At 41.7% G+C, this 496,309-nt stretch overlaps 7 protein-coding genes and 2 long non-coding RNA genes across 25 annotated transcripts; 6 read left to right on the forward strand and 3 right to left on the reverse strand.

Moving 5' to 3' along the window:
* Positions 1 to 251: 251 nt before the first annotated feature.
* Positions 252 to 52,046, forward strand: GRAP2 (GRB2 related adaptor protein 2). The gene is made up of 8 exons (XM_063395961.1): positions 252 to 651; positions 33,992 to 34,094; positions 37,163 to 37,254; positions 39,493 to 39,612; positions 41,289 to 41,457; positions 43,086 to 43,217; positions 44,530 to 44,649; positions 47,489 to 52,046. The coding sequence occupies exons 1-8, from the start codon at positions 584 to 586 to the stop codon at positions 47,666 to 47,668; spliced, it is 984 nt and encodes a 327-aa protein (XP_063252031.1). The 5' UTR covers positions 252 to 583; the 3' UTR covers positions 47,669 to 52,046.
* On the reverse strand, positions 29,235 to 58,653 carry LOC134549890 (uncharacterized). The gene is made up of 3 exons (XR_010080203.1): positions 58,516 to 58,653; positions 56,948 to 57,024; positions 29,235 to 33,733 (listed from the first exon to the last, which is right to left on the reverse strand). It is a non-coding gene; the product is annotated as an uncharacterized LOC134549890 (long non-coding RNA).
* On the forward strand, positions 58,599 to 66,915 carry LOC134549889 (uncharacterized). The gene is made up of 3 exons (XR_010080202.1): positions 58,599 to 59,080; positions 62,552 to 62,703; positions 66,687 to 66,915. It is a non-coding gene; the product is annotated as an uncharacterized LOC134549889 (long non-coding RNA).
* A 9,753-nt stretch (positions 66,916 to 76,668) lies between these two features.
* FAM83F (family with sequence similarity 83 member F) lies at positions 76,669 to 98,811 on the forward strand. 2 transcript variants are annotated; one of them, XM_063395960.1, is made up of 5 exons: positions 76,669 to 77,241; positions 81,398 to 81,565; positions 88,262 to 88,383; positions 88,952 to 89,661; positions 94,452 to 98,811. In XM_063395960.1, exons 1-5 carry the CDS (start codon positions 76,786 to 76,788, stop codon positions 94,514 to 94,516), a joined length of 1,521 nt encoding a protein of 506 aa, XP_063252030.1. In that variant the 5' UTR covers positions 76,669 to 76,785; the 3' UTR covers positions 94,517 to 98,811. The 2 variants fall into 2 exon arrangements, with proteins under 2 accessions (XP_063252030.1, XP_063252029.1); XM_063395959.1 differs by lacking the exon at positions 81,398 to 81,565 and having other exon boundaries at positions 76,678 to 77,241.
* An 11,726-nt stretch (positions 98,812 to 110,537) lies between these two features.
* TNRC6B (trinucleotide repeat containing adaptor 6B) lies at positions 110,538 to 249,542 on the forward strand. Of its 8 annotated transcripts, none has more exons than XM_063395963.1 (25): positions 110,538 to 110,674; positions 124,912 to 124,984; positions 129,955 to 130,053; positions 144,246 to 144,313; positions 191,537 to 191,624; positions 195,355 to 195,376; positions 196,813 to 197,157; positions 200,454 to 202,778; positions 204,072 to 204,230; positions 208,569 to 208,747; positions 209,952 to 210,026; positions 211,355 to 211,400; positions 216,629 to 216,777; positions 220,329 to 220,454; positions 221,515 to 221,646; positions 222,165 to 222,260; positions 222,477 to 222,657; positions 223,036 to 223,170; positions 223,347 to 223,523; positions 228,727 to 228,873; positions 229,125 to 229,220; positions 232,657 to 232,881; positions 233,364 to 233,434; positions 235,286 to 235,425; positions 235,926 to 249,542. In XM_063395963.1, the coding sequence occupies exons 3-25, from the start codon at positions 130,000 to 130,002 to the stop codon at positions 236,314 to 236,316; spliced, it is 5,427 nt and encodes a 1,808-aa protein (XP_063252033.1). In that variant the 5' UTR covers positions 110,538 to 110,674; positions 124,912 to 124,984; positions 129,955 to 129,999; the 3' UTR covers positions 236,317 to 249,542. The 8 variants fall into 8 exon arrangements, with proteins under 8 accessions (XP_063252033.1, XP_063252034.1, XP_063252039.1 ...); XM_063395964.1 differs by lacking the exon at positions 110,538 to 110,674 and adding an exon at positions 110,779 to 110,904; XM_063395962.1 differs by lacking the exon at positions 110,538 to 110,674 and adding an exon at positions 110,935 to 111,150.
* Positions 249,543 to 249,655: 113 nt separating this feature from the next.
* ADSL (adenylosuccinate lyase) lies at positions 249,656 to 268,010 on the forward strand. Of its 2 annotated transcripts, XM_063395978.1 has the most exons (13): positions 249,662 to 249,898; positions 254,213 to 254,416; positions 255,544 to 255,588; positions 257,671 to 257,750; positions 259,465 to 259,636; positions 259,932 to 259,978; positions 260,363 to 260,453; positions 261,272 to 261,341; positions 262,401 to 262,548; positions 264,416 to 264,506; positions 265,425 to 265,514; positions 267,369 to 267,545; positions 267,868 to 268,010. In XM_063395978.1, exons 1-13 carry the CDS (start codon positions 249,743 to 249,745, stop codon positions 267,952 to 267,954), a joined length of 1,458 nt encoding a protein of 485 aa, XP_063252048.1. In that variant the 5' UTR covers positions 249,662 to 249,742; the 3' UTR covers positions 267,955 to 268,010. The 2 variants fall into 2 exon arrangements, with proteins under 2 accessions (XP_063252049.1, XP_063252048.1); XM_063395979.1 differs by lacking the exon at positions 265,425 to 265,514 and having other exon boundaries at positions 249,656 to 249,898.
* Positions 268,011 to 268,163: 153 nt separating this feature from the next.
* SGSM3 (small G protein signaling modulator 3) lies at positions 268,164 to 300,189 on the forward strand. 5 transcript variants are annotated; one of them, XM_063395975.1, is made up of 24 exons: positions 268,164 to 270,477; positions 271,507 to 271,543; positions 277,264 to 277,366; positions 280,090 to 280,167; positions 281,432 to 281,517; positions 282,671 to 282,737; positions 284,141 to 284,349; positions 284,494 to 284,601; positions 285,402 to 285,545; positions 285,924 to 286,119; positions 286,325 to 286,470; positions 287,380 to 287,607; positions 288,493 to 288,547; positions 292,779 to 292,906; positions 293,212 to 293,367; positions 293,843 to 293,897; positions 294,307 to 294,356; positions 295,638 to 295,790; positions 295,888 to 295,958; positions 296,272 to 296,320; positions 296,552 to 296,637; positions 296,997 to 297,119; positions 298,501 to 298,561; positions 298,994 to 300,189. In XM_063395975.1, exons 4-24 carry the CDS (start codon positions 280,161 to 280,163, stop codon positions 299,075 to 299,077), a joined length of 2,262 nt encoding a protein of 753 aa, XP_063252045.1. In that variant the 5' UTR covers positions 268,164 to 270,477; positions 271,507 to 271,543; positions 277,264 to 277,366; positions 280,090 to 280,160; the 3' UTR covers positions 299,078 to 300,189. The 5 variants fall into 5 exon arrangements, with proteins under 5 accessions (XP_063252045.1, XP_063252046.1, XP_063252044.1 ...); XM_063395976.1 differs by lacking the exon at positions 277,264 to 277,366; XM_063395974.1 differs by lacking the exon at positions 271,507 to 271,543.
* An 820-nt stretch (positions 300,190 to 301,009) lies between these two features.
* MRTFA (myocardin related transcription factor A) lies at positions 301,010 to 386,696 on the reverse strand. Of its 2 annotated transcripts, none has more exons than XM_063395970.1 (14): positions 386,630 to 386,696; positions 332,086 to 332,151; positions 316,727 to 316,782; positions 315,166 to 315,241; positions 314,349 to 314,510; positions 312,216 to 312,391; positions 311,601 to 311,756; positions 310,854 to 311,104; positions 310,336 to 310,507; positions 308,952 to 310,064; positions 307,696 to 307,800; positions 305,705 to 305,836; positions 305,260 to 305,320; positions 301,010 to 304,823 (listed from the first exon to the last, which is right to left on the reverse strand). In XM_063395970.1, the coding sequence occupies exons 2-14, from the start codon at positions 332,090 to 332,092 to the stop codon at positions 304,324 to 304,326; spliced, it is 2,967 nt and encodes a 988-aa protein (XP_063252040.1). In that variant the 5' UTR covers positions 332,093 to 332,151; positions 386,630 to 386,696; the 3' UTR covers positions 301,010 to 304,323. The 2 variants fall into 2 exon arrangements, with proteins under 2 accessions (XP_063252040.1, XP_063252042.1); XM_063395972.1 differs by lacking the exon at positions 386,630 to 386,696 and adding an exon at positions 350,560 to 351,261 and having other exon boundaries at positions 305,705 to 305,881.
* A 76,540-nt stretch (positions 386,697 to 463,236) lies between these two features.
* On the reverse strand, positions 463,237 to 487,362 carry SLC25A17 (solute carrier family 25 member 17). 3 transcript variants are annotated; one of them, XM_063395981.1, is made up of 10 exons: positions 487,153 to 487,290; positions 485,738 to 485,826; positions 477,426 to 477,486; positions 476,352 to 476,418; positions 473,764 to 473,915; positions 472,627 to 472,743; positions 471,745 to 471,890; positions 469,752 to 469,847; positions 464,349 to 464,431; positions 463,237 to 463,860 (listed from the first exon to the last, which is right to left on the reverse strand). In XM_063395981.1, the coding sequence occupies exons 3-10, from the start codon at positions 477,478 to 477,480 to the stop codon at positions 463,713 to 463,715; spliced, it is 864 nt and encodes a 287-aa protein (XP_063252051.1). In that variant the 5' UTR covers positions 477,481 to 477,486; positions 485,738 to 485,826; positions 487,153 to 487,290; the 3' UTR covers positions 463,237 to 463,712. The 3 variants fall into 3 exon arrangements, with proteins under 3 accessions (XP_063252051.1, XP_063252050.1, XP_063252052.1); XM_063395980.1 differs by lacking the exon at positions 485,738 to 485,826 and having other exon boundaries at positions 487,153 to 487,359; XM_063395982.1 differs by lacking the exons at positions 463,237 to 463,860; positions 464,349 to 464,431; positions 485,738 to 485,826 and adding an exon at positions 465,039 to 466,565 and having other exon boundaries at positions 487,153 to 487,362.
* Positions 487,363 to 496,309: the final 8,947 nt, after the last annotated feature.

Here is a 496,309-nt window from a genome sequence, read left to right on the forward strand (position 1 = left end):
CAGGCACAAGATGATCCTTGCATTTGCCTGCATTTGCTTACAGACATCCAAGCTTATCGGTGCACTGTGCATATACACTCATGGACTCTGTCACATCACAGGGGATGTGTGGCAGGAGAGGTGCTCCACAAATTCATGTGCTGATGGTTTATGGCCACTACTGTTCCCCCATAATAGAGAAGAGGGTATACTTTAGGACACCTGTGATGGCTTGCTCTTGGGGATCACTACTAATATCCGAAGGGGGCAGAGCTTTCCAGACAGATATATTAAATAATTGAACATTAAGCAAGTTGTGAGGTGCCCCAGCACAGCCATAGCATTCAGAGAAACTGCTCTCAAGTAGTTTTCCTTGCAGTAAGAGAATAAAACCACACTAAGCTGAGTACCATACCCAGCTCAATAAACTGCTGTGACTCTGACTTCCTATGTGGTTTGTGGTTTGCACTCTACCAGCTTGATTGGCTGTGCCTCATGAGGGAGAGGCTGAGATGCTGGGCTGAAGATTTGTGTGTCTTGCATGGCTCTGCAGACATTGGTCCTTGCTAAGGATTTGTGCTGAAGACAGGTTGTTGTTAGATTCATGCCATTCCCCCACTGTTTTGTCCCATCACAGATCCTGAAAGACCAGACTGACTACCTGCCACAAAGGTACAGATCTGCTTGGGTGCTTGCTTCTTTTGCTGTGACGTTTTACGGGTAGATGCACTGGCTAAATTAGCATTGCATTTTCTACAGAGTTAAACAACTAAGGGCTTATCTGCAAGGCTTGAGATTCGATGTGTTTTCTTTTCCACTGCAGGTGCATCAGGTTTTCCTCCTTGTCAGTGGGGGATCAAGACTGTGCTCAGGAGGAGTATATTTACTGGAACAGAGCAAAGAAAATAATGAATGAGACTTTTTTATTAGTCACAAGCACAAAGCAAAGAAATAACCAGTTTTCCCTGAAAATTTAAGGTTTCTCTAGCAGAGATCAGACTATTGTGTCTCTGAGATAACCATTGTGACCATACTGAAAGGGGCAAGGTGCCTAGAAAGAAAAATGCTCCTGGCAACTGGAGATTTGGCATTGTTGGCCCTCCTTTTGCTCAAAATCAGGGCTCTGCTGCTAAAGTAAGCTGTTTTTCCTGATCTCTTATGTCTTCTGTGAAATGTGGTGGTTTGTCAAGGCATCAGATATCAGTGTAATTTTTTCCTCAATTGCTTTTTAATGTTGTTGTAAAGCTTTTTGATGCATTGTAAGCATAACAGGCAATATTGCTGTGAGACACATCTTTAGACTGGAGTGCTATAGAGCTGTCTGGCAAGGTCTTGCATGTGTTTCATGTGTGTTTGTGTGCATAAAGTTCATAATACTTGTCTTGTTGGAACAAAAGAACAACAGTCTCCAAGAGATGATTTAGTAGCATCCTATCAGTGCAACATTTTTTTAGAAAAAACAATAATCTGAACTCTCTTCAGCAGCAGCAGGAGAGCCTGTCACATTTATAATTGTCCAGTGAAGAAAGGCTTAATAATAATTGAGCTTTTAGTAAATGGGCATGGCAGGAGGAACTGGGCTTTGAGATGAGAAAGGGTTGCCTACCAGTTCCATTTTGGCATGGAAAACCGTGGATGATGCAGCCAGCAGTGCCAGGCATCCACTTGAAAGTGGAAATGAGAGAAACTCATACTTTAGCCTCTGCTCCCAGGTTTCTGAATAGGACAAAACCTCTGGCTATCATGTGATAGCAAAATGAGTTGTGGAACAGATAGGAAGGAAACCTGTTTCCTTAGCAGTGGCTCAGTGAACAAATGCATTGCTCTTGCAGTGAAGCAATTCCCTTTACTTTCCTATTTAATGACATTTATTTCTATTTCATTCTTGCACTCTAACTTGACAATTCCATGGATAAGAGATTAGGCACAAACAAGAACTGTCATTCCTGGTTGTATCAGGAAAGCAAAATAACCTGAAGATGGATGGATATGCACTGTGAAATGCACACAGCTAAATTTACCTTAGTTTTGTTGTCTAGAGTTTGGATTTACTTTCATCTCTACCACACCCTTCTGCACGCTTCTGCAGATTTCCTAAAATTGTTAAGACTAACGGATCTGCCTGGGCAAAACAGGCAACTTTCAGAAAAGCAGGGCTCAGCTGTTCAAGTAGACTGTTTGTCCTGTTCTCTTATACCATCTTACTTTAGTTTGCATAAGTATAGCGGGTCTGCAAGCTTGTCTAGTTTCTGTAAGTTATAGCCATTACTCTAATAAGAGACATCACTTTCCTCTTCAAACTTCATATTCCTTTACCTTGTTACATGGAATTTCTTCTTTTTTTCCCTGTTAATTACACATACTCTTTCAACCATACACCAATGCCCTCTGTTTTTGCTGATTCAAGGCCCCGGCAGTGCAGTTGTAATGTCCTCTGTGCGATGTTACACTTTGCTTTCCCAATAAACTTACAGCTTGACAGCAACTCTCTTTAGCCACAAGAAATATCTGAAAGTTTAGCAGGCAAGAGGTTGCTATTAAGCCACAGATCTGAAACTACTGCTGTAGGCGGTCTCTTTTGGTTTATTTTTATTGTTTGATAAAATGAAAATTATCTTCATTCTCTTCCCTATGTTTCTTCTCTTAACAGTATTTTCACTTGAAATTCTCCTCTTAGTGGAGGTGTAAGATATGGATGTGTGTGTGTGTATTTATTTTATTCATATATATATATATATATGCACACATACACATACATAATATAAAATACACTCACTGGCAAGTTCAGTCTCTGGTATTAGTTAGAAGAATCTACCCACTGTGGCTGACAAAACTCCACATGTTTGACAAGTAAGGAAGGATTGCTACCAACAGTTGATAAACCTGGGTCTTTGGGGCTCATTTTAGTTTGCTTAGATTTTTATAATATGATAAGGCTCTGATTTCTTTTACCTTTCCTCATCTCCAGAGTCTGCTTTTGGTAGGAATGTATCAATTCTCTCTTTTTTCAGTTCCTCAAATTGCTATATAGAATCAGAGAATCATTGAGGTTGGAGAAGCCTCCTGAATCCTCTGACCATGTTCACTGCTAAGCCATGTCCCAAAGTGCCACATGTATATTCAGTATAATGATGGCAACACACTTGATCTAAAGCTCAGGGTTGACTACCAGCCATATCCCAGTCAGCACAAACGTTATGCATAAATCCCTTGATATCTTTCAAAAATCTTTATTTTGTAGTTCCTTTGGAGTCCTTGGCATCTTTTTAGCTTAGCTTTCCACCAGTCTTTGTATATTTGGCCAGCAGGAAAGGAAGTATATTACCATCAGTAACTTTGTCTTTCCCGCACAAGCCTTTCGTCTTAATGTCCGCACACATTTTTGCCTATTGATAGGCATTTTACCCCACCTTTCAGATAGGTGACTGTGAATGCTCTGACTTTAGAATCAGGCCCATGTACATGAGTGTGATGACACTGAGATAACAGAAGCACTAAAGTTGTACCAGCCTAACTTGACAATCTGCAAAAATAAACTGCTGCCCTGAGAAGGCAATATTATGGGGTTTGGCACTCCATTCCATTGAAATATCTCCATGTATGGCTGCACTGCACTGTTTAAATGTGTCCTACACAGAGAGGTGAAGTGACTTGCCCAGGAATGCACAGCAATTCTTTAACTGAGCTAGATTGGGAAAATGGATTCCTACTCTTCTTTTCTCACCACTAAACAAGGCTGACTTGTTTCTGCATTTTATAGTGACAATTTAATTTTAAATGTAATTTCAAATGAGTGTTCTTTTAAAGGGGATGGGGGAAGAGACTTGCACAAACGTGAGTAGAATTGGTAGAGACATCAGCTAGGCTAACAAATGTGTATACTATAATTTTCATGGTTCCAGACAGAAATTAATTCCCATGGTACAGCCCTTCTAAGGGGCTGATATTGTACTCAAATGCATCTGATGTTTGATGGCTACTGTCCCAAGGATGTTGAACTTACTGCACTGGGTAATCTGGTGGAGAGGAAGGGTGTCTTTCTCTTCTTTTGACTTTTGCCCAAAATGCTCTCTCTGAAGTATAGTTGCTGTCTACTATTTCTAGAAGGATTTCAGATAAATGAGAATGAAAAAAAAATGTTTTGAAACGGTCTGAATTCTTCCTGTAGCCTTTTTTTTTTTTTTTAATTGTTCTGCTAATTGGAAAACCATGCTAAAGTACCTTTTAAATAATATCTAAGCAGGAGGGACTAACCTTTGAGGAATAAGCTTGCTAAGAACGGATACATTATCCTGGCACTAAAATCAGAGGTCAGTACTGCAAAATACTATGAGGTAAAAGAAAATTAGTTGAATGCCTAAATGAGCATTATGTGCTAACACATGATGAATTTTTTTTTACCTCTCTTAAACATCTATTCTCTAACATCCATCCTTCCTCTCTCTCCTCAACTCGGTCTTTTTTTATAAGTGGCTTTATATTTCTGGAGCAGTGTACAGTACTAATAACATGCCATTTTTTACCCCTGAAGCACTGTATACCTTACATTCTCTAGTCTTTCCCTTCCAGTTCCCCAGGTTTTTTTATTTTTATTATTTCATCATGAAAAATCCACCAGTAACTTATAAAGTACAAACTTAAACCCTCAGAACTCTGGCATTCCTTTTTTATTTTTAAAATCTAGCTATTCATAAATAACATCATGTTTCCAGGTCCGAGACACTGACCTCTGATACAACTGAGATACAGAATTCAGATACAACTGAGTTCTGGCACGGGAGAAACTCTCCATAACCTTGCAATCTAAACAGGGATTATCTTAAGATATGGACCAACTTCTGAAATTGTCTCTGTGCGTAATTGGGATCTGATAATTGTTTTTTATGCAAGGTGTAGAGTGTCTAAAGCCTGGACACTGGAGGCTTCTCTCTTGCTGTTTGTACATGGTACGTGCTGTACCACATCAGACTATTGTCTGTCACAGCCAGTACACTTCTCTAGAAGTGCTCAAAAACATTTATTCTGGGAAAGGTGACTGAACCCTCTATGAACCAAATGTGCAGAGCTCCACAAGGGGATGGAAGAAATGCTTCCTAATTCTGTCAGGGAGATTAGTTTACAGTTTCAAGTGGTATTATCAAGTTTGAAGCTGTATTGGACTGTACTTTCTTGATAATTCCAATAATGTAACAGATCTCTGAGATTAAACCTATCAAAAAAAAAGTCAGAGTTTCCTCAGCTCTCAAAGAGAACTGAGTCTAGTCTGTAAATATGTTGTTGTTTAAATTTTGGGGGGGTCCCCGGGGAGTGCCCCCCAGGAGACCTCCGGGTCCTAAGGTCGTGGGTGTTCCCATGCTGGCAGGCAAAGAGACTCCAGATGTCGGTGGGGTGCTGATGGGATGAGGGTTTATTCAGAGCCTCACTCCAGGCAGGCAGCATGGTCCTGAGGGAGTGGGGGAAGGGAAGGGGAGAGGGGGAAGGGGGGAGAGGGAAGGGGAGCGTCTGAAGGCCTCCAGGGGGAAGAGGGGCAAAGAGGGCAAAACTTTTGTATTTGCATTCTTAACACAGAGGTTCAAAGGGGCGCAGTAAGATTCTCCAGCCAATAGAGTTACAGATACAGGATACTGCAGGGAGGGTACAGACTTGGGATAAACCATACATTTTCCAGGGGTGAACGAGAGCAAACCATTTCCATAAAATGCAATTCCACATAAATACTTTCCCATCTTAGACAGAAGATGAATCTTAATTCATAAAAGCCATCAAGTACTGCTACATTCTTAGTAGAAGGGGATGAATAGGCAATATTACATTGCAAAAAATTACATCAGCAGTGTCATTATCATGTTATCACCTTCAGCAGAGACCATTTGCAGCACTTGCATCTTTTGCCTACTGGTTTGACATAGCATATATTGCTGTGTCTTGTACCCCAGCTAATGACACCTGTACTATGTGCCCAAAAGGTTTAATGCTCTCTTCTCCATTTGATGTAACAAGCCCATTTAATAATGAAAATCTCTGAATGCTTGTGTTGTCAGATTAGCTTCAGATGATCTTCAGGAAAATATTTTTCCTTTCCCACAACATCACAGCAAGGCAGTTCTCAGTGGGGCTGAGGCTGCTGCTCACAGTTTCCTTGTTCCGAGCAGCAGCTGCTTCACTCTCTTTCCAGTAGAAGTGAAGCCAACTGCTCCTGCTGAAAGATGGTGGAGGTTCTACTGTCTGCTGACAAGCCTGGTGTGAAGTGATAAACGTTTTGGAAGGACCATTCTAACTGCGGGCAGTTCAGGTGTCTTGAAAACTCCATTGTAGCATCATCTAAAAGAATAAATCAAACTCCGAGGTTTTTTTAAAGGGAAATTTTTAATAAAAAGTATCATAAAGGTAGAAAAACCTTGGAAAAAAATCTTCATGTATTGTCTACACAAGATTTCTGTGATCTTTAGTAGAATAAAAATCTGAATTAATTATTCCATTATTGTGGCTATAAAAACAAATGAAAGATCAAACCCAAAGTGTCAGTTTCTTAAAGAACCCATATTTAAGAATAATTTTACTTAGTAAATTAATTAAAATATTTCTGTGTAACGTCTCAGGCAATTAATTATGTGCCCATACAGTTAATGATGTAATTCTTAATGTATGCTGTGCTTCTCATACATAGCAAAACCACCGAATCTGTATTTTAAGTTCAAAACTCAAGTCAGCTGAAGGTACACAGATATGGCAAGTACCTCCATAGTACATACTAATTAATTTTGTTTATATTTTCTAACTAGTTTTCAACTTTGTTCTGACTGTTCCCCTTGACTGTTGAAGTCACTGGAGCAAACAAGGTTGAAGCAAGCACAAGATGATGTCTATAGAAATGATTCACTCATTAATAACTGCAACTATGGAATGGGTTTAGCAATACTTTCTTAAATCTCCAGGGCTTTTGAGAGTCAATTCCTTAAGCATCTTGAGCTTTATTATTAATTAGTTCTTTTACAGAAAAGCTTCAACTGATTTTCAGACACTGCTGACATTGGAGCCTCTATACTCCTAGAGGTTATATCTTCCTTGCCAAAAACAAGCAGTGTTTAATAGTCAAGTGGTTTACTCTAGGTGTATTGTTAGGGAATTTCAGGGAAGAAGAGGCACAGGTCATTTCATGGCATTGTAGCTAGCTGTGGCTAATACAATATGCCTCCTTGGAGGTGTACCTCTAACAGCTAGGTAATAATTCCACTGGGAATTTAATAAGCAGTGGTTGTCTTGATGTAAAAAAAGAAAACAGAAAACCAACTAAGCACATCAGTTCTTGAGATGCAGGCAAAGTCATAGCAGAAGAAAACCCAGGTCTCAGCAAGCTCTTTCTAAAGAGAGGGGTAAAGGAAGAGTGGGAAGTAGAAGAGAGGAAAGATGAAGGGCTTGTTTGGAAGAGGAGTTCTTCCAGTGTTATCCCAGGGCAGTTGTTTCAGTACTCCAGAAAAAAAAAAATCCTTTTTCTGCTTGGTTTCTGTCTCTTAGGTCGTGCCTTAAAGCTCCCCACACCTGCTTTTATTTTAAGTGTCTCACTGTAATAAGTCATCAGGGTACCACCCTTAACTGAAGGATCCTTTCCTCTCCACAACCAGCTGAACAGATTTTACCATTCCTTGCATACCACAACTTAGAGAGACACTGGGAATGGTAGCACACTTCTAGCCACTGCTTTGAGTCTTCTAACCTCTTTGTGATTTCAACTGGTAATTTCAGGGAGATTTCTAAGGAAAACCTCAGTGCTTTAGGAGGTGGTTTTAGTGACTCAGAGTCAAGTCTTATCCTCTGAGTCAATACTGAATGATGTGCCTGAGCACATTTCGTGCACATGAGACCCGCATCTGTTGGTTGATTGCCTCTGGTCATCAATTATCCTTCAGTTAATTGCATAAGCCTAAAGGCATCTTGCCCTGATAACCCAGACCGGTCAGTTTGATTACAGTTTACCTTCTGCATATCTGACATTTTGATTTTAATTGGGCAGTTGTTGCTTCTGCTCCTAACCTGCTGTGCACTGCTGAAAAGCACTAGAGGATGGATTTCATCGTTAGGTGAAGGGATAAATAGAGTCAGGGAAAGCAGCAGCCAAACTAGAGGTGCCCTCTAGGGTAAAGCTGGAGTCAAAGGACACAGTCATCAGATTTTAACATTCAGACGTACCAGTTCAGCTAATCCATACCAGTCATGTCCAGAGAAGTGTTATGAAAAAAACACCAGAGCTCATAATAGGGCTTCTTAATTAAAGTACTGGGTAGTAGTTTTAGCAAGCGAAGGCAAAGGAACAGCTGTAAACACACCAGGGAGAAGCTATACAGCAGCGTATGATCCATGCCTAGTACTGTTGCATCCCCACCCCGTTGGAGTCTATCAGGATACCAGATACACAAAGTGAGTCTGAATATAAAAAAAAAAATCATGATTTGGGAAATGCATTGGGAATCTCTTGGAATGAGCAGTGGTTATTTTCCTAATGAATTACTGCTGTTTTGAACAGTTCTGTTTGTATGTTTAACTTTTTTGCTTGAAATAGTTTTTAACTTTTGAGCAGAATGTTCATTTGGAATGTTATTCTCCTTTTCAATCTAAATAATGGCATAATATTTTTAGGAAGTGGTTTTGAATGCATCATCTGCTCTGCAATCTTGGATGCTTCATTGACTCAAGCTTCAGAAGGGCTGAGCATCTACTGCTTTCCTTTTTAAGTTGTAGAGATGAGCAAAGTCCAACCACCATCAGACAGACCAAGAGAACAGTATTCCAAAATTCAGTTAAGGCTTTGTGGATATTTGTGGATTAGCTTCTTTTTAAAAGATGATCACTTTATTCAGTATAATTGTTTTTGTAAAGCTAAACTAAAAAACAAGGCTCATCTGTCAAGACAAAAGAGACAGCCTAGCGTAATCAAATATAGCAAGATATGCAGTAGTAGTGAATCTGAACACTGTAGTTCTTAAATCTGAATGCAAGTAAAGTAGATACAAGTCTAAGAAACTGATAGAGACCGGAGTAGATAATGGAAGTGCAGTGAGTATAACAGGGTTTTGATTTTTTCATATGGAAACAGAATTGCAGGGTTGATAAAGGTTTTAGATGTATTCAATTTGTAAAAAATTCATCTCATTCATTATGGAAGTAATCATATTAATACCTGTTTTTCTTGGTTAAATCTCCTTGTAGCAGTGCACAGGCCTTGTTTAAGTCTTGTGACGAGTAATTCCTGCCACAGGCAGTTTTCTCACTCCAGAGCCTGTGAGAAGAGCCTTGCCATGTTCACAATGTGTCTTGAAGGACAGGAGCTTCACAATTCCTACAGTTTCTGGCTCTCAAAACCTTCATCTGCAGACTTTCTAAGTATTTAGAAGAGGAACACCCTCTTGAAGGCTGTATGAGTTACATGACATGTACTGTTTTCCACTGTGCCTAGTAAAGTAACCATTTTTTCCAGTACGGAATTTTCCCCTTCTTTCCTCTTTTACCTTGTTTCCTGAATTCCATCTACAAATAATCAGATTTTTGAAACTATGTAATGAGGATCTTCAGCACACAGAAATCAGGAAGTAATGATCATGATAGCCTCATTTTAGTGTGTGTTTTGATAATATATGCTTTATAATTGGAGTCTAAGACTATAGTGAGTACCATCTTATGAACGCATCTTGAAAGGAAATTTCAAATAATTTAATGCAGGTCTTCTACCTAAATTATTTCCATATGTCTTAAATCTAGGCATGTGTATGATTTATATCATTGCCTGAATGAGACTTGTGTTTCAATAGAGTAGTCACTGTAGAAAGATGAGGTTACATTCTCATTTTGTGTGATTTCAAAATTAATCCTGCCCTGGACATGGGCTTGATCTGCGGGATCTCCACAAATCCTTTTTAATCTATTTTTTGTAGGATTCTGTAGACAGCTCTGACCCACTGGTTTTTGTTACGGAGCACCATATGGAAAAATGCCATCTGCTTCAAGTCATTTGCCTTACAGATAGGAAAGACAGTGAAAGGCTAAGGAGAAAAGATGTAACACAATAAGTAGTCCAACAGACTATATAAGAGAGTTCAAGAAATAAGATATCAATTCCCTGATTTTTTTTTTCCTTCTTTCAACTCTTCTTCATGAGGTGATCCTTAGATGACAACACTGATATCGGCAGAATGTATTCTGGAGCATGTCTTGTAGGAATAATTGTGCATGATCTTTTATTGTGTTGTGGAAGAAATAGCTTATTTCCTCCCCTCATAGACCATAATGTGATGTTGAATGTAACACCTGGCTTCTCCAAATATATACACATCCATTTCTCAGTCTTAGAACAAAATCAAGGTAAAACAATCATACTCTATGTTTAAGTGAGCTGGGACCAAAGCCAGTTCTCAGGGCATCTGTGAACTGGTTTGTAGATCTTGTAGATCCTGTTGTGCCTCTGCCCAAATTACCTACACTGTGACATCCTCAGCACGTCTGGAGTTCCCGCTGCTGCTCAAGACCCTCATGGTTTTACAAATGCCTTTGGTGTGGAGTCTCCCCTAATTTCATCACAAGTTTCAGTGCTTGCTAGACCTTTTCCTCAAGAAGTGTGCCTTGAAGGGGACTTACAAATAAAAATTGGATTTTCACCTCATTCCATTTTATCTTCTGTACAAAGCCAATACACGCATCTTGGTAAACTGGAATTGCAATATTATGCCTGCAAGTGCCAGCCAAACAATCTAAGAGAACATTTTCTCTAAACTATTTGAACTAGAATTTAACTCACTACTTAATGGGATATAATCTTCAATGACTTAGTCCAACATTTAGGCTTTCAGATAATGAAGCTTACAAGGCTTAATACAAATACAGATGTCATGAATGTGCAATTTTGTTTTCATTAAAGCACATTTACTTGGAGATTTAACTACCGCTCCTCGGTGGTTTGAATGCAAACCGTGTCACTGAGGAAAAGTGACTGAAACTGAGAGAGACGGTGTCCATTCTGCATTCTCTCCCCAAGGTTAATTGAGTGTGCTATCAATAAGTTGCAGAATAGTGGGAGGGCATCTACATTGGAATACTTTGAGAGGTTGCCACATATTCTTTCCATGGAAATCTTTAAGTAGGTGGTTCACTGCTAATGATTGACAAATGTATAAATTCCAGCTTCAGCTGACACCTGCTCATGTTCTTGGGTGCTCCTTGTCACCCATATACACACAGCACACATACCTATCCTTCACGTGTACACAGACCAGCTTGTTCAGATTTATATTTGCCAAAGAAAACACAACACACATCACCTGAAGTATGCTCATGGGACCTCTATTCCTCTCTTCAGGCATACTGCCAATGAACATCTTTTCTTTATATTCAGATCCCTAGAGATTACACAGGTTCAAACATAACTTTTGCTGAGATATGTTCAGGCTTGCGTGTAGAATGCCTGCTCCTGTATGAAGGTAAAAGAGGTGCTTCACACAATGCTCTGTTCACCCACTCATGCATGTAATCTCTCATTCTCACACATGCAATCTGCTGTGTTCCATGCATGTGTTGTAGCAAATAATTTAAATCTCTTTCTTCCCATCCTGCTTAATATGTAAATGCGGATAATACATCAAGATTAGAAATAAATGTAGAGGAATGACTTCAGTCAACCTGAAATGTCAAATGACTCATTTACACCCTTTGCACAGTGCTCCCTTTTTGCCACATGCAATCTATTGAGTAATCTGAAGGCTGCGTGGCTCCCTGCTGCAGAGCAGCAATTGATTACTTGCTCACTGAAGGACTGGGACCATGATCATTTTTGCAGGATGTACAGTGGTTAATGCAGAGAGGTTCCAATGAAATTCCTTGCCACGATGGTGCCCATACTGTGTGAAGGGGAAATGTAGGATGTCAGACTTGATCTGCCTGTAAGGAATTTTTGTGCTTAATTAGATTTCAATCTAAATGTTAGTTCAGTAACTAATATTCTTACATTATGATATGACCTATTTTTATTCCAGATAATAAGAAGCCATTCCAATTTGATATAATTCAATTTTGAATTAAGATAAACAAGTATGAGTTGTACCTAATTCAGAATGAAAATGTCTACATGTTAAATCATTCAGGAACTGCTGCTGCACTTTAATTTCAGAGGTATAATCCAAGTGAACTAAAAAATGCATTGACAAACATGAAATATGTTCCACACTTCTCCTTAAAATGGTACAATCACTGTGCAGAGAAAACCCCAGAAATAGTAACAAGCTGGCGTTCACAATCTTATAATGAGAAAAAAGTTGGATTGACTGTTGCAGTTGCATCTTTACATGTATGAATTATTGTAATTGATTTCTTTTAAAACCCTTTCAGAACCACTCCCAAATGCAAATGGGCTGACTTTAATTTACAGAAAGGAGGTTTTGTAGCATTTAGACTTTGTAAAAGAGTTTCTGTGTTTAAATGGAAGTTGAGCTGTGAAGACCCATTAAGCAGAAAAAATATAGTTAATACAACAAGGAGGCTCCAAAGGTAAATATGCAAGTGGGGTCATTATGCAATGAAGGTATCACAACTGTGCTCATTGTACCACAACACAGATTCCACTAGCAGCATTTTAATTTCTCTGTCCCTACCTAAATGTGAGGCTTTGAATGTGTATCAGTTTGACAGTTATCCTCAGAAGAAAGGTGGCTGAGCTGTAATTATATGTAGCATGTCCAAGATAAGAGGACCATGAAAACCAAGTAATTAGATTCCCCATGTTTGTATTTACAATATACCTAAATGTATGTTGAACTAGACTTTTGTATTTCATTCTTTCATAAAAGCACATGAGAAGAGGAAAAATATACAAAGGAGAAGAGGTAAGGCAAACTTCACAAGTTTTGCAGTCAGATGAGATTTTGTAAAAAAATGGGTTTATGTTTAAAAGGACAAAAGAGCTGTACTTTTTCTTAACTGTAGTTTTACCTTTGAACAAAATAATATCTGTTGGCACACAATCACACAATTTAATTTTAGTACTAGAGTTCCAGATTTTGCACAGTAATCTGTGATGGCAAGATTAATCTTACACACAGACATTAAAAAAAATAAATAAAATTTAAAAAAGAAAAGAAAAGAAAAGAAAAGAAAAGAAAAGAAAAGAAAAGAAAAGAAAAGAAAAGAAAAGAAAAGAAAAGAAAAGAAAAGAAAAGAAAAGAAAAGAAAAGAAAAGAAAAGAAAAGAAAAGAAAAGAAAAGAAAAGAAAAGAAAAGAAAAGAAAAGAAAAGAAAAGAAAAGAAAAGAAAAGAAAAGAAAAGAAAAGAGAAAAGAGCAGTTTAATCACTCATCTTGCTCTTCTTCCCATTTTACACAATTTTTTATCAGCTGGCCTTATCAAAGAAACATGCAGTACCTGATTGGAAACCTGTTTTTTACCCAGCTGTATATACTAGCAGATTTTCATAGCATTTTGTTCCCATATCCCACTCAAATGTATTGTCCCAATACAGAGTCCAATCTAAGATTAAAAACTACTTTTGCTAGATTGGATTAATGCCTTAATGTAATGAATTCTCTAGGCTGTGCTATTCCCAGATATAAAGACATTATAGCTGCCTGTTGCATCTTCCATCTTTTACATAGAAAAGAGGAATTTCATAAATGCTGTGGAAATGAACCAATGACATAAGGTGAACTTGCTCCTATTTTAGCACAAATATTTATAGGTTTTTCCCTAGATTTCCATTTCACATTGCAAAGTGCCCAATTGCTTACAGACAAAGGGAATTTAACATCCACGTGCACACCCAGTGTGTACTCATATGCAGACCTGCATGAACACCAGAATTCCTCAGCTCTTAGTTACAGTGGAGGAGCTCAGATTTACTTAACAGCATGCTAGAAACTATGTTTTTTTTGAATCCTCTCTCTGACAGTCAAAGTTGGAAATAATTCATCTTGAGGGTTTTTTCCATATTTTAAACCCAAATGCAAAGAAAGCACCTTGGAATATCTCTGTATAGTTGTAGGTGAGTTTTATTGCCTGTGGTTGGTTGTTTTTAATCAAATCTGATAGTACTAGATTCTTGTTTGTGTTTTTGCTCTTTTGCTTTGGAAATGATTTTTGAGAAGTCCTCCCTGATAGGGTAAATGGGTGAAATACATCATCACTCTTCATCCCAGTCTCTTCTATGATTGATTTAAGAAGTATAGTTCTCCATCTGATCCATCTGACATCTGACTTGCAGCTAGCATAATTCCCCGGAGCTGGTCATAGCTGGTGTGATTTAGAGAAGCTTTGAAGGTACTTGAAATTATACCAAAGACCAGTTTTAGGATAAGTAGTCACAGGATTTAACAGAGCCTAGACATGCCCTGATACCCACTTGACCCCTCTTGACTGCAGTCTTTTACTGGAAGTAAATGTCAGAGGACAAAGATTGTAAAGAGCTGCTCACACATACAAGCAGGTGTATGTACATGTGCATAGGTGCCTGAACAAATTGAGAGATGTACATTTTGCTCTTTTTCTGCCATGTATCCATTTATCCTCCAATGAACTTTCAACACTAGTGCAAATATGTTGTACACTGGTATATTGATATGGTGTATTGATAATGGTCTGTTGCAGTCCTAAATTTTGAATTTATGCAGCCCTGAATTTATGAAGTACAAGTCCACCTGTACACAGAAGCAGATCCCTTGCTTGCATACACACAGGTACAGTAGGAATAGGGTTGGTTTTGTGATAATCACACACTTGCAGTGCACCATTTATCAGTCAGTGCTGAAGCTTACCAAGAAAAGATGAGAAAAATGGAGAGGCAGTTAGCAAGATAAGGTATGAGGAGATTTAAAAGAAAGTAGCATAGAAAGAAATGGCTACATTTCTCATACTTTAGTTGTTTGTCTGGAGGGCTTGAGAAGGATATGCTCAACAGTTGTGCTAAAAGAAACAATTCAAAGCAGCTTCCCCATCAGGCAGCATTCCTCAAGTATCTGCTCTTAAGGAGCAGTCGGGGAAAATTCATTCTGTAGGAAGAAGTTAATGGGGCTGCATTACTGACCCCTTATTGCTCTGTCTGATAGAGAGACAGCAGGTTCACTTTGGCAGCTCCAGAGCCCTGATCAGTTCTGATTGGGGGCCCATCATCTGTCTGGCTTAATCAGGCATGTTTAGGTATATTAATCATGATTAGAAGGGTGTAGTGCTGGGAGAGGGAAGAAATAAAGAGTGAGATTACTTTTCTCTAGCGTCAAATGGAAGCTTTGCAAATCCCACTGAGTCAAAAGCTTCTCATCAAAGGAAAATTTAAATCCTGGAAAGGAGTGTTTTATTGAACACTCCAGCACTGAATTCAAATCACTGAAGTAGAGCCTCTTTTTCTTTCTCTCCCTTCCTTTCTCTGTCTGCTGTCTTTACATGCAGCAAAGAAGAAAAACAGCAGCTCATGCAACCTACATTGATTTGGCTTGATATCCCCTGCTTAGCTTATCTGTAGCTCAAATTTTATTTCAAAATTAGCCATCATCATAATAGCCTAGACCTCTGACTCCTGTGTTCTTCTCATGTTTATCTTTCAGGGATGCACAGTGTACCATTGGAACAGATTCTAGGATTTACTTTGGTACTTGTTAGTGTTCAGAAGGGATGGTAATAAATTGTAAAGACTAGGAAGACATTATTTTTTTTTTGATCAGTAGCAGTGCTTCTGTGTTTTAAGGTTAGAACGCTGTAAAGAAAAATTAGCACCAAGTATTATAGAGTGAGATGTGCCAAATTTGCTGCTGTTGTAACTTAGTATAGTTCACAGATGATGGTGGAGATCATCTGAATAACACTTAAGAGTCTCTGAAAGAGACCAGTTAAGAGAAGAAAGTTTTGGCTCCCAAGAAACCAGCAAGGGGAAGAAGTGTTCTTAGACTTCTCTCAATGGTGAAGAAGATGAGAAACTAGTCCTTCTGGTTTAAGGCTCCAGAGCAAAGGTCAGGCTACAGGATCTGTCTTCTGCCCTGACTAACTCTCCCTTTTTTGCCCTTAGATGTGATAAATGTAGGACAGGCTTGCAAAATGTGCTGTTATTAGGAACATAATCTGTTTGTCTTGTTCTCTGGCCTGCAGCTTTCTTTGGGCTTGCAGATTCATCTAGATTTCCAAGTGAAAAGTACAAATCACTGTGTGGTGAACAGAGGCCTTCTTGACAGTGAGCCGCATCTTCTTGGGTCCCAATAGCCAATCCTTGAAACCCAGTTCATGGGCCTAAGCTGGAAACTCTGATATATGGAACACTATAGAACACAGCAGGCATGCTTTGGCTATGTGCACTCAGAGCAGCTGGCAACACAGAAACTGTAAGTTGTTCCTGTCAGGACTCTTGGACAGCAGTGAAGCAGTTTAAAAAAAAATCTATGGAAATCTAGAAGAATTATTTGGTAGTGGAGAAAAATAGGTCAAAATTCCCTTTATCTGTTGTAATCTACTCCTTCCTCCTCGGGTACTCCAGTTGGTTCTGTGACAGTTCAATTCTTGTGGTCTTGTAATTGCTGTCAAAATCATAATCTTGGGATGTCACAAAACTGGCTCGGTGTAATCACCACACAAATGCAGAAGGTAGAGAACCTAATTGGTAAGAATGAAGAAGCTGCTAGAGAGACACTAATAATTCAGTAGCAGGAATGATGGAGTAGGAGAAGAAGAAAAAGTTGGCAGGTTTGAAAGGATTTGACAAAAATATTAAATATTATCAGGTTTGCCAGTACTTCTTTAGAATAAGAAAGCAGAGGATAGCTATAAACTTCCAAAGAAAAATATCTCAAAAGTGCAGAGATGCTCCTCTGCTGAAATGGTGGGGGTATCTTTGGAGATCAGTTTGCAGAATGATGGGAAGCGTTGCATGAATTAAATAGCAAATTAACACTGTCATTCAGGCTTAAAGCCGCATCTCTTTGCAGTAAATGGTGCCACATGGATAGGACCAGGCAGTTAAGTCATATATTCTCCTGGTGGATACACAACCATAGAATTAGAACAGTACTCTTACAGGTAAAGCTTATTCCTGTAAGAGAATTAGCTTCCCACCTTTAATTGAAATAATTGTACCACTTGGGAAAGCAGAGTAGGCTGTAGTCACATCACCTAAACTGAATGTGGTTTGTGAGGGTGATGGGGACAAGATCAGCGCTAGAATAGCAATAGCTTTGCAACTAATGCGCATGACTGAGCTTTTTGAAAATCCTGGGACATGATCAAAGAGGACTATTCCAGGTGAGCAACAAGACACAGAGTTTTCAAGACAATTTTTGCTAATAGGAAGCACAGCAAGTTGGGAAAGAGCTCTTCCCAGATCATGAAGCTCTGCAAGGAAGCTTTTACAGTGTTGTTGTTTAAATTTATGGGGGGTCCCCGGGGAGTGCTCCCCGGAGACCCCCGGGGTCTTTTGGGGTCGTGGTGTTCCCGTGCTTGCAGGCAAGGAGACTCAGATGCCGGTGGGATGCTGATGAGGTGAGGGTTTATTCACTGAGGGAGAGGGGAAGGGGAGGGGGGAGGGGGAAGGGGGGGAGAGGAGAGAGGAGCGTCCGGACGCCTCCAGGGGTAGAGGGGCAAGAGGGGGAGAGCCTTCTGCCTTAGCATTCTTATCACAGAGGTTCAAAGGGGCGCGGTAACATTCTCCAGCCAATGAGGTTACAGATACAGGATACTGCAGGGAGGGTACGGACTGGGGATAAACCATACATTTTCCAAGGGTGAGCCAGAGCAAACCATTTCCATAAAATGCAATCCCACAAGTCACCCTTTTTTTCTTTAAAATGTGAGAAGAGAAATATGACATATGACAATTAACAATTTAAAAAATGAAACAGTAATTACACAGTTTTGCAGCATGAAACTAAATACAATTGCAGTAAGGATTATGTTATACTGTGAACTTTTTTCTGACCTTGTAATTGCAGTAGACGGGTTATGTGAGTTTATATTGCAAGATTTGAAACAAGTTAACAAATTTGTTTGAGCCTTTCCAGCGTGACTGGCCTAATAGTGTCTAGTCTTTTCCAACTGGCTTTTCAGACCACCACAGCCCCCAGCTTAGGCTGAGGCGCTGACTATGCTCCCACTCTAGGGACAGGAAAACACGTGGAGTTCCCCGGGCTCCACACACGGCTTCAGATTCTCCAGGTGGCCTGCTGCAGTTCCCCCATTGGGGCCGGGCAGGGGCAGTGAGGAATTTAAATCAACTCAAGCTGCCATTGATCTGTCACGGAATTCCCGTAAGGCTTGAACAGCAAGTCACCGACACTCACGGATCTGAGCCAAACCACTCCTTTCACTTTCCAACTGGTTCAACCAAAAGACCCCCAGTTTTAGGTCATCAAAAGAAAAACAAAAGAAAAAAACTACAAAAACCGTCAAATACTTTCTCAGACACCAATTTAGGTTATCAATCACCCTCAGAACTAACTGAGGACAGCATAAACCCAAAAGCGTTACAGATTCAATAGTCTACACTACTGAATCGCGCTTTACAAGAAGACAATCCAAAAACTGCTTCCCTTGGATCCACACTTGTGACCTGAAAAGGCCTCTGCTTTCTAAATTAGAAAACAGGGGAATCTGCAATATGAACACACACAAAAGCTAGAAAGGCATAATTGTAAAAACTACTTCATGGGGATGGGAAGGAAATGGAGGGGTTTGGGACACCCTGCTGTTTGGCCAGAACAGCCAGGGACAGGGGCAGAAAAACAGGGAAAGGGAATCGAAGTAGCATTAACAATTATACAAGGCTGTAAAACTGGTATTACAAATTCACTTTAGCTTTGGGGTTTGGTTTCTTAGCGTTTACCTTGTGGGACTTGGAAAGCGGAAGATGGGACTGAGAGCACGTGGCCATGGTGGCCATGCGGTCACAGCGCAGCACGTGGTGTTAGCTGTGCCGTGCCGGGTTTAGCAGGAAGGGGTTAACTCTCGGGGGTTTGTTAAGGGAAAGGGGGTTAGGGAGAAGGAGCAGCGAGGGGAGGAGGGGGTAAGGCTAAGGAGGGAGGTTACACAATTTACAAAACCGAGTTTTGGAAGGTGCGGGGCTCGGGCACAACTGAAGACTGCTTTTTCCTTCTCTGATGGCCGTCTGGCTGAGTTCCTTTCGCTGCTGTCCAGGGGCGTTGGCTGCTCCGGCTCGATCGATGGTGTGCGGGGCTCTTCTCGCCGCTGAGCCGGGCGGGGGGAGGGGCGCCTGCTCTCCGCGCGGCTTCTCCCGGTGCTGGGGCCCGCGCGCGCTGCGGCGGGGCCGGGACCACGTGTTGGCTCCGCCGGGACTGCCCCGCGCCGCGGCCGCTGGGCTGGGGCCGCTCCTCCGCCGGGGCCGCGCCGGGCCGGGGCCGCTCTGCCGCCGGGGCCGCGCCGGGCCGGGGCCGCTCCGCCGCCGGGGCCGCGCCGGTGCCGCGCAGCCCGCGCCGCCGAGCCGAGGCGGGCCCGCCGCGCCGGGGCTCACGCTGGAGCCTCGCCGTGGCGGAGCCGCGCCGCCCGGGCCGCGCCGCCCGACGAGGCTGCGCAGCCCGCGCAGCGCCGAGGCGGGCCGGGACCCGGGCCCGCGCCGGGCCGGTCGGCGGTGGTGGGACAGCCGCGTGGTGGCTCACGAGGTCTCTGCGCGGTGGGGGAGGGGCCGCCCCGGGCCGCGATGGCCCAGAACGGCCGCTCCACCGGAGACGGCACTGAAACGGAGTTACCATGGTCCATCTGGTCTCAGGGTCGCTGATGCTGTTGCCCCACGTTGGGCGCCATCTGTTGTTGTTTAAATTTATGGGGGGTCCCCGGGGAGTGCTCCCCGGAGACCCCCGGGGTCTTTTGGGGTCGTGGTGTTCCCGTGCTTGCAGGCAAGGAGACTCAGATGCCGGTGGGATGCTGATGAGGTGAGGGTTTATTCACTGAGGGAGAGGGGAAGGGGAGGGGGGAGGGGGAAGGGGGGGAGAGGAGAGAGGAGCGTCCGGACGCCTCCAGGGGTAGAGGGGCAAGAGGGGGAGAGCCTTCTGCCTTAGCATTCTTATCACAGAGGTTCAAAGGGGCGCGGTAACATTCTCCAGCCAATGAGGTTACAGATACAGGATACTGCAGGGAGGGTACGGACTGGGGATAAACCATACATTTTCCAAGGGTGAGCCAGAGCAAACCATTTCCATAAAATGCAATCCCACATTACAGCACTGCCACTTCTGTGCACTCAGTCCTGAAAAAAAACATTGCCCACTAATGACCTGTCACTTTGGGCAGCCTGAGTAGCTGTTTGCAGAGAGCAAAGCTGTGAGAGGATGAATTGTTCTGTGTGCAGCATATCTGAATGTGGGAACAGGAATAGATGGGAGATTGGGAAAGACTAAAGAGCTTCCATTCATAGCATTCAGCTTTATGTGGATTTACTCTCCTGATGCTTCCAATTCCCCAGTTGCTGAGTTATCACTTACAATTACAACAGTTGAAATCTCCCTTGTTTCCACGCTTTGACTTCTGTTTCCCTTGTTGACAGTGTACTTTCTGGCGGCGAACTAAGAACATGGGGAAGCAGTCTATCTTGAGGGGAACAAAACCTAGCCACTTAATTCTTCATATATTATCAACTCAAATCCAAATAGACATAACATTTGATGTATATTTTGTTTTGTTTTGGAATTTGTGTTTGTTGGAAATTACCCTTTTTCTTTTTTCTTTGCTTTTTCTTTTCTTTGTTTTTTTTTCTGTCTGCCCGCATGCTTCCCAGACAGAAACTAAAGTAAATAAAATGTCTTGGGAAAAGATTCTTCTCTTGCAAATTTCAGGTCAGCAAGAAATTACTAAGATTTTTGTGAGACAGCATGTTCTGAGATGGTTTTCAGACACATTTGCAGGCGCATCTATTTTGGGTCACTCACCTAAGTGCAAAAGCAGGTGTAAGTTTATCTGCATCAAGCTTTTTAAATCCAGGTCTTCTCAGACTGTGTAATAGCCATGGTTTGGCCATCCTGTCTGGATTGTGTCAGTAGCAGATAATGACAAAGAAGTCTGCAGCAGGAAGCTGTGGAATAACCTGTCGGCCTGGGCTGGGTTTTGCTCAGTTGTCTAGTAGAGATTGGCTAAAACATAGATGCATGGAGTCTGATGTCCTTCCCATTAGGTTTGTTCCCATTACTTAAGGCTAAAGTATCTGGATGTTTCTTTGTATTTATCAGCATAGCTGTGATGGATGTATTCCACAAGGTTAAGAGGTAAATGTGTTACCGTAATTGTGACAGAGAAGGAATATATAAAAATGGACAAGAAAAAAAAGAGAATTCTTTCCTGTTCTCTCCTATTTCCTATCCTTTCTCAATGCTGGAAGCTTGCCAGTATTGAGTGTTTTGTTTATAGTATGGAAAGCCACATCTCTTATGGCTTGACTTTTAATAGATTTAATATTATAATGCAATATTTCTGGATACATAACAGGGATCCATGAAGTGTTTTGTGACATTGTCAGGCAGCAAGCATGAGTGACAAGTCACCAGCAGCGTTCTTGCTAGGGGGCCCATTGGATCACATCATGGTAGAAAATAGAGAAATTAGGTCATTCCAATGTGTAATATAATGCAATCTGTCATGCCATTCGCATGAAAAAACACAGAGCTTAAACCCAGGAAGACTGTGAGGATTGGTGTCCCACCTTCCTGTACAGAAATTTATGTTTCTCATGTACTGATAGACACACATAAAACTTTTCACAACATGGCACGAGTTAATTGCTGTACTCCTCCTTTAGCCCCCTGCCTTCTAAACCTGTATTTTTTTTTCAGCAAATATATTCAAGATTATCCCATTCAGAGATTCCATTGTATCTATCCTTGACTGGTCTGAGTGCTTCATAATTTTCACACTACCCTGTTTCAATTAACAGATATTCCAGTGAGATTACTGCCTCCCCAAAAGGCAGTGTTTATGTAGGGACTAACACCTACCAGCCTGCTGCTGGACCAGTCCTCTTGGACTAGCACATTGTGGTGTTTTTTGGTGAAATGCTACACCTCCTAAGGATTAACTGGGTCAGGTTAAAGTTACTCAGTCCATGATGCTGTACCCAGCAACAGCCATTTGGGGAATAAGAGTGAGAAAAGCACAAGTACATGTCACAGCTTCTTTCCCTATGGCCTCCCAGATTCTGACACTCTTGGAATGAACTCCTAGTGCTTATGTTATGAGAAATGATGGATAAAAATTTCCTGTTTACCTTTTCCATGATTTTCATTACTTCCAACATTGTTTTGCATTTATCCCTCTGACAACTTTTTCTAAGGGTGAAGGATTCCAGTCTTTGATTTGGTCCTTCCTTGTCCAGAAACTTCCCATTCCTTAGGTCATTAGTTGCTTGCTATCTGCTATTTCTAATGCTGCTGTCTCTGTGTTTGAGATGGAGGGAGGAGAACTAGCTGCTGTATTCAAGTGACAAATATTCAAGCAAGTGCCCTAGGGACTTGTATAGTGACATCATATTGTATTCTAGTTTGTTTTCTATCACTTTCCAGACGCCTCCTAACCTGTGTTTCTGACTTCCACTCAAGTGACACTTTGGTAGGACTCAAACAACATCTCAAAGGTGTCTTTCCTGAGTGGTAATTGCTAATTTAACTTCATTGCTGTGTTTGTGTAGTTATGTTTGTTTTGTCTCATGTCCATTGCTTTTGCCGTCATCAGCACTGAGATTCATCTTGCACTTCAACAGTATTTTTAAAACCATCTGCAAGGCTTTGTGATCAGATATAATTTGTATTACCCTGGATTTTTTTCTCATCAGTAAGTTTTGTCACTTTGTGTTTTCCAGATCATTTATGAATATTTTGAATAGCACATTCACATTGTTTCCTAACTTTTAATCAGTTGTTAATCCTCCATAGGACCTTCCCTCCTATTCTCTGAGAACTTAGAAGGCTTTTTAAAGAGTCTTTAGTGAGAGACTTCATCAAAAATTATGTAGAAATGCAAGTTTTATATCAAGGGATCACCCATATCCACATGTTCATCAGCTCCTTCAAAGAACTCAGATTTGTGCCATGAGACTTCCTTTAACAAAAGCTATGTGAGGAGGAATTGATATGTTATTTCTCTCTTAGGACCAGTAATTCTTTTCGTCATTAATCTGTTTACCCATTTGAGGCACACAGAAGTCAGACCTTGCATCCCCTCAAAACGCATGTCAAACATTGGCATTGTGTTTGCTGCTTTTTTTCCTTGTACTGAGGCTTAGTTAAGTCTAGCACTGTATGCCACACTTTAAGTGCTCAGCCTTTATTATTTCGAGTTCAGTTGGGATTTCAGTCAAGATTTCTAAAATATAAAATCCTTGCATTTACTCTTGTTCATTTACTGTTTTTGCCTAACATCTTTTATTCCAGTTCTTCATCTTGAAATTGTTCTCCTGGCTTTCCTCTTCAAAGAAAACTCCAGTGCAGGGACCTCCTTATATCCCTATAGAAGATGCATGGATGCAGAGAATTAATTTAGTTTTTGTGCTTCATCCTTATGTTCTTTGAGCATTCTTTTTACATTTCAATCATCTGTCAGCCCTACAGACACACTCTGGAACACTTTCTGCTTCTGTTGTCTTTGCAAGTTATTTTATTACATGTTTTTAAGTCTTTTGCTACTTGTTCCTCGAGATGCGCTTTTTAATGGACTTATGGTTTCTCATTTAACTTAGCAGGCCTGTGCTCATTTCTGTTTTCCTTAGTTGTACACTTTTTGAGGGGCCGTCCTTTATTCATCTGTTGTACCACCCTGGGCTGAAAGAGCAGCCAGAAGCAGCTCCTTTTGAACTGGCACCACCATTTAAAATATGCAGGGTACCAAATATTTCTGACATTAGAGACTGGAAACTGCCCATGCCCTGCTCTGTCCTGTGACAGATACTGTTCCTCTGTCCCCCATGCCCACTCCTGATGGCCCTGTCCACAATGGGGGCCTTGTACCGATGTGTTAACATTGGCTGCAGGGAGTGCAGGGCGGGGCTGAGCTCTTCCTCTCTTCCATTCCTTAGGTGGTAACGCTCGTCCTACTTTAGAGCAAAGTGCTAGCAGAGAGGAGAGCTGCTGCAAGGTATGGACAGGGCATGGCTCCAAGACTGGAGTAGGGGGAGCTGGGTGGGATCAGGTACAAGGGAGGAAGGGGGGGCTCGGAAGGAAAGCTGATGTAGTGCGCAGCAGGGGCAGAGCATGGGATCCCAAGACCATCTTGTTTATAAGCTTTCACAACAGGGCAGAACTTTGGCAGGACAAATCCCTCTGCCTCTGCAAAATCTGACCAGCTAGAATCTGAGGGAGGAAGTGGGCAAACAGAAAGAGGTTTTCCCAGTCACCCACACCAACCCTTCCAGCACAGCAAAGAACTGGAATTTTGTACTGTCACAGTATCAGGCAGTACTGCATCATGTGCTCCTCTCTTTGAGCCTGTTGTTGCACCAGCTTCCCGTGTTGCTGCACAACTCTACTCTGTCATGACAGGAAGTAGCACAGAAGACCTGGGTTCCCTAAGGAGATTAAGCATCCTAGTTTGGGGTTTTCTTATCAACTGCTGTTGGTTAATAGAGTCCTGAAAGTTTGCTTGTTCTGTGAATGCAGTTCCTAGGAGGCTTATTTTGTTTGCACATAGGCTCAGCTGAAACGCTAGGAATTGCTCTGGGTGGCAGAATACCCAAGTCTTAAATGCATAATTTCTGAGTGTTTTAGTGACTTGTTCTCCCTTATAAATTTTACCCTCTTATCACTGATAGTCAGTGAAGCTGCACTGTTAACTCCATAGCAAGAGGTTTGTAGTTTTGGAGCTAAATATCCCCATGCCACTTGTATGTGGCTTAGCTGGTTAAAACAAAGCTATTATCTGCCACAGCTCTTCTAGGTTACAGGTCCCTTCTCCATTGTTTCTGTTGAAATGTCATCTGGAGTTTTTGTATGATGTTCAGGGTTGAATCCTGTCCCCAGTTGCTCATCAGTCCAATAGGTTGTTCTTGCAGAGCCAGACAGAGACACAGTAGTTCGTGCTGTGTATCTTGGTGTAAAACCTCACTGGGTGAAACTTCAGACTGGCGATGTGTGCAATTTTCTATGCTACAGGCATACAAATATAAACTCTTTTCATATGGTTCCATTAAGCAAGTGCGTTGTAATTTTTCTCCCCTTTTGATGTAAATAGGTAAGATTGAAGATGGCTGAGGTGGGGCAGTCACCAAGTGACGAACTCTGCATAGGTGGTGACCTTCCCTGGTATTGTTACTGCTGAATTGGGAACCAACATGGTGTAATAATGTTAAACTCTTTGGGACTCTGCTATCAGGCTGTATTGCTTGTGGACATGTTTTAGGCCTTGACACTTTCCTTCAACAGAGACACTGATGTTCTTGCTCAGGGAATGGTGTTCCACCGAACTAAAATGCCTACCTTGTGCTCTGAAAGCCATGCTGCTTTTCACTTTTCATTTTATGAACCTTCTGTTGCACCTGTCCCACATAATTGCTGTAGCCTTATGCCTCTTGGATCCACTTGGTTATAAAAGTGAATCACAGAGAAAATTACCCTGTGTGCAGAAAGCCAGCACAAAATAAAGGGTACTGGTCAACTCACACTCGGAACTGAAAAATTCCTCTTTGGACATTGCTTATGTTTCATGCAAACTCTCTACAGATTTTCACAGAGAACATTATGCACAGTCTAAAATTGTCCTTGGCTTTCAAAAGCCTAAAGGAGTTGCACCATGGAGTTATAAGTGGAATTTAGAATAAAAGGTGTTTGACAAATATGAGTTATGATAATAATGAAATCTTTCCTGTCTGTCTGTGTTGTAGAGTAGTGCTCAGAGTCACATGCATGCTGAGAGGGAAGAATGGGCTCCTGGCAGAGGAGTTTTCAAGCAAGCCCAGCACTGACACATGTGGAATGGGGATTCTCAAGTTACAGATAGAGGGAGGAATGGGATGAGAAAAACAGAACTGGTTTGAAGTTCAGGTGCTGAAAAGTGGTAGGCTGGAGTTCAAAGGCAAGGTTATTGGCTAGTGTTGCTTCAATAGCTGGTGGCAGAAGAGCTTAAGACCAGAGCTGAAGGCTGAGGCCTGGTAGACCGGGGGCTAGAGTGAGTCCGACCAATATGGTTATAAGCACGTACTCCGGATTATTTCCCGAGATGGTGGGTTATATACAGAGAGAGTCGTTTACAGTTAGCAGGTGCACTCTGATACGCAGTGAGAATACAGAAGTATGTAAGCTATTGCAGTTTAAGGCAGCCACCGTGTCTTCCCAGTAACTGTTCTATGCTCTTAGCACAACTACCTTAAGACATTCCCAGTACCAGATAACCTTATCTGGTACTACGTATGCTGGACGTACGAGGCCTACTAGGCCCAGGCCTGAGGCCTGGTTTGAGGCCCAGCTGGGATAGCTCTACCTTAGGATATAAGTCATCCTGCTCCTGCTACACAGAGCATTACTACATTGTTGATTTAACAACACAGCCAACACTGCTGTTCGAGCCACTTCTGAATCCAGCTGCTGGCAATGAAAGGCACATTTAATCCATGTGGTAGATTGTTTCAAGACCTGGTCTCCCCCTGAGGCAGGGATTGCTTAAATTGAAAAGGAAGTAAGAGGGAAGATTTTAAATGTTTCACAAACTCTTCTTCTTTGAAGGGGGCCACATTCCAATAGCACCTTTAACATTTGAGTTATTGAAAAATTAAAGGTTTTCTACTCTCTTGCCTTGTGTAGAGAGAATCCCCACTACTTCTGTGGAAGCCCCTGAGCCTGTCAGGGAAACATCTAGGCAGATGCCTTGGAAGAATCTACCATAGGCTTCTGGAAAGCCTCACAGTTTAGGGTGAAAAAAGAGTTTCCCCCATGGTGCTCTACAATATTATGTTAATCTACCTCAGTTTTGCTCTTTCCAGTGGCCCATGGGCCTTGCCCAGCTCTGTTGTTCATATATGTCCGTGGCTCTCGAGGTTTCTCCTTTCACTGTTTCTCCATTGGTTGTGGTACCACTGTTGCTCCATCCTTATGTCCCCTACAGTCATTGCCCTTTGCCCTACCCTCGTACTGCCCCTTGCCCTCAGACCATTGGTTCCTGACCCCATACTTAACGCTGGGCACTTCTGCCCACCTGAGCAGCTTCTCCAGAAGAGATGCTTTTCAGGGGAAAGTAGCAGCAACCACCACCCATCTCCACGCTGCTACATACTTCTTCTGTATTTAAGGGACAGAATCAAAGACAGGACTTGTATTTAAATAGTATATTGTTTTTAAGTGTGTTCTTTTCCTCAAGCTAGGATTAATAGTCTGCACTTAGGAGTTCCAGGATCGATGTGCACTGTTGGCTCTGATCTCTCTGCAGCAGGCCACCACTGCAAGATAAAACACTGAAAAACAACTGTTATTAATGTAATTCTCCTTCAGTCTTTTTCTTCAATTGTCTTCTGTGAAAAACTATAATTGTTTAACTGGTTTCCTTAAGAGTTAATTCCCCTCCAATGTAATACCTCTATGCACTGCTAGCATACAACAAGGCTGACATTGCCTGTGGGGGGTTGCAGACTGAAGCTCCAAAAATGTCTATGCAAGAATAGTGGATGGTGCTCAAATCAGGCCCAAGCTGCACCTTCAGGGTAACACCAATGTCTTGGAATAAGAGTAAGACAGAGGATTACCCTAATCTGCAAAAGGTATCAAAATAAGAATTAAAGAGCATTAGTAGGTCAACAGGGAGAATAGGGGGGTGAAAATGTTTGGAATAGGTGGAAAGCTGAAGCCTAAGAAAAATGAACCAATGTGCTTTGGGGTGTTATGGTTCAGCATTGATGCATATTGAAAGCCCAAGGCAGCAGCCTGGAATAGCAGGCATACAGTGGATCTTAGCTGAACTACGTACTCAGACCTACATGGGAGGCCCTGGCACTGAAGCAACCCCAATTGCTCTAGAACAGGTTCATGCTGAATAAGCAGAACTCTCTGTGAAATGCCAAAAAATTTGCCTTGGTGCTTCAAAGCTCTCATCAGTCACAAGGATATAAATTCATCTATAAGCAGCAAAAAAGAGGGTGCTAACAGAATCCACTAGGAAGCATACAAACATCTTTTTTTTTAAAATTAAAAGTCATCATAACAAATTTCTACAGCCTCTTTTGTGGTTCACTTTATTTAGGGATTTTTAGTCAGGAGCAAAGGGACTCTGCAACCAGAAAATAGACAATTTAGCCAATAAATAACTGCTTTGTACAGTTAACACACACAGAACCTAGTTAGATTTTAATGAAATATTAGGCTATGTTAGCATACCTGTGTAAAGGCACCCAAAGATTCTTTGCAGGCATCGATCAGAAATGAAGAGTCAGCCTACATGGTCGCTATCTGCCACCAGCTAGGTCAGGACAGATGGCACTGACAACTCAACTCAGTGACCCAAATGGTTCATGAAAGGTACTCAGCTAGATTGACTACCCCAACTAAACTATGGTTTTATTTTTTCTTTGAGATTTTATATCTTCCCATGTTGGTTTTTCTCTGGAATCCGTGGGATAATGCTGCTGCCGTCCTAGAGCTTTTGTCCTGCAGGTTTTCTCTCAGCTCATTCTCAGCAGTTGAAGTTGAGCTGTATCAGAGCTGGGCCTTGGATCCTTGTTACACAGGCAGTTAAATCCTTGGGTTGTGTGTCAAAGGAGTAACATTACAGCATGTATTGCTGAGAAGGAGGGTTACAGCAGCCTTTTGATTTTAAAGTGGCAAAATTCTGGAGCTTTCTGGAGCTCAGTTTCAACAATTTATGTTTTGGGGATGTTGTGTCAGTTCTAATAGATAAAAAATATCTAACCCTAATTAGGGTTGTTCACTTGTTTGTAGAGTGTCTTTCTAGAACTTTCTGGTTAAGAATGTTTTGGATCAGGCAAGTTGGCACTTCTTCTCAAGCCTTGAAGACTGGGTGTTTTTGTGAGAAATGAGATTAGGTAGTGGAACCTTTGGCTTCGGGATCTTTGTTCCCAGATGAACCTACCTTAGAAATCGTAAAAATTACTTCTATATTGGAGCGGTCTGATGGTCTTCAGAAGCTGTGCTGCGAGAGCATCTGCCAGCAGTGCTATTGTTTAACATGTCCCTGCCTGGCTATTTCTTGGCTTGTCACTGGCAGCCTCACCACTGGGCAATGGGGTATATGACCCAGCCATGGGAAATCGGTAACTCTTGATTATAGAAATGATCCTGCTGTATTGGCGATTGATTGAGAGACAGGAAGACTGATTCGGTGATCAGAATTTGATTTTACTCAGGTTTCTCAAAAGCTTATATACTATTTCAGACAGGTTAATAATTTCTACTACAATAATCAGGTTAAAAATCACACAGACAACTCATGTGTTTACAACAACTCTTTGCTTGCAGAAGTTGATTGAATCTTCTCTTTTCCTGTAAGCAGGTTTAATCCCATCTTCTGTAATCTTCAAAGCTCTGTTTGTTCCTGCCATGGCATCTTGGTTATCAAACCAACTATGCTAATCAAGTCTGTTCGACCCTCTGTCTTGTGGATTCCCACATCTCCTCCTCCCGTATCAACCAAAAATACTCCCTTGATGGCCTTATTAATTAATCTCTGTACTCATTGAAGCAAGCAAAGTATCATAACTAATACAATTATTATTAAAATCATTACATGCATTCCTATCCTAAGAAAATCTTTTAGCCAAGGTGTCAAATCTGAGCCACTAAATAGGTTGTTGAGTCAAGATCCAGATTCTACCTTTAGGTTAAACACACTGTAAAATATAAGGAATAATTATAACAATACATAATATAATGCCTAATACATATAAGCTTATTTTAACTAAATTTCTAATCTATGGAGTCTCTGGCTTCTTAGGAGTTTATTCAACTATTCAAATCTATGATCTGTTTGCAGGTTTTTTACACCTTCTTTCAGGGCTCAGGCTTCATGATTCTTGCAACATAACCTGAATCTGTTACTAGATTAAAAGGAACAGAAAAATTTTGAAAAGCTCTGACAACAGTAGCAAGTTCAATAATTTGAGAGGATTTTTCCAATGTGGATACATCTGATCTTTAGGTGCTAGAAAAAGAGTCTCTTTGTACTGTTACTGATTTATGAGAGCAACTAGAACCATCTGTGAATACTGTTAAGGCTTGAAGTGGAACTTCTCTTGTATTTTTCTGTTAATTGAAATAAAGTTGTTAAAAGCTAATGTTTTGGAGTATGTATTGAGATTTGTCTGCTGAATTCAGCAAAGGCTATTTGAATAGCTTTAGATTCTTGAAATATCTAATTCAAATAAAGGTGATAAGAAGCAGCAAAACAATGGAAAATTTCACTCTTGCAAGAGAAGTTAGTCTCTGTCAGGCTTTAAGAACTAGTTGGGCTATCATTTCATGTTGGGTACTGATGGTTTTGGTCACTTGGTGAGGTAAAAAAATCAATGATAAGCACAGAGTCTGATGCTTTGGAGTCTCACAGAAATATCAAAGCGTGGGGCTGTTTTGCTAGATGCAAAATTATTAAAAGGAAGAGGGAGTTTAGGTGCCTAGTGTGCAGCTTGCTGGTTTACCAAGCTCTGCAGTGCATGTTGGACTTGTAAATTAAGTTGTTTAGGTCATAAAAGGTTTGAATCTCTCTTTAGCAGTCCAAACAAAAGACTTAGTTCTGCATTTGGGATTTCTAATAGGGAGCTTGCCCCCAAAATTTTTTTTGCGAATCATGTAAAGTTTTGATTTCAGTAAAAATTTGCAAAGGTTATGCCAAAATAGAATGCATTCTTATGCACCAGTCTAGATATTTCTATGGGGATCTCCTTTGAACTAAAAATCAAACTGGTTATCACAGTCTTTGTCAAAAGCATGTAAGTTTAACAGGCTATGTTTGAGCACTAGAAACAATTCTCAGTAAATATCATGATATATCCTTATTCTCAGTGGCAGTAAGCCACTATGCTCTAATTGTCCAGGTGGATCAAACATATACACAGATTAATCGTTGAATTTTTGCATTATTTCTGATGCATCTTGATGGATCACATTGACAGCAAATACCTCATCTTTTATGAGATGCACTGTATTACAGTATCTCACATCTAACACATGTGCATTCAACCTAGGTTTGATAACAAACTAAACAAGAGAAGAGAGAAACAGTCCTGCATTTAGTTCTCACTCAAAGACTATACCCATTTGTTTAGAGTCCATCAAGAACAATTTAAAAAATTGAAAACATAAAAGAGCTTTCTGCAGTCTTCTCAGCGGGGGTGCCATCCTTGGCTCCCCCTTTCCTGTTAAGAGCTTAAGAGACATTAATTTATCAAACTGGTTTTTTTGCTTTCTAGGTTAAAGTCGCACGTTTCAATGACCTTTATACAAAATTCTACTGCATAAAAATTCTCTACTGAGAAAGAACACCTTTCTCTCACAAAACTTGCAGCGAAGACAGCACAAAAGGCTTGACAGTAGCTACCCTCCCCTCAGGCCCTGTAATTTGTACCAAGTGTTGGCTCTGATAGCTTTGACTGTTTCTACCCACCCCTGAAAGGACCTGGGGGACAGTCACTAATGGCCAATCATTAGGCCATTGGTTTTAGGAGATGACTAATATCTGCGCCTGTATCAATGACTCCTGTTAAAATTAAATCTTTGCTTTTTAGAGTCACTTTGTATTAGCATGTGGGATGCTGAGATGTAATACTTTGTGTTCAGAAAATTTTTGGGGCCTCTGTTGAACTAAACCAGCTTTCTCTCTGTTCAGCTGTCGGAGGTATGGATAAGGGTGCTGCTGGGAAAGGTACGAGTTGGGCGATAATGCCCCCAGCCGGTACTACACAGGGCGGCTGGGGGGTCTAAGCCATGATCTCTATCTCTGTAGCTGTGTCAGAGTCAATGATTGCTGGTAAAACAAACAGTTGTGTTACCGAGGCAGATGATCTACCTGTAAGCAAGGCATCATAACTGGGTACTAAGAGTCTGTAGATTTCCTGTAGGGAGACAAAAACTGAGCAATTAGACAGCGTTACTAACTTCTTGGGGTGGCTGTACGTAGGTCAGAGACGGTCCGGTGGATGGGGACTGGGCCGGTTGGAAGCTGAAGGTTGCTCCTGGTTACTGTGTCAGCTGCTGCGTCTGCTGTAGGATTTGTGTCTGCACTCGTTGCTGTCCCGTGCTGTGAGATGCTTCTCTGTAAAAGCTGATTGTTTTGATGAAACCTGAAGCGGCATTGGTTAGCAAAATAAAGGCAAAATCTCTGTCTTTAAGGGCTTTCTTTTTTATCTGTAACCAATTGTTATGCATATTTGAAGGGAATAATCTGGATCTTTTTTGGGGCTGGGGTCGAAAGACTCCCCGTCACTGCTAGAGTCAGAGTCCCCATAAGCAATTAGAGTTCGGCAGCTCTGAGGTCGCTGGTGGGATACCGGTAGGGCTGCAAGTGGCAGCTGGGCTCTATCCCTGGCGTTCGTCAGGGACAGGGTGCAGATGGGGCACGGGGAGCAGAACCTGGGCAGGTTTTGGTCTAGTATGGCCGCCGGGGCCGTCTCTGCGGTGGCCTCACAGGCTGCTTCACTCCCTCCCTCTTTTTTAATCGCATCCATGACCGCCCTCCATGCAGGAAGCAAGCGTAGGCTCGTGGACAGGCAGTGTATCCAGGTTGTAGAGCTTTACACTGACCTTGTCTCAGTAGCGGAGAGTAAAAATATCAGGAAACATGCATGGAAGTGACTTAAAATCATGCTTTAGGATAGAGGATTCATGCCTGCTCAGAAAGGCTAGCGTGATTTTGTTAACATCTCTCTCGTTGGACACGTCCTGTCCCATACTTTGAGTTTCCCTGGCTCACCTGTCACGTCGCAGCATACAGGCAATTGTGGGCCCAAACACGGTTCTCTCAGTGTCATGATCCAGTTCCAGGGGCGTCGCCAGTTGCCAGTAGATAGCCGGTTCTTCTCTCCTCACATGGGGCACCAATTATTGGCGATTGATTGAGAGATGGGAAGACTGATTTGGTGATTTTACTCAGGTTTCTCAAAAGCTTATATACTATTTCAGACAGGTTAATAATTTCTACTACAATAATCAGGTTAAAAATCACACAGACAACTCATGTGTTTACAACAACTCTTTGCTTGCAGAAGTTGATTGAATCTTCTCTTTTCCTGTAAGCAGGTTTAATCCCATCTTCTGTAATCTTCAAAGCTCTGTTTGTTCCTGCCATGGCATCTTGGTTATCAAACCAACTATGCTAATCAAGTCTGTTCGACTCTCTGTCTTGTGGATTCCCACACTGCTGGGGTGCATCTGAGTTACATGAGCAGGAAGTGGTGAAGGAGCAAAGCTCATCTTGCCACTTCCCCTGCCATATTGTTCTGGTGCTGAAAAGCAGGCTTTGGTTTGCAGGCTGTCTGATACATTTCAGGCTCCTGAGTTACCAGCACCGAGGTAGGCTAACTCTCTGCCTGCTTCTAAATAGTGAATACAGCCTTTCTGCAAGTAGTTTTTTCCTACATGAAAGTTGTGGTCACACATGTTAAGCCATCACAAAGAAAAGACTCTTTCAACCTTCCATATTGTAGCCCTTGTCCAAGAAAAAAAAATATTTATTGCAGTCCTGTTTGTTTTGTCCTCAATTTGACTCACCCTTGAGGTAAAGAGTAGGTCACTGTAGGGGGCAAATGCATTTCTCTGTTGCAGGGCAAAATCGCTTGCTTTTTTAGGAACTGTGACGGTGTTGGTCTATACATGTTTTTCCCATGCGATTGCTCTAGAGAAAGAGATCTGTTAGAATAAGCATACACTCTTTGTTATTTGTATTTCTGGCTTCAGCTAATTATACCCTCAGCCATGCCCTCTATTCTACCTGCTTATGTCTTTCCATGTATAGTAACTAATGCCTGCCTGTAGTTGGTGCATGCTTCTCCACATACAATTCACTGCACTGCCTATCAGCTTTCCAAAGGTTGGGCTCCACAATCCCAGTAGCTCATAGATGCTGACAAGTATCTGACATTACATCTTCCAGCTTTGCTCTGCTCCCAAGACACAGTATGGAAGCCATCGCCAAGTTTGATTTCACTGCTTCTGGAGAAGATGAATTGAGCTTTCAGGCTGGAGATGTGTTGAAAGTAAGTACAGTCCCCAGCTTGACTAAACAGCATTTCTGAGACTGCTTCCAGATCTTTCTTGTGCTTCCATTTGCTTTGACAAAACAGATGAAGACATATCTATAAACTAGGATACAAATGCAAGATACTCGTCTCCCAAAGGGTTTGCAATAGGACAACAGTTCCCAGTTTACTTGAATCTGTGTCCACTTTTCTTGATTTTATGTCCATAAACTGTGGATTTAGTTGCCCTGTGGTCCTCCAGTAGTCAGCAGGGAAGGGTAAGTACATTTTCTGGGGCACAGATCAAGATCTTTGGTGACAGATTTTGAGGGTCCTGTCTGTTTTAATTGACCAGGTAAATCATCCACAGTGACTACATTATAATGACTATGTCTAAATGCCGGTAGGATCAGTTTTGTCCAGAGGGATTGCTGTCTTTCTTATTTCTAGCCCTTACACTGTTTAAAAGATGCCTTATCCATTATAGAATTTATATCTAACTTTTCACTGTTAGTAATTATTGTGTATAGGTGCTGCCTACATACACAATACTATACCTAATTAGTATTAGGTGCTGCAGGGATTTTCAATTAGGCAATTGCAAATAGAAGAGGAAAAGTCTATGAGACAGACTGTTATGCACCTAATGGAATAGTTTAAGAGGTCTTGGTCTAATAATGTTATATACACCCTTGCAGGAATTTAACAATGGGGAAATGGCAGAAGTAGCATTGATCATATATAATACAAAGCTTATGGAAGTCTCTTTAAAGTTGTTTTGTATGTGTTATGATAGAACAGTTCTTGTTAATGTTACCAAAGTCCCACAGATGAAGTCACTTGAAGTTTCACCCTAATTTTTTATCCACTTCTCAGCCCCAGATATTCTGTTTCCATAGAAAATGCCTGAGTATTACTCCTCCCTAAGGCCTTAACTCCTTTACTGTCCAAAGGGATGATGTACAACAATAGGATGTAAACTCTTGTTTGGCAAGGAGCTTTTCAGCCCTCTGTGCAGTCACAGATATTCCAGTTAATCAGATACTGGGTCTCAGCTTCGCGTTTTCCATCACCACCATTTTTTATTTTATTGGCCTTTTAATTCTCGGCACTTAGACAAAGTTGATAGAATCCAGAGCTCATTAGTACCAAATCTTTCCAAAGAGCTGTGAGAAGGTTCTGAAGAAATCACCGCCTCTCTTCAGCACAGATAAACACTCTTATTCTTTCCCAGTCAGTCCCTGCTGTCACATGACCTTTACTGATGTCTTTTTTCTCAGGAGACTTCTATCAAGTCCCTGGCTGGGTTGATGGTGTTGGCCAGGTCACTTTTCTTTCTGTTCCTCAGTTTCCCTTCCCATAAAATGATTACAAGCTAAAGCTTCCTTTCAAAGTATGCTGGAAGCTTCTGATAAGAAGTGACAACACTACACACCAGTTTTATTATTATTAGTTCTCATAGAGAATCACTACCAGAAAATCAAACTAACTCTTGCTTTAATGTCCTTGAGGTAGATAAAACAACACCTTAGCCACTCGAGCTGTAATAGCAGTAAATCAGCCTGAGTAACAACTCGGTTCTGGCATAGGCACACATATATTCATACCTCATCAAGAGCCCCCTGGTGCTGCCTGCAACAACCTGCTGATTTATAAAGGAGATAAGATGAAGTATTGATGTAGAGATTACAAAACAGGAAACATGAGGCCCTCAACCAGTAGCAACAGGAGGAAATCCACCCTCTTACCCCCCGCCACATCCTTCTCTGAGAGGATGACACACTGAGAGAAACCTGCCAGCTCTGCAGTGGCAAACAGCAGGTAGGTCTTTCTGGAGACCTCACTTCCCACAGAGTAGGGCATGAGCAGGAAGTAGCTATCATCCCCTATATTTGACCACAGCAGTGAAAACAGATCTTTAACCCAGCACCCAGGCATGAGGACAGCATTGACTATAGAAGTAGGGAATTCCACAGCTTTCTATTCCTAACTTTTCTGAATACAAATATTCAAAAAAGGCCTACATGGCAGAGAAGGCAATGAAGAATTTGCTTCAGAGACAGTAACATCCTGTTGCCAATACAAAGCAGTTAAAATATGCCTTAGGCTCCCAAAACCATGAGATTGGCTCACAAAGTATTAGTACTGTTAACACTAGATTTTAAATGAAGTCTTTTCCACTTTTTCCTTTTAAAACTGTTATGGTTCATGCTTTTAGGCTCCTCTCTGAAACCAGAAAGAGCAGAAAGATGATCTATGGAGAGCAGAATCCTGTCCCAGGAGTTGGAATGTCAAACAAAATACCAAAGACCACTACATTTGCAGTAAAATCCCAATGTGGTTGTATTCTTATCCTCTTTCCTCTAGCTTAGGGCTGTATCTTGAGCCATCAGCCAGAGTATCATGAATTTGGGCCCTCCCTGGTCAGCAGTGATGTTTCTAAGGACCATTACAATTAATATTAATGTGAGCACACTTGAAACTGCTCCAGTGTGTGATGTGGACTCACTTCCAACTATTCTACAATCCCCTAAGTATAATAGTGCCTTGAAAATACTTTTTGCCTTCTTTTATCTACCTTGGCAAAGCTCAGGGCTTCTGACGATTTAACCCACTGAAGAATTTCTTGTGAAATGACAGGTGAGAGCGCATGGTAGTATGTGTAACACACACAAATACAGCTGCATACCGCTCCATATCCATATGTCAGAGGAGTTTTCACAGATATTTTCTTCTTCCCTTGTGAATCAGAGATGCTCCATTATAACTATAAAAGGCAGCACAGAGAATAACTTAAATCCATATTAATTCTTTCAAAGCTGAATTTCTCCATTTTTGAGGCACCAAACAGGCAGTCAGATAAAGGGGTAAAGTTAACAAGCAGCATCTCTAATCCTACTTGGGATTTTTCATTGCTTGCTTGCTCTGAAGTGGCCATCAGCCACTAACCTTGTTGCACTGTGGGTGGGGAGTAGAGAACATGTACCATTTTCTTTTATTCTTACAAGACATTCTAGGTTTCTGCACGAAGCTTGGTTACTTTTGCCTTTCTCAGGAGACACATTTATTCCATTTCTCCATTGCAGATTTTGAGCTCCCAGGAAGAGTGGTACAAGGCTGAGCTCAGAAGTCACGAGGGCTACGTTCCTAAGAACTTCATTGATTTCCATGTTCCCCAGTAAGTGTGACAGAAATGGTGTCACCACCATGGCACATTTCCACTGAGTGTTGTCAGGAGCACGTTTGCATGTGCACACAGAGGACAGGACAGGGGGAGCTCTGGGCATAACATCCTACACTTTGAGGCTGGCAAGGATTTGCTACACACAATTTTGCCAGCATAGCATGTCCAAAGCATCCTTTGTTCTTTCAGAGCTAAATGGAACTCGTTGACGGCTGTCAGTCCCAAGTGATCCTTTTGTTACTGCTGCTCAGAGGGATGCTGGGATGTGGCAGGAATTGCATTTAGATGTCCTCAGAGAGAAGGGCAATAGTCATGATATGAAGTCTTGAGAACAGAGAGGCTAAGCAAAAAAGGAAGAGCAAGAGATATTTCTGAAAACGAATTATAAAAAAATGGCCTCCCCATTCGACTCCTAAGGACACTGACTCCCTTTTCCCACCCTGCCACCGCATTCCCTCCCCTTGCGAAGTGCTTGTGAGTTTCTGTCGATGCACTAGAGGTCAGTGCAATGCTACGCGACTGTGACAGCTGGTGTTACTCCTGGATCGGCGGAGTTGATAGACGAGATCTGCCGCCTTGCTCTCTCACACACGCAAGCATGCACACACACAAACAGATGTCAGAGGACAGGCATACCTGCATTTCTCTCTTCCCGCTGAGGAGATGGCACTGTACTTTCAGAAAGGACTGATGCGTATTGGAATGCATGTTAAATGTGCTCTCCAGCCCTATGCCACAAATATAATAGTACCTGTGATTTTTACAGCCTTTCAGTTAGCAGAAATTCTCCCAGAAACACCTCTCATTGTTCTCTTTTTTCAAAAATGCTGCAGCATTTCAGGGGTGAACAAGCAGAGCACGCAACAAGCCCAGTACTTGTGTCTGTAATGCGCTGGTGCCCTGAGCAGTCATACTAGGAGCACACAGGAATTTTGAGGTTATAAATAAGTGCCTCTGTCCCCTTTGGGGGTGGCACTTACTTTTTGGACATAAGCCAACCTGCTTGCCTGAGCTGAAGGACATTATTAGTTTGCTGTGTAAATATGGGCTTGTACTTTTGGGCCTCAGGGAGATGAGATCTTCCAGTCAGTTGTTCTTGTTTGCTCTTTCACAGGGCTGTGCCATCACTCAGGAGCACTGGCAGCTTCTTTTTTCACACACATTTTTCTCATGTTACTTTCTCTGTGCAAGAGTTGCGAAGAAATATTTCCACTTTGACACTTTTCTAAGCGCCTGGTCTCCGCTTCGAAGCAGTTCAGGCCAGATGAGAGAACTAGATATAGGGAAAAAAGCTGCCTTCTCTTTTTGATTGATTGTTTTTGCCCATCTTTTTCATGTTAAATAATCATGGAGACTGGTTATCAAGGCTCATTGAAGTCTGATTTTTCTTTGCTAATGATACATAGGTAAACTGTGATGATAATAAGGAACTCCAAAGTGGAAATGACAGACGTTAGGAAATTACCAGTCCTTAACTTTAATGCAGTACAGGCAGTTAAGTATTAGGTAAAGTCAAAGACTGTAGATTGTAGATCTTACTACCTATGGAGTGGACATATGCAAATGTATGTGATTTTTTGTTTCTCTACTGAAAAATTTCTACTGCCATCGTATTCTTTTACTATTTATGGTGACTTTCTCATTATTAGTCCAGTGCCTTATGCTGTTGTTTGTTATGCCTGATTAAATTTGTGTAAGTGTGCTTATGTATTCTGTGCTTCTGCAATTCTGTGGTATTGTAACTCTTGCAGAAACCAATTTATTAGTACTAAAACTTTCATGGCTTGCTTCTGCTAAAAATTTATGTGTGTCCCATGCAATATATCCATCACAGCCCAGTAATTTTCATCAGTTTGCCAAAGAGCAATTTGACATGTATGTCTGAGAATTATGTGTGTATATATGTATACATACACATTTGTAATTTAAAATTTCTTTGGCTGACACCTTATTGTACTGTGTCTATAATTACAGTTTAGCTGAGTGTTGCTTCTTAGCAAACCAGAGCTTACATTATTTTCTTTACATGTACATGCTTTTACTACAGAAAAAATGGTCTGCGTCCATCAAACCGCTGTACCTAGGCATATACATGGGCACTAGGAGTAACCTCCTCTGATCCTTTTGTTTTCTTCCTTCCATCCTGCTTATTCACATTCTGCCTCAACTTTTTTATTCCTCACATTAATTCACACCTTTATTCACATCTCCATGATTTTTCCCACTTGACAGCTGGTTTGATGAGAAGATATCCCGCCACGAAGCAGAGAACCTTCTCATGAGCAAAGGAGTTGGCTGCTTCATCGTCCGAGCCAGTCAGAACTCTTATGGTGACTTTTCCATCTCTGTCAGGTATCTGCTTCTCACAGCATATTCCTGCTTCTTTTCCTGTTTAATGGTGTCCCTAGCCTCCTCTCATAAGGATTCCTAATGTGATGTAGCCTCTTGAGAGGTTTGCGTGCTGCCAGTCACTGGTAGTGCTTCTGTGTTGTGAATGAGAACAAATTAGGCATCTGATTCCCGAATGTTTCTGCCTCTTTTCAAGTGACACAGTGAATGCCCCATTCCAAAGCTACGTCCTCTGGTGACCTCCTTCTCTGAAAGAGCTACAGCAAAGCACAGGGAAGGTCTCCCACAGTGCTTAACAAGTGTCTTCCATTTGTTTTAATTTCCTGACAGCTCTGGTTACCAAATCCAAGAATTCAACTACTACCTATTAAGAGATTACTATTACATTGTTAACTTATTTCCCCCAGGTGACTAAACAGCCATTGGACAGGGAATAGTTTTTCACTGCTTGCAACCCAGCTGCATTTCAGCAACTTGCTGTATCCCAGCACTTCTCAGTGCATTTGCTTCTAAGGAGAGCTCCTAAATGATTGGTTTCCCATTTTCATATAGTTGATAACCACTTTTAAATTAGAGTCATGATTAACAATGTCTTTTCCAAGTGGTATGTACTTACTGATGCAGGTAGCTCAAAAACTACAGGAGGAACACAGGAAAACATTCTAGTTACATTTGCACCAATTAACGCCAACAAATTAAGTACAGTCAGGCTCTTTCTCTGGCCCTGAAGTGTGGCAGAGGTCAGATCTGTATGGCTATACCCTCTTCACCCCACCAAACAGAAGAGCTGTATTCAAGCAGCTCCCTGTGAAGAGTTCCTGGCCTGTTCTTTCTAACCATGACCCAGCACTATCTAAGGGAGAGCTTTTCCTTTTAAACCACAACCATGCTAACACTTCAACAGCTTGGGACTGTAGCAGTCAAGGAAAGCATTCAGTCCCTGCCTGTCACTATTTAGTTTATTTGTGCAGATGTAGCCTCTGAGAAGAGTGTTTTGAGTGCTTGGAGTTGCATAAAGGAGGTGGGTACCAAAGCCAGATCACATCTGGTGAAAAGAGGAATTGTACACGTCAGGTGAGAGGAGGGGAGATGCAGGGGGAATAGAGGCAGAAGGTTGAGATTGTTAATTTGGGTTGTAACAGCATCAGAAAATTCCTGTTTGTTTTTTTATTTTTTCTTTTTGGATAGGGAGAATGACCTGTAGTAATGATGTTACACTAGATTTTATACTGTTTTAAAGCTTATTGTACGGCTTCACATTACTGTGTCTGCATGTCCTGGTGATTCCCATGGTGTGTAAAGGTGTAATGCAGGTCTTATCGTCAGTCCAGGCTGGATGTTAACAGGACCTGCAGAAGCTGTTGGGTAGATTGCAACTGCACTTTTTCATCCTGGAAGCTCCTATGGCCTTTATTTCAAAAGAGAGGGTTTAAAGCCCTATGCTTTGCTCTGATAGTCCTTCCTGACTGAGCAGCCCTGGGGCCCTCTGCATTTGCAAATCAATGAGTCTTTTAAAATAGAGCCACATCTGGGTTCAGTATGCACAAGACTGCCATTGCATGACTCTGTAGAAGTCTAGATTCGACCAAGCAAGAAGTTTTGGTACCCTTCTGGAAAAGACTTTTTCAAAAAAGGTAAAAGTGCATCTGTTTGATGATCTCTTTTCCATTGGGATCCAGGCATGAAGATGATGTGCAACACTTCAAAGTGATGAGGGATTCAAAGGGTAGCTATTACTTGTGGACAGAGAAATTCCACTCGCTAAACAAGCTGGTGGACTACTACAAGACAGCTTCCATCTCCAGGCAGAAGCAGATCTTCCTAAGGGACAACAGCCAAGAAGAAAAGGTAAACACAAACTGTCCTTAGGAGTTTCTCAGTCAGAAACTTTTCTGGGGAAGGAGTTCATCCTATGAGAATGTCTCAGAATGGAGAGGAGGACAGTCTGTCCCTGGAAACCCAGCTGCATCACTACACTGATGGGACCTGAGACACAGATTTTTAGTTGATTCACTGGTATGTGGAGTTGTATAATTGAGCAGAATTTTTTGAGTCTTCAAATCTGAATAGAGTTGCTTTGCTAGAGTTGTGCCAAGACCTCACAGATGAAATTCTAAGACGCCAAGGGAAGCAGGACTTACCTTATTGAAATGCCTAGATTTCCTAAGGGCAGGTACAGAGCTGATTGGTACGTTGTGACTGAGAACAATTTGAGTCTGGTTTTTTAGTGTCCTTGCATGCACCCAGAGTGCAACTACAACTACAAGTTTGTCTGCTCAGAAGAATTGTCCATCTGCTACCAAGCAAACACAGTAAAAGGAATGTGGAAGAACAGAGTGCAGAACATGGAGCAGTTAACCTGGCTGTTAGGAACTGGAAAGTACTACCAAGAAGAACATAGCAGATGTGGGAACAAGATATGCCTTCAGGGAAGGTATAGTTGATGTTTGAGAAGGCAGAGAAGTCCCAGTCCAATGAATGCCTTGTTTTGTGCCAGGGAAACAAGCAAATGACATAGCAGAGGCTGCTACACATTGTACTACTTGTACTGGGAGTGAACATGCCTAGTCACTGCAGCAACCAAAGTCCTACTTTACTGGGAAATGGGCTTTGGTGTTAAATTACCTGGATATGCAAGTAGAGGCAAGGCAGAAATTATGTTACCTGCTGACTACAGCAGTAAAGTTTTATAGGCTGCATGTGGGTCATTCTTGCTGGCTCAAAATGACAGACAATACATTTTTCAGTCTGAAGAATGGGCCTAGGTTGTTGTCTCTTTCTAGACCACTTATACAGAGCTTTAAAAACACACTAGTAAGGTATTAAAATAGAGGCTCTGGGATCTGTAAGAGAGAGATCACAGTGATGAATCTCTGTCTGGGGAAGGAAAGAAAGACTGTACACATGTATATCAGTATAACAACCTGATTGGGCTGACTGTGAGCAGGAAGGGAAAGAGATGTGGTTGCTCCAAGATGCAAAGAGACAAATGAAAGAACAGAATTCAAGTCTGTTTTGGCAAACTCTCTGTACGTTTGTTATGGTGATGGGCACATCAGGGTATTTAGCACTCATCACAGTGGGGTTTCTGTTCACAATTCAAATTTTTAGATCTTCGTCCATATGATGAAATTACTGTAATAAATAGATTTCAGTGCAGAGACAAATGAAGTCTAAGGGAAGTATTTCAAGAAAGAGCTTGGCTCCTGTGCTGATCCTCACATCAGCAGCCATATTTTCAACCCAGCACCTCCCAGTACTACCCTGACTTCAGATGGAGAGTGGCTATGACAAAGATCTAAAATACAGGATTCCTGATTTGTTCTTCTTTTCAGAGGGGCAGGGTCTTTTATTTGAAAGAGCCTCCAGAGTAGTGGGTAGTGGTAGTGCTCTGTGTGCAATGATTGCACAGCTTTAGTCAAGGATGTGGTAGGAAGCAAAACTTGACCTCACTTGTGTGATCTTTCTTTCATCAGGAGAGGTGGGGTGGGAGCCTGGAACGGATAGGTCGGGAAGGATTCCACATGGGAGAAGCAGCTGGAGAAGACCATTGTTCTATATCCAAGAGATATGTAGAGCATCCTATTCCCATACTGCAGCAGCAACAGGTACTACCAGGAACAAGGGGCTGGGACATCAAGCCCAGGCATATGAAACTTTGGCTTTTATTGTTTGGTATCAAGTGAACAGTCATTTTGTCAAAAAATCTGCATCTCTCAGCTGTGCACACAAAAGAGAACTTGCTTCCTAGATGTTTCTTACTTCTTCTCTCCATCTGCCTGGGACAATTTGTGTTGATATGACTGAGATGTGTGGTCATATGGCTACTTTTCCTTGATTTGATTTTGTCTCATTCTTCTTTGGCTAATTTGACTACTAAATTTATAAGCTTGCTTGTTGTCTTTTACACTATGGAGCAGCCCAAGAAAAGGTAAACAAGTGAGTCCTCAGATACAGTCAGCTGCAGCAGCATCACTGATGTTCCTGCAGCACACTGGACAGAGGAAGAGCAAGGAGTGGGCAGAACTGGGTCATAATAACTCCAGAGTGGCTAAAGTCCCCTTGGCAAACATGGCTTTTTATCTGTGAGTTAGAAACAACCTTAGTTTTTCTCCAAACGTCTCAGAGACCAAAAAAGCACTTCTCTGACCATTTGTCCCAGCAGCTGTGAAACACAGCTGAGTTCAACTCCTAAGAAGTAAAATCCAAAATATAACAGTCTAAGCTGACCTCTTCCATGAAGGTCTTTACTTGCAGAGCTGGAGCACAGGGACTTTTTTGGAAGCAGACAACTAAAATTATTTATGTGGGGGCTTGCCCCTAACTTCTTGCCCACTAACAACTCTAAAATCCCCTCATTTATACATCTCAAAATATATAGGTGTCACAGTTTAATCTCAGTTGGCAACTAAGTACCATGGAGCCACTCAATCACTCCTCCTCGTGCTGGTGGGAGTAGGAAAAGAATCAGGAAAAAGGTAAACTCGTGTGTTGAGATAAGAACCGATTAATATAGAGTAAATATTACTAATAATAGTAGTTATTATTTTCTATTTATTTAAAAGGAAATAACAAAGAGAGGAACAAAACCCAAGAAAAAGAAGTGATGCATAATACAATTGCTTATCACTCACAGACTGATGCCAGTCTCTGACCAGTTATTGTCCTCTTCTGGCCAACACCCCCCAGTTTATATACTGGGTATGATGTTCTAGAGTATGGAATATCCCTTTGGCCAGACACTGAAAAGTCCTTGATTTAGAGTGAGCCACTACTTAGCAACAGCTGAAACATTAGTATCAGCAGTATTCACATACGAAATCCAAAACAAAGCACTCTACCAGCTACTACAAAGAAAATTAACTCTGTTCCAGCCAAAACCACAAAAACATGACTTTTCTGCTGCTGTTTTCTTTCTAGGGAAGATATGGTGGGAGTCTGGACAGGAAAGACGTGATACATAGACTAAGGGATCATGGCCAAGGAAGTGCTGGAGCTATGCAACGGAGACACACAGACCCACTGCACCAGCAGACACCAGTAGGTGATGGACCTGGAAGACCTCATCTGCCCAAGTCAGTGGGTCCCTTAGCAATGGCCAAGCAGTCTAGAAAATGTCACCTATATGGAGGTTGCATGAGAAGTAGTGCATTTTGCCTGCCCGGCCATGTCTTACAAGACATTTCTGAGTCTCAAGACTCTATCCCAGCCACTTGAATCTGCTTCTGGGGCACTCTGAGGGTAGGACTACAATGTTATATGAGTGTAGTTGTGGTAACAGCTCTCAAGGTTAGTCTTATGCAGCCTCAGTGGAAGAGGGAACTAGCATGAACTCAGCAAAATAGACATCTGGGACATGGGAAATGAGCACAAGCTCACCTATGGATTTTGATCAAGCATGAGTCCAGTCCAGCAGAAGACATTTCTGAAAGCCTAATGATCTCTTCTAGGAGAACTTCATGTCCATTAATGCATGGGGCTTTCAATTATCTTTGCCACCACAGCCAGGCAGTGACTGATGTCAGTAGCTAAATGTGCAGTACATTTTTTAAGTTCTATGGAGAGCAGCCTCATGATTCTGTACCATTCTGCAGCAGTGCTCCTCCTGTCTTGCAATGCACTTGTAATCACACTGTCTCTGTCTTGGTTTGAAAAGACAGCTATCTGTTAAGGAAGGCAGGACCTCCCTTGAAATGGAAAATGTAAAACCACCCCCCCTCTGAATTATAATTTTGAAATTAAGGGGCTCTTAGGCAAAGATATGGGAATAGGAATAATAGTTCTTTACTAGGAAAATGAAAATAAAAATGCAGTAGTACAAAAAAACCACTGACAAAGTCAGAGCACAACCTGTTGGTTAGGTTGTTGGTAGCAGTCCAATTAAATGGTGGCTGCAGTCCTCCTGGAGTGACAGATGTGATTCCATTGAAGCAATGAACCTGTAGAAGGGTGTAGTTTTCCTCTGAAGGTCCAGTGGTGGTGTAGATGCATCTGGTCTTCCTCTAGGAATCTAGTGGGAAAAGGCTCTTGTGGTGTTCCAAATCTCAGCCTTTTATCGAAGTAGGAATGTTTGGCTCTCCCCCTGGGTAGAGCATCTCACAATGGGATGATGTAATTTTATCAGTCATGCAGTGAGACTCAATGGGCCATTAACAAAAGATATCTCCCTGGAAGGAGAGATGGGTGGTGGAAGAGATAAAGAAAACCGCCCCACCTTGGTTCAAGAAATGGTGATAGAATACATACTTCTGGTTACATCTTGCATTGCAACCTAAGACACTCTTCCATTAATTTTTGCTGCAGTCCTGAGAAGGCCTGAGATCACCCAACTCTACTTGTCTGTGCCTGGCATGTCTCTCAGACCTCCTTTGCTGTTCAAAGCGGGACTCACGCACCTGACACCCTTGGCTGTCAGAGCCTCTTAGCACAGTGGATGTGGGTGTGATCCAAATGTGTCTCTGCAGACATCCCAGACCACTCCCCTACTGGATCTATACCTGGCACTTGATTTTCTACCTAATTACCTGCTCTGCAAATTCCCAGTATGTGAATGCCCACACAGAATGTGGTGTCTTTCTCTGCCTCAGCCACTGCCAGCTACAGAGTATTTCCCCATCAGCTCAGTGTTACTTAAGGCATGTTACTCTTCCTTGAGGAAATGTCCAGCTTAGCCCATAACTAGAGAACCTAGATCCAAGGAGAGAAGGGAAAGACAGCAGACCTTTCTCAAGTGTGAATGAAAAAGAACAGATTGGATTCAGAAATTTGGAACATGTTAAAAAATAGGGGCATGCCCCTTTTATTGGCAAAAGCCCTGGATCTTTATTGTAATCCAGCTTAAAATACAGTGGTTTTTATCTCTCAGAGGCTATGGCAATGAATAACAACATGCTTTTGCCTGCCACATCTCATCAGTGATGTAGAAGCCACAAATCCAATTATTGGAAGGTCTGTATGTCCAACCAAATAACTAGGGGCCAGGTCTAAGCAGGGCCCTGAATGGAAGATTTATCAAAAGTTAGTCTGCCTTCAAATAGATCTCTCCATCTGTCTCTCCCAGATATACCTCCTAAATTATCCATGCCCTGTTGTGTGGATGCCAATAATTTCCCAGAAAGACGCCCAAGCTATGTCTTTTAAAATATGATTTCTGGCCAAAGTGTGAGATTGACTCCAAAGTTTTTTAAAAAAAAAATCTAACCATAGTGCACATTACAGTGCACACCCCAAATAAACTGATATACCCAAACAGATGCTAAATCCTTTGGAGCTCAGGGGCCTGACCCTGGGGAGAGCCTGAAGGAGGCTTTAGACCCTCCCCTATGCCCCAAAAGTGCCTGAAAGAGCAAGTATTCTTCTTTATCCTTCTTTACAATGCTCTCTACTCTCACCTGTGTGCTGGTTCTCTCAGTCCTCAACTGGCTGAGGACACATTTTGATACCTGTACTAGCACCAAGCCAGCTCTTTAGAGCCATTCCCTAATAGTTACAGCCCAGCAGGTTTCAGGCAGGAGTCCTTCTTTGCTCCCATAACTGGCTTCAGACATGGCTGTCCTGGCTGCCCTTACAGGGCAGAGGCAGGAGAGCCATGAGAACACAATTTCCTAAGGACCTGCTCTCAGTCTGACTTTTCATCCTATGGTGCAAATACCCACAAATACACTGAGGCTGCTGAGAAACCAAACACCATTCCTTGGGAGTCCCAGTAAACTGGTCCCTCCTTCCTGGCATCTTGACCACTTCTTGGTTTAATTGAAAGTCAGCACTGCTTGTCTTTGCTTAGTGAATGTATTTACTGAGTCTTAAGATGGGTGACAGGAAGATGATATTTAAAAGTCCTGGCTCTTTTTTCCCTGCCTGTCTCTTCTCTCCTTTCCAGCGAACACTGTGGGTGCGTGCCTTGTACGACTTTGATGCTGTAGAGCACGATGAGCTGGGCTTCCGCAGTGGAGACATCTTAGAGGTCCTGGACAGCTCCAATCCATGCTGGTGGAAAGGACGCCTTCGTGGGGAATTGGGTCTATTCCCTGCCAACTATGTCACACCAGTGCTGCTGTGAGGGCACAGTATGGCCCAGAGGACTGCGCTGGAGCTGCTCTTCTGACATGACAGGGACAGAGATGGAGTGTATCTTCCCTTGCCACCAGGACATACGTTGTTTTTGCTTTGTCTTAATTTATTGGCAATTGATCTTTTGAAATGTTAGTGTGAAAGAGAACCCTTTTAAGAAGAAATTTTTGCCCCATTCAAAATTTTCAAAATTCAAAATTTTTTCACAGTCGTGAAAGGGCAAAAATCTTGGACTGTTCATTGAGACTTTGCTGGGTCTTTCCTGCCCTGTCACCTCTTTGGCTAACTATTGATAACCTCCTGCAATTGGGTTTATTCTTTGGAAATGCCCCTCAGGAAGGTCAGGCGTCAGGTTCAGTATTCAGGTAGTCCTACCCCTTCATTTTAGATCTGGTAGCAGTCATAGTCTCTTCAGGCTCCTTTCTTTCAGAGGCAGGTGGGTTGCCCACGTGAATTAAATGATCCTTGGCAACCACATTCATCCTTCAGTTAGGGAAGGAAACTGAAGGGGCTTTGGGTTGTTGAGTTTGGGCAATCCAGAATTTTCTTAATAGTTTCTGGCTTACCCATCTCATACTGTGTGTATGGACTGTATGGATATACCAGGTGAAGGGAAGGAATCCTGTAAGCTTTTGTACAAACATACAAGTGGTGAAGGTACGGGAGGACAAGGAGCTTTCTTTGCTTCTTCTCATAGGCCTGCTCTTGTTTCTGCACCCTGTAACAACTTACCCATGTATTAAGTTACTCTTTTAGGTACCTATACTTCAGCTAGATAGCTTAATTAGAGCAGATCAGGCCCTTCAGCGAAATTAGTATGCCCTGGATTGGATAACAACGAATATCCTTGACTGGTTCCTTTTGTTGAACTGGAGAGGGATTGGAGAGGTTTCACTGGTTTGGTGGCAGAAGTTCTTTCCCTGAAAATTTGTTGTGTTGAGGGTCACCATATACACAACTCTATGAGAAATGTCTCATCCAATAGGTTGAGCTGTTATTTTACAGTATGCAGAGAATAAAGCTGTAGCCATCAAACAGTCTGTTCTCTGTTCCAGTTTCTTTTGGGTAAAATAAGGTAAATTAATAGGTTTTCAAATAACTGCTGAGTGAATGCCCAGATGTGATAGAAATTTATTGCAAATGCTCATTACCTGTTCCCTTCACAAACTCTGTGAAAGGGACTCTTCTGCATAACCACTGCTCAGGCATCTTGATATTAAACAAACTGCCTGAATTTTTCACAACATGTGGGACCTCAGCAGTCAGCAAGGAGAAGTGATGATTAGTCATTATCGAAAAAGAAAGAATAGGCAAGTGAAAACCTTTTAATACAAATCAGACTCAGAAAAAAAAAAAAAAAAAAAAAAAAAAAAAAAAAAAAAGAGTTCTTATCTTTTGTTAATGCCAGTGGAAGAAAAAGGACCCAAGAGATAGGTTCTTGGTGAAGTCCACTTCAATGTAGCTGGCCTGAATAAAGCTATAAAGCTGACAGTTAGACAGAGTATTAGCACAAAGAACCCGTTTTGAGAGAACTCCACCAAAAGCAGATTGTTAACGGGTGAAGTAAAATGAGAATACTTCAGAAGGCATATAAGCTCTAAAGAGAATAGAAAACTTTGAAAGACACATTAAGAACTTACTGGCTACCACGGTAGTCCATGGAATATGACTGCTTGGGCTGGACGTGGCCCTGTTCTCTTGCAGGAGCTCTGTTCTGGCCCTCCAGTGATTTCTTCAGAAGGGAAGTCCATGAGGCTTCTTTGGAACAAGATCCCTTACCATTTCTATGGGGTGTAACCTCAGTGACTCCAGTTTGGAAAGTGTTTTGGTGTGATTTGCCCTTTTTTAACCTTTTTGTGTGTTGGTTGGTTTTCTGCTAAGGTAGTAACAAATTTGGAAGAGAGAGGGTTAATACTCAGTGAGAGAGAGGGAGAATATTACAGTCAGGAGGAGATGGAACCAAGAAAACAGAGACTAAAAAAGGTAAAGGAGGGATAAAAATGATGAATCTTTCATATTCAGCTCTGGCTGAAACATAAGAAATTATGTATTCACAATTATTTCCATCATGTCAAATCATCTTTCAATTAATTCCTTTTTTTCTGTATTAGTTACTTTTAAAATTAGAAGCAATGTCTCCCTTTCCTTTCCTTAGCACTCTAAAGACCCTCTTAGTAGTGAAGATGCACAAAATTAATTGAAGATAATGCACTTAGCAGTTTGATAGCTCTTCATGCATTTGAAACTACAGAGATTAACTAATGAAGCAAGTTTAAGTAGTGCATTATAAGTACCCCCAGTTAACTCAGGATTCAAGGAAGATGTAAATTTTCACATGATTTTTTTAATTGATGTTTAAGGAACTAATATCTAAGGTAATTAGTATTGAAGGACTGCACACTAATTATGGACAACATACCAGAACCACAGTGAAATCAGGATTTCTCATTATGAGCAGCACTAAATGACAGCAAAATTACCAGGAGGTGACAGCCTCACGGGGTCTGTGGTAACTCCACCAGTGCCTTGCTCTGTTGCCCTATGCAGGGGCCAAGCTCGGGGCTCCCATGTCCAGTCTCTCTTGCCTCTGCTTTTGCCCTTTCAGTGCTGCCTGCATTTACTGCTCATGGCAGGAGCCGGGAGGCACAGGTGTCAGCCTGCATTTTTGTGCCCTCCCACAGTAAAAGTAATTTTTCTCCCAGCAAAACAGCAGTGCTAAGGATTATGGCTATTCCCATGTCAGTGGAGACTCCAAATACTAGGGGAAGTGTGGGCAAAATGGGGAATTTGGAGAGTATAGAAGGGGCTGTAGGATGGAGACCTTTTCTGTGCCCCGTGCCATTTTCTGTCCATGAAATTCTCTCTCTTATAGATCAGGCCACTTAATAAGGAAAGAGAGAGACACTCCTCTCCTTTAACCATTTACCCTTTAACCATATACCATATATCCTGCTCTTTCTTCCAACAAGTTTTAATTGTAGCACAATACTTATTAATATTGTGGTGATTCACTTACACCTCAGAGTCTGTTGCCCATGCAAAAGGCACATATTAGCAATCTAGGACTGAAGCTTTAAGGTGTCAGTGCTCCACTGAGCTGACATGACACTTGTCAATGTTTTGGAAAGAACCAAACCTCTGGAACATATCCAGAAGAGTCCACTGTGAAACCAAAATGGGAAGGGATAAAGAGGAAAAATCAGAAGAGTATTTTGTTTATTTTTCTTAAGCAAGAAAGACAGTTCATGAGAAAAGAGAATGTAAACCGAGATAAAAGTAGGAAAAGTATGTGGGAAGGCAGACATTATAACAAATGAAAGAGAGGAAACTGGACTTGTACATGGTAAAATAAGTTGGATGACCACAGTTGAGCTGTCCATTCTCCTGTCTGAAGAAACCTTTTTCATATGTTCTGCTGCAAATCCATATTTTCCTTGGAAATATCTCTGTGATTAATGAGGCTGAGCTAAAAAGAGTAAATGGAAATTTCTTTTAATGTAAAAAATGTGCAGGCAGTTCTTTGTGCCACAAAAGAGAGGTCTCTCTGCTTTGGTGTACATGTTTGCTGTAACAGCTGTGCTCACTGGAGCATGCTGCAGAAACCATGGGATCATGGCTGGTCCCTAATGGACTGCTCACAGGTAAGAGCACCAGTGAGATGATCCTCAGGGCTGCCACAAAGTCAGCACCTGCTCAGGCTGCTATGCCAGGAAAACAAGTTCATGGGTGGGTGTTGTTTTTTAAATGGAAGTTTCAGTGGGCTGTGCAGGAAATTTGAAGCTTTTCACAACAGCCACCTGGTTATGATCTTTTCTATTTAGCAGCCCGTCTCATCCTTCCTCCCCAACAGGATCCCAGTGATGCAGGCTCTTGAAAGGCCCTTTTGCCTTCAGCCCTTGTGGAGAGTAACCAAGGATGTCAGAAGCAAAAGATCCAGCAGCCAGGACTACATGGCTTGAACAGACTTGAATAGAAATTTGGCATCAGCTGGGACATTTTGCACTGCAGGAGCAATTCCACAGCAGGTGTAGTCCAGCTGCAAGATGAAGGGTGATCTCTACCCCAAGTGGGAAGCAGCAGGTCTTTAGTAATGTCAATGTCACATCATAGAGACAACAAGGATGTCTAGTGGGTGTGTGTGAGCAGGTAGATAAGGCCTGGTGCAGCGGAAGATCTCGGGATTGTAATGGAAAGACAGGAAACCTCCCCCCTCACCCTCTGAGGTGTGTAAACTAACTCTGAGAACAATGTAGCCTCTCCAAACCCAGTAGTTTTCCACTAACCTCTAACCTTCCTTCCCCTCTGACGTAGTGAAGACCCCTTAGACTATATAACCCCATGTGGGAACCTAATAAATCGCCATTTGCCGTCCACCACATTGGTGTATGCGTTGTCAATGGCCCGAGCGGCTTGAGGAGTCAAGCCGCCGTGCTAGCTCTTTGAAACCAGGTCGCCATTGCCTCATATTGAAGGCAACATTAGTGGTGCCGAAACCTGGGAGAAAAACGCTCGGGAATCGGGATTTTCGCCTGGACAGGAGCAGCGGCCGGGGCGGGACAAAAGGACTGACCCACGGCGGGGGAGACGTCCCTGGACCCGCGAGGATCATGGAGGCCATCGCGAAGGTCGTAAGTTTGATTCATAAACAGTGGGGAATTAAGTGTAAGCTCAGAGATCTTCAACTTGCTATGGCAAGATTATTAGAGCTGGGGGTGATAGACCGCCCAATAGATATACTCCATTCGGAGGTATGGGATAAGTGCACGGTTGCCCTGGCTAAGGATACGAAATCCTCGGGCACCGCTAAAAGTCTCAAAGCACGGGGTAAAGTCGAACAGGCTTTGAGCAAGGCGCTGGAGGAACAGGAGACCTGGAGCGCCGCACGCGTGTGTTTGCTAACTACACCCAAATCGGGAGTGGGTGCCACCACGCAAATGGCATTCGAACGCGATTTGTCCGAGGGCGGGGAGCCGCGGGAGCCAGGCGCGCTTCCCCGCTCCCGGAGCCCGAGCCCAAACCCCCCAGTGCCCTTAGAGAATCCCCCAACCCCCCCGCTGAAACCGCCGGGTCCCCCCCGCCCGCGGAACCTTCCCAAAAAACCGCGAGTCCCTCGTCCGGCTCTTCGCCGCCGGCCGGCGTTTCGGAGCCCGAGGTGCGGCAACGCCCGCGGTTCTTCTGGGAGGGATTGGCGGGTGAAGCCAGAGATGCTGAAAACGCGGCACGGGAGGCACGGGCGGCACGGGCGGCGCCGCCGCCATACACATTTGAAAATGGCGCTGGTGGCCGTGAGGAGGGGCGGGGTCCGGATGTCTTTGGCGGGGAGCCGCGGGTATCTGCTGATGCGCATGTGCAGGAGAGAGACGGGGAAGAGGGAGAAGAGCGCACGCTCAGACAGGAGCTGCGGGCTTTGGCTGATGCGTACGCGCGGCAAGAAGGGAGAGGGTGCATGCTCAAAGCGGCACTGGGGGCTACCGCGGACGAGCACGCGCGGGAGAGCTGCGGGGAGAACGCACGCCGAGCGGCACCGCGGACCCCCATAAACGCACACGCGCGGAACAGTGGCAGAGAGCACACGCCCCGCCGGGAGCTGCGTTCAACACTGTCACCTTTTAAGGAAGAAACCTCCCCCCGCGGGAGGCAGGGCAAGCCCAGGGGGTGGGAGCGGCACCACCCCGGAGGGGAGGGGCGGGGCCGGAGCCACACGGAACGGCGCCTGAACCCGGAAGTGAGCTGGCAGTGTGCTTCTGACTCTCTGTCGGACACCACCAGCGGCAGCAGCTCAGGGGAGCAGACGGAAACTGACGGGGATTCAGAAACAGAGCGAGTGGAGCTAATACAGTTTAGAGCGAAACCTAACAAAGCCTCAGGCCGCTCTGAAAGGGATTTACAATGTGAGCCAGCCCAGCTTACTGACTGGGGAAAGATAAAAATAGCCTGTGCTGAATGGGCACCAGCGGCTGCAGTGAAGGTTTTCCCAGTGAGAGTTACGGGGCCAGAAGGTAATCAGCAAAGAACATATACACCGGTAAACCCCAAAGACATACAAACAATCGTAAAAGCAATCTCAGAAAAAGGGTTGAATTCAGCCATGGTCTCCACTCTGGTGGATGGCCTTTTTGGCAACTATGACTTGCTCCCTTTTGATATTAAACAAATAAGTCACATGATATTTGATGGTGCGGGGATGATTGTCTTCAAACAAGAGTGGAAGGACAACTGTACAAATTTACTGGCTCAGTCTTCTGGAGCAGGGCAGCCACTGCATGACTCCAGTCTATCCAGGCTGATCGGAAAACATGACAACATGATAACCCCACAGCAACAAGCCATGAACATGCGGGCTGAGGAGGTCAGAGCCACCACCCAGGCTGCCCGGGAGGCCATTCGAGCTGCATCCCGAGTGGTGGCCAGGCCCTCTCCATGGTCCACCATAAAACAGGGTGAAAGCGAAAGCTTCACTCAGTTTGTGGATCGCCTTCAGGCAGCGGTGGATTCGTCCACCCTGCCCCCAGAGGCGAGAGGCCCCGTAGTAGCTGATTGCCTGCGGCAACAATGCAACTCAGTTACCAAAGACATTCTGTGCTCCTTGCCGGCCGGAGCCAGCCTGGCCGACGTGGTCAAACACGTAGCAAAAGAGGAGCAGCTGACACCCATCCAGGCAGCTGTCCGCACCCTAACCAGTGCCATGGCATGTTTCAAATGTGGCCAGGCAGGCCACATTGCAGTGAGCTGTCCCCAGCCAGCACAGCCACCCCCCCCGGTGCCCCCGCTCCAAGCCCGTGCGAGAGGGCCCTGCTGGAACTGTGGGAGGAAAGGGCACCTTGTCAAGGACTGCACGTCTCGGCCCCAGGGAAACGGGGAAGGGAGGGGGCATGCGGGCCACACCCAGCCTCCTCCCGCTGCGAATGCAAGGCGGCCCATCTATGCCAACCCCCAGTGGGGCGGGGAACCCTCATACCCCATGCCACCACAGGGGACAGTCGGTTTTGCACCCCCCACAGCGACACAATGGCAAGGTTTCACAACACCGCCAGCGGCGCCCTCGTGTCCACCACCACCACAATCCGCGCCTGTGCCACAAGGCCAGCAGGGATTGCCCCAGAGCGGGACCCCTGGGTGGCCCTGACCATGCAATCAAGCCTGACCTTCAGAATGACACTAATGAAATCTGTAAGTTTCTGTTTGCAGGACATGTTCGTGGGATGCCCCCGTAACGTGGACACCCCCCAGAGAAGAATCACTGTAAGCTATGTCACCGGCCAAGGCGTATGCTTTGGCAACGCGACTCTGGCGAGGCGAAGGGGGAACATCTGTACCGAGGTGATCACACCCCTGAGAGGACCCCGAAAATGGATGGTCCCATCCCAGCCGGGAATGTGGGTGTGCCATCTGACGGCCATGAGTCTCTGTGTGTACCTTCCCAAATTTAACAATTCTGCAGACTTTTGTGTACAGGTCCTGATCGTTCCCAGGCTTCTGTACCACAGGGAAGAGGACATGTATCTCCACTTTGAGGACCCCAACCACCGGCTCCTGAAGAGAGAGCTGCTGATAGGCATCACCATTGCCATGCTGCTCGGGTTAGGAGCAACATGGGCAGGCACAGGTATTTCAGCCCTCATCACCCAGAACCAAAGCCTCTCTCAACTGCAGGTCACCATGGACGAGGACCTGCAACACATCGAGAAGTCCATCTCCTTCCTAGAGAAATCAGTCTCCTCACTTTCAGAAGTTGTCTTGCAGAACAGACGAGGGCTGGACCTACTGTTCATGCAACAAGGAGGCCTGTGTGCTGCCTTGAAAGAAGAATGCTGTTTTTATGCTGATCATACAGGAGTCGTTAGAGACTCCATGGCAGAACTCTGAGATAGACTGGCCCAGAGAAAGAAAGACAGGGAAGCCCAACAGGGTTGGTTCAAGTCCTGGTTCAACCAATCGCCATGGCTCACCACCCTAATTTCCACCCTGATGGGCCCACTGGCAATGCTGCTTTTAGCCCTTACCTTTGGACCATGCTTGCTGAACAAGCTGGTTTCATTTGTCCAAACACGCCTAGAACGGGCCAACATTCTATTCGTAGAACAGCAACTATTGCTGTGAATGAAACTGTGAACACTGCCAGTCGCGAGATTTGTCTGATCTACCTCGCGAATATTTACTCAAGTTTTTCAAACCCCTTTTTCTTTTATTAAGTTACTACTTTGTACCTCATTTTAATGCCTATATTTTAACTACCTCATTTATTTGTGAGAGGAGGGGGGGAGATGTGTGTGAGCAGGTAGATAAGGCCTGGTGCAGCGGAAGATCTCGGGATTGTAACGGAAAGACAGGAAACCTCCCCCCTCACCCTCTGAGGTGTGTAAACTAACTCTGAGAACAATGTAGCCTCTCCAAACCCAGTAGTTTTCCACTAACCTCTAACCTTCCTTCCCCTCTGACGTAGTGAAGACCCCTTAGACTATATAACCCCATGTGGGAACCTAATAAATCGCCATTTGCCGTCCACCACATTGGTGTATGCATTGTCAATGGCCCGAGCGGCTTGAGGAGTCAAGCCGCCGTGCTAGCTCTTTGAAACCAGGTCGCCATTGCCTCATATTGAAGGCAACAGGTGGGACAGAATTGTGGCCATCTGGACTAAGGCACTGCTCAGACTCTTGTTCTGCTTCTGCAGCTCTTTGCTGAGGAGCCTGGGTTACACAACCCTAGGTGTGAGCCCTGCCCAGTGCAACCACGAGTCTCCATGCACCTCCCATCACCTTGCTGCCCCCACATGCCCCTCCTGGGCCCATGGCCCAGCTTGTGGCTCTATGCTGAGAGAAAGTGCTCTGCAGGCATCTCATTTCAAACATTTGTTCAAAGCAATTGGCTCAAGTGCTTTTAAATGAAACCCCATAGAGGTCAAAACCATTAGGAAAGGTTTCAACCAGGCAGTTACATTTACTGGCTAAAACACAGGCATGGACTAAAGAGCTTTTGACACCCAGCCTGTCCTTGCTACTGAACACTTTGCATTTCAGTGGGGAACCATGAACTGAGTGCATGATAAAGCCCTTAATGGCCCTGAAGAAGAGGGCAGACCATTGCCACCTTCTCCAATTTTTTAGAGGCAACTTTCATGTGACAGAATTTATGAGCTTTAATTATCATCAAACGCAAAAGAAGTTTCTTACATAAGCAGAACTGCCAGCAGAAAACAGCCTGTGACTTATCTGTGAGCTACAGGGTGGCAGGAAAACAGGCAAGTGCATGAGGAGAGGTCACTGACCTTTGCGTGCAGAGAAAATTCAAAGCACATTGTCTGCTGCCATTGTGCACGGGAGAGGTGCTTGGCCCATGTCCAGCCTGCCAACATGAAAATGCAAAAGTTCACAAATGGCAGGCATGCAGGAATCCTTGTAGACATGCAGAAATAAAATTAGCTCAGGCAACATAGGGAGGAAGAAGAAACAAATTTAAGGTATTTTGCGGCTTCTCCCTGCTAGTCCAAGCAGGCTCATTTCCTCCACGATTTGTGAAAGCCATGGTGAGTTTGTTTGTTACAAATCAAAATGAGAGTAAAATGGAGGGGGGGGGGAAGCAGTTTAGGATGTGCATCTACTACTGTGCACTGAAAGCTATAAAATGGTAACAATGTCCTGATACAATGACTGAAGACTCAGACTTCAGTTTGAGTTTAAAGTTTAAGTGGTGCGTCTGAAACCTTTCAGTGATGTCTGTGATTCATTGTCATGGGTTGGCACTGGCCAGATGTTAATGCACCCATGAATATATGGGGTTTTTTTAACAACTACTGTGGGATGTGATCAGGAACAGAGCAGAGCAGGCTGAGGCACTCTCAGGTTTGGCAACTCCCACGTGGCTGGGCACCTTCTCCCAGAGGGGAGGGGGGTGAGCACACGCAGAAGGCACTTCTACAGTTTTCTACTTCTCTATCTTAGACGGGGCAGTTCAGTTCTAGTCTTGTCTACTCTCTTCTCCCCCCCAGGGCTCTGGCTTACTTGAGCTCGACTACGTGTTTTCCCTCCCCCACCCAGCCTTGTGGCTGGGCAGGGGAAGGAGGCTTGAGACGTCTGTCTGCTTGAACTAGAATCTAAAAAGAGGCTGAACCCCCCTGGAGTCTTGATTTTAACTCTTTGTGTCTTCAGAGGCATGTCTAAACTTCTGAGTGACCAATCTAGGTGCCAGCAGAAAAGCTGATCACTGATTGGCCTACTCACCTCTTTCTGGAAAAATTGACCTCCCCCCGCAACCACGACATTCATGCACATCTATGAATTCTGTGATTCTATATCCAGCCACAGAAAAGGAAAAGTAAAAGGAAAACCCATGAAAAATACGAGATGCCTTCTCTCCTGATCTAGAGGTCATTTGCAACTTTTAGGTCTGTACTTACTGAATGTGTCATAATTTCTTTGTGCTACTAACCAGTACCTTTTACTGGTTAATTCCAAGACAAATACTACTGCAGTGCCAACAGGTAATAACAAACAGCAGGAATCAGTGCTTGATGCCCCTTCTTGTGACAGAATGTTTTCTGACAGCATTTTGTTGTTGGTGTGGTTTTTGTTTGGGTTGGGGGGTGGCGTTGATGTTTTTTGCAGCACACCAAAGGCTTCGTTGCAAAATGCTGAATTAGAAGTAGACTGCACCAACCTGTTAATTTTTTTTTTTTTGGTCTCATCAAAATTTATGGAGGAAAAAAATCAACTGCAAGTTTACTACCAGCACTAAGGATTTGGCAAACTGCCCTTTGCTCTGCCCCTTCCAGAGTCATTTTCATCAGAGCTGAGTGGGCTTGTAGCTCGTTCTGCATTAGCAGCTTTCCACACTCACCTGGCAGAGGTGCAAATACGAGGGATGTGCTGCAGCAGTCAGTTAGCTCTCTGTAGCTGCGTATCTGAGCTTGCAATTGCGAGGGCAGCTGTTTTTGCTTTATCTGACTCTGATGGAGATAGTCTGCTAATAACCATAGCTGGGATTTCATCAGAGGGGATGAGTCAGTCCTTCAGCTCACTGCCGCCCTGCACAAAGCCATCCACTGGGTTTTTGCCGGGATAATGAGTTGAGTCAGCTCACCAAAGGCTGCACAAAGATTGCCCAGAGCCAGCGCGGGTGAGCAGTGGGAATGCAGAGCCAGGAGTGGAAAGGGTTAAGACGCAACCTCCCCGTCCTGGCAACAGGAGCTCTTAGATCACCTTGTCCTAGGCTATGGACTCAGCAAAATGAAAACTTACCTGGCAGTGAGGTCGGCAGGAAGCTTTTACATGAGATAGGGATCCTTTCTTTAAAGGTCGTTTGGAAGATCAGAGTGCAGGCAGGAAAGGGGAAAAGAAATTAGATCTGCTGCAGAGAGTACCTCTCCTCCATGGAAGCTTACAGAAGCTCCAGTTGAGCAGCTGTAAGAATTTTGGGTTGGTTTTGGTTTTGTTTTCTCTGGGTTTTTTTTCATTGTTTTTGGTGTTTAGGGTTGGGGGTTTTGGGGGGGTGGGGGTTGGTTTTTTGGGGGCTTGTTTGTGTGTTTTTGGTTTGGGATTTTGTTGTTTGTTTTGGGTGGCTTTTGGGGGGGGGGGGGGCGGGGGGGAGGCGGGTAATGTAAACTAAAGCAGGGAAAATAATTTGACCACAGACAAACTCTCGGTCATTTAACCTATGCTCAACATTCTGAGGAAAATGGATCATACTCAAGAGTTTTCAGGACTAAAAGAATAAAAGCGAGAGACACGTGGCTGCCCTGTGAAATCGCTGAATTATTACTGCCACTTGTTGCTGATGCTTCTCTTTCTGGGAGGCGTGCAGCTATCGGTCACGTTTATCAGGTTGGAGAGCATGCCAGGGCTCACCAGTTTAACTCTTCAGAGTTAGCTGATCAGAATAATAGCTGCATATTCTCATTTAAAATGTGCATCACTTTAGAGCACAGGCATTACACAAACACTCTGCAACACCAGTCAAAAATACCTGGAATTTAGAGCTCTAAAAATAAGAGGTAGGGCTCCAAGACACAAATAGGCAGTCTGTATTTCCAAGAAAGGAAGTGAAATGAAATGAAAAATCAAGCACTGAAATTAAATTAAATTAAACTTCACTGAATTAAATTAAATGAAATTAGATTAAATCTCGGGATTTCATTTCCTGAAAGAAAATGAAATCAAAAATCAAGGAATCCAGTGAAATAAAATAAAACTTCAAGAAATGAAATGAAGTGAAATGTAACAATCTAGACTTTTCCTTTCACAAAGTTAATATCTATTCAAGGAATGAAATGATATGAAGGAATGATGAGAAATGAAGTGTAACTTAAAGGAAAGAAATGAAATCAATAATTGAAAGGAAATTAAAAATAAGGAAATGGAATTAAATGAAATCTCAGTATTTCATTTCCTTTCATTAAATAAATTTTCATTTCATAATAGAATATGAAGTGAGAAATCAGGGAATGAAGTGAAATAAATTGAAATTTTGAGGTCTGAAATTAATGAATTGGAATGAAATATAACAAAATTAAGTGACATCAAGATTTCATATTCTTTTGTGAAATGACAAAGCAAGGAGTAAAATGAAATAAGAAACTTCATGTAATAAGAGGAAATTACATGGAATTCTAAAATACCAAAAAAAAAAAAAAAAAAAAAAGTAACAAAATGAAATTAAATGAAATATCAAAATTTCATTTCCTTACATCAGATGAATCTTCATTTCATGAAAGGAAAAGAAATGACAGATCAAGGAGTGAAATTAAATGAAATGAAATTTAATGTATATAATGACAATAAAGTGCAAAAAATGAAATTAAAACTACAAAAAGAAAGGAAATGTAACAAAATGAAATTAAATAAAATATCAAAATTTCTTTTTCTAAAAGGTAATAAAATGACAAATTTCATTTGATTTCACTTTGTTACATTTCCTTTCATTTTTTAAATTTAATTTCTTTCGTTTTATTCCATGAAGTTTCATTTCAGTTCACTTCATTTTTTGATGTTGCATTTCATCTTTGATGTTTCATTTCATTTTTAATTTTCATTTCATTTAATTGAATTTTCATTTCATGAAAGGGAATCAAATATTGAGATTTCATCTAATTTCACTGTTATGTTCATTTTCATTTCATTGTGTTGCACTTCATTTCATTTCAATTCATTTGCTTAAGTTTCAGTTCATTCTTTGACTTTTCACGTCATGAATTTTCATCTCATGAAAGGAAATTAAATCTTGAGATTTCCTTTAATTTAATTGTTACCTTTCATTTAATGCAGCTTTCTTTTGTATATGAGAAATTAACATTTTATATTGACAACTCTGTTACTTTGAGCGTGGTTGCAAAACTCGGGTTCATTAGTGACTATCCTCTTTCTCATAGGACATTTATTCCTTATATGGACAAGACCTGACTGGCTTAGTTTAATCACCTCAGCCTCCTGCTGGTATCATGCCACTGTCTCCCTTTGCACTCCCACATCAACTGAGACCTCTTGTCTTCATCACTGTAGCTTCTGATATCTTCATCCTACATCCACAGCTTAAATCCTTTATTTGATTCTTAAATTCATTGTACAGTGTTCCTAAAATTTGCGGTCCTCATCACTTCCTTTCTCTAGAGTATGTAGATTTGCTTTCCATTGCCTTACACCTACCATGGACAGGACTGTTCTCTTTTTTGGGGGGGTGTTTTATTTTTTAAGTTTTGCAAGCATTATTTTAGTATTTATTCTTACTGTTTCCAAGTTGCTGTAAGCACTTGGGAATGCTAAATCCAGGCCAAGGCCTTGTAGTGCTGGCACTGTGGCTGTGCCCCAGAGCTCTTGCAGCTTCCAGCCGGTGATAAGAGGTGTACTGGCAAGTCGACAGGAATAGAACAATTGTAGGACCACAGTTCTTACCGGGAACAATCATTTTGTCTCACCTTGTCAACTCGTAGTCTGCAATATAGGGCTGGCCTGCCCTCAACATCTGCACAGATGCTCAGGTCTTAAACTAGCCTGGAAGTCCAGGTCACTCTTAAGGTATGAATGCTTGATCCCAATTAAAAAGGGATGAAGCAGAGAGAACCTATGAGTTGCAGAAATCCAGAGTCAGCAGCTTTGGCAGAACTTTGTGAAGTTTCAGCCTTGGTGTCATTGTCTAAGTTTTAGGAAGCAGCAGCCTGTGCTGGCTTAGTGACAGAGTTCAGGCAGCAATTTGAATTTAAAAACTAAAATATGTCAATCAGAGAGAGAAGAAAAAAAAAAGGATCCTAATTAGGAAATGCAGGAAACTGACAGAGAAAACCAAATACATCAAGGACATAACCCTGAGAGGAAAACCTTTAAACAGTAAAGGATTTTAAGAAAATTTGGAATAGGAGTAATTCTAGCAATGAAACAGACTTAAGAACATTCAAATTGACACAGGGAAGACAGGGGGCCTTGAGCCAGTTTTTATGGAATAAGCAATATATGTTAATCTTGGCAAACTCCATCCTATAGCTTTGTCCCTGGTCATACCCAAAACACCGGAAGTGAAAGGAAGACAATATAGAATCAATTCCCTGGACATCTCTATGCTGAGAGAGGCTGTGACAAGTTCAGAAAAATAGGACAGGAAGACCAACAAAGGAAGGGAAGAGGGTATTTCTCACTGCACCATGACTTCAAGTCCATGAGAGCCTCAGTGTCACACTGATTGGAAGGCAATGAAATGAAAAGTCACAAAGGTCCAAATCCTTACACAGGTCATTATTTTCCACATCAAATAGATTTATATTAATGGCATCTCATGCCCATTAATGATATCTAGTGCTTAATAGTTGCAGTGGAAGTGCCTTGCATAAGTGGGAATTCAATGTCTAACTGCAGCTGAGCATCTGACCCTCTGAAACTGGCTCTGCCAGACCCTGCAGTGTCCCTGGAGCCTCTGCTGTGCAAGGGCTGCTGTATGAAGAGCACCATGTGGGATGGGAACATAGCATCCTGTCCCTGTGGTGGAGGGGAGTTGCTGCACACAGGATACTCTGGTGTGGGCTGCTGACATCCTGGACCAAAGGTAATTACTTACGTCTTCATTTTTGTTCTCTGACTTTCCCACTAATGTTTCTTCCTATTTCTATGGGTTTGTGTGTGCGGCTGCCTGTGGCCCAGAAGGTCTATTATCTTCCCATCCTGACATCTTGATAGGTAGTAGAACGAGTGGGATACAGCACTAAGAGGTCATTAGCATTCATATAGGTCAGGAGCTCATTTGGGGGTTTTGCATGACAGTTTTTTCCAACTTCTTGTCAGAAACAAGTGTTGATAAGCTCGAGGGCTGTCACCAGTGGTGAAGCTGCAAACATGAAATCAAACCTTAGTGGTGCTTGGGGGCAAGGAGGAGCTCACCTTGCACATTTGCTCACCTACAGGATTGGGAGCTCATGAAATGCTCCCTAGAAAATACCAAGTGTGCTGCAGGAGCTGGCAATTTGCTACCTGCACCTCTCCTCTGCTGTCCAGGGCAATCACACTGTCTCAGAATTTCCTTTTCTTGTGTATAATATGCCAAGTGAGCATCTTTCTCCTATCCTACACTGAGCTTGTGAGTCTCTTATTTTCAGTGTACACTAAAATGTTTGTGGACTACTGTGTGTATGTGTGTGTCTGTAGAAGATTGTTAGTGCTGCTTAGATTTGTAGGTGCTTGTTAGGAATTTCATAATTTCACCCAGAGTTTCCTTATGTGTAAAATGGAGATAATAACAGGTAATTACCAACTTGGCAGGGCTGCTGTGAGGACAAATTAAACAATGCTCATGCGGGTGTTTGCAGATGAAATGCATGATATTAGGACTAAATATAATGATTGAATGTTACAGAAGAGAGTTTGTATTCACTATGGTGATTGAATATGATTTGAAAGCACTTTATATGTCTTCATTTCTTGTGCAATACTGAGTATTTGTGAAAGGTGGAAAACTAGTGGAGACAAGTTTGGGAGATGTGTCAAACAAATGGGTAAAGTTCCTCTTTAACTTGAGAGCTGACTGACTTTCTTCTCTCAGCTAAATCTAATGCTGAAAAAGGGACAAGAGAACAGAGGAATGAAAATGTGGGCAAGCTAGAGAGGAAGGGAATGAAAATTAAATGCAATTCAAGATCATGATTTCAAAGAACAAAAATGTAAAAAATTAAAGCGAAAATAAAAGCAAGGGAAAAAAGGACAGAGGAAATGAAAGAAACCTCAGGGATTCATGGGTGTTACATGTTCTCAGTACATGGAATTATGAGAAAGTAAACACCAACTTAAAAGAGGCATCAGAAACAACAGATGAAAAGCATATGCAGGAAAAGAAATTGGATGAAATGGGAAGGAAGCAAGAGATGTGCTTTATTGGTATTTGTTTTCATTTTGTTAAGTGTAATGACATCATTCTTTTATTTCCTGTGGGTTGTTGAGAGGCATGTCTTTGCAAATCTAGAAGAGGGTGCCATGTATTTCAGATGCTTTTTGCATCTGTCCCATGGGCAGTCTGTTAAGATTAAGGTGTGGATGCATTTGTCAGCCTGAGAATGGCCCTGTCTGGTTTCATTTGGCTCTCATGCTGTCTCTGGAGAATTAATGGAACAAGTTCATTTCTGCCTACTTCAGTGAAGCTGCTCTGCAAGTGAATCAGAGCCACTCTTACTGCTAAATGTAGATGTTGCCTTATGAACCTCTGATCCTAAGTGTTTTTCAGGTTAAACCTGGAATGTTTTGTGATTAAATCAAAATAATCAGACAAAAGCCTAATTGCTATGAACACTCTGAGTATGCTATGTTGGTGTGCAGGCTGCCCAGAGGATTGGCAAGGGGAGGTGGACCACAAGAGTCAGGTGTAAATAACCAATGCACACAGAGTTCTGGGAGCAGACTGCCTTTCTTTGTAAATTATCCTGGGCTGCAATGAAAATCACTGGCAAACATCCTTGCAGGGTCCTGTGGCCCATTTGCTTTTGCTCTCTCTGGTTCACCCTCTCTCATCCACACCCTCCCTACTTCAACATCTCTCCAAATCCAGGATGGCTTAAGTTCTTTACCTTGTTTCACATCTCTTCCTTGCACCCCAAAATTTATTTTGGGCTGAATCACTCTTAACTCAGTTGCCTAAATTAATCTTTTGTGTGATTCAACTGACTAAAATTGACGTAAATTGAGTAAACCAGAGCTGAAATTAACACAGTCTGACTAAAATAGCACCTGCCTTTTCAACCAAACCAATGCCTGTCTCTTCCTCACCTCCACCCACATACCATGATTTTAACATTTCTTTCTCCTCATTGCTCTTCCACTTATCCCACTGCCATGTGCAAACTGTGCTGTCAGTGGTCAGGGTTACCTTCTCTGCTCCAGTATCCTGTTCTCCTCATCCCACAGCATAGGCTGTTGGTCCCTGTTAACAGCCAAGCCATGCCTATGTCCAAGCCCATGCAACAGCTTTACATCTTCTACTGGATTTTCCTGTCCTTCACCACTGAGATGTACCATCTGAGTTCAGAGCCTATTTGCACTGGGCACTTGTTGTACCTGTAGAAATTATAGTCTTACCCAAAGAATTTGCAAGTCAGAGTGATGGTGGAGGGTTAAAATAATAATTTCTGTTTAAGTTAACTGCGGGTAGTTGGGGGAAGGTAGAAGACGCACAATCTGAACTTTACAGATAGTTTGGAACAAACATCAGCTTCTGCAACTAGGTGCATACCATTGTTTAAGTATGACTCCAGCCCAGGAGATAATTGAGAAGCATTGTTTTAACCAAATCAAGTATAACACAGGGTAGAGCGTAGGTATGATCTAAGATAGTAACTAAGAAATAGGATAGCCAGTATCTAGGGGTGGAGGTTAGTTAACATATGTATAATTTGAAACTATAAAAATCACAAATCAACTCTGTATTCTGGGGCACAAGATTTGGGCACTGTATGCCCCTGTGTCCCCATGTGCTTGAATAAAGAACCGCATATGATCGCCTTCGTGTGTTATATGTTTTCCTACGCTAACAAGAGTGTCATGACGTACAAACAGGAGAGGGAAGTTAGATGAAGGTGAAGTTATTTGCCAAAGGTAGGCTAGCAGGCCAATAGCAGAGTTGTGGGTGTCACACTCAAAGCCTCTCTTCCTTTTCCATGACTTTCTTTAAGCCAGCATGGCATTTCTCATCACCTCTTTCAACCCCTGTCTTTGGGCCCTCACCCTCACAGAGTGGTAAAACATCTCCTTTGCTTGCTTTCTCATCCCTCTGGCTTTCTGACTTCCTTTACCTTCCCCTTGGAGCCTGCTCACATTGACTATGCTTTCTACCCTCCTCTTGAAAAATATGGGTGTTTGCAGCCAAAACTAAAGTATGGCTTCTCTGGTTAAGCCGTACTTTATGTCTGGCAGCATGCTCCACCCTTTGCATCTGGGTATCTCTTTGGGGGAAGGATTTATTCCATAATTGCTCTAACTTATTTATTATCAGTGCATATGTATCTGCAGTGTGTCTTGGGGTGACTTTTTGATGCTTGCATCCCCAATTGTCTGTTCTGTTCATGCTGTACATTAAGTTCTGTACCTTTAAGACTAAGTAACCCCTGATAAGTAATAGCTGTGTTAGTTAACCAATACAGCCTTGCTTCTGGTCAGCAACAGCTATATCCAGTCAGGATGAGTGATATAAAAGAGGGGGCTAGCTGGTAGGGGGAGGACCATCATGGAGGAGCAACTTCAAGGAGCATGAAGGAGAGATTCATGAAGCAGGATCCTGGAGAGAGAGAATCACTGCTGTGGGACTAGTTCTGAGCGTGAAGGGGGAGACTAGTTCTGAGAGTGAAGAGGGAGAAAGAAGACGTGTGGAGTTTGTTTTGAAAACAGCGTTCACTCCTCTGCATTCCTGCTCCTGGACTGTGCCCATCTGAGGCATGGACAAGCAGCGTCACGGAGACCTGCTTTGCTCTTAGTTAGTTTTAGCTAGCTGAGGCAGAGAAGCTCTCCAAACTGTTTTTTTCTTTTTCTTGGGACTATTTAAACCTGCTCCAGACTGAAAAACCTAAAGGAGCACCGGCAGCTTGCACCTGTGGCCCACAGGGGCCTGGACCTCCAGAGGGACTGATAAGAGACTGAGTGAGCTGAGCTACCCACAGCAGGGACTTCCTGAATTTACCATCTCACTTCAGAATAACAAAAGGGGTTTTTGTTTCATATTATTCATTCTTTATGCTTGTGGGTCCTTTGTTAAATAAATAGTTTTTTCCTTTTTTTTCTCCAAGGAAGTTCTTTTCCTGGACTGGTTGGGGGGGAGAGGCGATTTGGGTTTGCTTCCTAGAGGGACCCCATTCAGGACTTCTCTCACAAATTTGCCCTAAACCAAGACAAGTGTTATGCAAACTGTAAAAGCTCCTAGGTCTAAAGATAACCATGTGTTTACCTTCCAAACACAGATGAACTCAAAAACAAAAGGGAATGGCAGGCTCATGAGGAGATGAAGGCAGGGAATCATCCTGATCTAGTTTGCCAAGGTAGTGTTCACAAAAGTAGGTTACCTCGTTCTGCAGACAAACAACTCAATCTAACCTCACTGTCTTCCAGATGACTGAATTAATTTCCCAGCACTGCTGTGTAGTTCCATAGCAGTGGAGAGCAGCATGTCCTGGACAGCCAGAGCAGGATGTTTCTCATCCTAACTGTCAGGCTGAGTATCCCATGCAGGGACTTACATGTGGAGCTTCTCGTTCCACAGTGTTGGGTGACAGCTGTAGCTTCCTGGAGGTGGTGGACAGAGGCTGGGATGTTGTAGAGGCTGCTGTGATAGATTTATCCCCAAGCTCAGAAGAGCCTTGTTGCAGTTAATGGCCTTCAGAAGCTGGAAAGCCACTGTGCTACATAGTGACCAAGGCGACCAGTACATCCCACACACGGCTTGTCACAGTGCTACCCCAAGCACTCTTATGAGTGATAGCTGAGCTGTGATTTGCTTTTCACATTGCTCTGAAGTGTTGAAAGAAGATCATAAGGTCATTACCTTACCTGAGCTCACAAAGTGACCCCACTACATCCTATATGCAACTTCCAGGAAGACCAGGTAAAAAATGTTTGTGAGATATGCAAAATGCTAAGCCATTTTTCGCAATCATTCCAAAGATCATCTGCTATCTAATAGCATTTACTGTGACTTAGGTCAATTGTCAGCATGAGGAGAAAATACAGATGCAATCATTGCTTCCTCTATTAATTGAGAGCCTCAACTAAGTGGAATTACAGCCAGGAAGACTGGACACTCATTCTGCTTGTCAGAACAAAGATGGTAGGGATTGGGATCTGCTACAGGCTGCACTCTTCCTCAGGGGATGCAGCTGCTTCTCAAGTAGAAGAATATAAATATGGGAGGGTAGGAAGAAGGTGTGGGGGACTGGCAAGCAGAAACCTATTCCTGAGCCAGTCATGCTAGACGAGTAAAAGAAAAAATGCCCAGGGTCACTCTCAAGGGAAGAATTTTGAAAGATCCCCCTAATATGACAGGGCAAATAGAAAACATGAGGTGGGTAGGATAAGCTAAACATAAGCGAAGAGATAAGGATTCTTCATCAGAAGGGGTAAAAGAAATATGGATAAACTGAGAGCTGTGGCTTATTTCTGCTGCAGCTTCTCCTCCCCCTCCCTTCCTCCTGTGTGCTTTGCATGAGGATGCAACACAGTAAACTGCCACAAGCTCAAAATAAAGAGTACTGGGGGAAAATCCATCTGAAAAATACCCCTCTGCCAAAAAACCCTCTTAAATATGATGATCAAAGTGTTCAGGTATTAACAGATGAGAATGGTTTATGAATCTGGATTAGCTCAGAATCCATCTGATTATTTTTAAACCTCTAAGACTGAAAGCTATATAGAAATGCCATTGAAATGAAATGAGCTCATTGAAATGAACAGCAAAATCTTGATTAATTGGGTTGCAAAAGAAATGGATCTAAAAACAGGCACTGGAGGAACAGGAGTGCATTATGCATTTGGGTTTTGCTTTTGGAAGAATTCAAAACGAGATCTTGTTGCCAATGCTGATCCAAAATTATGATATTCTAAGCCTGAATTCAGGTGCGCATAGACTCAGGGAGGGATTGTCCAGGTGTCTTGGTTTGAAAGAGAGATATCTGCTAGGAAGGGGCAGGACTTTTCTAGAGATGGAGAATTTAATTTTTTTTTTTTAATTATTTTAATTAAAAAAAATTAAAGGAGTTTTTAGACAGAGGTATGGGGGTAGGAATAACAGTTTTTTACTAGTATATATGACAAAACGACAAACAAACAACAACTATAGTATTAATAATAAACAGAACTAAGAACTTTGAGGGCTTTTTTTTACAAAAGCTTAGAGCAGTTTGATTTTGGCGCCCTTGCAGGGCTCTGAGAGGCTGAACTGGAAGGAAGGAAAGTTTTGGGCTGGTGGATGAGATGAGGAGTTTTGCGCTGGCAGCTGGAGTAGTAGGGGTGTTTTGGTAGGGTTGGGTAGTGCAGGGCTATAGAGTAGCAGGGGAACTTTAAAGCTTTGAAGAAGCAGCGGCGGTGGGGGGAGGTTGGAGAAAATGAGCTTAGGATTTTTGGGTACACAGCAGATGATGATAGATTTTTTAGGACGAGGTAGAGGCAGAGGGCAGCTTGACTGTCTTTTTTGGCGCTGAGAGCAAGAGTGCTTCTCTCTCTCTTAGATTTGTCTTTTTGCTTTTCTTAAAGCTTATTATTTTTCTTTTCTGAGGGACACTTAGGGATTTATAAACAATAGGTGTAGCTTCGTGTTGCTATATTTTTTAGGTACTTCTTTTGTTTTGACTAAGTAGTCATCAAGGCTTCTTGGAAACTTATGGGAAAAAATTCTGTGAGAAGAAAAAAAACCAAATCTAACCCCCAACACCAGGTCACTGCTCCTGTGACATTATCTCAAGACCAGGACTATCATCATGCCTCTGGTCGGTTGGCTGAGAAATTCTTCCCTACCAAAGTCCAAGCAGTAATGTCTCCAGTATCAAAACAAAGGTGCTCTGCTGGTTTCCCTGTGTGTGGCTTGAGGGGGTGTCCGGGTGTGTCCCTGCTTGGAGGGATGCTATGGCCTGGGACAAATGCTGCTGTGCAATATCTCAGTCAAGCCATATGGTGGTTTGGCTGCACAAAGAGCAGCAGGAACAGAGGCAGCTGGCACGTCGCTGGCTCTCTTTCTATGACCTTAGTTCAGCATTTATAATGAAAAAAAAAAGTAAACAGCAAATTTTGAATGTGAATTCCTGTGAAGTTTTGCTTTCACACCTCCAACATGTCTGTCTGGAAATGGCCCTTCTAGAGGGAGGTTTGGTCGGCTCCTTTTATTTGCTTTCTCTGACTCACAAGAGTCACTTGCACCCACTTGATCCGCTTGCACTGTGGTACTGCTGGACAGAAGCACTGGCAAGTGAAAGGCAGAGGTCTTCTGGAGCTAGTAGTGCTTCTGATAATGTCATGAGCAGCTGATTTCTCCTTTGCATTGCTTCTTCGGATGTTTTTAAGCTAAATACACCTGAGTCCCATGTATGCGGATCAGTAAATGGCATCGTCAAAACCAAATCAACACACTTCTACCACATCTGTCTTGGTTTGGAAAGACAGGTATCCATCAGGGAAAGTTGGAGCTCCCCTTGGAATAGAGAATGTAAACCCCCTCCCTCCAAATTATTATAATTTTGAAATTAGGGGCTTTCAGGCTAAAATATGGGAATAGGAATAACAGTTCTTTACTAGGAATATTAAAAATACAAATGCAGTAGTACAAAAAACAAACAAGCAAACAAACGAAAGTCCTAGAAAACCCTGACAGAGTCAGGAATACAACCTGACACCCTGTTGGCCAGGGTGTTGGCAGCAGTCCAAATAAATCCTCCCAGAGTAACAGATGTTGTTCTGTGGAGTAGAGACAATCCTGTAGAAAAGGTTCCAGTGATGGCAAGATGGGTCTGGTCTTCCTCTGGGAATCCAGTAGAAAACAGGCTGCTTGGTATTCCTACACCTCAGGTTTTACCTTGGTAGAAACGGTTGGCTCCTCCCCCACTGGGTGGAGCATCTCACAATGGGATGATGTAATGTGTCATGTCATTGGTGAGCCTTAATGGTCCATTAACAGAAGATATTCACACACACTCCCCCTCCACCCCCCCCTCAAGGGTGGACAAAGGTGAAAGAGATAAGAAACACTGCCCTACCTGGTTTTACCAGCTGGCCTATTGTCAGAAGGCATCAGTCCTCCTCCCTCATGGAGTTAGAAGAGATAAAGAAAAACATCTCCCCAACTGCTTTCAACAGATGAAATAGAGTACACTTTTTTTTTTGTTACATAACCCAAGATAACATCTTGAAATCTAGCTGTATCTTTCCTTATGTTCATGAATCACAGATCAGCTTCTCCCATCTCCAGGTCTAAGCCTACGCTTCATCCTCCTGCATCTCTGCTCAGAGGGTTCCCTTTTTCCTTCCTATGCCACTCCCTTCACACAGTTTTGCATTTATTGTGGGGGCCAAACTCCTTCCTAACTATTAATTTTCGTATTTTTAGGGCCAGCTCCTAACTTCTTTCCCCTCTAGTCAAGCCTCACAGTTACATTCTCTCCCCCTCTGTATAAATATAGTGTTCTATTTTGCCATGGCTTTTTTTAGCCATTCTCCAGGATGTCTAAAACTTTGTAGATACCAGAGCCTCCTCTCTGCTTCCAAGTGCTTTCCTTCTTTTCACCAAATATACAGCTTTTCAAATGAATTTATTCACTCCTGAACACTTAATGTCTGTCTTGCATCCCTGCAACTGACTCCCTCTTACCCACCACTTTGATTATAACTTAGCCATAACTTCGGTATGTCTCGTCATCAGCACATAACTCTGTCTCCAACTTGCTCTTGCTGCACTGGCTGGAGGTCTGCTCCACAATATCTGGATAGTCTCATTAATCACCTCCTGCCAGTCTGCTACTCCTCCCTCCAGCCTCTGCCTGGGACACCCATCCCAGCCTTCCTTGTCTGCTCCACTCTTTTTCCTGTTGGCTCTTACTTGAGCATTTTCTTCCCCAGAGAGCTGATAGCAATGCACACTGACAGGTGGCCAGTACACAAGTAAGTGCACAATGCTGACTTAATCTTTCAGTGCCCTCATTCCTGGTGCTCCTTTGCCTATAAAGCACGCCATGATTTGAGAGCTACATAATTATAGCTGCAATTAAGCATCCTATTCAGAGGCTGCATTGCTGATTCCTCACTGTTTTCTTTAGCCAGAGCTACCATTCAGAGTTTGACTCATCTGCAAAGGGACTCTACAGCTATCTTTCTTCATTTCTTCACCTCACCTACTGCAGGAGAAACCAAAGTAAATGCAGGTGACTTTGGTTTGGGGTTTCATTTTTTTAAGCTCTTCTCTATACCAGCCCTATGAAGTAGAGTAGTATTTTCCTCATTTTAGAGAAAAGGAACTGAAGCACAGTAGATTACTTGGCCAAGGCCCCTCAGGGTAGCTCAGCTGAATTGCAGGTTTGAGTCACTGCCTGTATAGGTGTTGAATAAGCAAGAGCTTAGGTTCAGCACTATTTCTTAGAGGAAGCTGCCTAAAAGTGCTGCCCTATGAAGAGGAGCAGACAGGGAAAACGACTAAAGGTCTTTCTGTGTGTGCTCAGTCAGCAAATACCTCACTGCAAGACATGGAAACATGGAAAGGAACAACGCAATTGTTCCTTTCTGCTCTCTTCAGAGGACTCTCTTACCTATTTACTCTCACATGGAAACATGTGAGTGGGAGGCCAGAAGCACTTGAGAAGCACTCATTTGCGGTAATTCTCCGGTTCAGCAACTAGGTTTTCTCCCCGAGGCAGTGTAATGAGACAGAAAGGAAACCTGTGAAAGCATTTCTTCATCCTCCAGATTGTAGTCTCTCAGTGCTGCTGCAGAAGTGACACACACCTGCCTGCCACCACCTGCAGCTCTTTGGGTCACTGGAGGGTGAACGGGGAAGGCAGGAGCTTTTTCCTCTCCACTCTGAAATCATCTTGTTTGGGGCTTTTTTGCTCTGCCAGTACTTGGACACGACTAATGCACCCATTCCTGTGCTGGCTTGGCAGCCCTTGCAAATGGGATTTCAGACTCAGGACAAGTGTAGCATGGCTCGCTGTGCATGTAGCAGTCTCCCCACAAACCCCTGGATGCTGATCCAGAGAAGAGAATCAAGAAGGTGCAATCTCCACCAAGCCTTTGTGAGTCTTGCTGTGGTGCCAGCCAGCACAGGGAAGGAGTATAGTGTATAATAACAACCACGGCACAGGTGCCTATTTATTTACTCTTCTATTTCAGGACAGCAAGGCCCTGTCACTCCAGACTAACCTGCAGCTGACACATTGAGAAATGGAAAACACTCTCTTGTAGCCTCCATCACATAAACAATTAGTTGTCTTTGCTCAACTAATTTTTAAGCAGTTGCTGCTTTTTATGGAGAAAAAAAAAACAACCCAAACAACAAATCAAATCAAAACAAAACCCCACCAAAATTAGTATGGTTTAATCAGAGACATTTTGGTAAATCATGTTGTTTTGTTTTGGAGGATACCACTCCTCACAAAAAGACTTCTACTATACAGCTCTTGAACACTGTATCACAAAATGATACTTATTTTAATATCATCCCCTGTTTTTACTCCTATTTTGCATGTAGATGGTAACTGTTCTTCAGTAAAATAAGATGTAGGTGAGGGGGAAATCATCAGGATTTTATTCCTAAAGACCTGAGCACTCAAAGGTTTATAACAAGAGCCTGTAGCAGTTTATGCCACACGAGAAACACTGCTGGGAAATTTATCAAAGAATGTATCATGGGGTGGGCTATTTAGGGACTGAAATTACATAGGAAGGACTGGCAAGAGAGATGTGTGCTGAGGACAAGCACAGTTGCAATTAATGCTAAATATAAGGTGTCATAACTTTAATGCACAGCCTGCACTGCCTCACAAAGGAAAGTTAAGCAATTAGGCCCAAATAAGCAGATTATATGTGGGAGGTGTTTGAAGACATATTTAAAACACTGTAGTAGGGTTGGGGGAGGGTTACAACAAGAGGTAATATTTCTTGATAGGTTAGTTTACAACCTTTGGAAAGCATTCTGGAACCAGACCAGAAAAGTAATCAAGTCCTTAACCAGGATTTGGCCTGGGACGACACCCTAACAGAGGTGAAAACTAAAGAGATCCAACCCTGCCTATGCACACGCAGCCCCTCCAGCAAGTAATCCCTGGGAACAAAACAAATTCAGAGACCGATAGCATAGTTCTGTGTGGATTTAAGCTCCCTCAGCACAATACAAAATCAGCCTTCCCTTCCTCTTCCGTGTTTCTCTTGAGCCAGTGCTAAGACAGAGAGGAAAACCTGAGCCCAAACAATAATGACTCTATTTTAGAGTGGAAACTGGAATTTATTCCTTGATCCTGGAGGCACAGGGCCAGGTGCAACTATTTCCCCCACCCTGCCTGCCAAGTTTCTTCTTCCGTAGTCCTGAAGGGTTGGATTGACTCCGTGGCAGAGAGGGCAGCTTGTTTGCACAGCCCTTTTTACTCCTCTGAGGTGAGGCTGGAGGATCGGGGAAAATCAAAAGGAACTGAATCATCCAACCTTATAAAAACTCCAGGTCAGGAAAAGACTTGGTTGGAATGTACCAATGTTAGAATGGGGAGGAGAGATGAGATGGGACACGTGCTTGCTTTGGGAAGGAATCTCAGCTTCTGCAAAGCTCCTTGCCCCTATTTATCCTATCAACATAGAGACAACATTCTGTCTTCTACTGTCTTTAGAGAGATGGGTCTAAACATTTTATCACAACAAAGTGAAAATAATCTCTGCTGCCTTTACTTGGATGTGGGAAATATTCGCTTGCCTTTGAATACAAAACTATACATATTTTGTGAACCTACTGTTGCTTTCTTGTGGGAGCCTTAGGTGAACACAAAAGACTACATTGTGCAGCTACAAATGAATAGAGCACCCAGGATTAAGGAGATTTTATTTAGCCCCACATGAAGTAGCAGAGCTGATGGCAGCCTCTGGTACAGAAAAAAAATACAACCAATAAGTAATTTAGAGAACACTGGAACTAAGAAAGTCATATCTCTTGTATATTTGTATATGTGGTTATTGACCATGGCGTCTAAGATGGCAAAAAATTAATTTCAAGCTCTTTCTTCAGATCAGGCACTTATTAGCATTCTCAATTTTATGGACTATCTGAGATCTAATAAGGCATGAACCCATGTTGTAACTTTCACTGTCAGGGACTGTGATAGAGTCTCTTTTTGCTTTCAGGCCTGTTATTTTTCACAAAATCTGTAGGGATATAATTACACTTCTGCAAACTTGTTTGAAATCAGACAGTGGGCTCAAAAGTTTATTAGAGACATGGACAGACAGGCAGACAGATGCAGACACCATGACCATATAAGTCTCATTTCCATCAGAAATAAGGCTAAAAGAACTTACATGGAAATTAATTTTTAAAGAAGAATTGATAGGCAGAGGAGTAGATTTTTGCAAAATGTAATTTCAAATTTTAAGTGAATTTCATGCTAGGAAAAGCTATTGAAGACAGTCTGGAATACTAAAAGTATCTCTTATGTAAAGGAGAGGAACAGCACAGGATGAGCTGTGGTGGCCCACCTGATCCTTGTTTTTTTAAACTCACACTGAGGGCAGGTGATTTCTTAGAGAGAGGAAACAAGGAGCAGGTTCAGAAGTTCTGTCCCCTATAGTTTTTTCTGCATGTGAGCACTTAGGTCTAATCAAAGATGTAAAGCACTGCAAATGCCTCTGAATGTTTGTTTTTCACCACTGTCTTTGACTTTATCTTTGTTTCCTTGCTCATTCCCTGCCAGCTCTGTCCCTGGGCTGTAGTGGGGAAGTCCTGCTTTTTATCCTTTGTGTATGCAATCCGCAGTGGAACCAGAATCTTGATTAGAGCCCCTAGCAATGACCACACACCTCGCAAAAATTGTAATTTAACATTACAGCCCCCAGTCTCTCTGGTGGGATGTGCATGGGTATTTATTCATGCTCCCAGCCAGAGACGGGAAGCAGGGCTGTTTTACTCCCAGCTCTGACACCAGCCTGCTGGGCAGCCTCTGGCACATCACTCTGTTGTCTCCCCTCTGTAAGCTGGGTACCCCACACCACCTGCTTTTCTGGAGTCGCTGAGCTGCCAGAGGATGGAGAGAGGGCTGGCTACCAGCTCACTGCAGCCAGCTGGCCACTGCCTGTGGCCACCATAGTGCTCTGCCCATCCCCCTGGCCGCAGTTGTGTCCCCCTCTTCCTCGTGAGCATCCTTCAGGTGGCCACCAAGTCTGAAAAAGGGGGGCAAAAAGTCTTAAATAGACTTTTGCATTTGCACCCCAGAATACACCCAGGGCCCAGGCCTAGCTCTCCTCCAAGCACTGCAGTCAGGACACTGCTGCCAGCCATGCCAGGGTGTTGTCCCAAATCTGTGTTCTTTCACCCAATGGGGAAGCTGATCCACAGACAGAGTTGAGAGACTTGATTTTATTTCATCTCTGCCCAGAGATGGGTGCGAAGTGGTAAATCCACAAAGCTAGGAAGCATATTTATGCATACATACACAATGTACACATATGAACATATTCTCTCTCCCCACCTCGGTTTAAAGGCACAGGGTATTCCAAATTCATGTGTTCAGAGGGTGAGGGTCTTCCCTAGGAGGTGTGGTTTTCCCCTTTCAATGCACCAAGTTCACTCCTAGGATACAATTTCACAAATTAGTTAAAGATTTTTAACCCACATCCCTCAAAGCTGGTTTAGGCCACCATATAACCAGTCTCTTCCCTTCATCTTGCATCGCATCCTACATCTCTTAGGTCAGGTTGTTCTCCTTTTCACAGAACCTGTTTTCCCCGCAACTCGTGTCCCCGTCGCCGGGGGTCACGCAGGGTCGGGGGGAGGGGCAGGGTGGCGGCCCCTGAGCCGGGGGAGCGGCCGCCCCACCCGTCGGGGCGGGCTCGGGCAGGCCAGGTGAGGCGGTCCCGGCCGTGCCTCACCCTCCCGCCGCAGCCTCCTGCTCTCGCTCCCGGCCGGCGCTGCGCTGGGAGTGCCGGAGGCATGGCGGAGTCCCAGGTGCTCCTGCTGGACGAGCTGCACGTCAACGAGAAGGTGACAGAGGCCCAGGCCCGCTTCTACTACAGCGAGGAGCAGCGCCGAGCCCTAGAGGCACTGGTGACCCGCGGCGAGGCCGCGTACCGGGAGGCGCTGAGGAAGGAGCAGCTCCGCGATTTCCTTTCCGGCCGGGAGCTGCAGGACCTGCGGGGCGGCTGGCGGGGCTACGACGACCCCCAGGAGTGTGGCAAGGTAGCGCGGGGGCCCGGCGGCGAGACCCTTTCGCTGGCCTACTGGCCCGAGTGCTCGGACACCGAGGTGCCCCCGCTGGACTTGGGTTGGACCGACAAGACCTTCTACCGTGGCATCAGCCGGGTGTCCCTCTTCACACACCCGCGCAAGGAGGAGAGCGCGCCGCACCTGAAGGAGGTGGTCCGGGAGATGATCCAGCAGGCGCAGAAGGTACGGCCCGGATCTCGAAGGGCCAACCCTGCCCACCCTCACCCGGGTCGAGGGTCTGGCTCGGAGCACGGGGTGGAAGGCGAGCGAGAGCCACCGCGGCTGCGCTAGCTCCCAAGCAGGAGCGAGCAGGCCATGTAATGGTCGTCGTCCACCAGGCAGGGCTTTCTTTGCACCTTGTTGTCAGTCGTGTTATGCTTTGGCAAAGCTGATGTCTGTGATGGGGTTAAACCTCTGCACACCCCCTCCATCTCCCCTCAGTTGGGGTTCTGTACCCGTGGTTCGCGTTGTCCTGTCCCAGCCTCATTCCCGGGTTCAGAGGAAGACAGGTCATGATGCTGTTACAGCCACCCCTACCTGGTGTGTGCAGGTATCCCTAGTTAAAGACAGGGCACCGTGTTTGTTTATGGGATGGTGTTTTTTGGGTTTATTTTTTTGTGGTCTCAACACTGTCCAGCCTGAACTGTAAGTAGCCAAATTGCAGACAATATGCAGCTGCTCCTCCCATTTATCTTTCTCTGGAAATGACTGCTGGTGGTGACAGGACACCTCTGGCAAGGAAGTAAACCAGACATGATGCTACAAGAGCTTGCTCTGAACAGGTGGGGGCTATCACGAGGTTCTTCGTCACCCACCCCGGATGTGGGTGAAGTTCCTGGGGAAGACCACCCAGGAAAAGATCCCCGTCAGAGCTGACACACCCCTTGGGTAAAGGGGAGGACAGTGTAAGAAACTTCATCCCTGCACTTAGTTTTGCAGCCTTCTGGGTTTTCTGCTTTATAATTCAGCAGTCATTTTCTCCACCTATTCCCTTCTGCCAGCACACATTATATGCAGAACTTTTGCAGACTTGTTCAAACCAAATCTGCTGGGAAACAAAGAAAACTTTCCAGGGAGGCATTAATCTGGTGGGTGATCCTCTCATCTTCCTGCTCTCAGAAATCGTGCATACCCTGTAATTCTGTAAAGTGATTGGTGTGATCTGTCACTTAGAAGCTGTAAAATCCTTACACTCTGATGTAGTGCAACTTCACCTCCTCTTTGCTACAAAGGCTTCTCTAGACTGTTCAAGAACTGGGAAATTTTGTTTCTTTCAATAGGTGTGCCTGGCACCTGGAAATAATTGATTCCTTTGTAGATTTTTTTTTTCACTGACTGGATAAACTGCCCTTCCCAGCCCAAAGCTGTTTTCATGTTTAACAGCCATTTGAGTGTTTAATGGTTCTTTTCATAGATAACTATGACTACTGTGTTCGACTGAGCTGGCCCTGGCACAAAAACTCTCCAGGTAGCAGCTTTTTAATCAGCAAATGAGAGTGGGTGTTTATTGGGTTAGTTTGTTTTTGCGAGGGGGTCTAAACAGATACGGGTAATACGTGGCACATGTCTGTGGGTGGCTTATCATCAGTATTTTACAAATACGTGTTAATTAATCTACCTTGCTGCAATGAAATTAGCAAGCATTAGTTTGCCAATCTTAAAATTCTTATGAAGAGCTAGGCACACCTGTGGGCACTATAGATAAGTTTATTACCCATAGGATAGGAAGAGAAATAGGGAAGACTTCTTGCAGGGGTAGACAATCATGCTCTGACTTGCTATGCTTGAGAACGCTCTTAGGTGATCTTGATAGATCACTGACTGTGACAGGGTTTGAGATGACAAACAAAACAGGCATTGCCCCTTGGAAGTTTTGACTGCTGTTCTCATTGGTCCCCAGTCTTGGAAAGAAGTCTGGACTGACCCAGGGCCCCACAGCCTGAAGGGAATCATCTCTTCACATTGCAGAGCCGGTACTGACAATTAATGGTTTATCCAGGAAGGCCTGTAATTTCTGCAGTCCTTACACTCACTGCAAATGGAGGGGATGGAGAGAAAAGAAGTTCGTGCTTCTGCTATGCATTCTTTATGTGGATGTTCTTATTTCAAATGCATATTATTTGGCATCCTTTCTCCTAAATAGCTCATCCATACCACTGTGTGTGAGGGCAGAGGGAGCATAACAGGCCTGAGTTAATGCATGAACTGTTCATGCCTTGAATTTTGATTTGCCTGTATATGGAGTTGTTCAGAAACAAAATGGCACAAGTTCACTGTATTTTAATTTTCAGAGGTTCTGATAATATTCCCTGCATCCTGCTGGGAAGGGAGAACAAAGGCAGGAGCTTCTTTAGGGAGCTCCTGTGAGAGAACTGCATCTCTTCCAAGCATCAGGTGAAGAAAATTCTACTCTGTGATTCAGTATTTAACTCCATTCACACCTGTATATGCCAACCCAGATGGGCTTATTACTGTGATGCCCAGCACTCGAGAAATTGAAATGTAGGCAACTCTATTCCCAGTATACTGTCAGCATGGCAACTCTGACCTGGCACGCTGATGTTATGCTGAGGAACTAGAAAAACAGTTGTTTCCTCCAGCCTTTAAAATGTTGGGAAGAATAACTCAGGCAGAAAAATTAATTGGTATTTCTAATGGTGTAAAAGATACATGTTTTGTCTTTCTCTCCCTTTCTGTAAGATCAGCATTTAAGTTACCCATAACCATCTTGGCTTTGTTGTTACTCATCCTATAAATGTTCAGGGTTGTCTCTCACATCAGTGAAATCTTTTGTTTTTATGTAAAATCTATGCCTGGAAATAAGGATTAGTTTTATAGAAAAACAGTACATGGGGAGAGAGGGAATGATGATTTTACCTCTGAATTTTGAATGCACTCTAGTCCCTTCCTGAGAAATATTAGGTGTTTATGTTTGAGCTCTATAAATCATTCCTTGGGAAGCCAGCCCTGACAGCAGACTTTTCACAGGGATTTGGGGAAGAAAAAAGAAAATAGAATTCTTCTTGTCTACACTATGCATCGTGGCTGAGGATGCAGGCTCTGATTCTTCTGCACATTCATTCTTCCATTAGACACCTTAAGGTTAAGTGTTAAAGTTGTGTTTTCAGTCCTTTTTTTTTCAATCTATTGTCAGTGTTCTTCTTCATTTAAGTGAATTCTTATAGAGACAATGGAAATTTCTCAATACAGAAGAAAAACTAGGTATTTGGCTTTGGCATTCCTCAGGCTGCTAAAATAGGTAATTTTCATCCAGAAGGAGAACTCTCATAGACACTTACTAAGTTCCTTCCAAAGTGCAGCAGCTAACTGTCTTGGTTTGAAAGACAGATATCTGCTAGGAAGGGGGCAGGACCTCTTTAGGGACAGAGAATTCAAATCCCCTCCCTCCAAACTATTCTAATTTAAAAAATTAAAGGAGCTTTCAGACAGAGATATGGGGATAGGAATAACAGTTCTTTACTAGTATATATGACAAAACAACAAACAAACAACAACTACAGGATTAATAATAAACAGAACCAGGAACCTTGAGGGTTTTCTTTCACAAAAAACGCCCGGGGCAGTTTGATCTCGGTGCCCCTGCAGGACTCTGAGAGGCCAAGCTGGGAGGGAGGAAAGTCCCGGGCTGGTGGATGAGATGAGGAGCTCTGTGCTGGCAGCTGGAGCGGCAGGGGTGTCCCGGCAGGGCTGGGCAGTGCAGGGCTACAGAGCAGCAGGGGAACCCCAAAGCTCCGAAGAAGCAGCGGCGGTGGGGGGAGGCTGAAGAAAGCGAGCTCAGGATTCCCGGGTACAGGAGCAGATGACTGTAGATTTCCCAGGACGAGACAGAGGCAGAGTGATGGGTGCAAACTCTTCTTGCAATGGGGGGCAGCTTGACCGTCTTCTCCAAGGCTGAGAGCAAGCAAGAGTGAGTTCCTCTCCCCCAGATCTGTCTTTTTGCCTTTCCCAAACCTCATCATCTCTCCCCTCTGAGGGACACTCCCAGGGACTCAAAAACAATAGGTGTAGCCTTGTGCTGCCATGTCCCTCAAGTACTCCCTTTTGTTCTGACTAAGTAGTCATCAAGGCCTCTTGGAAACTTATGGGAAAAAAATTCTGTAAGTGAAAAAAAACCCAATCTAACTCCCAACACTAACCCAGAAAATTACAATTATTGGTAGTGTTGGGGCATGTACATCCCTGTACTTTTGTCTCCCTATAGGCTTCTCTTTCATTATCTGGTATCAGTCCTCTCCTTTGTTTTCCACCAATGGGATGGGCCTTCCCTTCAGTTCCTAATATTTATTAGGTTATCTGTCTACCATCTTCTTGTTTCCAGATTATTGCAGTGGTCATGGATGTATTTACAGACCGGGACATCTTCCGCGATATTGTTGATGCAGCATATAAGCGCTGGATCCCAGTCTATATAATCCTAGATGAGGAGGGTGTGAAGCTTTTCCTGGAAATGTGCAGATGCCTTGACCTCAGTGACTTGCAGATCAGGGTAAGATATTCAGTACTGAACATTATCTCCTGCAGGTCAGTGGCCTTTTGCAGTTGTAATGAATCTTGGAACTTGCTTGGACCGGCAAACACATCTCTTCCTCCCTACAAATCACACCACAGCACTTAGAGAGGATTGATGGAACACAGAAGCATAACAGAGTGGCTTGATAATACAGAAGGAAAGAAAAAGGAAAGATTTGGAATTTTTTGCCTTTCACCCAAGAGAGAGATCTGTGTAGTTTCTTGGCTCTTGTGACCTAAAAATTCCAGTCTGGAGAGAAAATTATCAGAAAATTCCTACAGATTTTCTATGTGAGGATTCAAACTAGAGTCCCAAGTAGCTCTTTGAGTTGTCTGCATGGATCCCTCTTACAAGACCCATATACTCTGTGAAATCAAGACTTTCCTATCCAGGAGTGATCCAGGAGTGAATGAGTTTGTAGTCCTCCTCCGCAGGAGAATTTAAGGGATTGAGAGACACAGCTGCTGCCCAGTCCCATACTAGAGTGCCTTCATACAGTGCATACAGCACAGCACAGTAGTCAGTCTAGCTTGGTTGGCAGAAGCAGCCTCAGAGAGATCTCACTCTGTTGTAGTGTAAATTTTGGGGGGGATCCCAGGGAGGGTTCCCCGGGAGCCCCCCGGGCTCTGGGGTCCTGAGTGTTCGCGTGTTGGCAGGCAAAGAGACTTCAGACGGCTGCTGAGGTGCTGATGAGATAAGGGTTTATTCAAAGTCGCACTCCAGGCAGGGAGCATGGTCCTGCGGGAGAGGGGGAAGGGAAGGGGGGAGAGGGAAGGGGAGCGTCCGGAGACCTCCAGGGGGAAGAAGGGCAAAGAGGCCGAGCCTTCTGCCTTTGCATTCTTAACACCGAGGTTCAAGGGGCGCAGTAACATTCTCCAGCCAATGAAGTTACAGATACACCATACTGCAGGGAAGGTACAGACTTGGGATAAACCATACATTTTCCAGGGGTGAACCAGAGCAAACCATTTCCATAAAATGCAATTCCACATCACTCCATTACATACAGACTGAAATCCTTTGTTAGTATTGTGTTTCTTCCTTTTTCGCCATCTTTTTTAGTCACTGCTACTACAGACTTGTTCTGAATACTGGAAAAAGTTGCTAGGTTGGAAACAACCAGACTCACTCCTCTGTGATCCAACTGTTCTGAGCAGTGGTGGGGGAAAAAGTGCTTTTTGCCTGGAGGAAGGGTGAATTTTCCATAAACACTCAAGTAACAGTTAAAAAATCCCAAAACACAACCAAAACTCAAAAAGCTCTGAAGATTATAGAGTCTCATATTAATCATTATAGGAGAACCATCTTAAATTTGGATGAAAATTACATGCACGTAACTGAACAGTGCTCCTGTGAACTACCTCTCTGCTCTCTGTTTTATCAAAAAAGACATCCAGCTGAGAAGTTTTCTCATCTTTCTCCAAAACAGTGGTGGAAGTTCCTTCCCTCTGGTATCTTTGAAACCAAGACACAGACCTCGTTACAACAGACATGTTTTAAGTGCCAGTGGAATTGTGTGTCCTAAGCTCATGTCTCTTTGGTACATAGGTACATAGCTGTGAAATCACAACAGTAGTTGCATTTGCTCTGGTACCAGTTTCCCAGTACAGGAATGATATCTTCACTACTACAATATTTTAACTCCTGGACAGAGTGAATGAAAATTATGTCCTGGCATTTTAGAAAGAGTTGTATTGCTATTGGAGAGGTGAGTTCCTTTCAGTCAGTCTTTTCTGTCTCTAAACAGTAAGCGGTCCCTTTCTGCTCTTATCCTTCTCCACAGGTATCTACACAGACTTGACACTCCTAAACCGGTGATCACAGTGATGTGCTACACCAGTGCCTAGGTCCTGCAGCAGTCTAGTTCTGTGGCTCTCTCCAAGGAGGTGCAGTTTGAACTGATGCAATCAAAAGAATGAGAAAACTTTTCTTTTTCCCTTCTGTGATTCTCTTCTTTCATGGCAGCCCATGCTATGTTTTTCTTTAGATTTCTTCAGCTGAAAATAGTAAAAGCTGAGTTGAAGGAAGTCCACTGAGAAGAAATTTTTAACATCTTTTGACCTAGTTGTTCACTGTTCTGCAGAGCCTCAACCCACAGATTGCTGTCCTTCAAATTTTTCCTCTCTTCTCCCAGGTATCTCATACTGGATCTTAAATTCCCCTGAAGATTGTTATTTTTCTTTTCTGGTATGGCTTACATTTTTTTGTTAGTCTTGCTAAGGTCAATGCAGTTAACTCCCATATATGCTTCTATGGAATGACAAGGTCTATTCTTCATAGAATGGGGAAACAAGGCATTTGCCTCTCAAGGAAGATGTTCTCTTTGTGTCTCACCCACAGCTGCCTTGGATGTTCCTATGCTGCTGCTTGGATCAGTGTAACAGAAACCATCATGCAGAGTTTTCCCTGGCAACAGGTTTTGGATACCCAAGGAAACTCCAACAAGGTTAAGGTTTCCCATTTCCCCTTGAGGACTCCCCCCAGCCCTTCCTCTTTGATGTAACATGATGTAACAACAAGGGTTGAAGATCCAGCTTTAAAGCAAGAAAGCAAGCTGGGCCTGCAGTCTTGTTTAGGCAGAATCATTTTGTCCCGCATTGTTTGATCACAGAGGATATTGAAATTGCTGAGTAAACTCATCCACGCATTTCTTATCTACCAGTCTCCTCCTGATATCTGCTTTGATGTCTCAGTTTCTTCTACAGATTTTTAGCAACAGGGAAAATGTTATCTCCTTTTTGAACTACCCTTTTGCTTTATTCTATTTTCACCAATTTTCACCAGACATAGTTTTCCAGCAAAGGAATTGCATACTCTCCTTTCCTGCCCTTCTCCCACCTTTCCTTTGGAATGCTTGTGCAAGGTACAGAGGATGGCTTTTTTCTCAGGAAGTTGCAGCCACATGAGATATAACTCTAAGGTTTAGAGACAAGTTCTGATCCCAGGGGGAGACAGATGATGCACTACCATGAACTGCAGGGTCACAATGTTTATTCTGTCTTTTATCACCACCAGATACTCATTTTCTTCTGTATTTGCTGCCCTTTTGGTACCATTGCTCTGTTCATCCAATGCAAAGTGAATATTTCAACAGTCCTAATACAGGGAGATTTCCTGTTAACACTGGGCTTTTCCCTTTGTCTATGTACACTGATGGACATTTTCACAGAATTCCTCTCTATTGTATTATTTTTGTAGAGATAGCAAAGTATCATGATCTGCTGACTATCTTATGTGAGTGAAACTGCTGTAGGAAGATAGTACCTCACCCTACAAATAGTAAAAGTTCTTAACCAACTCCAAGCATGAAATGAGAAAAACCTCAATTTTTGTTTGAAGGCCAGAGTTCACGAGAAATGTATTTAAATTCAATCACCTGAATGTTCATGGGTTATTCATAAAAGCATGTCTTGTGTGTGTGTCATAGGGCTTCCTGTGCCTACAGGACATGGTTTGTCAGATTTCTGTTAAGTTTGACACAAGAGTGTTCTTTGGAGATCACAGTGAATCAGAGTTCTCACAAACACAAAATTCATAGCCCCTCAGAAATTTGTCTTTTCAGGACCTGAGGGTGAATGTTCTCACCAGTTTTTAGGTGTTTTTGGTCCTCATGTTTTTGTTAACTCTGACCACAGTAACAGACACTCTTGCCCAAAGACAGAAAATTCTCCTAGAGTTCCAAGCAAGCCTAGGGAATGACTTATTTGCAGGAAGTTCACCTTCACATTAATTTTTACATTCATTTTCCCAATACGTAAGATGTTTCTCCTTTCACTTCAGAAAGTCTCGAAGCTTCTGCCTAAGAATCTTTTGGAATTTCACTTCAGTATTTTATGTTTTTCATCATTAATTCCTACCTGAGATGAGGGAGGAGCAGAATGTGATGTGAAGCAGTGGTGTTGGTTTTTTTAATGGTCTGCTAGAGAATTCTTGTAGACTACTTGTGACCTTCTGAGAATGGGAGGTTGCAAGGCTCTCTTTTTGTAAAGACACAAATAGATAATACTCAGTAATGATCTTGGCAGGCCATATCCCAGCTAGCTGCATTCCATCCTGTTCTACCTGAATATTGCAAGTTACACTATTTTGTCAATAACCATGCCTTTTCCAAAACTGTCCGGGGCAAACAGAGGATTTCCCAGTTTTGAGAGGGAAGGTACACATGGGATTCTCCAGTGGAAGCAGTTACAGCACCTCCCTTTAGGGTCTGTCTTGTGTATCCTCCCTACTCAGCCCCAGTTTGTAAGCACTGCAGCCTAGGTCTGTCACGTCAGTCACAGCATTACTGACTTTCTAAACTGGGTATAATTTAGCTTTCTGTGGATTCAGAGTTAGGTTTAAAAGTGTCACAAGGAAGCAAGGAAGACCAATTCCTTACTATTTGTATTAGGATGCTCTGTCAGGCTTGACTGTTATCAGTCATATTAAGTTGTAGCCAAGGAGATGTTAGTCACTGCTTGTGATGAGGAGTGGTGCAAGTCTGTGGAAAGGAAATAGGGAATTTTAATGCAGACTGCATCTCCCATAAGCTAGAATATGACAAAGCAAACCTTAAGCAGGCTTCTGCAACAACACGGATCAAGAGGTGTCACTTCTATCTGGTGAGCTCACTGGTCCTCTACTCAAAATATTTGTTACTACTATAACTCTAGTGCCCTCTGAAAATGCCTGCAATCTCACCTCATTTATATTTGTCTTTTCTCTTTTGTTATTGTGCAGTCTTCAGTACATTAATCCAGTCTGGGTCTTCCTCTGTGCAGCTTGACTTAGCAGTCTACAAATGCTCCAAGATCCTTCAAGGCAGAAAATTTTATACAAATAACCTGTTAAGTGACTCGATGTTTATATGACTTTGTGCTTGTGTTTTGCATTTCAAGATGTATTAATGCATTCATGTACCTACTTTATTCAAAGAGGTTTATGATCTCAGCTGTTCAGTTCAATTCCCTCTGCACCTTTCTAAGTGTTACATACAGCTCAGTTACTGCAGAAATTGAAGTGTGCTTTCTTTCCAACAAAAGAAGGTGATAGAACATACAAACACAATAAGATCCACAGTTTCTGCTCACACAGGCTAATGCTTCTTGATTCACAGGAGTACATCTCAATCAGAGCTGTTGACTGACTTCTTGTCTTGTGCAGTCAGCACATCATGATTTGGAAATTCTCACATCCAACATTCATCAGCAAGGAAAAAAAGTTATAAGGTGATAAGCCAGCCAAATTCAAATGTTATTTTAACTACTGGGAAGGGCACCCTTTCTCCTATGCTCTACCCAACCTGCCTTCAGCATCCTACACATGAGTCACTGCTAAGCCTTGGGCAAGGCAATTAATCTTTTTCTGTCTTAGGCTCCTCATCTTTAAAACAGGGTAATAATATTTTCAACAGTATTGGGAGTATTAATTAGCTAATGCCCACACAGAACTCCAGACAGATCAAGCAACAGCTGAATGCAAAACAGCATTATCAGTTACTCTTAGTCAGAATTTGTATTTCCACTGCTGTATCCTAGTGGGGGAAATAGGAACGGATTCAAAAGGTAGGAGTCATATTCAGAAAAACAGCTTTTGAAAGAAATCTGCATTCTTATAATCACTTATTCCTGCATGTTGATTTCTATAGCCTATCAATATTTAAGCTGTTAGTGAGGTTTATAGTAATAGGGCTTAGTTCTTTGTGGGATCTGAGGCCGTGCTAGCATTAGCCAAATCCTCCTGATTCTTCTGCTCTGCAGATGGGGAAAAGTTAAACAATAGTGAATTTCCCTGTCAATTGAACATCACAGAGAATAGTATCAGAACTGCAATTAAGCCTGAGACTATCTGACTCCTTGACTATCTGACTCAATTTATGACTCCAGTTCACACTGCCTTTTAGCTTTTCATTCTTAAGGAATCCTTACATAAAAAGATGGTGGAATGAAGAAAATGGTCTAGATTTGTGTGTTGGAGTGACAAGATAATTTGCTCCAAACTTACACTGACAGTCGGTGTTTTTGGGTTTGGGAGGAGGAGAGGGGGAATGTTTCATGTCAGACACTTTGTGAGTTCAGCCTTGTACAGCCAGGACCCATGAGCAAAGTAACACTCAGTCCAATGTGCAACTATATCGTTAGAGTATGTACAGGCACATATCTATTGTTGAAAATCATGTAATCTTAACTCTGGTTTTTCTGTGTCTGGTAGTGCTTTGTTTTATTACTTGTAGTTTTGCTGACCAAAGGGTGTGAGATGTGAGGTTTGGGGAGAGGTATTCTTTTTCTAACTACTTCCATTCATTTTATGAAAAGATACTCCTTCCTCATCTTCAGAAATTCTGATCATCTTTGCTGATCTATTCAGGACATTAGTAGAGACACTTATCTGACAGCATTGTGTTGCCAGTGGCTCAAATGAATAGCTGAAGACAGTAGGCAGGGTTTTGATGATGCTGACCCCTTGGACAGCTATAAACTGATGGAGAGGAGTGACCTGTGTAGACAGGCGGTGACAACAGGACTTCCAGCACTATGTTTTCCTTTTGCAGCCCTTCTGGTGACTGATACAAAATGAGCTGTAGTCCCAGATATAGTGAGATAATGTGAGTGACATCTTAAGATTTGGACCTGGCAATTATCTAATTTTCTGTCCTGTTTATTGTTACATTTTGTCTTTTCACCTCCCTGTTAGAATATCCGCATACGCTCTGTGACAGGAGTTGGGTTCTACATGCCATCAGGGAAGATCAGAGGCACACTGGCATCCCGATTCCTGATGGTAGATGGTGAAAAGGTGGCCACTGGATCATACAGGTGGGTTACTCTTGCTTCAGCTGTTAAGGCACTTATTTAAGGAATAGACTTTGCTTGAGACTCTTCTTCACATGTCATCCCCCTTCTGTCCCAGCTTCTGTAATCTGTGTGGCATCTTTAGAAACTGGAGTGGGACAACAGAGAAGGTAGCATAGAGCCCTTCTCAGAGAATGGGACACTCATGCTGACAGACCATTTCAGAGGGCTAGAGACAGTTTCACACTGCATCAGGAAAGGGGTCTGCAAGGACTCCACAAGTACAAGTCCCTGTACTCAGTTCTCTTCAGTGAGGTTTTCAGTCTGGAGACTCCCCCCTATTGATGCAGTACTGCTTTTTTAAAAGGGTAACTCTCCTTCAGAGTTTCAGGGCCTTTTCTCCCAGATTTGGTCTACACATCTGAAGAACAATAATGTTGTGTCATGTATCTATTGGGGCCCATCTGGGCAAGGATATAAGGGCAAATGTTACAATGCTACATATTCCCCTGTAGTGTCTTAGGTTTTGTTGGGTGGGCTGGGTCAATTATGCACCCCAAAATCTAATATTGGTTCTGTTTCCTCCTCTTAGCTTCACATGGACTTCATCCCACATTGATAGAAACATCCTGCTAGTCTTGACAGGACAGCACGTGGAGATGTTTGACATTGAGTTTCGCGAGCTCTATGCCATCTCAGAGGAAGTTAATTTATACAAGGAACTGGGTATTGCTAACCCATTCCTCCTTGGAATTGGGAAGCCAGGCCTTCATTCCTCCACTGTGTCTCGGAAGTTCATTAACCCAAAGTATGGTTTAGTAGCAGGGGCAACCCGTGGTGATATGATGCTCTGGGCTTCATGGCACAGGCAAGGCAATCAGGGAAACAGGGAAAAGGAGGAAACAAGTGAGTCAAAGAAACGGTTAAATCAGTTCCTGAATGACTTAGTCACATTGGAGCAAGTGTTCCCAGAAATAGATCCACCTCTGGAAAACTTGAACAAGCTGAATCGGAGCCCCCAGAAACTGTTGTCTAGGCTCCACATGGACCTGAAAAATAAATCCAAATCCAGAGAGTCTATTTGTGACATAAAGAAAGATGCACAGACCAATGCAAAGCAAGGAAAACGGTTTGCCAGTGGGCTTTTCAGTCGCAAAGCCAAGCGGTCTCCAGGCTCAAGCGTTGAGGCCAATTCTTTTGTGAGTGAAGGACATTCAGGAGAAGACCTTGGGAACATGAAACTGGAATATGAGAGGCTCAGCATTGGCCATGCAAGTGTTCGGAGCACTGGAGGCAACTCAGGTAAAACCTTTTACCAGCATACTCTGCTTTCTGTGTCCCTTGTTCTGAGCCTGGCTGATTGATGCAAGCATACCCACTACAGGCACTTGTGCGCAGACCCTCCTATTTCCTCTGAATCAAAATGAGTGAGATCAAAAGGTAGAAGTTGTATTAAAAGATACAGGCAATTTAAGTTGAAAGCATTTTAATGGAAGCCTTACTGTAAAGCTGGTACTTCTCATGTGGATGTTTCTTGTACTTTTGCACTACAAAGGGAGAGAAAGGTGAACATTGCCATGTGTAAAACAGTGCTCAGTTCATGAAGTGCATTTCCCTAATAAACAGCAGCACTGTGTTTTCTGTTGTAATGGTCAGCAGGCCACAGACAGATTTTCAGTGTAATCCCTCCTTTCCTCAGAGTTTAGGTGGGTGTATTTACTGCAACAAATTCCTGGTGGAGAAGAGAGGAAAATGTGTTTAAGTTGAGGTGAGGGGACAAGGAGTGGAGGAAAGGGTACAAGTCTTTTTAATTTGCTCCTTTACTACCTTCTGAAATGGGGGAGAATGTCATGAAAATAGAAGCTACAAAGAAGTAGATCACTAAATTTCAACTTTTCTTTCTTTGCTAATGCATGACTGATGTTTTCACTAAGTCCTTCCAAGGATTCAATCAGTTGAAGACACAAATGATAAAGATTTCTAATAGATTATGGGTTCATAGCTACCTCCCAAACATTTTACATGTTTTATGAGATTGAGGTAAATCTTTGAACTATTCAGCCTGGTTATCTTCCTCTCAGTGAGCTGTGTTGGCTGTCAATACATCCTGCACTATAAGGAAAACAAACTAATTGCAAGGAGAAAATGTTGTCTCCGCTTATCTGGTCAGAGACCATTCTGTGCTCTGATGAATGGAAAATGCAGATGTAGAGAGACTGAATTCTTTTGCAGCTATCATGATGTGAAATGGGAAGACATTTTCTTGAGACCAAGAAGAAAAGCAGGATATTGGGACAGTCAACAACAGTGATTAATTAGGTTCCTGGAAATATTTCTGGCTAAATGAAGATCAGACTCAAAAAATGCCAAATGAACACAAGAGGAACTGTAAGAAGACATGGTTAATTTCTTTGAGACTGTAGTAGATCCATTTTAGAATCTGCATTTGGTGTTTGGGGAGGCAGAAGTAAACCCTGGTCTAAATAGGTCCTCTCTCCAAGTATGTCTTAAGCACAGACATTATGTGCTGGTGGGCCCCATTCCTTAAAGCCAGGAAAAGCAAGATCAGTGAGGACCTGTGGGGAGATGTATGGGCATCTCCACTCGCAGGAATGGACTCAAGTGCTTGCACTACCCTCTAGTGACAGAAGGAGAGGATTGTGCCATCTCTGATTCATCAGGACTTTGCAGTATCAGAGATTGCCACTGTCACCCATTTTTAAAGCAGCCAGCCTGGCATTCCCACAATGTCTTGATGAAATCAGGCCCAGCTTAAGGCATGAAAGGTTGATGTCTTTGGTTGGACAGTGGGGCATTGCACCCTGCTGGGGCATTGCACCATCCAGACAACAGGGATGTCTCTGCTCCTCCTAACACAGTGGATCTGTGCCAGAGAATCTGATGCTTGGTCTAGATTGTTTCCACAAAGACATTACCTTGCCATTATGTTCAGGTTTTATTTATTGCCACTGTTACTTCCTGCAGACTGCCAACTTTTTCAATAAGGAGGAAAGGAGGATTGAGAACAGGTCCAGGGAAGGCGCTGAGGTCCAGCACACCAGTCTTCCTCTTGTGCTTTTTCTGACCTGATAAATCTTTCCAGTGAATCCTTGCTAGTATTTTTGGTTTATGCAAATTGAGAATGCCTGTTCATGGTGACAGTGGGAGACTCCACAGCTTTTGAAGTATGGCGTAAGTAGATTTTGGCCATCTGGTGTCATCAAAGGGTGGAGGAAGATCATGGATTGTGTGTCGCTTTTGAATTAAATCACTGTTCTTGAAAGAAAACTTCTCTAGTCTAATAGTCCCAAAGTGGCATGTGAACAGAGATGGTAGAGGGCATAGTAGACAGATGGAGACTCATGAGGAACAGAAAAGAATTTAATAAAAAATTCTTGAACACGGCCATGGAATAGAGTTCCAGCCTCAGTATAAAGATAGGAGGCACTTTGTTCTTGGATAACTTTAGGGCTGACTTAGTTTTAAAAGTTTAAGTAGTCTTTGAGCAAAGCTGGTAAAAACTGGTGCTGTGATACTCTGGGTGACAGAAGGGAGGTAAGTGGAAATGATGGAGAAGGTACTTGGTATGTAGGCAGGTTAGGATGCAATTATGCAGAGCTTCACAGTTTGAAATAGCTGCCCTTACCTTTTGTAAAGATTAAACAGCACACTTAAGCCCTATGGGCCTCCCTGCGCACACATCCTCCAAAGTCACTATTCTCTAGCACCATGGAGATACATCCCACCTTGCAAATGCATGGAGAGACCAGATCCACAACTGAGTAGTTGAAAGACATTATTCAAGCAGGCTAAAAGTCAGATTTTGTCTTGTAGGAGCAAATGGTGATGAAGAGAATCTGAACTGGGAAGGGAAATGATGAAAGTGTGTGCTGTGGTGGAGTCTGAAAATCTGATGCAGTATTTACAGGCTAGAAAAGGATACCTACGAGTCAGAATTGGGAGTCTGAGTCAGAATTGGGAATCTTGAAAATACAAGGGCTACAGATAGTAAGCAATGTCCCAAACTAAGTATCCGAATTAACATACTCAGGTGTAGTCCTAGCACACAGTATGGAAGATGTACATTGTCTTACAAGGCTTTCTCAAACCATATCATCAAATTAACAGAACCCTTGAATTTTGCTGTTGCCCGCTGAGGAGCACAAGGGCAGCTCTGAACCTGACCAGAATCTTGTTCATTTTAAGCTGGTGCTGTGCAGACTGTGATCAGCAAAGACAATGACTTCTGTGTGCAGTTTCTGGGAAACACTACAAAAGTCTGAAAGCTGTGTGCCTTCAGGAGGTGCAGACTTTTTGGTTAGTGCTCACCCTTGGAAGAAGCAAAGTGGGCTTGTTCAGAAGGGTTTGCGATCCTAAGTTGCTCCATACATCGACTTCATTCCTTGTGAGCAGTGGTTGCAGAATACATACACTTAGTAGAAGGATTTTGTGATTCAGTTTTGTGTGCGTCTTGCAACAAGAAATGGGATTTACACTGGGCACTGCAATGGCATCGAAATAGCTGCTTAGTTATCATCAGCATTTTTCAGCCAAAGTGAGATCATGGAAGGATGGTAACTGCAATTTTCAGCCTCTTTTCTAAAGAGAAAGAGGAAAATATTGTTGGGTACATACAAAGAGGGTGTTTGCTCTAACTGTGGTGGGATATGTAGAAAAAGGTCAGAAGAGGAGTAGAAAGTGACAAGAATAAAAGAGCTGGGAGTTGAAATTAAGCAGAGAAGCACAGACATATTTCCAAATAAACACGAGGGTCTTGCATGTGATACAGACAGGGAAGGAAAGAGGGGTAGGGAGGAGACAGGAGTGATGGTAATACTAACATGCAGGATGTGTCAGAGGGGGACAAGTAGAATGAAATGCCACAGAGAGATGTAGGGAGGATGCAGTAGCACACAGAGCAGCCACAGAAGTGAGGGCAGGTTGCAGTGCGACCTCCCAAGAGAACATCAAGAAGATGCAATGTGGAAGGAAGTGGAGAGAAGGAGGGGGAGAAAATAGAGTTTTTCTCTTTCCCATCACCTACAGGTAAGGGCAGCATTGGTCAAATACCTACAAGCAAGAGAGTGACATTAAAAATTACTCACTTGAAGCCCAATTCAGAGGCAGTGCTTGGGTTGAATGCTCCCTAAACTTATAAAATCTGAGACTTCTCAGTTGCATGTCACCACGACCTGTGGCAGTTTTTCCTCTTTGTTTTCACTCTGAACTGACATCTGGTCCCAAGTGCTTGGGAGATGCACATGTACCTTCGTTCTGTACAAATACATGGGCGGGGTCTGCCCATGTTCAGAGTGATTCCAGGCCATGTGGCCCCTCTCAGTCCCTGCTGCCCTGGGCTAGAGTCATGCAAGCTTTGCTGACCTTGGAGCACAGATAAGCTCCCTTACTTGCAAAAGCTTCTGAACGCACTTTTGTACAGTGCTTGAAACAGATATGCTGGGGCATCCGGATCAACATCTGGCTGTAATGATGGAGACCAGATAGAAATGCAAGCATTGAAAGGTACAGATACTGGGAGCAGAAGAAATTCATAGAGTAAGCAGTGAAAAAACCTAGGATTATAAAAAATGGAGGCAGCATACTCTGCCACTTTAGTGAGAAACCTTGAGGCCCTGGGATTTGTCTTGCAAAGGCAGTGGTGGAAACACTGGCACTAGAGATGTTTGAAACAAAACATGAATAAAACCTCTACTGAGAATGTGTGTGGGTATCAAATGGATGAGATGACCTTGGGTTTTTGGTTGGTTTTTTTTCCAGTAACTCACTCTTTGGAAAATCTCCCACTCAAGACATAACCAGACTATTTTTCAGGACCTGATGATCCCACTGAAGCTGGACTGGGTACAAGCCAAAGCCTGGAAATACTTCTCCAGTGGTTTTCTCTACAATGAACTTTGTATTTGTTCTTATTTTAATGTTTCTTTATTTCACTGCAGTAGAAAAAAAAGCCGTGAGAGAGTGCAGAATAATGTAGGTCTAACAAGGTGTGTAGTAAAAAATGAGAGTGAAGCATGAGTCCAAACTTTATCCAGGTCTTATTTACTTAACATTTACATTACTTTTCATTCCAGGTAACCTGAATCCAAACTCCACTATGAGCGATAAAAACAAGCAATCTACCTGTGTGTTATCTTGATTGGGAAGGATTGTCTGGAGAACTAAAGACTGAATCACAAGCTGGAACAGTAACTTCTTGATTGATTTTGAACCTACAGCCATATCCTCATGCAGTGACCTGTTAAGCCACTGTGGGGTGGATCCTGGATGCATCTGGCACCCCCAGCTAAAGCATATTTACTGGGTGATGAATAGGCTTTGGATAATCGGTCCCTTAAATGAGGGTTAGTGTTGCCATGAATTTTCCTGGTTTGCTGAGCGTTCATATTAAAGGAGAAATGTGCAGTTTCTCACGCTGGTGAATTGTAAACACAGGACCATGTTTTGTAAATATTGGCAATGTTATGAATTCTTTCTCCAAGAGAAGGGGAGGTTGAATGACAGCCTCCTGGACCAATGTGACAGGAGAGGTGGCGATACCCTTCTCCAATCCATGGTCACCTTGCCACAGATATATAATGGAAAAATAAACTAAGGGCAGGTCTTCTGCCCTGCTGCTGTTGTTGCACCCAGATCTGTGTCCCCAGTCTGTTTTTCCTGGTTGGGCCTCCACGGTGATAGGTTAGTGATGAATGTCTATGTGCACACATAGTTTGTATATAAAAACAACTGTGATGACTAGTGTCAGAGCTTGTCTGTGCCCAGAGAAATGCAAGAGATTTTCTGATTTACTTGTGCTGCTACTTCAGTCTGTCAACTACAGACTTGGAATCACTGTTGCATTGTTTACTGCACTGCAAAAATATATTGATCTGACTGGCTGTAAGGCTGAATCCAATTGAAGTGGCAAATTTTGGGTGAAATAAGGATGTTTACAGACAGTGGAGCAACCCTTTGTCCACAAGGAGTCTTCCTGTAGATTCCTGTTGTCACTTGCCCACACAGAAATGAGTGGTTTGGGAGAAGGGCTTAGCTAACAGTGGCCAACAGAGCAGTATCAGACTGTTCCACGTCAAAAATGTAGCAGTCGAACAAAGTGATTTAGCAAGAATGTGGTAAAGAAAAAAAATGGAATATAGAGCAATGTTTAACATACACTTGAGACTGGGTCAGTGTGGAACCGACACACAGAATAACAAGGTGGAGGCAAGAGGTCTGCAGTGCAGAGCTGCTCCCCAAAAAGAGGGCGAGCCTGTTTATTTCTTCCATTTTTATACATTTGTGGGTCTGGTTGTGCATTGGCTTCTGGAGTTACTACCCCTTCACCCCACCAGCCAGACCAACTGTCAACTGACATTATCTTCAGGCTAGAAATATGTAAACAAAAGACAGTGAACAAAAACAAGAAGGTTTGTTTATGTTCCAAGGCATGAGAACCTGAAAAAACTGCTCCTAATATTGTGCAGAAACTAAAGAACTGAATCCATCTTATGTACAATGCAGAAGGCTTAGAAAAACTCAGAAAAACCAGGGCAACAGGTCAGGAGAAACGGCTGATGAGAGGCCTGGGCAGGATCTGGTAGCAGTAATACGGACTTCAGTGGCTGTTACGAAATCCTTGTTGTCACTAATTCAGCAATACTTTTACCATTCATGGAAACTGAATTATTAAGGAGCACATCTTTGAGGGTTGAAAGAGGAAGTAGAGGAGGCATGCAAGCTTTTTAAAATGTGCTTTTTTTCCCCTTAAGTTAACCTTTCCAAAATCTAAATCATGCTAAAATTGAGAGCTTTGATCCATAAGCAGGATTGTGTGCAATCAGACCATCTGATCTGCCGTTCTGCTTCTGAGAATAGCCTGAAACAGGTGATCACAGAAGCATGAAATACAAGGCTTGTATATACAAAGGTGTTTCTCTGACACCATTCCAGCAGTCTATGGACTTTCTTATCTTTCTGGCAGTTTCTTCTGGACCTGACCTTAATGAAGGCATTTGGTCCCTTTCCAAAAATCCTTTTTTACTTTTGAAAAAAGTAAAAAAGGATCTACCTCAAAAATGTTCTGTGGTAACAAACCCTAAACTCATTGCATGGTACAAAAAAGAACTGTTGTTAGGCTGTTTAAATGGTTTCCTTGATGATTTCCTCATAGCTACTATGGGATCTGACTGGTACTTCTGTTCTCTTGTTCACTATCCACTTTCCAGTTCTACTCACTAACAGTGGATAAACTTTGTGGATAAAGATTGTTTTTGTCTCTACAGTGGGCAGACTTACATTTCACTCTTCTTACCTGCCATTTAAATTACATGCCCTGTTGTCATAAGTAAATCCACTTGCGACACCTGAAAACTAACGTGCCTACTTGCCAAAGAAAAATTTAAACATCAAAAAACAACAGGTTTAGTTTTCTTGCTTTTTGTTGAGAGGAACCATCTGGTTTTTTAGCTACACAACAAATTCATAGTGAAGGCAATTGATGCACTCCCAACACAGAAGCAGCTGATCCAAAGACCCTTTCAGGTGCAGCAGAGGTTGTTACACACAAACAGCTGTCTGTAGTTGATGATAAAATGCAATTGATTGATTCACTGATTGATTAATCAAGCCTTTCCTTGAAGTACATTTAACTTGAACGGCAAGCAGATCCATTTTACTCTATTTACCCTGCATCTTGAGATGCTAAAATACAAAAGGTATTGTACCCTCTGTTAAACATACTCCTCCTCACTCCATGGGTTAAATGCTTGCTACTCTATATAATATTCTATACAGCCTTCTGGGAATAAGCTGTAGTTTTACAGCTGGGTTTGTCAGCTCACATTATGAGGAGTGTTTCATGAAATTGTTCCTGGTTATGGCAAAAAAAAAAAAGTGTTGGAAATGACACCACCACTAGGATGTAGAAGTGACTTGATAGCTAAGTTATCCTGTTGGCTTCATGTGTGTAGTTTATATGCCCAAAGCTACTCACTGTATTTGCAGGATTGTCAAAAGTGGTTTGATTTTGCCATATTTTGTTTACTCTCCAGACACTGGGAGACTTTTTTTTCTCTCTTTGTATTTATTTCACTTTGTTAACAAAGATCACATTAAAATTTATTAGGCTGATGTTGTTCCACGTTTTGTTCTGATAACAACAGTGTCATCTGGTGCTTCCTTGTCCTCCCAAGATTTAATTTTTTTTTTAATTGTGCAATAGGTTAATTAACTAATTAGCACCATGTTGATATATATGGTCAGATTTTCCAGGAAGTCCTTTATCTCCTTGTTGCTTCACCTTGAGTAAATACAAATACTCCAAGAGGCTGGTTTCACTTGCCCTTCCTTTCCTTCTGCATTTATACATAAATGCACTTTACTTTCTCTTTTCTGTGGTGGATGTCAGAGCTCTTTTCTTTACCTGTGAACTAACAGGATATCCCTCCCAGAGAAAGTCTTTCATCTGCTTGTCTTCTTTGTTGCCATACCAGTTCCTGAAAGGTAATGTTCACTTGCTTTCAAATTCTTTCCATGCAAGTCAGTCTCATGCCTTGACTCCAGGGGCTAGTAGAATTTCTTAGGCTTATCACAAACTGCTTAATTACTTAATTTGAGAGAACAGACTTGCTTTTTTGTATGATAAAAACTTGCTTTTAAACTCAGCATTACTCTGAGGATGCACACAGCCTTGTTGATCCAGAGTGGAGGTTTCAGGCTCTGGTGGAACTAGTTTCTCCCTGAAGATAAAATCTGTTGAAGCTGGTGTATTTAGCTGCTCCTATGCCAATAGAAGTGAGTCTGCGTGAGGTGACCACATTTATTTTGACTAGTTTTTGCTAATTGTGGTTCTTGATGAGTGCTAGAAACCTGGGGCTGTGACCTGTAAAATGACCCTCTTTTCCTCTCCAGATAAAATGTGGTGATGGTGCTGGAGGTCACAGAGGCAAAGAGCAGTGCTTAGTAATTTTGTTGGAAGTCTGCCAGCAGAGGTTGAAAGTACAGCAGTCTTCAAATAAGCTGTCATTTGGTGCTTGCCCAAGATGACTCCTCTGGTAATCAAGTCGCCAACATCCCAAGGGGGTGGGAAAGATGGGAATTGTTGTTCTGTTGAGAGCCAGATTAGCTCTCTTTGGCATCTGTATCCTGACCCTGTACAATCCCAAGAGGACACCTGTCCTCTGGATCTCTTTCCCTCTTTGGCTGGTCTGTGTGGAACACTTTGGGGCTTACAGCTGTGGTCCTAGTTTTGGACGAAGTAACAAAGCTGGAGCTCATGGCTCTCTCTTTCTGGCCTGCAATGGTGAATGGTTCAGAAAGAGCCACTTGGCTGAATGTGTGCCTTCTGTGTTTCTTTTGGTATGCGTTTGTATATTTAATGTATATGTGTCCAGTTAATTATATGGGAGACCTTTTCTAAGTCAAACAAATAAACTCTTCACTGTGTTACATTTAGATACTGTGTTCATGGTATCATTTGTAATTTCTCTGCTACAGGGGTTTGGGGGCATTTTTCTTGTTTATTCATCAAGAATGTGTATTGTACTGTCTGGATTAGAGACACCTGGTTTCTGTGTAACTGGTGACATTCTTTGGTCAATGGTATTTGGGAAAAGAAATGTGGGCAGCTAAATTCCCCACAAGTACAGTGTTTTGTGGCTTTGAGTACCTTAAGAGAGATTAATTCATTCCTGCTTTCTAGCTGCTGGAGTAGGCTGCAGCAGATGTCCACTTTAGTTGTTTGGGATTTTTTGTCTTTTTAATTTTTTTTATTACTTTGCAGCTGAAATGTATCTTGCTGCAGCTATAAATGCATCTGACAAAGTGCCACCTCCATTTTCCTTTCCATCTTTCTTGTATAATTTGTACCCATCACCAATGACATTTAATCTATGAAACTGAGTCCCCCTGTTACATTTCAGTTTTACCTGGTACAATGTAATCCTTGACATTTAAGTAGCTCACAAGCTCTTGTTTCCTATGCTCCCTTTGTTTGCATGTACAAAAGTCTGTTTTAAAATTCCTATTATTTCAGAATAAATCCAGTCTATTTTACTTTTGGGCATTAGAGTACATAAAAAAAGTATTTGCAGTAAACAAAATCTTCGTCTTTCAGTGTTTTAAATCCATGTAGCAATTGCATTTGTATTGTTTAAGAGGAGTCTGTCTAATCCAAGCTTGTTTCACAGGGTACCTCAGGGCTCTGTGGATCCTGAGCTTCTTTCTTTTTAGCAATAGCACCACCATGACTTTCTGCCTTTTCTTTTTCTGTTTTAGGGAAGTTCTCATTGAAAGAAAGATAAGATTGTCCTTCCCCTCATTTTTCTGCAACTTTAATATTACACTCTTGTTTCTTGACACTTTTGTCTGTGCTCTTGCAAAATCAGGGAGCAGTCCAGGATTGAATGACCTCTTTGTGTCTCTAGAACTTATGTCCCCTGTCCTTACCCTGCTGAAGAAATGCAAAATTGGAAATCTTTGTTAATAAGCAAAGCTTAGGAAAAGCAGAGTCAGTGACTGTAGGAACCATCTTGGAAGAGAAACCTGTGTATGTAGATGAAATGGTAAAGCCTTTATGCCTGTAGCAAGGCTGGCACAGGTTTACCTAAGTCTTTGCACAACACATATTTCTCATCTTTCTCACAAGTCTGGGCATGTGTACTTGGGGAGTTCAGTTACAGAAAACCACAGCATGACATACAGCACTCAGCACCCCAATGTGGGCAAATTTGCAGTGCTTTTCAGCAAGATAAGGAAGAAAGAGAGTAGGTGGAAGTCTCTGCACAAGAACTTAGGGGTACAGTAGATGCTGTATCCTAAACTCATCACATAATGTGTTAATGTCTTGAGTTTTGTAGATGTTTCTAATTCTACTCCTTTCTCCCTTTCCAGCCTATCTGTCAGCAGTGTCAACTTCTGCCTTTCATCTGACTTGTCAGGTTTTATTTTCTTTTTTTAAAACATTAGAAATGTCATTGGTAGGAGAACTCTGGGCATATAACAGCCCTCCTGCCTGCCTTGGGTAGAAAGCAGCAACTTGTAGATTACAGAGAGTGCTGAAAGCAATGATTTTGTAAACACTGGGCAATTTTTTAATAGAGGCTGAAATTTCACTGGATGTGTGAAATTGCACATAACCAGGAAAACACAACCAAAAGAATTTGTGCAGAAAGCATAGAGGCAAAATACAACATTTGCATAATGAGAATTGTGGCTATTACAGAGAGCTTGAAACCTAGAACATAAAAAATGAGAGCTGATTTCAATGCATTTACATCAGGTAGCACAGGGAAGGATCAGGGAGGTCAGGTTAAGGGTATTTCCATTTGTGAGTATTGACTCTATTCAGAGGGGCCTTTGTCTTTTTACTTCATTTAAAGCAAAAGAGCTTCTGAGTTGCAAATTTCCAGTGTGTAAGAAAGAGAAGTGTGTTGCAGCAGTGGGCTGTGGACTGACCAGCATTTTGTATGGGCTTGGGGATGGATTTGGTACATGCCTGCTGTGTGTTGAATGAACACCCATGTTTCTTTAGCTATTTGATTTCCCAGACTGGAGTGGCTTTTCAAGCAAGGATATTGGCCTCTGCAATCAGACCAACAGCCAATTGATTGCAGGATGCACCACTAATATCAAGATGCTACTGTGATACTTTTGATAAAAAGTGCCCAGAGCAGCACTCACAGCCCAAAGGATAAGACATATGAGCTAAATGTACGTGAGAACATGGAGTAACAAAGGAGTAGGAACACATCTGTGAGATCTGGCTGCTGTAACACACTGGATTATGTTTCTCCTCAGCTGGCTACAGACTCATGGCAGCATGGAGAATGGGGAAAATAGACACAGGAGAGCAAGCTTCTTATTCCAGAGCTGGATCCTACACCAAGCATTAGAAACAAAGGCTGTGTCTTTCATACCATCAACGTATGTGGAATAGGAATGTCAGTTGTCTATGATAGCAGAGTTGCAGCAGCACAAGTCTGGGGTTTCACACACTTGGTATTGCGAGGAATATAAATGTCCTAGCTGAGAGTTTATAGAGGTAGACCCTTGTGTCTGAGGTTCCCCCTAGGATGCAAGAAAAGGTAAGTGCTGCTGCTTGATTATAAAGGGCAGAACCCTATTTGCCCCTACTTTCATTGTTTGGTGGATGTTGTGGTTAAGAAACAACACAGCAGGGGCTATTTTATTGTTGATATGCTCTGGCTTTTTTGAAACTTCACTACTAGAGGAAAGGATAAGGAACTTCCAGATACCTGGGATGAAACCTTTTTTGGAGGGTGTGCTTCCACAAAGAAAGATTATTTAAAAGAAGAAGGTAGTTCCCTGAGAATCTACAATATATATATATTTGGTAAAACTGTGTGAAATCTTAACATGTAGGTGCTAGACAACCTTGGGAAAAGGGCACTTACTTCAGGTGTTTGAAAAGAAACGCTGTTTAAACTTTGAAGGAATTATTGGTTTTATTGTTGCAATATTTATGATCCTCTCTTTAAGTGTCATGCAGCCATTTCCTTAGTTATCCTTAATCTCCAACCAGAAAATCTTTCCCTTGGCTGACAGCCCCTTGTGCTGAGCACTAGCACTATGGAAACAGACAACAGCAAATCAAAACAAAGCATGATCATCTATAGCTGCCTTGCTAAATGCACAACACATCTGCAGAAGGATCAATTGCTCTGATTTAGCGTGGCCAGTAGTGATATTTTGCCACTGAAAGGAAGAAAAATGTCTCTGTTTAGTGTCCTGAGGTATAACAGCAATAATGATAGACATTAGAAATGGGAAAGATCACTAGGTCATCTAGTCCATTGCCTCAGTACAATGCAAGGCAATATAACATTTTAAGGACTTGGTAAATTATGCTACCACTTGTTTGATGTTCTCCTTCAAAGTCTAACAAATCTCATAGGAAGGAAATTAAAAAAAGACTTTTTGAAGAGCTACAGTAGGCAGATTCTGATGGGCATTGCACTGAAATAATGACCTGTCTCCTAGTTTATCAAAGCACTTGCCATTGCCCTTTTACAATAAGGACACTGTAATATATTCACTTCCTTTGTTCTGTATTTATGACTGCAGCATTTCAACAAATCCAGATTTTCTGGAAGGAAAAGTTGGGACAATTCACCAATTTCTTCACCAGTTTTAAAGATGTTGATTCAGCCACAGAGCTAGAGTTATGCTCCTGTAAAGCCATATTAATTTCCATGCACCCAGTGGGGTTACTCTGGATTTCAACTGGAGTTACGGACTACCCAGTATGACCGACAGCTTCCTCTTTGCATCCACGGAGACAGACTTGAAAGAACAAAGAGAGACAGACAAGCACAGGTGCCAGCTATAGATGCTACACCCTGCAGCCAAAAAGAGGGTGTTCCAGGCAGGTTCCATCTTGTTTCAAAATCTTCCACATAAGTAGTTCTTGGTATAAGTAATTGGGAATTCATGCACAGCAGTGTTGTTAACATGAGCACACTCTTGGAAGTGCTGTAGGGTGTTTGCATTGAATATTGCTGCAAAAGCAGTTGCTGCAACAGAAAGTCTTCTGGAGGAGTTGGGCTCCCTCAATAAACACAGTCTCCCTGTCTTCTTGAACACCTCTCTGGTCTGGAATATCTTGGCAAAGAAGCTTAAATGTGTATTTACCTTGCTCTTTGAGCACTAGCACTACTCTGTGCAAGCAGGGCCATAGGTTGTAACAGATACCAGGCCTGGATTAGGATCTGTGAGATTGTCAGTGACAATAAGAAATCCAGCAGCAGAAATTAGGTGTGGTCTAAGCAGAGGAGGAAAACAGACTAGAACTGAGCTGCTGAGGGCCTTTGAGAGGGAACAAAGACACTTTTTAGCAAGATGTTTGAATCCAGAACTGCAGTCATAAAAGAACATTTTACTCTCTTTCAGGGGAAAAAAAAAAAGGGAATCCTGCCTCAATATAATGTTGACTTTCCTCTACCAATCCAAAAGTTTCTTTAGGGCATGACTAGGAAAAAAGCCCTAAGTTTTTCTGAAGTAAGGAGGAGAGAACCTGGTTTTAGATGGGCCATTTGTGCTTGATGAAATCCACTGGAATTTTGATCACCTTTCCTTCCTCATGCAAAAAGAAAATAGGACCATGGACCAAATACTGTTGTAGCTTCTGAGTAAACGCATCTTTTTTCTCCAGTGGTGCTTGCACACAATTTATCAGTGTGTCCAAAAATATCATCTCCCAGTACCAGGAGGTCCTGTAATTGTTCTCAGGAGTGGTCCTGAGGGCTTTGCCCACACAGCCCCACCTTGAACTCCCATCGATTGATCCTGTGGCAGCTACAGGGAAGCTACTGGCCAATTTCTCTTGAGGTAACACAGAAAGCCCTACTCACAAACCTGTGTTGACTTTGCTGCTAACTGTTGCAGAAGCAGAGCTGGGACAGTGAGTGAGTCATGGGGTTTGCAAGTAATCAGCTTTGAGTAGTAAAGAAAAAAGAGCTTGGCTCACCCAGCTGGCTGCTCTTTGTTTCCGAAGCTGCTGGAGGCAAAATCATGGGAACAGCTCTTGCTGCCTTCCTCAGGGTTCACGCCACCTCACACAGGGTGACCCCGGGCCATTTTGCTTCACAGCTCTTCCTCCTGGCACTCACACCCCACTGCTGTTGTCATCTCCCTTCTGCCTCTCCACGAAGCTCTCTCTGCAGGGTTTTGGCCATGGTCATCCTGCAGCTGATCGAGCGAGAAGAGCACAGCTCCTGAGAGCTCCGTGTGAGGGCAGAACATGCCCTTCTGTGTGAAATGCTGGCCCACAATCCAAGAAAACTCTCAAAGAGCTTAGCACTACCGGCCATATAAGGCCCCCACATTTTTCCCACCATCACCTTCATTCTGTAACCATATTTTTCTACCAATCTCCGTTTTATGTTGTTTACCAGCTGTTTTTTTCCTCTGTCTTATTGATGATGCTGCATTCCAGAATTATTCTAACTTTTTGCCCTCGGGTCCTGCCACTGTGGACTCTGCCCCTTTGCAAGTGTCAGTGCTTTTTTGTTGTTTTGGTTTTTACAAAAATGCAACTGCTTCTCCATGGAACACCACTTTTGGAAATTTTGGGAAGGAAGCCATGAAGGGGGAATAATACAACCACATTCCAGAGTGTATGAGAGTACAAATTGTCATACTGTACCTTTAAATTCCTAATCAAAACTGGCAGTAACTTTTGTGGTTTGAAGGTTTGTGTGGTTTTTGTTTTGTTTTGTGGGGGTTTTTGTTGTTGTTGTTGTTGTTTGTTTGTTTTGTTTTGTGGTTTGTTTTTGGTGGGTTTTTGGGGTTTTTTGGTTTTTGGGTTTTTTTTTTTTTCTTTTTTTCTTTTTTTCTTTTTTTCTTTTTTTCTTTTTTTCTTTTTTTCTTTTTTTCTTTTTTTCTTTTTTTTTTTTTCCCATGGGCTGCCTGGAGGAGGAACAATTGTCCATATAGTAGAAAAGGAAACTTGATTTTTCCCCCTCATGTATTCTGCCCTGCATTCTGCACAGTCCATTACTCCACCCCACAGTAACTCTTCAGTCTGTCCCCTGTTCCACAGGTGCCATCCTTGTTTCATCATCTGCTTTTCTGGCAGAGCACTATTTCAGCTCACTGTCTGTGTCCAGCTCACCAGACCAAAGAAAGGCAGATGCTTTGCCCTTTGTATTGCTTTCAGTGCTGCTGACAAGTGCAGACAGCACTGTGCTTTTCTATTACGAATAGTTTCACTTCCAGTCTAAGGAGAAATGGCAGCCATTCTGTTTGCTTTGATCTCATGAATAATAAAGGACAATGGGGACCCTTTTAAATATGAGGGAAAAGCTCGATTTAAAAAATTAAACAGCATACTCAATTAATTTAGAACCACAGCAAACCCTTGGAAAGCTGCCATCTTAAATTACTACACAGATACAACTCACAGAAAAGAATGATAATTTAGGAAACAAAAATAGTACCATGGTCTTGCTGTCCTAGTAAGAGTTTGCTATAGAAGGACAGATGGGAGCTTTCCCCAGCATCAGTATTGATCATTCCTGTGTGATATTTCCTTTTTGCAAGAGCAAGGACATATATATATCATAGCTCTTGTAGTATAGGGAAGGAACTAGCAGGAATGTGTCCAGCCCTCTTTTTTCTTCAAAACCTGATTTCTCTGTTGGGATGGAGCTGGGTGACGTAAATGGGTACATAAATGATGTTATAATTGCTTTCACCTACTTATACTTTATTTTCCATTTAGACTGAGCTAAAGAGGAGTCAAAATGTTTTGCACAGGCTGCTACTGCTGTTGAGTATCATAGCTCCAACCAAGTTGCTGGAATGGGAATGATAAAAGTTAATTAAAATATTGTCTGAAGAGCGGTGCTACTTCTAGCCTCACCATAACTGCTAGCTGATAACTCCTATATGCATGCTGGTTGACTTTCAGGACTAAACATAGTGAAAAAAAAAAAAAGGCAAAAGGAGACTGCATAAAAAACAACAATATTTTTCAAAACATTTTACTAATTGCCTGGTTTTTTTCATTAACAATCTTCCACATGTTAACATTGTTTTGCTGAAAATAGCTGTATTTAAAATAGCTTCAAATAATGTTAATGAAGCATTGTTTAAATTCTACCTCCAGGAAAAATAGAACAAAGTAGTATTATGAATTATTCTCTATTTAAAATCACTGCCATAAAACCAGTTTTTTCCCTTTAGCTGTGGACTGACAAAATTCTTTCTCCTTTTTCCTTCCAACAATATAATGTGAATATGACAGCACAACAAATTGAAACTTCTGCTGAGCATTTTGCCCAAGACATACATAAACTGCTCTTGTTTCTATTGCAGCTGCATGTCTTACCTGGGTATGACACATAAAAATAGGTAATGTCAAAATAAGCCTACTATATTAAGAACAGTTAGAGATGGGGAGGTGTCTGACTGGGACTTAAAGTTCAGGTCCAAGCACTTACAGTCATTAAAGATATTTTTATGGTTTTTTGTAAAGCAGGAATGTTATCACTAATCACATGACCAACATACAAATTTGAAAATTACATCTGACATCTCCCTAATTTCCTCTTGCTATTTAACTTAATTCTAGTATTCATTACTTTCTTTTTCCTTAAGTTGCTCTTTTGTGATTCTTCTTTGCTGTTATGGGTGGCTTAGAAAGAAAAAAATAATTGCATTGAATTCTGCTCTTCTCTATTTTAAACACAAATTTCTTCTTTCTATCCGGATTTTTACAGCTCCCAAGCATATGAAGTATTACTTCCTCTCTTTTGCTTGTTCCTTGAAACGTTCCGTGAAGAATGCACAAGAATGGCTGAGAAAACTTCTCACCACCCAACTGAAGGAAATGCTGAATCCTTAGCACATGTCTCTGATGAAAGTAATTATTAGGATAAATATTTTAAAATAAGGATAATTGGTATTTAAACAGGATCAAAATCTTTGTAAATAATTGTGGTTTATTCCCCTTGTATATTGATGCCATATGCCTGCTTCAGTGAAGTCTTCTAGGAAAAAGGATGGATTAAAAAGCAGCTTCCAGGGTAAAGATATAAGTAAGAAAATAATCTAATCAGTCTGTGTTTATATAAAACAAGAGAACATAAATTCTTTTATTACTTTTTCTATGAATCATCTTTTAAACAATGGCAATCTTCTTTTTCAGTGCTGCCTGCATTTTACACACAGATAAAGTACAGCATTGTATCACATTAAATGTTACATTTCACATGAAAACACTTTAACATAGGACATACAGAGCATCAGCACACACTTGACTGTGGCTTTCCAAAAAATAACCTTAATCACTATGCAGGTAAGTAGTTGGTTCCTTTCTTTGTCCACAAGACAGCTGCTGCTTAGGGCATCCAAAGCGGAAAAAAAGGCAGGGTCAGCAAAGACTTTTTCTAAAAATATCAGTAGTTTTTAGTGACTGACTATCCAGAGTTCATTCAGGTACATTGATTTTTAAAACGTAGCAAGCCTATAAAAATCATGTCATGGCACTTTTGGAAATAATAAACCGTGTCAAAAACCCTGGCTACAAATTCCAAATATCAAAGCTGTTTCTAAATTCTTGTCCTCTCTCATTCCTGCATCCAGAATTGTCCCAAGTTGGCAGCACTCTTTGTTTAGAGAAGTACCTTCATGCAGGCTTTTCCCAGACTGTATCCCTGTCAGACGCATTATTTATAACAAATAAACTTAATTTAAAAAAAGGTAATGTATTTTCATAATCTAAGAGTCAAAAGGCTGTGGTATTGACCCCAACTCTGAAGTCTCTCTCTCTCTCTCTGGCTACAATCTGTGTGAGGTTTGGTGCTTGGGATATCTATCTATAGGTAGGGTCCCAGCCTGTTTCTGCAGGAGCCAAAGGGCACACTCATACTGCGGTGAGACCACTCCCCGGAGCTATAATGGTTTTTCTAATCACTTGTCTATCAGAAAGGAAAGACTTTCACCCCAAAGAAATACAACCTTTCCCAGCACCTGAAAAGATACCACAGTGGTAGTGTAATACTGACACCCAGTGGATGAAAAATGCACTGTCACTGTCCAACATGGTCCCATTTTTGGATGATTGGTAGTGGGGAGGTATGAAAAAACCAGGAAGAACTATTTTGTTCCTAAGAATTTGGACTTTATGAAAACCAGAACATGTCTGGGAGCTGTGATTCCTTCTAAATCCAGAGATGAACCTGGGAACTCCTGAGTTTTCCATTGTTACTTCAGACAAACCAACAAAATCTGCTTGCTTTCAACAGTTCAAATTTGTTTTGTAGCGTGAAACTACAGAGACAATGGAGAATGGTATCTTTTCCTCCTCCGAAATGAAAATATCTGGTTCCCTAGGCTTATGCAAAATAAATCATACTCCTTCACCTGCTACTTGCACACCAAAACCCTGAGCAAAATATAGGAAGGAACACTCACAAAAGAACACCAATAAGGGGAAGGAGAATTTAAAGAGGAAAATTATTTTATTATTTTTTTACTTATGGTCAAGACAAGGTTAGGATGTTGGACAGATCCTTCTCTCCCAAACTGTGCAAACTGTATTCTTGGTGTATTTCTGATTACGACATGAAAAAAATATATGTGGACAGACAGGATACAGGCGGTTCCCACATATTGAATAAACAATGAGGAAGAGAGGCAAAGTGCATCCAAAAGTTATATTACTAAATTGTATTGATTTGTACAGAGCCTTTTGTATTCCTTTTTTCTATCCTGATTTTAACAGCTCCCAAGCATATGAAGTATTACTTCCTCTCTTTTGCTTGTTCCCTGAAACGTTCTGTGAAGGATGCACAAGAATGGCTGAGAAAACTTCTCACCACCCAATTGAAGGAAATAGGAAATGCTGAATCCTTAGCATGTGTCTCTGTTGAAAGTAATTGTTAGGATAAATATTTTAAAATAAGGATAATTGGTATTTAAACAGGGTCAAAATCTTTGTAAATAATTGTGGTTTATTCCCCTTATATATTGATGCCGTATGGAAGCTGAAACTTCAGTGAAGTCTTCTAGGAAAAGAAGGTATTAAAAAGCAGCTTCCAGGGGAAAGATGTAAGTAACAAAATAATCTAATCAGCCTGTGTTTATATAAAACAAGGGAACATAAACACTAACAAATATGTGCACATCCAGCATGAAGTGTTATTCATACTAATGGGACTCTTTCCCTACCAGTCAATGTGAAAATCAATTACCATTACTAAATAGAGAAGCCATCAAAAGATTCACTGCTTTTTACTGACTTGTGTAGCCTGAGTTTGCAGGGATCTTGTCTGCTGTCTGTGCCATCAGCACACCTGGCTTTGCTGTGCTGGCAGCTGTCCCTCCTGTTGGTGACTAATCTGTGAAGGGCTCTGTGGCTCTTCCAAGACAAGAGCATGTTTTCACCGAACACGCACAGACCTGTTCACTAACGTGACAGGCACATCATATCTCTACAGTTCTCTCTTCAGCTGCTCCACGGTTCTGCTCATCAGGTTGTAACAGGATTCTCCCACGGAGATCAAATGGAAACATTGCATTGGCTTGCAGCCCTGAGCGAGGTCAGGAAGTGACACTAATCAAACAGCAGCCTTCAAATATACTGGAGAATAAGGAGAATGAGAATGACCACAGAAATTAGGTACACGGAGAATATCTTGCTCTCAGTTTATCCTCCACATGCTCCTGTTATCCATGTATTTCCCTCAGTGCTTTCTCTGTCAGTTTAGGAGACTTCAATGCTCCTCTGGCCCTACTCTTCTGCTCTGCTAATCCTTTGTGTCATCCACGTTCTGCTTATGTTCCTCCCATTTTGTCCTTTCCGTTCTACCATGAGGTAGTGCTGCCCCCCCACTGCTCTGCAGTCCAGGGCTTACGCTGCTCATCCCGGCCTTCACACCACCTCCCAGGAAAGCGTCCCCGGGCCCACTCCTGCCTCAGCCTCCCACCGCAGCCCTGTTTCTGGCTCCACGGATAATGAAGATCAGCGTGTACTTGTAGCGATTGTAGCGATTTCATTTAGGATAACGACATGATAACCGCAAACCCCTTTTCCACAAGTGGTCTCGGAGGCGGGCGCCCACCACGTGCACACCAGCCCAGGCCACGCTGGACGCGGCGAGCACGCGACATCGCCCCGCCCAGCGCCCCCCATCCAAGGAGATTGACAGTGAAACTATCCAATCAAAGGCACGACCCTCCCTTTCCCCACCCTCCCCCGCCCACGGTTGCTGCGTCATCTGGCGGTTGACATCGGGGCGCGGGCGCCCGTTGGCTGGCAGGCGTCTGCTTCCGACCAATGAGCTTCGCGAGCTGCACGACTGACATCTATCCTGCCCAATAGCTATTTCGCGTGCACGTGGAGGGACGGGGTGAAGCGGAGATGGCGCTGTGGACGGCGGGCAGTGAGGCGTCCGTGCGGTGTCGCGGCGCCGCTGAGCGGCCATAGCCGCGACCGTAGCCGCTATTGCCTGTGGCCGTTACGGCGCCCCGCCCATGCGGCCAGCAAATGAGTACACAAACTGACGTAACCTCGTCTCGGCTGAGGAGGGTCCCAGGGGCCGCCGAGAAGCGCGGCTCGGTGGGCGGGTCTCCGCGTGCTACGGTATAACGGGCACATTCCTTCTGTAATGGAGTCGACCCACAGCCCAATTCGTAGGGCAGAAGGGTGAGACAAGTAGAAGCGGGCGAGCGAGAACCCCATTCAAGGGGCAAATCTCGCAGGCAACTGGCAGAGGAAGAAGGGGCGGGGGCCAGTGAAGGATGTGAAGAGGAGCAACGCTAACCAGTGACAGCCAGCAAATGCAGCCAATCAGTGAGTGTGTAGTGACGCGAGAACCCAATCAAAAGCGCCGAGAGGCGGTACTCCGCGGTGATTGACGTACATCCTGGCTAATGGGCGGAGAGGTCTCCGAGACTCTTCCCAATGGGCAGCGTGAAGGGGTGGAAAGGGGAACGGAAGGAGAAGATGAGCAGGCAGAACGACCAGTCAGCGTGAGAGTCGACGGGGCACTGTCCAATCGGCGGCGCGAGGGGCGTGTCCCGGTGTGTTTGGGTTCGTGCTCCTCGGGGGAGGGAGAGACGGCGGCGAGGAAAGTTTGGTTTTGGTTTTTGGTTCCCCCCCGCCCCCCCCCCGGTAGTGTTTTTTTGGCGGGGCCGGCGGAGGCGGGGGGACGCTCTTCGCAGCTTCTTCGCCTTTTGCTTCCCGGGGTTCGTGTTTCCTAGCCGGGCGGAGCCGCTCCCGGCACTAAGAAGAACGGGGGCTCAGCGCACCGCGGCGGCGCCTCGGCGGTGAGTGCGGGACGGGCCTCCCACCTATCACCCATCCCCACTCCCAGCTCCCGCCGCGGGACGCCCTGGGATCCCTTCCCGCCCTGCAGACCCTCGCGCCGCCTCTGAGGGGCCTCTGGCGCCGGGCCGCGGTGCCGCGGGGCGGGGGAGGGACGGGGGGGGGGGGGAGGCAGGCCGGCGGGAGGAGCCCCGAGTGGCGGCGGCTCAAGGGCGCTGCCCCGGCGGCGGCGGAATGGCCGCTGCTTGCGCCCCGACCCCGCCGAGTGCCTGCCCCGTCCTCGCCTCACGTGCGGCTGCCGCTCGCCGCGGCTGCGCCCCGGTGTCCCTCTGGCTTGACATAGGGCCCCGGGGAAGAGCCGTGCGCCGCCGGATCACCTAGGCCGGGCAGGAGATACAGCGGCGGAAAGACTCTGAGGGTCGTTCTCTTGTGTGGATGGGGGAAAAAAAGTGCTGTGGTGGGGGACAGAGCCTAGGTTGTGTTGATAGCACCGCAAACTGCGCTGGATGAGTGGAAAGTGATGCTGGTTAAAATGTGTGTATATGTGATGGGTGGGTGGGAAGAGTGACCGTGTGCAGAGGTGTGTGCCAGGGAGGAAAAACGTTTCGCCAGCTGTTTGTGTAGCAAAACGAGGGAATATTTGTTTGTGGGGACACTTCGCTGGCTGTGGATAAGCGCTGCTTGCAGCGGGGTATCTTGGAAGCTCAGATATGCTTTATGAAATTGCATGTAGGAGGATCTACTACAGCATACATCTAAAGCTTGTTGAATAAACCGAAGACTCAACAAAGTGTTTTCCTAACTAAAGTAGAGATGCGTACTGCTGTAAACAATACGTGTTTTTCCATGGTAACGTTTCAGTAACCTCACGAACATTTGTTAAAACACCTCTTTGTAAATTTAACCTTTTTGTTGTTGTTTTTACAAACCATTAATTACTATTTTTAAATCATAACTTGCTAGAGTTCAGTGTCACGTTACAGCCTTTACACAAAGTGACTTTTCTTGGAATATAGTAGGTAGGTCTTTGGGGGTTCTACAGCTTTGTATTTGAAAAGTCTGTTTTCCTATGTTTCTAATGTTTTCCAGTAATATGAATTCCCTATGAATAGGTTTTAGAAATAAGTTCCTGCTACAAGTGTTGTAGAGGTAATAACTTTGATTCATAAGGTTGTTAAATGGGTGCACAAGTTCAAGCAGCTGTATACTTAGCTTGTCCACACTGAAGTTGCTCAGCAATGCCCTCCTCTCATGTGGTGACTCTCTAAGGGTGCAGATTCCTTGGAATGCGCGCTGTTGAGATGTGAGTGAATGCTCTCATCTGCTGCATTACCCAAGGCCCGGAATTAAAAAATAAGCTCCAGGTTTTCTACATTAGCCGTGGTTAGTGCAGGGTCTGCTGTGTAGTTGTATCTCGGGGGAGGGGTTTGCAGGGGTGACTTTTCACCTGAGTTTAACTGAGTTGTAGATGTAACTAGACGATTCCTTCGCGAAGAACTCACTCTGCAAAAAGTTGAGGCTGGAGATGGGAGAAGAGAGCCCAAAGAGGTATTAGCTGTGTGTTAGAATTTCTGTTGTGAAGTTTTGGGGCAGTAAGGTACAGGCACATCTGTCTTAGTAGAGAGTAGATGTGGTCATCATTATATATTTACTTTTATCTTGTTTAGCTATTTTGCATGTGTGCTGATGGGCAAAATGTTATTGGGATGCTTAAAGGGAATCACCTGAATCCTGTAATATGGAAATAAAAATGTAATGATAAACCAGTCAGTGTCTCTTGATTAGGCAGACTTTTGAATTAATGCATTACTATTTTCTGCATACCTGCAACTTTAGCTACACTTTCTTTTAAATAATAAGTTCAAACGTTTGGACATAAAAGTCTTGACAAAGTTTAATCTGCCAGAGTTTGTGTGATTGAATAGTCCAATAAAACATTTAGGTTGAGTGTGTCATGGCTCTGTTTGGTGATGCTTATTTCATGATTAAAACTTGATGTTCGAGAATGGCTTCAGAAGAGAATTTTGTGTAGCTCTCAGGTAATGTATTTTACTTTAGATCTGCCTCCTATCATAGCAAGTAAGAAATTAGAAATTAAATTTTTGTAGAAGTAACGCATAATAAAAATCATTTGTAGAGATAGCTGCATCTAGAACAGTGGGATGAATAGCTGCAGCCAGAATGATGGAAAGAATTGAAGGACTGCTATAAAATTAGTAATTTGAAAATATGTTCAAATGGAGTTTGTTCTCTTGGGGTTTTAAGTGGGTTGTTTTTCTTTTTTCCCTCCAGTAAAGATGGTATATTTCTGCTCACAGAAGAAACTTGATTTACAATTAAGCAGTATGAACTGGAGATCATAGAATAAGTCTAAAAAACTTAGTTATTAACTTGAATGTTAGTTATTAACTGCTTAATGGTTTGTTTACTCTAGTCTCCATTTTCTGCAAAATGCTTGGATGCAGAGTCTGTTCTAGTTACTTATTGCCATTATTGTGTTTATTTTTGTGGGAAATATCTTTATGCATGGATACTGTCTTTGTGCACTCGTAACAACTAATGGTCATTTTCCCATTTCTTTCAAATGGCTTTCCTCAGTCATTGCTGCCACTTGATTCATTAGTTCTGCAATACTTCTGCTTACAGCATTCCTAGCATCTTATAGCTGTTCACTTCTTTATCGTTAGTTTTTATTTTTCACTCAGCCTTAACCTGTGTGTAATTTGGGTCAGTAGATGTATTTTTGTGAAGAACTGGCATTGTTTATTTTCACAGGATAAATTAAGCACGTTTAACACATAGATGAAGGAGGAAAGTACCTCATATTAGCACATACCTACCACTGCTTTTCTTTAAAGCTAGAAGTTTTCTTTCACTCAGTGCTTATAAAATGTATTTGCTCTGGATTTGCTTTTAATGATCCGTTTTTGCATTTTTAGAAATTTTAATACTGAAATTTTCACTGTCTTAGGGAAAGAATAGCAAGAGAATGTCAGCCCTTAGTTTTGATTGCAAGAACCTAGCACAGAAGTGCTGAGCAAACAGTAATATACATTTCTAATAGTTTGACCAGTTGTGGTAGGAAAATACATATATTCTTGCTAGCCAGTCATCCTTAGCTTAGTGTTTACCGTCTTTCTTCATTTTCAGATAAAACATATGTGCTAAGGTTGTACTTTCAGCAAACAGTGTGGAATATGGACTGAAGAATTCATGTTAATTTCTTGTGAATTAAATAATAGTAGAAAATCGAAACTTTTAGCTACTACTATCTTCTAATAAAAATAAGGGCACGTTTTGGTATTTGGGCCAGCTGTCACTGTCAGATAAGTAGTTGTCTGCTGGTATTTGTGCTTGTGAGGTGACCGAGGAGACTGGGGTGAGAGTAATCAGGATACTCTGATTGCTGTTCCCTGTCCCTTTCAGCAGACAGTAAAACTCATACTCCCTTACATTTCTTTTCTGTTCATGCCTTCTTTGTGTTGCACTTCTACTCATTTTTAAAAATTTCTTCGGGGAAGTAAATGTGCTTTGCTGCAAGGCATTGGTGTCACTTATTTTTTCTCCTTTAGAGCAGTAGGCAGTGAGGACGTTAAATTTATTTTTTCCCTTTGCCTTATTATAGTGGTTAGAGGGAGAGGGTGTTTTTGCACTTATGGTTTGCATCATGTTGTAGGGGAATGTTCTGAGGTTTTTAAGTTTTCATCTACGTAAGGGTTGTGGCTGGAGTTTGAATGTTCTCAGTGTTTACCATATAGTGAGCTATGGAGATGACCTTTTCTAGTTTCAGCTAGTCAGTACGGATTGCGTTTCTGGGCCCACCAGCTTTAGTATTTCTGAAATTGGATAACGTGCATGTATTTCCTGATTTAATGTCTGTGGATTAGAAAAAACACAATAGTTCCTCTGTGAGAAAATCTGGGAAGCAAGTTAATGTTCTATCCAAGACTTGTACTGTTTAAAATTTTTAAAATATTTACTTAAAAAGGTAAAATGGATCTGAAATCAACTCTTAGCCTGTTTAGCTTTTAAGTCTGTGGAGCAACATCCTGCTTGTCAGGAGAAATGAGAGGTATCATTAGACAGCACTTGCACTGATTGCTACAGGATACTGGTCAGAATAAATGTATTTATATATATCAACCTGGAAGTTGATATATTTTGACCATGTTAGACAGAAGATAGGAGACTGGAAAGCTAATTAGCGGATGAAAGGATAAGAAGCAAAGTTGCAAAACAAAGAGTCGATAATTTTAGATAGCCTGACAGAGGATTAGTCAAAGGTGATACAATATTAACATGTTGCTTGTGTGAGGGGAAGTCCTCTAATCCATCTAAATTAGTAATGAAGTAAAAGTCATTGATGTTTTTACTTCGATTTAACTTCTATAATTTTATCATGACTCTTGACAGTGTCATAAGAAGTGCTATGAAACAACCTGGCAGAGTTTTTCAGTGGTGTATTGGGTTTTTGATTAGTAAGGTCTGTTCTGTAACAGGAGATATTGATGCCCTTTGATTTGGTAGAACATAGTTTTTGTGAATACTGTTGGCTTTCTTCTGCTAAGTTTGAGGATTTTTCAGATTCTAGCTTCTTCCTGTTCCCCTCATCATCTTGTATCCTAGGATTACATGGGGGCTTTTTCCTACTCGAGTACCTCTTATTTTCTTACCACAAACACTGGTTGTACCTGCAGTTCGTGTGTTGTTCGTGTGGCAAAAGCAGACGTGAGAGAGTTTCACTAGTTGAATTAAATGTATGATTTTAAATCCGGAAGCTGAATGTTTGGAAAGGTGTTTGCTGACCTTGTTTTAGGACTGATCCAATAGGTCTCCACATGATCAGAACTAAGTAACTCCTGGGCTACTCCATGACAATCTGATTACAAACTTCTTTGGCCCTGTGACCTCTCTGCATAAGTCTCACGACTGTACCATGTGAGTGGTAGAAAGATAGGAAACCACTTCTGGGGAATAGAAGGAAGTCTTTAGGGACTTGCCAGTCTACTGTAGAGGACTAAATCTATTTTGGCCTTAGGGTGATCCACCAATGATAATGGGAGTAGGTCCTCTTGTCTTGCTGCTTCTTATAGCCAAGAGATACAAATTATTCAGCAGTTTGGTGTCAGTGTCGTCTAGGTTTGGTGTCCTCTAGTTAGGAACTTCTGTGTCTTAGGAGCTGAAGACCCAGGTTGTCCAGCTCTTCTCCTGGACATCTGAGAATCTTTTAGCTCTCTCCATGGACATTTGGTGATCTTTAGAAATAATCTGATGTCTCTTTCTGGAGAAGATGGAAGTGCCAGAATACATTTTATTTTCTTATTGCAGCTGACAGTATATTCTTCTTTTTATACAGCAGTACAGCAACTTTTTGATTTAAAAGCTTTTCCAGAAATTAGTTTTTGTAGATGATTAAATTGCCTATATACTCACTTTACCATTACAGTGAAACACTATTTCAAATCTCGGAGGTTTCTGTTGCTTGCACACTGTGACCTGGGAAACCATAGGTTAATAGTATTAGAGGGTGCTACTAGCATGAGGAATGATGAGGAACTTGGGAAAAGTGTTAGGATAATGTTTTGATTTAAAAAATTGCCTCTGAGATATAGGAAGGGAATGTGTCCCATGACCCCAGCTTCTTAAAAAGACCAAAATATACTTCAGTATGAAGTATGATCCATTCTTGATCTGAAGCAGCTCAAAATCCCTTTAAGAAAGAGGGCCATAATACATATTGCCCTAAATAGTTGTTTTAAGGCATTTTTAGCTACCGTTATGGGGTTTAGTATCTTTCTTTGTGACCCTCTCTGGGATTTTTATGTATTGAGATTTTTTCTGGATGTGTTAGTGTTATTATAACAGCATTCTTATATTGCTGTAAATATAGCCGTTTCACTCTACGTTGGGAATATGTTTATTCTGATAACTATGTTTGGGGGTTTTATTTTGGTGTTTTTGTTTGTCTTTTAAGTTCCACTTAACTGCTTCAAGTAAGAAGCTAAAACAAGAGCACTTTGGCACCAATGTGTGCCTATGCAGGATATATTACTGTTACAACCGCTGTAATTTAAATTCTTACACTTCCATATTGTTTTGGTTTGAAAGACAGATATCTGCTAGGAAGGGGACAGGACCTCTCTAGAGGTGGAGCAAATCCCCTCCCTCCAAACTATTCTAATTGAAAAAAATTAAAGGAGCTTTCAGACAGAAGTATGGGGATAGGAATAACAGTTCTTTACTAGTATATATGACAAAACAACAAACAAACAACAACTACAGCATCAATAATAAACAGAACCAAGAACCTTGAGGGCTTTTCACAGAAAGTCCGAGACAGTTTGATTTCGATGCCCCTGCAGGACTCTGAGAGGCCAAGCTGGGAGGGAGGAAAGTCCCGGGCTGGTGGATGAGATGAGGAGCTCTGCGCTGGTAGCTGGAGCAGCAGGGGTGTCCCGGCAGGGCTGGGCAGTGCAGGGCTACAGAGCAGCAGGGGAACCCCAAAGCTCCGAAGAAGCAGCGGTGGTATGGGGAGGGCTGGAGAAAGCGAGCTCAGGATTCCCGGGAACAGGAGCAGACGACAATAGATTTCCCAGGACGAGACAGAGGCAGAGTGAGGGCTGCGAACTCTTCTGTAGCAGGGGGCAGCCTGACCGTCCTCTTCTGCGCTGAGAGCAAGAGTGAGCTCCCCTCCCCCAGATCTGTCTTTTTGCCTTTCCCAAAGCTCATCATCTCTCCCCTCTGAGGGACACTCCCAGGGACTCAAAAACAATAGGTGTAGCCTTGTGCTGCCATGTCCGTCAAGTACTCCTTTTTTTTCTGACTAAGTAGTCATCAAGGCCTCTTGGAAACTTATGGGAAAAAATTCTGTGAGAAGAAAAAAACAAATCTAACCCCCAACACATATATATTTGGGCTCTAAGAAAAATTGTTTCATTTAAAAATTAAATCTTTAATATTTTTGTTTGTCAAATGGCTGAGATTCTGCATTATCAGGTTTGAGTTGCATCGTATCAGATTCCTTTTCTTGCAAATTAAAAATGCAGATGAGTCTTCCTTTGAAGAGAACAAAAGTGAGAGTCAAGTCATGAGCATTTTTTTGTGACTGTCCATTAAGATTAATACCATTTTTCACTGACACTGCAAAAAATTCAATACTTAATATTTTCTCACATTTGATATGGATCCTCACATTTAAAATCGATCTTGTCTATACTATTCCCTAAAATACTGTAGTATTTCCACACCCCTCATAATAAGTGTCTTTTTTGTGGTGATTTTGTACAGGCTTAGTTCATGTTTTTCCAAGCCCTTCAAGGCAAAGTGGAATAGTAAAGCTAAAACTGAATTTTTATTATTATAGCTGTGTTTTTTGTTTGGATAAATGTTTGGGTGCTTCAGGATCTGCTCATCTACTTTCTGCAGCTGGTGTGGTGACAGCCTGAAGAACAGGTGTAGATTTTAGATGGTGTTTAATGTTTCTGTTATATTTAATAAGAGCTATGAGGAAGTTGCCTATATTTCTGATGGTATTCACTTTGCTAAATGGTACTCAAAAGGGGGAAGATATATTTTATTGCAGAGCTAGGCCTTTTCAGACATTTTTTAAACTCTATAGTTGCTGTAGATTAGCTATCTATAATTTCATTGCTTGGCCTTTTCAATTTTCAGAGTACTCAGAGACCCAACCAAAACTGGCTGATAGTACTCTCATTCGTTAGAAGTTAACTCCTCTGGTTTTTCCATCTTCAAAGTCCAACTTTCTCTTCTCTGTCCCTGGCAATTTATGTATTGCGGAAAAGAGATTCATATTGAGAGAAGCTTCCTGTTGATGGAAAAGTAAATTAGACTGTGGAGAAAACAGGTAGAAATCCCGTTGTATCAAATACTTTTTAACATTTTCTAATAAGCAAAGGAAAGCGTTCCTGACAGTGTTACATTGCGGTGGCTTAAGGGCAAGAATGCCTGGACATAATTAGTCTATTCCCTCTCCAGCTCTAACTCTGTACTTAATCAATGCTGGATAATGTTGCTTTCACCAGTTGAAGGTAACTAGATAAACTGGCACTGCCTTGTGTGTGGATACTGTATGTAATATATGATGTAATTCGTGTTCATGAGATATAAATGTATAAGCATCCATGTTCATGTAATATGATGTATCGATGGTATAAATTCAGCCACGTTTTGGGAGGAATACGGTAGCAGTCACTCGGGCTTGGAAATAAAGTGAAACGATTAAGAATTGTGAAAGGCCCTTGCTTGAAACTTTGGCAGGGACCATGATTTACACCAGAAAGGAGGGTGACTACGAGAAGAGATAAGCCTACTCAGGAGATGGATCAAGACTTCATCGTCTGGGATGTGCATCCCAGTATGAGATTCCCAGAAATCAAATCAAGTATTCATTTCTTCTTGAAAATCCGATCAACCATTCAGGCGGTGAGGACAGAATTACATGAATATGGAAAAGGAGTCGAAAAAGACAAAGGAGTATGAAACAATGCCCTGTCCTACCAGAAGCTGTATATAAACTGACCCTGCTGGGACTGAAATTGTGAACATGGGAGCTCCGGTGCAGTAGAGGCCGAAGCTAGGTTCACCCAGTGCCGATCCCGGGCTTGACACTGACTTTGTTTGTGGCTTTTTCGTTTTTGCAAATTTTGTTTCCAAATTTTATTTTTGTAAATTATTAATAAAATTCATTTTTATTAAGTTGGTTGCCTACATATTTATAATACTGTATATCAGCTTATCTTACCCCTGCCACAGCTGGGTATGTAAATGAACTAAAAGTCATTTTAGTCTTACAAAGTTTGGACAAAAAATAATTGAGAATTTGTGTTACTGCATTTTCAGATTACTAAAGTATGAACAAAGAGTAACATAAAAGTGAAGAACATTCAAAACTAGGAGGAAATTTCAAAAGTTGGGTTTTTAAATGTGGTACGGTAGCTTGACTGTGAAAATCAGTTGTCATGTAGTTCAAATAGATAGCCTAAAGACAGACTTCTATGGTTTTGGTTGCAATTGTAAAGCTAAGTTACTTTTATTTTAAATGCCACTTTCAGGGGAAATAAGATGAGAAAGTTGAAGAACTCTTTTGTGCCAAAAGACTGAAAAAGTAGGGCCCTGACCTCACACTTAGTTGAGCAGGTCTGATGCTCTTGTTGCAAGTAGTTCCAAATTCAGTAGTACTGACTAAACATGTTCAGCAAAGATTGCAGTGTTGAGGACTAGCATTGTATCAGTAATAACTTGCATTATGTTTTTAAATTTAAAAATTATTTATAAAAATGAGTGTATTGCCTCATTTCTTCGAAGATTGAAAAAAATCATTGCATATAAAACAGATTTTTGAAAATTAGCTTCCTGTTCCTTTCTGAGGTGCTGAAATAGCTGAAAAGTACAATTCATACTGATGTCATGCTATAAATATTGATGAAATTCTATTTGGCAGCTGGTTATTTTCGAAGTTGATGTTTGCAATTATAGTTAAGAATTATTTGCTTAACAACTCAGCATTTTTCTTTGACAATAATAGTGCTAAGATCTTGGACTTCTCTGCATGTATAATCATGTGAATGGGAAGTCAAAACGTCTTTGTATAAAAGAATATATTATTAATCATTAGAAGTGAGATAAATATGGAACATTATTTTGGAAAGTTTCAGGGTGTAAACTATAAAAGAGTGAAGTTTAAAAAACAGAAAAAGCAAATTGTGACTTAAGCTTCATTCTCCGGAACACTCTCCTGGCTTTCCTCCTGGCTGTGTCCTGCCTCAGTCTGGCCATAATCTTCTGCCAGAGGCTGCATTCCAGGGTGTAATGCTGAGACCTAGAGCCTTTCTCGGGCAGCAGGGGATGCTTGTCTGCCTTCATGGCTGCTGGAGGACTTAGCACCAGTATTGCCATGCTGGTGTGTATTCCTTAACAACGCAGCTCTTATTGTAAAAGCAAACAAAGCAAAAGGATAGGAAACTTCGATACTCTTCTAATTAAATACAGGAAGATTGTAAGAACTAGATAGTTTGAAAGGCGCGATGTCTTCCAATCCTATCCTGTATGTGAATGATTTTTAGTAATGCTGTCTTTTGCTCTTGTAATTGCTGCTGTCAGTGAATAAGACACTGTTCCTCCTTTCCCCTGCGCAAGGCTGTTTGCCACCTTACCAGTTTTAATTTAATTACTGCTGCTGGGTTTGATAAACATACTGCTGTATAGGACTTGATGAGTTTTACTGGTGGTTCGAAAGGAAACCTTCGATCTTGAGTTGACTTTAGTGGTATGAATAATCTGTCAGAATAATTCTGTTGGAATTATCAGCAGTAAAGGAGTTACTTATACCTTTCTGGTTTAAAGTTGAGCTGTTGAGAAGCAGCCTTCTCACTCATCACAACTTTGATTAAGATGGAGAAAATGCTTCATGTCTCTGGTCTAGTATAACATCCACTCTTCACCTCTCTTTAGAAAATTCTGGTCCTCTGTATTCTGAAGACTTTGTCACTTTGCAAATGCCCTGAAATAAAGGCTTGGTTGTACTGGTGTAGCTCCAGCAGTGCTGAATCCTTGGGAATGCTGGTATACGTAGATTGCTGGCATTTTGAGCATGTTGATTGTGGTCCATTTTTGCCACTGGAGCACCATTAAATGCCATGACAGTTGTAATACTTACGGTAATGACTGCTTTTGTGCCATTGGGATTCCAAGCATTGCTATTATTAACAAGTAGTGGCAGCATTAGCAGTGTGAAGTAGCCCTTTTCTGTGCCTGAGAACCGATAATTTGCGGGGGGGGAGGGGGGATGTGGAGGTTAAATGGTAGTTTGTTTCCAACTTTGCAAAACAAATCTCTTGATTGGATTAAACTTTGATGTGGAGTGTAAAAAGCAGCTGATGTTCTCAGCTCACTGTGTTTTAATTTCATGCTGCTCCAGGTATCACCACAACTCTTACTGTGATGCTGACTGTCAAGAAGATGCTGTCCCTCAGTTAAGACACACTACTCCCAACAGCCTCAGTTTGATTGTTTCCATAAACATTGTGATGTTGAGTGTTGAAGGTCTTGAAGAGAAAAAGTAGAAATAATTTTGAGGATGTTTTGTTACATACATATATTGTATCTACACAGATCTATGTGCATATGCACATAAATGTGTGTGTATATGTGCTTCACTCACAGTGAAAAGAGTTGAACGAAACACAAAGGACTTGGAAAACATAACCACTTGGCAGCCTTTGGCTGGTAGTTGGGATGTAATCTTGATTACAGTTGAGAAGTGATGTGAAGTCTATGTAGCAAAGTGAGGACAAATACCTTTTATGTTCACTATAACCTTTAATGGATTCTTTAGCAAAATCGGTACAAGCAGAAAAGAAGTGGCATTTATGCTACTTAGTAGAAAGTAACAAAAAGGTGTAAGCAAAACATTTTTTAAAATAAGCTTTTCAGTTTACTTTTCCTTTGCTGGGAAGAGAAAAATTTAGCACCTTGATTATTGTTTATGTAAATGGTTTGGAACACTGGGAAAGTGATGATGAAGTTCTGTCCTTATGTTTCAAGACTGTCTTTAGACTCAAAAGCTAGAGCCAGGATTTTCTAAATTGAAAATGTGATTTAGGATCTTTTGAGAAATATTCTTTTGCACGTTTCACATATCTCTCTTAACAATGAATCAAAAAGGGTGACATTCTTTAATGAGAAGAAAACCCACAAATTCACTAATGATTGGATTTTCTTGAGCAGATCATGTTATGTAGTTGTCCACTTTAAACCCCCTGACATCTTCAGGAGCATTTTATTTAGAAAATTGTTTATATTTGAGCTCTTCATGTAAAAGGACTTAAATGCTGTGAAATGGGACTTCTATTTTGTTCATATAGGTTGTATTTAACTTCTTGATGGTCCTCCTGTTTTCATGTTACTTTAGAAGAGCAGCACAGACTAATGTATATGATATCTAATATTCCAATGTACATCTATTTATCTTGTTGAAAGTATGTGTCATAACTACATGAACAGCTGAACCAATTTCCGTATTTTACCAAAAACATCAGTGCAAAGAATTTAGTACTTAACAAAATATAAAGTTGTGCAGCCAGCACTAAATTAAACATAATGGACACGTTTTCTCATGTTGTGTTTTGTTGTAGAACACCATAGTGATTTTTGGGGGTATGTGACTGCCATTCCTGAATACTCCTTTGGATTTTTTTTTCTATGAGAGATTGAGGATTTCTGCCTTTCCCCATTCCTCCCAGCTGCTTTGTTTAGAGTGGTATCTTTAGTTTGTTTTTCCTTGAGGTGCTAATCCTTCCTGGATTTCCTTCCACCTAAGTAATGCAAAGAGATTGCTCTAAACCACGTGAAGTAAAGAGATTGCAAATTCTCTTCTCAAGCACTAGCAGTATCTCTCCTTCCACCAAATTATTGGTTACAAGCTGTGTTTCTATCTTCAGCCTTGAAAAGTGAAGTGGAGAATTACCATCACAGTGAGACCTAGGTTGTCCTGAGTAATTTTAATAGTAAATCATGACTGTTACACTGCTGCTGTGCTGGATATGGAAAACCATAAAATATTTCTGTGTTATTTTGAAGTTTTGAAGCCAATATCCTAATTGAGTATGTGATGTTTTTGTTTATTTACATCAGCAGCTGATTCTTGTAAGATGATGTTTTAAGACAATTTGAAGCCTTTTGAGCAGAGTGTGCTCTTGGTTGCTTTATCAGAATCACCCCACAGCATAAGTCAGAACCAAGTTCAAAATGAAGGTTTGCGTCTGTAAAACTTTTACTCATTAAGCAAAGGGACAGGCAAATCACAGTGGCAGGTAGAACTCCCTTTTATCACCAGATCTATTTTCCAATAAGAAATTGTTTGAATGGAAAATCATGCCCAGAAAGCTCTTGGTTAATGATAGAAGATCAGGAAAAAAAATACTCAGTTGATGGCAGTTAGTCTGATGACAGGAAGACTGTTCCTAAATAATGCTGTATATTAAGTAGTAGTAGCCGACAAAATGATGCAGTGAATTTAGAAAAATGCCACTTGTTCATATCCCTTACAACAAACCTGAGTAATGGCAACTGGAACAATTTAGGTTTTAGTGATGTTAACTTGGATGTATAGTGGTAAGCTGATGGTTCTGGACTTCTTTTAGTTCCTGGAAGTTGGTTATGTTTTGCAAAACCAAAACTGAACTATTTAATGCTAATTGTGGTTAAGACAGATTATATATGATTCGAAATGGGCTTGATTGTTAGCCAGTGCAGTGCTGCTACGTTACTCTTTCAAAATAGGATTAAATACCTGATAATTGGTAGGTATTTGGGATTCTTTTTTACACATAATATTTAATATTTAGGAGTTATTGTAGGATTACATAATCACTTCCCTTGACTGCAGGGAAACACATTTGTGTGTGTTCTCTCGGTTCTAGTTGAAGAAACCAGTTTTTCCATGTTTTTCCCAGTTGTGATTAGAAATTATGTTTCTAGAGCCACCTACTGTTCTGTTGTGTCTCATAATCACTAGGAGATTCTCTCACAAATGCTACCAGTGTTTACTGTTTTTCCAGATTTGGATGAGAGGTTGTGGGGAGAATTTTAAGAAAATATTTTTCTGATGGCAGCCATTCCATTCATTTCTGTGCACCTAGGTTTGCTGAGCTTTGGAGACAGTTGACTTTTGTCTTTATATTTGTTTTTAATTTACTGATGACTACAGTTGGTTGACATTTTAAATTTTTTTTGTCTCCTTTTAGGGTTTTGTTGTTGCACTGAATGTAGCCAGGACGGATCCTTGTGGGCTTTGGCAGCCCTCGGAAACTGTCAAAGGTAAAAATCGTGATCAGTATTGTGATCTTGAAAGTTGAAGGTGAGAAGAACAATAGCCTGTGCTGGTTCTTAAGATACTGTAGGATGTATATCTGTTTTCATGTGCTTTCTACTGTGTTATTTCCTGAGGGTTTGCATGTGAAGTTTATGTTACTGCTTGATGTGATTTGTTTCTGTAAGCTAAAGTTGATATGTATGATGTATCATTTTCTTTGAAAATTAGTTTATGTTGAGATTTTTAAGTCTCTGGAATTGGTAAGTGATTATTTCCTATAAGCAATAAAGTTATAGTCAAGGCTTTTTTATCTTCTGAATGCTCTTGCTTTCAGAGCAACTGGCATTTAAAGTGACAAAAAATACTCTGTTCTTCTTCTGTACATTAAATTTTATGTTGCTTTTGTACATTCTTAACAGACTCAATGTAACACAATGCTCTAGCAGTTAAATACAATATGGCTGGATCATGTGTTAAAAATGAACATTTTGTCTGTACCAAGAAGCTGGTGACAGGGATCATGTGTTGATACAATTGTGTCAAATAAGCGCAGTCTCATTTTAAGACACAGTTTAGTCAAGTAGTGCCTTGATCTAGCTGCTCTTGTTTCAAGTATGCCATGTATACAGGATGACCCTCTTGGAAGAGCACTCATCTGCCTGTTTTGCTTTGTGAGAGAGTTTGGGACCTGCGTTCAATCTCTGCTTAATGTCTGTAACGGTGACAGTTGGCGCAGTCTTACTGTCCTTCAGGGGGTTTCTAGTGGGCCATATCCAATTTAAACTTGGGAATTCACAGGAATTGCAATTGGTTGTACATTAATAAATACTCCTCTTGCAGATGCACTCTTTAGAAGCTTGAAGTAGGATTTTTCTTCATTATCAAATGAAGATTTTCGCTTTCATGCATACTTGATTCCTGCTGCCAATCTATAAAAAACAGTGTTGCTGCTTGAAAGGTCTTTGAATTAGACAAGGTGCTTAGTCCCAGTGGTGCCTGTTTGATGAAACCAGATTTGAAATTATTGGAATTCCAGCTCTTTCTTGCTGTTGAGAACTTTGTGTTTTTCCATGATGGACCTTTCTGTGTCGGGGGAAGATTAGGCCTAGAGGAAGTACCTTGTTCACTGGTATTGATTTTCAGGGATTTATAGGTATATGGAAATTTTGTTCAGGTTTTTCTTGCCAGAGTGTGTTAGAATGCAGTAGTGCAGAGATGATACCCATTAGGACACTGTGCTGTTCTGCTTACACTGAGTGGCTGGTAGCTGTATCCGTCATGCTGATCCCAGTAAACAAAATTAGTACATCTTTGCTGCAGGAAGAGATGGAGCAAAAGTAGGACTAAATATCAAACTGGATAATCCCTAAACCATACTGTTTAATGGCAGGACAGTATTGCAGTAGGCATTAAAGTTTGTAAGAAATCCAGCTGGTTCATATTAATGAATGGTTTTTACCTTTTAGAATAATTCTTATCACTGCATTACATTTTAAAGAGTTAAATAAAAGTTGTTCCTAAGTTTAGGTGTGCATTTGCTACATCATATGTGGGCATACCAGTGCATTGTTATTTGTCAGGCCTTCCTTGGCGTTACCTTACTCCAGCTGAAGTTAGTTAATTTTTCTGAAGGATATCAGGTGAATAAAAAATTGGGGGATTTCAGTTGTATTTCAAATAGTATGGGTGCATATATGCAAGGGTACAAGAAAAGGATTATCTTACTTTTGACCTTTTCCAGGAGTGACTTTGTTGGTCTGAAAATCTAAATGGACTGTCTATAAACTTTCTTTTTATCACCTGGGAACAGGAAGTATTACATTAAGTATTAAATATAAGTAAACAAATGCCTTAAGGCTTTTGGCATTTTCCTGATCCTATAGGATGCTAGTAGAAATTCTTACTCCTGTCCATCCTCCATGCATAAAATAAATGACCTTGTGTGTTACCTTCAGTGCTCTGGTCAGAAGCTGGCGAGCTGAAGAGGTGATGTCAGTAACATGGAATAATTGTTATTTCTTTGTGTGCTGGCAATAATCAGTCTCTGTTGGCTGAGAAGTCATCCTCAGTTGTAAATGACTGCTACAAAAATCTGCCACAGAAGTAGTGTCCCCTGGATTCAGGAATCTTGAAATGTCTTGTTTTGGCAATAAATAAACTTGTTTGCAGCATTCTGGTGCCAGTGGCTAAGGGAATCAATGATTCATGTATGCAAAAGAACATCAAAATTATTGAATTGGGCTCAGAGTTTACTGCAGGGTGTTTTGTCTCCTGAAAGAACCCAGAAGCAAATGCAATAAAATATAAAAAAAACCCCAAACAACAAAAGGATAGTGTTCAACAAAACTTCCTCTTGCAACACCTCTTGTATTCTGTGGCTTAGGGTCTTCTTACACCAGCTAAAAGTTTTTGTTGGTGGATTTTCTTTTTCTGTTGTGAAGTTTTCTAGTAAATTACTGAGCCTTTTAGAACTTCTACCTTTTTACCATCCCATGTGAGTGAGTTCGCTTTAAGTATTGTACGACATAATATTTATGTTTTTTTAAAATGTCAAAACAAATAAAAATATTAATGATGAGATAAATTGAGAGAAAATAGGAATTATGAAAAAGAAAATACAGGAATTTTGTGAGGAATACAGGAATACAGTGGGGAAGGAAAATAGTATTCTTTGAATCTCCTACTCTAATCTCCGAGTTCTGGATAGTTCCAGTGAATTTAATGTCGTCTGTGGAAGAGCTTGCTTTTCTTTGTTCTTGTGGCCTTTCCATTTCTAAAAATTTTCTAGTTCTACTGACCTTTTCTGTCGTCCTTTGACATGCACTCGTTGGTAGTTTTTTGTCTCCTTCCAGGAGCAGTATATAAAAACCGATGTTGAATACTGCCAATTCCTCTGGTAGTGAAGGATCTCAGAAGATAAAACATGTCAGTTTTTCAGAGGTTTATGTTTGAGTTCCTCCAGCACTCTGAATGAAAAGTAACTTTCCCTTACTGTGCTCTTGGTCTGACCGTTCTGGTCTTGTTTTATATATAAGCTTCTTTTAATGTTTTTGTAGCTCAAGTTCATTCTTGCTTATTTCTCTGACTTTGTGGCCAGGTAAGTGCCACAGGAATCCTTCTGGCCAAAGCTGTTTTGGCTGTTAGGCGTCAGACTGTCTGTTTAAAAAAAATCTGAGGAGCTTCCCAATTACTTGACTCTGATACTGCAAAATCATGCTCCAAAATTCACAGCTCTGGAAGTTCTGGAGTGGTTTTCAGAAACGGAGCATGGCAAAGAAGTACCATGGACAGGGACTGCCCAGCCTGGCCTCCTTCACCATGGGTGCAGAACAAAAAGCAAGAAACATTTGTTATAGGCAGAAGGCTCTTGGCATAGATGTCATGCTTAGCATTTTATGCCTCTAATTTTTTATTATGTGCTGAAGGCAGAATGTTTAAGTGAGTTTGCTTTTCTCCTCATTCCTTCTTTTCCCAGAAAAGGAATTACTATGCTCAAAGTCTTTACAACTCTTGTGCCTTGCACTAGAGTGTATGATATTACTGAATGTAACAGCTTGTTGGTTGTAAGATTTGTTAAGTTATATGTAAGGTTTGGTAGCATCAGGCACTTAATGTTTTGTAGAACGTGTTCTTCATTCCTAAGTCAACCATGACAAATGTTGTTCTACCTATGTGCAACATAACAGAGGAGGTTGGAGCGCAGATGGCCTTACACTCTGAACAGCCATTAACAATGAAGTGAAGGAGGTGCATCATTTAGAAGCTTTCTCTTGTCAGTTTCAGACTTGGAATTGCTGCTGTGAAGGTGACAGTCAGTAGTTCTTTAGCTGAGGTGCAGAAGTAGAGAAATTGGAAGCAGATGTTAAACGCTAGTGCAGCTTAAGAGTTATATAATTGTGAGAGGGACAACTGTTAAAGGCCAACAACTCTTGGCTTTAAGAGAATTCTTAACTCAGTATCCTCAGTGTGAGCCCTTACTTCCCAAATACCTGGAATGTTAGAGATCTGGTCATGACTTATGTCTTGCATTTTAAATGTGAGAGATTCTTGTTGAATTTATGCTGGTGAATTTGATCTCTTAAATTTATTAATTTGATCCATTAGCCCTGAAAGATGCCTCATCCTCTGGGTTAGAAGACATTTGAATCTTAAACACCAAAGTCTCCCTAATTTGCAACCTTCTGTAAGTTACTTTACAATTTGAAGAATGAAGTTTGAGGTGCAGATTTTGGAATTGCGCTAATAAATGTCAAAGAAACGTACTACGTTACCTAGTAGTGTTAAATATTGGAAACATTGGGATCTGTTGACCTGGGTTAAATTGGAAATGCCAGCCTAAAGTTAAATGACTATCTGCTCCCTGAGCCATTTAGATTCTAGAATTTTTTATTGAAGAAATAATATATTTCTAATATATTAGAATAATAAAAAGAATAATATATTTCTAAAGAAATATTTCTAATAAATAGAAGATTTATTCCTTTTTTTTTTATGAAGTTGAGGAAAAATCCTGAAAGTAAGACTTCAGAGGTACTGTGAGATCACTGGAAGACATAACAGTTTTTGAAACTAATAAACTTTAAGGTTGTCTGTAAGCTGAGTCTTGGAAATAGCTTTTATGCAAATATAAGCTTCATAGTAGAAAATTGCTCAGTTCTGGTGTGGTCTGCTGACTGTGACTTTAATGAGTAAAATCATTGACTACATTAAATAGTCAGCAATGACACTTTAAAGTTAAAAAGAAAGTCTATTCCTGTTAAGTGGGGTTTTTTTTTCTTTTAACTGAGTAGTTTTGTCTTACCCTGAATAACAATTCTCACTTGTGTAAAACATAATTTCAGCAAATATGTGCAGAATGGCAGCATTGAAGGTCATACCCTAGAATTGTTGTTTATGTGCACTGCAATCTCACATAACATTGTTAAGACAGAAAAATCATTGTTTTTAAAATATATCTTTGTCGTTTATCTTTTAGGCAGTATTTTGCATTTCTGCAGAGCTTTGCACAGATCCTGGTCCCATGCAAACTGATGAGGGAGAAATACTGGAGGAAGGCAGCCCCAAGGTCAGTGAGGTAAATGCCACTGTGTTTTGGAGGAACAAAAGCTTACTTGGCTGAAATGGGGGGGTACATGGGGTAAACATCGACTGGTGGTGGTATTTTTAATAAATACATTATTATTTACTGTCATGGAGATATTAGGAAATTAAGCTTTGAAAAACCTTTAGAAAAGACAGGGGGTTTTGCGACCCACTAAGGATTGGAACGTGTGTTTTCAGGCACTTCCAGGAAGGAAAGAGAAAACTTGTAAAAATATACTAACCCTGATTGTATTTCATTTGTGAAAACTGGAAGGGCTTTCAGTCCTAACCCCCACCCTCCGAAGTGACTGAAGGAATTGGACATGTGGGCCTTTAGATGCAGGTTTTGGTGTCTGTGGATTACTGACTGACCTATATGGAAGGTGTGGTGCTTCTTGTTTCCTTGTACTTGTCAGTACGTGCTATGTCGTGAGACTGGATTGTGTGTTGCTTTTAACGGGACTTCTGATTCTCAGCATACCTTGTTGGGACAGGAGCATGTGAAATGTTCTGTTGAATACAATGCTGTGTCCTGCTTTTTGCCTACTTCCTGAAGATGCAAATGTTATGTCACAGATTACTTTGGTGTTCATAATAACATGGTCATTATCATACTCTTCTGTAGGCTTATAAATACAGTTTATAGTCCTGACTACTTAATGAGTTAGTGTAAGCATTGCAACTGATCTGTGTTTAAAACATGCTCCCTACATTTCACAAAAATCTGAATTATTGTTAGCTTATCTGTAGCTTTGTTTGAGAGACAGACTGAGAAATGAAAAAGTAGAAGACTCAAATTTAAATTAGTTTCCTAGGTAAACCTTTGGAGAGATGTTTCCATTGTTTTAGGGTCTAAGAAAAACATTATTTTTAGCTGTAAGCACCAAGTTAGGAAGTAAGTAATTATTAGAGAAAGGATTTGGCAATTGTGCTGCATATACTTTAGGAGTTGTGTTAGTTTTAAATAGCTTTGAAGGAAGGTTGGCTCTAGATTAGGAGCTGAAGAATGAGAACATACCAGTGGATGTACTTGCAGCATTGAATGCATCTTTAGAAAAGGATGTGATTACAGGTTTTAGTGGGGAATAGACATGAGAGAGGAGACATCATAGTGCAATAATTACTGATTTTAGCATAGTTATTGGTGCTTTCTTTTCACCACACAGGGAGGATCTTTGTGTGTGTGTGTGTGAACACACATTTATGTGTATACAAACAGGTAGCTGTGCATATATTTATGGATAGACAGCTTTAATTTTTCTTTTTTTTAACCTGTGTGGCAGGAATTAAATTGAAGTAACTGTCTTTTCCTCCAATGAAGGCTATGCTTTTCTTTGGCATGCTTAGTTCTGGATATAATGGTGAAGATTTATTTCTGCTCGAAAAATTGAACGAGCTTAAATTTAAAACCAAATTCTTTATACTGACTTTGAATACCTAAATGTGTATGAGGTATTGGTTTGAAACAATTGTAATTTAGAGAATGTGGGAGATCAGGAATTGTGCATCTGGTATTTAGTGTTATTAATAAAGGAGTAGTTATAGGATTAACAGGATCAGTACATATTAAGCAAAAAAGTCATGACTACATCTAGTCCTTCTCCTCATTCTATGATGTACTGGACTACTCACTGAAGTTTGTTTTTCAGTGTTTCTTCAATCTGTCTCTTTCCTTGTCTCAGAAGAGTTTTGTATTTATAACAGTTGAAGGTTTGTCCTAGAAAAATTTAGGCAAAATGTATTTCACTATGTTGTCTAGTATAATTTAAATGCATCCATTAATTTACAAATGTTTACATGATCTAGTGACTCATTTTAATAAAGATACATTTTTCTATGAACTACCTTTTTTAGATATTCAGTAACGTAGTTCAGTTTTTTCCATTTGTCAGGTTATTTCCGACCCCTCTCCATCCACTCTCAGCTTTTTCAGGCAGGAGACATGAGGTATACTTGAATGAAGTATTCTGAAAGAGAGGAGACCAAAATCATCTTTCGTGGAGTCCCCATGAATATCAGGATATAAGTATTTGGGCACTGCAAGAATTAATTTTTTTGTGGTGCCAGCCTGAAAATAACTTAAAAGGCTTTACATGAAGATTCTGTCATAGAGTGGAAAACAAATGATTTGTCATGCTGTCTTGGTTTGAAAGACAGGTATCTGATAGGAAGGGGGCAGGACCTCCCTAGAGATGGAGAATTCAAATCCCCTCCCTCCAAATTATTCTAATTTAGAAAATTAAAGGGGCTTGCAGGCAGAGGTATGGGGATGGGAATAACAGTTCTTTACTAGTATATATGACAAAACAAACAACAACTACAGCATTAGTAATAAACAGAACCAGGAACCTCAAGGGCTTTCTTTCACAAAGCCCAGGGCAGTTTGATCTCGGTGCCCCTGCAGGACTCCGAGAGGCCAAGCTGGAAGGTGGAAAGGCCCAGGCTGGTGGATGAGGTGAGGAGCTCTGCACTGGTAGCTGGAGCAGCAGGGATGTCCAGGCAGGGCAGCGCAGTGCAGGTCTACAGAGTAGCAGAAAAAGCCTCCAGGCGGGAAGGAAGCAGCAGCAGTGGGGTCAGGGCTGGCCCAGCAGGGCAAGAGAAAGGCGAGCTCAGGATTCCTGGGTACATGAGCAGATGACAGTAGCTTTCCCAGGACGAGACGGAGTGATGGCTGTGAACTCTTCCTGCAGCAAGCGGCAGCCTGACCGTCCTCCCCGATGCCAAGAGCAAGAGAAGCCACTGCCCTCCCAGCTCTGTCTTTTACCTTTCCCAAAGCTGTGTTATCTCGCCCCTCTGAGAGAAAACTCCCAGAGACCCAAAAACAATAGGTTGGCCCGGTGATACAATCTCTTTTGGCCACTTCTTAACAACTTAATGTTGTTTTAGTTAAGCACTCAGTTGTTAAGTTTCCTAGCAACTTATGGGAGAAAATTGTGTAAGTGAAGAAGAAACAAATCTAACCCCCAACGCATGCTAAATGCTTGTCAACTGGTTTGGTTCTATATGTGTCTCAGACTTTCTGACATCCTGGACTGGGTAGTATTTTGAGGCCTCCTGGTCAAGCCTTGAAGATAAAAGGAGATTTCCTCTGGTTTTGAAAAAGAAAACATAATATTGTGCCTTATGTAGAGCTGAGCAAGTCACTTTAAATATTTATGGCCTTCAAACTCCTTAACACTATGTCAGGTATGATCATAAAATTTGACAACCCTTCAGTCAGACATCATGAAAAATGATGTTCTCGCTTGACTCCTAAGAACAGCCTGAGACAATTGTAAAATCAGCTTTCATGCTTGCCTTTGCCGGTCTTAAAATGAGTGGCGAACTCATTGGCAACTCATTGGAAATTAAGCTTAAGGAAGGTTACTGCTGGACTCAGTTCTCACTTTAGTGTTTATTTTTACCACTGTTGTTAATGTATACATTTTTATTGAATTAGTAATTTAATTTTTTTTAATATTGTGGTTGTTGAATTGTGCTTATGTTCTCAGTTTTGCATACACTTTCTTTAAAATGGCATCAACATAGTAAAGACAGCTGGCACCTGTTAATAGCACACTTTTGATTCCAATAATTACCTAATGTTAGTGCTATACAGAGGGGAAGCAACCTGTGCAGAAGTCAGTTTTTTCAAATGAGCATATGGTTTTTAAAAATTAATTTAGTTTTGGCAGATGTGGAAGTCTTATTTGATGATAATAATATCCGGTCTATTTTATCCAAATGATCTGCTAGTGAGTATCATACGGTAAAGCATCCTTTCATTTTTTAGAATAGATTGGAGTGGGCTGTCTGGTTTTTGGCTTTTCAGGGTCTCTTTTTCTTCCTTTCAAAACAAACAAACAAACAAACAAACAAAAAAAAACCCCAAAACCAAACCAAAACAAAAAAAAAAAACCAGGAAAAAAGAAAAGGAATCATAGAATCATGAAAGTTGGAAGAGACCTCCAAGATCATTGAATCCAACGTTTGAATACCACCGTGAAGTGGCAAAGGCTCACCAGTCAGGTACAATCGAGGGAAGTTTGTAGGACTGATCTCTTCAGAACTGGAAATCCAGCTAAGACCCTCATGGTGTTCTCCCATGTTTGCTGGAGCTGTCAGTGGGAGGCAGGAAGCACTGGGTCATTCTGGTTGCCTAATACCAAAGTGAAGTCTTCTGCTACCTCTCCATTGCACTGGGAGAAAAAGAAAACCAGTGTTTCTGCTTGGAACCCTACATCCTTTAGTATTATTTGGATTATGATTTTAATTTTTGATTATATTTTGTGGTAGTTCATTAGCAACTAACGGTTACTAGGCTTTTTGCATTGACAGCCATACTAGCCTGACAATATCAACAAGCAATGAGCTTCTTGTTTGTGACTGATTTCAACTGTTTTGATCCATCAGTTAAGGTCTACTGCACAGATAGTAGTTAAACTTGGTTTCTCCCTTGTTCCTTTGCTGTAAAATATTGCAGGAGGAAGCTAAAATTCTATGCCTGATTTGAAGTACTTTCAGATTTCTTTCAATGTTGGCAGGAGTTTTGAGCTTATGGAGAAGACTTCTTGTTGCCATGAGGTTTTTTCCTGGTGTGCCGAGCGTTCGTGTTGAAGGAGAGACATGCAGTCTTTCGCACTCGTTAATGTAAACACTGGCCATGTTTTGCTAACTGTCTTTCATTGTTTACATATTTCTAGTTGGGAGGAGAAAGGTGATTGACAGTTGGCTTGGCCAGTGTGGTGGGGAGGTGGGAATTCCATCCTCCAATCCACAGGTATCATAGGAAATGTATAAAAGTGGTTTTGTAAATAAACCCAGGCTTCCTGCCCTGCTCTGCGGAACCCAGAACTGTCTCCCGAGTCGCTCTCTTACTGGTCAGGCCCCGCGGTGATAACTTCTTTATCAAAAAATGCAATTAAAATGCTCATGTTAAATGTAGAATTTCCTTCTCTACTCCTAGTTGTTCCTTCATGTCTTGAAGTAAAAACCTGTGAATTCAGAGGGAGTGAGGGACTTTGACTAAAGTAATTTATAGAAAGGTATTTATGAATTGTGGTTTTGCTTCAGTGTTGTAGAAGGGAAAGGAGAAAAAATAGTTAATTCTGCCATTTTAATGTTTTGTATACTAAAAATCAAGATACACAAAATTTTGATGAAAAATGTGACTGCACAGGATGTCTGACACTCAATTCCTAATAAGAACAGGAAAAGGGGAAAGGTTCTGTATTGTATAGTGTTAAGTAAATGTAATTTTATTCAAAATTTTCATTAGTATTTATAGAAACAGTTATTGAACTGAATTGGTAGGCCAGGAATTAGGCTACTTTTTCATACTTTGGCTCTTTCAAAACCAGTGACACAGACACTGAGGTTTGTACTGTTTTTCAGTCTCAAGGTCCAGTGCCACACAAGCTGTCTTGAGGCCACCTGTTAATCCTTACTGTATTTCAAGTTGTTACACTGTTAATATCTATCAGTGTGAATCTTGCCCTTACATTACTGAATACTGCCTGTTCTCATCCTGGTTGATTCTTGCTTTTCTTGCTTCTTGGTGTCTAATTGTGAGCTATCACTTGCCTTCTATTTCAGTCACTCTTCAGAACTCTATTTGCACTGGCTGTGTTTTGTTGTGGTGTTTGGTTTTGGGTTTTTTTTATCCTGAAGCATTCACACAGAGATGATAAAAAGGTTAAAAAGTATGTGACTCAAGTATCTAAACACTTGCTTTTACTTCACATATGTTGAGAATAAAAGAACACAAGCCTATATTAATTTAGGTATTTTTATATTTATAAGCAGAATCTTAAAATTCACAAGGAAATGTTGTTAGGAGTTCTCTTTCCTAAAAGCAGGAATGTTCCAGTATCTGCATTTATGGGTAAGGTATGCTCAGTTCCTGACGTGAATATTACATAATGATGACAATACTGTAAAAGTTAGGCTCATGCTTTTGTTTTGTGGATTTTAGAATTAATGTAATGAAAAAAAACCCCTTAGTTATGTAATTAAACTTATAGCATCCAAAACCTTGATGCCTGTATCTTGGGGCTTATAATCCTACTTAGTGATACAGAACTAGGTTTCTCTTCAGATAGCCCTAAATAATTTAAAACATTCAAGCCTATACAATAATGAAATGAACAGTCTATTTTTGACTGTAATTACAAAAACTATGTTTTCTAGTCTAGTACTGGTCTGGTCCATGGTGCTTTTAGATGATGATACTTCTGGATATCCTGTCATACCATGACTTGAGTGACTTTAACATCTTTGGTAGCTGACTTAAGGTAAAACAGTTCCTTGCTGCAAACAACTAGGTGCTTTAAATTGCTTTCAGAGCAAGATTTGTATTAATTGTTTTTTATATATATATATGTATATGGCCCCCCCACACACACTCAATTGTATTTTAAATACTTAGCAGCTTAGTAATACATTAAAAATATTAAATAAACTTTCGTATTTGTAGAATATGAAATGTGGCTGGGGTCCTAACCTTTTTAGCATTTCCGAAGTGCAACTGTTGTTTTCATGATATTTATGAAACCATTTAAGCTTAGTAGGAAATTCATGCTGAGCTGCTGGGTATTTCACAGAATATTAATTAACAAACATTTTAAATATTACATAGAAAGTGAGCCATTGGTTATTTCTGCAATTACTTAGATGACTAATTGGTGATAGCTGAAACTAATAGCAAAACTTCTGGTGTTTAACCACTGCTGCAGCTTTTGTGCTTGTTCCGGTGTAGCATAAATTACATATTCTGAGTTCCATAGGTTAATCATTGAATGATTTCCCACTGACAATCTGTCCTGTTGTTCTATATGGATTATGCACATTTTAATGATGGTCTATGTTAATATGCTGGCATTTCTTATCGTTAATGTAAGGTTTCAGTGAGTGAGGTGTTAAAGGACTGTTAAACTGCATATAGCAAACACCAGTAATAGATTAGTTACTTTTGAAAGTAATTACTATGGTCTAAGTGTGTTAGCATTAAAAATTATTAGCAGGGAGCACTGAATGTGAAGCGTGATTTAGCAGGAGATTATGGTAGTAAGTTTTCACTTTTCCTGTAACTGACAGAAAGAACAGTCAGGACCATGTTACGGTAAAAATATTGAAATGCTCTATCTAGATAGATGCTGCTGGAAAGCTTCAAGAAAATACTGAGTGGGCTAGGAGATGGTTCACATTTTTTGGTGGTGATTTTTATATATCAAGACAATGCTTTGGCAAAATTGAGGAAAGAAAAAAAAAAAGGTAGAAATAGGTTCAAGTGAAAATTTAGTTACGTCACAATGCTGCACATTACAACAAAGTCCTGAAAGAGACCAAAAATTCAGCCAATATTTCATGCATACCTTGTCTTTAAGACTTTTCTCTGTGTGATTCAGTAAAATATTTGGTGCTTTCTCATTTTAGGAGCTGCTTTTTTTGTTTTTTTTTTTCTTTTAAGCTTAAATCACAGATTCTAAGGGGTTTTTTAATGCTTTCATTTGTGTACTTAAATGAAGATTTAATCTGAGAAGTGTATTTTGAGACTAATTTTGCTAACCCATTTGTAGTATTCCATGCTTATTTTGAAATGCTAGCTCAACAATAATTTATTCCTAAAAAAATATTAAGGTGTTGGCAGCTAAATTGCATTTTTATTAAAAGAAGTTAAATTAAAAATTTAATTACTCTGCGCCTAGTGAGTAAAATTTTCCCTAGTGCAGTTTGTCCAAAGTATTTATAATGAAGCCAGGCAGAGAGGTGACTCAGCTTTCCTTTCATTCGTAGTAGTGGTTACATTTCTGTCAGACCTCAAATGGTCTCTGAGATTTATTTTTTATAACACAGCTTCCACCACTGTTAGCAGTACTACTAGTGACTAATTGTTTGGATTTCGAGGACTGGGTTGCACAGCTCTCCTAAAAACAACATTTAGTGAGACAAAATAAGTGCTGATGGCCTGTTTACATTAGTACTGGTGCTGCTCATGATTGGGAGGGACCTTGGTGTTAAAGCAGTTGTGACAAAACCTCAGATTTATCAGTCTTAAACTGAGCCTGCAGTAGGTTGTGTGAAAACTATCACTTCACTTAAAGCATGGGAAGCAGATGGCCACAACCTGCAGAAACAACATTTGGCCTTGGGTGGTCCCCACCAGAGTGTCTGGTCATGTGCCAGATAAGGCTTTGGTGTTGTCTGCTTGAGATGCTAGTCAGTGAAATATTTAGAGTCTTCATCTCCTGGCTCACTGAAGTATTTTTGGTTTTTTGTTTGTTTGTGGGTTTTAATTGTTTTGTTTGATAGGTTTGGGGTTTTGTTGGGCATTTTTTGTTGTTGTTTTGTTTGTTTGGGGGGTTGCATGTTTTGGTTTTTAAATAGGAAAAAAAACAGCTTTGAAAGGGAACTGTGGAATGAGTAGAAAAAGGTGGTCATAGCAGCTCTCTGATGAAGCTGCATTAGTACATTTCTTTGTACTGGTGAAGACAAAAAGACTGTTTCAAATGAATAGCTCTTCATAATAAGTAGAGGATTTCTCACAAATATCTATCATTTTTCCTGAGAAAATGCTTGGTTTCTCTTAAGCTTAGGTTTCTCTTTGGTGGGCTAGGATAGCTAATTGCAAGAGTTGAATCTTGTTAGGAAAATGTGCTTTCTTGCATCAGGATTCAGGAAAGATGAGGCTTTTGCCCTTGAAACTTTCTGACTCTTCAGAGTATTGCTGACATTGTCTAGGAGATAAGGTTTACTCATTAATAAAATCCATTAGGGTTTCACTGAAGATATTTTTAGAAGGAGTAGTATAAAACTTTAGTGACAGGTGTTGCATTTATGGACAAAAAATATAATAGTTTATTACATTGAAGTTCATGATAAATTTCATTTTCTAAAAGTTAAGTATTGAGTGTCTAATACTGAATAGATTTTCTTAAATAAAACAAACTGTCTATTATTTAGAACACTCAATATAGTGTGTTGAAATTTGGGTATTCACAGGCGCCTGGATTTTTAGAGAAAAAGGCTTTGAAATAATAAAATACAGAGTTCAACAACTGGCAGTTCCTTAAAAAAAAAGTTTTCTATTGAATTCCTCCCCTGCTGTTTCAGGGTCTATTTCTGGTCCCTGCTTCCAGCAGGGAAGAATCTTGAAGCTTTCCCTATTGCTTGCCAGTAGAAACAGGTGTGGAACGCGCTTTGATTCTGGCTCTTGGAATCCATGGCTCCCTCTGCAGTCCTCTTAAGAGAAGCTAAAGCGTTTCAGGTCCTCTGCCATTCCACCTTTTCTCCTTTCCTTGGGAGTAATACAACAGACGCAAGAGCTCTGTCTTAGCTCCGCCTTCCATTCTTATTCTACATATTGAGGACAACTGCGTTACCTATGTCTGCTGTGAGTCGAGAGACTCAAGGCTTAGAAAGCAGAGCCTTTTCTGAATACTTCAGTGAGATAGATCTGGTGAGGCTGCTGGATGTTGTAAATGCCTGGAATTTAGCGAGGACTTTGGGCTCCTGTTTTTTTAAAAAGAGACTCAAAGAGTGCTGAACAGGATAGGCTGATGACAGAATGAAGGGAAACTGAGAGACTTGTGGGGAAGAAATGTGCATAGGAATTGTATAAGAACTGTGGGTGGTGGAGAAAAGAGTATTTTCAGCTAACTTGCGGCTCTTATGTGCTGTTCCTCTCTTCAGTTCATACTCAGATAGTCACTTAATCAAAAATTTAAAATATCACATTCTTGGTCTTTCTGCAGTATGATGTCATTACTGTCATTGGGAAAATAAGCCTAAACATTTTAATTTTTAAGTATTTTTTTTAATCTTAAAATTAATTAATAGCTGGGCCTAAGAGCAAATTTCATGAATATGTAAGAAATGTGCTTGGAATTTCACTTGCTCTTAAATTGTTTTCAGAAGGCTCTTTGTCAGATATATCTCTTTGAATTAATATGAACTACTCAATAAAGTGACTTGTAAATGTTGCAGAAAGATGGAAATGGATATTACTTTATGAGCTTATTCTAGAAGTTTTAGACCATTAAATAAGCTGTATATCACTTTCTAGCAAAAATTTTAAAACCTGGAGAATTCCAAGTGAAAAATAGACATCACTGATCATCAAATCATTTAACATATGCATGCAAACAAAAGTTAGAGTCAAGGTTCTGCAAAAAGAGGAAGGCAGAAATTGCTGCACTGGATCAGGCCGGTTGAATGATCTTTATATACAACTTCTCCTTTTACTTTGTAAAAGTAATGTCATTGCCAGAAGCAGAAAAGCTTATACTGCTGTTGTTTCTAATCCTCTAATACACAGATAAATCTTTGTACCTACAGGTACATAAGCCATAAAACCTGCCAAGACTTGTAAAACTCAGTGTTGCAATTTGTTTGTTCAAGAACTAATTTTTTGTCTGTTTAGTAGTACATTTTCTCTATGTATCCTCTTACAAGTGTTTTTTTGAGTGTGAGTTGGGTTTTATTTATATTGTAATAGCAAAGGGGTGATGTTTCTCACAATACTGTCACACTGCTTTTTTTTGTGTATGCCTCAGTGCTGTGTTGTCTTGCATTGAGGGACATTTGCAGGTCAAATGTTGGGTTTTATTTATACGAAATCTCCTTTCTGCCTACACTGTTTTTTACTCTGAGCTCTCATGTTTTTGGAGTGTTGTGGAGGGTGTTTGAGTCTTTATTGTCTCTGCTCATAGACTCTGTTCTAAGACGGTGTACTATAGATCTGCTGCAGACTTTTCGGTATTTATTTCTCCAGCATAACTTACATTTTCTAGGTGGTTGTTTTATTTTTGTTGGGGGTTTTGTTTGTTTGGGTTTTTTGATTATGCAACTTTCTAAGGTTGCATAAGCTTAAGGTTTCTAAGCTTAGACTTTTCCAGATGGAAGTGCATGTTCTTGCTGGGTTGAGAATTCAGCAGTGTTTTATGTTATGATGTTATCTCTCAATGTTAAAGGAAATCTGTTCTTGTGTTCATAGGATTGCTGGGAAGTTCAGGTTTGAAGGGACCTTCCAAGATCTTTAGTCTGACCTCCTCTCAAAGCAGCATTACCTATGATGTCAGACCACATTGGGAGGGATTTTACCTACTTAGTCCATGAAAAACTTGAAGCAAGGAGACTGCAAAGCTACTCTAGGCTGTCTGTTCCACTCCTTGACTGTCCTCATAAAATGAGGTGAAAATAAGTTACTTTGTATCCATTCTGGACTTCTTTAGTTTGAACATAGTCTTACTGCTTTTTGTCCTGTCACAGGGTATCCCTCTGGTGAGCCTCACTGCTTGCTGACCTCCTTGTAGGTACTGACACTTGCTGTTAAGGTCTTCCCAAAGCCATCTCTTCTCCAGGATGAATCAGCCCAGCTTCCTCTGCTTTACTCAAAGGACAAGTGGTCTAGCTCCTTGAGCATCTTGGTGGCTATTGTTTCCACATTCTGGGTGTACTTCTTGTATTGTGGGAGCTCAAAACAAGGTGCATTAGACCATGTCTGGAATAATAAGCACTGAGTAGAGGTGGCAGTCAGTTCCTTCATCTACTGGCAAGGCTCTTTTTAGTAAAGCCTGGGATGCTGGTGACCTTTCGTGACGAGGCACACTGCTCACAATAAGCTTGCTTTATGCCAAGACCTTTTCCATGGAACCGCTTCCCAGCCAGTCGTCAGCCTGTATTGTTGCCAGGGCCTCTCAGGTGCAAGTGTTTTGTATTTGCATTTTATTATTTGCTTTATTTATCAATGAAACTCTACCAATTAATCTTTATTTTGTATATTGAATAATTTCCATGTTCCTGAGTACTTCCTCACTCAGTGATGATTTTTTTTGGTGAACTTCTTGTGAGTGTCTGTGCCATTGTACCGTATCTTCTACAGTTTTTTATAGTGCAGATTTTAGTAATTTCAAATACTTCTGTCTCCTGTCTATAGTACAGCAAACTGATTTAACATTTCTTAAAGCAGTTGGGGTTCTCCAGGAGTTTTAAAATAGATTGTGCCTGGAACAACCATCTTGTTCTTATCTCAGGTCCTTTGTTATTTGTCATTATTTGCCCACTTCTCTTTGAAATGAAACTTTGACAGGTAAGCATGCTGGAACTGGGATGTCACTAGTGTTCTTTATATAAAATTCATAATAAAGCAACAGTTTTATCAGCAATGCTTCAGTGATTGCCTTGTTCCGGTGATGCTCTACAAGTTCACAGATTTCTTGATTATCATCTAACAAAGTAATTTCCCATTCCTACATTTTTGTTGGGCTTGAAATCATGGTGTTTTACACTTTTTTTTTTTGTGAAACCTCCTTTTCTACATCTTCATTACATTGAATTTCTCTTTTACATGGGAATCTTAGTTAGTTTAGCACTATATATGCTGTATGTAGTACTTCTTTACTCCCAAAGGTTGCATTTCATCTTCCCAGTACTGGCGAGAAACTGTTCCGTTGTTTACCATTCCTGTGAATTGTACTTGTTTCATACCGGCAACAGGCTAAAATACCTCCTTCTACGAGTAATTCTTAAACATTTATTCTCTCTTACAAAACCATGCTATTTTGCAATGTGGCCACAAATCTGTAGCTATTTCACCCATTGACACACTTGGTGTTTCAGCATTTTCTACAACAGAATTAAGTGGAATGCATGTCTTTAGCTAGGCAGGTGTGAATTCAGCTGTCAGAGCTCTTGTGAATCAGATATGGACTGAAGTATAAATAGATTTGTGTGTCTGATATGGTGGTAATACATAGATAAAAGTCCAAGTTATTTAATAACTGTAAATAAAAATTCTCGTGTTTTCAAACTTTGCTTTTACATGAAAATACTCTTTGGACTGGGAGACATGGGGGTACGTGTTTAAAAATGTGAATCTACACATATTTGATTGACTTGTCTGTCTTATGGATGTCATTAGCACCTTACAGCTCACCACTTAGTTGGTTCATTCATGGTTTTGCTTAAGGCTGTCCCTGGGCAGTCAAATAATGTAATTTCTTGTATCCTTGTTTGATGTCAATATACAGATTTTGGGGTTTTGAATGTATTTTTGACCTGACAAAAGTATTAATGTACAAATGAATGAACTTGACTCTTTTGGAGGGAGGACAGGGGCACAAAGAGAAGTGGCTGATGGATTTTGGTTTGGTTTGGGGGGGTTTTGCCCCTTCGAAGACTGAATAAGCTGTGTTATCTTAACTAACTGAATACTGCTTCTCTCCTCTTTCCAGTTTAATGTAGTGGCATGGATTTATGTGAGATTATGATTCAGTTCTTTGTTGTGTGGCTTACTGAGTATTGCAGTGTGACCTGTTTGCTGGCTTCACATGAAGTAGAGCATTGCTAACTGTATATGGAAGTTTATATAAAATACTAATTGCATGTGCTGAATTTTTAAATAAAGAGAAGAATGTTTTGCTACCTGTGCAAGAACTTCTGGCTGAATTAAGTGATTAAATGAAGAGCGCATAACTAATGAATGAGCAAATATAATGCAATTCTTCTTTCTCTCCAAAGAAATTACTGAAAATCTATGCTAAACCTGATATTTTAAAAGCAAAACTGATATTTTAAAAGCAAACAATTAAACATAGAACTTCTTTACTGCCCTTGGAATCCTCTAACAAGAGAGCCAAAGGAAATACGTACCTCATGTTGTCATTGAAACAGCATCTATTTGAAGTTTCCTTAGGCCTCTTTTTTACACTGCTAAGTGTGTGCAGTGAAAGTCTTTCTTCAAAGAAAAGTTATTTTTCACAAGAAGTACTCTGCTTTTGCAACAATTTCTTTCTGTGCTTAATGAGTTTCTTCTAAATTTTTTTTTCCAGAGGCATTGATAAACCTTTTTTTAAATTCCTGCTTTATACATAGGGAAGAATTGGTAGAAATAATACTTACACTGACAAGAGAAGGTCCTTAACAGAGCAGAACTTAAAACTGATTTACCTTGACTGATAGTATTCTGGTATAGCCATTAAATCATTCTTTTTCCCTTGCAAGATTTTTCTGAAATTTGTGCTATGAGGTAATACCATAGCAATGGGGTTGGAGATGTATATATGTTGCTAAGAAACTACATGATCTGTTCTGGACCAGCCACTGTGATAAAGTGGCTGTTTTGAGCTGTTGCATGTGAAAAGGGCCACTTTAGGTGATGTGCGTTTTGCTCCACCAATTTCTGACCTGCAATGCTTGCCTTTGCAGATGGAACATGAGGATTTTGTAATGGAGGGGCATGGCAAGACTCCACCTCCTGGTGAAGAAAACAAACAGTGAGTTACGTGTTTATTTAAAAAGGACCTTATTGTAGTAAATGGTGTGAAGCACTCTCGTTTAAACATGCTGGGAGCATTGGTTGGTTGCTTGGTGCTCACCCTTTTGGTTCCTTAAATATCCATATATATATAATAGTGGGTGGTGGCTGAAAAAAAAAGACAGGTTTGCTTTGCCTTAAATGTAAAAGCATAGAAATATGCATTGCAATTTCAAAACATTGATCAGAAATTGTTGTAAAAGTGATACTCATTCTGGAAGCTTGGCACTGACATAGTGAGTTTGTACATGAAGTTTTTATACAGCTGCTCTTCACTGAAATAACGTGAAATATGAAAGAACCAGGGCCTTCCTTTTGTTTTTGCATATGGCAGATTGGTCCTATGAGCCTTATTTCTTTAGAATGCATTTTAATAAAGGATCAAAAATTACAAACACAACACTCTCTTGAGGATGAACAATGTCAGATGCTGGTACACAGAATTTTAGGGAAAGCAGCTTGATCAGAGAAGAAAATGACTGATTTCTGTTAGGAAAAGGCTTTTTTATATGATGTCAAACTAAAATCCAGTACTGGTTGGACTTTTTCCCAGGTTTTTGCTTGGATAGGAAGAACACAGCCTTGTCCTAGAAGTACTTTAGTGATGGTTGTATTCCATATTCTTTTCATTAGTTAATTCAATGGTAATTCAGTTTTGATACAGTAATTAATTTTTTTCTTTTCCTGTCATTTGGAGCAAGCAAGAAGGTGGTGTTTGAAAAATCTAGATCACAGAACTCGTTTTATCCTAAGCCTAATTGTATGTCTCCTCATGAGAATTTCCTGTTAATCTGCACTACACTTGTTACTGGGATGTGACTTGGGGTAAAGGTCTACTTTGCCTCCTAGATAAACTGGCAACCGTAAGTGCACTGCATCTGTGACAGTGAGAAGCCATTTCTGAGGTAGACAGTTGAGGACAGCAAAGTTCTAGTGCTGAACATACACATTCTTTCCATCATGAACATGAGTCAAGCTTCTCAAAATAATAGTTATTTTGATCTATTCAGACTGGGCAACCTACTGTGATATCAAGATTTAGAAAAGCTGTTGAAGCAGAAACTTTCAGAAAGTTCCAGGAGAAAAATCAATGCAGAAATAAAAATTAGGAGTTAGATTTCTGATCTCCTGAATTGTTTCTTTACATATCTAGTAGTTTAGTGAAGTACATTATTATTGTGAGTAATATGTGGGATATTGTAGTGGATTTGTAATAGCCTTGTGTTTGTTAGGTGTCTTATTTTAAGTGCAAGTGGAAAATAGAATTACTTTATAGTTGATGTGATTTTTAATTGGAGATTTTCAAGTGGCTTAAATGAATATTATCTCTCTTCTCAAAAACTCTGGTTATTAAAGAATATGAGATTAGTGATAGGTGGTATTTTTATTTTTTAACTAATAAATTTGTGTTCAGGTGGCATCTGGAACCTTGTCATACAGATTCTGCTGTAGGAGTATCATTCTTAACAATATTTTGATTGAAGTCCAAAGTAATTTTAGTAATTTAGCAATTTTAGTAATGGAACAAAGAATTGAAGGTAGTTGTTTTATGCAACAGGTAGCATAATGCCAGCAAAATTCAATTGTGGGTATTGCTCTTAAATTTAAATCAATCACTTGAAACTTTTTTCTACCCACAGTATCAAATTTTCAGCTAACTAACTAAAATTCTCTGCCCTGACAGAGTTGACCTCTTATCGTAAGAGAAGAAAGAAAAAATCTGAAATTACTTCTTTGTATTATTACTTACTTGCAGTGGGAATTAGCTAGACATCAATCTACTGGACTGGGTTTTTGAAAGAGCACAGTGAGAAACTCTGGAGCATCTGACAGAGGAGAAGCAGGGAAAGCTGTGACTGTTTAGCCCTGAGACAAGAAAACTTGGGAGAGGATATTATTATCCATATGTATAGATATCTGATGAGGAGACTAAAGAAGACTGAGCCAGTGGTGCCTGGTAGAGAGGCAAGAAGTCGTTGTTTACTAAAATACAGGAAACTCCACTCAAACACAAGAGGGGAAAAAAATTCTTTTTTTTTTTACTGTTAAATGTGGTCAGGCCCTTGGAAGAGGTTACCGAGAAAAGTTGTGCATTCATAGCACTTCAAGTGACTCAAAACTCAGCTGGGCAATCCCAATCCTGCTTCACCCTGCTCTAGTTAACCATGCTTGGGGCAAAGGGATGAGATTGATGATCTCAGAGATCCCATCCTTCTGCAGTGATTCTGTGATCTGGTGTACCCATGTCTACTGTTGTCCTCCTAGTTGGTTTGAAAAAAAATTGGAGCTTGTTAGTGAAAGGCAGATTCTAGGTTTGAATGTTGAGTCAGGAGTTCTCTACAGAAATAGCTTTACCACTGAAGATGCTTCCTTCCCTTTCCAGCTGTTGTTAGACTTAGTAGTATTTACTGCCACTATAGCTATGCAGATAGAATGTTTTTTCTTTGACTGCTTCTAATTTACTTTTCAGGAAAGTTGGCCATTGTAATTTAATTGCATTTTGTTAGGCAGCCTGGCCTGAATAGCTCTGCACTGAGATTGTTGAGGAAGTGTTCAGAGATACGGTTTCAGCAAGGGAACGAACTTGCACCAGAGTTCCAGAGCAGTCAGCCAGTGTTGACCTCCTAGGAAAGGCCTGCAATTTTCTTAGTATTTATCTAGATTATCTATTTATCTATTTGTCAGTGGGTTCAAAGCTTTACTGGACAATGAAGGAACAGAAATAAAAAGATGCTTCTGAGAGATTTTCAATTGATGCAATAGTTATTACCTAGCCACGGTTTCATACGAAATTTCCTTTGCTAAAGTATAGCTTCAAAACTGAATACAAGGAGCCAGCATCCTTGGATGATTTCTGGCACTCTATGGAACAGATTATTTCCCCAGCTTGATTCAGGAATAAAAACTTGGCATTTTTGCCTTCTGGTATTAAACAAACACATGCACCAAAAATGCAAACAAACCCAGCAATGACAAACAGCCCTGCTGCAATTTTGTACGGAGCAGTCTTTTGGACAGACTTACCACATTAAAGTTACAGCATTTTAAGATTTTTAATTGAACTGTAGATGATACCTGAGAAGTGCTGTCTTCTGATACCTGTTACATTTATGGGAAGGAATTACCTGGTTAAACTGTATACAAGGTCTTCAGAAATTTTCAACTGATCATTTACAACGTGGACATAATTTATTTCAATTTAAGCTAATTATGAGGAAGTTATCCATTCAAAATCCTTAGTACAAGTGAGAAATGGAATGGGCACAGTTATCTCAGTCCTGTGAAAGATTTGCAGTTTATGTGCAGTGCATGTGTCACAAAGGTGTCATGGTTGTGCAGCAGTGAAGTGATTGATGCTAAAAACTGCACTTCAGAAGAAGTGAGCCTGCCTGGACTGCTGGAGCTCATCATGGCAGTATCAGATCGTGCTCCTGCTCCCTCCCAATGGAGAAAGATGTCATTACGCCTAATTACAAGTGAACATATTTTAAGAGGTATTCTCTCATCTTTTCATCCATTACAAAGATGTTGACCTGAACTGGCATACTTAGGGAGTAAATATTATCTCCCCCCAAAAAATATTTACATTTTACATGGCAGCAGCCTATTGTGCCCTTATCAGATGTAATAGGGCTTTTACTTTGTTGCTGCTGGAGCAAAGATTAAGAGGCAAATGTGATCCAGAAACATCTTTCCAAAACAGTCAAACTTCTGTTAATGAGCAGGGACAGGGGCAGGAAAAAGAATTCTGCTAAAGTCCTTAAATTGAGGTTCTGCTTCTAGCTCTGGCAGCATTAATTAGCAACTCTGCCTGTGCTAATAAATTACCACCTGCTGTCACAACCAGAAATGTATGCACCCTAATCTGAGTGAAAGGGACTGGGTAATGAAAAACTACTCCTTTTTATAAGATAAATGTTTTACTCTTCCTGACACATGGAGAGGTCTGTTTGACAGTAGCTGTTCAGACAAAAAGTGAGCCAAGTTCATACTCAATTTTAGTAGGAAGATAAGCCAAGCTGCTACTGCTGTTTGAAGTACCTCAGATGGCTATTCCCCACCTGCTGTTTTGTAGTAATGGGAGAGAAAAGCCTTCAACTATCTTGGCAATTCGTACATCTGGAAGTGATTCATATTGTAAGAAAGGTATCAAAACAAGGTCATTTCTGTAATTTACAATGTGTCATTGGTTAGACCTACTGAATAAGCTTTCCCCTGGCTTAATAGTCTGATGTACAGATTCTGAGGCAAGTGTTTTTAATGAAACCTTCCAAAATTGCAGTAATACCAGGATGAGATTGGAATCAATGAGCATCACAAAATTGTTTAAGATTTGGTAATAGTATCTTTCTTTTCTTTAACATTTCAGCAGGAACATACAACGTCTTCCTGGATTTGTGTGACACTACAGTTAAAAAAAAGTAGTATCTAAATTGTCCGAACCTGGAAAACAAATTACAGACTCTAAAAGTCGTCTCGTCCAATACCATGCTCAGAGTTGGGGGAGGGACAGATTTGAAGGTTAGATTTAACTTCTAGGTTGTATCAGGCTTCTCAGGTTTACTCTAGAGCTTTTCTGGACAGTCTCTTGCAATATTAATCACCTCACATGAAGAAAATTTCCTAATATTCAGTAAGAATTTATGATCATTGCCTTTCATCTTCGAATGTGTGTGTCTGACATGGCCCAGTCTTCATTAAAACTTAACAGTGTGTGGACCTATACAGCAGAATAGCTTCCCCTTCCTCCTGACTTAGTTTTGCTATGTGAAAACTAAGTAAAATCAAGAAGCCAGTTTACAGGCCTGTCTCTGTTTTCAGTGGCCTGCTGATGTCAGGGGCACATGTAAATATCACTGCTATAATGGCACAAAAGAACCAATCTTACTCTTCCATGGTGTTGCTGAAAACTATGAAAATGCTGCAGTGCTGTATCCTGAAGTCTGGTTTGATTGGTGGGAATGACAGACATTTTTAGAACTACTGCAGTGTTTTTTGAACGGTTGAAATTCCATGAAGGTCCCTAGCATAGCTTCTGTTCCTGTAAGATAAAACATTGTTCTTAGCAAATTTAAAGTGAACAGTTAGCTAAAAGCTTGTGTAACGGGGGTTTGTTTGATGTTTTAAGGACATTCATTATTACAGAAGATATTAAGACTTGCTTTGAGTGCCATTACACTTTTTTGATTTACTGGCAGTACTGACCTCAGCAGAGGTTGGTTTTTGTCAGAAGATCCATGCTGTGATTTTCAAAGTAGTATTCAAATCCTAATTCAGATTATCAACTCAGATTTGAGGTACCTGAACTTGCCTATCAACCCAAATTCTGTGAAATTAATGGCAAGTTATTTCTTGAATTACATTCAAGAATTATGTAAAGGCATAGTTGTTTTTTATTGCTGATTGTTCTCTGTGTGTAAAAGAAGCCCATTAAAGAAATGTCCCCAAACATTTAAGTCCTCTGCCTGAGATCCTAACAAGTCACCACAGGGAGATGTAGGATGTCTGTGTTGGTCATACCAGACATCTCTGTCAGAGGGTGTTGCAGTTCTGTTAGTGTGTCAGACTGTGTTTCAGACCCAGTGATAACTCTGGAGTTATCTGAGGCTTGTTCAGATACCAGCATATGAGTAGGAAAGTTCTAACTTTTTTCTTTTACATTCTTAGAGATTTGATAAGGTGTTTAAGGGTGTGAGACTAAAACCAAATGAAAACTGGTCCAGCTAAGGATTAAGGAATATTTTCATCACCTTCATACTGTACAAATATTTTTATTCCATAGAGTGGAGTGAGTGACAGGACAAGTTTGCATTTGAAGGCAAGTCTACCTGTTTAAGGGGACCCTGAGGCTTAGAGAAAAGAATTGCCCTTTGTTGTGCAATTGAGTGGTAGAAATGAATGAGACAGGAGCAAAATCTGTATCTGTAGAGGCATCTGTGTTTTAACTGTGACTTGTAAGTCAATAAAGTTCCAAATGATGACTTGCACCCTTACAATGTAGTATTTCTAAACAATATGTAGAATGCATACACAAGCACTTTAAATGGCAAAAGTTTCATTTTCTTCCATATTTTACCAGTTCAGTGTTATACTTAAATGTTTTGAAGTTTTTGGACTTAAAATGATAAATGTTACCCACAGGAAGACTCTTGTCTGAGTAGTCTAAGCAAAAATATTTTAAAATTAGGCATTCACTTCTGAAAATCAGACTTCGAAAGGTCTTCAGTCGCCATTTCATGATTTTTAAGACTCTGCATTTCATGTCTTCAGTGATTCTTTTTTTTTTTCCTTTCAGACCATGAACCAATACAGGCTTTTCATATACCTCAGCTAACCTACAGCTTAGCATACTGCTGTTTTGCAAGTGTTTTCTTAATATATGTAAAGAAATGGAAGCCAGATGACTTCTGGGGGGAAAAAAAAGGAGGTCACACAAAAAAAGTCAACTTTGGAAGTGAAGTTCTCATTTATTATCACAGTGTGTTTAGTCTACACCAATGCTCAATATTGAGAGAGGAAAATATTTTGGACAGTGTACATTCTAAGTGTGAATTCTTTGGAACTTCTTTTCTGAGGATTTTATGGCGCTCTCTTCCAGATGTCTTGTGATGAGAACAGGGTAGTTTGTTTGCGCTCTCTCCACCTCCCAAGATCTGCATTTGTCCTGTGTAGGAAGTGCACAGAGCCTGCTTCTGAATTTGCAGTCTCATCTGATCAAGAGACTATTTCACACTTTTTTTTGCAAAACCAGAGAAAATATATTTTCCATTCCAGATTGCTTGATTTGTAAACATGTTATGCAAAATATGTATAGTGTCACGTATCCTTGATATTTTGATTGTTATCTCTAATTATTCTAGTTAGTAATAATTCTGATTGCTAGTGGAATGGAGGATATCCTGATTTGCTGCTGTCTTACAGGGTTTACTATACTTTGAAGGGGAGAGTATTTGCATACTAATCAAATTCCTAAAATCCCAAAGCCTCTGTATTTCAGACACCAGCACCCACTCCTCCACCTACTCCTGTCCTTTAGTTCTTTTCCAGGAATTCCAGGAAAAACTATGTGCTGGACACTCTACTGACATCTGGAGTTCCTTGTCCAAGAAGTTGAGGGGGTTTATGTCTGTTTGATTAGTGGCTGTTCTTTTCTCTCTCTCCCAAAATTGCCTTTTCAGTCTCTCCCAAAGCAGCTGCCCAAGGTAACAGCCCTCCAATGTATCATTTATATGGATGGCTGAACATTGCTCTCTTTTCAGTATTTCATTGCTATTTAGATGCCAGCTCTTGGATGACACCTACCATGGAAGTCAGATAACAGACTTTAAGAATAGCAAGCAAAATAATCTAAGGTGTAGTGGTAGACTTGGCAGTGCTGGGTTGATGGTTGGACTTCATGGTCTTGAAGGTCTTTTCCAAGCTAATATGATAAGGGATTTTTAATAATTTTGAGTCTTGTCTAAATTAGCATTTTGTCTATATTCTTAATGTAAAAATATAGTTTAGATGAATTTCTGTGATACCTACACCAAGTTAGTGCCACTAATTTTGATTTGCTAAGGATTTAGTTTTTGGACTGCTAGCACAAGTCAGTGGCATCATAAATGTGTGTGAATTACAGTCCTAAAATTTTTCCCCCCTTTTTGCATCAAATTTTAAGATACTCACTACTTTTTTTCTCTGCTTCATTCTCTCAAAAAACCCCAATTCATTATTTTTGGGGGTTTTTTTGTGTGTATGCCCACAATGGCTGAATGGTTGAATTTTCCTTTCAAAGGGAGATGAAGGAGTGCAAGGGGAATAAAACACTACTGTTTTTATGTTATATAAATGAGTTTGTTATGTCATTTTGTTTGTGCGGAAAACAGAAATTTTCATGACTATGTGCTATGGCTTAAATATACTAGAGGTTAAAGTAGAGAAAGGTAAATGGCCTTGTTCTAAGATGCACATACTAGCCTTGATGAAGTGACTGTTATTGGTTAAAGAAAGGGAGAGAAGGAAAAAAAGCAAGCTCTTTATTTCCATGTAGAAGATATGACTTACTTTGTATGACTAAAAATATTGTACTGTGTGGTAAACGTGGTATGAATTAAAAACTTGTTTACAGAGATATTTTGGAGGTCTTAAGCTGCATTGCTTCTCTGGCATGCTGTGATCTGGAGAGCTGGTATGATTTCTTTTACTCCTACTTTAATAGATTGAATTTGCTGGACTCTGCCCTAAGTCAAAGTTGTTCATATTTGAGAGTCATACTGGTTTTTTAGGTTACTGTGTGCATTTGAATATTTATTACAACTATAGCTTGTAGAATTTTCTGCCTGGATAGCTAGCTGTTCCTTTCCTGACATTTCAAACTGAAGGACTGTACATGAAGGCAAATTACTCAGGGAAGATGTTCAGTCTATTGGAAAGATCAGTTTACAGATTTTTGCAGTAGTAAATAGTGTTTTATTTTAAAAATTAGTCAAATTAGGGAAATCCTCTCTTACAGTAATCCTCTCAAAATACATTCTTTTCATACTCTACTTTTACTTTGGGTGGGGTGTTTTGTTTTGTTTGGGGCTGGCTTGCTTTTGTTTTCATTATTATTTAACTTAGCATATTATGGTTCCTTTAATGAGAATAAAAGAAAATGGGTTGGTGCCAGCTTCAGCCAAGATGCCAGAAATTCCTTTGCTCAAGAGGTTTCTGGCCCAAGTGATTGAACTTCCCATGCTAAAACTAAAGTTAGAAAATATTGTAGAGAGATAGTGGGCTATCTCTCCAAAAATAAATTTAAAAAACCAACAAAACAATAAAAACCACTAAGTGCAGTATAGCTTCCTTTTAGGTAGGGGAAAAAATTAAACTAGAACAAGACTTTCAGTCCAAACATCTTCCTTGTCTTTTCTGAGATATTGTAAAACTTTTTGTAATAATTCTGCTTTTTGTGGAGTTCAGGAGCATGTCTGAAGTCACTGTATAAAGAAGGGATCCTGTTGTGGTAAAGTGTTTGTAGACATGAAAGAAGTATTTTCTTAAATGTTCTAATCTGGTCAGATGAAAAAGCTTGCTGCTATTTTAAAATATTTAAAGCTCCAAGGCTTAAAGAGAATGAAGGAAGGCTTTAATGAATGAAATTATTATTCCATTTGAAATTTGTAGTTACAGCTATGATTGAGAGAAAGTCATTTGGATCAGTCATGTAACTGGCATGGTAATTTGTATGCTATAAATAACAATTAGAAAGCTGCATTTGCTGTATATATGGAAGTGATGACATACTATACAATTTCCCTGAACTTCTCCTTATTTAAAAGATGCATGGAAGTATTTGAGGCCAGGTTGGATGGGACTTTGAGCAGTCTGGTCTGGTGGAAGGTGTACCTGCCCACAGTAGAGGGGTTGGAACCCGATGATCTTTAGAGGGCCTTTCCAAACAAAACCATTCTATGATTCTCTTTTCACTCTCATTCATATAATTGCATTAAACAGATAACTGTCTCCCATTTCATTGATATTTTGGCAATTTATAGGATTTTAGGAACTGGAGACCTGTTAGGATAGAACTACAGCCTTCAAAATCAAGATGCTTCTGGGTTGATAATGAACAGGTTAAAGAAATTTTAAGAATATTTACTTACACTAGTTTCATTATATGTTATGTTACTGGAAAGTACTTCTTTAATGTCCAAGGATATGGATATAAAGTCAACATTTAGATTTGGACTTCATTGGTGGGGGATGATGTTGGGGGTCAATTCTTTCAGTTCCTAGTAGTTAAGTCTCATGCAATGGCTTTTTCATCTTTCCCAAGTAAGTTTGGAGTCTCTTGTCCAGTTCTGGTCAAGTGATGCAGAGAAGTAAGAAACTATAGTATAATTACCCATATATTAAACTTCTGTAGCTTCCTAGAGAAGAGATCAAAGTTGATTTCTCCAATAGAAGGGTTTCAGGGCCTGACAAATAATTGTCTGTTCTGGTTAAGTCTTCTAATAGCTAATCATGTATGTGTTTTGGGGTTAGCTGCAGTATATGCTAGTTTTTGCCCAGGTACTGAAAGAGAGGAAAATTCTTTATGGGACGAACTCTGCACAGAGCTCAAGATACCATTAGAACCTTGGCATCAAAGGAGAACTGGCTGTGTAGGAATGTGATTAGTGTGGAAAGTAGAGGTTCAGTGATGTGTGACAGAGATTTGTAGGAAATGAGCCTTCAGTTCTGTTGTTCACCCAACAACTTTGTTAAAAGGCAGATTGAAAGCTCTCTCTTTCTCCAGTCTGGAAAGTCCATTTGGGGAATTGACAAAGTGGAGGCTTATTGGTAGATTATTTATAGGCTGAACAGTGAAAGAAAATATTGCAGCAGATGGAGGAAAAATTAGGTGGAAAAATGAGTGTTTGCAAAATTTGGTGAATTGGTTTTCCTTCTGACTCATTATCTTTTCCTGAGCACTTCATTAACGTATAGAGTCAGAACTTGGCTTGGGCTTGAAGTCATGTGTCATTCTTAATCTGAAGTTTTTAGGACTTCTATTCTTTCTTTTTTCCCTGACAAAAAATGAATGAAATCTGAGCTTAGTATGACTCCAAAGCAGTGTTGCAATATAAGTTTTGAATAATAATAATAATTCCTAAAATGTGGTGAAGGTGCCTTTGTGTAAGAGATGCAAAAGCTGTTGTAACCTTTTCAGAAACCAAGCAAGCTTTTCCTTTGCTGGATGCTTTTACTTATGGTATCTTTCTGTGAAGAAACAACTTGCATTATACTTTTGATTACTGTCATTAAAACCACTGCCAGCTCTGTTTTCACAATTCTGCAGCATAAAATATCTGTATCCAGTAAGTGTGGAAAGGGGAGGATCCCCCAAAAACCCCTAGTTTTCCTTAGAGTGTTTTGCCCTTGAAAAATGTTTGAACACCTGAAAGTTTTGCACTCCTGCAGAAAGAAGGGTCATCACTCTTGCACAATGGCTTAGGTGAAATTGCTGTGAAGACTTTAAAAAAAAGTCTGTTGGTGCAGCCAGAATTAGCTATCATCTTCAATTTTCAGAAGTGTTGGGCTTCAGCATCTCTCTCTATTCAGAGAAAATAATTAAAAGTGATCTGAACCATCCATTAGCCAGGACTGAGACTGTTTTTAATTTTTCTCTTGAAATAAACCATATTGCAGTTTTAAGAGCACCCAACGAATAGTTAAGACTTTTAATTCTGTTCCTTAATTTGTGGAGTTCTCTGCTTGCCTTTTATTATTAGAAACTGAAACTATGAAACATAGTTCTTGCATACATGTCCTACCCTGAGTTATGCTTTTAGCCTGATCTCAGGAAAGAGAGTCACTTTTCTGATCCCTTTTAACTTGAAGAGTTATGCTTGGTGGGATTGTAATCCTGGTCAGTTGGACTGCTGGGGACTGGTTGGTGAACTGGTGAATAATCTGCCTCCAATTATCTTGCATTTCTTACTGCACCCCACTTCTGGAGTTGGGAGGAAATCTAGCTAATGAGTTGCAGTAGGGTAAGAGGGCATGTAGGCTTCAGTTCACTTTGGCAATACAATCTGCATTTTTTTCCTCTAATATTTCAGGAGACAAATTCTTCACCAGCAGGAGAAAGGACAGCTGGTGACAAGGCATTCATGCTATGGGAAACTTGTTAATATTTGAGGTTTCTGCTGAGGACCTGTGTTAGTAGGAGATTAACTGACTTTTCCACTGTCATAGTATCAGCTGTGAAGAACTTTCTGGGGGAAAAAAATAAGTCTTACGTTTATTGCCATGGGTGTATATGCAGTATAGAAAGCCCAGTGGGTGGGATCCAGTGTTGGGACGATGAAGGTGCAGCCTTCAAAGTAAGATATGACATCAAACCGTAGGACTTTGGGGCCAAACAAAATGCCAGCTCATGAAAGAGGGAGTTTTGCATAGGGGCTGGGAGAAATTCAGATCCTTTCAAATCTGAGTAAAGATCTACAGGTCAGACAGACCCAGTCTCCTTTTAGATGACAGCTGGAGGGTGTGGATACCTCAGTTCCAGTGGACAGTGGAGCATGCCTGTGTACAAATATTGAAACCTAATTGCTTGATTCTTATTGATAGGTCATCAAAAATAATGAGCTCTTACTAGAACCACAATACAGCTTAATATGAATTTAAAAACCCATTCCTCTCCTGTCTCAGTTGAGATATTAATACAGGGAATCCACGGTTGTAAGCATCTCTCAATGTGCGTGTATATGTCTGCTCACACTGGATACTGTCCTCATAGGAGCACTGTGAGACTTCATTAAAGATTTTAAAGTGCTTTATGATCCTCAGATAGAAGAAGCTTTGAAATGAAGTGTTTGTTATCAGATAAGTTAGTAGCACATAATAAAGCTATAACCTATTAACACTGGCTGTTAACAGCCTATTGGCATCAGAATAATTAATGGTTCGGTTTTTGAAATGCAATTGCCCTCTCAAAAGGAATGTGGATATGCTATGTATTTTTATGCTCTACTCCATTGTTTTCCAAACTACTGTGCTGCATTACAAACAAAACTCAACATACTTCCCAAATCAAACAAAAACCCAAAAACTTCGCATTAGCCATCTTAATCAATATGCTAACAAGAATAGGTAAAGAATTAATACCTTTCAAATGGCAGTTTTGTGGAAAAATTTCAATTAAAGCTACAGTTATTGAAGAATTACCGATATTGGCCTCCCTAAATATTTTTCGTTCACTGATAATTTACTTACTTTCTGATTAAAAAAGCTTTGTCAATAGAACATTGGTAAGGTGAAATTTTATAGTACTTATTTCCACTTGGATACATAGCAACTCAAGTGAGCACTCTGAAAGTCATCACAGTATTAACAACTCCTTGAAGTAAAGGCTTCCAGGATTTCAGAATGGAGAGTTGGCAAACCATAGTAAAGTTAAGAGGATTTATAGGTCTCAGTAAAATGATTTGGCTTTTGGGAGGGAATAAAATTGTCTGTGACTTAATGCGTACTGCCATACTCAGTGTGAACATGCATAGAACATGTAGCTGCAGTACTTAAAGTATTTTTTCAGGAGGAGGTAGCTGTTTCATAGATATGCATATACATTTGCTTTTATGAAACTGTGTGAATTGGATGCCTAGCAGTTAGTTTGGATTTTCTCATTAGGGATTTAGAGCAGTTATGATGTTCCCTTTGGGTCTTGCCACAAGTAAGATGTTCCCTGAGTTTTCACCACATTTCCTAAATTGCTGTGTTTGGATTAGACCAGCCACAGAACACTCCAGTCTGCTACCTCCAGCTGGGCAATTCTCTGCTCTGGTTTAGAAAGTCACCTGAGCAGATACATCGAGCTGCTTCTATTTCATTAAGTCCCCAAAAATGCAACTCACATTCACTATTACCAGTTTCTTGAGCTTGTAGAGACAGATGGTTACAGTGCAGGCTGCAGTCCTGTTGAAGAAATCCTATCAGTGGCAGAATCCTTGTTTGAGTTTGAGTTTCTGTACCTTATCATGAGAATGGAAGCAAAACATGTCAGAAACAGAGCCACACTAGCCTTTCATGGCCTCCTGATCTCCTGATGAGGCCAATGGCTTATGTTCTATGATAATACATACTAATGATTTTTATTTTCATTCATAAAATATGCTGCTTCTGTCCCCCTCAGTTTAATTCCTTTGAAGTCCCCTCCCATGGATCTCCAAGTTAGTTTCATTCCATGGTGTTGTCATGAACGAGTGATTTAGATACTTAAAGAATTTCTGTTAAAGGTATTGGCACCATGGCTGTGACAGAGTTCAAGATGCATTTGGATATTGCTCTCAAGCACATGGTGTGATCCTTGGGGTGGCTTATGCAGGGCCTTTGTGTTGGACTTTGGTGATCATTGTGGGTCTCTTCCAACACAGAATATTGTGTGGTTCTGTAATTATTGGCAAAAGCAGGTTTTCATATAAATTTGTGAAGCCACAACTTAACAGAGTTTCCCTCTGGAAAGGCTCCCTCTGTTGCTTACTACCTGGATGAAGCATAGCAAAGAAAATCAGATCATAATCAGTTTGAGCAAAGGGGAAGGGAGACCATCCCATTGAATCATGATGTCCAGAATGAACCCTCTTGCCAGAGTTAGCCTCACACTTGATCAGTGGTTTTATGTCTAAAGAATTTAGCAGTACTTACTCTTGGGATAATTTTACGTGGAATGATTAAATAGAAGTTAATATAAGCACAGCAACAATGTAACTGTAGATCTGAAATGGCACTATTTATACTAGCTGTAGCATATTTAAAGCAATTTGCACACACCCAGATACAAAGTGTGTACAAAGGTGTACATGTTAAAAATTTTTCTCCTGTTCATGTGCATTTTGGTTTTTTTAGTTCATGTGCATTTTGGTTTTTTTAGTTTCTACATTGTTACAATGTATAAGTGTACAGAATTTAAAACATATATTTTGAGGTTTTGATCCTGAGGGTGCTCCTGAGAGCTTCCCGAGCGAGTTGTCAGTTCCCTCACTGACATTTACATAGTCAGTTCCATTACATAGTCAGCTCCAGCATTTCCTACCTGTGTTGGGCTAACTCAGGAGTGAGTCTCCTTACAGCAGCACAATACCTGCATCACCATATCCTGTTGCTGAACTGTTTTCTTTACTGTTTCTGCACATTCAGGGTAACATCTGGAAACATCCTGCAGATGTTTTTTAATGTTACAAGATGCTATGATTCTCTGTTTCAACCGCTGTTAGAGCGGTTATCTATGGAAATTTTTGGGAAGACGCTGTGGAGTGTCTGCGCAATACCTGAGTTGCAGCCTGAGACTTAAAGCAGGCAAGGCAGCAGGAGAGATCGAGTTTGCTCTGCTGTCCTGCGGTCCTCCCGTGTCTGGACCTTGATCTCGGGTTTATGGGTGCATGTGGTGTGGGCAGTCTGGTTACAGTCTGGATTAACTTTGGTCTGAGCATGAACCTTTTGTCCTTGAGTCAGGAGGGCGTTGTGGTTAAAATGGGGGTTCCTTTCCAAGCGAGCGCTAGGGTCGGTGTTCCTGGTGCACCGCAGAACAGGGCGTGTGGCTGGAGGGACTTAACATTCACCATTCTGCGCTCTTCGGCTGTGCAGCCCTAATGTGGAATTAGCATAATTGGCAGCTGGCTTTTTAAAGAGAGAAGCCGGTTTTAAGGAGAGAAACTCCACCTGGGCTGCCCTCCGTACTCTCAGAACTCCCCCACTGAACCTTCCCTGTGCCTCGCCTCTGTCCGACGAGGGCGGGGAGCAGAATCCCAGCGGGGTGCGCTGTTCGGCGAGGGAGGCCGTCCCGGCGTGGGCAGGGCGCTCTTTCTTTAAGACGGAGGGAGGGCGGGGCCCAGGCGGTGAGTGACAGCTGGCCCAGGATCATGTGATCCGCCCGTATTTGAAGGTCGCAAAAAAGCTGCTTCCTTCAGAGAGAGCAAGAGGGAGCGAGAGGGAGGGAGCGAGAGGAGAGAGCGAGGGAGTGCAGCCAAAATGGCCGACGGACCGTCTGCTGGGTTCTGAACGTTTGAAATAAAAAAAAGAGGGAAAAAAATTAACAAAAAAGGAAAAAAAAGCCCTAAACAAAAAAGCAAAAAAAACCCCACAAAACCATTTTTGGATTTTTTTTTTTCCATTTCTACCTTGTATGCCTCAACTCGCTGGATTTAAGCACTGCTGCACTTTATGAGGTTAGTGGTACGTTTATGCTTTATTTTGTTTTCACTTATCAGTTCATCTTTTAAAGAGCCTGGGCTGGCCGTTTCCATTCGTGGTTTTGCAGAAGTGTTTTTTCTACCACTAAGACTTTGTTCAGATGTTGTTTGCTTGTACGTGTATGGCACTTTTAGTGGATTTTTGGGGTTTTTTAGAAGGAGCTCTCCGTACAAGTGGATTTGGAAGATATTTGTAATTTAAAACACCTAGGCAAATTAGAGAAGATCGTTTGTATTTTCCGAGCTGCTGAAGCAGAAGATAGTGCTGAAAATCTTGTTTTATTTAAATAGAGGCTTTTTAAAGAAAGATTTCTTCCCCGCAGTACCTAGAGCTCTTAAATCTGCTGCAAAAATTTGCATGTATGAAGCCGAGCTCGGATTCTTTTTGCTGCTGGGTCGGAGCCGAGCCGGCTGGGGCCGTGCTTTTCGCGGGAGCAAGAGACGGAGTCTCCCCGCCGAGCCCCGGGAAGCGGTGCGGGGGCCGGAGCTCCGGCCGGGCTCGGCCGCGGCTGGCGGCCCATCCGGCGTGCGCCAGGTATTCAGGAATGTGCGGGATGCTGGCCACTGTCGAGGTTTTGTGTTCTATGGAAAGCAAGCGTTCATCACCACCTTAGTAAATGTAGGCAAAGGGCTGCGCTTTGTCGCTTTTTTCCCCCCCTCACCCTTCTGTGTTGCTAAAAATTTAAATCCGAGTTATTTTTGCGACTCCCTCCAGAAACAAGCAGAAAATTTAAGGGAAATAGCTGGAGGTTGCTTTCTGAGAACAGGCCCCTCCTCCTGCATTGTAAGAGTGTGATGTAATGCTCATTTCTCTGTGGTTAAATGAAAAAAAATCTGTGGTGGTATACATTATTCTTGACCCCTTCCTCACAGGCATTGCGTTGTGATATTTTTTGTAGCTGAACATGTAAGCAGCAGATAATTCTGCAAATAATTATGTGAATGGTCACTCCACATTGCAGTTTATTAGTGCAATGATTGTGGTTAGCAAGTCAACTTTGTAAACGTACAAGATGGCTCGTATTTTATATTTCTTTGTGGCCTTACGTGCATACTGCTAAACACAAATGAAGGAGAGAGGTTTCAATAAGCTTATTGAAAATGTATCTGGCTGTTTTCAATATAGTCTTGTACTTATTGAGACCTTTTTTTCTGCACTGGCTAGCAAGTATTTCAAATAATTCTGCAGTATGTTAAATTTTTCATGGAAATTAGGAGGTGGTGTCTTCTGAGGTTTTTGTTTCATTTTAAATTAGAGGAAGCCAGTAAGAGAGAACTCTGCTCAAATTCTGAGTGTTTTTTTCCCGGTAATTTTGGTCATTAAGCATTTAGCAGTAATGGATAACTCAGTTAATACATGCAGTAACACATGTCCCTTGTTTAGGGTTAATGAACTTACTAGATTCCACCCTCATGTTATTGGCAAGTATGTGAGGAAATGCTACAAAAACGTTGTCTTTGCCATGATATGTACCCTCATGGCTTTTGTTATTCAAAACTTCTTGGGCTCAGTGGAGATCTGGATGTAGCCAGAATATGTTGAATATACCTGTTGGTTGACAAACAATAATCAAACATTAGAACTGTTTTCAAATGCAGTCTGAAGTAGGAGTATTCTCAGATTTGGTGCTCACTGGACAGAAACATCAATTATTGTAGTTTATGTGGTAATTGCTGTGGAATGGCATCGCTGAACTGAGGAAGTAAAGAAAACCCAAATTGTGTCCTGAGCTGGCAGTATTGTAGGATGTAGTCTTCCCAGAATCTGCACTTCAGTACAGTACTTGCCTTTTCTGTGTGTTTTTTTGCCTTCATGCCTTACTGCCTAGGTTACATACTTCCAGAATGTGTAGATCTTTGTACATACAGCTTGATGGTTAAGGTGGTGGGTGGTTCCCAATAACTGCAACTGCTCCTAGCTACAGAAGCTGTTGTGGGTCAGACAAAAGGCAGCTATTGAAAATAATAGAAATCATTCCAATAAGGAAGCTGTCAAACATGTGAGCAGCTTTGTGAGACTATAACTGTGAATAGGGAAGACCAATTAAAATAATTTCTCCTATGTCAATATGCTTTTGATTCCTCAGATCTTACTGCAGAGTGTGTTGAGGACTGTGCAGTCTGTGCAGCCATAGGATTTTAAGTGTGAATCTGGGCAATTCTCAACACTGTATTCAGTGTATTCCTTCAGTACAGTGGGAACAAAACAATTTTGGGAGACCTGACTTGAGTTGCAATTTCTATATCAGTTTGAAGCTTACAGAGGCATGAGGGTAGGGGAAGCTTTTTTGCTTCGTTCAGTTTGCAGTGACGATGGGTTCAGAAGCTTTAGTAAATTTTTGTTTGTATTTGTATGTCAATTGTTATTGGTATGTACAGGAATCAGTCCCTTTCTAAAGCAGACGGTTTTAGTAGGTTGAAAGCTACAGTGAAGTCCGTAGTCAGCAGAACCCCTGGAGATTTTTGCTCTACATCTAAGAGATTCTTGAAATATAATTGACAAGAAAAGCATTACTACCATTGAGCTTCAATATACAGGAGTCTGCAATTCTAATGGGAAAAATTCAGGGAAAACGAGTGAGTGAAAGATCAGTATGCTTAGTTTCAGTTCCTTTCTTTTATACTCTTTCTCTCCTGCTGAGAAGAAAGAAAAAGAAACTTTGTAAGATCATGGAGTATTTGCCGGCTGATTTCAGCTAAACTTCACCTTTTAAAGATTTTTGTTTCTTACTTATTAATAAGTGGCTTAGTAGAGGAGAAAGTGTCTCAATCTATGAGGAAAAAAAAAATCCATAGAAATAAAGTATTTCTGGAAGAGAGTTTTTATCCACAACTTTCCTAGTACCCCTTTAGAAAGTTGTCGCATCTTGAAGCAGAGTTCTTTGATTCTGGTCATTATGGATCTACATTCCTTTTGGACCAGGGTGGAAGGTGATAAATTATAGTTTATTTTGAACAATATTTCGTGGAAGCTGCACCCTTGGTACTCTATTCAACTGGTTCATAACTGAAAAGTTTCAGTGTTTTTTTTGCTCTAATTGATTAAGAAATCATCTACTGACTTTCTAAGAGCTGTTTCGTCTTGTTCAGTATTGGTTTCCTGTTTAAACAGCTCAAGAATTGAGGCAAGAAAATAAGATACATAGGATGTTTACCTCCAAGGACCTGTATTTCATGTCCTGTCAAGGAAATCAGGTGTGAATATCAGGATTCCAATGTTGTTACCTTAGATTTCAAATAGCAAAACTTCAAATACTGGGCTAGCATTATTGCTCTAGAATTAATTTGTTAAACAGATGTAAAATTCAGGTTAGATTAATACAAAGATGTATTTCTTCTGAAATCTTTAGTTGCTAATGTGATGCTAGCATTAGCAGTCTTACATGGTATAATTACATGTGCCATATTTCAAATATTGGTCAAACAAGTTGCTTAAAGTTGGGTATCAAGAGAACAGTTTTTGGCCATTTCAACATTGAAGGTAAATGCAGAGTTATCATGGAGATAAATACTATATATTGAGAATATTTATATTTTGTTGTGCTGGTGCGGTAATTGTTCTTCAGAACACAGGAGCAATGGTGTCTTTCTGTATTTGTGGTGCTTTTCTGTATTTGTAGTGAATTCCAACTGAATTGGAGCACTTCCCACTGTTTAAGTTCTCCTTTACACATAGGCTTCCTACTAAAAAACACAACAGGGTTTTTTTGCGTTTTTTGTTTGGTTGGGGTTTTGTTTTGGTGGGTTTGGGGTTTTTGTCTTGCTGAGAACACAGATTCTGGGAGCAACATGAATATACCTAAACCTTGGGTTTTTTTTTTTCTTTTTGTGCCATCAACACGCTTCTGAAGGGAATTGCTAAGGTTAATGGTTACTGTGATTTTAAAGTGTATTTTCCTGTCTGTATACAGTATGCTGGCATTATAGCTTAGGTAATTACATGCCATGCTGGTACTACAATTGTATATTTTTTAATAATTTCTGAAAAATTATGTCTTAAGAACTGGTTGATGTGATATTTGGGTGTTATAGATGGGTAAATTGAAAGACTTTTCATTCAAAATATTGTACTTTTAATTAGCCTGTTTAATCGTGGGAAAACAACACAAGAAACAATCATTGGAGTTTTTTCAGATACCTAAGAGAAGATAGATTAATAAAACAGAGATGAACTTTAAAGACAGAATAAACCAAAATGAGTTAAACATCATGGAAAAATGTGTGCTTATACAGCTGGAGATGAGCTAGTGAGGGCAGTTTTGTTAAAAACCACAGTTAGCAAGAATAAAAGTCGATTACTGCTCCTTACAGTGCTACAGTTTGTGTCTGAACTCAATTAAATGGATGTTTGTATATGTTAGGCAGAGAAAATCATCTAAAAGTACCTTGACACTGATAGGTGGAAAAACGCTTAGAAGTGTTTAATGTTTATATTAATATAAACGTGTGTTAAATTGAGACTTTTAGAAGTGAAATGTGACCTTGGAATTTACTACAACAAAACCGAAACAAGGCATCAAGATACAAATGTGTTTGATTTCATGCCAACAGGGGAGTCCTTCTCTTAGGATGGGATGTGTGAGGCCACATTTTAACAGTGGGGAGATAGCAAATTTTGAGGTAGCTCCAATAAGAGCAGCAAGAAGTATTACAGGGAGATAGTCTAGGAAAAAGACACTTCAGCTTTTAATGTTTATTTTTATAGATACATTCTCTGGAAACAAATAAGTAGTTGTCTAATTTGTGTTAGAAGAGCATCATTTTGGCATAAAGCTCCTTCATAGTTGGGTGTGCTTTGAATAGCATAGTTACTTCAGCAACTAAAAAGCAGAATAGCATGAATTTTTTTAAATCAAGGTGACCATTCTTTTTTAGTTCCTTAAAAGTACATGAAAGCCCACTGTACATGCCAAAATTATAAGGGAAGCATGCTCATCTTTCCCAGTGTGCTTAGCAGATGTAGGGTTAAGGCTTCCTGAAGTACAAGTCTGAGTATAGCAGCTGAACCAATTTGAAGTAAAACAGAATATTGCCTTAATTTCTGAATCAGAGTAGAAGTGTTTCTTTAAAAAATAAAACAATGGGAAAATTACTTCTGGTATTCTCCATGGGTTTTTCCTCTGCCTTTAAGCATAGCATTTGCTGAATAACATAATCACAAATCTGCTGTTGACTTGTAATCTCAGTGGCTGTTGGGCACAGCCTCCATGTACGTAGGCAAATGGCAAAACTTAAACTGCAGTGACACTGCTAGAATTGGGCGTTTTAAAACAGCTTTTGTAGATTCTGAGTTTTTTGAGCTACTTATATGAAAATGGGAAAGATTAAATATGTAATCTGTTAATGCCGCTTAACCATTAATTAAAGTTGAGCTTAATTGTCCCATTTTACATGTGCTCTGTGGCAAATATACATAAATGTGTTGTCATTGTGGTTCATTGTATGTTTGTGAACTTGATAGTGTCTGAACTATCCAGTTTTCCAGGATGCAGTGTCCTGTGTCACTTAAACCTTCCTTAAAATAAGTCTTGAGTATTTTCTTCCACTTTTTCCCCCCCGGTTTGAATTTTAGTGTTGGTAGTAGAAGACATTGCAAATTAATATTGGAGTGATAATGTAGCAGCATTCATGCTCTTGTTGCAGCTTCTGTATCAGCATTTATATTTTTAATTGTATATAATTTTACTTAAGCAACCATACCAGATTCAGGGTCTGATTTAAAACACATGGTTCTAATTTTGTGTTGGTACTCTAGAAATATTTGACTACAAAACAGCTTTCTTTGGCAAGAGGTTGGCTACTACTGAGAACTTTGTCAACTGAAGTGAAATTGATATATTCTGATACATCACTTTGCCTGCTAAATATATGTGTTTGTGCCCAGCCTTTTGCTGAACAATTCATAGGGAGGATGATTTCGTCACAACATATAAGTGAATTTTGGTATTACTATGCCTGGAAATTCTAATCTGGTAGCTCTTGCTGGATTTTTTTCCAGGCGCTTCTGCCTCTTGCTTGGAGAGAGTTTGAGGACAATAAAAGCAAAAATGGTTACCTTCCATATGCCGGGGAAGAGAGGGCAGAAGGTACCAAAACCTGGCACATGTTTTTTTCCTAGCTTATTCCTATGCGTGCTGAAAACCAGTAGTCCTGTGAAACAGAAAATAGTAGATTGTTTCATTCTCATATGAATTTTTAAAAATGAATTCTTCCATATCCCAGTTAAGACCATATAAATAAACCTTTCCTATTTTGTTAGATTTTACTTGGGTACTATTAGTGTTATTACCCCCCGGTTTTAGTCAAGGGATCTTCTATGATAAATATTAGAAAAATACAAAATAGTACACTTAAAACGGGTTAAGTGTTCACTGTAAGTGAAAAAAACTGGTTAAAAATATAAAAATATAGCACATAGAAATAGAAGATGTCCTGTTGAGGATATATATATATGTATATATATGTCATTTTATATCTAGCTCTATTGCTCTTTGTGGATGTCAGTACAAGTTCATGTGCACTGGTTGGAATATAAGTGTGGGCTAGGTTTAAGTTGCCTCTAAAAATGCTTGGTTAACCTGAAGTAAAACCCCAAAAGCTTTTTTCAGCCTCGTATAAAAAAAGGTAGCAGCTGGTGCTACAGAGGTTGGTTGTAGCAATATTAATGGGAAGTTTAAATTAAATAGCTTTGTGTTACAGAGTCAAGTTTTCTGTTCCTTTGGAAGTAATGTTCACATTATCTGCTTGATAATTATCAACCAGACCAAGCAATGCTGAGAGAGAGTACAAGGCATTAGAGTTATTTTCTTTGATTTTATCTTTGCCTGTGTCCTGTAATTCTATTCAGAGCACATCTAGATCACCTTGCCAAGAACACTTGCTAACTAGTATGCTGGCCTTGCTGTAGCATTCGTGACTGCTTTGTCTGATGGAAACTCACTGATGGTGGTGTGGTGTGGGAAACTATATCAAAATCTCAGCTGGGTGGAGATTAAATCTTCCTAGTAAGTTTGGCTACATGTATTTGTTCAATAAGATATTTCTCCTAACTTTCCTTAATAGGCAAATATGTTTTGAAAGCCTCTGAATTACAGTAGGAAGGCTTAGTAAGTGACCTGGGATGGGAGAATCCTAAGCCTTACATGCAAGTAATTTTTCAGCTGTTTTAACCAGTTTAGTCTACTTGTACAAAAGCTATCTGAATTTGCATTTAACCACCTCATCTTTCATGGTAGCTATTCTGGAATGGTGACTTCTGATTAAGTCCGTGAGTGATTTTATCACAAAATAACACATTCTGCATCAAATTAACTCTGCTGTGCTGTTAATTAGGAGATAGTTTTGCTCTACATTTGCCAGTTACTATAAATAAAATATACATTCTGACAGAGAAAAACTGTAGGAAGTGTGTTTTAACCAGATTTTAAGTATAACAAGATGAAAAGGGCAAAAGCAGACAAAAGCTAAACTTTGAGAGACTAGAATTTACCCTGGCTGCTTAAACTAACCTAAAGCCACAGGTGCACAGTTCTTTAAGCTAGCTTGCTGTAGTTGGGCCATTAAAAACCAAACAGGTAAGTTTTTGGAAAGTCAGCCTGTCTTGATAAAATTCTGGGGACAAGATTGTTTCTCTGATGTGGGTTTAAAGTGGCTATTCCAAAGATGATATGCTGTATTTGGGTGTTTCGTGCTTAGAAAAAGCTGAGGTTGGCTGTGTAAGTCTCTGTTACATTCTGCTTCGGTCCAGGTAATGTGAAGTGAAATTCTCCTACTGTGGACTTGCAAGTATGGGATCAACTTAAGTTTATGTAATTTCCCTTGATCTTTTCCTTTAAAAAATGCTAATTGAAGCATCATTTAAATAAGATAGATAACTTGGTTAAGTTTAACTGCTTCTTCCCCTTTGCATTTTTAGGCCATTTTTCTGTTGTGTAAGTACTATTCTAAATATTAGTTGTTGCGATCATTTTAGCTTGAGCATTGCTTGCTCTATGGTTTTAATATTAAGCTGTTAAAAACAGGCTTCATCACTGGCTCAGTGCATTAATAAGAACAAGGCTGCCGATTGCTCTTCATTTAAGTTTAATTATAGCATGTAACTCAATTTCCTTTTTTCGTCATGTTTGTTAAGAAACGTAGAAATAATTGTCTATTTTCCAGCTTACTACGTTTTTTTAATATTTGTGTGTGTCTGATATGGGTGTGTGTATGCATACATGTAATAAGTGCATGTTGGCAGTTACTACAGTTAAAAACCACCAGGTATCAACTGACAGGTAGAGAGACTTCTTGGCAGGACATAGGTATTCAATATACAGTATAAATGGCTCTCAAAGTCAGTTCAGATTTTGTGTTTGAGAAAAGCCTGCACAAAAGAAGCAAGTGCCTTTCTGTAAGGTAAGTGTACAGATGTAAGTGGAGAAGCAGAAGAAATTCAGAGACTCTCTGAAGTCCACACAAAGTCAAAGGCAGAGCCAGATTCGAACTCAGCAGTTCCTGTCTTGTGGCCTGGGGTTGAAGCCAGTCATACACAGCTGCGTTGAATTATGAATACAATAATGCTTTTTTTTCCCTTCATGGATTTATGGGAACAAAGCTGATTTAACCAAAATCGTAATGTGGGTAAAAAGATGGAATTCTGTAATTCACCTTTCTCATAATTTCAAGTGCTAAAACTTTAGTGTTAAAAGTTGGTTCGGCACTTAGGGGCTTCCACTTGGTAAGGAGCATGATTACTGTAGCTGGGTCACAAATTGTGACAAATCTTAGTCCAGTGCCTTGAGGTCAAACTAAGGGCTTTTTCTGAGTGTAGAGGAATTCAGGCTTAAAAGCTCTGCATGCTACCTTGAGAAATACTAATGACACAAAGAAAATACCCTGAAATTTGATTTTCTTTGATGTTTTAAAACCGGTGAGAACCTAGTTCAGAGGCAGTCTGCCTGAAGTTGACTGTTCATTCAACTGAAATTCACATTTTATATTTAACACTTGTGGGGTTTTTAATGAGGCTTTAAACATTGTTATTCTTCAGTGCAGTATGAAAGACATGAGAACCTGCTCATAGGTTTGATGCCTCATATTTTGTTCCCTCCTGAAGTAAAATCTTGGAATAGCTTCTGTTGAATATATGAACAGCTCTGGTTATTTCAGGAGTTCCCTTTAGGAGAGGAAGGTTTTGATCTAAAGTAGTATTATAGAATGAGCATCACCATTATTAATTATTTTTCTGTGCTGTTAAAAATCTTGACAGGGATTTAAAGCCCATTTCACAGTGAAAGGGATTTCTTTTCCAGGCAAAATGTCATTAATACCAAGCTCTAGAAGCAAAGAGGAGTTTTTCTTTTTTTTTTTTTTTTTTTTTTTTTTTTTTCCCCTGGGGTACCTTAATCTGTGTGCTGTGTCTTGCCAACTGAGGCTTTATGTAAATGTATAGTAAGGTTATTTTCCTAAATTATAAATGTGGAACTTAGCAAGAGAATACACACTGAAAAAAACCTATAAACAACACTGTGGTGAGTTTGTCTGTTGAAAGTAACAAAAATGCTAAACAGTTTTTAAAAGAAGTTGAAGTATCAAAAGCTTAATGATTAATTATCTCACTCCCTAGCAGTTGAAGCACTGATGTCTCCTGGTGTGTGCAGTGTAACTATGCCTCATTCTTTGGAAAGAATTGCCTCTTAATGGCGTGCACTTTGAGGATGCATCTAAAAATTTCATTGGTAGTTAATGAAAATCAGGATAATCAATTTGAGCATTACAGTGATCTGCTTTTTTACTCACCTTCCTTTTTTATGCACTGTCATGGTTTAACCCCAGCCAGCAACCAAGCGCCACACAACTGCTTGCTCCAGACCAAGCCTCGTGGAAAATCCTTTGGGTTTCCCTTTCAGTTTTAGCTGAAAGTGTTTACACTTAGCTTAGAGTGTTTACAAGTCTAATTGCCTTTGGCTGTAGCTTCAGAAGACATTTAAACTAGGTTTGTAAGGTTTGTTGCGTAAGCCTCGACCACTTTGGAGATAGATATTGTTGTGGTGGTTCTTGCTTTATTCACCTATTACAGCTGGTAATATGTTATAATTAAACTGTATGGTTCTTCCCAGCAGGTCTTCCAGAAATACTGTAACCATGTAGTGATGAGTTTCTCAGTTTGGAGTTGCTACCCAGTCACCACCTGTAACAGTGTTATGGACTAGATTCTTGCAGTGATGAGTGGGAGACCCAGCTAAGCTTGCTTCATTATGAGCTGTGCTGCCCTCTAATTAAAGTTAGTAGCATAGCTTCAGTGGCTGAATAGAGTTTATCCCACTCTCTTGTTAAAACAAGGTGTTAGTTATGAGTAAGCTTATAAAGGGCTGGTTTAACAATGAATGATGTTTCCAGTGAAGCCAAATGTATTTTTTTCTTTTATACTCTATACAACTTTTACTCATAAGTAAAAGTTGGTTACTCATACTTTGTGCACTTCCCCATTTAGGTCAGTCAAGTGTAAGTCACATTTACTGGTAACCATAAGTCCAACTGGCACCTCCAGCTTAGCAGACAGATTTGATTAAAGATAAAGGTCTGGTCTTCAACCTAAAATTTGGAATTTGAAATGCTTACATGTGTGACTGAATTCTGTATTTCTTCTACTGTACGGTCATGCTAGCTTTTCTGCTAGGTAGCGTTAACCATTTTTCCAAAAAGTGGCTTCACAGAAAGACAGATGCTTTGCTCTGGCAGTATGCATGGAAGCATCGATAAGCAGCCAAATTAGATTTGAGGTTCTAGTGTTTAAAGGGCTTTCCTTTCAGCAGGAAATAGTCTTCCACATCAGCTTACATATTTTAACCTTCAACTTTATATAGCAGCAAAGAGTTGACCTGTCTTTATGCAGAGCTGCCTTTCTTAAAGAGGATCAAGAAAGGGTTTAATTGAACAGACTAGAAGTGCAATGTTGTGTGGAATGGTGAATATCTTATATTCATGTCATGATCATACACTGGTTTTGCCTAGTGTCTAAAAAAAAGAAACTGCTGTGTTCCACACTCGTGACATTTATCATTGGTAGGTAGAAAGAGGTAGTTGTTAATTGAAGACAGGAGTCTTCAGATCTTCTGTCAGCAGAGGTTAGAACTATATTCATCACTGGAAAGACGCCAAACTTAAGTGGACCTGTGTGCTGAATGCTTTTCTGAAAAAGAGTGCACATTTCTAACCACTGAATGTCTGCTACTCTTTGAAGGTTATAGTGAGTTTTAAGCAATTCTTTGTGTCTCATGACATCACTGAACATGAGAAACATGTGCTTTTGATTAAAAATAATCTTGCATAATGCATGCAACAAGGCAAAAAGTAACCTAAAAGTAGCAAGCACTACTTGGATGGAGAACTTAACAATACAAATCAGCCTTATCTTGTACTTTAGAAATATATTAAATGCTAAAATTTCATTTATATCATAATTTTCACCTCACTTTTTCTCTTGTAACTCAACATTTTTATTTTTTGTGTACTGTTTTGGTCGTGCTCTTTTATAATCTCTGAGGTGGCAGTTCAGTGGTTTCCTCACTCTAGATTCTTTTCTGGATTATGTCTTGCTTTAGAATTTCCCTCTTCTGTAACAGAAAAAGAGTGGCCATGCCTGGAAGATTATCCATGGCCATGTTGTCTGTGGTATGCAAGTTCCTGTCATCTTAGAATTTTTGAATGCTGAAGCAACTTTCTGATAAGAATTTCCATATTGTGAAGGAATGCAAACTTTCTGGAATATAAATATTCTAGAGCTGACTTGGTTTACAAGATAAATTTCTTCTTTGAAAGTAGTACGTAGTTAGTTTTAAAATGTTTCCATCTTCTGAGTCTGAACGGACACCAGATTTTTGTAAGCAAGATGCACATTCAGTCCTCATTGATTATCTACGCTTTTTAAAAATTTCTTAACTAATGCTAAATTACTGTATTCAAAAGCAGGAGATATTTACATAGGATTGAAGTTAGAAATTGATCTGGTACTCTGTGAATGACATAAGCAGCAAGTAAAATTCATCACTTAAGCTGTAAATTATAATTCCTGGAAAGAGACAAGGAATGAGAACCCTCAGTCAAGATTTCAGAAATCTTGTCTACTGCACTCAATGCAAATAGGAAAAGCTCACAGATGACTGACTGCTGAGATAGGGCAGCACCAATTCCATAGGAATAACAGCATAGTTAAAAGAAATTCTTTCCCTGATGGGAGACTATCCTTAGTTCAGACAAATGCCTGAGGATACAGTGAACACTTTTCGTGTAAACTTTCTAATGTCTTTGCATAAGAGATAAGGAAATGATTGTTTATTTAGCAATTAGTAAGTGTTGCATGTCTAGACTAGGTAGTTTAATCTATGCATTATTTCCAGAAGGCATGAAATAAAGTTAACTTTTTTCAAAAAAAAAATGCAGCTAGCGAGTGGTGCACAGTATCAGGACTGTAAAAAATGGATTAATCAAAAATAGCATACCATATTGGTGACAGTAAAAAGTAGCAATCGTCTCTGCCTTTTAACGGACTATTTTCTATAACTTCATTTTTTTTCTGCCTCATAACTGTTTTGGCTAGTTAATTTAAAATAAACTAAACAGGCACAATTATGTGGCCTATGGAATGCTGTTTTCCACTCTTTTACAGTCTTCTTGAAATTTCTAAGTTACCCTGTATGGGTGTCTCTGGCCATCTGCACAGATAGTGGGTGAGATGGCACTACAGTGTTAAGCACAGGCCTGTGTTTTCCCATCTAAGTCAGGAGGTTGTGGGATTTAGGGTGAAAGGACTTCATTGTGATGCAATGGCTGCTACTTGTAATGGTTTTGTTCCATGGATTCTAATAACTTCCTGCTTTAATTCTTACTTTCAGAAAAAACATTTGAATAAACAATGCTATTTCTAGTGTTAACTGTAGTGTTAACCTGATTTATCCTTGGAGTGGTCTCTTTTTAAAAATGTATTTATCATCAGGCAGCTGCAGTTTTCTGTGACCGTACAAAGCTCTTGAGTGAACTTGTAATATCCTTCCTGAGAATGCTTCTTGTGGAGCACTGACTGCTGTCTTAGCTCTTGAAACATAGCTTGCCAAGAACACAAGGAGAAATTACAGTTTAAAAGTCTTCAAAGAGTGAAGCATTTCTATGTTTCTGTACATTATGTGCACATAAAGTGTGCTTGTATACATGAGAAAAAGAGATGGGATTTTTTTTTTTTTTTTTACCAAGTGTGGAAACTGATATTTATTTGCATTCTGTATTACACTGCAAACATTGTATTACACTACTAGGAAGTTGCTAAAATAAAAGGAATTTTCCTTGATAGATATGACTGGGTGTCATATTATAACATGTAGATGCATAATACAGTATGCTTAGAAATTTAATGTTGGCCATTAGAACTATTGTTAAAGAATTTGTTCATCGCCGGGAAAGAAGCTGGTGCATAACTAGTGTCAAATCTGGTGTTCTTCAAAAGCACAGCAGCAATTTTAAGTCTTTGAAATTTAGGGAAATGTATAGTAATGCCACTTCACTCACTATTATGTTTTGGTGATCTGTATTTTTTCCACTGTTTTCTACAATATCCTATGAAAATGGAAGACCAGTAAATTATGGAGAGCTTTGATATGATGCTGTTAACTGGGAACAGTGATCAGCATTCCATATGAATGATGAATTTGAATTTGCAGTTCAGGATAGACAAAACCAAGATTTTGTCTACAGGTATCAAGAGTGCAAGTGGTATTTGTTGATATTGCATGCCTTGGTGAGGGTATTTGGTTCTTTATGCTATTCTGAGGTCTCAGCTAATCATTTTATTAGAATGCCAAATCAAAATGATCACATCTTTGTCCTTGAAACTCAAATGATTATATGAGGAGATAAGTTTGGAAAGGCTTTGAATTTTTTGGCTGCTTAAGTACCTTCACAAAGAAGGATTTTTAGTTTCTTACGGTTCAAAACAAGTCACATCTTGCATTTCTGTGTTGTTTTTGTTTTTCCTGCTTCCTGCACGCAGTTTCTTTACAATTCTCTAGTTTTCATTCTGCATGCCAATGAACAATTTCAGATTACATCTTAATTGGGCACGAATCTTAACATGAAATATTGAGTTGTGATGTTTTGAGTAATTTATTGATCTCAATTTTAAATGAAAAATGACTAATGAAAAGGATGGGCCAGCTGGTTGCAGTAAGAAGGGTGAGAAGCAGCATCTGGGGATGAAATGCTTCCACATCAGGCTCTGCAAAGAATCTCTGTGCTTACCACATAACCTAAGCATCAGATACAGTCATTTTTCATTGCCCTCAAGATCTGGATGCTTTACAAGTGGATATCAAGTCTAGCATATCTCTTTATTTTGAGCTAGCTCACCAGAATGAAGTTCAGTTTTCTTTAATGATTTGAGAGTGTATCAAATTTCTTATTATGACCCACGTCTTTTATTTATTCACTTATGTTTTTAGGAGTAAGTATCATGCTTTGGCCGTCAGGAAGTCTGTAGCAATGCTGCAAGGAGAAGACTTTAATTCCCTTGTGATTTACCTAGTTTCTTGAACAGGGTCTGCAGTCTGTCATCCTCACGGAGGATCTGATGAGACCTGATCCCTACCTGTCAGCATTTAACAGCAGGTGCAAGCTCTAGAACAAGAAGAGGGCATGGTCTGTTAGCAAAATGATTCACTTTGGTGTCATGTGTGTATCTTACAAATACTGCTCCATCCTATGAATGGTGCAGTGCATTTGTTCTAAAAGCTGTTTGAAGGACATGATTTATGTGATTTAATTTATCAAGATAACTTTTATCAGTATTTACGTCTTCATACAAAAATAGGAAAGGAGGAAGTTTATATCCATTTTCATATTGTAAAGAAATTTTGAAATGCGTGCCAGAGTTGATGTATGACAGCATTTTAATTACACACCTAGAGTGGTAAATGTATTTTTTTTTCCTCTGAGACACCTGGCTTGCAATTTAGCATTGCTGTTTCATCAGATTTTAGTTTATCACCTGTGGTTTTGTATTTTATCACCTGTAGACAACAAATATTGAATAGTAGCTTTATAAAATAGAGTGATTTATTGATACAGTATATACTGTATCTCTTTACTACTGGCATGAGGAATCCTGACATTGTTTAATCTACAGTGGAATCTTGATGACCTTACTACAGCCATAGTATGTAACAGCATAGTTGTAACTCCTTTCTTTGTATTCATGCCTTAGTGACTCATAGAAGTGGAAGAATATGCTGCAATACAATTACATGGGATATAGTTTTACACGGGATGTCGATTACTAGATAAAATCTAGGAATCAGCAGCTTTGTGAAGGTAATGAAACTCCATTGAGTACTGGCTAAGATTACGTATCTGTGCTTTTCCAGATGTGGAGAACTACATGTGTAATAGTTGTGTCTGTAGTAGGTCTGTTTGTCTGGAGGGCACACGATGTCAGTAAAGCTTCTGTAGCTGCAGACTGGGAGGTTGCTCCCTCTTGGTTTCCAGGTATGTTTGGATACAGCTCAGCAGTATTTGATCTTGAACTTGGTCAAGATCACTTCTAAGTGGCGATGAGTTGATTAGACTCTTCAAGAGTTGGGTGATTCGTTTAACTCAGGAGAACCCAGCAACTTTGGGCTGTTGATTTCTGTAGAATTAGTGAGGGTGGAACACTGCTTGTTAAAGCCAAGCTGTTAAATCTCATCAGTCCTCTGTTGAAGGCATAATGCATGAATGATAACATAAATTATGCTAAGGAGCGGTTGTCCCATGTAAGGAGTAGGAAAAATTGCTTTATGTGATGAAAGCTGTGTACCAAATACAATACTGAATTGCTCTCTGATTTTGTGCTATAGTAGAACTTGTAATAAAGTTGTAAGGATGATACACACCTTGTCCGGAGACTTAAGTTTCCACTGTCAGATTATGTCCTTTTGAAAGGGTGAAAAAATCCAAACCACAATGTCCAGGCATTCAATCAGTAGCCAGAAGAAAAACATACTTTGTTGTGTAAAACACAAATCACAAAACTCTTTTTTGTTCAGCCAACTAACACTTTGTCAGCCTTCACTGAATCTTTTTGTTTTGATGTGAAGTAAACTTCATTGTTGAACTACTAAGAATATTAAAAATAAAAATAACCTGTGAAAAACCTGAATGTCTGCTGGGATGAAATCTGAATTACTCAATTTTTCATTTAACTTCTTTATCAACATTGCAATAACAGTCTCCTTTTCTAAATGTTCACTGCAAAGTGAATCTGCAAATCTTTTTAGTGCAACTTGTTTTGTCTTACTTAAAAACAGTAGTTTTTCTCCAAAGCGGAAGTATTTTTTTGCAGACATTAATGTCAGATTCTCTCTTTTTCTGAGGGGAAAAATGATTAATAAAAATTAAACTGAATTTAAAGTGCATTTTTACAGGAGTTTAGAGCTGGTCACCTTGGGGACTTTTCAGTAGCTTAACAATTTTAAGAAATACAAAAACTAATCTCACTTCTGTCATTAAACTCTGCAAATGTGGCGGTACACAGAAGCAATTAACTTGAGTATGTTTCAGTATGGTCAACTTTCACGGAAAACTATCAGTATTACAGATCGGTTTCTTGTAGTTAGTCATTGGAAAGAGAAAACAATTGCAAGAGAGTCATGTTTGTTGCAGGTCAGATGTGGACATGTTATCTCAAGTTGTAAGATCACTCAATTAAGTGATGATTCTGTTATAGTTTGTAAAAACAGTACATTTGGACTTGTGGTTATTTCTTTAGAGAATGGGTATTGAGTTATTTTAAAAATTTGGTATTTTGCTTTCTTAATTACTGGAGTACATGATTGAATGTTAAGAAGTAGCTTACTTGCATTTGTGAGATTTGAATTCATATTTGATTTGTGTCTGAGCTCAATATTACTGGTTCATTTTGTAGAAATACCAAAGAATATCATACTTATAACTTGTCTTCACTAAAGGAAGTTGCCAAACAAGACACACAAAACAAGAATTTAAAAAAAAATCTTGTGAGAATTGTTTTCTGTGTTTGGAGGAAGACAGAGTCTTCTCATGTCTCCATGAGAATGATGCCTGAAATTTAGTGTGATCTTTGCAGGATTGCACATGACCACATTTTATAGTAACGTATTGACAATCAAGGGCTCTTCACATCACATTTGGAGTATTATGTCCTTGTTTCTAAGGGAGTGTTCCTTAATGGCAAGAGCTATTTCTCTCCATACTTCTTGTCCTATGGCTTTGAACATACTTATTTTTTGCATGGGTTTACTCATGTGAATGAAGTTTTACATAAGTGCTGTTGCAGTGTTTGACTAATATTTGTAAAGGCTTTTGACATCCTGTGATGAAAGGAATTCTGCAAGTGTTGAGTAGTGGTTAGTATTTTATTAGTGAAAGGAGGAGAAGGATACCAATTTTTAATTCAGAGTGAGCAATGGAGTCATTCTGTAACCTTCAACAGGTCATGCAGTCTCTTGTTTTGTAACATATTCTGGGAAGCTCTGTTTTCCATGTGTTATTAAATACCTTCCCTCCTCCAAGTCCGTTCTAAGGGAAAAAGGGTAAAAAGTAAATGAAGGTGAGTAATTTCACTGAGCTGTTAAACATAGCAGGTATTTGGTAAGGAAATTGATCATTAAGAGGACAGAGAGTGTGAAGGGAGTGGATGCAACAGTTGCATTTCAGAGTCAATATGAGAACTTGAGCATGTGTTAGCTAGTCACTGACCAGACTGGATTTTGCCTGTTACAGATCTCTCTCGTTTGGGTTCAGTATGCACTGTGCTTAACTGTAACTTCACAGTGAAGGGATTGCATATAATCTTTATTGCATCCTAAGGGCATGATAGTCCATAGTACTCAGCTGGTAAACAAGTTCTTTCTTCAGACTGAATATTGTATGTATTTGAGCTTTGTGATTGTCAAGATTGATAGTCAGCTCTTGTAGGATCTTGTATTTGGCTATTGCATAGTAATATAAATCTCAGTCACTTGTGAGATTTTTCCCTCAACTGACAGAGGAAGGTTATGATTACATACTGTCATTAAAATTACGAGATAGTGAGAAACTTCTGACAAGTGTACATCTGGTTTAAGACACAGTCAGATAGGCATTTGCCTAATTATATAAGGCACAATAACATTAAATAGTTATTTGCCATGCTTCATGCATGCAAATACAGGATTTTCTTTATTTCGTACACCGTGCTATATATCTGCATTTTACTTGTTGCACTAAACACATAGATGTGGTTTAGAACAAGGGGCATCAAAACCTTTATTTGAAGTACTTCAGCAAGGTGGAAAATTTTCCTAATGAGCTAACATAGCTGAATGTAAGTGCCAGTTTATGCATATGCAATATGGTGGATTCAAATTGAAAGCACCTGGATTTTTGTCCTGCTTTGTTGCAGTCTGGCTTGTTCGTGGGGGCTTTTAGTTGTCTTTAGTCCTGCTTCATCTCGCAGCTCAGCTGGCCTAAGGACGAAGAGGAACAGTGTTTGTCCCTACTGAGAATCAACAAGGGTTTGTAGTGTTCAAGAACAGCAGTTATTAAAACCCCCATGCTTTATATAATTCTAGTTACAAGCCTTAATTTATGGAGCATGCCAAGAAGAAATGGAATATCAAGAATTTACCTGCCTGGCTTTAGCTGAATATACTGAACATAAATGTAGGTAGGTTTGTTCCAAGATGCAGTAATTCAGTGAGATTTGTACAGCGTTTTTTAGACCTGCAAAATATGTTACTTGCTTCTGCCTTTACCTTAAACTTCCTGATATGGATCATGATATTCCTGAAATTTTGTAACTGAATATCTTACCTGTTAAAAATAAATATTGCCTTGGGTGGAGGGGAAAATATAAGCCTTAATACATTTGCCAAGAAAATCTGAGCAAGCTGTACAGAGTTGTTTGAACTTCTAATACATTAAAAAACAGCCTTAACTTGCTGGTTCTTCCACCTTGACCTACAACCAATGAATAACTTTGTGTGGAAAGCCTTGTTCTTAACTTCACACTGATAAAAATAAATACATTCTTCCTTTAGTATTTTGATTTAATATAATTAAAATAATGACTTACAGTTTGATAAATGTTATTTTCATTACTACAGTGCCCTGAAGCAGTGTATGTGCAAAATTCTGTAGTATTACACAGATCTGGAGGTATGCAATATGCTTGTCAGACAGTTAACTTGCATAAAGTGTTTTGGGTTTTATAGCATATAAATTTAGAGTGTCTTTGGAAACTGAATAAAAGTAAACAATCAGATCCCTTCTAAATGAAATGTAAATTATACCATTATGAAACTTCAAGGGTATCCTTATAATATCCACAGGCAGGTAGAATTCAAGCATTTCACCATTCAGTAGAAGCTGCCTGTAAGCAGCAGGATTATATCTGGGCTTGGTTTAGTGAAAGTTTTTGGGGTTTTTTTCCCAGTAATTTAACAGTCTCTAAATCGAAACTGCTTCACTGGTATTTATATTTGAATTTTTTTATTGATCCCTTCTGAAGTGCCATATCATGAAGGTTAAGAAAACCTGCAGTATTTTCAAGCATGTTAAAAAGTGCAGCAAGTTAACACTGTAATAATGTTGTCTGAGATTTTCTTTATTTTCCATTCCCCTAAAATTCTGTCCTGTATCTGTAGATAGTCTGGATCTTTACCAGGATGGCTTTTAGGTTGTGGAGTTTTCTTGACTGAGAAACACAAATATGTGTAAATGTCAGTCATCATCCACATAATCCATAAATATAAAATGTTAAAGTTTAAAATAAACATATTTACTTCTGCTGTTAAAGATTCTGTATAATCCAGTTTTTTTACTGTCTGTACAACCTCTGCTGGTGCCACAAATGATGCTCTGGCAGAAAATGTTTCATTTGATTAAATTGTATTACACGTACTCAGGATTTTTTCTGAAATGTCACATTCTGACATTAAAACACATGTCGTAATTGTTGTGTGCACTGTGGCATAGGTACCATGGGAAATAGATTAATTTCCTGCTACATTTTTCATGCTGAAAAATAATTCTTTTTTTGACATTTAAGGTAGAAATTTGTAATCTAAGAAAGTACAGAGCACTTTCGTTAAAATCAAGTTTATGTTGTAGTCAGGAGTTAGCATTTCCTTTTTTAGCTGCAGTTATATTAATAGTAAGCTTTTAATAGCACTTCTCATACATACCTACAGGAATGCACTATTAAGGTGGCAGTAATACTTGTGTCCCAGTTTGTAACCCATTCAAAGCCCCAGTAAGGCATTGACAAAACTGCCAGTAGAGGTTTGAGTTTCACTTGTGGAATTGATCTGGGTTGCTGAATGCAATGATGTCCTGATACAGACCTGGAGTGGAGGGTAGCTTGTTTAGAGCTTCCTGCTGCAGTCCTTCTGCAGAAGATGTGTCAGTAATTCGTTTCTTGCTTGCTGGACCACTAAGTACAGAACTATGTTTTTGTTCTACTCTAAGGTAATAAATTTTTTTGAGGAAGTGTTCTAGAGCTGCCTTGCCCGTCAGTGACTTAGAGCTGGTTGTGGTCAGCAGTGCAAAGCACACTGGCAGCCAGGCAGTCTGGTACTGATCATGTTCAACATCTGTATTAATGATGTGATGGGTTAGGATGGAACAAACCCTCAGCACCTTTGCAGGTTGATACCAAACGAGGCTGCGTGGTTGACTCCTCTGGAGATTAAGGTTGCTGTTCAGGGGGAAACACAGTAGGCTGGAGAAAAGGGCTTTGACAAATCTCTTGGAATTTAACAGTTGTAAATGGAATGTACTAAACCTGTGTCAAAATAACCCCCTGCTATAGCACAGGTTAGACATCCAATGACTAGAAAGTAGCTCTGCAGAAAAAACATCTGAAGGTCCTGAGAAAGAGAAGTAGAAGGTGAGTCAGCAGAGTGTCCTTGCTATTAAGAAACCAGCCATGTGCTATATTAGCAAGGATATAGCCAGTGGGTCAGGAGAAGGGATTCAGCACTTGAAGTCCATCTTTAACATAGTGTGTCCAGTTTTGGCTCTCATTGAGGAAAGACACTGACATGTTAAATGGTCACTAAGATGATTCCTGTTCTGGAGCAATCTTGCTCAGGGAGAAACTGAGAAAACTAAGTTTGTTCAGCCTTAGAAGGCTATGGGAGTAATGTTGCTGCTGTTTTCAGCTGCCTCATGAGAGGGTATCAAGGGCCAGACTTTTTGTAGAGGTGGTGTACAGTGATAAAACAGGAGAGAGTAAACACAAGTTGCAGTAAAGAAATTCTGATTAGGTATCAGAAGGCAAATACAGTGTATGGAGTTGAAAAAGTGGAGTAAGTTCTCCACAGCAGTAGTAGTCTCTCTTAACTTTGGAGACAGTCAGAATGTGACTAGGTCCTGAGCAACCTGTTTGATGGTGTCTCTGTTTTGAAGGTGGGGTTTGACCAGGCTCTGGTTGCATTCTGGAGGCCCCTTCAGTCAGAGTTGTTTGGGATTCTGATAATGACTCCAGTAAGGCTATAATGTATCTAGTGCAGAAAGTGTAGTTTTGTTTTGGAAGATGAATTGGTTGTTAAAAAAAAAAAAAAAACAAACAAAACACCCCAACGTTGACAAAGTAATCTGTAAAGGACTGTTTAGGGAAAAGATTATATAACTTTTCTTACCTTAGTATAACTATTGTATAACTTTTCTTACATTAGTTTTCAAACAAAAGGAATTTTTTTTCCTTCTGATAGGTAAACTGTTTTAGATGATAAAAATGTATGTCTCTTTTAATACAAAGCAACAGTGGCAAATACTTGTGCACACATCACTTGCAAACTATTAGTCCTGTAACTGACAGTTGACACTTTTCCCAGACAGCTTGAATTCATTTCAAACCCCTTGTTGCATGACAAAGTAAGACTCTGCGGATATTTTGTATGCACAGTGAGGGAGGTAAGATCTCTGTTTTGGATGATGTAGTAAAAAAGTGTTTCACATGCAAGAAGACAGTCAGCAGCAGTACCCTTGAAGTGGTCATCTGTTCAAGGCTGTGATTTTTCACTGACACATGCAGTTGAAGAAATGAAAGATCTTCACTTAATGGAAGACAGAGGAATTTTGCCAGGTTGTCTGTCATCTTATCTGCTGACATTATAGTGTTAGTGAGAATTGGATTTTGAAAGAGTTCATATTACCAGGATAGATCATTTGTAGTGGAACAGACATCTTGAGGATTGCCAGCTCTCTCTTCCCTGTAAAATAATTGACTTGTGTCCCTGTAGCAGCCACAGGTTCTTTCTTGATTTTACTCTGGTAGCTGCTATTCTTTTACTGGTCCGTGGTGTTTCTTGTGGCTGTCAGAACGAAATAGATATTTTTCTTGACAAGCACTTACTGATAATGCAGCTTTCTACATGTATGAGAAGTTTTTAGAGGAAAGTAAGGCTTTTTGATAATCATATAAAACCTTAAAGTCTTGAATGGAACTGTATCTAGCCAAAGGGGTGTCCTGATAGGATACGTTACAGGACATCTCAATTACAGGCAAATGTGTAACCTCATGTTTTGCCACTCTTGGGCTATTTTTACCACATTTCACAGTTGGCTAAACACACTTTACCTGTGCCTTTGGTGCGTGTGAGTGTGCATGCTGTAAAATAATACTTACAGATCTGCAAGAGCTCCGAAGTGTTTGAAGCCTGAATAGGGGAGAAAACTTCCTCAGTTCTTAAATTCTAGAACTTCGGCTATAGTTCTCCATTTTCTTAAAGCTTTCCTTTTTATCAATTGGCTAACATGTAGGAACTTCAGATTGTGTCTGGAAATCAGTGTTTTTATATATATAAAGGAGTAACTCTGATTAAAGGACTGCAAACAAGAAATACAGAATATTTTTTGAAACAAATTTTTGTCTTTATAACATATTTCAAGGTTTTCTTATTAACAGGTGACTTGAAAGTGAAATTGGCTCACTCCTCCTTCAGATCATACTCTTGCCCCTTCAGTTGCTGAAGAGTTGAGGGAAAACCTCCATTTTTGTGAGCATCTGTTGTTGTACTGTAGGGCTTATACCATCCAGTTCTTTAAAGAGACCTTTATGCTCAGTTGTTGTCTCTCTATAAATCCTTGTGCATAGGTATATACATATAGCATACACCACAAAGAATTAATTTTACTCTATTAACAAGTATAATAACAGTTTGTAAGGAACATTCCTTTAGAAAAGTGTACCTTTAGCAAAGCTGGTTTTATAAAGCTGATGTTATAAAGTTGTTTATTATCTACAGCAGCATCCAGTTAGTGATGTTGTGCTGCGATAAAGGCATATCACTTGTTCCAGATACGCTATTTAAAGTACGCAGCTTTCTTGCTCTGACCCTGTTTTGGTTTTTGGCCAAAGAGAATAGAAATAGCTTAGTCTTAAGTTTTTGGAAAGGAATAATCTTTTGAAAATGCTGCTTTGGAGCACTTCTAAAAACACACTTTCTAAAGTCTTTTTATTTAATACATAGTGAGTATATGTTGTGTTTGTATAAAATCCACAGCTTTCCCTGGGAGAGAGAAAGGCTTTTGTCTTACATATCGTGTATATATTATTTACACAAGTTGCAAATATGAAAGTCTTAATTTTGTACTCTGAAGGGTGGAGTTCTGCTATCTTGATTTCACTTACATTCAGAAAGCGTGGGACAATGATCGTTTTACTAGATGGTCAGTTTTAAACTGCACTGTTTATCCCTTACATCAGTATTGCAGTTCTTCAGTGATGCTCTGAATTTCTGTCTCACTTCAAGCAAACAATTTTTTTCCCCTCTTTGAAGCTTAGACCTTAAGACCTTAGGTCTTAAGGAATGCTATTCTGAAGGATTAATTGTTTTTCCTTAAAAACATCAGAAATCATTTGGCCTAAAGTAATTTCATATTCCATTTTTGTCACTTCAGCCTAAAGACTGACTTTTGAAATGGCTATCTCCCATGTAAGCCTATTTTGTATGGCTTATGGTTGTCTAATCTGTATGTGCAAGCATTGCTTGATAAGAAAGAAGGCTGTGATGTTGAGTATCTTAATTTTTTTTTTAATAAAATGAATTAATCCCAGTTTGACTCTCTGGATCAGCAGGATCATAACTCTTTATTTACATGGCGTAGTCTAGAGGAAGTAATTTTTCCTTTAGGAATGTAGGGTCTGTCAGCCCCGGGATTTATTCCATACTATGCTACATCTTACTTCTGTTTGATGTTCTTGTTAAATGCACTGGAACACACTTGCATGTTTGGACCTGCCACACTCTTCTCATGCTGCTGAAATAATGGAGCATGTCTGTTTAGTGGGATATGTTAAATGACAGTGAAGTAAAATTGTAAGGGTTTCTATGCTCCAGTTGTGGTACATTTAATTTTGCTTCATTTTTAGTCTCTGACATCCAGCTTCCTGATACGATTTAAAAGCTTTCATCCACCGTGAGTATTTCAAGCTATAGACTGCCAGTGTTCTTGCTGCAGCAAGAAGGGCTTGCATCTCAATGAACTCAATTGGGAGTTTGTAGTATGCCTGTTGCTGTTGACAGAGACAGGAACTCACATAAACATGCTGAGATCATGCAGCAGCAGCCAATATTTATTAAGGGGCAGTCCCTTATATAGGGGCTTCAAATTTTCCACACTTTACAAACATGATTGGTTGTGATCTTAGTACTGCCCAGCTCACTTGACCAATGGTATGTGTGCATCCATGATCCATAGGGATTTCCTGGGGTCCCTTTGAGCTTGAATTCAGCAAATCACTTTCATACCTGGGGACTCGTTTACCTCTAAGGAACTAGGTTGGTCGAGTTGGTATCTGTTAAGCCGAATTATCTGTGCAGCTGTAAACCAGCTATTGCTGTCACATGTGCCTTTTCTTCATTGATTTTGACCCTTAGTTCTAATCAGTTTACACTTTTTAATGCATTACTGTGAGGTGAATTTGCTTCCCATACACTCAGCTTCCAGAGTTCCAGAGAAGGTCCAAGCAAGTGAAGGTCAAGGACAGAGCTTGATGAAGAGAAATAAAATGGAAGAAAATGAAAACCACTTGCCAGTAGCAGCAGCAAGGTGTTCATGAAATAGCACCATTGACGACATTTTACTTTCTTGCAAGAGATTGTCCCTGTGTGAATTGAAGGGAGCTTCTGTCTTGAAAGTTGCAGCTGGACTTGAGCTTGTTATAAAGGTGTTTTGCAACAGATCTGACACACCAGTGTGTGATGCCTAATTCTGCTGGTATCCAGGCTGTGTAATTTATCATAATTCTGAGACAACTTAGCAATGTTGAGAAGCTAGGTGCTTGTAGTTAGAGTTGACTTGAAATTCTTTTTGCTTCAAATCTTCACCAATATTGGATACCTTATTGTTGGATAAATTTCTGGTGTAATCAAGTTTTGAGTCTTTACATCTGTTTCCAAATGACTTGAAATATATTTGTGGTCTGATAATTTGGATGACTAGAGGCTTATCTGTAAGAAAGATTTATTAATAGCTCAAGTTTTATAGCTTCTAACTGACAATGGTCTGTGCATGCAAATCATTCTCTGCATATGGTGAAGGCCTTTAGCTCTGGCTAGTTGTGGTTGAAGGCTTGAGGGAAGATTTAGCAGTTGTTAGGTGATATGGTAGCTATATAGATATATATTGCTTCTGGTCTTCAAGTGTGATTTCTGAATCCCAGTTCTGAAAGAAGATGCACAAGCTGGCTCACAATTTGGAAGCAGGTTGGTAAATTGCCCTATGCTTATCACAACACAGAGAACACCTATAGAGGTTTACTGCCACTCCTGTGTCACAGTGTAACTAATTCAAGTTTACTGTACTAAAATGAGGTAAAGTGTGAAGTCAGGAGGAGGGAAGAGGGACTCATGGTACTGGTATCTAGGGCACATCTTCACCTGTGAGGAGCTTCCAAACTCTCACACCATTGTCCTGTGGTGTTGCAAAAGGAACTAGGAGTTGCATGCTCTTAAATGGCACTCTAGGAATTTTCATTTCTTACATTTCACTTACCTTTTTTTGGTGCAGTTTATTTTGAGGTTGACCTTACATGATTATGGAGTTTGTGTAGATTAATACTGTGTGACACTTTATCTTTGCCTGTCAAAGTGTGTTGGCAGCAGATAGTGTGCAATATGTTGCACGTCATCTTGTCTCACAGTTCACTTCATGACGGCAAGAACTTTCATGGCGACTTCTGTCCTCTACCTGTGCCTTAAGCCCATAATGTCAGAACAACTCTTTAAAATAGATTTTTCTGGAAAAATTAGTATTAAAATTTTACAGAAAATTAACAATTTCCAAAACAGGTAAATTTCTTGAATGTCTATTTTGGGTTTTTTTTTCCTCCTGAAACTGATGTTTTAATAACACGGACTTGATAACTGTTTTCTGTTATCTCTAGTTAACTAGTGTAAAAAAACCTCTTTTCTCTAAAGTGATTGGTTTTGACTTAGCCAGAAGAAGTTGTTTTAAAAACTTAGATAAGGTGTAATGCATCATAGCTCCTGAGTTTCTTTGGGTTTGGGTTTTTTTAGAATGAAGATAACATTTTGGATTACAGCTTAGTTTCTCATCATTTGTAAGCTGTTTATATGCCTTATTTTAAATACTTGGAATTAAAATCTGCAATATATTTTAAAAATACTTTTCAGTAATGTTGATTCTAAGATTTTGTGGGAGATTAATTAAAGTGCAATTAGGTCATATTTTTAGATCAACACATGTTTTCTGGAAAAAATCTAGATTAAAAAGCTGCCTGCTGATTGCTATTTAGCAGATTGCCATTCCTCTTCAGGGTTGTGGTGTGTCCGTATTCCCATTACAGTGTGCTAGTAACAAAGCCCAGAACCACACCCCATTGTATTACTCTAAATTCAACTGTATGGAGTTGATAGGTTTTCTCCCCTGTTTATCTCCTCAATGTGAGTAGCTGTTTGCTCGAAAGCACATTATGGACCCCTGAGTTTTCAATAGGGCAGGAAGAACTATCTTTTGGCTAATGAGAAGTTAATAGGCAGCCTTATCTCTGGAATTAATTGAGAAGGTGATTGAAAGCTTTGTCGATGCTGAATTTTTCAGAACATTTAACGCTGCAGGTTAAACTTGTATTTAAGAAGCATCCGGCATCCAGCTGAAGAGGAAAATCCTTGATCATAAAAATGTTGGTGAAATGCATCAAAGAGTAGAATTGGGAAGACAGCACTTGTGATACCCAAAATAACAATAAGATATTTACCCCTCTAGTTCAGTGAACTTTCGTCATGGTTGTACATGGGTAGTGTGTCTGTAGCACCTATTCTTGCTCTGTCATTTGGAAGGTATAACTTCGTACTTCCAACGTGTTTGTGAGGTTTCGCTCATTGCTTTGTCAGGACCTCTACGGTCCCGTACATGTGATGTAGCCCAAGTGTTAAGATAGGTCCCTTCCACCTTAGTAGAGCTTACATGAATTGAAGCCTAAATAAAGTTTTGGTAAATAAAGTAAACCAAATGTTGGTTGCTGCTGTATTGTGGTTGTTGAGGATGCACCCAATGGAATATTAAATATCTACTTAAAGAGCAGAAGGGGAGGTTGTTGTGCAAAACAAAAGGGCTTCTCTGCAGCATTAGTCCACATAGGTCAAAAAACAAGGCAGCAGCAATAGCAATCTCCATGTTCTAAATTTACCACAAAGGCAGACCATAACCAGGTGATTACTTTGGGGCTATGGCTCTGTTCTTGAATCCTTTCAGTGCTGCATGTCACTGTAAACCATAGCTTCAGCTGTGATGGTGAATGTGGTTCTTCTTCTCTATTCCCTTCTTATCTGCTCACAAAAGTAAGGAAAGTGCTTTTCAGTAAAAAGCTGCCTGTGTGCCAAGCAGTTACTGGAAGTCATTTTGTATTTTGATCCTACCATTTTTCAGCAGCTCTCTTGAGACAGCTCTTTTTAAACATTTGCCTCCTGCAAGAAAGTTTTTTTGAAATAGTGTAGTTGTAACTTGCACTGCAGCTATAAAGGTATACATAGCTTGACAAGACAAAAGTAGTAAACATAATTTCAAGTTATAGCAACTTTGAATGATGAGGGTGTCACAGGAGAGCTTTTTCATCTTGCTTATAATCTATAGCTCAGAGAAAATGAAAAATTCTGTCTCAGTGCTATGACAGACAATACAAAGTACACTAAGCTCCCCAGTGATTCACTGAAAAAAGGGTACTAATTTGGTGCAACAGACTGTTTCTACAGGTTAAAAGATCTTAAAGGTCTGAAGACATTTCAAAGTTGGTTTATTACATAAATGCATACGTCTGAAGGCAAAATAGTTCTGAATATGTGGTTTATACAACAGTTATGAGCATAAAATCTCAGAAAGATGAAACACCAGGGTAAGCAGCAATTTAGCACAAAATCAGTCTCATAATCTGAAAGTCGTGAGTTCGATCCTCACACAGAGGCACCATTTGCAACAGGCCATTTCTACAGGTTAAAAGATCTTAAAGGTCCAAAGACATTTTAAAGTTAATGCAGAGTTGTTTATTATATAAATGCATAGGTCTGAAGGCAAAAGAGTTCTGAATATGCAGTCTTACAATGGTTATGAGCATAAAATCCCAGAAAGAGGAAAACACCAGGGTAGACAGCAATTTAGCACAGAATCCCAGCCTCAGAGCAAAGCAACCTCCCTCTCCAGCTCCTTTCCCCAAGCAGTGTTCCCAGCAGCAGGGCCGCAGTGGCAGGAAGGGGTCCTGGGATCCCAAGCCCCAGGCAAAGTTCTGGTGGCAAGTACCGCAAAGGCAAGGAGGGGACTCCCGGGCCCTGATCTCAAGCAGCAAGGACTGCAGTAGATAGTACCTTATAAATCGTGTCTCAGCTCCCAGGCAGGACTCTTCCCTCAGGTTGTGGATGGTGGAGGTTTGATGGATAGATCGGGAACCAATCGATTGGTACCTCCACTCCCAACCCTAAGGCCTTTTATCTATAAATCATAAATGCATATTTGTATCCTTATCTGTAAGCTACCCAATCTAAGTTGAATTCTTCAAGTTTGTAAAACTACGAAAAGCAGTATCAAAAACTTACGCATATAGCATATCTATTAATGTAAAAAGCTCTATCTTACTAATGTAAAAACTCTTATCTTATTGTGCATAAAAAGCACAATATTTTTATTGTGCTTTATCTTACTTGCGTAGAAATTGTATCTAAGGTTATGAGCAGTACTGTACTATATTTTCATTATGTCTAAAATTATATCAGTAAGCTTGAAGCTCTGAACTCTATGCTAGCAGTTAGGCACTTGGAGTGTATTTTCTTAAAGTTAAAGCTTAAACCACTACTATATGTATACGTGGCTTAATATACTCTAATTTCTCTAAAGGCTTTAATTCAACTGCTGTACTTTTCTCTCTGTGGAGAATCCATGGAAACATGGGCTCCAACAATTTGGTGGTAACCTCAGGATGTTGTTACTAAGGGCTCACCTTGCCCTTAGCAGTTTTATCCATCTGTGAAGAAGGGGAGTCCAACTTCAGGAAACCAGGAAGACATTTATTACTTTCTATAGGACCTTTGTCATTTAGAGAGCTCTTTGAGGTTCTCATTCAGAAATCTATTAATACTTAGCATCTCAAAATATTTTTGTAGGAATCAGTTGTGTAAATATGTCTTTGCACTCTGGCTTCAGAGTATTTAGTGAAAATGAAAATAAGGTTATTTCTTTTACTGTATTGGTGCAATTCAAGGAAAAGTCTGTACACTGTGACAGCAAAGCCAACTCAACTCTTACGTTTTTTAAACTGGTCAGAAAAGTCCTTTGATTTAGGCATAAATACAATAAATAGTTCAGTACTATTATAAACTCCAGTTTTGTTTGTAATGCTGTATAGAGGTGTGGTGTGGATAGTGAGATGCTGTTACGCCTCCCCAAAAGTGTCTCTTCTTAGGAATCCGCTCAGGTAAGCACACAGTCACTTTAGTCCACACACACACACCACAGCTAGGTCAGCAAATGAAAGGCAGGAAGGGTCCTCTGTATAGAGTTCCAGCAGGGTTTATTGCAGCCAAACACCGAAGGGATCCAGGGACAAAAGACAAGGATCAATGGAGTGTCCAGGATGAAGTATGGGGTCAGGGCCCAATGGTCTGAGGGGACAGAGGCGGTGCAAGGGCAGGGCAAAGAGCAACAAACAAAAGAGAATGAGGACAGACAAACAGCGATACAAATACTAATGGGGAAACAGGGAAAAGAGAACCCTCTAGAACTGGGACACAGGTGAACAATAGAGGTGGGCAATGGGAAAAGCAAAATGGAGGTAGATTAACATAGTGCTGCAGAGCACCATGAGGGAAGCCTTTTTCTCTCACCCAAGTGATGAAGCATTCTTGAACCCTGCAGTAGACTCCTCCAGGGCATTGCCCTGAAAGTTCCCCTGGTAGGCTCAAGGGCTTCCACAATACTATTCTGTTTTTTATAAAATTTTCTTCTGAAAGATTGTGGCTTATACTTGATAGTTGGATCCCATTTGTAGAGTCTCTGATCCTACTTCTCATCTGTCAAATCATCCTTTTACATTAATGATCTTTGTCTTAATCTTTCCCTATAAAAACTTTCCCTATAAAAAGAAATTACTCCAAGTGAGCTGGAAACTTGGCCTTAAATTTATTTTTAAAGAGGTGAAGGGAACTGGTTAACAAAAATGTGATTCATCTTAGAAACAGCTTGGCCAATAGCATATATGCAGTAAATTAACTGTTCCATAGTACTTTCATATTTGATACAGAACATAGCAACAAGATGATGGCTTGACAACAATAGCGGCGGCACGTATTTTTTTTTCCCTTTTTGTGAAAGAATGTTCTTGTGGGGAAAAGATAGATTCCCTGGAATGTAATTTATATTACAAGTTTCGTCACGAAAATTCTGTGGGTGGATACAATATCCTAGAAATTAAATTAGAGATTTGTATAATAAATGATAGGTTTGATTTGATGTGACATTTCTAGTCTCTTACAAGTGACATAGCTACAGGCAATAGAATAATCTCTTCCCCTTGTAAGATAAATGTTGTATCAGACAAAACTATTTTATCTTAAACCACAACTTTTTTTTTTTACCATATGAAAAGATTCATGAGACTCTTCATTAAATAATAGCATGGCCCAATTATAAGAGTACTTTGGCAAAAATGTCTTGAAGATATTTTCTACTGTCAAGCATGTGATTAATTTATGTAGAGAACTGCCATAACAGACCTGATCTGAATAAAGGAACTTTCTTTTATGGAACAATGTGGCATGATTGTGGCCATATAGAGCTAGAAGGTGCTTTTCTTATCACAATTCAGCAGAAACTCTCAGAGAGAAATAAAGTATGATAAGAGGACTCTGATAGCTTGACTGTCTTTCTTGCAGGGAAGAGGTTTATACTATGTGTGCCTCTAATACAACTTGATTGTGCTCAAATCATTGTTTTTCATGTTTTGGCAGAGAGAAGGAGCAAGAAAGGGAAGAACAGTTAATGGAAGACAAGAAAAGGAAGAAAGAGGATAAGAAAAAGAAGGACTGTGCTCAGAAGGTGGGGTTTGATATTTGAATTCTTTTATCCAGCTGAAACATAAACAGTACTGGTGGTAATAAGATACTGTTTGTATTTGAGCTTAAAAATTGATTGCTTAGAGTGATGCTTCTTTAAAGACACTTTTTTGCATCATTTTGCTGAAACTGAAATGTTTAACTTGGATATTTCTTCTTCGAGTGCTATGTAAAATAAAAAAAAAATTGATATAAATTATTTAAGTTAAGTTACTTAATATGGCTTCTTTGAATCTCTCTCTGCACAACTGCTGCTTGTTTTAGGTGTTTCCGTATTGAGATACTGATGGGCTTTGCAATTCTTGCAGTAAAGTTTAGTAAATATTTTTTAGAGCAGGAAGATTACTTTTTTTTATCCTTAAGGAAGTCTGTATGAAATATTTACTACTGAAGATTCCATTTATGTTTTTTGCAAAGTATTACTTGCACTTTACATTTTCTGTAGCTAATAGCACTTTTGTTGAGGTTGACCAGTTCAGGTCTGAGTTGTGGAGAATTTGTAAGTCAACAAAAATTGGTTCTGCTCAGAAAATGAGTTTGAAACTTGTTGTATTAGAAAGTCTGTATTTTGCAAAAAAATCTGGCAGGTTGTTGTAGGAATTAGTTTGACATATGAGCTTCAGTCTCTTAGGGCATTATCCATGCTTTTTACCACTAAAACCCTTTCTGAGCTTCCTAGTATAGGATAGGTGCAACCATCCTGGAGCAAGTCCAGTAAAATGCCTTTAAGATGATTAAGGGACTGGAAGATCTGGCAAATGAGGAGAGGCTGGGAGCATTATGGCTGTTTCTCCTGGAGGAGAGGAGGCTTGGGGGATCTCATCAGTGTACATTAATACTTTGTGGAAGGTATGGAAAGGAGTAAAAAAACAAAGGCAGACTCTTTTCCATGGTGCCCAGTAGCAAAGCATAAGGCATTATATACACATATTGAAAGTCCACCTAATCATAAAAAGATTCCTTGTGTGTGGCTGGGCAACCACTGGAACCAGTTTCCCAGAGACGTTGTGGTGCCTCTGTCTTTAAATGCTCAAAACTGAGTTTCTCGTGGTCCTGTGCAATCCAGTTTTGATAATTTTGTTTTGAATTGAGGAACCTCTTGGGGGCCAGGTGGAGGACAGGGGTGTGGATTATATTTCCAGAGGTTGTCCCTTCCAACGTCAGTGGTTATGTGAAACTGAGAGCAAAAGGCTTTACTTTCTTCCACTATTCTGTTTTTCAGTTGCTTCAGTAACAGGTGATGAAAGATCTCAATGTTTACTCTTACATTCTGTGGGTTTCTGCTTAGGACAGACAGCACCAACTTCGGTTAAATTTTGGCTTATCCAGGGTCTTTTTTGATCTTTTTCACCAATTTGAGTCTATGAGTTTAAACTGGATGCAGGTAAGTGTGTGTCAGCTGTCTTCATCCAGTTGATACATCCCCAAATAACAGCGCAGAAGAGCAGTTTCTACAGATGAGGTCTCTCCAGTGTCTTTTTGCATTGATGTTGGTGCTGTTTAATGTTCAAGTACAAAAAATGTCTGTAGAAACCAGAAAGAGCAGACCCTTGTAAATAGAGTGAAGACTTCAGGATTATATGCTGATATTTAGTGATAAAAGGGAAACTTGAAAAGGTTGTACTGATCATCTTCATAACAGTGAATTCTGAGGAATTGGTGCTTCAAATACAAGCGATTTGCCAGCTTTCCTCTGTGGTCTCTCACCTACTAAGTTGTTCAGTACATATTCTGCCATGCTCTCAAGAAGGGTAAAGACAAAGTAATTTAATCTCCCAGAGGCTAAATTTCACAGTAATAGTTGGAGATAGCTAACAATAGCAAAGCGGACAGCCAGGTGGATAAAACATAAATGTGTGTGTTCCTTCTTAGTGACTGTGGAGGTGTTCACCAAATAAGCAGCAATGATTTCAGGGTACCATTTTCAAACTTAGGTTGGTTTACCATGAAACAGTTGTTCTGTATGGATCATCTGGAACTTAATTTTTTTTTTTAAATCACTTGAAGAGAGGTTATACAAGCAAGTTCACAGCTTAAATATATCTGTGATTGGTACCCAGGGGGCTGTTTGGTAGCTTGTCAGTAGGCTGAGATTTATTCTACCCTCCCATTCACTGTATCTGCTCCCGCCCTGCCAATGTTCATAGGTTGCCCACAGAGAGATGACAACTGTAAATCTGAGACACTGTCACATTTTTTTCAGCTTTTGAATATTAGATGGAAACCATCACAAAACCAGATCATTTTGACTAGGAGAGAGAGACATTATAGGCAGAAGGTTTTTTGGTTGTTTTTCTTTGTCTAAAGTAATATGGATTTTCATGTCGAATTTTTCAAGGATTCAGTAAAATGTTTTTTATCCAAGTGGGCAAGTTATTAATTTACTAAATGTGTCTACTGTTGACTATAGTAAACTTACCAGCATTACTAGACTGTATTAATTAGTATTTTTCCCCTTTTCCTGTAGTAGTCAAGCATCAGGGTCAATTATGTGTGTAACAGAATTTTTAACTGTTACAGAAGAAGTTGTAATTTGATGCATACAGGATTTTTCATAAGTGAAGTTGAACATTGATATCTGGCTTGGTACAGACACAGTTTTGGTACAGATACATTTTTGTTGTTCTTGAGGCTTTGGGATGATGTATGTCTGTGAGGTTACAATGCTTAAGATTTTGTATTTTAGTGAATGTTCCACTTTGCATATTGCAATTTTCATCTTTCCAAAGTAAATGATGCCCTAGCAACTTAGTGTAGTTTCTTTTTATTCATTACCATACAAAGGAGTTTTGGTTTGGTTAGTTTCAACAATAAACTGCTTTTTACTTGTGCTTTCATTATTCTATATTGTTGCTGTGTGCTTTCCAGAAATACGGACTAGTTCAGCTATTTGTTTTAAGAATAGGTGTCATAGAACCTGACAGAGGATGATCTTTACAGTTTTTTCATTATTGTGTAGTGGAACTCATGATGGACAGGTTTGAAAAATGCTACAATAGACACTATTCCAGAGAATATACCAGTGATGTGTTTGTCTCTACTGTAGCTTGAAATCTGCTATGCTGAAACAATATAGAATACAACAAAACCCATATTGAGTATGTAAGCCAGCATGAATGCTCATTTCAGTCATTAACGTCTTGTTGCATTCAGTAGATTTACTTTATAGGTGTCGCTGGTACTTTTTGTAAGTGTGGAAATGAATCTAGGTTTTGAATTACTTCTCCTTGGAAGAGGTGTTCTGGGAAAGGTGAAATGGGAAGATGGCAGAGAGACAGACTGCTGTGATTACTTCAGGCCCCAACAGTACAGTCAGGATACTCTCACAGAAGGAAGATATTTAACTGAAATACTTCACCTCCAAAATCTGAGAGAACTGTATTTACTATAGCACATTTATTTGTGCTTTGGAAGCCCATGTTTGGGATGAGGAGTAGGATTGAGTACTTAAAATCATAAGTGAAGTATGATTGTTTCTGCCAGGGACTTCTGCATCAGGCAGAGTTATTACAGGAGTTGCAGTACTTCCAAAAACCTTGTGTATATACAACTAGGAATACTTGTATTTAGACTTGTAGTTCATCAGTTGTTTTTATTCAGCAACCAATTCTGTTCTTGTGCTAATACATTAAGGTTGTGACTTAGCACAACATGTTCAATGTTTGTTTTGCACTGCTTAAAACTCTATTTACATTCTTGCTCTTAATTTGCAGGTCACAGATCAAAAAACCAAAGGTAAGAATCTTAGATCTTCAGGAGTACTTTTATTGACTTGAGCCAAGATTCAGATCTTTATCAGAAATGTTAGAAAAGGAAGGGTAAAGATGAAATGCTGAATATGAGTATTCAGAAGAAATAAGTTGAGGTGATTAAAATGGAAAAGCTACAGCTATTCTCCAGATATGCTGTCAGCATGTAAATACTTGAAGGAAAAATGAGGATTGTGAATGAGATAGGTTAGCTGAAATACTCAATTCTCTGTTTTATATCACTTTTAGACAAATAACCAAGACTGAAACCACCTTTATAAAAGGAGTGAAAATTATAGTAAGGTACCAAGATAAATGAAAGTACTTGGATTTGGGAACTTAAATTCAGGCATGTAAAAGTCCAATAAAGAAGACAGGACTGATGAGTGAGCATCTTGAAAGTTGAACTAAATAACTTAGGTGTTATAAAAATATATTTAATCTTGTTTTGTGTATCAGTTTTTGATAAATTTTGTGGGGACCTTGTCTTTAGTGAAAGAAAAGGACTAAAATAGTAACTTGATTTTATGGCTAACAACACCTTATTGGTAATCGAGAAATGAAGCCTATCTGGAGAAATTGGAAAACCCTTATAAAAATAAAATGTGGAGAATAATGCATTCATGTTGCCAAAGAGAGACCCAATTGTATTAATCTCACTGTAAGAGTAAAAGTTTTGCTGTTTATGCTCAGTTTGTCTAGAGTCTCTTAAGCAAATTTTGTGATGATGTTAGCTCCTCAAGGATTTGTGATTTTCTTCTCCAGTACATAATAGGCTTCAGGAGCAGCTTGTCTTCGCTTATAGGGGCATCTGGTGACCAGCAGGGAAAACCCTAAGTGAGCCAAATGCAGTTGCTCTGTGTAGGATGTCTTTTGGATGAGAGTCAGCTATTACTGCCTTGCTTAAGAGCAGCACAGAGAACTCAGATTTGTTAACTTCGAATTCAAAAGGAGACAGGTTATTTCCCATCTTTTTGTTCATTTTGGCATTGACTGTGTAGCCTAGTAAACGGGGAAAACTTGAGTTCTTTTTTCAGATTTCCCATAAAGATGATGATGCATAACAGTCCAAAAAGCAGTTGAAGTTCAGGAAGGTGGAGTTAGTTATATTTGACTGCTCATATTTTAAAATTACTCTGTCTACGGTATATTCTTTCACAACTTTACATTTGGAAGAAATTTTGGGCTTAGAGCAAAATTGGTGAACGTAGAGTTTCATCCTAGACTGCAGCGTTGCACATGGAAGCAAAAGGTCTGCTACTGCTTATTCCTGCTTCTTTACATTGTTTTTGTTTGTTGAGAATGTAGAAGCTGCACAGTATTTCAGAGATTAAATAACAAAAGCAGAGTCATAGTGAGTTCTTGTAGCTAACACAGGTTTCAGTGGAAAAACTTCTGATTTTCATCCTTCCTGTTTTTCAGTGCCCGAAGTGACGAAACCAAGTTTAAGCCAACCAGTGGCTGCCAGCCCAATTGGCAACTCTCCATCGCCACCAGTCAATGGTGGCAATAATGCCAAAAGGGTGGCAGTGCCGAACGGACAACCGCCAAGCGCAGCCCGCTACATGCCTCGGGAGGTGCCGCCGCGATTCCGTTGCCAGCAGGACCACAAAGTGTTACTGAAACGTGGGCAGCCTCCTCCACCATCCTGCATGCTCCTTGGGGGTGGAGCAGGGCCTCCCCCCACAGCAGCACCAGGAGCAAACCCAAACAACGCACAACCAGTGACAGGAGTACTGCTGCAGAGTGACAGTGGGACTGCAACCGGCAAGTGATGATAATAAATAATATTAAATGAACATGTTGGCACATGGCAGAAAAGGGATGGCTGAAATTGTACATGAGCCTGTCAATATATAGCAAAACTCAGGTTGCTTTTGGGGGGTTTCTGCACTTTCAGTGTGCAGGCTTCCGTTGGCAGCAATGGATATAATTTTTACTGCTAGATGGAACAAGAGGTTTAATTTTTTTCAAGTCTGTTTTGAGTGGTTTTAATTAGTTGTGGAAATGCTCTGCAGCAAAGTAAACACAAGGCATAAATAAACAGCATTTTATGGTTGTCACTGAGTAGTTCCTAATGGCTCTTCAGGTTTCTTTGTCATGAATTTCCTGTCTTGTCACATTTTTGTATCTCGTGAAACAGGCATGCAAAGGGTAGGTGTCTGTCACATCTTGTTTGGACAGAGCAGAAAGATGACCTAGTACTCCTCACTTTTTGGGGTTTTTTTTGGTAGTAATCTTATTATTTTACTTAGTTAAGCCTTTTTGTACAATTGGTGACTGTTCTTTTTTTACTTTTCCATTCATTTTGTATTCCGGAAAATAAATTGATTTTAGGGTTGTTTGATGAGCGTGAGGAAGTTACAGCTGCTCCTGAATTGTTTCAGACCCTTGGTGAATTACAGTAGCTGTAATACTCTTTCTTTAATTATAATAGTAGAACAAACAAAATTCCACTCAAAATATCTGCCTTCTGAGGAAAGACTTAGGTGACCTGAGAAGTCAGGGACAGCTTCAATTCTAACAATAAGGATGTTTAAAAAAGAAATATTAGATACTTGAAAGTCAAAAAGAAGAAAATAACAATACCAGTATGTCTGAATTTTCTTTGAAAATTGTGCCAGATCAATGGGTTGGTGAATATTTTACCATCATGGAAGTAAACGTTTTTTTAGTTCTCTGTGGTTTGAAGTAAAAACAGAGGTGACTTGTAGAGAACCAAGTGAGCTAACTGGGATGGCTGTCCTTATTAAATAGTATTCTAGGAAAATTAATAATTCCATTTGTTTTGTTGTTTCACTACTTGAATACATTTGTAGCAAAGCCCTGTTTGACAGAGTATTTATCTTGTCTTTGATAATTGCTGTTTAATAAAGGAGAAAGTGAATGTCAAACTTCAGTGGCAAAATTTTAACTCATCAGTTTAAAAACAGATGTCTTGGAGATAACTTACTTTGATAAAACACCTGAAACAAAATATGCTCTGAAGTCTGTGGTTCCTATATAAAATCTTAGCACTGGTATGCCTTCACAGTTATTGTAGTAGACTGACTAAGGAAAATTTGTGGTAGTGAAGCATTCTAAAAGTTTTCGAAGCTTCTCATGAGCAACATTTTTTTTTTGCTGTGGGGTGTACTGTATGTGGACCATTTTGAAGTATTTTGAGAGGCTCCTTAAATTGTATGCTCCTTAATTATTTGACACTTAGTATTTGTTTTTCTGAAGTTGAAAGTTGGTATTACAAATTCTCATATTTTTACACTTCATTTAATAGTGTATTAACAACTAAGAGGTTATATGGCTGTATTAGCCAGTGGTTAGTTGCATTATCCTGATGTAAGTCAGGAGTGCCAAGAAGGATACAGGTCCTTGAGACTTGCCTTACCCCATCCATTTTTCTGTACCATAATGAGTTAACTGGGCTGGGGACGTGACTTGTATTAAAATTAAATCAGGTTGGTTTTTAAAGCTAATTTCAGTCTGCATTACTTTTACCCATTCACCTAACTGAATATCAGTAAGAATGTGCATGCTAGCATGCGCATGTGAGAGTAGGTGTGCCAGAGGAGTGGGAATGAGCAGGTGAACAAGGGAGTGGGTGGGGCTGTCTTAGGTGCTCTATCAAAGTGCTTATGGAAGTGCAGTGTTGTTATCTGCCTTGTACATCGTTTATCCCAGGTTTATCAGATCTGGCTGTTGGCCAACTGAACTTCAGTTTTGGCCCAATTTGGTTGAGCACATATGCACTGATAATGTGGTTAAATTCATGCCAATGAAAGAAAACAAAAGTAGGTTCCCAATGGGGACGATCATGCAGCTTGTCTACTTGCTCACATTCTTATAGTCACCAGATTGTCATAGGTGGTGTTGGTGATGATAAAATACTAAAAGTCAACACGTAGTCCTTCTTCACATGGACCCTTTTCTACCAGGATTGAAATCCTTCTGGCAAAACCAGTGCCCTGAAAGATGACATCAGGTTTACTCTTGTGTCATACCAATGCAGGGGACTGAGATGATGGGTGTTCTATATAATTTTTCCAATACCAATGATAATTCAGGACATACAAGACCGGTTTGAACAAACAGGTTTTAATTTTATTGGTGAAAGTCTTTCAATAGTTATAATTGTTGCCACTGTCAAATACAGCAAGGGAAGGCTGGTTTCATAAAATAGTCCATTAAGTTGTCTTAGCATGCTATATGTGAGCAAGCTGAATACTTTTAGAACATCTTCACAGAAGTTAAATGTTCTGTTAAAGTCACTTATTAGAAGATCTTGTTTGGAGCTGCCTATGCATCATTCATTGGCTGAACCATTTCAAAGTTCAAAACCTTACAACCTTGCAGTCTTTTGAGCTTGTCTTTGTCCTCCTTAGGCTCTTCTTGTGATCTGACTAATCAGATTTTTTTTTTAATTGGAAAGGAAAAAAAAGGGTTGCTCTGTGCTAAAAAGATAGATGAATAAAAATACCGGTGGAGTCATACTTCCTTGCTGTTGTTCAGTTTGCATTTGCAGTTAAAGGAAAAGCATGTACTTGGGAACTGCTTGATCTTTTGGATCTTGGTGGGTGAGACATAGTGGTTGAAGACAACCTACCGTTCATCAATATTCAAAGCTTACAAGGGAGTTCTAACCTTGCTGTAAAGTCAGGATCCTCATTGGTGGCACTCAGTGAAGGGAGATCTGGAAGGCATTCATTGGATGTTCATTGTTTAAGCTAATGAACTGAAAGCCTCAGACAGGTACTGAATGCTGATCCGATCTTCTGTTGAAAGTATTAGCAACCAGAAATTGTGATCTTTACTTTGGAATATATAACATAGGAATTAAGGCTGGGAGGAAAGTTGCACAATTTTTTAAGTTGTCATATGAGCCAGTACTGGTAGTAACAGTATATATTCACTTACGAATACTGCTGCAGCTGTTACTATGGAGTTTATGCTCTGCAAAATAAGTGGGATAACTGATGTCAAAAACCTGATGTTCTATGCTTGTAAATAATATGGATTACTAATGACTTTCTTTTTTCTTTTTCTTTTTCTTTCTTTCTTTCTTTTAGATTCAGCAATTGGAGGTGCTGCTGCTTCAAATTATGCAAATTCCACTTGGGGTTCTGGAGCATCCTCCAACAGCAGCACCAACGCCAACCCAACTCACGTCTGGGACAAGGTGATTGTAGACGGGTCTGATATGGAAGAGTGGCCTTGTATTGCCAGCAAAGATGCTGAGTCTTCTTCCGAAAACACCACCGATAACAACAGTGCCTCAAACCCTGGCTTGGAGAAGAATGCTCTGCCAGGAAGCACCACTAGTAACAAAGGAAAAGGAAGCCAGTGCCAGTCTGGAAGCGCTGGAAATGAATGTAATCTTGGGGCCTGGAAATCTGATCCCAAGGCTAAGTCTGTTCAATCTTCCAACCCTGCTGCCGAGAGTAACAATGGACTAAGTAATTGGAGGAACTCGAGTGGACAAGACAGAATTAGTCCCGGTTCTGGCTTCAGCAACTTTAACCCAAATAGCAACCCATCTGCTTGGCCAGCACTGGTTCAAGAGGGCAATTCTAGGAAAGGAACTCTGGAATCTGATAGTGGTAGCTCCAATGCACAGATTAGCACAGTAGGTCAGACCTCTAGGGAACAGCAGTCAAAGATGGAAAATGCGGGTGTTAACTTTGTCTCTGGCAGAGAACAGGCTCAAATTCATAACACTGATGGACCAAAAAATGGAAACACTAACTCCTTGAACTTAAGTTCACCAAACCCTATGGAGAATAAGGGAATGCCCTTTGAAATGGGCTTGGGGAACCCTTCCAGGAGCACTGACACCCCTTCTCAGAGCACTGGAGAAAGAAAGATGGGGAGTGTTGGATCTTGGGGTACAGCTAGGGGGTCTTCTGGAACTGACACAGTCTCTGGGCAGAGCAATTCTGGAAACCATGGGAACAATGGAAAGGATAGAGAGGACTCCTGGAAAGGACCTTCTGTTCAAAAACCTAATCGGTCAAGAAGTGATTCTTGGGATAACAATAACCAGTCTACGGGTGGTGGGTCTTGGAACTTTGGCCCTCAGCATGCAAATGAAAGCAAATGGGGTGAAGGGAACAAATTAACATCTGGGGTCTCTCAGGGAGAATGGAAACAGCTGTCTGGGTCTGATGAACTGAAGATTGGAGAGTGGAGTGGTCCAAACCAACCAAATTCTAGCACTGGAGCATGGGACAATCAAAAAGGCCACCCTCTTCCTGAAAACCAAGGTAATTCCCAGGCTCCCTGTTGGGGAAGATCTTCCAGCTCTGCAGGAAGTGAGGTTGGAGGTCAAAGCACTGGAAGCAACCACAAAGCAGGAAGTAATGACAGTCACAATTCTGGACGCCGATCATACAGGCCTACACATCCTGACTGTCAGGCAGTCCTGCAGACATTGCTGAGCAGAACTGACCTGGACCCTCGAGTGCTTTCAAACACTGGCTGGGGCCAGACTCAAATTAAGCAAGATACTGTGTGGGATATTGAAGAGATGCCACGGCCCGAGGGGAAGTCTGATAAAGGAACTGAGGGGTGGGAGAGCTCTGCCACACAGACAAAGAACTCAGGGGGCTGGGGCGATGTACCCAGCCAAAGCAATCAAAACAAGTCTGGATGGGGTGAGCTCTCAACTCCAACAGAGTGGAAGGACCCCAAAAATACTGGAGGATGGAATGACTATAAAAACTCCAATTCTTCTAATTGGGGAGGAGGAAGGCAAGAAGAAAAATCATCTTCTTGGAATGACAACTGTAATAAGGATCAGGGATGGGGTGGACGGCAAACTAATCAAGGATGGTCTTCTGGAAAGAACAGCTGGGGAGAGGAAGTAGACCAAACAAAAAACAGTAATTGGGAAAGTGCAGGAAACAAGTCAGTGTCTGGTTGGGGTGAAGGTGGGCAAAATGAGATTGGAACTTGGGGTAATGGTGCAAATACAAGCTGTCCTTCAAAGGGTGGATGGGACGATTGTAAAAGGACTTCAGCATGGAACGAGACGGGTCGACAGCCCAACTCCTGGAACAAGCAGCAACAACAGCACCAGCAGCAACAGCAGGAGTCTTCTGGTTCCTGGGGTCCACCATCCCAAACTCCAAGTAATGGGCGACCTGCAAACCCAAACTGGAACAGTGGACCACAGTCAGCTGCCCCCAAAGAGGAGGAGCCTAGTGGCTGGGAAGAACCTTCTCCACAGTCAATCAGTCGAAAAATGGATATTGATGATGGCACTTCAGCGTGGGGAGATCCTAGCAGTTACAACTACAAGAATGTGAATCTGTGGGACAAGAATTTACAGGGAGGTCAGGCCCCACGGGAGCAGAGCCTGCCTAATCCAATGACTAGCAAATCACAAGCATCAGGTACTAGTCTCATTCCTTTCTTCAGCAAGCTCCTATGTATGACTGTAACCTTAAAGCATAGGAGAGATGTTTGCAGCCTCTAATTCCTGATAGTTTTATTCTATAAAGGACACCAGTTTCTTATTTGAATATTTGGTTCTCTATTTAAAGTGTCTTAAAATCCATCAGTCCTCTGCTTGTGCTTCAGTAACTGTGGTCTGAATACTGGTTACCTTGCCAGGAAAAGATGTTGTTAGCTGACAAATCTGCATATTCAATTTGACCTCTGAAGAACAGGTTGAATTACAGAATCAAAAACCTTTAAGGCTGAGTCCAACCATAAACTTAAAAAGCCCATCACTGCCTACTCCATGACTAAACTGTGTTCCTCAGTGCAACATATGCAGGACTTTTGAATACCTGCAGGGATGGTAACTCAACAACTCAACCACTTCCCTGAGCAGCTTGTTCCAGTGCTAGGCAATCCTTTTGGGGAAAAGTTTTTCCTAATACCCATTTGAAGCCTCCTGCCATGGTGGAACTTGAGGTCATTTCCTCCTGTCCTGTTTGTTGTTACTTGAGAAAAGATACTATCCCCCACCGTGGCTATAGCCTGCTTTCACATAGTTGTAGAGAGCAGTAAGGTCTCCTCTCAGCTTCCCTTTCTCTGGACTAAATAGCATTTTTTCTATTTAATTATTAGAGAAATGGGGAGAAAATCTTTATTTTTAGTCAATACTCTTTTGCTCTGAAATACTTAGTTAGCACTTGAAATTGAGTATGTCTATGACAGTGTTTTAGTCAAGTTTGGCTTTGCTGTAGGATAAAGAATACTTGGAAAAATATTTTCTTCTTTGGAATAAGGACAAGAAAAAGTTACATAGTCTGGAAATGTATTAAGAAATTATTATTTAAGCTTTTCCTCTGACTCAAAGACACTTTAAGAATGCTATCTTGCTTTAATACGTACTAGAAATATGTACTTTATTCTGTATGTAAAATCCCTAAGTTAAATGCTTGTAATTAGTCACAAAAGTTCACAGATAGGAGGACAGTATTAGATGTGGGGTTTGTGTTTAAGCTGGGAGAAGAGTATTACTCATCATAGCATTCACTTCTTTTTCATCCCTGGAGGTCAGTGCCCACTGTAAATTTGTTGTGAATGATTGTGAATTCTGTTGCACCCATGCTACTGAGAACCTAAAGTTCTCTTCAAGAAGAACAAAACAGTAGATTAATGACGTGGTGCTGCACTGCAGTAAACAACTCATTGTCTAAATGATCTGTAATGAAACTTCTTTCTCCTTTGTGCAGTCTGGAGCAAAAGCACTCCACCTGCTCCAGATAATGGTACTTCCGCCTGGGGTGAGCCAAATGAAACCAGTCCCGGGTGGGGTGAAGTAGATGATACAGGAGCATCGACTACAGGCTGGGGCAATGCACCTTCCAACGCCCCGAATGCCATGAAATCTAGTGAGTATAGGCCAAATATTAGTTTCTTTGCAATTGCTGTGGAGATTTTTTGTGTTTGGCCTTTTGACAGAGGTCACCTGTGGAGGAATTATTATCTGAGGCCTAAAAGCAGTGTTGAATGTTTTCATAGGATTTTGATGGATGAGTATTAAGTGTTTGTAAATGACTGAAACTGTCTTTTAAGGTAGTAAAAAAATTCTAATTAAGCAATTAAATGAGCAGCTCTGATTCTGGAAGTGCTGAAACACAGTAAGAAAATGTGTATTTTTCTCTGGCTGCCTACTTGTTATATGGTAAGTCACTTTTTCTGATCATGGCAGGATAAGGCACGCACGCACAGTACTGACAAATTTCACTGTGGAGGCCATTAGATGGTTATCTATGCTTTGATAATGCAACTTGGCTTTGAATGGGTTTCTTTAATTGTATAAGTGATAAAAATTGTAACTTCAGAATTGCACTTTGTAGTAGAAGCTAGATGCCTACTGAAGTGTCTTTCATGAATGAGACATTGAAATATTTTGAAAATTTACTTCAGAGTTAAAATTTTGCTATATTAAGAGGTTCTGTGGATATTATTCTTGATTATGTAAGTTTTTAGTATAATTTTTATTTCACTCTTCTTAAGGAAAAAAACAACAAACACAATGTTATTGCCAACGTCAGTAACATTTGGATGTGAGGTTTACTGTAGGAACTACTGATGTGTGACAGTTTCAGTGTTTGGTGTTTTTTTGTGGGATATGACTAGGAGAAAATAAAAAGCACAACAGGCCTAAACTTTAAAAGTTAGAAAGATACTTTATTTACCATCACTAGAGAATGAAGGAAAAAAATGAAATTAATAAAATAAAATTGAACCCTTCAAAACCCTTCTACCTTTCCCCACAAATTGTTCACTTTCCCACAACCAACACAGAGAGACAAAACTAAATTTTAGTTTAAATTTTTAAACTAAAAATTTAAAGTGATTTTTAGTCAGTTTCATCATTTAAACATAATCTTTCATCACTTGGGAGAGGAGTCTCTCTTGATGGATTCTACTGACAAAACAATTCCTTTGTGGGTTTTAACTGCCACAAAAAAAACAGCCTACCAGTAAAAAAACCTGTTTCTGTAACCCCTCCCATTAGCGGTTTCCCAAGCTGCTTATGGGTCATGGGTCTAGACTTTTGCATATTAGGGTGTCACTTTTTAAAGATGCACAACTCAAAGGAACAAAGGATTCTTCTTGTCAGGGAACAGAAATATCTTCTCAGTTCTTCACTAGCACAAATGACTTATCTCTATCTATGTTCAAGCATCTCATAAGATCAGTGTCACTTAATCCATCACACACATCTTTGTTCAAAATCCACACACAGATCTGAACAACATCTCCCTAAATGCATATCGCTCCCATGATTTGAAGGGATATGTTAGTCCACCTTCCATGGTTTACATCCAGAGAAGTCCAGTCAGAAATGTCCACTTCCTCAATCCCTTCTTCCAATAGTCTTTATCAATTCTTTCACTGACTCTATCATGCTCTTTCTCTATGTGTTCCTTCCTCTCTCTCTCAGGGAACGGGTTGCAGTTCTGAAAGCTTCAGCTTGCCTAGGTCCTCTCTCTCTTGGCTGCGGGTTGTGGTATCACATTTCAAGGCTGAGCAGAGCTCCGAGCAGCTGAGCAGTCAGGAATTATATGCTTACAAAATGTCTCTTGCCCACCCCTGGGTTTTCATGGGGTGTGCCAGCCCAGAGCTACCATCAGAGGACACAGACTCCCCCTCCCCTGCTGGGGGAATGGCTCAGGACCACGGCCAGGCCTCAGGCCGGCTTCCCCTCCCAGTAGGCGGAAGTGGCAGGGTGTTTTACAGCTGCTAAAAAGCCGGGCTGGGCCGGGGGCATATTCTAGTCCCGTCCCCCAGCCCGGGAGTCACTGGGCCATTCGGGTCTCCCGTAAAAAGCCTGGGCAGGCCAGGCGTCCCACCCCCCCTGCAAGGAGAGAGCCGGAACTGCCTTCTTACCTCCTTCGAGACCATAAGGAAAAGGAAGTTACTCAGGATCTCCCAATATTTAACCCTGTAGGTCCACGGAGATGTATCTGTTGTTAATTGGTTCTTTTCTGGAACTTTCTGAAAACTCACTTCCTAGTCAAAACCACCACATGATGATACACAACTGAACTTGACTTGATGATGCCCACTCTAAAACGCTTTCCAACCCAGAAGTTGCTTTTGCAACATGTAATTGTTTGAAATTAAGTGCTGTGTTGATAGCTTGCTTTTGGGTCGTTGTCCCTTCCTCCCACCCCAATTAAATAATTTGGCCATTTCTGAAACAAAAGAAGAGCTTTGCTTCCTTAGTGTTACTATTGTGGCAGGCTTTTGTGGATAACAGGCTTCCCATTCCTGCCACACAGACTTGGCACTTTGAGGATACTAAGCTGATTTTTGATGGATGTATTCTTTTATCTATAAGACACCTAACTATAGCCAAAATAAGAACTTCTGAAATTGATCTGTTGAAAATTCTATTGATTTGTTAATGCTTAATACAGTCTTTTAAGGCTATACATGGACACTTGCTTACCATAACTGGTCTGTATGTGTGCCATAACCAAAGAACTGCAACCTATATGTGCTGTTTTATATGTGAGCTATCCCCAGGTCTAGAGCAAAATCTAGTGACAGTCATCTAGCCATGATTGGAAAAGGAAAAAAAATCAGTTTGGAGCCAAGAATGGAAGCATGGATCAGTATCCACCTGTTGAAAAAACTAGATTTACGTAGTTCTGCTGGCATTGATAAGAATATTTTGTCAGAAAGTGGAGAACAAATTCAATTTTCTGTAAAATCTCTCTCTCTCTCTTTTTTTTTTTTTTTTTTAATTTTGAAAATTTCATTTGTGTTCTATAGCTGCTGGTACCTCCATATTCAACAAATGCAAAAAATTAAGCCTGTGTCATACAGACAAGTCACCTTTATGTCACTGTCCATTTTCATGTTTAAGAATCCAAGGGAGTTGTCAGTGCAGAAAAATAAATCTATAGTCACGTAGTTAAAATCAGTATCATAGTATATATTTAAGCACTGTCACTGGAAATAAATTAAAGCTGCAGGGACTATCCAGTATATTTCCAGATTGCATTCTTGACTCTGTAATCATAATACTTAAATGTAGCCTTCTCTGTGTAAGTAGCACAGTTAAGGGGTCAAGAGTTAGATTTTTTGCACTTGGGCCAGTATGTTTCAATAAGCAGCCCTCAGTTTTAGTACTCAATTGAACAGATTTTAAAAACCTGTTTCCTGTGAAGTATTTGAGGGTTTATTTATGATGCATTTTAAAGTTTCTGTTAGACCACCATAAAATGCGGCTGTACTTATTTTCATTATGATCAGGATAGGGATTCCAATGTTAGACTAATTGCAGTTCCTGAATTTTTTTTACATTCAGGTTTTCTGCTATGTATGTTAATGTCCTTATTCCTGATTTCCACACTCTAACTCCAGACAATTAAAAGATTAGTTATTACAAAGGAGATGATGATGATGATGGTGGAAGTCTTTTTTAAAGTAGATAAATACTAAATTGACAAATAGGGGAATAAATATGCAGAAAGAAGAGATACAGCCAGAAGAACAGTTGGATAGTGGACCAGATGAGGACTTGGGACTCCTGATGGCTTGTCCGTAAAGGTTAGAATTCCAAGTTGGGTGATAATTCTAGAGAGTAACAGCAGAAAAAGAAGCCAGCAGGGAAAAGCCTGAACTGATACAGTGAAGGGGTTGTAGCTTTCTGATGTACTGAAACAGCTCTGTTAGTCTCTTTAGTAACATTGTTAGAAACAGAATTTGTAGTAGAGGGGTTGGTTGGTGGGTTTTTTTACATTAAACTACTTTTGGTATTATTTGTACCAGAGGGTAGTGTCAGGTTCTTGCCTTCAGATTTTACCTAGTTGTTGTTCCTGAAAGCTGTTTCTGTAATTTTGTGGAAAAGTGAAGGGCAAGGGGGATATTAAGTGTGCTTTGAAGATTTTCATTTGCACTCAAAAATAAATAGATTGTCTTTTAAAGGCAGCTATATCTATATAAGACGTCCCTATTATGTCTTTAAAGGTTTGACATTTCTTTCAAATAGTTGCAAAACATGACATGCAAATAGGCCACAAACTCTTGTGTTTTGGGATTCATGCACAAGTTTTACAGCTGTTTGAGTGAGGACACTTTTTTTTTTTTTTTTTTTTAAGTTCCTTTGGGATTCTGATTATCTCAGCTAATGTTGCGGTGTCACATCACCAGCTACATGGTATTATAGACAGCTTTTGAGCTTTTTTTTAATTATTATTTTTCTGAAGGTTCTAAATCTATGCAAGATGGCTGGGGAGAGAGTGATGGGCCAGTGACAGGAACACGTCATTCCAGCTGGGAAGAGGAGGAGGAGGGAGGAGTCTGGAACACAGCAGGCTCTCAGGGAAGCAGTTCCTCCCACAACTCAACAAGCTGGGGGCAAGGAGGAAAGAAAACACAAATGAAGGTAAAGTGCTTGAATGATTCATTACTACTGTGTTGTCTGAAAGCAGTCTGACTGATATGTTAGAGTATTATGTAGTTGTTTTGTAAGAAGGTTTTGCAGAGTTACAGAAGGGTGCCTCTTAAACTAGCATAAAAAATGGGAGGTTTTCAGATTTGCTTTAATTATTGCACCTGTTACGACTAATAAATCTTCCAGTAGATTTCAAATTCTCCTGATTTGTAAGCTGCACAGCCATTAGTAAATGAAAATAAGTATCCCAAGGCCATTTCTCTTCTCTTGCTGACATATTTTTTTGTTAGGCTGCTGTGGTTGTTCTTGCATTGCCTGCTGAAATTCAGATTCCACAGTCACTTTGGCACATGAGCTTCTTATTTCTAACAGCTGTTGGATTTATGTCTGACTTGTGTTTGTTGTTGTTGACATTTGGCCCCAGGAGCAGGAGCTTGGCTGTAGTCCTGAATAAATTTCTTTCTAATGTTTGTTTGCATTGAAGTTCTTTAGTACAATAACAGTTGTTACTATATTAATATTAGATGGACTATGCTGTGTCTGCTTCTCATGAAGTAGGTAGGACAGACTCAAAAGGCAGTGCAGTTTCCTATGATGTGGAGATACTGTTGTGATATGACAGGGAGTTTTACAATTCTTGTTTTGCAGAAATTATTCTCAGGAACCTTTTTCTCACTTAAAGCTTTTTTTTTTTTTTAACCACCAAAACAACTAGGAATTTTTTCACTGTTGAACTGGGCTATTATTGGTTATAATGATTTGTAAATTACGCTAAGGCCAAAGAGACACCCTGCTCAGCACAATGCCTGTGCAAGAGGCACCATGCTAAAGGAACAAAAGGCAAGGAAGAAATCTGCCTCTGTATGCACTGGATTAAAGAATGTAATAAACTGTTACAGAGGAAAAAGTAAATAATGTTCACAAAGCTTTCTAGACTGCAGAATGAATCTGAAAGTGTGATAAACATTCTACATGACAATATTCAACCAGTTTAGAATATCTAACAGTGAGCAATTGTACAAGACACAGTATTTGGAAAATGTTTCCAAACATGTAAATACTTATAAGTAATTTTTTCAAGAGATTAATTTCTTTGATACCAGAATTTTCATTTTAAACATGCACCTCTCAAGGATAAAAGATTCTAAGGAATCAAGAAGTTTCATAAAAGTTTTTGTGTTTCTTTTTTTTTCAGTGTGCATTAAAAGGAGGAAATAGTGATTCTTGGATGAACCCTTTATCCAAACAGTTTTCAAATATGGGCTTGCTAGTAAGTAATTTTTTTTAAAAGGAAGTCCAACTTTGTGAAAAAGCTATAAGCTTTAAATAAGTCAAAAGATCGAGTGTTTCACAGTTATTTATCTGCATCTGCTATACTGAGATGTTGATTATGATACCTGTACTAGCTGGCTCAGAATGGCTTCTCAGAAAAACTCCAAATCTACTTTGATTCCTACAGTTACTTTATAATAGCTCCTGCTCTGAGGTTGCAGTTTCCTTGCAAATAATAGATTTGGGAGGGGGATGTGTGTTTTCTTATTTTGTTTCTTTGGCTTTGGGGCAAGGGGGATTGTTGCTTTTTGGTGTGGGATTTTTTTTGTTGCTTCATTTTGGGCTTTTTAATTTTTGGTATTTTTTAAATTTTATTTTCATAACATGCTGTTTAGAGCCCTCAAGATAGGGACTACTGCCTTATAGTGTCACATATCTGTGATAATTCCAAGGTGTTCATTCTGAATCTCAGTCACCTATCAGAAAAGGAGATTTACAGCTCTGTGTCTCTCTTGGCAGAATTTACATTTGAAGTACAGCAGGGTCTTTATAGAACAAAAAGAGCTGATTATGGATCCATAAGTAAAGATTGTTTGGTAAAGTGAATAAATAAATACCACATCATTGAGAAAAAGACAGAACTGTAGGGAAGCATTTAAAAATTATATATCATTTTTTTAGGAAATTCTGACAAGCTAATTTGTAAAACATTTTGCAGAATATTGTGCCAGTTGTCATCCTGTGAAGCAGGAATACTATGTAGTGGTGGCTAGCAGAAGATAACAATACAGAGCTTGTGTGAGAAGTCCAGGGCTGCACAAGCTGTCACTGATTTGCTTTACTTTGCAATATCTTTTGGCTCCCAAGTTCTAATTCAATTTGCTAGTCAGTAAATGCTTTTGAAGGCTATGGGAACACCTTGTCCCGGGCTGCCAACTGAAGAATCTCATGGCAGCATATTTCAAGATTTGATGGCATGACAGTTCATGAGGATGAGCTATCATTTTGGCCACTATTTTCAGTGTTTTGTCACTCATCCAGTGGGACACGAGGCCAGAGCTTCATTTATGAAGCGACTCTGTCCATCGTTTTCAATCGCTTCATTTGTGTGTCTGGTTTCACATGGGTAAACTTGCCACACACAGCATTAGGAGTTTGAGGCAAGGTGTGTCCAGGGTGATATCAGAAACCTCTGTGTTCAGTTGTAGTTTAAAGTAAAATTTTCGTTAGCACAAGCATGTTCTTCCTGCATTACACCTTTCTGAAATATTTCTCAGCATTGAATAGAAGTCAGAACTGAATTGTGGTTTATTTTTTTTCCCCCAGAGTCAAACTGATGACATTCCAGGCAGTAAGATGGACTTGTCTATAGGTGCGTATATTTTAATTTCAGTGCATTTGAAATGCGAGATCATGTGCAGTATTTTTATAAGGATGACATGCTGTACTCTGGAAGGGTTTGATCCTCGTTTTAGCACTCCTCATACTGTAAGGGTAGAGGAAAAAGCATTCTCTGTCTTGTCTGTAAAGCTTTGGCTCCAGTGTGCAAGACTGGGATGTATACCTGCACAGAGCAGAGCTATAACTTGGGGCAGAGACATCTTTTAAGACTGTTCTAATCTTTTAAGTTTGTATTCATTGTTACTGTTGTAAGTGAAAATCTTTTACATTTGGTAGAGGAGTACTGTTTGCTGTTTATGCCAGCAGGATATCCCATTTACTACAGCTTCCTGGAGGTGATGTGAAGGGAGAAAAATTCTCTTCTATCATTGATTTCTTCAGTTGCAGGCCTCAGGCTATTACAAATTACTTTTCAGTAGAACTAGATTTTATGTTCTGAACAGCTTCACCACAATTGCTCCACAGCTTAAGCGTCATGGGCTGTGTGGTACCAAAGGTAGAGCTGTGGTAGGCAAGACTTACTTGCATCTAATACCAGGTCTGGATTTGGTATTCTAATACAATCCAGACAGTGTCTCTCAGCTTAGAATGCATTGTGTTTCTAAATTTCTATCACACTTCATAGAGAATTCAGTTGTTCCTTTTCCCCAAAATTACTGTCTTCCTCTGAAGCAGTTAAGGATCTCAATAGGAGATGATAAAACCATTTGTTTATATGGTACAACACAGTTTTGTGAAAGATAACAATTTTTTGATCTCTCCAGTTTGGCTTCATGCATCTTCTCTAGAATTCAGGCACTGATTCTATAATGCTTCTCTAAAGAAAGTCTGGGTAAAGATCAGTCATGTTCATGGGTGTTCAGTTCTCACCTGCTGTCAAATGCTGCTGGTAAAAAGCAATTCTAAGCATATACAAAAGAAGAGGTTGGTAGCCTGGGTTCTGTTGATTAAAGCTCTCTTAGTTCTTCATTCCAAATTAAGGATCCTTTGGAACTTTCAAAGACCCTGTACTAGTTTGAAAGCAAAACCAGTGAGACTCCAAGTCAGAAATACAATTTAATAGAGAGAGAACAAACAACAAGAAAGGTAAAAATGAAATAAAAATAAAATGAGACAAATGCAATAGTACAAAAGACCACTGACAGAGTCAGAATGCAAACCTGACACCCTGTTGGTCAGGGTGTTGGAAGCAGTCTGAGATAAGTCCTCCCAGAGTGACAGTTGTGGCTCTGTTGAAGTAGAGATGATCCTCAAGAAAAGGTCCAGTCATCCTCTGGGAATCCAGTGCAAACAGGCTACCTTGGTGTTTGGGATTGCTGGTTTTATCTCAGTGGAAAGGCTTTGGCTCCTCCCACTGGGTGGAGCATCTCATAATGGAATGCGGTAATGTTATCAGTCATGTGAGAGGCCTTAAATGGCCCATTCACAGGTGATGTCCCTCCTCGGAGGATGGGTGGAGGAAGAGATAAGAAGGCACTGCCTTATCTGGTGTTATCAGTTGTCCCATTAATATATGGCATCTGCCCTCTTTCTACCCCTAGAGTTATAAGAGGTAAAGAACAATATCCCCCAACTAACTTCAACAGATGAAAATAGAATACACATTTTTGGTTACATTTTTCAACCCAGACAGACCCTAAGGTCATCAGAGCTCCTGAGGAGGTGACTGCTGCTCAGAATATCCTGTGAAAGGGTACAGAAAAGACATATCTTTTACCTTGATATGTTGCACTTCTTTAAGTTTAGTGTGCCCTTTAATGGTGGCATCCCTTGATCTTAGATAGAGCCATTTATTATGGTTTGTATTCTGTTTCAAAGACTGAGAATGTAACAGATCTTCATAAGCTTTTCTGTTACTTCTGTATTTAGCAGTTTTGCTCTTGTTGCTTATGGCATTTGTGGAAACTATAAGCTGTTTTGCTCAGCTCAAGTCTACTTCTAAACTTTAAAATTTGGTCTTACTTATGAGGTAGGTTTATTCTTCAAGCTTTTCAGTCAAGCTTACAACATACCATGTTTTTCTGACAGATAACTGTCAGCATGATGTTTTCCTAGTTTATGGATAAATGCACAGATTTAAATCTGTGGTTGGAGACCACATGTCAAAGAAAACTTCGGCTTTGGTATGCTTTTGGAGCACCTTGGCTCTGATCATCATGCACTTTCAGTAATTCTTACAACACTGGTCTCAGTCTCTGTGTTTGAAGAGTGTGTTCCCTTTATTTCAAGTTCTAGCGTAATACTTTTATTTACTGACTAAGACAGAAAAGATATGGATTGCTAACATTTCTGAGGCAGGTGTACTTTTCTTCTTCTGTCAGATCTCTTTAATGGATAGCTTATCTACTTTGAAAATAGGGTATAACTTCTTTTTTCTCTATTGAAATATCTCCTATTCTGTAAGTTCTGAGATACGAAGTTTGGTATAGTAAAGTAGCTTGTCAGAACCACTTAATATTTTGTAGTTTCTTTTCCCCTGTTTCACAGTCATCTTTGTATGTTTTTAATGTATTAGTTAAAACCTCTGCAGATCAGAGAATTCTCAAATCACCTGTAAATACTGAGAAATTAATTTAAAATTTCTATTGACTCAAATGTAATTTGTGCAGCTGGCTGTTGTAAATGTGTTAGAAAGCTGTAACTTATGTAGCATTCAGATGAAACACCTCAATATCTAAGTGCATACGGTTGCTCAGTAGGCTTGGATGATGTAAATTTATGGTAAAGGTATAAAATCAGTGTCTTTAAAATGGTCTTGTGGTCAAGAAAAGGTTTCAAATTGTTTTTTCCATTTGGGTTACCTCACTGGGTGTGTCTATTTTCACCATGTTGAGTCTCTTCTTGGTAAATGTTTTGGGTAACTTTGCTCAGCAGCAGTTTGTGTCTCCTACTTCCCAGTGCAGGATCATATTATATAATTTTGCATGGAATTCAGATTTCTTTTCCTTCTTTTTCTTTAAGTTTTATGCATGTGGTGGGGGAGATATACTTAATAGAATTTTATTCCCACACTAGGGAGTGAATGTTGTCTTTTAAGTCCTTGTTGATTTTGTTTTTTGCAGCTCTTAATAGTGGGAAAAATCCAAGAACTGATAGGATCTTTTTTTATCAAGATGGTTTAACTTTTAACCTGTTCTGTGTTTCTGCATGTAAAGAATTCAGGGCTTCATATTTATTCATATCCATATTTATACAAGTGTTTTTGCCTACTGTAGAGGGTAATTCAAACTTTTCACATTTTGGCAGTTGTCTTGTACTACATAAGGTAAAGCTATTCTTTAGCCACCTGCATTATTTATAGCTTTAGCTGACAAGTTCAAAAGACAAGACTCACATGACATGTTTCAAGATTGCATTGGAATTTTCTATGAATGAGGTAAAGGAATGCAATCATCTCTCTCAGTGAGGACTTGTTTATACGGAAGTTTAACCAACTGCCTCAGCACTGAGTGACGTGCAAATCTGTGCTTCAAGTCTTCAGAGGTGCTCTTTTAACACTCTGTGTATTTTATAAGGCATCACACCATAATGTTTGGGGAGTTGATTGGGTCATCAGGATAACTGAAGAGACCAGAAGAGTATTTCTGTGGCTTAGTCATCTTGTGTTGGCATTGACACAGTTTTATTTCAGACAGCGATGCAACTATGCCTTGTTTTCAGTTTCTTTTCAAGCAACTAATAGCCAGGGCTTCCTGTGTGGAGTTGAGGCACGTGAGCCTTGTGTGTTAAAGCAACGTGAGCACGTTGCTGGCACTGTGTGCAGTGGTTTGATGTAGGTATTGACAGCATTGAGCTGTGCGTGTCACTTTGTGACTGCTTTTGCAGAGCCAGTTATGTTAGAAAGGGATCAGAGAACCACAAGCTCATCCAGGTCAGTATGACTCCAGTCACAAGCTATGTATGTGATTTGTCAACTGTTTTGTGATAAATGATGTTGAGGGCATCTGAGAGGATAAAGCTGTATCAGCTTTGAAAGCTGTAAGAAAAACCCATGCAATTAGTGGTCAGTTTCGTAGCTTCTTGGCAGTAGCGTAGCTGTGAATGTTAAGAGATCGGGATTGGACATTAAGAAGAGATGCTGGATTTGAGAAGCTTTTTCAAGAAACGCTATCTTGAAGACATTGAAGTGATTAGCTGTCTGCTCTGATAAAGGTTTAGTGTTTTGTCAGTGGTAGGGTAGGTTGTCTATTACCAATTTCCTTTGGAAAAGTCACAGATTTTCTTGTTAATTGTGCTGACATGTTTTTAAAACGGTTCTTGGAAAGACCATCTGTGCTACTAAGTAAACAGTATTCTTTAAAATGTAAAATACCAGTAAATCTCATTTCCATCACATCCGTATTTTAAAATGAAGATGTTTTCTATCTACTTCAACATAGCAATATGCATCTGGTAGCTTAAAGGTGCCACATATGACCAGAAAAATTGTTCCTTGGCAACAGTTCAGTGAGTAAGCTAGAAAACTTCTTCCCGTCAGCTCTTCTGCTGTTGATAAACTTTTAGAGAAAGTCCGTGTCTTGTTCACCGTGTATGTTTCAGTTTGGTCATCTGTTACTGACATCTCATACTCCACCAAGTTACTGACTAAACAGTGGCAAGAGACTTTAGGGGGGTGCTTGAGATGTGTCTGTGCTACTGGTTCTGTTATTGTGTACAGGCTAAGGGAGATCAGTTGTCTGTCTGAAGTTACAATATACCGGTTGTTGTCTTGTGTTCAAGAGTTAAGTTCACGTGACTCTTGGAGAATTTTGACAAAATTATGTGCACGTGACCAAATTTCTCAAATGATCTCAAAGAGTTTCTCAATGTCAAACCCACCTTAGGCTAAGTAGAATACATGGAGAACTTAAATAGTGGTCTTTCTACATACTGAATCCCAAAAAATAACAGTACAGGTTTTGGGAGACATAGAGAACTAGGCATTAATGTAATTAGTTGAAATGTATATGTTTATATCTGTACATAAATTGTGAGAAATACTTCACACTAAACTCTATAAAGTAAATTGGCATGTTCAGTGTAAATGAAACTTCCTGTATTAATTTTTCAACATTTTTAATACCAACTGTAGCTATGCTAAATTATAAGACAAATGTAATTTATACCTTGATCTTAAAGGTTATTTCTTTGGCTGTGAACCTGTTGTCATGAAATATGGTAGAGATTATTTGCACTAACTACTTTATTTTTTTTTTACAGGTGGTCTCCCAGATAAGAAGTTTGAGGTAGATAAACGAGCCATGAATCTCGGGGATTTTAATGACATGATGAGAAAAGATCGATCGGGATTCCGTCCACCTAATTCCAAAGACATGGGAACCACAGATAGTGGGCCTTACTTTGAGAAGGTAAGAGAAATATTTTTAGATAATTTAATATTAACCTCTGTGTTCATGGTCCCAGTTTTTACCTTACTTCTTCGGAGCTGCTAAAAAGTCAATAAAGCTGAATGAGCTCAGTACTAGAAGGTGTGGAGTAGTTTTATTGGTAGAAGGAATAAAACAGGTGTCGTGTGTGCATAGAAAACTAAATTGTGGAGAGAGAGGCTTTTTATTCTAGAGTAGACTGTTTTTGATGTAGACAGAAATTCCTTTTGTTTTTTCTTGGAAGGGTAAACTACTGGTAGCAATGAAATTCATTATAGGTTTCATCATGATGTTTCTTTTGGCTTACTAAGTATGATCATCTACTGTAAAAAAAAATTGTTGAGTTCTAAGTAAATATAAGTAATCACAGTCTTCCAGATTTTTTTCTTCTTGCATGTCTGGCATTTATTGGAAACACCCTTTCTAAATTCCACAACCCCTTATGCTGTATGTCCATGTACTGTAAGCTTCTGTATGACATCCATTTCTCTGTGACATCTGTTGTATGTTCTGGTAGTGTTTCTTTCATATTCTTGCCTATTTTTAACAGAAGCTTTCAGTGTTATTATCAAATATTAATTGCTTCAGATTATGAATTGGAGAATGTCCAGTAGATTCAGAATGCTCTAGAGCTGTTCTGGGTTTTTTAGATACAGTTTATCCCATGTAAAATGGCAAACATATTTGGTTTAAAAATTCTGAAGGCATGTTAACTGTCTAGGAATTTTTTAACTCCTCCATTTTGATCTAACAAGCCAAAAAGCAGTTTTGTCAACTCCCTCTGGTGGCATAATTAATAAATACCATGAACAAAACTAATGTGTTTCTTAACAAATTATGCTGGTAGGTGTGTGCTAACACTGGAAATTCATTCAAGATTTGTTTGCTTCTGTAGTAGTAATAGCCACTATCAGAAACTAATTTCATGAGAGTTCAAGATGTATTTTTAAAAAGAAAACTTATCTCCTTGGAACAAAATCTTAATTGCCAAGTGATCATTTTAATCAGAAGTTTTGTCCTTGTAACTGCTATTACAAATTAACTTTGCTTCTTCCTAGTCACTCACCGTCCCTCTTTCTCTCCTATTGCGTTCTGTTGCTTCACTAACCAACTCCTGCTGTTGGCTAACTGCTGCTTCAGCTGACTTTGCCTTTCTCCAATCAAGATGGGTGCCTTGGGGATGAGGCTCCCTGCTCTCCCTTCTCCCCTTCTCCCAGCTACAAGCTATCTCCCTCTGGTTCCACACTATCCAACGTCGGCCTTGGGGCAATCGGCTCAGGGCTCAGTCCCCAAAACTTCGCTGCTAGACAAGTAAGCAGGCCACCTTATAAGATGCATTGTTATAAGGCTGCAACCTGGGCTTAATCCTGGTTAGTTGGTTGCTTGCATTTGTTTTTCTGCTGAATAGATTAAAATTGTTAATGGAAATTTCAGCTGTCTCAGGCCATTGAGAATCAGTCCACTTTGGTTCCTAGCATGAGAACATACTCTGTCTGGTTTTGTTGGCCTCTTCCTAAATCTCAGTGCAACAGCAGGTAGATGTGCTTTTCAGAAGTTGTTACGTTAGTGGTATCTTTTCTTCTAATTGTTAGCTTAATACCCAGTTAGAGGCTGTTCATTTGCCTCATCAAACCCAACATTGAATTTTTTCAGACTATACTCAAAGACCTTGTATGTAGAAACGTGCTTGTAAAAAATTGCAGTGATTTAGCATTGTGCCTGTTCCCTTCTCCCTTCCTCAAAGTTCAAAGTAAGGATTGATTTAGTAGCCTTTAAAAATTCTTGAAGTAGCAATGTTTTTGTGTACAGGAAAATGGTGGGGAAGGAGTTAAGTGATTAAGTGTAGTTTGGAAGAATTTCTGGCTATTATGTTTTGCATTATTCTGAAGAGAATATTTTATGAATACTAGGAAATGAAAGAATACTACCTAATTATTGCAGCTGGTCTAGCTTATGCAGTCATATGCCTAACATGATGATGTTTCTTTGTGTTGTCCTTCTGTTTCTATGTGGCACAGTGTTGAACATCAGATTAAGTCCAAAATTTGCAGGCATGTTGTTGATCTGAGTGTGCAGAACTCTACAGAGTTATAGAGAGGGCTGAAAGTGTAATTGCAGCTTCAAAGCCTCTCAAAAACTTTAATGTGTAGTTTACTCCGGCTGGGTCTTTCCAGAATAACACTTCTTGTCTTTTGGGTTTTATGTTTGTCTTCCTGCATGCTTAGGAGTTGCTTCTGAAGGAGAAGATACTTTAAGTGGAGGGGGTTGCAGGTGAATGAGGCAATCCATAGTGCTGCCAGTGTAGAAGCAGGAGGAGAGACTTGTGTTTGAGCAAAAGGATAGCAGAGGATGTACAGTATTAATGGTAGGAGTATTATGATAGGGTTTATGAAATCCTGGTATATAAGGGAAAGAAAGGTTTTAGTGAAGGCCTGCACAATCTTAGTTTGGAAGAATGATGGACTTTTGTTAGGTGTGGCAGTGCTAGCATGGACAGGCAGAAGGGGGAGTGATGGCTGAGGAGTGGAAAATACTCTTTAGAATTCCAGCTATCTAAAGGGTCACAGACATCCTGATAGACAGCAGGAGATGGGAAATTCTGAGAGTCTTGAAACTAAAAAGACAAATTCACGGCACATATGGATGCTTTGAGTATGAGCTTCAGCTTTTAGAAGCAAGAGGGTGTAGCTGTCTTATTGTGGGAGATTGTTGATAACATTTCTTGTCGCTTTTTTTGAAAAATGGTACCAAAAGTCTACTCAAGAGGCTGAACTCATGAAACATAATCACAAATTCTCTTTGGTTTTTTCATGCATTAGGGTTTATTATAGAAGTTCCTTATAAATCAATAAATACTTCTCATTAAAAAGTTTTCTAACACAGGTATTCTTCTGTTAGAAAATAAATCACTGAAAGGAAAAAAAAATACAGTTCTTTTTCTCACTTGAAATTTTTCTTCAAATTTAGTGGGAGAAAAGGGGAAGGAAAATGCCCAGATCCAGAATGTTGACGTTTTCATGGCAGAAGGAAAATTTTTAATACTATTTTAGAATTCAAATTTCAGTTAATGGAAGGCCTGCAGAGGAAATAATAACCTTGTGAGTGATATCTGAGCAACCTACTCAGGAAAACTACCTGCCTTCTGTTAAATGAGGGACCAGAATTCTTGTTGACAGTCTTGCCATACTTTTAAGCTAATGGAATGGAGTTTTTCATTTGTTGTTTGTACTCCCAAGTTTCCATTTCCCAATACGTAAAGTGCAAAATATTAAAACATCAGATTTGCCATGTTTTGGAGTAAGTAGACAAGCATGACCCTTCAGTTTTAGAGGAGAAACAGCCTGCATCTGAAAAATGTAGTACAGGTGTTTTAACCCAGGTAGAATATTACTGATTTTAGCCAAATGTCTGTAATTCTAAGGGAACTCTGTTTAAGTCAGTAACTTGGCTCCTTGTTACTGATATGTAGTTACTAGCATAGAAGTCCATTATCCTGCAAGATTCATCTTCTCACTACTGCTTTAATTTTATAGGGTGGCAATCATGGTTTGTTTGGAAACAGCACAGCACAATCGAGGGGCATGCACACACCAGTGCAGCCACTAAATCCTTCCCCCAATATCCGGGCGCAAGTGCCTCCCCAATTCCTTTCTCCCCAGGTAAGGAATTTATAGCAACTGATTACTTGTAAAAGTAGAGCTACAGCCTTCAGAGCACATCATTGAGCTTACTTATACGCCTGTCTTAGTCTCTACTTGATGTTAAGAAATGGAAAAATTAAATAAGATAAAACCATTAAAATTCATAGTGAAAGTACTTAAAACTCAGTGCAGAAGCCATTAGCATTCTATCTTGTTCCAAGGCAGTTGATGGTAAATGCTCACTACCAGTAGTTTTAAACATCAAAAGTGGATTTGGGAATCCTATGTCTTATATAGGCTTTTGCAAAGTATTTTGAAAGGAACAAACAAACGTGAAAGCTTAAAGTGTTTCTGAAGTGTGATAGGTTGCTTAATTTTTTTAAGTAGTCTTGTCCTGTGCTTCCTGTCCCCCCCAAAACAGAGGTTTGATGAAGGGGCTGTGTGTTACATTTACATTGCAAGCTTAATCTTAAGACCTCAGGGTCTCCAAATGAACAAGTTTACCTTTTCCTTTGGACTTGGTGAACAGTTCTTGAGATTCTCTTGAATTGTACTTGTGTAACTCTCCAATAATCCAGGGAGAAGGAGGGGGGGGATTCTTCTCCACCTACTCCTGTCTTTTACTGTATCTTATTCAATTTTCAGAGATTAACTCCTTCTGTGAGGCACTATTTCTTTGCTCCAGTGACTGCCTGAATGCCTTTCTTTTTTCTTGTCAAGCAGTACGTTTTTAATGTGATAATGCAGTACTGTGATTACTGGTTAGCTGCATATATGTCAGCATTTAAATTTAGTGCAGTCTCTAGCACCTGATTGGTTGGGGGAGGAACCTTTGTGTATATGTCTGCATCTGCACATGTAATATTATATACTGTCAATCAAGTGAGGTATTCACTCTGCCCTGGTTATAGATTGTGCATGTTTAAATGTGGTGTGTTAATAAATCTGTATTGTCTTTCCCAGAACACCATTGAAGATTAATGTCATAGTCCTACTTGTTCCTTTATAGAAATGCTTGTACTTCATCATCTTTTCCATGTAGCAGTGCGTTCAGAATATGTAACTGGTTTCCATGCAGGTTTCAGCCTCCATGCTCAAACAGTTTCCCAACAGTGGCTTGAATCCTGGTCTTTTCAATATGGGCCCCCAGCTTTCTCCACAACAGATTGCCATGCTGAGCCAGCTTCCACAGATTCCCCAGTTTCAATTAGTAAGTTGCTAGTAATCTCGTGAAACAAGGCTGTTTGCCAATTGTCAGCTGAGTTTTCTTTTTATGCTTATTCTAATTCTGTTTTGTTCTACTGATGTTATTTTGTGCAAGTATTCCCTCTTTGCTATATCAGGTAGTAAAGTCCTGCAGAAGATAAACCAAATAGGCCCATATAATTATTGTGGATAACGGTTAGTAATGGCTCTAAGCCATGTTTTTGTACAGAAAGCAGTTGTTTGTTGACTTTTAATAAAGTTTTCTTCAGACTTGTATCATAGTGGTGGTAATAAAGCAGGTACGAGTAATTCTGCTACACAATGTTAAATTAGAAACATTTAACATTTAAGTGAAGGATGTGGTATTCTTCTAATGTATTAACTGTAGTTTTATTTGAGTGGAATGAGAAACCATTTACCTAAGTGCTGAGCAAAGCGTTTGCTAGTGACTAGCTCCTGGCAATTACATTTCACTTGATGAGCTCTGTATTTTCACTCTTCCCACCCCCACATATTTTGTAGGCTTGTCAGCTCCTCCTTCAGCAGCAGCAGCAGCAACAGCTGTTACAGAGCCAGAGAAAGTTATCTCAAGCTGTGCGACAACAGCAGGAGCAACAGGTGTGTGGCACTGTTTTTGTCAATCATATGAAGTGTGCTGGGGAAATGCAGTCTGCAGTAGAGATGGTGCTGGCTTCAGTAATGTCATCTGCCCTCTTCACATTGCATTTTATGGAGAGTAGGGTCATCAGGATCTCTTCTAATTCACTGTTTCTTTATGTTTACTGGAATCTGTGTTACAGTATAGCATAGATGAAGCGGTTTCTTCTTTTGCAGATTGCTCGTATGGTGAGTGCCCTCCAGCAGCAGCAGCAGCAGAGGCAGCCTGGCATGAAGCATTCGCCATCCCACCCTGTTGGGCCTAAGCCACATTTAGACAGCATGGTACCCAATCCTTTGAATGTGGGTCTCTCAGATTTACAGAGCAAAGGGCAGATACCTGGATACAGCTCAGGTGGTAAGTGCTCTGTGGAAGGAGGTTTGGTGCATTGCCTGTAGCTTCCCTGTTATTAATACGGTAATTGTGTTAGTCACTTACGTCTGGGTCCAGAAATGAGTAATTTATGTATAAGCATTAGAACGAAGGTTATCACGAGCGTCAACTTTGAATCAAATTGCATTATGTTTCATTACATGGAAAGAAGACAAACCTAAGAAGAAAACATATTGCGGCATACTGATGTAACACACTTATTTGAAAGATGCCCCTTGAACATACCCTTTACTGTTGTTGATTTTTTTTCCTCACCCTTTTCTTATGATTTCAATGACTCCCTATTTAAAGATGCTTTAAAAAACCTCAGAATGTGACAATGGAGTTTTGTTTATTTCACAGGCTTTGGCTCAAGTGGCATGGATTATGGCATGGTGGGAGGGAAAGAGGCTGGAACAGAATCCCGCTTTAAGCAGTGGACTATGATGGAAGGGCTGCCCTCTGTGGCTTCACAAGATGCCAATATGCACAAAAATGGTGAGAAGGGGAATTTTGGGAACGCGCTTGTACGATCATCTTGCCAGAAGTGAAATAGTTTAGATGAAACTGTCTTGCCTCACCAATATACATCTTAAATATTTTTGTATTAATATATCATACTCCTGAAGATCTCAACCTTTCCTGAGTGTAAATATATGTTTTTAATGCTGCAGGTGCAATAGTGCCCCCTGGAAAGGCTCGTGGAGGATCACCCTACAACCAGTTTGACATAATCCAGGGTGACCCACTCAGCAGCCATGCAGGCCCTGCTGGTGATAGTTGGTTACCTGCCAAATCTCCACCAACAAGCAAGATCGGAAGTAAATCCAGCAATGCCAGCTGGCCTCCAGGTATTATATAAGGGCAGAGCTTGTGTCCTCATTTAGGATAGATGTGCTGGACCTTTCCTCATCATACTTAAATAACCATTGCAAAGAAAATACTTGCATGGTTTGTCTTGTCTTGGTTTTGAATTTTCTTCCACATTAAAGTAGAACACAAATGTTGAATTTCCAGTAAAAAATGCTGGGCGAAATATGAACTAACCACTGAATTGCCTGAGTAGTGTTTGGTCTTTGTTAGGTAACTCATATCTTCGGTGGTTTCATGACTTTACATTTACAGAAATTTTCATGAAAGCATATGTTCATAGACTACACACCATCATCTTCCTTCTTCTGTACTGATTCCTTATTTGTGCTGTGTTAGGCTGACACAGTGTAAAAATTATTGATAGTGTGGAATCAGAAAGAAAAAGATGTGAAGCAGGGGTTTTTTTGTGATGGTGGGAACACCACAGTGTTGTGGTTCACCTTTGTTCACATCACATAAAAGGTAGAAGAGTGTTGAAATTCTTCAGTTATGCTCAGGAATCTTGTGGCTTGGGTAGAAGTCCCTTACTTTTGGCATGAGAGACCCATTTCTAGTTTTCTAGTTTCACTGGCAGAATTTTATGAAAATTTTAAATTTATTTTTATAAATTTTATAATTTATTAAAATTAAAAATTTTTAATTTTAAAAAAATTATGAAATTATTTTATTTATAGAAAACTCTCTAGGAAAAGTACATATATATTGGAATACACACATAATTTTCTATATAAAACATTCATTTAAACAGAGTGCTGTCCCTGAAGTTGCACAGATGATTCACTGATTTTCAGCAAATAGTGGGTGCTGTGATTTTTCTCTTCTCAAGAGGACAAGTTGCATTCCAGTAAAACGTTGCTAACTGCAAACCCTCTGCTGTGTATCCCCTCAAGCACAAATAAGTAAAATCTAGGTACATCTCTTGGATAAAGTAGTAGCACAGACCTTGCATCAGAAAGCCTAGGAATCTATTGACAGATACAACTTCCGAAAACCTAGAAAATGTAGTTGAAGATTTTTATGATGGAAGCCCTCAGTTTTTTGTGATGGAAGCCCACTGCTCGCTGCATTCTGTACAGATGTATTTGTGTTACACTTCTGTCAGCTTGGTTGTTAAATATGGAGCTTTTTGGACTTGCGTTGCTGGTCATAATGCCAGAAATTCCCAAAATGTAATCTTTTATCAGACCTCACTCACAGACTCATTGTTGCTGAACTTGTTTCCTCAGTCACCATTCCCCTATATTGTATTGAGAAACACAGTACTGCTTGGAATGTTACAAGAGACACATGAGGATCAGCTCTGCCATGTTTCCAAGTTTTTGAGCAGCCACTGGCTTTGGCAAGGTTCTTGGTGCCAAAACGGTTATGGAAGTGAGAAGCTGGATAGCTACGCTTTCAAGCCCTTGTTGATATAGTAGAGCTTCCCTAGTTGTATCTGTAGTCCCATTGTCAGTGATAAGTAAAATTTTTTGTTGCTGACTGCCTTACCAGTGTGAGAGGATAAGTGAAGTTCACAAATTCTGAACAGAAAATTTCATTGAGATCCTCAGTACCATCCCTCATTTCTTGTGTGAGTAACCCAAGACTATGATTGCAGTCCTTGTGTAACAAAATTCTGGGGTTTGGCAGGTGGCATTTTTCCAGATATTGCTGTTCCACTCTTACAGGACCTGTAGGCTGCAGGGACAAGTTACTGTTCCGTAACCATCAACCACTTGAGCTATCTCATAGTCTAACTTACAGACTTGATTGACAAGGAAAACTGAAATCAAGATCTACCTTATCAACACAACACCTCTGATGAAAAATTAAGACCTAAAATGACTTTACACTCTAGGTCCTTCTCTGCAAGCTTGTAGATGAGGTCCATGGTCAGTTCCTGGCATGGAAATAGAATACTTCTTCCAGTGCTAGAAAAAGAATTGTTAACAAAAATGAGTTTACAAGAGAAAACCTCTTGAAATTGGTGCATTTTTCCTTTGAATTAAAACAGTGGTCACTCAGCATTCACCCTGACTACACCTTTCACATTTTCATCTTAAATGCAATCTGCTGCAGAAATACTACTGTTCAAGAGACCAATATAGTTGAGCACAAAGATAAATGAAGTGGTGCCCAGTGTCTTAGTTTGAAAGACAGGTATCTGCTAGGGAGGGCAGGGCCTCCCTTGGAATGGAGAATTCAAACACCCTCCTTCCAAATCATTATAATTTTGAAAATTAAATGGGCTCTCAGGCAGAGATACGGGGATAGGAATAACAGTTCTTTACTAGTACGTATAACAAGGCAAACAAACAAAACTACAGCATTAACAACAAAACAGAATCAGGAACTTCAAGGGGCTTTGCTTCACAGAGCTCGGGGTGGTCTGACCTCGGTGCCCCTGCAGGATTTTGAGAGCACCAAGCAGGAATGGTGGAAAATCATGGGCTGGTGGATGAGATATATCAGAAGCTCCATCCAGTGGTAGCTGGAATGGCAGGCATGTCCTGGCAGGGCAACACAGTGCGGGGGTACTGGGTAGAAAAAAAAAGCCTCAAATCAGTGCCGAAGAAGCAGCAGCGACGACAGGACAGGGTTGGCCCAGCCCAGCTCCAGCAGGGCAGGAGGCAAGCACAGAATTCCTGGGCACACAGGCAGAAGGTGGTAGATTTCCCAGGACTGGACTTGGTGGTGACAGTGAACTTCTCCCACAGCAAGCAACGAGAGCAAGAGATTGTGTAGCTGCCCCCACCGCCCCCCCCCCCATCCTTTACCTGCCTCCAAACCTTGCAGTAGCTTTTCCCCTCTTGAGAAAAAACTCACAGAGACCAAAGGTGTAGACCGGTGATACACTGTCTTTTGGACGCTTCCTTGTTTCCCTCAAGCACCCATAAGTACTCAGTAGTTGGTTTCCTGGCAACTTACGGGAAAAAATTTTGTAAGAAAAAATCAACCCCCAACACCCAATCAAACTGATATCACAGCTGGAGGTGAGAGCAAGTTTTGCAGCATTGTGACAATTGTGTAATTTGGTTATATTGCACAGAATTGCATACTACGGTAATACTTAGACTATAATTTTCCAATTCAAGATCAGTCATACTTCAAGCAAACTGGCCTAGATGTGTCTGTCATGGTTTTCACAATAATCTAGTATTTGAACTTTTTGAAAAGACTTGCAGATATCAGTGGAGAAATGCATTTCATGTCTTTTTTACTGCCTAGAAATAAAAGAGCCTGTCTGTAGACAAAGAGTTGGTGAATGTGCATAATAATAACTATCAGCCCCAAAGGAGAGTTTGGAAATTTGTCAGTGTGCTTTAGTTCAAGGAAATGCTTTTCCAGATGTGGGTTACATTGATGAGTGAATGTCTTCATAAACAATAATACCCCTGATTCTTGGAGCCTTGTTTTCATTAACCTTTTGATTAGAGCTTTCTGTGCACTTAATTTACAGTCTTGCTATTTCTTTGAATCTTTGTAGATAGTAGACTTGGACTTTTTTTTTTTTTTCTCCAAACAAGTTCTAATTTCCAGGTTCTAAACTGTGTTCATGGATTCTTTGTCTCAGAACAGAGAAGATATTTTGAGTAGACCCAAGAGCTGTATTGCTTCTTCCTTAACAAAAGGGAGGTCCTGCTTGTCAGGGGATGGCAGTATTTTTAGTAGTAGCTGAGCAGAATCCTTCCATGATGCCGTGCTTATTGCTCATAGTGTTAAAGTATTGATACCTGGATTATTTTGTTGAGTTACTAAAGATTGGGAAATGTAACTGATGTTTATAAGATCATGAAAGCAGTGAACAAGACAAGTGCAGAATTGTAATTCTGTGACTCCTGCAATGCTAGAACCATGGTGTAAATGCTGGAAGTAAGAGGATATAAATCTTAAATAGAAGGAAGCTTTTTTTCTGTCAGGAGTGGTGAACTTTTGGGTTGTTGCTTTCACAGCTTCTTGAGACAGTGATTGGATAAAATGATGGAAAAACACTTTCACAAGCTGGTGCTAGCAGATGGTGGGTATTTCTGCCATCTAAGTTAGGATAGCTGTGGATACTGGGAGAATTGGAGGCCAGTAGTCCACAGATAGTGGTCAGGTTTGTGTTCTGTCCCTTAATGATATTTGTCCTACTGCTGTTGGCAAAATATTGGACTTAATGGACCATAGTTCTGACCCAGTGGGGCATTTCTTTTGTCATCTCTCAGATTCTCCTATATGTTACCACAGTCTAATATTGCCCTTGCTGTGGCAATAGTTTGAACCAGTAGTATCCTATTTTCTTCTGTCTTTGTCTGTGAAAATCATAGTCTTGACCATACTTCTTAGTTACAAAGGTGACTGAAATGAACCCTTCCATGCCAGATTCATCCTACATTGCTTCATTCAAGAGAGTGCATCTTGGATCCCGCTTTTAATAATGTTTTTTTAAATTACACTCAAATATTCTATTATTAATTATTTCAGAAATTTGGGTTGGGAATTCTGTATCCTGGACTTGTATCTGCAAGGGATGAATCTGCTGCCTTTGCACTCTTCTCAGACTTCCACAAATTGTCACATAGTGTGTGAAGCTCTTTTACTTGTTTTTGTGTTTGTCAGTCTTACTTTTGCACCACTGCTTCCAGAACTGACCACAGCACTTTATTCATTGAAGGAACCAAGTTACTGATCTTTCTTAAAGTGACTGGAGTCTTTGTGTGTTCATATTTAATATAATTCATCCTCTTGTCTTAAAATTCTGGCATGCCTAGAGCTATAGTTGAAATTAAAGCATGATAAATATATCCTATCTCATTGTGAAGCATGAAGAATGTCAATGAGTATATACATTACTTTTACCACAAGGCATCTCACCTCAGTATTGATAGGTAATGTATAAAGTGTATGTGTGTACATACACTGATGTGTCAACTGTGTTTCCAAACTCCTATGGTAGGGTAGGTAGCCTTTCATTGAGAAAGGCTTGTGCACACACACAAAGTATGTGTACTTCAAGTGTGTTCATGGAGTCATATGACACCTGAGCTAGTGCTGTGGTAGGAACTGTGAAATGGATTGCGATTTTAACATGTAGTCTTTTTGCTCCTGAGGAGCAGTGTAGAAGACAATTGTTTACCCCACTGAAATACCTTCAGCAATTACTTCTAGTAAATAACATTTCCCTGATTGCATCTAATTCCTTTTTCCCTCCTGTCACAGAGTTCCAACCAGGAGTGCCATGGAAAGGTATACAGAACATTGACCCTGAATCTGACCCCTATGTGACCCCTGGAAGTGTACTGGGGGGGACAGCCACATCTCCCATTGTGGATACTGACCACCAACTTCTGCGGGACAATACCACAGGTAAAACAGTGAACATCTGATCTGTGATTTTCAAAGTCACTCTGATACTCGGGATCGTTGTGATGTTGCGGTAGTAGGCAGTGAACAGTCTGTTGCATTTGCCTGAGAGGGGAGCTGCATACCTTTGCACTGTGCCTGGGAGCACCTGAAAGTTTGGCATTGGTATGGTCATGTCTTTCTTGAGGTTTAAGGGTGTTAGAGAAACTCTGTGAACTTGGTCTACTCTTTCTCTCTCCTTTTCTCCTTGATAGGGTCTAATTCTTCCCTCAACACCTCGCTGCCTTCACCTGGTGCCTGGCCCTACAGTGCCTCTGACAATTCCTTCACCAACGTTCATAGCACTTCAGGTATGCGGGCTTTGAAACTTAGCCAGATAAAGCATTTTTTATTTACCACTAGATCATTGTTGTTCCACTTGGAATATTAAGTCCATCGTGTGTAACGGTGATGTGGGAAGACAAACACCATAACTCTGAACATACCCCTCTCCTTCCTCTTCCCCCCACTCTTTATATGCTAAGCATGACTCCATATGGTATGGAATATCTTTTTGCACAGTTGGAGTCAGCTGTCCTGGCTTTGTTTCCTCCCAGCTTCTTGTGCACCCTTATCCCTCCTGCTGGTCAGAGGATGTGAGAAACAGAAAAAGTCTCGATGCTATATAAGCACTGCTCATCAATATAACTAAATCATCTGTATTACCCATGCTGTTCCCAGCACAAATCCAAAACATAGCCCCATACCAGGTACTATGAAGAAAATTGACTCTACCCCAGCCAAAACCAGCATATTATGCAAGTTAAAGAATAAAGTAGAAAGCAGCAGATGCAAAAGGAAAGATACAGTAAATGTACAATATGTTGACATTATAATTTTTAAAATATGACCTGCTTGTGTATGTATTAGTAAAGGTGAGGGATTTTTTTTAATTTTAACTTTAGGACTTGAGAGTGCTCTGAAGGGAATGTTTTTGCATTGGCTTTTATAGTACTCATCATTCCCTAAAATCTGGACAGTGAGGACATTTGGTCCTCTGACTTTTAATGGTTGGCTTATAAATATCAACTGAAATATATGTCGCAAATCCTTCATAAGAAGGTCACCACAGCTTTCTGTTGAAAAGCTGTTTCTGCACACTTTACAGTAAAACACTGGAAATATTTGCTCCAGAGGAACAATTTGGATTCTAAGCTTCTTGCAAATGTCAGTTTTTTCTTGAAAACATCATTATCTTGACAATTACTTAAAAATGAAGAATTGTGTGTAAATAGCAGAGGTGACGAGCAGAGCTGAGAGCTACATCTGGCCCAAACTTTAGGTTTTTTCATCATACTGAATAAAAGCTGTGTTCAGGCATTACCTCAGCATATTCACCAAATGTGTTGAAAATTCTCTTTTGTCCTTAAGGAAATCTGAGTTCATGCAGCCAGTTTGTGAGCTGACTTTGGTTTGAAGCAGTGTATGCAGATTCTAGGGACATAGAAGGTTCTTCTGTTATAACCTGAGGAGTGTAGTGGCATGTAGCAACTTCTTGCTTTGTTTAATTTTATCTAGCACATAAGAAAGACCAAAGAGATTAAAAAAATATTAATTGTAGTCAAATTGAGGAAATTAGATCACTGCCATATACCAATTTCTGTTTGTCTGTTAGACATAAATGTTTGCTGTCAGAAAGTCAATCATCTGAACTGGGAATTCAGAATTCTTGTACCCATAAAGTAGAGTCTAGTGAAAGCAGGTTTTTAAGCGTTTTTACACACTTTCAAAGGTTAATGCTTGAAACCTGCTTGCTACTGACCATTTCTGTGTCATGGAAATACATAGATCCAGCTGTAAATTGAAGCATGCTTATACATGCTGAAAGCTTTATGGGCCTTGGTTTCCAGATGTGTTATTTTGTGGTGCCCTGGCATATCATAAATCTGTGGGTTTTCACTTTGTTTCAAATTACATTCACCACCGTCTGCTGGTGACTAAAGTTAAAATGCACATATTTGCACACAAGTACATGAGAGTTATGATTGAGATAATGTCTGACACAGCCTTTTCCCCCAGATTGCCATGTCTGTGTTGACTGGTTCTCAGTGCTGAACAGTGAGGAATTTTCAAGGAATTTTGAGTTTTGAAATGTCCCTTGGTGTCCGAAGTTGTGGAAGAATTTCCAGTCTGCCTTTTATAAAAAACTGGTTGTTGGGGGTTAGATTTGTTTCTTTTTTACTTGTAGATTTTTTCCCATAAGTTGCTAGGAAAGTAACTGCTGGGTACTTACGGGTAATTAAAAAGAACAAACTGGCCAGGGGAGAAGAATGTAGCACCTGGCTACACTTTTGTCTCTGGGAGTTTCTCTCAGAGAGGGGTAAGATAAAGAACAGGGCATGGGAGCAGCTGCACTCTCTTGCTCTCGGCGTTGGAAGGAGGACAGTCAAGCTGTGGTTTGCTCTGGGGAGGCTTCACTGTCAGCCACTGTCACTAGGGTCCAGTCCTGCCTGGGTATTTGCCACCATCTGTTCGTGTGTCCAGGAGCTCTGAGCTCGCCATCTCCTGCCTTGCTGGAGCTGGGCTGCCACTGTCCCACCCCTGCCCCTTCTTCGGCACTGTTCTGAGTCTTTTTGCTGCGCTGTGGCCCTGCACCCCTATCCCAGCCTGCATGCCAGGATGCCCCTTGGTTCCAGCTACCACCGCAGAGCTTCTGATATATCCCATCCACCAGCCCAGGATTTTCTGCCGTTCCAGCTTGGTGTCCCTCAGAGTCCTGTAGGGTCCACCGGGGTCAGACTGCCTCAGGGTTTTATGAAGCAAAGCCTCTCCTCCATCCCTTCCCATCTTGGCCAAGAAGGCTGTCACAAGTTTTCCTGGTTCTGTTTTGTTGTTAATGCTGTAGTTGTTGTTTTGTTTATCTTGTTATACATACTAGTAAAGAACTGTTGTTCCTATCCCCATACCTTTGCTTGAGAGCCCCTTAATTTCAAAATTACAATAATTCAGAGGGAGGGAGTTTACATTCTCCATTCCAAGGGAGGCTCTGGCTTTTCCCTGGCAGACACCTGTCTTTCAAAGTAAGACACAGGTTTAGGCAGAGCTCATTTATGACCAGTGGTGTTTTGGGGAGCACTTTTATTTTCCTATTTTATTGCATTTCTTTATAAAGAGTTCTTAAAATGTGTTAAGGATATCCACTATAGGTCTTCCAATAGGCATCTGCCTATTAGTAATACTTCCTAGTGAAAAAATGCGCTATTGTGTCACATAACTAAACAGCCTTTTTTATGTGGTACTACTGTGTCAGCATTGTGTGAGGTTTGCGATTCACAAGAAAGCTTTGATCTTGTAGGGAAGACATCTTTAGGAGGCAACATTAGCTTAGTAGGCCAAGAATGGTAAATACTCCTTTCAGTTCTCTGCAGGTTTTTTTTTACTTGAAGAAGGTCCAGTTTCATTAAAGGTCAGTAGTGCCCAAACTTTTAAGAAATTCTCGGGTTCTCAGATGAAATGTAGTGTGGACATAGAAGTTGCTGTTCATCTTATTAATGATGTAACATACTGCAATCAGCTACATTATCACAAATTATCTAGCTATATTACTTTCTTTTGTCAGCATATATAAAAGCAAAGATTAAGTTACATGTGGCATGGAAGTTTTTTTGGTATGATAAATTAACTATTGTATGGTTCTGGTTTTCATGCTTGTCTTCAATATAAGTGCAGTCAAAAGACCTACTGTGATAGGACAGATGTTTAATCTCACAAGTTTCTCTAATACGTACAATTTCTTTAATCTTCTAGCAAAATTCAGTGATTACAAATCAACCTGGTCCCCAGATCCCATAGGACACAATCCCACTCATCTCTCCAACAAGATGTGGAAAAATCATATTTCCTCAAGGAACACTACAGGGCTGCCTCGCCCACCTCCTGGTCTGACCAACCCCAAACCATCATCTCCATGGAACAACACAGCACCCCGATCAGTCAGGGGCTGGGGAGCACAGGACTCAAGACTTGGTTCTGGTAAGAACAATCAACTGGTAGCAGCACTGATCAGACCTGAGCAGTGTATGTTTCACAGTGCCAGTGGTTTGGCAGAAAGTAAGTTGCAGTTGTCTGGTTATAGAAAAAAAAGAATTCCTTCTTGAAATGGAAATTTGCTGTCAGTAATTGGGGCAGATGGGGGGTTGAATCCCTGGTCCTGCTGCAGGGAATGAGCGAAGAAGGGGCTGAGAGTTGCCACAAGAAAGTACCTGCTATAAAGGGCCTTTCAAGACTAGATGCTTGCTGTGTGTGGGAAATTCTTCAAAGAAAAACTCCAGTAAAACAAATCTTGATGTGAACTGTGAGGAAAGGTGTAGGGTTTTTTTCAGGATTGAAGATTAGACGTCCATGTTTTAACAGGGCTGGTAATGCTGATTTTTTTCTGTAAGACCTGACTGTAAAAAACAATATTTTTTCTTTGTATCAAATCTGGTTTGATTGATCTGTCTTATAATTTGCAGCATCTACTTGGAGTGATGGTGGCTCAGTTCGTCCTAGCTACTGGCTGGTTCTTCACAATCTCACTCCACAGGTATTTTCTGTGGTTGTTTCTGGGAACTTGTTTGCTTTAGCAAGGATTTGTGAATTCTTCAGTTGTTTCTTTTGAATAAAATCTGACAAAATCAGATTTGTCAGCATATATAACGTATTTCTGCTAAACTGAGCTGCAGTCTGATTGTTTTTCTATTGTAATTGCTTCAGCTAATTCTAAAATGTTCAGATTTTACTGTGAGACTATTAAAACATTTCTTTACTTAAGAGTTATAAAAAATAATTAAACCGAAAGATTTTTCTTAGAAGTGAGCGTAAATTTCATTAATATAATGTGGAATGGTTTGTAGTTGTTCTTTCGGATTTTGTCAGTAAGGAGTGTGATGTAACTGCCAGTTTTCACTTCAGTGTTTCCATAGTGAAGCCACAGAATTTTTCCAGCACTCCTGCTAAAAAGTTATGTTATTTCTGCAAGTATTCTCAAAGCTTGCTGCCATTCAAAATGAATTCCGTGGAGATCCTGTTTTCAGCACTCCCAATTAGTCCTGTGTTCAGGGGCTAGGAAAAGCCTATATGATTAACAGCAGCACCCTGAGGTCAAGACAGAGAGTCCCCTGTTCAGCAGGATAATTTACTGTGCTTCTGCAGTCTATAAAAAAGGTTCATATGGAAGAAGCTGAAATCTCCATCAGCTAACCCCAAAGGCAAACTGTGCTCCTTTTGTTGAAAAGACTTTACCTTGATGTGAAGGAAGAAGTGGTGTGAGGAAAAAGCACAGTTCTAAGTCTGGCTTGTGTAAAATTCTTTAATGCTGCTTTAGGAATTATTTAATGGAAGAAGAATATATTTTGGAGGCATTTAAGTTAGTAGGAAGGAGAAACAGATCATAATTGTCTCATTATGGAGTCTCTTTATTGTAGATCAGTACACTAGAGAAGTGTAAAGGTTCAGATGGATTCATAGACTCACACAATGGTTAGGCTTAGAAGGAACAATATGTTCATTTCAAGGTTCTCTGTTTTTAATTTGACCATATTTGTACCCCCACACAACTTCATTTTCCCTCATTTGAAGCTGTATTATAAAACGGGGCGGGGGGAAGGAAGAAAGTAGCACTTCCTTAAGTATTTGCACATACGGATCCCATTCATATGTCCATGTTCCTGTGGTACACCAGGAATGGAATCTGTCTGTACAGAACACCTGGGGAAACAGCTGTTACTGGAGGTAAGTAACAAGCTGTTACTGCTGCAGAAGGAATGTAGGTAACAACTGCTGTAAAAACATTAGTTCATACAGAATGGACATTGGTGGGTTTGGCAGCAAAATCACTGACTCTTTCTGTCACTGTTTCATAAACCACAATGACAAAGAAGCACCAAAATAAATTTTCAAAAATTTCATTGTAGATATATTTCCAGTTTTGCAAAAATCTTTTAAATACTAGTTCATTTAAATTCTGCTGAAATCCAAGAGCTGGAGACTAAGACATTCTGGTTTCTGTGCTACAAATTCTGATAACTGAAGATGGTGAGAAGTACAAGTTGTATATAATTTCTGGAAAAGCTGTCAATGTAAGGATAGTGACAGTGTAAGAAACTCAGTGAGAGAGGGAAAACTGGACTTAAGCTATAAGTAAACAGGAAAGATAATTTATATTATTCCATACTAAAGCAAACTGCATGTAACTGTGAGAAGACAAGACATAAAAACAGTCTAAACAGTTCCTGTTTAAAAATCAACTTCTGTCACCTTTGCTTACTTCCCACTGCTTTCATCTGTTTTTCTTTCTGAGAGCAGAATATCTTTAAATTATTGACGAAGTCAGGATTGAAGTATGTTTGGAGAAGTAATTACAAACATCTGTTTCATCCTGGCTGTTCTTCCTCAGATTGATGGGTCAACCTTGAGGACGATCTGCATGCAGCATGGCCCACTGCTGACATTCCATCTGAACCTGACCCAGGGCACTGCCCTCATCCGATACAACACCAAACAGGAGGCGGCCAAGGCCCAGACTGCACTGCACATGTAAGCAGTTTTGAGACAGAACTCTTTGGAGGTATAGGATTGATGGTGTGAGCCCCTAAACTCAGTGAAAACTTTTGAATTATACTAATCTTCCGAATTCCGAAGGCTTTTAATGTTCTTCGTCTGTTTTGTTTGAAAGGTGGCATATGCGCATTTACCTACATGGTATAGTCATTTTTATTGCTCTTGGTGTTAACGTTCAGAACCTTAATTTAAATTTATAAAGATTTGCTTCAGGCATAACTGAATGTTGCGGCAAGGGGTTGGGGTGTTTTTGTTTTGTTTTTTCCCCGTATAAAATGAAAGTTCTTGTGTTTTGAGTGAGTTTCACTGTCAAAAACGGCTGAAGTTTTCCATGTCCACTGCAATGTTGCAATGTAGCTGATACCTCCTTTGGTTTGGGCACATATTAGTGTTGTTCCCGTGCTTTCTGAATCCCTTGCCATTACTTTTTGAGTCTAACTTTTTTTTTTTTTTTTTATGTGGACCTTGCACTGTAGGTGTGTGTTGGGAAACACTACCATCCTGGCTGAGTTTGCCACAGATGAAGAGGTTAGTCGCTTTTTGGCACAAGCTCAGCCCCCTACACCTGCAGCAACTCCAAGTGCACCCGCAGCGGGCTGGCAATCCCTGGACACAGGACAGAACCAGACAGATCCAGTTGGACCTGCTTTGAATCTCTTTGGTGGGTCAACAGGGCTTGGGCAGTGGAGCAGTGGCAGTGGCGGCAGCAGCAGTGGGGGTGATCTCACTGGAGCTTCATTGTGGGGGCCCCCAAACTATTCTTCAAGCTTGTGGGGGGTCCCAAGCGTAGAGGATCCACACAGAATGGGCAGCCCTGCTCCCTTACTACCTGGAGACCTTCTGGGAGGAGGGTCGGATTCAATCTGAACTTAGAACTTTCAACTCTGACCTCGTGACCTTTTTTGGAACAGCAGCAGCACTAACTTGACCTTTTTCATTTTTTTCAACTTGCAATAAATACATTTATAAAAGGAGAAAAGAAAATGGAGAAAGAAAGAAAAAAAGGTGGGTCATTGACAGACTGTCTGAGCACATAGTTGCCTCCCTTATATAACTTCAGTTTTTTTGTTTGGAATATGAATCCAAAAAGAGAACATATCACTCTTGAAATACTTGAATCGTGAACGCCAACTTAGAAAGACAATGTGAAGCAAGTACACATACCATTTAAATTTAAACAGAAAAAATTAAAAAAATTAGTTTCTAGTTTTTCACTTTTTCATGTTATACAGAAGTTGCTAAGAAACATATATACTGAAAAAATAGCTTTTTAACTTTGTTTGCACTGGGTGTGTTTCCGTCCTTAGGTCTACCATGTTGGGTTGGGGTTGGGGATGGGTTCGAAAGAATAAGGGGAGGGAGGGGAAGACTTGACGGAGCCTCACTTTAAAAACAACAACAAAAAAATAAAACTAGAAAAAAAATTAAAAATTAAAAACACACAAAAAAAACCAAAACATAAAAAACAAACAAAACAAAAAACCAACACTTCGTGATTGGCTGGTTGATAAGTACCAGTGTGTTCTGGCACATGTAACTGCCCACGTGTGCTTGTTTCTGTATGAGTGTGTGAGCACATGTTTTTGTGTGTGTGCATTTTTTTCTTTATATATAATCTTGAAACGCTGCATTGGTGGTCGTCTACAGGCTGGCTGGCCATCTGCGTGTCTTGATTCTGTAAGCAAGACAGGCATGGCAGAGTCCCTGTGGCTGAAGTGGAATCCAGTTGAGCCGGATTAAAATTTGTCAGTAAGGTTTTTTTAAATTCATTTTAGCAGGGTGCTGTCTCAAATCTAGAGATCACATAGAGTGGATAGTCACTTTCTAGCCCTTGTTCTAACCCTGTGGTAGAGCAGAACACTGCCGTATCCAAAGGATTTGGTGAGAAGGGAGACAATGTTGTCTTTTGAGTAAGTGTCTTTATTTATGTCTGCGTGTGGATTTTTTGTACTAAATGAACCTTAGGTTGTTTGTTACATAATGCAAGCCATTTATTTCTTCCAACAAGGAGAAGAGAGGAGGAAAGAATTGCCATTTTTTGTGCAGCTGGACAAATGTTCTTTTTCAGTCTCTTGCAAGTGTCAGTACCTTTTAAAAAAAGTGTTTATTTTCTCCCCTAAACCTAAATAAGCACCTAGATAACTAGGTAACTAGATCAGCACTCATTCTAGAGGAATCCATCAAAAGCTTGAAAATCCAGCCCAACCAAATTAGCCTTTTAGTTGATTTACTGCTTCCATTAAAACTGACAAAAAACTAAATGATGTCAGCAAAGTACTGGCCAGCCTGCCTCATCTCCTGAAAGCACATGCAGCTAACTGCTTCCTGCGTCCTTCATGGTGAGCGTTACCTGTGCCAGGCCTTGGTGTCATTACAGCGCCAGACCATCACTGACAGAAACGTTTACTTACGAATGTTCTTAAAACAGTGTGTACTTCAAAGGTTTCCTTTTGTTTCTCTGTGTTGTGTTTTTTCCTGTGTATGTGGTTTTGCTTAGGGAGGTATATAACTAGCAAAGACTTTTTTTTAAAGTATTGCACCTTTTTGGTTTTTGTTTTTATTTTTTTCTGTACTGTTGCTTTTTAATTCCTGTATTTAAGGAAAGGTTTGGGGTTTTTTTAGCATCAGTGTAATAGTAGTCTGGGCAGGATAGGGGTGATCTGTTAGCTACAGTGATAGCCAGTGCTTGAGTGCATGTGTGCGCTGGGAACAAAACTTTTAAGACCTGTTGTGAAGAGAGTCATAGCCGACTTGAAGGAACATCCCTTGAAATGAAGCAGAAAGTCTTTTGTGGGGCTGGGGCCAGGGGAGGAGGGAAGAGAGATGCTAGTACTTTTTACATAAGTACTCGGACTTCCATGTGGCATTGTCCAGCTGTTATACTGTCTAGCAAAGTGCCGCCCTTCTGTACCAGCACATACCTGTCCATTCCAGCCCTTAGAGAAAGCAGTGCTTTATCACCTGGCAGAGGGGGGCAGATAGGGGAGTCTGTTTCTTCAGTGTTTTCATTGAAGGATGTGACCACGTCTAATGCATTTAACTCATGGGTTTGTTGGGCAGAAGCAAAAACAGATGCAAGTCATGGGGGGGAGTTTACTGCACGCGTGTGTATGTGTGTATGCTTGTGTGTTGGGGGTGGGAGGGAAGGGCTAGGGAATTATATGGCTGGTTTATTTAATTTGCCTTTTCTATGTAAACCCAATGTCACAAGGAAGACTGACTGAGGGAAATGCTGCATATACACAGGCCTGTAGATTTGTATGCAAATATTGTAGAAAAGTATGACTAGGTCTGTATTTGTTTAGTAAACTGGAGTGTGCAGCATACTCTTGCCCCTTTGGAAAATACTTTCCTATCATGGCTCCTCCATCGATCCCACCATCCACAAAGAAACAAAATGCTCTCTTTCAGCTCCTGCTAGCTGGCTAGTGCCCTTCGTGTGCAGGCATCTGTGTAGCTTTGTTTCTGCTCAAAGACCAAGTGCACTTGGACATGCAGAGCAGGTTCTTAAAAGTCCTGTGCCAGCAGTACTTCCTAGTGAAGCACCTTTGGCCTGAGCAAGCCAGTATCTGTTCTGTCACATGATTTGCTATACATGCTGGTTCATTGCTGTGTTCCACCCTCACTTCTCTCTCCCAGCCTACCCTAAGGTCCCTTTTCCTGCACTTTGGGCTAGTTGAGTTCACTGCGATACTACGGTGAAAGCCGGGTGCTAATGCCCCTCTTGTTTACAAGACATAATGAGGGATTTGAAATATTTTAAAAGAAAAGCTAAATTGTTCTTCCATTGTAAGCTTAAAGGGAAAAAATTAAAACGTACAAAAAAATAAGACCAAAAAGTGCATATATATATATATATATATATTTTAGATGAAGACTAACTCTGGGAGCATTTAACAGTGTTTTTGGTTTTATTTTAACATTTTATTTTCCTGCTTTAAATTTGCAAGCATTCTCAGGAATTCTAGGGTAGGAAGCCAATTTTTGAAGATGGTTTATTTACCCTTATCCTAGATAGATGGCTATTTCTTGTTGATAAACTTTTACAAGTTCCTGAATCTTCAAAATGTTTGAAAGTTTTTACTTTAAAATAAAAAAAAAATAATGAAAAAAAAATAATTTAAAAAAAAAAAAAAAAAAAAGAGAAAGAAAAAAATCTCCAAATGTTACTGTCAAGCAAGGGATCAAGAATTTTCAAGACTTTGTAAATTAAGATGCATTAAGAAAACTTGTCAATATCAGCAACAGGAATTCATTGCAATGTTAAACAATTTGTGGGAGAAGGGTTATCATTTATTGTGCTTTGTTACTCATGCAGATGTGTGCAGTTGTATGGAGAAGTGTGTGAAAGGAAACCTAGTATTCCCTCTTGATTTAAACTAAACAAAAATATTCTTCCAAGCACCTTTTTAAAAGCAGAGTGAAAGTATAAAACTTGTTAAAATACAGTAGAGTTTAACTGAACAAATCCTCAGTTAGGATGACTGGCAGGAAATACATGGTGGTGCTTCTTTGAACCACTTCTGAGCAGTGCTAAAGAAAACCAGTGTTGACAGAATACTCAGTAATGAAGTAATTCTATTAACCTGCCTTTTTCAGTACAGAAAAGAAAAAAAAAACTATGGAAAAATTCCACACAAATGTACATTGGGAATCAACTTTCCTATTTTCAACTACTTGGTCAGTTTAATCCCCCACTTGGAGATTTGCTGCTGTCTTTTCTTCATCCACCCCACCTCTCGGCCTTTGTTTTATTTTATATGAGGGAAATAGCCGTTAAACTCTTCTGTTCACCCTGTTGTTGCTGGCTGTCAGGGCTTACAGTCTTGAACTTAAGCATTTGGTGTTGGGATGGCCAACTTCTGCCTCCCAGCTCTAGGAGTCAGGGGCTTACTCTGCCTGAAACAGCTCGGCTCAAACCACAAAAATTGCGCTAGTGCCTTGTTACATGCCACCCCATGCCCTATAGGAGGGAAGGGAAGACGAGGCAAAGTGAGGAAGTGTAGCCACTTCATGGAAGTAGATGTGCCCATTCTTAGGGGAAGAAGAGCATGCCGTGTGAGCAAGTCGTGCAATGAGTTACTTAATAGTAGTTGAGATAAGTTGTTATTATCAGTAAAAGAAATCAGATGCCAAATTCTGTCTTTCTCATAGCAGTTGCCCAGTGTTTTCATGTTGTTCTGTGTGTGCATGTGAGTCTATTGAAAATAATGCATCAGTAGTAATAATAATGTGCTTTAAAAATCCTGTCATGGGCCAGTAGAAGGAGGGTTTACTTAGAAAGTTTAGGATTTTATTTTATTGGGTTTTTTTATGAGAGAAATGAAGTGCTTTGCCAGAAGCTGTGTTTTATCAAATTAGTAGTGTCCTAAGAGAGGAAACCATAGCATTTAGTCAAAAAAGCCGACAGACTTGACATTCACTTGGAAGTGGATTGTGACTGAGTGCTGAAGGGTTGGCAGTCTTAAATTTCAGCAGTCTGCTGGGTCTAAACCTGTTGTAGTACAACAGTCTGCTCCTCGTTTCCTGAATGTGCATCCTGTAAGTGTTAGTGACTGTCTCCTCAGTGACAGTTTTCCTGCATTGTCAAAATAACATTAATCTATTTTCCAGCTACAGTTGACAGATCTGTATGGCTTAGTCATGGCACTCCCAACCACTGCAAGTGGTGTCTTAGAGTTGCGCTAACCATACTCAACTGCTAGGGACACCCATTGCTTAATGTTGTAAGAATTCTACCACTTGAGCTCCTAACAGTGAAAAGTCAGCAGAAATTGATGTTGGGGTATTTCTGGGCTTTTACAAAACTGTTCCTGGGAGGAGTCATTGGCGGCATCTTGTTTAAACATGTTGGTAAGGTAGGGCAAAGAGGCTGGGGAAAGGGCAGCTTGGAAAAGACTTGGGACGTCTCTTTCCAGATAAAAATCCAGCCACTTTGCTTACCCTGCCTTGCAGTGTCTTATCAAGCTGAGAGTTTTTAATCTGTTTGATAATTCTTTGCTCCATTTGAGGATTTTGTCTTAGCAGTGACAACAGAGTCTAGCAAGCAAAACAAAGGGCGATACAGCTCAGAAACCTGTGTTTAGACATCTGACATTTACTTGGAATACTTGCCATCTTTTCCCAATGTCTTTATGTATCTACCTGGACACTTGCCTAGCAGTCTTGAGAGTGGGGTTTTTGTTGGTTTCGGGTGTTTTTACAATCACAGGGTGTCAGGTTTTCCTTTTTTGTTGTTGTTTATTTTGGTTTTTTGTTTTTTTTTTTAACTGTGCTTCACATTAAATAGCTTTTGTAATGAATAAGAATGTTAAGCCAAGCATGTTTTTACTTCTGCAATATAAACAGGTTGATTTCAAAAAACTGGGTGGGATAACCACCTCAAAGATTAAATAACAATTAAACATTTACATTAAATTGGCCTCTTTTTCTTTCTTTACTGTGAAATTTCTGAGCATTTATTCCTTAGAACTTTTGCCGTTTTTCTTCCTAAAAATGCTGCCACATCTTCCACTGTGTCCTAATAGTGCATCCAAACAGTACTGTAGTTTTTCGGGGGAAATTTTGATTAGATTGAGTTTTTTGCTTCATTCTTTATTATGTTTAACTCTTAAGTTTCCAATTTTGTTTGTGCATACTGTTTTCCTATTGACTTTAAGAGGAGCACTGTTTGTGTATCTGAGGTACTCAAATTTGACCAAGCCTGGTCAAGAAGATGAGCTGGATCCAGGATTAAGGTAGCAGATGAGGACCTGTTGTGTTTCCAGTGTGTGTTGCATATATCACCTTCACTTAAATCATGTGACCTTGATATCCAGGTTCTCAAGTGGATTGCAATGCAGGTTTTGTGGAGGCTGGTTTATATCTCAGGGTAATAGTCCTGATTGAGTAGAAGGTAGGGGTTTTTTTCTAAAGATGTAAAATTCCCTTATTAGAAACAGCTTTCTTAATTGTAAATATGCATGCATGCTTTGTGGGCAGGAAAGTAATACCAAGACAACTACATTAAAATTAATTTAAAAAAAAAACCTCAAAAAACAAATGCTGTTGAATTGCAGCTTTGGTCCTGAATCTGAAGCAACATAAGCAGAATCTGTTGGTTTGTCCAAATTTATTTTACACACAATATCATTTCAGTTCAGTAGTTTATTTGCCACTGTTTTGCAGTTTTAGGAACTGATACTGTTAGATCATATTGTTCATTCCCACTGTGATCAAAATACAGATATCTAAAACCCAAACTCTTTCTTCCCCTTTACCTCCAGTACTAGGCCTCCACCTGTGGCAGAAGGATGTTAAAAGAATTGGGGAGAAATATGTGAAGTTTCCCAGTGTATGCAGAGCTGGTACTCCCTGTTGTCCTGAATTCACATCCAAAGCTAAACCCCAAAGCAACAGGCTGTAGCAGACCTGTTGGTTAGACTAAACAACAGGAGCCAAACTGGAGATTTTTAGGAGCCTTGCTAGTCCATGTCCTTCACAATGTTTTGCATAAGTGTCCCATCACTGTAAATACTAGTGTTGCTGAATTTTACCAAAGTCCCCTTGCAGTAGATAATAGGAAACAGGTCCATTTTGTAGTGACTCACCAAGCAGTTCTTTGCCTACAGTAGACTTTAATGGACTGTCTACATTGCTGTTAAAATTGAGTCAGGGTCCCATTTAAAATTATAGTGCTCTATTTTGTGGTGTTACATGACTTTAAACTTTGTGATTTAGTAACTATAGCTTCTGATCCTTGTATGAAAAGTAATTTAAGGTTTCATCTGTGCTAAAAAAGCACTAGAGCTCCTGGTGGGTTGGAGCCTACTTTTAAAACAGGGCACGATAGATGCAGTTTCATCTTTAGCATGCAGCAGACAACATCTGATTGCATCCGCAGTTTGGCTGCACATTGCTTTTCATTGAGCTATACAGGAAAGCTTTTCTCTAGAAGTCTCCCAGAGTCCTAGCAAGCTTCTAGCAAATCAAGTACCCTCTGCAAAAGAGCCATTTTTGCCCTGTATGTGTGATAGTTGGGACTGGTGACATTCAGCAGTGTTAGGGTTCTTGTAAACTTTGTAGTGAGAAAGGGAGTTTTTTGACTTGACTCTGACAGCCTTTCTGTAAAGTAACACAGAGTATTTCAGGGGGAAAGAAAAAGAACAAAAAAAGGGAAGAATGCATTGTGCCAGCCAGCATTAAGTATTTAAGTATTTTAGCAGCAAACATTCTTGACTGTAGTGGGCAGAGGGGACGAGACTGGAGAATTTTGCATGAGTGCGCAATACAAAGAGGCTGTCTTAGCAAGAAATGTTTCCATGAGCACTAGATGCCTCTTCTTGGCTATTGGTGTGCGTTGTTACATTCGCAGAACTAACTTCCTCCTTTTTTTTATATTTGTTTTTATTAATTGAGACAAAGTGGAAGCTCTTCCTGTTTCAGATGAAACACAACCAACCATAAATTATCGTTTTCTTCATTGTTTACTGTTGAGCAGGTTGCACAGCTTGTTAGAATAGCTATTTTAGTGACATGGTTATGATATTATGTGCTTTCTTTGCCCTCCCTCTCCCTGCCAGATCTGGCTTACCCTTTCTATATAAGGCACTGTGTGGGTTTTTTTTGTTCTCTTTTGTTTTGGGGACATGTGGATAAGAAGCAAAATGAAGTGAAAATGCAAGCCAAGGTAGAACAGCCTTACTTTAGGGGGTAGCCTTACAACAGAGCTTTATAGTGAGTGTGCTGTATTCCAAAATATGTAAGCCAAAAACAAACAAAAAATACCATTCATTTATGCAAAAAAAAAATTTAAAAGAGGTGTTGGAAGATTTCTTTAATATGTACCTTCTAAAGGTGGAGTAAGGTCTCACCAAGTGATAGGTTATTGTGATACTTCTTGCTGGGTCAGTAGGAATGGGTTGGAGTATAAGCGCTTAATGTTTCTTCCTATGTTTTTACAAGCAGTAAATTAAATGTGATATTTATGAATGTGCCTTTGTGAGTATAGTGACTGTCTAATTGAGGAGACTGCTTGGGCTGGAGAGGAGGCAGTGGTCTTTCAAGAGGTCATACATTGAGATTGCAGCCCACTGGTCCCTTTTGACAAGCAGCATCATTGGCTGGTCTCTACACTGCACAATACGTATTCATATGTGGTAGAGATGGGGGTAGGGGGTGCAAAGGGATGTCATGTGATGCACAGAAGCTGTTGATAGTTTTAGACTAGTCTGCCATTGCAGGTTGAGTTTTTATATGTATTATGTGGCTTCTCTTTATGTTTGTGTGCATGAGTGTGAGTGCATGTGGCTTTGGTTTTTTTAAGCACTGGAGAATTGAAACACAGTGATGTTTGAGACAAATTTATACATGAAGAGGTGATGATGTTTTGTAGCTTCTGTTAAACAGTGGTTGCAGGCACACTTTTACCCTCTCTGCCCATGTCCTCATAAGCAAAACAGGAATTTTTTTTTTCAACCCTTCAACTTCCAGCACATTTAACTTTGCCATTTAAATGAACAGGGTATTACACAAGAAGAAAAACAAAAAGAGTTTTTTGAAATGGTGAGGTAGAAGTGTTTAAAAGGAAAAAAATCTGAAGTAATTTTTTTGTTTCTTCGAAGCTGTTTGTAGCTAAACATGGGAATCTGCAGTGTCTCCTTCCATTTGTTTTTTTTTCCTAATAATTCACCTCTTCGTCTCATACAAAACATGAGGTGTACAAGATCAAGAGCTGTTGTTGTAGCGCTTTGAAATTCCCACCCTGAAAAGAAACTCCAGTGGGATCCCTCAGCTCTATTCAGGAAGACAAAGAGAGGAGAGACTCTGCAGTTTTCTTAGCTTCGCTCTCATTCCTCTCTAATGGCCTTGAAATGTATTATTATGCAAATGTGAATTTTGTTACTGAACTTAAGAAGAGGTTGTTTGTTCTTTTTTCAAAAAAAAAAGGTCCCATATGTGGTCAGCATTGCTTCTTTATTTTGTAAGTGAATTGTAAACTATGCATTCTGCAGAGGAGGTGTAGGGGACAGAGATACTTTGCTAAACTGTTCAGGAGTTTCTGTGTCCATGGCATATCCATTATAGTTTGGGGAAGTGGGGAAGTGACAACTTTGAATTAAGAAGGAATTGATAAGAATCTTTCTTTTGTCAGAAGCTGGCCAACTGGGCAGAGATTTGAATAACCAATGTTGGCTGCAAAACAAAATCAGATCTGAGCTTTGCACAGGGCTATGAATTCAGCCACACAGATTTAACCCGGGCCCAAAAGGGTGAATGGGACACCATGTCCACCTGGGGAATATATACCACTTCCTGTGCTCTGGCCCTTGTTAAGCTCAGGAAAAATCCACTGCCACAGGCACTGGCTTTTTTGGATTTACTACTCCATTTCAGCAGCCGTTGTGCTCTTCCAGGAGAATTGGAACATGGCTGGTCCTTGATGTTCAAACTTCCTTATCCTTAACATTTTCTTTGCTGCTGTTTCTGGTACTGTTCATACAGTGACAGAGCAGCTGTGGGCAGGATGGTGGCGATGGTACTTACTTTTTGTTGCTGATCAAAGCCCAGCTATGAGGACTGTTTTTTCAACATCAGCAGCTACCGGTGTTTTGTTGTCTGGTGTTGCTGCCAGTGACTTAGCAACTAATGTTGACAGTATGTGAAATTTTAGGGAAAGTAGACTGATAGTAGACCAGATCCTTGCTATTTAAAAAGAACTGTCCTATTTTTATTATAAGGTGGTATCGTAATGATCATTAAAAAGGATTTACTTGTTCACATCTCCAAAATGCAATCATTGTGAATTACGTGCATTCCTTGAAGCATGCTGAGCTTCCAGGAAGAGTCTTCTCAGAAAAAATGTAGACTTCACTGCTCTCTCCATCATTATAATAGAGACCTTTTGACTTGACTTTTTCCTTTGTCCATGGTGAACCATGGTACTGGCATTATCTTAGGTTTAATATCATAAACGGAGAGATTATCCTGCCTGTATTCAGTGTTTTCATGCAGCAATTTTATTTTTGTTGAACACTCACAGTACTGTAATAAGTAGTAGACTTGATGATCACGGTCGCATCTGTGCCTGCCTTGCAGATGTGATGTTATCAGGGTTCCACTCTGTCAGAATGCCTTTAAAAAAAAAAAAAAGAAAGAAAAATCAGAAGCTTAAACTCATTCACAAAAATACCTCGTGGTACATTTCCCCTTCTGATGTAACTTTTTAAGTCTTAGTTTTTCTTCTAAACTTGATGGGCTTTTATTTCCATCTGTTATCTCCTTTGTAAAAATATATTTGAACTAGTGATTTTGAGCACAGGTCGGGAAGCTTGAAACTCCTGAATTTTAACACTGGCCATTACTCTTCCCTTGCCGTGGGCAAGTCATTTAACTGCTTTGCCTTTGTTTTTTCACCTGTAAAGAGGGATTGTTAATAATACTTACCTACCTCACAGGGGTTTTGTGAGGATCAACTAGTAATGTTTGTCAAGTGCTTAAAAGAAAAAAGCGAGATAGAAGTATGAGTTTTTCACAGCAAAATCGCTGGTTCTTTTTACATTGTTTGCTTGTGTGGAGGGAGATAACCCTTTAATTATTGAAGCCATCAGACATTGAGATCCTAAATAATAGAAGTTGATATTCATTTATTCATACTCCTCAGTCTTTATGCCTGTTTCAATCTTCTTCTTTATATAGTTATGCCAGTGTTGCTACATGTCACGTATCTCCAATACTTTTAGATAAGCTTCAAAACTGAAGTACTTGGAGCTTGCTGCTTCTTTCACCAGACCACCTAATCAGACTAAGTTTGTGTACTTCTTCCTGCCATTAAGTGGCAGTTTTGGTAATATCATCTTTCAAGTAGACAGATCCTTTCCTGCCATCAGGAAGGGGAGGTGGTGGTGTGTAGTTCCAGAGAGGGAGATGAAGAACCTGGCCACTTTATGCTGCTGCTCCAGGGATAAAGGGCAGAATAGCTTCCTGTGTCCTTCCCTGAGTTGATTTCCATGTGTCACCAGTCACACTGCAAATGCAGTATCTCTTGTCCACAATATACAGAAGCCATCACCTGCCAACAGAAGGTAGGAACAGAGAGAATTATATTAGATGCTGCTTGTGTATATGCCTTACAGCTCTCCCAGAATGTCTCTGGGAGGGTGGTCGGGGACGAGGTCTTCATTGGGCAAATCCCACAGCTGTCAGGGAACCTCTCCTACTTTCTGCCCTCTCAATCACTTGGACGCTGTTTCTTCTTTCTTGGTGTGTGTCTCAGGGATGTGCACATGAGCCCATGCTTCTTGGAATTTGGTGTTTGAAATGCCAAGAACATGGTTTCTGTACCTGAAATCTTTGTCTGACACTCCCTGGTCCTCCCTGTCCTGCATTGTTCCCTGTGGCCTTAGGAACATCTCTCCACTGTTGCTCTACGCCACCCTCTCCATCTGTGCCAGTGATCAAGTTGAAGTGTATGTAGTGATTCTGCAGAGAAAGAAGCTGAAGTGATGCAAATGCACCTGTGGGATTTACACACAGAGGTATCTTGGTTTTCTGCCGCATCTGCTCTAAAGCCTGCAGAACATCTGATGCACAATGCTTTTCTTTCTCATCTAGAAAGCAGAACAAACAGCAGTATAACTCTGATGATGGTAATTCTGTAACGTTTACTTCTAACTTAATGCTAAGTATTTCCCTTAAAGAACCAAAAAAAAAATCCGACCTTCTAACAAAAGTAACCAAATGTAATCTTCCTGGTGCGGGAGAGGAAAGGGGAAGGGGAAAAGCAGTGATGGGGAGTGTTCTGATCTATTTTCATCTCCACTGCTCGGCTGGAGGTGTGAAATGCTGCTCTGAGTTCCACAAACATAAGGGATTATGTTTACAAAGGTAAATGCCTTCTGCCTGTTCAGGAAACTGGCTACTGGTGGGCATCGAGTTTCGCAAGTTTCTCTTCATTGCAAACAAGCAATGGGAGAAGGGTTTGTCTGGAAGAGGAATGGAGAAACAGATCCATTTCATCTACTCTTCTTGGTAAAATAATGCCTCCTTCTCTCCTTATGGAATGGAGGGATGAGGTGTCTGAATAGAAAATCATTGATGTCCAATATGGCTGGATTAGAAAAGGCAGCTTTTCTACTTTGCACATAAATAGGTAACAGGAAGGTACAGCTTGAGTCCTCTTACCTGAAACACTGTCCCCCAGAAGCAGACATTGTAATCATAAAAATAGTGGCTGTGTGTATGTTGATGCTATTTGCAAGTTACCTGTAAGTGTTTATTTTTTTTCTTATACTTGAAATGGCTTCCTTACTAAACTCTTACCGTAGTTCTGGTTTCTCCCCTCCTGTAGTGTGCAGTAAAGAAAATTGCAGGAGAAACGGGGAGAATGTAGAAGAGATGACACAATGTCTTGCATATCCATGTTTCATCTTAATTTCCATCCTATTCTCAGAAATGTTTGAACTTCCTAAGGGTTTTCCATGGACACAGAAACTCAGCACTTTAGAACGTGCTCTTGTAAGGCTGGCTGCCCCTTTTCCTCCTTTTCTGTATTTTTATTTTACTTTTAGTATAGTGGTACTTAAGATCACTGGTTCACTTAGAAAGAAAAAAGAAAAAAAACCCAATAAGATGTTTAAACTCTACTAATGTACAAATAAGCTGAAATGTTGCATTTTATGTGTATTTTTGCCATAGCAGGTACTGTATTTCTCATGCTGGATTTAGAAAAAAAAAAGGAAAAAAAAAAAGAAAAAAAACCACAAAAGGGTGATGTTTTATTGGAGTGTGACAAGTTAAGAGTAATAAGAAATTAAGTCGTCGTCATTTCATTGAAACTGAGAGATGGTGTAATACTTATATAAGTTTTCTGAAGGTTTTGGGGGGGCTTTTAAGCAGGGTTTTTTTGTTGTTGTTTTTTCGGGTTTGGGGTTTTTTGGTTCTTTTGGGTTTTGTTTTGTTTTTTATTGTTTGTTTTGGGGGTTTGGTTGGTTTTGTTTTGTTTTTTTAAAGATATGATTGTATTATGTGCAACTCAGTTGCTTACATTATAACTACAAACTATTTTTGGGTTCCTGGAAGAAAAAAAAATACTAATAAATGTGTTTGGCTGCTAAGCATTTAAAGCTTGTGTTTTGTGTCCCGCGGCCGTATCGCAGCCCCTCAGGCCGCGTTGGCCTCCAGGCGCGGGGGGGCGCCGGGCCCGCCGTGGGCTCGGGGCGGGGCGCGCTGAGGGCGGCGGGGCGGGGCCTCTGCCCGCCCTTATCTTACGCCGCTCGCGACTGCCTCGCGCCCTGCCGCTGCAGCCACCTCTGCTATGGCGGCTTCCGGAGAGGAGGAGGACGTGATGGCGCGCTACCGCTCCCCTCTGGTGTCGCGGTACGCCAGCGCCGAGATGGCCTACAACTTCAGCGAGAGGAAAAAGTTCGGCACTTGGCGCCGCCTCTGGCTCTACCTCGCCCAGGCCGAGCAGGTAACGGCGGGACGGGTGCTGACGGCAGAGCGGCCGGGGCGGGGGGAGCGTGGTGCAGAGCCTTCTTCACGTCCCGAGTCCCTTAAGGGCTGTGCCGGATGAGGGTCCGGGAACCGGCGGGAATCGGCCATACTTTCCCGGAGCTACCCTCGGGAAACTGAATAGAGCAACTTTCCAGGCGCCCCTTCGGCGCGTTCCGGAGAGGAGAGGGGTGCGCGGGATGGGAGCTCTGTGAGTTCAGGGTTAGCCAATCCTCTGTATGCAATCCTCTGCGTACCTGTCGCCTCTCAGCGAATCACTTGTTCTCACCTCATACCATCCCCCTTGCACTTTTGCCTGTACTGTTAAATTGGTTTTGTGAAAGCTCTGCTAAGCAATCTTTGTTGAGCAAACATCAGTGTCCTTCCCAGGCGCTCGGGTGTTTATTTTCCAGGAGGTGTGACGGTTGAGGTCCACTGTCCATTCAATCCGATGGCTGTCACTCCGTGCCAACCGGACCACCCCCTGCATTTGCAGCCGTGTGTTATTAGATAGCCCTTTTTATCGGAGATAGGTTTACTTTTGGCCAAAGTGAGCAGTACATTTACCCTGCAAGTAGTTGTGATGTTTCGGGTAGGTTGAGTGCCGCAAAAACAAACAAACAAACCCACAAAAGATTGGGTATTGTTTTTTATCAATTCAACTGTTAGGTAGGAGCAGCTGAGAGTATGTCCATATGATTGCAAGCTGTTGTGTTAGTAGAGGATGTGCAGTTAACTTTTTTGACATGTAGTTTAAGGTAAGCCTTCTGCCTTTTACTCTGGTCCTAATTAGGGATAGCCACACGTATAGCCATTATTACATCTTATTTGAGGCATAGTTTTTAAGATGCACAATCTTGATTCTTTGTAACTCTTACCAGGTTTTTGACAGTGAAAAAGCTGTAATGTGTTCCCCCCTTAAAAAAAAACCCAGAGAAAAAACAGGCACAAACCCACCCCACTTTCTGATAGAATAGAAATAGCTTTCAGACTCAATAGGCACCCTTTTGTTTTGTACAGGGTCCAGTTTCTGTTTTCAAAGCCCCGGGATTGCTAGGAAGCAATCCAGGCCCTAGGTCTGGCTGTTACTGTGAGTGCAAAGGAAGAGAAGCACCATGATGGAGAACGAACAAGCAGTGCATTGTCATTAATGTGTTACTTCTCCATGAAAGGATCATATCACTACAGCAGCTTTGTCGATAACATGCTGGACCTAATGTGATGTTTCAGAAGCTGAAAGATGCAATTATACAGCTGTGCTAAACAGAAGTCACGTTCTGAAGTACCGTATACCTGATTTTGTCACAGTTCAGATGCTGGAGTGAGAAAGCTGTAAATCTCATCTGGCATAAAAAGTGCCAATACCATGAATGTATGCTTGAGGAGCTTTGCATGTTCAAAGCATGACAATTTAAACATAGTCATATAAATTCCAGCAGATAATTTTCACTTTTACTTCTGTTCAAGAACAGAGTACTTTAGTTGCCCAATAAAAGAAAGCAATCTGCTTGAAAGAACCAGTTTGAGGCCTCTAGGTTTCCACTCTCAAGCCCTGAACTTGAGGCTACCCCATCTCTTGACCTTTGCTCTGCCTCCCATTGCCACCCCAGAGTTTTGTTCCCAGAAAGATGAGACAGCTCTTAGAACTTCTTGAGCTCTTTTTTTGTAATGGGAAAAGGGAGATGACTATTTTTATCTGGCTCCTCATTCCAGAGCAATTTGTAATCTAATGTCAGCTATGGACTAAAGGAGAAAGAGTCAGCTACCTCCAGCACCTGTTACCTCTGTCAGTGATTAGTTAGTTACACATACAAGCAGGTTCCTTATAGAAGATGCATAGTATTTCTATAAAAAAAGAACACCAACCCGAATACCAGGTAATAAATTAACTATGGCAATTTACTGCAGCACATACCCTCACTTCCAAGACATTCATATATTGTTTCTTCAGTCATTCTTTTTGAAGATAGGTAGTGTATCTTTTCAGATAAATTAAAAACTAAACAGTAACAAATGAACTGTGGACAATACTTACTTTTGTCTTCTGATAAATCATATCTAGGAAGGTCTAATCATAGGTTTTCTGAAAGTTACAGGGAGTAGTAAGACAGAAGACATGCAGCTTAGTGACAAAATTTTAGGTAAAGTACAGGGCCAGGCAGATGGCTTCAATATTCACTCAACTTAATAGATGAAATTTTCAAGTGGTGCACTTGGAGTATGTGAGATAAGAATGGAAGAATTATTTCAGTAGAAACTGAATTTGGCAGAAAGTCTATAGTGTTTTGCTCCTTTCAGCAGGCAATACTGGAGTTTGAAAGAGCAAAGTGTGCAATTAGTAAGAAAACTTTTCCCAACTTGACAGTATTTAAAGTTTAGGTTAAGAGCTGAGGTGTCTGAATTTATACTCATCTCAAAACACTAGTTTAATTTATTGAATAAATTCTTTTGTATAATAATTCTTCCATTAATACTTTTTGTCATGGACTCTTGACTTAATTGTATTTGAAAGTACAAATTTCTTTGAGCTCTCCCTTCTTGTAGAAGTAGCTTTGACATCCAGCAGCATCAAACTGACAATATGTTTTTCACATGTGAAATATAAATGTTTTCTCTCTTTCTGTAGTAACCCTCCATCTGTTTTTTCTGTCCAGATTAAGTTTCTTTTTTTTTTTCTGTCAGATGTTCTTTATACAATGAGCAACCCAGCATTCTCATTCTGTGTGCAGGAGCTGTGCCATGTCATCTGCCTGTTCTACCCTGTCCTTTAGGAAAAGTGATAAACAGTCATAGCTGTTAGAGTGGCACATCAAAATATTGGGACAGTCTCAGAAGAATGACACCCTAAAAGGACAGTCCAAAGAGCTCATCACTGACTTCACTCACCTGTGGTGCTTTGGGGAAAACCTTGTGTTCTCCCTTGTGTAATTTTCCTCTTGGTTTTCTTAGGTGCATGGGTTCAAAGGATGTTTTCTTTCCAAGGTACAGCCAATATCAGCAAAAGCTCATAGGGAAGAGGCCTCACACATTGTTTGTGGACAGATGAGAACATAATTTGTCTTGGCACTACCCTACCTTGCACGTGTTCTACGTCAAGTCATCCCTTTTTGGGGAGTTATCTCTTTCCTCTCTGTATGACTGTGTACTATGGTCAGCTTTTCCCAAAAAATCACATATGTCTGAGCAAGGCATGAGATTTTAATCTTGGCACAAGAATGTATTGCCTGCTGAGCTGCCTGTGCTTTTAGGCAGTTGCAGTCTATACCAGTGCACCTCAAAGGCAGCAGTCTGGGGCCAGGTGCTTTTCCTCATTTAGATGCACACTCATAGGCATGTATATGCTTGCGACAGCAGAAGTTTGGGTACTAATTATCTGATGAGGACCTTGAGGACACATCTGCTTCACTTGCTGTCTCCTTCACTTCTAGGTTCTACATCTGCAAACCATTTTTTCAGTCAGTTTGATTCTGAACAGAACCAGTTTTTTAAGTATTTTGAATCCTGGAAGCCTCCTGGTCGGTGATTCCTCATTACTGATGCACAGAACAATAGTATTTTAATTTGAAAAAGGCAGTAATACCAAGTTAATTGTGAGACTTTTTATTTCTCAGTACCAGGAAAAGACATTTTTTTCATCTTAGTTAGTGGATTACACCAGTGTATAATCTTGTGGTTGGATATCTTTTTAAGTCAGCTTGCTGAAAAGCTCTAGCAATTTTCAAAGATTTGAACATGAACTAGGAGCATTCATCTCCTTCTTCCAGATCAAGTAGCTGATTTCACAATATTTCATAATCAGTGTGAGTTGAGGTACTACTAGATTTTTGAAAAGATACAAACATATAAAACATACCTTTCCATATGTTTTAAGCCCCCTGTTTACAGTTGTGAAGGTCTAATTGTGGTCCAGAGTTTTTCCTGACACAAGCTATTTAGTCACATGTTAGCTGGATTTTTCTTTACTCAAAAGGTAAACTTCATTAAAAGAAGTTTACGCTATAGTGTTTTTATATCACTTCCCCATGTTTTTAAATTTTTGTAATTTTCACAGGAATGTTTCATGATTAAGTAAAGTATGAACCCCAAGAGGAGCATCAGAGAATGAACACTGTCCTATCCTATTGGAAAAAGCTGGAGAGCCCTAGAATGAAAGCATTTGCTTGCTGTTACAGCTTGATTATACCAAATTGTCACACTTCTGGGAGATGTCAGATGGGAGTAAATTATTTAAACAGCTTCTGTCTCAGTTTGTTGGTAAAGAGAAAAAGCAATAAAAGTTCTTTTCCCCTTGCAGTCACTTGGGCTTTCAATCACAGATGAGCAGATACGAGAGATGGAAGCAAATCTAGACAACATTGACTTCAAGATGGCAGGAGAAGAGGAGAAGAAGCTGCGTCATGATGTGATGGCCCACGTGCACACCTTTGCCCACTGCTGTCCAAAAGCTGCAGCCATCATTCACCTTGGAGCAACTTCCTGCTATGTAGGGGATAACACGGTAATATAGTATTTCCAGTTCCCTGCCTGCAGAGCTGGGAAGAACAAAGCTACAGATTTTTATTTTATAGCTCTTTATTAACTTTTCTTTAAAAAATATTAAGTGGATTTTTCAGACATTTTTGTTCATTTTACTGCTGAAGTTAATTCAGTTCTTTAACCTGACTACCCTAAGAAGGCAAGCTCCACTTGGCTTCTTTCTTCTGATGTGAAGCAAGATCTATCTGGATACTAGGCCCTAGCCTCTGCTTGCATGCTTGAATATTTATATTCAAGGAGATAAGAGGGGAGTTGCAAAGTTCACATGAAGAAACATGTGAACTGTGTTGATTTATCAGTTACACCCCCTGTGACAAGAGTTCACTGACTTTAAAAAGGTCCATGAGTTTTCAATTGCTGCTTGGAACCCCTGTGTAATTCAGAGGAAAACAAGTTTTTCAGCAGCGAAGGGAATGGATCAGTGTATTAAGTGAAAAAGGAAGTGCTACCATTCTACAGAACTGTAAAATATTTGTGAAAAACCTCATCTAAAACAGAGTGCAAACTGAAGCCTTATTTCTCAGCATATGTTGCTGTTCCACTGATCAAGCCATTGCAACTTCATAGCTGCTTTTGTCGCATGAGAAGCTGCTGTGTGGTTATTTTTTCTCTATTCCTTTGCAAACCTGTTTAGCTTTTGGGTAGTATCACCTTCCTTGTGACACTTGCACCCAGCTGCCCCTCAGTCTCATAAGAAGGAGTAAATACGGCTTGTGCCTCACTAGCCCATTTCCTTTCCTGCTGTCTTCAGCCTACAGTGCCTGTATTTTCCCCTTGGGATGGTATGATTTTGTCTGTCATTCCATGGGTAGTCCCAAGAACATCAAAATAATAATTCATAGGCTTGGTGGAAACAGGTATTCCACCATTTATGACTTTCCATGGGCAGTATAAAAGGAGCAATGGTGGATCCAGCATTTTTGTAATAAGCAAGTTCAGTGCAAGTTCTGTTACAAGAAGGAAAGCAAATCATTTGTTTTAAGAGGAGACTTTTGAGTCAACAAAGCATAATCTTTGTCGACTCTGGGAGAAACTGTTATGTCTGGTCTTTTAGACATAGCCCAAAGTTCCTTTCTTTGCTTCTTTCAGGATTTGATTGTCCTCCGTGATGGGTTTAACCTCCTGCTACCCAAGGTGAGAAGGTGATTCTGCAGTGTCTCAGAATTAGGGAACACTTATGTCTTGTGTATAGCCTGTATTTAACTTGGATTTTCCTAAACCTTTGTGGGAAGCTAGGAGGAGTTGTCTGTCTGGGTTGTTCTCAAAAAAGTGAACAGTTCCCTTCCTTTCCTTTCTCAAGTCTTTTCCCAGAGCTTTTTTGCTCACAGTGGGAATTACAAGCAGCTCCTTGTTTATCTGTGCCACAGGTACTACATAGCAATACAACTGGATTGTTTTCAGGATTATTTTAGTCTTATCCTTAGCTATATTCCTAGAAGTGCATCCACATTCAAGAAATGATACAACTTTCTGAGGTCAAATATAGCAGGAGTGTAGTACAGTGATATCTATCTGACCTGAATGAATTAGCATCCAGTTTGCTCTGGACTGTACATGTATTGATTATACCCCAAGCAGGTTTATTTCTGACCAACTCCAGGAATAAAAAAATACCCAAGGATGAACCAACTTGGGTTAGGATTGGGCTTTGGGCAGGATTGGGTTGGGTATGAAGGTTAGACTAGCTTGAGCTCAAGTCTGTCGGAGTCCATGTTTCCATGGATCCTCCACAGAGAGTGAAAAGTACAGAGATAGAATTAAAGCCTTTAGAAAAATTAGAATATATAAAAGCTTTAGATACATAAAGTAGAAATCTAACCCTGAGCCTTAAGTCTTACATGCCCTAAGTCCTAGTTCAGTGTAGAAGGACACAGCTTTAGGCCTAGTGATAGAGTACAGACATAACAAAAATAGAGTAGGGTACTGTTTGTAATTTTTAGTATGAGTTTTATGTACAACAAGGTAGAACCTTATGCTAGTAAGATAGAGTTTTATGTTAATAGATATGCTATGTGCGTAGGTTTTGACGCTGATCTTCGTAGTTTTACGAACTTTAGAATTGTACCTAGATTGGTTAGTGTGTAGATAAAAAATATGAATATGCATTTTGCAATTTGGGATAAAAAGCCTCTGTGTCAGTCAGTCAGGGGGACAGATTGGAGGAATTGGTCGAGTGATCAATCCGATCAATCGATCCAACCTACACCTCCTGCAGCCTGAGGAAGGAGCCTTGCCAGGGAGCCGGATGGGATTCTAAAGGTAGCCTGGGATTTGGGCCCTGGGGTCCTGTCCCTTCCTCCTGTGAGGGTTTGGGACCCCAGGGATCCCTCCTTGCCCCTGCGGTCCAGTCCCTTCCCTTTTCCCCTGCGGCGTTTGCCCCGGGACTCTGTTCGGGGCTGCTGGGGAGTCTGTGAGGGTTTCTGTCTCTGCAACCGGGAACTGCAAGGGTTTGGGACCCCAGGGACCCCTCCTTGTCCCTGCGACCCTGCTTTCGGGAACTCTGCCGAGTTGGGGACCCCCCCACTGCCATGCGGGGATCCCCGCGGCCGGGACCCCTGTCTGGGATCTGTGATCTTGTGTTCCCTTTCTGTTATTGTGACCCCACGGTTGGAAAATCCTGCTTGGGGTCAGATGGGAGGCTGATTTACCTAGAGGCTGTAATGTCAGATATGTGCTTTGCCTATAGTCTTACTAGTTCTGCTTGTTAGGAATTCTGTGCTTTGTTTGCTGTTTCATTAGAACTCTGTGTGTTAAGATTTCTATGCTTTGGTTATTGTCTCATTTAGACTTTGTTTGCCTGGGTTTGTAATTGATTGTATTGTAAAGCCACTCTTAGAACTCTCGCACCTTCAGATACATGCTTGTAAATAAACCACTCTATTTAGATACTAAAATGCTGTAAGACCTTTTAGATACTTTATGCCCGTACCCGACCTAGGCACAAGTCCAATGACTTGTGTTAGCTCTTGCTTGAGTTTTGTAGCAAGCAGAAATTGCATGCCCTGAAAAACGGAAAGACGCCATATTCTACAATTAGAGGGGGCTGTACAATTGCCCCTCAGGGTCCCTCCCTGCACAACTGACCCTTCCTGCACAGCAGTTTCCCTCCCCTTTTTCTCACAATGTTGTGCTTAAGCATGCAAGCTTCTGCTGTGTTGTTTGGGATTTTTTCCCCCTCTCATTCCATCTCTTCTCTATCCTTCCCGCTTCCACCAGCTCGCAAGGGTGATCAGCCGGCTGGCCAACTTTGCTGAGAAGTATGCTGACATGCCTGCTTTGGGCTTCACTCACTACCAGTAAGTAGCCATCAGCCTTTGCTTTCTCTTTGTAGTCTGTGCTTTGATTAAATTGATCTGCTACTGCTCTTTTGACATCCTTTTTCCCATCACTGACCAGATGGCTGATCAGAAAAGGCGTATGTGCCTGACTTCAAGCTTGTCTCACAAAATTGGACTGTTGCTTTGACTAGCTGTCAGCAGTTGCTTCAACACAGCTTCATGAAGGATGACTCCCAGGCAAACACAGATGTGCATATTCTCTGCTGTTTCAAAAAAGTGTGACTGGGAATTGCACTAAGCCTGTCTTCCAGCTAGATTTTCTTTGTTTTTCTTTAAGTTATTTTCTACTGCAGCCTAGAAAGTTTTGTTAATGGCTACTTGTTACTACAGATACTGAGTCAAAGGACGGTGAGATCTGGGTAGTTCTGTTCTTGGGGTAGTTTAATCTCCTGCTTCATGAAGACTGTTTTCAGGAGCATTAAACTCAATACCATGAGGTAAGACTGGGTCTTCTACCCCAGTGATACAGAACAGCAGAGGCAGAGAAATTAAGCATGGGTAGTGTCAGACTCAGCACTTTTAACATTTCTCCCAAAGGAGAGTGAAAGTATCAGGTCAGGTCTCTGATTTATTGTCTTACTGTATATGCAGTATCAGTTCCATCAGCTCTAGTCCTACAGCCCTCATCATTTACAGCTGTTCGGAGGAGTATCTATTAGTTTTATTTGGGCTTTTAGAGGAGTGTTCAAGAAGTGTATACAAAATGAAATCATAATTGATGTCTCAGCCTTTTCTGTGTCATTTGTCAGCAGGGCCTTTGCTCTATTTACAATCACATCCATGTTTTCCCTAGCCTTCCCTTTTCTTGTCTATGTACTGGCAGAGGCTTGTCTTGTTGCCTTTCACATACCACACTAAATTCATCCAGGTTGGTTAGTTTCTTTGTATTCCTCCTGGATCACCTGTCCCTGCTTCCAGATCTTACAAGCTTCCTTTTTATGTCTGAGCTTAATCAGGAGCACATTGTTCATGTGTGTATGGTTTTTTGAAGGAGTATAGAGGTTTTCTTTGGAATTCATGTGAATAGTTTGAAATATTTTGCATTTTGGGTTCTATATAACACCCCTGATTTCACCTTAAAGCATTTGCAGGGGGACTAAAGTGTAGCTGAAGCTTGCAGTTACTTGTTCTATAAGGTAGAAGTCCTACAAGAGGTGTTGGCTGACAGCCAACGTTTTTGAAATGTGTTTGCCCAGAGACTGAGGAACACATTTTTATAAATAAGAAGAAAAGGTTGCTGAGAGGAATAATTTAAAATTACATCGTGAATACAGATGTTTTTGTGCTGAGAAGCTCACACAAGTGCTGTAAGTCAGCCAGGGTGCCCCTTGTGCCCTAGGTGAGTGGAATTGGAGTAGGGGACAGATGCACCCCCCAGTCTTCCACAGCCCCTACAGGCCGGCAGGGGGCGCACGCTTGGCACATGGACACAGAATTGCTGTTTTCTGGTAATGTAATTCCATCTAATTCCTGAAAGAAATTATTACATCTTCAGTAACATTTACTGCTGACATTGGTACATCCTTCTGCCTAAGCCAAATCCTGTTAATCTCTGCTCAAACAAGTCAAGAGAGATGAATCTGTAGGGAACTCTTAATGCTAGACTCAGCAGTGAAGTGTGGTGCTTGTGCAAATCCTCAACGAGTCATGTTGTGTTCTTCAATGTTTTCAGACCTGCCCAGCTCACCACTGTGGGGAAACGCTGCTGCTTGTGGATTCAAGACTTGTGCATGGACCTGCAGAACTTGGAGCGGGCTCGGGATGACCTGCGTTTCCGGGGTGTGAAAGGCACCACTGGCACTCAAGCCAGCTTCTTGCAGCTCTTTGAGGGAGACCACCGTAAAGTATGTTAGACAGCCCAGAGTGCAGACATACAGTCTTGGCAATCTCCGCACTGGAATGCTGTTTTCTTTCAGGGAACATTGAGATTCTGGCATTACATTTACAAAGTCACTGTGATCCCTCTGGGGTTCATTGACAAGGCTCTGTGTGAAAGTGAGCAGCATTTCGAAAGGGTTGTTTCACAGAAAGTAGAAGGTTTTTCGACAGTAAACTGAGAAATGCAATAGACCATTTTTGCTCTTGCTGACCTCACTGAGTTGTATTTTGAACTCTGGTTTTTTTCCGCTTCATCCCAAGGTTGAAGAACTGGACAGATTAGTGACTACAAAGGCAGGATTTAAGCGGTATGTAACATGCATTCTTAGCAGTGTGTGACTCCTGCTGGTAGTGTTGGCTCAGATTCCCCTGGTTGCCAAACATCTGTGCTGCTGTTCACTTATTACCCCTTGCCATCTTCCGTTCCCAGTTGCATTTTCCCGCATGAAACTTCACCTCCTTGATAGGCCACTTCTACTTGTCTCCCTGTCAAAGCACAGATGTCCATTTTCCTCTGTTTACCTCTCTCCCATTTGCATGCTGCCCCAAGAAATTGACAGCCTCGATCCAAAGTTGTTCTCATCAAGACAGAATGACAGCCCTCTACTTCAAGAGCCATGTCAGTCCTTGCTCAAAATTCTGCAGTACTGTTGTGTCTGGCTGGAACACTCAGCTCCTGTGGTTATTTCTAGGGCTTACATGGTCACAGGGCAGACCTACAGTCGCAAGGTGGATATTGGAGTCCTGGCTGTGCTGGCCAGTCTAGGGGCTTCTATACACAAGGTGAGCACCCTACTTGTATACATTAGGGAGAAGGAGAATTGTTTCAGGTCTTGAAGATAAGGTGCTCGTAGTGCAGAATTCTCCGCTCAAAAAATATTGATGTTCCTTGTTCAGCTGTCTTCTTTGTGATCATGTAAATTCACCACTGGGTACATGCCCGGTACTCAAATCTCAAAGATTTTAAGACCAGTGACAAATAAAGCAAGTTAACTGAGCAGATTCTAGGATGGGTTAAAAATTCCCACACCAGATATTAGTCTCATCTATGCTAAATTGATCCAATTAGAGTAAAAGTCTTTCCTAGTGTATGAGTTCTTAAATTGCGCCCTTTCCTCCTAGTTAATTGCCTTTCAGATAATGGTGTTATTCTCTTGTGGATTCTTTTCATTGATTTATCTCTGTTCCCTCCCTCTTCCTCCCCTTGGGTTTAAGTGATCTGTGGTAATTTCTTCTGTTTGGTTTTTTTCCCAGTTCAGTGAGCACACAATATCTGTGTTTGCAAATCACTGTGCAATTTTGTTATGTATTTTCAGTGTTCTCTTCTGATCTGTCTTCCATTCCCTGCAAATATTTGCCCTTGTTGGAGTCCTGCTCTCATCTAATCCAGTGGACATGCTGTTTTCTTTGTTTTCTTGACAAACATTTTTAGGCCAGGAAGTATCAGTTGCAGTGTCAAAAATTTTCTGTCAAATTTTTCACTGCCTCCAGTTTACTTCTTGCATATAGATGCAAAGATTGTCTGAGAGCACTAACAGGAAGATACATTGGTGGGTATCAGTTTGGTTCTGTTTTATTAATTTCTCAAGCTTCCTTTCTAGATTTGCACTGACATCCGTCTTTTGGCCAACCTGAAGGAGATAGAGGAGCCTTTTGAGAAAGACCAGATTGGTAAGGGATGAGAGAGTTTTCCTGGACTGATATATATGTCTTTTCATTTATGTTGGTGTGGCCTTTTAAACAAACTTGGAAATGTCATTGGCAGAGTTGGCTTTAAATTAACTGGAGTTGCCATTGTTAGTATTTTCAATCCTTTTGAAGAAAAAGAAAGAAGGGGAGGGGAGAAGAAAAAAGAAAAAACACCTTGCTAAAGGTTTCTGGATATTAAGCAATTAAAATCAGATTTGTATTTGTGCACTTCCTGTGTTTAGGGGAAGAGCAGGAGTAGCCATGTATGATGTCCCATTGCCTAGAGAAGCAGACCTGGGTCTGAGGAGTGCTTAATGTTTTCCAGTCCTCATGAAGTTGACTGGCAAGTAGGTTTTCAGCTCAACTCAGCATTTTGATCTTTATAAAGCAGACAAATTAGGAACAATGAAACTAGAGTGGACCCTTTCACCCTTGCCAGAAGAAGACCAGTGATGTGATTCTGACACTGTTAGAAAGGGAAAAGGAGATGTAGTATTTTGGCTCTTGGCTGAAAGAAAGTTCAAGTCCCTTAAATAGCTGCATAGAATTGAATAGTGAATTAAGCCTTAGTCTTATCTGGTACCATTCTACATTCTGTGCATGATTTTAATACCGATTCACTAGAGCAACAGGCAACAGTGTAAGCATCTGACTTTGAAGAACAGTGTTATTGAGGAGACGGAGACTCGAACACTGCTAAGATTGCCATGGGTAGCCTAGAGAGATGGTGCTAAATACTACCTTAAAAAGTAAGACTATTTGTTCCTTTAATATGGTAGTACTTCCATTTTGCAGAATTGCAAAAATGACATCTCACTTTTTCTTTGCCCACATTTAGATGTTTCTGATCTGAAGGGGGAAATGGTGGTGTCATTTTTGTTATTATATATTACCCTTAGAAAACTGTTGTATTTTGAGGCTTTAGTCAAAACTATGATTCCTGACACATTTTTCTTTCCTGGAGGAGGACCTTCATCTCTTCTGCCTAAATGCAGCACTCTTTCTGTTGCCCTGTTTGCATCCCTTTTCTGCCTTTGACAGGCTCAAGTGCTATGCCTTACAAGAGGAACCCAATGCGTTCAGAGCGCTGCTGCAGCCTTGCTCGGCACCTGATGACGCTGGTGATGGATCCCCTCCAAACGGCCGCCGTGCAGTGGTTTGAGCGAACTCTGGATGACAGTGCTAACAGGTCTGTTTAGATTGTGCATTGCAGCAATTGCAGATGGCCCTGTGTAGAAAGGTCCTCTGGCCTGTTTAGAAAATACTGCCTTTAAACTAAACTCACAAGATACCACCTTTTCAATAAGCAGTCTCAATAAAATCTAGAGACTACAAACTGTTTTCCTCTGTACCATCAGATAAAAGCTGTTAGGTTTTTTTAATGTCAAGATCTTCTGCAAAGTAAACCTGCAGTGAAAGGGAGGAATACAGAAGACAGGGTAATAAAGTGCTTTCATAGTCTTCCTATTTCAACAGCACAGTATTACAGTACTCACATTTCTCAAATTCTTCTTGTTCTGTATACATTTTTTTTGACTCTATTACTTTTTTTCGCTTTTTAGAGAATAGTTCAATACCTTAACCCTCCACATACTCTAAAACATATTTTGATTTTGAAAAGTATTCTTTACAAGGAGTAGTCAGATCCTGGAGAAAGAGCACAATTACCTACTTTTTAAAAAGTTTCGTGAAAATCTGTGCAAATCTTTAGGATATTGTTCAGCAAATTTTGCTTTGTTCTATGATTCTTCATTATGACTATTTTGAGCTGAGCAGAATTTATCTACAATTATTATCAAGTAAATTACAGCAATTAAATTCAATGCTCTTATCTTTTATTTAGTACTAAATCTGCATAAAGCTCATACATACCTTTGAAACATTTTAATTTCAAAGTCATACTCTGTTGCACAGTTTGATCTCTTAGAATCTTAGAAATCCCTAGACTTCTAAGGTATGGCACCTATGAAACAATGAACAGCAGCAGTTTTGGCTTTATTATGATAAATTAGCATTAAGATTGCTGATGAGAATGTTATTTTTTAAATGTCTCCACAAACATAATACCTGCATAAAATTTTGTGAAAAAATAGAACATTTTTTTTCCAAGAGAGACCTTACTTCACAGCTCCTAGTCTCATCAAAAAAAGAGCTGCATAAGCAGCAGAAAACCATGTCAATTTAAGAAATTACATACTGGTCGATATGATGTGTTTATTTCCCAATAGCTACCAAGTGTTGAGAGATGTACTGGAATGTTTAAAATTTTATTTTCACCTCACCTAATAGAAAGACTCATTTGTCCGCTTAATTAACCAATTATAAAAATCTTTGCCTTGGATATTGCTTCTTAAAGCTGTAGTGTATTGGAAGGAGAATGAGCCAGAGAAAGTTCAATCAACATATTTCCATCAAAGTTGTTTCAGGGCACTGTGATAGAATTGGTGAGCTTAGATGTATCACAAGGTTCAAGAACTAGGATATTTTAAAAGATCATAGTTTATGATGGGCCATGCCCTGCTGTCATGGATGGATAATGCTATGTTTCCTGCCTTGTGATGCAGAGCATTTTGCCTGATACAGCTCAGTCCCCACTACTCCTCTTGTTTCCCTCCTCTGCTTTTTATCAGGAGTCTCCTTTGTGACCAGGAGCTGGTTTCTTGGAGGAAGCCCTCACCAAATGCATGGATCCCCTTGAAAATCCCCACTGAGCACAGCCAGGCATAGCATGAGCATGCAGCATGTCTTACTGCTGGAGGGTAGGATCAGCAGTAGACAGTTCAACACAGAACACATAGGGGAAGGTCCTATAGATTGCTGCCCTGTTTCTAGCTGTGTAATCACTGAATTATCTTGGAGCTTTCTATGTGTGCCTTCACCCTTTTCCCTCTCCCTCTCTACTGACCAAGAAGAAAAAAAAAAAAAAAAGAGAACAGCTCCAGTATTAGGCCACAGTAATGCTATTTAGAGCATTATTTACGGAAGCTGAAGGGTCTGAGGTGGACTGGAACATGGCTTTGTTGCTGACCAGGGTTCTGGGTATGTGTGTTTCGTAGGCGTGTGTGTCTGGCTGAGGCTTTCCTCACAGCTGACATCATTCTGAGTACACTGCAGAATGTCTCCGAGGGTCTCGTGGTCTATCCAAAGGTAAAGCAGGAGATAATGGACTTCCTTGGTAATCCTACAACTATGACAAATGTACAAAAATGCTCCCACTCCAAGAATTACATTTTTATCTGTTAGTTCAAGTGGTTTCCGAGTTTTGCTCTGTTCTCGCCATATTCTCACTGTTGTAGGACTTAGATGAAAGACCTCTCGTGAGGTCAATAAGAGAGTAAATACAAAACTTGTCACAAAGGATATTTTTCCCTGAATTACAGAATGGATATGTAGAACCTAGCAGCAAAAGATACTGTCTAGACAAATCTCATCCAGTCCTGTAACTTACTACAGTTTAAAAAAAAAAAATTGGACATCTTTTTCAAACTAATGTCTCTTACAAGATATGGCTTCTAAGTATTATCAACTTCAGTATCTGGATTTCCAGAGCTAAGTTCAAAATGACAATTTGTCTTTGCATCATGGGGACAAACTTTTTATCAGGACCTATTATAATAGGATAAGGGGTAACAGTTTTAAACTGACAGAGGGACAATTTAGATGATATAGAAAAGAAGTTTTATTACAAAGAGGGTGGTGAAACACTACAATAGGTTGCCCAGAGAGGTCGTGGATGCCCTATCCCTGGAAACATTCAGCATCAGGTTGGACAGGGCTCTGAGCAACCTGATATAATTGAAGATGTCACCACTCATTGCAGGTTGTTCAACTAGATGGCCTGTAAAGGTCCCTTCCAAGCCAAACTTTTCTGTGATTCTGTGACCATTGTCCAGTCCTAGAGATTCAAGGAGAGACAAAAAAAAAAAAAAACCTGCAAAGTTTTCAGTCTATAGACTTTCTATAATGCTGTTACTTTTTGTTTTGTTTTGTTTTGTTTTTGTGGTTGTTTTGTTGTTGTTATTGTTGTTTTGGTTTGGTTTGGGTTTTTTTGTGTGTGTGTTTAAGGTGATTGAGAGAAGGATCCAGCAGGAGCTGCCATTCATGGCCACAGAGAATATAATCATGGCAATGGTGAAGGCTGGGGGCAATCGTCAGGTACAAATGAAGTGTCCAGAATACCTTTGTTTACAGCCTGGTATTTGTCTCCTGAGAAACAAATGTATCTGGGCTCTTGTCCTATCTCACCTTTCTCTGCTCTTCACCTGCTCCCACAGTGTTATTAATACTGCACTAGTGCTGCAAAGCCAGGCTCTGTTCTCTGAGGGGAGAGCACTTGTGGAGATCCTTATTTTCTGTTAGGAACACCATGTGTTTGGGCTAATCTCGCTGGCTGTGCTGGGGAAGAGGGAGACTTATTTTTATGTTTGATACTAGTAGATGTTTTCAGTTTTTTAAGTGTTTGAAGGAACTTGGAACACAGGCCAGGCTTCTTTAAGTGGAACATGTTGGCAGTTGGCTATCTTATAAATTAAAAGAGGATGAATGAATACTGTTAACAAAAATACAAGTAAGACCATTCTGAACTACTCATTCATGTAATCATTCTTCCCTAACTCAGTACACTATATTAACCACTTTGTTTGTAGTACTTCATTCAGCTTCCTGTGTTCATGCAAACTGTAGTTAAATATTTTCCTTAGTAAATAAACCCAGACACAATTAGATTATATTTCCTTATCCTTTACTTTCACAATTCAGGTCAAAATTGATAATCAAATTTCCATCTTAATGAAACACCTTATTTTCACTTACCTTTTAGATAATAATTTTTCCTTCTTATTTCCACATCAAGGATAGAAGTGAAACTTGCAAGAACAATGAAAGGGTTTGATTGAACTTTGAGCAGAATATATGTGGCTTCAGTTTTCTGAAGTTGTGGCAAATCATCCATTATATTAGTCAGGAAACATCTTTTTTTCCCTTTTTTTTTCACCCTATGTCTCTGATGTCAGTGGGTCAGTGAGTAAGCTTCCTGACTAAAGGCATTAAGGGTCACATCATGTGAATCTCATTGTTATTCATTTGAGTCTCTTATTGACCTGCCTTGTTTCTGGTCCTGTTTAATTACGTACCCATGGGGCTTAGTACATTTGTAGAAGGTGTTCACATTCGTATTTTCTGTTTTCCTGTGCTGGGAACTTTGGAACAGCACATTTTCTAGGCTACCCCACCTCATAGTACCAAAACTCACTTCTTTTCCCCACTACTAAACAGCTCCCTCCCCTAAATATCCAGAATATAGATCTGTTCACCTGAGGCAGGTCAGTGCTGAACCAAAATGACATTTGGATAGAGGAAGCGGGATAATTTTTGTCCTAATTGCAGATCAAGGATAATACATTTAAGGAGAAGATTCCTGCATAGCTGTAAGTTTAGCCATATGGCTGTATTTTAGGACCAGCATGGTAATATCTGATTTTGCAGATGGTACCTGACTACAGTCGGTTTCCCTTGTTCTTACAGTTGATTCCAAAGGAATGGGGTTTTTTTTCCTCAGTTTATCCTTATGTAGGCCATGCTTTGCAAAGTCTCACTGCCTGTTAGTTGGACAGATTCTTTTCTTTTCCCTTTTCAAAATCTGTAGAGGTTTTACACTGTTTACAATTGGAAAAAAAAAAAAAAACCTAGAGTGACTCCTATGAGTATTTGGGAAATTTGAAGAAGTATAAATTATTCCAGTGTCATTAACTTATGGTATAGTTCAACAGGGAACCTATGTGACATTCAGACTGTTATAGCCTCAAAAGGCAGATATGAAAAACTGAAGAAAATCTTGTTTTAATGTAGTGACACATGAACCACTGCAGTCCAAACTGTGTCATCTTTTTGCACTGTCCAGGGCAATACAATTCAATATTTTTCCCTCCCAAACAAGTTGGTAAGAGGAACATGTCAATAGCAGTGGAATTACTTTTTTCTTTTCCCATCTTCTCCTCCCTGTACCTACAGGATTGCCATGAGAAAATTCGTGTTCTCTCTCAACAAGCAGCAGCTGTTGTGAAACAGCAAGGAGGTGATAATGACTTCATTGCCCGTGTCCGTGCTGATCCTTACTTCAGCCCTATCCATAAACAACTTGAAAGCCTGTTAGATCCCTCCTCCTTCACTGGACGTGCTCCTCAACAGGTAAAGTAGTGGAAAGAGGGCGTGGGTTGTAAAAAATATGTCGTTTAATCCTGCATCCTTTTGTATATTATATGTACACTCTGTTTCCTACAGAGTGTACATGTTATATAACTCTAGCCATACTACTAAGGAAGACACATTTTTCTTTTTTGATTTCCTTGGCTTTCTTGTCCTTCTTCCCTCTGGCTTTACATTTTTGACCCTGGACATACCAGACTATTGGGTGTCTTTGTGAAAGAGAGACTCCTGTGAGACAAGCAGGTCCAAATGGGGAGAAGGAGGCAAGTCCTTTTCCTGATTTTATTTTTCTCATCTTGAACAGGTGGCAAAGTTCCTGAAGGAGGAGGTTCGACCAGCGCTGATTCCATACCAAAGCGAGATGGGTGGGAAAATTGAACTGGCACTTTAAGTATAGCCTGCAAATGTTTGTGGGTACAGGACAATAATAAAAGTCTTACTGACCCAGGTCTGTTTACTGTGTCATATTACTTTGGTTCTCTACAGTACATTCAACCCCTAGAGCTTACAGCCATGTTGATTCCAGATGAGCTTTTCATTCTTTGTCCGCTGTTTGGCCAAGCCTCCATCTATAGTGTGCTGAGTTACTGAGAAATGCTCAATTGTGACAAGGTAACTATCACAGCACCTTCATTGGCCCCTTATAAACAGCTGCCAGCTGTTAAAGAGCAATGCCTGGCACTGCCTGACTTTCATGTAGGACTGACTTGTTGAAGAGCAAAGGTAAGGGGAACTGAGCCCACTCCCATTTTCATCTTCCAAAATCTTTTCATGCCCTGAAACTTTCTCCACAGGTGTCTCAAAAGTTGGTAAAAGGTTGTCCTGGCCTTCAGAGTACTGGGACTTGGGGAGTAAACAGGCCAAAATATGAGAAATAATGAAAGGGAGAGGTCATGGAAATTCATAGCTTATCAAACTGATGCTCCTTTCCTAGTTTAATACTGCAGCTATGGCTCTGTAGCTTCTGAAAATTGTATTTACAGGTGTGGATGAGAAATCAGTCGTGTTTTGGCTGTGATTGTGATCCTTGTTTGTAGGTGCTCGATAATGAGTGGCAGGTGAACTCTAGCATGTGAAAGTTGTTCTCTACTACAAGTTTTTTCTGATAATAAAAGAAAGATACTGGAATTCATTGAATGCCAGAGAAATTCAAGAGCTTTGGTTTTATTTCTGACATGAATGATCTGGTTTGTAATGCCTGTGCTTTACTGGACATTTAGTACTGGATCAAAATCTTCTCCCTTTGACTGAAATTGGAATATTTCCCTTACCCCTTCTTCCAGTGTTATTACATCACACAGAGCATTTCTTCTGCTTCAGTACAATAAAAAAGCTCTCTCTTGGCCTCTTATTTATTAAGACCCTCAGAGGTGACATAAGGATTACTTGATGATTTTTGAAGTGTGGTTGATGAAGAGAATTAAGAAAAGTAGAACTAACTGAAAAAGGCTATCTGCTGTCCTTCAGGACATCATTGTTGAAAGAGGATTTTAAAATACTGTATGTTTTAATAAGGCTTGTCTTTAAGTAGCTAAGAACAGTGGGAAGTTTCAGGCTGTGATCTGTTTCCATCAAGATTGCTCTGGCTTTACCTTGCCTCTAGAATATGGTATTCAAAATGTCTCAAACATTTGTGAGTTTGATGGTTTTTAAAACATTTTGCTTGCTTGTGCTATTAACATTTAATTAGCCATCTGTTTGAAAAGGATCACTCTAACTGAACCCCTGTAATTTTCACGCTATTACTCAAACCGATAGCCAAGAAAGAAAACAGACAGATGCCTAAGTCCTCCTTTTTTGGTCCTCTTTCCTCCTTAAAAAAACCGACCAAGCCTGTGTGGAAAGAAGGAACAGTATCTTTTCTCATAATTGGAAATAAATCTTTGTCAGGTAGAGGCTGCCAGCTGTGAGCTGTTGGACTTGTTTTCCTGGAAATTTTAAAATGAGTAACAGTGGTGCAAATGTAAAGTCATCCTACTAGAAAACTGGCATGATACACAAATCCTTTAGATTACACTCCTAAAGTTAGGTTTGGGACCTAACTTTCTACTTTCTTGCGGAGTTGAGAGTGCCAACAGCCACAGATGTAATTCTCCCCTCTGCTTGGTTATTGGGAGGAGGTCACCGAGTAGTGCTTCAGGAGCAGCTCTCAACTGTTCAGCTCTTGATTCTCCCCCCATACTCAGCACTGGTGAGGCCACAGCTTGAGTCCCGAGTCCAATTCTGGGCCCCTCAGTTCAGAAAGGACATTGAGGTGCTTGAGCAAGTCCAGAGAGGAGCAGTGAAGCTGGTGAAGAGTCTGGAGCCAAAGTCTGATGAAGAGCAGCTGAGGTAGCTGGTGTTGTTTAGCCTGGAGAGAAGGATTTTTAGTGGAGTTGTCACGCTCTACAACTACCCAGAAGTAGGATGTAGCTGGGTGGGGGTCAGCCTCTTCTCCCAGGCAACCAGCAACAGGACAAGATGCATAGCCTTAAGCTGCACCAGGAGAGATTCAGGTTGGACATAAAGGGAATTTTACAGAAAGGGTGGTGGAGTTACCGTCCCTGGAGGTGTTTAAGGAAAGAGTTGATGTGGCACTCAGTTCTATGGTCTGGTTGACATGGTGGCGTTTGGTCACAGGGTGGACTCCCTGATCTCAGAGGGCTTTTCCAACCTAATTGCTCCTGTGATTCCGTGACAGCTTCGTGAGGCCATATCACACTTTGGGCCATTCGGTGCATGTCCCTGCAGCCCGTGCCGAGCAGGACCATGCCGCCGCCTTCTCCCCGCCTGCTGGGCCGCGCTTCCCGGCCTACAGCCCCCGCCGCGCCGCGCGCCGCCGCCTGCATCCAGCGCATGCGCCCCGGCAGCGGTGTGTAGGGCCGCGGGTCGGGGCCGGGCGCCCGTCCTGAGGGGACGGCGGTGGCGGCATCAGGTGGGTGCCGGGGCAGATGCGTGCCGGGGCGGGCGGGAACTGCCCTTCTCCCTCCGGAGCTCTCAGCCCTGCACCTCCCTCCGCGCCGGGGGCGCTCCCCAGGAGCGGTTGCGCCACCTGTGCGGCGCCCCTCTGCCTTGCTGCCTCCTGGGGCGGAGCGGGGGCCGAGGCCGCCGGGGCAGCCCCGCTGCTGGGGCTGTGTGCGGGGCAGGGTGGGGTGGGGGGGCCGTGGCTCCACTTGCCGGACTCTGGGGCAGGGTAGCAGGGAGGGACCCCGGCCCGGGGACGGCTCCGCGCAACGGCCGCGCTAACGCAGGGTCTCGCTCCGAGGAGTGACTCACGCTGTGCTTCTCCGTCAGGGCTGCCCGGGGCACGTTCTCCCTGTACCCCACTTACCCCAGCTGGGCTCCCTCTGCTCCCCGGGACGTGCCTTTCCTGTAACCCGCCTCTTCTCCTGCCCGTGGCTGCGACTCCCAAGGGTTCTGCTCTGCCATACTCATCTGCTCTCCACGCGTCTGCGCCTTTTCGGAGGTGCCCTGGAGGAGAGCCAGTCTGTCTCCTGTCTGGTTGGGGGGAAGGAAGAGTAACGAAACACGAAGGAAGATATGGCAATATTCTCTAAGCAGTGGGCACAAATAGACGTGCCGCAGGCCCTGTTATTGTCAGCTATAATAAATGTTAGAAGGAGAGTAAGAGACAGATGTAATTCTTCATACCTGGTGATGTAAATCCAAGGAAGCAAAGAGCCACGGTCACGCGGATTTAAATCTCGTTGCGGGCAGTGGCTGTGGGCTCCGGGACGGCGCTTGGTTCTTGACAGAACTGGTAAGGGCGGGACAAAGGGTGTGTGGCTTTGCTTCCTGCCTAGTTTTTTGAGGGATGCCTGAATTTAAGCAGGTGCTTTTCCGTCTAAACAAGTCAATTTCAGTGTTGGTGTTGTGGGGGGTTTATGTGATGTCATAGCTCCTACTTCAGGATATCTCAGGCGCTACTCTGCATGGCTTGCTATGATTCTTTTTTTTTTTTAAGGAGAGAAGTTGGAATAAAGGAAGAACAGTGCCTTGAGGTAATGGAGAATCTTTTAGTGCAAATAGATGGGAGAGTGAAGCTGTCTTACTGGAATTAAGATCAATGGGTTTTTAGTAGTGCAAGACTGGATCTTAAAATCACTCAAGAAGGAACTCAACCTAGCAGGAGTGAGGTACTGCTATGCCTCTGCTGAGCTGTTGATCAGGATACAGTTGCTTGCTGGATAATCTGAATTCTAGAATAGTTTTTCAGCTGCTACGGAGTCTGGAGTGGTGGCCTGGAAAGAAACAGGCTCTGGAACAAAATTCAATTTCATTATTTGTTTTTGGATCCACACAATGTGTGTGTGACTGTCCCTATGCAGGAACAAAGGCTGAGTTCCTACTCTGGAGAATTCACAAAGTGAGGGGGAAGGAAGAGGGTGAGAAGAGACATGGCATGTAATTAAAGAGGTCAGGGTGGGAACTGGTTGTGTCATGTTAATACAATGTTCATTCTGTATTTAACAGATTAAAGTGACAAATACTGCCTATCTTAATTCCTGTTTATGATAATATTTTGATAATGGGGTTTGATATTAGGGAGATGTCATTCATAGTGACTCTTCTGAAGAAGGATGAAGGGAATCCCTGAGGGGCAGCAGAGAGGAGGGGCATATTTCTGGAAGACTTACACTGCTCAGGGAATGATAGAATTGAACTGAGGAAAGTATTGCATGCTTGCTCAGGACTGAAATAATTCTCCCGTTTTAGGCACGTCTGCTGATGTTATTTAGGTTTTTCTTCTTTGCTGTGCTTTTAAGCTGTCACTTTCCCACAAGGTGGGATCTTTTGCCAGTCTCAGTTAAGATCTTTACAATCTTAAAAGATAGTCAATAATCAAAATATTTGGCTTTTAAAAATTAACGTGTCTTACCTAAGGTGACGTGGTAACAGTAGAGATTATTGGTTAAGAGATCTGTGTGAGAGTTGCCCATCTTAGTCCCATTTTTCATGAATTGATTTGTGTGTTGCAAAATTGTTTCCCATGTTTGGTATTTGAGATGCTTTGACAAAGAAATTGGTGATACCATGTTTGAGGCAAAAACTGTTTCGGAAATGGTTGGAATGGTGCCTTTTCCTGGCTGTTAATTGCAAACTTCTCACCAACACATCAGAAGTAACAAAAACTTTAAAAAAATAAATCCCAAGGAGTATTGCAATTTTATCTGCAGTGGTAAAGTTAAGGTGCTTTATATTTTGGTGTATGTGGTCCTACAGCTTTTCTAGCTAAATCAGCAATGACCCTTGCCGGTTATCTGTATCACACTGGTTATTCTAGATCCTACCCTAGTTCAAATGGATAAGATACAGAGAATTTGCAACTGTCCAGTAGGAGGAGGTAAACAAACAGCTTCATTCTGTGTTGTGAGTGTGGTGTCCTAAGTGTCCCTTAAGAGATGGAGAGGTTTTGGTGCTTCAGGTTTGTGTCCTCAGCCACACAAAGACTTGCCTAAACTTCTTTCTCTGGTCAAGGGTTTTGATATGTAAAGGTTACACAGGCTCATTATCTGGAAATACTGGGGAGAATCTCACTTGTCAACTGTGTGACTCTTGACATCGAGTAGGGAAGAGAAGGATGTTGTCTTGCCCCATTTGTTTTGTCTTTGAGGAAGTCTCTGATTTTTTTAAACTGGAGCGCAAGCAGTTACATTGGTAATGGAGCAATTTTGTTTCTGGCTTAAGGAAAACACCCTGGAAGAAATTCAAACAGGCTTGTTTGATGAGGTAGGTGAAGACAAGAGAGTATATTGGTATTAGTATGACTACAAGAGCTGTGGTTACTGCCCAGTAAGTGGTGGCTGGGAAGTATTTGATGATTCAGAATGAGAGAGAAAGTCCATAACCTGCCAGTCATTCTCCTCTGGAGAAGAAATCTTCCTGATCCCCAGAACTGGGAAATATCAGAGGTTTTGTCTTGTTTTGTTACAAATGTCAACAATCATTGTATATTTGGCTTTTTGTCGTCTTAAGTGATCTGCGCGTATAAATTTCTGCAGGAACAAGATCTAAGTAGTCCAACATGACATGCTAGATAAGAGCTTTACAAACAGTCCTGAGAGGTGTTTTAAGTGTTACTAACCTCTTTAGAAAGTTGAGTACTGTAAAGACAGAGTTCTGAAGAAAAATGTTTTGAATGCTGTGGAATATAGTTGCCTTAAAAGCCATTTTCTGGATCCAAATGAAGTGAGACCTGCTCAGAGTCCTGTGAAGTGAATCTGACTTTTTTTGCAAGTACAGGAGCAAATAATTTTGCAAGTAACAAAACAGAGCTACAGGACAGTGACCTGAAAGGAGCCTTTCCTGTACCTCACCAAGGTAACAGCAAACCATGACAGTAAAACCTCTGCAAATCCTCTGAGGTCCTGTCAAGGAAGAGCTGTTGTTCAGGCCACTGTTCCATTGTCACTGGGAGCAATAGGATGAGACCAGCTTGAGAATCAAACTTCCACCTGACTGAGCCTGCAGGGCTGGTGATGGAGACAGCCTTGGATGGCACTGCTTGTCACCGCTCAGGACAGGAGTGTGATATAAAAGACTTCATAACACCTGACTTGAAATAACTATCAGTTCAGTTTAACTTTCTTTGATTGGTACAGCCCTGCATCTCTAACAGAAATATTTTCTTTCAAGTTTCTGTATTCAAATGAAACTGGACAGTTGCGATTGCTTTCCATAGACATCTCATTAATAGTTTGCAATCTTGCAATGGACCAGAAGGTGAACAACTCTTCTGAAATTTTTTGGGAAAACAAATTTCTGCAGAGTTCTGCAGAAGTGCCCTGGTCCTGGATTGTGTTTATTTGGGTGAAAATGCCTGTTTATTGTGCAATACTTAACCCTCATGGAAGATATGTTTAGACACTAATCAGAAACCCTTGGTTTATATTTGCATAGTGGTGTTTAACATGGAATTGCCTTTTCCCTAAGCCTTGAAGACTTAGAGTGACTGCAGACCTGCCTTTTTTGGCACATACAGATTTTCTTACCTCTGTTGGAAGCAAGGAGAATTTTGCTGTGCAGTGAACACCATGCTAGTTTGTATCCTGGCCTCTTTTTCTAACTTTATTTGATGCAGATAGAAAACCCTAAAAACTGTTTATCCTGTACTTGACTGCAATCCTCCTGCATGAGCTGCAAAGAGCACTCACTATTCCTGTCATGAATCTTCTCACCATTCAAATAATGGGAGTGCCAGGAAAGGGGAAACCCTTCCTCTGATCCCGAGGGTCTTGGCTAACAAGAAGTTCTCCACAGAGGTACAGTTCATGCTTAGCTGGCATGCTGTTTGCTTTGGAGCAAGGTAAATAAAAGGCTCTGGAAATAAAATATCCAGATGTGTAGGATACCTGCATTCTACATAAGTAGGTATTATGTAGGGATGTTCCTAAGACAAGCTTGACACATTGAACTGTGGTCAGGAAGTCCATCTGTGGTCTGGGTGTCCAATGCATAAGTGGTAGGAGGCAGGATTCCACTTTTTCACATCCTTATTTTCAAAATGGAGACGCAATTGGAACAAAACTGCAGATTACTTGTTTTGTTCCTTTTGTATAAACTGACCATGGTTCAGCAGCTTCAGCTCCACTGGGGTGCTCTCTGTCATTGCAGCAGGCATTGCTGGACACTGAGCAGTGCAAGGAGCAGAACTATTGCATGAAAGTACCTTTTAGTTTTCTGCACATAATTACATTTCCAATGAGGGCAGGAATCTACAAGGTGCTTTATGGCAGGAGACACAGAGTTCCAGTTTACTTTTTGCTGTCTCTGTTGTTGTAATAGTGCCCTGAGGTAGCTGGGAGGAAACACTTTGCCCTGCCACATTCCTGCTGTCAGATCCCAGTGGATGACTGGGCAGCACTGGCATCCTGGGTGGTGCCTCTGCAGTCAGTGGCATAACCTGTCAGCAGCTTGCCTGCCCGGCTGGCTCTGCAAGCTTCTCCCTTCCTGCTCTCCAGGTCTTTCACCTCCCCTTTGAGACCTGCCCTAGGTTTTTGGTGTAGCACTGGTTCACTTGCAGTGCTACAATAAGTGGCCTGAGGGCACCTAAAGTTCCCAGCTCTTCACTCCCAGTCACATTGTAGAGAGGAAGCCTGAAGGCCACCTCAGCACTTCCAGCCTGCTTTTGTACGTGCTGTTCAACACCCAATGCAGTGTAGGGCTGGTTGTAGTTTGTAAGCCTCAGACAGAAAGTTTGGGATGAGCTAGGTTAGCTAACACCATATTGACTCCTTAACCAGTGTTTGTGTAATGTCTGTGTTGGATTTCGCATTTTTTACAAAGCCAGAGTGTCAGGGTGTGAGGGACAGGAACTCTCTGCATCCTGTCTGCCCCTTGGTCAGGTGTGTGGCTGCACTTTGCTCACTTACATATTTGTTTGTGAAGCAAGAGTTCTCTTCTGTCTCTGTGTGCAAAGCAAATATTGACTTGTGGACTAGTGGCATTTGCAGCTCCAGGATATGCCTTTGCCTGACCTGAGGGAGACACTTATCGGGGAAGGGAAGGAAGGTCAAGGGCATCTTGCTGAGAGTTTCCCTTGGACATTTCATTGAGCAAATCAGAATTATAATTTGGAAAACGTAGGTTTTCTGATTGTGAGAAGACAAAATTGAACTGCCTGGTTCTGTGCAGAGTGCTTGTCTGATTTCTGAGAGAGGGAGATGTTAAATTGGACACGATATACTTGGGATTTCAAAACCTGAGCTGGAAGAGGCTTCTAGAACTACACCTATGTGCATAGTCTCCTGATGGGTGCTGTGACTTCCAATCACTTGTCTCTCTTCCAAAGCTTTTTTTCTTACTAAAGGAAGAGAATAGAGAACAGTGGAAACCGGCTGACAGTCCCGAGGTGGCAGTGGGATTTACTGTGTACACTGGTTGCTTTCTGTTCATTAAACATAAAGGAAAACAGAGTTTTTCCCATGCTGTTTTACTGTCAACAGAGGTGCAGTTCTGTTAACTTTGTTATGCTTGTTCAGCTCCTTCTGATGATACTCAGTGGAGGTTCCTTCATAGTTAGCAGTTGTAAAGTTTTGAGGATACAAAAATATTGCTTGGTAAAATGTTTGTTCTCTGCACAGTCTGCTAGAGGTATGCTTTCTTTTTGGTGGATTTTCTTTTTCTTTTTCTTTTTCTTTTTCTTTTTCTTTTTCTTTTTCTTTTTCTTTTTCTTTTTCTTTTTCTTTTTCTTTTTCTTTTTCTTTTTCTTTTTCTCTTTCTTTTTCTTTTTCTTTTTTTCTTGTTTTTTTTTTTTTCTTCACTAAAATCAGTCGGGGAAGAACACTTCTGGGAAGGAGTTTCTGTCCCAAAATAAAGGTTCTACTGAAAGGCTCCAGATGGCGTAATTTTGTGCTTAGCACATCCAGGCACTATCGCCACAGGCTTAGATGGAGATCACGTGGCAAAAGAGGCCAAGCAGGAAAAACAGAGGCAGCAGGAGATTGCTATCTGGTGTTTGCCAGGAGCTAGGTAATTGAAATCTCTCATACTACAGGAGTGGGGAAGAGACAGTGTGTCCAGGGGAGGCACAGTATTTCCAAGTGGAAGTAAATTTGCAAGACTCCTTTGCAAACATTAATTTCTAAAGGACACCTGCACTAGAAAATAAACTATTTGGATATAATCCTGCATGGTGTGTGTTTGCAACTCCAACAAATGTGTGACAGGTGGAGTTCTTCAAATGGCTGTACCTGATGCTGACTGTGAGCTTCCCTTGCAGCCTTCTTTTTCAGGTACATCACACCCGTCTTCTAGCAGGCTGGAATCAATGGTGGTGATTTGTTTTGGACTCTGAATTCAAAAAGGGAGTCTGTGATTAACAGGTACTATTTGCATTTTAGCAAAAAATACATTTCTTTCAAAAAAATAAAGACTACCTGTTGTGTGACCAAAATTGCTTCATATAAGAAATTTAAACAAGGGAGGTGCTCCTTAATGTGTGGGTGAAACTGCTTTTAATGTTGTAGTAGTGAGGGTTTGGGAGTTGCCATTAATATCTGTTGGATCTGATGTGTTTTTTCCTTTGTATTTCTTACTGTTGCTTTATTTTAGAAGTGTGTACATTGCAAATAACACAGCAATTTCACACATGTGGTTTCATAAGTTTTGTAGAGCCCCTTTTGTTACTTGCTATCTCCTGGCTAGGAGAGCTTGAGAGTTGCCTTAGGTTTATATCCCTCAGTCAAAGGAAAGACATTACTATGTCAATCCCACATACCAGATATCCTCCTCTTCCTCCTGGCTCACACTAGGTGGTGCCTGGCTGTGTCAGGGAACCTTCTTCCCTGTGGTGCTGGAAGGGCTGGTTCAGTGGCCACAGCACCTTCTCTTGGAGATACCTGGCTCTGAGGGCAGTGCCTAGGGCAGTGTCTCCATGTGCCACAGGAGGAGCCTTCCCTTCGTGTGATTCCTGCTGCTCACCCTGCCCTTCTGCACAACCACGCCAGCAGCAAGGTGAGCCTCACACTCTCTCTGGGCTTTGTCCCAGATGGGTGCTTGCAGGAAAGCTTCTATGGGAATCAGGGGCAGGAAAAACCTACCCACAAAGTTCAGTGCTCTAATGTCAGGGATAGGAGAGCAGGCAGGGGAGTGATCCCCAACAGTGCAGAGGCCAAGGCGTGATGGCTGGACAAGGGAGGGTTCCATCTGCTACACCTGTCTTGGGACAAGGAGAGACTCACTCAGCACTCTCCTGCCCAGTTTCAAAGCACTGTGGTTAATTCCCTTATTAAGGGTTTTTTTTCTCAGCCACATGCCTGGCACCCTGGCCTGGTTCCTCCACAGCAGGTTGAGTCAGCAGTGGTTGTACATGCAATGATGCTTAATAATGGCTGAGGGGAATCTCTACTCAGAAGCTCAAGGCACTGAGGATGGATTCAGAGCACAGGCAATCAGAAGCACGGCAGATGTACTGACTGCACTCCTAATAAGAGCCATTGGAAACAGGGTTAACTGGGCTGAGAGAAGACAGGGGAGAACACGTTGCAGGCTTAGGAACAGAGCAGCCATGGCTGCAAGGCAGTGAAAAAAGCATCAAAATACATTCACAGCAATGTTGAAAGGGAAGTAAGTAATGTCAGCCAATTTACTTTGTTGTGGTGCTTGGTCTGTGCATTCCTATGTAATATGAGCATACAGATGCTCATTTTGTAATTGTTGTTATGTCTTCAACTACTAAGAGAAGAGTTGGTGCTAAGGGAACAAATAGGATTAGAGTGTAAGGCTGAACAGACAAACATTTACAGGACTAGTGGACGTGCAACTGACCATCCTGTGGACTACATTACTTCTCAGAAACAAAAGCAGGATTTTATTTTTGTTTGTTTGTGATTCTTTTTGCCCTAAGAACACCTGCCCTGGTGTCAGAATGGATCAGAGTGTCTTTTCATCTATTCTGGCCTTTCTCAGGCAGAGAGCTATTTAAATCTGTAAGGAAGAAACCTTATCATTTGTATTCCCAGACACAGATTTTTTTTATGCTTTTGCAGTGTTTTATGGCTGCTTATCTTGGGCTGCTGTAGCAAATTGTTTCCTGGCTGCAAGTGCTCGCTGGAAAGTTCACTGAGATGCAAATACAATATAACCTTCTACTAATGAGCACTGTGAAACAACTTGGATGGGGCCTGTGGGATGAATTCCTGGGGTTTCTCCTTTTAGCAGCTTACAGTCATAAGTAACTTTACTGAAAAGGGAAGCTGGAAAAGCCATCCTAGGTGTGCAAATGTTAGTTTCTCCCAGGTTCTTCACCAAGGAATTGTGAATAACTGATCTATCCCAGCATTGGCTTTATCTGCTTGGTAGAGGTGGCTCTTGTTGTCACCCACACACAAATTGACATTGATCCTAAAGTCCAGAATCTCTCTGATTATTGAACTATTCCATTGTTTTCCTGTAAATCCCCATAGAAATCCCCACAAAAATCTGCTGTTAAACTAGTGTCAGGAAAACAAGGAGGGGAGCTCTATTGCCTGATTTAGTTCAGAGGACCGTTTGTGACTCATTGCAGAGGTACTTGATAGCGTCTTGTCCACATCCACATGCTTCAGTGAGTTGTATTCTGCGGCCCTACATACTTTACTCATGTGCTTTTTGGTGCTACTCTTAAAATCTCTTTTGAACTTACTGCATCTAATGATACCCCCTTAAACCCTTTTCACTGCTCCTGTCTCTTCTCCATGGTCAGTGTCTTCAGAGAATGATGATGTATTGGGTGTCTCCTTAGTTTACATCATTAAGTACAGGACTCACAGTATGCAATGAAAAAGGTGTTGAAGGCTGACTTGGTTTTTTGACATTCTTTCAACCAGCTGTTGCTGTTATTTCCACAAGAAATTTGGCAAATGACAGTGTACTGTTTCTAGCAGGTCAGCAGGTATGAAACCAAAAGAAAATTCCAGTCTCTGGAATTTATGTCTTGAGGGGGCAGTACTAAGGAATTTAATTTTCATGTAAGGAAGTTGCATGTGAGGGATCTGTCAGTCCCCCACCATGTTCTTAGATGCTAATTGAATTTTCTCGTCACTCTTTTTTTCTCTTTTAATCGCAGGAGTGTAACATCTCACCTCTGCAGACAGCATTTCTGGACCTGCTGACACCTGTGCCACTCAGCCTAGTGCAATGTCAGGTGAGGACAGAAATTGCCACAGTATCTTCTCATTTGGTTGCTTGCTCAGCTGTCTTCAGCTAAAACTATGTCACAAAGATTTCTGGTTCCTAGAGCCATTCTTTACATGAACATACTTTCTGGTCAGATTGAGAGAGGAAACTTTGTGACCCAGCAGGCTTTTCACTCAGGGTAAACTCACTTCCTTCTTTTGCCATGTAGAAGCTTTTTCAGCCAGTGAACAGAGAGGAAAAAGGAGGTTGAAATGTGATCCGCCTTCCCCATTTTTCCTTAGGATTTGCTTGATTCTGTTCTCCCACCCAAGTTTTCCCCCAAGGTGAGTGTCTCACAATGACTGTGAGAGATTTTTGCTGTACAGTGGTAGCTCTAGAACAGGCAGAATGCCAAAGAATAATTGGAGTTTAGTTGTGGAGTTCTGAGATACAAGCTTTGTTAAAACTGGGTCTTTTTCTTAGAGAAGCAAACTTTCCCACCCTGTACTTTTTTCTAAGCGTTCCTTCCTGATCCAGCTGGTTATTTCAGTGCACATAACCCTAGGGGACACTGTGCTTCAAGGCCAAGTAGACCTTTGTCTTGCTGATTAGAACAGTAGAAGACTTGGGAAATATTTATCTGCTTCAACTGCAAGACTTGATGGTCTGCTTGTATTCCAAGGGAAGCTGTTCAACTGTGACTCTAGCTGAGACTGGAAGGATGCTTGTCTTGAATACAAAAGACCAAGATTATAGGCATACTTTCATTGCTGCAGCTCTCTATACATGGTCTGACATGGTCCCAGCCTGCTGGGAAAAAAGGGGGCAGCTGAGCATCTTTCTGAAGTCTCAGATTTTCTATTCTGGTGCCTGAGTGACAGAGTTTCAGGGAACTCTGGAGTGCTGCTGGTGCTGGTCCATAGGAGGAATTTACTTCTGCAAAATAATATTTATTTGGTGATGATACCCCTGGCTTGTTGCTGATCACACCATTTTTCAAACAGGTGAGTGATCGTAGGATGCCATGGAACTATTTCTCTTCACTAAAAATCGACTTCTTAGAAGAAACTCCATTTGGCCCTTTGGCATTTTTTGCTCAGTAAAAAGGAGCAAAACCATCTGAAATTACTGGCTTCCCTGGTGAAGTGGGAGCTGTCTCATGTTTAGAATAGCAGTAGCAACAAACTGATGAGTGAGTCCTTCTCATGCTGGAACGCTTTGTATGGAGTGTGTATCTTCCAAGGGTGTTCTTCCAGGTTTTCACTGCTGTGTGTTGATCTCTTTCTGTTTAGGCCATCACACTCCCTCTCCTGGGGGTCCCTTCTCAGCACTCACACCCAGCATTTGGCCTCAGGAAATCCTGACAAAATACACACAGGTACAGTGTGGGACAGAGTGGGGATGTTCTCTGGCTCTACAAAAGTAGAGGGAACCTGGTGTTTTCTGGTGGTCTCCAAAAGCCACAGGGAAAAGGAGGGAGAGGTGCACTTTTCCTCCAATGCTTTGGTTGTGGATTTCACATGTTTTGCGGTTGCATCCTGGCTCTTGCAAGAGGATCTTGTAGAGCACAGAGGAACTTCTGTGAGTTATTTCCCTGCTGTTTTGCAACTATTGCTCCATGGTAAAATGTTGACACTCTCAGGGAGCCTCTGTTGTCGTGAAGCTACTCTGGATAGCTTGTGCATAGCTGGAAATGCTAGCCTCAAGCTTGTCACCATGTGGATAGAGCAGGAGGGAAGGAAGCAGCTGTGGAGTTTTGTAGTTTAGCCACAGTGTTTACTGAAAGCAGATTAAAGCTTTCTGTGGAGGTATGTGGGCAGTGCTTCTTGGGTGCTGCCTGGGCACAGCGCTTGCTGGAGTCCCCACAGGAGATGCAGGTGGGCTTGCAGGACAGGGGAGAGAGCAGTAGGTTTTGACTCCTAAAAAAGCCTGGAGGTAATCTCCTGTGTGTATCCCCCAGTATGCCCCAATTCCAACCATGAGCACAGATGAGGAAGGTTGAAATTTGGATCATGGACCTTAAATTTCTTTGGTCTATAATTTGGATTTGCATTACAGGTGCAAATCCCAGGTTTGCCTGCTGCCTTTCAAAGGAAATTTGAGAGCAACAGACAGGAGATGGAATGGTGCAGGGAGATGAATTTGCAGTGTGTGTGCAGAGGTAACAGGAAGGATGGCTGTTAGTAGTGATGCAGACAGTAGAGGCCACTTTAACTGGTGTGTGTATATTCCTCAGTCCATGAGGAGGGCTGCATGTCCCTCCAGGTGGGCAGTTCTGATCTTGATAAGATGCTGAGCTCATGCTGAAATCCATATCATTTTTTTCCCTGAGGAAGTCAAAATGGGAATAGCAGACAACATCTCCTCGGCTGGGAATTGTGGTGGGAGGCTTTAAAAATTAACGGGCAAGAGGTCTAGTTACTCAAAGGGCACAGAGTGGGCAGTGGTGGGATGAGGCAGTATCTATATGTCTCTGGTTATTCAGTGATAAAGTGCTGAAAATGTCTGTTTCCCTTCCTCACATCTCCCAGAAAGAAGAATCCGTTGAGCAGCCGGAGTTCCGCTATGATGAATTTGGTTTCCGAGTTGACAAAGAAGGTAAAACCAGTCGCGTCACTCCCACTTGCATTGTGTCCAGCCCTTCTTATGTTTTCAAGCGTGGCAGGATTTTGCAACCGTTTTGTGCTAAGTCTTGTCTACCCACCTGTTTCTGTGTCCTAGCATTTGTAATCAAGTGTATTAGATATGCTGGCCTTATGGAAGTCCAGAGCATAGACTGTGCAGCAGTCATTTCCATCCCCTTATGTTGTGCCATGGAGAAGAGGGAGAAAAGTTGAGGAGTTACTATTTCCATTAGCAGCTGCATTCTGGAGAAGGGCAACTTCCCCAGTTCACAGCGGGATCTCCGTTGTGTTCTGTAGCACTGCAAGGGCTCAAAGCAGGCACAGTGAGATGTACTGTCTGCTGAAAAACTCATGGCCGAGGTGAGTGATGGTATGTTCTGCCCACCTCGGCATCTCAGCAAAGTGTGGGGCAAATTGTAAGGGAAAAACCTACATCCTAGTTTTTCTGCTAGCTATGGAGGCAGGCAACCAAATAGAAGGCGGTATGGAGTGCTGTTGAAGCTGAGCACTGAACTACAACAGCTGGCTGCCTTAGCAAAGAGGAAGAGAAAGGAATGGGAGATGTAGGAATTGTTTCATGTGCTCTGGGGGTCATTCCCAGGGCTCAGGCAATATAATTTAAGGGCAGAAGTTGTTTGCATGTGTGCTCCAAGGCACCTTGAGTCACAGAGGATCCTCTTTGAAGCAATGACCTGAAGATGAGGACAGAACACAGTGATTTTTTTTTCAGCCAGAACATTTGATAGACCTGTGCATTATAGAATTAGCAGAAAGATTTGGAGTGCATTGTTGCAATGTATTATATGATGAAGGACAGAGTGCCTTATGTCAAACCTGTCCTGGTGCTAAAGTATCTATTTTAGGAAGCCTCAAGTTAAGGTGCTCTCTCATTGTGAATTTGGAAGTGTCCTTATTAAAGCATTTTTGGTGTTTAAATCTCCTGAAAGTTAACATTTTGCACCTCATTACTTCCATGGGCGTAGACTTTCTGCTTTCCAGCCCTGATGCTTGATATGCTTTTGTCAGCCTGATTTACAGATCCTTACAAAACCCAGCAGGGTGACTGCTGCAAGATCTTGTTCAATTCCAGCCACACTGGGCTCTAAATCATGAGTCGGTAGAGACTAGAAGCCTGCTGACAGCTTCTTAGTTCTCAAGGTCACAAACTTTTTGCTTAATGACCATAAAATTTGCCACATGGAGTAGGCAGTTAGAAACCAACCTTTGCCTTTCCATGCTCTAACTGGAAGATATAAGTGCTTTGAATGTGTTTTTTTCAGATGGCCATCCTAATTCCCCACTCTGCTGTGTGTTCATTCCTCTCCTGTTCCCTCTCTCGCTTTCCTCTATTCCTTTCTCTTCCCTTTGCTGAATCAGATGGTGCTGAGCCAAACTCCAGCAAGCTTCTGGGACTCCCACTGTCGGAGGAGCCACAGCAGAGGCTCAAGTGGCAGGCTCATCTGGAGTTCACACACAACCATGATGTGGGCGACCTCACCTGGGACAAAATTGAGGTCACCCTACCACATTCAGACAAGCTGCGTTCCCTGGTGCTGGCTGGCATCCCACATAGCATGAGACCACAGGTGAGAGTGCTGCCTGTTCTGTGCAGGCACTCCTGCCTGGAGTAAGAGATCACGGAATGGGATCTCTTGGTTGAGGGGGTGCCAGATTATGGCTTTCTGTGGTGGTCTGAGTGACTTCTATCTCTGTTTACCCTATCCCCTCAGCTGTGGATGCGCCTTTCAGGGGCTTTGCAGAAGAAGAGGAACTCAGAGATGTCATATCGAGATATCATGAAAAACAGCTCTAACAATGAAACCATTGCTGCCAAACAGGTAGGAGATACTTCCTAGTGCTGAGTGGGAAGAAGGCAAAATTGACTGTGTGAGGAAGATGGAGTATGTACCTGACACCTGCAGCAGGGGCAGCTGAGAGGATGTGCACTTAAATCCTGCTAAAGCTTAATCCTGTGAGGCATATTTCTTCTCTGTTTTGTTGGAATAGCCATTGTTTAGCTCTGCTCTTTTCTAGGACAGTGGAGAAAGGGTTTGATCCATGCTACTTGCAGAATAGAAAAATTCTGCAGTTGCATCTCAGCAAACATCCTCATGCTCACTGAGGGAAGGGTGAAAGGCTGACAGATGCACCTCTGTTGAGGTTGTGGCAGCTGCTTTCAGGGCCTGTCTTTGTTCCCTTGAACACAAAGTTTCTGAACATCAACAAGACTATTAAAGGGTGTTTTCCCTCTTTCTCTGACCTCACGGATTTGGCCAGGACATTGGTTTTTCTCTGGAATATGTTTGTTGGGAAGCCATGCATGAAATCCAAGAAGATGTAATTCCCAGCTAATGTACATTTCCTGTTTTCAGTGGTGAAAGTAGGGTCTGAGTTCAGACAAGTATTTCTAGGGATGCAGCAAGCAACTGTCTGCACTGGCATTTTCCCACATGTCAGTGAGGGCTGTTAAACTGACCCCAAATTCTTGCACAGGGACACCTTCTTTGATGCCTGAGGACTTTTGGGTGGGTGTAGGGTGGCAGAGTTCCCTGAGACAGGGACCAGAAGTGCAGAGAGCTGGAGGCAGTTTTTTAGATGCTGTAAAATGACTCTGTCCTTGTTTATGGCTGCCTGACAGATTGAAAAGGACTTGCTACGCACAATGCCCAGCAATGCCTGCTTCTCCAACATGAATAGCATCGGGGTGCCACGGCTGCGCAGGATACTACAGGGACTTGCCTGGCTCTACCCAGACATTGGATATTGTCAAGGCACTGGCATGGTAACCTGCTTTCAGTGTCCTTGATATGGATCAGTTTGTCTCCGGTTGCTACACTCATGCGAATGATTAGAGGTAGTGCTGCCAGATACTGTGGTCTCGAGCTGAGCTAAAGAGAAATCCCTTCCACCTGGAATACTTTTCCTAAGGAAGGGAGAGTGGAGTAGCACCACACATCCAAAGATATGGAAGACTTTGGTCTATCTATTGGGGAGGGGGCAGTCATTATACTGAGGAGAAATCCCTTCATGGAGGCTGCAGCAGAGCTTCTGCAGAAGGAAGATCTTTGTCACCTAGATACTGATCCATCTCTCCAGAGAAAGTGAGGAAAGAGTTCTACTCCTCTTAGAAAATGCAGTTTTTCTTCCTTCAAAATCCTAGGTAGCTGCCTCTCTGCTGCTCTTCTTGGAGGAGGAAGATGCCTTCTGGATGATGTGTGCTATTATCGAGGAATTGGTTCCTGCCTCCTACTTCAGCACCAACCTCATGGGCGTGCAGACAGATCAGCGTGTCCTGCGGCAGCTCATCGTGCAGTACTTGCCCCGCCTGGACAAGCTGCTTCAGGAGCATGACATTGGTAAAAGTGTGCCCTAGAAATTTCTTGCTGAGATGACATGCAGACAAAGAGTATTGTTCTTTTTTCATAAAAGGAAGCATCAGGGAGAGCAGCAAACCTCCTGACCCTGGAGGGCAATGCATGGAGGAAAGCTCTTAGGAGAGACCACCTTCACTGGTTGACTGACTTCCTCTGTTACGATTATTTTCCACATCTCTGTTCACAGAGCTCTCCCTGATCACCTTGCACTGGTTCCTCACCTCTTTCGCTAGTGTTGTCCACATCAAGCTTCTGCTGCGTATTTGGGACCTGTTCTTCTACGAGGGCTCTCTGGTGCTGTTCCAAATCACTCTGGGCATGCTAAGTATGAAGGTAATTCCCAGCTCCTCTCCCTCTTTTATAGTACTTAAGTGTTTAATTCTGAGATTTAGGGGCAAGAAGGCTTTGTATCCACTTGCTGTATGTGGTTTGGGAGTGTGTTAGGGAAGACAACTTCCTGCTGCTTTCAGAACTGGAAGGTAGGAAAAATTTCTAAGGCACTTCACAGAAATTAGAAATTGCTGTGCATACCTCATTTATTGCTGCATAATTTAACCTCATCAGCTGCCACCCTCTAATCAGTCTAGATCTCAATCTGAGAGTCCATCTTACCTAAACCTAAACTGTGATGCCCCTTCATTTTCCACGATCTAGGAAGAAAGAGAAAGCCAAAGTTGGGATCCTCTGGGAAATTTTGGATGGCATTCCTTGAATACTCTAAGAAATGAGCATTGTTCTGACTGCAATTGATTTGGCTGGCCTGATCTTTTCCTTTTTTATGTGAAAAACAGTTTTGTATTCAGTTTGCTGTGTGAAGGGCAAGGGTGATTCTGCTGAGAGTAAGGGGAAAGTCAAGTACAGTTTGACATGGTAGGTGCTCTAGAGTGCAGCTCCCATTCTCTTATCCCTAGCAAATCCCTGCTGTGACCAGTCCTAGTGGCTGGTGCAGAAGAAGTTTGAGTTTGGTTTTCTGTTCTCATTTGATTTCATTTCAATGGTGAATGCTGTGATTCAAAAAAATGCTGGCTAGAATTCTGGGAGGAGAGTGTAGTAGAGCAGTAAAAGATGCTGTTCCCCTCTCAAAATTAGCTAGGACTTCTCCTGCTTAAGGTTTTTTTAATAGAATTTTCTGGTTGTACCTGCCCAGGTTGTACACTGAACGTACAACTGCATCTAGCATCCTCAGGAGCACAGCTGTCATGTTCACCCCTCCAGGATGCAAAAATGACCATGTTGTTGCAGGAGGATGAGCTGATCCAATCCGAGAACTCTGCCTCGATCTTCAACACACTGTCAGACATCCCGAGCCAGATCGAAGATGCAGATGTGTTGCTGCGAGAGGCCATGCGTGTGGCTGGCTTGCTGACGGATGTGGCAGTGGAGACTCAGCGCCGCAAACACCTGGCCTACCTCATCGCTGAGCAGGGGCAGCTGCTCAACTCCAGCACCACTGTCAACAGTCTATCCAAAGTGAGTGCACAGAGTCCCACTGCCTATGCTGCTCCCTTTTTATCATTCCTTTTGTATTTCCACCCAATTATGGTTTGTGAGCAAGATGTCTTCCTGTTTGAGAGGATTTTTTGTTCCAGGAATAGTAAGTGAAGAAAATGTATTGGGAAGTTCTATACCAATGAAATAATGCCAGATCTGTCCTGGTTGATAAATTCTCAGATGAAAGGGATATTAGCATTGATTGTAATTATCATTCATGAGAGTGATGATGAAATGTGATGCATTTCATTAATGGAAACTGAAAGAAACAACATATGCTTTTAGCAGATACTGCTTGAAACACAGAGTAGGAACTGGATTTAATCAATTAGTAAGAAACTGGTAGACTAAAATAACCTTGGAAGGTACAGTCAGAAAATACCAGCAGCTCCTTTTGAGAAGCTGAATTAAAAATGCACCTGTGTTTAATCTTGGACTAAAATCTACAGTTGCAGACAAGACATTCAGGCAGTTCTAGAATGTAATAGCTATCCACTATTTATATTTATATACAATTACACTATTTAAATTTATATACAATTAGATGTGGAACTGCTTTTTACAACAAATAGAATTAGAGTTATTTACATGGATTGTGGTTGATTCTTGAACTTCAGTTATGCTTTTGTAATAATTAAGATATAAATAACCTGTTGCACATTGAGCAAATGGAGCAGTAGAGCTGATGCAATGTGTTAGGACTAGAACAACTCCTGTCTAAAACTGACAGTTTGCTGGCCTGCCCCTTCTAGTGGTACCTGTCAGGACTCTTGCATAAAGCTGACTGGTGTGGAGGGTTGCTTTATTTTATTTCTGAAATCTGTCCTAATGTGTGCACTTTGTTCTCTCTTCCATTTCCCACAGATTGTGCGGCGCAGGACTCAGCGCAGGAAATCTGGCATCACCTCTCTGCTTTTTGGTAAGGACAATCCTGTGCCTTTCATATGTAGTTGGTGGCTATAGCAGCTTGGGAAGGAGGAGAGCAGGCAGAGCAGGGAAACATTGGGACAGAGAAGAGAGTCAGAACTAAAAGAGGAGAGGGAAGAAGTGTTTATTACTTGCTTTCTTTGATCTGATGTCAGAAAGTAAATTTTGGAATTAGACAGTCCATGAATAGTGGCCAACAGGAGGTGCAGCTCAGCCCACCTGTAATGTCCTTGCACTGACCAACAGGTCAAACACATTTGCTGGCAGACTTCATGCAGTCCACAGGCTGGGTGCGGTACTCTCTGATCCTATTCTGCTCAGTTCAGGAGCGTCTCTGAAAGTCTGAGACAGGGCAGTGTCACCCATCAAAATTATAAATGGAAGTATCATTGTACTTCCCCTTACTTATTCTGAGAGTTGTGAGTGCTTTTGACTCTTAATTTTCTTCTTCTGAGCCAAGCCAACATATGTCCAGAAAGGGCATAGTCAGAATATCTTTTGCAGAGGTTTAAGAGTAACTTATTTCTGGACTCCATAAGAGCCCTTTCTGCTGTAAACCTCACTGTCATCACCTTACTTGAAATTGGCTAGCCTTCTTGAAATTGCCACATGTCACCACAGGAATTGTTTATCTGGAAGAAGATAACATACTGAATTTACAGGGCTCAAACAGTGTTCCTGTTGTGGTTGAAATGGCCTGAATAAATCTAAAAATGAGCTTTACTGGTCTTTCCAGAGAGGAGCATTTCTGAGGTTCTCCAGGAGGCTGATATATTGTTACAGGCTTCCTACAAACACATAGAGCATTACATAGAAAAATTATGGTACAATACCCACGATGCTGTAAAGTCAAGAATGCAGAAGTGAAGAAACTCAGGGAAGTTGCTGGTGCAACATAAACTCAGTGCTTTTGTATGTTATATTATCATACAGTTGGTACAGACTGAGCTTGGCTGCCACACACAATTTTCTTGTGTCTCAGATAGTCTCCTTGAAAGTTGGAGTATTTTTATGAAGATGATAGTGACTTATGCACATGCACAAAGATAAACTTTAAGCTCAGGCTTCAAAATATATCAGTGGTAGAACACAGATAATTGAAAGGGTTTTCTCATTTTGGTGGGGCTTCTGTACAATGACCATCATGTGTTTTACCTAATTATTCTTAGTATTTAAAATACTGGTTAAAAGTGAGAAGTTGTCATCCTGCAGCAGTGGACCTGCATGGAAAAATTCATTCCAGGTGAGAGGAAGGAAAGCTTATATGTGATAAATTCACCCTCTACTGGGAACTGGCAATCAATCCTAAATGTAAAGTCTGCTGCCTGTGGTAGCTACTGTGTAGAACTGTGTCTTGGTTTGGAAAGACAAGTATCTGTCAGGGAAAGCTGGAGTTTCCCTTGGAATGGAGAATGTAAAACCCCCTCCCTCCAAATTATTACAATTTTGCATTTAGGAGCTTTCAGGCAAAAATATGGGGATAGGAATAACAGTTCTTTACTAGGAATATTAAAAAAATACAAATTCAGTAATACAAAAAAAAGAAGCAAGCAAACAAAAGTCCTAGAAAACCCTGACAGAGTCAGGAATAGGACCTGACATCCTGTTGGAAGCAGTCCAAATAAGTCCTCCTGGAGTGACAGATGTAGTTCTGTTGAAGTAGAGATGATCCTGTAGACAGTGGTGGTGAGAGGAGTCTGGTCTTCCTCTGAGAATCCAGTGGAAAAGAGGATGTCTGGGGTCCCTGTGTCCCCATTTTTATCTGGGTAGGGAATGGTTGGCTCCTCCACACTGGATGGTGCATCTCACAATGGGATAATGAGATGTGTCATGTCATTGGTGAGCCTTAATGGCCTATTAACAGAAGATATCCCTCTGAGGGTGGACAGTTGATGAAGGAGATAAGAAACACTGCCCCACCTGGTTTTAACTGTTGGTCTATTATCAGAAGGCATCCACCCTCTTTCCCCCTGGAGTTACTAGAGAGAAAGAAAAAAAAAGAAACCATCTCCCAACTGCTTTCTACAGATGAAATAGAATACACATATTTTTTTGGTTACATAACCCAAGACAAACTGGTACTTAGCCCTCATCTAGGAGGGAATGAGAACTTAACCAGAGCTTAATTCTTCTTCCTTAGAGTGAATTCAGATGTGGTAGTAACTTGGGCAGGAGTGATAAAATCACAGGAGCACTGTTTAGAAGTCTGTATTCCAACATTTCCTGCTTGAAGCAGACTCTTGCTTATGCTAGATCAGGTTGTTCAGGGCTTTCTGTAGTTGAGATTCAAAGAGTTGAACCAGATTTACAATGCAGGAAGAGAAAGAAGTAACAAAAGATAATTTGATAGAAAGGAGAACATGCTAGAGATGTTTTCCTGTTGTGTGGGCATTGCACCAATGGAATGCAGAAGAGCTCATCCTGTGCAGAGCTGTGCAGATTGCTAGTCTTTGCAGGCTCAAAGTAGAGCCTCCTCACATGTGGCTTCCTGTTTGGAAATGTAGGTGTTGAAGTTTGAAAGTATACATGTTGAGTGCAGTGAGGTGAGTCTGGGGGACACGCCAGCTGCCTTCCTCTGTACCATGTCCACTCTAAGATGGGAGAGTATGGAACTTGCTTCCCACGTCTCCTGCTTGTGTTTGGCTAGGACTGATCTGAGTACAGAGGGAAAAGCATGGTATTTTGGCCGGATGGGACTGAGGGATGACAGAAAGAATCAATGATCTATGTAAATGAGAGCAGCCCACAGAGCTAGTGTAGCTGTGGTTTAGTTTCTTTTCTAGTTGCATTCTGTTTTAGCGGCATGAAATTTCTGTGAATCCCAATGTCTACATGCTCACCTATCTATTTGCAATCTTTGCATCTCTGAGTAGTAAGAATTCCTGCATGCTCTGTACCTACCTCTGCATGTAGAGGAGGAGATTTTGTTGTTTTTTTATTGCTTGGACTGGGAGTAACTATGCCCTACAATTTTTCTAGTCCAGAAGCAAAGTTCAGTTTTCTCTTAAGCTCTGTGTGCCTGATGTATCTCAAATAATTTAATGTAGTTATTAAAAAAATTATAAAAATAATTTTATATCTAATTTTGTGCTTTTATTTGTGTTCCTAAAGTTGGGTCCTTTTAATTAGGATCACATGATTAAAAGATACTGTTAACCACTTTTCAATTAGCAGAAGCTTAATGTGTATATAGCTGTTGCAGCAGCTGTAGCTCAGACCACACTTTATTCATATGGTTTTCTATAATGCTGCTAGAAGATAAGTAGAGTACTAATTTGCTGGCCAATGATTTGGCTACTGTATATAAGCTGTGTTTGTGTAAACATTGGAATTCAGTGAAAAATAGTTCAGTGAAAATTAGTTTAAATGTTAATTTTTTAATCAAGCTACCACATCTTCAGTATATTATAGAGGGAGCAAAAATAGATATATGAAAGTAACCCTTGGATTTAATACAAAATGATTTTTTTAGAAAAAGAAGGAAAATGTTCCCCAACATAATGTACCCAGTATTTAAAGCATTCAGATACATTAACTGTCTAAAGAATCCATCCCATCAGGTGTCTTTCTGCATAAGGTAATAGACATAGGCTGTCAAAACTCCTGGACGGATTAGTGATAGTTGAAAGATGCTTTGGTAACTTTTACTTTGGGTTCATGACTATTTCTGTACACCCAAACGTTTGAAGTCTGGCTCTTAGGGAGGCTGAGGTTTCTTGTGGCTCTGACTTCATGACTGGCACAGGAAAGTGGACTGTCTTGGTTTTTCAGATCTTTTCCAAGACTTATTGAAGAGTGTGCTCTCAGCCTGTGAGTTATACAAATATCAGAAGTAATTCAACCAAAACTTGATTCAGTCTCAAGAGAATTTCAGTTGAAGGGAATTATTGCAAGTTCACCAGTCTTGTGTCCCACCTTTGAACTAACTATATACTGTAGACATTTCTCTGAAGTAGTACCTTGGTATACTGAGTTTCCCAGACAGATCAAAGATGACATATTCCCTTTCAAGTATCATCTCCTTAAAATTTGATGCAAATTGATGTTTGCTATTTACATTATTGAATAGACTGGCAATAAGTACCTGCCTTAGTTAGGTACTTCTGACGTTAGGCTTTTTTGGTTTCTTCAGAATCAGTAATTTCTAATGGTAACAAAAAAATGAATACCATGTACTTGCTTTCCTTCCATCACGTTCCCTCTGGCTGCATGGGATCCACCAGGAGTTGATGATCTTGAGGCACTGAAAGCCAAGAACATCAAACAGACAGAGCTGGTAGCTGACCTGCGTGAGGCCATTCTCCAGGTGGCACGGCACTTCCAGTGCGTGGATCCCAAGAACTGCATCATTGTGAGTGGAGACATCTGGATCTGCACTATTGTATGCACCAGGCATGGGTTTTAAGTGTTCAACACAGGACAGGGCTGTTCAAATGCTCCTGAAGCATGGGCTTGAGACGGAACATGCCAGTTGTAATGGCTGGAGGGTGATGCTTGCTTAATCCATCTATGGTGGGAGGAGGGCTGTGCTAAGAGGTTGTCTGCTGGCTAGGAGCAGGAAAATGTTTGGGGACAGGGGCAGGCAAGCTTTGGCAGATAGCTGGGAGTTACCTGTGGACTTTCGTTCCTCTCTGCTCTCGTGTGCATGCCTGCTAGGATCTGACCCCAGACTACAGCATGGAGAGCCATCAGCGGGACCATGAGAACTATGTGGCCTGTTCCCGCAACCGGCGCCGCCGAGCCAAGGCACTGCTGGATTTTGAGCGCCACGATGACGATGAGCTGGGCTTCCGCAAGAACGACATCATTACGGTGTGTCAGCTTGGGGACAAGCAGACCCAGCTTGTTTGGGATGCTGCACTACCTCTCCTGCAGGGAAAGAAGGGAACAGATAAGCTCAGAGCCCAGTTAGGAGACCAAGAGAAGCAGCTGGTTCTCCTAGGGACTGCCTGGGGATGAGGCAGTATGTTCCTGAGGGTGTTGTCCTGTGGGTTGTTCTCACTTCTACCACAAAGACCCTTTCCTGGCTGCTGTACAGCTGTGCAAATGATGGATTTGGTCCAACCCAGGTCCCAGTTTAGCACTGCGCACTGAATTGTGGTATTAATTGTGAGGATCCCATCTGAAAGTGGGAAGAAGAGGATGTTTGCAGTAGCTCTGTGCCCTTGAAGGCCCTGGGCCATGTGAGAAGAGAACAGTTCCTCATTGTGGACACACAGCCAGGCAGCAGTACCCCTCCTGCCACTGCAGCCTCTTCAACTGGTATTTTCCACTCCATCTTTTTCAGATCATTTCCCAGAAGGATGAGCACTGTTGGGTGGGAGAGCTGAATGGACTGAGAGGTAAGAACAGCATAGGTTGCACTGGGGCCGGATGCAAAGCATCCATTCATCTATAACAACTGCTCCGGCACCAAAGGCTCTGTCAGGTACCCAGAGTATCTGCTGGGATAAAGGAAATGTATGAGAGCAGTCATGCAGTGGTGACCTGGTTACTTCTTCCAAACAGCAAGTTTAGGCTCTATCCTCTTGGCATGGGATGGTTGGGTGCATGTCATCACTGCTGCATGTGGGCAGTGTCCTGCAATTGGCTTTTTTGTGCAGCTGCCTTAGTTATTGTGATTTTGAGGCTGCGTGCTTCCTTCTTTGGGGGTGGGCCCTATGAACTCTGATTTATTCTCAGCTCCCACTGGGCTTTGTGTAAGGATTTCTCAGTATCTTTGTCAGGCTCATCTCTGTTCACTCTTTGTAGGTTGGTTTCCTGCAAAATTTGTGGAGATCTTGGATGAACGGAGTAAAGAGGTACTTAAAAACCCCACAATTACGAAAAACTTCACATTAAAAAAAGGGTTATGTCATAACTGAAAAAAAACAGAGTTGAAAAGAGCCATAGATTTCCCTCCTTCAGTCTGTTTGCTTTCTCTGGCCATTGAGCTTTGTGATGTGCTTGGGCAGCTTATCTTCCTCAGCCTGTTTGCTCAACTTCCTCACGTTGACCAAATGGAGAATGAGGGCCCCAGAGGGCTGCCGAGGCAACTGTGTGGGATGCCTGCGGTTGCAAGGACCCTAGAGATGAAAGCTGATTAATTAGCAGAGAGAGAAGAAAGGCAGTATTTCTGTCTGCTCCCAGCTGCATGTGTTCTTTCAGATTCTGTGCTGCCTAGGTGTGTAATTCTGAGCCTCATATTAAGTGCTAGTAAGCTCTCTTCACAGAGGTAGACAAAATAAATCCTTTTCCTGCTGAGGACCAAGGACAGCAGTTACAAGTTTTCAGGCCCAAAAGCAGAAACAATGGTGGACTGAAGGAAGAAAATAAGAAGGGTAGCACTTCACAACCTGAAGCTGTAATTGGACAATTAAACCCCAATATGCAAATGGACCAAAACTTATAAAAGTGTAAGACCTTGTGACCAGTCATCCATTTTTTGACCATTTTGAGTCCACCTTGAGTGTAGCCCTGGCCAGGCTCTTGTATTGCCCAAGGTGTATCCTCAAAGGTCTTTCAATAAATATCTACTTTATTCTCTAGCTCTGTTCAGTCTCTGTTCCAGGTCAGCCTTCCTAAAGCATCACTGGCTCCTTAGATGCAGATGACCTCTGTGCTTAGAAATGTCCTGCACTGCTGAACATTTCTCCTCCTAACTGTGGAAACAGAGAGGATCCGACTTATGCGAGTGTTAACAGAGTGTCAGTGTGTTGCCTCAAAGCGGTGTAGCCCCTGATCTGGAAATTCCTGCCTGGTTCTGTCTTGACTTTTAGCAGCTTACAGAATCCCAGAGTCCCCTCAGTGCAAGTCCCTCTCCATACCTTAGCTCAGTCAGCATCACACCATCACATTCCTATGTGCTGAATGCTGCCTAGATGGTACTTGGCATGGTCTCCTGGGCACCACATAAACACAAAGGTCCCAGGAGATCTCCTGTAGTAGCACAGAACATGGGGCCTTATGCAAAAGCATGACCAGTAGAGATGGGGGAGGGGTTCTGGCAGGCACCAGGGAGTAGAATTGGTCTGTGCAGAGGTGTAGGTGAGTGGACCACCTCCATGCTCTGCCCCTTGAGAGCTAACACTTCTGTTCCTCAGTACTCCATCGCTGGAGATGACTCTGTCACAGAGGGGGTGACAGACTTGGTGCGAGGGACACTGTGTCCAGCCTTGAAATCCATATTTGAACACGGATTGAAGAAGCCGTCTCTGCTAGGTGGGACCTGCCACCCTTGGCTGTTCATTGAAGAGGTGAGATGTCCCAGTTCCTTTCATGGGGCAGTGTTGCCAGAGGGCTGAGGTGATAGGCTGTAGGGCAGGTGTGCTGAGTATCCCTCTGCTCCTCCAGGCTGCAAGCCGGGAAGTGGAACGGGACTTTGACTCCGTGTATTCTCGCCTCGTGCTCTGCAAGACTTACAGGTCTGTGCCCTGCTCCTCCATGCTCATCGAACTGATGCTGCTCTGCACCTTTGGCAAGGCTCATGGTCTGCCCCATCTTCCTGTGGATGTGGTGTCAGCAGGCTGCTGTGCCTGTGCTGACATGGGGCTGGCAATGGATCTTGTCCCCTCGCCTGATTCCTGTGTTTCTGGGTCTGTACCTGGCTCTCTCATGGCTGCAGGGGCACCTCTGGGCTCAGCAGTGGCACGAGAGCTGTTGGGGTATGAAGCAGGAAAGGCCTGTGTGTGCCCAGGGTGACTGGAGCTAGCTGGATCTCTGCTTTGATCTTCACAGGCTTGATGAAGATGGCAAAGTCCTCACTCCAGAGGAGCTACTTTATCGGGTGAGTGCTGCCCAGAGCCCAGCCAGAGCCCAGCCAGAGCCCAGTGCCTACTTTGGGGACGTTTGCTGGGGAGACTGTTAGAGGGAGATGCTCAAGAGTGTCCCACATCCCCCCTTAGCCCCTCTGGTGCTAGCAGGGGCACTGGTGAGGGTGGGAGCTCCAGGGAGGGCAGCATTTGGCTGTGTTGCTGAAGTGGCTGCCCAGCAGTAACCACAACTTCCCTCCCTGCAGGCGGTTCAGGCTGTGAACATGACACACGATACTGCACATGCACAGATGGATGTGAAGCTTCGTTCTCTCATCTGTGTTGGACTCAAGTGAGTCATCTGGCCCTGGTACCCTCAGCATTTTGGGTGCAAAGAGCTTGGGAAGGGACAGAATGTGCTTAAGGACAGCAGAAGTTTCAATCTTAGGCCACAGGATCATTTCCCTCCCCCCTCCCTTCACTGCACCCACTGAATGACACTTGTTCCTTGTGCTGACCTCATTCTAGCTGGAAGCAGGAGCTCCTATTGTATGGAGTGGCTCACACAAGTTTACTGGGCTGTCCTGTTCCCACTGGGGACAGGGCTGTGGGTGAGGGTCAAAGCTTGGGCTGAAAATAGACTATCCCAGAGGGATGGGGTTTCTTTCCGTGGCTGCAGCTGAGTAACAGGCCTCTACCCTATTGTTGCAGCGAACAGGTGCTGCATTTGTGGCTGGAGGTGCTCTGCTCAAGCCTGCAGACCGTAGAGAAATGGTTCCATCCCTGGTCATTCCTGCGCAGTCCTGGTTGGGTGCAGATCAAATGTGAGCTGAGGTGAGTGTCCCCATGGCATATCCCTATGCCAGTGTCTGGAATAGATTTCTTCCTCCTCTGTAGGAGGTGTTCCGCACTATGGCTGTGTTTGGGCCCTCTCCAGCGACTTGCAGTGTGGGCTGCCCAGACGTCCCAGCTACAGAGATTTCCTGATTTCTGCTGAAACAAATCTCTGGACAGTTTATTGTGAGGCACTGTGCCTGCCTGATCCAAGAGCAGAGCTTGGTTCCTGGGGACCTGTTGTGAGAAGCAGGCAGCCTTTGCCTGCCAGCAACCTCCTGCTGTACACATACTCTGATGGAGTCTGCCGTTTCAACCTCACTGCTCTCCATGTCCTTTGCCAGCCACTCTGAGTCCAAGCAGGGAGCAGGGAATCTGCTAGGGAGACAGTTGGGCAGTCATTGGCTGGGAAGGAGTCAGTCACCCACTGACTCCTTGGTGTGATGAGTGAGTGGTGTCAGAGGCTGAAAACAGCTTTTATGCCTGAGCTCTCGCATGGCAGTCACTTGGAGCCCAGGGCACACATCCTCGTGGCTCCAGACATCCATGCTCCTGGCCCTCCTGCACTCTGCAATGCCAGGTGAAGTCCCAGGGAGCTGGAGGGCAAATCCCCTGCCATTACCACTGCTCCAGCCTGGTTGCTGCTGCCATTCAGTGGGAGCTGGCTTTTTTGTGCACCACCCAGTTGCCTTGTAGCCAGAGCAGGCCTGTGTGTGCACACTTCAGGGTGTCATGTTCTCAGCCTGCTGTTGAACGGGAGGGGGTTTCCACTGTGTCCCACAGCTGCTTTCTCACAGCATGGGGGCAGTGCCAGCTGGGCACAGCCAAAGGACCAAGTGGGACCAGTTCTTGTCTTATGTCCTACTTCTCCCAGCCAGCAAGGGAGCCCGCATGCCAACCCCTTAGAGCACTTCTGCTGCAGGACACTTCTCTAGCTCCAGGGAGAGGGAGGGGGCTGCAGAACTCTGAGGTGCTACAGGCAGGCATCTGTTTACTGGAACCTGCAATCTGCCATTGCCAGCTGTGTGCAGCCCTCAGCCAGTTGTCTGCAGTCCCCCAGGGCCAGGGGCTACCCATGCCTCCCTGTGCTGCTGCACCAAACTCTGTAGAGGCTGCACTTGAGTCACATCTTCAAGCTCCTTCTTCCAGCCTGGGCCTGGGACAATGTGAAGCCCAGAGAGGAGAAAAACGGAATGAGTGACTGCTGCTGTCTTTTCAACACCATCAAACAAGGAGTTTCATCCTTGTAAGCTTAGTGGCATGCCAGAACAAGCTGGGAAGACCGTGTATTTGTGTGCCTGGGGCAGCAGTTGCAGGCAAAGGCTAGCAGTGTACTCTAGGGGGTCTGTTTTAACATTGTTCTCTTCTGTTTTTGTTGTAGAGTCCTTGGCAAATTTGCTTTCAGCCTCTCTCAGGACTGGGAGCTGCCAATAAAGAGGGAGGTGAGTAGGTGGCATCTCTCATTCTCTCACTCAGCCAGGGGCTTCACTTTCTGCCTCCCTCTCCCAGCTTTGTGCTTCAGCCCATCCTCTGCCTCCTCTGTAACCAGCTCCAGAAGCTGTGGATGAGGCTGCTTTTCCTGTCAGGGCAGGCTGTGCAGCAGGAGCTGCACAGCCTGTGCTTGGAGGGCCGTGCTGGCAGAGGGGGCTGCCTGCCCTGCCCAGATGGGGCAGCGGAAAGTGACAGGCTCACTTTCCCCAGTGTTCTCCAAACCAAAGGGGCTCTCCCTGTGCCAGCCGTGCAAAGGCAGGAAGTGCAGGAAGCTGCTCTGTCTGGGTGCCAAAGGCCTTGGGATGCTCAGGTTCTGCCTGCAGACACAACCTCCCCTTTTCTGGGTGTGGTGCACTGACCCAGGTCTCTGTGTCATCCTGCAGGAGAAGGAGAAGAAGCCACTGAAGGAAGGGGTGCAGGACATGCTTGTGAAGCACCATCTCTTCAGCTGGGACATAGATGGGTGACCCCCACCTCATCCTGGGGACCTTCTTGATGGCACATACTCCTCCACCCCCTCATGTCTCATCCCCTGCCCTTCCCCACCCACCTGTATCTGTGACAAAATGCCCCCGCTGGGGGCTGCCAGACCACCTGGGAATGATGGAGCAGTGCTGAGAGGCTGAGCTGCAGACCCAAGGAGGTTGATGGTTGAGGGTGATGCTGCAAAGGGACAAGTGTGTTCTGGCTACAAAAAGCAAGTGCCCCCTCCCAACTTTCCACATCTCTGATACCCCCATCTTCTGCTTTCCTCAGCCCTGCCACCCCACCAGTGCCCAGGGCAGCAGCCTGGCTGGAGCCATTGTGCACTATTTCCTGGGCTGGCAGTCACGTGGGGGTGTGAGCATGTCTATGGCTGGCGCTGTGGGGAAGAGATGGCCCTTTTGGGGTGGCTTTGATCCATTAGAGCTGGTGCCATTGACAGGTGGCACTGCAGCTGCATGTGGAATTGGGCTGGTGAGAGACTTACTGCTGTACAGGAGCAGGGAGCACACATCCCCTCCCCATGACAGCCAAGGTCTCTCCTCTGCTGGGAGACACATGGGCAAGTTCCTTTGACCTGGAGCTGAGAAGGGGGAACTGGCATCAGTTTCATCCCACCTCCCTGGCACTGGTGTGGGGTGTTGACAAGAGTTGCCCAAATTTACCAGCCTGCTACCACTGTAACAGCCTTAGGGGATGGTCCTTGTCTCCTCTACGAGCAGACAAAAACCACCTCTCCCCTAAACAAGAGTGTTTCATGCTGTCATTTTAGTCTCTAGATGATTTTTACTGTTACCTAAAAAGCTGTAGATTTACTCCAGGAACATGTATATTTTGGCACCATTTCAGCTCAGGACGAGGTTTAGGCTGGAACCTGGCTCAGGGAGACTAACTTGTCCTCCTTGCCCTGTGATGGCAACAGGGACACGGGTCAGGAGTGGAGAATTGCTGCTTTGTGGTGGTGGCTCTGGATATGGAGTCTGTGACTTTCTACTGAAAGTGCTTGTCTGTGAGCACAAACTACTGCTGGGATAACATTAGATTCTTACTTTCCTTTATTTGGTGGGTTTGTAAATAAAAACTGCATCTTGGGAGAGTGCTGGGATTTGTCTTATTTTTTGACAGGACCAGGACTCAGTTTAAGTTTTCCTTTCTGCCATTTGACAATGGCGATCCCATTTCTGTACTGGCACTGAGGGAGCTCCTTGCATTGGAGCAGCCCACAAGGTCAGGCAGCAGCCGGGGCACAGCCAGTTCTGCCAGCAGTTGTAGACCTGCTCTGCCTCTGTGCCACCAGCCCTGAGAGCAGGTCCACAGCAGAGCCCCAGAAAAGCCAGAAATACTGGAAACAATGGGTTGTAGGGACACTGCAGGGGGAGGACCCTCAGGAAAGGCAGAGGGGCTAGCAGAAAGCAGGGCTGAGTGGTGGGGACAGCAGTGTTGTCTGTTCAAGTGTCTCTGGAAAAAGCAGGTGTAGGCTGAGCTGCAAAGTGGGAGAGTAACAGGGTACAGGCCCTTGGGAGAACTGTGTTTAGAAGGCCAAGCTCGTGGGAGGGTGGAAGTTGCAGCAGATGTTCTGATTTGAAAATGAGTGTTTTCAGTGAAGGTAATTCCTTTGGAATGTGGCTATTGAAGGGGGCAGTGTCGCCTCACCACCATCTGCAGTCCAGACCAGCCTGCTGGGCTGGGGGAGACTAATAGCTGCCCCTGGTAAAACCTGCCTCTGGCTGCAGGGTAAGTAATTTCCATACACTGAGGGAATCTCCCTGCAGCTGAGAACAGTGAGCCACCATCACTTAAGCTGTTTTTTTCAGGTTTGAGAAAGATGCAGAGGGCTCACCCACCCTTAGCTGGAAAAGGCAGAATGGCCGCAAGCCCTCCCACCCACATAGCAGAGAAGTTTTTGAGAATGTGGCTGGTTTGAATTTTTTTAATAAAATGGATTTTTTTCTTCAAATATTTGTAACTGAAAAAATAATTCAATTTAAAGATCCATTCTCTCCCCCATTAACTTGTCACTTTTATCCTTTTCCAGTTGAATACTCACTCTGGATCTGATGCCCCAACACCATCCGACTCTGATGGTGCTGACCACCCCTCGTCATTGGCTGCATAGTGGAAGGGAGAGTGCGTGCTAGTCGAATACACATTACAAACAGTAGTGGTTACAGCAGAAAGATTTAGGATTACATTCAAGGTAGACGCAGAACATCAGACTTTGTTTTTCCCAATGGGTGCAAAAATGTATGTCCAGGGGAATACCTCTTCCAACAAAGAACTATTGAACTATTATTCAAAGAAATAATAGTAAGAAAGCAAAGAACTGGGCAAGCCTCTTCTGGGCACTGCTTGGGGAAAAGACTTTCTAACACTTCTGGGGTTGACACACCACCTTCCCCTCTGTCCACAGGCATAGGGTTATTGCTCACTCTCCTAGCAGAAGCCCCTTGTGCAGAGGGACTCTCACAAGACAGCTGGGCTCCTCAGGACATGAGGCTTTTCATTTTGTATACTCTGGGCTTCTTGAAGCTCTTCAGCCAATGCAAGTATGTTAGGCAAAGTCAGGGTCGCTAAACTCCTACAGTTTCACACCTGATGGTGGATGGGTGAAGGTGAAAGGGAGCAGCTGAGAGTTCAGCCTTTCACCAGCAACCTCTGAGAAGGGTTACACTGGAATCAGGCATTGGTATCTCTCTGGCAGTGACTTGAGTACGTGGCCCAGAGTAAGAAACCAGGACTGGGTCAGGCCAGCACTGCAGCTGGAGTGCTCCCACCTTCCTGTAGGAGCTCATTGCACTTTATTGATAATTTCCTTCTTTATTTAATGGCTGAAGATTTGTAATTATTTGTACAAAAGAAATCACACAGCTGGGTTTTTTTTTTTTTTTTTTGTGGGAGCTACTGCAACTATGGGCTAAAAGAACCTGATTTTGCTTGAGTCTGACAAACAGGCAGCCTCATGTTTTCCCCTAAGCTTTTGAGATATCTTCCCACTCCCCCCATACTTTCCTCTTTAGAAACTCTTTGCTTCCTGCCCCACAGCTGGGCAGCTGCCCTGGCAGAGCTGGTGAAAGCTCTGTGAGGTGATTGCTAAGTACTCACTGCTCCCACCCGGGCTTCACCAGGAGAGAATTCAGGGAGGGCTCAGGAGGATAAAGGCCCACCAGTCTCTTTTATTCTGATTTTTAGGATGCTTGAGGAATAGAAAGCCTGTGGGGAAGGGGCAGGGGTGTGATGTCCTCCCCAACCCAGACACTGAGAGAGGCAGATAAAGAGATAACTTGCTTACAGCTAATGGCCAGAGGAGAGAGGAGGGGACAGAAAGGAAGCTGCCAGCAGACTCCCCCTGCAAATGATTAAGTGGCTCCCCATGCAGTTAAGAAGCAAAGGGCTCAGGAAAGCCGGAGTATCTCCCAGCTGCAAAAAGGCATGATGCCACCCAGCTGCCAGTTCAGTGGCTGAGGGAGAGCATATTGTGCAGGGTTGGCATTCGCCTACCTCACCACAGACCAGAGGTACCAGCACTCTTGTGGCACAGCCTCTCCCTGGGAAGAGGACCAGGTCCTAGTGTTGCAGGGAAGCAGCATGTGGCTCACAGCTACCCCTCCTCAGCAGGAAGCTCTGTGGCCCAGCGTAGGGGAAAGGTGGGGACAGCATCCTCAAGATCAGTATCTCAGAAGGATGGCAGTTGACCTTTCTGAGCAGGTCAGTACCTTAGTCTGCATGACTTTGGAAGGCACAGCTTCCCTCACCTCACTCAGCACAAGCAGCCTGGACCCAGCTCAGGGCCAAAGCAGGGACAGCCTTGTGGCGAGGTGGCCACATCCACATAAGCCATATCCCACCTGCTCAGTATGGCTGTGAGTTACTACTGACACAGGAATTCTAAAGTAACAGAAATAACAACACAAGAATGAGCCACAGGTTGGTGTTCCACCACAGACCCTTGTCCAAGGAATAGCATCGTCATGGCTCCTGGGGGCTTGTCCACCCACTCCTCAGTCTGCAGTTCCCCCAGGGCACCAGCCTGGGGTCCTACAGAGACACAGGGCACCAGCTCAAAGTAAGCAGCCATTTACTTTTGCCTTTTACCCTGTGGGACTGGAGGGAGGGAGGAGCAGAGGTCAGCCGCCTGCTTTCAGGCGCCTCCCCAGAAAGAGGCCTCACAGACACTGAGCCAGGACCTGTGCTGTACCACGCAACACCACTCTTGCAGTCTCACTTCCCCTTCCTTGCCTACGGGGTCCAACATCCATCCCCAGCTGCTGCTTTCCACTGGGGCATGTGCTACAGTGAGGCACCAACACAGTGAAGGCAGGAGACAGATTGCACATGGCCCCTAGTGATGTTACTGATTGCCAGCTGTCCCCCTCACCCGCTATCCAGGACACACAGGCACTTTCATGTCCCTGCCCAGACTGACTGCCCTGCTCACCTGGGGATGTCATGAGTGCCATGGGAGCTGGGGGCAATGGGCTGTGCCTGACAGCAGTTTTAACATGCAAGGACCTGATTTTAGCACCTTAGAAAACAGTTTTGCAGCCCAAAGTGAGTGAAGCAAGCGGGCAGGCCTCTGCCAAGCTCAGTAATATTTGGGAAACCTGCTTAGATGTTACTAGGTTGGTGGGGAGCCTTAGTTCTCTTTGGCTACATTTAGAGAAGGTGCCTGTTCTGCCTAGATTCCCTCAGCCCTGCGGCAGATCAGACCCTCCCCTGACAGAGAGCAGGTGGTGGAGAGGGCAGCTGCTCTGGGCCCCACGCAGCCCTTCTGCCTTTACGTCCTGCTCTAGAGGTAGAATCTCCTCCCACAACTGTTAAGAGCAACCATGCTGGGGCAGCACAACCCCCTTTATCCACCATTCCCAGGAAGGTGCAGTGCTACTTCTGGAAACAGCTCAGGCCCAGTCATGCTATTCCACATGAGGGAACAATGTGCTGCCATTGCTCCTGCGTGGAGGAACAGAGGCTGGACAGCTGGGACAGGCTGTGTGGAGTGGACAGGAAACCGCCAGCCTCACAGCTCTTCCTGCCTCTTGTCCTGCCCCCCAGCAGCCATTCTCCCTGCCCTGCCCTGGCCCACTGCCGCCTTCCCGCAGGAAGGACACTGTTAGGGGAGGAGTACAAATACTAGGAGCTCTTCCTTTTTTCTTTCTTTTTTGGTTGACTGGCCTCTTTCCTCTGCATGCCTATGCCCTCCTACTTCCATTCCCTTCAGTCTCTGCTCACAGAATTACAAGCAAGAATCCCAGTGCAGCTGCAGATCATGTCCATCAAGAAAGTCTGTGGAAAAGAGGCTGGGAGCCACGGTGCTCAGGGGAGCCAGGCTCATGACAGAACCCCCTGGCAGCTCCAGCCAGTCCATGCTGTCCAAGTTAGCCTCAGCCAGATCCAGGGCTATGCCCCCAGATGGCTCGTGAGCAAAGTGCAATTCTGAGGTGTCCATAGGTGAAGGCGGGTGGTCCAGGATGGCGGAGCTGCTCAGCATCTCACTGTGGAGATCATCAATGAGGGACAGGGGCTCTGGCCCATCATGGCCTGCCATCAGCAGTGGAAGGCCAGTGCTGCTCTCCAGGAAGTCTTCCAGCCGGCCCACAGGCACGGGCTGCCCCAAGGACACCAGCACTGCCAGCTCAGGGGAGTGGTGGCTGCTGGGTGGTGGAGAACAGGCCGGGACCACAGGTGGTTCTTTCCCAGCTGGGGACGACTGATCCTTGAAGTCAGCAGAAATCTCTGTCCAGGGAACAAACAGGCCGGGTAAGGAAAAGTCTGGCTGAATACCAGAAGGATCCCTCCCACCCACCAGGGCCACAGACACCGCCCAGACTAAGCCATCACTGACCACCAGCTGGGATGAGGAAACATCCTGTGCCTGTGCTTGCCTCGCTACGGGGAGTTTTCAGCCCACCTCCATGAAATTCCATCTCTGTCCAGTATGTCAGAAGCAATGTGCCTGAATCTGATGTAGCAGAGCCATCAAGAATCACAGAATCATATTAAGGCCTGACTGACATCTTCCTCAGTACCTTAGTAACTACTGCCAGCGCTGAAGGCTCTGGAAGGGACACCAGAGAAAAGGGCGGGGCCATGACAGATTCTCCCCTCAGTACTCTACAACCCCCAGACTCAGACCCAGAGACTATGGGAAATGCTGGCTTTGTCTCCTTACCTCCACTTTCGATGAGGATATCAAACAGGTCATCCATCTGCTGGCTGGAACAGCCATTCTCCTGGGAAGAGCAAGTGCAGGATTAGCTTCTTATTTACTAGGCAAACTTCCACATCCATCAACAGCTATGGCTGCTAGCTCTCCTCCGCTGCTCCACGGATGGGGCTGTTTTCTAGCAAGAATGAGCACACCATGACATGGCACCAGAGTCCTCTGTAACCCAGGCTGTTACTGGCTGGGAAAGTATGGTCAGCAACAGCAATGAATGGTTTGGGATGTTTTACCTGTGATTTAGGGTCTGGCCCAAGCCCTCCAGAGTTCAACAAGGAAGGTGCAGTTGTGTCTCCATTCCCTATCACTGGCCCCCATCAAGAAACTAAGTAGATTTACAATGGGAACTTTTTGTCTGCTCTCCAAGGAAACCAGGGAGAATAACTGCTCTCACCTGGGCCTTTGGCTGTTGCTTCAAGGCCTCCTCATAGTCTGGTGGTGGCTCTTTCATTGGGACCAAGGGAACCGGAAGAGGAGGTGGAGGAGTTCCAAAAAGCGGCGTGTGCTGTTGCTGCTCCAGGTCCATCTGGGAGGGGGAAGGGGCAGCAGGAGAGCAAGGTGGTGATGAGGACTGTTTAGAATGAAGGCAGAAAAGGGAATGAATGCAAATCAGGGAAAAGTCTACACTGACTCCTGTCTCACAGCTGCTTTGAGACCATCACCTCTCCCTGTGAGCACTGCACAGCATTCTGCACTGCTCTGCCCATAGCAGCCTGCCTCCTTCCCTGGACCCTTTGCACTATGCCCTGGCTGCAGGGAAGAAGAAAAATTTCCCCTCCAACTCACAGCTGGAAATCTTTAGCTGATTTTTCCAATGCTAAAGCTGACACCACAAACCACCTCCTCACTTCTCCTGGATGGGGAGAGCCTCATCTGTCCAAGCAGGGGATTCCTGCAGCACTTTGGAGAGAAAGGGCACTTCCCTTGTGTGTTCAGCCTACTCTGTGTAATATATCCAGGGCCTGTCTTCTACTCGCCTCCCTCTGCAGTGCCTACTTTTGGGGTCACAACCTATCTTAACATAGCAGCAAGTTTAACAGCCTGATGGTGGGCAGAGAGCACCAGGGCACTCAGCAGCACCAGAACCTCCAAAGGAAATCCCAAGTGTTGCAGGAAGTGATGCTCATGACTCAGCTTTACCAGATGAATCAGCACATAACTGCCCATAAGAACAGCTGAAATGAGGATCAGGCCTTTTCCTCTACCGCAGCTATGCATGACCCACACAGAAACTTGCTCCCCTGGAGCAGTGAACCCTGGGCAACAGCTGAATGCCACTTCCAACATGTGTACATAGTGATGCCCTTGTCCATCCTGTTTTCCCTGGAAAGCTGCTCATCTATGCTGTGACCCGCAGGTAGAGGTGTGACTCCAGACCAGCTCTGCTGGGATCCACTCTTCCTGAGAAGGGCTGGAAACCATGGCTGTGGCACAGGCCACTGGGACATGCTTGGAGGGTACCTTTTTTGACACACTGGGTGGGCTGGTTTTGCCAGAAGCACCAATTTTCAGGGACTGCTTATGGAAACTACTGGGAAAGCTGCAGGTTTGGAGGTGCTGAGAAAGACAACATGGTACAGGCCAGCTGCCCTGTGACCCCCTGCAGACCTGGCTTCTAACCCCACAGGAAGGCAAAAGGGTTGGAAGAGTCAGTACAGACACCTCTGAAGCAAAAAGCTAAAGAACTCTGAGGAAGAAGGTACCCTCATTTACCTTCTGCACTTTCTCAAGGTCTCAAAGCAAATCAAGGCACTGACCCTATGCAAAGTAGCTATCTCACTCTAAATATACTAGAAAGTACTTCTGTCTTCATACCCCTTCCAGGAACTGACTCAGAAATGATCCTCCAAGCTCTAAAAACTCTTCATAATCTTTCTGTATCTTATCTTAATTACCACTTAGAGAGACAGCTAAGCGGGCTAGAAAGGGAGGAGATGTACAGCAGAGCCTCTTTACAGCCAGCACCTGGAGAAGGTTAAAGGCAGAGATGCTCTCTTTCCTGAAGCAGTATAGCACTTCACAAAGAGGTGATTAACTGGCATGCTCAGAGCAGGGAAATGGAAATGACAGCATGCTCAGCAGTACCAGAGACTAAAAGGTCACAGCCTTTTCACCCCTTTGAGCTCACATGCCCCTTCAGCAGCAGCCACAGCACACACACCACCCTCTCTCTATGCAGCAGCCACCTTTACTGTTCAGCAGCACCCCTTCAAGAATCTGGGACACCCTTGTTAATCAAGGCTGCCCACTCCGGCCCCTGGTTGTTTTTAAACCACAGACAACACCCACTGATATGTGCTATGTTTGTACCCGTTGCCTGCGGGTACGAATCCTGGCAGCAGGCAAACAAAACCAAGGGAGAAAAGTGAGCAGGCAGTGATCTACCTTAGATTGGTTTGGTCCTCTGGGCTGTGTGGGCTCCTGAGGGGTGTTTGCAGGTACCTGACATGGCAGTTGGCTGGAAGTTTTAGCGGATGATGATTGTACAGTCTGGAAAGAAGAGGATATCCATAATAGGTTATTCGCCAGACATGGGACACACGGCTTAGGTTACTTACAGCATTTTTAAGTTTATTTTTTCCCCACTCTTTATTCTTTATGAAATTCAATCCTTCTCTTTCACTGAGCAGAGCAATTAGATTGGATGTGACTGAGAATCCTAAGAGAGGAGGCAGTACAGCCTAAATCCCTGGACTACCCATGACACACCTCAAGGACTGCCAGATCTGACACAGGAGCTGTGCCCTTGTGGAACAGAGATGGAGTTTAGGTGAGATGCTCTGGGGTTTCAAGGTTGACACTAGATGCTGATGTTTAGACAGCTGCTGACATCTCACCTGCTATGCAGCAAACGTAGCCTGCTCAGTGCCTGTCACTGATGGCAGACACTGCCACTTGCTCTGCAGAAAATGGAAGAAATGTATCAGCAGAGAATAAAAATTGTCTTTGATGTCATGGAAGGTGCCGGAGTTTGACTTATGCCATCAAACCTGGGCATATTTATCCCTTCCTGGAAGGAACACTCAGAACAATTCTGTTAAGTGCTGAGCTCATGCCAGCAAGGGAATAGTAAATCATCTCTGATAAAAGACTCTGTTTACACTGAAATACTGACACACTTTAAAACAAAGAGCAGCCAAAAAACAGTCTGCTCCCAGGGTCTGACTTCAGCTCTTGGTGGATAAGATGACCCATCTATCACTCCAACTACGATCTCTACAGTTAAGGACAAGAGGTGAAATACACTCTGCTCATTTTACTACCATAGGCATAGTTGTTCTTTTAAAAACTAGTGAACTGTGGCAGCAAACCCTTGCTGTCCAAGCCTGAGGTCCTGCCTGACAAAAGGCAGAACCATGTGTTTGAAGAATGATGAACAGCCTGTGATGCACAGAGCCAATTGTGCATTGCTGTACACAACTCATCATTGTCAAATTCCAGTCTTTTTGCCGAAGATCTGCTTACACTGCTCTATTTTACAAAGCCACGATCTACCACTCACTGTAGTGAGCAACTCAGCCCTTCCAGTATTTACTGCACTTAATTTCTACCCTGTTAAGTCATCCTATGGTAACCAGAGTGGGATAAGGAGAGAGGAAACCAACTGCCCACAGCAGTGATGGGATCTGACCCTTGCCGACCTGTAAGGGTGGGCAACTGTTCCCTTCCATCCCGTGGGGAGAGAGGCCCTGCCTCTCGGCGCTCTGCTTGGTCACGGTGAGGATGATGTGGGTCCCTGTGGAGTCAGTGATGAGGGTGGGGGGAGAGGTGCCCTTGATGGGGTTGCTCAGGACTCTCCCTTGCTGGCCAAGAAAAAGCCGTGGGCTGTGGGACTGGCACAACGGCTCTGCTTCCGTGGTGGGCACCTCCTGCTTCACCATCACGGCTTTCTTTGGCACTGGGCTTGGATTCAAAGTGTCCATTTGGCTAGCAGTTGGTGCAGGGCTGAATTGGTCTGTTTGGCCACTGGATTGCTTCGCAAACTGGCAACTTAGGAAACCATTTTCACTCTTGACTTGGGTGCCAAATGCTCCTGGTTTGGAGGCGAGGGCTGCTCTTTCTCCTGTGGCTGTTGAGGCTGGCTGTGACTGCTGAGAGCGCTTCTCCTGCTCCAGCTGTAGCCTAAGCATCTCCACTAGCTGCTGTTTCTGTTTCAGCATGCGGGTGAGTTCCTCAATCTGCTTGTCTTTCTCCTGCAGCATCCGGTCTTTGTCCCTAACTTCTGCATCTCTGCTGTTACCAGCACTACACCTCTCTGACCTGAGTGGCACATTTATGCTGCAGGAGGCAGACTTGGAGCTTTCTTCCTTCACCAAGAACTGCACTGGAGATGTCTGCAAGGTGAGCTGGGTCAGAGGTGAAGTCACCATCTCTCCAAAGGTATCTCCAGTGCCTGAGTTTTCATCCCCTGCACTCACTTGTGAGCGCTCAGAAGGAGTTGGAGAAACAGGAGGAGTTGAGCCTGTGCTCCCAAACTTCATCACGCCACCACCAGTAACTGTGGCCACAACTACCTCTGGTGCAATGCCAGTGGCCACCAGGGCTGGCCCTGTGCTCAGCCTGGCAGTTGGGAAGGCCACCACCACTTCAGCAGCTTTAGGGAGGACAGCTGCTGTGCTGGGCTTGGGAGTGGGGGTTGTTTGGCTGGTTGCACTGTTCTGCTCTTGGTAAGCTCGGAGACGCTCAATCAGATCCGTCTTTGTGCCTGAGACAGGCAAGGCCCTTAACTTCAGCTCTTGCTTCAGCTCTGCTACCTGATATGGGGGGAAAAAAGAGGGCAAGTTTAAGAGAACTTCTAACTGAACAACTGTCAACAGCTACCAGAGCTATGAGACAAAGGACTAAACCGATCTTCCTGCAGGCCAACAAACTTGCACCTCAGGTACAGACTGTGGGGTGGCAATTCCAACTCCTATCACTAACTCCTGTCAGTCCACCTCAGCCCTGCTCTGAGACAGCAACATTGTTCAGTACTGCCCGCTGACAATGGCAGAAAGGGTCTGTGGAGCTTCAGAGGACATTTACCTTCATCTCATCCAGGTTTGCAGGGAGAGGGCCAGGCTTGCCCACCACACCATTATTGTTTTGTCTCATCAGCCCACTGGAACCAGAAGATACTGAAGATGTGCTGCTGACTGTGGCAGAGAGATTGCGTACAGCAGGGGCACTGGCACCACTCTGCTGCTCTCCTGGAGGCCTGCAGGAAAAGAAGGAACACAGGCATCAAAACCACAGCAGAAAGACACCAGAGGCCCACAAACATACACATTCAGAAATGTCTGGGTCACTAGTGCTGCTCTAGACTCCGAAGCACACCAATGCTCTTGACTTTATCATGCCCCTTGCTGTGTCAACCAGCTCACTTCAGCTGCTTTTGTCTGATTCATCTCGCAACAGCTCTTTTTGAGGCCCTCTGGAACCTCCAAGACTGAGTATGTCACACCTGTCACACCTAGTGGCCACCCCTCACACCCAGAACACCATGTCTCCGGTAAGAGTGCTGGTAAGTGCTTGCTAAGAGAGCTGCCACTGCAGACCCATACTTAGGTGGGGCTGGCAGGATGGTCTGATAGTTGTAGTGCTGCTGCTGCTGGTTAAGGATCTGAAGTTGGAGAAAGAGCTGCTGTTGTTGCAGTATTTTGGCATAGGATGAATCCATGGGAGGAGCTCCCTTGTCCTGCTTTTGGTCCGGGGGAATATACTGATGATATTTAAGCTTCTTGACTTTTGGCTTCAACTCCTTGGCTTTTTTACTGCGCTGAGACTTCTCACTAGCAGACTTGGGCTGGCTTTGCTATTTAGAAGAAAAGGAGGAAGCAAGTAAGAATGGAAATACTGATAAAATGTAACACCCCATGTAAACCAGAACCCACACTGGGATTTTGAAATTATCTAGTTTTTTCACCTCAGGGTCTTTCCATGCTTCTCTAACTGAGAAATTACAGACACCACACTGGCAGCGGCTTATGCTGCACCATAATGCAGGTCACCTTTCCCAGCACACCAGATAATTTGCTCATCCAGTGCAGACTCATTGACTCTAATTATAGATAACACTGATTGTTTCAAAACATTTTGCATTCAGTATTCATTTTATTGAACATGAATACACCACAGAACAGAAAACTCCATTAAATATGTTACAAGTAGTGTCAGAAGAAGACACTAGTGAGAAATGTTTCCTTCCTTTACATCTGTTAATCTAATACTTTCAACTCCAAACCTGCTTAAAAGTAATCTTCTTATCTTCCTTCAGACAACAACAATGAAGACATCAGCCAAAATAGTACCTTAATGAGTGTTGGTGGGGTCTTGGCAGCAGTAAGAGCCACTCCATTTGTAAGACTAGAGGGCAGAAGAGGTGGAGGTGGTAGTGGTGGAGGTTGCTGCTCAGGTAGGAAAAGAGTTTCACTGGAGTCTGCGCTAATCTGCAACTGGGATGAACCCTGCAGGGACAGAAAAAGACATCGTGAATACACACAAGAGGAGGGAAATAGTTTAACAGAGTGCAAAAAGTGTCCACTTAGAAGGAAGGGGCACAGGCTTCAAATCTTTAATCAGACTCCTTTAACCCACTGCTTCAGTTGTCCCTGAGAAGCAGCACAATTTCTTGGGGCAGAAGAGGAATCAAAATCCAACACCTGTGTCTCCCAGCATTTCCTGCTGGGATCAGTTGCACATAAGGCTGGTATCACTAAGCAATTGCTGCCCACTTCCCCACAAGGCACCACCATGAGGATTTGTGAATAACCAGAGAACGTCACTGACACCACATGGAGCTAAGACCCCTTGTGAAATCTCACAGACTATACCTCTTAGGGAAGACTTAGTCTCACTTTTTAGGCTCCCTTGCCACAAATCAGCATGAAGCTCCAGGATACTGCAGGAGACCTCCACATTCTCACCTGAGCTAGTGATGTACCAGTGGTGCTAGGGAGAGGCTCACAAATCTGGGAGTCCATCGGCGATGGGACAGACCCTTGGGACTCATGGCTGGCTGGTTGTTCTGGGGAGAGGGCATCACTGCTGTCCTCATCAAAGGAGGAATTGTCTGCAACCTTTGGGTAGTTCACCTGTCCAACTGAAAACACAGACATCAACCGTGGTCTGTAAAGTGGAGTAAGAAATTACTTTGCTTGACACTAGATGTTTCACAAAGACAAAGATGGCATGGAGAGAGTTGTGCTTAAAGCACCAGCTAAAAATGAGAGAAGAGCCCCAACTGGATCAGGTTTAAGTGTTTACATTCACTATCTATCAGTACAATAAAATGATGTGGACTGGAGTGAACCATTTCCCTTGCTTCCTAGCCAGGCAAGATCAGTGAGTGTAAGAAAAGACACTCAGGTCTGCCCAAACTTAGTTTTGTGGCAGGACTTATTTCATTATTATCTGGCACCAAAGAAGAAGACTGGACAGTATAAGGTCAAGTCATGGCTTCTTTAGTGTTCATGTATGGTGGAAGGTAGAACCTGTCTTGGTAGACAGAATCCCAAATTATCCTCTAGTCTTACAAGCAATGAGGGATGTGGAATAAGTGGTGGCCCTGGCTGCTATTAGCATTTCTGTCCATCTACGTGCCCAGTAGATAAATCTACATGAGTGTACACTTGTAATGTACCAAAGTTTTTTTAGACTACATTTTCTCAAATTAATTCTGCTAGGCAGGGAAATATTCTCATTTGTGTCTCACCTAAAATCTAGAGGAATCGAGAGATGCGCTTTGCTCAGTCAGAAGGAAGCCACATCTCTTATGATTCAGTTCACAAGTTCACCCTTCCTCAACTACTTCTTGTTCAACAGTGAAGCCAGACTTTCTCACAACACTGTCCTTTTCCTTTTTCATGGAAAGTATTCCATCTTGCTCACAGTTGTGTCCCATTTGCCTTTACACTTGCAGTGCATGTTTGAGGGGATGAATAACCACAGACACACAGACTGCTCAGTCTTGGGGAGACAGGAAAGAGCACTGCTGAGGCAGTGGGAAGGCTATTCCTCAGCGTTCCTTTCAGTCTTTGGAATGTCTCTGGCATGATTTACATCTGTTCTGGTTTATTTTTAAAGGGGTCGAATCCCCTGAAGTTTTTGAGTTCACAGACATCTTTTGTTTCATCACACCTGTTTATATTCTGTCTTCCCTCCTGATCTGTCAGTGGATTCTCCCTGACCAACACTGTTGACATGTTATACTAAGAGAGGGATTCTAAGGAGACAATCTAGGCAATACAATCTTCAACAGTCTTTCAAGTCTTTAGGGTATACAACTGCTTTCATATTTTTCTGAAATGTCCACATTCCCTATCATTTAATATCTCCATAGCATTATCTGGGCAAAAGGGAGATCTGCTTTTCCAAATCCTTGGGCTGAAAGCCTGTGAATCTGGGCCAGGAAAATGAGACCAGCCATGGGATTGCACTCTATTAGACACGCAGGTGGAATGATAGGTAATTGGTGTGGTGTGGGTTTTCTGCTTTGAGTTTTCAGGCTAGCTTTCTATTTCATTTGTGTATTATGATTTAAATTATACATGCCGTTAAGTGTCAATTCTCTGTATCCCTGCCTCTGTTTCGAGAACCTTCCTTGCCAATCTTCCCTCACTCGATATATCATTTGCTGTTTTATATCATTACACTGCTTCTGCTATTCCCATTGGATTTAGTTCTGTATCACCCGCCTTAGACTCCTCCCTGAGTGCATTCTCATTGGTTGTTTGCTTTGTATTGCCTGTGTATAAAATCCACAGCGGGACACGTGCTCCCGGTCCCTGGGGTTCAGCTTTTAGTTTTTATTCTTCAGTTGCACCTTTAATAAATCTCCTCAGTTTACCCCAAGACCCGTCTTGCCTCTGCTTCATCTCTGCGCCCCAAAAGCAACTGTTGAGACCATCGGAGTTCCTGAGCGGGGAGAAAGAGTCTCCCCGGGGGGATTGTGTCGCACCCCAATGCTGCCTTGTGCGTCCTGGGAAACGCACACTGCAATAGGTAATCACAACCACATGTGGGAAATGCCCTCCACAAAGATCCTCCTCTGACCTTACCAATAATAGCTTCCTTCAGGCTCGATTCCACAGGCAAGATGTTCTTCTCCACCAGCTCCATGGGCCCCGGCCTCTGCGCTATCTTCTCATTGAGGTCATCTGCCAGTCTGGCTCTCTTTAGTTTCAGCTGCTTAGCCTGCAAGGAGGGTTCAGCTGAGGTCTCTGTTTGGGGGAAAGCAAATAAAATGGCATCAATCCAAGAATGGTCAACGCATGCCCTTCAACAGTATTTTAATTCTATTCAGAAAGGTAACTGTAGATAACAATAGGTACAGAAAAATAGTTGATAGATAACAACAGATAACTATGCACTACAAAGATATGACAGATGTTATGTATATTTAGGTTATAAAGATAACTACAGTAGCCCTTGTGACAAATTCACTGTTCTCAAACTGATGTCACCCAATTCTTGTTCATCTTTTCCCTCTGGTTGTACCCCAAGCTTGGTGATCAGCAGCAGCATAGCACTCCCTCTCTGAAGCTGAGGTTCATTACCAATCAGATCAAGTCTGCCTCACTTCCTCTTGGACATTTTACAGTGTCTTCCCTTAGTAGAAGAGCAATCCATTGTCATTCTATTTCACTGTTGCTCAGCTACACAAACCTTTGAATTCCCACAACAGATCTTTTTGAGAATAATCTCTGAGCAAGCAGAGTTGAATCCCTCCCAAGGAATCATGCAACAGGCATGATCTTCTGCCCGCTCCCAACTGGAAGGAAGCTTTGGAGGTCAGAGACAAAACAGAAAGCTGTTCAAAAAGATAGTTCCAATAAAGTTTATTGTTGATGTTTCCATGTTCAGCGCTTGCCATACCTTCCAGAATGTGCATTCTAACTAGCTCTGATCTCTCTGGCCGGGACCGGATTTTGCGTTTCAGATAGTCCTCTGTCTGTAGCAAAAATAGACAAGCAAGAACCACTTTCAGCTGATCAGACACAGGAGTGAGGTAATCTTGAACAGCACAATGAAAAGAAATAAGCCTCTTTAGCTGTTACTGAGATCTAAATAAGCACAAAATGGAGCAGGGATCTATCTTCTGTCCCAGAGCACCCAGAGAATGAGCTCACTCTAAAGATAACCTTCTATTGTAATTACCTCCGTCAATTGTGCAAAGCTGCCCCACAGAACAGAAATTGTGAAGGACTTCCTCAGGAGCTGAAGTCCTCTTTTCCCATTGTATGCACCACCACTTACATGTACTGCTGGCATTCAGGGCTGACTTGTGGTTTAGGCATACGCTTTGATTAAAGGTATGTTATTTGTTAAGCTAAAGACCTCATGCAGTCCCTTGGGGGGCAGAATCTAAATGCTATGACAAGGCTTATTTCAATTCCAGAGCTGCTTTTAGCTCTGTTTTTGGAGAAAGTGCTATGGAGCAATGTACAGAGATGACCCTGACAGGCTGAACATGTTACTCTTTACACTGCTGAGGAATGGGAATTTGGAAGGAGCAGGTAATAGACTGGTAAGTACTGGACATCAGGATGGACCTTTGGAGAAAATAAGTACTAAAGTCAGTCAAAAAACTGTACCATAGTTGTTCAACTGCCCACATAAAAATATCAACTTAATAAGGTTTTAGGAGAAAAAGAGAAATAAGCAAAAGCCCTTTTGTCACTGGTCTTAATGTAAAGTCCCCCACTGCAATCCTTCCACAGTTTAAAAGGCCTCCCTTACAGGTCTTAATCACAGCTGTTATCCTCTTACTGATGTTGCTTTCACTTTTAAAACAAAACTTAATCATAACAAGTTTCATTCCACTGTAGGCTAATCAGAAAAAAATATCCCCAGAGGCCTTCTGAGGAACAGAAATTATCAAGAAACTCCCCAATTAAAAAAGGTGGCACATGAAGTATGATGCCTGGCTTTCTCTTTCTGTAGAGAAAGAAGTCTCTGATTTCAGTGTCACAAGATTTGGGGGGGATCCTCTCTTTTCAATTTTCAATTTTTCTAGTCTCCTAGGTAAAAATTGCATGTGCAGGTAACAGAGAAACTTTCCTCAAAGGTGGAACTGAGCTCCACAGGATAAGAGCACTTAATAGCATTTAAGACCAAAACAAACACCATAAAAATGTCAAGTGCATGGACAGCGGGGAAGAAGAGTATCACTCACTTCCAGAAAGATGACTCTAGCGAAAATCCAGGCATCATATTCGATGGACTTTAAGCACAACTAGTTCACTGAGGGTTAACCAGCACTACAAGCAAGCTGCAGAATACCCCATCCAATACACTTCTGACTACAGAAAGCTGTATTACATCTAGAATATGAACGATTCCCTTCTGCATCTCATTAACAGCTACAGGATGCACAAAACACAAGACAAACTATTCCTGACTTTCCCAAAACACTAAAGATTATATTGCATCTTACCCTGGCCCGCTCCAAACTCTTTCTTTGTTCATGAAATGCAGCTGGACTTTTCAGAGCTGTGGAGAGGAAAAGCATTTAGAGAATGAATTAGAATGATGGAAGTTCTCTCACTGCACAACCCTTCAGGCCAAACTAAGTTAACACCGCAGCAACTGCCTCCTGCATCTTCCAACATGCTGAGGCAGATCTCCAGCTGGTACAAAGCAATGGAATTGCCATACTCCATCTGACAGCACAGGGACACAGGAACTGATCTGAAATTTTTGTGAGCCACTGGAGAGTGTAATACAGGCACACTTGTAGTCAAACTAATCCCTGTTCTCAAAGTTGGGTCCAAGAACATGATTCAAAAACAGCCCCCAAAAAAAGCCTTTTACAAGCTTCAACAGATAGTAAGATATCCAGGACCATTACGGGAATGGCTCTGAAACATTGAAGAGGTCAAATGGTTGGAAGGATGGGGACAATGCTAATGAACTGTAAATCCCCTTTACTATCTTTTAATGTCAAAGGAAGCTGCAGATCTTTCCTGAATCTGCACCTGTGTTTTGTACACATGCTAGGACTGGCTGCAAATCCTGCAGGTTCACAGGACATACATACTGCTCTCTGTAAGAGAAATTATCATGAGAACAGGGACACTTGGAGAGAAAAGTACATCTGTCTATTGACAAAAAACCACAGCTTGAGGAATTAATTTCAGCTCTCCACAGAACAGACCTTGCCCCTTCAGAACCTGTTTAAAACCAGAGCCAAAATGAATCAGGTTTTAAGAAAATGATCCTCTGCTGTCCAGGACCACACTAACCCTGGAGGAATCTCTCACTCTGCCTGATTCCTCTGGAGCACACAAAGCTCATGTCTCACCATAAAACCTGAGTGGGGGGTGATGATGGTGTCAGCAGCTCCTCACAGTTTGCCTGAAGCTACAAGTACCTTGTTTTTTTAAAAAAATGACCACACTGTGGTTTGTATTAAGAAGTAGCTGAAGGGAGCATAATAATTGCTTTCGATATTTCTGAAATACTCGTATCTTAAACTGTCTGAATTACCATCCAGATAAATAGAAAAGTTCAATAACTTCAGCTTTGAAGATAAGTTGCAAGTCTTTTGAAGACAGAAAACTAAGCTCACAGAGTTAGTAACTCTAACGTGTTGCATCTAGGTCCTGTGAAAAATAGTCTATTTGTATTATTTTTCACTTAAGACCAGTGATTAAGTATTTCTCGAATATAAGTTCATAATGAAGTCTCAAAAGACTTAAAAAATAAAAGCCCCTGCATAAATGCTATGTAAGAAACTACTTCTAATGCATGTGGAGCCTTCCACACCCTTTCCTACAGAATGGAGCACAGACTCCATTTCATTCTGTTAAGGGTTGAGACACATTCCGTGAAATACAGAGTCCATCTGATGCCAAGATGATTTTTTGCCTCTTCTATTATATACCTTTTATATAACTTCTATGTGGCCTCAGTATTCTTAGCATGCATACTTGTAATTCCTTAAGTCTGATAACTTAGCATAGTTCTAGTATTTTATTAGGCCAGGAGACAAAACATCCTAAAGGCCTTGTAGTAGGAGGCCGGAAAGCCCTATGCTATCTTGGGAAACCAAGGCCCCCTCTAGAACTTACCCTGTAAACTAGACATTTGGCCCATCTTGGGGGGGACTTCCTCAGATGGGGGAATACCACGCTATTCATTCAGGCCTCCCCTTGGGGCATCCTTGTTAGATATGATAATTTGTCTATAGACAAATTTGTCCTGTAAAAGGCCTATAAATCATATACATGATCTATTGTGTGTATGCATTGCAGTGCATACCACCTTGGTGAAGTGGTGCACCATAAGGATCCTTATTAAAATACCGAGGTAAAAACCCCTTATCTCTTAACCATGTCTGGCTCTCAGTTTTTTAAGACCAGGGAAAGGTTTCACCTCTAGATTCACATCAATGCGGTAAGAAGTAGAATTCAGTCTACATGGCAGGAATTCCAAACATGCTAGGCATCATAGATGGGGATTTGGATTACAGAAGTGAATGAAGAATAATTTGTAGAATAAATTAACAATAACTGAAAACCACAGTGAGTGAGTATATAGACCCCTACAACAATGGGGCAAATAGTTCCTTCTGAAATTAGTTGCATAAATCTGGTTACAGAGAGAAATCACCAGAGAAAATTACACAAGTTGTAAAATACAATTTGAGATAAACCAAAGAGATATAGTAGGGATATTGTTTTGCAATAACTACAAAAATAATGCAAAAAACTTCCCCATCTAGCCGAGGCACCAACAAGGCCTCAGCCTGCAATGACGTGTCCTGGGCAGTCAAACCATGACACTTCAATGAAGAGCAAGGAACAAACAATACTCTTTTCAAGTCGAGTGAGCTGCTTGTGAATATTGCATGTGCTTGAATCTGAATGCACTTTCCTTTCATTGTGTGCATCTCACAGAAAAGCAAAACAAAAGCTCAGGTCCACTCAGGCAAAGATAGCAAGCAACATTTAAATCTGCATAAACATCTACCAGTGACCAGTGATGAGGAGACAAGTGAAGCAGGATTCATCTTGAGTCTTCAAAAGCTCTCCACCAGAATGTACAGACACAGCAGTAATTCTTTACTCTCCCCTTCCTGCCTACCTCTGCATGTATGAGGCAGCAGATGAACTTTAAGTGACATTTCTCTGACCACAGCTAATGGTCAGAAAAGTCAACTGCAGGAGTTCAGCTGGTGTCACAGGTAGTGCAGGAAATCTCTTGCATACAAAATAAAAAAGCAAGAAAAGAATCCCTGAGTAAGATAAAAGAAAAACACTTATACATTTAATAGTAAGTAACACAGGGCTGCTACAGGAATAATCTTGTAAAGAACACTTTCAGTCTTTCTTGACTAGTCCTCTGGAAACCTGCACTGGGCTGGCAACACAACAGACGACTTCATATTCAACCTCTGAAAATGTCAAGAGGACACAAATCCTTCACTGCTTCCCTCAGCAATACAGGATGAGGTTGATATGTCAGAATAGGGTGTCTATTGTAAAATCATACTTCATTTTAAGTTAACTAATCCTTGCACATTTTTTGGCTTTGAAATGACAACTTAGCCCAGAGCTGTGGAGCAACTCTGTTAACTTTACTACAGCAAATTTTAAAAAAGGAAAAAATATGAAGACCTCAGAAGCAATAAGGCTCTGGGTGAGCTCTAAAGGAGAGACCCGCTGTGCAGATATGCCCCTTTTCCAGCTCCTACCACTGCCCTTCCCAGCCACTTAACACTCATCCCTGCAAAACTATTCCTGTGCCTCATAATCAATCCAGCTCGCTTACCAAAGGGCTGCTTTATCCATTCCATTCAAAACTACCCATACTGATGAAGCTCTACTCTTCTCAGCCATATCAGCTATGGTGGCTCATTCTGACAGTGTATGTGAATGAGTGGCTGAGATAGGAGAGCAGAACCTGTGTGAACCAGGTGGGTGTGGGGCAGCATTCCCACTCTGTCCACAGCACCCTCAAGCATCAGATATAACCACAGAGGGTTAGGGGTGAGGAAACTCCAATCACCTGATGCTTTCTGACTGCTCAGCCTGCATAAAATACACTCAACTATTCTTTATGTAGTTTGTCTAACCTGTTCTTGGAGACCTCTCATGAAAAAATAGTAGTACTATAGTAAAAAAGTAGTAGTACTCTTGCAGAAAAATTATCCCAGTAGACAAATGTTTTTACTATTTAAAAATCTTTCTGAATGTCTAACTTATATTTCCCTTCCTACAATTTATACTCTTTGTTCCCCACCTTACCTACAAACATTACAGAGAACAATTTGTTTTCTTCCTCTTTGCATCTATCTCTTTTGAAAACTTTGGTTCTCTTACAATCGTCTGATATATAAAATGACCAAAGGCAGTTGCTTCAACCTTCCCTTGCAAATAACTTTATCCAGACCTTTGCTTGTTTAGTCTCTTTTGGACTCCTTCCATTTAAGCTGCATTTTTGTTGAAGCCTATTGTCCATAACTAGGTCCATATTCCAGCCTAGGTTTTATAAGCTGTTATAGAGTTAAATGATTATTCAATAACACTTCTCAGCCACATGTCCCAGCCAGTCTGCCTTCTTTGTGTACATAAAACAAACAACATTCACTTGTACTTGTCTCACAATCCACTAAAGGTCTCCAATCCTCTTCTGCAGAGCTGGTATCAAGCCAACCACTCTTCATCCTCAATTCAAGCCACTGACTAGGCATTACAAAATGTAGATATTCTGCCTTTTTCTTTCATTTTATTCCATAGTTGTTGGCTTCTCCAAACACTGTGAGTTCCAGTCCTGTCCTGTCCCCAGCCTACTAACCTGGGGCTTAATAAACGTGCAGACTGTTTCTTTTGTTTACATCAAATCACTAAAAATAATTAATCACATCAAACCCTGATTTTCTCCCTTCCCATCCCAGCCAACAACCCTGCTCAACTCAACTTCCCAGTCTGACATCAAGCCTTAATTCCAATCCTGTTCCCTCACAAGTTGCATAGGCATCTTCAAAGTAGTCCCAGCTTGCTTCCAAAAACATCAGGCAAGGCTGTTTCAAGCGCCTTACTAAATCCAGGAAGTGCAAAAACACATTTAACATTGTGTTAAATTCCCTGGGAAGCATTTCAACAAATATTAAGTCTGCTGGTAGATCCAGCTTTTTCCCCACTTTTCCATGTCCCGTGTGATTCTGCCTTGCCTTTCATGTTTCAATTGTACTACATGGGGAGCCCTACTATGGAACTGTTGTCATGAAGTATCTCCTGCACCCCTCCATGGCACTTGCCCCTCTCCAAACTTAACTTGATCTTAACTTGCCCTGATCTAACTATCCAGCTACCTTTGAGTGAGCCCTGATGAGAACAGAGTGCTGCCAGAGGAAAAAAACCACTGAACTTGCCAAATTACAACAACAGTATGAGCTGTTGGTTTGTTTTTTTTTCCCACTGTATGCAGAAAAGAAATAGTTGACAATGAAGAAGTAACTTCTGCAACACCCAGTTTCAGTTAGGTTACCTCCTGCCTTTTGGTTTTATTTCTACATGATATTTACATGGCATTTTCAGCCTCAGTAACCTGCAGTTCCACTTTCTGCCCTCGTTCCTGTACCTATGTCCGGGACAAAGCCTGACAGCCTTCAGTTAAGCTGACGAAACTGTCTGTGGAATCTGATCACAGTTGTTTTGAAAGAGTTGTTTTAACCTGGATTGGTATGCTGGTTTAGAGCATGGGTCCACAAACAATAGTGTCAGCAAAGCTGAGCACAACTGCCCTGCCAGAAATGAGAGGCTGAATTTAAGGCCAGCACTGCAGCAGGAACCCCATCCTACTAAACCGTGGCCCCACATCTTCAAATTGCTCCATTCACCACAGGAAAATAGCCTGGCATTACAAATGGCCCAACAAGCACTAAAAAAGACTCAGTGACAGATGGGACAATAGCATCACCAATAGGGCTTCGGACAGCACAGTCCAGCAGGTGACCTCCATTGAGCTGTTGACACCTTTGTCTCACTTGGACTACTGTGGCAGTTTGTAACATCTGCTGTTTGGGAGGATGAGTTTTACTCCTCACCTTTAGATGACTGACAGCCAGACTTGACTTGCCTGACACAGATGGGCTGGTTAGCAAGGATCTAATGAAATTTACCACACATCTACCACACACACATCCTGTTTCTTTAGTCAGCCTGCTGCCTGTTGTGGAGCATGATGATGCTTCATCTCCAGAATTCCTGAAGCACTGACATTTTTGTGTCACATCCTCAGCTACCATAAAAAGCCTCCCTGCACATCAGTGATGCAAACTGTTCCCTGCCCCACCCTGCTTCAAAAATGTTTCAGCTATATGTTGCAACTGTGTTCTTCCATCTGACCCCCCAAAATCAAGCAGCAGCACACAAGATCATCTACATTGACCCACACCTTTCCATACAAAGCCCAGAGATTAAAGTTGCTAATCTTCCCTTCAAAGCAATGTATCGATTCTTCTGAAACAGGGTGCAAAACTGCAATGGCCTGAGTTCAGTGTTCCCCCGGTCCAAGCCACATTTTGCAGATGGCAAAGTGTGAATGAACCATGGAACCACAGAATGGTTTTGGCAGAAACCTTAAAGATCATGTAGTTCCAACCCCCCTGCTATGGTTGCAGGACACCTTCCACTAGACCAAATTGCTCTAAGTCCCATCCAACCTGGCGCTGAGACACTGCTGCATAGCCCCAAATCGGTACTTCTATAAACAACAGACTGAATCAAGGCTAAGGAATCAAACCCAAATCTTCAGTATAACAGCAGAGACAAAAAGCTGGGCAAAATGGTGCAAACATCTCTTTGGGGTTTACCCTGCAGTGTACAAAAGCAGATTTTAGCCATGCAAAGCTTTCAAAGATATTCATATGCAGACCTCTGAGTTGTTGTTACCTAGCGTGAGAAATAAGTGGAATCAGAACCAGACTGAGACACTCTAAGAATGAAACACAGAGGGGGAAGGGGACTGACCTAACTGCTGCAAAAAGGAGGTCATACGGCCTGCATTTGCTTATGCAGCTGACAGAAGACACTGAGGTTTGCACAGAACCAAACACAGGGAAGAAAGAAAGGCAAAAGGATCTGCACAGATCCTCATAGCTCAAGTGCCTTGTGGGAAGTAGAGGCTATAAAGCCTTCTGTAATCAGTAAATCACTGCTCGAGGCTATCAGACTTTTAGACTGACAGAGGAGAAGCAGCATATGAGATTTCCTTGGCCATAGTATCTAACTCATCACAGACAACAAGGTGATATCTGAACTGAAAATCAGTTGGTAAGACAACACACAATGTTTGTAGAAAGGCTAGAGCTAAATTCACAATACTGAGTCCAATACTTTGGTCTTCAGTTAGACCCATTCCTAAGGGAAAGGAAAAGCCTTCCTTTGCTATGACAAAGAGAAGATTGTGTCATGTCCAAACCCAACTCAGACACCCTGATTTAGTTCAGAATGGCAGAAGGCCTTCTGCTGCAGCTATTCATCCCTGCTCTCAACTAAATTCTGGTTTCTTTTTCTTGTTTACTATGCTTTCGTAGAAAAATGAGATAAAGTGCTGTAAATAGGCTCAATGACTTCTGCTGTTGGTTGAGGGTGGGGCTCCCACCCATAGGATTTTCTAAGAGACACAGAACTTGAACCACAGAGCAAGGCAGTTAGCACTTTCTTCCTCCCTTCATCTTCACCCCATTTTCAAAAAGCATTTCTCACAGCATGGAAGAAAAAGGTATTAAAAAATTGGCTCACATGCACAGAAGAGGCTGTCATCTTGCCAGTGGGGCAGTGTCAAAGAGCTGCTGTATGCTGCAGAAATGTGAAAAGGGGCTGAGAATACACAGCTGAGAAAAGATATCTCCATCAGCATCCTCTTCTCCATTTGCAGCTTTGGTGAGTTTCTCATTCAGTACACAGACCTGATCATACTTGAGAATTCTTGATACCATATCCCAACAGTGGTAAATGACCTTGGATTAAGGCTAAAATATGAGTATCAAGGATAGGAAAAGAAGCCACAACTGGTAAATTGTGATTATTCAAATCCCAACATACATAAACCCAGAAAATTAAAAATTAAGACTGACCTAAAAAAGTCAATGCAAATACGTTCATGAAGGTAAGAAACACATCTCTGGCACTCAAACAAATGCAGTTTGCCCTTCAGTGACACCCTCCAATGAGAATGTTATTGTGATTAAAGGATTCTGAGCGTTCCTAGTCTCAAACACAAGAAAGGCTGGAGAAAGGCTCCTTTGCACATAGCTGCTGTTGCCAGCACAGCCAAAGCACAACATTACAGACAGAGTGCGGTAGCTTCACTGAGTCTTCCCCATTGCCCTATTCCAGTCAACAGAGACACACATAGAAAACGGCAGCCAAATTAAGTCCCTGTTAGCAGATTGTTTGTGTGCTTGTTCCACAGCAGGCTGCTGTGGAAGCCAGAGCTGCCTCCCTGACACCCTGCCTCACAGATAAAGCCCTTCTCCTGGGTCAACATTTTGAACCTGCACAGTGTACCAGCTCATGCAGCTGTTTCTCCCAAAAAGAGACGCTTTCCAGCTCCCTGCATATGGCTTGCCCTGGCTGCTGAAGCACGCAGGCAGGGGGAACTGTGGTACTCTGCCTCAGCTCAGCTTACCATGGAGACACTCACCAGCTGTGCTGCTTCTAATGCCTGCACCAGGCATCTCTCCAGAGCCCATTTTCAGCAAGACTGTCAGTAACTTTAGTACAGCAGTAGCCCAGTGATGATGCAGCTGAAGTTTAAGATTTTCATTAACTGTATGAAAAGCCTGAAGTATAGGTTTGTTACAGTAAGCATGAAATTATTGGCAGAAAGGACTAAGATTTTTCCAATGCCCAACACTGAGTTAATTTAAAATCTAACATATGTGCAATTTCTCAGAAAGTTCATCCTTCTTCGAAGCAAAATGGAAATTGTCACCCATGGTAACAGTTATCAGATCTGTGGCTGACTGTGGCTACAGCATTTTGTCAGAAAACATTTACAGCAAAATAATCGGCTCCATCCCTCACCATTAACTCTTGGCATTCAAAAGAAATTACTTAAATCCTGAAGTGAAAAATAAAAAAGGCAAAGCTTCATCGCAATCAAGATTGTACCACCTCCAAAATGAAGAGGAAAAGGAAGGCAAGGAACTTCTACCAGGAACTCTTTGATCTGTGCATTCATAGCCCAGACTTCATGTGTGTTTCTTGCATGGATAATTGGCCTTTGCAAACTCTTCCGGTAACTTTCCAGAGTGCCCAGGGTGGGAAAGGTATGGGGTCACAAAAAGGAGAGACCATTCCCAAACAAAAGTAAGAATGAAGCTAAGACAACTGTGGGAACACAAAGGGAGAAAGTGTATTGCCTAACAAGCTTTACTCTCCTGAACTATTACATTTCTCCTGCAACTGGCAGAGTTAAATCTTCTATCATGGCAGTGATCAAGGACCAAACACAGCCTATCAAATACCTGAGCATGGTCTTCCTTCTACAGCTTCAGAAAGGCCAAACAGCATATTTCCATTCTAAAACAATAGATTTTATTATTCTAATCATGTCTTATTAATCACAGATCATATAAACACATGGAAAGCACACTCAGACAGATATCTAAAAATACAAACAAAGCAGATGCAGTCATTACTCCTCTGACAATGAGAATCTCAGCTTAAATGTACAGACAGCCTCCTACACACAAAGCCTGAAGGCTTTGAAGTTGTGCTTCAAGAAAAATTATCTAAGTCAAATAACCAGCAAATAATTCCTGGGAGACAAGTTTATAGGTATACAATCAAATTAAAATAAAACCAGTTACAGATTTCTGTGCAACACACCAGAAACAGAAAAATGTAGAGGACAGCTGCAGATGTCCTTTATTTTTTTTTTTCTATTTTACAATACTTGCTTAGTGTTTCAGTCTTATTGTCAGAGAACGACACTGAGTCTAGCTGCAGCTTCTGTATAGAGTAACAAAATTTACAGTCCACATATATGTTTTTAACTCCCTGTCCTAAACAAAGTTACAATTCCAGCTTAAAAGCATGAAAAGAGAAGCAGTTGCTAATGTACAGAATAGCAGACGTAAGATGGCAGGTAAGTGAAAATTTGTATTTTTGCTTTGTTACTATAAATAGATTCCATAAAACTACAGGAATGTCACTACATATATAAAGTAGTGAGAGAATTACTGGAACATGTTGCGTAGCAGGAAGAGATATTTCAGGGTGTTAAAGGAATGGGTTTAGCTGCAACTCTAATAGAACATACCACAACCTTGAAATGTCAGCTGTGTAGCCACACTGCAACAGTTCCAAATCAGTAGAACTCCACACAGGAACAGCAGCTCATCTATCCTGGCTCTTATGTAGAAGAGAAAATATATCTGAGGCACAAAAAATGGCCCATGAAGTCACCAGCATGATGGCAGAACAGCTCGTGCCATGAAAAATACTGCACCTGTAGGAAACTGTCACGTTCCAACAGCTTGCTTCCTCTCCTTTCTCTGACAAACATAGAAAGATGCTCCTACTTCACAATTAACAGTAAAACAAATTGTAAAGCTTATTTTTTCTTTTGTTTTGTTTCTGACGTTTAATGTGTTCTACTGTAGCTATTGTAACAGGAACCAAATTTGAGTATATATTGTATTTTATATATATATAATATATTATAGATATATATATCCTCAACTGACATGTCTCCTTAAATTAGAACACATTCACTAAATCAACAAGATTCATAACAAGAAATAAGAATAAATAAGAATAAATAAGAAAATAGGAACATAATTACTGAACCATGCAGCAATAAAGCTAGAAGTGCATAATTTTCAAATATTTAAAAAATTATTTTTTTCAAAACTGAGAAGTAATTAGACTATCGGGTAAAGGCTAAAGCAGGAATAGCATTTTTAGCTACCCTACACAAACACAAGTGTGGATGTATGGCCAAATTTTGGCGTTGAGATGTTGAAGTCTAGAGACATGATTTAACCTTAGAAACTCATGTGGTAAGCACTTTGCTTCCCAAATTCAGTATCTCAAAGATCCTTGGGTTTTTGTAATGGTAGCTGTGCTGGACACAGAAGACCAGCTACTACAAGCTTTGTCTAGATGATGATCAGCACTAATATGCCAAAGTACAACCTGTATTCTGTACTCTTAAATCACCAGCTGTTTCAAGAAAATAGCAATTTAGAATTCATTCTAAGCAACATCTCACAGACTCCCAAAAAAGCAAATACTGCATTTTAGTTTTATAACAAAAAATATAATTTGTCCATTAACCTTATGGCTAATAAAAAATGCAGCAAGTGATATGAAAGGCCTAATGTGATGATAATCATTAGACTGCCTGCTGTATTACAGAGATTTCTAATCATGTGACATGTTGGAATTGAACCATGGCAGACTCCCCTCATGGAGTCTGAGGATAAATACACTCTTGTACTCTGAAATAAGCTTGAGCATCAGCAGGCTGCACATCTCAGCAAAAATTGAGTGTTGGTAGCACAGACCTAGAGCATGGAAACACCTCAGCACCTGTTAAAGTAGTCTCATTAGACTCTCCATGCACAGATTCCATCCTCTTTGGATCTACACAAAGTCATGTGTTCTGCAGCCCAGAACACAAACAGAGGAGTTGGATGGGGGCACAAAAACTGGCAAACATCAGATACACAGAAGTGAAAAAGAAGCTCACGGAAATTCTCAGCCTGTACAGCAGCCTTATTCTAGCTTTCAGTGCAGGTGATGCCCTTTTCAAAGGATGCCTGTGTCATTTTTCAGAGACTCACACAGGACTACTACAGAGAAACACAAGGCACATTGCCAGAAATTATCTACTTCTGCTTCGCCTGCTTGGATAGATGCGATGGTCAAAACAGCCTTCCTGCAGGATTGTGCCATATGACAACCTTGCATTCTTGCCTGTGTTTCGTGTTTGCAGCCAGAAACCGAAGATCACAATCCTGATGGATAAAACAAACATCATAAAAAGCTTTAAATCTTGCAAAAGAGCAAAAGAGCCACATATTTTGCTACATTTGCCAAATGTCTTTCCCCTAAAAATTTTTGCTGTTTTAGTTGAAGATACTTTCCACATAATTTTCTACTCAGATGTGCATTAGCTAATATTTCAAACACTCTCTTCAAGAGTGGGTGGGGGAAAAATGGGGTGTTTAATATTCCCTCCAAAAACCTTACAATAGCCGTAACCTTTAAATTCGACACTAAAAAATGACAGCATCTGACTGTTCTTCTACAGCACAACAGAGTTCAAAGAGTTGAGCACAGACAGATTTTGTTTAACTTGTATTTTGTGAGGACAAAAAGATGAAAATCATCTCTGCATAGCTACAAAAATTGCAAATAGCAAAAAGGCTTGTCTATTTGCACTCTTAGAAAATAGGCCAAAACCTGAATAAATATAAAAACTCGCTCTCTCTTTTTCAAGACACAGTCATTCTAGCTCAGGTCACAGGTATGCCCGCTGCAGGTGAAGACTTGCATCCCACCATTTTTCTAAAGGCAGTTGAGAATTTGAATTTTGAACTACTGAATCCAGCTACTAGTAAAATATTACACAAAGTGGTAGCAGAAAGCAAGAAGAATTAATGAAGCATAAAATGCAATTATTTTGAATCCTCCTTCACTGCCTATAAATGCTTTATTTCTTACTACAATACACTAATCTTTCAGTGGAGCAAAGCCCCACTGTAGGTGGCTGGTGGGTTGGGAAGGTTAAGTGAGATTAAGTGTACTTGGTAAAAAAATGTTGAAACATTTGCCTTTCCACTCTACCATATAAACAAAATTCCACATGGGACAAAGTAAGCAATTCCCAGTTCTGTTATGAACAAGCACAGCAGGAGTAGCATGACTCTCACTCTCACTTTAAAATGACACAAACGTGTCATCTCCCACTCCTATTTACAGCATCCAAAATCCTCATGTTGATGGAAGCCTGCAATGAAATTGCTCTTTTAGGGCACTAATTTGCAAAATAAATCTTATGTGGGGTTTAGATTCAGTTAGGAGAACCAAAGGTACCAACGGGAGTTTGCATACTACATAGCTTGCAATGTAAAACAAAACCTTTCACTTCTCCCACACTTGGCTCAGGGATTTTTCCATGGCTATTTGCCTCCAGATATAAGGAATTTATTTGTATTACAGGCTAATCTAAAGGAACATGTAGGAAAGCACAGTAAAACCAAAACAGAAACAAAGTTGATGCTGAGGAAGTGACATTCACACTCTGGATGTGAAGGTGGATTGGAGGTGTGGTGCCAGACAAGCTGTCATCTGGTCCCATGGGCTGAATGCATATTAGCTCAAGGCAGAATATTTTCCACTTTATTTTCATTCCAATTTAATCCAGCTCTCAAACTTCATTTTATGGTGCAAAGCAAGGCACAGCAGGCAGGTGCAATCAGGAGCTTCACTTCAAAAAACACATTCCTGAAACAAGCTGTAATGCAGATAGAACTGCAACCATCACAGTTCTCCCAAAAGGGTTGAGACTCTCCAGATGGAAAATAAAGGAAAGAAAAGACGCCAACCAGCATCTAACATGGAAAGAGCACTCCAGCTTTTTTGGTTCAGCGCCAAACCATCCTCTGGATTCCAGCTTTTATACTTTCATTGAACCATCATGTAGGACTGTGTGGGGCTTGGTTCCTGGCTAACAAACTCAATAGGGACACAAAAGTCCAGCACAGACATGTTCAGTAGCAGATGATGGCAGAACAAGATTAAGTAACTCAATGTTTTCACAGACAAGAGTCACAGGCCAGAGAGAAGAAAGAATACTTACATATTCCCAGTAGTAAAAAAAGTCTATTCTGGAAGTCATGAAAGTAGAAGTAAAGCTGTCATTGTGCTGAGATGCCCTCTGGAAGAACATGGTCCCTAGTCATCCTCTGTACTTCTCAGGTTAAAAATGGGATCTTTGCTTTAATTATCACAATTTATCTCACATCTGATCTTCTCTACAAAAACAGCCCAGGCAAAGTACATTTTAAACATTTCCCTATGTGTGGCTATTTCCAGTCGGCAGGTATGGGTAAATGATACCATTACTGGGGAGGAAGTAATTTCAAGTCATGTTTAGAACGGATGTGTGAAAGTGGGTTTCCTTCATTGCAGAAAGGACCTTTTAATGTGTTGCCAGTATTTTCACAATGATAATTCACTAAGTGTTTTTCTTTGGTCCATCACAAAATTCACATGTAAGAGATATAAATGAAGCAACAAAGGGCATAAATCTGCAAAGACTAGTAATTTAGGCTATGTTTTAAATAAATTTAAGACTCACTAATTATTCTGGATGCCTTAGTTGAATTACTTGCAAGGGCTTCATTTTCAAAAGGCCTGTAAAACAGACCCCTGTCAGGAATCACAAGTTTGGCCAGGCACACTTTGAAGAAAGCTGGTACTGAACGTAAGTTATTACAGTATTTGAACACATATCCACCTAAAGCAGGACACCACAAAGAAGTTAGGAACATTTTCTTATGAAAAGCATTAGTAAAAAGGCACGGTCACTGGGACCCTAGTCTTTCATCGAAAAGCAAGTAAGTGTACTCTGTAGAAGCTTGTATACAAGCTCCTTACATTAAAAAATAGACAACAGGTATAATATATCCAGACAGGACAACCTTTTCTTTTTGCTTTGGTAACATAATTTTAAGCAGGGGTTCCAGAAACCTCTTAAAGAACATTACTCCCATCCAGCACTTCAGCTGACAGAGTGCTGCTGACAGGTTCTCTTCATTCAGACAGAGAGATGACAGTCTAACATTCAGCCCTCAGCAAAGTCTAAGTCACAGCACTATGTCATATTACAGTGTGCACCCCAGAAGCAGAAGAAATGAGAAAACCCTCATTACTAGACCACTTTCAAGTAAACCTTCTGAAACAGGGCAGCAGGAAAGCTTTTGAAAAAAGAATATACTGCATTTTACTACAGTTGTTGCATGAAACTGAGAGGATCTCAAAAATAAAACATTTGCTGTGCAGTCTTGCTTCAAATTTTTACCTATATGTCATCTAGTTCAGAGGTACCAAATCATGCCAAAACTATTTGTCAGACACCTTTTTGCATTTTTGCAGGAAGGAGGGGAGCAAAACAGAAAAATACCTTCTTCAACACAAATCTGACAGTGAAAGCTTGGCTTTAGAGTTGATCCTCTCTACCCAGAAAAGTAAATGTTTTCTGCCTGCACAGATTTTGCCTTTCCCTGCAAGAAGAGCAATGGCTGATGCCCATAGGGCTCATTCTATCTGTTTTCTAGCTACAAACATCAGAGTGTGTCCCTTGTCGGTTAACATCTTGTACACAATGCCTGGGTTTGGTCAGTTTATGTAATATGTACACACAAAGTTACAAGTGCCTCAGAGGTCTGCAGAGCTGGCACACTGTAAGAACAGAAACTACAGGGGCAGGAAGCCTGTTAAAAGAGTGATTACCAGCATGGGTCAAGTATATAAGGCACTTCTAACATAGTATGTTCTCCAGAAGACTGTACATTGAGATGAGATGCAAGCCTAGTTTTGCAGTACAGTTACACTTGCAGCCATTGCTCTATTCCTCAGTATCAAAGGTGGCACCAACACTTCAGAAGAACCAGCTCGGATGGGTCAGGGTGGGGCTCTTACACATGATGTTTTCCATGCAGAAGCAGGGAACCTGATCTTTCAAATCATATGGGAAACCATTCTCCACCAAAAAACATGCATAAAAACACCAGGGCAATGAATTGAAGTGGTAAGTGGCACTTACGTGGCATGATCCCTTGGCTCACCAGCTCCTCCCGTGTGCGTCGCTGCTGGAGCTTCAACTGCAGCACTACATGACCACAGAAAGAAGGGAGAGAAGGAAACCCATCAGTGCAAGAAATAGCCGCAGAGACATTTTAAAATCCATCTTGTTTTCTTCTTTGGATGGCAAGGCACTGGTGAACAGCAGAAGAAAAATACCCTCCTCCCACCCTGCTGCCCTGCCCTGCTGCAATTGCAGAAGTGGCCCCCAGCAGTCAGGTTTCCGTAGGCTGCTGCAGCCAGGGGGAGAGGAAGTTGCACAGGGTCTTGGCAGGGTGATAAAAATCCGCAAAGCCAGGCCTGTTTTTCAGTTCTTTCTAGAGCACCAACTGCTTTCCAAACCATTAATATTAAAAAACAAACAAAGAGAAACACCAGCTGACAGTCCTCCAATAAACACAGAGTGACACCCCAGCTGCTAATGACTCTTGAAAATTCTAATTACTATGTACTATATGATATGTCAAAATTGTTGGTTGTTACTCTAAATTACAAGGCTGATTTCCTTCCCCAGCTCAGAAATTTACCTTCAGAAACATCTCATGAAAGTGAAATAACACAGATAGATCTAGAAGTGTCCTTCCACTACAAAAGGAATCCACTTATCACTAGAATTTTTCCTATTTATTTTAGCATAACAGAACATATTCATCACCTGTGTGAAATGCAGTTAGCTGGGGTTTCTCCTAGTGTAAATCCCTAGAACAGTCATAATTTCAACATTTAGATTATAACAGCAGTTTCCCTTTAAACTATACAATCAAAGCAACATTCTAGATTGTTCTTACAATCAAACATCTTCCATATGAAAGCAACTTTTCAAAACCGAAGAAAAAATTCACATGAATGGGTAGTCACACGCCTGCCTCAAAACGGGAACAACCTGAGTATCAGTGAATGCAAATGAGTATCAATGAAAACCATTTGCAATCAAGCCCAAACTCCTAAGTATACTCAACATAAAATATTATAAAATGAATGGCAATGCTTCTTATCTCGCTGGTTTTAATATGAATTTCTCTTATGCCTTTTTTATGGTCCATATAATGAAAGTCCACATGAATGTAGTGGAACCACTACAGAGCAAAACTGCTCTACAGTCTAACTATACAATCTCATTATAACCCTTATGTCTCCTTTCTTAAGTATTTAGTTTGTCCAGTACATTAATTTCATACATTATATCCAAATTTGTATTGTGCACTCCCTAAAGTAGAGATCAAAAAAATTAGGAAGATGCCACTTTGTCTGCTTACAGACATCATCACATTTTACCTGTTTCTTTCAACCTCCTATCTGCAGTTTGCATTTTACTAAAATACATCTTCCAATATGGGTTCTGGTCTTCACACCTATTAAAAAAGAGATCCATCTCATCCTTTCTATGATTGTTTCCACAGCACCTAATCACCCTCACTTAAATCACATTTAATTTTCTTCTTGGATTCTTCTGGCTTCCACTTCCACTGATTCTTGATGTACCTTTTTCTGAAACTGTTTATGACAGTGAGAGGAGTACCTCCTACCAGTGAAAATATGTCTGTGCACGCAGTGTGCAAAAAAGTTACTTCTCTTCTGTTTCTTAAGACATACTATGATTTCTTAATATATGCATTCTGGGCAGGAAACTTCTTTTAGTACATGGAAGTGAGAGAGGGGAGGAGGATGTACAGAGCACCATGGTAATTGTGTGAGATCAGCCAAGAGTCAGAAAGAGGAGGAGGGAACACAGAGGGGAAGGAACAGGCCCTTCATTTGGCTGTGAAACTGCAAACAGAAGTGGTAGTTCCAGACCTTTCCTCCCACCTAGCATGAGATCGCACTCCTGTGCTAGTGTGAGGGCTAGCACAGCTCACAGCCAGGCTGCTCACAGAGCTTCCCATTTGCTGGATTCCTTTTGAGGTTATCAAAACCTAAATCTACACAAGCACTTGATCTAACACCTTGCTGAGAGAGACAGTGTCAAATCTCTCACTCCCCCCATCACCCCTCATGTCCAGACTGATGGCTGGACTCACTGGCAGAGACCACAGCCCAGTCAAAACAGGCACCAGTTTTTGCATTAGTGAGTTGAAGAGTATGACCACATAGCCAGGAGCCGTAGTGGAACAACTGGGACTCCAGATATTTGCCAGCACTGAAGGTGGGAATTGGACTTCATCCTTCCAACAGTACAGTGTCTTTAAGTGATTTCTGCCCTATTAGGAGTAGTCCATTAAATCTCTCACTTCATGGCATTACTTCCCCTACTGAGTAATTTAGGGACTCATATCCATGCCCTAAATTAGCACTAAATGAATACAGGCAAGGCACAGATTTATAGTGTCAGGTCCATCTCCCCAGCAGATAATCTTATTATTACTCATGTCTTCTATTTACACATCTAGTAATATATGTTAGCCCCTCCTACCACTTACTTGCTACAACCATCTACCTTCCCTTACATTTCTAACCATACCTACTATTTCCCTTTCACCTCCTAGCCACAGATTTTCAGCCAAAAACTTCCTCACACAGGTGTGGCTGACATTTGTTACTCCTGGGTGCACACCTGTACTGTCACCTGTATTAATGTGCATTTTGTTCAACTGTCTCAGTTTGCCAAAATGATCCAAATTAATTTTTTTAATGTCACAATTTATTCCTCCACTACTATTTGTTCTCTCCACACTATTACAACCTCTTGCATCTGTTTCCAGACTGCACCAGGCTGATCTCAACCAGAAATCCTTTTCTGCTTTCTATGATTACAGCCAGTTCTTAATCCAGTTAAGGAGAACTTCATTAAATTCAAATATACTTCTTAAAACCAAAATCCACCATGCTACTAAGTTAAAAATGTTATAAAAATCTGTTGCACCTAGAGAAAACCCCTAGCAATCAAATTTCACTTATCCAAATGACAGAATCACATTTGAGCAGACCTGTTTTCACAAACTGAAAAGTTGATCAGTGTGATTATAGTGCTATTTTTATACCACATAAATTCTTCATCAAATTTTCCACAGTTTTTTTCCTGGAACTGACAGCAGATGAGCCACTCTTTACTCACTCACCCTTTGTCAGCAGTGATGCAAGATGTTATTGGTCTTTCGCTCTTCTGAAGTCTCCCTGCTGTTCACAGATTTATTAAAAATTACTCTCAGTCAGACTGCTAGAGACTTCATCAAATGACTTAAAATCTCTCTCCTGACTGCAGCCTCCCTTATGAATTTTCTAGGAATATCTTATTTCTTTATTACCATAGTAGTTTTCATCTACTACCCATTTTCTCTACCCATTATATGCACCTTTTATGTTTAAACACTTTGTACCTTCATAGCAAGAAACTAGCAGCTGTCAAGGGAACTAAACTGGAGAACAAAAAAAAGAAAAGGTAATTTTCAGGATCCTTTATATAAGCACTAAGTAATTCTTGGGATTTTTGAATGTCTATACATACATATTAAGCACAAGTTATAATCAGCCATAAAGTACTTTTTTTTCCCCCAATACAGCTTATTTTTGTGGCAGGGAGGAGGGCAAAAAGGATTATTTCAGTTCACTCCTAAATACATTTTGGCTTAACTAAGTACTTGGAGTTCCCAATGCCATTTCATATATTTAGGAGATCACCTGTTTACATGTGCAAGTGTGTGAATTCTATATATAGATTAACAGATGGCCCAAGCACCAATCCAAGGCTGTTGTACATGGAGGCTGTTGTACATGGAGCTCAGCCAAAAGTCTAGAATGACCAGAGAAATTCAAAGCTACTCTAAGACAGACTGAAGTGTAAGTCTTTCAGTCACTAATGGACAATCTGCTGTTTCCTTTATCCCTCTACTTAACCTGTAAATTAATTTTCAAATTAAGAATGAATCAGGTCATATCAAGAGCAGTGTATAACTGCTGGCTAGAAAATAAGTTACAAACTGGTGCCCTTCTACTATATGCAATAATTTTTGGGATTTCTATGCTTGTCAAATTTCCCCTCTCAAAGCTGGGCATAATTTGTTTACTTCACAAGTATGAAACGTTCCCAATTAAATTTTGAACAATGTTTTCATTTCACTAATGGACTGTCCCAAGAATTAGTAAAACATTCCAGAGAAATCTGGGAGCTAGCACAGAGGCCCACTGCCAGCAGTGATGAGTAGAGGAGAACTACAACGGTGGGAAATGTATTAAATGACAAACAATATTGTGATACAGCTACTACCAATACAGTTGCCCTATTAGTAAAACACAGCATGTCATGATTATTTTGTGCTCATCTTATCATAAAATTTTCTCAACAGAGAACCCACAGGCATATTCCAGAACCACAGGCATATTTTGATAGCTGGTATTTATCAGAATATACCACAGGTATATTCTGATAAATCTGGCAGCTCAGATTTAACAGACACTTAATATATAATTAATATACAGAGTCTGCACCCATAGGAGCACTTTCAGGATGGCTACAACAATGGTGTTAGTTCAGGGGTCCATTAGTAGTAAGCAGAAGCAAGAACAAATGTCTATGATGAGCTAAGTTGTTCTTGTAGCTCATCACCTAAATCTGCAGCAGCATGCCTGCCCTTCTATTTCTAAACCACACTGCATTTAGTAGTGTGACTAGAACTGCTGCAGAAACTAGAGAGCAGATTGTGCATCTCAGAATTTCCAGAGAAAAATAAAACCAAAATCTCTTTTCAAAGTCTCTCACATACGAGGACAGGTTTGTATGAATAAATTAATAAAATATTCTGCATTTCATGTTTTTAAAAAACTAGCAAGAAGAAGCACACGGCTGTGAACTGCAGCTTGTGCACGTTATATTGAATACAGACTCACTGCCAAAGGGAGTCTGTGTTCACATTTCTACAAAACCATTCCTGCTAAGGAATCCGAAGCAATACTTGAAGTCACCCAACCAAAGTAGTGATTAAGCACAGCCATATGGTGGCTTACAAGTGGGACAGCATGAGCAGCAGTGCAGAGGAAGGAAGAAAGGAAGAAAGGAAGAAAGGAGGGAGGGAGGAAGGCAGGCAGGCAGGCAGGCAGGCAGGAAGGAAGGCAGGAAGGAAGGCAGGCAGGAAGGCAGGAAGGCAGGCAGGCAGGAAGGCAGGAAGGCAGGCAGGCAGGAAGGCAGGAAGGCAGGAAGGCAGGAAGGCAGGAAGGCAGGAAGGCAGGAAGGCAGGAAGGCAGGAAGGAAGGCAGGAAGGAAGGCAGGAAGGAAGGCAGGAAGGAAGGCAGGAAGGAAGGCAGGAAGGAAGGCAGGAAGGAAGGCAGGAAGGAAGGCAGGAAGGAAGGCAGGAAGGAAGGCAGGAAGGCAGGAAGGAAGGAAGGAAGGAAGGAAGGAAGGAAGGAAGGAAGGAAGGAAGGAAGGAAGGAAGGAAGGAAGGAAGGAAGGAAGGAAGGAAGGAAGGAAGGAAGGAAGGAAGGAAGGAAGGAAGGAAGGAAGGAAGGAAGGAAGGAAGGAAGGAAGGAAGGAAGGAAGGAAGGAAGGAAGGAAGGAAGGAAGGAAGGAAGGAAGGAAGGAAGGAAGGAAGGAAGGAAGGAAGGAAGGAAGGAAGGAAGGAAGGAAGGAAGGAAGGAAGGAAGGAAGGAAGGAAGGAAGGAAGGAAGGAAGGAAGGAAGGAAGGATTGCAAGATATGAACTGCATATTAACAAGAAAGGCTGTATGCCCACAGACATGATTTATCAATTTTGTAAATTCAGTGAAAGCAGTCTGCCTGGTAGAAGAATTCATCCTTGCAACCCAATAAAAAAACCATGTGATTAGGAAGCAAAACTACTGAAGAACAAGTGAAATTAGCCTAACTTCATTATCTAAGTTGAGGAAGGTGCAAGCATAAGTAAAGGCAGTAAAAAGCAACTTAATGTTCATTTATTTGTACATTGTTCAGCACCTCTGGAGAGTCCATTTTGAAAGCACTGGCGGCTACAGCATCCTCTTAACTCAGAAGGAAGCACTAATACAGCACGAGCTGAGATAGAATTAGCAGTTAGTTCAACACCTCTACTTTTCTGTGGTGCCTTAGGAATTGCAGGAGAATTTTCACTGGCCTAGCACTGAGCAGGTCTGACCAGATTTACTTTGTGAGAGTCAGAGACTATGGACTAAGGAGATGTGGCTCTAGGCCACCATTTGCAGCCCACATGTACTTTTCAATTATTCATTTCAATGTGTATAACACCATATGCACGAAACTTAATTATAATATGCAACAGTAAAAGACAACTTTGATGAGATAGGATATTTGTTGAACACAACTGACACAGCTGTTTGTGCAGAACTGGGACCTATACCTCAAATATCACAGTGCCATGTAACCACTGTTTTGAAGGATGAAGCCACCTTTCCACTTACCACTTGGCCAGCAGCCCTTCTAATTACACTAAGGAGAGATTTTTTTTCCTGCTTTCTGATTAAATAGTCACATTTGACAAGAAGCAGATGCCAAATTCAGTTTTTGAATATCCAGCACACTAGCTGTTGTTTTCTGTGGAAGCAATATCCTACTGAATTCAGTCCCTTGGAGATGTGGTAAGAAAACCTTTCCCTCACAACAAAAAATGGTCTCTGAGCATTTTTCAGCTGTGCCAGTTTACAAAACAAATGTTGACTTGCATTAGATTTTTCATGCTTCAACAAGAAGCCAGATTAGATTCACCAGCAAGGGCAGCATCTGTAAAACTCCAGTTGCAACATCTTTCTGTACAGAAGCAGCCAAGGGCTGTTAGTGTACAAAATTACATGTAGAGTCCACAGGAAGCTGCAAGAAAAAACCAGCTGTGATAGTTTGTGATCAGTGAGTGAGAATACAATGGTCAAAAATAATTTTCAATATCTTAAATTCCTGAGGTGGATTCATTTTTCTGGTTTAGCGCTGCATTTTTCTGGTGCTATTGACAACATACCCCAGACCACACAGAATGTGCTAGAATGGGGATTACCAACAAAGAAAAGTAAAGGTTTTGGGCCTTTTTTGGGACCTTTTTTTAAGGTAATTTTCTGAGTCTAACAGCATTTTAATCCACTACATCTATGTTATTCCCCACTGCTGATGGGGAATACATGCTGGCTTTGCATTTAAGCAGACTGTGCAGTTCACAGAGAAGCATTTAAGTGAAGCAGACTGTAAATGACACCCAAACTGGGGGGATTATATCACAGTTTGCTACCCTGGGAAGGGGATGCCAAAGATTCATGTCCCTCTGTGGGGTGAAGGAGAGGTAGCAGACACACTGTTGATCCTCACAATTTGCAAGCATCGACTGTTGTTGGGAGCAGCAGCCATACGGTTCTGTTCATCTCAATGCATTTTAAAGAATAGCTTGAAGCAAGCCTGCGCAAAGGCAGAGTTAAATAGAAGTTTATTTCTTTATTGTTTGAGACTCTCTCACATTCCACTCTCTCTTTTCTCTACTGCAGCAACAGTGGCTGCTATTAAAATGCAGGGAGCTTCCTCCATTCTTCCGTCACAACCATGCTATGGAGAAAATGGAGTTTGGGAGGATAAAGAATAGAAAGAAAATTTGGTTTGGTCTCTTCAACTGTTACAGCAACCTTTCACATTAGAGGCAAAAGCCATTTATTTATATTCCTGCTGTGGTCTTTCCTCTGTGTACGATTGGGACCACTCTTCCTACACAGGAAGAAGAGGTCTGTGAAGCAGATCCTGAAAAGGAAACAAAACTTAGATGAGAAGCAGTTCTGTACTGCAGGTTCTGATAGTGATGAAAGTGGATTTTTTCACAGAAATGCAGAATGTCCTGCTGCAAGGTGCTGAGACGGAAAGGTGTCTTGGACCAGTTTGGGGAACACTGCATCACAGGCAATCATTGTATAGAGGACTTGAAACTTTTTTCATAACCACCTCTTATTTCTTATCCTCTTAGGAAGCTTATGAAAGCATTAAAATTTGTACAGATGAGAACAGGAGTATGATTCTGCCTGATGTAGACCTAAACCCTCTATCAAGTGATTCTTAAAACACAGAACAGTTTCTTCACCTCCAAAGCAACAACTTCTAAAATATTTCACAGTGGATGTGCTAGCAACAATCCAAGGATGCAATGGGAATCATACCACACCGGAGCTGGTTTTTTCCATCCAGCACTTCTAAAAGCCTTCAGGCTCTTAAATGCCCAGCAGCTTTAAAAAGCAGCTGAAAAGTACAGAAAAAAAATTTAACTGGTCAATTAAGAACACAAAAAGACAAGGAAAAGAGAAAATTAACTGACTGTCACTCTCAAAACAAGAAGGACTTGTTTATTGATAAAATCACACTCTTCAAAGCCTCTACAGCTCAAAATATTCTAGGGTCATATAAAGTCATTGACGTGGCATGCTGCTGATTGTCTATATGAGCGAATTCCAGAAGACTGGTTTTGGTCACAAACAAAATAAACCAAGTTCGGGGCAATAGTCATTTATTGTGGGGAAGATGCCACTGGAAGAGAAATATGAAATAGGAAAAATTTCAAAATATATTTTCAAAGGATGATGGAATACTGTATTATCTTTTAATGAGTCAATGTTATGAGGCATAAAGTAGTTCTCCTAATGGAGACTGACAAATAGATTCTTTGATACAGCTTATTTAGCAGAATTTAAAAATCCCACTCTACAGAGGAAAGTGGTCCCCAAAGAGTATGAAATCAGAAGCACACAGTCAAAAGTAAAAGAATCTATTTCCATTCTCATTTTACCACAAGGTAGCTGGCTCACACAGAGCACAGAACAACAAGTTACCTCAGCAGGCCATTTTTGAGGCTTAATATCAAGTTTGATAAATGTAGAAATCACATTAACGTTAATTAAAAACTGTATTCAGAAGATAAAACCACCATTTACAGCAATCTTAGTTTTGTTAGAACACAGCACTATAAAACAAAATCAGTAGGACCATCAGAACAGCTACTCCTGTTAGAAGTTCAAGGCTCAAGTCAGAATTGGCTTTGGTGGTAAAATGTGGAGATCCTAGAGGAAGTACCAGTTCAGCCTTAGAAGTTTACTTTGTTAATTCTGAGATTTGGTGTGAATATTGCATACAATTGAACCTGCTTATTTCACAGGAGCTACTCATTTATATGACTCCAAATAAATGCAAACTTGATTACAACCATGAAAGTTATGCTGAATTTTGCAGGGTTCTTTTAATGTTTATTTAAAATTAAGACTAGTAGTTGCTGTGTATTTTACAGTATTTACCTACCTTTACCTTCTTTCTTCATGACTTAACTCTTGCGACTTCCATTAAACATTTAAGACTTAGGGGGAGTTAATGACATTTTATTTACTGCTAGTTTATAATGTAATTCCAGTTTTGTCTTCTTTGATACTAAAATTTTAAAATCAGATATGTTTGGTATTGTATTTGTAAGTTTCTATTGAACACAAACACCCACTCTTAACCATACAATCTTGGTACGCCTATAATCCATCTCAGTACTTGCTGAAACTGTAAAAATACAACTTTAAGAAATTCACCTGAAATACATGTAACATGGTATATTTAGTAAGATATACAATATGTAAAAATGCACAACAAGCTTGTCTATAGGAAAAGTTGGTTTGCTTTCTCTGCAGGGTACTGATTCTTACAAAATCATTTTGTCTCAGTAGTACTGGCTAGGTGAAAACTAAGCATGTGAGTAACTAGGCACATATCCATGTCCATGGAATCTGGCTACCATGCATGATCCAACAAGATGACCTGTAACAAAATACCTAGGTGGAAAGGTCTACCTAAAATTGATCCTGGTATCATAATACAGTAAATATTAACTGTAATCACTATTTGTTGATGCCATCTATATATCCATTGTTACCATTTATAGCTGGAAGAGACACCTTGAGGAGGGAAAAACAGAGAATTTCCCACCTCCCTGTGTAAACTTGAGTCACAGTCTATAGTGATTTGTATTTTTCCATGAAACAATGAACAAGGAGGAACTAACATTGCCCTTAACCAGCTTGCAAAGAAAGCCCTAGAAAGAAATCCTCTCAGATAAGTTAATATGACATGGCAGATGGGGATAAATGAAGAAAAATTAAGGAATGGGTAGATATAGCCTGACAATTAGATCTACAGCTGTCTACGAAGGTGACAGTACAACAGACAAGCTACACAAGGGAAACACAAGTTCAAACCCTTTTCATTTTTTTTCTTGGAATGATAGGGATATCTCTGTCTATAAGAAGAAAGAGCTCCAACCATCTCATTATCCATAAAGATGATTCCACTGTTTATATTTTTTTCCAAAAGACTATACAGAATAAAAACACCCAGATGTTTTGAGGTATGTCAGAACCTGAACAATTTTTCATTGTATTCAAAACTCTGAGTTCAAGGGATGTATTTTTGTGGGTTTCTTACAAGCAGAAAGAAAATCAAGCACTGAGACAGTGCCCAGACACACCCATAAAACACGTTTGATTAGATATGTTTATAACACTAAAATTTATGAGCAAATCTTTCCATGCCCCTTGCAGCAAAAGAGATATGGTCAAATACTTTTCCTTCATAATTCGCCTCGCATACTTCAATTTCTGCTATAACAGAGTGCTCCAGTGTACAAACAGCCTCATCGATCAAGATCACAAACTTCCTCAAACATTTCTAAGAGACTGGTTTTGGCCCAGTGATTCAGCCTTCCTTCTCCTACAGGGCACCTTCTACAGATAGAAGTCAAAAGTTCCCTTCACAGGAATCATCTAATGGTCAAGACACCACAGAATTTATGTGGCAACAGCTGGGACACCTCGACATATGAGTTACGTTTTGGGGTTTTCCACTAAAACATGGAATAATTCTGTATTTCCAAAACCATTCAGGTTTTTAACCACCTCAAGATCTTTGGTTTATTGAAACCAAATGCAAATGTGAGCTAATGTGTTTTTCCACAAGTAGTAGAACAAATTACTTGGAAGTATGCAAATTTAAATACAGAACCAGCAGTTCTTTGGAAGAAATCATTAACTAGTTATACAAGGGGCTCAAAAAACTGGGCCTTATAATTTTAAATTAGTTAGCTTGAGCATCTCCCAGCTTCAGCTGGTTCATTGTACTGACAGTTATTTTGTGGGACATGAAACAAAAGTGGTTTTGTCCAAGGTTACATGCAAAACAAAGACTCAGAGCATTCACTGTCTAGTTAGCATTTCTTTAATCAGCTTCTATCCAAGCCCCAGCATTCTCTCTTAGCAAGAATTTCAGGTGGATACTACAAGGAATTACCATTATTTATTTAACTCATGGTAATTAAAAACATCTTTGCTTTTCTCAAAGACTGCAAAGAACACATGCCATGGCATCTGATGTTCAAATAAAGATTCTGGCCTCTGTACTCCAAGAGTCTGACACCTTCTTTATTGTTTAAGTACAAATTCTATTAGAATTCTGCCCCTGTTTGTAAAAAAGTTGCAAGATTCAGCTGTGGCCATCATATCATTCTACATTAGAAATCGGTTCCTCCACAGGAGCCCAGTGGAAGCTGATTCCCAGATTTGCATTACACATAAAAAGCTTTTCAAAGTCCCTCAGAATCTTTTCACTGATGATACAACATCTATCTATGTTTCTTTACCTCCTTTCTTGATGGATACTTACTTTCTTTCAAAAAAACTTTGGACTACAGGTCTCCAGGATTGACTGTTGTGGGTTTTCCCATGAGGGAAGATCCACAGCATTGAACAATTCAAGCTATGAAGCTTAATGTGTTACCATAGCTATAAATATTTAAATAATGTAATTCTGTGTAACAGATCAATCAGCAAACCAAAAGAACCCACCAGTCCAGAATGGTCTGTATGACCAATGACTTCAGAATGGCAGACAAATTCTGCAGATATTTAAAATGTTACTGCTGGCTTAGTCCTCTGCTGAAGGGCACAGAGGGGACTGCCAGCAGCAGATTACACACGCTTCAATATTCTCTCCAACTGCGAATGGAGGTGGGCTTTCACTCACATTCTGAACAAAAGCAAGTGAAGGGCAGACACGTTTCCCTTCTGTCACTCCCTCCAGCACTGAGGCAGGGAGGCGGCTGCAGGGGACAGCATTTGCAGCTGTAGTTAAGATTCACTGTCACATTCACTGAAGATACAACCCTCACTTTACACTGTCTGCAGTCAATGTGACACATATTATTAGCAGCAGTAAAAGAGTCTCTCAGAGAGACACAAAGGTACGATTAGTTTAGCATCTGCTTCTAAAATGTTGTCTTCTGTTTCTGAAAAGGGAGAATTTGACATCAGAGTACGGAAAAGGGCTGCAAGCAGCCTTAGAAGGACCTTCACACCTAAGTGTAATACAGAAAGAGGCATGAATGCTTAGGAAGGTGAAAGTGATTAAAAAGAACATCCACCAAAATAAGAAACAGAACACACAACAATTTGCAGGGACAGGTTACATGTTGCTTGCAATACTGATCAAATTATGCAACGGGAGCTTCTGGCTTCTATTCTGGTTTCACAGCACTGCTGTGAGATTTGCAGAGGTGAGGAACAATCCATCATACCTACAGCCACATTCCATTCCTACAAAAAGCACAGCTATAGTTTCCATGCACTTACTACCACAGGGACGTAGAGCAGCAGGAAGCTACAGAAACTCCACACAGAGAAAGTCAAACTGGATCTCTTCCTTCTGTTATCCAGAGAGCATCACTCAGCTCTGCCCCCAGCAACCCAGCTGGGCAGCACAACGTTTGTGCCTGACAAGTGTTTCAGTGAGGAAGGTTACCAAAAAGATATTAAATGTGTCAGCTGGTACAGCAGAGTTGTTATGGGAAATACCCTCAGAATGGTGATAGGCCTCTGAGCCATCTTTGGGGACAGAGACCACAGAATGAGGTCATTATAACCATGATTGCAACAGATGATTCCTGTCCCTATGATGGAGAAAAACCTATCATAGGCACTTCTACTGAAAACTCGCAAAAAGCTATATTTTTACAAAAGGTTTTCTCTATGGCTGTTTATTACTGAAAGCTATTTTTAAAATAAGATTGTCAAGAAAGCCTGGATTTCACCAATTTTCACAGTCAATTTTGCAAAGAATTTATGTCTCAAAGCAATATATCCTCTTCCTTATCACCAACTTCTTTCACATTTCTTGTTAGCTGCATCAGGCCAATATAACTTTAGATGGCAAAACTGCAGGCTGGAAAGTTCAAACCTTTGTTCACTTGAAAGAACGTTGATTATATTATTTGCACAATAAACTCTGACAGAAGATCACCTGCACAGTTCTTCTGCCCATCTTATCTTTCCTGAATGCAGTGATGAGCAAAAAACATTTTGTAGTTCTTCTTAGCGATCACATTGCAACGTATTTCAGCTACTGCAGGTCTGCTCTTAGTTTGGAGAGATACCAAGTTAGTAAATATTACATAGTGCCAGGGAAAAACAACGTATCTACTTCTACTAGTCCAAGTAAAGAAAGAAACTATGAATTTTGCTCTGTGTTAATGCCCTTCAGCAGAGTATGTATCCTACAGAGCCTCTTGCAAGAAAAAGCAGCACAATTTGCTCCACAGGCTCACTACACATTTTAATTTGATAAACCTAAGCCACAGCAGGAGTCATATCCCATTTTCTACCACAGGTTGCAGAGGTTCTTGGCAAAAAATGTGCTGCTGCTACATTTTGGATTGAAATTTATTGATGCAGCAGGTGACAAAATAAGTAATTCAATGCTCAGAAAAGACTAGAGATACGGGAGCTGGGGCACAAAATGAAAGATCTAATATTTTAATATACACATTCTCTAAGTTGTTGATCAATGACTTACAGGTGTGACTGCATGATTAAAAATCAGAGGTGACCACTGACAGATCTTGTGGATGATAAAACTAACTGAGATAAGATCTACATAAGGAGCCTGAGATGGAACTAAAAGCAGACAGAAAACCCATTCCTGTCACTGACACTTGTCTTCGGGCAAGGACTCAAGAAGTTTTTTCTGGATGCAAAGAAAGCAGTTTGAGTTTCATAGTTTCATTTAATATCATAGTTCCATTTTCAAAAAAAGCAGCTGCTTTTCAACAGCTCCAGCAAAGTCTAAGCATCAGATATTTGCTGTTTAAAAGTACAAATAGAGGTGGTTTCTTGAAAAAAGAAAACAACAGATAATTATGAAAAAAAATCAGTAATCTGAAAGCCACACAGGTGTTTTTAAGCTTTACTAATATGTGTCCCAGTTGCTGGGATTATCAGTACCTCAGTACCACTGCCACTGAATATGAAGCTCAGTTCAACTGTGAAGAAAATTCAGTTGACAGGAAAGTATTTACTGGAAATTTTACTTGGTATCATTACTACTTCAAAGCATTGTCTGCATAAATGCTACTGACAGCTGTATTCATCGCACCACACCCAGTTTCTACTCATTTTTGTTTTCTGCATGTGTTGAATCCTTACATCTCCTTGCTCTTGCAATTCTGTAGCTCTTTCCTGTTATTATTACTTTGCACTACAGAAAGCACTATAATAGCCATTTTTGACAAATTAAGTAGATCACAGTGTGGTAAACAAGTTAGCCTCTGTTGTTCTCCTCTTCCCATTCCCAGCATGAAAATAGCCAGGGTTAAAGGAACAGCTGAGGATCATTACACTGACAGGAATAGTTCAGTAAACAGCAAAAGGGGAAAAACATGTCATATCCAAAAAAACCAAAAACACATCAGAGCATCAAGACTGAAAAAACATGTGATTTAAGCTCCAGGGATAATGCTGTTAGTCTTCTTCCACTGATAACAACTGACTTACAAAAACCTTCCTCATTCAGTGCTAACCCTATCCCCAAGCTTCCCACTCATTGTCACAGAGTTAACAAATATCCTGAAACACCTTTAGTCCTCACAGTCAAATGAGGCACACTGACTATTAAGTAAAAATAAATTTAAATTGGCAGTCAACTTCAAGCCACTTCGCATAAATGTATCATTAACTTACCTTCACTGCACCTCTTACTTTTAAGCATAGTTACAGGCTGTGGTTGTGGCAAGAGGATGCAGGGACTCTAGTATGCCTCTGGATCTGCCATAAAATATGCCAGAGCAGATCAGCTCCCCATATGTTCAACACATTTTCTGTGTTTTAATGTGTCAGATCACTATTTGCATAAATAATTCCAAACACTGGAATGCATTAGGCCATCATTCAGAAATGCATCTGTGTGTTTTGTGACTAGTTTCTGACACTGCTTATCCATGAATTTGCATCATTCACACATCTCCCAAAGCAACTTCAGGTTCACTCTGAAGCAGGAAGACCCAGATCACCTTTTACAGAAAAAAGTCACCCTGCATTCCTGTGAGATGCCTTGGGCACAGGGGCTGCCCTCTTGCTGGGCATCTCCTTGGGATTGAGAGCTTCCAAGTCTACTCATGAAGGTTTTGTGACCCCTCCTGGATGAGGTGGGGCCAGGACTAGCTGGACCTTCAGGTACTGCAGGTGTAATGACAATAAGGTCTAGATTACTCCTGAAGAAAGTTAAATGCTAACAAGCACTTGCATGATTTCTGATCTCTTCAAAGTACTGAACAGATATTAATAGTTTAATCAAAGGCTAAGCTAACTCAAATTACCTCCCATTTGCTGCGGACCAAGAATGTGAACAGTTCGTGCAGATCAGATGGCATGCAGGAAGTTGTTCCTGTATCTGGGCCCTGAGATACAAATCTTGGAAAAAGAGATGAGTTTCACTGTCAGACCCTGAGTCACACTGAATGTTTTTGAAGGGAGGAGTTGCCAAAAAAAAGTGTTTCATTTAAGAGCAACAAATTAAAGATATAGCACTGAAGTGGAAATACTGGAATTTAGTTTAGAAAGTACTTACTTTTAAGCTAAACTCATGAATGCTAAGTGAGTTTTGAGTAGCTTTCTGCAATTCCCTCTTTATATCTCTCATAAGGGGCTACCATACTGTGGTGTTAACTGAGCTAGGAACTGCAAACTGTGCTCTGGTATTTGAAGACTAAATCACTCCAAGGCATTCTTGAACAGAAAACATGTTTATGGATTCCTAAATTTTAGGAATTTTGCAAATAACTGCCCTAACACATACTTTGAAAAATACAAGCTTAAGTTCTGCATGTTAAATCCATTTCTGTGTAGAATGGATCACCAGTTCCCAAACTTCAATGTCAAGTCCTAATTCAAAAAAAAAAAAAAAAGAAAGAAATCAGATTTAGGAGACATCTGTTTTCCAGAAATCAGGAAACAAGATGTAGTCTATTCCAGATAGCTGCTTCTCATGAGAATCATCAAGAGAATAGATAAGCATTGTCAGTGTTAGTATAGACAGCCCTTACTTGCCCAGTTTTATTAAGAGTGAGGAAGAGAAATGCATGAATTTTCTGTCTTGGTGACAACAAAACTAAGCTGTTCCATTTTTAGGGATGACTAAAAACTAAGGCATAACAGTCATTAGTTTCAGCTCAATGCTAATTCTGGACTTCCATTAGGGGTTACACGTGGGTGCAACTGTTTCTCTGCTACCTACAAGATTTGGCTCCGCAAAATACAGTGGATGCTACAGCATAACTACAACCAGCATCCCGAGACTGTAGAAGACTTGAATGGAGCAGCAGCAAAGCTAAATGGTTATAATTTTCTTCATCTGACAGGAAAGAAGCTGGCAGCATCTATTTCTCTTCCCTAACCTTCATTTGGTAGCTGGTGGAAAGCAGCTTTCCTCATCACATGTGATATTAGAGCATCATAAATTAGTCATGGGGTAGGCTGATTGTATTGCTGGACTTAGCAGAGTCAACATAGCTTTTCCAATAACCAGAATTATGCAAGATTTCAATGGCCTTAATTCCCTTCAACTTGAGACAAACTTACTTTTTTGATTAAAGTAAGACAGAATCGCTTTTTCCTAGTTGAGCACATTATCCCAGTGTACAGCTTGTGATATTTAGTGACTGGATGAAAGACGAACTGGCAAATCCAAATGCAAAGTGCTCACCTTCTGTGAAAACCAATACTTGCAAATAAAGGACAGATGCAAGTTCTGGCTTTTTAAAATTTTGAGTTGTTCTTTTGCCTCTGAAGATTCATGTGCCCAGTTCTATGTCTCCGAAGCAGATAAAGAAATCTGGGAATAGTGCCTATACTAATGGCAGGATTTATAACCCCTGAACTTGAATTTGAGGACTGTGACTTCAGTTTCCTTCTCTGTATTTTTTCAAACAAAGACTATTCCAATGAAAACATGCAACAAAAATAACAGTATTTTTAAAAGTTAACAACAAGCTAGCACTTGATAGATGTTAAATAGGATTGGCAGGGGTAGTGAAAACTGGGGGCAGAAACCTAAGAGTTTTGTTTGGCAGCTCCAGCAAGCCTAAATTATGTACCAGAGAAAAATCTTCTAAATGCACCTGCTAAAATCATCTTACACACACAGGCCATCTTCATGCAACAAACATGGCCTTATTCTATCTGGATTATTGCCCTCAACACCTACTCCCCCCCTTTATCTAACCTTGCTGTCCAAGATGTCAGAAAGTTATTTTCCCCTCCTTCCAGATGGCATTACTTGCTCTTAAAATCAGTCATCCCCTTATTCTTAGGCCACTGTACTCATCGTTGTTCCTTTCTGCAAGTTCCTACTAAAATTTCACTTGTAGCTAGACAGATTCAGTACTTCTGATAAAACATAAACCTTGCTGCTTGCATTGGTTTCTTGTGATGTTCTGCCATTCTTCCCTGTAATCTTTTCCCAGTTCCTGTTTGTTGATATTTATTATGCTGTGCACTGTGAATGGACCACTGGATTTCATATTCACAATCTTTTTCAGTCCCTCCAGATCCTCCTCTTTCCTTCTAGATATCACTCCCTGAAATCTGACCTCTGTCTATATAATCTTTCAGAATTGTAATCCTCAGTAAAAAATCACAAATATTTGCAGAACACCATCAACTAAAACAAAATCACATTTAGATATATAAACAACACTCCTTGAACACTCTCAAAGCAAGAACATACAGAAACTTAAAACATGGTACTCTTAATATTCTTTAAGGCAGAGCTGCCACTCCTGAACAAGCCTTTACATCTTTAATGAAACAGCCTTAAAACATTGCTCACGAGAGACCTACAGACATAGGGGAGAAGAAATTTTAAGTTTGAAACCAAAATTTCCAAATGCAAGTGAAATTGTCTCACGGTCCCAGCACTGCAAGTCACTATATACAGAGCTCCAGGCTTGTCGAGCGACATACTTGAGCGCCTTCAGGGACAAGAGGTCACAGGAGTCACTGGGAACTATTCTGGGACTATTGCCCAGAAAACAAAAAACAGGCAGATTCAATATGCAAGAGGGGAAAAAAACCCACAACAACAACAAACAAACAAACAAACAAACCCCAAAAAAACAAAACAAAAAAAAAAAACCTGCAAATTAATTATACAGTGCCTACAACAAAGAAAGCAGTCTGCTAACCTTCTCGTAAGCTGTGGTATGAATCCTGATATGTGCTTGAATAGCTCTTCCCTTGCTTTGATACAGTCTCTGCAAGCGGCACAATCCCGACATAGGCAGGCTGGAGTGTCTTGGCTTTATCCAACATATTAGAGGAAATCCCTGGACCCAAAGGTGGATTCTGTAACACAGGAGCCGTCCAGGCAAGTGGAAGGGGTACTTAATCCTCACAAGAGACCCAACTGCAATCCCTCTCTACCAGGTTTCGGTCACTGCACCAGACAGTAGAGCAAAATAGAATCAGTCTACTGGTAGATTCCAAGGCTGTGCTTGCATCAGAACAGAGAGGTTCTGTAGGCACAGACAAACTCTGACAATCAACATCTAAAGGTTCAAACCACCAAGGCTCTTGGCAAAATTTTTCTTCCTATGATCTCAAAGCTCAGATAGAAACTTCACTGTTTCAGTAAGCAGCTGTGAACAGTCAAGCACCCAGTATGCAGAGCACTGCTTATCAACAGATGCGTGAACTTCTTTGTGGGGCCACTTGCAGTAACAGCCAACCTCATTCACCCAAAATAGTAAACAGTTGGTTTCTCTACTCACACTGCAGACACTTGCCAGACAGGCAATATCATGTGATTGAGCAGTACCCCCTCTCTCTCTGCATCTCCTGACTGTAAGCACACTGTGCAGACAGCTAGGAGAATACCCTTGCTCTGAGTGCAGAAGCCACACGTTTTTGCTCCCTGCTTGCTTAAACCCTTAGAAACAAGAGTTTTAGCTGTGGAGAGAGCTAAACTGACAATCTGAGAAAAAGTTTTCACATGCATTTGCCCTGAGACCACACACAGGTAACAGCAGGCTACTTCTGTGCAAACACATATTCTCAGCCCCTCTTCCCTTAAATCCTTTCTCCTGAATTAGTAGAAACACCTAACTGAAGATAATCTGCAGCCCCAAATCAATAACCCTCTACTGCAAGCACTACAACTTCAGAATCTGTGCTTGCATGGGGGCAGCCACCTCATCTCAAGCTTATTTTACGTGCATCATGAACAGATGCCACATGGCTGACAAATTTTGGTTATACACACTGCCCAGCAAGTGGACAGCGGGAAGACACTTTCCATCTGAGAAACAATCAGGAGCTACTCTCGCCAGTATAGCTGGTAGCTTTGTTGGTTTTTAATTTTTCTAAGTATGAATCATAAGAGGTGCAATAAAGTCTGGAGTGAAAAAAATTTTTTAAAAAAATTACAAAAATAAAAAGATGAATACTAAACACTACAGGAACAGTTTCCAATACATATTCTGTCTCATCCCAGTCAAGACAAAATTTTCTCATTTCAACACAGAGGCATTCAAGCCATTTTATAAAGCAAGGCTGGAATTACAATCAGGGAAAAAATGTCTCTAATAATGAAACTAATATCTAAGAAAAGTAGCATTCAACCAAATGCTAGATGGCATCAGTGACATTTCTGAATACTTTCAACAGTACTCCTCTTTGAAATGTTCAATCTTCACTGAGGAAAGAATCCAAACTCCAGTGTTCCCATGAGTAAAAAAATACCTTTGGTGATAATATAAAGCTTTGTAATTGTATTACTCCTGAAGTACCACCATACACTCAACAGAAATTTTCATCTTAATTTTAGGATTTGTAAAAGTCAGGTTCAGTCTCATAGTGAACTTTAGCTAGTAAGGTCAAATTACTGCATAAATGGAAGACCGTGTTTTTGCATGAGTATTAGCAGTCACAGCACTGTGGATAGCTGCCTTTGGAAACAGACGCACCGTACTACAAGAGTTCTAAAGACAGGATGAATGAGGAGATAAAGAAACTCATTGTCCAGATCGCCCCTTTCAGCAGCAACAGAAAACTTCACACTGAGTCAGGCCTGATACTCTGAACAGAGAGGTCCCATAACTGTAATAACTTAAGAACAGTTACCCAGTGCCAGACCCACTGGGACTACTACTTTTACTGGCAAGCAATATACCATCTGGATGGTAAAAATGACAAGATTCAGCTACAGAAGTCAGAACCTACTATTATTTTGCCAACCAAGGCCTCTGAGTTAGCAGGTCACTACAGCATACAAAAACTGAGAAACATGAGCTAGCTGCTCATCCAGCAAACCTGCCAATACCCAGGTATTGCCAAAACAGATATAAGATGTTGTCCAGGTTCTTATGAAGAAAACTTTAAGAACCGGTGAAGATCTAATCCTTTCAATGTATTATTGCAGAGCTGCAGATAAGTACACAGACACACCTTTCTTTTTTCCTATGCAGGAAACAGCTTGGATAGAAAAACACTTGACTGGGTCGACAGTAACTAGGTAAATCTTTTATTTGCTGGGGAAGATATTTTAAAATTTTGTCTTACAGTATCAGATTTGTCCCACAGCAGTATTTAGTGTTCTAAAAGAAGGAGTAATTATCCAAATAATCATAGAATCACAGAATCATTTGGCTGGAAGAGACCTCCAGCATCATCAAGTCCAACCCAACCCTAACCTCAACTAAACCATGGCACCAAGTGCCACATCTAGTCTTTCCTTAAACACATCCAGAGATGGTGAATACACCACCTTCCCAGGTAGACCATTCCAATACTTTATTACCTTTTCTGTAAAAAACTTTTTCCTAATATCTAGCCTACGTTCCCTTGGCACAGCTTAAGACTGTGTCCTCTTGTTCTGTTAGTTGCTGCCTGAAGAAAGAGACCAATTCCCACCTGACTACAACCACCTTCCAGGAAGTTGTAGAGAGTGATAAGGTTACCTCTGAGTCTTCTCCAGGCTAAACAACCCCAGCTCCCTCAGTCATTCCTCATAGGGCTTGTGCTCCAAGCCCCTCACCAACCTTAATCTGGGCCATACCACTCCAAAGAGGACATGGATAATGTCCTGCATGCTGTAAGAAGATAAACTCCAAAGGGCCTAGATTGGGGGATACCTTCAACACATGAGCAAGCACTTGTAGGGTTCCTCCTTGCAAAACATGGACTCTAAGAGATAAGTAAAGGCCACGAGCAATCTGTCTTGTATGAAACTGATACCATTTTCACTTGTTTATAAAGAAATAAAATGTTTTTAAAAGTTTAATTTGTTTTACTGGATCCTGCTATACTGGTAAGAGAACTGAAAGTCTGATCGGCAATCACAGGGACAGAAATATCAATGCACTCTAAGAACAAGTAACTGACAGTTACTCTGGAAATCAGCAGGGTAGATTGGAAAACCTGTTCCACAGCAGAGGCAGGATTCCAACAAAGTTTCACTTGCTTAACCACCCCAGATAAACAGGATCAACCCCACTAATGCACGCCCAGCAGTGTCTTGCACAACTTTTACCCCAGAACTGGCAGAAGTCCTGTTGGCAAAATAAACACCTTTACCAAGGAGACCTAAGTATTTGCCACAGATTTCTCATCTGAAAATCATCAGGCCCGATTTTCATAATCTATCCGTGAGACATCAACTGAGCCATACATCCGTTGACTTTCAAGTGTGAAATGAGATGCAGAATGTGGGGATGTATTCTTCCTCAAGATGCTGCATCAGGTGCACACACAGCTTGCACAGATACTGCTGCTGCTTCTGAGACCTGATGGGCATGGAATGCAACACTACCTACTCACCACTCAAAGCAGTAAGCAGGTAGTGGTACCTCAAATACACAAATTTTAATAAATTAATTTCTTGTATCTTTCTATCTTCAAAAGCCAAGGGAAGAGAGAGAGAGGCCACACCACTCTTGACAGAGGGTAGACCTTGGAGTACAATGGACCTCAGCTGTAACACAAAACTGCATCATTAGTTTCTTTCCCTCCCAAAAAATACTGCATTTTTTAATTCAAATTATTAAGCAGATAGAAAATGTGCTCATAATCTCCACCACCACCTTCACATGTGCATTTTTCTCCTCCTTTCACCTCCAGTCCTCTCTGCAGCTCAGTGCAGGTTCTCCTCCTTCCCCCAGTAATAATATTCCCATGGGGCACAATGCCGGCAATGATCTGCATGCACATAATTTAGTGATGAAATACAAACAATACACTGCTAAAAACTTGCAAACAGCTGCAAAATATGCACATTCAGGCAACGTAAGAGAGATCTCAGCCAAGGTCTACGCCAGATGAATCCTGAGAAAAAAGTATGAGCCATCTCATTTGAAGATCTGTCTGAGATTTCTAGCAAGCAGACAAAAGCTGGGAAAATAATAGAATGCTGCACTACATCACTGTAAAGCTTTTATGTCTTAAGACTCAATTCATTTTATACTTCAAAATAAATACAGACTGCACACTGACACTTGTGTTGCTTATTTCTCTGCTAGAGATCACATCTACGTAATGTGAGTTTGCTGTGTATATTCCCAGGATCAACCAACAGCGCCTCCCAACAACAATGACCTTTAAGAAGAGGAAGAAAAGTGAGGCTCGGAGCACCATACATTTTTGCTTCTCCAGTTCTCAGGAAGAGCTTGAAATTTACCTACTCTTATCTTTTCAACCAGCTGTTGACAGCTAGTGCTGCCATTCAGCATTCAGAAAATTCCTAGACATGACAGGTAGCCAAAGCTAAACCACCATGCAGATGTAAAAATAGGTCACAGCAGCAGGAACCATGCCTGGGAACCTGGACTTCTCTTGTAGCTTTTGAGCAGCTCTTCAGCCCTCCAACCCACTCTGGGATATACTGCCACCCTGGCTTTTGGCAAGTTGGCTGTCACTGAGCTGTAATTACTGTGAGTTGAAAGCATAAAAAAGCTGCCGCACAGGGTGGAAAACCTATCAGATTATGTCAAGGAGAGTTCTGAGCCCTCCCTTCCCCCCCACCTCCCCCTCTCCACTTCCTTTCCTATGACACTTTCTCATTACCTCACTGTCTCTAATTCTGAAAGTGCTTCTCTCTGCATCTTTCAGCTGTCAAAGTGAACTTTACACAGCAGCTAGAGCCAAATCAACCCCCAGCCCATATATAAACCCTGCCACCTACTCCATTCCTTGGGATTCAGCCAAGATGTCAATTTGCCTTTCCCTGAAAACATGAAGCACATAAAATCGTCAATCCCTATCTGCAAAACACTGGATCAAGAATAATCAGTTCAGCCCAAGGAATGCAACTCTGATATGCATTTGATTAACTCCATAGATAAGCAGTTTACAACCAGCAAGGTAAGTGAACATGGTAAGTGAGGTGTGGAAAGACAGCAGCAGCAATCCCATCCCCCTCTGCTAACACTGAGTAACTCAGCCCTGCCTCTCTCAGGCTCTGCAGACCTGAGGAGCAAAGTGCAGCACACAAAGCCAAAACTTTTAATTTTCCCACCTCTCCCCTCCCCAGATCGCGAGCTCAGATGTCAATATTGCAAAGAGACTCCGGAAATACTGCTACAAGGGCTGAAAAGAGAGAAAAGAGAGAGAAAGGGAAGTAAATATGTTGGTTCACTTATGGACCATGCCTCTACTCCTTCCTCCCTCAAGGACCCACTGCACTGAGCAAGGTGGGTGTGATAAAGAGAAGGAAACGTCCAGAGGTCTGTAATACTCTAGATCATGTGCAAACAACAGCAGTATGCAGCACATGTTCCTGATACTACTACCTGTGAGGGTAACATCTGCTCAGAAGGTGTCACCTATGCAGCCAAAAAAAATAGTGCAACTTCTAAAGCCAAGTTGGTTAATTTCATTGGATTATCTTCAGAAAACCACTGACAGCAGTTCTGTCAATTCTGTGGTCTAAAAAGCTGCATATACACTCCTTGACTACAAAAAGGTGTTGACAAAGTAGAGATTTCTAGCCCTTCCTCTTCTAGAGAAGAAGAAATGGTGGATTTCTCTGACCAAAGTAGTGGAAGGACTCTGTTCATGACAGAAAACATCACAATAGAAGGTAGAACAAAAGTAGAGGGATTAAGAGAATATTTTATGACCAGTTCCCAAACAACTACAGCCCACTGTGCATATAAGCCCAACATAAACAAGCAAGTAAATTAAAAACACATATCCAAGCACATCTTGTTATTTTTACCATTTCGGTTGACAAATTCTGGTTAGATGCAAACACTGTTGCATACCTCTTTATAGTTCAAAGTTACTAGCCCTTCTTCAAGTTCTTCACCACCCCGTTGTGGGCCCCCAGAACTGGCTGTGTGAATGCTCTCACTCTGTTCCAGTGTAAAGTTAGAAAGATTAGCTCAAATTACCTTGGCTAAGCCAACGAGCTTTACAGTGAGAGCTCACACATCAAGAACCACATCTCAAATGGGGTGTGTATCTCCAGTGGAGGGCCTTAGCTGAGAGTTGCTCCAGCCAGAATTATAACAGAATTCCATATACTCCTTTCAGCTGTTACCCACCTTGCTCTAAAATAATTACTTAGACCAAAGGAAGTAACAGTTCCTTGCTCTTACCTAAGAGCAATAGTTTACTTGTTATAAAAGTGTCAGAGGTTTCAAGCCAGAGACAGTCACCCAAGGTTCAAGTTAAAACTGTTTTTATCAGCCTTCCTGCCAACAGTTAATCTGCTAATCCATCCACATGCTCCCCAAAAAACTTCCAACTTCTCCAGGGGTAGACAGATGTGTTCACACAGGTGCACATGTGCATTTCCCCACCCCTACCACTGCACACAGGCAGGAACACTCGAGAGGTTGCAGGAATCACACACAGAATCACAGAGAATACTGAGTTGGAAGGGACCCACAAGGAGCATCGAGTCTAGCTCTTAAATGAACAGCACTGACATGTGACTTTTCAAAACATTTCCTCTTACACAGTTTAATTTAAACCACTATGAACAAGTGAAAACAGCAAAGACCAAAACATTTGGTTTTGCTCTCAAGAGCAGAAAAACAGACTAAGTTCTGTCTGCCAGACCAAGGGGGTTAGTGAGCAAGATAGAGTGGAAAAGGAAGCAATTTGAATTTGTCTTAAAACAGCAAATTGTTTTTAGGAGGGAGTAACTGGGAAAGGACAGGAGGAAGATACCCTTCCTCTCATGTTAAGGCATGTCTAAGAGTTTGAGAAGTTATGTCACTAATTCCTGTGGTTGTTGAGCAAAAGCTATCCTGCACTTCTCCCTGCCACATCCTTTAAACATCTGTCAATAAAAAATTTCTTTTCTATCAAGCCCACCTACTTACTGCACACGAGGGTTACCTGCAAACACTTGGAAAATGCAGTCAACTTTTTAAAGTACCTAAAGAAGACAGGAAACAGCCAGGCTGTACTCTGTGTGTTCACACATTGCTTGTGGAAGGATTAGCAAACCCTTCATTTACTTCTCAGTATATACTTAGCAGAATTGCTACGAGATAAACCATCATTGGTGACTTTTTTGTCTTGTGTGATAAGATTGTGACTTTTGCCCAGAAAGCTACTTCCTTCTCCAAACACATTGGCAATAACAATATTGTTGAGGCTTAATGGGACCATTATTCTTGGTTAATCTGATACAGAACTGCAGTCTCAGAATCTAGATTGTTATTAAAGTTTATCTTCCCCTTACGGCTGCAGAGGACTACTTAAAGCTATAGCTGCTTGGAGCTGCAACAGTATATAAGACTGAACTGAGAGAAAAACAAACTACTTCAACTCCTTTTTGCTTGGACTTTGACTTTAATCCCTTTTCTTGCTTGGACTTCAATGACTTCAACTTGAACTCTGACCTATTTTTGCTCAAGTTTTGGTTTAAGGTTCCCTGCTTAGACTATTTTTGCACCCCCTCTTTTGAAGGCCCCTCTCTTCTGTGTGAAGAGGCAAAGACGGCCTAATGTATGCAGGCAGCCAACGACCCCCCCCAGGACTGGAAGTGCTTCTGGAAGAAACAGGATCATTTCCATTACAACCCCTCTGGATGACCAAGAGAACCAGGATGACCGAGAGGTGAGCTGGGGAAAAGGAAACATAGGTCAGGGGAAATCTGCCCCCAAGAGAGAGACTTTTTCTGCTTATATTTGAGCTGCTTAAGAAACACAGCAAGTCTTCACCTTCTCGTGATTAAAACTTGTGCTGAAGAGGGTGGAAGCTGAGGAAAAAAATGTTACTGTGTCTACCATCTGTACAAAAGACTTTAGAGACAATATAGGGATGAAATTATGGGCCCATGCGACGATGGGGAATACGGTGGCGGCTGAGATGCTCCCCTCTTGCAGAGTGATTTACAAGACTATGGAAAAGCACGAACAGCTTCAAGCTGTGGCTAATGATTCTGAACGAGCAGCAGACCCACTGAAAGCCATAAATTCTTTAGTACGGCCATCCACTCCACTATCCACACGAAAGATACCAGGCACCATGATCTGTGACAGCTTTTGCTGCCGGCTGCTGTCCTGGGAATAAAGGAGGAGGATGAAGATGCCTTCGATCCTGGTCCCATTGACTCTGACGACGAGCCAGACCTGTTTCCCCTAGACCCTCAAGAGAATTGAGTCCATTTTAAAAGAGAAGCTTTACTGGCAGGAGACTTGGAGATGGCTGATAAGATCATAACCCCTGTCTTTATCATGGCAGCAAACAGCGTAATCCTCGTTGAAGGCGCTGTCTTATCAGGAGGTAAAAGAACTAAGGCGAACAGCGACCAAACACAGCATTGGGTCCCAGTATTTTGAGAGTTTCTTGAGCTCTATGCTTTCTGCATATTTAATGACACCCCATGACATTAGGTCCTTTGTGAGGCTGATACTGACTTCTACACTGTACTTTGTGGGAGGCAGAATGGAAAAAGGGTCTGTGGGCACTTTTTTTGATTTATGTGGGACACAGAAATTGAGATTTAGCTGCTTTAACACTGGATCACCTTGCGGGTGAGGGACTGTACACAGAGCCTTCCAATTAAGCTCATGAATGTCCAAAGGAGGCTCTTGAGGGGGTAAGAGAGGTTGCAAGAAAGGCATTTTTAAAAGTCCCTGATGCAAGGATGGCTCACAAAATTTTTACAAACATAATTCAAGAGGCATGAGAGCCATACATGCAGTTTATTGACAGACCGAAGCAAGCCCTAGAATGGCAGACAGACAATGAGCCAGTCCCAGAGATTTTGCTTTTAAACCTCACAGCTGAGAATGCAAATGAGGACTGTAAAAAGTTGCTTAAATCACTAGCTAATCTAAATCCAACCCTAGTAGAAATGATAGAAGTTTGTAATCACCTTGATACATTAGAGCATACATCTGAAACCATGGCTGCAGGAATGGCTGCAGCTTCTGCAGCCCTTAAAAGAGAGAACCAAGAACATGCTTCAGGCATGGAAAACCTGGCCATCTGAAAAAGGACTGCTTTGCTCAGAACAGGGCCAAAGCAAAGGCTCCTGGCACATGTCCCTGGTGTCATAAAGGAAGACATTTCCCTAACCAATGCTGTTCTAAGTATGATTTTGAAGGTCGTCCGATTCAGGGAAACCGGAGATGCAGCATGGCATGGTGACACACTCAGACACAAATGCCCCAGCTGACACAACAGCCACCACTGTAGATGCCACAGCAGGGATCACGTCAAGCAACCCAGCAACTCAAGGCAGCACCTGGCAACCTCTGACACAGTAACGTTACTTGATTCTTCATTTTTTCCTGACAGGAATCTTTGGACTACCCAATCCCCAGAGAAGTTCTCTGGAAGATCTTCCACCACCTCATCAGAGCTTTTTGTTCTCACTGGAGTCATAGATTTGGACTCTGTTAGTGAAATTAAGATTATGGCTTGGATTCCTTTTCCACCTTGTGCTGTCCCTAAGGGGATTCATGTTACACAACTGATTCTTCTCCCACAAACACCGGCACTTCTAAGGGAGACTACAAAGAAAGGGTGGGGGGTTTGGATCTACAGGAATAGAAATACTATTGGTACATGTAATTTCTGATGAACGCCCTACCTGTTAATGCACCCTAAGGATACAGGGACATCACATAACACTTACAGGTATCCTGGATACTGGAGCATATGTGAATGTTATTTCTCAGGCTAAATAGCCTCCTTCCTGGGCCCTCACAGAAGTATCCCAACCCCTTACAGAGATTGGGGGAAGCAGTCATAGTTATCAGAGCCACCACCTAATTCAGGTGGAGGAGCCAGAGGGCCACACAACTTCTGTAAAGCCATTTGTTATGCTTGTACCCATGGTGTTATGGGAGTGAGATGTACTTTCTCAATGGAGCTTCAAAACTCAGTCTGATTTTTAATAGAGGCCATTGAGGTGCGCAACACACTAAAATTAACCCAGAAAACTAGTCACCCATGTCTGGGTGGTTGTTATAGGCTGACACAGTTTGGTTTTTAGTTGAAGTAGAAACAGTTCCCTTTCAGGACCTTGAAATGTTTTGAGACAGGCACCTATCACAGTTCATTTTTAAATATTGACATATTATTAGACCGTTGAGGAAGCTAGATGCAACTTTGAGGAATATCCATATAAAATTCTGAGGGAGGGCAAGTCAGTCTCTTTCTTCTCGGCCACTTGAACAGGTAACATCAGCCGGGCCTAGGCTGGTCGGCCCACCGCTGCCTCCCCTCTTCTGGGGAGGGGGTGGGGGGATGGGGGGTGGCATTGGCTCAAGCCAGTCGGGCCCTGTCGCTCTTCCTGTTAGGCAGGGGAGGCAGCCAGAGGCCTGGAGCCAGCCAAGCCAAGAGGGAGCAGTAGGAGCTAGGCCCCTGATAACACCTTTGGGCCCAGATGGACCGAACCTACCCTGATAGCCACTGAGGGATGGTCAAGGACTGCCTCCCCCCCTTCCTCCTCCTCTAGTGACTCCCGGGCTGAGACGGAAAGGGGGGGAGAGAAGAAAAGCCCAACTTCTTCAGAGTGGCTGATCACATTGACCATTGCACACCTAGACAGATTTAACCTTTTCTTGTCAAGATGAAGCTTTCAGAACTGCAATCCTTTCCCTGAGAGAGAGAGAGGAAAGACAGAGTGATTTAACACCAGACAGACAGCATGATATGCAGTCAGTGAAAGAACTGATAAAGATTATTGGAAAGAGAGATTGAGGAAGTGGACATTTCTGACTGGAAATCAAGTCGCTCTAGCCCCCGATCTTACCAGAGCTCGGCTTCACTTCTCTGGATGTAAACCATGGAAACTGGACTAACATATCCCTTCAAATCATGGGAAGATATGCATTTACGGAGATGTTGTGCAAATTTGTGTGTAGATTTTGAACAAAGGTGTATGATGGACTAAGTGATATTGATCTTATGAGACGCTTGAACAGAGATAGAGATAAGTCCATTGTGCTGATGAAGAACTGAGAAGATATCTCCATTCCCTGATAAGAAGAATCCTTTGTTCCTTTGAGTTGTGCATCTTTAAAAGGTGACACTCTAATATGCAAAAGTGTAAACCCATGACCCATAGGCAGCCTGGAAAACTGCTAATGGGAGGAGTCACAGAAGCAAGGTTTTTTACTGAGCAGCTGTTTTTCGTGGCAGTTAAAACCTACAAGAAAACAATAGAGAAATTCCATGGGAACATCAAGAGAGACTCCTCTCCCAAAGTGACGGAAGATTATATTTAAATGGTGAAATTGGCTGAAAATTCTTGGTTTGTCTCTCTATGTTAGTTGTGAGAAAGTAATCAGTTTGTGGAGAGAAGAGTTTTGAAAGGTTCAAATTTTCTTTTTTTATTTCAATTTTTTTCCTTTTTTCCTTCCTTTAATGTGTGTTAATAAAACCGTCTTTGCAACTTTTAAGCTGGGCCTGTTTTGCCTTTTTGCCTCCCAAAGGTCTATCTTATAGAAAGAAAAGAGAGTAAGCACAAAACCATCAAAATTTGGTGCACTGACCGGGAAAAGTTAAAACTGGCAAACATGAAACTACTACAGTTGATCAATGGCCCCTGCCATTAGTAAAATTGCATGCACTCACTGAACTTGTCCAAGAACAACTTCAAAAGGGACACATAGTCCCCTCTACCAGGCCCTGGAATTCACCTGTTATTAAGACACAAACTGGCAAATGGCACCTCCTACAGGACCTCTGAAAAATTAATGTTGTTATGGATGAAATGGGAACACTGTAACCTGGTCTCCCGTTCCCTACCATGATCCCTCAAAATTTTCATTTGACAGTTATTGATTTATAAGACTGCTTTTTTAACATTCCTTTACATCCTGGTGATGATCCTAAATTTGCCTTTTGTGTTCCAAAACCAACATACAAGCACCCTTGCAAAGATAGCACTGGGTTGTTTTGCCACAAGGCATCAAAAACAGCCCTACTATCTGCCAGTGGTTAGTTGCAAAGACCCTCAGTCCCATTCACCAAAAAATGTCTGATGTTCTTTTGCACCACTACATGGATGATATCCTTGTAGCGGCAAAAAAGCAGGAGGCTATGGAGGAAGCCATACCCTTTGTCATTACTGCTGTAACTCAAGCAAGACTTTGTGCTGCTCCTGAAAAAATTCTGCGTCAACTCCCTTGGAAATATCTTGGCTGGTGCATTAGGATTCAGATTATTACCCCTCAGCCTTTGCAAATTCAAACAAACATTTGTACGCTGCACAATGCTCAAAAGCTTTTGGGCACAATTAATTGGGTTCATCCTTTACTGGGAATTTCAAATACAGATCTGAGCCCCTTGTTTGCACTTCTCAAAGGGGAACCGGATCTCCTGTCACTTAGGCAGCTCACATCAGAAGCTCACCAGGCATTGCAACAAGTAGCTACCTTTTTTCCTAATAATTCTGAACCCAGTTAAACAGCCTCATGCTTTGATTTACCAATGGGATGCTAAAACACCAGACCCTTTGGTAATTATTGAATAATTTGGTAATTATTGAATGGGGTTTTTTGCCACACCAGGGGATGAAAACTGTAAGTACCCAACATGAAATGAATGCATTACTTACTATCAAAGCAAGACTGAGTTTGACCTCATTTGCTGGTGTGGAGTTTAAAGTCAATATGGTCGCCTTTTACTACTGTTTTCTTACGACGGCTGTTACAACAATCAGAGACGTTTCAGATGGCGTTGACTAACTTCACAGGGTAACGTTCTTTGCATTCCCCAAAGCACAAGTTGCAAGCTGCTAAATTTAAACTTTTGACGAAACTTAAGCAAACTGAAATTCCCTTGCAAGCTTTAACTGTTTTTACAGATGGTTCTGGCTACACTCACAAACTGGTAGTGCTCTGGTGGGATGCAAATTTTAATCTATGGGATTCAGACATTACTACTGTTTCAGGTTCTCTTCAGATTGCTCAATCGGCAGCCGTTGTACGGGTCTTTTGGCAATTTTCAACCCCTTTCAATTTAATCACAGATTCTGCTTATGTTGCAGGGATTGTCGAGAAAGCTGAAGCTGCTGGTCTAAGAGAGGTGCCTAACAAAAACCTTTTCTACTGGCTACAACATGTTTCTCTTTTAGATAGCAGGCAACACATATTTTGTGATGCCTATTACACCCTACCCTCTTTTACGTGGTATTTATTTTTTATATATATATATATATATTAGCGGGAGAGAGAAGAGAGGGAGATTAGCAGAAAGTAATTGTCAGGCAGACCTGCTCACTTTAGTAGGTATTATCAGACTGCTTTGCACAGGCTAAATTAAGCCGTTCATTTTTTTCATCAGAATACCACCACATTGGCACACTCCTTTGACTTGACTAGCCGCCAAGCTTCCAGTATTGTGGCAGTGTGCCCCGACTGTCAAAGGCATTCCTTTCCCTCTGTTGCTGGAGAAGTTAACCCTAGAAGGCTTCAGAGCCTTCAATTATGGCAAACAGACGTCACATATTTTGCTGAGTTTGGCTGTTTCACATTTATTCATTCTTCTATAGATATTTTTTCAGGTGCTTTATTTGCATCCTGTCATACCAAGAAGTCAGCAAAGGATGTTTGCTGTCATTTTACCAGCACTTTTGCAGTCTTAGGTATTCCCTTAGAAATTAAAACAGACAATGGCCCAGCATATACTTTCCACAGAGTTGCAAGTATTTTTGCCCTCTGCAGGTTAACACATAAAACAGGGATTCCTCATTCCTCCATGGGTCAAACCATAATCGAACGAGCTCATGGCTCACTCAAGCATCTTTTATTGCAACAAAGAGGGGGAATGGGGAATGCCTCCCTGTGAACGCTTACAGAAAGCATTGTATGTTTTCAATTTTTTGAACTGCTCCTTGATGGATCCTAATCCTCCAGTTGTCAGACATTTCAGTAGTAGTCTGCAATTACAGCCCAAACAGAAACCTCCAGTGTTGGTAAAGGGTCCTGAAAAGGGTAAAACTGTGGCACCTTACCCTCTTGTTAAGTGGAGTCGAGGTTATGCTTTTGTTCCCACAGAAGCTGGACCAAGGTGGATTCCGGCAAGGAATGTGAAGTCTTTCAGAGAATCCTTGGTGACACCATCTGAAGATCCATCCCTGACATCAGCCTCTGAGGATTCGTGATTTCTCTGAACACACTTGTGAGAAGAGCCTCACCAGCAAATGCATGACAACGAACAGACTTATGTCCTTGGGAAGATGGTTTGGGTTACCTAGAGGTGTTACATGTTGTTGTTTATTTTTTGGGGGGTCCCCGGGGAGTGCCCCCCAGGAGACCCCCAGGGTCCTTAGGGTGTTCCCGTGCTGGCAGGCAAAGAGATTTCAGACGCCAGTGGGATGCTGATCAGATATGGGTTTATTCAGAGCCTTACTCCAGGCAGGGAGCATGGCCCTGTGGGAGTGGGGGAAGGGAAGGGAAGAGGGGGAAGGGAGGGGAGGGAAGGGGAGCGTCTGAAGGCCTCCAGGGGTAAGAGGGGCAAAGAAGGGCGAGACCCCTCGCATTAGCACTCTTAACACAGAGGTTCAAAAGGGGCATGGTAACATTCTCCAGCCAATGAGGTTACAGATACAGGATACTGCAGGGAGGGTACAGACTTGGGATAAACCATACATTTTCCAGGGGTGAACAAGAGCATACCATTTCAATAAAATGCAATTCCACAGTTACAGTCACCAAGATTACGTCATCCACTTTAGTAGAATTGGTGAACCACACATCTAGGGGTGGTCAATACAGTGCCAGATTTCCTTTTGAACAATCCGTCCTTGCTTTAGATTGGGAACGTTTTGATCCTAGCCAAATAGTCACTGCTTATGAGCAGTAACTTAACACCCAAAGCAGCCATTTATGCTTTGGGTGTTATTTTGTGCATACTTCTTGTAGTGCTTTTAGTATTTTTCAATGCTTACAGAGATTGATCAATAAATCAATAAGGAAAATTTTAATGGTGCAAAAGGAAGGGGGAAATATGGGAGAACAGATGAGAGCTAGAAGAGAAAGCACAATGGAGCTTATGAATCAAGATATCCTGGCCTTGGTGGGATACAGGCATGAGAAGAACTGGGAAAGTACAGCACATGCCGATATCAAGGTTTTTGAAACTATCATTTTTGTCGTTTTTTAAGGCTGCCAAGTAATGCAAACAATAGGCTAATTCTGTAACTAGTGAGAAATTCTTGTTTAGGGATGTTACTACTTAAAGCTGTAGCTGCTTGGAGCTGCAACAATATATAAGACTGAACTGAGAGAAAAACAAACTACTTCAACTCCTTTTTGCTTGGACTTCTATTTCAATCCCTTTTCTTGCTTGGACTTCAATGACTTCAACTTGAACTCTGACCTATTTTTGCTCAGGTTTTGGCTTAAGGCTCCCTACTTAGACTACTTTTGCACCTCCTCTTTTGAAGTCCTGTCTCTCACTCCCATGGCAGTGGAGGTTTGGTTGAGATAAAGTAGGAGACCAAGCTTTATGATACTTCTAAACCAATTCAATGGTCAGCTGCCATTAAAAGCAGTGGCCTCCTTTCCCTTGTCATTGATGCTCATCTCACCTCACAGTAGAAAACTGCTATTGTCAGGATTATTTGAGATAGGAAGTGAATTTCGCTTTAGAATTTAAAATTCAGTTTGTGCCTTGCCAAAAATCTATAAATCACCTCCAACATCAAATGTTCAAAGTCCTCCTTTAGTGATGAAATTCAGCTATTCCCTGGATCTATAAGTGCCAATCTCAAACTCTCATGGTGGCTTCAACAACTGAATTTGTTTCCAGTATAAAAATGTATAGTGTGTCTGAGTTTTAATCTATAGCTACGACATAAAATGAGCCTGAGACAATGTCAAGGCACACAACCATGATATGGTTAAACTCATTATACGGACACACTGATCCTAGAAAGAACTTCCAGGGTCTTATATGGATTCATCCCTCACCTCCACATATGCAGACCTTTCAGACCTTAACTGAAACATAAAGCATGAATCTCAAGAAGAGAAGAACTTTAGACTAGATTTGGAACTGTTTTTACCTGGATACTGTTAAATTACTCAGCTTTTAATTAGCAGGAAAAATATTCTTGTCATGCTATGCTGGAAGAAGTCTTTTAATGCTTTCATGGGAGTTGCCTATCACTTTAGGAAGATGCAGTTTTGACAGTACTACCATTCCTTCTCCATAAACTACCTTCCTAAGTGAATCCTATTTTGCATCACCCAAACGATAGGTTTACTTTCCTTTATCCTAAAGGGGGGGGAAGGTGCGAGGGGGGGAAGTGTGCAAAGGTACAGGCCTCCTTTGGAAGGAACATGATAATTAAAAAAAACCAAACTATCTCATATTCAAGATATCTGGTAATGTCAGCCATGAAAGCAGAGAAAATGGCAAGTAGCTGTTAGGGTGTATCCTCTTTCCAGGAAAACCTGCCAAATCTTAGGAGTTTTAATCACCAACTGGCCTAAAAGCATTGGAAGGCACATAGCCTAAGTGCTTCTAATTGTAAAGGTAAGTGTGCTCAGAACATGAAGTTCTGATTCAGACATCAGCTTTCTGTTCTGCCTGCCTCCTCCTCCTCCTAAATCTCTAAGTTCACCTGAAACAATATGCAGAGAAGCCTCTTCAGTTACAAGCTTCCATTAGCTGCCTCACACCCCTTTAAGATCTTTCTTTCTATGGTATAAGTTACCAGAACTTATCAGTCAGAGCCTCATATTTATGGATTCTAATCAATTCAAATATATTAAAAAATATTTTGGTTAGATAAACTAGGTTAAAACAAGTAGAGAGATTTACATATAACACAAGAGTCTGTGTGTCAGAACTGGAATTAGAAATCCATGTATCCTTCCTTCCTTGGCTACCAAATCTATTTTATGAATCTAGACACAAGAGAGGGACTATTAAGGTGGGACTCCATAAAAGCAAACAGGTGAAGGACCTAATTTAAAATATGCAAAGGAAAAATATATGGTTTTATACAGCTGCCAGTTGTTATGATCTGGTAGGACTTGGCTGCTCGCTGCCAGCACATCTAACAGTCGGCTTAACAGAAGTCACTTATGAACAAACTCTTTAGAACAAAGCTAATTTTAACAGTACGGACACTGCCATATGCTTACTTTTAGCAACTATGCTATAATAAGGCCAGAACTGACTATGAGCTCACAATTCTCTCCTATCAGAAAATATTTTTCCTGGGGCACGACAGCAATTCTGTCTTTAGGTTTCAGCTACAGTGTGGAGAGACAGACCTGGTGTAAGAGAGCAGTGGATATTGTCTGTCCTGACTCAGTGAGGCTTAGACACTGCCTCCTGTGAGACACTCACAGAGAAGCTGATGAAGTCTGAGTCAGATGAGAAGACTGTGAGGAGGACTGAAAACTGACTGGCCAGGCCCAGAGTTTGCATTTAGCACATGCTGGGGGCTAAGTGACTGCAAAGCAGTTTGGCAGAAAAGGGCCTGGGAATCCCACTGGACACCAAGTTGAATATGAGACAGTGATGTGCTCTTGGACAAAGAACGCTAAAGAACACATCCTTGGCTGTACTAGGAGGAATGTTCCCAGCAGATCAAGGGGAGGCGATCCTACGCTGTTCAGCCCTGATGAGGCCACACCTGGAATGTTGGCTTAAGCTCTGAGGTCCTCAGTACAGGAGAGACATACCCATACTAGAGATTTTTATCCATCTAAAAACCTGAAGGAATGGTACAAAGAACACAGAGCCAGACTCTTCTCAAATGGTACCCAGTGACAGGACCGAAGTCAATGGGCACAAACCAACATACAGGAGGTTCCCAATGAACATCAGGAAAGAATTTTTTCACCTGTGAGTGCAACTGAGCACTGGTACAGGTTGCCCAGAGAGGTTGTGAAGTCTCCATCTATGGAGATATTCAAAAGCCATCTGAACACAGTCCTAGGCAACTGGCTCTAGAAGAACCTGCTTGAGCAGAGGGATTGGGGAAGATGACCATTCCAACTTCAACACCATTCTGTGAGAGATGTGTAACCACCCCTCCTCCAGAGACTTCTTTGTCCATTCATAGATATGTAGCAACCTCAGAGTAAAATCAAAGCAAATTCTAACATGACAAACCTCATACTGGGGAAATGCACATATTTTTAATATTCTCTTAAGAATTACTCACTTCTAATTTAATTCTTAATACTTTGAGTCTATCAATCATGCATTTTATATTATTCTTTGCTGGTCAATCTTTTCTGTCTCTTGGACTTACTACCCAGCCACTGCTACCATGACCTAGAATTCAGTAGTTTTCTCACCCTACTTACGATTTCAGAGTTGCAACTATCTGCTTCCTCAACTTCACTGTCCAGTGCAGAGTTAAAGTCATACTACCCAAGCCAGATGAAATAATCTAGCATTATGCTCTCGTTATTCCTTCTTTTTGAGGGCTCTAGGTTTCATAAGAAAGTTCAGTGACTTAATCAAGGTCACTGATCCATCAGAAAAGTGAGAGGGGTTTAATGGCTTTGCTTTCAAAAGTGAATTGGACTCTTCACAAGAAAGGCCAATTGTCCGAGCTAGCTGGGGCTAAGCAGCAGGTGCACTGAGCTGCTGATGCTGCTGTAAAACAGGAGGGAAGGAAAGTACCCCTTCCCCTCCCTTCCACTGGTCACGACAAATCATTGGAACAAATCATTTAAACTGTTTCATGTTATTTCACCCTTGAGAGAAGCTTCCTCATTTTAGTTTCAATTTAGTGTCTTTATTTTAGTTTACCATAAAGATATTAGGTCCCAAGAGACAGAGCTGTTACATTTCTGTTTGGAGTATCTTGAAGATAAACATACAGGCATGTGCTGTGTATAGACAGCCAGAGCATGTGAACTAAAATCAACATTCTGTGGGCACATCAAGATTACTCTTTGTACTACAAGCACACTAGATACTTAATTAGCACAAGCACAACAGTTTCATTATATGTCAGATTTATTATGGTTATGATGCAGAAATGTTCGGGATTTCTGAATGTCTTCTTCCCTCTCAGTTAATGGAGTATAATTGCAGCAGGGCAGCCAAACATCTGGAAATTCTGCAGAAGTGTTAGAAGAACCCTCATGGTCCAAGATGGGAGAGAAGGAAAAAAATGCACAGTCTGGGAAAACAAGATATATTCAAGAAGCAGAATCTGCTATGAAATCAACCCCCTGGAAGGTTCCCACCACCATTTAAGCCCCCGGTTCTCCACAACCAACTTCTGTTGTTATATTTATAGGAATAAAATTATGCACAACCAGCCTCCTGATACAAGTTAGAAAGAAGTACTCAAGTACTTGACAACATCAGAATTATGATCTCAGAACATTTTTCTCCACTATTTTCCATTTTCTGCTCCCAGCTCTTCCCTCCTCTTCCCCTATATCAGTTTCTCACCATTTTTCACTAAAGACGTTATTTTCCCGCCAGTTAACTCTCCAAATTAGTTGCTACTCAAAATTCTAAATCAAGCTCTGTAATCTCCTGTCCCAATTAAATAAAAAAAAAAAGAGTAGTTTACATAAATAACATTTTACAGATCCAATTTTAGCTTCTAGATTTTGCAGCAAAGTTTCCAGTCCTGCTTCAGGGCCAGAAGGTTAAACATTTCTCAATGACATGGGCTCCCTGAGCAAGAGAGAGATGAGGAAAGGGTCCAAAAAAACCTCACTCTTCACAGGCACTAAATCAACAACCACAGCAAAACAGTGACTGCCTCTCTCCAAGGAAAACTGGGAGGGGTAGAGCAGTCTCTTATTATAAGCAGCCATTTTGTCTATCACCATAATGCAAAAGCCCAGTACAAAGACAAGAGGAAAAACAAGCATAAGAAAAGAAAAACAAATTTTAAAAAATCCCAGAATGGAGACTGTATATTGTGCATTATATTGAAATCATAATAAATTAAAAAGCAAACAAACAAAATTCTGTAGAGCACTGCAAGTCTGTTTAAAATTGCTGTTCTTTTCTGGTCTATTTAAAATTGCCAGTATCTTTCTAGCTTAAACTTAAAGGATGCTTGGACTTTTAAATGGGCTGAAATTTTCATGCCTGAGAGACCACTTTACACACACTACATGTTCCAGAATCTCAATCTCTCAGTTTTCAAGATTAGCAATAGCAGTTTTTCCAAAAGGAGTCTACTAATCTGGATCTTGTTTGTTCTTACTTAGAGGTAACATGAACTCAGCAAAGCTATACTGAAAAGTGTTTTCTGTTTATTTCTGGTTTTAGTGAAAACACTGAAGGCTCTAAGCTTTGGGAATGCTTTGCAGTAAGTCAAGCTCAAGGTACTTTCTGAACCAAATGTTTTGGGAGTTGCAATTTTTCATCAGTGGTACCTCAATGACACATAGTAACTTCAATAAATCGAAACCACTCAATATATTTTTAAAAGGCATATATTTGAGTTGACATCAGTGAACACAAGGTCCAAATCTCAAATACTGAAAAACATAGACAAGGAACAACAGCTTCAACCAGCGTACCTCTGGCAGAATTAAAAAGAAAAAAAAAAGAAAAAAAACCCTCCTCCAGGTCACTTATGATTACAGACTGATCAAGGCTGCTCATGCTTCAATGGAAGATGCAACTTCTTTATTTGGGATATGTTCATTTTTGAGGAAAAACAATCAGGGCAAAGAAAATAGAAGACTACAAAGAACTACAAATACATTTCTCAACCTACTTTTTACATGGGATAATCAAATAGGTTCATATCCTGTTGGGGATCCAATGCTGTGCATAATGCCTGGGAAGCATAATTAACATTACATAGAGGATCTGGTTTAAAATAAGCATCACTACAGAAAGATATAAAAAACCATTAAGCAGGTCATGTTAACAGATACTATTTTAGCACTTGCCTACTTTAAGAATATTGTAAGCAGATGAAGCTTCTTCTAGGGAGAATATTTTGCCTGCACTAAGTTTTGCATCAATTTAACTATGAGGAGTTATTTGCACTGAAAGCCACTGACACATTTAATATTGAAAACCAGAAGACTTTTAACCAAAGAGAGAAATTCTAGGACGGCTTTCCAGCATGAGTAAGAAATCTAAAACTTTTTTAAGTGGTGCTTGATACATTTTTGTAGGGGACTATATGACTGGATTACTTGCAGCAGCAGGGGAGGGTACTCTGCAACCCTGAAAAATAATTCCAGTTTGGTTGCCTTATGACTTCTCACCTACCTAAACTATTGCTAAATTATACAGCATTCTTAAGCCACACTAAGGTTAATCAGAAAAAGGAGCTGTGCCAACGTAATTAAACCAGTTTTCTACATTGATTTTGATTGTAAAACTCTCTTCACAAAGAAATTGAGGGGAAAGGAGGACAATATTTCTTCTATTAAAATAAAGATTCTAGTTTCACCTCCATAAAGCAGGGCTCACATTTTCTTTCCCACAAATGAAAAACCAGATCACCTCAAGACAACCAGCAGAGGTTTCTCCATTTTAAAAAGACCATTTGGAACAAGTGCCAGTCTCTCCTTGGAAGAACCCTAAGGTCAGAACACCAGAGGGTGCTGTAAGTCGGAACTGAGGTGCAGCACCTCAGCAGTCAGGACAATCCAGATGCAACACGAAGCAGTAGGTTACTTCAGATTTTGGGGTAGGTTTTTTATCAGGTTTTATTGTTTGGTTTTGGAGGGGTTTTTTTTTGTGTGGCAGGAGTCATTTGAGACTGGTAAAAGCAGACAGCAAACAGGTTAATATGAAAATTTATTTATAGTAGCTTCTGCTAACATCAAACAATAACATCAGAGGTATTTCCAAAAGCTCAGCAGTTACCTGTAATCCCTAGCACTGATCTATACAGCTCTGGGCACACATTAGAGCACTAGCAATTGATTCACATTGATGCTTAGACATAAAAAATTTGTACTTTAATGCCTACAATCAAAATGTAGCCTTGACTTAGATCCATTATTAAAAAAAAAATCCTGATTATAAACACTAATGCAAATTTCTGCTATCACACGGGCATGGAAACTTGAGCGCTTTGTTAAACATTTGTCACTTCTTAAATCTGGCCAACACTGGATAGCAAGGAGTCCCCAGGTAACTGGAAGACAGAACGGATGTGTCTGCAGTGTATCCCTTTAGGCAAATAATATGGTGTAATCATCATACCAGTTTAGAGACACTCAGCATAGCACACGTTCACATATTAATCCAGAAGATAAATTAGTGGCAGGCCACAAAGATGACTATGATCTACCTGAGCCACAAAGATAAAAATTATCAGTCTGAGCCTCTATACATAATCAATAATAATTCTGATACAATAGTGCCTAAAGACACCAAAGAAGAACCTGATTAAAGCAATCTTTTTTCACTTCATTTTTCCAATGCATTTGAACTATGTTCCTAAAGAAAAGTTGATTCACATTTATCATGTAAATAAGTGGGTAACTCACAGAATATCATGACAACAACTAAACAGGGCCCATTATACATAATGCATTAATTTCACAGAAAAGAAGACTCTGTTTTGATTACAGTTACAACATATAAAACCTGACATGACTTTACATGCATTTTAGACTTTCATCTTGTTTTTAATAACAATTGATGAATAACATAAAAAATTACAGTATGGGGATGACAATCTTTCTGCATACACTGGAAACTTGTTTAAAGTTTCCAGTGTATGCAGAAGTTTCACACACAGACCTAAAGTTAATTCTCAAAAGCTATATTTTGAAGTAAGATGGAGCCATAAGAAGGATTATGAGACAAAGCAGTGAATAATCATTTTTTGTCTACCACATCGTTACTATTTTAGAACAAGTGCAGCCTATCTGTGCCCCTCTGCAAGTTAATCTTAGTTCACTTAGTTTTGCCGTTAGTTAGGGCAAAAAACTGTCTGAGTGGTTTTTTTTCCTACTCCCTATTTCTCAATCTATAGGATAACATTTGCTGTATAAAAAGAATAAACAAAGTATTCTCAAAGCAGATGGAGAAAAAAAAATATTCTTTTCAAAAGATGATTCAGTGCTTCAACAAATACTGCAGGGTTAAAGAGATTTCCAGGAGTTTCTAGTTTAAATTTAAGGTAGTCAGTAGAAATAAGTACTGCTCAATTAAATTATTCTAATAAGTACTCTTTATTGTAGACTGTCATTCTTGACATAAAAAAAAAAAAAAAAAAAAAAAAAGCATTCTTCATATATTTAATTTAAGTACAATCTTTTAACTCTAGTTTGGCTAACACAACCCACCATAATTTGCTTACCCAATAGTTAATCCCAGGGATAAAAAGTAGCAAAAGGTTATGTTCAGATCTTTCATGAATGGAATAGCCCACTAATGTGCAGCTATCAGCTGCACACTCGTCTCTCCATGTCTTATAACAGCCAACCCAGAACTTTGTGCAGTTTGTAGCTTCAGCACAAAAATTTCCATATTTAAAGCTGACTTCAAGAACAAGCCATTTGCTGCTTCAGAAAGAATTCCCACTGCATGATGACGATGAAGCTCACATAACTTTGTTCAGTCTTTGAATCACATGCAGGATTCTGGTTAAAAACCAGTGAAGAGTCATTTGGTTACTACTCAGAATACACACACTCGGGGACCTGCACCAATAACCAGAGAACTCTTTACACTCCCCAGGAACTTGCTACCTAGATACAAAAGGTTACATTTCCAAATGCCATAGATTCCAAACAGAAATCAAAAGTTCTATTTTTAAAGTAGTGATGATGCAAACTATAGAGCCAGGAATGTTCTCCCCTCACCTCCACCCTCCATCTAAAACCAAAATCCCAATTGTGTTGATTCACTAACTTATTGCAATCTTGAAATTCCAAGTTGGAAGGAGGGGGAAAGAAAAGAGAAGAAAAATAGAAGTTCTAGTATTTGAACAAAATGAAATGCAATAAGCCTCCCAATTAGAAAAACATCTTATTAGAAAATGAAAACAACAGAAAAAAAAAATCCTTGTAACTGGTGCTTGAAAAAGACAAGATGTAATTAGAAGGCATTTTACTGCATCAATGAAAGGTCATTCCTCATGTACAAAAAGCCCATACTGAATTTTAAATTTATTTCAAACAGGAATGAGAACACCGACCACAAACTGCAGCTCTAATTCTTGTTACTCCTGAAAGAGCTGAGGAGGGGGACATGTCCCTTCTAAGAATACACAGATATGCTGTCTGTCCCCTTTCTTCCCATTAAAAGCAGTTTAGCAGCTGACATCCCTAAAGCACTTAGACTACAGAATTCAAGTTTTATCCATTACAGAGAACTAAATTATTTCTGTGCTCATTTACAGTGCTGACTTCAAAACAGCTCTTCTTTTGTTCTCTAAATATGCATGGAAAAAACCCTCTTGTTCATCTAAATCAAACTTCTGACAGTTTAGAACCACCTGCTTCGGGGTTTGCATACCTGCCTTGATATCTAATAGACTTTAAAATTTTTTTTCAGCAGTCAACAGAACTAACACAACAAAAGCCAAAGATGCTATTCAATAGAGTACCCTACACTGAACAATCTTGATTTTTTTCAGTGTACTCATGGAATGATTAAAATGGGACAATTATTAATGTTCAATATATACCATGACAGTACAAACAAGCATTGTGCACTGAAATAAACCAAAGCTACCCAGAACAATAAACAAAGGTTTTAAGTAGAGCAAAACCATAAGGAAATAAAAATAATTAACAGAAGTAGCCATTGGCCAAGTGCTAATACCCGTTAATTCTGGCGATGCACTGTTAGACTCTACATGATGCTAAGTGGCCACAACACTTATCCATCCCCACAAAACGTCAGGAAAATGCATTCTGAAATTTTCTTTCTGGCTGATTGCATCTCTGTATGTGCATTGCATACACACTTCTGCCCAGCCACCTGCTAGAAGCCATAAAAAGGAATTTGTGACAAAAGCAAATAAAATTAAAAAGAAAGTGAAATTATATTTGAAAGTTTGTTTTTGTTATCTAAACACAGAACTTGCATATAGAGGCCAGCAGCATACCCAAGACCCCAGTTGCATGAGTCCCCCATGTGGCTGTTCAAAAACATGTGTTACTAAATCGCAGATTGTGTCCAAAAAAAGCATGCTTTAGCATTCTTCTCCATTAAAAAGGAAAAGAAAAAACAATATTCATGACTCATTCCTTCAATGGCCAGTCTGTTATAAAGCCAGGTAACAAAAAAACTATTTAGTCCATATCCTGACTAAACAGTGACCAACAGCAAAAGAATTTGCAAGATCTCTACTTGGGATAATTAGATAACACAAATAACAAAAAGGCTTCAGGGGAACAAAAAAGGGGCTTCATAGGGAGATTAGTTTGAAGTAGATAATGGAAAGGAAACACCAAGCCTTTGGAATCAGCAAATAAATATAAAGAAAACAAATGATTCAGATGCTGACAGAGTCAAGGCAGCAAAAAAGACCAAGTGACTCTTGGACAAAAAACCCTAAAGAGGGAGTCCCTACTGCTAAGAGCTTGGTACAGATCTACACATCAGCTTGTCAGCAGAATGAAAACACACCAAGTGGCATAGGGCTGGTTCCAAAACTACACACTTGAAACTGAATGCAGAATTTCATCGCACTGTGTATGTCTGCCTTTTTAATGACTGGATTAGTAATACCAGTTCTTTAACTAAGTTCAATAGTCCAATGAGATGTCAAATAGAGTAGGTATGGTTTTGGTCTTATTTTGCATTGTTTTTCTGAGTCTACTGCTTTTCTGGAATGTCTTTTCAGCTTGATTTTCACTTTCACTTTTTCCTTCCTCCGCTGTCACCACTTGCATAGGTTTTTTCACTCCTCCTTTTATTCAGTTTGACAGGCATGTTTAATTTTTTTCTGGTTAATACAATGTGCACCTCACTGTTCATACTGTTCTTGCTTCAGTTAGTTTTTGTTTTGAAGAAACAGTCCTTCCCTGCTTAAACTATTCTGCTCCCAGAAGAGTGAAGTTGTAATGTCCCCCTCAGTTCTTTCTCCAAAACACTAAGAATGCTTTCTCATCTTTAGTATCAAAGGAGTTGCTTTTCATGTGCCCACCATGGAATACAGACACATTATCCTGGGTCAGCAATGGCTTCAGATACTCCTGCTTCTTGAGAGGGCTCCCATTAATACCCACGCAGTAAATAAGCACATCCTCATGACCTTGAAGAAATTTTTGTCTACAGAGTGCAGGCTGTGTAAGCTCTACCAGGATAATTTATTTATCCAGCTGAGGCCATGATTCTCCTATTTCTTCAGTGGTTGTTTGGAAACTTTGCGGAGTTGACTGGAACAATTATTTCCATCTTCCATCCTTCCATAAGGCTTCTGAAGATGAACATCAGGACCAAGAAGATTTGAGAAGTTAAGTCTTTCCTCAGCTAAGTAATTTTCCTCATTTCCTCATTCTAGCTCCCAACAGACAAGAGATCCAATTTCAGTCTCTGAAGTCTCAGTTAGCTTCCCCAACACACAACCATCTCACTAAGCCCAACAACAGCAGCCACAAACATCTGAAGTCTCTAAATATTACAACTGAACAAATTGGCCTCTTCATTAAGTAGCTGTCCTCCTTATCTAGAAGGTTGTAATACACTTCCATTACTCAAGACAGATCTTTAAAACTTATTATGCACATGTTCCTGTTGTCACATTGCATTTCTCCACCAATCTTGTGAATCCATTTACATAAACATTCACCTGCTTCTTGCTTAAGATTCTTCCAGCAGTAGTTGATCCAGGAGAGAAGAAAGTGGCCACTGATGGAAGAGGTATAATAAATCTGTATCCCTCATTAGGCAAGCTAATCTTGCCAGGAAATTACCTCAGTGTTACAGAATGCCACTGCATAATCTAGGACTAGGGTTATCTGACTTAGGGAAAAGCTCCACACAAGTACTCCTTAGTGGGAGAAACTCCAACCCTCAGAATTAAATTAAAGCCTCGGAAGTTAACAATAATTTGGCAGAGACAAGAAACACAGCCACACGAAGTTTTGAGAAAAAGCAATACTAATACAAAGACTATTTTCCTAATTTTAACGAATGTTACTTTATTATGTGAGTTTCCTGAGAAAATAATACACAAATTCAGTTACAAGAACCCTGAAATGTAAATTTCATGGCTGTTCTTTGGGAGAGACTTAAAAAACTTATTAGAAACAAAGCATGTTAAACTCAACATCTATTTTCAGGCCTTCACATAAGAGCTTTCTTTCCAACAAAGCCAGATTAGATACTATCCTGCCATATGCATCCTGTTCATTACCAGACACCTTCTTAGTGTCCTACCTCCAAAATTCAGACTGCAAGAGTACAACTAGAAGAATGATGTATTACATACTGTCTTGGGTTGAAAAATGTAACCAAAAATGTGTATTCTATTTTCATCTGTTGAAGTCAGTTGGAAGATATTGTTCCTTATCTCTTGTAACTCTAGGGATGGAAAGATGGCCTGCCGATGCCTTCTGTTAATGGGACACCTGATAATACCAGATATGGCAGTGCCTTCTTATCTCTTCCTCCACCCATCCTCCGAGGAGGGACATCACCTGTGAATGGGCCATTTAAGGCCTCTCACATGACTGATAACATTACCTCATTCCATTGTGAGATGCTCCACCCAGTAGGAGGAGCCAAAGCCTTTCCACTGAGATAAAACCAGCAATCCCAAACACCAAGGTAGCCTGTTTGCACTGGATTCCCAGAGGATGACTGGACACTTTCTTGAGGATCATCTCTACTTCAACAGAGTCACAACTGTCACTCTGCGAGGACTTATCTCGGACTGCTTCCAACACCCTGACCAACACGGTGTCAGGTTTGCATTCTGACTCTGTCAGTAGTCCTTTGTACTATTGCATTTATTTTATTTTTATCTTTCTTGTTGTTTGTTCTCTCTCTATTAAATGGTATTTCTGACTTGGAGTCTCAATGGTTTTGCTTTCAAACCAGCACACATACAAACTCTCTTCTGAATTGAGAAAAACACTACATAAGATGTAGGCCTATCTTTCCTATCTACAACAGGAGATACAAAACAATCATACTTTGGTTCTCTGAACAACAAAGAATATGTCAGGACTCTAAAATAAAGGTCATAAAGGATTTTTATAGACATACAAAACCTTCACAGATATTTTAAAAACACAAAAAATTAAGTTACGGAAATTAACACGGTCAATTCAGGGGAAAAAAAAACCCGAAGAAAAACCAAACTGAAAACAACCAAGAAAATCAAGCAATTCTGGGAGCAATTTGGGGGAGAAAATTAAACTAAGAAATTATTGTTTTATTTGTCTCTTTCCCAGGCACTGCTTAAGGAAATGAAAAAACATTTGACTTTCAGGAATAAGTTTGTCTTCACACTTGGCATTATCTATGTGCTGCTTTTCAGACAATGCTGCCAAGAGATTAAGAGCACACAACCCAAAACTCCTAGGCTACTACAAGCTTGTGGTCAAATCTTACCAAGGTTACAGTCTCTGTTCCCATGCACAGAGCAAAGGCTATTCATATCTATATATGCATTTATTTTCATGACTATGTAATGTCCTAGAGCCCCAAATAAAAATGCCCTACAGAAGTATCTCATGCTCCCATTAATAGATAATTCTCATTCTAGCATGGCTTACCTGTGAGAAATGCAACCCTGTACATGTCTAACGGGTAAGCAGAATATCACCAAAAGACCACAGTACTTACAAATGAATCACATAAACAAAACACCATTGTCATTCTCAAGAAACAGACTTTCAAGAAATAAAACAAGTATTGGAAAGTTTCAAATACTGGTTTTTCCCAAACTACACAATTTAAAATCTCTCCAAAGTATCAAGAATATATCTAATCAGAAAATAATTAACAGTAAAACCAAATAAATCAGTCAAAAGCTAAATGGAAAAACAAGTCTTCAGAACAAGTCTTAGCTTTGACTGGAATTTTCTAATCTTCATAAGCCATGTAAATTTAACACTAGAGACCAAGAAGGGAAGAAAAGAGAGGGAATTTTACTTCTGATGAAGCTCTAAATTAAAAGAGTATTTATCATCCAAAAAGTACCCATCTGCAACCTGCACATGAAATCACCACAGTTCTCCAATTTGTCTATACCTGAAGTCACACAGCCTCCTGGTACTTCCTATATAGTTCAGCAACCATGATTCACTAGCATAAACTAACCAGGGAGTATGTCTGGAGTGGTACCTGATTGGAGTGTTGTCATCTGCATTTCTGGTTTCTGCAGTGTCATATCAATCCTTTTGTCAATAGTTACAAGCCCTTAAAGACCCCTCTATATATAGACATTGGTATGTTAAAGAAAAAAAAATAATCCAAGAGGAACTATCAACTTTAATTTCATTCAAAACTTACAAGAAATTCTCATCCTTCTATCATGAAAACTGTACCTAGTGAGAAAACTCAAGTCTTTCAATATGCAATTCTCTGCTTATTCACTACAGGCAAGTTGGAACAGCCCAAGATCAAATTACTGCTAGGAGAAAAATGAGTACTCCATGGGAGAGCAAGATGTGAAGTGTGCAGAAATAAGGTCCACTCCTTGATGCTCTGTACATTGAAGGGGAAGGGGGGCAGGGGTCAGAAACACTCGATCTGGCAGGTTTGTCCCTTTTATAAGAGGAAGATGACATCTTGGGTAGACTTTCAATCCCCTAAGGGCCTCTGCCAATGAGGCAATTTCGTTCCAAGGACAAGGAGACCCAGTGTTAATATAAACATGCAAGACATTCTCAGCTTTGAAACAACGTGGCAAAAGTCTCATACATCCTTGCTGACAGATCAGTCACTTTTCCTCAGTCTTTGCCAGTCCTTTTTCTCAATAATTAAGCTACTCTCCATATCAACTCCACTTGCTGATCAGTAAAGCCGAGCTACTCTAACAGATGGTAGTGTCTGTTTCATAAAAAGAAAAAACCCACCCTTTGTTATTCAGAATTTTCCCCACTGATGATCACACTCTCCATCTAACCAGACTAGGGATTAAAAAAATTCCGTCTTGTTTTCCACACCCACATGAACAGTTTCAGATTATTTGGGATAGTGGACAAATCAAGCATTTATTGAGTAAAAGATAAAAATAAAATTAAGTCCTTCCTCACTAGACGATTCTAGCTCTCAACAGAAAGGAAATTCAGTCTTGGTCTCTAAAGAGTCTCAAGTAATTTTCCAACAGATAATTTAATAATATTAACAAACTAATTCCAACACTTCAGTCTCCAGAGCCTCTTTCCCTTGTTCCCCATCTCTCCACAAGGCTCATAATCGTTTCTCTTTAGGTCATCCAAGTACGTAACTGCATACATTTGTACCAAGCCCTAAAATATATTGAGCTGTCCATGTCTAAGATACAGTGATCGTAGAAGGGTGTCAGTCTTGTTAACTTGAAAAGGAACAAAAACTTTGTTGAGACCTAACTTGTTAAAGCCACCATGTTAAAGCTGCCTTTGGCATTATTCTTTCCAGCTCAACTATTCCCCCATCACTATTTAAAAGTTGGTTTAAAATATTTCAAGGAGATTGCCACTTCTCAGTTGTTTGGTAGCTCCCATCAGTAACAGGCCAGTCATTTCTGTCATGCTCTGGATCTCATAGCTCTATCAGAAATTTTCAGACAACATGCTAAATTTATGGTCTTCTGGGACATAAAGTCTCATTACAGAATCTATCCAAGAAAGACTGTTTGTTTTTGTTCTAACAACCATTCCCCTTACTCTCACACAAGAGAAAACAGCAAGCCTTGCTGGAATGTGTGTGAAGGACAGATCAGAGAAATCTATGTATTTCCTGTCTTGGTCCTTTTGCTACAACAGAGACTTAATCTTCTTCACATTTAAGTTCTAGATGAGGCAGTAACCACCACTTGGTAATTAAATGTAACTTTGAGTCACACTATTCCAGAAGGCAGATATATACTGGAACAAACAAACAACAATACACACAACACACACACACGGGAAGAAAAAAAAAAAAAAAAAAAAAAAAAAAAAAAAAAAAAAAGGCCATCAACAAAAAACACCACACCAGACTTCAAAAACTGAGAAAACAATTTCAGAATATTCTTATCTCCTTAAAGCCGTTTCTCAGGAAAAAATACCATCCTTGTTTATAAGTAAACATGCCTAGCTCCTCAAACGGGTTCATGTGTCACATAATTTACTTTTTAAAATTACAGTTTATGGCGTGATTTTAAGAACACAACATTATTATTGTTTTTAAAGTCAGAATAACAAGAAGACCATAATAACATTTGCAAACCCCTTATAATAAGTTATATTTGAAATACTTGAATCTGACTCTATTCAGTGTAATGCCAATTCAAAATGGGAAAGTGATGGCAGAGGAGGGAGATAGGAATGTATAGCCTAATAAAAGAATTATATGGGCAAATCACCTACACAAATATTTAAAATAAAATAAGGTACCCTAATACTCATGTATTTTAATGGTAAATGGGCATAAGAACACAGGCTGTAAATTAGCTCTTTAGAACCATTTTAGAAGTTCAGCTCTGCAATTTCTGAGTGTAAGTACCAACAGCATTCATAGCAACTATTTATCCCATGCTTTGTACTGCACTAACAGGAGTACCTTCCCATACCTAAAGCATATCCCTTTTATGACTTGAGTCATACTGAAGTTCCACACATTCCAACTAGACTCTCTTCCCCCAACACATACAGTACTTCATGGAAGGCAAGCATTCCAGATCAAGTACATCCCAAACACTTGCAAGCTGGTGCAAGTTCTGTCCAAACCAGTAATCATAAAATGCAACAGTTCATTGGAAAGAATGTTACCTCATCTTAAACAAGTCCAAGGTGAGAAGAAAACAGGAGTGTCAGAGGATTCTAACACAATGTTTTTCCTGACCCCTGGACAAAGATAACTATGAATTCATCTGGAGTAAACAGGTCAAGAGAGAGGGTCAATAAGTTAATGGAGCAATTACCATAATTTCAAATAAAAGTTAAGGAGAAGAGGACTTTTCTTTTTTTTTTTGGAAATCATCAAAGTACCTAAGATATGTATATTTGTCACCTGGGGGGGTTTCTCTTCTCGTTTTTGTTTGTGGTTTTTTGTTTAGTTGTGGTTTTTGGGTGTTTTTTGGTTGGTTGGTTGGTTGGGTTTTTTTTGTAAATGCATTTACCAGGGACCTACTCTAACCCTCCCCTAAGGGCTGGGATAAGTTATCTCAGCATCTTAGTACAAGTGACTGAGAACAATCAAGATATACTGAAGAGCTTCAACTGATTCCGTAATGGCCTTTTTCTTGCTTGTGTGGCAACAAATGAGTCAGTCATAGGTAATCTCTCATAGTTAAAGAAAGTTGAGGCTTTGATGAACATGGGTAGAAAAGTGAAGCACAAATTAAATAACTACACCTTAAACGTCCCATTTGCTTGATGTCTGAACAGAACATAATAATTGTGTCAAAAGAGTTTACTAACACCTTATCATGTAATGTTTCTTCCACTGAAGTGACAAAAAATTGCTTCCTAGCTATCTGTGTTCAAATGCTTCATCCTGAAATTCCATATCCTTAATATCTTTTATTGTGTAGCTTAACAGCAGTTGTTCAGTTAAGTTGTTCATGGTCTTTACACCCATGTGTCCAGGTGTACCCTTCTTCCAGGAGAATGTGTAGCTGTGATAGGGGAGAATATGTAGAGAAGGCTGGATCTGAAACAAACCAAAACCAACAAGAAAACCACCAGAAACTGTGTCTGGCTGCTCTTCAGTTCTAAGAGAAGGAAAAAAAAATTAAAAAGGAATCTGCTGACCTAGGACATATGGCAGCATGTATATACAAGACTGCACTCCCAGTTTTCCATGGGATACATAATTCCATGATGTTTCACAAGCCAAAGAAATTTCTGTTTTATCTCAGCTAATAGTTTCTGTTCCAGAACCACAGTCTGTAGCAACAAATACAGTACAAACCCACGTAATACTTTTCTACAGATACCTACAGTTAAGCCAAGTCTGTTCAGCAAAAGCTACAGAAAGAGTTAATCTGTTAGAAGCTCTCACCATTAGTAATTACTTCAGCTGTGAGTCAGCAGTGCCTGTCTAGAACTGCAAACAGGAGACCCTTTGACACAGACAGGCAGCTTCCAGCAAGTCTCTTTATTTACCATCTCCTCCCCTCCCACTGCCACTCAGTTTGAATCTTCCTCATACCTTGAATTTGGCAAGTTGTCACAGAAGCAGTTTCACTGCAGGAGGTATGTTCTACAACCACTCTGGATTGCTCAAATGTTTATACAGATTGCCATGTCAACTGGCATATCATCTTGGAACTTTTTTAACATGTTTGAAACTGAGGACGCAACAATGAAGACACACCATATTTAAGAAAGGAGTTTTAATAAGCTCAACAGCTTTCAGCAGCTGTGCAACCTCCACCCCAAGATAACTGAGAAGTTCCCATTTGAAGGAGGATATTTATTAATTCAAAATGCATCAGCTAAATTTCTTAACAGCTCACCAAATTTCTCTGAACACTTTTTGAATTTCTTTTTAGAACACTAAACCAAGTGTTCTTTTATTCTGTGACAGTTTGCAAATAACCATATTTCAACAGCACTTTTCACTCCCATTATACTTTAATGAAAGTACACACAACACATAATAAAATACTGCAGCCTAGGAGAAAAGAGCATTGTGTTCCTCTTGTGTATCTCCAAAGATAAGGAATATTCAGATAATCTAGCTCAGGAACTTTGGACTTTATGCCTTGCCTGAAAAGCTGCCCCTCCAGCAGTAAAATTCCCACTACTGTGCTGAGCCCTGATAAAGAATCAGCTCTGAAGAGACCCATCTAATGAGTCATTTCCAGGAATATCCTAATTTTCTTTGGCAAAAGATATGGACAGATATACTTTCCAAATACTTTTAATGTACAACTCTATTTTACCTGTTCCAGTCAAGCAGATTTGCAGCCCACAATGATACCATTTCAAAGCTGAGTCCATAAAAATAACATTACTCAGATAGAGGAAAACAATCTATTTCTGTCAAATATTCCCAAAATATCAATTTTTAAACCCATCCAAACAACTGAATCCTGTAAAGATTTTCATTCCTGTGCCAGAATATCCTTTCCTCTGACTATAACAATACCATTCAAAATGCTGCTACAAGTTTCATTTTACTGAAAGGTACTCTTATCTGTTCCCAGCACTAGTATCTTTTTCCCAGTCGCATCAAAAATAAACTGCTTCTTCCCACTTCAGGATCTCTGATCATGCCTTACTGGCTAAGAGAAGGACCCTGCTTCCAGAAAAATCAAACCTTAGGTGGACAGCTGCCAGGTGCTGGAAACAAAGGCTCATACACTTTTCCCATGTTCCAGCGCTACCAGTTTCACTGTCTCAATTAAATACCACTTGAAATCGCTCCTTGTTTTCATAACCATAAAATGCCCAAGTCTACCACTAGTTGAGATGTGCTGAGATCACAGTCTACCTTGCTGACTAACATTCCAATTTTCTTCTATTTACCATCACCACATTTATCTCCTGTTGTATTTTATCTTAGAAGACTACAAACATTAAGGATCAGAAGTTTTTTGTTCTGTTATTGCCATTTCTATCTTCTCCATTTTTTGTAAATATAACTGTGATCACATAATGATGGTATAATGGAATGAGGAAACTCTTTTTAACCTCCTAAAAACCCAACACTTGTGTTAAAGTTAATCAATTCTTCCAAATTGCAAAATACTGATACACCATTCAGAGAAAGGCACGGTCATTTTCTAGATCTAAAGATACAGCCATGTTAAGTGAGGTATCCCTTCAATGCACATATTCTAAATCACTTTACCATAAGCATTGTGTTTTGGCTATAAAGCCACTCTGAAGCTCCCCAGCATTTCTCATATGCTGTGTTATGCAACTCCATAATGTCCAACACTAAGGTACATGGGACCATGCCCAAATCCACAGTACCCTGCAGGTGATAGCATCAATTCAGACTGCAGCAAGACACTCATATTGCTAAGAGTTACCAAAATATACCCCAGAAGATGGAATGAAGGAAGACCACCAAAAGGAATTCACAAACAGAAGCCACCGCTTATCAAATGGTTTCATCACTCTCTCACATGACGAGGCTGAACATGGAAAGGCTTTCATGGCAGCCTGGTGATCCTGAGCTTCAGACAGCTAACAGCCTTTCCAAGCCAAGAATTCCGATCACTAAGTGACCTTGTATTTTGCCACCATATTGAAACCCACTATATAGGTGCCCATAAGATACCTGCAAGTCGAGAAACATACACAGGCCATTCTCACTCTAGGATCAGAAGGCCTACTAGGACACCTAATTTTTAACTCTAGGTCTTGCTTCTCCTTCCAGGAAGTCTGAAAGAACCCTTCAGACATTTGCAGTGAGGAAGTTACTCACGCTTGACAAGTGCAGACCAAGGTGACAAAGAAAAATCTACAGATGGCTACAGTCTGAAGGTAAGCTAACACTTCCTTTGACTGACTGTCTCAGTTTTGCACAACTCAGTCACCACAAAATACAGGGAAGCTGTTTTTGGTATTCACCTAAAATAATAATACAAAGCATTTATCACTGGAGCTCTGTAGAACTTCCACAGCCACTAAGATCAATCCTTCCAATCGAAGAGTGTAAATACATTTGGTGAACTCTAGATCATTTGTTTTTCCTACAAAAAAACCATAGTAAGAAGCAATAAAAAGCAGACGTGTTATCAGAACATTTACCATGACACCTCCACTTGGTGAGGACACACTACATGAGACATGAGCACAATGCACCACTTACCATTCTTCCTTTCACTGAGTGGTGGGAGGTTTGGGTTCTGGCCATGATAGAGGTTGAGGGTCAGCTCGGGCTGCAAGGTGAGCTCCTGCAGCTCATTGGCAACAGCTTCGCTCTGTGGGCTGGGGGCTGCTGATAGGGACACCAGCACCGGCTCATCGTCATTTTCGCCAGCCCCTCCTCCGTCCAGCCCATTTCCAGCAATGACGGAAGGGGGCAGGCACACCACACTGGAGAAATCCACTTTGGCTTTCGTGATGGCAACCTGCAAGACAAAACAGCGAAAAATAGACTATAAATCACACAGGACCCTCCTAGCCATATGTCGAGTTCATCACGGTGTCTTCCATGCTACAGAGAGACATGTTGAGTTTATGTGATCATCATCAGTTGAAATCCAATGAAACTTGCTCAACTCAGCAGTTTAAAAATTAGCATAAACCTCCAACAGCATCACCACAGAAACTACTGATGACATTAGAGATCATTATAATTTTCTTACAAAGTATAAGAGCATTCTCAGTTTTTGGTATTTTAGGAACTCAGTGTTGAGAAGACACAGATTGATTCACTCCAATGAAGTCAGCCTATTTGGAACCTTGCTGAACTCTTGACTACTCTCCTTTACATAACAATAGTGTCTTAACAACAGTTTATTTGAAATCCAGTCACAAAGTAATCCTTCATAATAAACCTGGAAGGACAGCTGAGTACAACAAATAAGGATTTTCAGATAAAAATCAACTCTATGTCAAAAAATAATTCTCTTGTTCCATTTTGTCCTCCCCATTCACAATCAGTGAAAATTAATAAAAGAAAAATATTCCACATAAACAAAAAAGCTTTCCTGTCTTAAACCTCAGCTACAATAACCAAAATGTGCAACATATAAAGCGCTTTAACAAAAGAAGTAATTTTTATATGTTTTATTATATTTCCATCATTCTTTAAATAAGTATTCAAAGCCACTTCTGTGTTCAAATTAAAATTCTTTTCTGTTCAGTAATTTAAACAGAAATGTGAAAAATATGGGATGTTAATTCGTGTTCTTATGGGTTATGGAATGTTAGAAATTATAAAAACCACTGTATATATGTTATATGGGAATACAGTCTTAAGTTTCAGTCTGCCTTGAAAATTCGCTGAGACAGAAGCAGGCACCACCCTGGAATTTACATTTAGAAAGAAGACAAAGGATTTACGGGAAACTCTGGCCTTCTCTTTGGCATCAGAAAAGGACACATTAAGATAAGCTATCAGTCTTCCCCTCCCTGGATGACAGAGCCATCAGAGCACTATCATCAGCTATGGGAGCATGGAAGCACCATCATCAGAGCATCATCATCGTCTAAATCTCCAGAGAAGAACTATTCCTATTCATAAACTTTGGTGTCCATTCACTCACGGAAACTAGAAATTGACACCTTGCAGCAGAGAAGGAGACTCCTTTCAGTTCAGCCGGAGACGACTATGAATTCAAATAACTAGCTTGGAAACAAAAGGACTATGAGGAAATTTTTGCCAGAGGTGGAATAAAGTGTATAAAAACTAAGCCCTGAACAAGGCCAATTCGTGAACTCAGGGGGGACGGCAGTTGGCCAGATACTGAGTCCCAGTTCACCGTTGACATTTCCCGGGTCAATCATCAACATATCTACGCTGTGGGTGGTTTTGTCGAAATTCTGTAATCTGATCCTTTTTAATAAACCAAAAATTATAATTTTAATTGGACTACTATATTGGCATTTATAACAGAAACAAACCAGCTATAAGTCTCTGGTGAAATGGTTACTGTGTCAACACTTAAACAATAACGGACATTATACAAGGGCAATCATATTTGGTTTTGATTAATGAGGATGGAAGTCTCCTTCTTAGCACACTGCTGTTTCAACTCAGAAGACTCAGCTGCACTGTTGTTACTTAGCAAGCAAAAGGTATTCGCAGATACTAACCTTCAAAAAGATGCAGGTAAAGCAAAGTCAAAACAATCAGGATAATCCTCCAGAAACCAATCAAAAAGCCTAAACTCGAAACAAGGATTTTAACAATACAGATTTTATTAAGTATTCCCCACTTAATACTCATAATTAACCTGGATAAGTGTGACAACACCAACACATAGATAGCTGGCAAAGGAGCTCAAAGGAGCTTTCCCCACTTGCATGCTTCAGTTGATTAGCACCATTTGTTGTGTAATATCCAGAACAGAATCACTTTTGTACCGCTTGTATAATTAAATCATTATACAAGTGGTAAAAATATTAGTTTCAAAATTTTTTTCAGTGTATATTTAAGACCTCAATAAGAATTCACTGGTAATGAAAATATGTTATTTCATCCATGTTGTCATACACTCATTCCCAGGACCCTAAGTCATGATCTGAAGAGAAGCAAAGAAAAGAAGGGAGGAGAAAAAAAATAGGAACCAACAAAAACCACTAACTGAAGATGGTGCTTGTTAAAACAAAACAAATGAGACTGAGCCAAACCTTACTGCCATATGAAGTATTTGCTTTTACTTCAGTTAAAATTTGGCCAGAGAGTGCCTACCCTTTCCTTGATATTTCTCCTGTCCAAAGCAAACATGAAATCATATATATTTGAAAGCAAACTGTAACGGTAATCTGAAAAGAGAAAATATTGGTATCATGCCCTTCTCTTAATAATGGATAGAGAAAACTTGAACACACATTGTTAAACCAGAGACTTAAAAGAACAGAGTTTGGTACAACACAACAACCTTTGCAAAGGCTGGAAAGAGTTAAAACACAACCAGTATAGTTGGCCTCAGCCCCTGTCCCTGTAGGATGGAAGACTCTATGGAAAAGGGCTAAAAGGAAGAGTAATTGCCCAGGTAGGAGGCTGGCTAGCAAGGGCTGCTGTTGCCACCTTAGCAGAGCCAAAGCCAATCTGCTTTACGGAAGGGGATGTACTTGTTATAAACATAGATGGTTAATTCATGTTTTTATGATAAATTAGAAATTCATAAAGTTGTATAATGTGATATCAGGTAGAAGTTTATGTTTTAAAGAGACTTTGCAGCAGACGGCGAAACTGACAGCCCCGAGACCGCTGACACCTCCATTCATAAGAGAACAAAGGGATTTTTCCAGGAAAGCCCGCAGCTGCCCAAGCACGTGGGAGGGGACCCCGGAGATAAGCTGGCACCAGCAACTCACATCTTGGGTGCCAGCTTCGCGGACCATCAAGTCACATCCTCGATATCTCGACCACTCATCAACTATAAGGACCTATTGAAATTGGACATTAACACTTGAACTAAGAAAAGGACTCTTTTCTGCTTGGTCGGGGAGCCTCCCGAATTTTGTTTAGTTAGTGGGGAAACAATGGTGAATCTGGGGAAATATTGCCACGGGCTAAATAAAGTGTATAAAACCCAAGCCCCAAACAGGGTGAATTTGTGAACCGTTGGGGGAGATAGCAGGCTGCCAGACCCTGTATCTGACGGTTCACCCTTGACATTTCCCGGGAAAACTCTGTCAAGTTTCTCTGCTGTTGGTGGGTTATCGAAATTCTATAATTTGATTTGTTATTAATAAACCAAATTATTATTTAAAATTGGAATATCTGATTGGCACTTATACTGGAGACATTACACTTCCACCTAGTTCCACATGGTGGTCAGATCATGAGGAAGTGCAAGTGCAGCCAGGCATAAAATCACAAGCAGGTGACAGACATATCTAACACTCACCCCACACGGATATGGAATGGCAGAATTCTAAACCTCCCGTCCTCAATCTACCCTAGAAAAGAAAGATTTCCTTCCTCTTCTCAAAAGGGAAAAAAAACCCAACAAAACTTGACACGTCTCAAATATGCAAGATCTGCTTTAACTGGGTAAACAGCAAATGTCTTAAGAACTTCTAACATAGTGGATTTTCTTTTCAAGAGGAATTTTTAACCTGCATGATGAACTAAGAAAATCACATTTCAAACACCACTTCAACAACAGTGTTATTTCCCTAATCAGTATATTGACATTAGCCAGACTACTGAAAAGTAATCATTTATGGAAAAGCACAGTATCCAGCCACAGCAAAAGCAGTCCAGGCAGAGCCAGCTACAAGGAGCAGGAGACCCATGCTCACACACCATTTTGCTATGTGACCTTGAGTAACACCACACTAAAGGGTGTTAATTGCTATTTAAATTATAAACCAGAATTTCTCCATTAAATTGTCCGATGAAACTTCATCACAGCAGCTGTACTATCTAGAATTGCACCTGGACCTGCACATTTCCTAACTCATGCAAAAAAAAGACACAGATGGAAGGTATCTTAATCCTAGTTGGCATGTCAGTCAGTGTTTGTCGCACATCAAAGGAACACAGCTTAAGCAAACCTTGGCTTGACACTCATTCTCGCTCTGTCACTAAGTCCTGAATTGTGCTGGAAGTGCTGTTTGCTGTGAACTGATCAGAAAGCTGATTCAGCTGAAATTAAATTTTTCATCTGGACCAATTCCTCCACACAAGGCACAGTTGAAGCAGAACACCACCACAAAATACAAAGAAATACAGTCAAAAAGAATCAGTCAGACTGGACAACAATTCTGTTAGTCCAAGTAGGGCTGCAGCACAAATTAAATAAAACTGGGATGAACCATTATAAACAATTAAAATGCATTTGGTAAGCCTGTCTTCTCCTTCCTTCACATCACCTCCCACTTCAGGCCAGTACAAGACTCTGCAATGACACACAATAAACCAGGTGTAAAAGCCAGTCTTCTGGTTCGCACTCCAACTAACTCAGGTCACTGGTGCAGTTTGCTGTGCAGCATCACCAGCGCTTGTGCCTGCACTTCACAAGGACAGAACCAGCTGATACCATTAGTACATCCAATCATCCAGCCTCTTCCTAAGGGAAAGGGAACTCTTTCTCAGATCAGTGCCAAGTTTTGGTATGGAACACATCACCACAATTAAAAAAAGAAAAAAGGCATCCCGTCCTCAAGACTACAATAAAAGCTATAATTGGATGAGTTTGATTTAAACTTCAACTAAAAGTCTGACGAGGACAGAGAGGGATTTGAAAGATGCTTGGAGGATTTATAAACATTCATGCTACAGTATTTGGAAGTCCTGTAAAATACGAGGAATCCTTTTCTGCAAATCAGTGTAAGTCTGTTTCTAGACTTCCCAGACAGTTATACCACTCTATAACTGTCATTATAGAATGATCAATCAGATAGCTACACACATTAATATCTAGAACCTAATTAAAATTTTACAATGTTTCTTTTCCTGTCATTTCCAACCAGACTAGAAACTTTCCCATAAAGAAATGTCGCCATGCCATGATCTTTAAGTGAGTCACCCAGAAGCTAATGGACAGTATTAAGAGCTAGTATTTCTTATCCTCTATAAGAGTTTCAGAGTAAGTACCCTCAAGGATTTGTATCCTTACCAGGCAAAAGCTTTTTATCATGGCATTTTTCTACTTTTCAGCCAGCTGCTTCTGGGACAAGAGCGGTTGTGATACCACAGATGTTCTACAGCAGCAGTATCAGCTAAAGCAACCTTTCAGTCCTCCACTGTCCAGCTGCTCACTTCTGTCACTACACTGCCCCTTCTTTGACTGGGGAAACTATTTAGCTGAAAAACAGACATTCCTTCCTGGGTATTCAATAAAATCAGTTCCCCAGTTTATTGCTAACTACACACACAGCTGTGTCACTAAAGTGCATGTGTCCATAACCAACATAAATGTTGGATAGATTAAATCATTCAATAATATCTTTAGATGACTGCTACCAAAAGCAGTCATCCTGATTTCCTTTTTTACTTCCTTGTGCCTTACTCTCCCTCATGATAACCAAGTTTTTGGCTGGCTGGCTGGCAAGCCAGATCAGCAACAGATGTGGATTAAAACTAGTAGTGTCTCTGTGTGTGTGTATGACCAGGTCAAATTGAACACATACCAGTTCCCTGATCTGGTTGAACCCATGCTGGCTGACAGGAGGTGAGGAATGAGCAGGCTTGACTGCTCCTTTTGTTGGCAGTGCCAGTTTAGTATCTAACCAAAGGATGTGGTTGTATGATATAGCTAAGTTGGTCTAAGCTGGCTCTTGCCAAAAGGGGTGGTTTTGGATGCATGCCTTTGTTGCTTCCCTGTGCCAACAATGGTGCTTGTCTGCCCTTATGATGGGATGATTAATGGAACTAAAATGACAGGAAACTAATCCCAACCCCTTCTCCCCTCCCAGTTTTTCACTAGTTTCCTGTTGGTCAGAGAGGTTTCCATACTGTATGTGTCTATTTTGTTTTCCTCTAGGCTTTGAGCTATCTTTCAGTGATCCTGGATGAGCAGCTTTAAGAGAAATTTCTCTAAGAAATTTTGTCATATGATAAATGTAAAGCAGAGTACTACTTTTACCAATGACTAAGTTAATCAGATTTCCTATGTGTTTACTGTGATATGGTGTTGCAATGGCAAGAGGATGCACGTGAACAGCTACCATGTAAAACAAGCTTCAGAACAGCTTAGTCTTTGCAATTTGCAGGTTTGATAAAAGAAATATTTTTCAGAAAATTCTTTATGGCTGTGGTTCTTAATCTTATACCTTGTGCAAAACTGATTCTCTCTTGTCTATCTGAAATTGAAATGTTTAAACGCCTTCAGAAGTTAGAAATAGATAAAGATTAGTTATTATTTACAAGTAATGTCTACTTTTCTCTTTAGCACACCTGTTTCCTCCCAGGTGTCATGGTTCACACTTGTATTGTTGTGACAGTGGTTTTGTGCTTTACAGCAACATAACTTAAAAACTGGCTCCTGAGAGCATACTATTGCCCCTACATGATTTTGTAAATACTTACATACTCATGGTATAATTAACATCTTGACAGACAGCATTTAAAAGAACCAAGGACTATCACCTTCCCTTACATGAAAACTCAATAACCAGAGTAAGACATAGAGGAATTTTAACTTAAAATCAAAACATAAAAGACATGTTAAAATAAGTGAGTAAGAATCAGAAAAGCACAGGGGAAAAAACCCAAAACATATACAATTCCCAAATCAAGAAAGGATACCTCTCTAAACAGCTTTCCCCTGTTTACGTTATAGGACCAAGTTGCCAGAGCAATAGCAATTTCCTACTGATTTAAGAATTGCTAAGCAACCTCCAGCACCTAACAGCAACAGCACAAGTGTGCTGCTGGCTATTTTGAGTAGACAGGGGGTTTTTTTATTTTAAACTTAAGAGCCTTCTGTTAAATGATCATGCCAGCTAAGATCAGCCAGTCAAGAGGCAATCTTGGGGCGAAGTGGCTTAAGTGGACAAATCTTTAAAACAAGACTGAGAAGACTGGAAGAGAATGCCATGAGACGCCCAAAAGCAACTATATCCCCCAGGTCATCACAAATTAAAAGAATAACCCAAAAGAAGTGAAGATTACAGCAGCTGGAAACAGAGGCACCACATTAGCTTGAGAAGTTATAACAATCAAAATAAGAGATATCTTTAGATATCAAAGTCACCAACAGGAAGACCTACAAAGTTGTATTTAAAAAAATATTTCATTTCCTGTCAGTCAGCTTAATTTAGGTACACAACTGTTGGCAGAATTATTTCTCCAGTTAATTGGGAGCTAACATGAGGATACTGTCCATAAAGAATAGATAACAGAGTCAGCAGCAAGGCAAAACATCACAAAGACTGTATCCTGGAAGAGGTACAGTCTTGAGGACTTCTTCAGGAACCACCTTAAGTTAAGAAACTGAACTATGCAGACCACTAAAAAGAAGCCACCTGAGATTATGAAGTTTTATTTTAACACATTCCACATGCATTTGACTTCTGTAAAATGAATCTGTCATCAGCTTCCTTCACTTCCACAGTAATTGGGAGCAGGGACAGGCAGAGGGGCACATGCAATCAAAAAGTAACCGAACTCATTCTGGATTAGAACCAATGATTTGGAGGGGTAAACTATTTTGCCATGATCACAAGCCACTACACTGCAAAGCCCGTATTATAAAGGCAAAGACTGCAACACATGGGAACAAAGATGCTGGTAAAGCACAGATGAGTACAACTTTATCTGAGCTAAAGAACCTGAATCCGTATGTGTACTGTGCCAGTAACACTGCAGTAACAGAGGATATATTTGAATCTTCACTGTCTCTCTCTGTTACCACCTCCAGCAAATCTAGCAGTACAAGTGTCAAAATATGCTTGGGCCAGCAAGTAACGTTATCAGACAAAAGGCATGAACATCTGTATAGAAATGTGAGGACTTGAAGGAGAAAAGATGCAAATATAGCGCAAAGCAATCAACTGCATCATTTGTGCTGTAGACAAACATAGCCTTGCACATGATTTTAACAACTACTCATCAATGATGGTATTTCTCAAGCCCTAAATAATTCCTTCATAAAACATTAACATTTGCTTCACTCCGTTCAGCTGCAATAGAAAGTTTTTAGGAGGTCTTGAAAGTCATCATTAAACATTAATTTCTTAAAGCCACAAATAGCAAGCTAAGAAATGTAGACTGATATTCCAGCTATTTTTTTAAGAAATATTTCTCATTCTTCAATATGTATTTGGAGGAACTTTGTGGCTTTCAAACTCATGGAACTTGGGGTACACAGAGAACTGATAATACCAAAGCTAGTTTTGAGATTAGCAATATTTAGAACAAACAATCCTTGCTGGGATTTGAATAAACTCTCCACCCATTTCTGAAGTTCTTCCTTTAGTTCAAAGCATGAATGAGGACAACGTCCTTCTAATTTCAGAGGACGTTAAGCCTCAAACTGGTGAAGTCATTCATTGACACCTAATTCTCTCATACCTCTCAGGGTGTTGAATGAATGATCTAGTTTGTGAGACTAAAGATGATGTGAGACTAAAGCTACTGAAGAAATAACAGTTTTTGCTGGAGTTCCAGGAACAAAAGAGTAAAGAAACGTCATGTTCAGGTGTCATGTGTCAGTGGGTACACTAATGTGTTTTAGGCCTTGGTCACGATAGAGTTCAACATATTTAAAATAAGAATTCAGCCTACTGCTAGCAAGCTGTTGGTTCCTGCTGCTTTCCTTTTGTCTGATCTAATGATTGTTCACCCACAGGGTGACTCAGGTCAGCCGAACCAGCAGATGACTCACTCTGATTTTTGCCCGGATCAGTCGGCTGGCTGGCTGGCTGTGCCCTGCAGCTGCACAATCACCAGCTCTGATGCAAAGGAAGAAGTGCAAGGCTGTGCAGAGGTTTGACCTGCTTTTGCAAGAGCAGCACATTGAAAGATCAACTTAACTGTAATGTCAAAGAGCACACTTAAATATCTAGCAGCAGTGCTAGCTTAGACAGTCTGCTGCACATCCCCACTCTCATACCTTCCTCGTTGTGAAACCAGCATAAATCTTACAGACACAACATGTACTGGACCAGATGAAAAATAATCTAGAGAAAAACATTTCTTTTCAGGATGATGTGTTCCCCAGAGTGGCTTACCATGGCCACAAAAACAGCTATGCCAGCAAAACAAAGGGAGCTGAGAAAGGAAGCAAGCTGTTTGAGCCTGCACTGCTGCCAAAGAAATGCATGATGAACTACAGTGTGTTTAGAACAGGACTGTCTGCTTTCCACCACCTTCTGACTGGCTGGCTTCCTTGCAATCATTGTCTGATGCATCTTCTAAACTTTCCTTCATGTTAAAAGCAAAGCATTCCTCCTCACCCCATAGGGGCAAGTAGTGGAAGCAATGGATCCAGCCACCAGCAAAGGCATGTGGCAGTAGATGCCAACAACCAATGGAAACAGGGAGGCTACAGCAAACTAGAAAAGTTTATGCTGATGATCTGCAGTCAGATGTGAGCTTTGACTTTGAAATTCACAGCTGAGAAAGTATGAAGGAACTCTTGCTGAATATGGTTTAGAGCAGACTGGGATGAGAATATCATTGGACGAGAGAAGCATGGAAGTAAAGGCCTCAGAAGAACCAATACACTTTCAGACAGAAGAATTGAAATTTGGGTCTAGAACAGGATGACACATAATAAATATGTGATGGCATAATAAAATGGTGATTTAGACAAGGACGGAAAGACAGCTCAGGGAACAAATCTTCACTCAAATAAAAGAAAGAAGTTTTAAATTTATACATTTTTAACAGAAAAGGAAGAATTAAAATAAAGTCATTAAATTTCAGTCAGTTCCGTTCCTGTCACAAGCACTCAGTGCAGCACAAAGCAGCAGGCAAAACTGCAAAACTTTAGAATCTGAAGGATTTTTGGCAAGGTTTTTTGGCAATTTACCTTTGTGTGTCTGAGGAAGTAGCTTTATATTTTATCTAATTCAGTTTGATATTGGCTGTGACTGAGATTGTATGTCCATATTGTATCACCACACCACAATTTGAAATTCTCACCTTTTCTCCTTCAAGCAGTGACTCTGCAGCCATAGAGCTGTAGAGCAATACATAGAGCAATACAATTCAGCTTGCTGTTCTGATGGAAAGCTACACCATGAAACATGCTTGTTTTCCCATTGTGATAGCAATCTGAATCCTGCAACCACAGATTCCTCATATCTCATTAAAAACAAGCAAAAATCAAACAAAACCCCCTAAACCAACAAAGAAAAAAGAATCAGAGGATCAAGACCCATTGAAAAATGACAGCTTTCAGTTACATCATGTGAAGTACAGTGTGAAACCAAAGCCTGAAACAAGAAGTTTTCTGACCCCCATCACATTCTTTAGTCATGACAGTATGACACTGTCTACAGAAATTAAACCAATCTGAACTGGTTTCGTCGCTCCTCCCCATCAACGAACACAGGGTTTGGAATTCAAATTTCTTTGCATTTATTGGCATCTTCTAATGCAGCTACCCAAAATGACATCCATTAAGTAGAAGGCCCAGCAATTTATTTACTAGATATTCTGTTCCCTTTTTCCCTTACAACAGCTGGCTTTCCACCCTTGGATTTCCCCACTACCGAAAATACGTAAGAATTTTCTTCTGTGATTCATAGAGGAACTAAGATCAGTATTACTGTCTTGTTTAAGCTAACCAGTTTATTCAAAAGAAGTAGCAAGTACTCCCTAAATCTAAACAATGTGAAATTTAAACAATGTGAGTAAAGAATACAGTATAGGGATAGGGGAATCACAATTGCTGCTGTTCTTTGCCAATTCAAAAGATACCAGAAACTCAACTGCTTCTTTCATTGAAACAACAAATCTTACTAATTGCTCAGCAGCATAGAAAAGTACACACGTGTGCTCTTTATACTCTTGACACTATAAAGTCCTAACTGCACAGCTGTCACACTTTACACTAATATAAATTCAAAATATTTTATCTCTAAACAATACTATCGCTCACTTTTAGTGACTACAGGCAATATTCAAGTCAAAACCTAAGAACAAAAGGTGCAGACTAAAGACAGAAAAAAGAACACCACACATACCTTACTCACAGTTCCCACAGAGAAACCCAGCTCACTTCCATGCTAGCAGCTCTCTCCCCAGTCACTGAAAGAGAAAACAGGACACAAATACTCAGATATTTAAGAACAAACCACCAAACACAGCCCATTTTCTACTTTAAGGAGCCAAGTCCTTTATCTGGGATTCTTTCTAAACAGAATCCTTAATTCATTTGGTACACACTACAGAAGTTGGATTGAAATATCATCAAGACTGCCATACTGGTATACACACATCATGCTACTTGCAGAGCAGAACTTTTATTTTAGGACTGCTGCTTTGTCAGTTCTGAAGAATGCATTATTTAAGATGTATTAAGGTAGAATATTCACTAAATCATATACTCAATTTTCTAGTCCCTGTCTGGAAATCATTCTTAAACATTGCATAGTAGAACTTGGAGATTGTTATAACTAGTTTATCACATCAAGTTATCCATCTACACAAAAACAGGGAAAAGATAAAACTACATTACAGAGACCTGTCAAGACAGCAACATGAATCCCATTTTGGAGGAGAGGGAGAAGAACCATGCCATGCACCTTAAAAATTCATAGATGTACTGCAGTAACACACCATTTTCTTTGGCAATGCAATTCTAAAAGGCATACACAGCAGTATCTAACTAGAAAATAATTACTTTGGAGGGTCTAGAAGATTGTTGTTTCAAATAGCAATAAAAGGGGTCAGAAGTTGCCATTCGTTTGGTCCTACTTCCTTTAGCCACCTTTATAAAAATACACTTCAAAGTTTACATTCCATTTCCTCCTCTGAGCTTTTAACACTTTAGGGCTTCCTAGATATCCGAAGCACAGAACTGCAGTTAAGATGCCATGATATTTTGTCAATAAGATAAAATAAAAAAGAAACAGGCACCTCCCCAAATACAAACTTCAAACCAGATGGACTTTGGACATAAGTATTAACATAGTTCCACTGAAAAGGAAAAAAAAATAAATAAGAAAAAAATAGTATAAGTTATCTACTACTTCAACATCAGAGAATAAGATCACTTAGACTGATTAGTCTTGATGCTTGCAGAGTCAGCATAACACAAAATGTGAGTTTTCTGATCACCAACAAATAAAAGAATTTTATTCTTTTTACACTGTTTAGAAGGAGCTACAGGTAATGAATTGCACATCTACTTGGTCCACTCTCCTCCACTTAACTCCACTAATTTGAAGGAGAATGGATTTACAATACTGGTACAAAAGGGGGAAGAAAAAAAAAAAAAAAGTAAGGACACGATTACTTCAGAAACTTCTCTGAGAATGTTCCTATTTTTCTCTGAATAAAATGTGCCAGCACACATTAATCCTGGCTCTATCACATAATTAAAGAGTCATTCTGCCATCTTTCACAGTATTTGTCATCAAGTCAAAATTACTTACAACTACTTAATTAATTTAATGTGACAACCCAGCAGTCAAACTGATACAACTGTAACTAAAACATAATGACGCAAGACTACACAATGACGTATATACTTTAAATGTACTTTTTATAGAATTTCAGATCCTAGATTTCCTAATAAGCAACGCAAAAAGGCCTCAAGCAGTCAAGGAAAGCCTTCCACAAAAATAGTAAACAATTAACAACTGTTAAGAGTTTGCTGTTCCAACATGATGAACAAGGTACCCGAGAATTTAACAGAACAATTTTGCTGCAACATTCTTTTTGACAGCATTAAGCACATAATATCACAATTTAGTTGTGATGTTGGTTCTTTAAATCACAAATTTCAAGTGAGTGAAACCTATCCATATACTTCAGTGCAAGTTTTTGGTATAGTTTGTTTTTTATTTTTAGTTTGCTTTTGTTTGGGGGGGGGGGGGGGGTGTTTGTTTGCTTGTTTGGGGGTTTTTTGTTTGGTTTTGTTGGTTTTTTTGGACTCTCAGGTACCCCTAAAACCACTTTTCACAACAAGGGAGTGTGGAAAAGTTAGAAATGCATTTCATTTGAAGATTTCTATTGGCCAAGCCCTAATTTCCAGTAATCTTGGTTCACTGAATATTATCCTCCAATTCAATCACCATGCTGGTGCATTTAGTTTCCAGCACTTAAAATCCATGTTCTCCAGAGTCTCAGTTGAGTCAAGACAGGTCCAACAGTAAGTTTTTTCATGATCTGCCTGTCCTGGTACAGGGAATCTGGTAATTTTCTACGAAAGTGAAACCCCATAACCAGTCAAAATAATCTCTGTATTTTCTTCAGTGCGTACTTTCCTGCCCTTAGCTCACTTACCTCTCCTAACTTTCCAACACTTTCATTAGCCTTCTCAGGTGCCTAGAGATCCTTGTTCTCCCTCTCAAAATACATCCTCCCAGATATCAGACATTTTTCTTACTTTCTCTACTCAGAACTAAAGTTCCATTCCAGATACTCTGGCCAATAAAAGGTCAACTTTATAACTTTCAGTCCCATTTGCCAACAAAGTTCCTGCTCAATCTGAGACAGTTAAAGTATTGCATCCTACAATATACTGCTTGGTCATCTGAACCCCAAACAGGAGATAACTGGCTTGCAATAGGCATGAACAGTCATCAATTTTTTTTCTAATATGTGTGTGCTATCAAGATAAGAGACGCTGTAGGTATAACATATTCCTATCATTATTCTTAATCACTCACTCCATGGAATTTCAATCCAGCTTCAAGATGAAACAACATAAAACCCAGACACACCCTGCCTTCAAAATTAACGAGTCAAACTTCACAAATATTTAGCAGAACATTACAACTGTAATGAAAGACAAGCTCTTTACTGCTCCTTCTATGCTGCAGTGAGTAGGCAAAGACTAATCTGATAACTGAAACATTTTCTGTCAAAGTTCCACAGTTAAACTGCTTTTGCTATTCTTTGCCCACAGCACAATGAAAACATTCCTCCAACACTCCTCCTTCCTCTCACTGCAGCCAGTGCAGGCAGAACTCTACTGTCCCAGATTTTCTGAAGAAACAGTGTCATCTCTAAGAAATGCCCAAATCTCATCTTGCTGATAAACTTCCCCATCCAATTGAAAAGTTTATGTCAGTGTTTACATGTTCAAGCCAAATGGCTGCTATTCCAGTGATTACAATGGTGTACTGCCTTCACTGGTGACTTGGAGTTTCAGCATGCCTGAACAACACAGAAACTGACATGACTCCTAAGTCTGATCAGAACATGACAATGCAGAACTCATATCCAGCCTCATATCCAGACTGTCTTTTAGATAGACGATTTTAAAAGATTCAGACTCAAGTGATCTGCTCCTGTAAATCATGTCCAGCAGGACATATGAGAGTGAATTTAGAGATAGTTACATTAGGCCCAATATTAACATGACCCTACCAGTCACTCAGAGAAAACTCTCATCTGGATGCAGGTCCATCTTACACAGTAAAATAGAAACTGTTACCATCTGGACTGTAATCACATTCTGCTGGGAAACTTGCTATAAAGATCACAAGGGAGGGCAAAAATAGGGGGGGATTTTTAATCATTAATGTAGAATATTTTGATTTTTTTTTCCAAAAGTTTCTGCCTGAAGGAGAGATTCTGTAATTGACAGAAAGTGAATCCTGTCTCATCTTTCCTCAGAGCTGTACCGTCACACATATAAACAATTGCAGAGCGAATGAGTTCATCATAACATGGCTATGGTTGTGTGTAAAGGATGATCTCATCTGAGTCAGCCTAAACAGGGTATCATCCACATGGATCAGTCATGCAAGATGAAGATATATCCTCAGTGCTCCACTAAACCACGGGAAGGATAGGACTCAAGGAACCACATATCCCCTCCCTGGTGTGTCTATAACTAGTTATAATTGCAATATATTATAGGAAACATTAATTTGAGGTTGAAACAATCTGTGATGTAGACTGTCCCAGACCAAAACTAATTTCACAGAACTAGACATAACATTTCATTTTCCTGTTCCCCTAACATGAAGCTACTCTGAAGATGATGTGTAGTCAGCACATTTATTTGCCTCACTAGAAAATCGCTAAATAGGAAAGTTTCTACACTGCTTTATGTCAGGGCCCCTGCACTGTGGGACATACACATTTTAACATGGGTCCATGGCAGGCAGAGACAACAGCAGCAGCAACACCTGACCATGTCCAGGAGAAGGTTTTTCTTTCAATGCCAAAAAGTGATCAGCTGTGAACAAATAACATGCTGGCACGCGCAGCAGCAGCTACCACACTTTGCTGTACTCCACAAAAACTGTGCTTTTCTGGATCAACAGGGCGCAAACAAGCCGAAATAGGGAGCACAAGTTAATTAAGAGGGATAAGCAGAAGTAGTCGACACTCTAGTTTGTAGTAAGAGAGTAAAAGCAGATGGATGGCATGAGGTTAAGGTACAGGAATCTTCAATTAAAAACTCAGCCTTTAGCTTTCAAGATTTAAAAAGACTTATGAATCTATCACCTTCTTGTAGAGATGTTATCAATATGGCTGTGTGCCTAAATCCAAAATACTTCTTCGCACAACAATAATGATGCTGCGCGCACACACACACACACACACACACACACACACACCCACCCAAGAAAATAGGGGAGGGAAAGGGAAAGGAATGCTGCACAAACTAAATTCATTACACCAATTTCTGAAAGATAAACCAAAATAATTTAAGCAATTACATTACTTCACTAAGTGACAAATTCTAAGATTTATCTGTGTGGAAAATAAGTATCTTGCATAAAAAATAGGAAAAGATCAAAGGAAGTGAAATATTGTTAGCAGCCTTGTTTCTTCACATCTGAAAACAGAGTATCAGACTGAGGGCAGACTCCTGTACAAGCTGTATGCACTGTTTGCCCTCCGCAAGAACAACCCACATTTAAAAATCAGAAGGCTCTAACTGTGGCACATCTAAGTCTGGTAATGAAAATTGTCCTCATCCCAATGCCATTCATTTCCCCTGAAGAAGCCACTTAACAGTGTTTGCACTGCAAAAAGCATTCAAAGGTTGGAAGGTAAAACATACACATTAACCACACACGCAGCATCCCTGAAGAACTGAACAGAGTATTTGATAAACAAATGAGTCTCTGAATTCACACAAACTCATCCATTTCATCTCACACTCACACATAAAAGAAGAATCATAGGAACAGTTTTTAACTATAGCTCTTTTTAGCTGTAGCTCTTACTAATCCACTACTCCACTCTGGCTATGCATTCCTGCAGCTCTCCCCCATTTTTTATTCAGGGGGTCTGAGGGGGAGAGGAATAGAACATGCCCAGATTAAAAAATCAAGTCTCTAGCCTGGCCTAGTATGCAGCATGCATGCTAGCACATCATTACTGATATGACCACAGGTTCCACATCATTACTGATATGACAACACATGGTGGTGAGGGGAAAAAAAAGGGAATAGGAGCTGTTTAAGACAGCCCTACCACTGAAAGAAATGTCTATGTAACCACATTCTCTGTTTGCAGTTGCAGTCCAGCAATATGTCCAACAGGAAATAATTAGATTTGGCTTTCCCAGAGTAGGCATTTGACAATTTGAAACTGCTGAACAATTGCTTTTTCTATTTCCTCTTCAACACTCTTCAACAGTTTCTCATGAAAAGACACTGACATACAGGACACAACTGATCAAAAAAAAAAATCTTAAAATGAAGAGCTTTGCATCACTGTAATATGCTTTGCTAATTATTACCACTTTTTACATGGAGGAAATCAACAGTACTCCTCAAAAGGGATCTTAATCAAATACTGAGTTATCAGTAAGTAAACAGACATTGAGATAGTCCCATTGTATTATCTACAGCACAGGGAGGACAGCTGAATATAGAGAATAAAGGCAGCAGTGTTGGAGTCGCTACAAATTGTGCTTTTGAGGTAAAAAGCATATAAGGAGACACCCTGTACATTCCAAATGAGTGCAACAATTAATCTTGTGATGTTTTGACATATCATTAAGAATTCATCTCCTTCCTGCTCCAACATCCTAACCTTTTTTGTTCTTATATTTCTCTCTCTCTAGTACAGCTGCTGTTTTCCCCACCAAATACCATACAAGAATTTAATCATGGCTCAGTAGTGAAGGAAATCCAGTAGAGATTGCTATTATTATTATCATCATCATCAAATTATTATTACTTTTACTGCCTGAATGTACATTTCACCTGGAGGTTCAAGGAAAGTCTGTGAAACCCTGTTGCTTTGCCATGCCAGTAGAAGTCAGCATTAAAAAAAAAAAAAACCAGAAGCAAGGAAGCATTCCTCCTCAGTCCTAAGAGTTTCATATTATTTCATATTCAAGAGAAGGAAAAATGAAAAATTAAAGCCTGTTTTTGGAAAAATGCTATATTCTCTTCATTCTACATCAAAATGTCTTCTGTATGGCCTTTCTTTGCATTTTATTTAATCATCTGCTTGTTGCCTGAATATTTGAGAGCCTGAGAAGGCTCCCACATGATGACAGGAGTGGATGGCCTTAACTAAACAGAAATTAAAGCTGCTTCCACAACTGTTGGAACCAGCAAATACAGCACTGCACACATTTTGTACAGAATAGTGTAATGCTCAAGAAGATGTAACTGGCAATATTTCACTCTTTCCTGAAATCATATTTGGTTTCTAAATTATAAGTGAGGAAGGACTGGAAAGGGCTCAGTAAGCCAATACCTGGTTAGTAAGAAGGGCAAATTCACCTACTTTTTGAAAGCTTAAGGCATTTGCTTTTAGCCCCAAGTCTTTTTCTCCTTTCAGCAGAAAGCACAAATCTAAAAAACCAAAAAGGAGTTCACAGTCAGCTTTGGATCACACACTTATTTTAAATTCTATTACTAGATTCTATTTAATCACAACTATTAGATCACTCATTAAATCACTTCAGCAAATGGGAAGAAATCCGTGTCCATTTCATATTCAATAATGACTGAAATATTTTGGAAATACTTATGAAGATCTAAAGGTGTTACACAACTACCACTTCAACAGTATGGATTTTACAGAAATGTCTCTTTACAGAAACTTAGTGAGGAGTTTTGTGTAAGCAGCACATATATTTTAAAATCAGTGGCTCATTTGTATTTTTACATGAAAACAAACATATAAGTAGAAAACACACTTCCAATAAGTCAGCTATGCCACAACTAGCCCTGATGTCAAATACAAATTTAAAATATAGACAGAATATTGGGATGTACACATTCAGCCCAGAATAGCTACATATTATATTCTCCAAATATTCAGAGCTGTGTCTTCAGATCCTACCAAGAAACAAAATGCACATTTTGGGTTCCAAGATACCGAAAAGAAATTACAAACTCAGAAACATTTTTAATGTCTTTAAAATATATTTTCTATGGATGGTAGCTTAAAATGCAGTTTCACAGCACAGGCCCTGATGCTGTCTGGAAAAATGATATCAGAAAGGGACTGCTATAAGCAGCAGCAAACCTGCAACCCTTTATTCGGCTCACTCAAGGCTCATTTTGTAAAACGGAACCACACAGAACCGTTTGAACACAAAGTTTACATGATGTAGCGTAAGGCGACATAGATCCAGATCTTAAAGGTCTCAGGAGGGTTATTTCCACTGACACACACATAGAATTGTCAGTTTTCATCCGTGATCCGGGAAGATGTGAAATTACAGTCCTCTTCGATACAAGATTTTACAGTCACAGAGAAGACAAACGGCTGAGACGCGCGGATGCTACCTCAAATAAGCACCCAGCCACAGCACGGACAAGTATTTTCTCAGTGGGGAAAACAACTCCGCTCAAGGGAGCCCGGTGGAGGTAGCAGGACACGGCGGCGGCTGCTGCCCAAATCCTTGCGAAACCCTGTCAGCACTGCCCGGCCTCGAGCGTCGGAAAGAGCCCCCGACCGACTCGCTGAACGCCCAGGACCCTACCCAGGGGGGAGGGCGGGGAGGGGCGCAGAGCGCTCGGGGCAGCAAGGACACAGCGCGCGGGTTCCGGAGATTGCGCAGCCGCCCCGCACCCGCGGGGAGCGGCTGTGCCTAAACACGGGAAGGCCCCTCGGGGCGGGCCCGCGCCCACCCTCCCTCTGTCCGCCGCTGGCGTTCCCCGAGGCCGCCTCGCAGGTCTCGGCCGAGCCGGAGGTCCGCGCTCACCTGCTCACGGCTCCATCTCCCCCGAACGCGCCCGTCCCCGGCGGAGAAGGCGCCACCCGCGCTCCCGCAGCCCGGCCACACCACCACAGGCCGGCGCCCCGCAACCGCGGAAGAGCCCACCCCCCACCAGCCTCGCCAATCAGAGCGCAGATGAGCCGGTGAGCGGCACGAGAAGCGACCAATAGACCGCGAGCACCTGGGGACGCTAAGGGGGAAGGGCGGGCTCCGTCTGATTGACGGGGTTCTTAGCCAATCGTAAGGGAGAAATGAGGTCATGGTGGGTGGGGCTGAGGGGAGGGTGCCTACTAAGCGGGGAGGGGCGGGGCCTCACCCTTAAAGGCGCAGCACCGCCCTTGTGGGCGGTGTGGGGTGTGGGGTCGAGTTAGTGAACGACCGGGGGTTGAAAAGCATGGAACATCCCGTGCGTGCGGGAAGTTCTGAGATTTTCGGGTTTAATGACAAGTCAGGAATATTTACCTTCCTTTCTCCCATGCTTTCGCCCAGCAGCACCCACGCCTAATCCTTGCGATGAGAATGGGGGGTTCCTGGCAGAGGCTGGATCTTAAGTGCTGGAGACTAAATCCAGCAGCATGTTGATCGTTCAGCTTTACCGCCAGACTGTCCCAATCTTAAATCAGAAGGTAATATTCAGTGAACCAAGATTACTGGAAATTAGGGCTTGGCCAGCAGAAATCTTCAAATGAAATACATTTCTAACTTTTCCACACTTCGCTGTTGTGAAAAGCAGTTTCAGGTGTACCTAGGTCTCAAAATCCCAGAGCAACCAATAATGTGGACTGTGCTGCTATATCACTGCCTGACTTGTGACTGAACTGGAGGATGTCTGGCAGAGTGTTCTGGTCCTTCTCTTCGAGAAGCACGAAGCTTCTTGATGTGATACAAAGCCAAGAAGATAAATGGTGCAAGTGGGTGAAATGTCCATAATGAAAACTTTAGCTGATTGTGGTGGGGTTGCACAGAAAATTGAGGAATGGTGGCATCCCTAAAGAGCAGGGCAGGGAACCATAGTTGAAGTGTTATAATATTGTTATAAATAGTCAGTGCAATTTACCTGCAGTGATATTCTCACCCCTGCTCAAGAGGACATGAGTCATGACAGATTGTAACAATGCTCTGTGAAGGAGTGTCTCACACTGTGAAGCTGAAAAAGTTAGAATCAGCTTTCAAAACAAAGAAAAGAGTGAGGCATACAATAACAAGTGATATAAACAAGGCATCATGCACCTTTCCTTATTCTCTCATACAGTCAGAGAAGTGGAGGATGTGATATAACTGCAAAGCAATATATGTGAAATAGCTAGGAAAATATGTTTGTGCCGTGTACAATTTATCTGTGAACTTCATTATAAGAAGCTTGATGGTACAAGTATCTAAGAAGAACAAAATTTGTAGCCAGTTACTGCCAGTCAGCCACTATCTTGCCCTGGTTTTCAATCCTAACATTTACAGCTTTTTGCTTTTCATTCACAGCGAGCTAGTTCAGCTTTGGCTACTCCTATAAATCTTTGAAACAACATCATTCTTCTCCCTGCTGTTTGACAGGGTTAGTCCTCCAGAGGTAGTTCAGTGGAAGAATAGAATCAGAAAACACAAAACATTCCCATGCATGATGGCAATTCTTGGAGTTTCAAGTTAAATGACAAGTCAGGAATATTCAACTTCCTTTCTCCCATGTTTTCTAACATCTTTTTAGGGGTCTGAGACAAATACTCCAAGTGAATGAGAAAGCATGGATGTCTTTCTGTTCTACCTAAAATTGCCAATTTTAGCAGCAATGGTGCGTGGATCATTCTTGAAATCATTTGCTTAGGAGGCTTGTTAATAGATCTGTTTACAGAATAGGACAGGACAGATGATGTGTGCAAGGGTATACCACAAACTGATGGCAAAACTCACAACTCTGCCCATATTTATAGTTTACAAGCTGAAGTCTTACTTACTGTATATTCCTTCAAACAGAGGAACATTTAAGAGATGGAACTGATTTACAAACTCTGCCTGTTACAGATTGTTTTCAGTAGGTACTACTATGCTTTTCTAAATTTTCAAAACTATTTACCGGCCTTTATAAAGATACAGTAGGGAAAACCATGAAGAAATAATTCTTGTCCATAAAATCTTTTTGTCTTCACCAGGAACAGAGACAAGTGAAGAACACGTATTACATGCGAGCTATATTTTTTGTTTTAGTTCTGAAGGCCTTATTTTCAGTAGCTTTCAATTTCCTTAAGACTCATAATGAATTAATTAAATTCACATTTTATTAACAAATGCATAAGAACAACTGCAGGAGTAGTAAAGGCAGCAAATTAAGTCTGTTAAATTATTTCTGTTGGATTTAATGTTAGATTGAAGTTTACACTGAACAAAGAAGGCACCAGTGCAGTACAACAGAATACAATAGAATTCATTACAGTTACAGTGAGACTGTATCTGTGCAGTTCCAAACTCAATTGCATAATTACAAAATCAAGTTACTTCTGGGTGCCTACCATGAAAACTAAGCTTGGGATCTTATACAGAAATTATTTGATTTTCCTGACCTGATGTCTTAGTCATCATTGACTTAGTATTACATTCACTTGTGCATTTGGATTTCCTTTCTATTTAAAGAAAAGCAGGTAAAAATGGAAGGAAAAAATTTCAAAAAAGAACAAAATAAAGGACATCCATAAGAGTGTTTCTAAAGATAAAGTTCTTAAAATGGCTCAGTGTGGTGCTTAACATTAAAGGCTGGATGGCCTTCAGCTGTCTAAAGATGACTCTGCTTAAAATTACAAACTTACAGACCCAACAATTCAGAACATGCCTAATAGTGCCTCAGCATTGGGCTGATGGACAAATCATCTAGAACCTTGTTGGTCCAGACAGCTGGTCCAGCTTCCTTTTTAGAGAGTAATGAATTCTGCTGTCTTGGCTTCTGGCTGGTAACATGCATCTTAGCAGCTCAGTAAGATCCCAGCTTTTCCAGTGGTGTGCACAGACCATGGCAGCAGGTGCTTGTGTGTGTGTACCCACAAGCAAGAGTGTGCAGGAACTTCCCAGACCTCTGGGGAAGAGCCTTCCAGAGGCAGCTGGCCAAACAGGGATAATTGCCAGCCCTGGGCTCAGCAGGGCCTGCACACCAGCTGCTGTGGCCAGGCTCCTGCAAGACCTGTGCTCAAGGGAAGCCACCCCAGCAATGCCTCTGCCTCAGCACCTCTGGTGAGCACTTGCATGTAGACAGATTCTGCTGAGCCAAAATTGCCTGGATTGGGTCTGCAGGAGCCCTTACAGCAGACCAAGCACTGTCCATCACTTGATCAGCTCAGCTTCCCTGTCTGGCCTCAAGACAGAGCCTACAATTCCCTCACAGGCTGCAGGGCAGAGGTTGAGAAGGAGGGTATGCCAGACAAGGTTGGGCAGGGAAAGGAATAGGAAGATGCAGAAGTACTGGAGTTCAGGCACGCGTTTGGGTATGCAGGAGAAGGAGTAGGCTGTGGACAATGAGGATTGGGCTCCCAATGGAAAGCAGAAGGCTGTGAATAGTCCAACTCTGAGTGGGCAGCTGCTGCAACCCCCCACAGTGGTGCCACAGTCCTGCTGTGTTGAGAGTTCTTGTAAGAGCTTTAAAGGGAGCAGTTGATTTCAGGGTTGCATTGTAAAGCTAAGAGGAGATGGTCTGTTCTCAGCTTTATTTAATCAAGTCCTGACAAGTAAGAGACAACTGGAAAAAGTGCCAAACAAGATTCCTTGCCTTCAGTCAGGTCAGTTGCTTTCACTTTTTAAACTGAACCCTGCTGTTTACATGGTTTCATTCTTTGTTTCCATGACCTGCACATCAGTGGTTGATTTCTGTCCTATAATCCCTACAGTATACGTGTCTCTTGAGAAAGGAGTTGGGCAAGGACAGAAATATCTTGGATTAATAGAAATACATTGGTGTTTACCAAACTGAAACTGATGACCCACTTCAAAACAGAAAATCCTTAGTTAGACAGGAAAATGGGCGTCTCTAACATTTTGAAGTCATTGAACTACCTCTGTAAGTTTTTCTTGGCAGGGAATCTACCTTCCTATGTGCCCTTTACACAAAACCAGGATTTTGCCTGCTCAGCTGCTCAAAGAAAGAGTAACAGATGGGAAAAACAGAGCAAAGGAAACTGAAATCCTTTTTTAAAGTATGTCCTTTAGGCAAATATCAAGCATGAGAATTTGCAATAAAGAAATCGTTTGGGGAAGTGTAAGTGCTCATAAAAAAGTGTGTGGACTAATACCAGAGTCCAGGGTTAATAATTAGTGTCTTCTATCAAAGAACTCATTAATCATTACCTTGAGGCTGTGATGACCAAGTTGTGACCCAAATAGATAGAAAAGCATTTACCAGTGTAAATAACAGTTTACAAACTCATTGGTTCAAAAGTGCAGGGGTAAAGCAACATTGTGGCTTATGAGAAGAGGTGAAGATTGACCATTTGGCTCGAAAGGACTGGAAGAGACACCAACTTGTTTCTGGGGTTTGTAGTATTTCCTTGCTTCCCGTAGATGGAGCCAAACTGGCATCGTCCGGCTGCCAGTAATTCACCAGCAGTGTATGCAACTTCCCCAAAATCAGAGAGCTATGCAGCAGGAGACTTTGTCATGGGTCCCTACGGCCTATTTACTGCCCGTTCCCCTAGACTGACTTCTTAATACTGGTTCATTGCTTCCCAGGTCATTGTCACAGTGCCACAGCAACAGACAGGGACATACAAATGTACTAATCTGACACTGACCTTCCATTTCAGCTTGAGGGGAAATGTTTTTTCAAATGTTCCAAGTATTACCTTTCTAACCACACATTATGTCACAGCTTTTGTTACTGGTCTATTCATCTGCATATTGAATAGATAAGGCATTAGAAAGCATCTTTTGGAAGCTTTTTCCTTCCATGTGATATTGTGATCTTGGGCAAAATTCTGATCTACCAGGTCTTGTGACTGTGGCCTCCCACTGTAAAACGTTTGAGATCTACATGATTGCAGTGCAATGACTTGTAACAGGAAGAAATTCATATAACAGAGAGGAGGAGTCTACAGTCTCTGCCACCTGCAAAGTGATAGCTAAATTACAGCAATTTGATCAAAAAGCTGCGTAAGGAAGACAGACACAGCTTTCCACAAAACAAGGATAAGAGAATTACAGAGTAGGGAGCAAAAATTTCCAGTCTTTGGGAGTAAGAAATCATAGTTACTCTTCTGACAGCATTTAATGTTCTTTCCTCAGTTCAAGAGCCAAGAAAGACATCTTCACATCTGTGTTCAGAAGAGTGCAAAGCCACTCATGTCCCAGTAAGGGGCAAGAGTAAATATTTCCACACTGATTTAACTGGCAACAGATGTCACTACACTGGATTTGAAAGTGCTGTGGAAACATCTGAGGCAACTTAGACAGAGTGCCCTTTTTCTAGCCTTTTATTTTTAAGCAAAACCACAGAATACATAATTTTCTCAAAAGACCATTATATTTAAGGGATCTGTCTTGTTATCCTGTCATTCGGTATGCAGGCTACATCATGATGAATCGAAACGTAGAGACTGTGTGTTGGTAATATCCCAGTCATATAATTGTGCAACTAACTGGAGAAAAGATCTGCATCCAGTTTTATATCCCTGTCATTCTACACCTATCATGGCATTTGCAGAAGTCATTTTAGCCCTTCCACAGAGGCATGTGGAGTGCAGCAAGAGGCTGTAACAACCAAACAGTTGAGAAAGCTGGGAAAGGTTTTCTGGTACCAGACCAGACTTTTGAATGAAGCCTTCTTTTCCAGAGGCTTGCTGGAAGAAGGAGATGCTGGAGCCCATTCTGGTTTGGCACATTCTGATCAGGACTGTATTACTTTCCAGCTGCTGTTCTGACTCCCAGGTCTGCTCTTGAAGGAGTTACGTTCTCCATCTTTCTTTGCCAGAGAAGGTGCAACTGGAGGATTTGTAAAGAGAAGATTTGATCCCCACACAATACTGGGGGGTTCCCAGAGTGGTGAGTAATCAGCATGGGGAGGGGAAGTGTGTGACACTCATCTTTACTTCATTTAGCTATTTCCCATGAAGCAACAAGAGGATCTTTGGATTTCTCTTTCCAAAGCCCATGTCTGATTTCAGCTGTGATGTCACCCTGCAAGAGCTGACTCATCCAACAGGGCTGCGGTTCCAAGGAACACATGCAGAGGCTGGGAAAGTTTAGAACTATTTTCAGAGCTTGGGGGAGTCACACTGTAGAGTTCCATTCTCAGGAAGAGGTGCTGGACAGAGAGTGTGCTGTCCAAGAGGCTCAGTAAAACTGGACACTGCCATGACCTCACAGGCTTCAAAGCAAACAGACTGCAAAGGCAGAAAATAGTAGAGGAAAATAATCACCATCCACTGGGAAAGAGTTCCTTTGGCATTTTGATCTGACAAATCACCTTCGCACAGCTTAGCTGCATTAAATGGTCTCTGGAGCAGGATTTTGGCAGTGCACAAATATGGACCAAAGGGAAATTGTGCAATACAATGGCAAAGTATGCTGATATTCACCAAAATGAGAACATCCTCATCTTCTGCCTCAGTTTACCTTCATCTGTTTACCTCAACCCAAATAACATTCCTGTTACTTCCAAAATTCTCCCTAGTCTGGGTAAGACTTGTTAACATAACATTCAGCCTTCCAGCTTTAATAACAAGATTTACAATTGTGATAAGAAACATTTTAAAATGTGATTAAAACATTTAAATTAAAAACAGTGGAGGGAAAAGCTCTGGAGAGAAATTATTTTGATTTATGTTTGAAAAAAGAGGGATCAAATGGAAGGGGAAAAAGGGCTAAGTGCTTAATGCTGTCTGGGGAACACAGCAGCAGCCTCTCTCAGACAGGCCTAATGTTCCTACAAAATAGCCAATCCAGGAATGAGCATTCCAGATAAACAAAGAAGCACAAACATAGGAAGTAGGAATGAAATTCTAGTGGTGCTCCTTTCCACTTTCTCCTGCCCCTGCTGCAGCACAATGCTGAAACTGGGCAGATGAATTTCCTCCCAAAGAAAGATATTCTTGTGTGCCAGAGTTGCCTGTCAGACAACAAAAGTTCTTACAGCTGTTGGCAATGTAGCAAGAGTGACAGGCTTCAGCCAGGGCTCTTCTGATGGAGCCCACAAAAATCAGGGAAGTGCCTGAGGGTGGTTTGTTAGCACTGGGACTGCCTAGTGGATACCAACTGTGGTCTTGGATACCAACACTCCTCTACTCCTTCTGCTGCCAGGGAGCCATTTGTCTGAGTTAAATGTCTGGTTAAAGGGGCTGATGATAAAGCATCCTCACAGAGCTGATTTCTCCAGAAATGTGCATGATGCCAGTATGTAATGTCAGGAGGCAGCTTTGCCTGAAATATCAGTGGCATCTCATTTCAAAAAAAGGATACTGGAGAAAGGGTGTAGGTTGGAATTGAAGGACAGCTATGATTAAAAGGAGGCAGATATTGCTTTCCTGAAGCCCCCTGTGATTATTTAGTTAACAGGGAGACATTCAGAAAAGGGAATATAATCGAAAAGCAGAAAATACTAAAATCTGTACAGGTGTTTTGCAGTGCCCTGATTGCTCCTATACTGAATGAGAACTCAGTGAACCCAAAAGGATGCATTTTGAAGTGGGTAACAGGAGTCATGTTTATTACAGAATAAAGTTGGGTATGGACAGAAAATGTATTATTTACTATAGAATAACATTAGAGACTTTTGCAGACTATCATTGAGAACAAAAGTCTACTTAAATCTTAAGTAGGATTAGAGAGGGGAAAAAAGAAGATAATCAGATGTTGTTACTTTATTCTCTTTCATGTCTGAGGGATAAAATCCTACTAGCTTCAGGGCATAGAGGAACCTCAGAAAACCCATGAGCAGAAAGAAAGAAAGCTAGACCATGACTAGCTTCTTCTGTAGGCAAATTATGCTATTTTTCTCTTGAACATTTCTGGGAATCATCTTCTGCTGGTTTCTGTCACAGATAGGATAGTAACCTGCAGAGATAATTTTTTCAGTGTGTTTTTTACTGCTGGAGTGTGTTAGTAAAGGTATGAGCTAGAATTTTAAAGACTGTTTTCAGGCCACTTTCATTGGCAGAAAAACACCATGTGACAGATGAAGATACAGCTCAAGTGACTGACACATTTTCCAACCACTTGATTCTCTCCCAAACATAAAAATATATATATTAAATCTGTACTTTGTGACTGTGATTCTTTTTTTCATAGCAACCCAGTCTTCAGAGAATCTCCTAGGTTAATATTGTCTAGCTTTGTATCTTGAGCATCATCTATTCCAAGACATTGTCTGCATCTCTATTACTGTTTCTGCTGTAGAGAAGAAATCCAACCTTCTCTGCTGCCACCATTTCCAGACATCTAAATCTTTGAAATCTATCAATGTGTGGGCAATGGGCTCTGGCAAGTTGAAAGACCCTTTGTTTGCTCCCCTTGCTGTGGACATCAGCAGTTCTCCAGCTCCCCTATTCTCACTGCTGCATACACAGACTGATGTTTAGCCACTGTTTACCGATTTTCTCCCCAAGATGGTGCAAGTCACTTCTTGTTGACTTGATAATTTGTCCTTAGTTGGCACGTTACCCTAGTTTAGCTCCACAGCAGGTTTATCCTGATGATGCCAGAGGTTATGACACTCACTGTCCCTACTCTGGTTGTGTCCTGTAGTGACCTGCACTTATCACATGCAAATATTCTGAAAGATCAAGTTTCTTATTCCCCAGCAAAGTGCCCAGCTAAAGGTGAAGTGAGCTACATGACTTCTCTAAGTCTGGTCTCCTGTATATGCTGGGCATGGTGTCGCTGCTGTGGGTACACACACCCTCTGATCCTCATCTACTCTTGCACGTAAAATGTATGCTCCATCCTGGGCTGTGCACTGAGCTGGCTCATCCCTCTCTGTACTTGGTGGGTCATGAGGGCTGTCACTGGGTCTCTCTGCAGGTCAGCAGCTGAAGACAGGCAGGGACTGACCACACATTTACCAAGAGGCAGACAGCAAGCCAAAAAGTAAAAGTATTTGATCTAAAGGGGATATAAAGGGACCTAAACAGGTGCCTAGAATCCAGAAAGGCTTCAAAATTATGTTTGATTTTCCCATGCTTTAAAAGGATTAAAGAAATCCAATGTGTAATTTTGTCAAATGCCAAGAATATATATAGAAGAGTATGGTGATAGTAACTCACAAAGCTTTGGAGGATATGTTGCCTTCCGATATGAAGGCAAGGAGACCTGGCTTCCAGAAAGCAGCACGGCAACCCAGCCTCTCCCAGGTTACTCGGGCCACAGACACACTGGCATCGATACGATGGATGGTCAAAATGGCGTTTATTGCTTTACCTCGTGGGGTTAAATAGTCAAAATGGGGCTTTACTACGTCAGAGGGGGGCGGAGGGTCCTTATCTTTCCGTGACATCCGAGATCTTCTGGGCGCCTGTCCTTATCTATCACACACATCTCCCCCCCGCCCCTTCACAAAAAAATGAGGTAGTCATAAACGTAGGCATTAAGATGGGGTACAAAGTAGTAACTTAATAAGGGGAAGGGGTTTGGAAAACCTGAGTAAATTTTGCGAGGCTGATTAGACAAACCTTGCAACTGGCAATGCCCACAGTTTCGTTTACAGCATTTGTTGTTGGCCTATAAATAGAATGTTGGCCCGTTCCAGGCAGGTTTGAACAAATGTGACCAGCTTGTTCAGCAGGCATGGTGCAAAGGCAAGAGCTAAAAACAACATTGCCAGTGGACCTATCAGGGTGGAGATTAGGGTGGTGAGCCATGGTGATTGATTGAACCAGGACTCGAACCAACCCTGTTGGGCTTCCCTGTCTCTCTTTCTCTGGGCCAGTCTGTCTCGGAGTTCTGCCATACTCCTGTATGTATCAGCATAAAAGCAGCATTCTTCTTTCAAGGCGGCGCACAAGCCTCCTTGTTGCATGAACAGGAGGTCCAGCCCTCGCCTGTTCTGCAAGACAACTTCTGAGAGTGAGGAAACTGATTTCTCTAGAAAGGAGATGGATTTCTTGATCCTCTACAAGTCCTCATCGATGGTCATCTGCAGCTGGGAAAGTCCTTGGTGTCGGGTCACAAGGGCCGAGACACCTGTGGCTGTGCCGGCTGCTCCCAGGCCGAGCAGCATTGCGATAGTTACCCCTGTTATTATCTCTCTTTTGTGGAGCCTGCTGGGTTCCTCGAAAAGTTGGCACACCTCCTCGTCTGAGTGGTACAGGACCCTAGGAACAATTAGAACTTGGACACAAAAATCGTCAGAGTCATTGAATTTGGCAAGGGACACACAAGGACTCACCCCAGAGTGCTGACAAACCCACATCCCGGATGCAGATGGGATCACCCACTTGTTGATCTTTTTGTCAGGCTTGACAACTTCGGTGCAAACATTTCCTTTCTGATTTGCTAAGGTGGCATTGCCAAAGCATTTGCCCTGGCCTGTGACTTGACTCAGAGTGATTCCTCTGCGGGGAGTGTCCCACCTGCACTGATGGGGGACATCGGCTGTGGAGTAACTGAAGGGGATGTTTAGAGCAACTCCTTCATGCCTTGATGACTACTTAGTCAGAACAAAAGGGAGTACTTGAGGGACATGGCAGCACAAGACTACACCTATTGTTTCTGAGTCCCTGGGAGTGTCCCTCAGAGGGGAGAGATGATGAGCTTTGGGAAAGCCAAGAAGACAGAACTGGGGGAGGGGAACTCACTCTTGCTCTCAGCGCCGAAGAGGTCAGGCTGCCCCCGGCTACAGGAAGAGTTCGCGGCCCTCACTCCACCTCTGTCTCGTACTGGGAAATCTACAGTCGTCTGCTCCTGTACCCAGGAATCCTGAGCTCGCTTTCTCCAGCCCTCTCCCCACCGCCACTGCTTCTTCAGAGCTTTGAGGTTTTCCTGCTACACTGTAGCCCTGCACTGCCCAGCCCTGCCGGGACACCCCTGCTGCTCCAGCTACCAGCGCAGAGCTCCTCATCTCATCCACCAGCCCGGGACTTTCCTCCCTTCCAGCTTGGCCTCTCGGAGTCCTGCAGGGGCACCGAGATCAAATTGCACCGGGCTTTCTGTGAAAGCCCTCAAGGTTCTTGGTTCTGTTTATTATTAATGCTGTAGTTGTTGTTTGTTTGTTGTTTTGTCACATATACTAGTAAAGAACTGTTATTCCTATCCCCATACCTCTGTCTGAAAGTTCCTTTAATTTTTTTTTTTTTAATTAGAATAATTTGGAGGGAGGGGATATGAATTCTCCATCTCTAGGGAGGTTCTGCCCCCTTCCTAGCAGATATCTGTCTTTCTAACCAGGACACAAATCCAGCAGGAATCAGTTAGGTTCGGGTTGGATTCATTCAAGGATGAAAAGGTAGCTTCTAGCATGTAAAAAATAGGGTTCGGGTCAGACAGGGCTAAGCGATCTACCTGGAGGGCACCCGCATAGCCAGTCGGGGTATTGGTGACCTTTGTGGGCAAGGCTTTGGGGTGGGTTGTGCTTTTCCCTTTCAGCGAGTCTTTTTTAATAACTTCATTGGGTCCGACCGCTCGGAGCGCTGGCGGCTGGAGCCTGATAATTTGCACATTCACCCACTCTTTTGACGATTGGAGGACTACTGTCCACGTCCTGCCTGTGGCCCAACTAGGGTGATCTGGCTGCAAAACGATCATGTTACAGTCAGTGCATGTCCAATGTACAGGGTCTCTATAATAGTTTCAATAGAACCCTGTCCTGAAGAAGGGTTTGTAACAGCCGGTGGGTGCCCAAGTGAACTGTAAAAATTTATCGGGCTCCTGCGGTTCCCACCCGTATCCTGATGGTCTGGCATCTGTAACAATGGTTTCACAGCCCCAGTAACCACAGTACCCCCACTCCGGGTAGTTGCAGTACCTTTTCCCTGTGTTGGAGGCACCAGTACATGGGCACTAGTAGGCCATGTACATGTGCATGAGGTGTGGGGGATGGCAGTCTATCTTTGGTCGCCCTGAAAACAGGTCGGTGATGTGGAACACAAAGGATGGGGCGCCCGGTGTGGTGATTTCTTTGAGCACCTTGTCACTTGAAAGGTGTTGCATGACCCACCTGAATGGCTGATGAGGGTGATAGTCTTGGCTGGCTTGCATTCTGGCGACAAGCCCCAAGAGCAAAATCACACAAAAACGCCGTTGTTGTCTGGGTCTCACCGGTGTGGGACTCTTGGGTGCTCTCGGTTCATCACTTTCCTCTGGAACAGGGGTGTGCGCGTTACGGGGGCACCCCACGAGCATGTCCTGCAAACAGAAATTCACAGTTTTCATTAGTCTCATTCTGAAGATCAGGCTTGATTGACTTAAGCGGACACTACCTGATTTTGCCCTCTTTTTTGACAGCTGCGTACCCTCTCCCCGTGAGTACCAACCTCCAGCCCCGTTCCCATTCGCCTAGCTCACTTTTAATTACAACCTGCGAGCCCTCCTCTAGTGCTCGGGTGGCCCAGTGCTTTTGAACAGGACTGTTTGTTTCATCTCCCCTGGGGAGCTGGTTCAGTGCTAGCAAGGCAGTTGCCAGCAGCCGTGCCTGGTCCCCTGGGGGAATGGCATTGGCGAAACCCTCTGACTTCTCCAGCACCTCTATTCTGGTTTTGAGAGTTTGGTTTGCTCACTCCACTATGGCCTGACCTGTGGAATTGTATGGAATGCCCTGCACTAGAATGATGCCCCACTTTGAGGCGAATTCGTGCACCGGTTTGGAGATGGAATTTGAGCCACTGTCAGTTTTAATTTGCTTGGGGATACCAAGCCATGCCATGGCTGTCAGCCAGTGCTGGATTGTGGCCTTAGAGTTAGTTTTGGGGTGCTGTGTGGCTACAATCACTTCTCTGTAAGTGTCCACTGTCACTGCCAGCCATGCTCTGGGCTTCAGCAGTTGACATAAAGTGAAGTCCGACTGCCAGACTTCTGAGGCCTTGAGACCTCTTGGGTTGACCCCACTGGTCCACAGGGGTGACTTCTGGCAATGAGGGCAGGTGGCCACTACATGTTTCGTGTCCACTGTTGAGATCCTGCATCTTTTTGCCAGCGCTTTGGTTCCAATGTGGAGCGACTCATGCAGTTGACAAGCTTTCTGCAATGTCCACACTCCCTTTGCCGCGGTGTCTGCTTTGTCGTTGCCGGTCTGGAAGAAGCCCTTGACTGGGTTGTGGCTGTTGACATGAATGACAGACATGGTGTCCTGTCACGAGGAGAGTGTTTCTTCAAGCATTGTGGCTGCTGCAGATGTTGACACACCTGGTCCTGACATGGCCAGGCACAGCCTTGCCACAAATATAGAGTCCGTTACAATGTTGAGGTGTTCCTCTTGGAAGAGTCCGCATGCCAAGACCACAGCTGCTGCTTCCAGTTGTTGCACTGACAGTGTGGGGTCGCATGCTTTGACACAGTGCCATTGTTCTCCTGCCTGCCACACCGCCGCTGCGGTGGAAGTTGTGGAGGAGGCGTCTGTGAAGACCCTCGGTCCTGGCAGTGGTCAGTCCATGACCTTTGGCGGCATGTCTAGGTTGACAGTGGTCAGTAGCTGAGTCCAAGGTGGTCTGAAGGCGTAGCAGATTTCTCCTTTGAAACCAGCGAGGGCAAGGGCCAGGTGCTCTGACGCTGTGGTTGACTCTGTGGTCAGCTGCTTGCGGAAGGGGAGGTGGATTCTTGTCGGCTCAGTTCCCAGGTGTTTCAAGGCGAGTTTCCTGCCTTTCATGATGAGGTTGGCGATGCATTCGACTCCCAGGGAAAATGCATGAGCTGGTCTTCCGAGGACCACCCATTGGATTGGCTGGGACTTCTCAGAAGGCCCTTGGGCCAGCGCTCGCACTCCTCCCTTCTGTGTGAAGTGGACGTACGGATCGAGGGGCGCACCTGGGTTCCACCTGGCAAGTGTGCCAGTAGACATCTGACGTTCGATGAAGTCGAGGGAGCTCGCTGCTTGCGGTGTCAACTCTTTGGGTTCCCAGGGGTGCTTTCCTTTCAGGAGGTCATATAAGGGTCCATGACCTCGGGAGGGATTAGGATGATGTTGCGGAGCCACTGCAGAGATCCTACAAGTCACTGCATGTCATGGAGCGTCTTGATGTCTTGGCGGACCTTCACCTTGGGTGGGGTCACGTAGGAGTTTGTGATCCCCACTCCCAGGAAAGTCACGCAGGGTCCTCTTTTGATCTTCGCGCTCGCGATCTCAAAGCTATTGGCCTGGAGAGTTTCTGTGATTGTGGACACTAAGTGATCCACTTGGCTTGCTGATGGTGCGGCGATGAGGATGTCGTCCATGTATTGAATGATGGTTGCAGTGGGATAGGAGTGTCAGACCGGCATCAGTGCTCTGTCCACAGTGATTTGGCATACCGTAGGGCTGTCCACAAAACCCTGTGGTCGCATGCGCCATTGGAAACGGAGGCTGGGTCGCTCGCCGTTTGGGAACACGACAGAAAAGGCGAACCGTTCCTTGTCCTCGGGGTGCAGGGGTATTGAAAAGGAGCAGTCTTTGATGTCCAGCACTGCGCATGGCTGCCCTTCAGGGATGGCTGAGTTCATGGGCAGCAGTGTCTGAACAGGACCCAAAAGTTGGATTGTCTTGTTCACTTCCCTGAGGTTGTGGACGAGGCGGTAACCTTCTCCAGACCTCTTGGGGATTACAAACACGGGGGTGTTCCACGGGCTGGTGGAGGGTTCTACGTGACCCTTTTGCAGCTCACAGTCGACCAGTTCCAGCAAGGCTGCCATTTGAGGCTTTGACAGGGGCTACTGCTCAACCCATAGAGGGTCTGATGATTTCCAAGTCAGTTTTGATCGGCAGCAGTGGGTGAACGGCAGTGGCCCTCAGGATAAATTTTTGATCCTGACTCCTAACATAGCAAAGACGTCCCTTCCTATCAAGGGTGGGGAATTTTGCAAAATGTAGGGGTAAATTGCCACTGTGTGTTCTGTGTGTTCTGTGTTCTTTTCCGTGTGAAGTGTTATAGCCACCAACTGGGTACTTCTCCATGCCCGGGTTTGCCCTCCCACTCCGTTCACTGGGGGTCTTCTTTAAATTGCCAGTGCCTGTCACCGCGGGGTCTGACAGTAAGAGAGGGACTCCAGAGACATTTTCTGAGTTGCCAGCAGATCAGGGCCGGAAGCAGGAACTTCCGAAGTTTATTTACAAAGTCACTTATATACATTTCCTATAATGTCCATCTATTGGGGGATGGAATCCCCACCTCCTAATCCACACTGGTCAAGCTAACTGTCAGTCACCTTTCTCCTCCCAACTAGAAATATGTAAACAATTAGCAGTTAGCAAAAGACAGTTAGCAAAACATGGCCAGTGTTTACATTCACGAATGTGGGAGAATCTGCACATTTCTCTTTCAATATGAGCACTCGACACACAGGAAAAAACCTCATGGCAACAAATGCCAGGGCCAATATGCTTGTGGGACTATCGAACAGTCCGATCCTGTGTCCCCCCAAAACTGAAGCCCTATGATGTGGGGGTCCCAGCTGCCATAAAGGCGGCATGTTCCCCAAATCATCAGGGGCTCCTTCCCTATTTTCATGGCCAGGGCCACCCAAGGGTCCTGCTCTGGGATGACCCCTGCTGGCCCTGTGGCACAGGCGTGGCTTGCGGCGATGGTGGGTACGAAGGTGCCGCTGGCGGTGTTGCGAAATTCTGTAAATGTGTCGCTGTCGGGGGTGCAAAACCGGCTGTCCCCTGTGGGGGCATGGGGTATGAGGGTTCCCCGCCCTACCGGGGGTTGGCATAGATGGGCTGCTGAAGCTGGGAGCAGATAGATCGGGGACTAAAGAACGGGGTCTGACCCAATGTGGGTATATCACACGTTCTTCCCTTTATTCCCCGAAATGTCTGGTTATATACAGGAAATATAGTTTACAGCAACAGGTGCTTTTCTATTGGCAGTGAGCGTGGACGAATATGTAAACATTCACAGTTTAAGGCAGCCACCGTGTTTCCTGAGTAATTGCTCTATTCTGTGGATAGATATACCTTAACCCAGCTTCTACGGCACTACAAGCTTATCTAGATCTATGTAGGTTAAACGTTTGAGGCCTAGCAGGCCCAGGTCTAAGGCCTGATCTGAGGCCCAGTTTGGGATAGCTCTACCTTATAAGTCATCCTGCTCCTGCTACAGGCCGCCTTGCATTCGCAGCGGGAGGAGGCTGGGTGCGGCCCGCACTCCCCCTCCATTTCCCGTTTCCCTGAGGCTGAGACCTGCAGTCTTTGATGAGGTGCCCTTTCTTCCCACAGCCCCAGCAGGGCCCTCTCGCATGCGCTTGGAGCGGGGGCACCGCCGGGGATGGCTGTGCTGGCTGGGGACAGTTCACTGTGATGTGGCCTGCTTGGCCACATTTGAAGCATGCCATGGCACTGGTTAGGGTGCGGATGGCTGCTTGGATGGGTATCAGGTGCTCCTCTTTTACAACATGTTTAATCATGTCGGCGAGGCTGGCTCCGGCTGCAAGGAAAGCAAAATGTCTTTGGTGGTGGAATTGCACTGCTGCTGCAGACCATCAGCCACCACGGGGCCCCTTGCCTCTGGAGGCAGGGTAGAGGAGTCTACTGCCACCTGGAGGCGATCCACAAACTGTGTGAAGCTTTCACTCTCTGCCTGTTTTATGCTGGACCATGGGGATGGCCTGGCCACCACTCAGGATGCAGCATGAATGGCCTCCCTGGCAGCCTGGGTGGTGGCCCTGACTTCCTCAGCCCGCAGGTGCGCGGCTCGTTGCTGAGGGGCCATCATCTCGTCATGTTTTCCCATCAACCTGGACAAGCTGGAGCCGTGCAGTGGCTGTCCCGCCCCAGAAGCCTGAGCCAGTAAGTTTGCGCAATTATCTTTCCATTCCTGTTTGAAAACAATCATTCCCGCGCCGTCAAAAATCATGCGACCTATTTGTTGAATATAAAAGGGGAGCAAATCATAATTGCCAAAAAGGCCATCCACGAGGGTGGAGACCAGGGCTGAATTAATCCCTTTCTCTGAAATTCCTTTAACAATTGCCTGTACATCTTTAGGGTTTACCAGTGTATATGTTCTCTGCTGGTTCCCTTCTGGCCCAGTAACTCTCACAGGGAAGGCTCGCACTGTGGCCGTGGGAGCCCACTCAGCACAAGCTGTTTTTATCTTTCCCCAGTCAGTGAACTGGGTTGGCTCGTATTGTGAACCCTTTTCGGAGTGGCTCAAAGCTTTATTCGTTTTCGCTTTAAACCACGTTGGCTTTTCCCTTTCCGCTACCGAGTCCCAGCCAGCCTCCGTCAGCTCTCCCGAACTGCTGGAGCTGGTGGTGTCTGACTGAGAGTCAGAAGTAGACTGCCAGCACACTTCTGGGCTTCCGTGCCGTTTTGTGCGGCTCCAGCCCCGCCCCTCCCTTCGGGGGTGGTGCCGCTCCCGCCCCCTGGGCTTGCCCTGCCTCCCCGGGGGGGGAGGTCTCTCCCTTAAATGGAAACAGCATTGAGCACGGCTCCCAATTGGCCATGCGCTCTCTGCTGCTCTCCCGCGCATACGCCCCTGGGGAAATTCGCGGCACCACTTTGAGCATGCACTCTCTCTGTTCCTGTCGTGCGTACGTGTCAGCAAAAGTCCATGGCTCCTGTCTGAGCATGCGCTCTTCTCCCTCTTCCCCATCTTTTTCCTGCGCATGCGCATCAAAAAAACCACCCACCACTCTAGGCTCCCCCCCCCGAGGATATCCAGGCCCCGCCCCTCCCTTCGGCTGGCGCCATTTTCAAATGCGCATGGCAGGGGTGCTACCCGCGTCTCCTCCCGAGCTGCGTTTTCAGCGTCTCTGGCTTCACCCCTCAGTTCCTCCCAAAAAACCCGCGTGTGCTGCCACGCCTCGGGCACTGAAACACTGGCTGGTGGCGAAGAGATGGATGGGAAACCCGCGGATTTTCGGGAAGGTTCTGCGGGCGAGGGGGGACACAACGGGTTCGGCGGAAGGGTCGGGGGGTTTTCAGGGGGCACTGGGGGGTTCGGGCTTGGGCTCAGGGAGCGGGGAAGCACGCCTGGCTCCCACGGATCCCCACCCTCGGACAAATTGCGTTCAAATGCTGTTTGCATTGTGGTTCCTATCCCCAGCTTGGGGGTAGCTAGCAAACACATGCGTGCGGCGCTCCAGAACTCCTGTTCCTCAAGCGCCTTGTGTAGGGCTTGCTCGACCTTTCCCCACACTTTGAGACTTTTGCCGCTGCCCGAGGATTTTGTATCCTCGGCTCGCGTGACCATGCATCTCCCCCACACCTCCGAATGTAATATTTCTACTGGGCGTTCAATCATCCCAAGCTCTAATAATCTTGCGATAGCAAGGTGAAAATCCCTGACCTTGCACTTAATTCCCCACTGTTTATGAATCGAACTTACGACCTTCGCCATGGCGTCCATTGGCTGGCCCGACGGCATCCCGTCCGCCAGAGTCAGTTTTTCTCACTGCTCTGGCCGCCGCTTCTGTCCAGGCGAAAACCCCGATTCCCGAGGGTTTTTTCCTCCCGGGTTTCGGCACCAGAATGTTGCCTTCCAATATGAAGCCAAGGCGACCTGGCTTCCAGAAAGCGGCACGGCAACCCAGCCTCTCCTGGGTTACTCGGGCCACAGACACACTGGCATCGATACGATGGCGTTTAAAGTGGTGTTTATTGCTTTACCTCGTGGGGTTAAATAGTCAAAATGGGGCTTTACTACATCAGAGGGGGGCGGAGGGTCCTTATCTTTCCATGACATCCGAGATCTTCTGGGCGCCTGTCCTTATCTATCACACACAAGGATATAAATGTCAAGAAAGGAGGAGTAGTTATGGTAGTACTAGTGTGATAGCCAGGAGGAGCTAAGTGAATTTGAGAGAAAGAAAAATTTTAGTTCAGTACAAGGAACAAAAATATAAACTAAATAAAGCAACCTAAAATAAGTAACTGTACAAAGCCTAAGAAACCAAACAAATCCTTTCCTACAAGCAGTTACTTTGGAATAGGAAAATCACCAGATACTGCACTGAGTACTTTGTGAGCCTCAGTTCTTGTTGTGAGTTTTTGTATGGAAGCCACTCGAAAAGCTATGGTGATGGTGGCTGTCTAAAATGGAAAGAGACAACAATAATCGCTGTTTGATTTGAGCAATCCCCAAAAGGAAGAGGATGAAATCCCTCAGAAGCAGTAAATTAAAACTGAGCGGAACCCTGGCATGTAGAGTAAATGATGCATACAGTGAACTGCACTACCTTCTGTTGGCACTGCACATAGAGGACAGACATATCATGATTTTCCTTGTCTAAAATAAAAGGTCTGTTAAAAGTACTTCTTCCCATTATGGAGACAAATACATTTGACAAGAATGATTTGTCTTCTTATTACAGAATTGATGCGCTTTTTTTTTTTTTTTTTTTTTTTTTGCATCCTCCATTCCCTGGTGAGCTTTAAGTGCAGAGAAAACAAAGGTGTCTGAGTCTGATCTGGTAAGAGTCTGGTACAGATGAGGGGTCTGAAACTGGGACAATATCCCTGCTTTTCACACTGACAGTGCTCTCTCTTCACTGGACTGTCCCTGGGGTTTAGAGGATGTGATAAAGCATGTTCAGTCCAGGTGAAGGAAATGTTAAAACTTCAGACATAAACAGATGTAGCTGCCAAGGCCGTTTCTACAGGTTAATAGGTCTTAAAGGTCCAAGAACATTTTAAGGTCTTACACAGAGTTGTTTATTACATGAAAGTATAAGTCTGAAGGTACAAGAGCTCTAAATGAGCAGTGTTATGAACAAATTTCCTGGTCTGGAGGGGCTATCCCTGGGCTATCCCTGTCCTAACCCCATAGGTGAGACAGTCGCTCCATCCCCCCAGAGGAAAACACAGAGCACCCATTAGCATATTAAAAGAGCTCTGAGCTCAGAATGCAACCTCACCCTCCTCCCAATTTGTGCCGCCTCCCTGCCTTTTAGAAAAATGGGGGTTTTTCCTTGTTTCAGAGAACCCCATAGCTGGGGTGAGGCTGCTGTCCCTCGAAAGCGGCTGACCCTCCTCCCAGGCTAGGCTAGAGGTACCCCCACACCCCAGCAAGTTTGAGGATGGAGGAGGGAAGCTGCCCCGAAGGAAAGCCGCCTGGGTGAAGGAAAGCCGCCCGGGCGGCATTCTCCTACCTCATTAAAATGTAAAAAGAATCAGCTCCTGTCTTGATTGCCTGGTCATTGTTTGCTGTAACTACCTTTTTTTCATCAGGGATACCCTCTGCTGTGACCAGGACAAATGCATATGCATTTGTATATGCAAATAAAATCGCCCCTGTGAATCGTGGGAGGGTTTTTTAGAGAAACTGCACCCCAAGACCAGAAGCTAGATGCGTCAGAGGAGAATTAGATAGTGCCCTGGCCGAGCAAGAAGTGGACGCACCCCCTGGCCTGCTTTGAAGATTCACCATGACCTCTGAGGAGTTTGGATGGAATGGGAACTGGCTAGCTGAAGTGACTAAGTTAGACAACAGGAAACTCTCAAGGTTTTCCCTGAGGATAAAGAGCTGACTCTGCACACTAGTGACAGACTTCCACTGCTCTGCCTTCTGACAGTTGACCAGAGAGAACTCCTAGCTATTCCTATGGGAACAAGGACTTGCCATCTACTGTTTGCAATGGAGTGATTGGAATGCAGTGGAATGATGAGCTGGGACAGCACCTGCTCCTTCAGATGGCTGCAGCAGCATGGAAAACTCCAATCGGACTCTGCAATCCTGCTGATGACTATAATAATGAGCTGATCACTTTAATAAAGAGATGAATATTAATAAAGGCATATGCCCTGTTCTTTTCAAGCAGTCTTACAATCTTATAATTGGTTATGAGTATAAAGTCTTAGCAAATAAAATTCCAGTAAAGCAATAAACAAAACAGAATTTAACATCACAGCCTCCAGGTAAAGCAACCTCCAATTTCCAGACCCCAAGCAGGGTTCCCAGCCGCGGGGTTGTGATAACAGGAAGGGGGTCACGAGATCACGAATCCCAGACAGGGTTCCCAGCCACGGGGTCACAATGGCAGAAAGGGGTCCCGGGATCACGTATCTCAGATAAGGTTCCTGGCCGTGGGGATCACAGTGACAGAAAAGGGTCCTGAGGTCCAGAACCCACACAGAGTCCCCAGCTGCAGGGCTGCAATGGCAGTGGGGGGTGGCGGGGTCCCGAACCTGCACAGAGTTCCCGGTGGCCCCAACCAGAGCTCCGGCAGCAAGGGCCGCAAGGGAGAAAGGGGGAGGGACCTCAGGGCCATGATCCCAAGTGACAAAGACTACAATAGATGGTACCTTTAAAATCCCGTTTCGGCTCCCCGGCAAGGATTGTTCCTCAGGCTGCAGAAGGTGGAGGTTGGATCGATGGATCGGATTGATTAATCAATACCTTCACTTCCAACCCAGAAGCTTTTTATCCAAAAGTTACAAATGCATATTCATATCTTTATCTACACACTGGACAATGTAGGTACAATTTTTAGAGCTCGTAAAACTAGGAAAAACTATGAAAAGCAGTATCAAAAAACCTACATATTTAGTATATCTATTAGCACAAAAACTCTATCTTGCTAATGTAAAAATTCTATCTTGTTATGTGAAAAAATTTATCTTAACATACGTGAAAAACTTTATCTTATTTGCGCAAAATTCATACCAAAAATTATAAGCCGTACTCTACTCAATTTTTGTTATGTCTAAACTCTATCACTAGGCCTGAAGCTCTGTACCTGTACACTAACAATTAGGCACTTAGGAAAGCTTAAAACTGAGGCTTAAATTTCTACTTCGTGTGTGTGGCTTTATATATTTTAATTTTCCAAAGGTTTTAATTCAATTCCTTCACCTTTCACTCTCTGCAGAGGATCCATGGGAACATGGACTCCATGTAGCTTTTAAATTTAGGCACTGTGTTAGAAAATTGTAGCAGTAGCTAAACCAAATGTTTGGAAATGTGGAAATTTAAAGTCAGGCTAATGGTCGAAACCAGAGAACAAAGTTGATCTTCTCAGACAGACTTTTCTATTTTTCAATTAAGGGATTTTTTAAATGAAGGCTAGAAATACCTGTTTATTAATGGCTGTGCTTTGATGGATGAGTAGTAAAACAAGGCTGATCACTAGATTAGTGGGACACATGCTGCAAAGGAGAGCATCATCTTAAGCTTTATGAAGCAATGACTCCTGTGCCAGCAGGGAGACAAAGAGGTACTGCACCATGTTCACACTCCATTAACTGCTGGCATTTTCAGTGCATATCAAACCAAAGATCAAATAACTCTGCTGTTAGATCATGCTGAAGTGCTCCACTGCTTATTTCTCTCTGTCACATCCCAGTTACCAGGCTGCAGGGGTACTGGTGAAAGTGGCATGTGGAAGCTTTAAATTATATAAACTTTGGTCCTTGAAACAAACAAACGTGCAATGAATGAGCACTCATTGTTCCTTTGTTCTGTGTTAATGCTTTGGTGAAGATGTCATAGGGTTCCTGATGGAAAGTAGAATGACAAGTTTAAAAGCACAAGGGCACAGTGCCAGGAAGCAGGTCCCTGCATCACCCCACTATGCCTGGCCCCCGCAGGGCCAGGCTGTGCAGAGCCACCACTCTTCTCCTTCCTGCTGCCCTGGTTCCTGGGATGAAGGCATTCAGCCCAGGCATCCAGCTCAGTACTCACCTCTCTGCTGCTGGCTTCTGGCCTGGGATGGCTAATGATTGCTGGTAGGAAGGAGGCAGGCAATGGGAATGTGCTGCCATCGTGGCACTCACTCTCCGTTCCCCTCCAGGGTTTTGAGTTCTTGGGCATTGTGTTTCAAGGGCAGCACTCTCGTATACTTGCAGATGTGACCCTCTGCCAAGTAATGTGCCCTTTTTTATCTTGGAAAATCCCTGGTGTGTTTTATGAGATGGACATATGAGGCACAGGAACTACCAGCACATACAAGCGTCTGCAATCTTTCTTCAGACAAAGCCAGTGGGCCAGATTTTTTCCATCCCCTCTGAGACAGCTGAAATCAGTGCTTGCAGTAGTACTCAAGTGTTGTTTGTGGCAGAGGCTTTGGCTGGCCCCAGGCCAGAGCCCGCAGCGCAGCCCAGTCCTGGGCAGTGAGGGAGATGTCCCAGGACCATTGTGTTCTATCTCTGCTCGGAGTAGCAGCCCCGGGCTGACAGCATGGCTTCATGGCTGAAGAGGCTCTGGACTGCTTCACTGGTGTAGGGTAGGGGAATGAACTGCACTGACCTCTCCTACGGTAAAGTGTGTTGGGTCTTGGGGCATGAACAGAATGGGAGTACTGCTAGACATTCCTCAAACTTTTATTGTGGCATCAGTCTCATAACAGCATTTTACATAGCTAAAAGAGGGCAACAGGTCATGTCTGCCAGCAGCAGCCAAACATCTCTTTGTTACAGAGCATCTTGAAAGTTTTTCAGCCAATAACATATTGTTAAAGTTTACAGGCAATTGTTCTAGCCAATCATGGAAAGCATACGCACACCTGCTGCAAACAATGCTTGCTTATATGCTTTCTATTAGCAATAAACAATATTCCATTATTAAACTTAAAAGTTTCTACTATATTGCTAAGCATATTTTTCTGCAGCCATAAGATCTATCCTAGCCAAACCTAAGATTCAGATTATTGTTTTATGTCCTTGCTTGCTGTACTATTATAACTTTTCCTACTTTCAAACTTTGCAGCTACAGCTGATTCTATTCTTCAGTTCTTTCTATTTCTGAGGCCTGCTTTCACAGATTTCTAAAAGCCTGATTACCTTTAGTATTTTCCTCAATTCCCCTGCTCAGTACAACCACAAAAAACTCTCTTGACTTTGTCGCTTATCTACCTTGCATTACATAGCTCTACATAATATGTATCTTTTCATTTAACAAAACAGCATCACAAGTTTTCTACACAAAGGCACACCAGCAAAATTTAAAGTCTCTCACTACTTAGCATATTTCTTTTCCTCGTCTAAAGTACCTCTCTTGCTTGCTTTAAACATTGCTATTTTAAACCACAAAAATTTTATTGTTGTAAAAGATTTGGTCTATTCCAAGGATATGAGTTAAATTCAGTAGTAGTTGCTGTTTACCGCTCTAATAAGTCTTGTCTGTTCCAAAGCCTTCATCTACATCTATACTTGCATCCACTACTTTTGTAAGATTTTGAGTACTTTCTGTGATTCTACTTTCTACATCTTTCTTTTGTACAATATAAACTTTGATATTTTTATTCATCATTCGTTGAACACACCGAAGTGTACAGAGTACCACAACTAGTACCACTACCAAAATGACTAACACACATAAACTTACTTTGCAAAGTTCACTCAACCAATGTGCAGAGTTCCATCCTTTGAACAAATAATTTAACCACAATCCATCATCTTCCTTGATTTGAGCTGTTAAATCTTTTAGCTTTTGTATACTTTTGTGAATGGATTTAGAGTGATCAGATAGGTTTATGACACGATCCTTTAAATTCTTCACACCTATGTCTATGTGCTCAATTGCTGCTCAGTTTTGAAGGGTAGCATGTCTAACACTATTGACATCTGTCAGCATATCACTAATTGCAGTGGATGTGGCATTGGTTTGTTTACTCAGCAACTAACTTGATCTAACTGTTTCAATGCTATGGTAGAAGCAAGTTGGGGTAATAACACACCTGCTGAAATCCTTTTTGCAGCTTTCTGGGGCACAAAATCACTATTACAACATTTTTTATATTGATCAGTAAATCTTTTTCCTCTATGTTTTTTCTTAATGACTGTTCTAGCACTAGGTGCTAGTGCAATAAGTTGTCTAATACTGCATGGACCACCTTCAAGATGCGATGGAATACCTTGCTAAGCCCTATCTCCACAAATGAACCAATAACCTCTTGGTAATTGACATGGATATTGGTCAGCCCTGGAAAATCCACCCCAACTTTCTGAGTAATTACCTAAAGACTCAAGTTCCTATAAGCAGGATAATTGGGAGTGACATTGTACCTCAGAGGATCATTCTCTTGTCAATTGCTATCTGAAAATGTCAGACAGAAATCTATTTTTTAGGAACCAAGAATTTCTAATTCTTGGGGTTCAGAAGGTGCCTTAGAAAGTTCTTTGGTTCAAATGTCCCAATCAACTACAGGATTGCTGTCATTGGCAACCTCATCTGCTTATTGTTAAGTTAGTCTTTAGTCAAGGGATCGTGTATAGGTATCGGCTAATCTTTTACTGGCACACTGACTAGGCAGGTTGAAAAAGGCCTTTCTGGGTTTGAATTGGACAGATAAATGGTGTTCAAACTTGTGGCCTTGGCTAAGGTCACCTAAACATTTGGTTTTGGTTGTTCCAGAGGCAAATCTGCACTGCAAAAAGCAAGCAAAGCTAGCAAACACCAGTACAGCACTCAATTTCACTCCATACCTTTCGTGAGCTATTTTTTGGCAAAAGACTCTCCCATATATTTCAGCTTCCAAATTCTGCTTTTGTTCCTTGCAAAGTTACCTGGGGACTAAATTACTGTGCTAAGAAGGGGCAATTTCACCTTAGAAAATTCAATGGGGAATACACTATTTTTGACTATGTAGCACAACACAATGGAAACCATGCTTTTGCTAAAAGAGCTCTACAAAACAAACAAGTCACACACTTAGAATTAACGTAAATTCAGATTCTATGGATGAACAAGGAGCATGAGGTGTGACCCATAGTCTCTCTGTTCCATTCACGTTTGCATACCTGTTTCTCTGTTCTTGGACTCATCAGCACATTCTTGTGTGCAATATTGTTTAACGTTCTTTGCTGAAACTCACTCAGGTCCTACACCTGTAGAAAAACAAGCATACCTTTTGCCCCAAGTTATTAGTCAGAAAGGACCTTTAATTTGTCCTATTTCAGGGCTTCTAATCAAGACAGGGGGATTTTCTTTCAAATTTGCTTGTGTATTATTTGAAAAATGCCTAAAAATTGGTGGATCAGGTTCTGCAAAAGAGCTATTCAAAATGTTAAAAACATATAAAGCTTTGCTCAATCTCATCTGTGGTGTCGCCTCTACTCCCCTCTTCTGTTGATCTAGAGTACATTTTAGGGTGTGATGTGTCCTTTCAATAATTGCTTGGCCTGTGGGGGAGTGAGGAATACTAAAGGTGTGGCAAACACTCTAATCTATTAAAAATGTGGCCACTTTTTGGGATATATATGCAGGGCCATTATATGTTTTTACTTCTTGGGATACACCTGATGAAGCAAAGGGTTGCAAAAAAATGTTGACAGGCATGATTATTTGTTTCACCTGTGTGGACAGAGGCAAAGATTGTACCTGAGAACGTGTCCACTGACACATGAATGTTTTAAAATTTCTTAAAGGAAGGGTATTTAATGAAGTCTGTTTGCCATAATTGCAGGCTTTGCAAACCCTTCGGATTGACAGCTCCTGTAGAAACAGTGAGTTGCACAAACTGACAATTAGGGCAAGTATTAGTAATAGCTTTAGCTTAACTTTTGGAAATGCAAAACATCTGCACAAAGTGCTGTCTCCGCGGGGCCTGACCGGGATTGAGAGACTCTGGAGACGTTCTAGGTTCCGCAGGGCAGGGCAGGAAGACCCGACGTTTATTTACAAAGTCACTTATATACATTTCATATAATGACCATCGATTGGGGGATGGAATCCCCACCTCCTACTTCACACTGGTCAAGCTAACTGTCAATTACCTTTTCTCCTCCCAACTAGAAATATGTAAACAATGGGAGACAGTTAGCAAAACATGGCCAATGTTTACATTAGCAAGCGGGAGAAACTGCACATCGGCTAGCCAGGGACAGAGCCTCATGGCAACAAAGTGCTTGTTCATTTTGGTGAAAAAAGGCATGATTCAATTTTGCTTGTTTAAAAATGTTTGGCAAAGTATTTGTAACAACCATTGTAAGTTTATGTGCTCTTGCATTTCCCTCTATTAGAAATCCTGGAAGCGAGGAATGAGCTCTAATGTGAGAAATAAAATATTGGTGAGTTCTGTGTTGCAAAATTGCATAAAGCCAACAATATAGGGTATCATTGCCAACATCCTTTAAAACTGACTTTCTATTCTTTTAACAACATTAGCAACATAAGCAGAATCTGTAACCAAGTTAAAAGGTTCCAGAAAGAGCTGAAAAGCCCTAACCACAGCGCCTAACATGGCAATCTGAGGAGAGCCTTTTACTGTTTGAATGTCTGAGTCCCATGTTTTAGTTGTAATAGTATGGCTTTTGATTCAGCCATACTACTACAAAGTTATGTGTTTTCCCTGACCCATTAGGGAAGAGAATTACAGCACTCAAAGGTTCTTCATTTAACATGAGTTTTTCTGTAAAATTCAATCTTGCTTGCAACAATTTGTGGGCTGGATAATGAATAGAACAAACACCTGAAAAATTTAACAATCCATTTTGCAGATCATCAGAATTTTGCAATGCCTAATCAAGGTAATGTTTTTTCAGGGGCAAATAGATAACTGCAAAGTCTTGACTTGCTGAAGTTAACAGTCTTGTTCTAGCTTTAATTACAATCTGTGCTGTCATCTCTGTAGTTGTAAAAATTGTTTTTGGGGACCTGTAAGGAAGAAAAACGCATTCCATTATCAACAAAGGATCCTTTTCAGAAGGGTCCCATTGAAAAATGAGACTATAAAATTGCAATTTTTCTCCCAAAACCGCAAGAAAGAAGGGCTTGTCTAGAACACAACAATGGGCTTGTCTCCTTTGGAAAGCTTCTGTGACCATTTCAAGGGCTGCCTGTGCTTCAAATACTAGACTTCTAGGAGATTTGATGTCACAGTCTTCTCTTAATAAAATAAAATGTGGGGCAAGTTAATTGTTAGTAATTCCCAAAATAGGTCTGACCCAGTTAATTTCTCCTAGAAGCTATTGTAGGTCTTGCAAGGTGTTGACACTGGTCTGAAGTTCTGTCTTCTGTGGTGTAATTGTTTGGTACCATACCTTCATCTCTTCAGGTTTGTACCTCCATTTCTTCAGCTCTTTCTGTTTCCATAGAAATTCACAGATTTCTAAAAGCCTTATTACCTTTAGTATTTACCACAGTAAAGCACACAAAAGCAGGTTAAATCTCTTCTCTTGTTTTGCCACCTAATCATGCCATGCTGTCCTTCTCTCTTTTCACATCGTGTTTATAAACCTCTTCTCCCAGATATCTACCATTGACTTTTTCCCTATAGGTTCTGATTTTTGTTTACCTGCTCTACTAATGTACACCCAAATCCCACACTTGAACATAAATACTGGAGGCCCTGAACATACCAGGGAAAATGTCTCCCTAACATTATTATCAGTACTAATAGAACAGCATGTAATAATTACAATAATATATAAAACAAGTAAAATAATGCCAGTTACATACTAGCATCCTACACCTGAGAGGAACAATTCCCAGGAGTGCTCTATTCCATTCAAGAGTGGCACATACTTTGTTGACATAGCCTGATGAGACAAAGGAAATGTAGGAACTGAAACAGCATCGCTCTTTGTTTTTATTTAATGGCTTCTAATCTCAACAGGCATGGAGCAGAGCGTAATAGAAAGACTAATTTTATGTCTGAAGATAGGGCATAGCTATGTTAGAAAATCTTAATTAAAGAGGATGTGGTTTTCTTGTTATGCTAATAAAGCTTGTTTCTCTTAGGTATGCAGAAATTACTGTCTTGTTTTAGCCAAAATTTTCCTGAGACAGTACAGGTCACGCACAGACACCCAACACAGAAACTTTCTGCCCGCACCAATTGTCAACATTATCAATAACTTTAAATCAGATTGGGTAAGAGGAAGGGTCAGGTAAACTTAGCCATTAACATTATCCTCCCTGTGCCTCTCATAATCAGATGTGGCCTTGTTCATTTCGCTGTGTCAGCAGTTTTACAGATATGTGAGACACTGGAGGAGCCACATACATGTACCTTCAGAAAGCTGCAATATTCAGCTATTGTTTTTGTTTTATGGCAGATGAAGTAATGTGAAAGGACAAAGGATATCCAGTAGGATGATGTGTGGTGTGGAAGAAGAACATCTGCATCCTCTCTGAGCACCCACCTCTGTTATTGCTGCTAGTGATGTGTCCATAAAACCAATGAATCAATGATGGTATTTGTGCTTGCCACTGAAAATATGATCATGGAAGTAGCTGGACAAAGCCTGAGTCAGAATCAGCAGGAACAAATGTGCCTGTGTCTTTTCTTGCTGTTCAGATATCCATATCCTGAGAAAACCCTGCACTGCCCAAAATAATGGAAGTGTTCTTATATTTGCCAGTTCAAGAGCCATTTTGTTATTGATATCAAGAAGGAAAATGCAGGTGTTAATTAAGTCAGACCATCTCAGTCCCTGCTTATTTGAGTTTTGGATTGCTGTGAGCAGAGCTCCATAAACCAATGATGCAAACAGGAGGGTGTCCCTGGCAGCAGAGCCCCCCTGTTGAGGGGCATGGCACTGGAGGTCATCATGCGTGAAAAGACTCAGCACCATAGCTTTATTCCTACAGCCTGTGTAGTTTAACTCTGGACAGTCTGAGGCCGCCATCTCCTGATTTGGGCTTCTCTCTAGCAATACTTGTGCTCATGGAGCCATTGCCTCACCCTTACATCTCCAGCCATTCCTTCCTTCAGCTGCACTTCAGCACAATCACCTCCTCCACAGCAACTGCACTGATTTATAAAGCCAAGTGTTAAACCCCAACAGAGAACAGATCCAGGCTAAAACCCCAATGTAGTAGGATAAGAAGACAGCCAGATCTCTTTAAATGGGAGTTGCCACAAAAAGCTCTTCAGGAAAATGCAGCCCCTGGGTTCAGATGGCAGCCATGAGCAGGACCAGCCCTCTCTGGGCATGGATGTGTGAGTCATGGAGAAATTTGTCCATGTTTTTGCCCTACTTAGATCCACTGACTGAGTCTGCTCCTGTGTTCAGAGATAATCATATGGAAAAATGAAGATATGGGCCTTTCTGACCCTACTTTTCTCACTACTCAAAGATTTATTAAAAAAAAAAAATTGTTCCTACCTTCAGATTTTTTCTTCTCTGTCAGAAACCCAGGTCTCAGCAAGCTGGCTTCCTTGCAAGTTTCTGGTCATAAAGCAGAAGGAGTAGTGTGAGCTACCAGCTGCAGCAACTTTCAGGGAAGATCTGAGGGAGGGGAAATGAGTTCATCAAGACCATCTGAAGATCTGTGTACCACCCAAGACGACCAACGGGGCAGAAAGCAGCAGTGAAAGGTCAAGTTTTCAAGATAAATAGTGTTGCACAGGGTTTCTCCAGTAAATTCACTGTGCAAATACAAAAACTCCCAGAAGTGAGTGTTATCCACCATGCTATGCCCTAATTAAACCTCTCCAGCAAACCGCAGCCACAGACCCCAATTCTACTTGCAGTTCAGTTTCCTCTTACACAGCTTCTGGGCTTCCCAGTGTTATAAATGCCAGGACAATTTATTACCAAATTCAATAATTGGGTTTATTAAAAATTCAAATCACAAAATTTGGAATCAAATTACAGAATTTTAAGAAATAAAAAGCTCCCCCCACAAACAGCGACACTTACTTGACAGAGTTTCTCCCGGGAAAAAGAAGTCAAGGGTGACCCAGAGACATAGACCCTGGCAGTCTGTGTCTCTAGCTGGGTACACACCTTCGCCCACCTAGAAGCTTAACTTAAATGCCATTAATTTCCCCCTCGGCAGCACTTCTCCCATTGTTTCCGCTAAGCACCGGCAATTAAGATTGTTTACACTAAACCCTGAAAAGAGCCCCCTGGTCCATTCTAATGCTAATGTCCAGAGTAAGTCCTTGCTTTGAGTAATTTAACCGTCGTAGAAGTGTGCGATGACTCTTCTGCACAGTAGTACCCGATCAGTGTAAGTCCCTGCTTTGAGCCGTAGAAGTGTGTGATGACTCTTCTGCATGTAGCACTCGATCGGTGTAAGTCCTGGATGTTGAGGTAATTTTCGCTGCACGTATGCAAGGGTAGGTTGGTCGGTACTCATTGTCTCATCAGTGCCTCGTGTTCTCACCTTCTATTTCTGGACCAGGGAGATCAGGAGAGGTGTTTTACAGAAGTCCGTGAAACGTGCGGGTTGAGCAGACACACATACCTTTATACAATATATTACAGTTTCCAGTCTATAATTATTTATAGAACATGAATTAAATAACCCTATTTTCCACACCAGTGCTGCCATAGCTGAGAGCTACCCCACCCTTCAGAGCCTGCTGTGGACCAAGCTCTGCTTACTCATTTGGTAAAATGAGGTTGTCCTTTTGAAGTTCACCACTCACTTCAACCACAGCCCTGAAAGAGCTGCTCCGATGTGGATGTGGCTGAACCCCAGGCAGATGTTGTTGCTAAATAGCTGGTGATAGTCAAAACTCAGTTAAAAAACAAGAGGCATAGTAAAAGCATGAGTGCAAGATTTCATGGTAAAAAGGAACAGTCAATTGAGCCTTCGGCACAACATGTCTCTCTTACACTGAATTTAACACTCTTTCTGACAGCACCTGGTGATGCAAACTTTTATTTGCTGACTGCAGCCTCTCCCACAGCAGTGAATCAGCCAGCCCTTTCCTACAAGCCTTGTTTGAATGGGAATCAGTCCAAGTGGTCCTGCTAAAGTTCAGTCCCCTTAGATGCGGAAATTTCATACCTCTCTAGGAATGATTGCATCAAGCAAGGTCCAGGAGGAGCTGGTCCCAGTCACTCCTTATTTGGGAAGAGGAGAAGCACTTCAAGCCTAAGCTTACTTCCTCATGGACAGGAAAATGCCTCCATGGTACTCTTGCCTCTCCTCCCAGTCCTGTGTCCTCTGTCTTTGCTGTTTTATTATATTAGCAATATTTGAGGAATTGCGTTTGCTACTCTGTTTCTGTTGGATGGGAGTAGAGGAAAACAGAGCTGCAAAGGCTTTATGATGTTGCTGTTCATCAGTCTGTTCATGTAAGTAGGAAGTTTGGTTGGTGATTTTAAAAATATCAGCTTTTGCTTCATAAACTGGTTTTCCTCCCAGTATTATGGTCCCCTGGCCTGTCTCTCCTAAGCAAAGAACAAAAGGGAAGTTCTGTGTGGAATAAGCTTAAATTTTATAGTTAAAAAGATGATTTAAACAAATGTATTCAACTTCATCAGTGAAGTAATGGCTAAAATTACCAATAAATAAAATAAAGAACCCTGAAAAACTCTCTCTGCTATTGTCTAGCTACTCCGAGGAGATTTTGCCATGGCAGCCACCACAGTATAGCAGAAAAAATAAAATTATTTTGGCAGCAGGTCCCCTCCAGCACACTGGCTCATAGCTGCTTCTGGAGGACCTGGGGGAGTAGAGAGGGGGCAAAAGAGCAGCAGCTTGGCTCCTGGAGCACCTTGACCACCCCAGTCCGGGAGAAAAGAAAGCTCTTGGGAAACCTTATTGCAGCCTTTCAGTACGTAAAGTGAGCCTTGAAGTAAGATGAGGACAAACTGTTTATCAGGATCTGTTGCAATGTAACAAGGGATAAACTGAAGGAGGATCAACTTCGATTAGCTATAAGGTAGAAGTTTTTTACAGTGAGAGTGTTGAAACACTGCAACAGGTTGCCCAGAGATGTGGTAGATGCCCCATCCCTGGAAGAATTCAAGATCAAGCTGCATGGGACTGAGCAAACTGGTGCAGTTGAAGGTGTCTCTGCTCATTGCAGGGAGGTTGAACTAGATAATTTTTAAGGGTCCCTTCCAACCCCAAACATTCTATGATTCTATGATTTGAGCATTCTGGAGATTTTGGGAACTCACAGAGAAATCAAAGTGCAGTACTCACTTCCTGTAGGCAACCATAAAGCAGGAAAGGGTCCCAACATAGAGGCAGTCACAGCTGGCACTGCAGCCTGAGCTCCTGACAAGGATAGCTGAATCAGCACAAAATAGCTGAGTAAGAGAAAGTGAGGGATTGGAAAAACAAAGGGGAGATGAGTGAGAAAAGCAAGAGAGAAGAAATCCCTGCCACAGGTCCTCACAGGACCTCCTCTGAAGGTTTCTGTAGGCCCTCACCCACCTGCCCTCAGGTCTGTACTTGCAATGAAAAGTGATACATTGTACAAAAACATGACTTATTTTCCTTATTTTCTGTCACTAACTTTTGGCCTGGTGCCTTCCTCACAAACAGGTTTTGTGTACAAAGGATGTCTGACACCTGCTGAAACAGAGCTGGACTTTTCTTTAAGCACATCCTTCTCACTGGCTGTGGGGCTGCTGGCACACTGAGGGGGTGAAGCTGCCAATTGCCCAAGAGATCAGAATTTCAGCACAAAGCAGAATTAGTAGCAAGGTGGGTTGGCATGGAGGCAGGAGGAAACAAAGCCATATGGGTGTGAAATGCTTGAGGCAGTGAATGACGGTGAGAATGAGTGAAGAGGGCTTTTGTTATTAAGCAAAACTAAAAGAGAGAGGGGCACCTGTCTCTGAACGTCAAAGCCCAGAACAAGGAGCCCATCCATTTGCACATGTAACCCATCTGCACTTCTCTGGGCCACAGGTGGATGTGCATGTCCATGGTGTCAGATTCCAAACTTGAAAATAACCGGTGCCCCTTGGGTCAGCTGAGGGAGTGGTTAACCAGAAAGAAATACCATAGGTGGGGGCCATGAGGCTGTCGAGCACAAAGGAGCTGAGAATTGATGACAACTACACAGGTATGAGGTGGACAGAAAGTCCACCAGGAGCAAGGTTAGGAAGAGAAAGGAAGGGAAGGATACTCACTTGAGATTCCAGCAGAGTGTTTTGGGGGACTAATCACAAAGCCAGTATAGGAGGCTGGAGTGCTACCAGTGCATAGGAAGAAAATTATGATGATGATGATGATGGCAACAATAATGCCAACCTCCAAGCCTTTGTAGGACCTCTGGGTGAGAGGCAGGAGCTGGGAGGTAATGGCAACAGCAGACAGGCTTCTGTACAAGCAGGGGACAGAAATGGCAGAAAGTTTGGCCACAAATTAGCTGCCTGCTCACTTTCAAAGCAACACAGTGTGCCTATTCTACCCAGCCCTTCTCTTCTGGGAGGTTCCCAGCTCAGCCTGGCACTCATCCCTACCTGTGCAGGAGGGGGTGCCACTTGCTGATTTTTTGATGGTGGCATTTGAAATCAGTCTCCAGAAAGGCTGTTTTAGTTGCCTTCCACTTCTTTTATTTTTCTGCACGTTTGAATGCTTCCAGGAAGATTTAGGTTAGTTTAGTTTGTTTTGTTGTGTCTTTTTGTGGTGTTTTGGTTTTGTGGTTTTTGTGGGTTTTGTTTTTTTTTTTTTTAGGGGGGCTGTTTGGTCTTTTTTTTTTTTCTACTTTTGGATAAAGAAAGTATGAGTTGTAAAAGAGAGGCCCTGAAAAAAGGCAGATGTAGCAGCAGCAGAAGAGCCTCTGGCTCTCCCTGCTGTGGGGTTTTCAGCCCCTCAGGGACACATACATTGTCAGCTCATGTGAGAGAGCTGACAAGAATTAAAGAATAACATGACTTAACCTGAATAGCACAGGTGAGCTCGCCTGTTCCTGCAATTACATAGTCAGGAAATTAATTTTGATAACTGCTTCTGAATACCTTCCTGTGCAAACAAAACCTGGCTGGTTTCTTTCCTCTTCTATCACTGGGGAATCCCTGAGAGGCCCTAAAAGTGTGTTATGAAACCACCATAAGACAGGAACCTTCACATAAGGAAGAACTGCATCCTTGCACATCCCATCTGGGGAATACCAGAAATTGCTGTGTCTGGACGTGCTTTGGCTAACAGCGATGTAATAACAGGTTCTCCCACTCTGCCTCAGTGAAATGGTCTAGATTGTAAAGGGAGGTGGAAACTGTACTTGTGTGACTCACCACAGAAATCCTGTATTTCAAAACTGCTTGAACTACCCAGCATGGATTTTCTATCAGTGATCTATACACACTCCTTAATATGAGGATTTTTAGTGACTTAAATATGCTATTTGATACGAAATATGTAGCTACTGTCTGATTTCAACTCAGAGACCTACCTGAGAATTAAATCAGAATAAAAGGTACTTGCTTTGAAAAATCAAGCCTGAATCCCACAACTTTTCACAGTCAGCATCACAAAATGGAGCCATCGAGTACTTTTCACCAAACAGCCCAAATCTCACAAGACTAGCTCTCACTTCAGACAAGAACCCCAGACTCTTTTGAGTATTACAGAAGAAGCCAGATTTATTTTTCTTTTGTTTTCTGATGCACATGTGAAATTTTAGAATTCAACCACTGACCCATACTAATAGTTTTCAGATGTTTCTGACTGTGGCCCACCTTAGGGGCAAGGCTTGCCTGACAACATTGGAAGGGGGCAGGAGATGTAATGGTTCCCTTCCCTTCAGTACAGGAAGCCACTCAACTCCCACCTGCAGGCAACCTGCTCCCATTGTACCACAGACTGCCCTGGTCACACACCCCATCTTAGCCTGGGAGGAAAGAAAATGCATTCAATGTCAGATATGAAACATTTGTAGTGAGTACAGGGAGGTGGCAAATTAAAACTGTCCATCAGCTGTTCATGTGACTGATCAGAAACCTCAAGTTGTTCCCTGGCTGCACACAGTGGGGTGTTCCCATTGCTATCCTGGGTGATATGCTCTCACCTTGGGAAAAGCAGTAGGGAACACTCTGCTGAGCACTCTTGGGTCAAAATCACTTTTTGATTCATCCCACTTGACTTATAAAAGATCCATCTAAATTATGCAGCTCCCTTGAGTGCTGTGACAGTCTAGATAAGGACAACCACAGGAAAAATGACTAAATATTTTAGTTACCATGTTTTTTTGGTTTTTTTAAAATGAATCTACTATGAAAAAAGGAAAAGATTACTCATTTTCTGTAAAACTACTAATTCCCTCCTGAAGAGAATTAGTTAATCCAGTTGACTCCTCTTCATCCCAAACTCGCATCCTATGAATGAAAAGCAGAGAGAAAAATTGCACCCCTATTTTACACACATAACTCCTGCCATTCAGAATGAACCTGTCTTCCCACTCCCTGTGTTTTCTCTCTTTTCCTGCCTAGTATCAGTCCTAGCAAAATTACACACAGGAAAGTAAACCAGAAACTTCACAACTACTTTCCCTTACTAAGTATTTAAAGCATAAGGTTCTCACCTATTACCATGACAGGAAGGCAGTAGAGGGAAGGTGAAAGAGGGAAAGGACGCCCTTCCTTCTTTTTCTGTTTGTATGTTTTTAAATGTTAAACACTAGAGAGAAGTATAAAATAATGGCTTGATAGAGACTGTCCTCATTCCTGCTAGATCTTTTCTTGCTGAAAGAGCTAGGAGGATGATCTCTAATGTTTTCTGCGTGACTCGTGTGCCAAACTCTCTTTTCCAGGATTCCTCTATTGAAACAATTGTAAGTTTAAACCATACTTGTATTTCTTACATTTTTTACCTATATTCCATAGTAGTGATCACTGCAATGACAGAGAAAAAATACAAACTCACTATAAGATGCAGCACCACACAAAGGACAGGAGGAGAGGAGGAGGAGACCAGGAGGAAGGCAGTTTTCATATTGCCACGCTTTTTGGCTTCTCTTACCAGACTTCTTGCAAGACAGGGCAGGAATAAATCATTATCAGTGATAACAGTGTTTGTACAGTGCAGCTTCCTGTCCAGAAGTAGCTGAACTCATCCTGACTAATCAAGGCAGAAGTCAGAGGGGGAATTCATGTGCTTACAACATCTCTGGGCAGAGTTGTTGAGGTTCAGGGGGTCTCCAAAAACATCTCCCGCCACCTGAGACATCTCAGCACACTTTTCCAGCCACAATTTGCTGGGAAAGAAGCACAAAGCAAGATGCTGGGAAAGAAGCAAAAGAAGAATGATGTTAAACTTTGGTCCTGTGTTATTCAAATCCTCTCCTGGTGATAACCCAGGGCGTTTCTAAGCACCTCCACCTGTGGTTAGAAGAAACAGGAGATGTGCTGGATTCACATCTCTCACTGTGTGCTTAGTGAACAAGGAGACTTTCTGCAGCTGTGTCTAGATTGGAGACTGGAATCATAGATTTGTTTAGGTGGGAAAAGGCCTCTAAGATCATCGAGTCCAAACATTAACCCAACACTGCCAAGGCCACCAATAAACAATGTCCCTAAGCACCACATCTACACATTTTTTTTGAAAACTTCCAGAGTTAGTGATTTCAACACTTCCCTGGGAAATCTGTTCCAATACTTGACCCCTGTTTCAGTGGAAAAAATTTTCCAGTATCAAATCTAAATATGCCCTGGTGCAACTTGACACCATTTCCTCTTGTCAGTTGTTACCTGGGAAAAGAGACAGATGCCCACCTGTACACAACCTCGTTTCAGGTAATTGTATTATCAGTAGGGACTACCTGGGCAGACAGGGTGCTGAAAGCAACCTGATCTGTAAGCTCTCCAAGACAGGTCTTGTTTGCCTCATAACCTGCCCTGACCTTGATTTGGCTACATCTCTGTAAGATGATAGTGCTGTGTCAGCAGTGAGCACCCTAAAAGTCAGCATTGAGCCAGCTTACTTTTCCAGCTTAAAAGCAGGTAATATTCACATGGCATTAGCATCAACCCCAAAGCACTGAACAAGGAAATTACTTTCATAAAGGTCTCTCCTCAAGAGAAGGGGGTCAGATGTTATCCCCATTTTACAAATGAGACAAAAACAAAGACCACAATTTGCTGTAAAATCAAGCACACATTCCCTTTTCTGCTCAGCATGAGACACCTGAGAAAGGCTTACAACATGATCTGAACCACACTAAGACAGCTGGAAGATCACAGAGCCCACACTGTTGAGTTTGCTGTCCCCCAGTCCTTCTTGAAGAGCTACTCATGGTCTCTTCTCATGGACCAAACTGCACTGTATGCCCTGTGCTACATTTTGTAGAGACAGGTGGATGTTGGACAATGCCTGCACCCACTAAACCACATGGCCCAGCTTGCACACAACCACCAGTCACTTGCTGGGACCCATCAGCCTCCCACCGCAGGCCACAGCTTCTGCCATCCCCTGCCAATGGCAGTTGGATGCCGTTTTGTGTGGCATTGGAAAGATGAGCTTCATGCTCAAGTGTCATATCATACATCACATTAGCTGCTACAGCAGTTAGGAAGGGACAGTCAAGATTCATTAATGCTGTTTTAACATTAATTATGTTTGTAGAGCAGAGCTGCAAAGGAGCCTTTTGACTAGCATGTCATTCCTCAGCTATATTATTTTTCCCTTCCTTTGCCTTCCAGAACTGTACACGTCTTTCCATTAAGAGAAAATGACAGAGCATTATGGTCTGTCAGGACATAATAACACAGTTCAAGGTCATTGTGTTGTTCACTTAACATATGACTTTTGATTTTCCATTTCTTCCAGTGTATAGAATATTAGATCACTGCCCTGTGGAAACTAACCTGAATTCCTCTCTGAAAGCAACTGGAGAGGTGGCTGCCTGAAACAGTTCTTGTTGCAAAGAGTCAATTTTCTTAACACAATGCTTTGAATTCTTTGTCACCTCAGAGGAAATCAGCAACTACAGCCACTCTGCAAACCATACAGGCTTTCATAACTGATAAAAGTGTGTTTTCCACTGAGATTGGGCCACATTCTCTCATTCACCTTTGACCTTCTAATGCAACTGGAAAGTAACTCCTCAGGAAAAAAGGAGGCATATATACAGGCAGGAGGAGAGCTGGGGGAAGCTGTAGCTGGGCAGAGGAAGAATGGCTCAAGGCTCAGGTCACTTGCAGGGACTTGGTTGCACAAACCAGAAAGCAGAGACTGAAATAATGGATGTTGTTGGCACTGTGAAATTATTTGGTGATATCTTTAAGCCAAGTGCTAGTAAGAAACATGGACAACATGCCAACAATTGCACATAGCAACATCTACTTTTGTCAGCCTAAGTAATTCACTTTGTCTCACAGAATCATGTCAGATCTATGAAATAAACATGACAACGGAAGTTTTGGTGTTGGTGGCAGCAATATGGAAATATCATCCTACCACGTCCCTGGGGTGGCCTGAGTTCAGACAACCTTTTGTGACAACCACATCACAAATTCTTCCTTCTTGCAATTTAATTTTTCCATTTCCTTCAACTCCATGAGTTTAATTCTCCCCTCTGAAATATCTTGCACTGAAACCAGCCCCTTGGCTATTTCTTTTTCTTCCCACCAAACAGTCTCTCACTTTGATTCAACATATATTTTTCAAACTAGAGATTTTATTTTTTTTCAGCCCAGCAGCATTCAAGGCAATAGGCAGCACATTCAATTCATTAATGTTCTGACATGGCAACAATCAAAAATTTTGCCTGTATTGAAACAAAGGACTGAGATTCATCTAAGGTTTTAATTCACTGTAATTATTGACACCAAAGAAAAAATTTAACCTCACCAATGTGTGCCAGCAGCATTGGACACACACAGCATAGGCCAAGGGCAAGCACCCACCATCACCTAGCAAGGAAATACAACTTTACTACACAGAATGGCATAGACCCTCTTCTCCTTCCCAGATTTTGGTGTGCCCTCTCTCCAGGCAAAAGTTCCAAATCTTCTGATTGTAATTTGCTTTCTTTTGACTCACAGAAAAGTCTCTCTGCTTGGGTTCCTGGCAGTGAGGGAGAGCGAGGCAAGGCAGTGGAGTTTGGCTGTCACCTCCTGGCGTCTGATCACCTTCTTTGCTGGATACACACCAAACCCCGTCGTAAACAGAACACATCGAAACTACAAACAATACCTGGCACTACCCTCTGACTGCTCGGGTTGACCCCCTTCTAACTTCGCAGGAATAAAACAGGTCTTATCATGGAGAAGGGGAATGAGACGGGCTGCTGAGTTTCACAAATTAATATAGTTTATATATATATGAGACATAAATGTTCATAATTTTTAATAATATGAAAGCTTGCGACACACTACAGGAGCAGTTAACATCTTGCACAGGGGAGCTACAAGGCTTCCATGAATTTTTCCTTCAGCTTTAGAAAAAGCTTACATGTATTTGTTCCACAGAAAAGCAACAAAGAAATTAATCATACTAATTCTTTCTCTATTTTTTCTTGTCCTCTTCCCTGCCTATGAGGAAAACATGAAATTTTCCCATTTCACCCTCCAAACCCTAAATATATCAACTAAACATAATATTTCGGTTTTCTTGGAAAACTTTGCTTTATTGTTGATATATACTCTGAGAGTTTTGAAAGCATAATATGACATCTTCAACTTGTATCTTTCAAAATATTATGGAAAGACTAAGATAAAAGGCTATCATGTGGAAAAAAATACAAACCCCTCATACACTGACTTCTGTAATCCTGGGAGTTTCAAAACTAGAAAACAGTGGTGTCAAAATATGCTTGATTCATGGCCACAAAGCAAGCCTAGGAGAAACAATTCAAAAGAAATTAAGACATTTGTTTTGTATACAGCAAGTGACTGAGGCTTGGGACTGCATGGACATGTGCATGAGGAAAGATATCCATCAAATTAGTTTTCTCACATCACCATTCATGAAAGACAGTGCTTCATAAAACCTTTGCATCTACAATTCACCATGACTCCTCAAGCACCTTAAAAGAACAATGAACTTCCCAAAACAACAGGACAAAGAAAAAAATTTTGCTCAAAACAGCAACTCTGAGCCTTGATATGCCATCACTCAGCTGAGAAAATGAAACAATTAAGGGAGGCCCTATCACATCTTGAATCTACCCAGACATGCTGAAATCTTCTGACCATCACAGCCAAGAATTGTCAACTATTTTCAGCAAGGAATCCACAGTGAAGCCAGCCAAAGTCTGGCTGGCATTTGTCTCTAATTTGAAATAAATCCTATCAGGGGAAAAAACACCAACCTCATTCTCCATATATGCATGTCAGAGCAGAGATTACGTTTTACTAAGAATAAGATTGACGTGCACTGTGACAACAGCTGTATAACACAGGGACTAACAGTTGCAACCCTCCAGTGTGAACTGAGCACGGGCTGTGTGGGAATACACAAGACAGAGAGCCAAACAAACTTGGTTAGCATAGCTGGTTTGATAACCAAGATGCCATGGCAAGAACAAACAGAGCTTTGAAGATTACAGAAGATGAAATTAAATCTGCTTATGGGAAAAGAGAAGATTCAATCAACTTCTGCAAGCAAAGAGTTGTTGTAAATGCATGAGTTATCTGTGTGATTTTTAACCTGATTATTGTAGTGAAAATTATCAGCCTGTCTGAAATAATATATAAGCTTTTGAGAAACCTGAGTAAAATCGAATTCTGATCACTGAATCAGTCTTCTCATCTCTCAATCAATCACCAATATGGCTGAAGTCAGAAAAATGTGTTTTCCTATGGATAAACCTGGGCTGATCCCAGGCCCCTTCTGTGTACATACCTCTGAGCCCAGCACATGTAAATCAATCTGGCGTTTGGCATTCGAGATAAAGCTACACATAGAACACTGTTAAGAGACTTCCCTTGAAGTTAAAATCTGCTTCTCTGAGGTACTGTTCCCAGTGTGACCAGTAGCTGTATGTGCCTTTAAAGTCCTTTTCAACTGTCTTACAATCTGGCATATTGCCACATTTGGGAGACTTTCTAAATGCCTCTAAATGCAATTTTGGCAGCAAATCCAAATGCAAATACCAGCAACCTAGACATACCTATTACTTTCTTCAGCTGGTTTGAGAAGCCATAGAAAGCAACATAGCAAATGAAAAGTGTTGCCATGAGGTTTTTTCCTTTGTGTCAAGTGCTCATATTGAAAGAGAATGTGCAGCTTTTCTCACGCCTGTTTATGTAAACATTGGCCATGTTTTGCTAACTCTTTCCTTGTTTACATATTTCTAGTTGGGAGGAGAAAAGGTAATTGACAGTTAGCTTGACCAGTGTGAAGTAGGAGGTGGGGATTCCATCCCCCAATCGATGGTCATTATATGAAATGTATATAAGTGACTTTGTAAATAAACATCGGGTCTTCCTGCCCTGCCCTGTGGAACCTAGAACGTCTCCAGAGTCTCTCAATCCCGGTCAGGCCCCGCGGAGACATTTGGCGCCCATGTGGTCAAGTAGCAAGCTCGTGAGACAAGGAAAAAAGAAGAAAAAAACTGTCTTCCACAAGCTGCGGGAAACCCACGATGTTCTCAGAGGAGAAACTTCTGTTGGAACTGTTCCAGTCCCTTCTGATGTCCCGTGACGCTGACCTGACCGAGGTTCACGTAAGAGAACTGTATAACTGGGGAAAAAAGCTTGGAATTTTTCATACTGCTGAAAAGGCACTTTATATTGGCCCATGGAGAACCCTGGGGAAAAGCCTTTTCTCATCTGTCCTTGACGGAAACTAAGGCAGGCACTCTTTTACAGGCATGGACCACAGTTTTCCTGCTTTTAAAAGAGGCTGGAGAGGAATTCGAAGCTGATTCTGGGCTTTCGACAGGAACCAGGACTGGTTCCCCTGCGAGCTCCGTCTCTTATGACGATGATTGCTCTGATGCAGAGTTCGAGCCCATGCAGGAGACCCCCACCCCCATGTCGGGGGTTGAGCGTGGCCAGCGCGGGTCTTGGAAGGGCTGCGGGACTTTTGTGAGCCTTTCTGCTGGGCCACTGTGCCCGGGCAGTGCCAGTGGTGCGCACGCGCCGCGTCCACCCATGTCGCGCCAAGCCAGAGCGGTTCAACGCCGCTCCCGCCGTGGCCGTCGCTCCGCCGGCCCTGCTCCCTGCCCCTCACAGGCCCGGCATGCCGCGGCGACACCCCCGCTGCCCGCCGCCGCTGCGGGGTCCGCCCTGCAGCTGCCACGCAGAGCCGCGCCACCTCGGGCCCTGTGGCCGAGTTTCTCAGGTATCGTGGGCATGATATGCTCACGGATACCATTTGAGCTATTCCAAACTAGGCCAAACTGGGCCTCAGGCCTGGGTCTAGTAGGCCGCAAAACGTTCAGCATACGTAGTAGCAGATAAACTTATCTCCTACTAGGTATGTGTTAAGGTATGGCCACTCGCAGCATAGAGGTAATGGCACTAGATCTCCGTAGCCACCTTAACCCTAGATTGCTTACATACTTCTGTATGTTCACCGCCTATCACAGTGCACCTGCTAACTGTAAACTATTCGCTCTGTACTTAACCGGCCATCTCGCGGAATAAAGCGGAGTACGTGCTGGAAACCATACTGGTTGGTCTCACGTTACTCTAGTCCCCAGTCTTTCCAGGGTTCAACAACAGTGGCGCCCGAACTTAGAGACAGAGCCCTGGATTTTACTGAAATATAAAGCTTAGATGCTGTGTGATTATAAAGCTTAGATGCTGTGAATTATTTAGCTTAAATGCTGGAAGACCTCGCTTGATTTAGGACGTGTGTGTGTCGCTTGCGAACTACAGTCCGGAATTTCCGAGGCAGGCTGGGGAGCGTCGGCTGATTGGGTTGATTAGAAAGGCGACAGTGCCACCCACTGTCAGCGGAAAAAAGGTAAGAGCAGCGGCGCGGATGGATTCACTCACGGAACGCGATTACATAGCTGCCATGCAGCTGTTAGCGTCCATTGTCTTGAAACGGGGCGAAAAGATCAGAGATTCTGATATAAATCAGCTGGCCCAATGGGCTAAAAAGAAAGGAAAGTTACAGCAGCCCTCGCTTTTGTTCAGCGAGACAGAATGGAAGGAGATTGGAGATTTACTGTGGGACTCGGTAGTTTCACAGGGGAAAGACGCAAAACTCTGTTCAGAGTTAGGCGTCACGTGGAAGAAAATTATAAATACGCTACAAACCTTTGCCGCGGAGCGCAGAGCTGCCCAAGCCGCGATTTCCGCACTGGAGAGAACGGCCCCTTGCTCTCCTGAACCGGAGACCGTTCCTTCCCAAGCGGAAGAGCGGAAAAAAGTATCCAGGGTTGCAAGATTTTTCGGAATTAATTCCACGCATCCGGTGAAAGGGAACGCGGCCCCCCTCTGCTCGTCCCTCCGTGATGTGGTAGACGTAGCCAGCCATGCGGTTGAGAGACCGAGCGAGAAGCCGGAAGTGTCCTTGCCGCGGTTCGGCGAGAAAGGCGTGGGGGAGGAGACGAGCCAGCCGCCAGACCCGAGGGGCGTGGCGAAAGAGGAGGCAGGCGGGACCGGCAGCGGCGCAGGGCGGGCACAAGTGACGCAGCAAGGAGGCGGACTCAGAGGCGGTGCCACCGGCGGAGCGGAGCCAAACCCCTCCCCACCGGAACGGGAGCTGACGTCAGCTGCCCACATGACAAAAACAAAAACAGAGAACATGGCGGCGCCCATGACCGGATCGGACAACGCGAGTTCGATTCAACCTGAGATCCCTGCGCCCCCACAGCCTGCATCAGTGGGACCCGCCACCCATCCACGAGCGTCTCACTGTCCTCTGCCAGAATCTGACTCGGATGAGGAAGTTTTGAAACCTGATAGCAGTTGTGCAACGCAATCGCCGGAAAAGCCGCAGAGGTCAACGGAGCTGCAGCAAATTATAGCAGAGCTTGCTAAGCTCTCTAACCGGCAAAGTCAGCTGGAACAAAGGACATTTGAATTATCCAAAACGTTCCCACAGAAACCATGTAACGTACAACCTTTGTCGTCAATACACAGCCAGCAGGCGTTGCCATCCAATGCCCAGCAGATGGCGCAGCCCACCAGACCCCAAAAATGACTCATTGAACCAGACCAGACCTGCTGCGTGGAGAAGCGTTGGTGTGGACATAACAGCAGCAGAAGAGGTCACCTTACAAGATAAGGAAGTCACCCTAATCCCAACTGATGTCTCTGAACCCATCTATAATACAATTTCCACAGCTGGAGGTTTGATATTAGGAGGAGCCTCCACGAGCAAACAGGGTATTATGGTGGTGCCAGGAGTCATCAATGCAGATTACACTGGACAGTTAAAAGTAATGGTTTATGCCCTGCAGCCTCCTGTGACAATCCCAAAGGGGAGCAGGATTGCTCAGATCATCCCCTTTGAGAACATCCTGCCACGTCGTCAGTCCCACAAGCAGCCTGCGAAAACCGAAGGCGGAGCTGAGAGCTTTGGATCTATGGGACACAATGTTTTCCTTACAGTGGATTTACATGAGCGGCCACGGATTGCAGTGAAACTGCAACGAGGCGATGAAATTATTGGCATGGAACCACTTCCAGACACCGGCGCAGACATATCTTTAATTAACAAATTACATTGGCCTTCTCATTGGCCTTTGAAATCCCCCTATACCCGCGTTGTGGGCGTAGGAGGCCTGACTGTTCCCTCAGTAAGTGCAGATCCTATTCGGATCATCTTTGAAGATGGACAAGTGGTTGTGGCTCATCTATATGTTGTGCCAATGCATGAAGAGATTCTGGGGCTGCTAGGAAGAGATGTGCTTTCCCAAATAGGGATGGTTTTGACTACTGACAGGCATTTTCCTTAGTGGCCACTGCAGAGCAGCCACCCACTTTAAAAATCACCTGGTTAACTGATACCCCTGTGTGGGTTGAGCAGTGGCCAATGACAGAGAAGAGGCTGCGAATTACCAAGCAATTGGTGCAGGAACAATTAGAAGCAGGTCACATTCGACCCTCAGTGAGTCCATGGAACACACCGATTTTTGTCATCCCTAAAAAATCAGGGAAATGGAGACTGCTACATGACCTTCGTAAGGTTAATGAGCAGATGCAAGCGATGGGTGCTCTGCAACCAGGCTTGCCAGCACCGACCATGATTCCTCAAGGGTGGGACATTGTGATCATCGATTTGAAGGACTGTTTTTTCACTATCCCGCTCCACCCTCAAGACACTCAGCGCTTTGCCTTCACTGTGCCATCTATTAACAGAGCAGCGCCAGCACAACGATATGAATGGGTAACTCTTCCTCAGGGAAGTCGTACCTCGCCTACCATGTGCCAGATATTCGTCAATTGGGCTTTGCAGCCAATTCGTCAGCGTTTTTTCAATGCAATAATTTATCACTACGTCGATGACATCCTTGTTGCTACTAAGGAGCCTCTGCCCACAGAGGAATTGGACTGGCTAGTCACGCAGTTAAAACAACGTTGGTCTGACTGTGGCCCCGGAAAAAATACAACGATCAGCCCCGTGGAAGTACTTAGGATGGCTGATCACGAGTGCACAAATCCGGCCACAGAAAATTACTTTACATACCAACATTTCAACGTTATATGATGCTCAGAGACTTTTTGGAGACCTGCAATGGGTTCGTACCATTGTAGGAATCACCAATGAGGACTTGCAACCGTTTCTACCATGGCTACACGGTAATGATGCCAGTAGCCTTCGACAATGTACCCTGAACAGCAACGAGCCTTAGTCAAGGTGTCAGAGAAGCTACAACGTGGTTGGAGCATTCGCCGCATAGAACACCTGCCACTGTCACTGTTCCTCTCCAACGCAGATGCCTGTCCGTTTACCATCATTTTTCAATGGCAAAAGAAAAAGGGGGAACACCAGTCTGGGTTAAAATCGACAGCTGGTGTGATTGAATGGGTGTTCTTGCCGGTGCAGCCGAAGAGTCGTGTTATGACAAGAACAGAAGCCCTTGCCGCGCTCATCAGGAAAGGGAGAGATAGGATTTTAGAGATCGATGGGGAAGAACTGGCAGATATCAGTGTTCCGATCAGAAATGAAGATCTGGACTGGAAGCTGAGACATTCTGTGGAGCTGCAAGAAGCATTGTTAGGTTTTACAGGTGTGGTTCACAACCGACAGCCAAAGGGTCCGATGTGGACTCTGATTGCACGCCATCAGTGGCTGGAGAAGCCTTTGTGTTCCATGACACCTGTGGAAGGCAGAACAGTTTATACGGATGCTGGCCGAAAGACACAAAGAGCTGTGTGTGTGTGTAAACAGCAAGGAGAATGGAAGCAGCATTTAATCCACAGTGAAGCCGGAGACAGCTTGCAGACCCTGGAACTGGGAGCAGTGTGTTGGGCTTTGCAAACCTGGAATAAGGAACCTCTTAATGTGGTGTCAGATTCTTTGTATGTGGTTGGAGTGGTACAAAGAATCGAAGATGCACTCATTAAGACCACTCAGAATCAGCGCCTCGGAGAACTATTTCTACGACTGAGGAGTATACTCAGACAGAGTCAGCATGCCTTTTGCGTGATGCACATTCGTAGTCATCAGTGCAGCAATGGTTTGGGAGAAGGCAATGCACGGGCAGATGCTGCAGTCAGTTGCATTGCCCATGTCCCTCCCGAAAGCAAATTTGTAAGAGCTCGCAACAGCCACGAGAATTTCCATCAGAATGCTAGAGCTTTCCGTCGTCAATTTCAAATATCTATGAACGATGCACAGGGGATTGTGCGTGCCTGCCCTCAATGCAGTCATCACGGGCCAGGTCTTGGCCTAGGCACGAATCCTTGAGGAATGAAAGCCCTGGAACTGTGGCAAGTGGATGTAACACACATCCCAGAGTTTGGAAGGTTGAAATATGTTCATGTCACTATTGACACCTACTCCAAATTCATTTGGGCCACAGCACAAACTGGGGAAAGAGCTCTGCACGTTGAGAGACATTTGACTGTTTGCTTTTCAGTGATGGGAGTGCCTGCAGAAATCAAAACTGACAATGGTCCAGCTTATGCGGGGCAACGAGTTGCTAGGTTTCTGCAAAAGTGGGGAGTCAAACATACTACCGGGATTCCTCACTCTCCTACTGGCCAAGCCATTGTGGAACGGGCTCATCGGACGCTGAAAGAGTATCTCACAAAACAGAAGCAAAGCAATGACCTAGATGTGACCAATCGTTTATCTAAAGTACCGTTCACTTTAAATTACTTATGCCTAGCAGAAGGGCGAGAAGAGCCTGCAGTTGTCATCCACCACCAGGCTGTGAAAGAAGGGAGACCACAAGCAATTCCAGGACTTTACGTATATCATAGGGACATGCGAACGGGTGAATGGCAGGGACCCAGTCCAGTCTTGTTTAATGGTCGCGGTTATATGTGTGTTTCTGCAGGAGAAGCAGGACCTGTCTGGGTGCCGAGTCGCTTTACCCGTGCGTGTCCACAAGAAAAGATACCAACCGGCGGTGACACTCCTAGAGACACTCACAAAGACAGCGACGACTTACCTGAAGCACCTCAAGAAGACGTGGAGAGTGCTGAAAATTGACTGTTTTTATACTATATCATTGCACTGTTATTGTGTGATACTTAGAGGCACGATAAGTTATTGGTTAGGGTTTTAGGTTAGTAGCCTGTGTGCTACACTGTCTACTTGTCACAACGGGTGAAATGCTAAGCATGAGAGTGTTGGTTTTAATCAGTGTGGTAGTAAAAACAAGAGCAGGGATGTTTAACATTGACACAAGGGAGAACATGTGGGTTACTTGGGCCAAACAAACTAAACAGGATTCCTTTTGTTTATCTCTAGCGACGCCATCCAATCCTTTTAGAACCTGCTTGATTGGAGTTCCACTGACCTCCATGGCAGAGTTCAAGTCTTTAACCCCTGTCAACATTGACCCAAAAGGTGCTTTAGGGCCACAAGCTGCTGCCATAGCGCGAAACCTTAGAACTGCTGGTCCAGAACCTCAGGAGCTTGATCTTTTAGGTTCTGTGCCAGGAAACTATTGTCTTGTCTTTGGGCGCTTTGCAGTGAATTCAAGTCTATTAATCATAGATGAGCAGCAATTGAAAGGCCACGCTACGTGGCTATCCCCTCATTCACCATTGTATTACAATTACTCTGAGTATTGTAATAGTTGGGTCAGATCTGTCACGCAATTGACAACAGCTGCTAAGAGATTGCCACCAGGAATCTTTTTAGTTTGTGGAGATAGAGCATGGTCCACAGTACCTCCAAACAGTGTCGGAGGACCATGTTATTTTGGTAAACTAACTCTGTTCGCACCTAGTATTCACCAGGTTCTAGGCTTGCCAAGAAAGGCTCAACGAGTCAAGCGCAGTATGTCTCAACTAGGTCCCAACTGCAGAGATCAAGTTAAGTTATGGCAGCCTGCAGCCGTGATCTCAGCATCCATTTTTGCCCCAGGAGTTGCTTCAGCACAAGCCCTCACACAACTGAAACATTTAGCCTGCTGGACAGGGAAACAGATTAACATAACGACGAAGTTGTTGAGTGAGCTTGCTGAAGATGTTAGTGGCATTCGCCATTCAGTGCTCCAGAACCGAGCCGCGATTGACTTCCTTCTTTTGGCTCAGGGGCATGGACGCGAAGAGTTTGAAGGCATGTGCTGCATGAATTTATCAGACCACTCACGGTCGATACATCAGCAGTTAGCGCAGTTGAGGGACAACATGAAACACCTTGTAGTTGAAAACACTCCGTTTGACAATTGGCTGAAGTCTTGGAATCTCACCGGGTGGATTGTGGATTTAATTCGTTTTGGTATAATGATCTTTATTGCTGTCATAGTAGTTTTGACAACAGTGCCTTGCTTGATACAATGCATGCGCAAATTAGCCGACCGTGCCTTAACGTCAGTTTGGATAGCCCAAAAAGAAAAAGGGGGAACTGTGGCCGAGTTTCTCAGGTATCGTGGGCATGATATGCTCACGGATACCATTTGAGCTATTCCAAACTAGGCCAAACTGGGCCTCAGGCCTGGGTCTAGTAGGCCGCAAAACGTTCAGCATACGTAGTAGCAGATAAACTTATCTCCTACTAGGTATGTGTTAAGGTATGGCCACTCGCAGCATAGAGGTAATGGCACTAGATCTCCGTAGCCACCTTAACCCTAGATTGCTTACATACTTCTGTATGTTCACCGCCTATCACAGTGCACCTGCTAACTGTAAGCTATTTGCTCTGTACTTAACCGGCCATCTCGCGGAATAAAGCGGAGTACGTGCTGGAAACCATACTGGTTGGTCTCACGTTACTCTAGTCCCCAGTCTTTCCAGGGTTCAACAACAGGGCCCCTTGTGGGGAGCCGGGCAGGCCGCCGTGCGCGCTTCCCCCGGCGCTTCCGGCGCCGCCCCCTGCCGCTGCCTCCCCGCCCCGCCGCGACCTGCTCCATGCAGGATTCAGCAGGCGAGCCCGGCGGGGACGGCCCCTCCTTGCCCCCTCCCCCCGCCGCGCCAAATGCTGTGCGCAGGGTCACCGCCGCCGCTGGCCCGTGCGGCGCCCGCAGTGGAGCCGCCACTGCCGCCCACCGCGCTGCGCCCCGCCCCACGGGTCTGGTGCCGGTCCGGCGCCGCGGAGGGAGGGCTGGGCGCAAAGCTGCCTGCCGCTGCGGGGCTCCCCGTGCTGTGTGACCCCCCCGCGCCGCCGCGCGTCTCCTCCCTGTTGCTCGGGGAATGCCCCCCCCGCACCGAGCGGGAGGGGCTGTCGGCTGCCGCTGCTGCCGCTGACCCGCCCACCGACCCATCTCCTGACAGAGCAGGAGCCGAGAGCTGTGGCCGATCTGCCATGCCCCCCTGCCCAGTGCGACCGACACCCCCCCTCTCAGAGCGGAGGCTGAGTGAGTCGCTGTCCCCCGCCCGCCCTCCTGACGGGGTCAAGCCGGCTATGGGGGATGAAGAAGAGGCGAAAGCGTTGTTGGAGGTACACGTTCGCCCTGTCATAAATTGGGATGCAATTTCTGGTCCTGTATCCCAGCCGAATCAGGCTGCTAAGCTAACAGAGCTGCTGTCTGCAGATGCAGCTTTGCCCAAGCCAGTTCAGGGACCTGTGGGTTTGGTTCCACAGCATCATAGCCATGATGACCCATCATGGGTAGTCCCGCTCCCCTTATTAAGGGATGTGGCAAAAAATAATACAAGCTTCACTGAGGCAATTCAATGGATCAGTGCAGAATTTGAGAATTTGATCTTTCCATATGAGATAAGAGGTTTTGCATCAGTGATGTTTGAACCTCAACAGGTTTTTACCTTTGAGAAAAGTTGGAAATTCCTAGCTGGAGAAATGGCTGTCAGAAATAGCCACCTGCCTTGAGACGACCCCTTGTTTGGGGTCGGAGCTGACCTACTTATGGGGAGGAGCGAATATGCTTATCCTGAAGTACAAACTGGTTTTCATCCCACTGTTCTGTATCTGTGCAGATACACAGGGATATCTGCATTGATAAAAACCAAGTTATCCTTTTCCCCAAAGCAAGACTTCTCAGATATAAAACAGGAGCCAGGCGAAACTTTTCGTAAGTTCATATCGCGTCTGATGCAATTTTTAGAGATGAGAGTCAAAGATAGCACCTTAAGAATGATACTGCTGGAGCAATTGGCAAGAAGCCATGCTAATTCTGCTTGCCAGAGGCTCCTGGAAACCATTCCAGAGACTTCTAATGTCCTGGAGATGGTCCAGACCTGTGCAGTTCTGAACACCTGTGAGTCTATGGTGATTACCCCAACGGCTGCTCCACAGCCGGCTGATATGGGGCAGAATAATGGACATGAGACACAGGCAGATATTCAGGCTAGTGGAGAACAGGAAAAGGAGGCACAGAAAGTGACTCCCTTGTTTCTCTGCGCACAATGTGGCGATCCAGACCATACTGCAGAAACATGCAAAGCAGTGGGTCATGCCAAGCCCTTGCCAAGCCTGAAAAGTCGGAGGCAAAGAAGAAAAAGCCAAAGACATCAGGGGAACGAAACAGTTTCCCAAGCTCTAGAACAAGAGCAAAATTCTCTGCTGGTTTACAGCCAGCATCTCAAGTGTAGGAAGTGTTGATGTTGCCACATAGCTATGGTCAGTTTTCTTTGGACCTTGCAGTGGGTTTCTACGTCCACATCCTATATATCATGCATTCTTTGAGAAAAAGTCAATTGCTCAATTTGTGTTTTCTAAGTTCTCTATCCTCAGGTTCTGCAATCTTTGCCAAGAAGGCGGCCGTTGAAAGTCTGCTGAGCTGCCTCAGGTGCATTGGACTGATCCTGTCTGATCCTGAAACCCTGTGCCACCCTAGTGCCACCCATCACAGAAGCCTCTTCGAGATCTGATTGACATGGACACGGACTGGCATCCTCTCTTTTCCTATATGGCCTCCATAGAGACTTTGGATCCTGTGGAGCTGCTGGACAAGGACTGATTGGAGCAGTGTGATGCTGAGAGCCAGCGGACTGTTAATCATGGACTCAGAGGAATTGTTTGCTGTGGTTCAGTTTTATGTATGGTAGCCATTGTGACCTCTGTGGGGAAAGTGCATGTTGTTGGGGTTGTGGTTTTGGGACAGAACTTTTGGGGTTCAGAATTTTGAACTGAGTGGTTAATTTTTCTTGGAATGCTCCTGCCTTTTGCACCGTATATTCCCCTGTATCTTCTAAAAATTTAAAAATATGAGGGTTGTTAGTTAAATTATGTTAGACTATGCTCGAGATATTTTGAGCAGGTTATTGCAAGGGGTTCACGGTGAAACCCTGGGTAACAAAGGCAGAATCAGACCAACATGTAGCACTCACACCGTTACCTAAATGAAGGTTGGTGAATTTTATACAGGTTTTTTTTTCTTTCTCTTTTTATCCTGTAACATAATTGTTCATTTTTCTTTTTCTGTTTTCTTTTTTAATATACTTAAAAGGGTGAGATGTTGCCATGAGTTTTTTTCCTTTATGTGAAGTGCTCATATTGAAAGAGAATGTGCAGCTTTTCTCACGCCTGTTGATGTAAACATTGGCCATGTTTTGCTAACTGTCTTTCCTTGTTTACATATTTCTAGATGGGAGGAGGAAAGGTAACGGACAGTTAGTTTGGCCAGTGGAATTGAAAGGTGGGATTTTAATCCTCCAGTGGATGGACATTATAGGTGTATATAAGTTTCTTTGTAAATAAACTGCAGGAGTTCCTGCCTCCCGCTCGGATCTGTTAACAACCCAGAAAATGTCTCCTGAGTTCCTCTCTTATTGTCAGGCCCAGCTGCAGCAGAAAAGTGCTGAGTAATGGGGTATTCTACAAGAAAACTCTCTGACTATCCAGACCCTTCCAGCTCCAAAAGAATATACACCCAAGATTTCAGTCAGGGATTGTTAAAATGAAGCCTCACCACTGGTACTGCTGAGATGGGGCTGTGAAATGTGTAGTTAATTGCTGCTGCGATAGCACCCCTGTGAGCTGGGCTCCGCTGCGCAACTGCTACACCAGGATCTGGTAATGTGCTGGAGAATCTCTCACAGATAGATTCTGGCCTTGTTATCACTTCACATTACCATTGCTGCAAGTTATGGGGGTTCTTTTCTTGCTGGGCTTTCTGATCTGGACCACCACCAAATTCCTGCTCTTTCCTCTCCTCCAGCTGCAGTACCTGGAGGATAATTTCCCTGGCTGCAGAGAACAGAAATAAATCTGTCTTTGCACGAGCTTCTTCCCCTTACCTTGAAGTGACTGTGCTGTGCTCCAGGCTGCTCTGACAAATTCACTACATTGCTACAAATAGCAGAGAAAAATGTTGTCAGCCAAAAAGAAAGGTGGAGAGATCTCTTTTTACTTATCATTTTTCAGAAAGTTCTGGAGTCCATTTCTTTTAAACACAAAGCAAAGGAAGAGTAAAGAAGTTTACTCTCTAGCAGTTTATTGCATGGTGCAGTGCCAGTTCAAAAAATCTCTTCTGCTGTTGTTCATCGAATCCTAAAGCTATCCTCTTTTATCTAGTGCTATCAAAACCTGTAAGCTATGAATATTATGTTAGATATGATGTTACACACTAGTAAAGTTTTACACTAGGTCAGCATCATCAGCCCTGGACAGACCATGCAGTCATACACAGCTTTATTTGTGCAAGAGATGGACCTGGCCCCTTTCTGTACCAGCAAAACTTGCTTTGAAGAAGGCTCTTCAGCCCAAATAGACCATCATACCATGCCCTCAAACCTCTCTGTTTCTGCTGTGAAAGACTGCAAGAGGCAGAGAGAGGATTATAATGCCCACAAAGTACCCTTTGCAGACACAGAATTTAGTATTTTAGATTAGGTGATTAAACAACTACATAAAAACAATTGATTTAATACCGATCTTCCTCATCGCATCATCCTCATTCTTCTTTGCTTTAAATCATATTGATAAAAAAAATAAAAAGAAAGACAAACCCCAACAATGGGCGTAAACACTACAGGCCTCCTACATAGCTCCATTTCTTCCACAGCCCTGTGCTCTCCTCCCCCATGCTCACCAGCTGAGCTGACATCTGGTGTAAAAATAACTCCATTGATGGCAATGAATACATTTTTCAACAGACACCTGTGCAAGGAATATCCCAGTTGTGAAAGCTCACCTGTTTTTTCCTCTGAATGGATTGTGTTTACCTGTCTTTACTACAAAAGTCCAGCAAGGAGCAGAGTCAGCACTCCCCCTTTTCCATCCTCAGCAGGTGAGCAGTAAGACATGTAAAGAAGGATTAATCTGGACAAGAAGCTTTGCAGTGCAGCAGTGCAGCACGCTCTACTCCTCTTGGTCAGACTAAAGGTAAATCCTGTTTTTCTTCCCACAAAGGGTATGTACCAGCTTTCAGGTTTTAATAACTTTCTTCAGTGCAGCCAGAAAATCATCTGATGCAGAGACTTTTCCAGCAAAGTACAGCCAGCTCTGGCAGCAAATACTCAGCAATTCAACATTACATAAGAAAAAAGAACATGTTATACCCTATCAGTTGTCATCCTCCTAAATGAGGCTTAGTGATTAGCATTTCTGTTATATGATATATTGAGATATATACATATCCAAAAGATATATCTATAGACAGATAGACAGATAGATAGACCGACAGACAGACAGACAGACAGATAGATAGATAGACAGATAGACAAATAACATTAATGAATAAGCTTAAATGTGTTATATCTCGTCCTCCCATACAGGCAAGCTACAACGGCAAGAAACATTATTTGAAATACAAATTGGAGCAGAATTCATCCCGAACATCACAGATACCCTAGAAGCCATTTGCTTTGCAATCTCTAAAACGCTACAGAGACGGAATTCAGCTAAGACAATCCTCTCTGCTGCTGTCTTTTGTAATCACCTTTCCTTTTTCTCTTCTCTCAGAAATAGTATTAAAAATATAGGGTGAAGATCTGTTTTTCACCTGAAGATGAAAATATTTTCTGCTAAGTTCTCTTGAATGAATTTACACAATATTTGAATGCAGGTAGTTGTGCCTAGAGCTGCTTCTGCCACACCACCTCATACTCTGCCTCCATGTTCCATCTCCAGCTTAATGGTAACACAGACACAGCCAAGACCAACACACTTTTACATGGGGCTTCTGTATTCGGCTTTTTTGCAAAAAGGAGATACTTTATCCCTTTGAATCCGTACTGGTAGGTAGACAACTATTTTTTGGTGAGCAAATGCTAGCAAGCATTTACTTTCTTCTTACAGGTAGAGCAACCAGAAAAATATTTCTGCAGGAATTGTTCCTTCGCGTCACAGACCAGAAAGGTCCAAGGTGCTGAACTTCAGCTCCTGACAGCCACACAGATTTCAGCCAGAGTGGCATGAGAACCACTTTGCTTCCCCACAATGATTCTGACAGCAGGAATTTTGAGGTGAGGTAGCTTAACAAGAGCCATACTACCAATTCCAAATTTCTTATTAAAAACACCCAAATGACTACCTTTCCACACGGCACGTCATTTCAGTTAAAAAAGTATTTTCACTGAAATTTCCAGAATTGTGATTCATTCTTTTCCAGCGGTGAGGTCTCCAGTCTTTAATTTTCATCCTTTAACAAAGTATAATTACAGCGCATTGCACTTTTTATTCTTACTTGTCTATGTAAATCCTACTTGGACCGAAAGTCAACCAGCATTGAATTAAGGGCATTCTTGTTGTATAGGTACTCTCAATACTCTTAAAAGAAGTAATTGGTGTAAAGGTTCTTATTCTTGTTCAAAAGACATTATCAGCATGTTGCATTTCTGTGAAATGGTATGCTCTGTGTCACCCCTCAAAAGTGTACGGTTCATTCCAAATCTGTAACCCTCCCCTGAAGTATCATGTAATTTCATTGCCCCAAGTCCTTTGCCATGCCCATTTTGAATCTCCCTCTTAAGCTGTGCAGGGAGACGAGAAGCCTCTCTATCTTGCTCTCTCTGGCTCCCCGCCTCTTGCTCCTGCTCCCCTGCTCCCTACCCTCTCCCTCTCTCCCCCTCCCTCCCCCTTCTTCCCCTCCCTTTTCCCCTCAGAAACCACGCTGCTCCCCGGCATGGAACCTCCAATAAATCTTCCTCTAACTAGCACCCCCAGAAGCCGTGTGGAGCCTCACTGCCTGCCTGCTGCCACCAACAAACCCACAGCCTAGGAGGGCCCCCCAGGGAACCCCCCACAGGGGACCCCAAAACACACTGCAACATCTGCAGAATTATTTTACAATTTCATTCTTAAAATTGACTCAATTCAGACTCCAAAAACAGGTGTCAATTTGCAATTTGGTAATGCATTTCCTGCAACATTCAAATCCTGTCCTCCCAGACATTCTTGGTGTTAAAACTGCCATGAAATTTTTCAATACTTCAAACAGAAAACTGTTCTTCAGAACAATCCTACTGCAAACTTAACAATGGACAGAGCACAATTTAATTTGGATTCTAGGGTCTAGGAATACTGACCAAAACTAAGCAAAAAGAACATACACACATACACTAACTGGGAAAACAGTTATGACTTTTAGGCTTTATGGTTTGGGAATACCAGTGGAAAAATAAAAAAAGCACATTTTTAAGCAGGCATAGCACTTCTGAAGCATAGGGCAGTGCCCCCTGTGTGCTATGAATATGGTGTGAATTCACATATTCTCACAAGTACCAGGGTCACAAAACTTCACGTATTTCTGTAGCAAGCCCATTTTCTTGAGGCAGCTTGAGGGACTCGACTTGAAAAAGCAAGAGGTTATCTTCCTCCTACCTAACCAGTATCTGGACTCAAAATTTTCAAGATTCAAAATAGCTGGATTCAAGAAGACAGATTGCACACTCACCTGTAATATCCATTCCAGCAGTTCAGAGACCTCACCACCAGGTATTTGGGTAAACATCAGATCCTGTGCCACAAACATATTTGAAGGTAAAGGAAAACCATGCCAAAAATGTTATTCTTTATTAATTATTTTAAAGAACCAAATATGAAGTGACAAACACAGGTCAAGGAAAATAACACAAAACCAGCCCCACCAGCTGCTGACAGAAGGTAAAAATACAAGAATAGCTGAGGACGATTTGAGGGCAAAGAAGAAAGCATAGTGAGAGATAATCATTCTTGTCAAGAATATCAACCAAATAACCAAACCACGTAATAGTTTAAAATTCATGTCAAGTGCTTAAATAAGTTCTCTGTTTTTTTCTTAACACAGTGAGTACACAGAACAATAGGGAATGGGCTATCCCTGAATTCATGGCAACAGGTCCTATAGAGCATATTCTAGATTTCTCCAAATACTGGAGATAAAGGTGGCTGAAAAAAGAAGCAGAGAAAGTGAGGACCCTTTGTTACCCAGCCAAGTCTCAGAACTGGAATGTGTTTTCTAGACCCCAGAATCTTTGGCATAGGTGCCTTTTCAATGCCTGCGCAAGTGCTTTAATCCCATGACTGTGAAGGTTGCAGCAGTCAGTTTCTCATACACCAGGAACATAAGAGCTGCAGTAAGGACTGTCTGCAGGAGCTTTGCTTCAAGGCCTTTGTAGAGTCCCACTAATCCAAAACGCCTAAGGAGGAGACAAAAAAAAAACCAAAAAAACCAACAAACAAGAAAACAACTATGAATAGCTTTCTGTAAGTAAATCAGTACACTGCAAAGAAGAATCAATATCACAAGTCATTGACAACTGTTGGAATCTTAATCCCATTCTTGATCTTGAGCCTGCTATGTTTAATAATATCTTAAAGAAAAAATTCTGCAGAAATTTAAGGTCTTTTGTGCAAGAAACCTGCTTTTTTTCAAGTTGAGAAGTGAAATGAATTAGTATCCATATGTATCTTTATGTATCCTTGATGTCACTTACTGTACAGACATTTAGGAGAATTTGGTTTTGTGGGCTTACTCTACAATATATTACAAAAACCAGGTTGACTCAAATGTCAAGTTTAAGGGAGACAAAAGGAAACAAAATCCAGATCCAGCAACATTTTCAAAATATTAATAATATTCAAGTCTTCTCTATCATGGTAGGAGAAATAAAATGGGAAAGCTCACCTCACTCTCTGCTGAAGAAGGTAAAGAACATTTCTAAGACTGCCCAGTGTTCGGTTCTCTGGGTTCAACCTGTGACGTCCAAACTGAAAAAAAGGAAGTGTATTTTGCTGTACTATTTCCCGACTGTGCTCGGCAGAGAACAACATACATGCATGAAATCTGGAGTGCCTACCCTAAACCCCTTTAAACATTTTCCATGTTACATGACCACCAGCAGAGAACAGAGGCCAAAGTTCACACTGAAAGCATTAAAACTGTACATACTACTGTAATTTGGTTTGGTTTTAAGATGGATTCTAACAAATATTTCCTCTCAGTTGCTCTGGAGGAAGCAGTTTTCAAGATCTCAAATGCATAATATGCAGAGTCTTAGTTGGGATATGACACTCAAAGCAAGTTCCTTCTGGCTCTCTCAGCTTTCACTTCACAAAGATTCAGACCCTCACACATCTGCAAATCATTACTATATTGAGATTGCATAGTTGAACACAAAATTTATCTGCCCAGCAATGGTCTTGGAGCACATATGTGTGAACTGCTGTGGAAGAATTCAAAATTGTTTGATCCACCTACCTGGCCTAAATAGTATTTCTCTTTTACTCACTGCATCTGCTTATCCCAAAGTTGGTTTTCAGCAGGCATGCTGTAGAGTGAAAATAGCAATTTCAGCAACTCCTTTTCTAGCATTCATTGATTCTTTTATCTGATACAGATTGATAGTACTATCAGCAACCTGTAACTATGAATTATTAATATACAGGAGTTGGCACGCTTGTATTTGTAACAGCACAGCCTAATACCTTTTGAAGACTGTATTAAGTTTCTGTGCTAAGAAAGGTGAACTTGAGCAACTTCATGTTGGATGAGTTTTTCACCAGAACATGCTCAGGCACCTGCTATTTCTTAGGTGTAAGAAATTAGCATTGACAGTAGGTACAGTATGCCAGCTGGTTTAGGCAGCTCAGAAATTTTAAGAGAATGCTAGAGTGATACAGGTTCCTTTACTATGTGTTTTAATAACTTGGGTGGAAACAGCAGCAACACAATGCTAGTGAAAATCTCCTGTTATTAGGTAAATATGCACTCAAATCCACAATCTTCTCATCACTAACTACCCATCTGATATTGACAAATCAATGTTTAGAATTATTGCCAAAGACTCAGACACACCCCCAAAAATTGCTAATTTGCTATGTTGCAAATTACACTGTCAGTCACTGCCCAGATTACTCACAGCTTCCACACTACACCACACTTCCAGTACACCACCACCTAATTCCCCTCTTTTCTCCATCATTGGACAATTTTTGTACTACAAAGGTTCATCAAGAGAGAAGAAAACCATTAATTTTTCACTAGGATGTTAACACTTCAGTGTTTACTACAGATTTCCCAAAGCGCTTAGCATTCTCTATGACAGAGAAAAAATACTTTGGTTTTAAAGAGAACGTTTTCATCTGGGATCACTGAGAACATTAATGGTATTACTGTACCTCCAGACGCAAATTTAATTTTTCTGCTCTTTACTGACACATAGGCTAAAGAGCAGTTTCACTGTATAATGAGTAAAACCAGTGTCTAAACACTAAAAATACACTAAAAATAGTGTAGTGGTTTCACATTCACCTGTCTCTGTTGGCGAAATTTAGTGCAGCGGTTTAAATACTGTTTCTGCTGTGAGACCGGAGATTTGGAGACAAAGGCAAAACAGGCCCAAATTTAAAGATATAAACAGACAGATTTATTAATACACACACTAAAAGAAAAAAAAAATCAAAAAATGAAACTTTCAAAATGCTCTTCCTCCCACCACAAAGTGTTCACTTTCTCACAAACAACATAAAGAGACAAAACTTGGGATTTTTCAGTCAGTTTCACAATTCAAAAATAATCTTTCGTCAGTTCTTAAGGGAGAGGAGTGTCTCTTAGTCTACCATGAAATTTTGCACACTGACAACCTAGAACAGTTCTCTTGTGGTTCACAAAAACAGCAGCCCAGGGGGACCGCAAAAAACCCCTGCTTCTGTGAACTCCCCTCCCATTAACAGTTACCCAAGCTGCTTATGGACCATGGACTCAAGCATACCACATACTGGGGTGTCATTTTTTAAAAATTAACAACTCCAAAGGCAAAGGATTCTTCATCTCAGGGAACAGAGATGTCTTCTCACTTCTTCACTGGTGCAGAGGGCTTCTCATCTCTCTCTGTTCAAGCATCTCATGGGACCACAAGAATCAGAGATTCTAATTCAATATTACTCAGTCCATCACAAACACCTTTGCTCAAAATCCACAAATCGAAATAATCATCTCTCCAAATGCATTCTTTTCCCATTATTTAGAAGGGTAATCTATATATAGACTTCAATGGCAAACTCCTCCATCCCTTCTCCCAATAGTCTTTTCATTTTCCTCATTGACTATCATGCTGTGTCTTCTCTATGTTCAATCACTTTGTTCTCACTCAGGGAAGGGCCAGTGCCCTGGAAGTTCCATCTGGTTCTAAGAAAGAGTTAAATCTGCCCGGGCCTGTGGCGGTCATTCGATCTCTGCTGGGCCTCTAGGATTTTCAAAAGCCGTGGGGCAGGGATGGGGAGAACTCGGGCCGAGGGATCTTGGAGCGGCCTGGCTGGTGGATGCCTCCCCCTCTACCCCTTGGTCGCATCCGGGGTGGCCCAGCTCAGAGCTGCCATCAGAAGCTGCAGGCTCCCCTCCCGCCGCTGGGGGAAAGGGCTCAGGGCCACTGGCCTCGGGCCAGCTCTCCCCGCAGCAGGGAGAAGCAGCAGGGTGTTTTACAGCTGCTAAAAACAGGATCCAGGCCGGGATGGGGGCATATTCTCAGCCCTCCCCTGGCACGGGAGTCACCGGATCAGGCGGACCTCCCGTGAAAAGCCCGTGCCGTCCCGGCCCCGCCGAAAGGAGAGAGCCGGCACCGCCTTCTTACTTCCTCTGAGGGCGGAAGGGAAAAAGGGCGGTGTCCCGGCCTCTTGCTGATTTTAAGACTGTGTGTGACCCAGAGGTGTATACCTATACTTAATTGGTTAATGTGGTTGTCAATTTCAAAGTCAATCACTAATTGGTTTTTACCATATGTGCTAAACCAACACACATAGTTTTAATGACTGGGAGAAGGACATACCAAAAGGCAAAGCTGGAAGCTGCTACCGCTGTCAATTACACAGGATAACTGTTCATTACATGGCAGTAAGAAGAGAACTGTGCCAAAGAGTTGAAAGCAAAGGTGTTATTACAAAGAACCCTAATAACTTTCAAAACAGAGTAAGTTTCTAAAGGTTTAAGGGTAAAAAGAAAAAAAAAGCTCTGTACTACTTTGATGACAGAATTTAGTTATGATGTGTAAGTTTATATGAATTATATTGAACTTCGTTTGTGTGTAAATCTGCTAAAATTGCTTTAAAAACACCTACATATATATTTTTTCATGCAGAACATTAGTTCTGAAAATATTAATCCTTTACTCATAACTTTTTTCTAACATTACTTCATGTCAGTGACAAAACTTCATCAACTAGAACAATGCCAACTTTAAATTAGAAAACACATCACAAAGTAGCCCAAGTCTGAACTGGACAGCAGATTTGTCACAGACACACATTTCTGCCATCCTTGACAGATGTGTTCAGGGCTCCTGGCTATCCTTTCATAGAGCAAAGAGAGAGAAGTCATTCTAGTGACTGCAGAACTAGAAACAGAGTCCTTGTCTTCCCCATCATCACAGGGAGAGGATGGACTGGCACTCGATTTTTTTAATTTGGTTTGTTTTTTGGTTTGGTGGTGTTGTTGTTGTTGTTGTTGTTGTTGTTTTCTTTTTACACGGTCATTAAGAGTCAGAAGAATTTTGTTTATAAACAAAACAAACAAAAAAAGAAGAAGCAAAACGCTAAAAGGAGACAGAAAAATCATGAAACCTCAAGACTGCAACCACTTCTCTAGGAACTATGGAAAGGAATGAGGGCTGAAGCCGGTTTGTGGCTGCAGCTCCACGAAACCTGCACTGCTGTGCAATGCTCAGCCTAAAACAGAGCACTCCAACTTTCCTTCCAGTTCTCTTTCACACCAGGAGTAAACAGGAGCATCACAAATTAAAAACAGACTGATGTCACAAACTTACTCTAACAGGGCTATTTTTGCTTAAATGTTTTTGTGTATCTGCCACTCCAGTAGCAGAAGTCTGTGTTATTAGTTTAGCTACTACTGAGATGTGTCCAGGCCGTTAAAACAGGATAAGGCATTGAAAGAAAGCACTAATTCAGCTGATCAAAAATTATGGAAACTTCAGAAAAAATGACTGCCAACAAAATTGCACAGTAAGCATATTCGAGTCCTCTTACTTTGATATATAGCATGCTAGCTATTTTTTACAGGTTATGAAAAATCAAGATACATTTATTACACTCTTATAGAGAGTTACAAATTATTTAAAAACTTGCTTGAAATTACTTTTTCCAGATGAACAATTAACACAAAAATTCCCTTATTAGAGAAGCCTTAAAAGCGATATCCTTAGCATGAAAGGCTTGTTTTAAGCAATTCAACTCATTCTCCAAATCCGTCCAAGTTTTAGAACATACACAATGGCTTTACTGCACAAGCAAGTTAAGACTCCTCCTTACTTAAGAAAATATATTTCATGTGGAAACACTTATTAATATTTAATTGTCACAGAGTTTAAAGCACGGAAATTAAAGTACAATATGCTTACACATGGCCTGGTCTCCTCCTTCCTTTCTACTCCCCAGTTTTGTCTTGTCAGTATTACAACAATATTGAAACATTCTGAAAGCAGCAGCATTATCCACCACATATACAAATTGCAAGTAAGAATAAATGCAAGTGTTTCCATTACCACCAGAATTAGCCTATATGGCCAGGCAAATAGTTAAAAATATTATTTATGAGGGAGCTCAGTGTCCCCTGATGAGTCGCCTTCTGGACATCAACAAGGTCAGACCACCATCTGAACAACAAAACCTATGAACAGAACTTTTTTTTTTTTTAATTAGCATAGTTCATCTAGAAACAGACTGGTTTTAGAAGATTTGATTTGAACTTCCCACTTGACACATTTTCCATTTATATTCCAAGAAGTAAATGTACCTTTTTATAGTGCCTAAAAGCAGTACGGTGCCTCAGCTTCTGTGAGACACTGTACCAATACAATACACTGGTGATCCTACTAGCTATTTGAAACAAATGTGCACCAGTATACCAAGCTCAATCAAAACCAAAGAGGAGACTCATTCTAATCAATGACTTGCATTGGGAAAAATGCCTCCCAAAAGAATGAGTCCATTAACACATATAAAAACAAGCCATGTGAACAAGGCTTGCATGATACAGACCAAGTCAGAAGCAGAGTTACCATGAAATGAAATTACTTACCCGCAGAATTGACTGTACTGTCTGCAGAGGATAAGTAAGGGTGGTGGCAACTGCTTTGGCTATTGCACCAATGACAAAAGCATCCAAAGATGTGAGCTGTTCAACAGATAAGAAGAAATTTACTTCCACATTGTGCCAAAACAGCCAATTACCCATTTGTATTTGGGGATTCTGTACTGGTAACTGCTACTTGATCATTTAAGGATCTTTGGCATAAAGATTTCATGAAATCTCAGGGTCTTTCATTTTAAAGAGTTGGTTTTGGTTCAAGTAACTTACTTTCCTACATCTTAAGTTTATTTGTAACTTCCACCTGGTTTTGCATTTCTCAATATAACTAGACTACTAAAACATGGTTGATATAAGGCCATACAATTAGACCACTTCAAAGGACCAAGAGTAGACAAAAGATAAGGAAGTATCATTTAAACATACATCAATCAATAAGGATTTCAGTTTTTGCAACAGTGAAACCAAAAAGTCATACAGTGCTTGTGAAAAGGTGACAGCGAAAGATTCCTTGAACACCACTCTGTGTTCCTGAGACATAATGACTACATTCCCAGGCAGAATTTTAGTCTCGATGCCATAGGCTAAAAATCTCTTCTCCTATTAGTTAAGAACCCCTGCTGAAGCCCATCCTCAGCACCAAAGCTCACACTGCTCCAGGATGCACCAAATACATTGTTACAGCCTATGCCAATTACAGTGCATCTCAGTCTAACAGCGTGGATTAATCACTGAACATAAGTAGGTCCCCATATCAAAACATGCTCAAAATATATTCTAAAATATATTGATTGCAATCAAAAATACACTCATGCATGAACATCATTATAAAGGTCAACCTGATATATTTAGGACAACCAGGAAAAGACCAAATAGGAAGAAAAATGTTTTCTAAAGTAAAAATTAAAATTCCTAGCTGAAAAAGAAATATTTCCCCTCTTCACTGATCATGGTCAAAGGAACGCCCAAATTTAAGATGGAACTAAGCAATTTCAAAGAAACACAAGAAATAAATACATAAATAAATACATTATTAGCCAACAAGAAAGTAACAATGCAGATGGAAACTAAGCTCATCATTCAAAAAATGTGCATAATGTAACTAAGTAGAACCATATGGCACAAACGGGGTGCTACAGCTACAGTATTAACTAAAGACAGTAAAAACCCCATACCTCATTGATGTAAAAATAATCTCACTATGTGTCCAGGAAAAACAAGATGGCTTGGTAACATACTGGTATGACCTAACATTCTAAAATCACAAATTAACAGCAAAGTACTGCATCTTAAAGATATATTATATTATGACGTTATGTGAAAACGTAATACAAATGCTTGACAGTTTGCTGGAATATAAAAGGAATATGACTTCAGCTGAGATTCTATATCTGATATAGACAAGAAAAAGGAATAAGGAAAAAGAAGAACACTATAAAGCAGGGACAGAAAAGTGATTATAACTCTATTCACAAAATCAGGAAGGTATGGTTGCAATGCTATGTTTAATTCTAGTGTCCATCCTTGGAAAAATTATATTGAAAAATTGAGGTCTTCAGGAAAAAAAAGGTTATTATTTACTGCAATAAGGGTTAAAAGCAGACTTCAAAACGGTCAGTATAAAAGATATATTAGAATATATTGGAATTATATTAGAATATATTAGTCATTTATAAAAGATATATTAGAATTGAAATCTCTACTTTAAATCAAGACATGTGAACATATGCAAACAAATGTGGACAAAAGGTTCCGTTTTATTTTTACAGGTAGAAGAATTTATTACAGGAATCTCCTCCCTAGGGAAAGATTCCTGTCTCATTTCATGATGCTGAACTCTTTTTGGTCACACTAATTCAAAAACCCACTCAAAAATACAAGAACCAAAACCAAACCTACACTCTGAATTTGTTCAAGTGATGCATATTGAAAAACCTGTCTTGTAACAGAGCATATTCATCATCTGGCCTCAAAACATACTCACTTGCAGCTGCTTTTTCAACAGATTTCGTTTAAAACCTTCATAAAACATAAACTGTATAGCAGGATTGAAGACCAGTAGCAAGGAGGGTAAAGTACCATTCCACAGAGCTAAGACTCCTTCATCCCGTACTATCTGATGAAAGGCATCTGAGACAAAAGGTGAGGAAAAAATCATTAACATTTTGAATACAAAACTCTGAATATAAAACATATGAGAAGTAACTGTTAAAGCCTAATACTCAAAGTGTATACAAGTCCACTGCAATCTTTTATGCAAGCATTTTTATCTTCCATTTTAATCCAGAAGTTAACAGAAAGGTAGGGGAAAGGAGGTTCTTGCTCACATCATCATTAACATAAACAAAACTTATCATCTGCACAGGCAGCCCCCTCTTTTTTTTTTTTTTTTTTTTTTTTTTTTTTTTTTTTTTTTTTACACATGCGGCATTCACATCAAAGTCTTCCAAATCTCCTTCAAAACAACAGTAATGTTTAGTTGGTTGGTTGGTTGGTTTTGAAAGGAGGACAGCCTGAACATGTGAGTGATTAAAAGATTAAGGTGAGTGAAGTTTAATTTTCAGACTGTTTGTCCAAACTCAGATTCCCAGCACCACTTCATGGGGCTCACTACTGCTCCATTATTTTATGATAACATATCTGCCCTTGCAAAGGTATTTTAGTTACAGGAGTGCACACTGTAAACTCCTAATTACCATCACAAATAGCCAAGTCCAGTTTTCTGTAAAACTCAATGACTGCAAAGTGACAGAGTAGTGTAGAGATTACAGGGTAAAATCACGTACATGAACAAAAGTCTTCCAAGTCCTTGATACATTTCATTTCATGACCTTCTCTTTGGTTGAAGACAACAATAAGATCTTACCTATTATGCCTCTGTAATTGGTTGGTACAATGTCTTCATTTCTGAATTTTGCTCCCTGCAACTTCAGGCGTGTGTTCACTACCCAGAGAGGGGTGGTCAAGAGTACATTCACTACTCCTAATGCAAAACACAGCACAAAGAAAATCAGAATGAAACAGAAGATTTCAAATGTTTTCTTATCCCCCCTGATTCACATGCTACTGAAATTTCTGGTAGGAATAAGGAAAAAAAAGCAACACAGCATATGGGAAAAGTAAATGATAATTTGTACCCTAATTCCTGTATCCTTTGTTCCGAAATATACTTATACGGAATTTTACCACAGACATACAGTCAAACTTCAGAATTTCTTTCCTTACTTCCACCAGCTATTCAGCCAGTCATTACACCTACACTGAAAGTATAAGAAACAACCAACTCCTCCCCCACCTCCCCAAAAACACCCAAACCCAACGGCTCTTTTCACAGTTTTGTTTTTAATCAGCTTGATTCTGTGCATTTGCATAAGCAACAGTCTCTGAATATCACTAGCAAACACAAAGTCCACAGTGGTAACTTTTCACACTGGATGTGCTAGAAAAGTCACTAATGTTACCATCCCTTCAAAGAAGGCACTGCAACATCCACATAATAAGATAGAACAAAAAAGCTCATATGGTCCCATCGGACCTGCATTTATCTAGGAACTTACTGTCACTTTCAGGTGATAACCCAAAACCAAGTCTGAAAACTGACACCCAAATGTTTACATTAAAATTTCTTGCTGTAATTGAAATTATTTTAAATTTGGCATATAGCTTTGCCTCTTAAAAAAACCCAACTATCACCTCTCTCTGCCACTTGTCTTCAGCATCTTAGTGATGATGCTTAGACACCTGGTAAGCACCACACCAGACACAAGTATCAAACTAAGCCTCAAGAGCACTGTGCTTTGTGCCAGAATTCACAACAGGAATGGTTTATGCATCTCCTTAGGAAGCGGGGATGACACAGAGGAGCAATCAGAAAGAAGCAGGTCTGCATACTGTGGGAGGTTTGAGCACTCATTGTGGCCTCCAGAGAACTTCATAATGAAAATCATTAGATAGAATATACCAAAAATACATTCTTGACAAAATGGAGATTTTTAAGTATTACCTGCAACAACCCCAAGAACCAAGTCTTTCCCTGTGGTTGAATGCTGACCTTTAACCCAGAGGGCTTTAAGACTATTAAATGTATAAAAATAAACAAAATTGGAGCAGCAAAGGCTGGAGATAACCGGGAACCATCCTCGATATGGTGCCAACCTAATGGAGAGCAAAGAGTCACAGTAAGAATCAGTAAAGTATTTATGTGATCTGGCTGATTTTATGTGTTGGTGGAGGATCCTAGAGATACAATGCTGTATACTACAGGAAGTACTAACTAAATATGTCTTTATTAGCAATGGTAACAAACCATACTTAACTCCTGAGTAAGGAAAAAAAGTATCTGGATTCTCACACAAAATCTAAGAACTGAAGACTAATTACTGAAATTCGTATACTCCACCTAGGAGAGTTTTGCAAAGGATGCAACCTGGGGACACAAGATACATACATGGGAAGAATTTCTAACAAATGCCTTACTGTAAAATCTAGGGCGAATCAGTCAGGTAAGTAAGAAAAAGACATTACATAGTTAAATTTAACTAGATTAATCACAGATAAAAGACTGAATATCATCTAAACTTGTCTTGATTTAGAAATTATTTCATAACAACTGACTAACAAAGCTCCCTTCTCTGACAGGCCTGATGATCCTGTAAAATAGGGACACTTCAACAGCTGTCCTACATTCCCAACACATTCTACAACATATCCAAAAAAAGGGTAATGATACACACCTTCACTGGAGTTGCACAGAACAACAAGAAGAGTGCTGGTATCATGTTAAAAGCATAAAAAATCACCCAAAGAGCACTAATTATGGAGGCTTTTTAGAATTCTTTAAAATACTGGGAGTATGTAGAATTTAAGGATCTCCAGTAAGACTGTAAAAGATGCAAGGCTGGTAAACACCACATCTGACTTTTCTTAAAATGTTTATGGTACTTTTTAATCTCAAATCCATTGAGTGCTTCACCCTTCCATGTAGCTGGGAATACACCTTATTGTGATGACTGCTTCTGAAGTTACAAGCTTAGCTAACCATAAAGTTACAAATTACCTGACTATGCAGTTGTTCACAAGACAATTAAAACAACTCTTATATTACCTGTCTCTTCTGTGCTGGAAAAGAAAGAAAGAAGCATCCTCTAGGGACCATGTCCTCTAACTGAGTGTTAGTTTGGACTTGGTTGATTTATTAAGAATGACTTCTGTTGATTTTCAAATGAAACATCTTGTAGTACAGAACATGAAACTAAAACAAAACCCATGAGTTTATTTTAATGACTTAAGTTGTCAGTAGTAGCATCTATGATTCACTGCAATCTTGAGAAAAGCTTGTTATATACTAGTGAACACCTTTCCAATCACCTAGAAAAGGATGGAAGTGCAGGGAAGAAAGCTGTTCAATAAGCTGCAGGAAATCCTTTAACCTATCAAACAAATGAAACAAATTCAACCTATTTGTTTTATCTAGATGAGAGAAGGAGTCTCACAAAAGTATGGTAATGAGACAAGATTCTATAAGCTAATGTGAACAAAATGTTATGATCTCACATCGTATTTGAGTTTTGTTGTTGTTTGGCCTTTTTTTGTTAACTTCAGACACATCTAAATTAGTACCACTGCTTTGCCAGGCCTTCCCAATACCTTTGGAAGGAGCAATGTTCCTCCCTTGCCAAAGCTACTGATTTTTTTCTTTCACAGGAAAAGTAGGATGACCAGTTTTGCAGTCTTTCCACCTCAGTTAATTTCTTCATTTTTATTTTTTACTTTTAACCTTTTTTTTTTAATTGAAGTTTACTTGTCACCATCACGTGACAGAGGTAATATGGGAATGTGAACAAGAGAGATCAGCTGGCAGAGAACTCCTCATGTGTACAATTGTCCAAGTTCAAAGGTGACACAGCATTTATGGGCCAAGTTAAACTTTTGTCAGCTCTAATGTCCTGGAAGCTCTAGTCTACTTAGGAGTTCCAGGGATTCAGTTAGGAAAATATTTCCAACAAGGACAGGCATAATAAAACTGTTTTTCCCAGCTAGCTCAACTCAGACTATGACAAATACTAAAGCACAGCATAGATAAATGTTAACTGCCTTTAGACAGATGTTGAATCACACCAGCAAAAAGTGTCATGTGTTGTTTACTTCTACATGCTTAGGAGAAGGAAAAAACCTTCCAACTGGGAAACATGTCTCAAATCTCCTCTTAGAAGTGGCTCAGTTGTCCAGGAGTTTCATCTTGGTTACTGAGAAATTCACACACCCCAGAATCCAGGCAGACAAAGCTGGTTGATCAGGTATATGAAGGTACATTTGCATTTCTGAGGAGGCACAGCTACCTCATTAATGAAGGCACAGTTGCATCACTGAACAGATCAATTGCATAAGGTGCTCAAGAAAGTTAATCCTAGTTAGCTAAAGATGAACACATAAGATTATGCAAGTCATATCACACTTGCATGGAGACATTTCCATTTGGAATAAAAATCTGTCCAGACAGATACAGGGTAAGTGTTCCACCTCAAAAGCATATTCAAATTAGTTTTAGAGCTTGTCTACAATAAGACAAACAGAAAATTAGTATCTACTCACAGGCCTTCTTCTTTGATTATTTCCAAAAGGACTGCTGGTGTTGTCTTTGACTTCCGCTTCTCATCAACTGGAAAGCAAAAGAACCAAAATTTCAGATGATTCAAATTTTTAGCACTCTTTTTCAAGTCCTTGTCCTTGCAATTCTGAATATACCCTACAAGCACATGTTTCTTCTTCCTCCTAAAGGATAGAAACACCCTATTTCTGTCTCTCTCTCTTTTTTTTTTTTTTTTTCCTAGGTAAGACTACTTCCTTTTTTTTTATTCATCCCCAGACTGGCAGGTTCTGTTGTGCTCCAGAGTATTTGAAATTACCAGTTCCTAACAGCTGTGACATGAACCGAAGGTAGGTTCCCCTTAGGTAGCGGGCTAGAACTGGGCCTGCCTAACCGCTCTCAATTTATTCCTTGGACAGCACACCAGCACCAGTAGCAGAGCAATCTCCTACAGCTCACCTACAAACAGCCAAGCCTTAGTAAAGCAGTCTCTTCCTGCACTGAAAGCTGTTCATTTCTCAACCACATACTTCTGACGACCTGGCTGATGATCTCCCTCCAGTTCTTAATAGAGCTTTAGTCATAGCTCTAAAATGCTTGGTGATTCTGTGACTTTTGATTAGAAGACGGAGTTTTAGAACAACATAGTTTATACCCAGGTGCATTTTTGTAAATATTGGATATTCCTAATCCCAGTTCTAACCCTGACTTTTCCTTTTAAACCATCCTCTGGAATAATTCTAGAGTTGTTTTTCATGATATTGCCCCTGCATTTTGAAGTGTTCTCAGCAGCCACAAACAACAACACATAAATATAATCCTGTGCAATCTCGCATCTTTGTTTTTGTCTTTGGTCTTAGATAATCATGTAAAAGCCACAGAGCACACAGCCTTTTCAGCTAATTAAAAGGTTGCCCAACTTTCAGAAGGAAGTATTACCTTCAACTGGAAAAATAATGTTACTGTGACACAAGTAAGAGTTCTGTTCATGTAGAACACCCCCCTACAACCTTTAAAAGTGCCCAGGCCGAGATGAACAGAAATGCCATTGTACAAAGAAACTAGATTTTGACACTTACCCTGAAGTCTAAGCCTAGCAGTATCCAAAGGAAAAAATACAGTCATTGCTGTCATACTGCCCTGAAAAACAAAACAAACTGGCTGTGTAGTGTATCAGTTATACAGTGCCTTGTAACTCTTCACTTCTTACCCACAAACCAGTCTGCTGAGCAAGTTTAAAAAGGGGATAAACTCCATACATTATAACACATTTTTTTGTCCCATACTTACAAATGAGGGATTCTTTTCTCTTGCATTAGATCAAGCTAAAATTAAACCCAATAAAAGCTTTTTGCCAAAAGAGAAAGTTTTTGAAGCCTGAAAGTTGATCTAGTGGGCCAAAAACAAACATTGCACTTTCTCTACCTCCTATTAACCTCAAAAAGGCCCTGACTTGGCATAAACCTGTTTTCCATGCCCCAGATGGCTGCTAAAGCTGTGGCACCCTCTTCCATTAGAAGCCATGCAAACTGTTTAAATGGTGAGAAGGTCTGGGATACAGCAAATCACTCAATGCTGTGTTTAAAGTACAGTGCACAGTGTGACTTGAGCTTTTCTACAACTGTCTTATGCCACACATTTAAGTGAGCTTTGCCTCTGGAAATATTCCAGCTCCTCAGCAGGCTGTTCGGACCTATCTCTACAACCAGCAACAGAGGATTAATTTCCTGGTAGTGTTTCCACACTAAACCAGTTCTGGGCTGAAGTCTTAACCAGACTTAAGTTTCTCCAGTTTTCATAACACTCAGTAGCAGATGTAAGACTTGGCCACAATTACCTGGTTATTTTAACCCATTTAATTTGTGCCCTTGCCAGAACAGTTCATTCACATGTACTTGCCCCATGTTGTATCATTCACAGTAGTGACCATGTACCCAGCTGGACAGCAAGTGGATTAATGAACCAATCTGACTGAAAATTTCTAAAAAGTATATCTTGGTTGGAAGGTTAGTGCCAGCACAAAAAAAGTGCCAGAAAGAGCCATAATACTCCTCCTAATGAGAGCTGCATTACCACAATTTTGAAGATAGCCTCAAAACACAGTTACACCTACGCACAGAACACAACAGAGTTGTGCAGAGTCACTAGAACTCCCAGCCTTCCTCTGCTCAATTTAACCTGCTTCCATCCTCCCAAAGTGAGATTTATCCTGGATCCTAGTCTCAATGCAATGCAACAGCAGCAATACACACACACTTGCACTCAAAATTAGAAAATGGGGATGAGGAAATAGCTGTGCAGTGTCACACCAGACACAACAGATGGGTGGCCACAAGACACAGAATAGTCTATTTCAGTTGGAAAGGACCTGCAATGATCACCTAGTCCTGCTGCCCCCACCCCACTTCAGGGCTGACCAAAAGCTAAAGCATGTTATGTGCATTTCTCAAATGCCTCTTAAACACTGACAGGCATGGGGCACTGATCACCTCTCTCAGCAGCCTGTTCGCTGCTTGACTGTCAAACTGGCTTTAAACTTATTATGGAACTATAGTTCAAGAGAACAGCATGAGACAACTAAACTGACCTAACAGATCCTTGCACATAAAAAACAATTTGTACCCTCTCCCCTTCTTTTGTTAAATTGAGGGAAATAGAAAAGCCAAGTTACTTTTCTCCTGGGTTTACAAATGGAACAACTCAATGACATGATGAGGAGGATGACAGAAGCATCACAGGGAAGAGACAGAATTTCATGGCTAGAAGAAAAGAGGGATGAGCAGGACCAGTCCTTTCCCCAACAACAAAAGCCCTCAAGATGGACTCAGATTCCTTACTAAACTGCATTGAGACCAGCAGGTAAAATTATACTACTGAGTGCAGAACAGATGCTGCCATGTATTATCCTGCTCTGCTGGTGTCCTGCTTTAGGACAAAATCAGGGGAAAATCTCCACAACTCCCTCCCCCACCACCGGGTTCGGGAGGAATTTCCTCAGAGGAAAAGTGGAAAAAACTTGTTTATTAAGAAACAACAACAACAAAAAAAAACACTCCCCAACACAAGAAAAACAGTCCGAGATGACAACAAATGTTTTCACCAGTCCAAGAGAGGGTGAGCAGTCTCTGCTGGGGAGGGTGCCAAAGCTTCTCTCAGGTGCAGACTCTGGGGGGTTTTCCCTTGACGTTCCCGAATCAGGGCCCGAAGCAGGTCCGATGTCTTCAGGGAAGGGGAGGAAGGAAAGAAGGGGAAAAACAAAAGCAGAAAAATAGCAAAAAGCAAGCAAAAAAGCAGAAAGCAAGAGAGCAAAGCCAGCAACGCAGCCTAAAGCTAGCAGCAAGCAAGCCAAAAGCAAGCAGCCGGGGGAGGGGCTCAGCTATAGACAAAACAAACTGAGAACATGGGAACAGAAACACACGATTTGGGATACAAAGCATGAAAATGTCCTGTCACCCCAGGACATTCCACCCCTTATCCCATATCGTGAACATGTTACTGAACACAATAAAAAAACTTTCTTCTCACTTGCTGAAACCTTCCACACTTACACATTTCCTTCCATCTTACTTGCTCAGACCTTTGACACTTTCACGTTTCCTTCTGTCTCATATCTGTATGATCTAATGTACAGATAATGGTGGTAACGCTCAGCAAACAATGATATCATCCCACAATCAGATCTCCCTGAGGTACACAATGGGTTGTTCCATCTTTCTGCATTATCCACCAGGTATAACCTGGTCCTTGAGCAAAGACAATCCCACAAATGGGTTTGCCTGTACTCAAGGCAGGATTAATCCATACTGTCTTCCCCAAAAAACCTCTGACATGGGCCACTGGGACTTTATCTCCATCTACTATATTAAGGGGCTCAGACTGGGCAGGACCTGCTCGGTTGGTGGAACCTCGTGTATTAACTAACCAGGTGGCTCTTGCTAAATGCTGCTCCCAGTTCTTGAAAGACCCCCCCCCCGCCAGTGCTTTCAAAGTGGTTTTTAACAATCTATTGTACCTCTCCACTTTACCTGCAGCTGGTGCATGGTAGGGGATGTGGTACACCCACTCGATGCCATGTTCCCTAGCCCAGTTGTTAATAAGATTATTTTTAAAATTAGTCCCATTGTCTGACTCAATCCTCTCAGGAGTACCATGCCTCCAAAGGACCTGCTTTTCAAGGCCCAGGATGGTGTTGCGGGCTGTAGCATGAGACACGGGGTAGGTTTCCAACCATCCCGTAGTGGCTTCTACCATGGTTAGTACATGGCGCTTGCCTTGGCGGGTTTGAGGCAGCGTGATGTAATCAATCTGCCAAGCCTCCCCATACTCGTACTTGGACCACAGCCCCCCATACCAGAGGGGCTTCACCCGCTTAGCCTGTTTAATGGCAGCACATGTCTCACAGTCATGAATAACCTGAGAAATGCTATCCATGGTTAGATCTACCCCTCAGTCTCATGCCCACTTATAGGTGGCATCTCTACCCTGGTGGCCTGAGGCATTATGGGCCCATCATGCTAGGAACAGCTCTCCTTTGTGCTCCCAGTCAAGATCTATCTTCAACTCCCCTATCTTTGCAGCCTGATCTACCTGCTGATTGTTCTGCTGCTCCTCATTAGCTCTGCTTCTAGGGACATGGGCATCTACATGGCGAACCTTCACAGGTAGTTTCTCTAACCGGGTAGCGATGTCTTTCCATTCTTCAGCAGCCCAAATTGGTTTTCCTCTGCGCTGCCAGTTCGCCTCCTTCCATCTCTTCAGCCATCCCCACAGAGCATTGGCTGTCATCCAGGAATCAGTATAAAGGTAAAGTTTTGGCCAGTTCTCTGCTTCAGCAATGTCCAGGGCCAACTGACCGGCTTTGAGCTCCGTGAGTTGACTCGATCCACCTTCTCCTTCGATAGCTTGTGCAACTTGTCGTGTGGGGCTCCAATAGAAATCATTCTTCTTACGGGTAACCAAGTAAAGAGGGCTCACAATCTGACTATATTCAGGAATGTGCATCCTCCAGAAACCTATAGCACCTAAGAAAGCTTGTGTTTCCTTCTTGTTGGTTGGTGGGGACATAGCTGTGATTTTGTTGATGACATCAGAAGGAATCTGGCGCCGTCCATCTTGCCACTTCACTCCCAGGAACTGGATCTCCCGAGCAGGTCCCTTAACTTTACTTTGCTTAATGGCAAAGCCAGCTTCCAGGAGAATTTGGATGATTTTCTCTCCTTTCTCAAACACTTCTGCTGCTGTGTTTCCCCACACAATGATATCATCAATGTATTGTAAATGTTCTGGAGCCTCACCCTTTTCTAGCATAGTCTGGATCAGTCCATGACAGATGGTAGGACTGTGCTTCCACCCCTGGGGCAGTCGGTTCCAGGTGTACTGCACGCCCCTCCAGGTGAAAGCAAACTGAGGCCTGCATTCTGCAGCCAGAGGAATGGAGAAAAACGCATTAGCGATGTCGATTGTGGCATACCACTTTGCTGCCTTGGACTCCAGCTCGTACTGGAGTTCCAGCATGTCCGGCACAGCGGCACTCAGCGGTGGAGTCACTTCATTCAAAGCACGGTAATCCACAGTCAATCTCCATTCTCCTTCAGATTTATGCACGGGCCAGATGGGACTGTTGAAGGGTGAGTGGGTTTTACTAACCACACCTTGGCTCTCCAGCTCTCGGATCATCTTGTGAATGGGGATCACATCATCTCGATTCGTTCGATACTGCCGGCGATGCACTGTCGAGGTGGCAACAGGTACTCGTTGCTCTTCTACCTTCAGGAGTCCTACTGCAGATGGGTTCTCTGACAGTCCAGGCAAGGTGTTCAATTTCTTAATGCCCTCTGCCTCCACGGCAGCTATTCCAAAAGCCCATCTGAACCCCTTAGGGTCTTTATAATAGCCATTCCTGAGATAGTCTATGCCCAGAATACTCGGAGCCTCTGGGCCAGTCACAATCGGATGTTCCTGCCACTCCTTCCCAGTCAGGCTCACCTTGGCTTCCAATAGGGTCAACTCTTGTGATCCCCCTGTCACACCGGCAATGGAAATAGGTTCTGTTCCCTCATGTTCCGATGGCATTAGGGTACACTGAGAACTGGTATCAACCAAAGCTTTATATTTCTGTGGCTCTGATGTGCCAGGCCATAGAACCCATACTGTCCAAAAAACTCGGTTTTCCCTAACCTCTATCTGGCTAGAGGCAGGGCCCCTCTAAGCCTGGTTATCCTTCTTTCCTGAGACATATGTCTTGGAGGTTCCTTCAAGGGGATTGGACAAGTCATCGTCATCATTATGCCTGACAGTTCGAGTACGGGCAACTGGAGCTGCTTCCCTTTTCTTACCTTCCTTCAATTCACGCACCCGTTGTGCCAGAGCAGCAGTAGGCTTCCCATCCCATCTCCTCATGTTTTCTCTAGACTCACGTAGGAAGAACCACAACTCAGCTTGTGGGGGTGTACCTTCTCTCCCCAACAGAGGAACGTCTGTGTTGGATACTAGGGCCTCTAATTTGTACAGCTGAGATTTGGAGGAGGTCCTCCTTAATCTCTTCCCTGAGTTTCTTACGACTTTCCTCTATTTTGTCTTCTAATTTCTGCAGTCGTGTTTCCAAAGCTGCAATTCTGGCATGAGTTGGGCCATGTACAGCATCTGCATATGCCCGAAGCTTCTTTGCCATATCGAGCACAGTCTCATACATCTCATCCCGCTTCATTATTGCTAGAGGAGAAGCGTATTCAGGTGGCCCAAGGCGCACAAGTTTCCTCCACATTACAGGTGTGCACGGTACGAAGTCCGGATTCCTAGTTGTTATGTCATCTGAAAAAATTATCTCTACCACTGCCATCTCCCTCAGGCGTTGGATCCCCTGTTCTATGGTCTTCCACCGTGTCTGCTGAATATAGAGGTCATCTGCACACAGGTATCTTTGTGCTACGCTGTCCAGGACCCGTTCCTAGAGGCTGTGAGGGCTAGCCCTCCTCATCATGCCTTGGTCGATGACAGGATCATGTGACAGGGATCCTAAATGTCTCGCTTCAGTGCCATCCAGAATGGTAGCCTCCCCTGCCGCATCCCAAAGGCGGACTAGCCAACTAATTATAGATTCATCGGGCTGTCACCTATAATCCTTCCTTAGGCCTCGAAGGTCCTTCAGGGAGAAGGGATCAATATTGGCTCCAGAATCTGTGCCACTTGGTGTGGTCTCTGATGTTGGTGATGGTCCTTCTCTTGGATCATCATCATCCTCCACCCTTCGGTCAGTCTTGCTTTTGCACTTTCCACCTTTTGTATTTGCAGCAACAACCATTGGTTGAGGCTTACTCTCTGGTTTAACTACTGGCCTGGAGCCTGGGATGTTTGCTGCAGCCTGAGTGACTGGGACAGTAACTAATTTATCTCCCTGTTCCCTTTCCTCTATCTGCTGCCCTACAGTATCTAGCAGGGTGCGATAAGCATGTGCCAGGGCCCAGCTCACTGCAATGATCCTTTCCTCCTTAGTGTTACCATGGCACCTCTCTTTCAGATACTTTACCACCTCAGCTGGGTTCTGAATTTGTTCAGATGGAAAGTCCCAGACTACAGGATCAGAAAACTCCTTTAAAATTTGGCCCATATCCTCCCATTTCCCACGCCACTCAGAATTCTTCACCCTTGGTTTTACTCCTAAATCAGGAGTCTCACCAGCCCCTCTAGAAATCTCAGCCTTCATCTTATATAAACTGCAGACAGTATAAAGAAAGCTTACTAAATTAAATGCCAGAAAGATGGTGTCCTTGGCGGTCAGGGAGGACCAAACATTTTCTAATAGAGATGTAAACAAGTCAGAGGAGAAGAAGGAAAGCAAAGGCTGAAAAGCCTCCTCCCCTGCTTCTCCCCTAACAAACTGAGTACACAGCCACAACCATGAACCATACTTTCCTGGAACCGATAGCAACATTTTTATTTTATATTGCAAACCTCTTGCAAATCATCACAACCAAGCCCAGCCTGATAAATATTCTGGTTAGTGCCCCACGGCTACAAAAGCTACGCATCAGGGACAATACCGGAGTTATTTCTGGATAAGAAAATAAACCTAGGGACCACAAAGGTATTAAAACTTCAAAGAACCCTAATGACCAGAAATAGAGGCAGGCTTTCACTCCAAATGGCATTATACCTTCAAAAAGAGACATACCAATATGCCCACAAAACAACTGAAACCAAAATATTATTAGAATAAAGTTTTTTCCACTTTGTATGATCTCTTCCCCGTACGGCCACCAAAAAATGTTTGTCCTGCTTTAGGACAAAATTAGGGGAAAATCTCCACAACTCCCTCCCCCACCACCGGGTTCGGGAGGAATTTCCTCAGAGGAAAAGTGGAAAAAACTTGTTTATTAAGAAACAACAACAAAAAAAAAAAACACTCCCCAACACAAGAAAAACAGTCCGAGATGACAACAAATGTTTTCACCAGTCCAAGAGAGGGTGAGCAGTCTCTGCTGGGGAGGGTGCCAAAGCTTCTCTCAGGTGCAGACTCTGGGGGGTTTTCCCTTGACGTTCCCGAATCAGGGCCCGAAGCAGGTCCGATGTCTTCAGGGAAGGGGAGGAAGGAAAGAAGGGGAAAAACAAAAGCAGAAAAATAGCAAAAAGCAAGCAAAAAAGCAGAAAGCAAGAGAGCAAAGCCAGCAAAGCAGCCTAAAGCTAGCAGCAAGCAAGCCAAAAGCAAGCAGCCGGGGGAGGGGCTCAGCTATAGACAAAACAAACTGAGAACATGGGAACAGAAACACACAATTTGGGATGCAAAGCATGAAAATGTCCTGTCACCCCAGGACAGCTGGAAGGGTGAGACTTCACTGTCAGCCTTCCCACTACCTCCCTGTCAGCACTGGATCTCAGTAGTTTGCCAAGTCACATTACCACTGAATAATCACAGGAACAATTACAGACTGGTTCATGTAATCCCAGGCTCCTGGTCAACCCCTGCCTCCTCCAATCTGGTGGCATAACTTTCTGGGCACCTACACAATGATACAGACCCAGAAACTAATCTGGCTGAAAAACCACTTTTTCCATTGGGCTACTTCTTCAGTCACATCAGTTCACTGACCAGTCACAGCACTTGATAAACAACTGTGCAGGTGCCACGAGGTGGCCAGAACAAATGGTCTGAGGTGATTGCTGCCAAGAAGATGTGTGCAAGACCACAGCCTAAAGCTTGGCTTTATAAAAAATAGTAATAACAAAAAATGTGAAACATATTTTAAAAACTAACTGCTATTTTTCAGTCACCATTCAACCAGTGAAATAGCCTGACAGCTCTAGAATACTCCTATAAAAATCTCATTCTCATCTCTACAGCTTTTGCAACAGGAAGATTACATTTTAGCCACATGCAGAGTTAAAGAATACTTACGTAATTCAGTAGAAGTTCACAGGAAACCAAGGACTGTTGTTTGGTTTTTTTTACTGTTTATTCCTTCATCTCAAATTTTACTAGGTTGCCTAGAAGGTATATGAACTTCCAGTATATTAGAATACAACCAAAACTTATCATGTTGTGATCTGACATGTGCTTCTGATGCATTAGCTCAACACAGTTTTGGGTTTATGGCTGGATTTATAAGCTTGGTTCACACCACAAACTTTGTTTGTGCCCAAACTTTGTTCAGGGGCACAACCTGACTACAGCAATCTGTATTTGAAGGGAGAAGCTAACAGCAAGGTCTAGAAAGTATCACTGACTTCTTTAGAAGCCAACAAAAGGAAAATGGGTAGTACTTCAATGATGAGATCATTTGAAAGAGCTCCACTTTTTGAAAGAGGAAACAAAATCCCCACTGCCTTTGATGTTTAAATAAGCAGACTTAAAACAATTTAAAGAGCAGACAAAAATCTTGTGTTTATTTATAATAGAACAAAAACATCCCTTAAAGTCTAGGCTTTCCTTTTAGAATCAGCCTTTATAGCGGAATCACTGAATTGTCAGGCTTGAAAGGGACCTCTGGAGATGACCAAATCCAATTCCGCCCCTCTCCTCTGCCTCGCCAAAGCAGTGTCACCAGGAATGCATCCAGGTGGGTTTTGAATGTCCCCAGAGAAAGACTCCATGACCTCCCTGGGCAGCCTGTTCCAGTGTTTATTGTTCAATAACTTTTAGCAACTTTCATCCTAGGAGACATGAGGAGTTCTTTCTATCCATCAGTATGCCAAATCCAACATGCTATGTGCACTAAAATTCTTAATCTGTTGGATGCAGAAGGCTGATTTACTACTTAGAGCTAGCACTCCGAAAAAAAAATTCAAGGGCTGGGCATACTAGGAAATCTACATACATTAAATGTGACGTCTTAATTTGCAAGCGCCACATAAAAAAATTAAATCTGGTAACTGACACAACCTCCTCTGGCTGCACTGCGCTCGCTTTACATTTTGATTAGCACCTATGCGCTGCCTCACCCTTCGCAACTCCTAAGCACGTATGAGGCCGTGGCAGGAGGACTATGCTTAGTATAGCCCTCGGATTACACAGCTGAGGTGCTGCCCTTCGGCCTGAGCTTAGATTTTCACCGCTGAAAGCACGCCCAGCTCCAGATGCGTCAACCTGGCGTTCTGAGGGGAAGCTCCCTACAGCTTCCGCTGGCTCAGAGGTGACTCCAGCTGCTCAGGCCCGGCGCCGGCCTCCAGCGTCGCCAGGCCCTACGCCGGTTGCCCGGCCCGCCCCGGCCGAACAAAGACTGTCGGCGGCCCGCGCCCCCCCGCCCCCAGCCAGCACGGCCGCTCCACCCGCCGGACCCCGACTCCCCACCCAGCGCCGGCCCGCTCTCTCACCACGGCGCCGGACACGGCGTGCACCAGGCTCTCGTAGGAAGCGACGGACGGCATCGCAGTGGCTCTCGGCGGCTGCTGCTGCTGCTCCGCCCGGCCCGGCAGCACCGTAGTCCCGGCCAGCTCTGGGCTGCCCCGCACCGCTCCCCTGCCCGCCATGGCACCCGCCCTGTCATGTGCGCCGGAGGACCCGCCCCGCTCGGGCCCCCGGGCCAGGGGGAACCGGCGGAGGAGGAGGCGCCTAGGATATTTCGTGGGGTTTTTCAGAAAAATACAACATCAGGGTACGCGGCAAATGCGTTCTTGTTCCTTCCTTTATAACTACAATAGCGCCTTTTCTCTCCACCAGCAGCTTAGCTTCTCTTCGAGAAGAGGCCACCGAGAGAAGACGCCTTATCAGTGGCTGTCAGTATCTGAAGGGAGGGTGAGAGGATGGACCCAGGTTCTTCTCGGTGGTGCCAAACAAGAGGCAACGGGCAGAAACTGATGCACAGGAAAGCTCCACCTGAATGTGAGGAAGAATTTCTTTATTATGCAGTGATCACACAATGGAACAGATTGCCCAGAGAGGTTGTGGAGTTTCCCTCACTGGATGTGTTCAAGAACCCTCAGAGTATAATCCTGTGTCATATTTAATAGCAATAGTGCCGTTATTTCCTCTTTGTGGGTTTTTGGTTTTCTTTTTTGTTTTGTTTTGTTTTTGGTTTTATTTTCCCCCCAGCAATTTCACTTGAGAATCACAGAATAATCTGAGCTGAAAATGAAAAGAACAGGGCATATGCCTTTATTAATATTCATCTCTTTATTAAAGTGATCAGCTCATTATTAAAGTCATCAGCAGGATTGCAGAGTCTGATCGGAGTTTTCCACGCTGCTGCAGCCATCTGAAGGAACGGGTGCTGTCCCAGCTCATCATTCTACTGAAAACAGCAGATAGCAAGTTCTTGTTCCCATAGGAATAGCTAGGAGTTCTCTCTGGTCAACCATCAGATGCCAGAGCAGTGGAAGTCTGTCACTAGTGTGCAGAGTCAGCTCTTTATCCTCAGGGAAAAACCTTGAGAGTTTTCTGCTGTCTAACTTAGGCACTTCAGCTAGCCAGTTCCCATTCCATCCAAACTCCTCAGAGGTCATGGTGAATCTTCAAAGCAGGCCAGGGGGTGTATCCACTTCTTGCTTGGCCAGGGCACTATCTAATTCTCCTCTGACACATCTAGCTTCTGGTCTTGGGGTGCAGTTTCTCTAAAAAACTCTCCCAGGATTCACAGGGGTGGTTTTATTTGCATATACAAATGCATATGCATTTGTCCTGGTCACAGCAGAGGTATTCCTGCTGAAGGAGGTAGTTACAGCAAACAATGACCAATCAAGGCCAGAGCCGCTCCTTTTCACATTTTAATGAGGTAGGAGAATGCTGACTTTCCCTTCGGGGCAGTTTCCCTCCGTCTTCAAACTTGTTAGGGTGTGGGGGTTACATCTAGCCAGGAGGGGGGTCAGCTGCTTTCGAGGGACAGCAGCCCCACCCCAGCCATGGGGCTCTCTGCAAACAGGAAAAAACCCCATTCCTCCAAAAGGCTGGGTGACAGCACAAACTGTGAGGAGGGGAGCTGCACTCCCAGAGCTCTTTTAACATGCCAATGCATGCTCTGCACTTTCCCCCGGGGGGACGGCGTGACCATCCTGCCACGGGGCCAGGACAGGGGCAGCCCAGCCCCTCCCGACCAGGAAACTTGTTCATAACAAAAAGGACCCAGAAGCACCATGATGTGCTCTGGGATGACCTTGTTCAAAAAGGGAGGCTAGAGCAGATGACCCACTGTGGTCCCTTTTCAACATGACTCATACTATGATTCTGTGATTCCCTTTCCCAAACATTTAATGTAAGCATTTAATTATAACAAGGAAGCAATACTAAACTTCACATTCTGATTCTGCTTTTTGCTAACTACAGTCCCTTCTACTTACCTAAAGTCTGATATCTTTAAAGTGACACTTTTACAAGACAATAATTTCTCCTTATTCCACATGGACTAATCGAGTCTGATGCATTTTCAAGCATAAGGGGATGTTTAGTCTGGAGAACAGGAAGCTCAAGGGGAAACCTTATTGCACTCTACACGTTAAAGGAGGTTGTAGCAAGGCAGGGGTTTGCCTCTTCTCCCAGATAACAAGCTACAGGAAAAAAACAGCCTCAAGTTGCACCAGGGATAGTTTATACTGGATATTAGGAAAAAATCTTTAATGAAGAGGTTAGCCAATACTAGAACAGGCTGTCCAGGGAAGTGGTTGAGTCACTATCCCTAGAGGTATGTACAAGACATGTAGATATTGCACTTGGGGACATGGTTTAGTGGTGGATGTGGCAGTGCTGGGTTTGTGGTTAGACTCAAATTTAGAGGTCTTTTCCAAACTAAATAATTCTATTATTCTATTTTGTTTATTCCTTTTCCCAGACTGTAAGCCCTTGTTTCTTCTTTGCCATCATGCTGAGAGCCTGCAGCCAAAGCACACTGCTACAAACAGAACATCTCCTGGCTTGCCACACCCTTTGGTAGCTGAGAGTGAAGTGAGAAGTCCTAGCAAGACAGCACTAAACACAGGTAGCTAGCCAAAGCACAGGGAAGCTGTGGCTCGCTACTGCAGTTAGGGCACACAGAGACAAGGCTATCAGACATAGTTTGTGAAAATATCAAGAATACTACAGCCTCCTTTTATGTAGGAGAAGTTCCACAAGTATGAAGGAGCTGAGGAAATTTAATTAGTTTGGACATGCTTCAATTCATAACAGCACTTGGGAGATGATTCCCATGTCTGTTCATATCCTGCTGGATTTTTTCCCATTCTCGTGTCTTATACAGGTTTCCAGATTGCTTGAAGGTTTTGTCTGTGTTAATAATCACTCCCTTTTTGTTTCACCTATTCTTCAGAAAGAAAATATATTTAAAGATAGGAATGAATATTCTCTTTAGCTTTGTATCATGTCACTCCTGGGCTCTTTGGTTTCTGTTGTTACTCCATCACCTTTTGTTCTCTCTTTCTGAAAGAAAGAATAACTTCATAATTTTTTCTTCATATTTACAATTTCTAGTCCTTCAGCCTCAACTCCCCAGCTGCCTCTTGTTTGAGCTGCAAGAGCTCCTAGTGCTTACATCTGTGGTAGGAATCACCATACCATCCATTACTTAAACAAGGACAGGGCAGTTTTAACATTACACTCTTCCCAGGAGTTTCTATCACACAATTGCATAAGCCGTTCCCTTTTGAGAAGATGTTCCTTCATCAAGTGGCTATTAACAGACCCCTTGTCTCTGCCCTTCTGTGAGGAAAATCCCATTATCTTGTCTGAGGGAGGGCAGGTATAAAGAACACAGGCTACTCTGCCTAATGTGTTTCAGTTGGAGAAAAATATTTTTCCAGTGCAGTGCTCCAGCACAACCTGGTACTCAGACTTTAGATGTGGATACCAGGAACCTAAGAGACCAGAAGTCTTTTATACAATGCTGATACCACTGATACCACTGTTAGTACCTTTTTTTTTTTAAATAATGCAAAATCCCTGTGATGGATGCACCCCTTCTCATGACAGTACTTTGGTTCAGGCACTATCAAAAAGGAGAGCTGACTAAAATCATCCCTGCAGTGCTGTTATGTGAGGGTGGTGGGTTGGAGAAAGGCACATGACACACCACCAGTCATCAGCAAAAAGCCTGTTTTATTGTTCAGAGCTTCTTTTTATAGGCAGTTTGAATTTCCTGGACTTGGATAGCCGATTGGTTGGGATCTCTACACCACCCAGATCTCTGGCCAGTGATGTGTCTGCATCCAGAGCTTGGATGGGGTTGGCTGAGGTCTCTGAGTTCCATCGTTCAGCTAGGGCCTTGCTTCTAGAACAAGCCAAGTTAGCTGAATTGGATTTGTTATGACCAGATTTATTTTGTCCAGCTACAGACCAGCTATGCTATGACAATTCCTCCCTTCATTTTTATTTTAAAAAATGCAGAGTGTTCTCTGTTATCCTACCTTCAAGGGTCCTTTCCAGATAGGGTGATAGAAGACAGCAAGGGTCTAATTTGAATGAAGTTTTTGACAAACCTAATTCCCCTCAGCCAGCGATGTGTCCCATGCACCCACTGAAGTTGCAGCACTCATTTCCAGGAGCTATCAGGTGAGATTCACTACTATCACAATCTTTCAGGCTAGCATGTTACAGGTTATTTGGTTAGAAGTTACAAGTTACAACTTGACACTAAAACAAGAAACCATTTAACCCTTAGAACTGTTAGGAAAAAAACAACTGTCACCCTGGTTTTGAAGACTTTTCTAAGCCTTCTGTAATGTTCTTCATATTGGAGTCAGAAATTTTACCTTATCACACTTTCTACTATAAACATTGGCCATGTTTTGCTAACTGTCTTTCATTGTTTACATATTTCTAGGTGGGAGGAGAAAGGTGATTGACAGCTGGCTTGACCAATGTGGATTGAGAGGTGGAATTCCATCCTCCAATCTGCAGGTCCCATAGGAAATGTATAAAACTGTGTTTTGTAAATAAACTCGTCCTTTTTTCCTGCTTCGCTCACCAACGTGTCCTCGTGTGGTTCTTTCCGTGTCCACTGTGACAAACAACTACCAGAAAAACAACTTTTAAACAGAAAAAAACAGTTTGTAAACAAATAGAATCCTTAAATGAACTGTCACTTCAAGAGTCCCAGATCTCCATGAGGTAGGTGAACAAGTTATTTCCATCACGGGTCCATACATGGCTCTGTGATGTCTGTTGATGGGCCATCAGGAGGATGCTGCTTGTGGTCCTGGACAGGACATAGGGCGGGACGGACACATCTGGCAAGTACCCAATGCATTCTGGTGTCTGTGGAAACACAGGTATACTCCAGTCCCCAGATAATGAGATTCCATGGGCTTTCCCACCTATTGGTGATGTCTCATACCATTTCCTTGGGTTTGGGCGACTGATCATCGCTGGATGATTGTAGTGATAGAAAGTGATTTAAAATAACTGGGTTTTGGGACTTTTCTAATACTCTTAGATGATTTACTGTATAGATAGCTTTAGCTACCCTGCTCTGTGGAGAGTCACCACCCATTCCTGCCTTCTGTTTTTATACTATACATTTTAAAGTGTCATGTGCTCTCTCCACAATGGCTTGTCCTGTTACTAAGTGGGGTATGACACACCCCAGAGCTGTTGGAAATGTCTCATTTTCTGTGAAATGTATCAAATACCAGGATGTTCCAAGGGTTTATAGATGGCTCTATGTGTCCTGGAGCAGCACAGATAGATGGCAATTACTGCTACCTTCCCAAAAGCGTCTCCATCAGGAAGCCGCTTGGGCAGACACACAAGCAATCATGCTTTCTACACACACACCCCAAAGACAGCAGTCAGCGAGTGAAAGGCAGGAAGGGTCTTCTGTATGGAGTTCCAGCACAGTTTATCAGTAATCAAATTCAAGGGTTGTTTGAATTTCTCAAAGGCTCTGACGACAGCTGCTAACTCTGCAATTTGTGGGGATCTCTGAACAATCTGAACATCAGACTCCCATTCCTGAGTGGGATCAGGATTTTTCCTGGTCATACCTGACTTGTGGGATCCTCCTGAGCCATTGGTAAAAATGGTCAGTGCCTTTAGAGGAATTCAACTTTTCAATGATTTTGGTACTAGCTTAAAATTTGCATTAAACAGTTTATGTTTTGGAAGGTGGATAGAAATTTGACCTGGGTAGCCGTCAAGAGCAAACTGGAAGTGTTCACTGTTCTGGAGAAAAGCGTCTAGACTACTTAAGGTCAACGGGAGATATGTGCATGTAAAGTCACACCCCACTAGGGTCCTAAGGCATGCTCTGGGTTTATAGTGAGCTGAGCCACCAGCTCCTGGAGTGTAATAATGGTCTTGTTGGGTTGATAGGACTGGAACATCACTCTATAACTAAAAGCTGGTCCCTCAGAGTGGAGTCCCACTGAAAAATGAGCCTGTGAAACTTGGGTTATTTACCCAGGATAACAAATTGAAAAGGCAGGGCCAGGGCAGTGCATTGTGCTTGCCTCATGGACAGAATACCTTTTGGATCACTACCTGGGACTCCAGAGTGATGGTCCTCGGTGAGTCGAAGTCCTCACAGTCTTGCAGGAGATTTAAGAGAGGCAGGAGGTCCTCAGTCATGATCCCCAGCAGCAGATGAACCCAGCTGATGCTGCCACACAGCTGATGTAGATCTCTCAGGGTCTTTGGGTTGTCCTTGACGGTGAGCTGCTGGGGTATGATGGTCCACTTGCCAATACAAAGTCCAAGGTATGTCCACGATCAGGTATCCTGAATTTTTTCTTTGGCAATCTCAAATCCTGCCTCCTAAATTGCTTGGATGGTTTTCTTAAGAATGAGCTCCAAATAGTAGTCAGTTTCAGTACAGATTAAAAAGTCGTCCATGTAGTGGAAAATAATAGAATCAGAGAATTTCTTGTGGATGGGCAAGAGAATGCAGGCAACATACATCTGGCATATAGATGGAGAGTTCTTCATTCCTTAGGGATTGTCAACTTGCCAATGACACCTTTTTAAAGGGGTTCATCTGTTGATTGATGGGACTGAGAATGCAAATCTTGGAGCATGTCTGGGATGGAGAGGGATATTAAAGAAGCAATCTTTGATGTCAATGACTGCTAACCTCCAATCTCTAGGGAGCATCTACCCTCTAGGGAGGGTAGGTCAGGCTGCAGATCACTGTTACAGTGATCTCATCCATCGGTTCCACAGTTTGGACTTCAGGAAGTATACGTAAACTGTCTAGTCCATAACTAGAGTGTCCTATGATTAAAAACATCCCTTGGTCTATCAGAAGGCCCAAATTTACTGGTTGGAATGTGGTATGTCACTTCATCGTCAAATTGAACGGAAAGAGCGCTTACCAGTGGGTGTTGGGTCCCTGCCTGTACCTGTTGGTAGGCCTCAGGCAGTTGGCATTCCTTCTCGTAATAGGTGTTGTCATAAATGATCTCTCAATGCCTCAACTCTCCAAGATGGTAGGGAGAGAGGGGCAAAATGGCCTGGCATTTGGTATCATAGACTGGGGCCATCCCATGCTCAGAAAGAAGTTTCCCTGGTGCTGCTGGGTGAGACGGATGATGCTGGACCTGTTGGTGGTATTGAAACTGGGGACAATGTTTAAAATGTTTCTTACAGTCCTGGCAGGAGGCAGAAGGACAACCAGTGGAAGGGTGTCTCTGTTGAAAGTCTTTATTACATTCCACTTGCATATGACCCAGTTCACCACACTTAAAACATCATATTTTTTCTTTATTCTGTGTTACCAAGGCTTCAGCCACACCTTTGCTGAATGCCAGGGCTACTGTGTGTTCCATTGTTGTTAAATGAATACAGGCTCTACTATCTGCTGTACAGTGGGTTCAGGATCTAGAGAGAACGCTCTTATAATTCTCTTGCATTCAGTCTTAGCCTTACAAGCTGGTAGTTCGCTGAGCAGCTCCTCTGTAGCCTGTGGGCAGTCAATTTGTTTATCAATAGTGTCTTTGACCCTGTCTACAAACATAATAAATGTCTTGTCTCTGCCCTGGCAAATTTCAGAAAAACTTTTGTGGGGTGGTGCCATCCAGAGTTTGGAATAAAGCGTTTTCAAGCAGCGTTTTTAGTATCTTCTAGGACTGCCTTAGGAATATCTCATGTTGGTCTTATGGCTTTTTGAGATCACCCTCTCCACTTAAATGTTCTAAAGTCAAATGGGCCCATCCTCCCTATTTTGGTAGTTTTTAAAGAGTGTTTTTAGTTGTTTTCTCCAAATTGATTCCCACAGGAGGAGCTCTGTGGGTGAGAGGAGTGACATCCTGTGCCAAAAGTCATGGGGCACAAAAATACGGGCTAAAAAGGTGTGTTGTAGAAAGTTTTTAAAATAAGGTGACCTCCTCCCATAATCTTTAGGTGCTTTGCATAACTCTTTGACCTCCCCATATGGAATGGACTCCCACTTAGGGTTCCTCCCTCTTTTGAATATAACTGGGGCTGCTTGGATTTGCAGCTTACCAACTATATCCCAATTGCTCTCCCTAGCGGCCTGCTTTTACACCTCTGCCCAGTGATCCTCAGGCTTCAGACAGAGTCACTCCCCTCTGTTGGAACCCAGGGCATCCCTCTAGCTGCTCTGGATGGCCTGGGTCCTTGGCAGAGGGGTCTGGGACCCTGGCAGGGGGGTCTGAGACCCTGGCACAGGGCCCAAAGTGATACTGTCTTTGATCTCAGCCCATGGGAAAAATTACCAGCATTGCATGAAGAACTACAGACCCCAAGAGTTTGATGTAAATAGTAGTTAATCACAAGGTGCAAATGGGGAGGGCAAGATGGAGGAATCTGGATGTGGCTCTGTCCTCCTTCTTTCTTGTCCTTGTCCTCCATCTTCTGCTGTGGTGGATCACAAGGGATTGATTTAGGATAGAAATGACATGTCTAATAGAGGTAGCAGGTATTGGTAATATACTGTAAAAAAAAACCAAAACAACGTTGTGGACGATGGTTGGGTCAGAGAAAGGGTACAAAAGGTCCAGTCCTCCCAACCTGGGGGCAGTCACTGCGTGCTCTTGCTGCAGCAAGGACCTTTGCTGGGCACAGAAGGAACTTAAAGATAAGAAACAATAAGCAACCTTGAGAAACCTGAGATGGCGAACTCTGACTCTTTCTTCGGCATGGGCATTCAAAGAAAAAAGACTCTAAACCAATTTATCTCAGGAATACCAACTCAGGACCCCTCTTCCTCCAAAGAGGGAGATTTGATGGCAGGGGTGTGATGCCTCCAGCTGGCTGGCAAGGCCTGGTGTTCAGGGCCTTTGGTAGCCAAGATGGCTACTTTCCGGTCAGCCTCACTTCCGGTTCTGGAAGTGTGGGAACCGTAAGAGGGTGGGTTGGAGGAGGCAAGGCCTGGGCAAGGGAGGGGCTTCCCAGTGGAAGGGGAGAGTCCCAAAGCAAGGCTGGTACTCAATACGGAGATGAGACCTGATGCAGGGGCAGAGCACATCATGAGGGAGGAGCCCAAGAGAAGAGTAGGACTGGGGAAGGAGGGAGGAGGATTACTGGTGCCATTTTGTGTTGCAACAGCAGGACGATTTGGCACCAAATCACTCAAAATGGCAGGTCCCCTCA

This window comes from Prinia subflava, chromosome 4, assembly GCF_021018805.1.
Source record: "Prinia subflava isolate CZ2003 ecotype Zambia chromosome 4, Cam_Psub_1.2, whole genome shotgun sequence".
NCBI lineage: Eukaryota > Metazoa > Chordata > Aves > Passeriformes > Cisticolidae > Prinia > Prinia subflava.

Bases quoted from the DNA above. Each gene is read 5' to 3' on its own strand.
- SGSM3 (XM_063395975.1), top strand. The intron at 285,546-285,923 runs GTAACCTGCTTT...TCAAAATCCTAG, and splicing joins ATTGTCAAGGCACTGGCATG to GTAGCTGCCTCTCTGCTGCT. The intron at 288,548-292,778 runs GTAAGGACAATC...GGGATCCACCAG, and splicing joins CATCACCTCTCTGCTTTTTG to GAGTTGATGATCTTGAGGCA.
- GRAP2 (XM_063395961.1), top strand. From the start codon at position 584: ATGCCATTCCCCCACTGTTTTGTCCCATCACAGATCCTGAAAGACCAG. The intron at 39,613-41,288 runs GTATCTGCTTCT...ATTGGGATCCAG, and splicing joins GACTTTTCCATCTCTGTCAG to GCATGAAGATGATGTGCAAC. The intron at 44,650-47,488 runs GTAGGTGATGGA...TCTCCTTTCCAG, and splicing joins CACTGCACCAGCAGACACCA to CGAACACTGTGGGTGCGTGC.
- TNRC6B (XM_063395963.1), top strand. From the start codon at position 130,000: ATGCAAACTGATGAGGGAGAAATACTGGAGGAAGGCAGCCCCAAGGTC. The intron at 144,314-191,536 runs GTGAGTTACGTG...ATGTTTTGGCAG, and splicing joins CCTGGTGAAGAAAACAAACA to AGAGAAGGAGCAAGAAAGGG. The intron at 223,524-228,726 runs GTATTATATAAG...CTCCTGTCACAG, and splicing joins CAATGCCAGCTGGCCTCCAG to AGTTCCAACCAGGAGTGCCA.
- ADSL (XM_063395978.1), top strand. From the start codon at position 249,743: ATGGCGGCTTCCGGAGAGGAGGAGGACGTGATGGCGCGCTACCGCTCC. The intron at 257,751-259,464 runs GTAAGTAGCCAT...CAATGTTTTCAG, and splicing joins TTGGGCTTCACTCACTACCA to ACCTGCCCAGCTCACCACTG. The intron at 262,549-264,415 runs GTCTGTTTAGAT...TGTGTTTCGTAG, and splicing joins CTGGATGACAGTGCTAACAG to GCGTGTGTGTCTGGCTGAGG.
- SLC25A17 (XM_063395980.1), bottom strand. From the start codon at position 487,308: ATGGCGGGCAGGGGAGCGGTGCGGGGCAGCCCAGAGCTGGCCGGGACT. The intron at 464,432-469,751 runs GTAAGTAATTTC...CCTTTTTTTCAG, and splicing joins CAGTACAGTCAATTCTGCGG to TTTGGACGTCACAGGTTGAA. The intron at 463,861-464,348 runs GTGAGCTTTCCC...TCTCCTCCTTAG, and splicing joins CTTCTTCAGCAGAGAGTGAG to GCGTTTTGGATTAGTGGGAC.
- MRTFA (XM_063395972.1), bottom strand. From the start codon at position 350,686: ATGTTGGATAAAGCCAAGACACTCCAGCCTGCCTATGTCGGGATTGTG. The intron at 305,321-305,704 runs GTGAGAGCAGTT...TGCTCTTCCCAG, and splicing joins AGCAACAGCCAAAGGCCCAG to GAGAATGGCTGTTCCAGCCA. The intron at 304,824-305,259 runs GTAAGGAGACAA...TTCCCTGGACAG, and splicing joins TATCCTCATCGAAAGTGGAG to AGATTTCTGCTGACTTCAAG.
- FAM83F (XM_063395960.1), top strand. From the start codon at position 76,786: ATGGCGGAGTCCCAGGTGCTCCTGCTGGACGAGCTGCACGTCAACGAG. The intron at 77,242-81,397 runs GTACGGCCCGGA...TCTTGTTTCCAG, and splicing joins TGATCCAGCAGGCGCAGAAG to ATTATTGCAGTGGTCATGGA. The intron at 88,384-88,951 runs GTGGGTTACTCT...TCCTCCTCTTAG, and splicing joins GTGGCCACTGGATCATACAG to CTTCACATGGACTTCATCCC.